Source organism: Narcine bancroftii, chromosome 5, assembly GCF_036971445.1.
Source record: "Narcine bancroftii isolate sNarBan1 chromosome 5, sNarBan1.hap1, whole genome shotgun sequence".
In the NCBI taxonomy this organism is placed as follows: Eukaryota; Metazoa; Chordata; class Chondrichthyes; order Torpediniformes; family Narcinidae; genus Narcine; species Narcine bancroftii.
Window position 1 is genome coordinate 243,315,313 of NC_091473.1, and position 512,830 is coordinate 243,828,142.

A 512,830-nucleotide genomic window follows, 5' to 3' on the forward strand; every position below is an offset into this window, starting at 1 on the left:
TCTTCCCTTTTCCCTCTGTCTCCTTTCACAGAGTCAAAATCAGTTCTTACCTTTCCTCTTATCATTTCCAATTAAGACCTTTGGTTTGTTGTTCTATTCTGCCCCCCTCCCATTCTTCCCCCTTTTCTTTCCCCAGCCTTTAATTCAAATGCTGTGTTTCTTCACTCGTACCTTGAGGAAGAGCTCAGGCCCAAAACATTGGTAATATATCTTTAACTTCTATGGACACTGTGAGACCTGCTGAGTTCCTCCAGCTTTTTTGTGTTTTGAATATACAGTATTAGTTGCTACCTATCTGCCCAGGCCTGAATATTATTGGATCAGATCATATTTATTGTCATGTAATAAAACAGGAATGTCATATATGTAATTGCCTTTAGACTGCCAAAAGGGAGACAAAGATTCACCATTAGCATTTCCATTGCCCACCGCTCCTTACAGTCAGAGAAAGCAAAGCAAAAGGGAATCACCCCAGAGTCACTGAGTGTCCGTGGATTCGCCAACAGTGCTCCCATAGTGTCCACAGCTGCACAGACTCCAGTTCAGTTCAAACTGTCGGCAGCCTGAGCCCAAATCCAAACTTCTGATACGGTCAGCAACCTGAGCCCTTCAGGAGCCCTCCTTGCCCTCAGCATCCTCTTGAATCCCAGTGCTGATACCTGGTGCTCATTTGCAAATCTCCAGCAGCCCGCAGCCTGGCGTGAGCCATTTGACCTCAGGTTGCCTGCAGCCTGTGTGGGTTCCTCAACTGCAAGTCGCCAACAGCTCACTGCCTGTGTGCGTGTGCTTCAGCCACAGGGCTCTTCGCTGCTCTGCCACTATGGTCACCGTCCTTGGGGGTCAGCTCCACTGCTTGTCCTTCTCAACGGGGAGTATTCCCAAGTCCGCTGCTCCCCCGGAGGAAACCCACACAAACACAGGAGAAAACGTGCAAACTCCTTACAGACAATGCCAGATTCGAACCCCGGTCACTGGTGCTGGAATGGTGATGCGCTAACCGTTGTCAGGTGGGTGCGGTGTTGTAACCAGTAGACCAGCTTGTGTGGAGGTGCGGCTAGCTCTGGAATCAAAGCCATCGGTCTCATTTCCTAGTTGCAATGCCCTTATTTAATTCAGTGCTCTGAACCATTTCTTCATATCATGTGGAGTGAATCAATTGGCTGAATTCTGGGTCCTGTGGTGACTGGGATCACAAGAAGAAACCAAACAGATCAGATATTTAGCATTTTGGCTCAAGCCGAAAACGTCGGCAATATATCTTTGTCTCCTATGGATGCTGCGAGACCGGCTGAGTTCCTTCATCATTTCTGTGTTTTTACTACAATCATGTTTTATCGCAAAGATTTTGATGTACATTTTGTAATATCATTCTACAAAGTGAAGCAATGGATAAAAGATTAGTGATCTGTTTATTTCAGTAATTTTACTTGAAGCAATAATTATTGGAGAGCTAGGGATCGGCACTGCGCTTCATTGAATAATTCAGGGACTAGGTTTGACCTCTCCTCAAAAGGCAACACTTCTGAAAGTGTGGCTCTCGCTCGTTTCGGAACTGGAGGGCTGTATTGCAGTATGACACTGAATGGGAGAGAATAAGCAGTAATCCATTAAAGTCAAGAGATACTGAAGGGACAAGCCTGGCTCTTAGCCACAAGAGTTCATTCAGCCAGGGCAAGGTACAGATCCTATCTTGCTCACTAACCAGGATCGGAGTGCAAACTAGCCGATTGACTTTAAATTCCACATTGTTCCTACCTGCGTGTGAATAGTTGATCAGATTATATTGCCTAGTATCTTTACATTGCTTCACTTTCCTTCATAAAAGGTCCGAGGGCGGATTTAGCAGGCAAACTCCGATCTGTCTAGGGGGTACCCTCAGAAGTGGAGCGAGGTCACTCTACCTCCGCCATAAAGGCAATGCCGCTGAAAACGGCTGCAAAGGGGTGGGCTGATGATGTCATGATGATGTTGTCAGCCGCGACCCAGAGGTGTGATTTTTTTAAATCCTGTATGTGTACTCGACAGTTAACGTTGCGCAGGAGATCTGCCTGAGTCCTAGGACTGCTTGAACAGAACTCCTCCAGCGCTCTTACCTGCTCTTCCGGTGAAGGATGCTTTCCCTTCTCGGCGTGCACGTTTGATGTCACGGCAGCACAACTGCACCACTCGCCCTGCTTCCCTCAGCTCCGGACGGTGGCTCCCGACGCTGCTAAATATGAAGGCAACTCTGGATTAGCCTTAAAGGCCTTCACCATAAAAGGTACATTCACTTTTTTTTGTTGAGCCAGCTTTAATACATGGTTACACCATAAAAAGGGCTTCAGAAGGCCGTGCTGCCTTCATGGAAAGTGAGGAGCAGTCGACGTCTTCAGACTGAGCCCTTCTTACGGGTATGCCAAAAATCAAGCAGATGCCAGAATAGGAAAAGGGTTAATTGTCTGAGGAGACACATCTGGAGAGACAATGATCTTTGCCCTCTTTCTCCATTCAAAAACACATGATCCAAGTTCTCTCTGGAGAGGTGTGAAACAAAAGGGCCTGAAGCTAGTAGGCCCTTTAAATCATAGTTTATGGAAATTATAAAGAGCTTCCTGGGACCAGTTGCTATCAATAGCCTTGAGGTAGAATCAACAACAGAGCAGGAAGAGAGTAATCACCACAAACCATCACATTTTCATTGAGCACCAGAGGAATGTTTATGCAGCAGGTCTCTGAGAGGGGGCAGTATTACACAGCGTAATGCTTAAACACCTCTGCATTTCTGCATGGTACGTTTTGTTTATATATATATAAGTGCTCTGTACTCAGTCAGATGTATTGGCCGATGTGTGATCTGGAGGGCAACTTGAGGAGGGGCGTCACCACGCCCTTCACCTTCTGCATTGATGAAGGTTGCCAGTTGGAGTGATGCAGTCAGAGGAGAATAAAGGATATTGCCCAAGCCTTCATGACTGCTGTGAGAACCATTAGGCCAGGTGGCTGACTAATTTGACATGTCTGTCAGTTTTGACACCAGTGACAAGGTGCCTTTGAATAGGACTTTGCGGAGTTGACTGTGTGGAGTATGCCTTTGTTAAGGCCTGATTCTGTGCTTGGGTTGCATCCAAATGACTTCTCCTTTCAAAGCAGATTATTATTCTGCAATATTATTCTTTTCCATGCAGCATGTTAAATGGTACGTGAAAAATAAAACATTTGTATGGACTGAATTCCTTTGTGATGCTTAGTTTATGTTATCATTACTGAACTATATCAGCTGGAAAGAGCCCAAGTACAATCCATGTTCAGGCTGTTAACTGACACCTATCGGGGCAGTAGCTGTGGAAATAGTCCTTTTAACCCCAGCACTCCAGGCTCAGATGGTGCGTGTAAGTGTGGGAATCTGCTCATGATCTCTAACTAATGGACAGGGAGTCTAGCACAAGAAGCCACAACTTCAGGATAAAAGGGTGTCCATTTAAAACAGAGATGGGGAAAAAAAATCTTTAGTCAGAGGGTCGTGAGACTGTGGAACTTGTGGCCACAAGCGGGCGTGGATGCGAGATCGATGGGTGTATTTAAAGCAGAGGTTGACAGGTATTTGATTAGTGAGCGTATTGAGGGTTACGGGGAGAAAGCCAGGGAGTGGGGCTGAGCGGGAGGATGCATCAGCTCATGATTAGAATGGCGGAACAGATTCGATGGGCTGTTGAGCCTACTTCTGTTCCTATATCTTGTGACTTTGTGATTCCTGTGATAGCAGACAGAGACGATTGTGACACCTTCCAGTGAGAAGTATTGAAATAACCTCATGGGCAAAGGTACCTCTGCCTGAGAGAGGAAAGAAGAACAGAGAATCAAAGTAAGGGTACCAGGAAAGATCCCAAACATTCATTGTTGATCCACACACAAGAGGAACTTGGCAGGCCAGGCATCATCCGTGGAAGTCAATAGTCAATCAGCGTTTCAGGCCGAAACCCTTAATCGGGATTTTGCCATTCTTTGTTTATCATTGACTTGTCTAAATGCATTCAGTGGCAGTAAATTAATCTACTGAAATTTTCCTTTTATCACACCAGGAACAAGCTCAGCTTGCCAGCCAACTACTGTCTCAAAAGGTTGACTGATGCGTGAAGTTTGCTTGAAATATCAGCAGAAAACAGAGGCTCTTACAGCACCACCTTCCAAGTAAACACAGTGCTCTTTCACCAACAGAACAAAACAAGGCGATTCTAATGGAAGCTGGGGTGTAACTAGGTAGAATTAAACATGAGCTGGGAATGTGTGAGGCAAGGCAGCCAGTGAACTTCGAGACTTGTTTTTCATCTCCACACTTCCTGTGAAAACTGGCTACACAGGTTAATTGTGTTATTAACAAGCATACCCAGCAGAATTCATTTCTTTACGATACAACCGTGCAGACCTATTAAACACTTCCATGCTTGACTTGACGCTGATTTTTCTTGTCACAGTAATATAATAAGCAATACAAAGGAAATTGCAGAATATAAATTGCAGGACTGAGAGGTTAGATCACAGAAGCTCTAGATTAGAAGGGGCTGAAGAGTGACCTGGCCTGATGATTTAAATACATCAAGTGATTTGACAGGATGGAGGTGGGAAAGATACAGGAGAGACCACAAATATAAGAAAGTCATTGTGCGGTATCGGACTTGTGTCAGCCACAAACGAGCCTGCAGCTGACGTGGACATTTACCCCCTCCATAAATCTTCGTCCGCGAAGCCAAGCCAAAGAAAAAAAGAAAATACAGCGCCATCAATTCTGGTTTGAATGCAGCACTATCTATAATAAATTTGTATGTTCTCTCTGTGACCTGAGTGGATTTTCTCCGGGTGCTCCAGTTTCCTCACCTTCTCCAAAGTGTATTGGGTTATGATTGGGTGTAAAAAAATTGGTATCACGGATTTCATAGGCCAGTAGGAACATCTACTGTGCCCATTCTCAACTTTTTTTTTTAAATGTCATGTCCCCCTTAAGCCTCTGCTCAATGTTTATGGGCCCCCCCCCAAAAATACCCCCCCTGTGAAGCAGTCAAGTTGGTTCCGATAGCTCAGTGGTTAGAGCACTAGCCTTGTGCAGTGAACTGGTGGTGTGTTGTACTAATAGCTGGCTCCGCCTCCTGGCTCCACCCCCACCTACCCATATATACCCCTGGTTTCCCGCCTAAACCCTGAGCCCCTCTGAAGACCACTGTAAGACCCTACCCTCAGTTATAAGCTAATAAAAGCGTATGTCCTCCCTCCAGTCGTGAGATCTTTTATTCACAAAGTGAATAAAAGTGAATAAGTGACAAAGTGGCGACTCTCTGTCTTCCTTACAGAGGACCAGTTAAAGGATTTTGTGTATGTTACATTCTAAATGTAGTATTATGTGGCAATAATGGAACCTTATCTTTAATTGTTTTTCTCTGTACTTTCCTCCAAACTACCGATTTAAAAAAAATAAATGTATTTTTCATGATTTCAGATCGTGGTCCTCCATAAATGTGCTGACACACCCCCAGGGAGGTTTGTACGGCCCCCGTTGAGAATGGCTGCTCTACTATGCTGTACTGTTAACATTTTTAAAGTTGGGATAATTTCTTCATTCAGAGATTGATGTGAAATGTCCCATTCAAATTGAACAATTGAAGTGAAAAATACAAATGCCTTTAGGGAAAATAGATATGCACTTCAGAGGGGAAGGAACAGAAGAATATGCTAATAAGTTGAGGTCAAATAGAGTGGAGTGATTAGGTAGGAACATTAATGATGTCATAGGCACTCTGGACTGAAAAAATATATTGATTCCGTGGCTGGATTTGGTGTTGTTCAATGTGACATTGTCTGGTTTCTCTTCTGCGCTCCAAGTGCTGTTGACATGCAGACTCTCCTTTCTCGAACACTTAAATCTAGCAATTGTCACCATGGAGAGTGAATGAAGAGCATGAAATTGGTGTTCATTTTTCCCGATAAGTGCAGGCATTAAGAGATCCGGCAGCAAACCTGCTATTATGTACAGAATCAGCGTTAAAGTGCCCAAGTGTGGAAAAAATAATTCTGGGATTTTATAAAATCGTCAACCTGGAAGAATTGCAATGAATAAATAATTCACTTGGAAGTGAGCTGTTCTATGCACTTCATTAGGCAGTAAAGTCTGCAGGTTCATAGAAATGTAAAGCATGAGAGGATGCCATTTGGCCCATTTGTGCTTACTGGAACAAGCGATTCACCAAATCCCTTTATAGTAGAATGCGAAAGTCTGCAGCCACAGTAAAAACACAGAAATGCTGGAGAAACTCAGCAGGTCTTGTCATGTCCATAGAAGGTAAAGAAGTATTACCAACATTTCGATCCTGAGCCCTTCTTCAAGGTATGAGTGAAAACGGACAAGCGTCTAAATTAAAAAGCTGGGGAGAGGTGATGAATGGGAAGGGGGAGTACAGACCAAAAGGTGCTCATTGGATCTGGATGGGCCATGAGGAGGGGGTGGGGGAAGGGGGAAACCAAAGGTGACAACTGATTGGGGGATTGATTTTGGCCCTGTGGAAACAGCTGGGGGAAAGGAGACCGAGAGAAAGCGAGAGGGAAAAAGACAGAGGAAAAGATAGGGGGGAGGGCGTTTAAGATAATGGAAAATGGAGAAGTTGATGTTAATGGCACCTGGTTGCAGGGTGCCCAGATAATAATATGAGGTTCTTTCCTGCTCTTGTTCATCAGCCTTGTGGGTTGCAAGATCTTTAACTACCCCATCCAGATTCTTTTCAAATGAAATCAGGGCTTCCTTTTCACTGGTGGATGAAAACATTTCTCACCAATTCCCATTTAATTCTTTCATATGCCAGGGAGAATGCATAAACTCCTTATAGACACCATGGGAGTCGAGCCCAGATCTGGTCCCGATCACTGGCGCTGTAAAGGCATTGCGCTAACCCATTACGCCGACTGTGATTAACGCTCATATTCATGAAACTATTTATTTATTGATTTGTATAGATGAAATCTTGTGCTGCATACGTATTGTTTGTCTATAAGTGTGTTATATCTGTTGGTGTGTCTGCGTGTTTTACACTGGAGGAAGCTGTTTCATCAGGTTCTTGTGCAATCAGATAACAATAAACTTGGTTATTTTTAAGAAAACCTTCGGTATTGATGAGTGACTGCCTCTTTTAATCCTTGTAAGTTAATGAGGAGCTGAATAAATTTTAGAAATAAATAACTGAAGGAAAGTTTAAATGTTTGAGAGTTTATTATCAGATACGTAAGTACAATATACAGATGCCGCATTCTAACTTGCCACAGCCACACAGTAAGACAGTGTAATACATGGAACATAGAACATATTATTACAGCATAATACAGGCTCTTTGGCTTGTGCTGACTGATTATATTCCTATCCAAAATAAAACTAAGTCCTATCTATTTTTTCTTACATCCATGTGCCTGCCTAAGAGTCTCTTAAATGCCACAATTGTACCAACTTCCCTACCAACACTGGTAACGCATTCCACAAATCTGTGTTATAAAAAAACTTACCCCTGATGTGTCCACTAAACTTTCCTCCCTTCACTTTGTACAGATATGCTTTGGTGTTTGCTACTCCCGACTTGTGAAAAAGGTGTTGGCTGCCCACCTTATCTATCCCTCTCATAATCTTATAGATCTCTACTAAGTCACTTCTCATCCTTTGTTGTAAAGAGAAAAGCCCTAGCTCTACTTACCTTGGCTCCTAAGACATATTTTCCAATCTTGGCAATATCTTGGTAAATCTCCTCTGAATCTTCTCCATAGCTTCCACATCCTCCCTTTAATGGAGAGACTAGAACTGAACACAATATTCTAAGTCTGTCTCACCAGAGATTTATAGAGCTGGAAATTGCCTCACGACTCTTGAACTCAATCCCCCAACTAATGAAACCCAGCATACTATATGCCTTCTTAACTATCCTATCAACCTACGCAGTAACTTTAAGAGATCTATGGATTTAGACCCCAAGGTCCCTCTGTTCTTCCATATTGTTAAGAATCCTACAATTAACTATGTAGTCTGCCTTCAAGTTTGATCTTCCAAAAAGCATTCCCTCACACTTATCCAGATTGAATTACATCTGCCACTTTTCTGCCCCACTCTGCATCCCGTCTATACCTCCAACCTTCATATCATCTGCAAACTTACTAACCAATCCCTCTACTTCTTTATCCAGCTCATTAATTAAAAAAAATTCACAAAGAGCAGTGGTCCAGGACAGATCAATAGACAATAGGAGCTGGAGTAGGCCCTTCGGCCCGTCGAGCCAGCACCGCCATTTTACAGATCATGGCTGATCACTACCATCAGTACCCCTTTCCAGCCTTATCCCCATAACCCTTAACTCCTTTGCCCACTAGAGTCTTATCTAACTCTTTTGAACGTAATCAGCGAATCTGCCTCTACCACCCTCTGTGGAAGAGCATTCCACAGATTCACACTTCTCTGGGAAAAAAAATGTTTTCTCATCTCCGTCCTAAAGGGCCTACCCTGAATTCTTAAACTATGCCCTCCAGTCCTCGTCTCCCCCATCATTGGGGACAAGTAATCCGACTTCACCCTGTCTATCCCCCTGATGATTTTGTATACCTCAATCATGTCCCCCCTCATCCTTTTAAACTCCATCAGATACAAGTCCAGTTTTTCTAGCCTTTCAGCATATGTCAACCCCGCCATCCCTGGAACTAACCTTGTAAATCTGCGCTGCACACCTTCTATAGCTAGTATGTCCTTCCTCAAAATTGGAGACCAGAACTGGACGCAATACTCCAGGTGGGGTCTCACCAGGGCCCTGTACAACTGCAGAAGGGCGTCTCTGTTCCTATACTCCAATCCCCTCTTTATGAAAGCCAACATGCCATTAGCCTTCTTCACAGCTTTCTGAACCTGCATGCTAGTCTTCAGTGACCGGTGAACAAGTACTCTCAGATCCATTTGCTCCTCCCCACTCCCTAGCTTGTCTCCACTGTAGAACTCCAGGCAGAATACTTTCTGACAACTACTCCTTTCAGCTTTCTACAGGCAAGCCAATTCCTCATCTACACAGTGAAGATTTCATGAATCGTATGCCTCATGAATTTCAGAACAAGTCTCCAAGGGGGATCTTGTCAAATGCCTTACTAAAATTCATACATACACCAAATCTACCACACTACCTTCATCAATTTCTTATTTACTTCATCAAAAAGAACTCATTGGGTTTCTGAGGCACAATGTTCCCATCAGAAGGTCACGGTGACTGTCCCTGAGAAGACTACGCTTCTCTAAGTGCTCATAAATCTTCTCCTTAAGCATCCTCTCCACTTGCCGACCACCGGTCACTGGTCTATAATTACTAGGATTATCCCCATTGCCTTTTATTTTTCACACTATGAACCATACTGACCAAAGTACATACAGACATTTTTCTCTTAAATATATAGTGTCATTTTCTCCCCTTTCTCCCCCCTCCCTCACCCCCCTTCCCATTTATTCAAAGTTCAATCTATAAGATACATTAAATCCGTTAAACAATGTCATCACTTAATAAAATAAACAAGAAATTTTTATCTTTTACTTTTATATACTGAGTCAGTTCATTTTGTTGTCTTCTCCTTCTGTCATTTTAGGTGGTGGAGGTTCATGGTAGGATTTCTCTATTGTATTTCAGGTACGGTTCCCATATTTGTTCGAATATTGTGATGTTATTTCTTAAATTATATGTTATTTTTTCTAATGGAATACATTTATTTATTTCTAAGTACCATTGTTGTATTCTCAAGTTGTCTTCTAATTTCCAGGTTGACATAATACATTTTTTTGCTACAGCTTGGGCTATCATAATAAATCTTTTTTGTGCTCCATCCAAATTGAGTCCAAATTCTTTATTTCTTATATTACTTAGAAGGAAGATCTCTGGGTTTTTTTGGCATATTGCTTTTTGTGATTTTATTTAATATCTGGTTTAGATCTTCCCAAAATTTTTCCACTTTCTCACATGTCCAAATTGCATGTATTGTTGTTCCCATTTCATTTTTACAGCGAAAACATCTGTCTGATACTGTTGGGTCCCATTTATTTAACTTTTGGGGTGTGATGTATAGCCTGTGTAACCAATTATATTGTATCATGCGTAACTTCGTGTTTATTGTAACAATGGGTCTGCATTTGTCATTCTTCAATCCTCTGACACCTCTCCTGTGGCCAAGGATGACACAGATGATTGCTGATCCAGTGCGGAGATGGAGATGGAAGGGCTTAAAACAAAGAAGAAGGTGGGTGGGTGGAAAATGGTCATTTTGATTTTAAATTTAGACATGCAGCATGGATACAGGCCCTTCTGACCCACGAGATGACGCCACCCAATTGACCTACACCCCCGGTATGTTTTGAAGGGAGGGAGGAAACTAGAACACCTGGGGAAACCCACACAGACAAGGGAAGAATGTACAAACTCCTTACAGGCTGTGCCAGATTTGAACCCTGCTTGCTGGCGCTGTAACAGCGCTGCACTAACCGCTAGACTAACCATGCCACCGTTGCGCTAACTGCTATGCTAACCAGAAAGGGGACAAAAAAGTGAGGGAAAGGTGGAAGAGTGGAAGGGGTATAAAAGAAGAGAGAGGGGAGACACTAGCCAAATTTAGAACATTCTATCTTCATACCGTTTGGCTGTAGGCTGTAGACAGGTGGAATAAGAGGAGTAGGTGACTTTAATTTGTATGTAGATTGGGTAAACCAAATTGGTAAGGGTAAGGAGGAAGCGGATTTCTTAGAATGTATGCAGGATCATTTTCTAAATCAGCATGTCGAGGAACCGACGAGGGAACGAGCCATTCTAGACTGTGTATTTGAGTAATGGGAAGAGGTTAATTAACAATCTTGTTGTGAGGAACCCCTTGGGCACAATATGGTGGAATTGGCAAATGGTACTTAAAGGACTAATGGTGGAAATGCAATGGCAATCATTTAAAGATAGCTTGGAGCAATTACAACAAATATGCATCCCTGTTTGTAAAAAGAATAAATCAAGGAGGGTAGCACATCCATGGCTAATGAGGGACATCAGGGAGAATATCAAATCCAAAGAAGCAGCATACAAGTTAACAAAAAAAAAAATTCCTGATGATTGAGAGAAATTCAGAGTTCTACAGAGGAGGACAAAAGGATTAATTAGGAAAGGTAAAGGAGATTATGAGAGAAAGCTGGCAGGAAACATAAAAAATGACTGTAAAAGCTTTTATAGAAACGTAAAGAGAAAGAGGTTAGTTGAGACAAATGTGGGTCTGTTGTGGTCAGAAATGGGTGAATTAATCATGGGAAACAAGGACATGGCAGACCTATTGAAAAACTACTTTAGTTCTGTCTTCACTAAGGAAGACATAATTAATCTTCAGGAAATTGTAAAGGATCGTGGATCTAACGTGAGGAAGGGAGTGATGCAAATAATTGTAAGTCGAGAGGTTGTGTTAGTTAAATTCAAGGGATTAAGGGTGGATAAATCCCCAGGGCCGGATAGATTGCATCTGAGAGTGCTTAAGGAATTATCCCAGAAAATAGTGGATGCATTAGTGATAATTTTTCTAAACTCTTTAGATACTGGATTAGTTCCTGATGATTGGAGGGTGCCCAACATAACCCCACTCTTTAAGAAGGGAGGGAGAGAGAAATCGGGAAACTACAGACCAATTAGCCTGACATCGATCGAAGGGAAAATGTTAAAATCAGTTATTAAAGATGCGATTGCAGCACATTTGGAGAGTAGTGGTATCATCGGACAGAGTCAGCATGGTTTTGTGAAGGGAAAATCGTGTCTGACAAATCTACTAGAGTTTTTTGAGGATAATAACCAGTAGAGTGGATAAGGGAGAACCAGTGGATGTGGTATATCTGGACTTTAAAAGGGCATTTGATAAGGTTCCATGCAGGAGACTAGCGTATAAACTTAAAAAGCACGATATAGGAGGTATGGTATTAAGGTGGATAGAGAATGGTTGAGGGACAAGAAGCAAAGAGTAGGAATAAATGGGTTCCTTTCAGAATGGCAGCCAGTGACTAGTGGAGTACCGCAGGGCTCAGTGCTGGGGCCGCAGTTACTTACTATATATATATATATATTTATATATATATCTAAAGGCTGTGTACGGCCCCTCACCCCAAGTCCAAAGCCCGCTGCGCAGCTCAGACGGCAAAGTCCTCCTCAGCGACAAGATCTCCATCCTCAACCGATGGTCAGAACACTTCCAATCTCTTTTCAGTGCCAACCGCTCAGTCCAAGATTCCGCCCTGCTCCAGCTCCCTCAACAGCCCCTAAGGCTAGAGCTGGATGAGGTTCCCACCCTGGATGAGACATATAAGGCAATCGAACAACTGAAAAGTGGCAAAGCAGCAGGTATGGATGGAATCCCCCCAGAAGTCTGGAAGGCTGGCGGCAAAACTCTGCATGCCAAACTGCATGAGTTTTTCAAGCTTTGTTGGGACCAAGGTAAACTGCCTCAGGATCTTCGTGATGCAACCATCATCACCCTGTACAAAAACAAAGGCGAGAAATCAGACTGCTCAAACTACAGGGGAATCACGTTGCTCTCCATTGCAGGCAAAATCTTCGCTAGGATTCTACTAAATAGAATAATACCTAGTGTCGCCGAGAATATTCTCCCAGAATCACAGTGCGGCTTTCGCGCAAACAGAGGAACCACTGACATGGTCTTTGCCCTCAGACAGCTCCAAGAAAAGTGCAGAGAACAAAACAAAGGACTCTACATCACCTTTGTTGACCTCACCAAAGCCTTCGACACCGTGAGCAGGAAAGGGCTTTGGCAAATACTAGAGCGCATCGGATGTCCCCCAAAGTTCCTCAACATGATTATCCAACTGCACGAAAACCAACAAGGTCGGGTCAGATACAGCAATGAGCTCTCTGAACCCTTCTCCATTAACAATGGCGTGAAGCAAGGCTGTGTTCTCGCACCAACCCTCTTTTCAATCTTCTTCAGCATGATGCTGAACCAAGCCATGAAAGACCCCAACAATGAAGACGCTGTTTACATCCGGTACCGCACGGATGGCAGTCTCTTCAATCTGAGGCGCCTGCAAGCTCACACCAAGACACAAGAGAAACTTGTCCGTGAACTACTCTTTGCAGATGATGCCGCTTTAGTTGCCCATTCAGAGCCAGCTCTTCAGCGCTTGACGTCCTGCTTTGCGGAAACTGCCAAAATGTTTGGCCTGGAAGTCAGCCTGAAGAAAACTGAGGTCCTCCATCAGCCAGCTCCTCACCATGACTACCAGCCCCCCCACATCTCCATCGGGCACACAAAACTCAAAACGGTCAACCAGTTTACCTATCTCGGCTGCACCATTTCATCAGATGCAAGGATCGACAATGAGATAGACAACAGACTCGCCAAGGCAAATAGCGCCTTTGGAAGACTACACAAAAGTCACTGGAAAAACAACCAACTGAAAAACCTCACAAAGATAAGCGTATACAGAGCCGTTGTCATACCCACACTCCTGTTCGGCTCCGAATCATGGGTCCTCTACCGGCACCACCTACGGCTCCTAGAACGCTTCCACCAGCGTTGTCTCCGCTCCATCCTCAACATCCATTGGAGCGCTTACACCCCTAACGTCGAAGTACTCGAGATGGCAGAGGTCGACAGCATCGAGTCCACGCTACTGAAGATCCAGCTGCGCTGGATGGGTCACGTCTCCAGAATGGAGGACCATCGCCTTCCCAAGATCGTGTTATATGGCGAGCTCTCCACTGGCCACCGTGACAGAGGTGCACCAAAGAAAAGGTACAAGGACTGCCTAAAGAAATCTCTTGGTGCCTGCCACATTGACCACCGCCAGTGGGCTGATAACGCCTCAAACCGTGCATCTTGGCGCCTCACAGTTTGGCGGGCAGCAACCTCCTTTGAAGAAGACCGCAGAGCCCACCTCACTGACAAAAGGCAAAGGAGGAAAAACCCAACACCCAACCCCAACCAACAAATTTTCCCTTGCAACCGCTGCAATCGTGTCTGCCTGTCCCGCATCGGACTTGTCAGCCACAAACGAGCCTGCAGCTGACGTGGACTTTTTACCCCCTCCATAAATCTTCGTCCGCGAAGCCAAGCCAAAGAAAGATATATATATATATATCAATGACTTAGATGTGGGAATAGAAAGCAGCATCTTGAAATTTGCAGATGACATGAAGTTAGGTAGTGGGGTTAGCTGCGTAGAGGATTCGAGGACAAGTTAGGTGAGTGGGCCAAGAAATGGCAGATGCAAAATAATGTGGATAATTGTGAGGTTACCCACTTTGGAGGTAAAAACAGGAAAGAGGATTATTATCTAAATGGTATCTGTTTAGGAAAAGGGGAAATCCAGCGTGACTTGGATCAGTCATTGAAAGTGGGCATGCAGGTACGGCAGGCAGTGAGGAAGGCGAATGGCATGTTGGCGTTCATAGCAAGAGGATTCGAGTACATGAGTAGGAAGGTCCTACTGCAGTTATACAGGGCCTTGGTGAGACCACACTTGGAATACTGTGTTCAGTTTTGGTCTCCTTATCTGAAGAAGGGGATCCTCGCCATGGAAGGGGTGCAGAGAAGGTTCACTAGATTAATACCAGGAATGAAAGGACTTGCAAATGAAGAAAGGTTGGATTGACTAGGCTTGTATTCACTGGAATTTAGAAGATTACGCAGACTAGGTGCAGGAAGCTTGTTTCCATGCTGGGAAAAACTAGGACCAGGGATCACGGTTTAAGGATAAGGAGGAAGTCTTTTAGAACTGAGATGAGAAAAAAAATTCTTCTCTCAGAGAGTAGTAAATCTGTGAAATTCTTTGCCACAGGAAGTAGTTGAGGCCGGTCCCTTATCAATATTTAAGAGGAGGTTAGATTTAGCCCTTGTGACTAAGGGGATCAGAGGGTATGGGGAGAAGACAGGAACCGGGTACTGATCATCCATGGCAGTGTAGGCTTGAAGGGCCAAATGGCCTACTCCTGCCCCTATTTTTCTATGTTTCTATTTTGGGCCTCGCTCTGGCAGTGGAGAAGGCCCAGGCCAGACAGTGCAGGTTTGAAATCACATTCTACAACAGGAAGGGCTGGAACCTGAAACTTTCACTCACGATATTCAGACAGTGAAGCCGGTGAGCAGGCCCACTCAGTGGTATCTGCGACAGTGGAGCACTAATTGTGAATCGCCACTGCCTGCAGCTGGCGAGGAGCAAACTGATGGCTTTTCATAGAGCCCGTTTGATAGGAAGAGGTGTTAGTAGTCCATTCAGCCCAGGTACAATAAAACCCCTGATATCTAGCACTTATGCCATATAAATGAGTTTTCCGGATGCTTGAGACTGTAGATTGCATGAGTGGAGAACTAACGGCAAGGCGTGCCAATTTTAAGCTTCTGTATTTTTACCTATTTATTTTCTATGATTTTTTTTCTGGTTGTGGTTGCCCACTTCTTGAATTCCAGTTAACAGGGATTTTACTGTGTTTTGGAATGGGTGTAGGCTGTGTGGACAATCAGGACTGAGTTAGATCATGACTCATCTCTAAAATATTGTTAGCTTCAGTCTGAAAAGCTCCATTGATTTCTGACATTTCAGTCATTTTTTGACTTCCACTATACTTTTTGTAAAAATAAACCCTTATTTAACTTTTAAATGGCCCAGCTGTAATGATTACGTGTTCTTCTTTAGGACTTCTCCAGCAGAGGAAATTGTTTAACCACAACAACCCTGTTAAATCTTTCAACCATTTAAAATACCTTGATCCCATCACTGTTTGAGTTTCTTTCACTCAAAAGAATAGAAGCCAGATGCCAGTACATTGAATTACCATTGTCAGAAAAAAAAGTCCATGGGTAATTCAAAGAAAACCCAAGAAGTTGCATCTGCTCTGATAAACCAGTCACACTTCTATCCAGTCAAGAATAAACCGAGGCTCATATTTGACTCACTGCCTGAGAAATTATGGCAGCTTTAATTTAAAGACATTGATTTGAACTAAGAGAACAATTTATGGCCTATCATAACAATCTCACAAAGCAATTACTGGTTCATTTTTGTAAGCAGAAAACAAGACATAGGTCAGCATGAGGTTCAGAAATGAATGAGGTAAATGCATTGTATGAAGCTGAACCCAGATACTGCTCCAATTCCAAATGAAGTCCCATTCTGTTATATGCAATGGATCTATTTGCTGGATTATTGTTGATCCAAAATCACGTGTTTGTGTTGTCATTTGAATACACAAAAAATGCTGCAGAAACTCACCAGGTCACGCAGTTCTTTATGTACCAAAGATACAAGAGCAACGTTTCAAGCCTGAACCCTTTGTCAAGGTACAAGCAAATTCAGACAGGTATCTGAATAAAATAGTAGGGAGAGGGGCATGAGAAGGAGCACAGGTCCACAGGCAAGAGGCCATAGGTGGATATGGGTGGGAGAGCAGAAGAGGATAAAAAATGGGAAGGGGAAAGGGGTGGGGAGCTGAAGGAAAGGAGACAGAAGGATAGGGAAAGACAATGAGAGACAGGAGGGGCCGAATGGCGAAGTCGGTGTTAATGCCATTTTGTTGGAGTGTGCCAAAAGGGTTTATTAGATGTTCCTCCAATTTGCGGGTGGCCGTGGTTTGGTAGTTGCATTAGCTTTTATCATGTCTATTGGAGCTTCAAGGTAATCATTATTTGTGGACAAATTGAATACTAATCAATGTGATCATATACGAGTTGAATAACTCATTCATAGTGGTCAAATAAGTAATTTAAGTTCCAGTTCAAATTTATTGTCGGAGTACATACATGATATCACTTACAATCCTGAGATTCTTTTAACTTCAGGCCAGGCAGAATTTCTACTTATCCGTAATGTAAACTTTACTCAAGAAAAAAGAAGTATTTAAACAAAGAAAGAAATGTTAACCAACTGACTGTGCAAATACAGAAAAAAAAGTCAGTCATAAATAATGTACAAAGAGTACTTAAGTGTCTCTGATTGAGTGTAGTTTAGGGGTCTGATGGTGGAGGCATATCAATTATCACTGAACCTGGTGGTATGAGTCTGATGGCAGCAATAAGAACAGAGCGTGTCCTGAGTGTTGTCTTCTTCTTTGGCTTGGCTTCGCGGACGAAGATTTATGGAGGAGGTAAAAGTCCACGTCAGCTGCAGGCTCGTTTGTGGCTGACAAGTCCGATGCGGGACAGGCAGACACGGTTGCAGCGGTTGCAGGGGAAAATTGGTTGGTTGGGGTTGGGTGTTGGGTTTTTCCTCCTTTGCCTTTTGTCAGTGAGGTGGGCTCTGCGGTCTTCTTCAAAGGAGGTTGCTGCCCGCCAAACTGTGAGGCGCCAAGATGCACGGTTTGAGGCGATATCAGCCCACTGGCGGTGGTCAATGTGGCAGGCACCAAGAGATTTCTTTAGGCAGTCCTTGTACCTCTTCTTTGGTGCACCTCTGTCACGGTGGCCAGTGGAGAGCTCGCCATATAACACGATCCTGGGAAGGCAATGGTCCTCCATTCTGGAGACGTGACCCACCCAGCGCAGCTGGATCTTCAGCAGCGTGGACTCGATGCTGTCGACCTCTGCCATCTCGAGTACTTCGACGTTAGGGATGAAAGCGCTCCAATGAATGTTGAGGATGGAGCGGAGACAACGCTGGTGGAAGCGTTCTAGGAGCCGTAGGTGATGCCGGTAGAGGACCCATGATTCGGAGCCGAACAGGAGTGTGGGTATGACAATGGCTCTGTATACGCTTATCTTTGTGAGGTTTTTCAGTTGGTTGTTTTTCCAGACTCTTTTGTGTAGTCTTCCAAAGGCGCTATTTGCCTTGGCGAGATCCTTGATAATTGCTGCTCCTCGCGACGGTAGTGTTGCTCACAGATTTTCTCTATGGTGTGATGTACTTGACTATATCCTCTACTTTTTGAAGGCTTTCTGCTTGGAGGTATTGGTGCCCCTCAACCAGGCCATGATGCAGCGTGTCAGCACGACACATCTGAAGGCTTCCGATGTCATACCAAACATCTGCAAACTCCTGAGGAAGTAGAGGGGCTTTCTTCACAATGACATTAGTATGTTGGGTCCAGGAAAGGTCCTCTGAGATAGTTACTTCCAGGAATTTAAATTTGTTCACCCTCCCCTCTTCTGATCTCCAAATAATCACTGGATCGTTAATCTCTTGTTTTCCCTTCCTGAAGTCTATAATCAGATCCTTGGTTTTGGTGACATTGAATGAGGTTTACACATCATTTAGTCAAGTTTTCCATTTCCCTCCTGTATGCTGACTTATTTTTATACACCCCACTACCGTGGTATCAGCAGTAAATTTGTAGATGATATTATTGTCATACCAAGACACAGTCATAGGTGTACAAGTAGTCCAGGGGCTCAGGATACAGCAACTCCGGTACAGATGGAGATTGCGGAGGAGATGTTCTTGCCAATCTGCACTGATTTGGGTCTGGACATGAGGAAATCCGGGATCCAATTATACAGTGGTGTGTTGAGTCCCAGGTCTTGGAATTTACTGATCAGTTTTTTTTAAATTTTTTATTTTTCACACTATAAACCATATTGACCAAGATACATACAGACATTTTTCTTCTTAAATATATAGTGTCATTTTCTCCCCCTTTTTCCCCCCTCCCTTCCCTCCCACCCTCACTCCCTTCCCTATTTATTTAAAGTTCAATCTATAAGATACATTAAACCCGTTAAACAATGTCGTCACTTAATAAACATAAACAAGAAATTTAACTGAGTCAGTTCTTTTCGTTGTCTTCTCCTTCTGTCATTTTAGGTGGTGGAAGTCCACGGTAGGATTTCTCTATTGTGTTTCATGTATGGCTCCCATATTTGTTCGAATGTTATTTCTTAAATTATAGGTTATTTTTTCTAATGGAATACATTTATTCATTTCTATATACCATTGTTGTATTCTCAAGTTGTCTTCTAATTCCCAGGTTGACATAATACATTTTTTTGCTGCAGCTTGGGCTTATCATAACAAATCTTTTTTGTGCTCCATCCAAATCGAGTCCAAATTCTTTGTTTCTTATATTACTTAGGAGGAAGATCTCTGGGTTTTTTGGTATATTGCTTTTTGTGATTTTATTTAATATCTGGTTTAGATCTTCCCAAAATTTTTCCACTTTCTCACATGTCCAAATTGCATGAATTGTTGTTCCCGTTTCCTTTTTACAGCGAAAACATCTGTCTGATACTGTTGGGTCCCATTTATTTAACTTTTGAGGTGTGATGTATAACCTGTGTATCCGAATTTACTGATCAATTTTGAGAGGATATTGGTGTTGAATGCTGAATTGTAGTCAATAAAGAGCATCCTGATATATCATCTTTGCTGTCCAGATTTTCCAGGGTTTTGTTTGGAGTCAGTGAGATGGCATCTGCCATAGATATGTTGCGGCAGTTAGGCAAACTGGAACAGATCCATGTAGCTGATCAGACAGCTGATATGCTTCAACACTAGCACCTGAAAACACTTCATCACTGTGGATGTGAATGCCACGAGTTGGTAGTCATTTAGGCAAGTTACCACACTCTTCTTGGGCACCAGTATGATAGAGGCCCGTTTGTAACAAGTGCCTGTTAGAGTGAGATGTTGAAGATATCCATGAGATCATTTGGCCAGTTGGTGAGCACATGTTTTCTGTACTCGACCAGAAACTCCATCAGTTTGGAGTGTGATCCAACAGATGCTGTTGTTGGATTCACACTCATGAAGGAAACCCATACATCCTCTTTGGAAATTGATAATAGAGGATCATCAGGGGACATGGGGTTGAGCAGTGGTTCTTCCTTCCTCTGATTGTTAAATCAGGCATAGAAGTCACTGAGCTCATCTGGGACTGAGACGTTGGTGTCTGCTATGCACTGCAGCAATAAAGTGTTTTCCAAACCAAACCCATTTCACAAAGGAGGAAGGAGAATGTTACAGCTGAGCATTCAATTATCCAATCAGAAAAGTGTTCAAAGATTTTAATGATCTTTTTAATATATATCTGGACCAGCCATTCTCAACCTTTTTTTGGGTTATGGCCCTCTTAGAATCTCAGGATGGTATGTAATGCCATGTATGTTCTGTGACAATAAATCTGAACATTTCAACTTTGAGAAGAGCTGTTGGAATGATTCCTTCATGAATACAGGAAAAGGAATATTTGGGATGGCAGACCCCTGTCTGTTGACTAAAATGCATTTTAAAGTAGGAATTTCAATGAAAAAAATCCATTCTCCTGGACTTTATGCTTTGGGACTGAATGTGGTTTTCCCTTTTGATGAGCCATAGAGAATCAAGTTCCTGTCAGTAAAATTGGGAATAATTGCAGAATTTGGTGATCAATACCTATATCTTAGACAAAAGAGGAAAGAAAACATTGGCTGACAATTCATCATCTACTCAGGACAAAGAATGGTTAGATCTGCTGTGATATGGTCCACAATCTTCACTGCCTGATTCTCCTATCGCCTATGAAATTTTGTTCAGCAGCATGTTAGAAGGATTTTTAAAAATTCCATACTCTTTTCAAATGCTGCACTCTCTTGGCAAAATTCTGCTAATATGTCACAGTGGGCTTGCTGAATCACTGCCTTGCATGGGGGCACCAATACCTCTGAGTGGAAAGCCCTGCAAAAGGTAGTGGACATGACTCAGGCAAAATCTTCCCCACCATTGAGAAAATCTACATGGAACACTGCTGTCAGAGAGCAGCAAGAACCATTAAGGATCCACACTACCCAGGACATGCTCTGTTCTCATTGCTGCCATCAGGAAAGTTGAATGTTCAGATTTATTGTCACACTACATACACAGCATCACATACAACCCTGAGATTCTAAGAGGGCCATAACCAAAAAAAGGTTGAGAATGGCTGCCATTAGGTGCCTCAGGACTCATACCACCAGGTTCCAGAACAGTTTTAACCCCTCCACCGTCAGACTCCTCAACAACAAACTCAACCAGAGACTGATTTAAGGACTAACATTGCACATTATTACTGAATATTTATTTTATCTCTATTGCATTTCTTTCTTTGTCGGCTCTTCCCTCCTTCATAATAGGCATCTTTCTTTTTGTGTACACTTTACAGTTAGTGATAAGTAGAAATTCCACCAGTCTGGAAGGAAAAAGAATCTCAGGGTTGCATGTGATGTCATGTATGTAGTCTGACAATAAATCTGAACTGTGAATTTTGAAAAGCCAACACCACAGGCCTGAATTGCACCTTGCATAGTCAGCTCACCCAATTTCAGATTTTGCTGCATAATGCCCAACGCTTCTTGGGAACGTTTACAGTCTTCAACGTGCAAAATAAATAAAATGAAGAAGATATGCTTTATTTATTGCAATGTAGAACACAACCCTCAAACAAAAAATGTAATCATGAATAAGTCTGCAAAGAGGCTTCAGGAAACGGTATTCACGCAAACTTTAACAGCAGTCACTAGACACATAAATAATTGAATTTTCTCTTTTGTGAAAACTCTTTACTACTTCAATACCCTCCCAAGCATGAGAATTCATTTGAATAAAGAGATTCCAGGAGGTTGGGGACAGAATAAATCTGCTGAAGGAATAATGATGCTTGACACTTTATGACAAGGTGATGTATATTCCCCTTTGATGTGGACAGATATCGCTGAGAAAAAGATGGTGACTGAACACTTCTGCATTCTGTTCACCTAATGATGATGAGAAAAGCTTGGTGTTACTCATCGGCTTCAGTGAAATGTGAGTGAAGGACCTTCATTGATCTCTTTCAAGTTTGAATAAAGGTTTTGTTGTACTGAAGAAATTCAAGTCGGTTTACTTGCTCCTTCATAATTTATAATCTGTTTCTGGTTCCTTCCCTACAAATGATACCAACTTTAGGGAATGCTGCCTTTTAGATCCAGTATTAAACAGAAGCCCAGCTGCCATCTCAGGTGAATGTAAAGATTCCATGATACTATTTCATCCCCACCATTCCAAATGTACCAGGGTACATTTCTTAGGTCACTTGGGTGTAATTGGACGGCATGGGCTCGAGGGCCGAAAGTGCCAGTTACCGTGCTGTCTGCTTAAAATTTTCTTTTAAGTGGAACAAGATGGGGAGAGGATGATGGGCAGAGCAAAGGGAGAAGAAATCTAAGTAGACAAGTGAATGCATGAATGAGAAGAAGACTGGCAGAGGAGGTTGGGTGGGAGTATTTAGGTTAGCCGAAACTGATAAAACTCAATGTTCAGATCATTGGGCTCTTGGTCGCCCAAGTGGACTATAAGATGTGGTTCTAATTTGTGTTTGGCCCCACTGTGACAATGAAGAAACCCAAGGACAAACAGGTCAGTATGGGACTAAAGAGTTACAATGGCACACAAGAATAAGTTCAAGGTGGCCATTGTGGACAAGCTCCACACTCTGGGCCTCAGCACCCCCCCCCCTCCCCCATTCCCTGCAACTGGATCCTTGATTTCCTCTTCGGAAGACAAGTTAGTACGAAATGGAAACAATATCTCCTCCTCGCTGACTATCAGGACAGGTGCACCTCAAGGGTGTGTGCTTAGGCCACTGTTCTACTCACTTTACACCTACTACTGTGTGGCCAAGTACAATTCCAATACTATCTACAATGGCAATGAGGAAGCCTACAGGAGGGATATAGATCAGCTCATTGAGTGGTGCCATGCCAACAATTTTACACTCGTTAGCAATGCCAAGGAGATGATTTGTGGATTTCAAGAGGAAGTCAGCAAAACATGATCCAGTCCTCATTGAGGGTCAAGAACTGCAAATTCCTGTGTGTCAACACCTCTGAGGATCTGTCCTGGGACATCCATGTCTTTGTGAGGAGCTTGAGTTACAGGTGTACCGTGGAGAGCATCCTGGCTCTTTGCATCAATGTTTATTATGGAGGGCCAACGTTCAGGACAACAACAAAGAATCTCCAAAAAGTTGTTAACTCAGCCTGCAACATCATGGGCATCAAACTTCACTCCATCGAGTACATCTACAAGAGGCAGTGTCTTCAGAAAGCAGCCTCTATGCACCCAGGGCATGCTCTCTTCACTCATTGGGAAAAAGATACAGGAGTATGAAGAAAAGGCTTCAGTAGCACGAGCAGCTTTTTCCCCACTGCTATGAGATTACTGAATGATTAAAGATCCAAAGACACTGCCGTACTTTGACTTTCTGCACTATTTGTCTTTGTTTTTTAACGTGGTTTTTAATGAACGTTTGCACTGTGATATGCTGCTACTGCAAAATATGGATTTTGTGATTTGCTTATGACAATAAATTCTGATTCTGACATAGCACAATGCTGGCTGCCCAAGGCAGATAAGGCTACATCTCCCAAGCAACAAATGCAGAAGACCAGGTTGGAAGATGTGCAGGTAAACCTTGGCCTCATTTGTTGCTGTTCCTGTCCTTAGATGGCAGTGAGGCCAGAGGTGAAGGAATATGTGTTAGGCCTCTTTTGGTTTGGGGAAAAGAGCCAGGGAATAGAGAGGGATGGGTGGAGAGGTAAGAGCAGACCAGGGAATTGTGCTCCCAGTTAAAAAAGGGGTAAGCGAGAGAGGAAGATGTGATTAATGGCGAGATCACATTGGAGAGTTGATATGTTGGATGCAGAGGTTGGTGGGGTGAAAATTTAGGCCTAAGGAAGAGAGGCTTCAGAGCAGATGTGTGGGAAATGGAGAATATGCATGTGAGGGCTCTATCAACTGTGGCAAAGAGGAAGCCATCTTTCTGGAAGAAAGAGAACATTTCAGAACCATAGAGCACAAGGCCACATTTTGAGAAAAGATTTTTCTTTCCCGTGGTAAGGAAATTAAAAGCAAGAGGGCATAAGTTTAAGGTGAGATGAGAGATTTGAGGGTCAAGTTTTTTTTTAAACACATTGTGGTTGCTATCTGGAACAGCCACAATGACATTTAAGAGACATTTGGACAAGCAGTTGAATAGGCAAGGAACATTTAATATATAAAAAAATGGGATTAATGTAAATGAGCACATAGGTTTTCATTAATATAGTGGGCTGAAGGGCCTATTTCTGTATTGTATGATTCGATGCCATGCTATCGTGTTTATGGGCAGTGGTTGAGAACAGAATGGAGCATGGCAGTGATGTGTGAAGAAAGGTTCAAGAGGATGACAATAGTTTCCACACATCAGCCTACCCAAAGCAGATGGGCATTTAAACTGACAATTGATTTAGAGGAAGAACGATAATGATTTCACCCTGAAAAGAATGTGAGGAATTCAAATCACACCACAGACCATAATATATTTTGACACTACAGTCATAGCACAGGTGATTGGCAAATCAAAATCAGAATCAGAATTTGCCTTGAACAAGTCATGAAATCCAACGTATTGTGGTGGCATCAAAGTGCAAACATTCATATTTTAACCTTACCATAAAAAAAATTAATAGTGCGCAAAAAGTAAGGCAGTGTCTTTAGTTCATTGATTATTCAGGAATCTGATGGTAGCAGGAAAGAAGATGTCCTTGTGCCATTGAGTGCACTGGCCCTGTGGCCAGAGACATTTTAAGTAGTTCTGTCAGTGCCCCCATTTTTTTATACACTAACCTCCCTCAGGGTCCTAGGGAATATCTTTTCAGGACCCTGAGATTTATCCACCTTTATTCTCTTTAAAATAGCCAATACTACTTCCTCATTAATCTGTAGATTATCCATGACCCCACTACCAGATTTCCTTACTTCAAATGGCTCAATATTCTTTCCGTGATGAATACTAGAGAAAAAAAAATTATTTAAAAATCCCCCCCCCCTCTCTTCTGACTTCTCACATAGCCTACCCCTCTGATCCTCAAGGGGCCCAATTTTATCATTACTATTCTTTTACTTTTAATGTACCTGTAGAAACCCTTTGGATTTATTTTTTACCTTGCCTGCCGAAGCAGCCTCATGTCTCCTCTTAGCCTTTCTAAATTGTTTTTGTTTTTTTTTTTTAAACACTCCTTATATTCCTCAAGCATTCATCTATTCCCTGCTGTCTGTACCTGTTGAACACATCCCTCTTCTTCCGAACCAATTTCCCAATATCCTTTGAAAACCAAGGCTCCCTATATTTTCTAACCTTTCCTTTAATCCTCACAGGGACAGACCAACTCTGTACTCTCAAAATTTCTCCTTTGAATATCGTCTATTTGTCTGTTACATCCTTCCCTGAAAATAAATGATCCCAATCCAAACCCTCTAAATTCTTTTGCATCGCCTTGAAATTTGCCTTATTCCAATCAAGAACTTCAGCCTTATGCCCAGCCCTATCCTTCTCCATTACTAACCTAAAACTAATACTATTATGATCATTAGACCCAAAATGTTCCCCAATACAAACTTCTGTCACCCGATCTACCTCAATCCCTCATAGGAGATCCAATACCTTCCCCTCTCTTGTTGGTTCTTCTATGTATTGATTTAGAAAACTTTCCTGAAAACATCTGACAAACTCCAATCCATCCAGCCCTATCAGTATGGGCATCGCAGTCTATGTGTGGAAAGTTAAAATCTCCTATAATCAACACCTTGTGTTTATTGCTATCTCCTTACAAATTTTCTCCTCTAATTCCCTCAGCCCATTTAGTGGTCTATAATAAACTACTATTAGTGTTTTCATGCCTTTCCTATTCCTCAGTTCCACCTAAATAGCCTCACTGGATGAGCCCTCCAATCTATCCTGCCATAGCACCACTGTAATGTTTTCTCTAACAAGCAATGTGACTCCTCCACCTTTATTCTCCCCTAAAATAATGGAATCCTGAAAAATTTAGCTGCCAATCATGCCCCTCCTGGAACTAAGTTTCACTGAATGCTTCAATATCATATTTCCATGTGTCAATCCATGCTCAAAGCTCATCCATCTTTCTTACAATGCTCCTTGCATTGTAATAGATACACTTGAGAGTATCTCCCTCACATACACTCCTTTGATTACCATCTATTTTTCCAACCCCTCCCTCCCAAGTGGGGGGACCTTCATTAAATTTAACATTCTGGTTCCTCTCTTCCTTCAAATCTAGGTGTTCATCTACTATAATCTCCACACTCTCATTCTGCCATCCCCTGCCAAACTACTTTAAACCCTCCACAACAGCTCTAGCAAATCTGCCACCAAGATATTGGTCCCCCTCCAGTGTAAGTGCAGCCCTTCTCTTTTGTCCAGGTCAGACCTTCCCCAGAAGAGATTCCAAGTGATACTTCATGAAAGGGTGTTCCACTAATACAATTCCAACCTCCTAGCCCAAGAGTTTTACTTTCACTTGAACTCTCTCTTATCCCATTAAATCTCATCCTTACAGTTTCTCCTTCCAGAAAGTGAGGGAGCTCAAAATAAATTGGGAAAGAATGTTGTTCCATCATTCAAAGTTCCAGGTCCTTGACAATAGCTTGCATTTATCTAGCAGTTTTAATGTGAAAAAAGTACCAAGGATCTTTACAAAACCATTAACAAAAGCTTGACTGAGCCATGACATTTCAGGACAGTTGATAGAAAGCTTGGTCATTGAGGTGCCAAAATAAGGGAATGCTAAATGATTTGGGGAGAGCATTCCAGAACTTTGGCACTTTGCTCTTTAAAGTACGGCCCCCACAAGGGATAATCAGAAGTACAGGTCTAGAGGAGCACAGACATTTGAGGATTGTAGGGCTGGAAGAAGATCACAGCAATAAGAACAAAAAAAAAAGCCCCTAAGGGTGTGAATTTCAAAATCAAGTCTGAGCTTAACTAAAAATTAATTCGAGTCGCAAAACACAAGCTGTCAAATTGTCAACATACAGGCCCCCAGGCAGAGATACTTGTGTATTGCTCTTTGGGCTTGAGAGCAACAGCAGGTCAAATTCTTTATGAAATAAAGATAAAAATGATTATATTTGCAATTAGAAGCAACAGGCGAGAATGCCCTATAGCTGGAACCAAACCCCAATTCACATGAGCTCCAGTTTCCAATTAAATACACAAAAAAGTAAATTCTTCTATGTGAGCCATGACAACTAATTTCAGACTATGTCATTAACATTATTAAGAGGACAAAACCTTCTTCTCTGTAACTTTACTGCTAGCCATCGGCCATTGAACCCATCACTAAAATCCAGGTTTGACACATGCATTATAGTGTCAGAAGCACCAAATTCTGGTTGAGATATCAAACCAAATTCAAGTCTTTTTTGCTTACATAAGGAAATTGCAGTGCACCCTACACAACAAGGATTTCTTGATAAAGTTGTGAGCAAATAGTTATCCCTCAATTTACTAAAGGTAGATTAGCTGATTATTATCACCTTTTTTTGTGAGAAATCCTTTGCATAAATTGCCAATGCAGTATTAATACTTCCTTAACTGCAACGTTCTCTGAGGTACTCTGAAATTGCAAAAGTCAAGATTGTCATCTAGATTTGCAGGGGGGTGGGAACCAGAGTGCCAGAGCAGATAGAGGAGTGGAGGAGGGAAAAGACGATGTGAAAATTGCATGAACCGTAGAGATGATACTTCCCAGCTTCTAATATTTCCCAATCTCAAAACATGTAATCTTTCAAGAAACTTAAGCATCAATATTCAGATTTGCATCTTATCAATCCAAATAAATCAATAACTTCACATTGAGATTTTCATAACTTGAGTAAATAAAGCATTCTATATAATAATAATGATATAAGATTATAAGGCAAATGAAGATGATAAGAAATGATTAAGATGAATTCAAAGAAAAGTATTTTGACCATGCACCTCCTCCATGGTTCTTCCAAGAATGAGAAGAGAACTCCTGGTCCACACAGATATTACCACATATGACATCATAGTAACTATGGTAACACTACAAAACAACCATCATTCTTAAAGAGAGTCATAAAATAATTACAAACACAAGGTTTTAACCTTTAGAAGTTAACAGGTTGTACGTGGTGGAAATGTTCTCAGATGCATCTATTTCATTGCAAGCAGTATTGTAGGTAAGGCAGACATGCTTAGAGCATGGATTGGCATGTGGAATTATGATATTTTGGCCATTAGTGAAACTTGGTTGCAGGAGGGACATGGCTGGCAGCTCAATGTTCCATGCTTGTTGTTTTAGACACAATAGAATGGGGGGGGGGGAATGACAGAGGGTGGAGTGGCATTGCTTGTCAGGGAAAATATTGCAGCTGTGCTCAGGCAGGACAGACCAAAGGGTTCATCTACTGAGGCTATATGGGTGGAGCTGAGGAACAGGAAAACTATGGCCACACTCAGGGGACTGCATTATAGACTGACTGCCCAATAGTCAATGAGAATTAAAGGAGAAAATCTGTAGAGATAACAGACAGCTACAGGGAAGATAAGGTTGAGATGGAAGATTTTAATTTTCAACATAAACTGGGGCTGGGTTGCTTGGAGTTTGTCAAATGTGTTCATGAAAGTTTTCTAAATCACTAAATAGAAGTACCAACTAGAGCGAGTGCAATACTGGATCTCCTATTAGGGAACGAGACAGTGCAGGTAACAGAAGTATGTGCAGTGGAACATTTTGGGTCCAGTGATCATAATGCCATTAGTTTCAAGTTAATTACGGAGAAGGAAAGGTCTGAGCGTCAATTTGAGATTCTAAATTGGAGAAAGGCCAATTTTGAGGTAATGAGAAAGGATCTAGAATGCATGCAATTGGGATAAATTGTTTTCAGGCAAGGATGTTCAAGGTAAGTGGAGGATCTTCAAAGGTGAAATTTTAAGAGTATGGAGTTTGTATGTTCCTGTCAGGATTAAAGGCAAGGTTAGCAGGCATAGGGAACCTTGGTTTTCAAGCAATATTGAGGATCTGGTTTAGAAGAAAGACGTGTATAGCAGATATAGGCAACATGGAGCAAATGAGGTACTTGAGAAGTATAATAAATGTAAGAAAAACCTCAAGAAAGATATCAGGAAGGCTAAAAGAAGACATGAGGTTGCTTTGGCAGACAATATGAATGAAAATCCTAAGGTTTTCTACAGGTACATTAAGAGCAAAAGGATAGTAAGGGACAAAATTGGTCCCCTTGAAGATCAGAGTGGTCAGCTTTGTATGGAGCTAAAAGAGATGAGGGAGATCCTAAATGATTCTTTTCATCAGTATTCATTCAGGAAAAGGGTACAGATTCGAGGAAAGGAAAGAAAACAAGCTGTGATGTCATGGGACCTATACAGATTAAAGAGAAGGAAGAGCTTCCTGTCTTAAAGCAAATAAGGCTGGATAAATCCCCAGGGATTGACAAGATATTCCCTCAGACCTTGAGGGAGGCTAGTGAAGAAATTGCAGGGGCTCTGGTAGAAATATTTAAAATGTCCTTAGCCACGGGTGTGGTGCCAGAGGATTGGAGGGTAGCACACATTGTTCTGTTGTTTAAAAAATGCTCCAAAAGTAACCCTGGAAATTATAGGCCAGTGAGCCTGAGGTCAGCAGTAGGTATATTATTTGAAAGTGTTCTAACAGATTGAATATACAGTTATTTGGATAGCCAGGGACTGATTAGGGATAGTCAACATGGCTTTGTGTGTGGTAACTCGTGTTTAACCAATCTTACCAGAAAAGTTGATGAAGGGAAGACTATGGGTGTTGTCTACATGGACTTTGGTAAGGCTACACGGGAGGTTAGTCAGGAAGGTTCAGATGCTAGGTATTCATGGTGAAGTAGTGTTCTGGATTTGACAATGGGAGAAGCCAGAGAGTAGTGGTAGATAATTGCTCCTCAGACTGGAGGCTTGTGACTAGTGGTGTGCCTCAGGGATCGGTGCTGGGACCATTGTTGTTTGTCATCTATAACAATGATCTGGATGATAACGTGGTAAATTGGATCAGCAAATTTGAAGATGGCACTAAGATGGAGGTGTTGTGAATAACGAAGAAGGTTTTCAAAGCTTACAGAGGGATATGGACCATTTGGAAAAATGGTCTGAAAACTGCCGGATGGAATTTAAAGCAGACAAGTGTGAGGGGTTGCATTTTCGAAGGACAAACCAAGAAAGGACATACACAGTGAATAGTGAGCACTGAGGAGTGCAGTAGATCAGAGGGATCTGTGAATATAGATACATAATTCCCTGAAAGTGCTGACACAGATGGATAGGGTTATAAAGAGAGCTTTTGGCATATTAGTCTTCATAAATCAATGTAATGAGTGAAGGAGTTGGGATGCGATGGTAAAGTTGTACAGATGCTTATCCATTTATCTGAGGTCTTTAGGACTGGATTCTTCCCGATATTCGGATTATTCCAGGTTAAGGAATTAAAATTGCAGCAGTACAGATTCGTGCAAAACAGAAGCCCTTTTTATGGAGCGACAGCCGACTTCATTACCCATGATTCCCCATGCAGCTGGAACCACTCTGGGAAACACACAGCAGTTCCAGCTGCATGAGGGGATTATGGGTAACAAAGACAGCCATTGATCCCGCATTAAAACAAAAAGAGCCTCACTGTCTGGCTCTGCCATGCCCTTGCCTGCTTCCTTCTGGCCTGATAGGCTTTTTCCTACCATCTGGTCCCTCTGCACCGGCTGGGCTGCTGGAGGGTGCTTCCCATCACCTGCTCCTCCCTCGGGCTTGGCTCTTGCTACTGCTCAGGCTCTGCTACTCCCTAGCATCCCCTCAGCTTCTCTCCCTCCAGCACCACCTTTTCCTTGGTGCCGGCTCCCTTCTGTCCTCCTTCCTCCCGGGCAGTGAAGCTCTGCACCTAGGTCCCTTCGTCTTCTGGCACCCGCAGCTCGGTGGGCTCTGACTCTCCTTGCCCCCGCATTCTCTCCTCACTCTCTCCCCACTCACCTGACCGAGTCGCACTGCTGCTCTCTCCCCATTTAACTGCCTGAGCCGTGTTCTCGACTCACTCTCTGTAGAACACCTGAAAATGTACTGTACATGCAGAAAAAAAATTGTTTGGTTTTCGGAATCACGGATAAAGGGATAAAGACCTGTATAAGACATTAGTAAGGCCACATTTGGAGTATTGTGTGCAGTTTGGTTACCTAAGAACAGGAATTCGACTTTCATTTTGTCAGACTAGAAACATTTTTTAAAAACCTGGTCACTCATACCAGTGCCATGAGAGCTGCCATACATTTATGAGGTCACTAAATTAAAAGAGGAGTGGGGAATAAGAGGGACAAGAGAGGAGAGTTAAAGAAGCAATATTCAAATTGTGAAATTCTAAGAGATCTTTCTGAAACACATAGCAAAAACAAGGTTCATGTTTCCTTTTCTAAAGTACGAGTTCAGCCGCAAACCAACTGAGAGAAGTTTCATCTTGGAATGTAGCTGATATAGAGTTTCAAACAAGGCAAAAATAAATAAGGGAAAAATTGGTTGGTGGTTCTCTGAGCATTTGGGGAAGAATAGATAAGTTAAAAGGTTAGTTCCATCATCAGAATTTGAAAAGAAAAATGTATGTATCTTGATCAATGTGGTTTATAGTGTGAAAAATAAAAAAAAATTTTAAAAAAGAACTGAGTTCTCATGAAAAAATAAAATCACCTCTGCATAGTTTAAATTTTCCATCTCAGATGTTCGTGGATCTGGTGTAATTTGATGAGTTAATCTCAATAGATAAGTGGACAGACCTTTAAACTTAAATAAATGTTATTAATGCAACAGAAACCAGCTAATTAAAATCAATTTTGATGTACAATAATGGATCATGTTTATCTATGTACCTCACATGAAATATACTGTGATGTTCATGAATGTCTTCTTTAACAAACAGAACAGAGCAATTCCCTGAAATTTAGGGATCATAGCATTCACAAGAAAAAACAATTAAAAACCACAATTCACCTTCAGCTTTAGACATTCTGAACTTTTCAATCCATCACATCTTTTCAGTTGTCGCCAATACCATCACATATTTGGTGCCAGCTTAATAAAGTGACATCACCCATGATTTTCTTTTTATTTTATTGACTACAAAACATATCCCAAAATACAATGGTCATCCAGACATTGGTTCTGAATGCACCAGCAAATGCAAAAAAATAAAATCACATCTATCCACACCGAATAAATATCACTGCACCACACTCTTTCACACACTCACTCTATATTAAACCATTTGCACTTCCAATTCACTCACTGTACAAAGTCATCATATGTTCATTTTCACCTTCATTCCAATACAGAAATCCAAGCCCAAAGATAATTTATATTGGAAAAAGGCAATAAAAGAAAGCAGGTAATATACTGCTGGACATAATTCACTGGTGCATGGCTGCTGGGTTCCTTGCAAGCAAATTATAATGCTGTAGTATGTGTTTTGTCGAAGTAATGAATGAAATATTTGGTAAGTACTCATTTCTGAAATTAGCGGTGTTTCTCTTCTGCATGGTTTTCCCCTTCTTTAGAGATATCAAGAAAACTAGGTTCCATTCCTAGTCTACAGTGAATGTTCCTATCACCTACGTGTAACAGGGTACTGAGTAGCCACTTAACTATGAACCATGTTCATAGTACACATAAATTTGGCAGATAACCTTCCTTTTATGCAAATAAAATGGAGGAAACATGCCTTTAGAAAATTTTCCAGTTAATTCCTTTTCTAATTCAGCCTGATTTAGAATTTACATTCATTAAAAAAATACTAAATGGGTGAAATGTCTAAAAATTCAAGCCAAGTCCATGTTTGATAATTAGAAAAGTTTCCAATTGCATCTCGAGTACATATGGTTTAAATTATGTCACTGTTGTCCTTTTCTGGTTGGTCAACAATTTCATTTATTTTCAAATAGATCTGATGTAAGGAAAATGTAACGCTGTTCTTCATAACTGATATGTTGAATACTTATGCCATTTTGTATTTCACCTAACTGGACATACAGTCCAAATTGGCTTTAAAAATCACAATATAAACATCTGAAGCAGGTGAATCAACATGGGTTGTCACCTGGAAATGAGAATGGACAGGTAACACATCATTTCAATGTATCCAAATGCATCATCCCAGTTTTGCATTTGTTTCTTCCATTCTAAATGTGAGGAACACATACAGCAGGCATCCGAGCTTAACAGAGCCATTATGGCGTTCTTCCTTCAGCACGTCAGGAACTCCTGAATTCATGACAGCAAATGCACCCAGTTCCAATGATAAATCTGTTAAAGTTATCCCTGATCTCAAAATAAATAAATTCCTGTTCAACATCCCTATGAAAACAAGTTTTTCACCTCAGACTTTTTTTTGGAGTGCAAATAGGGTGCTTACCAAAAAGAAGAGCGATCAACTTAGATTTTTTTTTAAATGAAAAAAAATTGGAGAAGCAGCAGACAACTGAGGCAAACACGAGAGGTAATAAACTTCTCCATTTGTCAGTCATGTTGCTGTAAACTCTGATTCATCTGTGCAAAACCTGTCTTGTGTTAGGTCGAACTATCGATAAAAAGCAAATTGCTATATTTGCATTCCTCACAATTATCTGGAAAATTGCAAAGGTCTAAAATTGGCTGCAGCTTACCTAATACGCTTGGTTATTCATCAGGGGATGTACATTCACATCATTCCCTGATGAAAAGAATTTCAAACCAGCTGGCTCTGGTCCATGATCAGCAGTTGATTCAAACCACTTTGGAACAAAATACTGTCAAAGTGCCTTAAACAAAACATTAGCAAGGCAACAAATTAAAATATCTGGACTCCTCAGTTCCATTATCTGAGACATTCTTCTTTGAATAGATCACACTGATCCTCTTCATCCTCTGTATCTGGCAAGTTCCCCCACAGAAGAAAGTCAATACCTGAAATTAAATAACTTTCACCGTCAGTATTAATGTTCAGAATCAGAATTTCTTCTCATGATCATGTCACGAAATTTGTTGTTTTGTGGCGGCATCACAATGCAAACATTCATATAAACCACTTTACAAAATCAATAAAAAGGGTGCAAGAAAAGAAAAAAGTCAGGGAGTGCCTTTGGTTCATTGATTAATCAGGAATCTGATGGCAGCAGGGAAGAAGTTGTCCTTGTGTCACTGAGTTCTTGTCTTCAGGCTCCTGTACCCTTTTCCCAATTATAGCTGAAGGAAGAGGGTGAAATGGGTGGTGAGGGTCCTTGAGGATGCTTTCTTAAGACACCACCTCTTGTAGATGTCCTCAATAGAGTGAAGACTGGTACCTGTGATGTCGCAGGCAGTGTTAACAACCCACTGGAGCTTTTTATCTTGACCTGAGTGTTGGCAACTCCATACCAGACAGTGATGCAACAAGCCATATGCTCTCCACAGTACACCTCTAGAAGTTTGAGAAAGTCTTCGGTGACATACCGAATCTCCTCAAACTCCTCACAAAGTATAGCTGTTGGCGAGCCTTCTTCATGATTGCGTTGACATGAAGGCCCCAGGACAGATCCTCAGAGATGTTGACACCTAGGATTTTGAAGTTCTTGACCCTCTCCACGAGCGACCCCTCTACCGCTTTAATGCTCATTTCACATACAAAGTTAAAATAAATTATCTCAAAAGTTAAAGAAATATTTTATTTCCTTATTTCTTGCTAGCACCGTAGCTCACCCCAGATCTACATCACTATTGCTCACCACATTCTTCTTCCTTTGCTCTACCATGCATGTTCAATCATTTGCTCCGTCTGCAACATGTAGCTGTTCCCATGCAACCCCCTCCCCCAATCTTTGCACCCACTAGTTCAAAGTCCTCAAATAAAACCAGAAGGGTTATGTTTTAAATAAACATTCAATTGAAATACTGAAATTAATAAGAATTTGGACCAACAGACACGGAGTTGCAGCCTTGTGAATAGGTTTGACTGGTCATGTCCCCTGACTTCCACCTGAAGTCCACAACCATCTCCTTGGTTTTGCTGAGGTTGAGCACAAGGTTGTTGTCGTATTACCATTCAACGAGCTGATCTATCTCCCTCCTACGCTTCCTCATTGCCGTTTGTGATCCTGACGACAACTGTGGTGTCATCAGCAAATTTGTAGATAGCACTGGAATTGTGTCAATATTTGCATTTCCATTTACTCCAAACATATAGTCACCTCCAAATTGAGCAAAGTTTTTTTTTTATCTACAGTACATTCATGGCTTTTAGTGGATTGCTTTGAAAAGTAATTTCTCAGCTCCACTGCATTCCATCCACAATTTTGCCCCTGATCTCGTTATTGAATGCTTTAATTGCACATTGAAAAATGCTGAGCTTTTAAGCTCATGTTTCCCTCCACTTTGGTTAAAGATGTTGATTCACATTGGGATATCGTTTCACAAGTTAATGGCAGCTACAGGCTATCAAGGAACAGTATGTGTTCAAAACAAATTGACAGTGGAAGACATTATAACCAGGGATGATCATCTCAACACCAGATATCCTCATTGGGGCTTTCTGGTTGGAGACCCTGAGTGGCAATTAGAATTGGGAGCCATCTCTAATTGCTTTTACTCCTATAAACATTGTTGCCATTTGTAGTGGCTTCTCTCTCTCTCTCTCTCTCTCTCTCTCTCTATCTCTCTCTCACTTACAGCTCATATTACCAACATCACAAACTGCAGACTAAGCACCTGATATTCAGCACGTTTTTCACATGATTCCCCTTTCACTTTTGCCAAATGACTTATTCTGTGTTCTCCACCAGCAAAAGTCTCACTCTTAGGAAAACAACAAAAAAAGTAGAGTATCCCCACCCATATACACTTTATATTTCTGTGAAAAGCTTGAGATTAGAAGGTTAGCAAAGCGATTAGCGCAATGCTGTCATAGCACCAGCGACCAAAGTTCAAATCCAGCACTGTCTAGAAAGGAGTTTGTACGTTCTCCCCGTGTCTGCGTGTTTCTTTCCACCCTTCAAAACGTTTGTAGGTTAATTGGGATGCACATGCTTGTGGGGCAGAATGGCCTGTTACCATGCAGTACATCTAAGTTTAAAAATTAGAAGCTCTCCATAGACAGTTGCAAATCCATTATACTGTAAAAAGCATCTAAACTTCTGATATGTGATAACATCACACATTTGTATTACAATATAACTAACCATAAAGGTAAGGATTCCTAAAAGTTTTTTGTGTGGTGGATATGAGAACACCAATTCCCTTGAGCGTAAAGCCCTGCAAAAGGTAGTGGACACACCCCAGGACATCACAGGCAAAACTCTCCCCACCATGCCGTGAAAGAGGTATATGTGCCACAAGTCTCGCACCACCAGGTTCAGGAACAGCTGCTGTCCCTCCACCATCAGACTCCTCAACAACAAACTCAATCAGGTATGGTTTTTAGACTGCAATGTCAGAAAAATCCGGGGGGAAAATTAACATAATTACTGCCCGTGTGGTCATTCACTCTGGGCACCTTTTTAGACTGCAAGTACCTGAGTGAATCAGTCTCGGTGGTTGGACGTGCAGTAGAGAGGATGACCATCAACGATTCTTTCCGGTACGATTTACACTGCAGGCTTCTTCCAAAAGGTTGTAGGGGCCCTGCAGAATAAATCATGGTGCAAGAATTGACTCAAAATTCCTGCATATTCCATTTTAGACTCCCCATGTAGTGGCAAAATTCTTTGATTTTACCATCACATGTCTGCAGTCTAAAAACCATAAGGGACTCATTTAAGGACTCTTATTTTTGCACTTTATTGTTTTTTTTCCTCTCAGTATTGCACAGTTTGTTTACATTTCTTTATTTGTTTACATGTGTACTTTGTGTACAGTTTTTTTTGTGCTACCACTAAGTGGTAATTCTGTCTGGCACACAGGAAAAAAGAACCTCAGGGTTGTATATGATGTCATGTATGTACTCTAAATCTAAATAAATCTAAAATCTGAATCATTGTTTAATAAGATGGCTCCTCAAGATTAACAGGAAAGCAGATAGACAGTGTGCAAAAATTCAAATCTCTGCAATAATATTTGAGTTCATAGTCAACAGGCGAAACAATATTTCATGGTCCAATAAATAATAACAAGGCTATCAGCTCTCTGCGCAAGTACAATACCAGCTGTCTGGACAATGGAGGTACAATTCTGCAGTTTTCCAAACTCGGTTTGACAATATGCTTACCAGAGGAATCCAGTCTATTGACAGCATAGATCACCTGGCTGTGAAACATCCAGAAATGTCCATTGTTGCAGGAAAGCAGACAAGGTTTGCATGGTATGACCACATGGTAGCCAACAGCATTGCCACTGTAAATAAGAAGAATGTGGTGATTATGTAAGATTTGTTTCAGAGATGCTGCCAAAGGCAATACAATTATGTCTTTTTCCTTTTACGAAAAGCTTAATCATGAACATCTTGCGCATCAACAAAGTTAAAATCAATGCAATATATTCATTATATGTTCGAAATGAATACATTTTACATGATAGGAATATTAAAACATACTGCAATTCTTAAAAATGCTCAGGAATTAATGGCCTAATGGATAAAAGTGCAGGCATATATAATGGAAGGAATTTGTAACTAGATCTATGCCGCCACATCAATGACTGCATTGTTGCTGCCTTCTGCACCCGAGAGGAACATCAATTTTATCACCTTCACTACTAACTTCCACCTGGTCTTCAAATTCACATGGACTATCTCCAACACCCCTCTTCCCTTTCTGGATCTCTCTGCCTCCATCTCAGAAGATATCAGCCATCCATTGACATTTACTGCAAACCCACCAACTTCCACAGCAGCCTAGACACCACCTCCTCCCACCCTCTCTCTTTTAAGGATGCCTTTTTTCTCTCTGCTTCTCCATCTCCACCATACCTGTTCTCAAGATGAGGCTTTCCACTCCAGAATATCTGAAATGTCCTCTGACTTCCCTCTTTTGGATCTAATGATGCCCTTAGCTGCATTTCCTTCATTACTTCTTTCACCCACCTCAACCCGGAACTTGGTCCTTATCATTCACCTGACCAACCTCCACATTCAGCACAACCTTCTTCACTATTTCTGCCAGTTACATCGCTATCCCACCACCAGTCATGTTTTCACTTCCTATTTTGCTTTCTACAGGGACCACTCTCTCCGGGTCTTCCTGGTTCACTCATTTATCAACACCTATCCCTCCCTGTGCCCGTGCACTTTTCCCTGCAAACATACAATGTGCAACACTCTTCCACACAGCTCCTTTTCCCATCACCATTCAGGAACTTAAACAGACTCATCCACTGCATTCAGTGCTGCTAGGGTGGCCTCCTCTATATTGGCGAGACCAAATGCAGAGCAGGCGGCCACTTTGCTGAGTGCCTTTGCTATGTTGGCAATAGCTATCTGAGTTCATGGCTGCAAGCCATTTTAACTCATCTCTTCATTCCCAGAATGACCTACCTGTCCTTGGCCTCCTCCATTACCAGGAAGAGGACAAAATACAAACTATAGGAACAGTGCTTCATATTCTGCTTGGGTCTCCTGCAGCCCAATAGCATGAGCATTGAACTCTCCACTTTCAGGTAACCTGCCCCTGCTCCGTTCATTTCTCTCTTATTTTGATCCACCCAGGTACAATCACATACATCCTTCATTCAAAACACTCCCCCAACTTCCCCCATCACCTTGTTTCTTTCCCTTCCCCCACATGATTTCATCTGCCTATCATCAACACACTCAACCTGCTGGGTCCCCTTATCCCCTCCTCAACTGTTCCATCTCTCCATTATCTGGCACCAGACATCATCCTCATTCAACCCCTTGTTATCTCCAGTCACCAACTCCCAGTTTCTCTTGCTTTCTCCAGCATTCCTCCAATCTGATTCCCAGCTGCCCATCAATCCTTCCTCACCTGGATCCACCCATTACTTGCCAGCTCCAGCTTCACCCCTTCCTTTCACCTCTTTATACAGGCTACCTCAATTCCAGTGCAGGAACTCAACCCAAATTGTTGACCATCCTTTTGCCTCCACAGTTGCAGCCAGACCTGCTGAGATCGTCCAGTGGATTCTTTCTTGCTTCTGAGTCCAGCATCAGTGGATTCTTTTGTAGCAAAGCTATCATTTGCTGATCAAGTTATACTTGACGTCTTATGCTGCTAGCCATAGCTGGAGCCTCCCTGTACATGTATGAGGCCAGTACAAAGAGCACACAATAAAGAAATGGATGAAGAGGTAGAAAAGTGCATAGATTCAGCCAGGCTTGTCAAACAAGATCATGCACCTGAAAAGTCCATCTCCACTGTATGTATGGATAAGAGGAAATGATAAAGGCAGGTTGGCCAGCCAGACTAGTGAAAATTGGAGGGTTGAAGGAAACAGAAAAACTTGAAGGTACAAGGATTTTAAATTCATCACATGGTGGGTCAGTATGTCAATTTGAATGAGTGAGATTAAGTGCCGCTGAATGAGAGATAGCGAAGTTATGAAGTATGGAGATTGTTGGAGAAAACTAAACAACTATGGATCAACACTCAAAGTGGTTGTCATGCTGGTGGATCTTATAGTGGATCAGCAAGATTCATGAGTGACTTAAAAATATTTTAATCATTCTGAGTCTGGAGGAAGAAACAATGAACATAATCAACACAATTAGTCATTACAGTTTAAACTAATTTGCCATATAAATGTTTTATGACTGTGAATTTTTTTTTTCTTTTTAAAATTAATTTCATCCTGATAACAGAATTCAAGCATGAATTTATTATGCACTTATCACTTTCAATTTCAAAGGAATTGCTGTAATTCCCTTATTTGGATTAAAGCAATACAGCCAACAAACATATCAAGTAGATTATTTACAGAAACAGATTTAGTAAGTAAACAGATTATTTAAAGTAAATAGATTATTTCTTTCTTCTTCTTTGGCTTGGCTTCGCAGACGAAGATTTATGGAGGGGGTAAATGTCCACGTCAGCTGCAGGCTCGATTGTGGCTGACAAGTCCGATGCGGGACAGGCAGACACGGTTGCAGCGGTTGCAGGGGAAAATTGGTTGGTTGGGGTTGGGTGTTGGGTGTTGGGTTTTTCCTCCTTTGTCTTTTGTCAGTGAGGTGGGCTCTGCGGTCTTCTTCAAAGGAGGTTGCTGCCCGCTGAAATGTGAGGTGCCAAGATGCATGGCTTGAGGCGAAATCAGCCCACTGGCGGTGGTCAATGTGGCAGGCACCAAGAGATTTATTTAGGCAGTCCTTGTACCTCTTCTTTGGTGCACCTCTGTCACGGTGGCCAGTGGAGAGCTCGCCATATAACACGATCTTGGGAAGGCGATGGTCCTCCATTCTGGAGACGTGACCCACCCAGCACAGCTGGATCTTCAGCAGCGTGGACTCGATGTTGTCGGCCTCTGCCATCTCGAGTACTTCGATGTTAGGGATGAAGGCGCTCCAATGAATGTTGAGGATGGAGCAGAGACAACGCTGGTGGAAGCGTTCTAGGAGCCGTAGGTGATGCCAGTAGAGGACCCATGATTCAGAGCCGAACAAGAAGCAAGTTTTTAAGGAAATGTATTTTTCTGGAGTCATCGATGAAGTAAACTGGATTTATTCACCATAGCAAAAAGGAATTTAATTTGGAATGAATGAAAATGAAAGCCAACAGATGCATTGATTTTTAAAAAAATGTAATTTAATATTTCAATTTAGTTTAACTTTAATTTAGCCGTACAATGCAATAACAGGCCATTCCGGCCCACGAGCCTGTGCCATCCAAATAACCTACAACCACCATGCATTTTGAAAGGTTGGAGGAAACCGGAGCATCCGGAGGAAATGCACACAGACACGGGGAGAACATACAAACTTCTTACAGACAGCACCAGATTCAAACCCCAGGTGCTCTAACAGCGTTGCACTAATCACTACGCTAACTGTATCACCCAACCACTACACTAAGCTTGCAAACTTAACACGATGTTCTAAAAACATTTTGGTAAATGATTTGTATGAAAATAATTGTGATCTTTTGTACGGTATTTGTGGTATTTATAAAATTCCAAATTCTCATACAATTTTAAATGTAATGCTGGTAAAAATCATATAAATAGTACGTACAACTCCACTCAGCTATTTATGAAGGGTTACGCATGGTGCAGAGTGACACAGTGGTGCAGAGTGGCACATGGTGCTGCTCTCTCAACAATTTGGCAACCAGGATTCACTTCCAGGATGTGGTGTTCTTTGTGTGGAACTTCCACTTTCTCACTGTGACCAGATGGGTTTCCCTGCATATTCTGGTTTCTTCCCATATCCCTAAAGTTGCACTGGCTAGTAGGTTAATTATCCCCAGTGTAGGTGCCTGGTGGGATAATCAGGGGATGTGAATGAATGTGCTGGCAGAGTGGTCACAGAGGTAAGTTGGGGTCTCAATAAACACTCCTGATCCAAAACATTGACTGATCATTTCCACCCATGGATTCTCTCTCCAGCAGCTCATTGTTTGCCCAATAAGTAGGGGGCAATGGAATTCATGGGATTGCTTCAAGCATCACCATATGAGAAATATATGAGAAATTAATTTCCTCAATGTATGTGATAAGAACCCTTGATCTTACCACAGGGTGGCAAGGCTAGCGTAGCAGTTAGTGCAACGCTGTTACAGCGTCAGCAATTGGGACTGATGTTTGAATCCCGTGCTGTCTGTAAGGAGTTTATTCATTTTTTTCCCCATGTTTGTGTGGGTTTTTTGCGGGGGCTCTGGTTTCCTCCCACCCTGCTAAATATACCAGGGGTTGTATGTCAACTGGGTGTCACGGGCTTGTGGGCCAAAAAGGCCTACAACTACACTGTATATCTAAATTTTAATTTTAATTTTCTGACTGATATCAAAAGTCCATCCACTGAGTGAGTTGACAACTAAAGAACATTAATGAAAGCAAGAGAAATAATTTGTTTTTGTTAAGAAATTCGAGGAAATGAAACAAACAAGAGTAGATAGAGTTTCAAGTAGATCAGCTAAAATCTAATTGAAGTGTTGGAACAGCTTCAAGGATCTGAATGGCCTTCCACTGATTTTATAAATTTGGAAGAATTACTGTGACTTCACTTGGTGATCAAGTTATTCTTGTCACGAGACAAAAGCAGACTCCAGACATTCAATCTTCTGCCAGGATTTAAGATTTCAAATTATAGATGAGAACAGACTTACCATTTTAAACATGCAATGTCCTTTATTTTACACTTGCAGCTTTCTGTGGAGTAGCAATTTCCAACAAAGTCCACGGCCCTATAATTTAGGTCAAGACAGCATAATTAACAGCTTCAATCTCTGTAACTCAGTAGGACATACCCAACTAGAGAGTTACACCAATATTCACACCAACATAATCGTCAAAGTAATGGCTATCACCTTTGAATTATTGAAGTTGTCTCAGCCTGAATAACAGGTGTTCCACATGCATTTACCAATTAGCACCCCACAATCTTTGTGGTAGTATTTTCAAGTGGGTTGACAATAGGTGTGACCAGCCCCAACTGCAATAGCCTCAAGGTCAGATAAACCAATACTTCCATTGATGTTTAAGCAAAGGGAACTGGTTTGGATAGAAGCCAGGAAATTGCCAAAGTAAACAGAAGCATACCCAGCAATGAGAGGAAAAGAAGTAGAAATAAAATGCTGGAGAAACTCAACTGATTAAATAGTGTACTTTATGTAGAAAGATAAAGATACATAACCAACATTTCGGGCTTGAGCCCTTCATTAAGGTATGAAAAGATGTAGGCAGACTCCTGAACAGAATGATGGGGGAAGAGGGAGGAGCTCAGTCCCAAAGAAAGGAAGTAATAGGTGGATAAGGGAGTGAGGGCACACGAGCAAACAGGGGGAGGAGGGAAGGCTCAGTGAATGGAGAGGGAAGGGGATGGAGAGCTAGAGGAAAGAAGACAACGAGAAAGGTAAGGGAGGGAGAATGGAGAGTAGGCTAGCAGAAACTGGAGAAGTCGATGTTGCTGCAACTCAGTTGTAAAGTGCTCAACAGAAAAATCAAGCATTGTTCCTCCAATTTACAGGTGGTCTTGAGGCCAAGGACAGACATGACAGCATGGGAGTGGGGCATGGAATTGAACTGGTTGGCCACTGGGAGATCTCTGTCACTGATGCGGACAGAGTGAAGGTGCTCAATTAAGCAATCTCCCAGCCTGAGCCCAGTCTCTCCAATGTAGAGAAGGCCATAAAGGGAGCATCAACTGTAGTAGATAACTCCCATGGATACCCAAGTGAAGTGTTGCTTCACTTTGAAAAGACTGCCTGGACCCCCGAACGGTGATGAGGGAGGAGGTGATGGTGCAATGTGGCACTTCCTGGGGCCAGAGGGGAAGGTACTGGGGGGGGGGGGGGGGGGCAAAACAAATGGTGGGAAGGGATGAGTGGATGAAGGAGTCACAGAAGGAGCAATCTCTCCACAACTTACGCTACTTGGCCTTAATCTTTCACAGACATTCCCATTATCCTGTCTACCTGGCCCTCCCCCCTCCCCTACCCACCCACCCACTCTGCCACAGGACACCCAGCCTCAGACCTGTTCTTTAACTCATAACAATAGTCGGTCTAGTTGTGTTTCTGCTTAATGGTGACCATCAAGATATGGATGATTGGGAACTCAATTAAGCTAATATGAAAAGGCAAGGGAAAAATAGTTCTTATTTACATGGGGCTTGTAAGTTGTAATCTATGTATTCAAAGGAATAAACAAAAGTAATGAGCTGGTATAGGAGTTTAGGCCTCAACTTTAATCATTTTAATAATTTTTTTTATAAACACTTTACCTCGCATTTTGGCTTAAAAAATTACTATACATAACTGAAACTGATGAATATATTCACTTTGTTATGTTTCAGAAATGTCAGAACATACAGAATATCTAGTTTCACTCTGATGCTGGATGAGGTCAATTGTCATTCTCAACTCAGTTTACCATAGAACCATAGCACAGAAACAGGCCCTTTGGCCCATCTGGTCTATGCCATGCCATTATCAACAGTATTCCTGTTTTTAAATCACCAAAGGAAAAAGGAATGTACAGTCTATAAATTCCTAACCTGTCTGATCATGTTACTTAGTATATTTTAAAAATCATGAACAATCATTACTTAGAATTCAGAGCAGGCTCTTCGGCCCAAAAAGCCTATATTTCTATTCTGCTGCGTGTCCCCTCCCACATTACTTCATTTGACTCCACCAAAATAATTTATTCCTTTTCGTATCTGGCTGATCTTTTAAAAAAAACATGTGCCAATGGCTTTAACCTGTGACAGGAAGTGACATTTTTTCAAAAAGTCATTGAAGTATAATACCAGTCGAGCACCCCTTATCCGAAAACTGAAATGCTCCGAAGTCCAAAAACTTTTGATAAGGCCACAAGAGGAAAATTCCACATCTGCCCATGCGGGGCTCTGACCGCTTGTTGATGCCAGTTTGTTAGCAATCACCAGACCCACGTTCATTACTCACTAGTGGTTTTTTAGACTGCAGACACGTAACGGCACAATCGAGGAATTTTGCCGCTAGCAGTTTAAAAAAGAAATGTGCAGGAGTTTTGAGTAATTTCCTAAATCGCGATTTATCCTACAGGACCCCTACAACTTTTTGAAGGAAGCCTGCAGTGTAAATCATACCCGAAAAAATTCATTGTCTGTTATCCATTCTATTGCACGTCCAGCCAGTGTGAACAAAGTAATTATATTAATTTTTTTTTAGCGATTTTCCCAATATTTTTTTAAAAATCCATCCAGCAGAATTTCTAGTATCTGGTGCTGCATTTACCTTCTTTTGTAAGCAGAGATCAAGGTTTTTTTTTAATTCATCCTTGCCTAAAATGCCACGTTTGAGTGTAACAAGGCGTTGAAAAAAATAAAATACAGTGAACTGTAATCTTTTGATTAAAACACAGCATGGGAGGTGGAGACTGAAAGCCTGCCGTTGTTCGTTGTTGTTGTTTAACAGCTGATACAGGTATTCTGCTGATGCTCATGTAGTTCCAAAATCCGGAAAAACAAATCCCAACTCGAAAACACTTTCGGTTCCAAGCATTTCGGAAAAAGGGGGTACTTGACTGTAAATCCTGTGATACAACATCGCTGAACAAAATGCGTAACATCACGTTCTGGTCCTTACCTTGTCGGGGGGATGTCCGTGGAGTACAGTTCCACGTCTGTGTCAGAGAGCAGGACTGCCCTCATGCCTCGAGCGCACAATATATGATTACAGAACTTGCAACACAGCAACGCAACAAGTTTGTTTTTAAAGGTTACCGTTGACATCTCTCTCTCTCTCTCTCTCTCTCCGTGGATAATTATTAAACCTACTTTTTAAAAAAATGTTTTCAATATTGGCTTCTCCTTTCTCCCGTAGTGAACAATCAGGGCGAAATGCAGATCTCGAATTATTAAGCCTGATCACTAACATTGTTTAGCACTGCATCGTCCGAATGTACGCCTGAACAAACCGAATCCTACAACACCCCACCATTTCCTTCATGCCTCCCATCTCCAACACAAATCTTGCGCTCTGAATTACATTACAAAAAACTATGCCTCCCCTGCAATTTCTCACTAACCTCGCTTTTTTTTTCGCTGACACCTAATACACACGACTTCAGGGCAAGTGGGCGCCGGGTCAAGGACAAGGCTGCCTTAAATCCAAGTATTCTCACCATCAGAGTGTTGCTTTCTCTTGCCCTCTGGTATCTCTTGCTCCCTGGACCTGAAACTGGCCTTTAAACCCACCCCTTGTGTTCACAGCGGGGCTGACTGAAATTCAGTTTCTAACCTGCGCTCTACAGCGTTTATCTGTACATCTCTCTGTTGCACCAGCATAATTCTACCCTTCTAATCTCTCCTGTTGTCCTTGAAGGAATATACTGCTTCTCAGGAACCAAGTCTGATAAAACCTGTCCAGCAGCAGTAGTGCTTTTTATCTTCAGTTTATTTCTCGGCATGTAACAGACCTACCTGGGCTCGGTGTTTTATTAAATTTAGGGTGCACGTTTCCTCTCACACGTTTTCTAGCCCTGTCTCGCAACTTCTCCATCTGCACAAAAGTGCAGGAGAAACTCAACAGCATCTGAAGTTTTTTTTTTAAAAGCGTTAACTGCTTCTCCCTTTGCCCATTTATTTCAGACTGCCCTGCATTCTTCGAATTAATGTTTGCGTCCAAAAAATGCACCGATTTCCTTGCATATTTTTCAACTCAGCTTTTCAATTCTCTGCACCTGCAGCTTTCACCCTGGCTGGAACCTCGATCTCTCTGCCTGCCTCCTTTAAAATGCACCCTCCCATCTCTGTTGCCCTTTCGGCTTCGCTGCCTGTAGACACCCTCAGATCTCTCTGCTTGCACCCTCAGCTTCTCCCCTCATCTCTCTGCTTGCACCCTCCAATCCGTCTGCAGGCACCCTCAGCTTCTCTACCTGCACCCTCCTGTGTGTGTGTGTGTGTGTGTGTGTGTGTGTGTGTGTGTGTGTCTCGCGCGCTTGCACCCTCCAATCTCTCCACTGCGCTCTCAGCTTCCCTACCTGCAGCCTAAACTCTCTCTGCTTGCACCCTATACTCTCTCTGCTGGCACCCTATACTCTCTCTGCTGGCACCCTATACTCTCTCTGCTGGCACCCTATACTCTCTCTGCTGGCACCCTATACTCTCTGCTGGCACCCTATACTCTCTCTGCTTGCACCCTATACTCTCTCTGCTTGCACCCTATACTCTCTCTGCTGGCACCCTATACTCTCTCTGCTGGCACCCTATACTTTCTGCTGGCACCCTATACTCTCTCTGCTGGCACCCTATACTCTCTGCTGGCACCCTATACTCTCTCTGCTGGCACCCTATACTCTCTCTGCTGGCACCCTATACTCTCTGCTGGCACCCTATACTCTCTCTGCTTGCACCCTCAGCTTCTGTGCCTGCACCCTCCCATCTCTTTATTTGCACCCTCAGCTTCTGTGCCTGCACCCTCCCATCTCTTTATTTGCACCCTCAGCTTCTGTGCCTGCACCCTCCCATCTCTTTATTTGCACCCTCAGCTTCTGTGCCTGCACCCTCCCATCTCTGTGCCTGCACTCCCCGGTCTCCCAGTTCACGGTAGCCGCAAAGCCCCCCCCCCCCCCAACCCCCCTCCCCACCCCGATTTCTCCAAACCTGCCCCCTCGCTCAGCCTGCTCCAACTGACAAACGATCTCGTCACCTTGACAATTCACAATGGCAAGTTCACTCAACATTCAAATTCGGGAGCTCTTTTGCTATTGGTTGGATGAAGGCGGCGGCCCGATTGGCTCGTGTCAGTTCTTTTCGGTCTGACATGAAGCAAGAGCCCGCTGCCGCGATGTCATCCGGTTAAATGTCTCCGAGTGAAAATTAGGCACCTGCCACTGGCGGGGTATGTGGGCGCTGAATGAGTGAGACTATAATCATTCTAGCAGATTCAAGGCTGGAAACTTTTTAAAACTTATTCTCTATTAATGGTAGTCAAGTTTATTGTCAAGTACAACCCGACGAAGCTGCGTTCTCAGGTCCTCGGTGCAAACCCTGCAGACACACAACTAGACATTACACAAGCATCAGATACGCAGGACAAGTTTTCCTATATACAAATAAGTAAATATTGTCTTGTATATATGAGGCTCTGTTGGTGTAAGCAATATTCTCACTGCCCTTGGGCAGTTCCTCAGCCTGGTGATGCTGGCTCTGATCCTCCTGTACCTCTTCCCCCAGTGGGAGCATCTCTGCAGGGTGGAAGGAATCCTCGATTATTTGGCGCGCATTCTTCAGACAACGATGGAGGGGAGAAGGGAGACTCCAGTATGACGGTTACATCATATTTTATATTGTACATAGATATTTTTGTGAAGGAGGTAGTGTAGGTCACAAACAAACACTTCACAAAACAGATCTCCTTTAAAATGCAAGAGCTTTGCTGAAGGTGAGTCAGGCAGGCACTGAGACCTTTGGAAAGACAATAAAACAAGGAGGCTGCTTTGCGAAAGAATCTCAAAAGCAGGTGTAAGTGGATTGCTGTTTTGAAAGCAACCCAGAAGTTTGGGTCCAGTACCGCAATCTGCCTGGTTGCAGTTTACTGTTGTAAGAAGCTCATGTGGTTTTGCAAGCAGAGAGAGAGAGAGAGAGAGAGAGATAAAACTGGTTTCTGCAGTTATGGCAAACTGGCAGCTTGTTGAGACCTCATTTTGAAGACGGGTTGTGAGTTCTGAGTTCAGCCTGTTGAAAACCCTTGTGGTCCATACAAGAGGAAATGGCTGGCTGGAGTGTTTCACCTGAAACAAGGGAAACAAAAGAAACTCTGCAAAAGAAGAGGTTATCATTTGGAAAACCTTGATGAAGCAAGTTTCTTCAGCAAGACACTTAAGTGGTTGAATGGAGGGAATCAGTTTGTGTGTGTCCAATGAGCAACAAATCTCTCTCTCTCTCTCTCTCTCTAAAAACTGACAAGAACCTTCCTGAATGGTAACCAATTACTTTTAAACACCAGAGTTTGGTGAAAATTCATAAATGTTACATTCTGTGCACAGTGTAAGTATTGCCTGACACAACAATGACTTTTATTTAAGTAACTATTTGTCTTGGTGAATTTCTATTGCTGCTGGGTTTTGGGGACCTCTGGGCCCGTAACACTAGTGATCCTCTCTGCCACTCTTATTATCCTGTGAATTGGTCCATTTCTCTGCAGCAACCCTAGCACACTGTGATGCAGCTGGCTAGGATGCTCTCAAGAGAACTCTTATAGAAGATTGACATAATGGTGGCCGGTAGCCTTGCCCGCTTCAGTCATCTCAAGGAGGGCTGTTGTGCCTTCCTGACAAGTGAGGTGTTGTGTGCCATGATAGGTGACTAATTAAGTGAACTCCAAGGAACTTGGTGCTCTCCACTCTCTCGACTAGAGTTGTTGATGTGTAGTGGAGGGTGGTCATTCCTGGACCTCCTGAAGTCCACGATCATCTCCTTCATCTTGTCCGTGTTGAGACTCAGGTTGTTACTTTTGCACCATTTCATGAGATTTTCCACCTCTTCTCCGTATTAAGACTCATCGTTGTTGCTGATGAGGCCGACTATTGTTGTGTCATCTGAAAACTTGATGATACCATTGGAGCTGGATCTGGTGATGCAGTAGTGTGAACAGGAGTGGGCTGAGCACACAGCCCTGAAATGCACCAATGCTTAGCGTGTGTGTCGGTGCTTGGCGTTCTGCTACCAACCCAAACAGACTGTGATCTTTATGTTAGGATTTCCAGGGACCAGTTACAGAGTTGAGTTCCAGCAAGGACAGCTTCTCCATCAGCCTCCTGGGGATTAAATGTCAAGCTGAACAGCAGCCTGGTGTACGAGACACCATTCTCCAGATGCACCAGGATGGAGTGAAGCAACAAGACGGTAGCATCGTCTGTGGCATCGTTTCTTCTAAAGGCAAATTGAAATGGGAGATGTGCTTTGATGTGTTCCATCATGAGATGCTCTTAGTATTTCATAATGGTGGAGGTCAGTGCCACAGGGTGGTAGTAATTGAGGCCTGTTATTGTTACCCTCTTGGGTACAGGGATGATGGTGTCTGTCTTGAACGCTTTAGGATTGAACTGTGGCAGTGAGGTGTTGAAGATGTCTGAGATGACCTCCATCAATTGGTATGCACGGTCTTTCATTAGCTGATTAAGTATGTGGTCTGGTCCCACCGCCTTGTGTGCCTTTGCCTTGGATAGGATTCTCCTCACCTTGGCCGTGGCTATCCGGTGGGCTTGTTCATCATGGGGACACTAAGCTTTCTTTGGCGTTATCCTGTTCTTCTCATCAAACCAGCCATAGAAGATGTTTAGTCTGTCTGGAAAGGAGCTGTCATTGTCCTTAACTCACAAGGTTGATTTGTGATCCTATATAGTCTTGATCCTTGTCACATTTGCCTCACATCATCAGTGTCGCACAGCTGTCTGTGGAACTTCTGTGTGTACCTTCTGGATTGCACAGGAGATAATGTGATTATGATGGGTATAGATAGTGTAAATGCAAGCAGGCTTTTTCCACTGAGGTTAGGTGAGGTAAAAACTGGAGAACATGGGTTAAGGGTGGAAAGGGAAAAGTTTAAAGGGAGCATTCAGGGGAATTTCTTCATGCAGAGAGTGGCAAGAGTGTGGAATGAGTTGCCAGCTAAATTGGTAAACACAGGCTCAATTTTGGCATTTAAGAAAAATTTGGATGTACTCAGATGGGAGGGATATTGAGGAAGATGGTCTGGGAGCAGGTCAGTGGGACTAGATAAATTAATAGTTTGGCACAGAATAGAAGGGCTGAAGGGCCTGATTCTGTCATGTAGTGTTCTATGCTTCTCATTGTCATAAATGATTTTAACCGTGTTAATTAAAAACCTTAAGTCTGACATTCCGGTAAATGTTGGAAACACTCAGGAGATCAGGTGGCAGGTGTGCAAAAAGAAACAGACCATGCTTTTGCTTGAGTGTCTTTCATCAGGACCATGAAAAGTTAGAAGTCAAACAGGGACTAAGTTAAGGAGGAGGAGGGTGGCTGGTGGTGGTGGGGGGAGGGGGGGGGAATAACGAGACAGTCTGTGAGAGGTTGAAATTCAGCAGAAGTTGAATGAAGCAAATATGGTGCTCGCTGACAGCAGGGGGTGTTAACTATTGCTGATGTGCTTGGGGGAAATGGGAGCAGAGAAGGGAAGTGCAACAGTGAGAAACAGAACCTTGGCCTTAGTGGTGTGATGCCATATGCCACAATACCTTCTAATGGGGCAGCCTTATAAGAGTTCAAATATTCTACCAGGTACGTATGTTCAAACAAGTGTTCCATTACAATCTACACAAGTTCTATAGAAACTGCAGTGGCTTTTGAGTGTCAACCTGTGATCTGCTTATCAATGAGTACCCAGTTACAGTGAAATCCCTGATAATTGAACTCCAAGCAACTGGCAAAAAAAGGGTCAAGTAAATAAATAAATAATAATAATGAAGATTTAAATAAATAAAAAATTTAAGTTCAAAATTGTAGAAGTAAATATTCTCCGAAGCAACACATAATCCCTTAGTGAAGATGGGTGCAAAGCACCTCGATTTGTCCCCACCCACAGCAGCTGCTTGAATAAAGTTTGAATAAAGTTGTGGTTGAATTAAATGGTGCTGCACAGAATGAAGACCTGGCCGAGGCCGATCGCTACTGGGGCGACTCACCCAAAGTGTCTCGCTATCTCCGAGCCTTTGTCTTTATTGGTAGATTAGTAAGGCTTTAACTGTAAACTTGTAGGAAGCGATGGGTTAATTATAATGGTGGTATGTCCATTCAGAGCCAGCTCTTCAGCGCTTGACGGCCTGTTTTGTGGAAACTGCCAAAATGTTTGGCCTGGAAGTCAGCCTGAAGAAAACTGAGGTCCTCCATCAGCCAGCTCCCCACCATGACTACCAGCCCCCCCCCCACATCTCCATCGGGCACACAAAACTCAAAACGGTCAACCAGTTTACCTATCTCAGCTGCACCATTTCATCGGATGCAAGGATCGACAACGAGATAGACAACAGACTCGCCAAGGCAAATAGCGCCTTTGGATGACTACACAAAAGAGTCTGGAAAAACAACCAACTGAAAAACCTCACAAAGATTAGCGTATACAGAGCCGTTGTCATACCCACACTCCTGTTCGGCTCCGAATCATGGGTCCTTTACCGGCATCACCTACGGCTCCTAGAACGCTTCCACCAGCATTGTCTCCGCTCCATCATCAACATTCATTGGAGCAACTTCCTCCCTAACATCGAAGTACTCGAGATGGCAGAAGCCGACAACATCGAATCCACGCTGCTGAAGATCCAACTGCGCTGGGTAGGTCACGTCTCCAGAATGGAGGACCATCGCCTTCCCAAGATCGTGTTCTATGTCGAGCTCTCCACTGGCCACCGAGACAGAGGTGCACCAAAGAAGAGGTACAAGGACTGCCTAAAGAAAGCTCTTGGTGCCTGCCACATTGACCACCGCCAATGGGCTGATATAAACCGTGCATCTTGGCGCCTCACAGTTCGTCGGGCAGCAACCTCCTTTGAAGAAGACCGCAGAGCCCACCTCACTGTCAAAAGACAAAGGAGGAAAAACCCAACACCCAACCCCAACCCACCAATTTTCCCTTGCAACCACTGCAACCGTGTCTGCCTGTCCCGCATCGGACTTGTCAGCCACAAACGAGCCTGCAGCTGACGTGGAATTTACCCCTCCATACATCTTCGTCCGCGAAGCCAAGCCAAAGAAAGAAAAAAAAAGAAAAGGTCTGGTTAGCGTAGCGGTTAAAACAATGCTGTCAACAGCGCCACCATCCAGGGTTTGAATTTAAATTTAAATTTTGTGAATTACCTGATTAAAGTGAATTTACATAATTAAGGACGGCAATGCTGATTTTTTTTTCAAATTACTTGATGTTTTCAACTGTCTTTTGTCTTTTAAACTGTTTATTCTTAAGGCTGGAGTATTAATTAGGCATTGTAAAAGTGAGTTTCAAGCAACCAGAAAATTCACATATCTGTCAGCTAACAATCCCCAATAGGTGCGAGATACTGGGGCTTTTACTGTATTATCATTCTGCTGTAAGCAAGGCCTTGCTATTGATCAATGGTGATTCTCCTATTTTGTTGAAGTTGGGAGGGAAGGGGATGAAGATCAAGGAAAAGTGGTTATATTTGCTTTTGCTCAGGATTTCATAATTTAGCTCAAACCAGAAATGTTACTTGTCAGTCATCACTTTAATTCTGGAACGGACGTTACCAGTGAGCTAAATGTTTGATGTTAGATAGACTCGAGAGTCCAAGTAAAAAAAGTGTATAGAGCTGATGTTATAGGTCTTCAGTACAAACACTTGAACACAGTTAAGACCAAAACATATGCTGTGTTTATTGTGCTTGGCCACTGTTCAGCAATTGAAAGTATTTCCTGGAATGAAATGTAAATATGGACTGCTTTCAGAAATTCAACCCAGTACTTTCTAAAGACATGCATCAATTGGTGATGTGGTTCTGATCCCAACCATGAATCTAATGATATCACTCCCCTTGCAGTGCTCTTTTTAACATTTGCAGGTGAAATTCAGTGAAGTATTTCCAAAGCAACCTCCTCACTGAGAGAATGCCTCTGTCTCTTCATTTTATATATATGGTACATTAAAAAAAAACCTCATGAACTCTGCAACTTCTACCTACTTCCATAGGCATTTCAGAACTTGTAATTTCTGTACTATTGTGTCACGCCACTGCTGGTTTTGCTGGAACTGGGCTACAAAATCAGTCCAGTCAGCTGAGGATGATTTACATAATATTTCAATTTGTTGTTTCCTGCATCAGCTATATTTGACTCCATAAAAACTGAACAGATTTAATCCTGCTATATCAGATTTATGTTTTAAGTGTGGATGTGAGATTGGATCTTTTTTGCATTCGACTTGGCAGTGTCCTAAATACTTTTGGTTGAAAGTCAGTATCTTTTTGGAACGAATTACAGGGGGTTAAGTTCCCATAGGATTCGGTTATTTTTATTGAGTAATATTAAGGTTATATGACCTAAATTAAAATTAACTATGTATCAAAATGAATTTGTACAAATTGCTTTAGCAATTTCTAGGAAATGCATAGCAATATTATAGAAGTCAGATACAGATTTAGGTAGAAAAGATGGCATGCAGCACCTCCTAGCTGTATACCACTTGAGAAGATTACTTATCGTTTATGAAACAAATACCATGTATTTTGGAAAATATGATGCCCATATTTACAACATGTGTTTCATCGACTCTCTGAAGACCTCATTTCTTGGAACCTCCAATATTAGATTTTATGATATAAATTTCCCTTGGCATTCTCTGGTCCTTTTTTCTTTCTAAGGGTTTTTTTTTGGGGGGGGGGGTTATATAACACATGTATAACTTTTTGAAAAAACTTATGAATTCAATTTAATGTAAATTATTGTTGTGCCTTAAAATTTGTAAATATTTTTTTTTTAAATTTTGTTGTTTCCTGTAGCATTACTTAAACTTGCAGTTTTCTAATCTCACAAAGATGTGGCCTTCTCTGCTAAGACGAAACAGAATGGGCCTTTCAGCATCGACAGTTTCCCTAAGGTTCAGCTTATAACAGATGGCGCTCGTAATAGTTTGGACTCCCTTTCAGAACACAATACGTTCACTGTTGTCTTTTTGCGGCTACAATGAAGCCTATGATGAGAGAAGGTATGCTTTCAAACCCAGCAACGTCATTGGGTTTCTCATGAGTTCAGAAATGTTCTTACCTACATTGCACTTCTGTCATAATCGCCTCTAGAATGCTGCCATTCCCAAATAGCAAGAGTAACCTTTCTCTTCCTTTCTTCCCCCAAAACAGCAATCTTCTCATTCTGGTGATCAATCAACTGTTAACATACCTATCAAAGCACTGTGTACTGCAAAGGCTTGGCCTCAGATTCCAGGGTGACATAAACACTTTGATTGCCCTCAACTCGTACTCTAGGCAAGCAGAAACCTGATTCATTAACGTTTTGTTGAGAGAATGTTGACACTTGTGTGTTTCATCTAGAAAATTGAAATGATTCTCTGCTGGCATTACATGATCTCTTGCATGGTGTAGGAAGTGGATGCGACCACATTATTAGGCATTTCATGCAGACTAGATAATTCACAAGGATTTCACCACTCACCATCTTTAGGCTGTGTGCATCCCTTCCAATTTATAATTAACTTGTGTGTGAGCAAAGAGAAGCTTGAGAGACTCAGCAGGTCAGGCAGTATCAAAGGAGACAAAAGAGTCAACACTTCAGGTCATGACTCTTTATTGTGCTTCTCTTCTAATAAACTTGTGTTACTTGTCATGGCTTCAACTGGTTTTGATTAATTGCTATAAGGCAGATATGCTCAAAATTAAATTTGAGGTTGGATGGCTTTTAAGCCTGAGCAGATCACAGGCCAAAGGTGTTACTAGTACTTGAAAATGGATGTTGCTGAATGATACCAGATATTTTATGGCAATTGGCATAATGTGCAAAAAAATCAACCACATTTCAAAAGCTCACAATGCTAGGATAGAATATAAGGTATTTAAAAAAAGGATTGAGCTGCTTTAGTTTTAGTTAAGGATTTTTATTCTACCCAGCACACAGCCGAAGATTCTAAGACGTTCTTCTTTCATCAGGTAAGTGTCTAACTTTTCCAATAAAGGAATCTTGACTTTAACTTTTTTTATTTTTGGGTTGCTTTTCAACCATACCAGTTACTTCTTCCCCAACAACTTCAGTCAGGTCTCAGTCTTTTTCAATATTATTCCAGGTCTCAAACTCACCCTTTGTGATGCACAGTTGTGACAGTAAGCAGACGCAAGGTTCAAAGACTGAAACAACAGGCTTTATTCAGCTCAAAGTCTATGCTGTGGCTAGCTGTGCCTTGATCCCGAGTGACTGACCTCGAGAGGGGCCGGAAGTGGTTTATATCCCGGGCTGCTGATTGGCAGCCGACCGGGTGGGGTTTGGTCCATTCAGGTTGACTGATTGACAGCCGGCCAGGTGTTGTCTGTCCTCCACTGATCTTCCTGCAGGAACAGTGGTTGCCCCCTGCAGTAGGCTAGTGGTGCATCACCACACCCTTATCACTCACTGGCTGTTGATTCGTCTGACACTGTGACCTCCCCCACCCCACTCGCCACTTGAGGTCTGATGCTCTTTTCCCTGCCCAGCCTTCCTCACACGCTTTTGCTGATCCCAGCAAACTGCTCTGATTCTCAGGATCTATTCATTTACATGTTCTGTGTGCAATGGGTGCCCTGTAGAATATACAGATAAGGGTTTCAATTATTGGGCCACACCAAAATAGCTGTGGGCCTTGGTTGGTGGATGAAGATTTTTTTCTTTTTGTAAAATCTTTTTTTTATTGCTACTTTGCCAATCTGAATATTTCAGCACCTCCCCAGGCTAAAATAGTAATGATGTATGAATGATTCTTTGCTTTTGGTGCTGTTCTTATCACTACTCTTTGTTTTATCTTGTCATTATTTTAAAAGGAGGCCATTTTGACCTCCCTGAGGAGGAATTCCATAAATCTCAATCTCCTCTTAAATCCTTGCATTTATCAAACGTAGTCCCTCTCACACATTCTCACTAACTCTCCTTTTGCCATGAATCTATACCAAATGATAATTTACTATAGCCAAATAACCTACAACCATTGGTCCAGATTAGCTGTCTCTTGTGCTTCTCAACCTACTAACATGTTTGGAAGATGGGGGAGAATATCAAAGTACATGGAGGAAGCTCATGCAGTCAGAGGGCACCGGTAAACACTAGGCAAACAGCATGCAATACAGGATTATGAGGTAGGAAGGGTGTAGTGATATGTTTTCTCCTTGTACATTATTCCTTACCTGTGTGTTGTTGTATGTATGAGGCTGGCCCGCCCACTGGTGACTCGTGTCCTATGCCTCCACCCCTTATGACCTGGCTATAAGGGTCGACCTCCATGCCCCCCTCCTGGCATTCTTGTACCTGTATCCGGGCTAGCCAAAGTCTTGTATTTATAAAAGCCTATCATTCCCCTGCTCTCAATTTGTGGTTATTGTCGAGCCTATCAAAGGGTTTGGTATTTTTGGGGGGGCGTGGCAAGATGGCGTAGAAGACAGACATGGAATTCCACCTTCCCCCAGCTAGATTTTTAAATATCCGATTTTAAAATTTATAAAAGTGGTTAAAAGTAGTATTTACAGTTTTTGGAATAGTGGAGGATTGCAATGGCTACTAATGTGAAAAAGTCAAAAGCTCAATTACAGAAGAAATGACCTTATAAAAGGGTTGAAGAATTGAGGCCTACCTATCAAGTTGAAACCACAGAGTTGTCGATGGGAGCCCCCAGGCCTCAGAGGACTCCTGCACGGCTAAGTATTATGCCGGCGCCGATCCTGCATCTGCAAGATGGCGCCGGCTTGACGACAAGCTTGACTGGTGCTAACTCACGCGCCCATGAAGCCGGACGTGTGGGCAGTCCGGCCGAGAAACGAGCCCTCGAGTCTGTGATGTTGCCTAGAGGTCCAGGGGCGTGCAGTGTAGCGTCGGAGGACGCACCTGCGCAATCGATGGTTCTGCCGGGGATACGCAGTGCTCTGAGGGTGCGTGAATTACTGGAAAAGATGTGGGCTGTGGGGGAACCTCAGTGATGGTGGCCTGACAAGGTCGGTGTGCTGTCGTCGGGTGTCCAGACCCACAGCCACACCGGAAAGGGACCAGTTGTGGTTGAAGAAGAAGTGGATTTAACTTTACTGGAATGTACACAGGAAGAAATAGGGGCTGAGACTAGAGAAGGTAGGCCTCAAAGGGAGGTGATGGAATCTGGACTGGATTCTGTGTTTACTGTTTTGGAAGGGATTGCTTACCAAATGGAAAATATGTCGAAACAGATGACTCAAGGATTTTTGGAAGTGAAAACTAAAATGAGTACTATGTGTGAAGAAATGACAAATACGAAGCAAGATATGACTGGAGTTAAAAGTGATGTTTATAGAAGTATAAAATCAGTAGACACTGTACAATTTCAAAAAAATTGAAGAAGCTTTTTTTGAATGTAAAAATCAAGTGGAATGTAATAGGGAAAAAATGGAAAAAGTGGAGGATTCTTTTGTGGCCTGGGGGGTTCGGAAAAAGAAATTATTGAAGAAGATTGATTCATTGCAAAATCAAAGTCGGAGGAATAATGTAGAAATAGTGGGTCTTCCAGAAGATATTTAAGGTTCTGACCCGATAAAATTTTTTAAGGAATGGATCCTTGAGGTGTTGGGCAAGGTGTTTTTTCCAGAAGGTCTGGAGTTGGATCGAGTACATAGAGCATTAAGAAAGAAGCCGTATCCATGAAAGTCACCACGGGCAGTTTTAATTCATTGTTTGAAATACCAACATAGAGAAATGATATTACGACTGGCGGTGCAGAAGGCGCCACAAAGTCAAACTCCAATGAAGATTAAAAATAATAGAGTATTCTTTCATGCGGACTTGAGTCAAGAAATTATTAGACAACGTTGGGAATTTAATTCAGCTAAAGAAGTATTGTGGCGGAAGGGTTATAAATTTGCTGTTCATTATCCTGTGGTGTAGAAAGATTTTTATGGAAATTTTCAATCCCAATATTTTGGGAATGATCACGATGCATTAATTTTTGCTAATTCGTTACCAGATTTGCGAGGAAATGGTCGATCTTCATCTTTGTCCCCTAAAAGAAGGGCAAATGGGAATGGGAAGAATGGGAAGCATGGAAAGAATGGAAAGAAAGAAGAGCTGACACAAAGTCTTCTTGATATTGAAGACCCGGAACAATCATTGGGGCTAGAATCACTGGGTTGAATTTACTTTCTATATTTGATTGTGTTTAATTAAACAATGTTTATACATACGTCTGGCTGTGGTGGGGGGGGGGGGGGGTGGATGGCACTGAAATCTTTAATAGTCTTCTGCCGCTACTGGGCTTTACCACACCCAGATTTTTAGGGTGTTACTACCTTTGGGTGGTTTTTTTAGGGGTGATTTTTCTTTATTTTTTTCAATTTGACATTTTATAGAGGGAGGGTTTACGATTTTAAGGATTTATAAGGGGAGCAATATTTTGTAGTGTGTGAATATATTATTAGTTTGTAGGAATGTCTAATTTGAAATTTGCAACCTTTAATGTTCAGGGGTTGAATAATCCAATTAAGCGGAAGTGAGTATTGGCCTATATAAAAAAAAATGAAAGTTGATATTGCTTTTTTGAAAGAAACACATTTGACTGAAAAAGAACACTTGAAATTGAAGAGAGAGAGGGTTGGTCATGTGTTTTCTTCTTCCTTTAATTCTAAGGCATGAAGTGTAGCAATTTTAATTCATAAGAGTTTGCCATTTGAATTAGAATCATTGGAAGGAAATGCTGGGAGAGTTTTGAGGGTGAACTGTAAAATTTTTTGCTGAATCTTTATGCATCTAATATAGATGATGAACGGTTTATTTCAGAACCTTTTTTGTTGTTAAATCAAGCTAATGAAAATATTCTAGTTGGGGGAGATTTTAATTGCGTTTTGGATCCTTTATTGGATAGATCTCCAAAAATTTTAAGGAAATCAAAGATGGCGATACAAATTGGGGCCTTGATGAAAGATTTAAATTTGATGGATATTTGGAGAAGAGTTAATTCTACAGAGAAAGATTTCTCTTTTTATTCATCTCGACATGATTCATTTTCTAGAATAGATTTGTTTTTTGGTATTGGTACATTTACAGGGTAGAGTATTACAGGCTGAATATAGGGTTATATCAGATCATCCTTTATTGCTCTTTTCTTGTGTAAGCTCGGAAGTGGTACGTTCGTCTTACAGGTGGAGGTTTAATACAATGTTATTGAAAAAAACCAGAGTTTGTTACTCTTATTAAAGAACAGATTACCTTGTTTTTGGCTGAGAATGTAGATAGTCATTTTGTACTATGGGATGCTTTGAAGCTTATTTGAGAGGGCAGATTATTAGTTATACAACAATATATGGCAGAAAGTTTAGTGTTGGAGAAACAAATTGCTGAGTTAGAGAAAGATTTTCAGAAAGATGTGACAGAAGATAAAAAAGCTGCTTTAGCAAATTTGAAACTACGTTATAATACATTACAAACTTATCAATTTGAGCGTTTAATTAATCGATCTAAACAACATTATTATGAATTGGGTGAGAGGGCACATAAGGTAATTGTATGCCAATTAAAAATGGAACAGGTATTACGGACTATTAATGCTGTTAAAAAGAATTCAATAGTTACCTACAAACTTCAGGAAATTAATGACCAGTTTTATTCATTCTATCAAAAATTATATACTTCTGAGGGGAAGTATTGAATTTTATTTATCCAAATTAACATTACCGGTATTAGAGGAGGAAGATTTCATGGAATTGGAATCTCCGTTTACAGATTTTGAGATAAGGAAGCTATACAGGAGATGCCAAATGGAAAGTCACCAGGGGATGATGGATTCTCTGTGGAATTTTATAAAATCTTTTATGAAGATTTATCTTCTGTATTTGGGGATGTATTACAACAAATAACTGAAGAACAGGTGTTACCAGAATCTTGTTTGAGTGCCTTAATTACTGTAATTCCAAAAAATGATAGAGACTTGTTGAAAGTGTCTTCGTATAGACCTATTTCTTTAGTAAATGTAGATTATAAAATTATAGCAAAAGTGTTAGCAAATCGGCTTGCTAAGTACTTACCTAAGTCGATACATATTGATCAAACAGGTTTTATTAAGAATAGAAATGCATCAGATAATATTTGTCGGTTGATAAAATTGGTCAATGCATATTGAAAAAAGCCCAACCACCCAATGGTGATTGCGCTAGATGTGGAAAAGGCCTTTGATAGAATTGAATGGAAATTTTTATTTAAAGTGTTAGAGAAGTTTAAATTTGGCCCTCTTTTTATTGGTTGGGTTAAAGCTTTGTATACAAACCCAATTGCCAGGGTGGTGACAAATTTAAATTGCCATTTAAATTGATGCGTTCGACTCGACAAGGTTGTCCATTGTCACCAGTCTTGTTTGCATTGGCTATTGAACCATTTGCTCAGACAATAAGACAGAATGATATAAGATAAGAGGGATGAGGGTTATGGATGATGTACATAAGATTAATTTATTTGCAGATGATGTGTTGATATATTTGACAGAACCAAAACTGTCATTGTCACAGTTGCAAGAATGTCTATTGATATTTGAAGAGCTATCTGGGTATAAAGTTAATTGGGATAAAAGTGAAATCTTGCCAGTTGGAGAAGGTGATTATTCAGAATATAAAAATATCATAAAATTAAAATGGTCAGATAAAATTAAATATTTAGGAGTAATTGTAAATGCTGATGAACAATCTTTATATAAATTAAATTATGTTCCTTTATTAAAAAGGATTAAAGCAGATTTAATTAAATGGAAAGATTTTCTGTTAACTTTAATTGGACAGGTAAATTGTATTAAAATGAGTATTTTTCCTTGAATTCAATATTTGTTTCAGTCAATACCGTGTTTCCTTTTGAAGGGTTTTTTCAGGATTTAAATAAAGTGGTGAGGGAGTTTTTATGGAAAGGTAAATTACCTTGAGTAGCATTCTATAAACTCACATGGAAATATGCATTAGGTGGACTTCAGTTATGCTATTTTCAAAATTATTACGAAGCAGCTCAGTTGAAATTTGTTAGTAGATTGATGGACTTGGATCAACCCCCAAGTTGGGCAAAAGTGGAGATGGCTTGTATTTCTGAAGTTGAGGTACATCCATTTATATTTCGATGGAATATGAATTTGCTGCGGGAATGTAATATGCCGGTATTAAAACATTTGTTAAAGGTCTGGACTAAAAGAAATATGGTTTTAGGATCGAAAGGTAAATTATCAATTTTAACTCCATTATATAATAACCAGCTTATTCCTTTTTCAATGTTTAATAATAATTTAAATGGTTGGGATTCTAAGGGTAATAATGCAGGATTGTTTTGAGGAAGGACAGTTTCTTTCTTTTAATCAATTGAGGGAACGATTTGATATATCTGTAAATTCTTTGTTTGTGTACTACCAACTTAGAGCTTTGGTAAAAGATAATTATGGTAAAGAGATGAATTTACCTATATTGATGAAAGTTGTATTTTTTATTTCCTCTATACCAAAGATGGTTATATTTCAGTTATGTATCAAGTGTTACAAGATAGTATGGATTGACCGGAATGGGAGAAATCTAGGCTTAAACGGGAAAATGATTTAACGTATATTTTTCAAAAAGATAATTGGGAGGATATGTGTTATGATAGGGTAACTAAATTGACAAATGTAAGATATGGAACAGTTAATTATAATTTTCTACATCAGTTATATTTAACTCTGGAGAAATTGAAAAAATATGGTTTTAGTAATTCGGATTCTTGTTTTAGATGTGGTTTATGTACTGGAACTTTTTTACATGCTGTTTGGTCTTGTATTAAAGTACAACCATTTTGGGAAGGAATTTGGTTAGTTTTGGAAAAATTATATACCATTAGACTCATTGATTTTTTTTATTGGGTTATATGGTCTCTTTGAGGGGATTAGGGTTGGATAAGTTTCAAATTGCATTTGTACATTTAGTGTTGTCTGTAGCACGAAAATGTGTAGCTAGTACTTGGAAAGATAATATAGAGATTAATATAGTACATTGGCAAAATGAATCGAAAGCTTGTATTATTATGGAAAAATTACATATAATTTGCTTGACAATTATTGGCTCTCCTTAAGAGAGCTGGCTGATGGGGTGGGTTTTTCATACTTATACAAAATTGATTTCTTTTTGTTATTGGACTGTATGTTTTTTTAAAGATCTTTTAAATAAAGTTTTTTTAAAAAAGGGTTTGGTATTTTTTTAGTAGAAATACATAGAATGCATGACATTGAGGGATGAAGGGCCTGTACTGTATTGTTATGTTCTATGTTTGATGTCAAGTTCAAAACCAGGTTCCTTGAGTTGAGAGAAAGCAGCATTAACTGTTATGCCCCATGCTACTCATCGATCTACTATAGAGACTTCCCCTGCTGTTCTCTAATTGGATGTGGAATCTTTCTCATCCATTTGGCATTTCAAATAGTTACTTGGTTCAATAGGTATCCAGAAAATAACACCGCTGACATTGTAACTGTCTATCAGTGCCTCACACGACTGTTAATGTGGATTATGAGCTCAGTTCTTGGGAGAATATGCTGACTCCATCAATAATGCTGTGCCTGATTCTAAATTAACATATAACAATTTACAGTGTGAAAACAGGCCATATCGGCCCTTCGAGTCCACGCCGGTTCACTTGGACAACTCCACTAGTTCCCCCCTCCCACTCAATGTAAAAGCAGATGCACTGCCTGTATTATTCAGTGCACATTCCAATTCCAATGATTAAAAAGTGCATTAAGCAGTAGAGTACTTCGTGCTGACAGATTCTATCCCCTTCTGAAAAATAGTTGCAATGTATTGTGCACTGAGCACACGACATGCAGTTCAAAAAAGTGCTGGAGAAACTCAGCAGGTCATACAACATCCATAGAAAGAATGAGGCAGTCATCCTTCTGGGCCTGAAGCCATCTTCAGAAATTGTTGACATTTCAGGCCTGAGGCCATCTTCAGGAGACTGTGGGTTCAGGTCCAAAATGTCGACTGCCTTTTACTCTTTATGGAGTTTCTCCAGTGGTTTTGCATACTTCACTAGATCCCAGCTGTGATAGTACAGATTCTATCACCAATGTGCATATGTACATACGTACAGATGGTAGCCTGCAGCTGACGTGGACATTACCCCTCCATTAATCTTCGTCCGCGAAGCCAAGCCAAAGAAAGAAGAGTGTAGAATGACTGTGATTGGCTGAGAGTGTAGCCACACCTACTGGCAGGTCTTAAAGGATTGCTCCTAGCCAGACCAGGTCATTCTGGACTGGTCGACCTACTTGTGATATGCTCCAGTCTTTTAGTTAATACAGCAATTGGCTGAGAGCTTAGCCACACCTACTGTCTGGGCCTTAAAGGGTTGTGTCCCTAGCCAGGTCGGATCATTCCGGACTGGTCGGCCACCTGTGAAGAGCTCCTGTCTTTTGCTAATAAAAGTCTTGGTTTGGATCAACAAGTCTTTGGTTCTTTCAAAGCGCATTACACCAGCAACTGGAGATTTTCTTGTTTACCAACAAAACTTGCAATATCTGATATAGGCCATTCACCAATGACTGATCCAATTAAATGCATCTCTCTGAAAGAGCTTTACTACTGAGAACAAGAAAAACATTTAGGAGTTTTGCGCAGATTAGGCAACGCTGATGCAAAGTGCATAATTTTTTAATTTGTGTGAGCTTTGTCTGTGAATGTACTGCCTACAGGTTCAGAGGCAATAGTGACTAGCAAAGTTATGTAGTACTGAGGGCTGATGGATGGCAAAGTATCCTGCTGTTTTGATAAATAAATACCATTTAGCGTATTATAAAAGTCCGGTTGTCTGGTAAGACATGGCTGTATTTGGAAGTGCAGGCTTGTGGGCCAGAAGGGCCTGTTACTGTGCTGTATCTCCAAATTTAAAAAAAATGAACTTCCTTCTATTTGCTGGCCTGTGAATCAGACTGAGGGAGGTTTGAATTGTAGGAAACTTTAAGCCACTGAATCAAAGCCCCCTGCTCTACTCAATTTATGGCTATGACTCTGTGGCTTGGTATGACAATAACACCAACTGCAAAGATGATGACGATACCACAGTTGTGTAAAAAAGGGGCAATGAGTCACCAACATACAGGAGGAAGATTGAAAACTTGGCTGAATGATGTACCAACAACAACTTCACACTCAGTGTCACCAAAACCAAGGAGCTGAAAGTGAGCATAAGGAAGGGAAAACCAGAAATGTACAACCCATTGATCACTGGGGATCAGAAGTGGAGAGGGTGAGCAAAGTTAAATTCCTGTGAGTCACTATCTCAGAGGATCTTCCCTGGACCCAACACACTAATGGCATTGTGAAGAAAGCACGTTGGTGCCCCTGCTTCCTGAAGAGTTAGCAGAGTTTTGGAATGACGTTGGAAATACTAGTAAATTCTGCAGATGTCTGATGTGTGCTGACCAGCTGCATCACGGCTTGGTATGGGGGCACCAATATCTCTGAGCAGAAAGCTCTTTAAAGATAATAGACACAACCCAGAACCTCACAGGCAAAAATCTTCCCACCATTGAGAAAATCTACGTCGAACACTGCTGTAGGAGAGCAGCAGCAATCATCAAGGAACTACACCACCCAGGACATGCTCTGTTTTTATGAAGAAAAGGCATCGGTGCCACAAGACTCGCACCACCAGGTTCAGGAACATCTGCTCCCCCTCCACCATCAGACTCCTCAACAACAAACTCAATCAGAGACTCATTTAAGGTCTCTTACCTTGCAGATTATTTATTATTGAATATTATTTCTTCTGTATTACATATTTTCTTCACATTTCTTTCTTTGTTTGCATTTAACATGGCACAAAAAAATAGAACATGGCAGCACAGTGCAGGCCCTTGGGCTCTCAATGTTGAGCCGACCTATGCATTCCTATATAAAAAAGATATGAACCCCTTCCTACCTCGTAACCCTCTATTTTTTTCATCCATGAGCCTGTCTAAGAGTCTCTTAAATGCTCCTCATATTTCAGCCTCCACCACCATCTAAGGCAAGGCAATCCAGGCACCTACAATTCTCTGGGTAAAAAAAAAACTTACCCTTGATATCTCCCCTAAACTTTCCTCCCTTCACTTTGTACAGCTGTCCTCTGGAGTTTGCTACTCCAGCCCTGGGAAAAATAAACACATTGGCTTCCTACCTTATCTATGCCTCTCAGAATCTTGTAGACCTCTATTAAATCACATCTTATCCTTTTTAACTCCAAAGAAAAAAGTCCTATCTCTGCTAACCTTGCTTCATAAGACTTATTTTCCAATCCCGGCAACATCCTGGTTAATCTCCTCTGCACCTTCTCCATAGCTTCCACATCCTGAGGTGACCAGAACTGAACACAATATTCTAAGAGTGGCCTCATGGCAACATGACCTCTCTACTCTTGAATAAATTTCCAAACTAATGAAGCCCATCATCCCATTGACCTTCTTAATTATGCTATAAACCTGCGTGGCAACCTTGAGTGATATATGGATTTGAACCCCAAGGCCCTTCTGTTCTTCCACAAAGTTAAGTATCTGACTATTAACCCAGTTCTCAGCCATCTGGTTTGTCCTTCCATTGCATCACCTCACACTTATCTGGATTGAACCTCATCAGCCACTTTTTCACCCAACTCTGCATCATGTCTATATCCTTTTGTAACCTATGACAGCCTTTAACACTAACTACAACTCCTCTAACCTTCGTATCATCTTCAAGCTTACTGACCCGTCCTCTTCTTCATCAAAGTCTTTTATAAAATTTCTCTCTTTTGTATACATAACTTTTCTTGAGTACAGTATTTTACACTACTGATGAGTAGATATGCTGTCTGGCCCGCAGGAAAAATATGTATGTACCCTGTATTGTGATGATAACGTTGAACTTTGAAAGTCTTATCTTTTCTCCTAGGTGGGTATGGAAGATCGCATAGCACTCTGTCAATCATTTATCTCATAACTAAAATAACCTGTTCATGAATGTCATTGAAATTTGAAGCAGTTAGAGGATTTTACAAAACTTAGAGGTTTAAGGGTGGTGAAGTTTGAGCAGATTCAGATTGATATGGTGCAACAGGTTTAAACACGTCGGCACAACATTGTGGACTGTGCTGCACTGATTTTTTTTGGTCCTGTGTTTCTCACATTACAATAGTGACTACATTTCAATGGTTCTTCATTAAATATAATGCTTCGTGATCTCCAAAGGTCTTTTGTTTCCTTTTCTTATTATTTCCCTCTTTACTGTCACTTTTTCCTTATTTTCCAGCTCTTTGTGAAACATACCAGCTGTCATCTAAAACACAAAACAGACTGATGCTTGAGATAGACAAGACTGCACATGTTTTGATAAATAAGTATGTCTACTTTGTGGTCAGAGAAAATACAAGGGTTCAACTCAGGATGCAAAGGTTGAAGAGGGACTGGTTGGAACAAACTTGTTGACCTCAAGGAAGTTGAGATTACTTCAATAATACAGGTCGGGTGTGCAATCCGACACTATGGACAAGGTCAAAAGGTTTGATGACCATATGGGAACTAGATCAGTCGATTATCAGTGAACATATGGCAACGGACTTCTGGTGTACAGAAAACTTTCCTGGCAAAGTCATGAAAACGAGTTTGAGAAATATCAGAATTGTTTGCTGAAAAGGAGGCAGGTGGGAGTGGGTGAGGAGGATGTGCTGCATTGTGAAGATGATTGGAAAAGAAGCCATTGCTTGAGGATTTTCTGACTAGGTTTGAAACCATAGAACACTACAGCACCGAAAACAGGCCATTTGGGCCTTCTAGTCAGTGCCAAAATATAATTATGCTAGTCCCACTGACCTGCACCCATTCCATAACCCTTCAGGTCTCTTCCATCCACGTATTTATCCAATGTATTCATAAAACAAGGATGAGCCCATATTTACCTCTTCAGATGGCAGTTCATTCCACACTCCAACCACTCTCTGAGTGAAGAAGTTCCCCCTAATGTTCTCCCTGAACCTTTCCCCTTTCACCTTGTAGAACTCGTCGAAAGAACCAAAGACTTGTTGATCCAAACCAAGGCTTTTATTAGCAAAAGACAGGAGCTCTTCACAGGTGGCCGACCAGTCCGGAATGATCTGACCTGGCTAGGGACACAACCCTTTAAGGCCCAGACAGTAGGTGTGGCTAAGCTCTCAGCCAATCGCTGTAAGCACAGTCATTGCACTCTAGATACTGTAACTATTTACATTGGTGATAGGTCTGTACTATCACACACCTTAAAGCCAACACTCTTGTATTTATCTCTCCTAATCTAAGTGGAAAAAGCCTACTCACATTTACTCTGTCTATAGCCCTCATAATTTTGTAAACTAAGCAAAGGAAAAACCACAGTTTGATAAAAGATGTTGAAAGAAACTGATCACTGTTGAAAATCACAATGAGTTTAAGAGACTAAGGGGAGATATAAAGAATGTTGAAATGTACATTCCTGTAACATCTCTTTTGATTCCTCCCACTTTCTACAATTCAAAAGTGTAGCCACAAACTCTTGACAGGGCCACAATTCAATATTTTTGTCAAAGTACAGACATGATATCACATATAACCCTGAGGTTCTTTTTCCTGCAGGCCAGACAGAATTTATGCTTATCATTAACTATAAACTGTACTCAAGAAGAAAGATAAATATACAAAAGAGAAGGAGATGTAAACAAATAAAGAAATGACCGTGCAAATGCAAGAAAATAAATATTCAGGAGTAAATAATTTTACATTTTAAATTTAGGCATACAACACAGTAACAGGCCATTTCGGCCCATGAGCCCATGCCGCCCAAATACATTCAATTGACCTACAAACCCCGATATGTTTTGAAAAGAGTACCCGAAGAAACCCACACGGACAACATGGGATTTGAACCCCGTTCCCGAAGCTGGCACTGTAACAGCGTTGAGTTAACCACTAGGCTAAGCATGACATCCTAAATGAGCAAAGTAAATAAGTCTCTGATTGAGTCTGTGTTTAGGAGTTTGATGGTTGAGGGATGGCAATTGGTTGTGAACCTGTTGGTACGAGTCTATACCCTTTTCCTGATGGTATCAGTGAAATAGAGCATATTTTGCCTGTGATGAACTAGACTGTATCCATTATCTTTTGCAGAGCTTTTTCTTTCAAAAGTATTGGTGCCCCCTGACCAGGCCATGATGCCACCAGTCAGCATACTTTCTGCAACACATCTGTAGAAATTTTCCACGGTTTCCATTGATATATTGAACCTCCGCAGAGTCCCGAGGAAGTAGAGGAGCTGATGTGCTTTCTTCACAATTACTTGAGTTTGATGGAAAAGCCCTCCAAGATTAAAATCCTGCAGGATTTTAAATTTGCTCGTCCTCCCCATTTTCTGATCCTTCTATGATCATTGGATCGTACACTTCTGTTTTTCCTTTCCTAAAGTCGACAATCAGCTTCTTTGTCGTGGTGAAATTGAGGGGAGAGTTTGTTAGTAGACCATTCGGCCTAGTTTGCATTCTCCCTCCTGTATGCTGACCCATTGCTGCTTTTTATATAGATATAGTGGTATCTTCAGCAAATTTTTAAGCCCCCTCTTGCATCTATACACTCCATTAACGATTTTAATGTCTTATACTTACTTATAGGTGTTATAAACATAGTTATTTACTTCCATTATTGATTTAATTTCACCATTTAAAATGATACGTGAATTTATCCTTTCTTGGTTCACAACAGTTGACAACACCAATGTTAATGTTCTCTGCAAGCAACCTTCTCTCATTTTCATTTTTCTTTCTTTAACATACAGAATTGACAATTACATGATAATTAATTTGTATACAAGTAAGCACACACAAAATAAAACCAATGACAAAAAAGTAGATGCAATTACATCAATAATTGCTAATACATAATGTGCCTATACTAAAACATTCAATGAAGTTATGGATAAAGAAAAATAAAATGATAGGTTCTAGGGGTAAATTATTGGCTTTGACTCCATTGTTTAATAATCAACTTATTTCTTTTTCAATACATAATCAAAGTTTGTTGCATTGGAGATTTAAAGGTGTGAAAAATTTGGGAGATTGTTTTAGATCCAACAGTATTTTTATTGGGTAGTTTGCAACCTCTGAAAGACTTGGGATTAGATAAATTACAGCTTGCTTTTGTATAGTTAGCTTTATCCATAGCAAAAAATATGATTGATATTAATAGATGGCATAATGAGATGAAATATTGTTTAATAATAGAACAAATTATGTATGTTTCGCATGATCATTATAATTTTTTTATTAATAAGTGGCTGTTATAATCGGAATATTTACATTTCAATTTATATTGATTAGATTTTAATATGTATATTTAACTCTTTTTTTAAATATTCTTTTTTTTGTGGCTCTCCTTAAGAGATTTGGCTAAAGGGGGGGGGGGGGGGTTCTTTTCTTTTCTTTTTTTCTATATATATATAAAAAAACGTTCATGTTCATGTTTAATTGCTGTATATGTCATATATTATTTGTTTTTTGAACGAATAAATAAAGTAAAATAATAATAATTGCTAATACCTCAAGAACATTCAATTGAAATAATCTATGTGACCATGTTAAACCCGTTTGTTGAAATAACGTATAAAATAAAGGAAAAAAACTAAAAACTAAATCTAATCTATCCCCTCTCTTTGATCATTACCTTATAAATAATTTTTTTTAAAATTAATAATGTGGAATGACAGGTGACTCATCTTCATTTTAAAAATTAGTTCTAAGAATGTGAACCAGCATTTAATTGTCCACCTCTAATTGTCTTTAAGAAGGTGGTGGTGAGCCTCCTTCGTGAACTGCTGCAGTTCTCAAGGTATGGATATACCGACAGTGCTATTGGGGATAGGTTTTCAGAATTTTTATCCAGTTATAGTGAAGGAAGGGCAATTAGATTTACAAGTCAGGATGGTGTGTGGCTTGGAGGGAATCTCCCAGGTTCCCATGCTCTTTCTTCCTTTGTCTTTGTAACTGGTTGAGGTCATGGGTTTAAAAGGTGTTAACTAAGGGAGTCTTGGTGAGTTACTGAAGTGCATCTTGTAGATGGTACTAACTGCTGCTCCACCATATTGGTGGTGGACTGAACTAATAGTTGTGGAATGGTTGAGGAGTTTCCTTTATCCTGTATGGCATTGAGCTTCTTGTGTGTTGTTGTAACTGCACTCATCCAGACAAGTGGAGAGTGTTCCATCACACTCCTGTCTTGAACCTTGTGAATGTGAACAGGTTTTTGGGAGTTACTGAAGTAAAACATGAAAGTGTGCAGACACTCTGATTGTAGTCAAAACACAGAACTGGTGGAGGAATGTTCTGTTTCCATAGGAGATATATTACCAACACTTTGGGCCTGAGGCCTTCCTCGAGGTGTGAGGAGTTACTCACTGCCGAATTCTTGTCCTATGAAATCCCCCCAGAGATTTGGTGCAGGAGCTTATTCAGCAACACTTATAGAGTTTGTGGCCACAGTACAGGCTACCAATTGTGGGCGATCAACAATCTGTCAATCTCAGAGAAAATAAATAGAATGATATGTTGACGGGGTATGAAAGCATAAATACCTCATCTCTTGGAGCTGTTGATCTGAATGAACTCATGGTCCAATAGCTAATTTATAATCCTTATTAAAAATGAAGCCGTGTTTCCCTTCCAGGCTACCTGTGAAATAAATCAGAGCCATTATTATTGGAGAAAGGCAAGGGACTTTTTCTCTTCCACTTGGAAAATATTACTCAGCCCCTGCAAGAAATAGATTATATACCAATTATCTCATTTATATTTGTAGTGCTTTGGATATGCGCTAATTAGCTGCCAGATATTCAATTAATTATGTTAACTAGCTGTAAAATGTTTTTGGCCGTGTGGAAATGAAAAGTGCTAAGTAAATGCAGAAAGTCCATGCATGAAATGGCGCCGCTGCTGGAGCCACTGTAACGGCAGCACTGCTGCTGCTGCGGACCCGCGGGGAGCGAGGAGAGGAGATGCAGCGTCCCTGGGCAGTCAACTGCACAGTCAACTGCCATCAGCTCCACACAGGCTTTGAACAGCCCATTAAAGGAGCTGACGGGAGTTTTATTTAAAATCCCACGACCGTATGGTCTGCACCCAAGATGGCAGCGCCTCTGATTGGTAGCAGCCATAAGGGGTTGTAAATTCTCGGGGAAGACTGAAGCAGGGCACCAGAAAATTGGGAGACCCTCCCCCACGAGAAGGAGGAGTAGAGGTGATGACCCACGGGACAATGACCACAGTGGCGGACCAGCGAGGGGGCTCCACGGCTGAAAGACCCAAACATGCGATGGGCTGCTGGCGACTCGAAGCGAAGAACCCACAGAGGCTGCTGGAGACTGCTGCTGGGAGACTCACATTGGCTATGGACTGCTGGAGACTGGCACAAAACTGGCTGAAGGAGTAGCAGGTATCGGAACCAAGCTGCGAAGGGGTGCAAAAGGCGCTGAAGGCTTCCTGATCGTGTCAGAAGTTTGGATCTGGAGCTCAGGTCGCCAATAGTTTGGACTGGACTGTGTGGCTGCGGAGGCTGCGGAAGCGCTGGAGGTGAATCTATGGACACTCCGTGACTCTGGGGGGATTTCACTTTTGCTTCTCTCTCTCTGACTGCTTTGACCCCTGTGGACATGTTTATCCTTAGCATAGCATCCCAACTCTATTTATATTTAAAGTAAATGACATTAGAGATGAAATTGCTTCAGAGTTAAGCATTCTATTGAAAATTACAAAGGAGTGCAGCTTGTTTGGGGTTTACTATGGATAGCAGAATTGGAATTTATATAATGCATGTTATTTTGCCAACTATTTGTTTTAGATAGGTAAGCATTGTAAATTGGACGATTACAGCAACCACTTTCTCTAACAAGTTTAATATGAAGTGGAGATGAACGTGCAGAGTTAACAACTCAATCCTTGGATATTAGGGAACACGAAGGCCATTAGGAAAGCTCCTAAGTCAGTGGAAGTTATTCTTCTGTAAACAAAATGCGACTGGCTGAACTGATACCCCTTTACATGTGTCAGAGTACTGTTGAGCATCAGTCATTTGAAGCAAAATTATGATGACCAAGGGAAACAGATTCATACTAATAGATTTAAAGTTACAGAATCATAAAATCATTACAAAGGATGGTCATTTAGTGGATAGAGTCTGTGCCATTTCTTACTAAGATTAATCCCACTCACTGGCCTGTTCCCTTCAGAGTGACACCACCCACCCCCACTTTTGTTATCTACTAAGAATGTTAGAATTGCACAGCATAGGAATGAGCCCTTTCAGTCCACTTCATCCATAACACAATGAGGCCTATCCACCTTGAATTTCCTTCCTCCTATCTCAAGAGCGAGAAAAATATTTTGATTCTCTGTTCTATCCATGCATTTCATCATGTAATAACCCTTCATACTCCTATGTTCCAGGAAGAATAAATCCAAGTTTATCAATCTCTCCTTATACTACCATACCCCATTGTAATTAACAGCCTTGTGCATGTCTTATGCTTCTCCTTCCTGATGTATGGTGATCAGTCTATACACAATAATCCAAGGGCAGTTTGATCAGCTACAACATGACATCTCAAATTTTGTATTCAATGCTTTCACCTACAAAAGTAAGTATGCCAAACAATAAAAGGACATGATCTAAAATGCTGACTTCCCTTTTCCCTTCATAGATGCTTCCTGATGTGCCGAGTTCCTTAAGAAGTCTGTATTTTGGTCCAGATTCCTGCATCTTCATACTCTTGCATCTCCATAGCAAATGGAGATCTACCTGTGTTATTATTTTTAATGAGCCAGGAGTTTGAACCCCAAGGCATCTCTGTACATCAATATTCCTTTGGTCACTGCCCTTCACTCAATATGACATACCTGAATCCACCCTAATATTTCTAGCACTTCCTCCTTCCTTTAGCCCCCAATTCCTTCTCCCTGGTGAAAACCAAAGAGAAATATTCATTTGGGGTGGTGTGGAAATTGGAATCTTTATCCATTCAACCTGGCTGTGTACAAAGGTGAGATCCTTCTGAGAGGACCTGGGGGACATTCTGAAAAAAAATTACAAAGATGGATTTTCCACATAATCTGGAATTGTACCTTATTGACATGAGACTGTCCAGATATCAAATTCAGTTTGTGAAGGTTGCCTTGTCAGTAGCCAGGAAATGAACAACGGTCACATGGAAGTCCAACTCCCAAGTAAATATTACACAATGTTATATGGAAATGCAGAGTTGTATTCCCCTGGAAAAAAATCGCATACAATTTAAGGAGTATAGAGTGAGTCGAAAGAACTAAAGACTTGTTGATCCAAACCAAGGCTTTTATTAACTAAAAGACTGGAGCATATCACAAGTAGGTCGACCAGTCCAGAATGATCTGGTCTGGCTAGGAGCAATCCTTTAAGACCTGCCAGTAGGTGTGGCTACACTCTCAGCCAACCACAGTCATCCTACACTACATCTGTACATATACACATTGGTGATAGAATCTCCACTATCACAAGGAGGAAATATGGCACATTTTTAGGGGTGTGGCAACCCTAATCTGCAACACATTGGTACACAGATATATAGGAAATGAAAGAAATGAAACAATCTGTGCCAGCAGTGAAATGATTGAGATCAGTGAAGTGGGTTGTGGCACAGATGACATGCTCTTGTATTTTGTTACTTAGCTTTTTTTTTAAATTTTAGGTTTCTTTGGGTTTTTCTAAGTTCCCTTAAAGGATACATACTGTTGTTCCCATTTCCTTCTTACAGCGAAAACATCTGTCTGATACTGTTGGGTCCCATTTATTTAACTTTTGGGGCGTGGTGTATAGCCTGTGTAACCAATTATATTGTATCATGCATAACCTCGTGTTTATTGTATTTCTCATAGTTCTGGAGCATAGCTTTTCCCATTGTTATTGAATGAAGATCTACCGGGACCAATGCCTGAAGAGGGCGCACGAAATCTGTGAACCGGTGCGGACTCGAAAGGCCAACATGGCCTGTTCCGCTCCGTAAATGGTTATATGGTTATATGGTTTGTAACTTTACTAATATTTGGTTCCTTGTATTTATATAATCATGTCTTTGTTGTATTAGGGTGTGGGAGGGAGGGGAGAGGGGTGGGGGAAAAATAGACTCTGTATGTTATATACTATTGTTGAAATTGATTGGGTTGGATTTGTTCGTCTTTAAAAATCAAAAATAAAATATTAAAAAATTATACTTTGAGAACTACAATTGGAACTGCTTCCATATTATTCCAGGCACTGCATTTCAAAATCTTAGTCCTCTTAAAGAAGTGTTTTATTTAATGCATAGAAGTGCTGGAAAAACTCAGCTGGTCACTGTACTGACAATAACCATACCAGCAGTGTGAGTATAAGACAGCTTTAATAAACTAATATGTACGCTAAGAGGTCTTGTCTCTCTGCAAGACAAACCTGGAAGGCTAGACTAGCTCTGGACTGCTTTATCTACAAGGTCACTGGGGTGACCCCTGGTGACCTAGTGGTGTAATTACATATCACCACATTCACCCCCCCTTAAAAAATTGTTATTCCCCTCCCCCCACCCCCCCCCCACTCCCCATCCTCCTTCTCTTGTTTGTAAGATCATAAGTCCAAAATATTTTGTGGCTTCCGTTGCCTTCTGGACCTCTTCGGTAGTGGTATAGAGGTGGGGAGTGCGGTCTGCCTTTCGGCCTTTCTTGGTGGAGGTGTGAGAGTGGGAAGTACTAGATGGCCATGTGGGCTGGGGATCCTCTTGTATGGGATTAGGTCCTGCCCTGAAGTCTAGGGTGGTGATATTTTGTGTCTGCTGGAGGAGTAACCAGGGTGCTTGGGGCTGTTGGCTAAGTCTCTGGCTTTGGGACGTTTGCAGCGGGCTTAGGGGGGGATCCCAGCGGTGGCATCAGGCCGCCATGGTACTGGGGAAACTGCTGCTGGGGAGTGACAGTAGCGGTGTCTGCTTTCCCTGGCTCTAGAGTGGTCAGGAATTCTGCACATACATGGCGATTGGGAGCACGACTTGTGGAGTTCCTTCCACCCGCGCTTGTAGTGGCCCCGGGGTTTAGGGTCGGCAGTGCCTGCACTGGCGAATCCACAGGCAGGCAGGGCTCTTGGCAGTTTCTGACCTGCCCTATCATACTTCTGTGGTCTTCCCCGCATTCTGCCACAATTCTAGTACAGCGGTCCCTCACCATCTCTGTCCTCGGATGCATGTGTGTGCTGGTCGTCCCCGGATTCCATTCCTCAGGAAGAGTCTCCAGGTGGTCGGGAATGCGCATTGGAGCAGAAGCAGTTTCCATCCTGGGGATATTATTTTATTAAATTGTACTGACAATAACCACACCAGCAGTGCAAGTATAAGACAGCTTTAATAAACTAATATGTACTCTAAGAGGTCTTGTCTCTTTGCAAGATGAACCTGAAAGGCTAGACTGTAGCTCTGGACTGCTTTATATACAAGGTCACCGGGATGACCCTTGGTGACCTAGTGGTGTAATTACATATCACCACAGTCACGCAGTGTTCTTTGTGGCAAAGATACATAACCAATGTTTTGAGCCTATGTTGAAAGTGAGCAGGAGAAGTTACAAGAGTAAAACACAAAAGTCAGCAGACACTGTGATTGAAGCAAAACAATGCTGGAGAAGCTCAAGTGGTCAAACAGTGTACTTTATACAGTAAAGATAAAAATATATAACCTACATTTCGGATGAGCCCATTATCAAGATATGAGCAAAAGGTAGGAACATTCAAGCACCTTCCTACCTTTAGCTCATAGCAAAAACATGATGCTGAAGAAACTCAGCAGGTCGAATAGAGTACTTTATACAGCAAAAATAAAGTCACAAAACCAATTTGGGCTTGAGTTCTTCATGAAGATACAAACAAAATGTGGGCAGGCACCTGAACAAAATGGTGGGGGGGGGGGTATGTGGGAAGTAGGGGCAGGGGGAGGAGCAAAGTCCCACAGGCAGGATGTAATTCCTCCTTTCATAGCAGTGCTTCTGGGGCCTTCATCGTGCAGTAGAGGCAGTGCTACTTCTGGTGCGGACCTGCAAAGTACAAAGGAGTGGAGATGCAGTGCTCCCATGGGGTCCAGCTGCCCAGTTTACTGCCATCGGCTCTGCATAGGCTCTGAACGGCCCGATGAGGGACCCGTGACCGCGGGTCTGCACCCAAAGTTAATCGCCATGAAGGGTTGCAGACTCCAGAGAAGTGGAGGGCTGGGGAAGGGCACCAGAGCACCAGAGGACAGAAAGATCACCCGCTCCCCCAATACACCCACCCCCATCTGAGAAGGAGAAGTGAAGGTGATGACCCACAGAATGGTGATCTTGGCAGTGGGCCAGTGAGGGGGCTCTGTTGCTGAGGGACCAGTGCATGCAGCGGGCTGCTGGCGACTTGAGGCGAAAAACCCGCGGAAGCTGTGGGCTGCTAGAGACTGCTGTTGGGCTGCGGACTGCTGGAGACTGGCACAAACTGGCTGGAGGGGGTACCAGGTAACGGAACAGGGATCTGAGGAGGTGCTAAGGGTAGTGAAGGGTTCCTGACTGTGTCGAAGGTTTGGATCGGGAGCTCGGGTCGCCAATGGTTTGGACTGGACTCTGTGTGGCTGCAGGGGCTGCAGAAGCGCTGGAGGCAAATCTACAGACTCAGTGACTCTTTTGTTTCTCTCTCTTGGACTGTAAGAGGCGCCCAGGAAATTCCTGCCGGTGGCAAATCTGTCTGCCTTGCAGCAGGCAAAAATAAATTTTCTGTAGTATGACATTGTTTTATTACGATAATAATAACCAGCGTTGTCTCCGCTCCATCCTCAAAATTCATTGGAGCGACTTCATCCCTAACATCGAAGTACTCGAGATGGCAGAGGCCGACAGCATCGAGTCCACGCTGCTGAAGATCCAGCTGCGCTGGGTGGGTCACGTCTCCAGAATGGAGGACCATCGCCTTCCAAGATCGTGTTATATGGCGAGCTCTCCACTGGCCACCGTGACAGAGGTGCACCAAAGAAGAGGTACAAGGACTGCCTAAAGAAATCTCTTGGTGCCTGCCACATTGACCACCGCCAGTGGGCTGATATCGCCTCAAACCGTGCATCTTGGCGCCTCACAGTTCGGCGGGCAGCAACCTCCTTTGAAGAAGACCACAGAGCCCACCTCACTGACAAAAGACAAAGGAGGAAAAACCCAACACCCAACCCCAACCAACCATTTTTCCCCTGCAACCGCTGCAATCGTGTCTGCCTGTCCCGCATCGGACTTGTCAGCCACAAGCGAGCCTGCAGCCGACGTGGACTTTTACCCCCATAAATCTTCGTCCGCGAAGCCAAGCCAAAGAAAAGAAGAATAAATTGAATCTTGAATATTAATAGATGGATAAGGGAGGGAGCGCACACCAGCAAATAATGGGAGGGTGGATGGCTCTGTGAATGGAGATGGAAGGGGCGAAAAGAAGACAGATGGATGAGGAAGAGCAAGAGAACAGAGATACCTGAGAAAGCCGTCAGTTTGGAGAATGCTCAGATGGAAAATTAAGTGTTGCTCCTCCAATTTATGGAAAGTTTGGGTTTGACAGTCCATGAGGCCATGGACAGACACGTCAGCGAGGGAGTGGGGAGCAAAATTGAAATGGTTAGCCACTCAATAGATGGAGCATGCTCAGCCATGTGATCGCCCTGTCTGTGTCCAGTCTCTCCATTGTAGAGAAGGCCACAAGGGGAGCACCCGATGACTCCAGCAGATACACAAGTTGGAAGGGCTGTTTTGCTCTTCCCTTAATGAGGGACTCAAGCCTGAAACGTTGGTTCTGCATTTTTAGCTTTGCTACACTGTTGACCTGCTGAGTTTCTCCAGCATTTTTTACAAGGGTGCATTTTGAATGATCTCATTCCTGGACAATAGAACTAGGGAGGTCGACTGCAAGTGCTTTGCAAATACCCCACTGAGAATAATAGAGCACGATCTTAATCCATTTGTCTTTTGATTGTTAGTGCATTAGGCAATTTGGAATTTGCATTCTGAGGGGTGGAGACTTTCTGTTCGTGTGTGTTTCAGTGGCATTCCGACAGTCCCACTCCGAGACAGAGGGAAGCGCTCCTCGTTTCAGAAGAAGCCACACTCACCGTGGATGGGCGAACGGAGCGTTTCTTGTCTGGGCAAAGAGCTCCTCGTTCAGCGGGACTGCGGTGATCCCCCAGAAAAGCCCCTGCAACTTTAAACCTCTGCGCGAATCCGAGTCGAACATGGAATGAGAAGCAGAAGCGAATGTATGAAGCCGGCAGAATAGGACGAGAGGTTTGCACAAAGGAAGCTGTGTGTTTCACGGGACACGAGAGAGGGAAGGAAGGCAAACGAGAAGGAGGGAAGGGGAGAAAGAAAGGCATTGGGGGGGGGGTGAAAAAAGTTTCTGGACTTGGACAAAAAGAGTGTCAGTTTTGTGGAAGTTTACTGGCACCGAAAAAGGGTTGGATGTGAATATGAAATGAATCAAACAGCCGATTTCAACTCCACAGCACCTTTAGTTTCGCAAAATTGCCCTTTTGTAGACTTTTTTTTGCGGGGGGGGGGGGGTTGGATCGTTGCCTTCGATCGTGTCCGTCAACAAGATTTATAAACGGGAAGATTTTAACAACAAGATTGGTCAACTTTCAGATTTTTATTCAGCTGTGAAAGATCTTGCAAAGGAGGACGAGGCGAGGATACACTGAGTGACCTGCTACCCATCATATCCTCCTTTATTCTTGGGATATATTTCAATGCCCACCCATTTGCTGAAGGGGATATATCACCGAAATACTGACAGTTCACGGACCCTCGTCTAACCAAACCTGGTGGTCTCATCGCACTCTGGATCCCGTCAATCCCCTCAAGAAGGAAAGCTGTACAGTTTTTTTTTGGGTTTGAGCGCATCTTCGCTTCCCTGAAAGAACTTAACCAATACATAGGTGTTTGGCCACTGCGGGTTGGCCAGCAACAAAACCTTCCACAGAGAGGGAGAACAATCCAATTTTGTGGACCCACATTCAATCGAGTGCGTTGGAATGCGCCTGGGTGGAGATTGCAGCATGCTGAGTGAGCTTGGATACAAAGACGCGCAGTCCCACATTTTCTACACGCTGCTCTCTATCTCTTCCTGTTATTTCCAGCATCTGAAAGCTTTTTAAATTATTTTCCAATCCATTCATTCTCCTTCCTCCCCCCCCCCACCCCATCACCCCCATCCCCTTCCTTGGTCGATCCGTACTCTTTGAGTGAATTTGCTGCAGTCTGTGTGTGTGTGTGTGTGTGTTTCTCTCTATATCTATCTATCTTTTCTCTCCATGGTCAGTTGATTGCATCTACTGCGTGGTTTCAATTTCCACCCAAACGCTCTCATTCTTATGGACTGATTGAAAGGGGTGGGAGGGGAGAGGGTGGGGGGTGGTCGTGGGATCGCCAGCACGAGATTAGCATCAGAATCTTGCGTCTGCGATTTCTTTTAGCCGAAGAATAAAATATTTCTACACGGACAAACATGACATCGCCTGCCAAATTCAAGAAAGACAAGGAAATTATTACCGAGTACGAAACACAAGTCAAGGGTAGGTTGCGATCCATTTCTATTTTAATCAGCCTTGTGTGTAGAGCAGAGTTTGGGCATGAAATGTATCTATTGAGAGTCCAAGTGGTTACAGGGTTAACCATTGCCATCGATGGGTTGCTGCCGGCCACCCGTTCTTGAGATATTATGATATCAAGGGCATATTGAAATTGCATTTGTTAGTATTCGACCACATTCTGAATACGTTAATCATCTGTAAACGACTGGTAGAATTACAATTCCTGTCTCTGATTCAGTCTGACAGATATTTCTGCAATTATTTAATAAAAATGTACTCATCATATAATTAGTTGGGGCTCTTTCTGCTTTCTAAGGGCAGATCTGTCTTGGCTTGGGTTTTGTGCTGGTGGAAATAATAATTGTCGAGGTGTGTGGGGGAAGGGGAGACAAATTGTTGGGTCCTGCAGTAAAGGGGTGAAGGGTCATTACTTCAGTGATGGGTTGTAAACGATCTTGGCAAACGAGAAGATCAGCTTGCAACAATCCGACATGGGATATTTTCTGAATTCAAATTTTTTTCCAAAAAAAATTCCAGTGCAGTGCACTCAAGGAATAACACAAGAGGCATGCACAAGGTCTTCCAGTCAGTGTTGACTGCACTCAGGGCAACAGGTGTGATATTGCAGCAAGTCCCAGTGCATTGCCCACCCCTTCCTGATGGCTCACCAGTGGCTCCTGCTGGAATGTCACCAGATGTTAGATGACTCAGTCTCCTTCCTTACTTTGATTGTCTTTCAAAACTCGATGCCTGACCTTTTTTTAAAAAAATGTAAGCATGTGCACGAATTATTGAGAATGGGGTAATTTGTTATGGTTGACTGATACTTTTAAAACTTAGACCCAAGAATTAGTGGAATGAAATTGGTTTTGGGGCAAAGGTACCATCCAAACAATAGCTGAAGGGCAGCTGTTTTAAACAACTCTCCATCATGGAGATAATTGGGGAAAAAATATATCACTGCAAGAAGCGCTGTTGATTTTGCCAATACTTGTGCTACTGTGTACAACTGGTTTCCTCTTCATCTTGCATGGGAGATGGGGATGGGGGAGAGGGGGGGGAGGGGGACAGGCAATAGAGCTTAGTGTGCCTGGATGAAAAGAAAGAGCTAGAGAACAGAACAATATCTGAATGCATAGCTCTCCATTCCTTGAGAGGAAGGATCATTTATATTTTCCTCATCAATAAACAACCTTGGATTTGAAATCCTGATCTCTGATTTTCTTTTACATATGTTCCTGATAGAGTTACATTAAAGTGCTGTACATTAAGTAAATCAAGACATGGCCATTAAAGTTCACTCAAGGGTTCACAGTATTGTATCAGTTTGGTACTTAACAAAGCTATTTGATGTATCCAATTTTTATCTCCAAGACTTGAGCATGAAGACAAAGTCTCACAATGTTTAATTGATGTATTATAAGTTCAGATATATTTTATTTTCTGTATTGCAATGTTTTTCAGCCATGTTTGTGCCATGTATTGCAATCTGCTTCCATTCTTTGAATTAAATGCATTACAGGTATAATTTGTAAATATTTTTTCTTTCCTCTGGTATGGATTATCCTTTAGGAAAATACTTTTTCGAAAAACAGGCAAGTTAAAAGGGAGAGAGAGTGGGGGGAGGAAAGGTAGTAGTGTCTCACAAGTACCTATATTTTTTAAATTACTTTTCCATTCCTAATTGGCCCTGAAGCAAGATAAACTTGATAGTAGCCTTGTAATCACTTTTATACCAAACTGGGTATGGAGGACAAATTGATGGTGGAGGGGTAAAGCTTAGTTTTTAAACAAGCCAAAACATCATGGCTAACTGGACGTGAGGTCTGGGTATCTTCCTGCTTCTCGTAGAGCCCAATTTCAGTTAATTGGGAGATAAACTCAAGGTTTAATTGCTTTTGGCAAAAGAGCGACTGAGGGAGAAATTGTATTTTGCTGATTTACCTCGTCTGGGTTCCCCACAAGCTTTCCAAAGACACAGAAATGAAATGGAGGACAGTTTCCAAATCCACATTCCTGCATCATTTTATCTGATTGCCCTGCAAAAGCCCTTGCATTTTATCTGCGCTAATTGCAAATGAATAAATTAATGAAGAGGAAAATGAAACGTCTGGGTATAAAGAGAGCCATGTGGAACAAACCATGTAGCCTTTTTAAAGACTTAGTACAAGCATGATGGGGGCCATACGATTTGATTATAGATTTAGATAGAATCACATTTTGCATAGGCAACAAGTTAAATAATAAAATTGATTTTTTTTTAAATTTTGCATTGAATTACAATTTTTTCAGATGTCAGCATTTTTGGCAGGCAGAACGTAGTATTTATTGAATGTGGAGATTTCATTACAAGGTAATGCAAAAGATTATGTTGACTGTATTAGCTCTAATAGAGTTTGCTGCTTTTTGTAAAAAGTTGAGGATTCTTTCTGTGATTAGGCATGTGGGACCAGTATTGATCATTTACAACCACAGGAAAGCATAGTAGAAAACCTTTTTGAAGGCAATGTTCACAATTAAGTTAGATTTGGGAGAAAAATGGAAAAGACTAATTTAGACCAGCAGTAATATTTTAAATTGGCATAAAGCCAATTTTACCTTACCAAAAAAGGGGATTGGAAATGGCAGGAAAGCTATTCAAAGAAGTTGCCAAACCTGGATCCTCATGGATGTCAAACAGCAATCAAGATGTGTTGAGACAAAATACTGAGATCTCAAAATTGGCTTAGATTTTGTGGTGAAATTTGGGTGACAAAAAACTGCCTCAAGGAATATTGGCCAGTGACAACATGGGCACTACTTCAGAATTGAAGGGCATCCACTTAGAACAAAGGTGTAAAGGCATTTCTTTGGTCAGAGGGAGGTGAATCTGTGGAATTTGTTGCCACAGATGGTTGTGGGTGGCCAGGTCATTGGGTGTATTTAAGTGAGAGATTGATAGGTTCTTGATTAGCCAGGGCATCAAAGGCTATGGGGAGAAGGCCAAGCAAGAGGGCTGAGTGTGAAAATGGATCAGTTCATGATTGAAAGATGGGACTGACTTTATGGGCTGAATAGCCTATTTCTGCTCCTATCTCTTATGGTCTTGCAAGAAACTGTTGATCCTGTAAAGACTTAAACAGCAATTTTAAGCCCCTTCCACACTTGCATCCCAGTAAATTGGCCATTCAGTGTCCCAGGATAGGAATGGGGGTTTGGCCTTTCACGCTAGACCACTCCTAACCAAGACACTGAACGCTTTCACACTTGCAAGGGTTTATCCCCAGCATTTGGTCAGTTCTACCTTTAATAGGAAGTGCTTTCAATGCAATTGCCCATTTCACACTTGCCTGATCTCAACACCAGCCTCTGCAGACGCCAGGGATTGTACTGGGGTCGAGGCCGGCAATTTCCAGCATGAGATGACATCATCTGATGCTAGCATTGAGCAGATTTTGCTTTCACACTTACCACTTTAAAGGCTGATTGGCGTTCGATTCCTGGGATCACTGGCAAGTGTGAAAGGGGATTTAGTCTGAAGTTGGAAGATGTGTGTATTTTAAATTAATTATTTTTGTCTCTCTTCATAGAAGGGTAAGATGCAGCCATTGACCTTGAGAATGATTGAAAGGAGAAACCCAGAGTAGAGACATATTAGATCTTCTATTCCAAATAATTTGTATTATCAGCACTGGTTACGGATTGTTTTACAATAGACCTTGGCTCCAGGCGTAATGTAGAAGAATTGGAAGACCGCTAATATGGTATTTGTGCTTTTTTAAACAAAAAAGATAGATGAATAATAATTGGTCTGTCTAATGTTAGTGGTAGACATTTTTAGGAAAAATTCTCAGCAGAAGTCACAGCGCCAGCGATGGGACCAGGGTTTGAATCCAGCACTGTCTGTAATGAGTTGGAAGTTCTCCCCGTGTCTGGGTGGGTTTTTTCCAGGGGCTCCAGTTTCCTCCCACCGTTCAAAATTATACGAGGGATATAGGTTAATGGAGTGTAAATTTGGCGGCATGGACTCGTGGGCCGAAATGGACTGTTACCATGCTGTATGTCTGCACGTCTAAGTTTAAATTTACGGTGCCATGTGGCAGATTGACCAAGAAAGTGGAAACCAATTGGATGCAATGAAAAATGTTAATGGATGAAATGTTGATTTATTGGAAGATGACAAAAGATAATGGTAACATAATTTTTTATTTTCATGATGGGAAGCTGCTTGTAGTGAGGTCCTGCAGAGATTTGTATGCATTCCTTCTTTTTGTGATTATATAATATTGATGGACAAATATTGGACCCATTCTTGAGAAATTTGTCAAACATACCAAAAAAAACATAATGTAGTTAATAATGAGGATTCTGGAAGATATCAATATACTGATTGGATGTGTTCAAAAATGGCAACTGGAATTTGATACAGAGATGTGCAAGGTTATATGCTTTGGAATGATGAACAAGGTATGAGAATACATGATAGCAGCAAGATCCAAAGGAGGTAGAAAAATTGAGGATATTGGAGTACATATCTACAGAATCTGAAGTTAGCATGGCTGGCAGATAAAATAGTTGAGCTTCGCTTGAGATACAGGTGTAAACTTTTTGGTCCTGCACGGCATGTTTGAATTTGTAGTTTAAAAAGAAAAGTACCTTTCTGTGCAGTTGAAGGTGTGTAGCCTAAAAGACTTGGTTGGCATCATATGATGGGAAATGGAAGTAATCTAAATTGACCCATTTTGGCCAGCAGATGCACACAATGTGATTCTATGACTGAAGTGAAGGATGGAGTCCCATAATGAAACAGGCAATCAGTTCTCTACTGAGAATTTAGTTTGATTTAAAACTGAGGTTTTGCCAGCTATTTTATGCAGCCATTTTCTTCTTTGCTACCACCCACATCACCAACAGATTCCCCAGCTTTCAAGTTAGAATTGAAAGTATGTTCTTGCTTCTGAATTATATACCCAGTATCTTGGGATTAGTTGAGATAATTTTCAATTGAAGCTCCAGTAATTCAAGTTTGGTCATGCCTTTTAGTTGTTTTGTAATCGCAAAGTTATTTTAGATGTACATAAAAGTAAAGACACTGGAATAATGTTGCTCTAATATAGTGAAACTCACAACCTTGTATTTAGGTTAAACTGCAGGGATAATTGCTGTGTGCAGTAAAATCGGTTAGCTCCGAATGGTATACTCAAAACTATGTCAACATTTAATTTCAGACTTGGTGTAACAGCTGAAAGTTTTGATAGTAATGTTGTTCAGTGAAGATTCCATCACTGGATGATACAAATCCTTTAGCAATCAATCTAATTTTGACTTAACAGACATGTATCAATATTTGTTTCCTCCTTTTTACTAGATCTGAAGGTTAAATGCATGTTGTGGACAATGCATTAGACACTATTAATGGTTATTAAAGTGTTCTTCAAGATTGGTGAGTTTCACCCATGAAAGCAAAAGTTTGAGCTGATTGTAGATTTAGATTTAGAGGATGATTTTGTGGCAATTGGGACTGCAATCTTAAGATGATTCAGGAAGGTCACAGGATAGATTTTGTGGAAAATGGGTGGGAAAGAGAGAGAATTTTTCAAAACTTGGATTTAAGAGTTATTATCAAAGGAGCAGTGCATAAGGATCTTTACCCTGTCACTGGCTGTGTTCTTCCTAATTTGGGTTTGCTTGAAGCTCAGTGCTTAAAATTATACGTTTTGGCACAGAGATAATTTTGATTCATAAGCATAAACATGACAGAAAGAAAAAGAAAATATCGAGTAGTTGTTTTGTGTAGTTTAGAGGAGCATTCCTTCAATACAGTTTACTCATTTAGAAATGGATGAAAAGACATACTGACAACTATAAATTTTATCTAGGTTGTGGTCAATTTCAAATGGAATTTGAGATCCTGCAATCTCCAAGTCATTGTATTATCTCGTCAGTTGACTATGTGAATGAGAAGGCACTAGGAATCCATCTGGTATTCAGCTTTGCAACTTTTATGGTTATATTGGAGAGCATCTGGCTAATATATTTCTTTTCAAACCACTTTCCCTTTATCTTTCCTTTTGAATTGGTGCAGTCTGAGAGCACTTTCTATTCCTATGCAGCGACTGCTGCGGCCATGCAGTGACTGCTGCGTCCATGCAGCAGGGTGAACCAAAAATTGACTATATTATTTGAGTTCACCGCATTGCCCCATGGGGAATGCCCACTTCCGGTGAGGTATGCGCCGGTTTCCGGAGGTGAGGTTAGCACGTCGCTGCATCACTCCTTGGCCGGCGGTGCGCCACACGGAAGCGGGGGGTTCCCTTAGCTTACACTTGGCATCAACTGTGGGCTTCTTTTTGGTAGTGAAGGGAGGCCTGCGCCATCTTGGGATGGTCGACTTTTGCAGCGATTCAGCCTGTCCACCTGCGGGGTTGCTTGGCCTGCTACATCACCTCCCACCGCCCTCCAACCCAGAATAGTTGCCGCCCCCTGAGCGGTTTAACTTACAGTCTCTGGGTGGTTGGCCTCTGCATCTGACCTAGGGGGCCGGTAGTGCAGAGTCCAGGAGTGTGGCTTTGAGACAGAGTCAACTGTGAATGTCCGGTCAGCCACCAATGTCCAGTGTAAACATGACACTGTCTCTCTGTTGTACCTTGAATGAGCCTTTGAACAGGTCCTTGCTGACCTCTCCTTAAGAAAATGTAGTGAGTGGACTGCAGGTATGCAGTAACATGGCTGGGCGGTGAGCCATGTCGAGATGGTGGCGTGGGGGGGCGGGCGTTCACCCGCTTGCACCCTCAAACTCTGGAGGACATCTAAGGTGTTGGGCTGTGGGCCGGGAGGGGGGGAGTTGAAATGAATGCCCCCAGGTGAGTGGGAAACCGTACACCATCTCTGTGGACGAAGCTGGCAGGTCCTCCTTCGGTGCCTTGTGAATGACGAGGAGTACCCACGGGAGCTCATCCACCCAGTTCGGGCTATGCAGCCGGGCTTTCAAGGCATTGGAAATGCTTAACCAGGCTGTTTGCTTAGAGGTTGTAGGCTGTGGTGTACTTGACTTCCACAGAATTTAGTCAGGCTGGACCACAGCAAGGAGGTGAACTGTGCCTCTAGGTCCAAGGTGATGTGGATCAGGACTCTGAAGCATGTGACCCAGGTGGATAGGAAAGCCCTGGCACACGTCTCTGTGTCTCCGGCCAGTGGGTAAAACAGTCATTCGTTATGAACAAGTACTGCATTCCCTGACTCACTGGGAATGGGCTGAAGATGTCTATGTGGACATGCTCGAACCGGTCTTGCACTGGCTCAAAAGTCTGGAGTGGGGCTTTTGTGTGCTGGTGTACCTTGGCGCGCTGGCACTGTAAGCAGGTTCGAGCCCACAGGGACACGTCTCGATGGAGGCCATGCCACACGAACTTGTCAGACAGCAGGCAGACCATGGACGTTATGGAGGGATGGGATAGGCTGTGGATCTGGGGCACTGAAATACATGTTCAAAACCACTGAGGAAACGTGTACTGGCAACTTGGAGATGAACAGGGCCTTGAAGAGGAAACAGTCTGTACGCCCATCTGCTAGGGCCACCATCTTGTGCATGAGCTCGGAGGGATTCCTGTCATCCAGGCCCTGCATATTTAAGATCCAAATGACGTGCTCGTGCCAGCTGAGTTCTAGGGAGTCAAGAAAGAACCGCCGGAACTGCTCGTACTTGCGCTCCATTGGGAGGTTCTCCATGAAGGAGAACTGGGACTCAGCCAATTGCAGCCAGTTACTGGGCTGATTTGCCCAGAAGGGCGGTAAATGCACTCCCACCGTGTTGGTTGCAGCTGTTGCGACTGTAAGTAGTAGAAGATTCTTGGATTTTGATGTGTTCGATGAGGTTTCCAAGACATTGGAACCGTCAGGGTCACCACTTAGCGTCTGCTGCGACCGCGCTACGAAATGAAGCAACGTCCACACAATACGAGGGTGAACTAAAAACTGACTTTATTATTTGAATTCACCGTGTTTCCCCGTGGGAAACGCCCACTTCCAGTGACGTATGCGCCGGATTCTGGAAGTGATGTCAGCAGGTCGCTGCTTCACTCCTCGGCCGGCAGTGCACCAAACGGAAGATTCCATTAGCTCATATGTGGTGTCAACTGCAGGCTTCTTCTCGTTAGTGAAGGAGGGCCCACGCCATCTTGGGATGGCCGACTGTTGTAGTGATTCAGCCCGTCCACCTGTGCGGTTGCTCGGCCTGCTACACCTATTTCTTTTCACTCGAAAGGTTTCATAAACTCAGCCAATATATTAAGTTACTTGAGTGATTATCTTCAAGTTTCAGCTAAGCAAGCTTCAGTGGGATACTCAAGTCCAATGTGCAATGCATGTACATTGTGGAATAGGACATAACATAGAGATAAGAGGCAGGAACCATATTTTTCCTTCTTTCACCCCGGGAGGCCAAGATCTGTCATAGTTTCCACTGTTTCCCAGGTTGAGATCATCCTGCAATTAGGTTTGCAGTCTGCTTCCTGATGTTGTTTGCCATTCTGAAGCCATTTCTGCCTAAAGGGCCCACCTTGCATCAAAACTAAATTAATAGAATTGGCCTTTCTTAATCAAATACATGTAACGCAGCAGAAACTCTTTCATGCATAAAACATCTGTGCATAAGGGCACCTTTCTCTATAAACGACTGCATTGTAGTCATTTTTTATAAACGTGGGATTTGTACAAAGAATAGTTCCGTTTGAAAAATTATCAAAGTGCTCCATTCAACTGTGGAGCAAAACACACTTGTTATTCTAAAGCACTGATTATCAAATGCATACTAGTTTTTGACTGCAGTGGAAGTGCTGTTACCAATTCTAGCTTTCATCCTTGACCTGTATAATATTTAGGCAAGTAATGGAATAAGATGTCTCAGTGATATTAGACCACCTGCAGCACCAAGAGATTGCACAGAATTGCTGATTTTGGGATTGTTTCAATAAAGACTTTTTTTTGTGTTCAGTGGAAAATAAATTAGTGTCCCAGTTAGGTGAGTGAAAAAGATGGCATGGGATTGTATAAAGACAACAGGGGGTGCCCCAGAGTCCTTGCCAACTTCAGCCATTTTTCAACACCATTTAAAATCAATTGAAATGGCCTTTATTCCATTGTTCCTGTGGGTGCAAGCTGTGGGTAAATTGATGGCTATGTACAGTATATTACAACAGGAATTACAATTCAAAAGGAAAGCACAATTGGTGTCCTGAGGTTGTGAAAGGTGTTACGCACCTGTAAGTCTTCAATGTTCTTGTACATTTTGCTTCCTTATTTTATTTTTGTGTAATTATATTTGTCACATCTGGTACAGTTTCTAAAATGTTCTACTTTAGATTTGGCGTTCCACAGTCTGAAGGCACACTTGCTAAGCCTGTCCTGTACTTTTTGATCTTCTGGGATTTTGGTCTAATCATAGAGGATTAGACCTAATTAAATCTAATTATTTTAATTCTGGTTCCTGTTCTATTGTGCTCCAGATCAGGTGAAATAAATTGTCATTGAAGTGGGAATAAGAAAATCTTCCCAAACCTTCTACTTTAGGGGACTGTTTCTGATTGTCGCAATGGCAGCAGGCCTCAATTGCTGCATTGTTTACCTAGGCTTTTATTATCCTGTATTTTCCCCATTTCAAATCTTCTGTCTCTTGTTCTAGTTGAGTCATGCCAAGCCCAGGCATGAGGTAAGCTGGGTGGTGCAGATTCCAGGTTTGTCTGAGACGCACGAAGGTCCCTCAAGATACACAACTTCTTAAAAATGGAGGACATTTTTACATTTTCAAGGGTAAGGGTTAGGGTTAGGCTTAGGGTTGAAACTGTGGATCAGGATTGAGGCTGAGATGTCGTTGATAGTTCAGTGCCTTACTAATTCTTCATGTATAGACTTGCCATTTTCATGAAAATGTTGACACAACCAGAAATATCTTCCAACACCAGCACCTCCAACTTCTGATAATATTGGCACCAAACTAAAATCCATATAAATTTTCCCTGGTTGTGCTTTGGCTCAATGAGAATTCGCATTTGCCTCTGCTCCATATAACCATAGAACCATTTACGGAGTGGAAACACGTCATGTCGGCCTTTCAAGTCCACACCGGTTCACTAGAACAACTCCACTAGCTCAAACCTCCCGTTCACCGCCACGTGATGTTCAGGTTGAAATTTTTTGATTCATTGATAAACATATCCAGATCTCAGTTTTGCCAAGAACCTAAATTTGTTTACCCTCTCCACCTCTGATTCCCCCAGTGATCTGGCTTTCCTTTCTGAAGTCAACAATCAGCTCCTTAGTTTTGGTAGCATTGAGTACAAGGTGCACCATTCAGCCAGGTTTACAATCTCCATCCCATATGCTTTGTTGCAGAGATAGCCTTCCACAGATTGTACCTGACTAATGGTTAAAAGTGAAGCTTTTTGTATGTTGCAATATTGCTGCTTTTTTAAGCTACATATGAGTAATTTTCAAACTGAATCAAACTTGTACCCCAGCCACTTCACACTTACATTTTGGGAAGTACAGTATTAAACCCTCCCAGATTCTGACTTGAAATTGGGAATACTTACTTGACTACCCATCGACAAGCTCCACCCATAACCCAAGCAAACAAGTTGAAAATTTGCCTTGTTTTTGGGGAAGGGGGTGCGATTTAACAGTGTTTTGGGATTATTTGTGTATTTGAAGACTCTGCTTTCTTATAAATGTACTAATCCATACCCTGTATCATTACATCATTGAGTATTTATCGTTTTAAAGCTGATGGGCTTTAATTATCCCTTCTTGGCCTTAAAGTTTAATATAGAGTATGACTCCAATCATCTGAAATCGGATTATCTGAAATCCTCAATTATCCAAAATTTTTGTTGACCTGGAAATGATGTCTGTTCGGCTCAGAAATTATTTTCGGTTAATTGAGGATTTCAGAAAAATCAGAAATCCTCATTTATCTGAAAAATTTCAAAGCCAAAATGACATCACTTCCAAATCAATCAGAAATCCTCAGTTATCCAAATTCTTTTTGGAGCTGAACTGACGTCACAAAGTGAAAATCTTTTTGGAATTTTGGAAAAAACTTTTGAGTAGAATTTCAAGTTTTTGGTGTTGGATTTATCTTATTTTGTTCAGGTTGTTTTTTTTGGTGAGAATTAAATTTTCCAATAGCATCCCAGTTAATTGGCTGTGCAGTGTCATGTGATAGGAAGCCCTTTGTGCCGATTCCACTGGGCCACCCCTAACTGGGACACTAATTTCTTTTCCACTGAACGCACTCATCCCCGGGGATCGGAGTGTTCTACCTTCAACTGGAAATGGGTGACTTTCTGCTTTCCCTTTTCCACTGGTTGATCAGCACGCCGGCTTCAGCAAACACTGGGGATATGTGTAGGAGTAGAGGCAGTTAATACCTGGTGTGAAATGATCTCATTTTGTGCTGGTCTTTGGACAGTGTTCCTTTTCCACTGGACTCTGTCCCAGTAAATATCGTTTATTCGAAATAGACCTGGTCTAGGCCTTTTCAGATAATCGGAGTTGTACTGTCGTTGATCTATGGATACATAATCCTTTATTCTCATTCACCACATAGGAATGTGTGTTGGACATGTTGATTCTAGACCTCATGTCCCACTGACCACAGACTGACCATTGTATACATTAGCTTTTTTTTAAAAGCGCAAGACAGTAAAATAGTTGGCATTCTTTTGAAGAAGGTGGGATGCCTTCATTCTCTCGTACCCTGTACCACTTTTCCTCAAATATCTTGCTCAAATGGCCACTTTAACATGGTAGCAGTAGAGGTAATTTTGGCAGTATGGTTGATAATGAAAGAGGGAACATAAAAACCATGCTTGGTATTGGTTCACTCAACAGCTCATGAAAGCACAGAGAGCAGGAACACTTGACTTTTCCACATTCTGCCTTTGACCAATATTAACTGTCCCTTTGTGCATATAAAATTATAATACATTTTGGGTTAAATATATTGTGACTGTTGGGAGTAAGAATATTCTGATTTTGCTTATATTGTGTGGGTGCAGTCAAGATTCCCTTCTCTTTCTTGTTTGGATCCAAAGAGTTAATTGTTGCTGGAATCTAATTATATTTAATGACTTTCTCTTTGTAACCCTTGCACTGCATCATTGAAGTTAATTAGGGCACAGCACAAATTATCGGTGTCATCAGCTTCAGTGGTACTCTTCATCCATTTGACAGATTTCCCCAGTTACCCGATGAAATGAGAGGCTTTGCAATGCTTTGTTCCATTTAAAGATGACATGCTGTATTCCCCGAATTACCAAGTGGTTTAAAAGACCATGACCTTGTGTCTCCTGATTTCACCTAAAATGGTGCTGACTCCTTCACTGTTACTCCTTAGATAGTCCCTTAGGGGTTGAGAATGATTTGCTTTTACTGCAGTGAAGAAATCTGTTTTTGCAGGGTCACAAACTGCTCGCCACATAAACAAGATCCAGTTACATAGGGAAACCGAGCTGAATGCATGGATGTGGTCGTGCCCACACACTCTTCAATAGCATTCTTCCTCTATCTGTTCCCACCCTCGGTTTAGCTTTCTACTTATCCCTTTCTCTCCTGAGACTTCCCATCTCCTGTTCTTATCCCTCGGTCCCCATAGCTTCCTTCCTTCAGTATTCATACACCTATCTATTCCACCCACTCTCCCACCTTCCCATTCCCTCCCGCCCACTCTCCCACCTTCCCATTCCCTCCCACCCACTCTCCCACCTTCCCATTCCCTCCCGCCCACTCTCCCACCTTCCCATTCCCTCCCACCCACTCTCCCACCTTCTCATTCCCTCCTGCCCACTCTCCCACCTTCCCATTCCCTCCCGCCCACTCTCCCACCTTCCCATTCCCTCCCGCCCACTCTCCCACCTTCCCATTCCCTCCCGCCCACTCTCCCACCTTCCCATTCCCTCCCGCCCACTCTCCCACCTTCCCATTCCCTCCCGCCCACTCTCCCACCTTCCCATTCCCTCCCGCCCACTCTCCCACCTTCCCATTCCCTCCCACCCACTCTCCCACCTTCCTATTTTTCTGATTGTTAGAAACTATCACAGTTGAAAATAATCTTTTCCACACCAAAAATCAAGAAAACATGGACTTCCAGGAAGCATCACAAAATTTTGAATAGAATTTTGTCTGTTCTCACCAGCTCACGGCAGCTTGAAGCTAATTTCAGTGCAAACAAGGGGATTGGACAAGCAAGCTTCCTAGTTTTTATGGTTGATTACTCTTTGTGATCTTACTGTTTGCTCTTTCTAATCAATTTACAAGCTTGGAAGAAACATACAATAATGATAAGCTGCGCTTTTTTTAATCTGCGTCTTGGAATTCAGAGACTATTCATGAGATTCTCAGAGAATACATTGAATGCTGTCCCAGAGACTGCAATATATAAATAATAAATGGTGCATTTATGGACCACCTTGTTATAAAGTATTCAGAGAGCTAAATTAATGTGTAATATGTTGTTAGGAGCCAATGTATGTAGCAAAATATCAAAATTTACACAAGATAAATGAATGGCTTGGTGCTTATGCCATGAATTGTCTGCAGTTTGTAAAATTAAACCACTTTTGACTCAAGTTTTGGGCATCGCTGTGAATCTTCACAGCATCTCCTGTAGACTTTGCCCTTCTTTCAGAAGGCAGTTATGAATTGGATTGCATGATGGCATGTGGTTCAATTTCAATTAAAAAAGAAAAACCCGTGGAAGAAAATTGGGATCTTGCTGAACGTTGTACCAATCATGATTTTCCTTGAAGGACCTCAATATTATCACACATGTGGAGGAGCCCAGGCAGGTACTGTAGTGTCCAATATTGTCCAGTGAATGTTCGGACATCACCCAGAGACAGTAGGCAGAAGTAAAAATTAAGTTTTTGTGAAGCTTGAAAAGAATCTGCCCAGTTATCATCTCTTTAAACAGTATTCTTTGTCCATCCTTTCACATTTTGACGCTTATTTGATTTACCAACCCTTTGCTCCCCTTGCATGGATTTGTCAGCCCAACAACCAAATCAGTTTTAGTCTATGGCTGCTGAAGGCCTCCTGCCCAGACAAGTCCCCTTCTCTGTCTTCCACCTAAAGCAATTTGATCTCTGATTTTTTTAAAATGTCACTTTCCCCCAAACTTCACCTACTGTTAACTGCACGTTATTGACTCCACGTAGCTGACTTTTCTCTACTTGTTCTGCAGTGACAAAATGAGTAAAGAAATGGTCTTTGCTGTGTTGGGCCTGGTCAACTTTGGGCAAGGTTGGATAGATTTTTACATAGTAGGGAAATTAAGGGATATAGGGAAAAGGCAGGTTGGAGGAGATGAGCCGATCATTAGATCGGTCGTGATCTCATTGAATGGCGTAGCAGGCCTGACGGGCCAGATATCCTACTCCTGTTTCCATTTTTTTTAATGTACTTATCATGGTCAAATTGCTATCTGTGCTATCATGTGAAAACTGTTTACTTTGGGTGGTGCACTTGAGGGGAGCTGGTAATTTGATCACAGGAAATACAGCCTCTTCATGTAGAGGAAAATTGAAAAAGACTTTGAATCAAAAGGGAATGCTTTCTTTCTTCTCTTCCCAAAGAAAACAGTTGAACCAAGATTAACTAATTTTTGTCCTCTTCTCACATAAAATTTCAAAAGCAAGTCTTTCCTGTCAGCTGAAACCTCCAATGCCTGCTGTGATCGGCCCACAAACCGACAGAGGAGGAGAGAGAGAGAGAGGAGAGAGAGAGAGGAGAGAGAGAGAGAGAGAGAGGAGAGAGAGAGAGAGGAGAGAGAGAGGAGAGAGAGAGGAGAGAGAGAGAGAGAGAGGAGAGAGAGAGGAGAGAGAGAGGAGAGAGAGAGAGAGGAGAGAGAGAGAGAGGAGAGAGAGAGGAGAGAGAGAGAGAGGAGAGAGAGAGAGAGAGGAGAGAGAGAGAGAGGAGAGAGAGAGAGGAGAGAGAGAGAGAGAGAGAGGAGAGAGAGAGAGAGAGAAATCAATGAACACCGACCGATTGCACAAAAGGCGTATTGGCTTGAAAGAATAATTAAGTATGAATGCAGGCTGAGTCGCAGCTGACCTTAGCATCACTAATGTAATGGCATGTTAGCAACAGTTCAGTTGAAAAAACAGCATGCTCTCAGTGGTTCAACTGGTTAGTAGTCCCTGTCGCAACAACAGTTGTAGATTGCTCTCCGTGTGTGTCGGCAGGCGCACGAGAGATGGGAGTCCTTGATAATACTCGCGTTGGGTTTTTCAAATGGATGTTGATCATGTTTTGATGTGATGTTGATATATTAAACATTCTCCTGAAAATGCAACGTTAATTTCTTTTTGTTTTATGATGGGTTTTTTACCATTGAAGTCCAATGATGGTCAAGTCCTCATTTCCTTCCGATTCTATTTGCATTAGAATTGAGAGACTGTGTTTGTGCCCAGATTTATGTACCCGTACTGTATTCACTCCAATCTTCTGGTCTTTGAGGAGGCTTCAGTTTCAAACAAGAACAAGGCCAGGTAAATTGCTGACTTGTATCTCAAACAGTGTTAGGGGAGATCAGAGAGAGTGTCAAATCCAAAGAAGGAGCTTTCAAATTAGCCAAAAAGAATAATATCCCTGATGATTGGGAGAAATTCAAAGTTCTGCAAAGGAGGACAAAAGGATTAATTAGGAAAGGTAAAAGGGATTACGAGAGGAAGTTGGCAGGGAAGATAAAGAATGACTGTAAAAGCTTTTATAGATACATTAAGAGAAAGAGGAAAACTACACAACACAAGAGAGTCTGGAAAAACAATCAACTGAAAAACCTCACAAAGATTAGCGTATTCAGAGCCGTTGTCATACCCACACTCCTGTTCGGCTCCAAATCGTGGGTCCTCTACCGGCATCACCTACGGCTCCTAGAGCGCTTTCACCAGCGTTGTCTCCGCTCCATCCTCAACATTAATTGGAGCGACTTCATCACCAACGTTGAAGTACTCGAGATGGCAGAGGCCGACAGCATCGAATCCACGCTGCTGAAGATCCAATTGCGCTGGGTAGGTCACGTCTCCAGAATGGAGGACCATTGCCTTCCCAAGATCGTGTTATATGGCGAGCTCTCCACTGGCTACTGAGACAGAGGTGCACCAAAGAAGAGGTACAAGGACTGTCTAAAGAAATCTCTTGGTGCCTGCCACATTGACCACCGCCAGTGGGCTGATATCGCCTCAAACTGTGCATCTTGGCGCCCCACAGTTCGGCGGGCAGCAACCTCCTTGGAAGAAGACCGCAGTGCCCACCTCACTGACAAAAGACAAAGGAGGAAAAACCCAATACCCAACCCCAACCAACCAATTTTACCTTGCAACCGCTGCAACCGTGTCTGCCTGTCCCGCATCGGACTTGTCAGCCACAAACGAGCCTGCAGCTGACGTGGACATTACCCCTCCATAAATCTCCATCCGTGAAGCCAAGCCAAAGAAAGAAGAAGAGAAAGAGGTTAGTTAAGACAAATGTGGGTCCGTTGTGGACAGGAATGGGTGAGTTGATCATGGGGAACAAGGGTATGGCAGACTGTCTGAATGACTATTTTAGTTTTGTCTTCACCAAGGAAGACATAACTAATCTATAGGAAATTATTGAAGATCGGGGATCTATTATGATGGAGGGACTGAAGGAAATAATTGTAAGTCGAGAAGTTGTATTAATTAAACTGCAGGGATTAAAGGCAGATAAATCCCCAGGGCCGGATAGTCTGCATCCGAGAGTGCTGAAGGAAATAGCCCAGGAAATAGTGGATGCGTTGGTGATAATGTTTCAAACCTCTTTGGATACTGGATTAGTTCCTGAGGATTGGAGGGTGGCCATGTCACCCCATTCTTTCAGAAGGGAGGGAGAGAGAAATCGAGAAACTACAGACCAGTTAGCCTGACATCGGTAGTAGGGAAGGTGCTAGAATCGTTTCTTAAAGATGCAATTGCAGTACATTTGGAAAGTATCTTCGCACAGAGTCAGCATGGTTTTGTGAAGGGGAAATCATGTCTGATGAATCTAATAGAGTTTTTTGAGGATGTAACCAGTAGAGTGGATAGGGGAGAACCAGTGGATGTGGTATATCTGGACTTTAGTAAGGTGTTTGATAAGGTTCCACACAGAATACTAGTGTATAAACTTAAAGAGCATGGTATAGGAGGTATGGTATTAAGGTGGATAGAGAATTGGTTGAGGGACAGGAAGCAAAGAGTAGGAATAAATAAGTTATTTTCAGAATGGCAGCCAGTGACTAGTGGGGTACGGCAGGGCTCAGTGCTGGGGCCGCAGTTGTTTATGATATATATCAATGACTTAGATGTGGGAATAGATAGCAGTATCTCTAAATTTGCAGACGATACGAAGTTGGGTGGCAGGGTTAGTTGTGTGGAGGATGCTAGGAGAGTGCAGGGTGATTTGGACAAGTTAGGCGAGTGGGTCAGGACGTGGCAGATGCAGTTTAATGTGGTTAAATGCGAGGTTATTCACTTTGGAGTTAAGAATAGGAAAGAGGATTATTATTTAAGTGGTATCTATTTAGGAAAAGGGGAGATGCAGCGAGACTTGAGTGTGCTGTGCATCAGTCGTTGAAAGTGGGCGTGCAGGTGCAGCAGGCAGGGAGGAGGGCGAATGGTATGTTGGTGTTCATAGCGAGAGGATTTGAGTACAGGAGTAGGGAGATCCTGCTGCAGCTGTACAGGGCCTTGGTGAGACCACACGTAGAGTACTGCCTGCAGTTTTGGTCACCTTATCTGAGGAAGGATATCTTTGCCTTGGAGAGGGTGCAGAGAAGGTTCACTAGGCTGATGCTGGGGATGGAGGGACTTGCATATGAAGAAAGGTTGGATAGACTAGGATTGTATTCTCTGGAATTTAGAAGATTGAGGGGGGATCTTATAGAAACATAAAATTCTTGAGGGTTTAGACAGACTAGATGCAGGAAGGTTGTTTCCAATGCATGGAAAAAACCAGAACCAGGGGCCATAGTTTAAGGATAAGGGGGATGTTTTTTAGGACTGAGATGAGGAAAAATTTCTTCTCTCAGAGAGTGGTAAATGTGTGGAATTCTTTGCCACAGGAAGTAGTTGAGGCCGGTTCCCTGTCAATATTTAAGTATAGGTTAGATTTGGCCCTTGTGGCCAAGGGGATTAGTGGGTATGGGGAGAAGGCAGGAACCGGGTACTGATCAGCCATGGTCATAATGAATGGCGGTGTAGCCTTCAAGGGCCAAATGGCCTACTCCTACACCTATTTTCTATGTTTCTATGTTTTTCTGCCCTAATATTAATCAGATGAATTTAGTACAGAATAGATCCCGAGAGAAGTTTTGCTCCACTAAGTTGAGATTGTGCAAATTGATTCCATGTCAAAGCTTGACTTGATTAAAATAGAGGACATTCAACTTCAAAGTTATTGTCAGAGCACAGACATGGCATTACATACAATCCTGAGATTCTTTTTGCTGTGGGCCTGGAAGAATTTCTACTTATCAGTAATTGTAAACTGTATACAAGAACAAAGATATGTATTACAAAAGAGGGAAATGAAAACAAACAAAAGTGGAAACAAACTGTGATGCAGAAAAAAATCAGTAATAGAATGATATGCAAAATCAGTCTCTGAGTCTGTTGTATGGGAATGTGATGGTAGATGGTAGCAACTGTTCCTGAATTTGGTGGTACAGATCATGTGGCACCTATACCTCTTTCCTGATGGCAGTAGTGAGAACAGAACGTGTCCTGGGTGGTGTGGATCTTTGACAATTACTGCTGCTATTCTACGGTAGCATTCCATGTAGATTTCCTTGATGGTGGGGAGAGTTTTGCCTGGGCTTTGCCACTACCTTTTGCAGGGCATTCCACCCAAAGGTACTAGTGCCCCCATATCTGGCTGTAATGCAGGAAGTCAGCACTACACATCTATAGAAGTTTCCGATGTTATTCCGAACCTCCCGAGGAAGTAGAGGCACTGACGTGGTTTCTTCATGATGACATGTGGGGTCCAGGGATGGTCCTCCACAATATTGACTCCTAGAAATTTAAATTTGTTCACCCTCTCCACCTCTAATCCCCCAATGATCACTGGATCGTACATCTCTGGTTTTCTCTTCCTAAAGTCTGCAATCAGCTCCTTAGTTATGGTAATATTGAATGATAGGTTGTTGTTAGTACATCGTTCAGCCAAGTTTACAATCTCCCTCCTGTTTGCTGACTCATCACCCCATTTTATACAACCGACTACCGTGGTTTCATCAGCGAATTTGTAGATGGTGATGTTGTACGGAGCCACACAGTCATAGGAGTAGAGCAGGGGGCAAAGTACGCAGCTCTGTGGTGCTGCTGGAAATTGTAGCCTGATTGTGGCCTGTAGGTGAGGAAATCAAGGATCCAGTTACACAGAGGGGTGTTGAGTCCTAGGTCTTGGAGTTTGCTGATCAGTTTTGAGGGGATGATGGTGTTAAATGCTGAACTGTAGTCTATAAAGAGTATCCAGATGTATGTATATTTGCTGACCAGGTATTCCAGGATTTTGTATAGAGCCAATGAGGTGGCATTCACCATATACTTGTTGCTGCACTAGGCAAATTGGAATGGATCTATGTGGCTACTCAGACAGGAACTGATATGCTTCAAAACCAGCCTCACATAACACTTCATCACTATGTATGTGAGTGCCTCTGGTTGATAGTCATTTAGGTAGATTACCACACTCTTGTTGGGCACAATATGATCAAGGTCTGTTGAAGCAGATGGGTATCACACCCTGTCAGAGTGAGATGTTGAAGTTATCCAGGAATAAATTGGCCAGTTGGTCACACAGGTTTCCAGTGCTCGCCAGGTGCTCCGTCTGGACCAGATTCACCTTCTTGAAGGCAGCCGTATGTCATCTTCGAACATTGAAAAAAGAGGATCATTAGGGGACGTTGGGATGAGCAGTGGTTTCTTCCTTGTTCTGGTGGTCAAAAGGATATAGAAGGCATTGAGCTCATCTAGGAGTTCAATCTCCAAACGTGGGTTTTGGTGTAGAATGCCCATACAAAATACTGTTATCTCCATAGGTATTTCTGCAACTCTTTTAGTTGGAATTCATTTTCAATGATGCCGACTCTCGAGCCTCAGAAAAACTATTAAGAAAAACCTTACAATCTTGACCTAATAAGTTTGATTGGCACAGATGAGTTGGGACAAGGGGCCTGTTATGTGCTGTATGGCCGTCTGATACTGCAGATCAATTTTAAGTTCAAGCAATTGTTACCATGCTGAAGAATAGTATTTAACTTTTTTTTTGCATGCATATTTTTTGGTGTTTGCAATTTGGCTTTGACTCTTAGCCTTTAAATAATGGATTTGACTGAATTCTCTCTTGCCTCCTTACTCATCTCGCAAGAGGAGTAATTTAAGCAACTGAGGTTCTGTGGCTTAACCAGTGAGCTCTTTTAAAATTTCACAGATTACTACTAATTATTCATCTAGGTTATGCTTCTATTTATTTTGTGCAACCCCACAATGTAAAATCTGCAACACAACATTAGCTACTCACCATTCTCTGCCTCCACCCCAGCCCCATGAGAAAGGAATGAGGCTGACATTTATTTTGTTCCTGGATGCTGGTTGCTTAAGAAAGAATTTCCTATATTTATTTTAATTCACTATGTAGTTAGATCGTGAATAAATGAAGATGATTCAAAGAGTCACGTGGTATTTCGCTTTGGAACGGCTGTCTTTTGTTGCAGGGAGCATTCAGCACAAGTCAGCCGATAAATCAGTCCTCAATGTGGATTTGCAAGTGGGGAATGTTGGACTCTATCTACGTTCACTTCCAGATTTTTTTTTTGTACTTGATGCATTTCAGATGGTTCTATGGCTTTCTCCCTGGACAGTTATGTAGCTGCAATGGAATGAGATAGCTCAGAAAAAAACCCTGAGGAATGGATGGGAGCACGAGAAAAATGGATAAGTTCTGCTTGCAAAATCCTGCAAGGAAGCAAATATCATTTGCACTTGTCAAATGTCATCAGTGTGTATCTTGATTAAGTGCATCTGTCTCATTAATAGATCTAAGAAGCCAACAAATAAGCCTTTAAAAAGTAGATGTGGGCTGGTATGTCCCAATTGTTATAATTGGATGGTTTTGTAGTGACTGGTTATTTAATGAAGGAAGATAATTACAGCTCATGCTTGGACCATGCACTGAAAGAAAATGTCTTGGTATAGTCACATTTTTTACAAATGTCATCACTCAGGTATAGTGCATGCCTGTTTAAAACAACAGTGTTCACCATTTGACTTTTGTGGAGCCAGGGGGATACCCATGGTGTTCTGAATGAATACTTTGGGTTAGTTTTCACCAGAGGGGAGGATGGAGTGTTAAGGGGAGACATATGCTGATACTTGTGAGGAAAGAAGAAGTGTTGAATCCAGAGTGAGATAAACTAGGAAGTGGGCCAAATAGTGGCAGATGGAAGTCAAGTCCGACAAGTACGAGGTGTTGTATTTTGTTTGGATTTGCACGGTGAATTGTAATGCCATGGAGAGTGCTGTCAAATGGAAAGACTTGGGAGTACAGATGCATAGTTCCATGAAAGTGGCAATAGAAGTTAACAGGGTGATGAATAAAGCATTTGCTACACTCGTCTTCATTGGACAGGACATTGAATATGTAAGAATATAAGAAATAGGATCGGGAGTTGGCCGGCTGCATGTTTTGCCTTCTCTGCCATTCAAGAAGATTATCTACCGAGCTTTTCATTTTGACCTTTAATTTACCCTAATATGCAAAAAATCTTTATCTTTGTTTACAATTTATTTAATGAGGTACAGGAATAAATTGGATAGATGGAATATTTTTAACCAGCATAGGGGAATCAAAAATTAGAGAGCATGGATTTAAGTTGAGAGGGGAAAGATTTAAAAAGGACCTGAGAGACATATTTGGATAAATGGAATGAACTGCCAGAAGTAATAGTAGAGGCAGCTACAATTTTAATGTGTAAACTACACATTGGCAGATATGTGGATAAGAAAAAGTTAGAGCTGCAAGGGGCTGAATGCAGGCAAATGGGATTTGGTTGGGTTAATAACTTAGTTAGCATGGAAAAGTTGGGTCAATAGTTCGGTTTGTGCTGTAAAACTCTGTGGCACAGGTTCTGATGCAGATATGTACATCGTCTTAGCCATTATTAACCTACTGGAAGGCAGCTAATATTGCTAATATATTCAAGAACGTCAGTAAGGTTGTACTAGATATGACCTTGCGTCGGTGATGTGGAAGTCGATGAAGAATCTGCAGGACAGGATTTAGATTCACTTGGAAAGGCAGGGAGCTTTCAGAAGACAACATAGTTTTGTGCGTGGGTAATCCTGACTCTCAAGACTGAGTATTTTTGAATGGTTGATAAAATTTGAGAAGAAATTGATGAAGGCAATTTGTATATTTAGCCAGTGTTCCCTTGAAGCGCGCACAAATGGTCAGGGTGTGCACACATCAAGGGAAGGCATGAGCGCACAGTTGTGCACGTGTGCTATCTGTTTTGGCACTGTGTGCAGATATCAGCTTAGAGGGACCACTGATGGTGGACATCAGCAAGTCTTTTCGCAAGGACCCACACAACAGGCTGATCCAGAAAGTTAGGGCTCAAGGTGCTTTGGCAAAATGGGTTCAAAATTCTCTCAGTGGTAGGAGGAAGAGTGGCTTTTCTGACTCGCAGGATCAGGCGCTTGGACCTCGTTGTTTGTTATATTTACATATCAATTTATTTGTTTTGTATAAATTGGATGTGCATGTCTGGTCTGATAACAAAGTTCGCTGACAACATGAAGATTTGTGGTGGAGTTGTGGGCAGTGAGGATGGTTGGCTAAGGATTCAGAGGAATGTCGATCAATTGGAAAACTGGGACAGAGCTGGGTGATAGATGGAATCTAATCCAGACAAGTATGTGGCAGTGCGTTTTGGGTCCTCTAACGTAGCTATTCTCAACCAATTTTTTCTTTTGGCAATGGCCCCCTGAAGTCTGCTCAAAGTTTATGAGCCCCCTTCCCAGTGAAGCAGTTGTTTAGTTGGTTCTTTCCATACCTCTCTCCTACCAAGTGCACAAAAAAAAATTGTGATTTCAGACCGTGGCCCTCCTAAAGTGTGCTGTGGCCACTGTTCCCTCGAAGCTGTGCGCGCTTGTGTGCACATGCTTTGGCACCAGTATACAAAGGAAGTTAATGTGCACACAAAAGGTTAGTTACCTAAAATAATATAGTTATGTATAATACTATAATCCAATACTTGGTAGAATGCAGTCATACTTGTATCATATTAAAACATGCCAATACAGTTTTATTAGCCATGAGAGAGAGGCTGGCCAAAATGATCTTGAAACTATTGCAAGTTTACATTTGCACCAGCATTCGACACGTACGGACTGTTGCCACAGGAAAGCCATTTGCGCACGTAAGATTTTTGAGCACGCTGACTACTAACAATTAAAGGGAACATTGGCTGTGGCCCCCATTGAGAATGGCTGCTCATTGTCAAGGAAATAAGTTTGAGTTAGCAAGGTCTTCCTGGGAAACAACAGTTAGCTTTAATGTAGCAATGGTTCACTTGCAAATCAAGGTTGGAATCAAAGTCATTCAAAGTGATGAAAAGTCAGAGTGACCTGGTATTTGGACTGCGCATTTCTGGAGCATTCGATCATTAGAAAAAGGGACTGGAAATCCAGGCGAAGAGATCCTAGACTTTCTTTGTATAGATGAAAGCAGCACATGTAAATTGAGGTACGTAATATTGATAGAGGTTTGGATTGGATAGATAGAATAATTTTCCTTTGTTAGATATAACAAAAACAAGAGGTGAGATAAGGGGGAAAAAAGTTTTAGAGGATTTTAGGGGAAAGTTTATCTTTACACAGTGGTTGATATCTGGGACGCTGCTTGAAGAGGTGGAGGAGTCATATTGTCTATGCTAGAGACATTTGGATATACACTTAAATAGGTAAGTACAGAAGGATGTGGCCCTAATGCAAGTGTAGGTGACAAAAACAGTGCTGTTGGTGTACTGATCGATGATTTGGTGAATAAACACATCCCATTTAAAAAAAAATAGACTATGCACCTTGCTTGTCCACTTCAACATTTTGGCAGGGTTCTTGCTATTGGTCTCCTACCTCACTATTTTTAAATGATAGTGTACTTCTATTAATTTAACAACCTCTGAGTTGGACAGATCAGCAGGTTTCCTGCTCCTGTCATATTCATATTTTCCTTGCCACACATAGGAAATGGTCATTTGGTCCATTGAGTCTTTGCTAGATCTCAGAGTAATTTATTCTCCATGTATTTCCATGCAAACTCTTTGCTCTTACATATTTGTTGCCACCCCTCAATTCTTCTATCATCTTCCTTCACTAGAGATATTTTACAGCAGCTATTTTATCTGACCAGTAGGTTTCTGGGCTGGCAGAGGAAACCAGAATAGTTGAAAGAAACTGTTGTCAACTGTTTCCCAAACTGACAAGGAGCAATAATAATCTATCTGTTTCCTTTAAATTACTTTTTGCTTTTTACCTCTGTCTTTAATTCAGTTTGTTTCAAGGGGGGAAGACAAGATGGCAGACGTAGTGGTGGGGGAGGGGGGAGCTAAACCAAACTCAGGAAACCTGGGGCGCTTGGTCTTTTGAAAAGAGCACCAAACAGCGTTGCGGCCAGTTTCTTGGCCGCCAAAAATACTCAGAAACCCCATGGCAAGAATGCACCTTATCTTGGGTGAAAGAGCCGAGGGCGCAGTCGTGACTCGAAACTGTCTTAGGGAGCATGTGTGGTGTTCTCCTACACTCTGACTCTGCGTGGGTGACAGTGGGCCAGAGTCAGCGCCGTTGCCGAGATGATGCATGCAGTGGTTTCTGGGAGCTGGCGTGTGTGAGGAAGGGGCTCTGAAATAGCCTGTCACCCGTGGTAAGTGAACAACGGGAGGGATGCGCACGTCTGATTGTGGCCAGTAGAGCTAAATGAGAGGCAGTAGCGAGGGTCAGCGGGGGTGGCCTGGGCTGCAGTGGGGAGTGAGGGGCAGTGGGGGCGCCCTGGGCCACAGCAAGGAGTGATGGGTGGCGGGGATAGCCTGGGCAGGGTCAGGGGGAAACCCTACTAAAGCTCAACTAGGGCCTGGGAGGGTTTATTTACTTTCTTACTATGCCATGTCTTTTAAAGTGTAATTTATGATCGGGTCTCCATGATTTACAAGTGCTCCCCAAAAGAGTTCTATGAGCTAAAATGTTTGGGAAGGTATCTTTGGCTTGGCTTCGCGGACGAAGATTTATGGAGGGGGTAAATGTCCACGTCAGCTGCAGGCTCGATTGTGGCTGACAAGTCCGATGCGGGACAGGCAGACACGGTTGCAGCGGTTGCAGGGGAAAATTGGTTGGTTGGGGTTGGGTGTTGGGTTTTTCCTCCTTTGTCTTTTGTCAGTGAGGTGGGCTCTGCGGTCTTCTTCAAAGGAGGTTGCTGCCCGCCGAACTGTGAGGCGCCAAGATGCACGGTTTGAGGCGATATCAGCCCACTGGCGGTGGTCAATGTGGCAGGCACCAAGAGATTTCTTTAGGCAGTCCTTGTACCTCTTCTTTGGTGCACCTCTGTCACGGTGGCCAGTGGAGAGCTCGCCATATAACACGATCTTGGGAAGGCGGTGGTCCTCCATTCTGGAGACGTGACCCACCCAGCGCAGCTGGATCTTCAGCAGCGTGGACTCGATGCTGTCGGCCTCTGCCATCTCGAGTACTTCGACGTTAGGGATGAAGTCGCTCCAATGAATGTTGAGGATGGAGCGGAGACAACCCTGGTGGAAGCGCTCTAGGAGCCGTAGGTGATGCCGGTAGAGAAGCGTATACAGAGCCGTTGTCATACCCACACTCCTGTTGGGAAGGTATAAACTCCACTCAAACAGCATTGAGGGAGCTGTGAGACCGTAGGTCTACCTCTGCACCCACGTGTCACCTTTTCTTATTTGCGAGTTGATTATTCCCTGGTGAAAATTCCACAGGGTGCTTCTTTTGTGATTCTTCCTTAGTTAATTAGCCCGCCATTGATCTGTGCCTCATTGATACCTGAATGATCCTTTGGGTGAACAATGAAAGCGTGATTGGTGCTCCAGGTTTCAGTATTCTGTGAATTCCAAGCATTCAGTTGAATAGGAAGAAGAAAAGGAGGAGGATTTGTAAATCATGACAAAAATTTGTATGAAGTTGCTAATTGATCTATAACTTTGTATCCTAATTCTCAGTAATATGAGCTTCTCTTGTTGAAAGTTTCTAATGCGAGATCTTTATCCCTCCCCTCGAGAGCTCCTTGTACCTCAGCAGGAAGCAGTGTCAGTACAAACAGTAGTGGTCATCTTAGTGCACAATGAACTTTCCACTGACTTTGTTTGTGACTGTTTCCCTTTACCACCAGCTGTCTCCTCTGTCTTTCCTGTTATTTTTCTTTATTTCTATTGTCATGTTGGTCTAGCGCTGCGCTGTTACTGCAAGCTTTTCTCACTTTAGGTTTGGGAATTGCGATCGGTTAGTTAGATCCAGTGTCATTCACCCAGTATTTTAGTCCAAGGATTGCTCTCTGGAATAGTATGCTGTGGAATGATGGGTACAGGGTGTCGTGCATTTTTCTTTCATTCGCTCACTGGACGTTTCCCATTGTAGGGGATTCTAGGGCAACTTCAGGAAAAAGGGCATCAATTTAAACCAGAGAGGCGGAGAAATTTATTTAGCCAGAGGGTCGTGAGCCTATGGAACTTATTGCCACATGCGGTGGTGGAAGCAAGGTCTTTGGGAGTATTTCAGGCAAAGATTGACAGACATTTGATTAAGGGGAGAAAGCCGGGGAGTGGAGCTGAGTGGGAGGATAGATCAGCTTGTGATTAGAATGGAGGAGATGATGGGCCTACCTCTGCTCCTATAACTTCTGATCTTGTGATGAGGTTGGCACTGGCCATGGCAGCTTTTAATATCCTAATTGGGCCTGATTCAAGAAGGTAATTAAGAGTCAACCACATTAATGCTTCAATAGTTGCATGTAGAGACCAGATAAAGGTGGATGATTTCCTTCCCTGAAGGGCATCAATGAACCATGCAAGTTTTTTTTAATGAAACTATCAGGTGATATAATTGATTTTAGCGAGAAAAAAGCTTTTTAAAAATTCTAGATTTATTTAATTATGTGAATCCAAATTCCTTGCTGCCTTGATGGAATTTGACTGATGTTTCAAATCAATGAATTTTGACCTCTGACTATTTCTCCAGCGACCTAACCATGTACATACCACTCCCCATCCCCTCATAACAGAACATAAGCTCAGGAAATGTGGCACAGCTAGCAAACTATGAGACATAATTTACAAGCCAGCAGTTATTCTGAATGTAATTCAGATGAGTCTTGAACAATTTTGCAGACATTGTGATCATGTACAGAGCTACAACTGACAGTCATGGTAATTTTGAGATCAATTCCAGCCATTAGTAATATTTTGGATCATTCCTTCAAGCTGCCAAACCTTGTACAATTCTTGGCTGTTCAAATGTTACACAATAATACTGACATGCTTATGACATGCGCTGTTGTTTGTAGTTGGGCTGCTACAGCCAGGACCATACTTTCTAACCAAGGAATAGAAACTGTTTAAAGCACATGGAGTTTCCTGCTGCAGTGGAAGGAATGTGATGTCATCATTCCAACTTTATCAGTAAAGCAGAAGCAGACTTCCCCTCCAACTTTTCTCCCCTCCTGTCTTTCTTCAGATGCCTTCCTGCTTTTTGTTTATACCTTGCAGAAGGACTCAGGCCGAACGTCGTTAAGGCATCTTCACCTCCTATAGATGCTGTGAGGCTGGCTGATTTCCTTCAGCATTTCTGTGTATTTTACTGCAATCAGACTTTATGCAGAGTTTCATGTTTCCCTCACTGTGCTCCGCCCTCCCCCAACTTGACTACAAACACCATCCACTCTTTCCCAAGTGAAAAGCTTTCTTTTAGCATGAAATCTGAAGTACACAAGAGCAGGAAGTAGTCTTTTTCACCCCTAAAGTCTTCAGTTGTTTGACTGATTAAATCTGCTTTGCTGTCCCAAATTTTTCTTCAAGAGTAGATCTTAAATCTTTGCCCTCCAATAGGGAATTAGACTTGAAGGGATTAGCCTGAGATAAGGGCATGGAATGGGCTATAAGATTCTGCACCCAGGGAGTGTGGCTCCCTTTTTGGGGAATTGGTCGGGCATGGAAACACAACATTGAGAAGTTCTCTGATCCAGACCCTCAATTAAACCTACAGTTTGGTCTGGTTCATAAATTGTCTTAACACCCACACCTAAAAATAAAGATAATTGTGGTAATGAGGTGCTAAATAAATGTAGGTCTATCATTTATTTCAGACATACAGCACGGTAATAGGCTCTTTCTGCCCATGAGTCCGTGGCTCCCAATTACACCTACTTGACCTTCAACCCCCCCCCCCTCCCCCGGTACACTTGAAAGGTGGGAAGAAACCAGAGCACCCAGAGGAAACCCAGGCAGAGACAAACTCCTTACAGACAGCGCCGGATTTGAACTCGGAGCGCTGGCACTGTAAGAGCGTTGCGCTAACCGCTACGCAAACTGTGCCACCCCGTGCTGAATTGGTGAGCAATTAACCATGTAGAAAAAGAGGAATTAAAAAAAAAACAATTAATATGTTTATCCGTTGGTATCCATTCTTGGACTAAATCCCAGAAAGCACCAATAATTTAAAAACTAACTTAGAAGCAAAGAGAAAATATCCCTATTTTAAGCTGCATTGTCATACTTCAGGCATTGAGCAAAAGGAAATTATTAGTTGAGAAGCAGATGAAAAACAAAAAAATTACAGAGGGAAACCGGGAAAAGTATATAGAAGTCGGCGGATCCATGAGAATGAGATAGGAGGTGATGTTAAAAATGGCTGGCTTTTTCAAATTTAGCCATGCATGATGGACAGAATGACAAACTTCTGCGAGAAATACCCGTTTTCTGCCTGTGTTGGTTATGTGAACAGAACATCATAAAGGTTTTGATCAGTGGCATTTTTTTTATTATGTTTGATACAACGGTCAGATGTAGTTTTTAAAAAAAAAACAAAGCATGCAAAGATTTCTCTACTTAAGATTAAATTTATTCAGGCTACATTGCACACAGATTTGGAGCCAGTTACAAAATGTTATTGGCAAAGAGCAGAATACATGGTTGTTCCAGGAACTACAAAACTGCCCAGGAAACTTCAAATTGATAAGATGCAGCTATATGTGTGTTTTTTTTTCTCTGGTCCTGTTTTGTAACAAGGTGTGGTATATATTGCAGGCTTGTTGGTTCATGTTTTTTCAGGCTGATGAAAGATTAAACTAATCTTGTGCAAAACTATTTAAACGCCAGCTTTGAAAATGCGAAGTTCTCGTTTCAGTCAGTATAATCTGCAATGGATTTGGATTTTTTTTAAAGGTGGGAGGAACCTTGCCGTTGCTGTCAAAGCCATCATTTACTGTTTTTCCCTGTTTGACCTTGAAAGTGGGGATAAACGACTCCAGCCCTTCTGGCAAAGGTTCCCCCACTGTGCTGACAACAGTGTTCCAGGTTTATGATAATGTTTCCAAGCCAGGATCAAGTGAGGCTTGGAGGGAAGCATGTTGACCCTCCCCTTAGTGAGTATCTGCAATGCATTTAATAAATCTACACGGTGCTGAAGGAAATGAATGTTTAAGTTGATGAATGGGGTACCAGTTAAATAGATATTTTTATCCGGGAGGGTGTCAAACTTCTTGAGAGTTACTGGAGGTGCTACAATTAAGAAAAGTATTTCATTATATTAAACTTGAGGCTAGCAGGTGAGTTTTAGAGTATCAGGGATTTCAATAACTATTTTCCTTTGTTAATAAGGGGGAAGGATTACTTCCATGGGAAATGGGAAAAGGATTAAATGTCTTGAGCAAAGGCAGAAAATTGGGATTCCAGATACAGAGATTCCATGATATCTCACCAGCCAAGGATGTCAAGTGACTCAATGCAGCTGTGGGTGGCATGGTTAGCATAGGAGTTCACGTGTTGCTGTTACAGCGCCAGTGACCCAGGTTCGAATCCTGCTGTCAGTAGGGAAGTTTGTACATTCTCCTTGTGTCTACATGGGTTTTCCCCGGTACTCCAGTTTCCTCCCACCATGTTTAGGTCAATTGAATGTAATTGTTCAGCACGACCTCGTGGACCCAAAGGGCCTGTTACCATACTGTATGTTTAAATATTTTTTATATTTAAAAAAAATGTAATTCCATATTTCTAAGGCCTAGAATTGGTCTAGATTGGAATTTTATATTATTACTTTTAATGTATTATTTAACATGTAATTTTATTCAGACTTATTCTGGATTACCAATTACTTGTGATGAGTAATTACTTGAAATAGATGCGCGGAACATCAGTGCTTTCCCGCTTTCTTCCTTTACTTCATAATTATTCACTTCATAATTATTCAGTCACCACTACAAATCTTTAATTTCTGTCTTGGTGTCTGTTTCCTTCTGCCTTTTGCGACACTTTGAGGGACATTTGTCTCCCTCAAAGATTTAAATATTTGAGGTTGTTTTCTCAGTTATTAACATTTTTGTGTAGTATCTTTTATTATTATTTTATATAAGAGATAAATCACGGTCACAGGCCCTTGCGGCCCACAATCCCATAACACCCAGCTTCACACAGGCAGTAGTCAGTCAACCTACCTGCTTCTTACATCTTTGGAATGTGGGAGGAAACTGGAGCACCTGGAGGAAATTCACTACCTCAGAATACCATAAATAGACACAAAAAGAGCTTCTTTTTAACATGTGAAGAGCTTACGATATGGTTTAAGTTTTCAATTTTTTAATGTGAGAGAAGGTATAAATGTGACCAAAAGTTTCACCAAAGAGATTAGTTTTAAGAAAAACAATGCCCAGATCAATCATGTTTCAAGAACATCCTTAAAACTTCCTTGGAAATTTTTTTTCTTTAGCTTCCCAACCTCAATCTGACAGATAAGATTCCAAAAGCCATGAAGCGCACAGGAGCAGGTAATGCCTGTGGGAGCACATGGAGGCCAACCACAAACAGTGAGAGAAGGTACTGCGGTCCAAGCAAACCACCTGTATCTACATCAAATCTGCCTGTGATCGTCCATAAGTATTTAAGAACCCTCAAACTATATTGGAAAGAAGTTTCCTCAACCAAACGAAATGGTTTAGGAAGAAGAGGGATGTGGAAGAATTTGGGAAGGGCTTTTAAGAGCTTGGAAGTCAGGAGGCTGTTAATTTCTCTGTCTATTTGTACATCATTCTTTCTCTCCTTTTTGACTGTGTTCTTGGTATCTTTGAACGTAGGTGGCAGAATATAACAGAGTTCTTGGCTCTTTCCTTTCTGGCATTCTGCTGAAATATTTGTGAGGAGCTTAGTATAAGGCTTAGTGTTGGGACTCTTATTAATGTGAAATGACCAGTTCCACTTGATGCCAAACAATGTACAACAATATGTAACTTGGATTTGTGTCATAACTTTAATATAAAGCAATATCACCAACACTTCAAAAGAAAGGGATGGGGCGGTGCGGAAAGAGAAGTCTTTCAAAAATCTCAATGATTCACTTGCTTTTCGGATTTGCTGATTGCCAAGTAGGTAACCATGGAAGATATTCTTGCACACAGTGACTTTCTTTATCATTTACCATGGCTTTCCCTTTCTTTTTGATGACAGGACTTTCATGTCTCAAGCAACCAGAAAATGCACATCTGGCATCTACCAATCCCCATAGGAGCCATATACCAGGGGTTTTACTATATTCACCTTTTAGTCCACCAAACTCCATATTTAATATATTATCCACCCTGATTTCTCCCACCTCCAACAGGATTTCAATTTTAAATATAAAAGGATAAATTAATATTCATGGTTGCATAATCTGCTGGAAAGCCTGCTATTTCTGTTTTCTAGGTCCTGTAGGCACCCCTGTTCCAGTTGCACGTAATGCTTGTTCAGATGCCACTTCAATTTTCAGTTGCACCTGTGTGTTCGCTGTGGTCTTGGGTTTCTGTTGCAGAAATAGGATTTCACAGTTTTGGTATCAAAATTGAGCAGCCTTGTTAGGTCCTTGGCCTGTGATACAATATAATTGTGGTTGTTGGATAACTCTTCAATCCCCTTCCCCATTGGATGCTGGAAGTTTACATTTGTATTGCTAAGTAAGCTTTGTTTCCCCTTTCTCCCCCCCCCCCCCCACAAAGTAATTTGTGTCTTTAATAATGACAATTAAGTTATTGCATTGTCATTTTTTTAAAACAAAACAATCTTGTTTGGTGCCAGGGTTAGCATAGCAGTTAGCGCAATGCTGTTACAGTGCCAGCGGTCGGAACTGGCATTCGAAACCCGCGCTGTCTGTAAGGAATTTGCATGTTCTTCCCCCATGTCTGTGGATTTTCCCCAGGTCCTCTGGTTTCTTCCCACCATTCAAAACGTATCGGGGGTTATAAGTCAATTGAGTGTAATTTTGACGACATGGGCTCGTGGGCTGGAAGAGCCTATTACCTTGCTATATGTCTACATTTTTTTTTAAAGTATTTCAGGAAATGAAATTTACTTCAGAACAATACCAATGCAGGTAACTTCCAACTGCCTTCTGAAATGGTCTAGCAAAACAATTAATAAAGTTCTGGAAGAGTTGAGGCAGGGTATAAAGCATAATAAACAAATGTATTTTTAAAAAAGTTGTAAAAACACAATGCTGGAGAAACTAAACAGGTCAAATCATGTACTTTATATCATAAAGATAGATAACCAAATTTTGGGTTTGAGCCCTTGGTCAAAATCTCACATTTTGTCCATACCTTAGTGAAGGGCTCAAGCCCAAAACATTGGTTCTGTACCTTTATCTTTGCTACATAAGGTAGACAGTTTGACCTGCTGAGTATCTCCAGCCTCGTGTTTTTACTTCAACCACGGTGTCTGCAGACCTCCATTTTTAAAAAGTTGTTTTTTTTTCAATGGGATGTGCACAAACCTTGCATTATCTATACTAAACATGGATTGTACGGAGTTTTGCCAAATATTCTGACCTCGGCTGGAAGTAAAATGGGCACACTACCTTGAGGGGAAGTGATTTATGTAGGGCCTACTCAGCTGTCTGTGTTTATTTGATTGTCATTTTATTTCATTAATAGAATTTGTGCTCCATGAGTTTGTAGATTTAGAACTTAAGTGTGGAATCCAGATTGACACAACATGTTCTGTACTGAGGTCGAGAGAGGCACCTGGTAACACAGTTTTTGAATGAAATATTAACCAATTTGTCTCTTCAAATTTAAGTTGGTAGATTCAGAAATGACTTCTCATGATCCAGTCAGGCCAAGTTAATCTGCTTAATACTGTATAAAGCTACAATAGACCATTGATTGAAGTTAGAGCCAGATTTGTCTGATGAACTGAACCACAATAGGCGAATGGTAAAGTTAATTTGAGATGGTTACTGACAACCAGCTGAGACTTGACATTCTTAGACTATCCTTTTTTTTATTGGGTTTGTGCGTTGATCAGTCCTTCCAATCAATCAGCCTGTGTTCACACCTCCCACAACTTCTATAACTATTGCATGTTTAGTGTTTGCCCTCATTGGTGATTGTGAAAGTCATGTACAGATATTGTGGTCTCTGGGCAAGTTCCATTTCAGGGAGCAGAACTTGTTTCAGATTCAGTCACCAACACTATTAAAAGAAAATGTTCTACAGAAGTTGGAACATGCAACATTTGCACTGTTTACTCAGACTTAGTCACAAGTGACTGTCCAGATGGCACTGAAAGAATTTTCTCTTAAAATAAATATGCTCCATAATTTCTACAACTTACCTCGTGTGAAAAATTTCTGGTTATGTTTTTAAAAAGTAAAATTTCAAGCTCTGTTGCTTGTTGAGTGCTTGATGTTGTCTTGGTGTAGAGTCAAAAAGTAGGAAGGAGGGGGAGAGAAAAATTGACTTTCAATTTGATTTCTGTGCCAATATCTAATCCCAACTGGGAATGGGGATTAATCCACAATGACCCCGAATAGTAGGATTCTGTAATACCTTAGTTTGTCATGTTTGGGTGGATATATTCAGTAACAGCAAGATGTATTTACCTTTTTTCTATAGCAAAGCATACTATGAAACAGGTGCTCTCCCACTTGCGACAGTCCGATTTAGGATTTTTTACAGTTACGATGGTTTGAATCCGTAATTTTGAATTCCAATCTTGTGCTTGCGATAGGTGGTACTCCTGCTCTCTCACAATGCTGGGTGATGGCAGCATCGCGCAAGCGTATTGTATAGCGTACTCTCTCGTGATGCTGACCCAACCTCGCTCGCAGTCTCTGTAGTGATCACCAGTGCCTTCAACAAGTGCCGAGGACGCTGTGCGTTCTACGAGCTGCTCTTGAGCATCATCAGAAGACAGTGAAATAGATGACCCTGTCGCTTTAGCATCAGTTAATTTTAGTTCAATGCTTCAAACATTCTTCATATCCAGTGGGCTTTCAGCTGGGTACATTAATATTTCTTTCAGTGTGGAATAAAGGTATTCAAAATTTAATTATTAGAAAATGGTAGGTGCAGTATTCTTTTCCGACTTACGATGGGTTTGCCGGGATGTAACCCCCATCATAAGTTGAGGGGCACCTGCATTTCATTACATCCAATGTTTAACATAAGCTGCCACACAAGGCCATAAGTTTGAGGAAATAAACGTTGATGTTTAAGGAGCACATAAAGTGAAGTTGAGAGGTTCAGGGAAGGGAATCAAGATCTGTACGTCATTGGTGTTATCCATAGTGTAGTGGCCAAATACTGGGGTGTGCAAAAGGCCTAGTGGGTTGTCCTGAAGGATATGAAGCCCAGCGAAGATTTTGAAAACAAGGATGAGGATTGAAAAATTGTTACATTGGCTAAATCAGTGGTTCTCAACCTTTTTCTTTCCAATCACTAGACCATCGGTGCTCTGGGATTAGTAAGGGATTGCTTAAGGTGGTATGTGAGTGGGAAGGGAAGGTTGAGAACCGCTGCTTTAGACCCAAATGTGACGGAAATAATTTGCTTGAGAAAAATTGTCATTGGCCCATTTCCTTTGGAGTTATGAAACCATGCACATGATGAGTCAATGAGGTACGATAAAAACAGTGGTTTTCAAACTTTTTCTTGCCACCCACATACCACCTTAAGCAACCCCTTACTAATCACAGAGCACCGATGGTATAGGGAATACTTAAAGTGGTGTGTGAGTGGAAAGAGAAAAAGGTTGAGAACCTCTGGGCTAAATGGAAAATTGGTGTGCACAAAAAACAATAGATACACTGGATGGCATGCACTTAAAAATGTTGGCAAAGTTTTAGATGACTTCAAATTTACTATAGTTAAAATATGGGAGGGTAAGCAAGAGGTTTTTGCAAAATCACTTCTGGAGAATAAGTACAGAAATGAGGGTTTCAGGGCAGCTCATCAGCCCAGTTCAGGCCCTCTAACCGAGCCATCAAGGCTGACTTGAGATGTTGATGAAATCTTTCCACCATTCCATTGGACTGGAGATGATAGGCATTAACCATATAACCATTTATGGAGCGGAAACAGGCATTGTATGATAAATTGTTGCACTGTACAAGTGAGACCAGGCCATCCACAGTAAGGAAGTAAATTGTGGTCCTCTATCTGAAGTAACATCCGCCGGTAAACCAAAACGAGACGCGCAGGAACTGAGGAACGACCGAGCACAGTGTCTGTAGTAGCATCTACCATAGGCACAGCCTTGGGCCACCACATAAACCTGTTCGATTACTTTAAAAAGATCATAGTATTCTCTTGGAACAGTAAGTGGACCAACAATGTCCACATGGACAGGAGCAAAACGCCAAGTGACTGCCAGGAAGGACTGAAGTGGTGCCTTAGTGCTGCTGAACTTTTGCTTTTTGACAGGCAAAGCAGAACCTCACCATTTGTGTAACGTCTTTTTTAAGACTGTGCTACACGAACCTGTCAACCATACAAACGGTCCATCTAATCAATGGATGTGAGAGACCATGCACAGGGTCAAATACTTGATGTTTCCATGATGGTGGAACTACTGGGCGTGGTTGTCCCATTGATATATCACAGAGAAGTAGTTTGCCATGAACTCCAAACCGGACATCTTTCAATTGCAGGTTTGTGATTGCAGTCCGATAAGCATTTGTCTCACGGTCATGTTCTTAGGCCATGGTCATGTTCTTAGGCCATGGCCAAAGCTGTGCAGTTAATACCTTGATCTTCAGGTGAAACCTTGAGTGGAGCAGATTGGGAAAGTGCATCAGCTACTACATTGTCTTTTCCGGAAATATGTAGTCTTTTTATGGAGAATTCTGAAATGAACGATCATTACCGTTGTTGTCGCGCTGACCAGGGCTCTGTGACCTTTTGAAAATGCGAATGTTAAGGGCTTGTGGTCAGTGTACATAGTAAAATCTCTGCCCTCCAAAAAGTAACGCAAGTGTCAAATAGACAAGTAAATAGCCAAAAGCTCCTTATCTGCTTCATGAAGATGGTGGCTGAAGAATGCTAACAGTTTCCATTGCCTATTGACATACTGGAAGTGTCTGTAGAAAGGGCGGTGGCTACATTTAAAACTTAATCGCTGAGCACAGTGACATGGGTCAGCAAATCTTTCATCTTCAAGAAGTCATTCATTCCCTCTTCAGTCCAATGGATGGTTCTGGTGTTTCTGGACAGTAAATCGAAAAGAGGCTTCATGATATGAGCTGCTTCTGGAAGAAACCGACGGTAAATATTTACCATTCCCAAGAATTCCTGCAGGCTTTTAACCCTAGCAGGTCTTGAGTACTTGGTAATGGCCTCAACTTTGGATGCAGCGGAGTCACGCCTTCTTGAGTAATCTTATGCCCGAAGAAATCAATAATTTCTTGTCCAAAAACGCATTTATCTGGATTGATGGCCAGTCCAACTTTTGAAGACTAATAAAAAGTGTACAAAGATGTTCCAAATGTTCCTCCTTAGTCCCACTGGCCACTAAGATGTCGTCGAGGTAAATAAAGACATTGGTCATACCACGTCCTAAAGCATCCATCACCCGTTGAAATGATTGAGGGCATTCTTTAATCTGAATGGCATTTGTAAAAATTCCAACAACCCAAATGAGGTAATTATTGCTGTATTTGGAATGTCTTCTGGCTCTACTGGTACTTGGTGATAGCCACACACCGTCTATTTTGGAGAAGATCTTTGCTCCATGCAAATTAGCTGAGAAATCCTGAATATGAGGTATCAGATAACGATCCTGGATGGTGGCATCATTAAGCCCCCTGTAATCTCCACAAGGTTGCCAACCTCCATTGTGTTTCAGGACCATATGTAATGGAGATACCCAGGGTCTGTCAGACCTATGAATTATGCCTAGTTCCTCCATCTTGCCAAACTCTTCCTTAGCTAAACGCAGCTTCCCTGGAGGTAAGCGGCATGTGTTAGTAAGGATGGGAGGGCCCTTAGTACAAATGAATGAGTAACAACGTGCTTTGTAGTGGAGGCATAAAATTGTGGAGTAGTAATCTTAAGGAAATCTTCCAACAGCTTGGAGAATTCATCACTAGTTTACTTCATGTTTGAAGGTGCAGAGCAGGGGTATAGGCGTCTGCCAGAGGAATGGTCTGAAAAGTAGTTCCATCTATTAGCCGATTCCCTTTTAAGTCGACGAGGAATGAATGAGCCTGAAGAAAATCTGCACCAAGCAAAGGTCTGGATCCTGCTGCTATAATAAATGGCCAAATGTAGATATGATTCTCGAACTTGACATTCATCTTCCTGTGCCAAAGGAACTGTTAACTGCTCATTGTTGCAGGAATGGATTAGGATGGCTGGTGTCAAAACCAGTGGGTGGAAATACACTAACTTCTGAACCCATGTCCACCAGAAATTTTTGCTGGGATAATTGGTCACATACAGTAGGCTTGCGGGTTTTTCACTAACTGCTGCAGCCCTTACTGGCCATTGTCCTTGTCATTTTCCGCAAACGGTCAGGGTGGAAAGCACTTGCGGACATTTACTCCCCAACGCCTGTGGTAATAACACCAAGACAAGGTGTCCGAAGCCTGCTTGTAGGAAGTGATGTGCTAAGAACACTAGAGTGTGGCACGGGGTCAATATTGGAGGGGTTGGTTGTGCGGACTTGTCTTTCCTTGCTGTGCTTTTTAGCCAGCCATAGAAAGTCTGCCTCCGCCGCTACAGCCCCTGGGTCTTCAAATAAACACTTGGATAACAAGAGCCTAATATCATCTGGCATTCGCTCTAAAAAGAGCTGCTCGAATAACATATTGGGCCTTTTGCCAGCTGCTAGGAACAGCATTTCATCCATTAGTTCTGAAGGGGCACAGTCTCCCAACCCATCAAAATTAGTAGTTTGGCTGCCCTTTCCCTACAGGACATACCATATACAGGTAATATAAGTGCTTTTAATGTGACATACTTGTTGGTATGTGGTAGATCCCATAGGAAGTTGCCGACCCTCTTAGCGACAGCCTGGTCCAGAGTTCTGACAAGATGGTAACAACGAATGATGTCCAATTTAACTTTGCAAAGGTGAAATTGTGCTTCAGCCTGTTGGAACCACAGTTCAGGTTCAGCAGTCCAGAAAGGTGGCAGCTTCACAGCAATGGCTGCAGAGTCCATCTTTGCCAAAAAATACATTTTTGGGCTCGTAGGGGTCACCAATTGTGGCCACTGGAATTGCAGTGGTCACGACGAAATGACCATACAAGGCATTTCTAGAATGAATCAAACGGATTTACTCTTCATCACCCGCGCAACCTTTTAAAATCCAAAATCACGTGCTCGACACACGCTGATGTAATCACGCACTGACATCACATGGCTTGTTTGATGCCACCTGGGAGTTGTTGTGCCACCATAGCACGGCTACAGGTTTAAACATTTCCTTATTCATTTCACACTTGTTTCTGTTGGTGAAGATCACCTCATTTCCAAAATGCTGATGCCCTTACTTCATTTCCCCTCAAAAAGCAAAATGTCTGTTTTTGATGCCCTTGTTCTCATAGGAACATCTTTAAATCATCTTTATTTCTTTCTTCAATGACATCTTGAGAACCTGATTCATTCCCAGGCAAGTACTGCATGGGTTAGATGCCATGTAGAGATTACTTTACATTGTCCCATTGGAACATTTTCCGAACAACTACAGAGTAGCATAGACGTATGGTGAAATCCCATTCAACCTGGCGTGGCATGATAGATATCAATCAAATGTCCTTTTACACTGCTCTGATGTTATCATTTAATTACAAACCAGAAGTGAGACTGTATTGCACCATTTTCTATTTCTGCTCTCTGTACGGCAGACTGTTTGCGTGCTTGAATGAGATCAGGATTATGATATGATGCTTCCATTGTGTTTGCCAAAAGCACAGATGTGCAAATCAAGGTTATTGTATTTAGACTGATGCAGTAGGGCACAGCTGAAAATTTGAGACACATGTGAGGTCTTGTCAGGTGACATCCTAACCAGGAGTCCACCCATGCTTTCAGAAAAGGTTCTTCAGCACCACAGCAAATGGCACAAAATAAAACAGTACAATGCAGTATGGACCCTTCGGCCCACAATATTGTGCTGACCTCCATAATCCTACTCCACCTCAATCTAACCCTTCTCTCCCTCACAGCCTGTAGCCCTTCACTTTTCTTACATTATCTAAGAATCTTTAAAATCTCCCTATTGCATCAGCCTCCATCCACCCCTCCTGAAAATTAATTCCAGGCACCCACCAATCTCTGGGTGATGTTTGGGGTGGGGGGGGGGGGGTTGCTGGAAACCTCTCTTCCCTAAACTTTCTTCCATTCACCTGAAACAAATGTCCACTGATAATGGCCATTGCTGCCCTGGAAGAAAGGGGGTATAGCCTCTCCAAGTTTTATGCACCTCTATTAAGATGCATCTCATCCTCCTTTGGAGAGAAAATCCCTAGCTCACTCAAGCTTTCTTCATAGGACATGTTCTCCAATCCAGGCAGCATCCTGATAAACTTCATTTGTACTGTCTCTGAAGCTTCTGTATCCTTCCCATAATGTGGCCAGAACAGAAGACAATACACTTGTGTGGTCTAACCAGACCTTCACTAGACTTTCAGTATATATGTCTTAATATTTTAACGTATTAACTACTTTCCTAACTTACACCTATGTAAATATGCTCCGTGGTCCTGGAGAAATGCTACCTCGTCCTACCTTGCGAGCATGGTATGAACGATAAAGTTGACTTGATTTTTTTTTAATAGTTTATTTTTCGCTTTCCATCAATAAGCAAGGAGATAACATCACTGACTATTGCAGAATACATCAACATCTCCCAGCAATCTACAAGTTGACTTGACAGAGTGTGAGATGGCTGCAACGTTATCTCGTGGGTCTCAAACTTTACCCCCTGACTGATGAAGGCCAGAAAACCTTGCGCCTTCTTAACCACCCTATCAATTTGTGATCTTAATGATTCTATGCACTTCAACCCGAAGATCCTTCTGTTTCTCCAATTTACTGAGGATCCTGCTATTTAACTATGGACTCCAGCTTCGAGTTCGATCTTCTGAAGTGCATCACTTCACACTTCGTCCCACGAATGAATTCCTGCCAATTCTCTGCCCAATGCTGCATCCTTCTCCATATCCCCTTGAACTTTTTTGGAAACCTTCTGCACAATCCACAATGTCTCCAACCTTCATGTGATCTGCAAACTTGCTGACCCACCCCTCCACTTTATTGTCCAAATAATTTATAAAAATCAAAGAGCAATGCTACTGGAACAGATCCCTGCAGAGCACCATGAGTCACTGACCTCTGGGCAGAATATAGTCAGTCAACCATCACCCTCTGCAGACGAGCCAATACCGAATCCACACTCCCCCCCCCCCCCAAAAAAAAATAGAAGTGTTGCTACAGCTGCTGTAACAGAGACAAAGTGCTGCCCTGAAGCGTTGAACCGCTTGGTACTAATGCCGCCGGCTCCTTGCAGGCTTTAATTGGCTTGTTAAAGGAGCCGGCGGTGTTTTATTTTTAAAATTTTGCATCAACGGGGCCAGTGGCCAGGTGGTGGTGCCTGTGCTCTGCAGCGGCCTCGAGGGGTTTGCTGACTCTGGGAGAGCGACAGACCGGCGCGGGGAGCCAGAAATGGGGAGAACACCCCTGCCCCTTTTGAGAAGGAGAAGCAGAGGAGATGACCCTACAGGACGGTGGCCTCAGCGGTAGATGAGCGAGGGGCTCAGCAGCTGAGGAACCCACACGGGCCGAGAGAGGCTTCCTATTGGGAATCTGATATTAGAACCAGGGTACCTGCTGGTCGTTCTCCACATGCTCAAAATATGTCCCTAAGAATCCTTGCCAATAGTTTCCCCACCACTGACGTTGGGGTCACTGGTCTATAATTCCCAAGCTTCTTCCTATTAGCTATCTTGAATGAATAATCAATATTTGCCACCTGCCAATCCTATGGTACCACTCCTGTAGCCACAGGAGATGCGAAGATTATCATTAGTGCCCCAGCAATTTCTTCCTGTAGTTATCTGGGGTATAATCAGTCTTTCCTGTCCAAATGTTTGTCAGAACCTCCAAAGCTACCTCTTTTTCCCTCCCCTGGTGAACACTGAAGCATAGTTAAGGATCTCCTCTGGCTCTAGGTACAGGATTGCCCCTTAATCCCTGAGTGTTCCCACCCTACTCCCACCCTCGTCATCCTTTTCTTCACTTGAGTCTAGAAGGCTTTGAGGTTTTCCTTAATCCTACTTGTCAAGGCCTTCTCTTGTCCTATTCTAGTTCTACTAAGTCCCTTCTTAAGTTCCTTCCTGATGACCCTGACTGATTCTTTTTTACTTTCTAAACCTTGTGTTTGCTTCCTCCTTCCTCTTGACAAACTGTTCCACTGCTCTTGGCAACCATGATTTCTTTACCCTACCATCTTTTCTGTGGCCAACAGCACAAAGAAACTCACCAACTTACTTCCTCATCTGACACGTGGTGTGAATTTTGGTGGCCAAAATAGCACTGACGGTTTAATGAGTTTTAATTGTTTTAGGACACTACAGCACTTAATAGCCTGAATACGACTGAGATTGATCTCGGAAGCTAAGCAGGTTCAGGACTGTTCAGTACTTGGAGCAGAGTCCGACTAGAAATACCAGGTGCTGTAGGTTTCTATGAGGGGGGCTGGACAATGTGATGACTCTTTGTCTGCCTTGCAGCAGACAAAAGTTAAAGAATTTCTTGCATGTTACATTCTAAATGTAGTATTATGTGACAATAATGGAACCTTTACCTTTTGGGGTGGATTGGGGCCCGAATTAAGATCGTCATAAGCACATATTTTGTTTTAAATTTACCTGTTTTCAGTCAGAGAAAATCAATCAGTTAGAACACAAGATGCAATCCCAGCTTCTACCATTATGTGAATGTGTGGAACTGCTTTTTTTTTTGCCTTATCACCAGAAATGTAGAGTCGTACACAGTGGAAACAAGCCTTTCGGCCAATGCTGACCAGAATACCCTACCTGCACAGGTCCCACCTGCCTACATTTGACCCACATCCCTATTCTAACCGTGTATCCATCCAAATATTTCTTAAATGTTGCAGCTGTACTGCCTCAACTACCTCCTCCACCAGCTTGTTCCATACACCCTCTTGGTGCAAAAAAGAAACAAAAAAAATCACCCTTTAGGTTCCTATTAAATCTCACCCCCTCACTTATGTCCTCTGGTTCTCTACTTCCCTACTCTGGGCAAAATATTCTGATCATTCACCAAATGTCTTGAAAACTAGGGCAGGACACCAACCCCGTCTTGTCTGATGAGGCAGGACATATCTCACAATATCTTGCAGCTGTCACAATAGCTTATGATTTTTGTTAATGGCTTTTCTGCTCTGAAACGCAGACTAATATTGCATGAACGTAGTGTTTAATGAATTCCAGGAGCGAGAGCATGAAATAAGATTACCAGTGCAACCATTTGTATCACTCAAAAGATTTCCAAGCCACCTGAGCTCTGCATTAATATTCATGGCCAAAGAAAATGCTGCGCAACAATGTGAGAGATTTGTAACTGTTAGTAAGGTATGCTTTCCCGATTTTTCCCACTACAGGCGACTGCTGTATTGCATCTGTTTGAATGAGGGGAATTCACCTATGGCCATCCAGACATTTGAGATGTGGAATAAAATTTGCTATGTGGAAAAGTAGTGAATGAATCAATGCAGAATTAATTTTTTCACCTTTCCTTTCTTGACACGTGCAGCTTTGCGATACAGAAAGTCCCAATGCAGCCGGTTTACTCGGCGTGTAAAACTTCTCCCCTGTAATCCAGGAGTTGCTGGTTCTTCTGTGGAATCAAAATCAAATGTTCTGAAATCACACAGTTTGTTTCAAGTTTCGACAGTAGGCTCACTCCAGGGCGAGGGATTGGATCCTTGTGGTGCTTAAACCCTCTTATCTGCCTCCAGCTGCACATTATCGTACTGTGCATTTCCAGAATATTCCAAGTGCACGACTGATGTCCAGATTTCACTGCTCATCAATCTGACATCTCTTGATTAGTTCAGTAATCCGATAGTTATTCAATCTCCAGTTCATTAGGCAGGAAAAGGCCCTTCTGTGATGCTCACAAAATGTGGTCTCAATGCTCTGGGGTTTGTTCAACTTGACACTAATGAGATGCTAAATTGCTATTTAATCAGGGATATCTCTTCCACTTTGTCAATGGCTTAATGTATTTGAAGAATACTTGATTAATTCAGTTTATGGTTAAATTATCCCCAAATCAATTGGTAAAGCCCAAAATCAATTTGTGCAGTGTAGAATGTCCAAAACATCTTTTGGAAAGAAATGGCAAAAAAAAACCCAGAAAATGTACATCAATCAGTGGAAGCTGAGGGTTCAGACAAAGCTTGCAAACCTGCTGAGAAATAAGAGACCCTTTAATAGGACCAGTGAAGTGGAGAGAATGGAGAAATACATCTTAAAAACTGACAGATAAGAATCATAAATAGAAATGGAAAAACTTGGGAAATTTACCTTTCGATTTGTTTTTCTGTTGGGTCGGGTGAAAGTATGTAGTTCCAACATCTCAAGTCTCTCCTCCTGTATGTAGTTGCATACCTGGTATTGTTCTTTTAAATTGATGGTGTGAATGTGTATGGGCTGAATATATTTTTGTAATGGAACATCCAAGCCAGGACAGAGTACCGACCAATAGCCTAACCAATGCGGTGGGCTATAAATTTATTATTTCATCCTACTTGTGCACTCCAGTGAATAAAATCCAAGTTGCTGTTTTTTGTTTCATCATGCTTTCTGAGCCTCTGTGTAAGTCTCCCAGTTTATTGGCCTTCTTCAACGTCACTGAAGCTCAATCCTTGGGAGCAGGATGTAGTCGAACAGACATTAAGATGTGGAAGCTTTATTTTATAAACGTCTAGAGTGGCAAGTGTAACAGAGAGCCCGATTGCTTGATTCAGAATCCGACAATTGCACTGAAATGTTTTGATGTCCTGGTTCAGGAAGAACTTGAAATGAAAAGAATGGGTTTGTGTGATCCTAATGAGATAATTAATTCACAACAGTCATCAGTGTTCTTTATGATGAGAAGAGTTGCCTTTGTTGCTTTGTTCTTTGAACTGACAGAACCTGTTATTGCTATTTCGAAGTCTCTTTTTAAGCAAGGGTGCAATTTTGTGACAAATTGTCACATATAATGGTAGACCAGCAATGGAAATTATACAGAGCCTTTTCCTTTATGAATGAATTTATTTACTTGACCTGTGTTTGATTTGGTGGGCATATGGTGCTGTTTGGAACTCTCCACCCTTCTTTGTCTGCCACTTTTGCTTGAAGACAGGTAACCTGTTGTGCTGGTGCCTGCCCCTCTTCCAAGATTTAGAATTTAGACCTACAGCACAGTAACAGGCCATTTGGCCCACAAGTCCATGCCATCCAATTTACACCTGATTAACCTACATCCCCAGTATATTTCAAACGGGTGGGAGGAAACCTAGGGGAAAACCCATGCAAACATGTGGAGAGCATACCAACTCATTACAGACAGTGCAGGATACGAATCCAGGTCCCGATCAATAGCGCTGTCGAGGCATTGCACTAACCGTGTCGCCCTTAACATTATTGAAGATGTGATCACTTCTTCAATTCTAGTTATTTTGCTGCTGAGATTTTAGTGCCATGGGATAGATCAACTCGTAACTTAGAAGATATTTGATAATATTTAAAAGAATCTAATCCATTATGGAGGAAAAAGCATAAATGTGTAACATCCGTGTCTGAGAAGGGCCCAAATTCACAAGTAACAGCAAGGGTTGAACTGCCACATCCTGTAGTAATAAATCAATGCCTTTCGTTTACACTATTTAAGGTATATTTATTAGTCAATTATTGTGAAAAATTATGGGTGGAGAGGCAGCCAATTTACATCTCTGTTCACACCCTTTATTTACTTAAAAAAAATAATTGCTTTTTCATTGATGCTCAAAGGGAGTTTCTGTTTTGGGCCCCAGTTTCTCACCCTTACTACCTCCACCTTATTTAGCCAAAGTTTATGCTACTTTTTTTAAAGTGTGTTCAAATGACACTCAGCATTTAAAGCCTTTTGAGGGAGGGGTTCAGGATTCCACCAATGTTATTGTGAAAACTCATTTTAATTTCATTAAAAAAAAACAGGCTAATTCTAATTCTGTGTTAACTTTTGTAGGAACTTTATTCCATAAGACGATAACGCATAGGAGTAGAAATAGGCTATTCAGGCCATCAAGTCTGCCCTTCCACTTAATCATTTTCCCACTCAGATCCACTGCCTGCCTTCTCCCCATAACCTCTGATGCTCTGACTGATTAAGAACCTATCAATCTCTGACAAATACACCAAATGGCCTGGCCTCCACTACTGCCTGTGGCAACAAATTCCACAGGTCTACCACCCTCTGGCTGAAGAAATTCTCAGCGGACGACCTTCAATCCTGAAATTCCTACACATATCTGTTCTAAGCGAACGCCCTTCAAATTCCATTCCCTAACTCCATCATATCTGTTCATATCATGAGAAGTTCTGCACCAGAGCTTCTGTGAATTCTTCCTTTCTCCTTCATCATGCTTTTCCCTCTGTTACAGTTAATGGGACTCACGTGAATGATTGACCTGCTCAGATTGGTTTAATCAGCCACCCCCCCTGAACCCATGTAGCTGGACTGGAAGCAAGTCATTCTCGATCCTGAGGGATTGTCTGAGAAGAAAGTTTTGTTAACTACAGATTTTTTTTTAAAATCCCTAAAAGTTTGTTACTGTGATTGTTGAATAAAAACCACACCTCGTTGTTAATCTATTACAGTAGTTCTCAACCTTTTTCTTTCCACTCACACGTCACCTTAAGTCATCCCTTACTAATCACAGAGAACCTATGGCGTAGGATGGCGTAATATGGTTAGAAAACGATAGCTTTAGGTGGGATGCCGGGGGGGGGGGGGGGGGGTGGGAATGTTTGAACCACTGATTTAATAGATTTTCCTTCCTCAAAGCTTCCCCCACCATGAAATAAAGGGTTATCATTCTTAATCTCATTGTTATTTTATTGGTTAAATCTTTCTGATGGTAATATATGTCCTGCTCAAAACCTTGAGGTAAAAGTTTTTTCAAAGAACTGTAGTCATCCCTTAAAAGAGAGAAGAATTCTCTATATACAAAAGAATCACTGTTTCAACCCTTCCCTCCGTGGCTTCCCCTTATTTTGTTCTGGTTGAATCACTCTTCCATATGTTTCCCCTCCCCCATCACTCCAGGCAGGAAAGATTCATTGATTCATTCCAGATGTTTGCACTCTCTCTCTCCCATTTGTTGGACGCCAGGGTAACAGCATCTGTGGTATTTGTGAAGCAAAATAGATAAATTCACTGACAAGAACTTCTGGCCAAAACATGCTCACACACACACACACACACTCATGAGTGTAGAGAAGGGTTCTTAAGCGCATGCATTCAACAATCAATTGGTATTTTAATGAAAAGCAGATGTGATCAGCAGCCAGGAATTGCAATCAAAGTACAGAGGCTGCCAATTCTCAGCTGTTCATAAAAATCAAGTCAGGGTGGAATTGAGAATTCCAACTCACCCCAGGGTATAACGAAAGACCTAGAGAGTGGGCATGTTCCTGTTTTGTATTACCATTCTGTTCTTTTAAATTTAACTCCTCAAAACCAATATGTAAACTCTCTTTCTTGTGCCATCAGGGAAAAGGAGCTACAACTATAAAACAGTCCCCAGTGCAATTAAAAACCCTGGTATCTGGAATTTGAGCAACTAACAGCCTCAAGCATCTGGCAAGAAAAATGAGTAAAATTAAAAATAAATACTGAAAATAAATAAATAAGAATAAATAACATAATCGGTAAAAGAGATGCAAGTTTAAAATTGTAAAAGTAGATGTTCTCTGAAGTTGCACACAAACCTTTGGTGAAGATGGGAGCAAATATTCAGCCAGCGGAGGGCTTTGTTTGAATAAAGTTGTGTGAAACAGCAATGATGTCGCCCAGGATGAAGAGCTGGTTGATACAGCTTGCTGTTTGGGGTGATTCTCTTATAGATTCTCCTTATCTCTGCTTAGTAAGTGTCAAGAGTCTTTATCTGTAAACTTGGGGGAAGTGGGGAGGGAGGGTGGAATTATCTCATGGACTAGTAGGGCCGAACTGGCCTGTTCTGTTCTGTTATATGGTTATATGGTTATTGTTCATCTTTAGCGTGGCTCTGTGGAGGGGGAGGAACCTGCAGATGCAGCAACGGTTAAATGTTTCAAAAGAATGTGACTGCAAGTAAAATAAAATGATTTAACAGTTATGTATTCATGCAAGTGAAGTATGTTCAATGTAAGTACAGTATAGTATTTTTGTATTTTAAACTGTTTATTCTTAATACAGTTGTATTAGTTAGGCAATGTAAGAATATGTCTCAAGCAATCAGAAAATACACTTCTCTGGGATCTACCAATCCCTGTAGGTGCTGGATACTAGGGATTTTACCCTATATCCATTAAGAAATCTGGAAAAATCTACTTTTAGCTAGCAAATGCTAAGAATCTGGAACTCTTGGCCACATGGAATAGTTAAAGGTTGGATGGTTTTTAGGGGAATCTGAAATTGAGAGAGGAATGGAAGGATATGCAGATTTGGGTAAAAAGGAGGGCAGAGAGAGCTTGTGACAGAGTAGTGCAGTTGGTAATGCTGTCATCTTACAGCTGCAGGGACCTTTCTCTTGACCTCTATTGCTGTCTGTCAAGTTTGCAAGTTCTTCCTGCGACAGCAGGAGTCCTCTTATACTTCCTTCTCCTACATGCTGGTTGGCAGGTTAATTAGCGACTGTAAAATTATGTTGGTCGTATGTAGGTGGGGGAGAGGAACAAATGTTCTGGCAGAGTTGGTGGGAAATGGATTGATGGGATCACTTTCAGAACCAGAATAGATTTGGTGGGCCAAATCGCCTCAAAAAAATAACATGAACAGAATGGTCAAATGGCCTGTGCTTGTATAAATTCTACATAAATATGGATCTGTTATTTGTTCAGTGTACAGTTGCAGGGGTATTCATTTATAATCTGCAAAATGCTACAAATATTGTCAGGCAAATACAATACATTTATAGATCTGATTTATACAGATGCTCACAAGGTATAATGCACAGATTTTTAAAATCTAAATCAGCTCTCCTCCTAAATACAGCATCTGACATTACATCCATTCTCTTTTGGAAAAAGTGGAAATTGGAAATAAAAACATAAAAAAGGCCAAACAGAATCTATGGAGGACAAAGCAAATTCAATATTTCATTTTGATAATAGATCATGGGACCTGAGAAAAGACCATTGACCTGACACTTTGATTCTTGTTTTGCTTGTTTTGATTCATACACTTCAGTACCATATTAGTTGCTCAGTTAAGCAAAAATCCCATAAGGAAAGATTGTGCTTTGGAGTTTACAGCAATGAGACCCATGATTTATTCCATCTTGCCCATCAATCTTGATCTATCAATATGCTTGCATATAGAATTTATACCATCAAGGTGCTTTTCAATTGTTTAGTGCTGAAAAAAAGTCAATTTATTTTTCTTGAGTAGAACATGGAGCCCATAAATCCTGAAGTCAGTTACTCGTTTGCCCTAATACAATTCCGTGCCACATCTCAATGGAAAAACATAATCCTTATGCATTTATATATCTGGAGTATTATTGCAGAGGGACATTGTTCTATTTTCCTATAGTTCTGACCTTTCATCCTACCAGCCTTTGAACCCAGCACATTAACTCAGTTAATAGAATTAATTGAATCGTTTAATTTACATTAAATCACAACTCTGTCATTCCTGCCAGCTGCAGCACGATTCCACCACCAGTTGCATCTTTCCCTCCCCACCCCTTTCTGCTCCACAGGGACCATTCTCTCCATGATTGTCCAGTTTACTCATCATCCCTCCCATCTGCCTGACCCCCATCGCCTGGAACTTGCCCTGTAACCATCCAGGGACCTAAACAGCTCTTCCTGATCAGATGATGATTTACAAACATCTCTTCCAACCTCACCTGCTGCATTCAGACAAATTGCAATGTCTGCAGTCTTGTGCCTTCATTGGACCATGTAATCTGGCAAGCAGTTAAACAGGAAAGTCTGCAGATGCTGTGATTGTAATGCAATGCACAAAAGTGCCTGAAAAACTCAGCAGGTCACACAGCATCTATAGGAAGTAGCCAACATTTTGGGCTTGAACCCTTTGTCTAGATATGAGCAAAAAGCAGTTAGAATAAAAAGGTGGAGGAGGTGAGGAGAGGAGGGAGGAAGGAGCAAAAGAGGAGTGCAGGCCGGCCCATAAGAGGTTATAGATGTACATGGGTGGGAAGGGAGAAGAAGAAAAAAGATGAGAAGTAATGGGGGAGGGAGTAATTTTCTAAATGGAGTAGGAAGGAAAGGGGGTGGGAAGCTGGACTCAAGGTAGGGGTTTAACAGAAGCTGGGGAAGTTGATGTTAATGCCATCTGGTTGGAGAGAATGCAGGCAACCATTTTTGAGGACTCTGGGGACAAAGCGGTATTCACAATGCAGCATTGGATGATCCATTTTGTTAAATAACAATGAGGAAGTGTATAGGAGGGAGATAGATCAGCTAGTTGATGTCAACCAAGAACCTTGCACTCAATGTTAGCAAAACCAAGGAGATGATTGTGGACTTCAGGAGAAAGTCAGGGGAACATGAACCAGTCATCTTTGAGGGCTCAGCATTGGAGAGGGTCAAGAACTTCAAATTTCTTCAAATTCATCTCCAAGGATCTGTCCTGGAGCCTCCATGTCAATGCAATTACGAAGAAAATATGTCAGCAACTATACTTAATGAGGTGTTTGAGGAGATTCGGTATGTCTCCTAAGACTCTCGAAAACTTCTACAGGTGTGCAATGGAGAGCATTCTGGCTGGTTGCATCACTGTCTGGTACAGAAGTGCCAACACTCAGGACAAGAAAAATAATTCAGAGGGTTGTTAACTTGACCTGCGACATTCACAGGCACCAGACCTCATCGAGGACATCTATAAGAGGCGGTGTCTTAAGAAAACAGCCTCTATCCTCTAGGACCCCCTACCACCCAGGCCATGTCCTCTTCACTCTGATACCATCAGGGAAAAAGGTACAGGAGCCTAAAGATGAGCGCTCAGATGAGCACAAGGACAGCTTCTTCCCCGCTGCCATCAGATTCCTAAATGAACAATGAACCAAAGACACTGCCTCACTTTGACTTTTCGTGCACTATTTTTATTTATTTTTGTAAGGTGGTTTTATATGAATGAATGTGTTGCTACTACTGCAAAACAGCAAATTTTGTGACTTTTTTATGACAATAAAATTCTGATTCTCAATTGTATTTTATCCTTTAGGCCTAACATCACACTCTCTACTATTCTACAGTGACCACCTCTCCCCATTCCCCTTTCTTCATGTTGCTCTCCCTAACCTCCAGACCATCTATCCATCAATCTGTCCTGATATTGCTGATTTTATTTTCCTCTCCTCATAATAAACTCCTGTGGATCACATTCATCAAGAAGAATTTCAATGAAGAACAGCAGCAAAGTTTTAAGCTCACATCCATGCAATGCCAAGTTATTTTTGCCAGTAGTTGTGGGCCTTAGGTATAGTCAAAGTTTGCAGCCCGTGAAGACAAGGAACCAATATTGTTTGGCACCCTGCTGCCATGCCCATCTTGCACATGCCATTGGAATAGACTGGACTTTCTTGACCTCAGGTTCGCATTTCTGCCCTCTATGTGTCTTTGAGATTCTAAATGTGTACACCTACAGTTGATGGATGCAATGGCGTTCTCGAGAAAGGGAGAAAACAATTCTTCAAGGGTGGGTAAAAAGGTAGAATCGATAATTATGAAAATAGTAATGGGGTTCTTGGATAATAATGCAGTTATTCTGTTATCTGGAATTAAAGCAACCGGGATCCTCCAGCAACCTGCAAAAAAAAAATCACGGTAAAGCAACAGGTGAAAAATGTGCGTGTTTAAAATTGGCACCCCAGCAGTCAATTCGCCAAACACGCAACACACAAATCTCAAGAAATTGGAAAATTCACTTATCCGGGATCTACCAATCCTATAGGTCCGGATACCGGGGGTGGGGGTCTGCAATAGCAGATTTGCATCAGCATAGAATTGGGAAAGGGAAATTGACATCAGAAACATTTTGAGCTCTAACAAGCAGAACAGCTATGGGTAAGCCAATTTTTGTAGATTTTTGGATTTTCAGAAGTCTTTTGATAATATGTCGCAGCAGAGAGTATGAAACAAAATTTGAAAATATGGGATGTCGGAATAATGTTTTGGATTGAGGATTGGTTAGCAGACAGAAAATGAAGGGATGGAATAAACAGGCTGTTTTGGTTGATGGCTTGAGACCGCTGGTGTGCTTCAGAGATGAGAACTAAAGCCTTGGCAGTTTGCAACATGTATTAATGATTTTAGATGTTTCTAAGCCTGCCGCGAGTACAGAACCAGGTGGTGTTGTCGGCTGTAAAGAGTATGTCAAAGAATTTGAGGAGATTTCTTTCCACTAACATACCACTTTAAATATTCCCTATACCATAGGTGCTCTATGATTAGTAAGGGATTAATTAAAGTTTGGTGGGCAGCAACCTCCTTTGAAGAAGACCGCAGAGCCCACCTCACTGACAAAAGGCAAAGGAGGAAAAACCCAACACCCAACCCCAACCAACCAATTTTCCCTTGCAACCGCTGCAATCGTGTCTGCCTGTCCCGCATCGGACTTGTCAGCCACAAACGAGCCTGCAGCTGACGTGGACTTTTTACCCCCTCCATAAATCTTCGTCCGCGAAGCCAAGCCAAAGGAATTAAGGTGGTATGTGAGTGGGAAGGGAAGGTTGAGAATCACTGCTGTAGACCCAATTGTTACTGAAATATTTGGCAAGAACACGGGACATAAAATATACAGTATAGCCCCTCTCCCCGTATCCGGCAGCTATGGCAATTGGTAGATGCCGGATAAGTGAATATCAGTTGCTGAAATTGCATGTGATAACGAACTGACCCCTAGGGGCGACAATTTTAAACTTTCGTATTTTTTTACCTATTTATTTTCTGCAGTTTTTTTGCCGGTTGCTTAATGCTGTTGATTGATTGAATTCTGGATAATGGGGATTTAATCTATCATTTGAAAAAGTGTGATGTCATTGACATTGTTAGAAAAAAACTGAGACATTTTTTAAAAATGTTGAGAGATTGAAAGTTGTTGATGTTCAGATACATCTTGATGTCCTTGTATAGCATGCAGGTACACAAAGCAATTTAAATGGCAAATTAATCTCGCAAGAGAAATATTCGGCCTTGGTCAGACAGCATCTGGAAAATTGAATTTAGGTCTGGTCTCCTAATCAAAGAAAGGATTTACTCGCAATAGATGGAACACAGGAAAGTGATACCTGGGATGGCAGGTTTCTCACATTGGAAGACAAGGCCTATGCCTGCTGGCAAACTGGATTTCGACTGGATCTCGAGAGAATTTGTAGGAATGCTTATGAGATGATATGTTGATGGGCCTTTGAGGGGATTGGCTGTATTGGAATGGGTGTTGTGTACTGCACCAGCGGTGATAGGAGATCTTAGCGTAAAGGAACCATTAGGGGGCAGTGGTCACAATATGATTGAGTTCAATGTGAGCTATCACAAGGAGAAACTAAAAATGTGGAATAAAGAGAAGTACAGTGGCATGAGAGAGGAACTGGCCAAAGGGCGCAGGGCAACAGTGAATGGAGTTTCTGTGAGACATGAGGAAGGTGCAGGATAAATACATATCAAAAAAAAGCAAGTATTTGAATGGAAAATTGACACAACTGGCTGACAAGGGAAGTCAAAGCCGATTTTTAAAAAAAAGAGAGGGCATACAAGGAAGCAAAAAGTAGTGGGAAGATACAGGATTGAGAAATTTTTAAAAGACACAAGAGGCAACTTTTTTAAAAAAACTCATAGAGGGAAAAGATGAAGTAAGAAAGCAGCCTAGCAAATATTATCAAACAAGATGCAAAAAGCTTCTTAAAGTATATAAAGAATAAAAAGCAGTCAGAGTAGATCTTGGACCACTAATAATGGGAGATAAGGAGATGGCAGAGGAGCTAAATGAATATTTTGCTTCAGTCTTCACTGTGGAAGACAAGGGAGAAGGTGCTCAAAGAGCTGAATATCTAAGAGTAGATAAGTCTCCTAGACCAGGTGGATTTCATCTTCAGTGTTGCATTGGTAATGGTCTTTCAGGAATCAGTAGATCTGGTGTACTGGAAAATCACAAATGTCACCTCCCTTCCCTCCAGCACTTTGGGATTCTTTCACTTGGAGGACTGCAACTGTTTAAGAAAGTGCCAAACCATTGCCCTCTTGAAAAATTAATCAATACTCAAATCACCAAAATGCATGCTAGAATACACCATTTATCTATTTGGAAGCTTGCACTGAATTCACAGAAAATTGCATTTAAGCTGTACACACTGACATATTTGCAGATTTATATATCTTTGCTGAGTTTAACTTTCCTGAGTGGCATGGTTAGTAGTTTGCTCAACGCTGTTACAGCAGCAGTGACTGGGGCTCAAATCCGTTGCTGTCTGTAAGGAGTTTGTACCCTCTCCCCATGTCTGCATCAGTTTCATCTGAGTGCTCCAGTTTCCTCCCATCTTTCAAAACAAACCGGGTGGTACGGGTTTGAGAGCTGATAGGACCTGTAACCATTCTGGATGACTAAATTAAAAATTTCAAGTGAAAAAAAATCAAATGTGAACTATACATTTGAGAAAATATTGAAATTACACTCTTTCTCTTCCCATTTTAATTTTTGTTTTGCCTCTCTCCCTTTCTCATCATTTAATGATTTCCCTATTGTTTCCCATTGAAATGCAGATTATGAGATTTTACACTCCCATTCTTTCCAATCTGAACCCTACATTGGTTCTCTCCACCCCTAATCAGGTAGTTTCACTTCCTTCCATCTGCACAACCTGAATTATTAGAGCAGCTAACTGCATTTCGTTATAAAGTAATGGTCACAAGGCCTATTGCAATCTGGGAAAACATACAGACATTCAGCATGGTAACAGGCCATTCCAGCCCACGAGTCCGTTCCGGCCAATTTATATCCCATTAACCTACACCTCCCGGTATGTTTTTGAACGGTAGGAGGAAACCGGAGCCCCCGGAGAAATCCCAAATAGACACTATCTTGGAGACCACATCTAACAGTTCCACCCCATCATCTCTGCAAAAGTAATGAAGTTGGTCAAAAGCAATATTCCTTTAGTAAATGCTTTCTGAGTAGCCCAAGTTGTTCTCATCTCTCCAAATGTTAAATTAGGCTGCTGCTCAGACTTTTTCCTGAAAATATGTCTATCACTAACATTAGACTTACCAATTATTATTCATTTATCCTTTTTATTTAAAAAAGGCACAAATATCATATTATCTGTCTTCCAATTCTTCTACATTATGCCTGGAGCCAAGGAGGATTGTAAAACAAACCGTAACCAGTGCAATTTCATCCATTGCTTTCAATAAAGGCTGACAATACAAATTATTTGGAATAGAAGATCTAATATGTCACTTCTCCGGGTTTCTCATTTCAATTATTCTCAAGGTCAATGCCTGCATCTTACCCTTCTATGAAGAGAGGCAAAAAAAATAATTTAAAATGCACTCATCTTCCAACTCCAGACTAAAACTGCTGTTTAAGTCTTTATACAATCAACATTTTCCTGCAAGACCATAAGAGATAGGAATAGAACAAGGCTACTCAGCCCATCGAGTCAGCCCTGCCTTTCAATCATGAACTGATCAATTTTCCCACTCAGCCTCCCTGTCTTAATGCCCTGGCTAATCAAGATCCTATCAATCTCTCACCTAAATGCACCCAATGACTTGGCCTCCCACAACCATCTTTGGCAACAAATTCCACAGATTCACCTCCCTCTGACTAAAGAAATGTCTCTACATCTCTGTTCTAAGTGGACACCCTTCAATCCTGAAGTAGTGCCCATGTTGTCCCTTATGATTTCTATAATTCTTAAGGGCTTCCTTGAGTTCACTGGCCAATATCCCTTTGGTGCTTATTTTTCAGCTGATTTGCCTCCCCTTAAAAGTTGCAAAAGGTTTTAAACTGTGTGGAATACGAAAGGTCAATTTACTTAATTGAGCTTGATGTCAAAGACTCATGCATGATCACCTTATTGCACACTGAATGCAGTGCTTAAGTGGGGCTCTAGTTTGCATTAAAGAAAACCTGTGCACAAATAAGTCCAGGGTTCATATCTACAAATTGCTGTGTAAATTTTGCTTTGTCAGTACGATAAAACCTTGTTTAAACAGGCAGATTTTACCCCAGTTCCACCATTCCATCCTCCCCAACGTCGGAGAGATTATGATAGATGAGTCTTAGTCCTTGGATAGCTGTTGTAGAAGCTTTTATCTCATAATTATTACTTGGCAAAGAATGTTGTGTCCTTTTATTTATTTAGGTTTGGTGCTGGCCTCAGCTGTTTAGGGAAAATTATGATTTGGACTTGGCAGGATATCAATTCTTTTAATTACTGCTGGCTTTGGACATGGCAGATTTTGTGGAAAAAAAACGTAATCTGTGCAAGAAGAAGCATTTATCCCATGACTGGCACAAATTCAAATGATAATTTTCCTGGATTAGTCGCCAAAGAGTGTATACATTAGTGGAAGTCTTGTTGTTAATAGGAGTTAAGATTGAGTAATTATAATTTTTTGTAGATACAGAACTTTGTCCACATTCTGAAAAATGAATGAATAAACACTGACAAGGGAAGAATTTATTTCCTTTCCTATATTATCCCTGAGAAAGTGGAGAACTCTTTGGAAACACCTGAAAACATGCAGTCCTCTTCATGAAGATACTCTCACAAATTTGGGTGGCACGGTTAGTGTAACGGTTACCACAATACTGTTCCAGCGCCAGCGAATGGTATTTGAATCCGGCACTGTCTGTAAGGAGTTTGCTTGATCTCCCCATGTCAGTGTGAATTTCCTCTGGCTACTCTGGTTTCCTCCCACCCTTCAAAATACACCGAGGTTGTGGGTCATTTGGGTGTAATTGGGTGGCACAGGCTCATGGGCCAAAAGGGCCAGTTACCTCGCTGCATGCCTAAATTTAAATCCTTTTAGTTTAGGGAATTACAGCCGTTTGAACTGGCAACAATGAAGCAAAAGCAAATCAGGATGCTGGGTGACTTGGAGGAGAGTCTGTGGTTGGTGACCTTTGATCATCTGCCACCCTAGTTCTCCTTAATGGTAAAAGTTGCGAGCTTGGGAGATGGTGTCATAGGAGCCTAAACAAATAGTTGTTGTAAATAATATGAACTACTACCATGATATACAGTGAAGAAGGCAATGAAAGTTTCAAGTAGTTGACAACATGACAACTTATTTTGTCCTTGGTAGCATCAAGGTTTTCCAGAGTTATTGGAGCTACTCTCCATGCAGGTGTTCATGACTTGTCCACTGGAGATGTTGGAAAGGTTTTAGGATGTCCGGAGATGTGGCACTTGCTGCAAGGTACTCTGGCTCTGAGTGACAAGTATAAGAGCTGTTGCTATTTAGGATCAGGTTTGCTGACCAGATATCAGCCACCCTGACAGTTTGCCACTGTATAATTGGATGATTTGACAACAAAAGGCTTGGTGGGAGTGCAGAGTCACTTCAAATATTTCAGGAATATAAAATGGAACATCTACTTCATAGAAATTCTAAATTGCTGAATATCTGTCTTGCTTTCTTGATATTACTATATCATTCCAACTCAATTCATTCATGCAGGCAGCTTTCTTTTTCATTTGACTCTTAGAAATATTAAGTTGATGTCTGTATATATTCGTGCAATAGTCAAGTTTTTTGAACTAATTTTTCAGATCAAATTTGGGGGTGAGGTCAACTTTTACACGGGTCATACTTTTGACCGCAGTAAGTACCTGCATCATTCAAGACCTCAGGAGTTCTGATGAGTGGTGTCTAGGACCTACGAGAGTCTGTGGCCAGGGTGTCGGGAGCTCTGGTGAGCGGGCAGTCTGGGCAAGGGTCCGGAGACTGGGTGTTGGGCGTCCAGGGCACAAATCTGCAGATGGGTCGTCAGGAGCTTGGATGGGTGGGCAGTCGGGGCCAAAAATAAGCCAGTCGACTTTTACACGGGTCATACGGAAAACACGCAATTTTGGGTCAAAGAGGGGGGTGGACCTTTACACAGGATTGACTATTACATGAATATATACAGTATTTTAACCAGGTTTCTAAATGGGAGGGATGTTTGGGGTGGGTTGGAAAAATACGACAACTTTTCATTATTTGACCCCAGTTTTTCGACCCCATTCCAAGACCAGCTGTCATGTGCAGATATTCTCCTGTAGCATAGTAACTTTTAATATTTTTAGACAGATGCTGAATCTACACATGGGCAGTGCCCTAACAGTAGGCACTTCTAACTGGGCTCTTGCTACATGAGTGAAAGGAAAGGCTCTGAAGGAGCTTTTAGGCTTTTTGAAAAGCAGTTGCCAAGGAAGGGGCATGCTTTTGTATTATGTTCAATCAACAACTAAAAAAAATGTCTTTACCTTTTGTCCATGTGTGGGAATGCACACATACTCATTTGTTATATACTTTGTCTCTCTGACAAGGAGCCTTTACAATCAGGACAAGTAAAGAAATGGGCAAGAATGATAAGAATGTCAGCTATTTCCCTGTTAGTCTTATTGGTTCAAGTTTGAGTGTTGTGAATGGCTAATGAAATTGACGGTCTTGCCAATGAGCTGTCCCATTTACTTCAAGGAAACAGACGCAAATTTTCTTTATGAATAAAACTGAAGATATTAAAAGGGAATTCTCAGGTTTTCCTCGAAGTTGTCTGGTAACAGGTGGGCAAGATTTGATTTCCAACCATGGAGTGTTGAATGTGGAATGGTGGGTTATTGAAAGAAATGGCTGTTGACTGTTAAGAATCAGATCTGTGACTGGAGCCAGAGTAGAAAGATTTGACTTTTCTCCCCAACATTGCTAATCCCTTTTGATGGAATCTTTCCAATTTAATGGAGACTGTGAGAACTTCAGATATCCGTTAAGAGGAGGAAAGATTAAAACAAGAGGACATGAGTTAAGAATTAAGGGGCAGAGGTTTAGAGGTAACATGAGGGGGAACTTCTTTACTCAGAGAGTGGTAGCTGTGTGGAATCATCTTCCAGGAGAAATAGTGGCGGCAGAGTCAATTGTATTATTTAAGAAAAGGTTGGACAGGTATATGGATGAGAAGAAGATGGAGGGTTATGGGCATTGTGCAGGGAGGTGGGACTAGAAAGGGGTGTTTGGTTCGGTGCGGACTAGAAGGGCCTAATGGCCTGTTTCCGTGCTGTAATTGTTATGTTATATTTATGTTATCTGGACAGTTTTGAGATGAATAGCGTACAGTGCAAAGCTTCCTTTATTTTTAGCCCCATCCATAACTCAGGGCAGGTATATCATAGATGAGAAACAGGCAAGAACTTCATGGCATTCTTTGTCACTGGTCAAGTACAAAGATATAGCATGCAAAGATATAGCCTTCACCACTCTACAGAATGTGTTTCAATTTCCGCCCCCCCCCCCCACCCCCAAGAACGTGCTTCACTATAAAATGGTAGAACTTTACATTGGTGAACGAAATTATCAGGGATATAGACCAGTAAATGCAAGCAGGCTCTTTCCACTTAGATTAGGCTTTAGGGTGAAAGGTTTAGGGGGATCATTAGGGGGAACTTTTTCACTCAGAGAGTAGTGGGAGTGTGGAATGAGTTGCCATCTGGCATGGTAAATGCGGGCTAACTCTTTTAAAGTTTTAAAAATAAGTTGGGTAGATATATGGATGGGAGAGGTCTGGAGGGTTATGGAATGGGTGCAGGTCAGTGGGACTAGCAGAATGATTTTTGGGGGGGGCACAGACTAGAAAGGCCGATTGACCTGTTTTCTGTGCTGTAGTGTTCTATGGTTCTAACAGTGATAATCTGGTTGGGGTGTTAAAATAATGCCAGGAATGGATCTTTCTGGGAAGCTTGATGGCTAGACCTTGCCAATTAAGGAGGGCTCTCTGTCTGTCATTTCATTTTACCCTTGCAAGTAAGGAACCATTTTGATTGGTTGGGTCACTTTTACTCAGTACTTTCAGTTCTTTGGACTGTCAGACTATGTTAAGTTTGAGGTCTTGACTAATTTAAATGAGGGGATTTCCCCCATTAAAAAGGAAGCTGTTTGCAGCCCTGTGTGTCATACCTTTTTGGTGCCAACATCTCCATTCCCATCCCAGCATCCATTTGCTACCCAGCAAGCCTCACCCAAAGACGAACCCTGCTCTGAAAACTGATGCACGCTGAAAGAAGGTTTTAACTTGTACACTCAACTTCCGATGTCCAACACATTCTGCTCTCTGAGACAGAACAGTCTGCTCTACAGATGGTCCCAATGGATGAGAGGATGGAAAAAATCCAGGAATGTGAAATAAATTACTAACCACAATCCAGTGATGCATGGAATGTTGACTGATCTCACCCCATAAGGAAAATAACTTTTTTTGTGTGTCCAGTAATTATAAACCACACCTCATGAATGCTTAACACCATCCTACAATTTGTTTTGGAGCACAGCTTATAGTTTGGACATTACCTACTTGAGCCAAGTAGTATCAACAAGATGTCCCAGAGTCCAGCCTATTGCCAGCAACTGCCACTTTTTGCATTGGCCTTGGCATCTGTGGCCAGGAAAATATAAGTGAATGTTTCTGCTCTTGCTTCCTGCCTAATATTGTGGTCATGAATGGAGTTGAACTGAGAGTAAGGTCAGGGTCTATTATGCGGACTGTGCTTTATTTAGAAAAGAGACCTTACTTTGCAATTATGCATTCTCAATAATGCTTAAATGCGAACAGCTGCCTGTCATAGTATGTGTCATTGTTTGGGATCATCTTGCAGATCCAACAGAACAGAAATCTCAGCTTGAGCCTGAATCAGTCAAACTCAGCCATGATGGCTGAAGATCTGCTTGAGTTCAAAATTAAAGCCCACTCCTGACCAGAAAACAAAAAGGAGCAGCCCAGTTGGCGTGGTAGTTAGTGCAACACCCTTACAGCGCCAGTGATCGGGACCGGACCTGGGTTGAATCTCATGCTGTCTGCAAGGAGTTTTTAACATTCTCCCTGTGTCTGTGAGTTTTCCGGTTTCCTCCTACCCTTCAAAAATGTACCCAAATGTAGATTAATGGCGTGTTGTGATGGATTATATCATATTTTATATTGTATATAGATATGTCTTTGAAGGAGATGGATTATGGGGTAGTGTAGATAAACACAAACACTTCACAAAACAGATCTCATTTAAAATGTATGAGCTTTGCTCAAACCAGACTGTCCGGGCCCAGTGCCTTTGTAAAGACCATAAAAATGGCTTTGCTAAAGGTTTTCATAAGGAGGTGCAAATAGAAGAACCCGAGCTCAAGAGACTTCATAAGTTGGTGTTAATTGGACTGATGCTGTGTAAATGGATTATTGTTTTGAAAGCAAAAAATGAATCAGTTTAGAAGGTTGGGTCCAGTACCACAATCTATCTGGTTGCAGTTTGCTGTTCTAAGAAGGTCAGGTGGTTTTGCAAGCAGAGAGAGAGAGAGAGAGAGAGAGAGAACTGGTTTCTGCAGTCATGACAAGCTGGCAGCTTGTTTAAACCCCATTTTGAAGACAGGCTGTAAGTTCTGAGTTCAGCCTGTTGAAAACCTGTGTGGTCCATACAAGAGGAAGTGGCTGGTTAGAGTGTTTCACTTGAAACAAGGGAAACAAAAGGAACTCTGTGGTGACCTGCAGAAGAAGATGTTATCATTTGAAAAACCCTGATGGGGTAAGTTTCTTTGGCAAGACACTGAAGTGACTGATGGAAGTAAATCAGTTTGTGTGTCCAATGAGCAATGAATCTCTCTCTGAAACCCTCAAGAACCTTCCTGAGTGGAAACCATTTAAGCACCAGAGCTTGGTGAAAATTCATAAATTTTGAATTCTGTGCACAATATAAGAATTGCCTGATACCAGTGAACTTGGAGGAGTGAGAAGTGAGATTAGACTGTGAATCAAATAACTTTTCTGAACTTGTGCACATTACATACATGTGCCTTAGTTAGAAGAGGGTTAAGATAGTTTAAATTAAGTTAATAGGAATAAATTAACATTTGATCCTGTTTTTATGTTCAAAGAAAATTAAAATCAACTTTTGTTTAACTAACCATTTGTCTTGGTGAATTTCTATTGCTGCTGGGTTTTGCGGTCCTCTGGGCCCGTAACATTGTAAATTGGATGGCATGGACTTGTAGGGCTGAATTGGCCTAATTTCAGTGCTGTATATCTAAATTTTAAAAGAAGAATTTAACATTAAAAAGTTATATTTAAAGGCCAAGTTCCATTGATAGCTACATTTCACCTGAGGGTTCTCTGTTGGGCCTGGTTTGGTTGTAAAGCTCCATTTGTGGTCAAATAACTTGCAGCCACAGGAAGGATAAGCCATCAAGAAAAGCTGCCATCCGTGTATTCAGATCTCACCACAAGGTTAGAGTTTAAAGGAGGAGATGAGTTCATCTGTCTTTCTGCGCTTGACATAGTAGCTCTATTGCAGAATTATGGATGTATAATCCATTAACTATTAGGCTATGTGTTCATTCAAGATTATTTTATTGTCATGTAGTAAGACAGAAAATGTGATATTTAATCTATTGTAAGACAGACAAAGATTCACTATCAGCAAAAATTGCCCAGCACCCCTTACAATCAGAGAAGGAGAAACAAAAGAGATTCCTGCCAGAGTCAATGAATGTCCGTGGCTTCACCTCCAGTGCTACTCCAGCTTCTACAGCCACACAGCCATCCTTCATCCAAACCGTCAGCAATCCGAGCTCCAGATTTTGTTCGGGTGCCTGCCGACATTTCATCATACCTTGGATGAAGGGCTCAAGCCTGAAACGTTGGCGATGTATCTTTATCTCTGTTATATAAAGGGCACAGTTTGACCTGCTGAGTTTCTCCCACCATTTTTACTCCAGCTAAGCAACCCCTTTTCAGTGCCAGCGATCGGGACCAGGGTTCAAATCCCACGCAGTCTGTAAGGAGTTTGTACCTTCTCCCTGTGTCTGTGTGGGTTTTCCCTGGGGGCTCCGGTTTCCTCCCACTGTTCAAAATGTACTAGAGGTGAAGGTAAATTGGGTGGCAAAGGCTCATGGGCCGAAATGGCCTGTTACTGAGCTGTATGTCTAAATTTAAAGTAGATTGGGGGATGAACAGGAAACCTTTAAGCTCCACCTCATTGGTGTAGTTTATCTATGTTCCCCAGTTTCACATAGTTCCACGGATGAAGCAATTTAATGTTGATTTTAACATGCTCATTGCCATATGGGTAATTGAATGAACTGTGGGACAAATGGTCAGTTTTGATTATGAACTCGGATGATTATGAATCAACTGCACTCAAGGTTATTGCCTGAATGAAGTTCAGCAAGAGACTGGAACAAATGTACACATTCTTCAGGGTTCAGATGCATTCAGTTTGGCGATAACCATTTGCAGAGCAATAAAATTAACGTAGCCTAAGTATTTTTGCATTATTTGTTTTCCTTTTCAACTTCTCCCCAAAGAAGGTACAACATTCTGGGCCACATTCATACAATCTTCATCTATTATCTGATGATATCTATCTTTTGTCAAAAAAAAATGTCAGAACGTCTGGAGCTGCCCTAAAGGCAGACCCAGGAGAGCTTAGACACAACTCTGCTCTGAAGGGTTCAACCACCTAGACCTAATGCTGATGTGTACAGGCTTTAAATTGACTGTTAAAGAAGCTGACAGTATTTTATTTCAAAATTCTGCAATAGCAGGGTCTGTGCCTGAGATGGCAGCACCTCAAGGTAATGCAGACTCTGGGAGGCAGAGGACTGGTGCAAGGCCAGAAACGGAGGGAATATCCCCTGCTGAAAAGGAGAAGCAGAAGAGACAACCCTACAGGGCAGTCATCACGACGGTGGACCAGTGAGGGGCTCAGCAGCTGAGGCTGCTGGAGACTGGCTCATGGGAACTATGTGTTGGAGCTTGGATTTGAGAGGGTGCTGAAGTCAAAAAGGGCCTCAGGTGCCAAAGGCTTCCTATTTGTTTTGGAGATTCAGATCTGGAGCTTGGATTGCTGATGGATCGAACTAGAGTCTGTTCAGCCGCAGAGACTGCGGCAGCGCTGGAGGCGAATCCATGGACACCCAGTGACTCTGAAGAGACTCTCTCTTGTTTCACTTCCTCCCATACTGCAAGGGGCACTGGACGACATTAATGGCAACTCTGTCTGCCTTGCAGCAGACAGAAGGCAATTTTGTGTAATATTACATGGAAAAAAAAGGAATCTTAAAGCAGCAGTTCTCAGTTACTTGTTTCAATATTAATTGCTTACCAAAGTACAAACGGATGTTACACTATGAATGTGAAAATAGCTTGAAAATAAATGTTTATATATTTTTCATTGTGACTAAAGTTTATTTTGAAAATTTTTTAAAAAGTTGCTAAGGGACTTGCAGGAAATGAAAGTGCAAGTGTCCCCCAATTCTACAGTCATTACAGAAAGCATGATCCAAGGGGAAAGCATAACACCTCAACTTCACTTCACCCTCACTTATGCAGATAAAAGGATTTGCCAAATCTCTTGCTCTTTTTTTATTTTAGAATTGATTAATAACCTCTCTAAATTAATGTCAACACCTTTCTATATTCCACAGACAGTTAATTCTTCAGTATTGGAGCAAAGTTTTTCCAGCTTCCAGTCCATACATGCATATCTACTCGCCCTAGACACAGTCCCTCTTGTATGCCCATGCATATTAAGCACTAAGTGCTTTTTTTTAATATAAAAATAAACCATCTTGCAGGAAGGCAATTTAATTGATTTGTACAACATCCAGACCTGCCACTCTCTTCACCACCCTCCTGAGAACCAATTTAATCCATTTACTTAGCTTCCAATCAGCATTTCGTTTAAAATTATTCCAACTGGAATCCATGAAAAACACAGTATTTTCTTTTGGAAAGCTGATCACCTAACTCTCCACTGATCCTTGTACCAGATGATTTGGAACTGTAACTGCAGTTAGATAACAGACTGAGTGCTGTGTAAAACCAATGAGAATCCCTTCAATTTCCTTGCTTTCCCACCCTCTTTCCATTACAAAGAGTAGGGAAACTGCAGCCAGCTTGTAATTGAAATGGATCAGAAATGGTTAGTGTAAATTGCAGCATGTCTGGGTAGAACATCCATGGCTCACTGAAGTAAATGGGAGGCCTGTCGCACTGCTTTGAGTTCTGAAAAGGCGAGCTTGAATCCCACATCAACATCTTTTTTCAGCACTTGGATTCAGAACTGCTTGGAAAACCATCAACTCAGTGAAAGATGCACTTTGGTCTGCCCGAACCCCGTTGGTCTTTCAGCTCGGTGAGGGAATGCTGCCGGCTGACCCATTCCAGGCTGCAGGAGGGTATGTGCTAAGGGATGCACTGAGGCTTGGTGCACCCAACGAGAGTGCTGTGGGGAAGGATCGCAGTCTAGAGCCCTCCTATTTCTGGGCATTACAGGGCAACGACCGAGGAAAATCCCCTCAAACCACAGAGTGGGGAGAAGCACAGTGATGGTAGTGGCGTAAAAAGAATCAAATTAGAAGTGCACATTGACAGGGATGTATGAATATGAAACTAAGGGTGGGAACAGACTTTGAATGGTTTTCCTTTTATAAATTATTTATAGCGAATAAAGTCTATTTTTGGTTGAATTTAAAAAATGGATTCTTCATTTCTTATGGTCACATGTGCCCTTGATATTTAATCCTGACCTCCTCACCTGGACACCACACCAATCTCTTTCTTCACTGTTTCTCATTCTGACAACCATCATTAAAATCTATGTTGTCCCATTCAGGGCAACTGATCACCATCTCTCTCAACATAGAGAGAGCAGATGGTTCAAAAACTCCATGGATTCCTTCCATACTGCAAACGTAATGACTCTCCATACTACCTCACAAAACTCTGCATGGCACGGTTAGCTCAACGCTGTTACAGTGCCAGCAACTGGGGTTTGAATCTGGCACTGTCTGTAAGGAGTTTGTATGTTCTCCCTGTGTCTTTGTGGGTTTCCTCGCACCATTCAATATGTACTGGGGGTGTACGTCAAATGGGTGTAATTAGCTCATTGGCCGAAAGGGCCACTTTCTGTGCTCTATGTCTAAATGCTGAAAGCAAGAAAGAGTAGATTACAATGGTTGATACAAAATAATCTGAACATTTATTATAAGATCATAAGACATTGGAGCAGAAATTGGCTGTTCAGCCCATTTAGTCTGCCCCACCATTTAATGAGCTGATCCATTTTCCACTCAGCCCCACTCCCTGGCCTTCTTCCCATAACCTTTGATGCCCTGGCTAATCAAGAACCTATCCATCTTTGTCCTAAATACACCCAATGACCTGGCCTTCACGATGGCCTCTGGCAACAATTCCACAGATTTGCCAACCTCTGGCTGAACAAATTCCTACGCATTTCATTTCTAGCCAGATGTCCTTCGATCCTGAAGTTGTGTCTTCTTGTCCTAGACTCTCCCACCATGGGAAACAACCTTTCTACATCCACTCTGTCTGCTTGCTAAACTCGTTTAGCTCCATTTTAAATAATGGCTTAAATATTTTCATGCAGCCAAGTGGATCTGCTAATTGTATGGGTACCAACCAATTCTTTTTCCGATAGGTTCCTTAAATGCTCATTTCAATTGTTCCAAAGGGATAATCACATTTTTGTCAATGAAAAGTATCAAAGCCTTGTTTAAGCCAGATTCCAGCAGTTGGGGTGGATGATGATCAGTGGCCCTTAGTTTCCAGTTAGAATCCCTTCAATTTCCTTGTTTCCTTTGTAGTACAGATATTCTTGGTTAATATCCAAGAGCTCTTGGACAGCCAAGGAACTGGATCAGTGGCAATCTGAATGCAGAGATCTTTCAGTTTACCCATTAATTGTCAGATTTCATCTATGGATTTCATGTTTTTATATTTTTGAGATCTGTTTTCTGTGGTATTTCTAATGTCTTGTACAAGCCTCCTTTTGGCCTCAGATCACACTCTTAATGTGTTCTTGGAGAGCAGAGTGTGATTAATATCAGCCATGTGGTAAAAGGATTTTTGTGACAATCCAGTGTCTCCCAATTGCTCCATTTCACTCTTCTCATTTTATTATTGAAGTGAGTTGTAGTTATTTTGGCTTACTAAAATCTAAAATACCAAACTTGCATCAAAGATGCAAGATTACATATTCAAAGTGTTAAATGGCCTCATTTGTAGCTAGTTTTTATTAGAAATATTGTCTGTGTATCTGGTTAGGGGTATTCTCTATAGAGTTCATTTCAGGTTTATCGAGTGCACTGATTATCACTGTTATTGGTTCCCTTTGCATTGAATTAAAAATCCTTGATCATTGTTTCTTTGAAGTCTCATCCTTCCTCTCACCTTGATTTTCAATTGGTCTGCAGATCTCCTGTCCATTCATGGATAAATCCATGGACACTTCTCAGTAGAATAGCACTACATTCACTTCTCTTTCCAACTTAAAAAAAAAGCCATTGATCAAAGCTCATCTGTATCACCAGTCTTTTGGCCATCATATAACCATATAACCATTTATGGAGCGGAAACAGGCCACATTGGCCTTTCGAGTCCGCACCGGTTCACTGATTTTGTGTGCCCTCTTCGGGCATTGGTGATTTTAAGTGTAGTGTATCTTTGAGAATTTTAACATCTATCCATAGGTTCTCTGTGCTTTGGATGTGAAATCTCATATTAAAACATTCAAAAACATTGGCTGTGTGGGAGAAGCCAGTGAGTGGCCGTGGACAATAGCTTCTCAGACTGGAGGCCTGTGACTAGTGGTGTGCTACAGGGATCGGTGCTGGGACCAGCGTAGCTTGTCATCTAGATCCACAGTCTGGACAACAATGTGGTGATTGGATCAGCAAGTTTGCAGACAATACTCAGATCAGAAGCGTTGTGGACAGCAAGGAAGGTTTTCATTGCAGAGGGGTCTGGATCAGCTGGAATGAACAGCAGATGGAATTTAACATGAACAACTGTGAGGTGTTGCGTTTTGAAGGACAAACCATGAAAAGACGGTGAACGGTCGGGCACTGAGGAGTGCGGTAGAACAGAGGGAACTGGGAAAGTGCTGTCACAGGTGGATAGAGTTCCTTCCAGGTTCATTCCAAAACCCCTATTCCCCCTACTTTCCAGGCCAGTTCCCAAATTAAAGATACCATTAAAATGTAGGTTCTTTTACTGATTCACAAATAAGGACAGTGATTTTCAACTTGCCATAGGTTAGTAAGGGATTACTAAAGGTGGTATGTGAGTAGAAAAATAAGGGTTGAGGACCACTGATTCAGGACAAAGACAGTGCTGACAAACAAAATGATAAGTTCATGTTTTTGATGCAATTAGGCAAAAACTGGATGTTGAACTCTTGGAGTTTGCTGATCTCGGTTCGTTTTTGAGACAGACTGCCGGAACACACTGTGATTGTCACCTATGCCTTTGACAATGTGTCATTTGACCTTTCTGAACATTGAGATTGTTATAGATGAGAGGAGACTGCGAAACTGGGAGAAGATTTGACCCCTTTGGTCTTATTTCATTCTGAAAATCGACACTGATTTTGCAGCATTTTCAATTTCCAATTTTGGCTTGTTGGCTCTGCTTTTCTTCTTCTGGAGTAATCTTGGCCCTCTAGGCAGGTCCAACTGTTAACAGCACATGTCTATATGCCAGAAGGAGACCACCCGCAAATTGGAGGAACAATTTCCTGTCTGGGCACATTTCAACCGGATGGCATTAATATTAACCTCCAGTTTCCATCAAATCACCCCCCCCCATCTCCCTCTCTCCCCAGTTCTCCTTTCTCTTTCTCTCTCTCTTTCCCTCTCTCTTCCCTTTTCCCTCTATCTCCTTTCACAGAGCCATGATTAGTTCTCTCCACTCTGTGGGTCTGGACTCCTCACTTTGCCATTCTTCATTCTTAATTCTGATGCCTGCCTGTTCTTTGCTTATACCTTTGCTCAGGCCTGAAACATCAGTAACTTTACCTCCTATGGTCACTAGGAAACCGGCTGAATTCCTCCAGCATTTCTGCGTGTTTTTACCACAATCACAGTGCCTACGGACTTTTGTGTTTCATTCTATTAACAGCAGATGACACAGAACCTGCTCACATTTATCTGTTTGCACTCTCACTATCACAGACATTCCCATTGTTCTGCATGGGCTTATGCCACCTTTTCTCCCAGAAAGCTAACTTGTAGGCCTGAAATATTGACTCTGCACCCTTTCACAAATGGTGCCTGAGCTGAGTTTTTCTCGCACTTTCTGCTTATAATTCAGATTTCTAATATTTGTACTTTAATTTTTTTAATTTAAATTTAGACATGCAGCACGGTGACAGGCCCTTCCGATCCAGGAGCCCCTGCCACCCAAATACCCCAATTAACCTATGACCCCAGTACATTTTGAAGGGTGGGAGGAAACCAGAGCACCCACAGGAAACCTATGCAGACACGGGGAGAATGTACAAACTCCTTACAGATAGCACGGGTTTCAAATCTCAGTGCACTAATCGCTACGTTAACTATGCCAGTTATTATTTCACCAAGATACTTGGCGAGAAGGGTTAAATTGTGACAAATGTGTTGCATGGTCTCGGGTTGTATTTCTTTGCTTGTAGAAGATTAAAAGGTTATCTAATTGAGATGATTAAAGAATTTAGTAGGGCAGATAAAGAGAAACTATTTCCTCTGCTGCGTCAACCCAGCACAACGGGGAGTAACCTTAACATTAGAGTTTGACCATTTGGACCTTGTTAAAAAATATTTGTACTAAATTTGGTGTCAATTTGGAACGCTGTCCCATGGATCAAACTGCAAAATTGCTCTTGTGAAAGTTCTTTAAAATCATTTTTTGATTGACTCTTTGCTAGTCCTGCCATTCATATCTGCACCCGTTAATCCATTAAGGGATTTTTTTTCCTTCAAGCAATACTATTGTGGGACAGTGTTCTATGAAGGCATAGAAGTGGTATTAGGCCATTTGGCCCATCAAGTACTCCCCACGATTCCATCATGGCTGATTTACTATCCTTTTCAACTCCATTCTTCTGCCTTCTCCCTATAACCCTTGATTCCCTTCCTAATCAAGAACTTATCTATCTATCTCTTAAAAAAAATACCCAATGATTATCCAGCTGTCCATGGCAAAAAATCCCTTGATTCACCACCATCTGGGTAAAGAAATATCTCCCTAACTCTGTTCTAAAGGGATGTTTTTGTATTCTGAGGCTGTACCTATGATCCCAGACACCCCTACCACAAGAAACATTCTTTCCACATCTACTCTATCCAGGCTTTTCAGTATTCCATAGGTTTCAAAGAGATCCTCCTCATTCTTTTAAACTCCAGCAGATGCAGACCCAGAACCATCAAACCTTCTCATATGATAACCCTTTAATTTCAGGAATCATTCTTGTGAACCTCCACTACACCCTCTCCAATGGCAACATATCCTTTTTAGACAAGGATTCCAAAACAACTCACGTATTATCTGACCAATGCCCTATAAAGCTTCAATTTTATTTCTCTGCTTTTATATTCTATTCATCTTGAAATGCTCACATTCCATTTGCCTTCCTTACTACCAACTCTATTTGCAAGTTAACTTTTAGTGAACCTTGCATGAGAACTCCCAAGTCCCTCATTACTTCTGATTTCTGAACATTACCCATTTAGAAAATAGTCTATGCCTTTATTCCTTCCACCAAAATACATGATCATACACTTCTCTACACCCTGCCCCATCCACCATTTCCTTGCCCAATCTCCTAACCTACGTCTTTCTACAGTCTCGATGCTTCCTCAACATTATCTTCTCCTCTCTTATCTTAGTTTCATCCACAAACTTAACCATCTTTCAAGCTGTCATTCCAAATATGACTGCACTATTCAGTTGTTATCAGCAAGATTAGAGCTTTTCCTACTCTACACATTTGTTCTCCATCATCATTAATGAAATTGTGTGGCAAAGCTTCAATGTAATATTCTTACTGTGATTTTAATGAAAATTGTTCAGTGGCAGATAATGTATCACACTCTCAAAGTTGCTCAGTAATATATCCAAATTACTTCTCAAGGGTCTACCATCCACAAGTACAACCTTTTTCTATACAAACTCTCAATATGAAGGCCTATATTCTTTTGCAAAGATTACTCACTATCATATTTTATGGACACAATAATATCAGGTCAATGCAAGAGATACCAAAGACATTATTTGATATCTTCCTACTCTCCCTTCTCTGTCCATTCTCTCCTTCCCCTTGCCCACTCTATCTCTCATCGCATGTAAGATCTGTTCCTCTGCACTGTTTCCTCTGTTAATTGCATTCTTCCTCCTCATCTGTACAGAATCCTTGCCCCTTCCTTGCCCACTTCCACCTATGCCACCTGATTTTACCATTGTCATTTAATTTGACAAGAATGTAACTTATTGTTGATGAGGAATAAATGTTGACCACATAATTTGAATAACTCTTCATCTTTTCAAATAATGTCTTTGGTATCTCTTGCATTGACCTGGACAAACATAAAGTGCTACTGTTGCCTTATCTTGGATGTGATCCGTGATTCATAGCAAGGACATTGCAAGGTGTAAGGTAAAACATCATGAGATGGGAATGTGTAAGGAGTTACCCTGTACAGGGCTGTAACAAGATGTGAATGCATCCTTGTACTTACAAGATAAGAGAGACATTGATGGATTGAGAGGCAGGAAGCTAGCAGGGAAAGGATAGCAACAGTTTTAGTCATTGGACAAGTAATGATAGGATGATGTTCTAAGCACGTATCCAAGGGTATAAAAAATCACCATTTTGCTGATAACGGCAGAATGCATTCTCCGACTAACATGGTTAGTTGCAAGTGTTACAATCCGGTAATAAAGAACAAAGAACCCTGATTTCGACTCAGTCTGGTGTTTGTCTCACTCATTCATGAACAAAGCAGACCTAACAAAGGACACTGTAGAGTGACAATGCTATGTTCACATTGAGTGCTCAGGTCACCGATGCACTGACTGTCTATTCTTGACCTTTTTTGTTGAAACATCGCAGTTTTGATATAGTTGAGTGCCTCCTCGGACATTTTAGAGTACATTCCTGTGAAGATGCCACTTAAGCCGTACTGAATAATGTTGTCAGGTTTTTTTCCTTTTACGATAATATACTTTTTCAGTCGTCTTGGAGTAGTTTTACTTTAATTCCAAAAATTTTGCTGAACTTAAGTTCCATAGTCCTTTTAGTCAGATTTGAACTAAAGCCTCTTGATTGTTCAAGCTTGTATGTACAATTAGATGACAAACCAACAAAATACTATGATCTAGGGATCATAGTGCAAACACACAGTACGTCCTATAACATAAATGACATATGTACATAGTGCTCCAAAATAAATATAAATAAAGATAATTTACAAGTTTTTAGGGTTGTTCAGTATTACAGCCTGCAGAAAGCAGCTGGTAGTCCTGGTTTTATGCTCCTGTACTTCTTCCTTGAAGGTAGTGTCTCAAAGATACTGTAGGCTAGATGGTAAGGGTCCTCAATGATTCTCTGAGCCCTCTTTAACCACTGTTTCCTGATGATATTGTTGAAGGGAGGAAGGGAGACCCCAGAGATCTTCTCAGGAGTTTTAAATCACCCTGCATACTGACCTCCCATATGATCCTTTTCAGTTGCTATGCCACACTAAGATGCAACCACCCAGGACACACTCTATTGTGCTCCTGTAGAAAATTGGTAGGATGGTAGCTGGTAGCCTTGCCCTCCTCAACCTCCTTTGGAAGTGTAGGCACTGTTGCATCTTCCTAACTAATAAGGAGGTGTTGCGAGTCCAGGATAGGTCATCCTTTAAATGGACACCAAGGAACTTTATGCTCCTTTATCTCTCTCTGCAACAGAAGCATTTTTATATAGTGGGGAGTGGTCCTTCACCCTTCTGAAGTCCACAATCATCTCCTATGTCTTCTCCACGTTGAGAAGCCGGTTGTTGCTTTTGCACCACTGAACTAGCCTTTCAACCTCCTCTATGTAAGCTGACTCATTGTTGCTATGAGGCCAACTACAATTGTGTCATCCCCAAGACTGATGATTTTGTTGGAGCTGACCCCGGTTGTGCATTCCTGAGTTAAAAACGAATACAGCCCTGAGGTGCACCAGTGCTCATTGTGATGGGGCTTGAGGTTTTGCTGCCAACCCAGACAGACTGTGGTCTTTAATTAAGAAGTCCAAGAGTGAGGGGAACTGAGTCCCAGCAAGGACAGTTTATCTATCAACCTCTGGGGTATGAATGTGTTGAACACCAAGCCTGTCAATGAACAACAGACTGGCATATGAGGCACCATTCTCTAGGTGGGTCAGGACAGAGTGGAGGGTCCTGGCTGTTGCATCATCAGTAGATCGGTTTAGACGATAGGCAAACTGGAATAGGTCCATTGTCATTGGTAGGTGCGCTTTGATGTGCTCCATTACCAGTCGCTCAAAGTGCTTCACGACTGTGGGTGTCAGTGCCACTGAACAGTTGACATTTAATCCAGCTACCATTGCTGTTTTGGACACCAGGATGGTGGTAGCTGCTTTGAATCCCATGGGAACAATGGACTGCTGGAGTAGATATTGAAGATGTCCATTAGTTCCTCAGTCAGCTGGTCCACAAAGACCCTCAGCATCCAACCAGATATGTTAATTGATCCTGCTGCTTTGTGTGGGTTCACTCTGGATTGGATTCTCTTCACCACAGCTGTGGCTATGTAGGGTGCCTGGTCCTGGTTTGGGGGTGGGGGGGGAGGGGTGAGGTGACTTTGATCAGAACCTAATTGTGGTCTTAGCAGTGGCCAACTCCCACTGACAATGTCTACCCTCATTGATTTCCATCAAATGCATAGGCCCTCTAACGCAGCCAAAATTTGCAATGGTGAGCTCCACTTAACTGAAGTAATGAATAGCACACTTTGTCTATGCTAGACTTTCTGAGGAACTGTTACCTTTTGATCTCTTATCCAATGTTAAGATTGTAGCTAGCATCGTCTTCAATATACGTTGTATATGTGCACAGGTTCTATTGTGTGACCATAACTATCCAATTCTTTCCTTCATTTTGTTTTTTATCTTTTCATCAGTGTATAAATGGTCGAGATTGTTTTTTCTGGTCCCGAGAAGCTACAGACTGAAAAAGTTTTTGCAAATTCCCTTCTTGTGCTCCTTTTGTCTTACTGTGGCTCAACTCCTTCTTCCTTTAAAGCTTTTAGAGATCATCAAAGCACTTTTGACATTCCTAGACCCTAACCCCAGTGAGGTAATCTGTTTTTTACTCCCCATAACATTTTCTTTGAGGTTTTTGAAATCTGATCTATCTATTCAATTTAACTTTCTCTATGTCGTTGCATTTAAATACTGAATGCTCATTATCTGTGAAACATTGGAACTCAATGAACATCCAGTAGCACACTGTATAAATTTAAATTCTTTCAATTCTGCCCTTCAGTTGTTAACAAATTCCACTGAAACGTGCATCTCCTCAGAGTATGAATGCTATACCAAGACATATTTCTCCCATTTGTAAGTAACCCTTTCCATCTTGCTGTACAGTCCAAAGAAAGCAAAATAAATCTTGAGCATACCGTTTGGAAAATAAATCAAAATTACTGTGCACTCAGTTAATTGGGCTACTCTAGTCACTGGTTCACTGAAACGACTGATCCAGAAAGGGAGCTGGTCAAAAATAAACACATTGGCAATCGCTGTCTTTGATTTTCAGTGCCAGAGATGAAGGGTTGAAGGAGTCCATTTTCATCCATCTGGTGAGTTCTAAAATTGGACAGACCCAATAAATTTCTTTCCCTACCTATTAACCACCTTCTTTACAAATGTTTCTATAATCTCAATGTATGGTACTGATTGACCTTCATCTACATCTTTAAGTAGAGCATTTAAATATGGACTTTTTATCTACGTTTTCTCTTTGATTTCCTTCCCTGCATTTCTGCTTGATGTCAACATCCATATTGATCCTCTCTTCAAACTTGGCATCACTGCCTCAGGGTTTAACTTTGTGAATGTTCTGTTCAAATTTATCAAGGCCAGCTTGCATTTTGCCTAAAACATATGGCAGTAGAGAATATATGTGAGCTCCAGAAGGAGATTAAACTGATAAGTGTGACCAATGGGGGAAGAGCATACATTTTGAATGGAAAGGCATTAACTGGGATGGGTAGCATCCATAAGAGGGTAAAGGAGTACATGGGTTGTGAAGGGAGATGAACTAAACCGGCAGAAACCTTGATAGAGTAGACTGGAGGCAAAGTATAAAAGGATTCATTCTTCATTTTTATGTCCTAAGGTTGTTTAAAATTCTTTGCTGTCTTGTTAGGTATCACTTAATTCAAAAAGAAATGTGAGATTTTTAACTTCCCTTTATGACTTGAGATTTTTTTCCACCCTTATACATTTCAAAATGGGGAAAATTTCCCTGGGTTTTCCCAATTACGTGCTGAGATATTATTCTGAGCTGAAATCAGCTTAACGCTGGCACTTGTAACTGAATTTAGATATGCTTGCTGCACAAATTTAGTTTCAAGAGTACTCTGGGTCTGTTAATTTCTCACACCAGCTGCTCATTGAGGAAGTTGTGATCATGTGGTGAACAAGAAACAGAAACAGTGGTAGAACAGCCCAGAGAATGTCTAAAATAGTCATCAGGTCACCATGTTTGTTCACTTTAGAGTTTAGGTGTGTTAGAGGGAAACAACAGCAACGGCTGGATTCTTGTGGAGACTCAGAAGAATGAAACATTCAGGGATAAAGACTGTGTATATACGTTTATGTAAAGGTATTTAAAACTTGATATTTTTTTCTTAGCAAAATGGGCAATGGTCTAAGCCGGTAGAGGAACAGATTCAATCGCAACTTTTAAAAGGGAATTTAATAAATACCTGAAAAACAGAACATTTTGAAATGATGGAGAATGTGCAAGGGGGAGAAGGACAAATTGGATAGCCTTTTCAATCTTTGCCAGTGATTTTTTTTCTAAATAGCACAGCTGCAGCACATCTCAATGTCTGAGTTTGGGTTGAAGTGTGAGCTGTCTTGGCCACAATCAGCTTTAATTCCCTGAAGACAAGAACTGCATGAGTTATATGACACTTCAGAGACTTTGCTGAAATCTCAGAAGACTGTGTCCATCTACAGCTGTTTAAAAAAATCTTTTCAATTCCTTTACCATCACTGTTTCAGCAAGATGCTAAATCCTGCCAAGTTGAAAAGATTTATTTTTGCCATGAGCAGCTTCTATGAAGTATTTTGAGACTTAGCCAGAACTTTTTTATAGAATGGTAAAAACTTGTGAAGACATACATTCACTCAATCGAGCATCCTTATATCACTGAGACGAATAACAAAACTTACCCCTGTTTGGATCACCAGATCTCTTGACTTCAGTAAATTGTTTGACTCGGTGTCCAGGGGCTTCAGAGCCACTTTAGAGCCATATTCTTGGGTACAGCCCAAGAAGCTGCAAAGGAAGTCAGATTACAACAACTGCAGATCTATAGGGATCCGTTCTGGGACCCTGCTTTTTGTGATTTTTATAAATGATCAAGATCAGGGATGTCAAACTCAAATTCACGAAGGGCCAAAATTAAAAACTTGGACTAAGTCGAGGGCCGAACTAAATATTTATTGAAAATTTTCAACAACATCTGCATGTTTTCTCTTCTTTCAACATATGTAATGTTAAACTTTTTCTTATTAAAATAAATGTTTAATAATAGTTTTGGATAAACTCTTTCATTGTCATTGTCACTGGCCCATTTCCTTTGGAGCTCTGAAACCGTGCACATGACGAGTCAATGAGGGATGATTAAAGCAGTGGTCTTCAAACTTTTTCTTCCCACCCACAGACCACCTTAAGCAATCCCTTACTAATCACAGAGCACCAATGGCACAGGGACGCGAGTTGAAAGAAAAAGGTTGAGAACTGTTGTATTGTGGTAACTCCACATCTGATTAGGTTAATTGTTAGGCAAGTGGTCAGAGAAGGACCCCCCCTCCCCCAAACCAAGAAAGGCTTAAATCACAGGAACAAAATAAGCTTCCGTCTCACTGCTCCCAATCTTACACACAGTCCTGATGTGGAATGTGGGGTCGCAGCTCCACGTTCACCCGAGTTCAGGTGCTGTCTGTGTGGAGTTTGTACGCTCTCCCCTTGTCTTGGACCAACAGGTCGGTCGCCTGACGAAGACACCCGAACCCCCCATTGAAACGCCGGCGTGCGGGGCGGTGGAGGAATTGGCTGAGAAGAGTGCGTTGCTCCCACCCCCCTCCCATGGTTGGAGAGGGATTAAACTACGATCTCACGGCGCCGGGCTCGTCTCCAACAAAAGGAGCGGGAGGCAGGGTCCGCCGCGCACGGAGTGAGGGGGTAGGCATCGCCAACGAGACGTCCGGTCCGGCGTCGCCGCTGAAGCGCAGACCCAGCGAGGATGGTCCCCAACTCCAGCCGCGTCTGTGTGTCCGGGAGCCGGGCGGGCTGAGTGCGGCGCTCCGATCCCTGGGATTTGGGACTCTGAGATCCCTCCACATCTCCGGCGTCTTCATTTTCACCTTCAGTGTGCATGCGCTATACTGGCGCGGCGGCCAGCGGGCCAACTCTAATATATATTTAATATGATCTTGCGGGCCAAATATAATTATATCACGGGCCAAATTAGGCCCACGGGCCAGAGTTTGACATGTGTGATCTAGATGAAGAAGTGGAAGGCTGGGTCAGTAAGTTTGCAGATTATACAAAGGTTGGAGGAGTTCTGGATTGTGTTGAAGGTTGTCATAGGTTACAAAAGAATATTGACAAGGTACAGAGTTGGGCAGAAAAGTGGCAGATGGAGTTCAATCCGGATAAGTGTGATGTGATGCATTTTGGAAGGTCAAACCTGAAGCCTGAGAACAGGGTTAATGGTCAGATACCTAACAGTGTGGAAGAACAGAGGGTCCTTGGGGTCCAAATCCATACATCTCTCAAGGATGCACCACAGGTTTATAGGATAGTTAAGTTGGCCGATGGGATGCTGGCCTTCATTAGTCGGGGACTGAGTTCAAGAGTTGAGAGGTCATATTGCAACTCTACAAATCTATGATGAGACCACAGTTAGAATATTATGTTCATTTCTTGTCACCTCATTATAGGAAGGATGTGGAAGCTATGGAGAGGGGATTTATCAGGATGTTGTCTAGATTGGAGAAGGTGTCATATGAGTCAAGGTTAACAGAGCTAGGACTTTTCCTTTTGGAATGAAGAAGGATGAGAGATGAATTTATAGAGGGCAACAAGATTTAGCCGGCACCTTTTTCCTAGGGTGGGAGTTGCAAATACCAGAGACTATCTGGTCAAAGTGAAGGGAGGAAAGTTTAGGGGAGATATCAGGGGTAAATTTATTTACACAGAGATTTGTGGGTGTCTGGAATGTCTTACCTCAGATGGTGGTGGAGGCTGAACCATTAGGAACATTTAAGTGACTAGATTGGCACATGGATTAAAGGAAAATAGAGGGTTATGCAGTAGGAAGGGTTTAGTTTAGTTTTGTTTTGGTAGGAATCAGTGGGTTGGCACAACATCGAGAGCTGAAGGGCCTGTACTGTGCTGTCATGTTTTATGTCCTATGTTAATATGATCAGCAGCTTTCAAATCTAAACAGAAAGTGGAATTCGCCTGAAGGAATATAAAAATTAGAATTTCCTGATTGAGCTAACAATACCTTTGTAATTTGCAGCCTTATTCATGTCAGAACAATCAATTTTTTATTTCAAATATTTGTCATAACAGCATATGATATCATCTTGAGGGTTTTTTTTGTAATTGCATAAGTAAATTTAATCAGTATGTTATGAACTGGTGATATATTGGGTTTTGAAAAAAAAAATTATTGGAAATAAGAACTAACTAAAGCATGATTCTGGGGTCAAGGCCAAGATACTGAAAGAAGTTGGGAACATTTTTCAATGAACAAGCAAGGTGAAAACACCTTGTAGCATCTTAGAATAAAACTTGGTAAAACAGTAACGTCATAGAACAAAATTTGAACCAAGCCACAAAAGAAGTGTTAGGATGCTTGACAGATCTTGAGAGATGTATTAAAGAAGAAAAGAGTAGCCTGGACACAGAAGGGTTTAGGGAGGGAATTCTAGAGCTGACAATACAGCAGTGGTTCACAACCTTTTTCTTTCCATGCATATACCACTTTAAGTAATTCCTATGTCATCGGTGCTCTGCGATTAGTAAGGGATTGCTTAAGGTGGCATGTAAGTGGGAAGGGAAGGTTGAGAATCACTGCTCTAGACCCAATTGTTACTGAAATATTTTACTTGAGAAAAATTGTCATTGGCCTATTTCCTTTGGAGTTATGAAACTGTGCACATAACGAGTCAATGAGGTACGATTAAAAGAGTGGTTTTCAAACATTTTCTTTCCACCCACATACCACCTTAAGCAATCCCTTACTAATCACAGAGCACCTATGGCATAGGGAATACTTAAAGTGGTGTGTGAGTGGAAAGAGAAAGGTTGAAAACCATTGCGATACAGCCATCAATGGTAAAACTAATAAAATAAAGAATAATTAAAGGGCCGGAATGGGAGGGATCTCAGAAGGTTGTGTGCACCAGAGGAAATAAAGAGAGGTGAGATTGTGGAATAATTTGAGACACAACTCAAGCTGTTGCTTAAATAAGCCCTAAATATATCAGCGAGCTGGGGTGGGTAGAAGGATAGTATAAGTTTGAAAATGGAGAGCAGTTATGAGTGAAAAGTATATGGGTAGACCAAACAGTCTAAGTTGGGAGAGTAAAAATCTAAAAAAAATTCTCATTTGGAATAGAGTAATAGATTGAAAGATCAAAAGGGTCAGAGGTGAAATAGTTCAATTAAGAGAGGATTAGATTAAAAATCTAAATGTCCCATTCAATTTTTAATTTTGGTAGTTTAAGGACACCACCATGATGTAAGGAATGAATTGGTAAACAGAATAAAAACATTGTTTAGAGTCATTAAGCATCTAATGCAAAGTCAGACAATGTGGGGAAGTGAGAATATGTGGTCATGGATAAGTGGGGCAAAGTTCCCTTCAGCATCAAATCTCATATCAACGTTGTGAACAACATTCTTCCAGTTTTATAAAGTTGTGAAACAAATGGACAGAGTTGAGCAGAAAAGGAGCCGGGGAATGTTGCTTCAATCTCTTCAATATTTACGTAGGCTTATGGCAGACTAACCTCTTTTTGTGCTGTTAAGGGGTTCATAATTCTATAATTGAGATAATAAAATTGAAGTTTTTTAAAATTCAATCCTGTCATGTAGAAATCACTTACGTTTTGAGTAATTTGCTCAGTGATCTCAGAGGTCAGTTAAATCTGTTATTTAAATCTATGCTGCCCAATTATACCCAGATTAACCTACAACCTCATACATTTTAAGGGTGGGAGGAAACGAGAGGATCTTGAGGAAGCTCATGCAGACACAGGGAGGGCATAGAAGCTCCTTACAGACATTGCCGGATTCTAAACCAGGTTGCTGGCGCTGTAATAGGGCTACACTAACTGCCCCACTAACCATCCCAAACTGTAGGACTAGCGTATTTTATGAACCCACATGTATAATAAAGGCACTTTCTTCCCCTAAAGAACATTTATGAAACATAATTTATTGTCATTGGGTTATTTCAGAACTATTTACCCAAATCTCCCAAAGAATTTTGGAGATACATTTTTTTTTGTCATAGGATGTTGGTAGCACTCCATTTGTTGCCTGTCCCGAGCTGTTGACCTCAGAAAGCTGGGCAAACTTAAACTTCAACAACATTTTTTGTATTCATGCTCATGATAGAGTTGATAAGAAATTTTGCAATCTTCACAAAACATCGCTTCAGCTACGCATTAAGAAGGACATGAGGTTGCTAGTTCAAAGAGATATACCAGGATGTTCCCTGGATTGGAGGACTTTAGTTATGGGAAGACATTGGATAGACTGGGAATGTTTTCCCTGGAATGAAGAAGGCCAAGTGGTGACCTGATGCAATCGTACAGTATGAGAGGCATAGTGTAGACTGTAGATTGTAGAAATCTTTTTTAATCACAGTAAGGGTATCAAGAAGGAATAGGTTTAAGGTGAGAGAAAAGATTTTCAACAGGGTTTGGAGGAGAAAGCCTTGTTACACTACATATGGTTGATATCTGGAACGTGCTCCCTGAGGAATTTGTGGAATTGGATACAATTAGTGCATTTGACAGGCATGTATGCATTTAAATAGGCAGGAAATGCAGTACGTTTCCAATTATCTGAAACGCTCGGGACTGGACACATATCGGTTAACTGCAGAATACTTGTATCAGTCATCACCGATCCCGACACCTCCCCACCATCGTCACCACACCTGCCTCAGCACTGAGGACCCGCCTGGATTCCTGACACCTCCCCACCGCCATCATGGAACCTGCCCAGGAGCCAGAGGTTCCCGCTCGGATCCCCGACAAACCCCCACAGCCGACGTGGAACATGATAGGCCTTTGGTGAGATAGGAGGAAATATTCAGCCAGCAGAGAGCCTTGGTCGTGCTTTGCTCATAACAGCAATTTGAATAAAGTTGTGTGAAAGAGCAATGGCGTCACCCAGGATGAAGACCTGGTTGATGCCGTTCACCATTGGGGTGACTTTGTTCAAGTGTCTCCTTATCCCTGCTTAGTAAGAGTCACCTCGGACAGACGGGAGGGTTAATTATCTATAATGTTATTTTTCATCTTTTGGGCAGCTCTGTGGAGGGGGAGGAACCTGCAGATACATCAACTGTTAAATGTTTTCAAAGAATGTGACTGAAAATATAGTAAAATGTTTTAAGGTTTATATATTCATGCACGTGAAGTTTCTTCAGTGTAAGTACAGGTACAGTATTGTATTTTTATCTTTTGTCTTTTAAACTGTTTATTCTTAATGCAAGTGTATTAGTTAGGTTTAGAAAGAATAAGTCTCAAGCTACTGGAAATACACTTATTTGACATCTACTAATTCCCATAGTTTTCAGAGACCAGAGGTTTTTACTGTAATTCTATGATGCAGGAATCATAGCCTTTTAGAGATTTTCCTAATTATCTAGTGGATTCTGCCACCTGTATACAGCCCCTCCTTCATATGTCTCAGAATTAGGGGGAAGTACAATGAAGAAGCTTGTCTGAAATGGATAATCTTGAGAGAAGAACTGCTTGGTTCACGTATTTGCATGGTATTAAACAAAATCAGGTGACTTGGCTTTGAAGCCACTCTTGGTAAGTTTATGATGATCATTTGAGCAAATGAGTTGTGAGCCCTGGGACCCTTGAATCACTCCACTGATGAGGAACAGGAACCTCATGATCTAAAAGGAGTGGAACACCAAAATCTGCAGACTCTGTGATTGTAGTAAAAACACAGAAGTTGGAGGGCATGTCAAATACCGCAGGAGGTGCTCCACTTGCGCCCACACCTCCTCCCTCACCATTCGGGGCCCGAAACGCTTCATTTGTGAATCTGAAAGGGTCATCTACTGCATCCGGCGCTCTCCTTGTGGTATCTGTTACATTGGAGAGACTGGACAGAGACTGAGAGATCGCTTCATTGAGCGCCTCGGCTCTGTCTGTCGCAATAGTATGGAGCAATAGTGTGGATCTCCCGGTGGCCAGCCCTTTCAATTCCCTGTCCCATTCCCTGTCTGTCCATGGTCTCATCCACTTTCAGTCTGTGACCACTCACATATTGAAGGAACCACATGATAACAATGTGTATGTTCTCTGACTATAAATCTGAAATATTATCAACACTTCATATTATGTCTGTGCACCCTCCAACTGAATGACATTAACATCAACTTCTCCTGTGTCTGTTTCCCCCATCTTTTCATATGTTTCCTTTCTTCGTGCTCTTTCTCTCTCTCTCTCCCCTTTTCTCTCCATCTGCTTGCACAGAGCCAAAAGCAACCCTCCCCCCACCCACCCCCCCCCATCAATTCCCACTTTTACTCCCTCCTGTCCTCTTATCTATCATATCTATTTAACACCTGTTGTCTGTTGGTCTTTACTCCTCCCCCTTCCCATTCTTCCCTTTTCACCAGCCTTTTCATTAAAGCACTTGCCTGTTTTTTGCTTATACCCTGAAGAAGGACTCAGGCCTGAAACATCAGTGATGCATATTTACCTCCTGTGGACGCTGCGAGACCTGCTGAATTCCTCCAGCATTTCTGTGTTTTTGCCTCATGAACTAAAAATTTGTTGTTGGGAATGAGAAACTTCATTTGCCAGGGAAGATTTAGGGACATAATAATAAATGGAAAAATGTAGAATTTGAAGTGATCTCATTAACTAATCAAATACTTGGCCAGATACTAAGTTAATAGTGAACAACAGCAGTAACTATTTGAGTGAGGAGGTCGCTCACTTCCACATGCAGTCGAAAGGATAAGAAATTGGGAAAGAATATAGTTATTTGCCAGAACTTGCTTGTGGGTGGATGACAAGGGAAAGGGAGAGGTGAGGGCTGACATCTTGCCAAATAACAAATGGTTTGCACATAATGTAATTTTCAAAACATAAAAATGACCTAGAAGTGAATAGAGATGACAAATGTATAGTTGAATCCTGGAAAAGACAGCTAGAACAAATGGACTTCACTCCCTCGAGGACATCTACATGAGGGGGTGTCTTAATAAAGCAGTCTCTATCCTCAAGGACGCCCACCACACAGGCCATGCCTTCTTCACTCTGCTACCATCAGAAAAAAATATAGAAGCCTAAAGACGAGCACACAACCGCTCCCATCAGATTCCTGAATAATCAATGAACCAGACGCTGCCTTACTTTTTGTGCACTTTTATTTTTAAAAAATATTTATTGTTGTAAGTTGGTTTATAATATGAATGTTTGCTCTGTGACGCTGCTGCCTTCACCGAATTTCATGGCTTGTTCATGACAATAAATCCTGATTCTGGAAAGTGACTTTCGTTAGGCGGTTTTGTGTCGAGTCTCTGCCTCTAGGCTGGCTAAATTCGCGGAGAAAATTTCAAACGGCTCCTAAAAGGCTCTTCCTGTGCTGCTTTCATGAAGAGCGGCGCCTTGTAGTATCCTCTAGAGCCGATAGAGGCAGTGCGACTGGTGCTGTGGCACCAGTGGACATTATTCACACGTGCCAGGTGTGGAAAGAGCCCTATAATGGAAAATGGTGACCCCAGAGCAGGTAGGAAAGTTGAATGGGGTTTTTGCAGCCAGTCTTAGTGCCCAGGCAGAAATGCTTCCCTGCCATGCATGCTATCGGCATTTTAAAAATTCTGCTCCTGCTTCTCAGGCTGTCGACGTCACCGTGACGTCATCAGCCCGTCCCTAACCAGCTGCTTCCACCCATCATTCGAAACGTGCCAAGAGTTGTAGGTTAATTTAGTGTAATTGAGCGGCACAGGCTCATGGGCCAAAATAGCCTGTTTCTGTGCTGTATGTCTAAAACAAAACCCTGGTATACAGAATTCAAGCAACCGGTAGTCTCGAGCAACCTGCAAAACAATCGAGGAAAACAAATAAGTTAAAAATATGCAAGCTTAAAATTGGCAAGAACAAGCCAATAGTTTGACAATCACCCAACCATGAAATCTGAAGCAACTGCATTTATCCAGCATCTACCAATCCCCATAGGTGCTGGATATCAGGGGTTTTATTGATGCTGCTTTCACAGAGTGTTTCTTCACTCTATTTAAGAAAGGATTGACCATGTTAGAAGCAGCAAAGCAGAGAAAGTTCACCTGGTCATTCCTGGGATAAAAAGCTTGAAAGTTGGACTTCTGCTTATTAAAGTTTAGAAAAATGAGAAATAATCAGATGGAAACATAAAAATTTGAGTGGGATTAATAGAGAGGATGTTTTCTCTGGTGGGAGTACCTAGAACAGGGCCTATAAGTTTCTGCACTTGTACAAAAGATGTAATTTGGACATGAAGAAGAATTTATTATCTGAGGATTGAGATTCTACTGTGAGCTATGAATGCAGTCATTGAATATGTTCTCCACAGAGATTCAGAGGTATTTGAAGGAGAAGGGAGTTGTTTCTGATAGTTGATATGGGAGGGAGTAGGATAGCGTCAATGAGGCTGAGATTAAGTTACTTTATTTTCATGTTTTTATTCAGTTAGTATTTCAAGCATTTTAATTAATTTTATTCATATTGTTATAACATTTTAACGACTTTGTTTACAGTTATTTGAGTCTGAATTTTTTCTGTATATTTGATCAATCGAGATATCAGAGACTATCAAGCCTAGTGAATTTTATCAGAATGAAACACAAATGTCTGCAGATGCTGTGATCTCATCAGTTGGATTCGGTAGTCATCTTACTGGGCTCTCTGTATGTGGAAGCACAAAAATGCAGTTTTTTTTAAATTTAAAATATTACTTACAGCACAGTAGAAGCCTATTCTGGCCATTTACAAGATCATAAGATGTACTGTAAGAGCAGAAGAAGGACAATCAGGCCTGCTCTGCCTTTTAATCAAGAGCCCCATGACACCCAAATTGACCTACAAACCCCGTACATTTCGGAGGGTAAGAGGAATTCAGGAAAACCCCCAGGCAGACTCGAGGAGAATGTACAACTCTTTACAGAGAGCGCTACATTCAAACCCGCGTCATTGGTGCTGTAACTGCTTCGTGCTCACCGTTACACTAAATATGCCTCCCCAGTTGGTTGGCCAAGTCAGGGATGTGGGACAGGTTTCAACCAATCCTACCCATTTTGTCCACTGAATGCCTTAGTGCTGCCCTCTTATTTAGGAACCAATTTATGGTAAACAAGTATTTTGTGGTCTGGACAGTTGATGTGAAGATGTGTATGAATCTTATCAAGGAAATTGGGCAACTTCTGTTAAATTAAAACTTAAATAAATCTAGAATGGAAAATTAATTTCAGCAACTTTTGGAAAGTTGTAAGAACCTATCTGTTTCCCTAAAAGTCTTTCAGGGAAGGAAATGTGTCATTAAAACATAGCACATTACAGCACAGTACAGGCCCTTTGGCTCTCGATGATGTGCTGACCTCTCATTGTCATTGCTCTGCACATAAGTGACCCTGGAGACACAAGAGTTTTTTTTAAGGTTTGGTTTCCAAGTCGCTTATTTCAGGACCAGTCACGATAGACCATAAACATTGATTACCCAGCAACACCCATGTCTTGTGAGGCGGCACGATTAGCGTAGCACGAGTGACCGGGTTCGAATCCGGTGCTGTCTGTATTCAGTTTGTACATTCTCCCCATGTCTGCATGGATTTCTTCGAGGCACTTGGGTTTCCTCCCACCCTCCAAAACATTCCAGGGGTTGTAGGTTGGTTGTAATTGGGCGGCACGGGTTTGTGGGCCGGAAGGGCCTGTTACTGTGCTAAATGTATAAATTTAAAGTGTAATAAATTTATAACAAAAAGCTGCAAGAGTGAAATCGCTAAGCCTGTTAGAGTCTGAATTAATCTGTTCAATTTTTTTGCTTCAGAAATCCGAGCCCAGCTTCTGGAACAATTGAAATGCTTGGACCAGCAGTCAGAGGCCAGGGTCCAGCTGCTTCAGGATCTACAAGACTTCTTCCGAAAAAAATCAGAGATCGAGATGGACTACTCGAGGAACCTGGAGAAGTTGGCCGAGCGGTTCATGGCTAAAACTAGGAGCACGAAGGATCACCTGCAGTTCAAGTACGTGAGACATTGTTTAATTCCACAGACTCCCAAAGAAACCCATCAATTAAGGTGCAGCTTCCATGTTATTCTCCCAAACCCCCCGACTGGATACTTCAGACCAAGCCTAGTCTTTAAATAATGCTGCTTTCAGCAATGGGATGCGTAAAAATGTTGGCAAATATTTCTGATAGGGCGGCACGGTTGGCATAGTAATTAGCTCAACACCTTTACAGTGCCAGTGATTGGGTCCAGACCAGAGTTCAAATCCCACAATCTCTATAGGGAGTTTATATGTTCTTCCAGTGTCTGCGTGGGTTTTCTCCGGGGGCTCCGGTTTCCTCCTGCCATTCAAAATCCACCAAGGGGTGTAGGTTGATGGGATGTAAATTGGGCAGCACGGATTCGTGGGCCGTGCTGTATGTTTAAACAAAAAAAAATACAGATGGAAGTTACAGTCCATTATCTGAGAAAGTTTGAATTCAAGGCAACGGAGATAAAGAACCATTGCTGGATTAACTCTTAAACTGTGCAAAAGATCATTTCTGATAATGCTATTGTATGGCACATTCAGATATTTTGCAACCATATAAATGTGGTCAGCGTATGTACTGAAGATCTCACATTTCAGGCAGTTTGGCTCAAGGTTCCAAATTTGTTTCACCCCCAAATTTTGGCTTTTTTGCAAAAAAAAAAAAGTACTTTTTAAGTTCAGCTGAAAGACCAATATGCAACTTTCTCTTTGACCTTCAAAGTTGTTTTCACATTGGTCGTTATTATTAGCTTAACATCTCAAAGGCCACGAAGGCGACACTGCAGCATCGCAAGACATAATATTAACTATTGTATCTATTTTTATGTGCACAATCAAACCAAAGATGAGGATGCGTCCCTGAGAAGATTGTGGACGTGTTTGCAGTTGCAGCCTTGCGGGTCTTGTTAGCACTCTGCAAAATGATTTTTCTTTCTCAATTTCTGAACAGTAGCTTCCAAAGTAAATCTTACCCCATTTCCTTGGGAAAACCAGCATGTCAAGGATTAATGTTGCATTCTGAAACTTGCATTAAAAAATAGCTTTATTGAGTTTGCACCAAAAATGTTGATCTTAACCACCGACTCGCTTGAGAAGAATGAGACTCTCTTCACACGATGTGGTTTCGCATTAGCAGTGTAGTCACATGCACGTGACCTGACATTGGCAGAAGATCTGTAAAGGCTGCTAATTGCTTGGGGACCTCTCCCATGATTTCATTTAAAAATATTTATGGATGTAATGTAATACAGATATGCCCCACTGAGCTGCATCACATAACCCATGTTCAATTTCTCCACCAGCCCTTATTCAGAACTATTAAAAATAATTGGGATAATTTCCCTCTCCCCGATTTCAGAAGTAAATAAGTTGCATTTTCACTTTGTTCTTCCAGGAAGAATTCAAGGAAGGATATTTCACAATTTGAATTGTGGAATCTTTGGAGAGCATTGTTCTGAGAACTCCAGAGTCAGTATTCTGAAAACTCTAGGTTCAATTGGAGCTCACAAACTGAGCATATAATATTATCTGTATGATGGTAGTCTTGGGAATTCCAGTGACCAGAGAAGGCTTTTGTACTAACTCTTTTGATGTCTCTGTAACCTGAGATAACATAAGTAGATGTTTTTCAAAAAATGTTTTAAATTTAGACATTCAACCATTTCAGCCCAAGAGTCCATGCCCCCCAATTTACACCCCATTTACCTATACCCCCCCCCCCCCTACCCCGGGCGGTACATTTTGAATGGTTTACAGAGCTATCATTCTTTTATGTACACCATAGGAAGTCACGCTTGTGACACAAATAGACCTGTTATTTTGTTTGACGCTTTAATTCATTACCTCAAATGATTCTCAACGCGTTCACTCTTTCATGACCTCTGGATGCCTCCAAAAACTTTATGACAGATTAGTCGGTAGTATCATTGATATCATGCTCGAAAATATACTGCACCCAACTTGTGCCTGTTAAGGCTTCACTAGCAGTAATCTCCTTTAATTGTAGTGGTTAAGGATTAAGTATTAGTCAGATCTGTAACAAGTTCAAAATACTTCAATAGGATCATTTCCTTCCAGCAGGGAGGGCAGACATAGCTTCTCAACTTAAAAGCAACACTGTAGACAGTGTAAACAACTCTTCTATACTGCACTGAAATGTCATTATTACAGATAATATGCTCAAAGGGGAACTTGAATCCACAACCTTCTAGCTTAGAGGCCAAAGAGCCACCACCATCATGACTGATATCTAAAATACACTGTGTTAGGGATCTGTATGTTGCAGGAATTATTAATTCTCCCATCTGTGCCTCTGTGGTGTGTCTGTGGTCTCAGTTCCCTTTGCTGCTGAGGGCAGATTTTCACGAAACTCATGAGAATGTAAACGTTCTGAGCATCCCCACCTTGTCGCTGCAGCTACGCTTAAGGATCTATATCTTCTGAATATTTAAGTTTTGACCTGTTATCTCTTTACTTCTAGTTTAGTAATGGGAATCTCAAGAGATGGTCAACTGAGGTTTCCAACTCTGATCATTCAGGGGTTTTCGTCAGATGATCTCTTGCGATCAGCAGCCCCCCCTTCTCATACCACCACCGGTTTTTGATCTCAAAACCTCAGCCAGTTAAGAAGTGAATAGACACTATATTTACCTATTCGGATGACTATTAAAGATCAGGCAATAACATCTGTCTGAAAAACTTAGTCAAACATTTTGAGAAGAGATTTTCTTCGTGCATCTCAATAAGTGTCTGGTGTCTTGGTGTTAGATTTTGTTGGATAACCACCCTGTAGAGGACCTGCAGATGATATTAAAGAACTTCTTGATATTGTTTCCCATTATTTTGATTTGAGATACAGCACCTTTTGGGTGATATCCAGGAGCTGATTAAATACTTCAAAAAAAATTACGCAAAATATGCAAGGACTGGACTATTTTGATTTGTTAAATTAGTGTTATTTTACTGATAAAGGATGTAGTCATGAAAGTGTGAATGCAACCTGAAGCCTGCTAGTCATGCTTCACATATTGACCATCTCTTGAGATTCCCATTACTAGACTAGAAGTAAAGATTGAGCATTGGCATCAGAGAAGAATGAGAACACCAAGTTGCTGAAAGCGATCCTCGACCACAGACCCAACCAGCCTGCCTCCACCGCATCCTTCCTCTAGCAGAACTTGTCCTCGCCCTCAATAACTTTTCCTTTGACTTATCCCACTTCCTCCAAGTCAAAGAGGTAGCCATGGGTCCTAGCTATGTCTGGCTTTTCATGGAGCAACCCATGCTACAAGCCTACAGAGGATTAAAACATGAAAGTCTGCAGACACCGAGATTGAAGTAAAAACACAATCTAGAGAAAGTCAGCAGGTCAAACAGTATACTTTATATTGCAGAGATAAAGATACATAGCCAATGTTACGAGGTATGAGCAAAATGTCAGCAGACACCCAAACAAAATGGTGGGTGGGGAACGGTAGGGGCAAGAGGCTCCTCAAGTCTTCTTCTGCTTCATTGACGACTACTGTATTTTGGTGCTGCCTCATGCTCATTGACTTTATCTATTTTGCTGTCAACTTCCACCCCAACCTCAAATTTGCATGGCCCAACTCTAGCAACACTCTCTCCTTTCTCTATCTCTATATCTCCATCTCGGGCGACAAACTCTTGACATTTTCTACAAACTCACCAACTCCCACAGTTACCTTGACTACACCTCTTCACACCCTGTCCCTATAAGGATTTCATTCCTTTCTCACAATTTCTCCTTTTCCGTGGCCTCAACTGCCAAGACGAGGTCTTCCATGCCAGATCATCTGAGATGTCCTACTTCATCAAAAATCGTGGATTTCCCTCCATTACTATCAACTCGGCCCTCACCTGCCTACTCTCATCTGCCCAGGTCCCCTCTGCCCCCATGTGCCACAAGGACAGGATTCCATTTGTCCTCACCTACCACCCCACTAGCCTCCACATCTGTCATTTCTAACACCTACTATGATCCCACCACTAGCCACATATTCCCCTCTCTGCCTTCCACAGGCACTGCTACACTTATGACCGTAGGAAGTGCTAAACTTGCACCTACGTCACCACCATTTGCAATCCAAACGTTCCTTCCAAGTGAAGCAACACTTCACTTGTGAGCTGCAGGGGTCATCTGCTGCATCCGATGCTCTCGTTGTGGTCTCCTCTCCATCAGAGAAACTGGGCACAGACTGGGAGATCGCTTCATTAAGCACCTCTGCTCTGTGTGCCACAATAATGGGGATGTCCCAGCTCTCTCAGTGGCAACCTATTTCAATTTCCTGCTTCATGCCCTTGCCAACAGGTCTTTCCATTGCCTCACGCACTGCCAGACTGAGACCACTCACAAATAGGAGAAACAACACCTCATATTCCATCTGACCACCCTCTAACCAGATGGCACGAAAATCGACCTCTGCTTTCCTTAGCCCCTCCCACCCCATCTATCCCAATTTCTATTTTCCTTCCCTCTCTCTCTCTCTCTCTCTCTCTCTCTCTTGGCTCTTTCATACCAAGCCTCTGTCTGGAGGCCAGCTATAAGTGTGGAGGGAAAAATATAAACTTACTTTCATGAAGCAGCCCTAAAAGCCTACTCTTGCATCGCATTCATGTTGAGCAGCACCTCGTAGCACCCTCCGGAGCCGAAGGAGACAAGTCGACATCATTCATACGCGTCGAGCTGTCAGCGTTTTAAAAATACCGCTTCTGCTTCTAGCCCACCCCTAGCAGCAGCATAACATTCACGCTAGGCAGCGGAGGCTGCACTCTGCCACTGGCCCTGCTCCCGAGAGGGATTGCAATCAGTATCTTGGAGCCGGCCACAGCACATTCATGGGCGTAAGTCTCCCAGCGTAAGGGTGGATAATCTCACCCTTTACACTCAAGCTTTTTGACTGTATGAAAGGGCCTTTTCTCTCTCTCTCTCTCTCTCTCTCTCACTCTCTCTCTCTCCCTCTCTCTCTCTCTCTCTCTCTCTCTCTCTCTCTCTCTCCCCTGCCCCCCACCGCTCCCCTTTAACCTCAGTGTTTCCTTTGACAGAGCCTCCCCCTATCCTCACCTTTCCTGGCCTTTCCATGTCCAATTATCACCAATTATCACCTTTGTCTGTTGATCTGTACTCTTCCCCTTTCCCATTCTTTCCTTCTCCCCGACCTTTTATATCAGCTATGTATTTTTACCTCCTATGGATGCTACGAAACCTGTTGAGTATCTGCAGACTTTCGTGTTTCACTCCTGACTGAAAATTATGAAAAGTTTTGTTTTTGATACCACAGGCAAAACACATTTAAATTAACAACCCTGAGAAGTGTGAAAGGAGCTGTATACAATCAGAATGGTGGTAATAAGGGACCTGCACTGTCAAAACAGGTGTCCTACTGAGGGAGGATTACATTGCTTAAGGGGGAGCAACGTCAATGATGTAGCATTACTGAGGGAATGTTACGTTGCCGAAAATTACATCTTTTGGATGAGATATTAAACAAAGACTCAGTCTATGCTTATTTCAGACATTCAATTGCTGCAAAAGATGCCTCAAATAGAGATAATCCAACATGAAAATCTTTCTACAAGCAACATCTGAAGTTTAATGTAATTTGTGGTAATTCGTCTGTGCAAAGTGGAGTTGACCTTTCAAGTGATTCTGAGGACTTTGGGGACATTTTATTTGGCTGGGCTGTTGTATTGCATAGAAGTTCCTTCTTTATCCTTTGCCCTTTTATTATTTCTTCTGCCTGCTTTATGTTTTACAGAAGGGACCAGAACATTCTGTCTCCTGTGAACTGCTGGTATTTACTGCTCAACCAGGTTAGAAGGGAAAGCAAGGACCACACCACATTGAGTGATATCTATTTGACCAACATCATCCCACGCTTTTCCCAAATCAGTGATGACTCTGTTCGCCTCTTCAAAAAGGTGATGTTCTTCCTTTGGCTGTTGTTGCTTCTCAGAAGTAACATTTTCTTGTTCAATCCAGTCTGGCTCTGTTTTGGTTCAATATTTACATAGAACACTACACTACAGCACTGTATAGGGCCTTCAGAGCCTGATGTTGTGCTGATCTAGGTATTCCCACCAAAAAAAATACTAAACCCTTCCTATCTCATAACCCTCATTTTCCTTTCATCCATGTGCCTGTAAGAGTCTCTTAAATGCCCCTAATATTTCAGCCTCCACCACCATCACCCACAACTCTTTGTGTAAAAAAATGTACTCCTGATGTCTCCCCTAAACTTTCCTCCCTTCACTTTGTATAGATGTCCCATGGTGTTTGCTCTTCCTGCCGTGGGAAAAAGATGATGGCTGTCCACCTTATCTACACTGCTCAGAATCTTGTAGATCTCTATTAAGTCTCCTCTCATCCTTCGCTCCAAAGAGAAAAGTCCCAGCCCTGCTAACCTTGCCTCATAATTTCCAATCCAGGCAACATCCTGGTAAATTTCCTCTCCATAGCTTCCACATCCTTCCTATTAATGAGATGACCAGAACTGAACACAATACTCTAATTGTGGTCTCACTAGAGATTTGTAGAGTTGCAACATGACCTCTCATCCCCTGAACTCAAACCGCCTATGAATGAAACCCAGCATCCCAAATGCCTTCTTAACTATCCTATCAACGTGTGTGGCAAACTTGAAAGATGTATGGATTTGGACCCCAAGGTCCCTCTGTTAAGTATCCACTGTTTACAATACAAGGCACCTCCATAACCTGCTGGGAATGTTTCCTCGATCCAGATATGGGCTCCATTAATATTTCCTACTGGATACCATAGCCCAAGTGACCAGGGAGAAAAGAGCGAGCAAGATGGATTTCAGATTTATAGTCAGAATACCTACATGATATCACATACAACCATGAGAATCTTTTTTTTCCTGTGGATAAAGCAGAATTATGATTTATTGGTGGTGCAAAAAAAAAAGTACAGCATGTGCACTTGTAAATAGATAAAGTAATGTAAACAAACTGACTGTGCAATACAGAGAGGAAAAAAATCAATGAAGTGCAAACATGAGTCCTTGAATGAGTCCTTGATTGAGTTTGTTGTTGAGGGGTCTGATGGTGGAGGGGTAGCAGCTGTTCCTGAACCTGGTGCTGCGAATTTTGATGGTAGCAGCGAGATCAGATGTGTGCTGGGTGGTGTGAATCCTCGATGATTGCTACTTCTCTCTGATGAACAGCGTCCCCTGCCGCTGTTCTCAATGGTGGGGAAGGGTTTTGCCTGTGGTGTCATGGGTTATGTCCGCTACCTTTTCCAGGGCTTTATGCTCAGGGCTATCAGTGACCCCATACCACACCGTGATGCAGCCGGTCAGCACACTTTCCACAGCTGGTCCACAGATGGAGAGCTCACTTTCAAATAAAATCCAGTCTGTTAACTGGCCAATTTTTTCTGGAAGGGCTGGCTTCAGAGTGATGAGACAGAGAAACTTAAGCGATTTTTTTTTTTTTGTTTGTTTTTTTTCTGCTTGGAACAGAGGTACAGCAGCTACATGTAATTCCCTCTATTTGACCTTTCTGCCTCTGAGTGAGATCTGATAATTGATTACAGACCAGAGGTTCATTTCATATGGGTTCTGTGACAGATTGTGAAGTACACAAATTCACTTGGACACTGTGGCCTTGGGACCGTGTTTCTACTTCGTAAATTATCAATCACAGCAAACAGCACTGCAAAATATTTTGAGGTCGTGACAATATTCGTTCTCACTGACAAATACAGGGAAGCAGGCTGTTATCAGTATGACCATGACTGTGTCAGTAGAAATATTGACAGATTCCTCCTAGAGTTATCATACTGCTGTTTATTAGATTAAAGATTTCAAGCCCATGCTTGTTTCGACTTTCAAGATTTTTTTATTGTTATGTAATAAAATAGAAAATGTACACAAAATTTCCTTTACTCTTCCATAAGGCAGACAAAGATTTGCTATCCACAAAAATTGCCCAGCACCCCTTACAGTTACAGAAAGGGAAGCAAAAGAGATCCCCATGTCCACGGCTTTGCCTCCAGTGTTCACACAGCCTTCATACTGGACCATACGTAACCTGAGTTCCAGATGCACACCTCTGACATGATCAAGAAGCCTCTAGAGCCTTCTCACATCCCGGTTTCAATACCTAGTACCCCTTCAGTCAGTCGTTTCCAGCAGTCCACGGCCTGGTGTGAGTCCTTTGACTGCAATTGCCAGCAGCCTGTGGCCAACGTGGGTTCCTTGCCTCGAGTCACTGCCAGCCTGCCTCCTATGGGTCCTTCAGCCTCAGAGCCCCTCACTGGTCTACTGCCATGGTCACCATCCCATAGGTGGCGCCATTTTGGGCCAGACCACGCAGTCGTGGGATTTGAAAATAAATCAGTGTTGGCTCCTTCATAAAGCATGTACAGACTGACAGCAGTCAGATTGGGTGGTTGGTCCCTGTGGGGGAGTACAATGCCTCCGTTCCGCACGGGTCCACGCTAGCGGCAGAGCTGCTATTACAGCAGCTCCGGAAACGCTGTCATTTTCTATTTAAGATGGTAGATAGGAGCTGGTAGGTCTGAGCTCTTGACTTTGTAGAATCATCATCTGAAAGTGACTAAAAGAGCCTGAAATGTTATCTGTAACTTCAAATGGGAACAAGTTCAGCTACTGATGGATGATTGATCACATCCACATCTGAAGTGAGGGGAATTCCTTCAGGGCAACATCATTTCATTGTTCCAGTCCATTCATCACTGGAAACTTCACGGGGCCTTTTTTTTCACCTGCATGACTTGCAGGGGAAGAGTTGTATGGATAAGTGAGACTGGTCTTCCCTTGTAAGGAAAAAGGTTGAGGATAGATTTTTTCTTATTTAACAGATTTGATTGGAGCTAAATCTCTCAGTTCTTGTTGGTAGGGTCCTGTGGCCTTATTGAAACTCGTTCAAACAACTTAGGCTGGCTTAAGCGAGTTTTTTACATGTAGCATTTATACAATAATGAACCTGGATTGATGTGCTCTACAATCCAATGTCCTCAATGGAATTCAACAACCATATTGCACTTTGTGAATAGAAAAGATTCTGAGATGAGCTGCTAAAAATAGAATAATAGGTAAGAGAGAATCTGCAATTTTTTATAGTGTCTTTGATAATTTCAGGGTGTCTCAAAAAGAGTTTTTGAGCCAATTAAGTGTTTTGGAAGTGTAGTCCCTCATGTGATGCGGAAAATGCAACAGCAGGTTTGAACATTCCAAACTTCCAAAGAATGCCTGTTGACAGCGATAATTTGCCTTGTGATTTTGATTGAACTTGGAGAAGGTGTATCAGCGGCCAGTGACATCTATTCTAGTGAGGAGGTCTTTCGTCATTGGGTAGAGGAGAGGAAAAGTCCAGTCACCCTCTGAAATTAACACCTTGCAAAAATTCAAAACCATTTATCAAAATTTATTACCTCCAGCACAATGGTTTTCAAACTACCCCCCTAAACTCATATTCCCCCCCTCAGTAATCCCTATGCCATAAGTGGTCTGTGATTAGTAAAGGAATTAAGGTGGTATGTGGATGGGAAAAAAAGTTTGAAAACCACTGTTTTAATCGTACCTCATTGACTCATTATGTGCACCGTTTCATAACTCCAAAGGAAATGGGCCAATGACAATTTTTCTCAGGTAAAATATTTCAGTCACAATTGGGTCTAGAGCAGTGGTTCTCAACCTTCCCTTCCCACTCACACATCACCGTAAGTAATCCCTTACTCATCGCAGAGCACTTATGGCATAGGGATTACTTAAAGTGGAATGTGAGATGAGGGGAGCAGTTTGAAAACCACTGATATTGCCTGAGATCAGTTGTTCAGTCACACAATGAAATCAATATAATTACTGATGAATAAATGGAGGCTCTTAACAGAAAAAGAAAAAAGGATCCCAAATGCCCAAAGATCTTAGAACCTTCAAACTTGAAACTTGAGACTAAAGTTACCAATTCAACCCTTCATTCCCAAAGAGAATATAATGGATTATATATTTCTAAGAACATTGAGAACTTTCAATGTTCTTAGAAATATATAATCCATTATATGAATCCTGATGAAAAACACCAGAGACTTAAAAGAGCAAAAATAAAATAATTGAAAACATATCTGATATAGGTGCAAGTAGAATGATTGGATACCATGTAGATAGGAAGGCTCATTGCATTACAATACACCACACTCAAAGGGAATTGCTGAATGTGATCCTTCTTCCTTCTTCTTTGGCTTGGCTTCGCGGACGAAGATCTATGGAGGGGGTAAATGTCCACGTCGGCTGCAGGCTCGTTTGTGGCTGACAAGTCCGATGCGGGACAGGCAGACACGGTTGCAGGGGAAAATTGGTGGGTTGGGGTCATCATATTTACGTGTGCCGATGCTTGGTGGTCCACATTTGGCTTAGCCCCTGTCCTGCATTAGTTTTGTGAAAATGTTGGACTGGTTATTCACAAGGATTTGAATTGGAAAGGAGAAGTTATTTAGATCTCCTTGATGAAAGAGGAAGTTGAAACGAGGGAATTGCTGATGTCTCGTGTCTATCAATCCCAGCTCTTACCTTTTATTGAAATAGAGATTTTGTTTTTCATGAGAAAGTCGCTATTTAAACCCTGTTGCTGGTTGGAAACAAATGAAACACCACACACCTGTATTGAAGATGAGGATGCAGTTTGTTGGAAATTTGGTAGTGCTCTGCTTCATGCCTAGTGCTTTCACCTCTTTGAATTCTACTGTATAATAAGAAAGTGAAAGCATCTTTAAAGTTAGTGGAAGGACCATTATCTGCAGAGTTTGTGGCAAGTTATAGTTGACCTTTTGCTTAACACTAATCTCTTGAGAGGCCATCTGTAATGTGTTATGTAGTTAATGGCATGGATTCCAAATCCAAAGTCTTTCTACCATTTATAATATATAGACAGGAATGTGTTGAATAATTTCCACCGACTCTGATGGTCACTGTTCTAACTTCATTAAAAAGGCTCAATACCATCAAGGATCATTGAATCAGACAGAGTCTTCCAGCCAAGCAAACAATGGTGGCATTCTGGAGTAGTGCCATTTGCCAGCATTCTGTCCATGCCCTTCAAAACTATTCCCATCCATATATCTGTCTAAAGGTCTTTTTTGAACTTGTGCCTGTCAGCTTCCTCTGTCAGCTTGCTCCATGAAACAAATCATCCTGTGAATGAAAATGTTGCCTCTCATGTCCCTCTTAAATCTCTATGCCCTCTGGTTTTAGAATCATCTACCCAGGGAAAAACACTGTACATATTCACCCTATTCATGCCCTTCCTGATTTTATAAACCTCCATAAGATCACCCTTCAGCCTCCTACTCTCTAGGGAATAAAGACACCGCCTAACTAACCTGTCCCTATAACTCGTGTCCTCCAGCCCCGGTAAGATCATGGTGAATCTCCTCCTCAAATAGCAAGCTTAATGCAACCTAGCTTTTCATGCTATAAAACACTCAGCCTTTCTATCACTTCTGCACCATAGCTACTGACTACGTTATCAACAACACATGCTGCAGTAACTCACCAAATCAAATCCCAAACCCTTGGCATTTGCTCATGGGAAGGGCAAATGTTGCCAGCACATGAACATGCTCACCTGCAAGATCCTGGCGAAGTTTCATAGAAAGATGCAAGGTAAAGAGTCCCAATTTATTGTCAATAACATTAAAGGCAACATTGCCACTTAAACTATGGGCATATTGAGCATACCACTCCAAAAGCAGGTTTCTCTTCCGATCCAGACTTAAAGATAATTCACTGCTCCTTCAGTATTGTGGGATCTCAGTATTGGAGCTTCTTGTCCATCTTGTAGTGTAGTCTTTTACCACAAAGAACGTCTTCATCAAGGTGATGAAAAGTTAAGCAAAATACAAAATGTGCAGAGAAGAGAGATCACTGAGCAAGTGAAGGTAAAGTTAAGGTTGAGGCAGTCAGGAGAATTATATTCTGCATTTTTTTGGGCAGCTGGACTGGTGAAGTAGAAAAATTACATTCTCCAGTTTTATCATGCCTTGTCTCGATTATAAAAAAAAAAGCTTCTTGTGAAATATTACTGCTTGAGTAGAATTGTTACCTTGTACACATCCCATTTCTGTATATGGAACATTTTTTTTCATTCCCTCCACTGACCTTGAGCCCCAATGCCCCCAACATCTCATCCAGCATGTAACATTCTCTCATGCAGTGTTCTTCCATTACTGGGTGAAGCTGATAATGAAAACAATGTACCAGTTCCAAATTTGTCCAAAAACACTTTCCTTCTTCACCTTGGATGGCTTTGAAACATTTCTTTTAAATAACATGGGCTCTTATCCAGGCAAAGTGGATGTTATTCAACAAAACTCATGACTTACGATTTGTAGATGATGCAAAACGTTGGGAATGAGGAACTTAAGTCATTTGCTACATGCTGGTTTTCTAATCAGCAATGTGAAATTAAAGCAAGTTTTTGCTGAGGAACTAGTTTTATTCTGCTCTTTGCTGATAGACGACTCAGTAATAAAAAGATATTTATTCTGTTCAGCTGGGTTGAATTCATTGCAAAGTAAAAAGGCTTCAGTGACAGGCTTTTGTTTTTTATTAAGTAAGAATGATATTTGGTAAGAGCATCTCCTGTACGATCTCTGTCAGTACTGGAGTACCACAGGGCCACGTTCTTAGCCCCCTGCTCTACTGCTTTACACCTATGACTGCATGGCTTGGTATGACAACACCACCATCTACAAAACCACAGTAGTGGGTTGTAAAAAAGGGTCAATGAGTCAGCATACAGGAAGGAGACTGGTCAAATGGTGCACCAACAACAACCTCATACTCAATATCAACAAAAACAAGGAGTTGATTGTTGACTTTAGGAAAGGAAAACCAGAGGTGTATGATCCAGTGATCACTGGGGAAATCAGGTGGAGAGGGTGAGCAAATTATATCTCAGAATATCCATCATACAAATGGCATCGTGGACACCTCAGGAGTTTGCAGAAGTTTGGCATGACATTGGAAACCCTTGGAAATTTCTACAATGTGTGGTGGAAAATATGCTGACCAGCTGCAACACAGTCTGGTAAGGGGATGCCAATGCCCCTGAGCGTAAAGACTTCCAAATGGTAGTGGGCACAGCCCAGGACATCACGGGTAAAACCCTCACAGCCATCAAGAACATCTACAGGGAATGCTGCGGTCGGAGAACAGCAGCAATCATCAAAGATCCACACCACCCAGCATCTACTCTGTTCTCGCTGCTGCCATTAGGAAAGAGGTATAGATGCCACAAGACTTGTACCATCAGGTTCAGGAACAGCTGCTTCCCCTCCACCATCAGACTCCTCAACAACAAACTCAATCAGGGACTCAGTTAAGGACTCTTACCTTTCCAATTTATTGATTTTTTTTCTCTGTATTGCACCCAGTTTGTTTACATTTCTTTATTTGCTTATGCGGGAACCAATTGCAAGACCAATAAGTGGTAGTTCGACCTCACCTGCAGGAAAAAGAATCTCAGTGTTGTGTGCAATGTCATGTATGTATTCTTTTTTTTTTTTTTTTTTTTTTTTTTCACACCATAAATCACATTAGCCATGATATACACTATTTCTTTTCACACATATACAGTGACTTTTTCTCCCCCCCCCCCCTTTCCTCCCAAACCACCCCCCCACCCCCCCTCTCATCCATTTTAGGTATACAATCTAGGTTGCATTAAGCCAGTCAGACAATGTTGTCATTCAACAAAATTACACCAGAAATTCTACTGAGTCCATTCTTTTCTTTCCTTCTCCTTCCATCAACTTAGGTAATGTTTGTCCCCGGTAGGTTTTCGCTATTGTATTTAATGTAAGGCTCCTATACTTGTTCGAATATTTCAATATTATTTCTTAACCAATATGTTATTTTTTCTAATGGAATACATTTATTCATTGAAATTTGGTAGTTTCTTCCTTTTAATTTGGTTATGTATTCCATTAATATTTAAAGACATATAGTTCAGCGTAGCCCTTTTATATTTTGTTTATCTTCTCTTTCTGTTTTTCCATCATTACCTTTCCTCCTTTTCCATTTCTGTTTTCTTATTTTCAACTCTTTATAAGACAACATTCCTACAACATCTAACATTTTCCTTATTCTCCTATTTCTATCTTATTTATCCCCAATCTCCCCTTCACCTCCTGAGTTGTCCTTTATCCCTTGTCGGACAACCACATCTCCCCTCTCCATTTGGATTTGCGAATCCACTCGCAAGCGTCAACTGATTTTGCAGTGACCGCTATTTCCCCCCACCCCGCCTCCCCCAGAAAAGATTTCACTTTTCATATGTCACAAAGGTCCCTCTTTTAATTCCCTCCTTATTCTCTCTATTCCATTACCTTCCCTTATTAATTCTTGTCTATACTATCTATATTTTCCTCTAAGTACAGATACATTCATGTATGCTCATTGTCTCTATTCACTCTTATACCTCTTTACCTGCATACATATCAATCGTGATCATTTTTACTCTCATTACCCGTCTTCATCCCTCAGTCTATTTTTGTCTTTACCCACATACATATCAGTCGTGATCATTTTAACTCTCATTACCCGTCTTCCTCCCTCAGTCTATTTTTGTAATTGTTCTGCAAATTTTCGTGCTTCTTCTGGATCCGAGAATAGTCTGTTTTGTGGTCCTGGAATAAATAATTTCAATACCGCTGGATGCTTTAGTATAAATTTATACCCTTTCTTCCATAAAATCGCCTTTGCTGTATTGAACTCTTTTCTCTTCTTTAGGAGTTCAAAACTTATATCTGGATAAATGAAGATTTTTTGCCCTTTATACTCCAGTGGTTTGTTGCCCTCTCTTACTTTTTCCATTGTCTTCTCCAGTACCTTTTCTCTTGTAGTATATCTTAGGAATTTTACTACAATAGATCTTGGTTTTTGTTGTGGTTGTGGTTTAGAGGCCAATACTCTATGTGCCCTTTCTATTTCCATTTCATGCTGTAGTTCTGGACATCCTAGGGTCTTAGGGATCCACTCTTTTATAAACTCCCTCATATTCTTGCCTTCTTCATCTTCCTTAAGGCCCACTATCTTTATGTTATTTCTTCTGTTATGGTTTTCCATTGTATCTATTTTTTGAGCTAGTAGTTCTTGTGTCTCTTTAGTTTTTTTATTAGATTTCTCCAATTTCTTTTTTAAGTCTTCTACCTCCATTTCTGCTGCTACTGCCCGCTCTTCCATCTTGTCCATTTTCTTTCCCATTTCTGTTAAGGTCATCTCCATTTTAATTATTTTCTCCTCTGTGTTGTTTATTCTTTTTCTTAAATCCTTAAATTCCTGTGTTTGCCATTCTTTAAATGACTCCATGTATCCTTTAATAAGAGCAAGTATATCCTTTACCTTGCCTTTCTTTTCTTCTTCTATTTCCCTGTACTCTTCCACTTCCTCTTCTTCTTCCTCTGGGTTGACCATCTGTTGTTTCTTTGGTGCCCTTTCCTCCTCTTCTTTCTTGTTTCTATTGTCTTCTGTGGTCTCTTCTTGCTGCAGGTGTTCTGCAGCTGTCGTTGCCGGCTGTGGAGATCGACTCCCCAGCTGGTCCCCCCTCCCGTCGGTGTGTTTTTTTTCATTCGCATCGCGCATGCGCGAAACTTCGCGCATGCGCGGTTGCTCACTTTTGCTCGGCTCTGCAAGCCATTTTTGTAGTCCATTATTTACCGACCTGAGGGAGCGGGTTTCTCTCTCCGCAGCGGGCCTCTTCGGACAGGTAAGGCCTTCACCTTTTTCCTCCTTTGTCTTCTCTTCCTCTCTTCTTACCGTTGCTTTCGACTTTTCTTTTTTTGTCGCCATCTTCTTTCCACCTTTATACTCACTTTTCTGTAACTTTTATTTCTGTGCCTTTGTGTTTTCTCTTGTTTTTCCCGACTTTTCTGGAGAGGGCTGGAGTTCACCGTCCGGCCACTACTTCATCGCGTGACTCCTCCCCGTCATGTATGTATTCTGATAATAAATCTTAAATCTAAATTTTAGAGGGATTAGTGTGATTTTAGATACTTAAATCTCATTCTCACTCTATCTATCCACTCCACCCTCTGCACTTGCTCTTGCTGTGTCCTCTCCCTTACATGATATTTATTTTAATTTAGAGGTTCAGCGTCAACCAGTCTGTAATGTCTTTATAGTGGTGTTGACATCTTTTAAATAAATGCATAATTTAAGTGCTCGTCAATTTGGGGAAAATTCTAAGAATCCATTTATTTTGTGTTCGGCCCACTGGAGGACTTGAAGTAAAACATAAGCCAGTAGGAATGGCTGTAGGTCAAATGGTCCCACCATTTGATGTGATCTGCCCCAAGACGCAATTCCACTGAGCCAGTTCCACCTAACCTTCAATTTTTCAACCTTTCAAAACTGTATCTGACTCCACTTTAATTACCTACAAAGATTGAGCCTGCACAAGACGATTTTCTGGTTAACAATTTCAGAGATTATGAAATGAAATTCTTTGGCACTTCAGGTCAGGAACAAATGCTACCCCTCCACCATCAGACTCCTCAATCAGGAGCTCATTTAAGGACTCTTTCTTGTGCACTTTATTGATTTTCTTTTTGTTCTCTCTGTATCGCACAATCAGTTTGTTTCCTTTATTATCTGTTTACAGTTATTTGTTTACATGCTTTATGCTGTGTACAGTTTATTTTTTGCACTACCAATTAGGGGTAGTTCTGCCATGCCCGCAGGTAAAAGGGTTGTATGTGCTGTCATGTATGTACTCTGACAATAAATCTGAGTTTTAAAAAGTTTCCCCTTTTAACCACGTCGCTTTTGAGACTCTCCCACAAGTGGAAACATTTCACAATCTATCCCCATAGAACTTGTATTTCAATACATTCAGTTCTCATTCTTCTAAATACCAAAGATTACAAATTTAATTCCTTTAGCTGCGTGTGATAGGACAATGCTCTTATCCCACATATTTCCCGAGTGAATCTCTCCTGGACGTCTCCAATACTATTATGTGCTTTTTTTTAAGTAAGGGGACCAAAGTTCTACAGAGTTTTCCAAGTGCAGCCTCATCAATGCTTTGTTCAATTGGAACAATGCATGTCCATTTTTAACCTCCAACTTTGCTGCAATAAAGGCCAATATTCCTTTAATGCCTTTTAATTATCGTATATACTCATGTAAAAGTTGAATTTTCTAGAACATTTTTTTCATGTTAAATTTATGGGGTCAACTATTACATGGAATCTGTTTTTGAGGGGCTGAAATCCCCATAATGCACTTTGGCCTAGCCGTTATCCATAGCTGTGTTTACATCTGCAAACAGTAGCCAGACCAAGCAATGTGCTGACTGACTGTAATTTTGTTAACGATGTACCCATTCAGTGAAGTATGTTAAATTCATATTGGCCTAGTGAACTCGATATAAGGAATGCCTGGTACTGAATCAGTAATAGGGTAATATAAGGTGAATTAAATTCAGCCTGGCAGTGTTCCTACCCATGACCGTTTACACCTACGAACGGAAAGCAGACAAAACCCATCATAACTTTATGGTATTAAGTACCCATTCAGGGATACAGCAATTATAGGGAAGAAATTCAAGATTTTTTCGACCAAAAATAGGGGGGGGCGACATTTACATGAGATCGACTTTTACTTAGTATACAGTACTTGCTATATTTGTATATACAGTACACTATGGTTGCTTGCAAACGTAGTGTTTCAAACACAAGAGGACTTATTCACATAGCTCCATTTTAGATAATAGCCTGCTTTTTGATTCCTCCCAGTTTATTGTGCAACCTTACGCTTGCCAACTTAAATATCCTGTACCCTCACGTTCACTGAAAGAATGACTTGATTTTATCATGTTTATCCCCATTTTGCTTTCTCAATGCAGAGTAAAGAGGTTGGTGTTCAACTACATGAAGATTTGATGAAAGTCCTGAATGAACTGTACACAGTAAGTGTGATTTTTTAAATTTTTTTTTACTGTAGCATTTTCAATGAATCAAAAATGTCACTGTTTATATTCTTGCAAGTGCTCAATAATTAATTATTCTCTCCATTGTTGTGCCAACACCTCCAACTTTGGCTCCATTGTATTGAGTTAGCTTTTTATTTTGTGATGGTGGAAAAACATAAAGAACATAGGAAATGGAGTAGACAATTCATCTCCTTGAGCCCGTTCCTCAGTGTAGCTAGATATGCATGATATGCATGTGATTCCATTTACTTACCTTGGGTTTGTAATCTCGGAATCCACTTAAGCAGTGACCTACCCTGAACACACAACATTTCACTTGTCAGGAAAGTGCAACCACAACTACACTTCCTGAGAAGATTGAGATGGGCAAGTCTATCATCCATCATTCTGTCAAATTTCTACAGGAGCTCTATCAAGTATGGAATGGTTGCTGTGGAGCATTGGATCGGAGGTCTATCCACAGGACCATAAGAGCGGCAGAAGGGATCACTGTAGTTTACCCCCCCCCCCCCCCACCGCCCATCGACACGATCTTCTGGGATCATTGTTTAAAGAGGGCGCGCAAAATCCTTAAGGACCCCTATCACCTCACACACAGCAGCTTCCAGCCACACCCATCGGGAAAGAGATACAGGAATATCAGAGCCAGAACCACCAGGCTGAGAAACAGCTTCTTCCCACGGGCAGTGAGACTGCTGAACGACTGATGAACTGCTCATACAAACCCTCTGAGACTCTACTATTTATTTATTTTTATATATGTACTGCATATAAATCGCTTGTAAATACATGTTCTATGCCTTCATATGCATTTTCATGTTTTGACACTGAGGATTGATGAATGTTGTTTTGTCCAGTTGTACTTGCTAACAATAAAATAAAATTTAATTTAATATGTTACCTGGCAGAAATTCTGTAATATCAGTTCTGATCTTTTCAATTGGGCTCCAACTTCAATAACCATGCTACAGGAGAAAATTCCAGCTTTGCACTAAATTGTGTTTGTCGCGCAGTGTTTTAGAATAGGTTAACACTAATTTCAACCTTATGATCGACTCTGCATTGCTTATTGCTTCTGCTTTGTCCTGTCGAAGGTGCTCATGGATAGACAGTATTGGATTAAGCTGTGTTCCCTTCTCAAAGCTCAGCAGACAAACATGAGGGAATTGGGGTGCCACTATCTCCTCAACCTGATGTGAGCTAATATGCTATTGCTTAAACTGCAGTCATTAGTATTAGCCCAGGCATTGTTCAGTGGGTTTCAGCCAGGCAGATTTCTCTTTCAGTGTTGTGGTTACTTCCTGGCTGGAACTTAAAACCCTCCATTACAAGAAGGTGCTACCTGCGGGCTGAGTGTTGGAAGGAAACCATGCTAATTGTTCAGCAAGGGGAACATCCCTTCTGGGTTCCAAACACACAGGTTTTCAGGTAGGTTCAAAAGTGTTGTGGATTTAATGGACACTCCTGAGATTTGGCTCTCACGTCAAGCTAAAGTGCTGTGTGGTTAAACTTAGCCTGTCTTGCTTTACGCTGTGAATGTCCCCATTCAAATTATTTTAAAGTGAAGTGGGAAAATTTGTGTGGTTGCACCTCACATATTCTGAATGAAGCAGTGAAGCCATTGTGGAACCAAAGTTGGAGAATTGAGCTTGACTTGCCTTTTCTGGAATCATTGTATCTTTGACTTCCATGCGTCACACAACTGCAGTCTATAAATGTGGTAGCAGATAAAAGGTGACGCAGCTGCCATGGTCCACATCTTAGAATGGTGTCGGTATGCAACTCTCGTTGTAGGTAATTCAAATCCCTCAAGTGGGCAGTTTGAGGAGGAGTCACGTGATGATGTAGTGGCCGGTAGGATAAAACCAGCCCTCTCCAGAAAAGAAGAAAAAAAGTTAAGAAAAGACAAAGTTCAATAAATACAAAATATAAGAAATAAAAGATAAAGAAAATGGCACCTAAGAAGGAAAAAGTAAAAACAATGGGAAAAGAAGAAGAAGAAGATGTCACCGGAAAAGAAAGGAGAAGGCCTTACCTGCACGAAGAAACAGGGAGAAGTGGTGGAGAAGAGTGCCCGATTTCCGAGGTTGGTGACAGCCCCGCGGAGGTGCGACCCCCTGACTGCTGGACTACAAAAATGGCTCTCTGAGCCAAATAAAAGTGCACAACTGCACAATCTAAGGAGAAGGAAAACACCAACAGGAGGGGGGCTCAGCCGAGGAGCGGGCAACCACGGAGCGACCAGCTGAGGGATGCCCGACACCAGGGCTCTCAGCTGGAGGAGGAGGAAAGCGGCAGGAGAGAGAGTGAAGTACCAGGTGAGAAAGAAAGTCGACAGGGTTAAAGGATAGAAGAGCAGCAGCAGGAGGCTCAACAGATGAGCAGCTCAGTAGAAGAGGACCAACAGCCAAGAGGCCAAACAAGAAGAGGTCCGACAAAGTGAGACAAGCAACTCATCAGGAAAATCAGAAGAGACACAGATACAAAGAAGAAGACACAAACACAGGTACAGACACAGAAGAAGAGGAAGAAGAAGACCAAGATCTTCACAGAGAAATAGAAGGTAAAGCAGATCAACAGAATATAGATAAAGCTTTTTTTGAAGAACAAATGAGATCATTAAAAGAATGGTTGTCATTAGAATTTAGTGCAATTAAAAGAAAAATGAAAAGAACAGAGGATAAAATGCAAAGATTAGAACTGGTCATGACAGAAATAGGGAAAATAGTAGAAGATGTGGAAGAACAAGAAACGGCTGTAGAAATGGAAGTGAACAACTTGAGAGGAAAATTAGAAGAAAGTGATAAAAAAAATGAAAGAGACAAGAGTTGTTAGCTCATAAAATACAATACATTACAAACGTATAAGGTGGAGAAGAACATAATGAAAATAAAGCATAAGTATTACGAACTAGGAGAAAAAAACATAAAATATTAGCCTGGCAACTTAAAACAGAACAAGGTAAAAGAACTGAATTGGCATCAAGAAAAAAGGACAAGCAAATGACATATAACCCAATCGGGATTAATGAGAACTTTAAGGAATTTTATGAGCAATTAAACCAAACTGAGAACGAGGGGAAAGATGAAAAGTAGAAGAGATTTTAGCTAAAAACAAACTGATAGAACCATTTGAAATAGAGAAAGTACAAGATATATTAAAAAAGCTGCCGAACAATAAAACACCTGGAGAGGATGGATTCCCAATAGAATTCTATAAAACATTTAAAGAGTTATTAATTCCTCCTCTCCTGGAAGTAATGAACCAGATAGAAGAAACACAAAACTCACACCACCAGGTTCAGGGAACAACTGCTACTCTTAAACCATCAAACAGCTCAACGACAAACTCAGTCAGAGACTCATTTAAGGACTCTTACTTGTGCATTTTAATTGATTTTCTTTTGGTTCTCTCTGTATTGCACAGTCTGTTTACATTTATTATCTGTTTACATTTACACTGTGTAGTTTATTTTTTGCACTACCAATTAGTGCAGGAGAAAGGAATCTCAGGGTTGTATGTGATCTCTGACAATAAATCTGAAATCTGAACAGGCCCTTTGACCCAACTAGTCCATGCCATCTAAGTTGGCATTCTGGGTGAGCTTGCATGTCCTTTAAAACCCTTCTTGTCTGTGTGTGTATACAAATGTCTTTTGAACATTGTAATGTTTCTTGCTTTAATAGATTATTCTGGCAGATATCTTTGCAGAGTTCATGAAGGTTTTATTCTCAGACCCCGTCACTGTTGTATGGAATCTTAACACAAGAACACAAAAATGTTAGAGGAGGAGTAAACTCTTAAGCCCTTCAAGCTTACCGTGTCATTTCACGTGATCATGGCTGGCTTCACGTCCTCTTCTGCGCCATTTCTCCATCCCATTTCATCTCGAGGTCGATCAAATATTTATCCATCCCAACCTTAAATTCTTAAAATTATCCAGCTTCTGTCACCAGGCCAGGGCAGAGATTCACTGCACTCTGTGAGAAGAATTTTCTTTGAACCTCATTAAATAACTAGCTCCTCAAAGTTGAGTGAAAACTTCCCAATCTCTACCCTGTCCTATATACATGAATAAAGTCATCCCTTATTCTTCTAAACATCAAGGAATACAGGCCCAAACTATTTAATCAATGTGGGTAGAATAACCCAATAATCCCAGGAATTAGGGTGGTGGATCTCCTTTGTACTGCCTCCAACGTTATTATATTTATTTAGATAAGGTGGACCAGTGTTCCAGGTGAGGCTTCATCAACACCCTGTACAATCGCAACAAAACATTCCTGGTTTTAAACTACAACCTATTCTAATGAAAGTCAAAATGCTGTTTTCCTTCATAACTACTTGTTGTACCTCGTGTTTTGAAATTCACGCACGAGAACACCTAGATTCCTCTGTTCTTCATCCACTTGCTGACTTCATCCAGTTAGATCACCTGCACTATGCTTTCTCTCACCGAAATGCCCGACCTTGCATTTCCATTTGCTCCTTGTTTGCCCACTTACTCAATCCATATTCCGTTGCAGAATCAGTAACTTTATTGTGGGCAAAGTTACTACCACTTTTCAATTTGAAAAGGATGTATTTATTCTAACTCTGTTTTCCAGTTTCAACCTATTCTAACATACTTTCTCTGATACCATAGGCTTTTAAGTTGTGCATCTAAATACACGACATCTACAGGTTCCCCTCTAGAAGCATTCCCTGTTACATCACCAGAGATTGCAAGCAAATTTGACACACATGATCTATCTTTGATGTAAAATGATGTTGACAAGGTGTAATTAGATTCAGCTTTCCTGAATTATTAGCTATTTCCTTGTTGATTATGGAGACTTGCTGTTAAATAAAGTAGACTGTATTTCTTTTCCGTCTGCCTTTCTCCTTTTTCCCCCAAACAAGAGTCACATTGTTTTTCAAAAAGGATGATAAAGAAATGCATTAGAAATATTAAGGAAAAGGTGTCACGGTAAGGTTTAATTTTTAAATTGGCTGTTTTGGAGTAGCAGAGACAAGGTGTGTCATTAAAAACTGCTCACATATCAATATTAAGAAGATGAATTTAAGGTTATTTCATGGAACCATGTAATTAATGTCTGTTTTGGAAAAATTACTCAGATATTTTCATGAAACCAAATAAAAAGTAGATTCAGCTGCAATGTTCTACTGTGCTTTTCAGTGTGATGTTGGTATATAACTCCTGTTGCTTGTAATGCAAATGTTTGCCTAGATTATTAGGGAAATTTATGCTTTAGATAGAATTATAACCTGTTCAACAATGTGAACCAGCCTCTCCATACTGGTATTGTTCCTCCACTGGATAAGTAGACAACTTTTGTAACTGGCCTTGTCAATTTTTTCTTTATTTTCCTTTTATTATAAGGAAGCATATTCTTAAATGTTCATATGGTCTCTACTCCAATCAGGACTTTGTTCATGCTTTACGCAGCTTCTGAAGTTTGCTATCTCCTCTGCTTGTCTTACATGTTATTATATATCTGGATGTTCTTACTCTTGATTTAGATTAGATTTCTAATTTATTGTTAGAGTACATACATGGCATCACATATAACCTTGAGATTCCTTTTTCCTGTGGGCATGGCAGAGTTTTAAAAAAACTGTAGAAAATGTGCACATATAAACAAATAAAGAAATGTAATCAGTTGGTAAACAAACTGTGCAATAGAGAAATAATAAAACAAATCAATAAAGTGCCAAAGTTAGAGTCCTTAAATGTTGTGTCTGACTGAGTTTGTTGTTGAGGAGTCTGATAGTGGAGGGGTAGCAGTCATTCCTGAACCTGGTGGTGTGAATGTTGTGGCACCTACACCTCTTTCTGGTAGCAGTGAGAACAGTGGATCCTTGATGATTGCTGCCTCTCTCAGAAGAGATCTTTGGTCATTTGTAGTTGCAGGGAGAAAATTTAAATTTATTGTAATGAATGCTGAATCGTTGCAAGGACAATATTTCCTGATTTCTCAAATGAAAGAATTGCCAAATGTGTTTTTTTTTCCACAATGTTGTTTAAATTGTGACAATAGACAATAGACAATAGGAGCTGGAGTAGGCCCTTAGGCCCGTCGAGCCAGCACCGCCATTTTACAGATCATGGCTGATCACTACCATCAGTACCCCTTTCCAGCCTCTTCTGTTGGATGCTGTTCCCACCTCTAGTTGGCTGTGGATGTCCTTTGAACATAGAACAATACAGTATAGTCCATTCAGCCCTCAAAGTTGTGCCAACCCATATAACCCTTCCTTTAAAATATACTAAATCGTACCCCATAATCCTCTATTTTAATTTCATCCATGTGTCTAAGAGTCTCTTAAATTCCCCCAATAATTCAGCTTCCACCATCGTCCCCTACAAGGCATTCCAGGCTCTCGCAACTCTCTGCAAAAAAATATATATATCCCTGATGTCTCCCCTTAAACTTCTTCCCCTTAATTTTGTACATGTGTCCTCTGGTGTTTGCTGATCCTGCCCTGCCAAACAAGTGCTGGCTGTCCACCCTATCTATGCCTCTCATAATCTTTTGACCTCTATCAAGTCTCCTCTCAGTCTTCTACATTCCAAAGTGAAAAATCCCAGTTCTGCTAACCTTGTCTCATAGGACTTGTTTAGGTAACATCCTGGTAAATCTTCTCAGCACCCTCTCCATAGCGCTCACATCCTTCCTATAATGAGGTGACCAGAACTGAACACAATACTTTAAGTGTGGTCTTACTAAAGATTTGTAGAGTTGTAACATGACCTCTCTACTCCTTAATTCAATCCCCATCCCAATGAATCCTAACGTCCCATAGGTCTTCTTAACTATCCTATCAACCTATGGATGACCTTGAGGGATGTGTGTATTTGCACCCCCAAGGTCCCTCTGTTCATTTACCCTCTTAAGTAACCTTCATGCCACTGAGGCCAGACAAGAACACAAACAAGGAAAAGCTAAATAATTGACTTTTCTTCTCCTGAGTAGACACCTTTGTCCTATCATAATTAATATTGCCAGATTATTTTTCCATAAACATAGTTTGGATAGTGTTAGGTCTGCTTTGTTCATGAATGAGTGAGTCAGACACCAGACTGAGTCGAAATCAAGGTTCTTTATTACCGGATTGTAACACTTACAACTAACAGTGTTAGTTGGAGAAGGCGCATTCTCCTGATATCAGCAAGTGGTGTTTATTTATACCTCAGGACACATACTTAGTAAATTATCATACCATTACACTGTCCAATGAATAAGCTGTTGCTACCCTTCACTGTTAGTCTGCTGCTCATCAGCTTGTTAGTGCCAAGCTTATCTTGAGTGTACAAGGTCACATCTGCATTCTGTTACTCCTTAGTACTGGGTGACTCCTTCTCCGGTCCCATCTCATGATGTTTTTACCTTACAATAGTCATGGACTGTTAATGTGCATAATATGAGTTAGTCAACAAATAATGGAGCTCTCAGCATGAATTACTATTTTGAAGTTTTCCTTGATTACCTTAGGAGGTGAGGGAAGATATGAAAGGAAAAATAGATGGATCCTATTCTTGAGAGGGACTATGAAAAAGTCACTGCAGCAGGTTTACTTATTGCCTCTTATTTTTATAATTAGTAAAATTAAATTATAATGTCACGGTAAAATCAGAATTTCATTAAATGATAAGATTGTAACAGTATAGCAGTGACTACGATAGTCCAATGTGCTTTTATAGGTGTCTATATAGTTGCATTGCACTCACCTAATGATTATTTTGATGGACACTCACCACTGCAAACTTCTGTACCATTCAAAACCTTGCTATGTTTTCCTTTGTGGTGCAGAGTAGACAAAAGACTACGCTCTATCCACAAATAGAAAAAGCATGTGATAGAAGGCTCCATTAGGACCTCGGTCAAGGATCAAAGTAGTATTGTGACTTTCATTGGGGATTGGATCTAGTGCATTGTTAGTACTGGTTGCAAACAGGACTCTGTTGTAGGGCAACTTACATATTTGGATTGGCTCTCTTTACAATCATAGGATGAAGATCGATGTGTTAGAAGGCTGAGGTATCAGAGTGGTGGAAGCATTGGGAATCAAGGACTTTAGCCGTTGGAGAGTTGGAGCTATCAGGGAATCAGGAGAGCTTGAGGTACTGAGGCCAGAGGCAGTCAGGGGATATGATTCATTGGTTGGGAAGGTGGGATGTGGTCCAAATGATTACAGAGGGCTGAAATGAAATGGTAGAATTTAAACGGGGGAATCGTCCTGGCAAGATCCCAGTCCAATGCTATGCCATGACAACATAGTTGTTCTTGGAGTGATCAATGACAGTATTTTCAGAACCACATAGATTAACTTCTTAGAATGGGACTAAAGTAATGATACATGGAGGAAAATACACTTTATATTGTATCTGATACTGACATATGGCAGGTATGTAAATGTGACTTGTTGAGAATTGTGCAGTCATATTTCCAGAATTGTATGAAATGGCTATTTCACTCCATTGAAAGTCCATTTTCTCTGCCAAACCTTTACTGAGAGCTTCAAATATTTATTCTGTCTCACATTGAAAGAGGGAGACACTCTACAATGATGCTGGGCCTGGGAGGATATAAAACCTTGATGGATTGTGCAATTATATCTGGCACTAGCTCCTTTTTGCTGCTCCGTACAAATCTCTGTTGTGGTGTTAAAGCAATAAGTCAGCTGGATTTCTGCGTGAAAGAATGTAGTTCTGTAAACCAGTGACTAGACTACCCCCACTCCCTCAGGGCCCTGGACTCTTATGGCCTGATATCATGAGGGGAATCATATAACTAGTGAGGTAATTTTCCTTTACTTAAATGTTTGAGATCACTAACCATGTGTCCTGTGCCATTTTGAGCACTGCTCTGCTTTGTTTGCGCTGTTTTAATTATCGTTCTTTTATATCGTTGTCTCTTGGAAACAAAAACAACCCTTTTCCCTTTTCAGTCAATGAAGAACAGCCCTTGACCATATTAAGTTCCTGGCATAGATTAATTATTTCCTGATGGGCTTTGTCCACCTTTATTTCTGACATTGAACTATGATCTATTGCACAGATGTTGAAAGCTGACAAGTACGTGTAAGGGCTAAAGGTTATCACTAGTAAAGTACTGTGTGGTTTTGGGCTTCCCACCCCGAGGGTTCTGACCCAATATGTTGACAATTCTTTTTCTGCCACTGATGCTGTTCAACTAGCCTAGTTTCTCCAGCATATTATTTTTTTGCTTTGGACTTAAGGAGCAAGGTGGGTAGTGGGGTTTGAATGTGTGTCCCGAAACTGCTTTTAAGTCCTCAGGCCCACTCTCAGCAGAAGTCACAGTGCCAGCAATCGGGACTAGGGTTCAAATCCTGCACTGTCTGTAAGCAGTTGGTACGTTCTCCTTGTGTTTGACTGGGTTTTTCCCGGGGGCTCCAGTTTCCTCCCACCATTTGAAACATACTGAGGATGTAGGTTAATTGGGTGAAAATTGGGCGGCCTGGACTCATGGACCAAAATGGCTTGTTACCGAGCTGTATGTCTGAATTAAAAGTAAATTGTACGTCTATCAAATCCTTACTTAATGTGGTTTTAATTGGAATGTTTTGGGTCTGTTCAGCTTTCACTTCACACAGAAACTTTCCTGCACTGTGCACTCCCAGAAAATCCCATCCAATAATTTTCTGAATCAGTGCTTCAACAAGCTGTGCATTTTGCATCCTTGAATAACAATGGCGGCATCTCGGATGCACTGGCAAAAGGGTGGCACAGTTAGTATACTAGTTCCTGCAAAGCTATTATGGAGCCACAACCTGGGTTCAAATTTGGCATCGTCTGTAAGGAGTTTGTACGTCCTACCCATAACCTGCCAGGGTTTACCTTGGGTGCTCTGATTTCCTCCCATCCTCTAAAAACATATATAGTTGTTAGGTTAACTGGGTATCGTTGGGCGGAATGGTTTCAATGGCCGGAATTGGCTTTACTGTGTGTAAGTAAATTTAGAAACCCATCCAACTGTACTGTTTATTTTTTTTATGACGGTTGAGTTTTTTTTTCTGAAAATTGGAGACGTTTTGAATCTTTTAGGCTGCTTGTCATAGTTTGCTCAAGACTATCATCAATATATTCGCAAAATGAATGCTCAGAAGATCGATTAAGAAGGTGGGAAGTTAGCAATTGCCCCACCTAGATCATGGAATTCAATCAATGACTTTCAATCCAGTACAGTTACCATCATTATACAGCCTTCAGTCCTATGTAAGGTGGACTATATACACAAATACACACAGAGATAGGATAGAGTATATAGTATACTTAGAGTGCACAACAAAATATAGCAGACAACAAATGAGGAAAATGACCAATCAACCTGTTCTCAGATTCCAGAGGAAGGAATGATGGCCAAGAGAACTTGAGAAATGTTTGCAAAACTGAAAAATGTACCCATTCATGTGTAATTTTCAAGATCTCAAAAGGGCATCTTGACCAGCAAAATACTGTACTTCTAGTGGGGTTGAGAAATGTTGGTTGTAGCAAACTTGGACAGTGTAAGGTAAACTTGGAGATCACTTCTCTGAGGCGCAGACTAGGAGATGGCTTTACTGAGAGCCTTCGCTCGGTCCACATCAGTTGCCAACCACTTCATTTCCATGCCCCACTCCCATGCTCACATCTATCCATGGCCTCTTGTACTAATCCACCAAAACCACCCATAAATTGAAAGAACAACACTTGATTTTTCTGTCTGGGCACCCTCCAACCGGATGGCATTAACGTCGACTTCTCTGGTTTCTGCTAGCCTCCTCTCCAATCTCCCTCGCTTCCCTTTCCCTTTTTCTTCTTTCCTCCAGCTCTCTACTCCTTCCCTCTCCATTCACAGAGCCCACCCCCCCCCCCACCCGTCTCCCTTATCCACCTATTACCTCCTGCCTTTGGGACTGTGCTCCTTCCTCTGCCCCTCTTTCCCCCCCCCCCCACCCCTCACCATTTGCCATATTATTTTCATATTTGATGAAGGACTCAAGCCCAAAACATTGGTTATGTATCTTTATCTTTACTATATAATATACACTGTTTGACCTGCTGAGTTTCTCCAGCGTTGTTTTTACTTCAACCACAGTGTCTGTAGACTTTCAGGTTTTACTTCAGACACTCCTAATTTTAACATATGATATGAGAAATAATGGAATTCAAAAGTAGGAGTTGAATTCCCAAACTGATTCAAGCAAGACACCTAACCACTGTTGCCCATAAAGATTCAGTGACTGTAGAAGACAGTGTTATTAATTGGCTTAAAATGAAAAGTGAAAACGCAAAGCTGGAGAAACTCAGCAGGTCAAACCGTGTACTTTATATAAGAAAGATAAAGATACAGAACCAACGTTTCAGGCTTGAGCCCTTGAACAAAATGCTGGGGGAGGGGCACAGTCCCACAGGCGAGAGGTCATAGGTGGATAAGGGAAAGATGTCACATCAGCAACAGGGAGGGGAGAACGGCTCTGTGAAAGGACTGGAGAGTTGGGAGGAAAGAAGGCAAAGAAGAGAGGGAGGAGGTTAGCAGAAACCAGAGAAGTCAATGTTACTGCCAAAGGACACTGTTTGACCTGCTGAGTTTCCCCACCATTGTGATGTTACTGCAATCATGGCGTCTGCAGATTTTTGTGTTTTACTCTTGTTCATTGGCTATTCAGTAGTTGTTACACTTTAATAGTGCATTGTCTATTTTATAATCTCTTGAAAGTGGAAACTAAACTTGATGAGCTTCCTACATCATAACAATTCTTTTATCAGAGATGCAGTTGATTGTTGTCTCGGCTTGTGTTACTTTCTTACCTCAGAGAATTGATATCTGAAAAAACATCTTCATTGACCATTTTGCAATATGATTCAGAGCCAAAAAAAACCATGCAGATACTAGAAATCTGAAATAAAATCAGAAGATACTATAACAAACAGGAGGCCCAGCATCTATGAAGAGAGAAATCTTTTCATATTTGAGGTCCATGGTTACTCTGATGTCTGGACTGCTCAATATTTCTATCATTTTCTATTCTTAATTTAAACTCTATAAAACTGTTTAACCTCTGAGAGTTTAATTCCCTAAGTTGTTATATATTTAGTGTTGGTGCTTAATTCCTCATTCTGGTGATTTAAATGTACTTATTAGCCCATTTATTTGAAATACTTTTTAATGACCCCTTGAAGTAGAACATTTGGGATAGTTTTGAAATGGGTTAAATAGAATAAAACGGTGCAAGTTGTGTGAACAAGTAGGACAGCATCTCTGGAGAAAGAATGAAGTTATTTTCAGTTTACTGATCTTCATCAAAATAAGAAAGATTAGAGATAAACTAAGTTGGAAGGTATAATGAAGGTGGAAGAAAAGCGTTCCATGCTCAGAATTTAGAATATATTCCAGAATGAGGAGTTTCGGGGTGGCAAGGACAGCAGGAAAGATCAATTAACAAAAGGGCGGCAAGGTTGTATCATGGCTATCCCTCAAGGTCGAGATTGATGGTCTTTGTTCCGTTGGTCTATTTATGGGCTCTCAAGTTCAATCTTGAAAGCAAAGACCAGAACGAAGATGCCTGTGTGTGTAGTTGTTTAACATGTACTTGAGGTTGCACTCCTAGAAGCGCATGATACTTCACAAATCAACCAACTAGTTCCAATGGCATGAAAACCATGACAATTGGAACTGACGGATTTGTTGCAGCATTCATTGGCCTTCACAGCCGTTGAGTTCAAAGTAACTTCGCCTGTTCTACCATTGAGGTCTTGGCTGGATTGTTGTTTGTCAGGGACCTCACCCTCGACTTTACTGCCATGGGTGGCCCTACCAGGAGCATAGCTCCAGACGGTATCGCTCTCGGGATCTCAGGGCCACAGAAACTTCTCCACCACGACAAGGTGACAATCCACAGAGAAGATTCGCAGTTCGGATAATGGTGTTACAGCGCCAGCGATTGGGGTTCAAATCCAGCGCCGTCTGTAAGGAGTTTGTATGTTCTCCCCGTGTCTGTGTGGGTTTCCTCCCACCCTTCAAAACATATTGTTGGTCAATTAGGTGTAATTGGGCGGGACAGGCTCATGGGCCAAAAGGGCCTGTTACCCTTGCTGTTTGTCTAAATTTAAATTTAAAAATGAAAAAGGTGGCACTAACAAAGGAGTGGTAAATGGAAATACAATTTCCAGTTGATATTGTTTGGTCTGGAAGATGACAAATGTGTCACGTTGAAAGTTGGGATATTGTTCCTCGTGTTTCCATTGAGTTTCATTAGAATAGCAATGCAAGAAACCAAGGGCAGAGAAGCCATATTGGGAGAGAAGCAGAGAATTAAAGTGACAGAGATGAAGCGTTCCATTCAGTGGACACTCGATCCAGTCTGCATTTGGCACTCCCAATGTGAGAAAGAGCATCATAAACAGTGAACACAGTGTACTGTGAGTTGAAAGAAATAAAAGAAAAAAAAGTTAACTAATGCCAGCTAACCAATCTGTGTTCTTTATTTGCACCTCAAACGGATTATTTTTCTGCTTCATTTGAAGATATATTCCTTGGGCGAGATTGGGGAATTAAATCACTCTGTACAAAGTGAAAAAGTCATGGAATGAAATGTCCCCCAAAAAAGACAGAGTTATCCCCAATTTTAAAAATAAATGTTTGTGCTCTGAGATCCATACTTAAAGTGCCATTATATTCACAAAATTTTACTGACCTGATTGTTGACAATGTGTTACCAGGATGGTGAGAATTTCCAGAATCTGTATATCCACAGTGCACATCTTGCCCCCCACAGTGGCAGGACCTACCCACTAAGACCAAGGTCAGCTCGCACTCCCTAAGAAAATTATGATACAGTTATGTTTTTTTTAATATAAAAACATAATGCTGTAGAAACTTAGCTGGACAAACAATGTATTTTATGTAGCAAAGATAACCAACATTTCAGGTTTGAGCCCTTCATCAAGGTTCGAGAAAAATGTTGGCAGGTGCCCAAACAAAATGATGCTGGGAGATCCCTGTCACTGATCTCGAGTAGCGAACCACTTCAATTCTGCACCCCACTCCTATGTTTCTCCACGGTCTCATGCATTATCCATCAAGACCACCGGTAAACTGGAGGAACAACAGTTGATTTTCTCTCTGGGCACTCCCCAACCAGATGGCATTAACATCGACTTTGCCAGTTTCTGCTAGCCTCCTCTCCGTTCCCCCTCCCTCCCCTTTGTTTCCTTTCCTCCAGTTCTCTATCCACTTCCCTCCCCATTCACGGAGCCTTCCCCCTTCCCCTGCTTGCTGGTGTGCCCTCCCTCCCTTATCCTCCTATTACTTCCTGCTTATGGGACCATGCTCCTCCCCCTGACCCCTCCCCCACCCCATCATTCTGTTCGAGTGCCTGCCTACATTTTTTTTCATACCTTAATGAAGGAGGTGAAATCAAAATGCTGGTTATGTATCTTTGCTATATAGCGTGCACTGTTTGACCAGCTGAGTTTCTCCAGCATCGTGTTTTTAATTCAACCATGGTGTCTGCATTTTTTTAATCATAAATTCAGAATTGCTCAGTTGCAAAAACTATAGCTACAGCGTCATAGCATTGGTTTGTGGTTGAGTGCATCACTACCAACATATTATAACATATTAAAATCCCTGCATTCAACACATTTCATAAGTGACAGGTTTGTTGATGTTGTCAAATAAATACAGCAATGAATAGTTGTCTTTACATCTAGATATTAGGGTTAGGGTTATAAAAGCAGTGAGTAGTTATCTTTACATCTAGAGTTCCTTCAGTAAACCTTTGGTTTTCAGTATAAAAGTTGAACTCGTCACTCTTCCTTAATGCTATTCAAAATGGTTGTAAGAGTTGATGGAATAAAATAGGGACAATTTCCGCTGATTGGTGGTGTCCAGGAAAAGGGGCCAGAACCACAGAATTTGAACTAAACCTTTTAGGGTAATGTCCACTCATACAATGGAGAAAGAGGCCATTTGGCCTATCAGGGCAACACCAGTTCTCAGAGAAATCCGATCAATATCCATTCATCTACTCGTTTCTTCTCTTATGCCCCTCATTTCTGCACTACTATGCACTTTCCCCTGGGGTAATTTACAGGATCAATTATCCTATCATCCAGCATGAGTTTAGGAAGTGGTAGCTAACCAGAGCATCCAGAGAAACCCCTGGCATCACAGAGAATATGCAGACACCAACAGACAGCGTCGGAAGTTGAGATCAAACTCCGTTCTCTTGTGCTGCGAGGTACCACTAATCCACCTTAATGTCTCACCACGCACATGGAATGAAGATCTGGAGACTAACAAGGTCGACTGAAAATTCAGATAATACCTTGAATCATTGAAAATTAGTAAGGGATAAGGAGTTCAGATTAAGTTTAAATAGTTCAAATGTAGATCAATCCTAAGAACAGTCACGAGGTCAAACAACATCCTAGTGTCTCTTTGCCCACCTTAAAATTTGATATCCTTCATCCAACTCATTCCTTGAGATTTTTTTTTTGCAAAGACCAATTGCCTCCACTATACTTGACCCAAACATTACTTATGCAATGATTGAACAGTTTAGCTTAATGATCCAGATATCACTTGATAGAGTTTTCAGTAACTATATTTTTTACTTTGTTATCTAAAATATGCTTGTCCTTCAATTTGCATCATTTGTTCATCAATCTTTCACAGGTCCAGATGGCAACAATATCGCTCCATAATTCAAATGCCTTGTTGCAAATGTTTTGGATTTAAAGGCTCCTTCTTTGTTAAATGTTAGAGTCCAGAATAAATGAAACTAATTTCTAAAATATGTAAATCTGCAGTATAAAATGACCCCTAATTTGAAATAGGAATTTTAATTGGCAAGGGAATTTTATTATATAACCATGGTATCTTTCCCTATGAGTGTTTGAGCTGAGATTGTGGAAAGAACTTTATTCTGTCTCTAACGTCTGTGGTACACGCCCTGGTAATGTTTCATTTCTTTTTTGACCACTAAGGTTTCTTTGCAGCAAAATTCAATGTTAAAGACCACTGTGACTTGTGACTAAATATTCCTACTTTGCAGGTTATGAAGACCTATCACATGTACAACGCTGACAGCATTAGTGCAGAGGGCAAGCTGAAAGAGGCAGAGAAACAGGAAGAGAAGCAGATTGGCCGATCCGTGAAGCAGGAGGAGCGGCTAATTGGCCGCTCACCAGACCCAGTGGCCAACATCCGATCCGAGGAGAAGCATCAGAGACGCAGCTCAGTGCGAAAGATCGAGAAAATGAAGGAGAAGGTTTGGCATCTTAAACTCTTCTTCTCCCTTTGACTTGACCTAATCTCCATCCCATTCTCTCTCTTCCCTCTTTCACATTTCTTTGCTTTTCATTTTCCCTTTTCTGGACATGAGATATGCAGTGTGCAATTAGGCTGCACTCAGGTGTGATCCAAGACAACGAGTGTTGCAACACTGACAGGAAACTCTTTGAGATCAAGTGACTGCTGAATGGATCAGCTCACTCCTGTCACTTTAATCCTCTGCTTCTCTCACCATTTGGAGTAAAGTGACTCGACGGAGTTTGTTTCGGGAAGCTACTTCTAATAAACTCTAGGCGACCGTAATTTCTCAGATCTGCATGACTAACAATGAATGCAACCAAAGTCAGGGAAATTCCTTGCCTTTACTCTTCTGTTCCATGCAGTGCACTTCCAAATTGAAATAGTTGGGGGAGACATTCTAAATTGTAATTGTTAATCATTAATTAATAATTCATCTGTTGAATGTGACTGAGTTTGTTTCGATACCCTGATGCTAAACCATCTGGGCTGAGATTCCCTACCCTGACACAGATTGTTCGTTTATACACCTGCCTATCTCAGTTATTAAAATATGCTTATAACCCATGTTCTTAATGTTCTTGTTTTCCTAGCGTCAGGCAAAATACACAGAGAATAAACTCAAGGCAATCAAGGCACGGAATGAGTACATCCTGGCACTGGAGGCTACCAACAGCTCCGTCTTTAAGTACTACATCCATGATCTGTCCGACCTGCTTGATGTGAGCCAGTTTACTAACTTGTTCAGACAACATACCTGACAGAGTAGTTTTCATGGACTGAGTTGTACTCCTTCCAGTGAAACAGAAGTCTGCACACAATGTGATTGTAGTAAATACACACAGTAAATGCTAGAGGAACTCAGCTGGTCCCACAGCGTCCATAGATATACCTCGAAGAAGGACTCAGGCCTGAAACAACGGCAATATATCTTTTCCTTCTATGAATGCTGCAAGACCAGCTGAGTTCCTCCATCATTTACCTGGTGTTTTAACTGTCCTCCTTCAGGATTCTGCAATATGAAAGCAGTTTATACTTTAAGTGGGAATGAGGTATTTCATTGGTGAAATTCAGAGCCCAAAAAAAAACTGTGACCTGAAAATTTGAATCTGGATATTCAGAGATGATCCAAAAACAGAAAATACCAGAAACTCTCAGACAGCATCTGCAGAAACTAAACTGTATACATTTCAGAATTGTTTCTCTTTCCTCAGATGTCGCCTGACTTGCTGAATGGTTCCAGCATTTTTGTTTTTTATTTCAGACTTTCATCATCTCCAGTTTTTCGATATTCTGTTCATAGATATAAAGAAATCGTGCTAAATAGAAATCCTAAAGTAAATCTCAAACATTTTCCTAAAAAATGTTGAGGTTTAAGTGAAGATTTCAATCTTGGATTCTTTGATTTTTCTTTTGCAAACTCGATTAAGGTACAGAGAATCCATGGTCCAATTGAATGGCAACAAACTTATTTCTGTACCTGTGTTGCTGAAGGCACTAAGGTTGAATATTTTGCAAAGGTTATAAGCTACTCATGTTTTCGAGGTAAACAGATGCTCACAATTTGGGGGTAATGGGAAATCTGGGTCTCAGTTTTCTCCCTGAACATCTCAAGATTAGCATCATGTTACAAAAGCTTGCTCCTGGATACTGACTGTTTAGATTGGTTAGGCATAAAGCACACCATGATTGAAGTAAAAACACAATGCTGGAGAAACTCAGCAGGTCAAACCGTGTTCTTTATATTTGCAAAGATAAAGGTACATAACCGATGTTTTGGGCTTGAGTCCTTCATTTAAATTGGTTACACTGGAATCAGAGAATAAAACAGGACAGAAGGAAACAATTCAGCTCTTACGTAGAGCTATCCACACAAAGTTATTCCCTTTTCCCTGTAAGGACAGTATTTATCCAATTCACTTTCAAAGTCCATCAGTGAATCTGTGTCACCAGTTTTTTTCGGAGGTTGCATGACAGATCATTGGTTGTTGGAGTATCTTCACATTCAAAGCCTGCAGCAGATCAAGAGGATGGCTCACCTCTAACTTTAAAGGAAACCAGGAATGGTTAGTCCAGTAAATGCTGGCCTCGCAGTCAGTACCCAGATTAATAAAATGAAAAGGATCAGAGGAAATTTGAGACCTTTTATCATCTCTTAATCTCTTTTACTCAAAGAGAGTGATCCAAACATCTCCAGGCTTTCCACTCATCTGGAGTCCCTTGTCTCCCAAGCACAATTTTAGTAACTTGTCTAGTCCTTTCTCCAGACCTTTGATCCCTTCCTAATGTAATCATAAAAATGGAGACCTGAGACCTCATCAGTATTGTGTAGAGAAAAAGCAAAACTTCCATGCTCTGGAGGCCTTCTTCTGTTAACAGAAGAAAGGCTCCACATACTTTTGTAATCAGCCTTTTCAGTTTATGCTGCCAGATTAAAAGCTTGCTGCCAATATAGTCATTGATCTTCCTTTTTTTTGTTAACATTGGGAATATACAAGAATTCAATGAAATCAGTCCGTCGACAGATCTAATCTCTGTTCTTTCGTTCTAGTGCTGTGACCTTGGATACCATGCCAGTCTGAACCGTGCAATGAGGACATTTCTTTCAGCTGAGATTAATGTTGAACAGTCCAAACATGAAGGGCTGGAAATTATTGAAAATGCCATTGACAGCCTAGAAGCTACTAATGATAAGCAACGCCTTATGGAATTGTACCACACCGTGTTTTGTTTGCCTCCAAAGTTTGATTTCCAACCACACATGGGTGACGGGGTGAGTATATGCATTTAAACTTGAAGTAATGTTTGTCTTACTGGTTGATGGGCAATACTCTTGTTATTTTTGAAAGATCTATATCCCCAGAATTATACTATTACAGACCTACCGTACTGGTATTATGCACCAGCATTTTTTCTTCTTTTTTCTTGGCTTGGCTTCGCGGACGAAGATTTACGGAGGGGGTAAACGTCCACGTCAGCTGCAGGCTCGTTTGTGGCTGACAAGTCCGATGCGGGACAGGCAGACATGTTGCAGGGGAAAATTGGTGGGTTGGGGTTGGGTGTTGGGTCTTTCCTCCTTTGCCTTTTGTCAGTGAGGTGGGCTCTGTGGTCTTCTTCAAAGGAGGTTGCTGCCCGCCGAACGGTGAGGCGCCAAGATGCGCGGTTGGAGGCGACATCAGCCCACTGGCGGTGGTCAATGGGGCAGGCACCAAGAGATTTCTTTAGGCAGTCCTTGTACCTCTTCTTTGGTGCACCTCTGTCACGGTGGCCAGTGTAGAGCTCGCCATAGAACACGATCTTGGGGAGGCAATGGTCCTCCATTCTGGAGACGTGACCCACCCTGCGCAGCTGGATCTTCAGCAGTGTGGACTCACTGCTGTCGGCCTCTGCCATCTCGAGTACTTCGACGTTAGGGATGAAAGCGCTCCAGTGAATGTTGAGGATGGAGCGGAGACAACACCGGTGGAAGCGTTCTAGGAGCCGTAGGTGATGCCGGTAGAGGACCCATGATTCGGAGCCGAACAGGAGTGTGGGTATGACAACGGCTCTGTATACGCTTATCTTTGTGAGGTTTTTCAGTTGGTTGTTTTTCCAGACTCTTTTGTGTAGTCTTCCAAAGGCGCTATTTGCCTTGGCGAGTCTGTTGTCTATCTCGTTGTCGATCCTTGCATCTGATGAAATGGTGCAGCCGAGATAGGTAAACTGGTTGACCGTTTTGAGTTTTGTGTGCCCGATGGACAAACTAACACCAAATCTTAGTTGTACAGATAATGACCTGCATTTATCAGACTGTAGACCAAGGATCACTATGGACCCAGCTGAATTGTACCGTAGTTTTATGCAAGGAGAGACCCAGACCCATCATTGTTCTTCTGTGTGACGCAATCCTTAAGACTTAGCAGAATTAAGGCCATTCATCTCATTGCCATGGGGAAATTAAAGGGTAGCAATATCTTAGGAACACCACTACTGTCATTTTATTCTCCTACGCTGCTCACCATCTTGACTTGGATAGAATTTGTCCATATCCTCAAGCCAATCCATTGCCTATCCAAGAGTTTTGTGTAAGATGGTTATACAAGAAGAAAGCATACAATCAACTTCACAACTAGTGAATCTGCAATTAATTCAAAGTTTGGCAACAATGTTGACATCCTGACAGTGAAATAAAGGAGCATGTACAAAATCGGTTTCAGTGCCAGATAGTGGGAAGTTTCTACGTCAGTGTCTTTTCAGAATTTGATTAAGAACACCCAATTGTTTTACAATCTGGAACAACTCAATCCACTAAGAACAAGCAAACCTCTGTACTGTAACTAATCATTCTATTATTACCTCACATCCCAAGGGGAAGGTTATTATTAAACTTTTGCAGTGGTCAGCATGTCAGTGTTCCCTCAGTTCAATGTAGTTTCTTTGTTTACTCAGGATAGATTGTTTTGGGCGAAGGTGATATGCAAATTGGTTCTTGTTGTTTTTAACTGTACACTGCAGCTTCCTTTCTCTTCTTTCTGAAATGCCAATAGGCATGGCCTTGGGCGTTGAAGGCTCCCTGATCGTATTGGAGGTTTGAATCTGGAGTTTGAGTTGCCGATGAATCAAACTTGACTCTGTGTGACTGCAGAGGCTGTAGGAGCACTGGAAGTGAATCCACAGACACTCAGTAGCCCCTTTCACACTGGCACCTTGTCCTAGTAATTGACAGACAATCAACCGGTTAAGGGTCCAGTGTGAAATCTCCTTAATTGGCACACAGGCGTCAAATCACACCAGGGATGACACAACCTAGGTAAGTTGTATCATCCCCGGCATCTACTGACACCTACGTGTCGATTAGCCCGGTGTGAAAGGGATATGAACTATCCAGGGGCAAAGTAGTGACTCTTTGATGACGATTTTGTATGAGTGCAGGAATGTGATGGAAGCAAAAGATTAAAAAGAAGATATAAACTTTGCCAACCTATAAATTTCTAAAGGACCGTGGGAAAGTCGCAACATGAGAGAGAAAAGAGAGCAGTGGCGGATCTGCCCTCCCAGAATTCCATGAGGCAGAGAAACCCCTCCATGAATGTTCCGTGCATGCAGCCCTTTCTCTGCCGCATGGATTTCTGGGAGGGCAGGTCCGCCATCGCTCTTTATAAATTGTGCGTTATTACCATTAGGACTTTCCCACAGTCTATAAATTGTGCAGCTTGTGGTTTATACTCTTTCCCATGGTCTTTTTAAATTTATAAATGTTTATATAGGTCGGCACAACCAGAGGGGCTGAAGGGCTCTTACTGTGCTGTGCATAATGTTAACTATGTTAACATTAGGCACAATTAATTTTGCTGAACTACAAGATCATAATACATTGATCAGGATTTAGGCCTCGATGCATCATTCAGATGTCACCAGTGGAAGATAACATCCCTTATCCATGGGGGTGCTTTGTGATGAGTGAAGGACACAGCGAACCAACCGGTTAATAGTGGTCCAGTGTGAAAGGCAAAACTAGCTTCCTTCACCATTTCACTGAACGGCCAATCTAAAGGTTAGCCAGTGTGAAAGGGGCTAGTGTGTCACTAAAGGGACTCTCTTGTGCTTCTCTTTCTCCCTTTCTGTAAGGGGCACTGGGCAGCAATAATGCGACTCTGTCTGCCTTATGTCAGGCAGAAGGCAATTTTGTGTAATATTACATGTTTTTATTATTACATGACAGGAAAGGAATCTTGACTATGAATTTGCTGTCTTTTGTAATCGACAGGTTTCTCACCTGTGTGCTCAACAGCCAGTGCAGGGGGATTTGGTGCAACGGTGCCAACAGCTCCAATCCAGGCTAGCCACTCTGAAGATTGAGAATGAAGAGGTGAGTCTCTTGGTATTCCTGCTGTGCAGCCGCAGAACAGTTGTCTGGGTTGGTGTGTGGGACAGGCCCAGTTCATTGCCTGAAGGCATCTGGTCGTGGGTGAATGGGTTGCATACAAAAGCAGACTGATCAAACTCCCAGTCCCAGACCAGTACTGGATGAGGTCAATAGGATCAAAGCAGACATTTTCTGTAACTGGAGGGGGTTTGCAGTCTGCTGCTTGACTCCAGTAAGAGTGAACGTTTGCCTTCTGTGTGAACAATGGCTTCTTGAAATCAGCCCAGCACTCCCACTTTGTACCAATGTCTTTCTACATTTCACATGTTTCATTTCAAATTCAATTTCAAAGGCTTGCATTTTTAAAAATTTAGATGTACAGCACAGTAACATGCCCTTCTGGCCTACTGCCGCCCAATTAATCTACAACCCCCCACCCTGTATGTTTTGAAGGGTGGGAAGAAACCGGAGCACCCAGAGGAAACCCATACAGACACGGGGAGAACGTACAAACTCCTGAGAGTCAGCACCAGATTTGAACCCAAGTCGCTGTAAAAGCACTGAGCTAGCCATGCCATCCCTGTGCCTTCACCTTTTCTATTACATTTGGTGTCATTTAATCTTTTCAAAGTTTTGTTTGCTATCCTTGATGTCTGAAAAATCTCAATTTCTTCACCCTTTCAGTTTGTTGTTTCTGGACACTTTTCGACTGGAGGAGCCACTTAATTTCTCAAGTCTGTTCCACTGATCTATTAGATCGAAGTTAACTTATACCCAATTCATTGAAGTTCCATGACCCTTATTAACTTTTCTAACAAAGCTCTAATTAATCTTAGTCTCAGGAATTTGCAGAGGTTTGGCATGAGATCGGAAACCTTGGCAAATTTCAACAGATGTGTGGTGGGAAGTGTGCTGACCAGCTGCATCACGGTCTGGGAGGGGGACAACAAGCACTGCAAAAGGTAGTGGACACGACCCAGGACATCACAGGTAAAACTTGCCCCACCTTCAAGGACATCTATAGGAAATGCTGCCGTGAGACAGCAGCACAATCTTCAAGGATCCACACCACCCAACACACACTCTGTTCTCACTGTTGCCATCAGGAAAGAGGTGTGGGGGCCACAAGACTCGCACCACCAGGTTCAGGAACAGCTGCCACCCCTCCACCATCAGACTCCTCAACAACAAACTCAATCAGGGACTTATTTAAGGATTCGTAATTGCACTTTACTTATTTTTTTTCTCTCTCTATATTGCAGTTTTTTACATTGCTTTGTAAGATTACATTGTGTAAGTTGAGTCACTTTTTTTTTCACTCCCAATAAGTGGTAATTCGACCTTGCCCACAGAAGAAAGAATCTCAGGGTTATATGTGATGTTATGTATGTACTGTGACAATAAATCTGAAAAATCTTGAACATTTCATTTGACCTGGACCATCCATAGTATTTGTATGAGAATACTTCAGTCACCTTGTATTGTTGATGGGGAAAAGTGTTTCAAGATTTTCTTCCTCTGTAGTCTTTCATTTATTTTATGGTCCCCTCTTATCTAATTTTGCTCCAGAGATCCGGGGGGTGGGGTTACTCTGCACTTAAAAACTCCAATCAGATCACCCCTCAAGCTTCTAAATTCAAGGGAATATATCCCGTGGTTTAGGAATTGCCTTTTTAATTTAACTGTTGAGCCCTGTTGAAATTCTGGTTTTGTGGTAAGTTGTTGAAGTCCACTGTCATCTCTGCGATCTACAATGCAAACCTGAACCCCCCCCCCATTCCATGTGAGGAGATCTTCTAAGCAGCATTCTTGGGTTCATTCTACAGATGATCTCACCCACCACTGATCTCTGTGTATACCAATTCAGCACATCGTTTTGGCCTGACCCACTATTGAATAATATCATTTGCTTCCTTCTTTCAATATTTGTTAGCGCATTCCTGTTTTACCCAGGACATTCATCGCCTTAAACTTGTGTAGCAACCATTCATGTTGAATGTTATGGAAGGGTTGTAAGAAGAATAGGTTCACTATATATAAGCTTTCCAGTGTATACTTTAGATGTCATTTCCTCAAAAAATATTTAAGCATTTGGTCAGAGGACCTGCAGTTACTGCAACTATGTCAGTTACCACTGACTGAGCTACTTTGATGTAAGCACTTGGCATTTGCTATTTGATCTATAATGACACTGGTTTGTTTGTTCTTAATTAATGAAAGTAGTCAAATTAGAGTTCAACACCATGCAAACAGGACCTCCATCTTATCCTTGCTGACCACGATGATCCCATTTGCTGCGACCATCCAATATCCCGTTAAAACTTTCCTATCCATGTACTTATCTAAGTGTCTTTAGAATGGTTCTACCACTTCCTCTAGCAGCTCATTCCATACACCCTCCATCCTCCGAAGAAGTGCTCCTCAGGTCACTTCTAAATCTTTCCCTTCTCATCTTAAATGTAGGCCCTCTAGTTTTAGATTTGCCTATTCTGAGGAAAAAAGTCTAACTATTTACCTTATCTATGGCCCTGATGATTTTATAAACCTCTGTTGGGATCCCCCTGGCCACGTACACTCCATGAAGAAAACTTACAGCCTCTCCTTGTCCAAGCCCTAGAATCAGAGCAACACTGTTGGAACTTTTCTGCACCCTTTCCATCTTAATAATATATTTTCTATTGCTGGAACGGCACATAATATTCCAAGTGTGGTCACACCAACATCCTGTACAGTTGCATCATGATCCCCTGCTTCTGGACTCAATGTCCTGACCAATGAAGGTAAAGATGCCAAATGCATTCTTCACCATTATGTCTACTTGTGTCACCACTTTCCTGAACCTATGTACCTGTACCCCCCAAATCTCTTTGCTCTCCAATACACCCCAGGACCCCATCATTCGCCATGTAAATTAGCTTGTTTCCATCTCATTGGCACCTCTGCAGGAATTACAAATTCTCTTGTGATAACTTCAGCACCTTTTAAAAAAAATGTAGACATACAGCGTGGCAACAGGCCCTTTTGGCCCTCGAGCCGTGCCACCTAATTACATGCAATTGACCTACAACCTGGTACATTTTGGAGGGTGGGAGGAAACTGGAGCAACCTGGAAGAAGCCCACACAGTCAAGGGAAGAACGTACAAACTTCTGGCAGACAGTGCCGGATTCGACCCAGGTTTCTGGCGCTGTAAAGCAACTGTTACATATCAAGCCTAATCTACATCTCTGGGATGTGCGATACTTTTAGCTATTTTCAGCTCATAAATGCAAATAACAACTAGGAAATAATTAAAAATAAAAAATATGATTCTGAATGACTGCTATGGTTCAGTTGCATGTAGACTTCTAGAAAGTTACAGATAGGGGTCCTGTCATGGATTACCTTGCAGTAATGAATTAATTTGGTTTGTCTTCACAGGTGAAGAAGACCATGGAAGCAACATTACAAACAATTCAAGATATTGTCACCATTGAAGACTTTGATGTTGCTGACTGTTTCCAGTACACAAACTCCACTGAGTCTGTCAAATCTACCCTTTCAGAAACCTTCATGAGCAAACCCAGCATTGCCAAGAGGCGAGCAAATCAACAGGAGACAGAACAGTTCTACTTCACGGTAAAATGTTGGGATGGCAAGGCAAACTTAACTAGCTGATGGCACAGTTACTACAGCGATTAGTGCAATACTGTTCTTTCTTTGGCTTGGCTTCGCGGACGAAGATTTATGGAGGGGGTAAAAGTCCACGTCAGCTGCAGGCTCGTTTGTGGCTGACAAGTCCGATGCGGGACAGGCAGACACGGTTGCAGCGGCTGCAGGGGAAAATTGGTTGGTTGGGGTTGGGTGTTGGGTTTTTCCTCCTTTGCCTTTTGTCAGTGAGGTGAGCTCTGCGGTCTTCTTCAAAGGAGGTTGCTGCCCGCCGAACTGTGAGGCACCAAGATGCACAGATTGAGGCGATATCAGCCCACTGGTGGTGGTCAATGGGGCAGGCACCAAGAGATTTCTTTAGGCAGTCCTTGTACCTCTTCTTTGGTGCACCTCTGTCACGGTGGCCAGTGGAGAGCTCGCCATATAACACGATCTTGGGAAGGCGATGGTCCTCCATTCTGGAGACGTGACCCATCCAATAACAATACTGTTACAGTGTGCCAGTAACAGAGTTCAACTCTGGCTTTTTCTCCATGTAGTCTGGTTTCATTCCACCATTCAAAATATACCAGGATTGCAGGTCATTTGGACTCGTGGGCCAAAAAGACCTGTTACCGTGCTGTACGTCTAAATTTAAATTTAATTCTGTGGGTCACATTTTGTCTGGAAGCCTCTTTACTTGCCCAAGTGTAATTTCTTCAGCAAACTTATACGATAGTCCTAACCATCTGGTTTACCATATGCATCCTGATTTCCTTCCAGCCAATTAACCTCACAAGGTTACTTGGACTCTTCAAATTGCTGGTATTGTGTGGGTGAGAGAAAGAATGAGGGGAGGAGCTGATGGAAAAAGTAGGAAAGAAAACACTGGAGGAATGGAATTACTTTGTGAGCTGATATAAACTCAAAGGGCTGAAACCACTTCCTTTTATGTCCCAAGGCAATGCATATCAATGTCCATGGATTGAAATCTCTGCATCCTCAACCATGTGTTGGGGCCTGTATATGTCTCTTTCCACGGACTGGACGTCCATCCCATTCCTGGGACTACTTTTGTGTACCTTACCATGGGTTGGATCCTCTCTCTGGCAGAAAGCAATGACGCGCCATCCAGGGATTGGAGCCTATGTGAGCCTCTCCGTGGACTGGAGCCTGCTTTCACCCTTTCCCCTGTATGAAATGTTGCCTGTATGTTGCCCTCCGTAGATTGGGGGAATCCCTCGCTTTGGCCTATGGTTGCTTCTCCCCTTCTCCAGATGGGGTTGATATTTCCCTGAGCCTACCCATGATTTGGGCCTTCTGCATCCCTCTCAATGGAACTCAGCCTGTGGGTTGCGATGCAAAGGCTGGGGCCTGTGGATTCATGCCTTTCCACTGGAGCCTGTCTACCCTTCTCTGTGAACTGGAACTGTGCATCCCTCTCCATAGATTTGGGTCTTTGCATGCCTCACATGAATTGGGTGACCACATCCCATCCATGAGTTTTGGTCTGTTACTTCCTCTCCTAGGCCTGTGCATTTCTCTCCATGTTTCGATGAAACCTTACCACTCTCAAAATGGGGCCCATGCTTCCTGACTATTGGCATAACCATCATTATCATGTGTTGATTGCTGATTGGTCTTCCCTCTCTGGTTTCAGCATCCATGGTGACCTGGGTGTGCTTAACATTTCCATTTTTGCTCGATTGAGCCAATCACAGGCATGCCCATTCAACCTCAGCTCAGGAAGGAGAGTGAATTGTTCAAGGGGCACTTAGCACAATTCTGTAAACTGCTTGCTGCTTTGTGATCGCTTGCTGTTTTTTTTTCTCCCCGTCTTATAGAAACTGAAAGAGTATTTTGAAGGCAGAAATCTGATCACCAAACTGCAAGCGAAGCATGATCTTCTGCAAAAGACTCTTGGAGAAAGTAGGAAATATTGTTAATCCCTTTCATAATTAATCAGTCAATGGAGTGTGAGGTCTGTTCAGTATAATTTGGCTCAAAACCCATGAAAATGGGTTCCTTAATTCAAATCTCTGAAACAGATACTTTTTTAAATCCATCAGCTAAGTTCAATTTTTTTTATACTGTATTGATTTTAGTGAACTAATTAGAATTATCCAATCCAATCAAAATATGGACAAAATTGTAAAGAATAAATACACAACTTCAGAACATTTGAGGCTTGCATTCAGAATATTAGATCTAATTTCTTTGAATGGAAATATTTTCTCTCCACTACAATGTAAGAGACAAATAGATTAATATTGAGTTCCGAAGCAGTAAATGGTAGTAAAATATTTAAACTACCCCTGTTTATCTTGCTTCTCTTTATGTAAAAGTAACAGGAATAAGTTTCAATGGGAGTTGCTAGTCCTGGCTGGGCTTACAGCCAACTAAACTGAAGCCGGCTTGTTCCAGTCTGTTCCTGGATTTTTCTGTCTCAGATCTGCTTTCCTTCCAAACCTATGATTTTTAAAACAACCTGCAAAACAACCCATGACATCCAAAACTTCTTTCCCTCAGGAATAATTAGAGAAGTCCTGTCTGTATTATTTTTAAATACGTTTTAAACAGTGCAGGAACATGGAGCTCGAATTAAACACCCATAATCTCAGCTTTCCTGAAACTTGAGTGCGTTAGTTTGTTGGATTTCCAAATACACCTCCGTGCTCAGAGAATGCAAGCAGACAGAAACCAGAGGGTGAAACCTTGAATCTTATCCTGGAACATTCCAGAAAAGAACAAGCCTCTTGTTTGGAGAGAGAATGAGTACCATCCTTTGACTGTTCAGTAACAGTACTCAGATTAAAGAGAAGAGGAATTTTTGTTTATTTAAATTTATACAATGGCAAGCTCAGAATCAAATGCATTCAACAAGTAGTTTCTCAAGAAAATCCAAATGAACTGCCGATGTTGGAAATTTGAAATGAGAAGCAGAAAATCCTGGAAACACTCCGCAGGTCAGGCAGCATCAGTGGAAACAGAAAGAGTTTGTGTTTCAGATCCAAGATTCTTCATCAGAAATGCAAAAGGTCAGGAAAAAGAAAACACCTTTCTTTCCCACTTCTCTGCACTGAAAACCTGACTTGTTTTCTCTATGCTTCTTTTTCCACAGATGCTCCTGACCTGCTGAACATTTCCAGCATTTTCCATTTGGAATTTTGTAGTTTAAATGCTTTAAGAGCTGTGCGCATGTCCTTATTTTTCTTTGCAGTTAACTTTTCTCTCTTATAGTTGAGTCTAATGTTCAAATCCATTGCCCATTGTGGTAATGAACAGTTCAGACCATAAATATTTGATTAGTAGACTGTGGGGCTAAGCCCTTGTACAGTAAAGTCATAATATCAATTCCTGGGCCACTCAAAATATTGTTTGGGGTTGCACCGTACTGCCCAACAGAATTAATGTTCTTGTAACATTCTCTTTCCAAAAATACCACTAGAAATTAAAAAGTCAGAAACACAATGTGAGGAAGATCAAGGGGTGAAAAATCTGGTATGAGAGACCTGCTCTGAGTCACACACCTGCTATCTGCTGAGATGGTGCTTGGCTTCTGATGTGATCCCAGATTTTTCATGCTAGTTGCTTCCGATCCAGGTTTGCCCTGCTGAGCTCGCAACAGCTCCATCTGCCAATGAGCTTGGGGAATATACAGCAAGTTGTTTGACCTACAAGATCCTGTTCCTTACTTGCATCACTTTGTCCTTTTTGCTTGACAAAAGTTTGCAGTTTTTCCCATTTATGTGAAGTTTAACTCTGCTCCTTAACAAGTTTTTCAATATCTTTCACCTTCCCAGCACAAAGTACACTTTAAAAGGTACTGTCAGTTGAACCTTACAAGATAGTAAGATGTCATTCAGCTCAAATGATGTAATTCTGGAAGTTATTCCTTATCCAATCTACTTTGTCCAATCCCATTGCTATTTCTTTTTCACCTACATACTTAACTGAATTCCCTTCGCTGTATCAGCAATAATCTCCTCAAATGCACCTTTTGATGACAGGTTCCACATTCTACAATATCTTTGGAGAAAGAGATTTTTGCGGAATTTGCAATTGGACTTGAGGGCAACTCTTAATTGCCGTGTTCTGGCTATGCTCTTGCTCCAGATATTCTGCATATCTTCATTAAATCACTCAACTCTGTAAATCATTTTTGCATCATCTTTGATATCTATATATATTTGGGTTGGTTGTTGTGGATGAGGAATCATTCTGAACTCTTCAGAATGAACATCCCAAGTTTAAAGAGGAAACGATGTGTCAGAGGATTGATTTCTGTTCAGAGAATTTAATAGAGGTCTACAAGATTCTGATAGGCATAGATAAGGTAAACAGTCAGTGCCTTTTTCCCCCATGGAGGGAGTAGCCAACACCAGAGGATGTCAGTACAAAGTGAAGGGAAGAAAGTTTAGTGGAGACATCGGGGTTAATTTTTTTTAAAAAGAGCCTGGAATGCCTTGCCAGGGGTGGGGTGGTGGTGGAGGCTGGAACATTAGGGGCATTTAAAAGAGTCTTAGGAAGGCATATGGATGAAAGAAAAATGGATGGTTTTGAGGTAGGGAGGGATTATTTTATTTCGGTAAGAAATAAGTTGGCCCAACATCAAGGCCTGAAGGGCCTGAACTGTGGTGTAGTGTTCCCTGTTCTAACTCTGCTGTGAGCACCACTTAATCTGCGACTGAAACCCTTATCCATTCCTCTGTTTGCCCCAGGCTTGGGTATCCCCATGCTCTTCAGACTTCTATCTCATCTTTCAACATCCATAAATTTGAAGTAATCTAAAACTACTTTCCCTATCCTAACTCAAAAGTGATATTTCTCTGTGATCTCTAGTTCCAGGTCTTGAAATCCCTTGAATTTAAACCCACTGATGTTGTTTTGAAATTTAACTGTGATATTGTCCTCTCTATATGTCTTAACGTCTTCAAGCCATGGTTCTGAGAAATAAAATGTCTAACTACTTTTTCATGTCTTGACAATTATATCTATGACTAACCTTACCCTGAACTCTGTAATTCCCTTCTTAAACCTCACTCCCTGTCTTTTCTCTTTTATTCTAGCTCAGAAATTGTATCTCTTTGAGTAAGGTGTTGTTCCTCAGTTCACAATTTAGCTCATTATCAAATATAGTTTCATAGTGTTTGTAACTTGTCTTGGGATCTTTTATTCATAAATAGAAATTAGTGCAGTCCTTCCAATAAGGTGATTAGAATTACTGAATGGTGAGAGTGAACGGGGTGGGGTCAAACCTTCAGAGTGGATCAATGAGCAGATGCAATACACTGTGGTAGCAAAGATTACCAGCTGGTATCTTGCTGCCTTCTGTGTGTGCTGATCTTGAGTGTCTGCACAGAGTCAGAGGCAGTTCAAGGCTAATTATGTAATCAGCCTTCAGCTTTGAAATAGGGAGAATGAGAGAGGACGCCACAGACTAACATTTAAATAGTAATTATTGATTGAAAATTCAGAGCGTTATTTTTTTGGTTCTTTCATTTCAGTTAATATTTTGCCACAGTGGGTAGGTCAAAGAATCTTGGATTGGAAACTCCTGGAGAGGAAGTGGAAAGGCAGTGCTGCAGAAAGAGAATTCTGCATCATCTGGATAGAGAAGAGCTGAGAGACAAGGGGATGAGGCATGGGCTCAGGCTGAATCCTGGCCTCTTTTTAAAAGGCATCCTTCCTGTAAAAAAAAATACACCAGCTACTGAAGGATCTCAGCAAGCCAAGCAGCATCTGTAGCGGAAAGAAATTTTCAGCGTATCACGTTGAAACTCTGCAGCATAACTGAAGGTGTGACAAGGAAAAATAGCCAGAAGAGAGGGAGAGGGCCGAGAAGGTGATAGATGGGGTGAGAAGGGACAAAGGATTCAACTGCTCACCCACATACTTATTAAATATTGTGAGAGTACCTGCCTCCACCATCTTCTCGAGGAGTACATTCCAGATTATAGCCACTCTCTTGATGAAATCTCAGATCCCTTACCCCCCCTATCTTAAACCTATGCCATCTGTATTTGGTCACCTCTGTTATGATAGAAAGTTTATCATTATTCACCCTAACATGTCCCTACAATTATGTATACCTCTATCATCTTCCTCTGCTCTAAGATAAACAAACCCCATCTATCCAGACTCTCCCATCTCAGAATACAACCTGGTAAATCTGGTCATTGTTCCACCCTCAACTTCTTCCACAAAGTATCTGAAATGCTGCCATTTGTACTTGGATCTTAGGGTAACAGTTTTATTGTGTGATCACACCTTTCTACTACTGGCCTAGTACTAATAAGAAACATAATAGGAACAGGAGTTGGCCATCCGGACCATTGAGCCGGATATTGTCATTCAATATGATCATGGCTGATCTGATGACTGGCTCACCTCCACCTTCCTGCCTTTTCCCCATATCCCTTTAATTCCCTTCCTATGTAGAAATCTATCCAATCTTATTTTAAATATATTTACTGAGGTCACCTCCACTGCTTCAAAGGGCAGAGAATTCCACAGATTCACCAACCTCTGGGAAAAACATCTCCGTCCGAAATCTACCACCCTGAATCTTGAGGCTCTGTCCCTGAGTTCTAGATTCCCCTACCAATGGAAACAACTTACCTACCTCAATGCCTTTCATAACTTCATATGTTTCTATAAGGTAACGTACAACATGTTTCAATTTATTACTAACATTTCTGTGTTTTATCTTCTCTCCACCCCCCCGCCCCTTCTTTCTATTTTAGGCCAGAGGACAGACTGTTCCATTGCCAGGTGGGTCCAGTTATTGTAGTTGTACATGCCTTGAATTTCCTCACTCCTGCAGTTTTCTTCATTTCCTTAATTTCCATGTTGCCATGTTATGGTTAATTAATAAAAAAACAAATCTAAAACTGCATTCAGTTGAGAAGATCCTTTCTGCAAACGGTATTCACGTCCAGTTCTGTGTGAAGCTCGGCAGACTTGAGACCAATTTGTTGAACCTTCGCCTACTGCAAAGGAGAGTTTGGAAATGCATCTCATTGGCATTGCTGGATGTCATGCCCCTTTTTCCCAGAAACCGTGCAGACAAGAAAGATTTTCAGTGACTTCTACTACTTTTGGCTTTTTATAATGAGCCAAATTTGGAAAAGACAGTTGGTGGACAGGAAGTACCAGCAAGCTACCATCCATCCTGGACATCTTAATGTTTTGGCATGGTTGAGAACAGAATTCTGATGAACTGGTATTTGATTTTCCCTGTAGTCAAGGCAGTAATTGTGCATGTCGACTACAGTTAACGTAGCGGTTAATGTAATGCTATTACAGCACCAGCGACCGAAGTTCAAATCTGGCGCTGTCTGTAAGGAGTTTGTACGTTCTCCCCATGTCTATGTGGGTTTCCCCCGGGTACTCAAGTTTCCTCCCAGCCTTCAAAAACATACCAAGGTGTAGGTCACTTGGGTGTAATTTGGCAGCAAACACTCAAGGGCCGAAAGGCCCTGTTACTGTGCTATATTGTCAATGTCTTAAATGCAGGGCCTAAAGTTAACCTTCATGGGGTTATCAAAGCAAAAACCTGATCTTTGACAGGATCAATCCAGGTGCATGATTTTGATTTACTAGTATTGGGTTTTTGCAGCCATAAGCCTCCAAGATCATTTTCAATGTTTAACATGTTGTACTAAATTTATTTCCTTTCTCTTGCCATGTCCTGAGCAGCGGGCGGCGGAACTCCAGCGTGAGAAAACAGGTAGTTATCACAGCAGCAGCTCTATTTTTTTTTTAATTTGAACCGTTTTCACTAATTGTGGCTTGGAAACATCTGGCTTCCAGTGGCTTTTGCATCTGGATGGAAGTCTATGATAGAGTCTCCTTTACACGTCTGGTGTCAAGGCTCCCTTGATGTCTCAGGTTAATGCTTCACCGGACAAGCCCGGTCACAACACATCCAGGAACAAGTTCAGTCATTTGGTAGAGAGGTCTCACATGTGTGTTCTGTGTAGAGTATTTGATGCTGAACCTGTTTCTTTCCACTCTGTTAACAGAGGAGGTGCAAGAACAATTTTGTCAAATCTGAAGTAGCTTCTTCCAATTCCATTTTCTCTACCAGTGTCTGCAGCCACTCGGTTACAGAGTAAATAAGCATGCCATCTTGGTCGAGATGATGAGTTCAGACAAATACAATTCATAATGATATACAAGAATTAAAAGTCATAATTTAAATGTAAGGTGAGTCCCTGATGTTTGGAGAAGAGTAATGAAGAACCCTGCAACAGTCAGGGCCAAGCACAATGCTGATCAGACAAACACGAGGCTGGAGAATCTCAGCAGGTCAAACTGTGTACTTTATGTAGCAAAAATAAAGATACATAATCAGTGTTTCCGGCTCATGCCTTGATGAGGGTCTCAAGCCTGAAACGTTGGTTGTGTATCTTTATTTTTGCTACAGAAAATACATTGTTTGGCCTGCTGAGTTTCTCCAGCATCGTATTTCTAATTCAGTCAGGGTGTCTGCAGAATTTTGTTTTACTATGATGTTTGATTATCTCAAGAGTGGGAGAAAATAAAGATGACCTACATTTAAAATGAGTGCATGACTAGGTTCCGAAGGTTTATAGATTAAACGTGGGAGGAAAGATCAAGGCAGTGAAGATCGCTATAGTTTTCAGATTCCAGAAGTGAGTGAGAGAAGGAATGTCTTCGTCTTAATACAGAGAGAATGGAAAGGGAAATGGAAAACTGGGTGTAAGAAAGGATTTGGACAAAGTAAGAAAGTTGAGAGGAAGATGGACTGCACTGCTTTGAAAATAGAGGCAAGAAATAATATGGTGAGAGGTTAGACATTGGAGTGGTAGAAATAGTAGCAAGTAAGACAACATTTGTTTTTTTTTTCTCTCCTGTGTTTCTTGGCCAAGACTGTAAGAGGGAGGCAGTGAGACTCATTGGGTTTGAGAACTGCACTCAGGCTGGCTGTTAGGAAGTATTAATTTAAAATACATTTGGGGAAAAATAGGTCAGTAAATCGTGTAAAGGAACTGTGTAGCACTCCAGATAGTTCTCACTGTCTGGAGGAATTCCAGGCTTGTGGAAAGCAGTTTCGAAAGGATTAAGAGAGCTGTAAATTTCAAGATGATTTTCTATCGGATTTACCAGCCCCTGCTGAGATTTCCTTTCTCTTGTTTCTAGGATGGAAGCCACATCATTCCCTTGGTGGTGGAGAGTTGCATCCGGTTTATCAGGAGGCATGGTATGTCGTGGGCCTAAACATAAAGAACGAGCAATACACACAAGGAGGCTCTTTGGCCCATATCAATTCTGACAGTTCTTCAGAGGAACCCTCAGTTAATTTCACTTTCCTGCCCTTTTTTTAAAAAATTACATTTTAAATTTGAATATGCAGCACGGTAGTAGGCCCGTGCCGCCCAATTTACACCCAATTAACCTACACCTCCAGTACATTTCAAATGGTGGGGGGAAACTGGAGTCCTCAGGGAAAGCCCACACAGGCACGGGGAGAATGTACAAACACCTTATAGGCAGCGCGGGATTTGAACCCAGGTCCCTATTGCTGGCGCTGTAAAGACGTTGCGCTAACAAATACGCCAACTGTGAGGCTAATTTGGCTGTGTCATTTTGGCAATGAAAGTATGTTATAGTTTTGAAAGCATCCATCATATCTCGTCTTTATCTTCTATGTTAAAAGTATAATAGGTCTCCAGTAGTCTCTGCCTATGTAGTGCTGTTCTGGTAAATCTCTACTGCACATTCGTCAGGGTGCTAAAGAGAGACGCCCAGAATTCAACCTTAAACTCCATCCCAATCCCAAATAATTGTTAATTCAGTGACCTTGCTTGTTTTCCATCATATGCTTTTGAAAAGTAGTTTTTTCTGGATTGCTTGATACCACTCCAGAAATTCAATCGAACGCCTCTGGAAGAATCACCCTGTGTGGCTGATGTTGCTCCTGCATTATTTGCATGTGAAATGATATGATTGGAGGACCGAGGAGTAACTTGGAGTAGATTTATTGTTGGGCCCTCCAAAACCAAATAGGTCTTCACATTGCAGTGCTTGTTTGGGACAACATGAATGCATGCCCTTTGCTTAAACTCATCCTTCCCGCAACCCTAGGACATTAATCCTTGGAACATCTTCAACTCATGATCGATCAGGGCCGAACTTGCAGGTTTAACACGATGCATAGGCCGATCCATTCCTGTGACCAGTCAGTTCACTTGGGTTCAGTCCCAGTAAGGTTCTGAAGGTGAAGCAAGCAGTTTACCCATGGATAGGGAGGATAATAATGGAGTTGGTGACTCCCAGCTCATAATCTCATTTATTGTTTATTTTTCTGCAAAGGTCTGCAGCACGAGGGGATTTTCCGTGTGTCAGGGTCACAAATTGAAGTTAATGATATCAAAAATGCCTTTGAAAGAGGTTAGTATTAAAATTTAATTATTCCTCAACAATGGTCTTTCTGATATTTACCCTGGACACTTTTCTGTTAAAGTGACAATCAGCATCCTTGTACTCTCCTGAGCGATTGCTTCTCTGGGAAATTAAGCTCTGTCTAATGATTGGACAGCCAAACTCAATGCCAAGGTCATGAAACTGTTGTTGAAAGAATCCTTGATTATTTTGATGTGGCACTCTGCTTTTCTTTTTGCCTGCATTGAAGATATATTAGGAAATGAAAGTGCGATCCTTGCGCCATCCTCTTGCCAACAGAATCCCACCACTAGAAACATCTTCCCTTCTCCGCCTTCCATAGGGACCGCTTTCCCTCCTTGACTTCCTTGTCCACTCATCCCTCCCCACCAATCACTCCTACCGCACTGGCACCAAAAAGTGTCACACCTCCTCCCTCACCACCATTTGGGACCCCCTCACAGTCCTTTCAAATGAAGCAACACTTCACCTCTGTATCCATGGGAGTTCTCGACTGCATCCGATGCACCCTTGTGGCCTTCTCTACATCAATGAGACTGTGCGCAAACTGGGAGATTGCTTTGCTGAGTACCTTCACTCTATCCTCATCAGTGACGTGGATCTCCCAGTGGCCAACTACTTCAATTCTCCTCCCATGTCCTACTCCCATGCAGACATATCTGTCCATGGCTTCATACTGTCCCACCAAGACCACCTGTAAATTGGAGGAACAACATAGATTTTACGTCTGGGCACTCTCCAGCAAAATGGCATTAACATAGACTTCTCCAATTTCTGCTAGCCTACTCCCTGTTCTCCCTCCCTTCCCTTTCCCTTTGTCTTCTTTCCACCAGCTGTCCACCTCCTACCATCTCCATTCACAGACCCATCCCTCCTCCCCCCTGCTTGCTGATGTTTCCTCCATCTCTTAGCCACCTATTACTTCCTGCCTTTAGGACCATGCTCCTCCACCTATCGTTTTGTTCAGGCACCTGCCAACATTTTTCATACCTTGTTGAAGGGCTCAAGCTCGAATCATTGGTTATGTATCTTTATCTTTGCTACATAAAGAACACTGTTTGACCTGCTGATTTTCTCCAGCATCATGTTTTTATTTCAACCATGATGTCTGCAACCTTTTGTGTTTAACTTCTTCTCACCCTTTTGCCACTGTGTTGCCCAAACAAATGAGGGTCTCCTACACACTTTTAGAGTCTGGAATCCATGAAGACTGATGCAATTACTAGTCACGACTGGTTGGGCAGGTGTATGCTTTTGGAGGAGACGTTATTTTCACATTCAATCCCTCCAATCTTACCCTTGCTTTCTGGACTGCAATGCCTAGTGTCCACCATCTCATGTTGATTGCATGCAGTCATTTGTGATAGGAAATGTACCAAAATTGGAGTGTTACATTTGGAAACAGTTGGCTCCCAGCCAGGATGATAGTGCCAGGAATGATGCCTTCACACATATCGGTTTAAAATAGAGGGAATCAAATTTTAATTCTTCCGTGTTGCTTTGTCCAAAGGTGAGGATCCCTTGGCAGGAGATCAGAATGACCACGATATGGACTCGATAGCAGGAGTGCTAAAATTACACTTCAGAGGCCTGGACAGCCCACTTTTCCCCAAAGAAATTTTCCATGACCTCATGTCATGTGTCAGTAAGTTGAATTGTGTCTGTCGCGGGTTTTGATATTTTTTTTCTATCGCTGGGACACATCGGATTTCTTGGTTGGTTTATAATCTCTGTAATCTTGAGAGGTGAGTGATAACCTGGCAGGAAAGATTAAAGACTAAATAGAAACCTGTTGAAAGGAGGACTTTGTATTGAATCAGGGAAGAGGTGCTAAAATTTGCAGAGTGGAACATTGGTGTGACATTCTACAGGAGAGGTAACATCTTCATCACTTTGGGCTGATTTTATCTTCTGTACCATTCACTCCAACTCCCAGTCTCTTCTGGACTGTAAGAAAGGGTAATTTTGGACATCAAGCTCTCAGGAGGATGAATAAAGATTGGCAAGCTGAAGTCAACAATCTGTCATTGGGTCACCTTAATGATGTACCATCCAGGGTCATAGCAGGGTCAGGTCTGTTCATCGTCTTGAAGCTAATCTTCATTGCTGCTATTTTTAAAAATATAAGCATAAAATTACTCCGATATCCATGTCAGTAGTTGCGGAGTTAAAAGCCCTTTCTTTAGAAAGGGACAGGGGAGATTTACTAGAAAATAAGGAAAAATTAGCCCCGTTGGCAAGGGATTCAGGAACTGCAGGCTTAATGTGACGGGTAAGGGAACCTGAAGAGAATTGAGAACTACTTCTTTTGAATACATTGAATTAAGATCTGCACTGAGTGGCAAAAGAAAAATCAACAGTGACTTTCTAAAGTGAATTAGTAACTTGATCATGGCAGAGTGTGGGAGTGGACTTGTTTCTGTCGTATTTTCAAAGAACCAGTAATGGGCCAGTGGGCTGAAAGGCCAACTTATTATTTATATTCTAATGCTGGATCTAACAGAATTACCTGGTTTCTAACCACAGCCTCACTTGCTTAGTCCAATAGACATTTTTTTAAAAACAGGCAGTGCAGTTAGAGTAGTGGTCGACAGCATCGAGTCCACGCTGCTGAAGATCCAGCTGCGCTGGATGGGTCACGTCTCCAGAATGGAGGACCATCGCCTTCCCAAGATCGTGTTATATGGCGAGCTCTCCACTGGCCACCGTGACAGAGGTGCACCAAAGAAAAGGTACAAGGACTGCCTAAAGAAATCTCTTGGTGCCTGCCACATTGACCACCGCCAGTGGGCTGATAACGCCTCAAACCGTGCATCTTGGCGCCTCACAGTTTGGCGGGCAGCAACCTCCTTTGAAGAAGACCGCAGAGCCCACCTCACTGACAAAAGGCAAAGGAGGAAAAACCCAACACCCAACCCCAACCAACCAATTTTCCCTTGCAACCGCTGCAATCGTGTCTGCCTGTCCCGCATCGGACTTGTCAGCCACAAACGAGCCTGCAGCTGACGTGGACTTTTTACCCCCTCCATAAATCTTCGTCCGCGAAGCCAAGCCAAAGAAGAAGAAGATTACAGTAACAGTGAGCTGGTTCGAATCTAGCACTGCCTGTAAGAAGTTTGTACATTCTCCCCATGTCTTCATGGCTCCGGTTTCTTCCCACCCTTCAAAAGCCATACGGGGATTGTAGGTTAATTGACGTATTTGGGTGGCATGGGCTTGTGATCTGCAAGGACCTGCTTCCGTGCTGTATGCCTAAAAAATTTGAAAGGGTTGAGGATCAGGAAAGGTGAGATTAAGTGAGCAGCTGTGCTCCCCACCTATAGCCAGCCTGTGAAGCCTCCGTTAAGTGCAAGATTTTCTTTGTGTTTTGAAGATTTTTTTTAAAGTACACTCTTAGCAGTGGGAGACCTGCTTCCACCTCCCGAGTCAGAGCAGGAACTTCCAGTGACAGAAGTCAATCGCTGATTGAGATGTAGAAGCATCTGGGAACTGAGAGTGTGCTTGTGACGGAGGCTTGGAGCATTTGCTAGGATGGTAGATAATTCCCTTAAATGGGAATTTGTCACAGTGTGGTCCATTGTCCTGTCAATTCTGAGGTTAGGTGTCTAATTGACCCATATTTGAATACCGCAGGCAGCCTGGCCTGGTATAACGCTTAGGAATTTCTTCTAATGAATTCATAGGGAAGGGCCCTTTTCAACACTCCTATCCATCATAGAATTTGAAGAGATATTTTGGTCGGTTTTTTCATTCCATTTTATTCTCCGGTTTTCTCTCATCCCTTTCACAGTCTTGTTCCTTCTTATTTGCTCTTTTAATCTCCTAACTTCCCAAGGCTTTCTTCTTTTTCTCTACCAAACTGTTTACTCTTTGTATTTGCCTACCTCTCTCTTCTGTCTCACTCCTTCATTTTACCCATCTCTATTGCCCTGCCATCTTCAGCTCCTCGAGGCTTCTGGATATCTGCCAAGGCTTGAACTCTGGAATTTACTTACTAAGCCTCTCTACCATTCTTTACTTCTTGAAGATGCTTCTTAATTTAATTTTAATTTAGGCCTACAGCAGGGTAACAGGCCCTTCCAGCCCATGAAGCCATGCCACCCAAATGCCCCAATTAACCTACAACCCCCATACAATTTGAAGGGTGGCAGGAAACTGGAGCACCCAAGGAGACCCCTCGCAGACACAGGGAGAACATGCAAACTCCTTGCAGGCAGTGTTGGATTCAAACCCAGGTTGCTGGTGCCATAATACAGTTGCGCTAACCATGCCACCCTAGAGCCCTTCATTTCTCGTGCTCTTTTACCCTACCTCAAAGTTGGGTTCTCATTCACACATTCTCTCATCTTTCCACCAAATTTATCTACTACACATTGCATCTTCTCTCCCCCACCCCCGCCAACTCCGTCTCTCTTTTTCACCTCATTTATTTTAAGTTGCATAATTCTTTTTCTGAGCTTCATTGGAGATTAAAGGGTACAGAGCAATTAGCTGGTTGTGATCATTCTCCACTCCAAACCACTGACAAACAATTGAAACAAATTGATTTTTTTATGATTCAGTGCAAAGAAAAGAGAGCTGTATAGTTCTGTGTGGGTTTAATTTCCCACTCTAAGACACTGATTGCATTCTTCAAGCATTCTGATGGCTATCAAAGCGTCTTTGAAGTAGCAGCAGGGTCAGAGGCTGTTCGCAACAAGTTTGAGTTTGTCACGCAGCCCAGGCCAACCCCCACATCCATTGCAGACGTCATTGGACCACCCTAATAATCTGAAATGGCAATCTGGTGGGGCAGGGAGTTAAATGTTTCAACATAAAATCTGCTGCAGCTGTGATTTTTATTTTATCTCTCCTCCTGAGAGAGGCTGACTCTCCTGCAGCTCCAGAGCGTATTAACCTCCCATGGTCTTCCTGTATGAGTTTGGATAATCAGCCTTAAACTAGAAAATCTAATCCAAGCAAGGATTTTCTTTCACATCTGGTGGACTTCACTCACCTGCTGAGGCTGGCTGTGAACTTTTCAGGGGTGTTCGCAATTGCTCTCCACCTTTGTGGGAAAGAGACTTGGCTCCAGCCAAGTTTATTATCATCCGATTGCATAAGTTGAGCATGACGAGACAGCGTTCTCCGGTCCTCAGTGCAAAACACGCAGACACATAACCAGACACATCACACATAACAGACAAACAATACATATGCACAACAAGTATTCATATATACAAATAAATAAATATTGTTACGTGAACATGAGAGCCTCGGATGGTTCGTGTGAGCAGATCCTTTGGTCGTTCAGCATTCTCACTGACCATGGGAAGAAACTGATCCTCAGCCTGGTGGTGCTGGCTCTGATACTCCTGAAACTCTTTCCCGATGGGAGCAGCCGAAAGATGCTGTGTGTGGGATTTTGTGCACGCTCTTCAGACAATAGTCCGGTTAGATCATGTCAGTAGGGGCAGGGAGAACCCAGTGATCCTCTCTGCCACCCTTATGGTCCTGTGGATTGACCTCTAATCCAATGCTCTGCAGCAACTGTACCACACTATGATGCAGCTGGCAGGACATCTTGATAGAGCTCCTTTTAGAAGGTTGACATGATGGTGGCTGGCAGCCTTGCCCGTTTTGGTCTTCTCAGGAAGTGTAGTCACTGGTGTACCTTCCTGACAAGTGAGCAGATGTGTGTCCCCGTTAGGTCACTAGGTAAATGGACCCCAAGGAACTTGGTGCTCTGCACTACAAAGTTGTTGATGTATAGTGGAGGGTAGTCATTCCTGTTCATCCTGAAGTCCACGATCATCTCCTTCATCTTGTTCACGTTGAGACTCAGGTTGTTACTCTCACACCATTTCATGAGATTTTCCACTCTTCCCTGAAGTGCAACTCATCTTTGTTGCTGAAGAAGCCACCTTCTGTTGTGTCATCTGCAAACTTGATGACACTGTTGGAGCTAGATCTTGCGATGCAGTCGTGGATCAGGAAAGTGCTCAGGAAAAGGCTAACACACAGTTAGCGGGACAGTGCTTGATATTCTGCTACCATTTTTGCCATTACCATTATTACCATTATTGGAGGTAGATCAAGCTTTGATTACATTCCTCCCAACCCATATTTCTAGGAATGCTTTGGTGATGTTCTTCAATAGACCACAGAGGGCAGCACGGTTGGTGTAGCGGTTAGCGCAATGCCACCGATCAGAACTGGGGTTCGAATCCCGTGCTGTCTGTAAGGAGTTGGTACATTCTCCACGTGTCTGCGTGGGTTTCCTCCAGGGGCTCTGGTTTCCTCCCACTTTCGAAATGTGCCGGGGGTGTAAATTGGCCAGCACAGACTTGAGGGCTGAAATGGCCTGTTACCGTTCTGTATGTCTTTTTTTAAAATAGCTGAGCATAATCCAGCCCACTGCCACCACTCACACATGAAAGCTGCTTTGTTACTATGCCAGTGGACACAAGTTAATTCAGTCCAGGTTTCCAATCACCTACTTGATCCGTATTTATACTGCTGCCTGGACCAAGAAGTCGTAAAATCCAATTCCACAACCCTATGAGAAAATATGAATACCTCAGTTATTAAAGATCATAAGGTGCTTCATAAGCTTAATTAATTTAAAGTTGTCAGTCACCCATGAGGTTGAGAGAATGATTTTCAATGGTGGTATGATTTTTTTTTAAAAAGGGTTGTTCAGATTTATCGTCAGTGTCCATTCATGTCATTGCATTCAATCCTGAGATTACTTTTCCTGAGGACCAGGCAGAATTTCTCCTTATCTGTAGTGCAAAAAAACTACTCAATAAAAGATGGGTATACAAAAGAGAGAAAAATGAACAAAGAAAGAAGTTCAAACAAACTGCAATACAGAATATAAATATTCAATAATAAATAATGTGCAAAGAAAGGATCCTTAAATGAGTCCCTGATTGTTTGTTGTTGAGGAGTCTGATGGTGGAAGGGTAGCAGCCGTTCCTGAACCTGGTGGTGCGAGTCTTGTGGCCCCTGTACCTCTTTCCTGATGGCAGCAGCGAGAACAGAGCGTGTGCTGGGTGGGGTGGATCCTTGATGATTCCTGCTGCTTTTTTGAAATGGAAGAATATCGAAGTTTGCATACTAGAAAATATTATAGAGATAGGGAGGGACAGGGTAATGGAAGTATTTTAAATGCCTGTGGGATGAAAGTGTATACGTGGATGGGATCAGGGCTAGATAATAATATAGATGAGCTTTCTGATAATGTTTTTCTGTAAAGATTGACCATGAGAACAAGTTACGCAATCTGTTGCATCCAAACTCAAGAGACACAGAAGGCGGATTCCTGTGTCTCACCCAGCAATACCACATTACCTGGAAGGTCTGTGCACAGTTCCTTTGGTAATATCACTTCCTTGGGAAAGTAATAGGTCTTAATGTAGTTCTTGAGTCTACATTTGAATGAAAAAAGGTGAAGAGCAAACAAGGATCATTCAAATCTTTGATGATGCTAAGGTGCTGATCCATCAGGTCCTTTAATGTATGCACTAAGTTGAACTGTCACAAGAGAGAAAGCAGATGTGATAAATCCATTTGTGATTGTTGAAAACAGAACATGTTCCAGAGGTTGTTGAAATTTTATGTGATGAGCAAACAGAAAATCATCATCCCTGCTGTCTACCTGATTTCAAGGGCAGGGACTTTGCAATTGCTTAGGTTCTTGCCTAATAGGTGGAGATGTTGCTGTGGCATTCAAATGATTTAGGTTGAATCTGGGCGTCTTTTATCCTCATCAGGGATTAGGAAGAATTTAGAGCACAGTGACAGGCCCTTCTGACCCATGCTGTCCAAAAATCCCAATTAATCTACAACCCTGGTACGCTTTTAAATCTCAAAGAATTGTATTATCCTGACATTTTTACCCCTGTGTATTTCTTTAAACATTGTTTAACAACTGAACTGGGTCTGAATTGATGACATTCCTCAATTATTTTTTGTTTAGATAATTTAATTTGTATGCTTCTGGACTTGCCCTTTATGGTGTACAGGTTGAATCTTCTGTCTTTGTTGCCTCTCACTAGTAGATAGATCAGGTGGACTCATTATTAGTCCACTAAGGAAGAAAGACTAGCACACAGGGCTTTCTTATTCATGATCACTGCTCCAACGCCACATACACAGCAGTGCATTTATGTGGATAGTTGCTTTCCTTCCTGCTCAAAACTATGCTTTTGTGTGCAAGTAGCCTATTATTCACTGTCCATGTTCTGACATGGAACGTTACCCATTCATGAGTTGGAGGAGAATGGAGAATGTGCGGGGGTGGAGGAGCACACAATACGGGAACCGTCTTTAAGTTGAACCAACTGTGATCCATCAGGCACAACCTGCAATTTTATAATGTGTTTTATTCCCATTCTTTACAGCTATTGAAAACCTTGCAGAAAGAGCCCTTCAAATCCGCAAAGTCCTTCTGACTCTGCCAAAGCCAACCATCATCGTAATGCGCTATCTCTTTGCTTTCCTCAGTCAGTAAGTATTATTTACATGTTGTGATGCTGTATTTTATGTTTTGCCATTAGATCCTCCTTCAGTGCCTGAAGTTTACTCATAAGTTATTAACCAGACTTTTATTTTTATTTTTTTTATTTTTCACACTATGAACCATATTAACCAAAATACACACAAACATTTCCCTCTTGTATATACACAGTGTCATTTTCTCCCCTTTTTCCCCCCTCCCTTCCCTCCTTCCTTCACCCCCTCTCCCCACCCACTCAACGTTCAACCTATATGATACATTAAACAATGTCATCACATATTGAAAATAAACAAGAAATTTGTGTCTTCTACTTTTACACACTGGGTCAGTTCATTTCGTCTTCTCCTTCTGTCATTTTAGGCGGTGGAGGTCTGCGGTAGGACTTCTCTGTTGAGTTCCATGTACGGTTCCCAAATTTGTTCGAATACTGTGATGTTATTTCTTAAATTATATGTTATTTTTTTCCAATGGAATACATTTATTCATTTCTATGTACCATTGCTGGGTTTTCATTGTAAGGAGGAAACAGGAACAACAGAACATGCAGATTGGGCATGTGAGAAAGTGGAAAAGTTTTGGGAAGATCTAAACCAGTTATTAAATAAAATCACAAAAAGCAACATTCCAAAAAATCCAGAGATCTTTCTTCTAAGTAATGTAAGAAGTAAAGAACTTGGACTCGATTTGGATGGAGAACAAAAAAGATTTATTATGATAGCCTTAGCTGTAGCAAAAAAATGTATTATGTCAACCTGGAAATTAGAAGATAATCAGACTTTTTTGCCTCCTCAGAACACTCTCATCTCTGATGGATTCTTTTCTATTGCTTAACGCAATAGGCACATGACAGCAAGTAGCTCTGCACAGCACTGCTATGTGTGGCTTAGAACCATAGAACATTACAGCACACAAATCAGGCTCTTCGGTCCTTCTAGTCTGTGGCAAATTATTAATCTGCCTAGTCCCACTGACCTACACCCAGTCCATAGGCCTCCACACCCCTCCCATCTTTTTCCCCCAAATTTTCCAAATTTTTTTTCTTAAATGTTAGAATTGAACCTGCATTTATCATTTCAGGTGGAAGCTTTTTCCACACTCCCACCACTCTCTGTGTGGAAAAAGTTGCCCCTAAACTTTTTCCCTTTCACACTTAACCCTTCTTCTAACCTCAGTTGCCAAACCCTACTTGCATTTACTCTCTCTATCCCTCCCCTCATAATTTTGCATACCTCTACCAAATGTCCCCTCATTCTTCTATGCTCCAGGGAATAAAGTCCTAACATGTTTAACCTTTCTTTGTAACTCAGTTCCTGAAGTCCCTAGTAAATCTTCTCTGCAGTCTTCCAATCTTATTGATATCTCTCCTGTAGCAAGGTGACCAAAACTGCACACAATACTCTAAATTTGGCCTCACCAATCAATGTCTTATACAACTTTACCATAACATCCCAGCTCCTATTTTCAATTCTTTGATTTATGAAGGCCAATATGCCAAAAAAAAACTTGGAAGGGAACTTTCAGTTGTGTTCTTCTTGCCTCTGTTAGCCTTGAACTTTCAAGTGGTGGAAGTTACATTTTCATTAGGAGGTGCTGTTGGAGAAGCTTTGGTTTGTGCCAACAGTACATTTTGTAGCTGATATACACTGCATGTACTGTGCACTGGTAGCGGAAGGCGTGAACATGAGGGTTCCAATCAGTTGGATGGATGAATGTTGTTGGTAAGCTTCTAATGAAGGCCAGACACTTGGTTCATAGATGGTGAGAAGATTTTGGAGAGTTAGGAGGCGATGGTATCATTGCAGAATTTGTGACCTCATCTTTTTTTGGTCGCAATATTTGCAGAGCAAGTACTTCCCCCATGTTCAGGCCAACATTCCTCTTTCAACAAATGCCTCCAAAAATATATGAACAAGTCATTAATATAACTTGCCTTTTCAGTTCCAGCATTCAACTTTTCCCCATTCATCCTGGCATTGTCTACAGTGAGAAAGTTTTCTACTCCCTTGCAAACTACTTACACAAAGAAAAACCCTTTTTTTTTAATGGTCAAATTAGTACCATGTGTTTCCATGTACCAGCCACTCATAGTGAGGCCAGATATACTGTACACACGCAACACTGGCCTAGTTGGATAACCCAAATCAAAAGCAGCTGGTTGAATTTGATAGTCGCAGCTTAGAGTCAACACGTGTTCATGTGAGTTCCTGTACATCTGGCAGTTACCACCAGGGAGGATTAGGGTGGTATTGTCTCTTGATGTATGAAAGGCGGAAAATAAAATCATTTTTTCTCCTTATTGCCTTCTCATTCTTGCATTTTAAAGGTTGAGGAGGAAAGTACATCTCAACATGGACACCAGTTGACATTTTCTACTGTGTTCAGCATTAATTTATCCATTGAATTTTTAAAAGGAACCAAATATTTTCCTTTCTTTTTGTGAAGCTTGTCCCAGTTCAGTGAGGAAAATATGATGGACCCCTACAACCTGGCTATCTGCTTTGGACCCACTCTAATGTCTGTGCCGGAGGGCCATGATCAAGTATCCTGCCAGTCACATGTCAATGAATTGATCAAGTCCATCATTCTGCACCACGACACTATCCTCCCAGGACAAAAGGAGCTGGAGGGGCCTGTGTACGACAAAGGGTTGGCAGGAGAAGATTACTGGTGAGTCTGGCCTAGCAACGTATATTTGTCTCCCGAAAGGTTTGAAATCCCCTTGCTTGGGTTCTTTAGTTGGGGTCCAACTAAGCAAGAAAGAAGGAGGAAGTAAGTTATCTAAGTCAGCTTGACGGTTCTCAGCACCCACCCCCTGAGCCATTTCTGCTTCTCTAATGAGTTCAAGGCAACAGAACAAATGCTGCTATTGGCTTCTGTGCCTGTACATAATGAGATTGGGTGGAATTTCCAAGCTTCACTGCACCTCTTCAATGTCTCACAATTATTGAGACAACGGGTGAAATATCAGGGCCAAAAGCAATGGCGCTGGGAGGGTTTCATTGTTTAAAATTAATCTCAGGGTATCTTATTGAATTACTGACAAGCCATCAAGAAGGCTTTTATAAAGCATTACATTCAGAAATTTTCGTGTATTGTCACCACAAGGCAGAATTGACCAAGGACTGGAGCAGAACCATGCGCAAAACTAGAGGTGGTGACCAAGCAAGAAAGCTATGCTGCTTTTAGAACATTTTGTGTGTTAGAAGTAAAAGCATTCCCTCCACAAGTTCTTCTTGATGTTCTTTGACCTGCCACACTCCATCCTTTGCTCCAACCCACCTGATCTTGCTAGCACCCAGATCTCCTGTAAACTTTGCTTGTGCACTGACTATCTGGGACAACCCTCCGCTCCTTCCACTTGAAATCAAATTCCTCATCCAATTTCACTGGCAAGATGTTGTGAAGCATTATTTAAAATTGGCAAGGTCTGCACATCCCCATCTTCCTTTCTTTCCTGTAGATTTATCATTACCTTCAACATCCTCCCATGCTTCTCGATGCCTTTGATACAAACGTGCATACTTTCTCTCTTCATTCCAAGCTCCCTTTATTTTGCAGTGAGAGTCCTCATGGGGATCCTGCCTCAGCTGAAGATGTTGTGCAGGAAGTTGGGACAGAGGCACACACCAGTGAAGATGGTATGTTGTTGGCTTTTCTCTTTGTTCACCGATTCACAATGAAAGAGAGGATGTGGGGCAAGGATTGCAGGGGAAGCAGAAGGAAGTACGCTCCCAAAAGGTTTCGACATTTTTGGATATGATCGTTGTTTCTTGTCCAAAAATGTCACTTCCAACAGAGCTGCAGAACATCAGCCTGGAGCTTTGTGATCCTCTGTGGGGTGTGGGTTTGAACCTGGAATTTTCTGCTTCAAGGTCAGATTTTTCACTGCACAGATTGTTGCAATTGGAAAAGACAGACACCACCCTCTCCTTGAGGACATGTAGGAGTGAGTAATAAATACCCTGCTTCTGATGCCCAGATCCGTGAAAATCAACATGAGGAAAAGGGCATACGTGGAAACTATTTTGTTGTTTAATGAATTACAGCATTCTTATATAAGCAGCAATGTTGTTTTAATAATTATGATTGAGGAGGGATGTGTGCAAAGTGCATAAATATTTAATAAATATCATACTGCCCATCTGTAGGGAGGGTCCAGAAATCGTAGAACAATATTGCACAGTGCAGGCCCTTCAGCCCTCGATGTTGTGCCAACCCATAGATATATAGGTAGTCCTCAACTTGCGACCTACGCAAGTTACATCCACCCGCACATAAAACTGACATTTTTATCTAAAATACTGTACATATGGCTGACATTCTTCATAAAAGGTTCATTTATTGATTTTTTTTAAAATTGCCTTAATATCTCATTAAGACATGCGAATCTGACTTGCATCCAATCGAATTATGACCAATCCTTCAGTCCCAATTACAGTTGTAAGTTGAGGACTATCGTTACCTTGTTTTTAAAAAAAATTCGAAACCCTCCCCACCCCATAACCCTCTATTTTTCTTCCATCCATGTGTCTGTTCCTAATGTTTCAGCCACCACCACCATCCCTGGCAAGGCATTCCAGACACCCACAACTCTGCCCTGATGTTTCCCCGAAACTTTCCTCACTTCACTTCATATTCATGAACTCTGATGTTTGCTATTCCTGCCCTGGGAAACGGGCACTGGCTGTCCACCTTCTCATAATCTTGTAGACCTCTATTAAGTCTCTTCTCATCCAGCTCTGCTAACCTTGCCACATAAGACTTATTTTCCCATCCAGACGACATCTTGGTAAATCTCTTCTGCACCTCCCCATAGCTTCCATGTCCTTCCTATAATGAGGTGACCAGAACTAAACACATTATTCCAAATGTGGTCCCACCAGAGATTTGTAGAGTTGCAACATGACATCTCGACTTTTAAACTCATTCCTCCTGTTAATAAAGCCCAGCATAACATCGGCCTTCTTAACTCTCCTACTAACCCGTGCAGCAACCTTGAGGGATGTATGAATTTGGACCCAAAGGTCCTTCTGTTACTCTCGTAACCGACCTTTAACCTTGTTTTCGACCTCCGGATTTAACTCTATCTGCCACTTTTCCACCCCACACTGCATCCTGACTATATACTTTTGTAACCTTCAGCAACCTTCAACTGCATCCACAACTCCTCCATCCTTCATATCACCTGCAAACTTACTGACCCATCCTTCCACCTCTTCATCTAGGCGATTTATAAAAATCACAAAGTGTAGGGGGTCCAAGAACAGATCATTGTGGGATTCCACTAGTCACTGACCTCCAGGCAGAATACTTTCCTTCCACTACTATCTGCAAGCCATTTTTTTTATCTACATGGATCCAATGCCTCAAGACTTTCTGAATGAGTCTTTCGTGGGGGACTTTGTCAAATGTCTTACTAAAATCCATGTAGACCACATGGGGGAAGGTTTTGTTGCTAACCATGAGTATCTCACTTGCCCTTCTCCACATCGAACAGTACAGCACAATACAGGCCCTCCAGCCCACAAGTTTTTGCCGACCTATGTAAACCTACTCCACAACAATCTAATTTTTCCTGACTTTACATCCATAACCCTCTATTTTTCTTGCATCCTTGTGTCTAAGAATCTTTTGGATGTCACAATTGTGCCAGCTTCCACCACAACCCGTGGCAATGTACTCCAGGCATCCACCACTCTGAGTAAAAAAAACTTACCTCTAAACTTTTCTCCCCACAAATTAAACCAATGTTCTCTGATATTAGTTATTGTCGACCTGAGAAAAAGGTGCTGGCTGTCCACCCTGTCTTATTCCTCATAATCTTGTATACCTCCATTCTTCTTCTTCTTCTTCTTCTTCTTCTTTACCTCCATTAACCTTTCTTCATTTGACATCTTCTCCAATCCAGGCCACATGCTGGTAAATCTCTCCTCTGCACCCTCTCCACAGCTTCCACTGCCTCCCTCTAATATAGCATCTTTAGCTATTCCCAAGTTTGAAATGCTTTCTTAAACACATCTCTCCAAATCCTCCTGAAACATAGCTGCCACCCATACTTTGATTTATCTGTCACAATAAGTGACTCTTAAGTCCATGCTCTATGAAAAGATTTACAGTGATTTCTTCAATAAATATGGTGTGTAAAATTGAATATGAAATGTTACAGATAATTTGAACTAGCATTGTTACTTTAAGACAACTGAGACTGATTGTATCTGTGACGTCCAGTATTTTGCAGATATTCCTCCAAGTCACATTACATCTCAGTGGGTGGGACACTGCGGGAGTGATTGTGCTTTGCAATAGACATATGAAGGTGACAGCATATTGCAGGGAAGATTTCAACACACAGGCAATCTTGCTCCATTTTCTAGGCCATTCAACGGAGCAGCTGTGAACAGCTCTCACTGCTTTTCCCCGCTGTCACCACCGTCACAAGCACAAAGGAGATCTTAAAATCAGTACAATTGCTTCGCTCCCTTTTGGTTTCACTTCAGTGTCTGCCGTGTATTGTGAACCGTTCTATCCGCATGACAAGTGCGCTGCAGGGTCTTCCTTTTCCTTACTGAAGTTCTGGATCATTTTAATAAGAAACCCCTGTCCACAGAATGTCTTGACTCTAAAATAAATGAGATTCAGGAAGGAGGAGGTGTTGTGAATCCTCAGTTCCTGTCTTGAGAAAAATCATCCTGTGCAAACAGGATAACACCAGTGCTGTGTGCATGTTTGAGAGCTCCCACTCACTGTCCCTCTGCATAGATCTGGCTTCAGTGGAATGAACGAAATAGAATGCATGTCATTTATAAATGTAAATAAACAGAGAGAAGAGTTGTTTTGACTCACAGCCTCTGCTTATGTATAATGCAGTTCCATGATTCATTTACATTATGCTATATTTATATGTGTTAACCAAATCTTCCAGAGCACCACTAATCCAGTTTAGAGATGACATTGCATCTAAGCCACATTTGAGATTCAAAGCACAAAACAGGACCATTCATCCTCTTGTGGCAGCACTTTGCTGTGTGATCCAAAACAAATCACAACCTCTGTTACGGATGGTAGCAACCTGGGGGAACAAAGATGAGAAGGTTACTGTGGGTCTGGAGAGTGTAGTGTGAGGTTGAGAGGGGGTTTGGGGGGGGGGGGTGGTGGTGGTGTGTAAGATGTATGGGAACCATGGAAATTCCAGATAGGATAAGAAAAAGGATCAGGAATCGGCCATCTGGCCCGTCAAGCCTGCTCCGCCACTCAATGGCTGATCCGATGATAGGCTCATCTCCACCTACCTGCCTTTTCCCCCATATCCCTTAATTCCCTTACTATGTAAAAAAAATCCATCTAACCTTGTCTTATTTATATTTACTGAGGTCACCTCCACTGCTCCAATGGGCAGTGAATTCCACAGATTCACCACCCTCTGGGAAAAGCAGTTCTTCCTCCTGGCTGGGAAACTGGTCCCTCTGTTACCATGGCCCTTCTGGTCAGGCAAGGACTCATCCCAGAAGTTATCCAGCTTGTGAGCTCCAGTGGCATAATTGTTCTAATCATTAAAACCCCAAAGTACAAAAAGGCAGAAAAGAAGGTAGAATAAATACAGCTTGAAAAACTGTTCCACAGCAGGATCTCTTCCACTGCAGCATTCTGCCAACTCAAGCTTTAAAAAAAAAGCTATGCATTTTTTCTTGAAGAGAAAGGTTACTCTAGGTATCAAGCAAAATCTGGTAAATAGAGAGCGAGACCCCGATCAGCAAATAGTGAAGTAGCGTTACAAGAGTGAGTAACCTCCTCCAACTCTCGATATTCCTGTGACACTAACTTGTTCCTTTGATTTCACTGGAAAAATCTGGTGGCTAAGATTTGTGCAAGTATAGTTTAAAGAAAAATATGTTATATTTGCTCCTTACCACTTGAACGAGAAAGGCAATAAGCCATAACCCACTCACTAAAAATGTCTTTTGAAAAATTATGACCTCCATAATTACCAAGCGGAAAGATTTCAGACACAGCCTGTCAGCAGGATGAGTTTATTGGTGCATTAACTAAGCATGTGTGCAAATTAGCCCTCTTTACGCATTAAGCCTTTTAATAGAACTAAGGCAAAATAATCAGACATAGAGCTTCGGCACTGCATAGTTCTGGCTTCAGTGGAATGAACGAAACAGAATGCATGTCATTTATAAATCACACACACACACACACACACACACACACACACACACACACACACACACACACACAGACAGACAGACAGACAGACAGACACACACACACACACAGAGACAGACAGACAGACACACACACACAGACAGACACACACACACACAGACAGACACACACACACACAGAGACAGACAGACGGACAGACACACACACACAGACACACACACACAGACACACACACACACACACACACACACACACACACACACACACACACACACACACACACACACACACACACACACACACACACACACACACACACACACAAAGGAAGGCTATCAGCTTGTCCTAAAAAACTAATCTATTTTTCCTGAAGTGATCAGGAATATGTGAAGCAGTGATCTCTCTCTCATACAGAACATTTTAATTCATACCCAAGGATATGAACTATTCTCTAAAAAAAACCTAAAGTTAATTTTAGTAAAAAATTTAGATATACAGCACGGTAACAGGCCATTTTGGCCCACAAGTCCGTGCCGCCAAATTTACACCTTATTAACCTACAACCTGGTACGTTTCGATTGGTGGGAGGAAACCAGAGGCCCCCCCCCCCCAGAGAAAACCCACGCAGACATGAGGAGAACATACAGACTCCTTACAGATTGGGCAGGATTCAAATCCTGATCGCTGGCAGTGTCAAGGCATTGCGCTAACTGCTTCGCCCACGGTTCCGCCCGTTACTTTGACTTTTTCTTGAATGAATTAATTTTATAACCCGATTCCTTTCAAGGCTTCAGTCTGTAATGTAAGATGATCAACATTATTTGGTTATATGAAAATAATTTCTACAATCAGGGGGACTGAACCCAAATACAAGATAATTAGGAAATAAACCAGAGGAAAGAAGGAAATTGTTTGTTACCCATGTTTTGAGAGCTAGTGTTCTATCCACTAAGGTACCAGGACAAAAGGAGTATGAGATGATCGATCTTGATTCTGGCCATCTTCCTCTTTCCTAGCATTGCCCATTTTAGCTGCTTACTTGGCATAGAGCTCAGCAGTTCAGACAAAATGTGACTGAGCCAAGTAAGATAGGCCTTCCTTATCTCCTAGCTCAGCAATCCCACCTCCTACCCCTTCTAAAGTTCACATCCAAAACTCAGCAGTTCATTTCCGGACCCTCACCCTTAACTAATAACTCTTTCATAGATTCATACTGTGCAGAAGCACAATCCATGGCCCACTGTACCCAAGGATATCATCGAGTCACAATCAATAAAGCTTCTCCATGCCAGGAGTATAATCACAAATTTAAATTTGACTGTTATATGTATGACACAAATGCATTTTCATACAAATCTTTATATCTTTAACTTAGTAAAATGATAATTGGGAGAAGCCATTTCTTGTTGCCCTCACACCCCCACTCCCCATTACCTACACTGGCAAGGTCTAATACTAATTAAAATTCTTAACACTGTCTTCGAACCTCATTGTGCCTTTATCTCAAACCTCATTATGCCTTTATCTCACCCTATCTCTAATTTCCACTGGTCTAACCTCAGAACTCCATGCCCCACCCTTCATTTTCATCAGTCTGTTATGGGGTGTTAAATTTTCATCAGTCAAGGGCCCAGATGCTGAAATAATCTTCTCTTCCTTTGTCACTCTTTTTATTTAAATTAAATTGAAATGTGGATGAGCACGAACCTGTGCTGTCCAATTACACCCAATTGACCTACAACCCCGGCACATTTTGAACATTGGGAGGAAACCAGAGCATCCGGAGGAAACCCATGCAGAAATGGAGAGAACGTACAAACTCCTTACAGACAGCACCAGATTCGAACCATGGTCTCGATTGATGGCGCTGTAACCCCAGTCCTGATAGCTGGCGCTAACCGCTACGCCAACCGTGGTGCCAACTATTCTACTTTGCCCTAATGTGGCTTATTGACGATTTGGTTTATTTTTCACTGCTTTATTTAACAAAAAAAAATTCAATGATCTATATAAATTTGTGCTGTTGTTGTATTAGATCTGAGAAGGGTTACTGTTCTGCTCAGTCCTCTCCATCTGCTGGAGCCTCTGCCACGTCTTGGCCCTGAACCAGGGTCACAGGAGGAGCTGAGGATATTGGGTATCACAGACCCACAGGGGTTTCTCTGCAGCTGTCCTGTCACAGAAGCCAAGTGGGAGATTCAATCTTTCAAGGCTGTTTCGGTTTTGTTTTAAAAAAAGCTGCTGTCATTTCAGAATGATCCGTTTTATCTTTGTTAAAGCTGTCAGGGATGGTTGAAATTTTTTTCTCCAGTGTTTTCACTCTTGGCCCATCATCTGATTTGGGGGGGGGGGGAGTTGGGGGGAGGGCGAGAGGGAAGAATATGTATGCTTAAGTGGCAATGTGAGCAACTAAGCATTTGTAAATTTGTACGCGGATATATGCTTGCAAGTGTCAGCAATGGTTTGATCACTGGCTTGCTGAGTGGATCTGCATTTTTACTGTGTGCTGAAAGCCATGTGATGTTCTGGCGTGTCATTTAGCAGTACAAACAAGACTATTTTTCTTCTAATTGACCTACCCTGAAGGAAAGAGTGACCTTCCTGCAACTCGGTTGTACTCTTCAGTTCCCCTCCTGCTGCAGATAGTGAATGAGTTATTGTGCTCAGTTCAGTTCCAGTCCTCATTGTCTCATGTGTCAGTTGGCGAGACAGAGATATGTGTGTGTGTATAAACGTGCATGCTGCAAATCTGTAAACGTTAGCTCACCATCAGGGCCTGACCTGTTTGGTCCTTAACTCTGGCGCTGTGAAGTATGGGAATGAGTACAATATTCTGAAAGAATGATTTTAATCTTAACCACTCAATGGGGAAAATGACGTGAACAAAATACTGCAATTTTCAATAGAACACCACTTCAGGTAGTGTTTAAATGGGGCAGCATTTAAATGGAGCAGTTTCCAAATCAAGTTGTTAATCTGGTGTATTTCCATTTATTTATAATCATACCTTCAGGTGATTGTTTTTCCAGACTCTTTTGTGTAGTCTTCCAAAGGCGCTATTTACCTTGGCGAGTCTGTTGTCTATCTCTTTGTCGATCCTTGCATCCGATGAAATGGTGCAGCCGAGGTAGGTAAACTGGTTGACCGTTTTGAGTTCTGTGTGCCCGATGGAGATGTGGGGGGGGCGGGTAGTCATGGTGGGGAGCTGGCTGATGGAGGACCTCAGTTTTCTTCAGGCTGACTTCCAGGCCAAACGTTTTGGCAGTTTCCGCAAAACAGGACGTCATGCGCTGGAGAGCTGGCTCTGGATGGGCAACTAAAGCGGCATTGTCTGCAAAGAGTAGTTCACGGACAAGTTGCTCTTGTGGCTTGGTGTGAGCTTGCAGGCGCCTCAGATTGAAGAGACTGCCATCCATGCGGTACCGGATGTAAACAGCGTCTTCATTGTTGAGGTCTTTCATGGCTTGTTTCAGCATCATGCTAAAGAAGATAGTAAAGAGGGTTGGTGCGAGGACGCAGCCTTGCTTCACGCCTGAAGAAACACACAAAGATCAGCGTGTACAGAGCCATTGTCATACCCACTCTCCAGTTCGGCTCCGAATCATGGGTCCTCTACCGGCATCACCTACAGCTCCTAGAACACTTCCATCAGCGCTGTCTCCGCTCCATCCTCAACATTCATTGGAATGACTTCATCACCAACATCGAAGTACTCGAGCTGGCAGAGTCCGCAAGCATCGAATCCACGCTGCTGAAGACTCAACTGCGCTGGGTGGGCCACGTCTCCAGAATGGAGGTCCATCTCCTTCCCAAGATCGTGTTCTATGGCGAGCTCTCCACTGGCCACCGAGACAGAGGTGCACCAAAGAAGAGGTGCAAGGACTGCTTAAAGAAATCTCTTGGTGCCTGCCACATTGACCACTGCCAGTGGGCTGATCTCGCCTCCAACCGTGCATCTTGGCGCCTCACAGTTCGGCGGGCAGCAATCTCCTTGGAAGAAGACCGCAGAGCCCACCTCACTGACAAAAGACAAAGGAAGAAAAACCCAACCCCAACCAACCAATTTTCCCTTGCAACCGCTGCAACCCTGCCTGCCTGTCCCGCATCGGACTTGTCAGTCACCAACGAGCCTACAGCAGACGTGGACATACCCCTCCATAAATCTTCGTCCGCGAAGCCAAGCCAAAGAAGAAGATAATCATACCTAAAATATAATAACCTCTCCTTTTTGTGGTCAATGCTTATATTTGTCTTCTAATTTTGTGCGCTGTATAAACTAAACTCCACAGTCTGGTAATTATATTTAAGATAGATGTTCCTTCACAATTGCAGTGCATTGGAAATTAATGCACTACTTCTAACTCACGTTAGTTGATCAATATAGAGAGTGGCTCAGACAGGAATAGGAAGAGACCATGTTTGGTTATTAGTATGCTGAGCTAGCTGACTTCAGTGAGGTGCACAGCATTAAGGATGGGCCATGTACAAGAAGGCAAGCTTTCTCACCAATCCCAAGATCACACCCTCCAACTACAGTAAAAGTCCTAAAAATCCGCACTGCTAGGGGATAGGGTCATCCGGATTCTCAGGCAGTACTTTTAAAATTAAAATTTAAGGAGAAATAAAGGATAGAGGAACAGGTAAATTTTGATCGGTTATTCCTTAGCAAATGCATGCAGCATGCCTCATTTGACAAAACGAGCAGTTTTAACGAAAAAGAAAGTCAACACTTGACAAAAAGTGTAAACATAATTTTTTCACTTCAAAGAAGAGCATGTGTAACGCTTGAAATTATGTTTAAAAATGAACATTGTAAAAGAAAAATCCAGTATACAAATGAGTTTCCTTGTGATATGATTACCTACGTGATCGATTGTTGCCGCTGTGCACCTTTGGCACTTATGCATGCACACACTCCTCAACAAAAGCCTGCTAAATTTAAAAAGTTTGAGAATCTGCATTCTCGGATGGTCCAGATTTCCGGCATCTGGATTTTCTGGACATATATTGCATTCTCATCACCGCACAGTGTCAACAGTAAGGTGAAAGCACTGATTTTAGCTTTGGTATTCAACGTGCATTTTACCTGTGCTTAAGAAAGCTTGAACTTGCATTTATGTAGCTCTAGATAATCCCAGCATTTTACAACCAATTATTTATTTTGAGTTGTAGGCAAAGATAAAAACATGGCAAAAATCCCACAAACAGAAATGGAATAAATGACCAGATGACCTGCCCTATTAACGATGGTGATTAATGGTTAAATATTGACCCAGGCTTGGAACCTCAACACCGGATCCGTGCATGGCAAGACCCAGCTCAATGTGTCAGATTCATGCTAGAATAGACTTGTGTTTGGGTGGAACATTCCAAGTCAAACCAGGTTTAATTCTGACAGCCCCATCTCAGTCCTTTATCCAGATCTGGATGATTTACTCACAAGTGTCCTCTGTCTTTGATCAAAGGCGTATCGACAGCGTAGCAAGTCCTTTTTTCTGCTTTACCACTAATACTGGACAATCAGTTAAGGGAAAAAGTTGCTCAGTTTGTACTTGGATGGGATTGGATCCATTTCAGATCAAGCTTTAATTTTGTAGATTAACATACCTCTACTCATGCACACACAAATATCTCTGCTGGAAACACTATCGTAAAATGAACAAATCTACTAAAACAGAGGAGGGGGATAAGAAAGGGAGAAGGGATTGGCAGGAAGAAAATTTGTTTGAGTCACAGTTAAGCAAAGAATCAGTTTTCGTCGAGGAATTTCCCTTTTATGATTACCTAGCCAGAAGTATTGTTTTGACACACAAATAACTTTGCTCAAATGATGTCATTTTTGTATCGACTTTAATCCAAATGAGGATAGTCTAAAAGAATGTGTTGAGCTCATAGGCCATCTGACTTTTAATATATACAGTAATGCAAATCATTGTGCCAAAATGAATATTGGATATAGGAATGCAAAGAGCTGGACTTCTGAACTTGGCAAACAATTACTAATAGCTGTCAGCCCACACAATAAAACCAAGTCAGCAGTTTTCTCTTGCAGCATCTGCATTCAGCTGCCTTTTTTTGCCTCCCCCCCACCCCCCCATTCCCGACTCCCACTGTACTCCCATGGGAACATGCTGCATTTATTCATCGTTTACTCAGGAGACATGAGTGGCTGGACCAGAACAAACAAAGGTTGATCAATATGTTTCATGTTTCAAAGGAGCACCCTAAAAATAAAATCACAGTATGCAAACATTACAGGCAAGATTGGCATCTTTCTTCTTAAGGTGATGGTGATAAGATTGCTTCAATCTTTTGCAGGCCCAATGCATAGGTTGTTTGTTTCAGATTTAGAACCTGGCAACAGTTAGAATCTCACAGGCGTTTGCAAATGTATATATAGGTGCGCGCGCGCACACACACACACACACACACACACACACACACACACTCTCTCTCTCTCACTCAGTAAAATACCCGGAATATGGCACCTATGGGCATTGGTATCTGCCAGATAAGTGAGTTTTCTTATTGCTTGAGATTGCATGATCGGTGAACTGACACTTTGGGAGGTGCCAATTTTAAACGTTCGTATTTTTCACCTGTTTATTTTCCATGGCTATTTTGCCAGTTGCTTGAGGCTGCCGGTTGCTTGCTTCCCGGATGACAGGGATTTTACTGCACACCGTATCTACTTGTGCAATAGTTGAGTTTGTTGGACCAATTTTTTTGGGTCAAATTTGGGGGAGTCAAATAAGACCGCAATAAGTACCTGCACCGTTCAAGGGGTTGGGAAGATAGGATGGGTGAGCAGCTGGGGCCTAGGAGAGAGTCTGTGGCCAGGGCATCAGAAGCTCAGATGGGCGGGTGGCCAGGGCTAGGATCCAGGGTTGGGGCATCGTGAATTCTGGCAGGAGGGAGGGCAGTCAGGGCATCAGGAGCTCCGGAGGAAGGACAGGTCAAGGATCCTCGGCCGGAGCTTCAGGAGCTCAGATGAGAGGGCAGCCGAGCCAAGATGCAGGGAGCTAGAATGGGTGGGCAGTCAGGGCCAAAAATAGGGGCTCGACTTTTACACGTGTAATATGGAAAACGCGATTTTTGGATTTTTTGATAAAGAGGGTGTCGACTATTACACAGAATTGACTATTGCACAAGTATGTACGGTAAATACACAAGTCAGGAGGGTATTTAATTGGAAATGATGTTGTTGCCAAGTCATCGCTGTTGTGTTCCTTCTCAAACAGAGATCAGAAGGGAAGGAAGCATTCTTAGGTACTGTAATGTTTTATAGCATGCATCCATGTTGTAAATTTTAAGAAGCACTCCTCTCGTGGATGCCCCAGGTAAATACACATGCAATTGTGGTATTTCAACTGACGAGAAAGCTTCAGATGCTTGCTATTGTTATTGGATGTACATACCTCAATGCTGCAATTGACACATTTGGCATGTAACATGAAAGTGTGCAGTGATTGTAGTAAAAGCATAAGAATGCTGGAGGGACTTGGCAGGTCTCTCAGCGTCCATAGGAATTTTTACTCAAAACATTGGGACTTATTGCTGCCCATTGTGTCAACTAATCCATGCAAACGATGAGTACTAATTGGACAAAGCCTTATGTCTGATTTAGTCAGTGTTCAGATGTTACTTGTATGGAAAGTTTCAAGACCTGATAGCATCCAGAAAGAGAAAAAGAAGACCAAAGAACCTTGTGCAGGGAGGAAGTAAGATGATCTAAATTGCTAATGTACCTCAATAATGATTCTAGTTCTCTTCTATTTGTAGAAGGCGAACCGATAGAAGCCATTGCAAAGTTTGATTACACCGGACGTACAGCCCGGGAGCTCTCCTTTAAGAAGGGTGCGAGTCTGCTTCTTTATCACAGAGCTTCAGATGACTGGTGGGAAGGCCGACATAATGGAATAGATGGACTCGTCCCACATCAATACATTGTGGTCCAAGACACGTAGGTTTTCATCAATACCATAAGCCATAACAAAAGAGCAAATTCTGTCATAACTGTCTGCTAAAGCAATCGAAAGCTGGTCCCAGTGTTCTACTTTCCTCTATAGATTTGTACTCACTTTTGCATTAAATTTGAATTTGCTTTCCTCAAAAAATATAATCGTTTCTGTCTCCATTAGTCCTTGTAAAAACATTGCATGTTTCAACACAGGCCTGTGTCAGGAAATTTCACTCATAGGAGAAAGAGTTGTCATTACATTCTCTCATCAAGGAAATAATCTTTCCTTGTACATAATGTCATATCTTTTATTACTGTAACAAAAGAAATCTCATTTGTTTCCCACTCAACTTCTTTTACTCTTCTGACTATCAACCCAACATCTTTACAAATCTTTCTTTGTAACTGTTATCTACTACCTTAAGTTTTGTTTAAATAGGTCTTTGCTTCATTCTTTCTGTGATGAGATGCCAAAAACCACTCAATGCTCAACTATAGCCTAACTCAAATCTGTACAAATTAACTGTTGCCATTTTTACTTGTGTCCTCCCTGTTTCTAATTATAGTGGCACGGTTAGTGCAATGCTGTTACAGTGCCAGTGACCGGGGTTCGAATCTGGTGCTATCTGTAAAGAGTTTTTACATTATCCCTGGCTTTCCTCCCATCCTCCAAAAATATACAGGGGTTGTTGTTCAATTGATTGAAATTGGGCAACAGGGTTTCGTGGACTGGAAGCGCCTGTTACTGTGCTGTATGTCTAAATTTAAATTTATAAAACCAGAAATGCAGTGTCTGTCAATTTTCCTGCTGCTGTATGTTCAAGATCTTCTATGTTTCAACTGCAGGATCTCTCTGATATGTATATTCTCATTGAGTGCACATACATTCATATGAAGCTCTTTCTGCCCTCACTAATTACACTGGACAATGATTTTTTTTCAAAAGGTTTGCTTCCTGAAAAGAAAATTGGGGATTATGATAGACAGCATCAAGCGGAACACAAAGATAATTTCAGATTTGCTGTATCACGTAGGAAGTTCACTTAAAATTTTTTTAAATTTAATCATTAACAGGCCATTTCGGCCCACGAGTCCAGGCCACGCAATTTACACCTACACCCCTGGTACATTTTGAACTGTGGGAGGAAACCAGAGCCCCCAGGGAAAACCCACTCAGTCACAGGGTGAACAGACAGCGCAGGATTCGACCCCAATCCTAATCACTGTTGCTGTAAAGGTGTTGTGCGAGTGGTTACGCCAACCACGCCACTTCAGTTAGAGAAACATTAAATTAACTTTTATTGAATTTGGCATGTTTAATTGCATAATAATGCGAACACATTGCGTTAGTTCAACTGACCTAAAAATGTTTTGCCCCTGACTTTTGTTGGTACTCAGCATCTGATACCTCTCATGTTAGTATCCAGCAATGGTCGACCAGCATTGATGGATTCCAGTTGCCCTGATACCACTTTTCCAAGGTCACAGTATCCTGGTGAAACTTTTCACCAATGTTTGTTATTGACCTGCACCAAGATCAACAGGGAAGGCGTCTAAGAGCGAATGCAGGAAAAGAATTTTCAAGGACATGTTGCACTTCATAGTTTTGTCTGGCTTGAAGTCGACATAATAGGACTGGAAATCACAAAAATATGTTGCATCTAAAAAATGGTACATGATAGGAAAATGTTAAGTTGATTTTCATGTTCAGCAGCCCAAATTCAATAAAATACACCCAAAAGTGTTCAAGAAGCAAGATCTTTGTTGTCCAGTGTTACCAGCATGCTGTTAGAATTTGTCTGATCGAGCTCATTGTTTGCAAAGTACTGCTACAGGATGCTGACCTAGCATCAAAGTGAAAACTATGTTTCTATCTTGGCATCTACATCCTGACCTGCTGATTACTTCCAACGCTTTGGTTTTTATTTCACATTATCGCTCAATTTTTATTTTGTCTGAACGTTCTCTCTGCTGGGATAACATTCTAAACATGAACATTCTCAACCCACCTTGGAATCTAATAATCTTGTAACTATTGATATATCGAATGCAAGCTCTATTGTACAGTTTCAGAGGTGGGTTTCCAATTGTTTAAATAATTTAAACTTCGCGTCATTATATTAAATTGTTTATGTGCCATGGCAAATTGACTGTTTATTTCTCTCATGCTTTCTCACTAAATATTTTATCCCCTCAACACAAATACTCTTCCCTTTTTTCCCTCCTCTCAAATTCCTTTATCTGTATTACCACGCCACTCAATCCTCCAAAACTCTCCTCTGCACTCAGCATTTTGCCGTCCCTCTTCATCCCTTCTTTTAAACAAAACCCTTCTCATTCCATTCTTGACCCTCACTTTGTTTCACTTCTTTGCCCACTCTCCTCTTTCCCCCTTCCCTCATTCCCCACTAATTTTCCCTCCCTTGCAATTTTCCCTATGCCCTCCTTCACCAACCCCCCCCCCTTCATGCTCCCCTTTCTGTATTTCTCCCCTCCCCCTCTTTCCTTCCTCAGCACCCTCTCTCTTTCACTTGCATTGATTGTCTATCCTTCCCATCTCTCCCTCTCTCTGACCATCCCTTACCCTGTCTTTTTTTTTATCTCCCTTTACCCACCTCTCAGTGATGATACATTCTCCGACCGACTGAGCCCAAAAGGAGACGTTGAGCCAAGCAGCATACCACTCCCTGAGGAGCGTCCCCTATCAAAGATGAGCATCAGTTCACCAACAGGACACGTCGCCGACATTTACTTAGCAAACCTTAGCAGGTCAGAGTCACTATACTGAAACTATTCTGTGTTTAAAGATAAGGGTATACCATCTATTTGTGGCCCCCCTCTCCTGTCAGAAACCTCATGAACAGTCTCGAGTAGAACACCAGTACTTGAATCATTACCTCTCATAGTTCTGGATAATGCAGAGGTCAGTCAGGGCGGTGGGGGGGAGGTGGTGACACTAGGTTTTTAGTTGCTCAGGGCTTTGTTCAGAGATGGTGGTGCCTAGGCTTCATTTGAACACCCAGACTGTTTTTGTCCTCTCTCTGTGAGTGATTCTTTTACATTATCGACCTAGGCAGAACAAGAAACAGGAGACTGGGAGTATTCGGCGATCATTCCGAACCACTGATGGTCACAGTCTCACCGCACATGGACCGGCTTCCTCACCCACAGATGGTGTGCCCCAAGGCTCTGCCAGTCCCAAGAGCTCTCCACAGGTAACCCAAAGCAGTGCCAAAGAAACGTCAGACAAGTGGCCAGCAGTGACACACGGCAGCCTGAACTCGATTACCCGCCGTCCCTCGGCCAACAGGGCAGACAGTCCGCAGATTCGCAAGGTGGTGGCAGCGGGGAGGTCCAAGAGCTTCAGTAACCATAAGCCACTAGACCCAGAGTCTATTGCACAGGTACAGTCCTTTCCCTGAACAATTTTGTGCACGGCTCTGAGGGTGGGGGGGGGGGGGTGCCCTCTTGGCCAGATACCTGTTTTAACTTGAGTATAAAGAGACACCATGAGGTTTTGGGAATGCCTGCACATACTGAGGCCTACCCAGCACGTGCCCAAGAGAAAACATGATTTCTGGAAAAAAAGCAAATATCCTGTTTTTAGGCACCGAGAGGCTTGTTTTGCACCAGGAGCAGAAACTCAGAAGGCAATTCAGCTGCTAGAGTCTGTTTATTGAACAGCATTGAATACCCAGTACAGAAACTACTTAATAACCAAATGAAAGGCAGTGACTGTTAGTTCTTGATCCAAAGCAATGAAGTACAATCTTCACCTCAGCTTCATTTCCTCATTTTGGCTCTGAATGCTTTGAAGCAGTTAACAAAAAAAACAACAAAAATCTATTGAATTTAGTCTTGAAAGCTCTGATTGAATTCCAACAACTGCAGCCTTTTTGGAGAGTCTTAAACTTTACACTGAATGAGAAAAGCAAGCCCATCTAATTTGCAAGTTTTAATATTGACCTCCCCTCCCCCTCCTCAACTTCTCTCTCTGTCATCTTTCCTTTTTACCCCCTCCCCCTCCATCTCCACAGTTTGTAGCCGTCTGTTCCTCATTGTATGAGGAAAGTCTTGGTTATTGATGTGTCTTCAGCGAAGCAATATGATCCTGAGGATAGCATTACTGTCTGGGGCCCTCTGAGTAACTGCCAAATGATTTACAACGATGGGGGTAGCAGGGTGGCTGACGTTGTTGGTCAGCGAGCAAGGACGTGAGGAGTATTACACAAGGTTTGTTAGCTTTCAAGTTGTCAAACAGATCTTTACGCAATTTCCTAACTGAAAAGGAAGGGTGGAATTATGTTTCAGAGAAAATGCAGGTTCAAGGAAAAGTTAGTAATTCTCACCAGGTCGTGTCAGTTGGTAAAGTGTTTGTCTGTCTTCCATATTAAAAGCTATTTCAGCATGGACCAGAAGATCAACTTAGTTTGTTAATGTTCAGAAATCTTTGTTTTGTTGCCGAAGGTTCCTATGGTCAATGTGATATAATCACACATTCTTTCTAACATCAAGTAACCCCTTTTTAAATTACAATAATTGTTTTTTTTTTGGATTAACAAAGAATTTCTAATTTAAGAGTATGGCAGAGTCACAAGATTCTTTGCAGCATTGTACATAATTGGGATGAGTAAATACCGGATATATCAAAGCACAAGCTGATTCTAGTTATTAAGAGGATAACAGTCCATTCTCAGAATTTTTCAGTGATTTATTTTCAATGCACCTGTACTTATGTAATGTAGATCCATTTGATCTTGGATAATTGAAGTAAATGATCAGTTAGTAGGTTTTGCAGTGGGAGCTTTGATTTAAATGGAGATTGTCTGGCATCCACCTGGACTGGTATCCAGGACCTGAGTTTGACTGCCTGAGTGGGTAGTGGAAGCAAGGAATCTTGCCACATTTATGAAGAACCTAATCAAACACTTGAATTGCCAAGGCATAGGTGCCAATGGAACCAGTGCAGTGGGAAACAGGGTCAGCATGGAGACGTAAATGATGATCAGCATTGTCCTGGTGGGCCAACAGCCCTCTTTCTGCACCGTATCAAGGGACTTGAATGTATGTTTTTAAATTGGAGAGTCATAGGAATTTTACAGCAGGTCATTCATCCCAACTTAGTTGACTACATAAGGTTGCCTGAACTTGGCCAATATTCTTCTAAACATTCCCTATCCACATAATGTCTAAATACCTTTGAAATGTTCAGGTTTATAATTATCCTTCAATTGTAAGTACAACTACACAAGTTGTTTTCAAGCATTTTCTTTCCACTCACATACCACTTTAAGTATTCCCTATGCCATCAGTGCTCTGTGATTAGTAAGGGGTTACTTAAGGTGGGATGTGAGTGGGAAGGGAAGGTTGAGAATGACTGCTCTAGACCCAAATGTTACTGAAATATTTTACCTGAGAAAAATTGTCATTGGCCCATTTCCTTTGGAGTTATGAATTCAGGCACATAATGAGTCAACTAGGTACGATTAAAACAATAGTTTTCAAACCCTGGGGAAGCAAAGGACTGGTGAAGAGCACCAGAAAATGGAAAGACCACCCTTTGTCTGAGAAGGAGAAGCAGAGGAGACAACCCTCATGACAGTAACCACAGCAGCACACTAGTGAGTGGTTCTGCATCTTGTGGGTTCCTCGAGGGGAGGAACCCACAAGGGTGTAGGCTGCTGAAGACTGCAGTCAAGGGACTCTCACCAGGCTGTGGACTGCAGGAGTCTGGCTCAGAAATAGCTAAGGGGGTACCAGGTATCAGAACCGGGATGTGAGAGGGTGCCGAAAGGTTCCTAATCTATCGGAGGTTCGGATCTGGAGCTTGGGTTGCCGATGGTTTAGACTGGACTCTATGTAGCTTCAGGAGCGCTGGAGGCGAATTCACAGAAACTCAGTGACTCGTTGGGGAGGGGGGAGTATCTATACTTCTCTTTTTCTCTGACAGTAAGAGATGCTTTAGGCAATTTCTGCCAGTGGCGAATCTGTCTGCCTTACAGCAGACAAAAGCAATTTCACATAATGTGACACAGTTTTATTACATGACAATAAATTGTATCTTGAATCTTGAGCCTCTACTTTTAAACTCCCCAAAACCAGGTAAAAGATTGACTATTTACCTTACCTCAAGATTTTATATTCCTCCATATATCCCCGTCAGTTCCCTCCCCCCCCCCCCCCCCCCCCCCACCCCCACCACACCACAACACCTCCACTCTCCAGGTAGAAAAGTCCCGGCCTATCTACACTCTCTTGAAAATTCAAGCCTGCCTGGTAACAGTCTTATAAATCTTTTTACATCATTTTCCATCTTTTTTTGAAATTTTATTTAAGTTTTCCCTACATGTAATAATATCCAAGAACAAAATATATAAATCAAATATTAATATCCAATCTATTACAGAATTATATAAACCCCAACCCCCTCCCCCACTATACTAACCCCAAAAGAAAAAGAGAAGTGAAATAGTAAGAAAGCACAAGAATAAAAGTAAGAAATTAGAATAGAAACCTGGTTGCTGCGAGTTCCCCCTTACCACACGGAATTAATCATTTATAACAATATTTCAAGGAGATTAATTCCCTCAATTCTTAAGTATGGGCGCCTAATTTTCAAAAATACATCATATTTATTTCTCAACTTATAAGTGATCTTCTCCAAAAGGACACAACTATGCATTCCAACGTTCCATATGCAGGGGGGGGGGGGGTGTCTGATTTCCATGTCACTATACATTTTCTTGCTACTGCTAAGCCAATCTTTAAAAATTGTTTTTGATATGTAGATAGTTTTGGTCTTATCCCCTCAATATTACCTAATAAAAATAACATTGGAGTTTGTGAAAATTTAATTTCCATGACCCATTCTAAATAAAACGCCAAATTTAACCAAAAGGTCCTCACTTTGGAGCAAGACCAAGTGGAATGTAAAAAAGTACCTACCTCCTGAGCACTGATCAGATAAATCTGGTTTCAGTTTATTTAGCTTTCTCAAAGTGAGATATAACTGATGTAAAAAATTGTATTGATCTAGCCTATAATCTAACATTTATAGTATTTGTCATACTGTCCTGACAAGACTCTGACCAATTTACTCCATTAATATTAACATATAAATCTGTCTCCCAACATTCTCTGGACTTATGTATCCCCTGTTTAATAATTCTCTTCTGCAATAAAGTATACATAGCTAAAATAAATTTCTTATTATATCTATTACATATCAACATTTCTTCATCACCACCTTTCAGTAGTGACACTGTTGAACCCAGTTTTATCTCTCAAATAAATCTGAAATGATAATAACAAAAAAGGGTATATTTTGTATCTCATTTATTTTTTAAATGATCAAATGTCATTAAATTTCTACCTACATAACAATCTTCTATATATCTAATTCCTTTCCGAAATCATTTTCCATCTTAATGACAATTTTCAGATAGTTGGGTAAGCAGAAGTGTCCACAATATTCCAAGTGTGTTCACACCATCTTATACATTCATAATATGACACACCAGTTTCTCTCCCTAATGCACTGAATGATGAAGACCAGCATGTCAAACACCTTATTCACCACCCACTATCTGGGTCATCGTTTTCTTGGAACTATATACCTATATCCCTAGTTTCCCCCCCAGGGCCCTACCATTTACTTTTCAAGAACTACCCTGGTTTAATTTTGCACTTGCCAGATTTAAATTTCATCTGCCACTCCTTGACATACTTTCCCAGTTCATCTAGACAATTCATCTAGACATCTGCTGTAATCCCATATAAAATTACATAAGAAACATGAGTAGGCCACCTGTCGAGCCTGCTCTGCCATTTAAAACTCAGTTTCACTTACCCACCATTTAAGATTTATTGTCAGAGAACATACATGACATCACATACAACCCTGAGATTACTTTTCCCTGCAGGCACAGCAGAATTACCACTAATTGGCAGCGCAAAAAAATCAACTGTACACATGCAAAGAACTGTAAACAGATAACAAATGTAAACAAACTGTGCAATACAGAGAGAACAAAAAGAAAATCAATAAAGTGCACAAATAAGTGTCCTTGAATGAGTCTCTTGAGTTTGTTGTCGAGGTGTCTGATGGTGGAGGGGGAGCAGCTGTTCCAGAACCTGGTGGTGCGAGTCTTGTGGCACCGACTCCTCTTTCCTGATGGCAACAGCGTGCGCTGGGTGCTGTGGGTCTTTGCTGCCATCCAACATTCCCCGTTGGTGTACTCAGTAGTGAGGAGGGTTTTACCTGTGATGTCCTGGGCTCTATCCACTACCTTTTGGAGGGCTTTACACTCAGGGGCATTGGTTCCCCATACCAGACCATGATGTAGCCAGTCAGCAGACTTTCCACCACACCTCTGTAGAAATTTGCCAGGGTTTCTGGTGTCATACCAAACCTCTGCAAATTCCTTTTCCCCATAATCCTTAATTTCCCCACTATGCAAAAATATATATCTGTGTCTTAATATATAATATATAACATATATTATTATGCCTGTCCCGCATCGGACTTGTCAGCCACAAACGAGCATGCAGCTGACGTGGACTTTTTACCCCCTCCATAAATCTTCGTCCGCGAAGCCAAGCCAAAGAAAAACATATATAATAATACAGTAATATATAATATATCTATGATTTCAGTGCAGTATTTTTAATGCTCGGGCAGAGAATTCCACAAATTCACTACTTCTTCGCTATTCACTATACCACCAATTTTGGTGTCATTTGCAAACATTATATAACCATGATGACTACATTAGTTGGGGGGGGGGGGGGTTAAATTGAGGAGGCATCCTGTTGGCTACATGTGGGTGAAAGGATGAAACTAGAGGGGGAGGGGGGTGAGAATGTCCTGGGATACGCTAGGTCAGGCCTTTGATGCATTTGAAGATCTTCAGCGCTCCTTTTCTGTAATGTGGACTCTCTTCAAACACCCAAGTTCCTGAGATACCGTGACCTTCTCCACAATAAATACAGATGAGAAGGTGATACGGTTAGCGTAGTAGTCAGTGCAATTCTGTTATGGTGCCAGCGACCCGGGTTCTAATTCCAATGCTGTCAGTAAAGATTTTGTCTGTGTGGGTTTTCCCTGAGTTCTCCAGTTTCCTTCCACCCTTCATAACGTACGGTGATTGTAGGTTAATTGGGGTATTTGGGTGGCATGGGCTTGTGGGCAAGAAGGCCTGTTACTGTGATGTATGCCTGTCTAAATCAGTGGTTCTCAACCTTTTTCTTTCCATGCACATACCACTTTAAGTAATCCCTATGCCATCGGTGCTCTGTGATTAGTAAGGGATTGCTTAAGGTGGTATGTGAGTGGAAATAAAAAGGATGAGAACCACTGGCTAAATTTTTTTTAAATTCCGTTTGGACCTTGTCTTTCTCCTGTGGCTCCACACTGATCCTGAAGGTACCTATTTTCTCCCCAGTTATCTTTATGCCCAAAATGTACTTGTGCAATCTTCCGAAGCTATCCCATGTCCCATTTTTGTTGTCTTAATTTCCCTTTCAAGAATGCTCCAACATCCTCTTTCCTGCATTAAATGTATTTGATCCTAGATGCCTATTATCTGACATACTGTATGTCTTTTTCTTGACCAGAGTTTCAATACCCCTTGCCATCCAGGGTGCTCTACATCTGCCAGCCTTGCCCTTCACTTTAAAAGGAACTGGCTGTACTTGAATACTCACCATCTCTATTTTAAAAACAACCCAGGGCAGCACAGTTGGCATAGTGAGCAGCACGGTTAGCGTAGGGTCAGCAGAGTTAGGAAAGGGAGCGTGCAACGGTTAGTGCAACAGTGTTACAACACCATCGACCCATGTTTGAATTTGGCGCTGTCTGTAAGGTGTTTGTATGTTCTCCCGTGTCCCGTGTCTCTGGTTTCTTCCCACCATTCAAAACGTACTGGGGTTGTTGGTTAATTGGGTGTAATCAGGCAGCATGGACTCGTGGGCCAAAAGGACCTGTTACCATGCTGTATGTCTAAATTTAAAAATTAACCCACTTGCCAGGCACTCTTGATCTGCAGACTGCCTCTCCCAATCAACTTCTGCAATTTCTTGTTTAGTACCATCAGCGATGGCCTTGACCCCAATTCAATATTTTAAACCAGCCCTATCCTTTTCCATAGCTATTTTAAAACTGATATAATTATGCTCACTGGTCCCAAAGTGCTCTCCCACTGACATTTCAGTCATTCATTTTATTTCCCAAGAGGTCAGGAATTAAAAAGACAACCAATTGAGCTGGTTTGTTTTGCTGTGATGTTAATTCGTACTCAAGCTATTAATGAATGTTTTATTGTGAAGCAACACTAAAGCACAAAGGAACAAAAAAATCTGGTTCCTATTTTGTGAGGGGCGTGAAATCTAGGATTTAGGGCCGTGGTTTTCAAACTGCCCCCCTAAACTCACATTCCACCTTTAGTATTCCCTATGCCATAAGTGCTCTGTGATTAGTAAGAGATTGCTTCAGGTGGTATGTGGGCAGAAAGAAAAAGTTTGAAAACCACTGTTTTAATCATACCTGATTGACTCGTTATGTGCACCGTTTCAGAACTCCAAAGGAAATGGGCCAATGACAATTTTTCTCAACCAAAATATTTCAGTAACAATTGGGTCTAGAGCAGCGGTTCTCAACCTTCCCTTCCCACTCACGTACCCCTTACTAATCACAGAGCACCGATAGCAAAGGGATTGCTTATGGTGGAATGTGAATTTAGGGGGGCAGTTTGAAAACCACTGCTTTACGGTGCGCAATGCTGGAATGCCTCAATGGATGTTTTCATTATTATCCTTGACGTTTTCTTTAGACATAAAGCATGGTAACAGGCCCTTATGGCCTATGAGCCCTTGTTAATTATACCCACTTAACCAACAACTCCTGCACATTTTGTAACATGGGAGGAAACCAGAGCACCCGGAGGAAACTCACACAGACACGGGGAAAACATACAAACACCTTACCCAGGTGGCTGGAACTGTAACCACATTGCGCTAATCTCTACACTAACCATGCAGTCATTTCAATGCTCTATTTTAACTCCATTAGTTTCATGCTCCATTTTAATATTTCTGTTAACCTTGGTTCTCTTGCCTTTTATAGTTTTGTTTATCTTAATACTTCCAATTGATTTTGTTCTGCAGGACATTGAGGCAACAATGAATTCAGCACTCAACGAGTTGCGTGAATTGGAGCGTCAGAGCACAGTCAAACATGCCCCGGACGTGGTCCTGGATACTCTGGAACCCATGAAGACATCCCCATCCATGGGGCCCACATCTGAACCTTCCAGCCCACTCCATTCTCGGATTTTGAAAGACTCTGAATGTTCTCTCCAGCGGAGTGCCAGCTCGTCTGGGGACATGCCGTACACCTTTAGGCCTGTGAAATCAGTGAAAATAGCACCTCAGGTGAAGCCACCTGCCCTGAGGCCAAAACCAGTGGTTTTTCCAAAGACCAATCCAACTACTCCCAGCCTGGGATCCCCAACAACACAGCAAGCAACTGACAAGTCTTGCACCGTGTGAGCCCCCCCCTCCCCCCACCCCCCCACAAGGGCTCTGGTAAAGGAAAGGTGAGTGCCACTTGAGTGTTCGAAAGAGGGGAGAAAGAATCAAGATGGCACCTTCAATCATGGTTCAACTCAAGAAATGGTCTTGCTTTAAAGCAGGAGTTTGGTCCAGATCTGCATGCAGAATGCCAATCAGTCCTGTTTCCTGAGGAAATTTTAGATCTTCCTTTAATCTCATCAAACCAGCAAAGTCCAGTATGCTTCAGTGTGTTGGTCTGGTCTTTGCAACATAACTGGAAACCAAAATAAACCAGACTTCAGTCAGCCCTTGCAAACCAGATAGATTTCTGCATTGATAGTTTCCATCTGTCTTCCCAACTTTTGCTCCAAAATCCATTGCTTCCGGCACTTCTGCCAGCTTTCCCAGCAGATTTGATGGTTATCAAAGAGAAACAACAGTCATTTGTTGCCTTGAAAAGAATGCACAAAACTTTTTTGTTGTCGAATCCTTGTGACTGTTACGGTAACTCGGGTATTTTGTTGGGGCCTTTAGTTTGCCTCAGAAAATTACCACCAAAAAAAAGATGAACAACAAATGGGTTATGCAAAACCATCAACTCTTTTAAGAAAGAAATTATAACCAAAACTTGCTATGTGTCATTACTTTTTAAAATTTTATTTTTGAAAGCTGAGTACATTTATAGTACTGTGAAAAGCAAAGCTTTGCCACTTGTGTGTCTGGGGAGCAAGACCTTACTACAGGCTTCAGAGCTTAATGTAAGGAACAAACACAAATAATTTTTAATTTTTCTAATGGACTTTATTGTGAAGAGTTCATTGTAAATTGTGAATTATATTTTGACAGATTCATTGTATTTGAAAACTGGAAATGTTTTGGTAGGGTAGCAAGTTTAAAATAATATTTTAAGGGAGAGATTCTGTGTCAGTCTTGCGCTGTAAAATTCCACAGCAATCTACGAACTGGCGTCTCGTAATCAAATCTTTCGCCCTTTATTTCTTTGTGACCCCAGAGAAATGTTTAAATTAATTTTGTTTCTCCATAGCTCTTTTTTTTTGTCTGCAAAATGCCCCAGATTGTATTTGTACTTGGGGCTTTACTAACCTCTGATGCAATTTCATTAGGGTTTGATTGAGAAGCAGCATTCTCGACTATTGCAATCACTGTAAGATTCAGGCACCGCCCAGATTCCAGACTGAGCCAAGAAGGCCGGAAACACGCTCTTTCCTCCCATACCGCCCAGTCAGTGCTGTGTTAATTGATCTCAGGAACTGCATTTGGGCAAAGTGCCCTGGTTGCAAAAGACAAGAATGCCATCCAAGTTTCCCCTTTAACACTAGCCATCAACACTATTGCCATCTCATCAAATATCAAAATCTGCAGTTGCCAAAAGTCTGTGATCAAAACAGGAAAGAGTGAAAATACTTGCGGAGAGAGAGTCAGCATTTCAGGTTAATGGTACCTCATGAGAACAATTATCTTAGTTCACTCGAGAAGCCTCTGGATGCCCCAATTCAACAGTTGCAATTTGTATTTATACAGAATCTTCCTGTGTATGCATGCAAGAAGTTCACTGGGAAATAGATAAATGCATTTATTTCTGCCCACACAAGGGTATATTAGAACAGCTGACCAAAAGCTTAGTCAAAGATAGATTTTAGACATCCTTAAAAGGGAGAGCAAGGTGGAAAGGTTTAGGAAATAAATTCCTGAGTTTAAGGCCTGGACAGCTGAAACTTCAGCTGCCAGTGATGGAGGGATTAAATCTTGGGGTTGAAGTAGACTGGAGGTAACTCCAATTAAAATACGCATATCCCGCAGAATTTCATTCTTTACCTCAAGTCAGGAGCTTGAATGAAGGCACCTGCTGTTCAAGAAGATAGGAGCGGAAACCAACTAAATTAAACCTTTCCACTGCACCACAGACACACTCACTAGCATTGCCTTCGTCAGGTTAAATGAACTTATGCACTCATATTTTAAATCAAATGGGAAGTGGGAGTAGTCGCGTGATCTTCCTCCTATGACCTCAGAGTACCTAGAGCTAAGCTCTGTAACTCACTTCCTGCCACAAAATGACTTGGGGTTATCAGAAGAATTTGACCAAGGCTATGTCCTGTGTTGGTGAAAGAAGTGATTATTCAGCGTAAGCACAGAATTTCATAACTATCTATCAGTTGGGCACAACACAAAAGCATGCCCGCGCACGCACACGCATTCTCAACACAGACACACTCTCAACACACACACTCAATACACACTCTCCACAAGCACACACATATTCTCAACACACACACACAAAACCTTGAAGGGCTCAAGCTCGAACCATTGATAATGTATATTTATCCTTGCTGTATAAAGTACACTGTTTGACCTGTTGAGTTTCTACAGCAACCTGTTTTTCGTTCACACACATCCCCAAAGTAACACGTACACACTCACACGCGTACATGCATACACACACAAAGTATTTTGGTTGCTTGCTATTCAAATAGCCAGGTCTTCCACTTCACTGATGCTTGTTTGATAGCCAGCTTACTAAAAACCTCATCCAGACCCAATGTTTTTTAAAAAAAGTTGAGCATCAGAGCTAACCACAAATATCCTACCTGATTGTGATTGCTATGGTGAGTGAGCTTCATTTATATTTGAATCCAGTTTTAACAGATGATTTAAAGGAACAAATCCTGCCAGATCTCACGTGGGCAGTGGTAAGGAGAGAAATAACATGGAGAGCAAAAATGGGTTATCAGAAGCTGGAGGCTCTGATTCCCTTACACCAAGGTTTCTCTATCAGGGAAGGGTGATATAATAAGTCCTGATGATCATGGCGAGTAGTTTTTCCTTATTTTAAACATTGCAAGTGCCCATTTGGGTTGTGATACCGTTGAAGGGTTTAGTGTGGGGAAACTATTTAAATCAGTCCTTTAATATCAGTAGACTGTACAGTTTGAAGTGAAACACACCAGCACACGTCAAATGCATCACTGGCGGCAATTTATTTACTGGCAATTCAAATCCATCCACTTGTGATATATCTTCATACAGACCGAGCAACCAGCAGGATCTTTTGAAGCTCCCTTCTCCACCACTGTATGATGGACGCAAGTCCTGCAGACTGGGCAGATCCATAGATGTGATCCCAATCTACACTGAGCTGGCCAATCCGAGGCATGGGGTGGAGGAGCACTGGGATTGGTATTCCTTCATACAATGGGCACTACTCCCGGTGCAAACTGCTTTGCAGTTGTTTGGCGTGAAACAACAACTGCATCAAAATGAAACGTGATTTGTGCACGAAGAGTACATCATCATTGTCAAAAAGGGCAGAACTGAAGAATGCTACCTTGAGCAGGATAATGGATGCGGTAAAGCAGATGGAATCCCCAGCTTAGAGAAGGATCATATTTGGTGTTTGACGTAGTCTCATTTTTTCCCATAAACGCTAATGCCAGTGTTCATTATTGTTATTTTGTGCCACTGTGGTTGAGCAGTCAATACCAAATGGTATGAATTCAGACCACTGCATAACTAAGGCTGTAATAATTAATTGTACAGAATATGTGTATATGTAACTACACATCAGTGACTGTAAGGTACAGCATTTCCTGGTACTGTATTGTGTAGAATATTAGATGTTAATCAATGAATAATAAATCTCGTATTGGTCCCCATGTAACGTTTTGAATTGTGCATTATTCTTGGACTGAGATTGCAATGGTGGGATTCCTCACGGAAGAGGGAGAACCCTTTTCCAAGACATCAGATCAACAAGGGAGGAATAATTAATGTCTGGGAAAATCAAGAGAGTGTTAAACTTGGAACTTTCAAGATGAATGCAGGTTATGAAACAGTGTGTCCCTGCTGAACAAAAAATTGCCAGAATTATTTAATTTGATCCATGATCCTCTGGTATTTCTTGTGCTCATTCTCATAGCTTTTATGACTGATGGGGAATTGGGGGGTGGGGGTGGTGGGAAGGATCTGACTCCCTTTCAAAATCTCAGCACTTCGCGGTTTTTCCTGACTTACTCTCAAATCCTCCTTCCAATTAAGTTGATCATTTTAGGTCCTGGATTCAGTGTTGTCTATAGGGCTACTGTTTTTATTGGTGAGTTTGAGAACATGGTCGGCTGGTCAGGCTGCACTGTGAAATATGCCCTGAAGACATGGACAGCTGATGCATAACAGATGCTTTATCCAGAGGTTTTCACGATTCAAAACCGAACTGATCATTGCTAGAGGAGTGGGGAGGGGGATGGAATAAGGGAAAGTACTTTAAATTTTAACTACAGATTATAATCAAGTGCAACAGGTCATTGAAAATTTATTTCTGCATTTGCATTCTGACTTCTTCCCTGCTGATCTTGGTGCAGTCAGTGACAAACATGAAAGGTTTTAACAGGACATTGCGGCCACGGAAAAGTGGTATTAGAGAAACTGGAATCCGATGCTGGCCGACTATTGTTGGACACTGACACAAGAGGCATCAGATGCTGAGTACAAATGAAAATCAGCGGCAAAACATTTTTAGGTCAGTTGAACTAACGCAATGTGTCAGCATCATTATGCAATGAAACATGCTAAATTCAATAAAAGCTCATTTAATGTTTCTCCAATTTCCTTCATGATGCAGCAAATCTGAAATGATCTTTGTGTTGTCTATCATAATCCCCAATTTATTTTCAGGAAGCAAACCTTTTTGGAAAAAAATTGTTAGCCAATGTTATTTAAACTGCGGTCATTTCCAGTGGGACTGGGAAGGGACTGAAGTGGATTGGAGAGATTTACTAAACCTCAGATTGAAGACTCCATCTGTGTTCGTACATTCTTGTGAACATTGTGGATTTGGAGTGACATTTCATTGTAATCGCCCTCTTTTCCTCCGGCAATTGAATCTGAACCAAAATAAATACTTACAGGATGTTGGGAGTGGTGACAGATCCCAACTCCAGGCCAGGCCACATATTACAACCCTTATCTGAACCTAATCCTGGATCTAATAGCAAATCAAGTACTCTATAGCAAACACCCATTGGGAATGATATAACAATGCAAATTTTTCCTCTTAGAATTGTGGAATGGGATCACCAACCCCTAGCATCCTGTTTAATGAGAAAATAAGATAAAATTTATTCAAACTTCCACAATAGTCAGAAACTGTGTTGATCCTGGTTGGAATCAGAAAGTAGTTCTGAAACTGTGAAGAGTAATGCATGAAAGTCTGCAGTCACTATGATTGAAGTAAAAACACAAGGCTGGAGATACTCAGCAGGTCAAACTGTCCTTTATATAGCAAAGCTAAAGATACAGAACCAACATTTCAGGCCTAAGTCCTTTATCAAGGTAGGCTCAGGCCTGAAAAGTTAGCTTTGCTATATAGAGCTTGAACTGCTCCCTGCTCAATTCACCATCATACAATGGTTTGATTATTCCGTTCACTTAAACCAAGAGTTATTCTTGTTATCTGAAGATGTCTCTCGCTCCAATGCTGTTTTGCAAAGAAATGTGTTGGACTCAAAGATCTATTGTTTATTTAGTCACAGACTGATAAATGTGCATATGGATACATGAACAAGCACAGATTATTATCAAGCATAACCCTGACAGACACTGATACATCACACAGACACAAAGAGTGAGTGGTCCTTTGTGTCATGAGACATCAATTTGAGGGATGTCCATCTTGCAGTGAATTCCTTCATGTGAGGTGGTGAGTTCAGTATTGAGTTACTTACTTGTGACCAATACACACCCAATTTTCTTATAATTTAACTCAGTTAATGGCATCTTTGCCTGAGAACAGTAGTTCTCAACCAGTGGGCCACAGCATGTTTCCATGAGGATCTTTAAATATGTTAAATATAATACTTTAAATTTGTTAAAGATGTATTTCTTTGACTTGAAAATATTGCTTAGTCATTGCCATGTCATGTCAGGCCAGAAGCTAGGTGGGCCTTCGAATGAAAAAGATTGAGAACCACTGCCTTCGAATCTGATTGGGCTTGAGCCCATTACAGGGTGTGTCAAGAGAATGTTCTATGAGTGAGGAGGGCAGCTTTGTCAGAGATTAAGCAGGGGCATTGTTATCGTGTTATTGGAATACAACAGATCCCTAGGAAGAGTAGATCAACCATTAATAGTTAAGAATTATAACTCTACAACTTAATGCATTTACCTACTTAACAGCGGGAAGTTATTTATTGGTCTTAAAACATTTGGAATGTTCCCAAGGATGAGATAGATAACCAGATAACAATTACAGTACGGAAACAGGCCATATCGGCCCTTCTAGTCCGCACCGATCCAAGTGAACTCCACCTACCTTCTCCCTGCCCATAACCCTCCAATGCACTTTTTGTTTTCTCTTCTTCTTTGGCTTGGCTTCACGGACGAAGATTTATGGAGGGGTAATGTCCACGTCAGCTGAAGGCTCGTTTGTGGCTGACAAGTCCGATGCGGGACAGGCAGACACGGTTGCACTCTAGTGAGGTTGTATAACCCCAGCTGGCTCCTATCTGATGTGGATTGACTATTCCATAGTTCTTTGGTTAGTGTACCACATTCTAGAGTCTCAAAGGAACATTTTGTTTATGCCATTGTGTGATGATGAATTGAGCATCGAGCAGAGCTTAAAGCTTTTGAAGTCCAGCAACAGAATAGTAGTGGGCAAGGTGCCAGCGAATAGCCAGCACAGATGGAGCTGTACTGAAGCCTGATCTATGAATCTGCAACAACTTTGATGGCTATTTGGAATGTCAGTAGGATCACAGCTGGAAAAAGGAAGGTGGGCAGCTCTTAGTACCAGGAATAGTATCATTGCCAAGATTTATGTGGGTCCTGGTATACAGGTGCTTCATTGACTGTATGACACCTGGCCTTCCGTTGGAAAAGTTCTTTGAACTAAAGATGCGGTTTGTGTCTGGTTTGTCAGATGTTGATGTTTAAGATGCTTTTTGTAGCTGCTTTTATTCTGCAGTGTGTAGAGCTCGCCCTTGTCAGAATTGTGAGAAAACAACATCAAAGTGATCCATCATGACAGACAGATGATGGGAACAGAGATGGGTCGGCTGGAAATGTACTATTAAGGAGTTTCTAGTCAAATCCTAATGTCAAAAGTGTGCAATGATTCTGTCAATTTGAGGAGAAGCATTCAAGTTTATTATCATCTGACTGCATATATACAACCAGACAAAACAGCATTTCTCCAGACCACAGTGTATACACATGATACATAGCACATATTGATCACACACAAGATAAACTATGTATAAATATTTCAGAATAATTTACTCATTTCACTTTGCATCTTGCTTATCCAGTTTCAACTTCAACTACTGACTGTCATACTTAATTGAAGAACACTGAATTTACCAAACACTGGAAACCCCTGGACAATTGGTCAAAGCCCAAGTACAGGACAAGAAAATGTCTGGGTTAATAAAGAGATTTAATCATATAGAAAGGTAAAAACAAAAAATGATTTGATGAAAGAATTCTGAAGGGGTTAAGTGGGGTAAGAGTTGAATGGATTCCAAGTATCTTGAGCATTGCATGTTAAGGGGGCTGGTAATTAAAGGGGTGTTAAGGACCCTCATCACCCCAGTCCATGCCCTCTTCTCATGGCTACCATGAGGAGGAGATACAGGAGCCCAAAGACAAGCACACAGTGGCACAAGGACAGCTTCTTCCCCTCTGCCATCGGATTTCTGAATGGACAATGAACCACAGACACTACCTCACTTTCTCTTATATTTTTGCACTAATTTATTTTTTTAATGTAATTTATTAGCATTATTTTGCATTGTCACGCTGCTGCAAAACAATGAATTTCATAACATCTTCAGGTCAATAAATTCTGATATGATCCTGGCAAATCAGTTGCCAATGAACCAGAGGTGAGAGGATAATAGGCAACTGATAGAACACTATTTGTGGCAATGTTGTGTAGTGTTACTTTAAAATAAATGTTACATCTTACAGAGTCTTCCTTAATGTTTGGGACAGACACTTTGTTTTCCTTTATTTGCCCCTCAGTTCCACAGTTTTAAATTTGTAATCAAACAATTCACATGTGATTAAAGAGCACATTCCAGATTTTATTTAAGGTTATTTGTGTACATTTTGGTTTGACCATGTAGAAATTACATCACTTTTTATACATATACCCCTCATTTCAGGCCACCATAATATATGGGACATGTTATGCATATAAAAGTGGTCATGTTTATTTCTTTGTTGCATATCCCTTGCATGCAATGACTGCTTGAAGTTTGTGATTCACTGACATCACCAGGTGCTGAGTATCTTCTCTGGTGATGCTCTGCCAGGCCTCTGCTGCAGCCATCTTCAGCTCCTGCTTTCTTCGGGGCTTGTCCCCTTCCATTTTCTCTTCAACATATGGAAAGCAAAGGGGAGTCACGTGATGGAGTAGTGGCCGGACGGTGAACTCCAGCCCTCTCCAGAAAAGTCGGGAAAAACAAAGGAAAACACAAAGGCACAGAAATAAAAGTTACAGAAAAGTGAGTATAAAGGTGGAAAGAAGATGGCGACAAAAAAAGAAAAATCGAAAGCAACGGTAAGAAGAGAGGAAGAGAAGACAAAGGAGGAAAAAGGTGAAGGCCTTACCTGTCCGAAGAGGCCCGCTGCGGAGAGAGAAACCCGCTCCCTCAGGTCGGTAAATAATGGACTACAAAAATGGCTCGCAGAGCCGAGTAAAAGTGCACAACCGCGCATGCGCGATGCGAATGAAAAAAAACACACCGACGGGAGGGGGGACCAGCTGGGGAGTCGATCTCCACAGCCGGCAACGACAGCTGCAGAACACCTGCAGCAAGAAGAGACCACAGAAGACAATAGAAACAAGAAAGAAGAGGAGGAAAGGGCACCAAAGAAACAACAGATGGTCAACCCAGAGGAAGAAGAAGAGGAAGAGGAAGAGTACAGTGAAATAGAAGAAGAAAAGAAAGGCAAGGTAAAGGATATACTTGCTCTTATTAAAGGATACATGGAGTCATTTAAAGAATGGCAAACACAGGAATTTAAGGATTTAAGAAAAAGAATAAACAACACAGAAGAGAAAATAAATAAAATGGAGATGACCTTAACAGAAATGGGAAAGAAAATGGACAAGATGGAAGAGCGGGCAGTAGCAGCAGAAATGGAGGTAGAAGACTTAAAAAAGAAATTGGAGAAATCTAATAAAAAAACTAAAGAGACACAAGAACTACTAGCTCAAAAAATAGATACAATGGAAAACCATAACAGAAGAAATAACATAAAGATAGTGGGCCTTAAGGAAGATGAAGAAGGCAAGAATATGAGGGAGTTTATAAAAGAGTGGATCCCTAAGACCCTAGGATGTCCAGAACTACAGCAAGAAATGGAAATAGAAAGGGCACATAGAGTATTGGCCTCTAAACCACAACCACAACAAAAACCAAGATCTATTGTAGTAAAATTCCTAAGATATACTACAAGAGAAAAGGTACTGGAGAAGACAATGGAAAAAGTAAGAGAGGGCAACAAACCACTGGAGTATAAAGGGCAAAAAATCTTCATTTATCCAGATATAAGTTTTGAACTCCTAAAGAAGAGAAAAGAGTTCAAAACAGCAAAGGCGATTTTATGGAAGAAAGGGTATAAATTTATACTAAAGCATCCAGCGGTATTGAAAATATTTATTCCAGGACAACAAAACAGACTATTCTCGGATCCAGAAGAAGCACGAAAATTTGCAGAACAATTACAAAAATAGACTGAGGGAGGAAGACGGGTAATGAGAGTTAAAATGATCACGATTGATATGTATGTGGGTAAAGACAAAAATAGACTGAGGGATGAAGACGGGTAATGAGAGTAAAAATGATCACGATTGATATGTATGCGGGTAAAGAGGTATAAGAGTGAATAGAGACAAGGAGCATACGTGAATGTATCTGTACTTAGAGGAAAATATAGATAGTATAGACAAGAATTAATAAGGGAAGGTAATGGAATAGAGAGAATAAGGAGGGAATTAAAAGAGTGACCTTTGTGACATATGAAAAGTGAAATCTTTTCTGGGGGAGGCGGGGTGGGGGGAAATAGCGGTCACTGCAAAATCAGTTGACGCTTGCGAGTGGATTCGCAAATCCAAATGGAGAGGGGAGATGTGGTTGTCCGACAAGGGATAAAGGACAACTCAGGAGGTGAAGGGGAGATTGGGGATAAATAAGATAGAAATAGGAGAATAAGGAAAATGTTGGATGTTGTAGGAATGTTGTCTTATAAAGAGTTGAAAATAAGAAAACAGAAATGGAAAAGGAGGAAAGGTAATGATGGAAAAACGGAAAGAGAAGATAAACAAAATATAAAAGGGCTACGCTGAACTATATGTCTTTAAATATTAATGGAATACATAACCAAATTAAAAGGAAGAAACTACTAAATTTAAATGAATAAATGTATTCCATTAGAAAAAATAACAGATAGGTTAAGAAATAATATTGAAATATTCGAACAAGTATAGGAGCCTTACATTAAATACAATAGCGAAAACCTACCGGGGACAAACAGTACCTAAGTTGATGGAAGGAGAAGGAAAGAAAAGAATGGACTCAGTAGAATTTCTGGTGTAATTTTGTTGAATGACAACATTGTCTGACTGGCTTAATGCAACCTAGATTGTATACCTAAAATGGATGAGAGGGGGGGGGGGGGGTGGGAGGGTGGTTTGGGAGGAAAGGGGGGGGGGAGAAAAAGTCACTGTATATGTGTGAAAAAGAAATAGTGTATATCATGGCTGATGTGATTTATGGTGTGAAAAATAAAAAATTTAAAAAAAAACATATGGAAAGCATAAAGGGAAATAGCAAGTACAGAAAAAGAATTAGCAATAAGGGAAGATACAACAAAAAGAAGAGAATTGGTGGACAACAAAATAAAATATGAAACACTACAAACATATAAGGTGGAGAAGAACATAATGAAGACAAAACAGAAGTATTGTGAGCTAGGAGAAAAAAACACACAAAATACTAGGTTGGCAACTGAAGACAGAGCAAACTAAAAGAACGGTATTGGCATCAAGGAAAAAGGACAAACAAATTACATATAACCCAACGGAAATCAATGAAAACTTCAAGGAATTCTACGAGCAATTATATCGAACTGAGAACGAAGGGAAAGAAGACAAAATAGATGAGTTTCTAGCTAAAATTGAACTACTGAAATTGCAAGGAGGAGCAAAACAAATTAATAAAATCATTTGAAACAGAGGAAATACAGGATATATTAAAAAAACTACCGAACAATAAAATGCCGGGAGAGGACGGACTCCCAATAGAATTCTATGAAACATTTAAAGACTTATTAATTCCTCCTCTCCTGGAAGTAATGAACCAGATTGAAAAAACACAAAACATGCCAGATTCATGCAAAACAGCAATAATTACAGTAATACCAAAGACAGGGAAAGATCCACTAACACCAGCATTGAATAGAGCAATATCTCTACTCAACACAGATTTATGAAGAAAAGACGAACAATGGACAATATCTGTAAGTTCATTAACTTAATCCATGCAGTTCAATCCAACAAGGAAACAAGACGCCAACAGTGGCGGTGGCGGTTGCCTTAGACACAGCGAAAGCCTTTTACAGAGTAGAATGGAATTATTTATTCAAAGTACTACAGAGGTTCAACCTACCAGAGAAATATATTAATTGGATTAAAGCATTATATAAGGGACCATTGGCAAAGGTGACAGTAAATGGATATATATCAAACCAATTTAAATTAAGCAGGTCAACTAGGCAGGGATGTCCACTATCTCCCTCACTGTTTGCGTTAGCTATAGAACCATTGGCAGAACTGATAAGAACAGAAAATAAAATAAGAGGGATAAAAATAAAAGAGAAGGAATATAAAAATCAGTCTATTTGCAGATGAAGCCATAGTATACTTAACAGAACCAGAATTATCAATAAAAGAATTACATAAGAAATTGAAGGAATGTGGAGAAGTATCGGGGTACAAGATCAATGCAAATAAAAGTGAAGCAATGCCAATGAATAATGCGGATTTCACAAAGTTTAAGAAAGAATCACCATTTAAATGCAAAACACAAGCAATCCGATACCTAGGTATTCAACTAGATAATAATCTAGGCCATCTATACAAATTAAATTATCAGCCATTAATGAAGAAATTACAAGACGACTTAGAACATTGGAAAGACTTACCACTAACACTGATAGGAAGGGTAAATTGCATTAAAATGAATATCTTCCCAAGGATACAATACCTATTCCAATCGTTACCAATTCACCTAACAGAGAAATTCTTCAAGGAGCTAAAGAAAATAATAAGGAAATTCTTATGGAAAGGGGGGAAACCACTAGATAAATTAATAGAATGGTACAAACAAGGGGGCTTACAGCTATCAAACTTTAAGAATTATTATAGAGCAGCACAATTAAGATACCTATCAGATTTTTATCAAACAAGGGAAAAACCAGATTGGACCAGATTAGAGCTAGATAAAATAGGGAAGATGGTACCTGAACATGTACTATATAAGTGGGATGAAACGCTGGTGCAACAGGAGAATTCACCAGTACTGCGCCATCTGCTCAACATTTGGAAGAAGATTCACATAGAAAGGAAAAAAATAAATTATCAACTACAAAATTAATATTGATGCAAAATCAACTAATCCCCTTCACAATAGATAACCTTTCCTTTAGAGAATGGGAGAGAAAAGGGATGAAAAGAATAGAAGATTGTTTTTCGGGAAATAAATTATTACCTTTTGAACAAATGAAGTGCAAATATGGTATAAGTCACAGTACAATGTTTGCATACCACCAACTGAAAACCTACTTGAAGGACAAATTGGGAAGCAGGCTGAGGTTACCAGAAGGAAGCAGTTTTGAATATGTGATTACAGACACAATGATAATTAAAAGATTTATAACAAACGTGTACATCAAACTGCAAGAGAAAGAGAATGAGGAAACAAGCTGTAAACCCAAACAAAAATGGGAACAAGATCTAAACATAAAGATAAAGAATGAAACATGGGAAAAGCTATGCTCCGGAAATAGGAGAAATACAATAAGCACGAGGTTACGCATGATACAATATAATTGGTTACACAGGCTATACACCATGCCCCAAAAGTTAAATAAATGGGACCCATCAGTATCAGATAGATGTTTTCGCTGTAAGATGGAGACGGGAACAACAGTACATGCAATCTGGGCACGTGAGAAAGTGGAAAAGTTTTGGGAAGATCTAAACCAGGTATTAAATAAAATCACAAAAAGCAACATTCCAAAAAATCCAGAGATCTTTCTTCTAAGTAATATAAGAAGTAAAGAACTTGGACTCGATTTGAATGGAGCACAAAAAAGATTTATTATGATTGCCTTAGCTGTAGCAAAAAAGTGTATTATGTCAACCTGGAAATCAGAAGATAGCCGAGAATACTGCAATGGTACATAGAAATGAATAAATGTATTCCATTGGAAAAAATAACATATAATTTAAGAAATAACATCACAGTATTCGAACAAATTTGGGAACTGTACATGGAACACAACAGAGAAGTCCTACCGCAGACCTCCACCACCTAAAATGACAGGAGAGGACGAAATGAACTGATCCAGTATGTAAAAGTAGATGACACTATTTTCTTGTTTATTTTCATTGTGTGATAACATTGTTTAATGGGTTTAATGTATCATATATGTTGAACATTGAGTGGGTAGGGACGGGGGGTGAAGGAGGGAGGGAAGGGAGGGGGGAAAGGGGAGAAAATGACACTGTGTATATTCAAGAGGGAAATGTTTATGTATTTTGGCCAGTATGGTTCATAGTGTGAAAAATAAAAAAAAAACATATGGAAAGCATGCTCAATTGGATTTAGATTGGGTGACTGACTTGGCCATTCAAGAATTTTCCCATTTTTAGCCTTGAAAAACTCCTTAGTTGATTTAGCAGTATGTTTGAAGCATTGTCTTGCTGTAGGATGAACCACTGTCCAATGAGTTTTCGAACTTGAGCAAACATTTCTATACTCCTCAGAATTCATTTTGCTACAGCCATCAGCAGTTATATCATCAATGAAGATCAGTGCAACCGTAGCTGTGGGAGCCATACATGTCCAGGCCATAACACCCCCATCATGTTTCACAGATGAGGTGATATGCTTTGGATTTTGGACATCTCCTTTACACCTCCACACATTGCTCTTGCCATCACTCTGATGCAGGTCTTATCTATCCACAAAACCTTTTTCCAGAATTCTGCAAGCTCATTTAACTACTTGGTAAACTGCAATCTGGCCATTCTGTTTATGTGGCTAACTCATGGTTTGCATCTTGCAGTGAAGCCTCTGCATTTCTGTTCATCAAGTCTTCTCCCGACAGTAGTCATTGACGCATCCACACCTACCTCTTGAGGAGTATTCCTGATCTGTCCGACGGGCATTTGGAAAATTTTCTTCATTATGATGAGAAATCTTCTGTTATCAGCAGTGAAGTCTTCCTTGGTGCACCAGTCCCTTTGTGGTTACTGAGCTCACCAGTACGCTCTTTCTTCTTAATGATGCTCCAAACAGTTTATTTTGGTAATCCAAAGGTTTGGCCAATGTCTGTTACTGTTTTATTCTTGCTTTTCAGCCTCATAATGGCTCTTTGATTTTCATTGATGCAATTCTGGTCTTCATGTAGAAAAATGGCAGCTACAGACTCCAAAGGTGATCAAAAGCTTAGAAGTAAGCTCAGCCCTCTCCTGCCTGCACCAATGAAGCAATTAAACATACCTGAACAACCACAAACACCTGTGAAGCCAAATATGCCAAACATTATGATGCCCTGAAATGGGGGAACTATGTATAAAATGTGCCATAAATTCTCTATGGTCAATCCAAAATGAATACAAATAACCTTGAATAAAATCTGGAATGTGCACATGTGAATTGCTTGATTACAACTTTAAAACCATGTAGCACAGGGGCAAATAAAGGGAAAAAAAATAAATGTCTGGTCCAAACATGGAGAGCACTGTATGCTCCCAGTAGGGGTTCAACAGTACTGGAAGAATTGAACAGGTTTTTTTTTTAATTGCAAATTCCATTTCAATTCAAATAAGCAGCCGTTACCTGAAATTCCAGGTATGTTTCTAAAAGTAGTGTCTTAAGTTAACAAATAATTCTTCCAACCTTTGAGCTTGAATTGTCAGGAGTACCCTCTTGACTCAGATGCATTTATTTTCCTGTGTAATTTCCGAAATTGGTGTGCCAGTATTGCCAGGAGTTACCTGCATTTCTAGGATTACATTCCCTGCAGGTATATCTGAATTTCCAGATGTAAGACTCTAAGGTAAAAACATCATGAGATGGGACCGGAGAAGGAGTCACCCAGTACTAAGGAGTAACAGAATGCAGATGTGACCTTGTCCACTCAAGATAAGCTTTGCACTAACAAGAATGATGTGCAGCATACTAACAGAGAAGGATAGCAACAGTTTATTCATTGGACAATGTAATGGTATGATCATTTACTAAGTACGTATCCTGAGGTATAAAAAAACACCACTTGCTGATAACGGCAGAATGCGCCTTCTCCAACTAACACTGTTAGTTGCAAGTGTTACAATCCGGTAATAAAGAACCTTGATTTCGACTCAGTCTGGTGTTTGATTCACTCATTCATGAACAAAGCAGACCTAACAAAGACCCAAGGTGGCAAGTCTATATGTCCAGCCGTACAATTTAAGATACACTCGTGTTTTCCATACCTGTGTACTGCATCAAGCAAGGATTCGAGTTTATCTGTACATTGTACTGATATGGCATAACAGTAAAAATTCTTACTCACACATTCGTACAAAGCATGAATACATAAAGCTTAATTCCGTCCAGTAGGACTACCGGTAATTTATAAAATTACTCATTCTTTACTTTTTCCATTTCTCGTTGACCTGTTAACTCTCCTTTTGCCAGGGTGGTGGATTTCCATGATGTTAGTGGGGCTATGACTCAGCACCCACTTCCAAGTTTTCTGCTTGTACCCCTCAAATGTAGCTCAAGGCAAAGGTGGTGTTGCCACCTGAAGGGCTGTTTAAAAACTACAGACACACTTCTATGAATTGCACAAGACCTTGTGCCTTTTCTGGCATGGACTTGCCTACTGGTCTTCACAGAGTGGCAAGGAGCAAGAAGAATATATTTGTAATATTATTGACCAAAACTATACCCATTTTAATTGGAGCTGTGGTTATGTTCGGGGTGGAGAAGGGAAAGAATTCCTGTAGTTCATTCAGAACTTATTATCAGTATCCTTTCCACTTAGGGAAACAAATCAAGAGGTGAGTGTCACAGAGCAGGAGGATTTCAAACAATATAAATGCTCTAGGGTGAGTGACTAAAACCACTCTAGAATAAAACTAACTTCATGTAGCTAGCCAGTGGATTAAAGGAGGATCTGATTTGGGTGGATTTGAGTCCTTTGGTTGATAGAAACATAGTGGTAGACGATAAAGAGTGAAGTTTAGATGCATTCCTAGAGAGATCCCTTGACACAAAAATGAGAAAGAATACTTGGTGAAAAGAAAGGTAATGGTGCAAATGACAGAGTCCTGCTTGATAATGTAAGGATAAAATGCAAATTGAGGAAAGCTAATTAAGGCCAAGAGAATAGATTGGTGATTAACTGAAGGGATCCCAAGACAAATTAACAATGAAAGATTGCTTGAGGCGGGGCTGATTGTAAAATAAACGGATATCTACAGGTGGCGGCAGAATGTATGGTTTCTAAGGAAGAGGACTTTGCCAAGTCCATGACAAGCAAGAAGATTGTTAGAGTATTTGATGAAATCAGAATTGATATAGGCATCAAAAAAGCTTGGGTTCCCATTTTTTCCACCCCACTCACATACCACTTTCTTCTTTGGCTTGGCTTCGCGGATGAAGATTTATGGAGGGGTAATGTCCACGTCAGCTGCAGGCTCGTTTGTGGCTGACAAGTCCGATGCGGGACAGGCAGACACGGTGGCAGCGGTTGCAAGTGAAAATTGGTGGGTTGGGGTTGGGTGTTGGGTTTTTCCTCCTTTGTCTTTTGTCAGTGAGCTCTGCGGTCTTCTTCAAAGGAGGTTGCTGCCTGCCGAACTGTGAGGCGCCAAGATGCACGGTTTGAGGCGAGATCAGCCCACTGGCGGTGGTCAATGGGGCAGGCACCAAGAGATTTCTTTAGGCAGTCCTTGTACCTCTTCTTTGGTGCACCTCTGTCACGGTGGCCAGTGGAGAGCTCACCATATAACATGATCTTGGGAAGGCGATTCTGGAGACGCGACCTACCCAGCGCAGTTGGATCTTCAGCAGCGTGGTTTCGATGCTGTCGACCTCTGCCATCTCGAGTACTTCGATGTTAGGGATGAAGTTGCTCCAATGAATGTTGAGGATGGAGCGGAGTCAACGCTGGTGGAAGCGTTCTAGGAGCCGTAGGTGACCCCTTACTAACCACAGAGCACCTATGGAATCCTAAGGTTGTATGTGAGTGGAAATAAAAGCATTGAGAACCACTGGCTTAGGGTATCTAAAGTTCATGTTATATGATCTAGATGGGATTGGATTGAAATGATTTTCGTCACTTTGGTTTGTGCATTATTCAGTCAAGTAAACCCTCATTTGTGATTCGATAATAAAACCAAAGGACAGGGTATCGTGTTAGTGTGCAGGATACAGGGTAAAAAAAAGTACAGGTAAAACATTGCAGGGGCACCATCATTTACCCATGAGAGGTCTATTCAAGAAGCTGATAACAGCAGGAAAGACTGTCCTTGACTCTAGATGTTTGCCTTTTCAAGTCCACGCATCTTCAGTCTGATAGAAGTGGGGCGAGATGGGTCCTTTCCCAAGGCAGCGAAAGGTCAATGAAAGAGAAGTTGGTTTGTGTTATGGCCTGAGTTGCATTCACAGCTCTGCAGTTTCTCATGGTCTTGGGTAGTTTAGAAGGGGGGGGGGGGGGGCATTTGAAAACTACTGCTCTGAACTTTTTTTTCCCAACTAGTACTGCTTTAAGGACTAACCTATCACATAGGTGATCTGTTGTTGGTTACTTAAAATGGCATGGGGGGGGGGGAAGGTTGAGAACCACTGCTCTAAACCTCTCCTATCCTTGTACCTATGTAAGTCTTTTATCTACACAATTGTATATAAAACCTACCTCGACGACTAACCAATGGAACCTCTTCCATTTACATAAGCACTGCAAACTGTTAGTTGCCCCTTCCATACCTTCAGCCATTGAAAAAAACTGTTTGCTGACAGTCAAGGGGTTCTTCATGACTCCAATAGGATGGGGGTCTGAGAGTGAAACAGCCTTTTCATTCACACCCCCCTCCCCCCGCCCCGGGAAGTTAGCACTTAAACTACAGGGTATTTCGAATGTTTGCAGACACGGTTGTAGTGAAAAGGCAAAGCTGGAGAAACTTAGCAGGTCAGTGTCCTTTGCATAGCAAAGCTAAAGATCCATAACCAACGTTGCGGATCAAGGACAAAGCGACATAACCAAGGTCCTCGGAGTTCCTTGCTCCTATGTTCCTGCGATCACCCACCCCCGGGGGTTGCATGGAAGATGATGCATCAGGTTCCTGCTCCCATTTCTGGATGGCCCGGCCAGGGCGACCGCAGCGACTGGGCGACTGGCCCCGACTCGCCGGAGAACCCTGGGCCCTGAGCGGCGGCTCTCGGACGCGGAAGGAGGAGCGGCTGAAGATGCGGAAGGAGCGAAGCCCGGGGCTCAGTTCCCATCTTTGCGCTGCTGCTCCGAGGGAGAAGAGGGAGGGAGCGGAAAGGTCGCGAGTCCCTGCTGCCGCGGCCAAAGGCAGCGCGGAGGTGAGTGGCAGGGGACCCACCGAGGACCGGTCGGCGAGCCCGGACCCTCCGCCCCGCTTGCGAACCCCAGCGCCGGTTGGGCTCCAGGCGCCCTCCCTTCCCAGCCCCCAGAAGAACAGCTGAGCTTGAAGGGGGGCTGCTTTTGCACAGAGCTGGGGCATGATTTGGGAGAGAGGGGCCGGCTTGTGGCCACTAACTTCCCACCAGGTGAGAATGGCTTTGGTCGTGATGGAGGAGAGAAATATGGTGGAGGGTCCCTGGAGTGTGTTTGGAAGATCACTTATGGATACTTGATAAGGTGGGCACTCCAACAAGAGGACATGGTCACAGATAGACACACACACATCCGACACACACATATATATACGCACACATATACTACACATATAGATACACATATACACACACATATATAGATACACACACATATACTACACATATATCTTTTCTTCTTTGGCTTGGCTTCGCGGACGAAGATTTATGGAGGGGGTAAAAAGTCCACGTCAGCTGCAGGCTCGTTTGTGGCTGACCAGTCCGATGCGGGACAGGCAGACACGATTGCAGCGGTTGCAAGGGAGAATTGGTTGGTTGGGGTTGGGTGTTGGGTTTTTCCTCCTTTGCCTTTTGTCAGTGAGGTGGGCTCTGCGGTCTTCTTCAAAGGAGGCTGCTGCCCGCCAAACTGTGAGGCGCCAAGATGCACGGTTTGAGGCGTTATCAGCCCACTGGCGGTGGTCAATGTGGCAGGCACCAAGAGATTTCTTTAGGCAGTCCTTGTACCTTTTCTTTGGTGCACCTCTGTCACGGTGGCCAGTGGAGAGCTCGCCATATAATACGATCTTGGGAAGGCGATGGTCCTCCATTCTGGAGACGTGACCCATCCAGCGCAGCTGGATCTTCAGCAGCGTGGACTCGATGCTGTCGACCTCTGCCATCTCGAGTACCTCGACGTTAGGGGTGTGAGCGCTCCAATGGATGTTGAGGATGGAGCGGAGACAACGCTGGTGGAAGCGTTCTAGGAGCCGTAGGTGGTGCCGGTAAAGGACCCATGATTCGGAGCCGAACAGGAGTGTGGGTATGACAACGGCTCTGTATACGCTTATCTTTGTGAGGTTTTTCAGTTGGTTGTTTTTCCAGACTCTTTTGTGTAGTCTTCCAAAGGCGCTATTTGCCTTGGCGAGTCTGTTGTCTATCTCATTGTCGATCCTTGCATCTGATGAAATGGTGCAGCCGAGATAGGTAAACTGGTTGACCGTTTTGAGTTTTGTGTGCCCGATGGAGATGTGGGGGGGCTGGTAGTCATGGTGGGGAGCTGGCTGATGGAGGACCTCAGTTTTCTTCAGGCTGACTTCCAGGCCAAACATTTTGGCAGTTTCCGCAAAGCAGGACGTCAAGCGCTGAAGAGCTGGCTCTGAATGGGCAACTAAAGCGGCATCATCTGCAAAGAGTAGTTCACGGACAAGTTTCTCTTGTGTCTTGGTGTGAGCTTGCAGGCGCCTCAGATTGAAGAGACTGCCATCCGTGCGGTACCGGATGTAAACAGCGTCTTCATTGTTGGGGTCTTTCATGGCTTGGTTCAGCATCATGCTGAAGAAGATTGAAAAGAGGGTTGGTGCGAGAACACGGCCTTGCTTCACGCCATTGTTAATGGAGAAGGGTTCAGAGAGCTCATTGCTGTATCTGACCCGACCTTAACACACACATATATATACACACACAAACACACACACACACATATATATATATATATACACATACACATATATATAGATACACATACTACACACATATATAGATACACACACATATACTACACACACATATATACACATACACATATATAGACACACACACACATATATATACACATACACACACATACTACACACATATAGATACACACACATATACTACACACACATATATAGATACACATATACACACACATACTACACATATATATAGATACACATGTACACACACATACTACACATATATATAGATACACATACTGTTAGGTCTGCTTTGTTCATGAATGAGTGAGACAAACACCAGGCTGAGTCGAAATCAGGGTTCTTTGTTCTTTATTACCGGATTGTAACACTTGCGACTAAACATGTTAGTCGGAGAATGCATTCTGCCGTTATCAGCAAAATGGTGATTTTTTATACCCTTGGATATGTGCTTAGAACATCATCATATCATTACTTGTCCAATGACTAAAACTGTTGCTATCCTTTCCCTGCTAGCTTCCTGCCTCTCAATCCATCAATGTCTCTCTTATCTTGTAAGTACAAGGATGCATTTACATCTTGTTACAGCCCTGTACAGGGCAGGGTAACTCCCTACACATTCCCATCTCATGATGTTTTACCTTACAATACACACACATACTACACACATATATAGATACACACACATATACTACACACACATATACTACACACACAATATATACACATACACACATATATATAGACACACACACATATATATATACACATACACACATGCTACACACATATATAGATACACATACACACATACTACACACATATATAGATACACACACATATACTACACACATATATAGATACACATACACACACATACTACACACATAGATACACACACATATTTTCTTTGGCTTGGCTTCGCGGACGAAGATTTATCGAGGGGGTAAAAGTCCACGTCAGCTGCAGGCTCGTTTGTGGCTGACAAGTCCGATGCGGGACAGGCAGACACGGTTGCAGCGGCTGCAGGGGAAAATTGGTGGGTTGGGGTTGGGTGTTGGGTTTTTCCTCCTTTGCCTTTTGTCAGTGAGGTGGGCTCTGCGGTCTTCTTCAAAGGAGGTTGCTGCCCGCCAAACTGTGAGGCGCCAAGATGCACGGTTTGAGGCGAGATCAGCCCACTGGCGGTGGTCAATGTGGCAGGCACCAAGAGATGTCTTTAGGCAGTCCTTGTACCTTTTCTTTGGTGCACCTCTGTCACGGTGGCCAGTGGAGAGCTCGCCATATAACACGATCTTGGGAAGGCGATGGTCCTCCATTCTGGAGACGTGACCCATCCAGCGCAGCTGGATCTTCAGCAGCATGGACTCGATGCTGTCGACCTCTGCCATCTCGAGTACTTCGACGTTAGGGATGTAAGCGCTCCAATGGATGTTGAGGATGGAGCGGAGACAACGCTGGTGGAAGCGTTCTAGGAGCCGTAGGTGATGCCGGTAGAGGACCCATGATTCGGAGCCGAACAGGAGTGTGGGTATGACAACGGCTCTGTATACGCTTATCTTTGTGAGGTTTTTCAGTTGGTTGTTTTTCCAGACTCTTTTGTGTAGTCTTCCAAAGGCGCTATTTGCCTTGGCGAGTCTGTTGTCTATCTCCTACATATATAAGAAGAAGAAGAAGAATATATATACATACACACATACTACACATATATATAGATACACATACACACACATACTACACACATATATAGATACACATATACTACACACACATATATATACACATACACACATATATAGACACACACACATATATACACATACACACACATACTACACACATATATAGATACACACACATATACTACACACACATGTACACACACATACTACACATATATATAGATACACACATATACTACACACACATATACTACATGCACATATATATAGATACACATACACACATATATATACATACACACATACTACACATATATATAGATACACATACATACACATACTACACACATATATTGATACACACACATATACTACACACACATATATATACACATACACACACATATATAGACACACATATATATATATACATACACACACATACTACACACATATATAGATACACACACATACACTACACACACATATACTACACACACATATATAGATACACATATACACACACATACTACACATATATATAGATACACACACACATATACTACACACACATATATATATATACACATACACACACATATATAGACACACACACATATATATATAGATACACACACACATACTACACATACATATATAGATACACATACACACACATACTACATATATATATAGATACACACACATATATAGATACAGATATACACACACATATATATACACACATACTACACACATACTACACACATATATAGATACAGATACACACACACATATATACGCACACATATACTACACACACATATATAGATACACACACACACACACACACACACACACACACATATATATATATATATATATATATATATATATATATATCTTTGGCTTGGCTTCGCGGACGAAGATTTATCGAGGGGGTAAAAGTCCACGTCAGCTGCAGGCTCGTTTGTGGCTGACAAGTCCGATGCGGGACAGGCAGACACGGTTGCAGCGGCTGCAGGGGAAAATTGGTGGGTTGGGGTTGGGTGTTGGGTTTTTCCTCCTTTGCCTTTTGTCAGTGAGGTGGGCTCTGCGGTCTTCTTCAAAGGAGGTTGCTGCCCGCCAAACTGTGAGGCGCCAAGATGCACGGTTTGAGGCGTTATCAGCCCACTGGCGGTGGTCAATGTGGCAGGCACCAAGAGATTTCTTTAGGCAGTCCTTGTACCTTTTCTTTGGTGCACCTCTGTCACGGTGGCCAGTGGAGAGCTCGCCATATAACACGATCTTGGGAAGGCGATGGTCCTCCATTCTGGAGACGTGACCCATCCAGCGCAGCTGGATCTTCAGCAGCGTGGACTCGATGCTGTCGACCTCTGCCATCTCGAGTACTTCGACGTTAGGGATGAAAGCGCTCCAATGGATGTTGAGGATGGAGCGGAGACAACGCTGGTGGAAGCGTTCTAGGAGCCGTAGGTGATGCCAGTAGAGGACCCATGATTCGGAGCCGAACAGGAGCGTGGGTATGACAACGGCTCTGTATACGCTTATCTTTGTGAGGTTTTTCAGTTGGTTGTTTTTCCAGACTCTTTTGTGTAGTCTTCCAAAGGCGCTATTTGCCTTGGCGAGTCTGTTGTCTATCTCATTGTCGATCCTTGCATCTGATGAAATGGTGCAGCCGAGATAGGTAAACACAGTGTGTTTGCATTCATTGTTTTTGCAAAACAGTTTAAATTTTATTTTAAAAATTTCAACACGATATATAGGAGGCATCCTTCTGTCTGGAGGACACTGTGGATTGTCAGCTGATTTTAGAGCAGCGTCTGAAATGGCTCATAAGGCCCACTCTGGTGTGACAGTCTCTGCCCCACTTGCTGCAGATGAAGTTGGAACGCTGGGTTGTGGTCGACTGGCTCTGTTGTCTCTGCTTCCTTCCACGTCCTCTTGTCCTTCAGCTGGTGTGTCAGCTTTTCCTCATCTATGACCATGTCCTTCTTTTTTGGAAATGGCCACCGGTCTGTTTAACTTGGCCCCATGGGGCTGCTTTGGAGTAGCAGGCTAGAATTTTGAGCTCAAGTCTCTGGACTGAGACCCATATCTTTGACCTTTAATATTGAGAGGAACCAATGGATGAAGTTTATCTGATTTTACAAAAGGCAATCAGTCAAAGGTCACGTAAAAGGAGACTGCATCGGTTGAAGGCTCAGAGAGTGAGGGTGACCTTTCTGCCGAAGGATGGCAACCAAATTAAAGACAAGTGGTCAGAAATAAGTCATAAGAAATAGAAATTCATATTCATATTTATTGTAACGTGTATTGAAGTTCAATGTGAAAGCTTTCATTGCGAATAATCTGGCCACATATATTGCAGTAGAGTTATAGAGAGGTCAGTTAATATAGAGCAAAAGCCTCAATATTTTACTAACTTTACATCTAAAACATAACCGTGTTTGTACATCATTTGGTATATTTTGGTGCCCTGCTGTACCTCTGAAATTAAAATTAAATTAATCCTCAAGCTAGCTCAGTGTTCACTGAGATCATGGGTCATTTTCAAGTGGGAATACCTAAAAGTGTGAGCTGCCTCTGGGACCAATACTGGAGCATTCGCCATGAACGACCCCCATTAATGACTCAGACAAAGGGGTAAATATATTGAGGGCTGATGATATACAGGCAGGTTGGGAGGAAAGTTCTGAGGTCACATAACTGAAATTAGTCACAGAACATGGAACATTTCAACACAGTACAGGCTCCAGCCCACAATGTAAACCTGCTCCTCAACAATCCAACCCTTCCCTTACTCACACCTATAACCCTCTATTTTTCTGACTCACCTATTACTTTTACCTGGTCCTCCCTGAATGTGCATTAGAAGCGGCCTGACTACCAGTATGTTCTGATATTTCCTGCTCTTTCACTGGTGGATGGCAAACCCAAAATTCGAGAAGCATATCAGCTATCCCCAAAATTATACTGTCCACAAAAGTATATACAATTATGAGGGATATGGATAGAGTAACCTTCTTCCATGGAGGTTGTTTGAGACAAGAGCGAGAGGACAGGGGTTAAGGGTGAAAGGTGAGATGTTAAGAGGGAACATAAGGGGAATAAACCATTGCAAGGGACAACTAAAAATTATTTCAGTCACAGAGCCCTTACCACAAACTTCAACAGCTTCAAGCACAACTGAAAAAACATTGTAATTCTGCGTAAAACAAAATGCGTTACTCAAGACTCGGTTTGGGGTCCACAGAAGGGAAGGGGAAAGTCTGAATCTCTGGATGTGGTCAAAGGTTGCTAAGGAAGGAAGTGTGAGTGGGAATAGTGTATTCTCCTTACCCCTCTCCCCCCCCCCCCCCTTCCCTAGAGAGAACTTTGCTTAGTCACCTGTTAATCCTTTGACCAATTACTTTCTATTTTCATGCCCCTTGAATCTTCACCTAAGGGAAATAGTTTATTCCACTGATAATTCTTTGCACTCATTTGAGCACCTCCTCATCTTTCAAAGAAAACAATGCTGATTTATCCAATCTCACAGCTAAAAAGTTATAATTCTGACATTTCTACATCCACCTCAATGCAATTATATCTTAAATTACATCACTATTATTTTCATTTTCCAATAATTCATTTGAGAAAATTATTAAAACATTGGCTTTTAAAAAAACGAAATGTAATAATAGCAGCAATAAACAAAAAGTAGAGTGTAAATGAGAAAAAGTGCAGAGCAAAGGGGAAGGATGAGATAGACTAATTTAAAAAATGGGCTGACCAGCCTCGTTTGGTATCTTTATGAATTCATTAACAAACAGAATTGAGCCAGTAGGCTGGTGAGGGGAGTTTGACCAAGAATTCAACATCCCATAATTTAGAAAGCTCACCATCTGGTTATTTTCTCCCATTTACCAAGATTGAGTGAATGGTGATTCTGTCATTGAATACACTTTCAAAATATTTTCAAGATTTGTATCAGGATCATTGATCTCCATCCTCATCTCCTTCCCTCTACCTTCATTCCCATTTTCTTCAATTTTCCAATAACCCATGTGCACATACCAGAGACAACAATCCATTCCCATCTCCTTCCATTTAGTCCATTCAAAATTTCTTCCCCAAGCCACTGAGATTAAATCATGTTGGACTGTTAGAAATTACTTTTCTTTAGATTTTTCAATACAATGCAATGAGCTTCTCATCTTCTGATCTGGCACGTTACTGCCATTAAAATGCAACACTGAATTTAACTATTTCAGTGAACAGCCACTCCATGTTGTATTGGAACTGTTGTCTTCTGTATTTCACATCTCCACTTCCAATGTTTATTTCCTTTTGAATCTGTCCTCATTCATCTCTCAATACCTCCACTGACTCCAGACAAATCAGTTGTAATTAACAAGCTTTCACCGCTCTCTCTTTGCACAGACTTTTTAATCCCCTTGGTCTTCAACCCCTCCCCTGCCTCCGCAACTTAAAATGTGCTTGCTTTCTAACTTTTCCTGGTTCTGATAAAAAGTCACTGACCTGAAAGTTTAATTCTGTTTCCCTGTTACCAGATGCTACCTGAGCTGTCATGTTTTTAATTTTAGGTTTTAATTATCTGTCGTTCTTTTTTTTTGCTTTTTGTTTAACTTTGTTAGATTTTCTGCCCAATTCTGCCCAAATAGGAGAATGTCCAAATATTTTATTTTTGTTTGTGTATGGGATTCGAAGATATAAACAAAATTTTGCACTTTTTTCAAAATCTTCACATCTGAGCTGAGAAGAGAGTTGGATAGTTAATAACCTGTGGGGAGTATCAGAACTGAATTTAATTTTATCTCTGCCATATGAAACATTGCCAAAGCGCTTCGAATGCTTGTCCCTTATTTTTTATATCTTTCAAGATCTTGAGAAATTAGTTTGAGTGCCAAATCACATTTTCACTGAGATCAGAGATCTCAATATACATTGACTGGGGTCAGACTTTGGTATGTTTCTAATCAATTTTATTCATTCACACATGATTGGGGGGGGGGGGGGGGGAGGGGGTTACATGGTATGAGTAAAATTATTCAAATCTTTGTATCAGCCCAAGGGACTGAAAAACAATCTCAGCAGGTTGAACCCTCTTTTTTTTCCAAACCAGAGATGCAGAGCACTTCCAATTACCTTTGGCTGCTCAGTGACATCCTGGGTCAGGGAGCAACTGCAAGTGTGTTCAAAGCACGTCGCAAGGTACAGTCACTTTCCTCTCAGATAAATGGTTCAAGCGTCAACCATCTGGTTATGGATTGGACAGTTGATAAAGCAAGGGAAGTTATAGAGAGTTTATCTTCACACACATGGTAATCAAGTCATCAAGTCACCTTTAATGATAAAGGGACTCATGCTATGCTCGAACAATAAAGACGAGATAGCCGTTCTCCAGGGCAACAGAGCATATTTACATAAATATGTTAGAATAGAAGTTAAATACATTAAAATATTAAGACAAATACAGTAAAAGTAAATTATTTGGAATGAACATATGAAGAGAGTATAAATGCAAGTGTACTTCTGGAGTTGAGAGAGAATATGGTTAAGTAGGTGGAGTTGAGAGAGTAGAGTTGGTATTAAGGCGAGTAGGTGTAGTTGGGAACAGAGTGGGAGGATATAGTTGAGTGAATCAGTAGGTGTCAGGCAGCAAGTCACTAGTTCTGTGAGATTCTCTGTGAGGAGAGGGCACACCAAGAGCAGTTTGGAAAGAGATTCTCTAACTAATATCAGCTTGTCCAACCTTCTCCGATGGACATCCACTCTGGCTCTTTGTCGAACATGCCTGTAAGGACTTGTCGCTATCTGAAGAGGAGAAAATAAAAAGTGAATGTGAAATTATTAGTATTTGTGGGTCATATCTCAGAAAATTAGGGATTAGAATATACTGTATATACTCGTGTAATTGTCGATACCGTGTAATAGTCATAATTTTGGCCCAATAGTTGAGTGTTTTCGTATGACTTGTGTAAAAGTCGACCCTCCCACCCCTTTTCTGGCCCTAATCAACCACCCATCTGAGCTCCCGATGCCTTGACAGTGGATCCTTGCCCTGGCCACTCACCCACCAGGGTTCACAACACCCCAACCGCGGACCATCGCCCTGGCCGCCTGCCCATCCGAGTTCCCGACACCCTGGCCATAAACCCTCTCCTAGGGTCCAGTCACCTGCTCACCAGGTTCCCGACACCTTGACCACAGACTCTCTCCTAGGCCCCGGCTATCTGCCCACCAGAGCTCCTGACGCCCCAGCCACAGACTCTCTTCTAGGTCCCGGTTGCCCATCTATCTGAGCTCCCGATGCCCTAAACACGGACTCACCACCGGGTCCCGGCCATCCGAGCTCCCAGCACCTTGAATAACACAGGTACTTATTGCGGACAAAAGTATGATCTGTGTAAAATTTGACTTGAAATTTTGGTCCAAAAATATTCAATGATTACACAAGAATATGCAGTAAGACCAAAGATTGGAGGATCAATTTTATCTAAACAGTAGTGGACACAAGAAATAAGTTATCAAGCAAGACATTTGTATAAAAAAAAAGTCATAAATTTCGACATGTTTTGGGAGAGAGCCTGAAGGGCTTGGTGAAGAGGTAAAATGGTGGCAACTGATAGATGATGCAAAAGATTGGCCTTCTTTCCCTGTTCTAATACAACTTGAAATAATTTCAACATTTACTTCACAGCAAACTGGAGATCATTATGCTGTCAAAGTGTTTAATCACATCAGTTATTTGCGTCCTTATGAAGTACAGATGAGGGAGTTTGAAATGTTGCGTAAATTAAACCACAAGAATATTGTGAAGCTGTTTGGGGTGGAGGAACTGGTGAGTACTGTGCTCTGTTACTAACTCTCTCGGTAGATCACATCAAAATGGAAATGGAAGGCCTCCAAAGACAAAGCCCACTCTCCCCTCTCAGTGAAACGCAAAAGTCTGTCGTAAAAATGCACCAAAATGCTGGAGGAGCTCAGCTGGTCTTGTCACCGTCCATAAAAAGCAAAGATATGTTACTGACCTTTCACTCCTGAGCCCTTCTTCAAGGAATAAGCAGAATGAGCCAGAAGCAGGAAATCTCGGAATTTGAACAATTGCCGGCTGGGCAATCAAAAGTGTTCATTGGATGTGAGGTAAGAATTGATCGTGTTTGTGCAAAAGGAGACAAGGAAGGGAGAGATGGAGCTGGGGGGAAAGCGACAGGAAGAAGTGAGGAAGGGGTCTTTTTTAACGAAAGCCGGAGAAGTCAATGTTAATGCCATCCGATTGGAGGGTGCCCAGTCAGAAGATGAGGTGTGCTTCTCATATAATGTGTTACACCTCATCCTCTGACTGGGCACCCTCCAACCGGATAGCATTAACATTGACTTCTCTGACTTTCGTTAAACCCCGTCTCGTCCCCCCCGCCCCCTCACCTTTCCCTGTTGCCTTCCCCCAGCTCAGTCTCTCCCTTCTTTCTCCTTTCACACAAACATGATAAATTCTTATCTCTTCCCTTATCCCTTATCATATCCAATTAACATCTTTTGTTGGTCTGGATGCCTCTCCCACCCTACATTGTCTCTGAGACTTTGCTCCTGGCTCTATTTTGCTTATTCCTTGAAGATGGGTTCAGGACCAAAGAAACGTTGGCAGCACATCTTTGCTTTTTATGAATGCTGAAAATACTGGCTGAGTTCCTCCAGCATCTCGATGTGTGTTTACCATATTCCCCTCTCACCCACCTCTTTCCCCTCTCACCCACTTCCTCCCCTTCTCCCACCATCTGCATGTATAATTCGGATTATACAAGCAACACACAGTGAAGAAATCAGTATTCCAGCTATCCACTCTGAACTGTCCACAGATCAGCTCCCTGAACCCCTTGACTCTCAGAACCTCAGCAAATATTCACCCCCCATCCTCTAAGAAATACCTTAGGGCAGAGATTATTTTAGAATTAGTTAAGAAAAGACATGGTAGGAGGAACAGATTAAAGGAAATAATGCTCCTTCCTATTCCTTAAACCACAGACAAGTCCCAAGAGTCACTAGATGTACTCTTTCCATAGCTTCCCAGCCCCTGGTTGTTCTGAACTTAGTTATTGCAAGTGGGCAGCAGCCAAATGCGATGTGGACACCATTCCAGCTATCTTATCTTAAGTGCTGGGCCCACAGCGTGGATAGAGAAACTTGCACATTTCTCTGTGTGCCTGTCCACCAGGGAAGCACCAAGCAGAAGGTCCTCGTGATGGAGTACTGCGCCGGTGGAAGTCTGCTCAATGTTTTGGAAAAATCGGAAAATGCTTTTGGTCTTTCGGAATTGGAGTTCCTGATTGTGATGGAGTGTGTTGGTAAGGCTCCACCAATGTAGCTCTGTTTGATGACATTTGGGGTGGGGGTGGGGTGGGCATCTGTAAAATAAGTGGTGGGACAGGGAGAAGCTAAAAGAATTGGAAAAGCATCTTCTCTTGGGCAGTGAGGCGTCATCAAAAATGGCGCAGCACTGCACCAGGGAGGGCAGGAGTGATCAGTCAGTTCTCTCTGGGAATTTTCCCCTGGTTCCTGCTTCTTGTGGGTAGGAGGGGAATCAAGGGAGGGGCAAAGTTGATAAGCGTATGAGAGAAATAAAAACACACAGATCGCTTTGCTCAGCACCTCCTCTCTGCCTGCAACCACAGCGACCTCCGGGTGGCCAATCACTTCAATTCTGGGTCGCACTCCTGCCCTCACACTTCTATCCATGGCCTTATGTACTGTTCCACCCTGGCCACCCGCAGATTGGAGGAACATCACCTTATTTTCCATCTGGGCACCCTCCAGCCAGATGGAATGAACATCAACTTCACTGCTTTCCATTAAACCTGCTCGCCTTTTCTTCCCCCTCCCCCATTTCCTCCATTTCCTGCCTTTCCAGTTCTTTCACCTTCACAGCTCTGCCTTTCCACCCCCCCCAGTGCTGCTGTCCCTTCCCTCCCTCCTCCACATCATCTCCTGCCCTGCCACCCCCCCTCCGACTCTTTTATTCTGAAGCTCACCAGCATTTTTTCATGCTTTGATGAAGGTCTCAAGCCCGAAACACCAGTTATGTATCTTTGCCTTTGTTCCATAAAGGACACTGTTTGACCTGCTGAGTCTCTCCAGCTTTGTGTGTTTTTATTTCATCCACAGTGTCCATAGAATTCTGTGTTTTATCCCTAAAAACACACAGAAATGCTGGAGGAACTTTGTCCAATTCACAGCGACACGTAGGAAGTAAAGATATATTACCGATGTTTTAGGCCTTCTTCAAGGTATGAGCATAGAACAGGAAGGTGTCAGAATAAAGACCGAAGAATGGCAGGGGAGGAGGAGTCCAGACCAACAAAAGGTATTAATTGGATATGTTAAGAGGAGAGGTGAGAATTGATTTTGGCTCTGTGAAAGGAGAGAAAGAGAGAGAGATAGAGATAGAGCTGGGGGAAAGATGACAGTGGGAAGAAGAAGGGGGAGAGGTGTTTAACGGAAACTTGAGGTCGATGTTAACGCCATCCAGTTAGAGAATGCCCAGATGGAGAATAAGGTATTGATTCTCCAATTTGTGGTAGTCTCAGTCAGGCAGTGCATGAGACCATAGACAGGCATAGACAGGCAAGGGAATGGGGCAGGGAACTCTCCATCTTGGCCTTGGTGACCTACAGGACAGAAAAATATTCGAAAGGCATATAAGAGAGATTAAGTTACAAGGAAATAAATGGGTGCCAAAAGCATGCAGTGAGAGCTGGCATGGAGACAAAGGGCAGAATGACCTCTTTATGTGTGGTAAGAACATGTGAAAATGTTTATTATAAAGGATGACTTGTTACAGTTTGCTTTTTGTCAGCTCTAAGGTGGCAGATGAGGCTAAAGTGAGAACTGCAGTTGGGAGAGTGGATGTTTTGTGTGGATTTTTACCTCCGTCACTGCTTTTGCAGAGAGTCTTTGTACTCCCGTCGCCAACCGCAACTCTCCATTCTGCTTTGGGCCAGCGATCTCCATGTGTTTGCGGGGAGGTTTCAGGAGGCTTTGAGAATAACGTCCCCTTTCTCCACCTGGTAACCTCTCCCCTTAACAGAATATGGAACAGAGTGTCTGTTTCAGGAGTTTGGCATAAGGATGTGACCTACCTGATGAAACTGACTGGGAGTAACTTGGGTTTCCATCCTGCAGATGTCAACTTGGGAGAGGGCACTGGTATTGGGTGGTTATCCTTCCAATTGATTTGGAGGATTTTGCTGAGGCAGCATAGGTGCATCTTAAGGTGCCTTGGAGAAACATAAAACATGGCACACTGCAGTTTGGAGGTCCTGGCACGATACAGATTGTCAAGGGGCTGGCTTATCAGGCATATGAAGAAGAACTTTGCAACTGGTAAGGTGTGCCCAATGTAATGAGGGAGGCAGTAAGGTGGAAGCTGAGGTAGATCAAAATGGAACAAGTGGAGAAGCATGAAGCTATAACATTGAAGGGAATTGCCCATGTTGGCCAAAAGTTGGTGGTTGTATAAAAATGTTTCTACAGTCCTACAAACCCCTTATCATTAAGTTATGCAACATATTGTCATTTTGGGTCAAACCCAGCTTCAACAAAATGAAGCAATTAAGAGACGGCATGGAAATATATTCACATCATCAGAAAACTGAGACCTGTTTTATGCACTACACATGGATTCAGTGTGGAAGTAGTCCATGTTATTTTCAGTTTGGATACCTCAAAGTGGGCAAGCAGCTGTCTCATTCAGTAATGGCAGGATTATGGCCCATTCCAAAATTGAAAGCCCCAGAATTCTATCTTGACTGGAGATTTATTTCTCCTCCTCTGTGAACACTTTTTTTTCTCTGTACTAGTTGCTGGCATGAACCAGTTGAGAGAGAATGGAGTAGTGCATCGGGATATTAAGCCAGGGAACATCATGAGGGTGGTCGGAGAAGAAGGTCAATCAGTCTATAAACTGACTGACTTCGGAGCAGCCCGAGTACTGGAAGATGACGAACAGTTCATGTCGCTGTATGGCACTGAAGAATATTTGGTTAGTACCATTCCAATAACATTATTAAGATATCATTGTGCCCTATAAAAGAGAAGAGCGTGCAAATTATAAAAAAATCTATATGGTTAAAACATTCTCCACATGGCAAGCCTTCTCACATTGTCTGCCACTGGTGTAGCAGAAGACCTGACTAGTGGTGATTAAATTAAAAACAAAATGTATTGAATAGATGGGCAAATGCAAGTCATTGCAGCCCAATGTGGCATCATCCACTTTGAACTAAAAAGAGTTCTCTCTGAGTGATGGGGAGATAGTATGAGATTCATACAGCCTCTTGGGGCCAAGTACATCAATCTTTAAGTACATCAGGAGAACTGGAACAAACAAGAGGGCAGAAGCTGTGGTTTAACTGTACAAGTCCTGGTTACACCAGATCTGGAGAACTGTGAGTAGATCTGGACACTATATTCCTGAAGAAGACACGTTTGCCTTCAAGGGCATAGACTTTGTATGTGTTTTGACTCCAAGGATTATGCTATAACAGAAACTAGGACTGTATTTCCTGGAATTTAGCAAGATGAGGCTTAATTTGATTGGTTTTACTCAATTACTGCTCGATGAATCATATTTTGTGCCAAGCATTAAAGTCATACGGACAGAATGAGACGAAGAGGAGTGTGTTCACATTTCCATTGGAAGCTCTTTCGGAAGATGAAACAATCCATATCTGGACAACGTTCAGATGTGGGCTGATAAAGGCCCATATGTGGTCGTCAGGTAAAATGAGGGTCAGTCTCGTGTGTGACCGTCCAAAGTTGGCCTGCTTGTTGACATCATCCACCTCAACTTAGTCATAAAGAACAATACCAGAATTATTCCACCTTCCGTCGGGTAGCCCCTCAGCCGAGAGTAAGTCCTGAGCAGAAAAGACAAACTGGATGGTGTATGTTGGTGGGGAGGGAGGATGATGGTGATCGAGGAAGGGGGGGGGTGAGAAGGCCCAGGTGTGTTGTAGGGTTCTCTTCCCTCCGCATGCTCAAGCTGTTAACTCGTTTGCCCTTGTGTTTTGGCAGCACCCGGATATGTATGAGCGCGCTGTGCTTCATAAACCACAGACCAAGAAGTACGGGGTCACAGTGGATCTCTGGAGCATTGGTGTAACGTTTTACCAAGCAGCTTCTGGCAGGCTTCCTTTCATTCCATTCGGAGGACCCCGCAAGAATAAGGAGATGATGTATGCCAATTGCAGCCAACATTTTTGAATATTGTCTATGGTACTCAATGCAATTCCCCAAAGTATTAAGAAGCTGTCAAAGCCCAAGGAATTTTGCTCATTGTCCTGGAGCAAATACCTGGTTCCCAGGAGCTGGTCACCAGGAGCCCATGGCCTGGTATAGGGCCTTCAACCGCGAAGGCCCAAGCTGGAGCCTGGTCAGCTTGGGGCCTCACCTAGGCTTCTCTTCTTCGAAGAGGGGTGAGGGGAAGCGATCTTCTGCTCTGTTATCCTACACTGTTTCTTCAGAGCTTGCAACCCTCAAAGTCTGGCCTGTCAAACATGGGTGCCACCATCTTGGATCTTGACTTCCTTGGACATCAACATTGAAACCTCCGTCAGCCTTGTGCCAGAGGCAATTTAAATCTGCCTGGAGCTGTCAGGCAGTTCAGCCAGGCAGTAGGACCCCGTGCAGGAGTGCTGAAAGGCCTTGGCCTCATTTCCCACTATTCCCTCTGAAGGAGTAACCCTCTGTGTCAGCTGCCATCCCAGATGTGCTGTTGACAAGGCTAAGGGCTGCCCACTGCTTGAAGAGATGACACGAGGTGGGAACACTGGTTCACCAAATGTCCATTAAGGGTTGGAAGCTTGTGTCCCTAGAGTCTGCTGCCTTGATGTCTTCTCACGCGGCTCTCCACTCTGGCCCTGGCAAGTTACAGGACCAAGCTCCTGATTCATGGCTCTATTTTGGTCTCTTTGACCTATAGGATTGAGCCTTGGAAATATATGCTACAATCATCACCTCAGAAGTTGCTCAGCCCTTCACAATCTTGAATTTATTTTATTCCAGGCACAAAATCACAACAGAAAAGCCAAAGGGAATGATTGCAGGAGTTCAGCACAGAGAAAATGGCCCAGTGGAGTGGAGTGAGGAGCTGCCAGTTACCTGCAGGCTCTCTGAGTAAGTCCTCCGAGGGCAGGTTTTAAAGCAGCAGATCCACCCACGGCTTTCGACCATTGTAGAGAGGAGAATGGAGTCCTGTACTTTTGACTCTGGGTTTATTTTGTTGTTCTAAATTCCCAAAAGCAATTGTGGAAATTATTCTCAGATAGACACAAATTACACAAATATGATTGTATGATTGGTTACCATCGATTGAGAAGTGATATCTACATGCAAAGAGCTTTCAATCTTTGGAATTAACTCACCCAGAGAGATATTGCCTAAGTTAGCATCAAGCAGATTCAAGAACAAGCATGATGGATTTTTTTGTAGTTAAAAGATGTGTGGTTATTGTGGGAAATAGAATTGCATTGGGACAGCTGTAATCTTATGAACAGTGGAGCAGGTGCATGAGATCCCCTGACCTAATCTTCAGAATCAGAATCAGGTTTATTATCTTGAACATTTCATGAAATTTGTTGTTTTGCGGTAGCAGTGTTGTGCATTACAGATGCAAAAATTGCTGTAAGTTACATTTCCATAAACACAGCTATTTAAAAGTAAATAAATTAGTGCAAAAGAAGAAAACAAAAAGCGGGTTATTGTCTGTGGTTCCTTTTCCATTCAGAAATCTGGCAGCAGAGGGGAGCTAAACTATTTTTGTATCGATGGGTGCATGTCTTCAGGCTCCTGTACCTCCTTCCTGATGGTAGCCTGGGTGGCGAGGCTGCTTTCTTGAGACACCGCATCTGATAGATCTCCTCAATGAAGTGAAGACTAATGCCCATAATGACGCTGGCCAAGTTTTCAAACCTCTGTAGCCTTTTCCTTCCTGGCACCTCCATCTTTCTGTAAATTACTTTTATAACCTTCTCCTGATTCTATTTTCAGATTTAGATTTCAGATTTATTGTCAGAGTGCATACATTACATTGCATACAACCCTGAGATATTTTTCCCTGTGAGTGAGACAGAATTACCGCTTATTGTCAGTGCTTAAAAAAAACTGACTCAATATACACCTGTAAACAAATAAAGAAATGTAAATATATTAGCTGTGCAATGGAAAGATAGAAAAAAATAAAGTGCAAAAGAAAGTCCTTAAATGAGTCCCTGATTGTGTTTGTTGTTGAGAAGTCTGATGGTGGGGGTAGCACCTGTTCCTGAACCTGGAAGTGCGAGTCTTGTGGCACCTGTACCTCTTTCCTAATGGTAGCAATGAGATCAGAGCATGTGCTGGGTGGTGTAGATCCTTGATGATTGCTGCTGCTCTCTGGTGACAGTGTTTGTTATAGATGTTCTTGGGCTGTGTCCACTACCTTTTGCAGGGCTTTATGCTCAGGGGCATTGGTGTTACCATACTAGACAATGATGTAGCCGGTCAGCAGACTTTCCATCACACCTCTGTAGAAATTTGCCAGGGTTTCCGATATCATACCAAACCTCTGCAAACTCCCAAGGAAGTAGAGGTGCCATGTTTTCTTCACGATGCCATTGGTGTGTTGGGTCCAGGAAAGATCCTCTGAGGTGGTGACTCCCAAGAACTTAAATTTGCTCACCCTCTCCACCTCTGATCCCTCAATGATCACTGAATTGTACACATCTGGTTTTCCCTTCCTGAAATCAACAAGTGAGGTTGTTGTTAGTGCACCATTCAGTTAAGTTTTCAGTCTCCCTCCTGTACGCTGACTCATCCCCCTCCTTTATACAACCCACTACTGTGGTATTGTCGGCAAATTTGTGCATGATTTTGTTGTCGTACCAAGCCACACAGTCATAGGTATATAGTGAGTAGAGCAGGAGGCTAAGAACACAGCTCTGTGGTTCTCCGGCACTGATGGAGTTTGTGGAGGAGATGTTCTTACCCAACCTCACTGATTGTGGTCTGGAGGTGAGAAAATCCAGGATCTATTTACATAGTGGGGTGTTGAGTCCCAGGTCTTGGTCAGTTTTGAAGGGATGATGGTTATCCAGGTGTTCCAGGGCTTTGTGTAGAGTTACTGAACCATTACACATAGATAGCTTCTCCAGCGCACATTGTTCAGTATCGCTAACCTGCCTTGACTTTCCTCCTCTGTAATCTACCTCCAGAGGCTTGAAGTTGCTGTTGGTTCCCATCCTTGCAAATATCCTGGAGGCCGATCAATCCAGATGCTGGGGATTTGACCAGTTCTTTGCAGAAGCTAATGACATCCTCCACAGAACTGTGATCCACATCTTCTCACTGCAGCAAGCAGTGATACATAAAGTTTACATCCACTCCTATAACACGTAAGCATTGCAATTTATTTGGATCTTTTTAAGAAAATTATCCAGTTGATCCAGTTAGTCTTTAGATCTACCAGGAAAAGATGTCGTCAAAAAGATTGCAGATAATTGATGCAATGGCATTATTAGTCACTTTCAAACCCAAAACAGCTCCTGATGGAAGAAAGGGAATATGAATGTTCATTCTATTTAATGAATAAATTTATATCATACTATGATGTATTTTCCCCAACCAGCTTTTGAGAGAAGAAAATCTTGTTTATAATTCTATTTTTTCTTGCACAGCAAAATGAGCTATGACTGATTTATTAAGATTGGAATGAATACTAAAACAAGACTTACGAATATTGAATATTGGGGAACCCAAGGGTGCAGTAAAGTTTTGTGAGAGTGAAACATAAAAGTCTGCAGATGCTGTGATTGTAGTAAAAACACATAGAAAAGGTACAATAGCGTGGATCTCCCATTTCAATTCCCCATCCCATTCCCTTGCTGACAGGTAAGTCCGTGGTCTCATGCACTGTCAGACTGAGTCCGTCCACAAATTTGAGGAATCACACCTCATTATGTCTGAGCACCCTCCAACCGGATGGTATTAACGTCGACTTCTCCGGTTTCCATTGAACCATCTCTCCCAACTTCTTCCTGCTGTTGCCTTTCCCCACCTCTCTCTCTCTCTCCCCTTTTCCCTCTGTCTCCTTTCACAGAGCCAAAATCAATGATCACCTTTCCTCTTATCATATCCTATTCAAACCTTTGTTGGTCTGGTCTCCTCCCCCTCCCATTCTTCAGTCTTTATTCTGACACTTTCCTGTTCTTTGCTTATACCTTGAAGAAGGCCTAGGCCCGAAACGTCAGTGATATATCTTTACCTCTAACGATGCTGCAAGTCCCTCCCACATTTCTGTGTGATTTTAGTAAATCCTATATTGATTAAGTTGTAAATTTGGCAGAACATTAAAAGAAGGCTTTTAATCCGAGTGATTGTGGTGTGATGTGTTATAAGAGCAGGATATAGATGATAAATGGTAGACCCTTAAAGAGTATTCAGGTACAGTAGCCTCTAGTCCTTAGATCCCTAAAGGTGGCAGAACAGGTATGAAAGTATTTGAAGAACCCTGATTTAGTAGCTAAAAAATAATCATTCTCTAACCTGCAGCAATATCACCAATTTACCTCACATGTCGCTGGGTGTTCGGCAGTTCATTGGACCAATGATTATTTGTGCTTCTGCTTCTCAACTTCCCCATTTCTGTCCCTCTCCCCGCCCCGTGCCTGTGAGATTAAATACTCTCCATTCTACATTCACTCCTGCTACTGATTGTGCAGCCAATCAGTCCAGTCCAGAATGCTTCTCGTCATCTCTCTACAGCGTTCCAATGTTGAGCCTCCACATTTTCAGGGTTTCCATCCTCCTATTTTTGTTATTTTTCCCAACTTGCTACATGCCATTTTAGGCTGTGGTTATGAACCTGTTAGTAAATGGTAGGTAGGTGGAGCTGAGTCCTCAGGACAGATCAGCTGTGTGTCCTATTGAATGGTGGGACAGGCTCAACTGGCCAGATGGCTGACCCCTGCTCCTATTTCTTATGTTGTTTATGGTGCCTCCATCCACATAAAAGCCAATAGATAAGAACTGGCAAACAATATAAAAAAAGATCATTGTGTTTTCTACCACCAACTGATACAGCAGTAATGAGGTTGTTGACCAATTGTTCTCCAAATGGGCAGAGGTCATGACAGCCCGTGGCTAACACTGAAATGTGCTTGAAGCTAGTGAGCAAAAATAAATGTCCAAACAATTGCAATTTTTAACACATCTTTCGGGATGCTACCATCAAAGCAATTTGCATCGGAAAGGGAAACGCCAATGGCAGAGTTGAACAGAGGAGGTTAAGTGAATGTTGATTGGAGAATTCATATTTTGTAGAGACCAGGAAGAAGATAAGGTCATGGGAAAGAATGAACTAAAATTTTGAAGCTGCAATGTTATGATTTTAATAGGAGTGAGTCGGCAGAGAAGAGGAAAAAGGGGCAGGTTGATTTGTCTGCCAGAAGATGCAATAAGAACTGAGACTCTCATATGTACAAAACTATCAATAAATTTATTTATTTATTTGTATTGATTAAATACTTGTCCTGCATATATATTGTTTGTCTGTATGTGTGTTATGTCTGGTTGTGTGTCTGCGTGATTTGCACCGAAGATTGGAGAACGCAGTTTCGTTGGGTTGTACTTGTGCAATCAGTTGACGATAAACTTGACTTGAATAACAATAATAAAATTGATGTAAAGAAATGAATAGATGATATGGATGTTGGATAGCTCATCTCCTCCACAATAAATTCTTCCCATCGATTTTCACAGAATCAATGTCTTCATGGACGCTATTTCCCAACAGACTAACATACCTGCTCCAGGTCATGAGCTCATTTATGAAGGGCATTCCTTGGAACTGGATTTGGTCCAACAGGTGAATGTGGTACCGAAAACAACAGAGGAGAGACCAATCATTCTGGTGAGCAAGGATCCGATGACCCCCATTGGAATCACGTACAAGGAGCGTAAGTGGCCTGTGTGAATGAGATGGAATTCTTGATGCAATTGATCCGGGTGAAGTCAATACTCAGGTATTTTTTCATTATAGTTCACAAGGTATATGGGTGGAAGTCAGCTGAATGAGCTAATCCATCCTCCCACTCAGCCCTACTTTGTGGCCTCCTCCCTGTCATCCTTGATATCCTGACTAATCAAATCCCCTTCAATTTATGCCTTAAATACACACAACAACCTCGCTTAAAAAAAATGCACATCTCTGTTTTAAGTTGTGCCCTTTTATCCTGAAGGTGTGCCCTAGACACCCCTGCCATAGATTTAATAAGCTCACCAGTCAGCCTTTTTCTACTACGCCTTTGGAAGAATGTGAAATGCCTGCGTTTTGCTACTTTGGTGCACATCTCACTGCTCACGTTTGGTGTATAATGTGATGCTTCCATACAGCATTGTAAATTATCCCCAGCATGCAGGCGAGTGATATCAATTCCAAGGAGAGTTGATGGGGATGTGAAGAGATCAATGGCATTAGTGTAGGATTGGTGCAAATTAGGGCTTGATAGTCAGCGCAGACTTTGCCCTTTATCTGGGTTGCATGACTCGATGGCATTGCACACCATCTGAGGATCAATCCTGGTTCAGAAACTAGACAAGGTGACATGCTTCTGAAATGGAAGACTTGGCCACAGTTTAACATAATTGAAATATGGTATCTCTGATAGTTTAGCACTCCCTCTATAGTGGCAAACTGACAACGAGGCACTCTCAGGGGAAACCCCACTGACAGTGCTGAGCTCCTTCAGTGGACAAATGGTAGAATGGACCAATGGGCTTGATAGACTGGACCAGATAGATGTGGTTTACTTGGATTTCCAGAAAGTGTTCAATAAGGCGCCACATTCAAAGATAAGGGTGCATAGAGTTGGGGATTATGTATTAGCCTGGATAGAGGATTCATTAGCCAATAGAAAGCAGAGTTAGGATATAGGGGTGTTTTTCTGGTTGGCAATTGGTAGTGAGCGGGGTGTCACAGGGGTTGGTGCTGGGCCCACAAATGTTCATGACATATGTAAACGATCTGGAAGAGGGGGATAGAGTGTAGTGTATCTAAGTTTGCTGAGAACACTAAATTGAGTGGAAAAGCAAATTGTGCAAAGGATACAGAGAGTCTGTAGCGAGATAAAGATAGTTAAGTGAGTGCCAAAGGTCTGGCAGATGGAATACAATGCTGGTAAATGTGAGGTTATCCACTTTGGGAGGAAAAATGGAAGATCAGATTATTATTTAAATGGAAAGTGATTACAACAAGCTGTAATGCAGAAGGACTTGGGAGTACAAAAGGTTGGTTTACAGGTGCAGCAGGCTATCAAGAAGGCAAATGAAATGTGGCCTTCATTGCTAGATGGATTGCTGCAACTGTACGAGGTACTGGTGAGGCCGTATCTGGAGTGCCACGTGCAGTACTGATCTCCTTACTTGAGGAAGGATATATTGCCTTTTGAGAGGAAGTGGGACCTCAGGCTCAGTGGTGTTCCCTCCCCTCCCAACCTGGCACACCAGAGCTCCTGATGGCGACTGCAAACCCTCCCCTTGGCCTACTACCACACATACGCACTAGGGAGTCCAATGTGCATGTGCAGTAATAGGCTGAGGGGAGGATTCAGAGGCGGGACTTGGGCATTGGGAGCTCCGGTGATCGGGGAGACAGGAACCCACTGACCCAGAAAGCCTCCCGGGGATCAATGGGAGTGGTGGGGACGGCGGCAATCAGATGCAGCGATAGGGAGGTCTCGGTGATTGGCAGTGGCATTGCGGCCAGCATTTTTTGGTGAGAATTAAATATTATTTTAATGCTTAAAAAGCCTTCCCTTTTTGTTTTTTGTTGTTTAAACATTGATACAAGTGATTTGCTGTTCCTACTGGGCTGTTTTAAAAAAAAACGTTTATCCAACACAGGCCCAGTCCCAACTATTTCAGATAATTGGAGTTGTTCTGTCATTTAAATTGGAAGGTTTACTGGTCTAATAACACTGGACTTTTTTTCTTTCTAAACATTTTTGGGTGTATTTTACAGATTTTTCTGGTTGCTGATCACAAAAATCACCTTAAAGTGTTCCTACCACGTACCATTTTTTAGATATAAATTATTTTTATGATTTCCTGTCATTTTTTAAGTCTACTAGTGTTTTGCCAACAAAGCAAGCTGTTTTGGCCAGTCCAAGCATACCTGGGCATGCAGGCAGTGCAGGTGCTAAGCAAATGTCTTAGATCTGGACACGCTTTGTCAGGATAGATGCAGACAAGCTATAAAGCAGCTCACATATACAGATGGTGTGTATTACATTGATTATAGATTGTGCGCATATTGATGCACATGTTCTTCACCCAGTAGCATAGTGAGTGTATTTAACATAGCATTATTATCTTCAGGATGATTCAATACAGCAGAAATATCTCGCCATCTGTGATACATTCTGTTACATTTGTGGTGACCATACACTTAAGACTCAAAGACACAGCATGACTGCACTTATTAAGAAAGCCTATGAGCTCTACTTTGGTGGTAAATTTGGTTACCAAGATAACCCTGGGCTCCCTCAGATGTATTGTGTAACATGTGCAGTCAACCTGAGAGCTTAGCTCAGAGGAACTCAAAAGTCGATGTCATCTGCAGTCCCAATGATCTGGCGAGAACAGAAGGATCATCTGGCTGACTGTTATTCTGTCTAACCAATGGATCTGGCTTCTCTGCTAAAAATAGGAAATCTTTTGAATACCCCAGTCTGCCTTCAGCCATGACGACAGTTTGCCAGTTCTGAAGTCACCAGAGGCATGAAGCCTAGATGAGGCACATGAAGATGCCTCAATGCATGAACCAGATGTGGAAAACGACACTGATCCACATGTTGAACTGCTTATGCTTTAAAAACCATGAAGTGCAACATCTCATTGAAAATTCATTTCTTCCATTCGCACGTCTTCCCGGCTGATCTTCGTGCAGTCAGTGACGAACATGGCGAAAGGTTTCACCAGGACATTGCGACCATGGAAAAGCGGTATCAGGACAACTGGAATCCATCAATACTAGCCGACTACTGTTGGACACTGACATGAGGGGCATAGGATGCTGAGTACAAACAAAAATCAGCGGCCAAACAATTTTAGGTCAGTTGAGCTAACGCAATGAGTCAGCAACATTATGCGATTAACATGCTAAATTCAATAAAAGTTAATTTAATGTTTCTCCAGTTTCCTACGTGATACAGCAAATCTGACGTTGTTGTTCAGCTTGAAGTTCTCTATCTTTTTTTTCAGGAAGCAAACCTTTTTGAAATAAAATATTGTTGTCCAGTGTAATGAGAATTACTCAGGAAATTTTGGACAGATGGTGCTTTTATCACTGGAATTTGGAAGGGTAAGAGGCAGCTTGATTGATATTGATGGGATGTGAGACTGAGGAAAGGAACTGAAGGACACGGATTTAAGACAAAAAATGAGGCAATTTTTTTTCTCACATCTAGTCTTTCGAACTCTCTCAAATGGCAGTATCGGCAGAGTTGATAGTTTTAAAGCAGACATAGATAACTACTCAGAGACTTAAAGACTGCAGATGATGAATCTGGAGTAAAAAATCCAATTGATGGAAGAACTTTACAAGCCGAGCAGCATTTGTGAACACAATGGAATGGTCAGCATTTCGGGTTGAGACACCCACCATCCCCTGTCGCCACTCCTGAAGCTGAGTTCCTTCAGCAGTCTGTAAATGATTACTTCACTAATGGGTGGGGGAGGGGGGGTAGTAAATATTTTCTGCAGGTACTCGGAAATGTCGAGTTGAGGGTACAATCAGATCTGCTCAGATCAGCTGAGCTGGGCCCAAGTCCTGTGTCTAATTTGTATGTCAGTTATCTGGGAGCAAACAAGAATTTGAAACAAAAAGTCAGATCTTTTTTCTGTCTTAACTGAATCGCTTTGTTAGCTGTCAAACAACTCCACGTGCATCCAATGTTTTCTTCCGTCTCTTCACACCCTTCCTCCAGCCCCGTGCCCCAGGCTTGCCCAGAACTCTGTCCCTTCTCCAGGCCTCCATAAGCCGGAGCCCTCTGTCACTCAGAGGACAACCTACGCTGAGGAAATCTCAGCAGAGCTGGATCATTGAATGGTGGGTGCCTTGGAGACTGGAGGATCTCAGCACCCGGGTGGGTAGGGGGTAGGGGTGCATTTTGCCAGTGAGGTAACAAGTGGCAGGCTCAGCAGTCGCCAATTCACTCTGCAAACCTGGCCACCATCCAACCAGGAACAATGGACAAATGAGAGCAGGATTATGTCAATCAGACTCTCAACCCTCAGCTGTGAGCCATGTTGCCCTCAACACCTATGCCCATTCCACATAACCCTCAATTCCCCGATCTTTCAACTTTTTACAAAGCTACAGCCTGTCAGTTTAGATAATAAACTGGAAGATGTCTCAGGCAATCTGACCATTATAAGGGAGAACATGGTCGGGAAGGCAAATTTTTACTTGCTCACTTAGACCGTCTGATTATGTGGAAATTCTTCACCTGTGTGATTTTAAAAAAATATATACTTTGAACGATACAACCTTGTAAAGGCCTTTCCAGCCCATGAAACCCCAAATGAATTTTGGAGAGTGAGAGGAAGCACCTGGAGAAAAAACACGTCACGGGGATAAAATTCAAACTATTTCCAAAAGTCAGTGAATTAAAACCCATGACACTGGCTCTATAATAGTTCTGTGCCAGCCGCTACACTAACCATGCTGGTTATCTGTAAATAAGGTCCTTCATTGGAGTGTGTTAGTCTGCAGCAGACTTCCTGATGCTTCTAAGCCTAATTTTTTTTCCAATATTGATTTCTCTTCACAGCTGATATACCAATGTTTCCGCCAAAGTTCGACTTAATCAATGACGCTAACCTTGCCAAGGTAATGCTTAATCTGTAAAAGGGGGTGGTGAGGATTTGGGGTCGAGAGTAGATTGAGGGGATGGATGTGAGTGGAGGGAGTGGTAATGGTTTTAGTCAACTGTTTTACAAGGGAGAGATAAAACTAAAAGCCCGCTCAAATTAAATGGCTGCATCTAAGAAAACTCTTTTCCCAGCTCACTGAAAATATGTTTGGATCTATTTGTTAAATTTACATTTAGGCATACAGACCATTTCAGCCCATCCAATTGACCTACAACCCCCAGTACGTTTCAAACAGTGGGAGGAAGCCAGAGCCCCCTGGGAAAAACCCACGTAGACACGGGGAGAATGTACAGACTCCTTGCAGACAGCATGGGATTTAAACCCTGCTCCCAATCGCTGGCGCTGCTAAGGCGTTGCACTAATCGCTACGCCAACCATTGTTTGAGAGTGTCAGGTTGTAAAAAGGCAGTAAAATCATTGCTGGTGTAAAATATTAAATTCAACTGCTGGTTCAGAGTCTGCACATTTCCTGAGGCTGAGGCCCATCCCTAGCACAATGTTATTTTTTTTTGTTGGCCTTATCCCAGGCCTGCAGTTTGAGTATATTTTGTTTTAAAATAACTTCAACAAATGAGCTTCAGTTAAAAGATTTTTCACAGCAAGCAGGATGCATTCCATTCTCCTGTAATTGAAGCATTTGAAGGGACAGTATAACAAGATCCTTACTCTCTATCTCACCTAATTCTCTTCATGCCCTGGGATTGTTTGGTATTTTTTTCTTATTCAGAATGAACTTATCTAGGAGTTAGTAAAAGTGATCTTGCACCAAGGATGCATTCTTCTCCCTGCAGTGTCCAGGAAAACATGGACTGGACCAGAATCTCAAAAGAGGGACAGGGTTTGAGGTTGGCCCTTCAATGGCCAACTGGCTGAACCTTGGACCTGCTTTTTTTTTTTTTTTTTTATTTTTCACACCATAAATCACATTAGCCATGATATACACTATTTCTTTTTCACACATATACAGTGACTTTTTCTCCCCCCCCCCTTTCCTCCCAAACCACCCCCCCACCCCCCTCTCTCATCCATTTTAGGTATACAATCTAGGTTGCATTAAGCCAGTCAGACAATGTTGTCATTCAACAAAATTATACCAGAAATTCTACTGAGTCCATTCTTTTCTTTCCTTCTCCTTCCATCAACTTAGGTAATGTTTGTCCCCGGTAGGTTTTCGCTATTGTATTTAATGTAAGGCTCCTATACTTGTTCGAATATTTCAATATTATTTCTTAACCTATATGTTATTTTTTCTAATGGAATACATTTATTCATTTAAATTTAGTAGTTTCTTCCTTTTTAATTTGGTTATGTATTCCATTAATATTTAAAGACATATAGTTCAGCGTAGCCCTTTTATATTTTGTTTATCTTCTCTTTCCGTTTTTCCATCATTACCTTTCCTCCTTTTCCATTTCTGTTTTCTTATTTTCAACTCTTTATAAGACAACATTCCTACAACATCCAACATTTTCCTTATTCTCCTATTTCTATCTTATTTATCCCCAATCTCCCCTTCACCTCCTGAGTTGTCCTTTATCCCTTGTTGGACAACCGCATCTCCCCTCTCCATTTGGATTTGCGAATCCACTCGCAAGCGTCAACTGATTTTGCAGTGACCGCTATTTCCCCCCACCCCGCCTCCCCCAGAAAAGATTTCACTTTTCATATGTCCCAAAGGTTACTCTTTTAATTCCCTCCTTATTCTCTCTATTCCATTACCTTCCCTTATTAATTCTTGTCTATACTATCTATATTTTCCTCTAAGTACAGATACATTCATGTATGCTCATTGTCTCTATTCACTCTTATACCTCTTTACCCGCATACATATCAATCGTGATCATTTTTACTCTCATTACCCGTCTTCATCCCTCAGTCTATTTTTGTCTTTACCCACATACATATCAATCGTGATCATTTTAACTCTCATTACCCGTCTTCCTCCCTCAGTCTATTTTTGTAATTGTTCTGCAAATTTTCGTGCTTCTTCTGGATCCGAGAATAGTCTGTTTTGTGGTCCTGGAATAAATATTTTCAATACCGCTGGATGCTTTAGTATAAATTTATACCCTATCTTCCATAAAATCGCCTTTGCTGTATTGAACTCTTTTCTCTTCTTTAGGAGTTCAAAACTTATATCTGGATAAATGAAGATTTTTTGCCCTTTATACTCCAGTGGTTTGTTGCCCTCTCTTACTTTTTCCATTGTCTTCTCCAGTACCTTTTCTCTTGTAGTATATCTTAGGAATTTTACTACAATAGATCTTGGTTTTTGTTGTGGTTGTGGTTTAGAGGCCAATACTCTATGTGCCCTTTCTATTTCCATTTCTTGCTGTAGTTCTGGACATCCTAGGGTCTTAGGGATCCACTCTTTTATAAACTCCCTCATATTCTTGCCTTCTTCATCTTCCTTAAGGCCCACTATCTTTATGTTATTTCTTCTGTTATGGTTTTCCATTGTATCTATTTTTTGAGCTAGTAGTTCTTGTGTCTCTTTAGTTTTTTTATTAGATTTCTCCAATTTCTTTTTTAAGTCTTCTACCTCCATTTCTGCTGCTACTGCCCGCTCTTCCATCTTGTCCATTTTCTTTCCCATTTCTGTTAAGGTCATCTCCATTTTATTTATTTTCTCTTCTGTGTTGTTTATTCTTTTTCTTAAATCCTTAAATTCCTGTGTTTGCCATTCTTTAAATGACTCCATGTATCCTTTAATAAGAGCAAGTATATCCTTTACCTTGCCTTTCTTTTCTTCTTCTATTTCCCTGTACTCTTCCACTTCCTCTTCTTCTTCCTCTGGGTTGACCATCTGTTGTTTCTTTGGTGCCCTTTCCTCCTCTTCTTTCTTGTTTCTATTGTCTTCTGTGGTCTCTTCTTGCTGCAGGTGTTCTGCAGCTGTCGTTGCCGGCTGTGGAGATCGACTCCCCAGCTGGTCCCCCCTCCCGTCGGTGTGTTTTTTTTCATTCGCATCGCGCATGCGCGGTTGTGCACTTTTACTCGGCTCTGCGAGCCATTTTTGTAGTCCATTATTTACCGACCTGAGGGAGCGGGTTTCTCTCTCCGCAGCGGGCCTCTTCGGACAGGTAAGGCCTTCACCTTTTTCCTCCTTTGTCTTCTCTTCCTCTCTTCTTACCGTTGCTTTCGATTTTTCTTTTTTTGTCGCCATCTTTCCACCTTTATACTCACTTTTCTGTAACTTTTATTTCTGTGCCTTTGTGTTTTCCTTTGTTTTTCCCGACTTTTCTGGAGAGGGCTGGAGTTCACCGTCCGGCCACTACTCCATCACGTGACTCCTCGATCAACCTTGGACCTGCTTGAGGAGAAGCCCATTGAGATGGGTCTTTAGTCCACTTCCATCCTGCACTGTACTTCTTCAGGAGGGTACAGAGGACAACTTACTCTGTATCAAACCTGTGTGCTGTGTGATCTGAGGGCTTGCTCAATGGGGATTAATTGATCCAAATTCACCACAAATTACTCCCATTTTAGTGAATATATGTTTTTTTTTTAAATTTAGGGACACAGCAGGATAACAGGCCCTTCTGCCCCATGACTCCCACGTCGCCAAAAAAAAACCTAAATAACCTACTAACCCTGTAAACCTTTGGAACATGGGAGGAAACCGGAGCACCCGGGGAAACCCACATGGACACCGGGAAAATAAACAAACTCTTTACAGACAGGGTCGTTTTTTAACCTGGGGCACTGGTGCTGTAATAGCATTGTACTAACAATTATAGTTTGAATCATACAATTCCCTTTGCATATTAAGTGTATCAATGGGTGTAGGGCTCAATCCAGGAAATGACCAGGCATGATCTTACACAATGGCAGAAGGCACAAGGGGCTGAATGGCCTTCTCTGCTTTCTGGCATCCTTATGTTTGTCCACCATACAAATGCTACCTGGTGCTGAATGAACTAAATGCAACCCACAAAAGTGATGGAAAAACAGCCTCTATAGGAAGAAAAGGGTGGCCAATGCTTCAGGCCTGAGCCCTCCGACAAGGACAAGTCACCTTTATTTATTGTTCATACCATGCTCAAACAGTGAAGATGAGATAGCATTTCTCCAGGACTACGGAGCATATTTACATCAATATAAGTTAGACAAGAGAAGTTAAACACTATAAAATATTAAGACGGAGACAGTAAAAGTACATGGTACACTATCCTGGGAATTCAAGAGCCTGTTGGCTTGGGGTATAAGCAAAAAGCAAGCAGGCGCCTGAGTAAAATGGTGGGGCAGGAGAGGAAAGGAGGTGGAAGGGGCGGTGAGGTGGGGGGTGGTGGGGGAAGCACAGGTTAACAGGTAAGAGATCATAGGTATGAGGGTGGGAGGGTAGATGGGGGAGGGTTAGTTCTCTGAATGGAGAGGGAAGGTGATGGGGAGCTGAAGGAGTGGAGACTGAGCGATATTTAACTGAACCTACTGAGGGCCTGATTTTCCTTTCCAGGTTGTGACGAGTGCTGTTCACCAACTGCTGAGGATCACCAACTCCCTAATGAAATGCCAGGACTTCATCCTGCGAGGAGTATATTGGATGCTGTGAGTATCTGCAGAAAATGAAAAGCTAATTCACCACGATGGTCCTTCCTGTAACTGCATTCCTGCAATATCATTTCAATAATTCGTTCCCCCTCTCTCATCCAAATATGGGCACTACACCTCTTGTGAAAGCCAATTTCCACAGATTGGAACTGTCACAAGCTGTTATTTATTTGGAGCTTTTCTTTTAAGTTGGCTTTTAGTATGAAGATAACAGCAGCAACACTAAGTCTAATGCAGTCCTTTTAATGGTACTTAACCTTTGGAAGGCACCCAACAGGAGTTTAAGCAAATATTATCCAGGGGATATACTGGGTGAAATCTTAAGCAAAGGGATGGAACAGCACAGTTCCAGGCAGCTGAAGACCCAATTCCAGTGGTGGTGTTGTAGCTAGCTGCTACAAGCTATGGCTCTGCGGAGCTTATAGCACAGGAGAGCTTAGAGCTACATGCAGGTTAGCTCAAAAAGAACACGCTGTCCCCAGAAAGTATGATACGAACCTAGTTGAGTGCAGTTAACACACTTTGTTTTATTGGGCTCACAGCCCTGCTTTTATTCTCAAGCTGAGGGCCGTGGTCAAAGCCCTCTCAGCACTGAATGGTGTGATTGTGATCTGCTTTCCCTGATAGGCCAGTTAAGCTCTTTTGGTTGCGGCCAAATTGGAGGTCAGTGCTGCAGGCCTCGTGCAGCCTGCTGGATCGTCGCGCTCGTCCTTCATTTTGTGAGGTCGCATGGGGGAGCTGCGAAGGACCGCCACAGTGTGATCATTATCAAAAATGGACAAAGGGCCAGGACCAGAGGAGTGCAAAGATCTTGAATAATTGTAAAGCCGGAGGAGGCCCCAGAATGGGGAGACCCAAGACCACAGAATGATTTGTTAACAAGCATGAAAACATCAAATGCAATTCAAACAATGCCTCTGAGTAACACTTTTGCACGTGCTCCTGATGTGAACCTGGTGTCAGCTCCTGAGCAGTCAGCCCAAACAGGATACTCAGTCCGTGCTGACTTGTCAGTTGTTATTAGGATCAGACACCCCCCACCCCCTGAGGGTGAAAATTAGCCAGAGTGGACGACATGGTTGGCGTAGCGATTAGCGTAATACCTTTACAGCGGCAGCGATTGGGGTGGGGGTTCAAATCCCACGCAGTCTGTAAGGAGTTTGTATGGGTTTTCTCTGGGGGCATTGGTTTCCTCCCACTGTTTGAAATGTTCCAAGAGTGTAGGTTAATTAGGTGTAACTTGTTTTGCACCGACTCGTGGAGTGAAATGGCCTGTTACCATGCTGTATGTCTCAAATTTAAATTTAAATTCATGAATTTGCCATGACCCATTGATTTTATATTTGAGACATCTTGAATGTAAATCTCTAGTGGGAGACCTGTGTTTGACGGCTGTGCCACCCTAACTTTAAATCCACTGTTGAGACTCATATGCTAGACCTGGGCCATACATGCCATGAAATGGGATCAAACACTTCAGTGTTGTGACTTGGATCTTCACTTTATAGGTTGTGCTGCTCTGAGACCAGAGAGGGAGCAGGCAACCGAGGTTCCTGCCAGTGTTGGGTGAGAGGATGAGAGAAAGCTGAAGATGTACAATCTGGACAGGAAGTCTGAGAAATGATTCTGTTGAGGTGCATAATTTAGTTAGGTGATAATGACTTTATTTTAAATTGAACAGTAGAAGAAGACCAGCGCAAACCACTTAAAAAATACTAGTTTTGGCACTAATATCAGAAATGTGGAATTATCATCTCAAAGACCGGACCTGGGTCACAAAGACCGGACCTGGGTTCGAATCCCGTGCTGTCTGTAAGGAGTTTTCTCCGGGAGCTTCCGTTTCCACCCACCCTTCAAAAATGTACTGGGTGTAAATTGAGTAGCATGGACTCATAGGGCCAAATTGGCCTGTTACAGTGCGGGATGTCTAAATATAAAATTTTTTAAAAGTTAAAAAAAAAAAGCTCCCACGTCGTTAAACAGGAAAGTCTACGGACATTGGGGTTGTTGTGCAATACACAAAAATGCTGGAGAGACACAGTAGGTCATGCAGCATTTATACAAAGTAAAGGGTAACCAATGTTTCAGGGCCGAGCCTTCCGTTAAGGGATGACGTTAGGTATGAGAACTGGGCAACATGTTGTGGGAGGGAGATGACCGGAAGTGGTGAGGTCAGTGAGAGAGTGTGAGATGGTGGCTTGATGTTCCTTGGTGAGGTCCTGATCAAGGGGTAAGTATGAGGAAGTGTCCGAGATAAAAATGTAAAAACACAATGCTGGAGAAACTCAGCAGGTTACTGAGAGCTACCGTCTGGCCTTGGCAAGGAAGAGGTCAGTATACCAGACCACAACCTCACCGCCTTGAAAAAGTGCCCAAAACAATGATTTCCCTTTCCTTCCTATGGATCCTGTGTGACCTGCTGAGTTTATCCAGCACTTTTATATATTGCAAACTCCCAGGTAGAGTTCTGAAGGCATAAATAATTTAAGAGACCATGTAATAAAAAGGGTTATTGGGCCAATGCAAAGAGATGAATAAAAATTAGACAAAATGCCTTTATCAAGACCTACAGTACCTTGTATCTCACAATGTACGTACATGATTTGGGGCCCCAGATATTTTTTGAAACCTATTTCAAAATGTTCATCAGACAAATTTTTTAAAATGTTCTATTTTATGTTTGTCACATTATATCAAGTATTGTGAGGATGGTACTTCTAAAAGCAGTCTAACAGATTACCTCCAACATTCATAGTCATATAAAGTAGAAAAGCACAAATTATAGAGGTACAATGAAATAAAAAGATCAATTTGTACGAAACAAGGGCATCATAACAGCATTGTTGAGGGATTCATTCAGGAACCTGATGGCTACAGGAAAAAACTGTCTTTAAGCTCGTTGGTGCATGATTTTACACATTTTAGCCTTTTTCCTGAAGGGAAGTGAGAGAAGAGAGTGTGTCAAATGATGTGATGGGTCGTTCAGTAAATTGGCTGCTTTTCCTAGTCAGTGGGAGGTGTAGATGGAGATCATGGAAGTGATGGAAGTTTGCATGATGTTCCGAGCTTGATCTTTGGGAAATGACACAAACTCAGACTGGCTAACTTTGTTCTTTAACCTATTGCTGAGTGAAGGAAGAGCTTATCGATTTACATTTTGATGAGGTTAGTCAGAGACCAGCCGAGCTTGATTAATGACAAACTACGGTAAAATCCCCGTTATCCGGAATTCAAGCAGCCAGCAGCCTTGAACAATCGGCAAAAGAATCACGGGGGAAAAAAAAGGTAAAAAAATACAAAAGTTTAGATTTAGCGCCTCTAGTGGTCAGTTTGCCAATCAAGCAGCACACAATCTCAAACAACCAGAAAATTCACTTAACCGGCATCTAGCAATCCCCATAGATGCCAGACTCTGGTGGGGTGGGGGGGGGGGGGGTGCGTGGTTTAACTGTATTTGGCAGAGAAATTGATTGACAATTCTAATAAATTGATTATTTTCCCAGGGCAATTTTGAAAGAGGAATGTAGAAAAACTACTCAGCAAGTTACAGCTTTGAACGTGAAGCTGAATTTCTGCAAGGACACCTGGATGATAATTCAGAAGATGTGAGTAGTGCCTTCAGTTACATTCATGATCACAGAGACCACTTAACAAAGAAAGGTCCATGGCGCCTTCTTTCCTTCCACGGATAATGGAAACATAGAGATGAGGTTACAGTCTGATCAGCCCGAAGCTGGTTAGATGGTGAAGCAGACTTGAATGATCCACTCCTGCTCCTCATTTGTATGCACGTGTATTTTATTCACTTTCTCTCACCCTTATAAAAAGCCTTATTTTAATTTAGACAAGCAGCATGGTTACAAGCCCTTTCGGCCCACGAGCCTGTGCCGCTCAATTACACCCAATTAACCTACAACCCCCAGTACGTTTTGAATGGCATGAGGAAAACAGATGATCCGGAGGAAACCCACACAGACACGGGGAGAATGTACACGCTCCTTACAGACAGCGCCGGATTCAAACCTGGGTCGCCGGCACTGTGACAGCATGGCGCGAACCGTGACACCCCTGATCATTCAAAGATAATGGGGTCACGAATAATCGCGGCAGTCAATGTCCAACAGCTAGTCAATAACAGACTCAGATGTAAAAGCAAGAAAGCCTCCATGGATAGAGATCTCTGGGACCTCTCGGCCCAAAGACCCATCTTCTTCCATCGTCACACTCCACTCACCACTCATCTTTTATCAAATGTCACGTACAATTTTCCAAGCTATGACTGTCCCACCCAGAATATGATATACCCATCAACCACAGCCATGGAGTGCAGTGGCCTTAATCTAGCGGCTGCATCTACCTAACGTCTGGGTGGTAATGTTTTTCTCTCCTGACTGTGGTCTAAATTTTAATTTTACTAACATTCCTGACCTGTCACTTAAAAAAAATGAATAGCTGAATTGTAACAATTTTAATATTTTAATTTTAATTTTTAATTTATTTTAATTTAGACATATATCATGGCAACAGGCCATTTCGACCCATGCCTCCCAATTTACACCCAATTAACCTACACTCGGTTATGTTTTAATGCTGGAGGAAACCAGAGACACCCCCCTCCATCCCCACCCACCCCCCCCCCCCCGCCTTGTGGAAAATCCATGCAGACATGAAATGCGGGTCAGTGGGACTAGGTGTGAGAGATGATGGCCGGCACGGACTAGTAGGGCCAAACTGGCCTGTTTCTGTGCTGTAAATGGTTATTTTTTTTTAAACTTTATTTAAGATTTTATAACATGAATAAAATATAAAGTTACAGTAAAAAGATTAAACATAAGGTAATAAAAATTTCAGTACTACATCAGCAGACTAAATAAAGTAAACCCCCCCCCAATAATTAGTACACAACATTAATGACCTAGCTTAAAGTTAATCTACCCCCCAAGATAAAGAGTGAAGAGTTAATAAAATTAACAATATTATATAAAAAAAAGGCCCACTTACACAAAAAAAAGATAAAACATAACAAATAAAGATACTAACAACAAAAAAAGTTATCAATACTAAAATATCAGACTTAAAAATATATTTAAATCAAACTTAAATGCATATTAAAGATAAGTTGAAATGGGAAAAAGATTTAGGACATAAAATAGCTGAAGAAGCTTGGATGGAAATTTGTCAGAATAGTATTCGGAAATTAATTAATGCTAGACTAGCGATGATTAATTATAATTTTATTCATCAGCTATATTTAACGCCGGAGAAATTAAAAAAATTTGGTCTTAGTAAGTTGGATTCTTGTTTTCAATGTGATCAGACGGCCAATACTTTTTTGCATACTGTTTGGCTCTGTGATCGATTGCAACAGTTTTAGAAAGGTATTCAATCTATTTTTAACAGTTTATATAATATCCATCTTGTATTAGATCCTGATATATTTTTATTAGGGAACATGCAATCATTAATTGATTTAGGTTTAGAGGATTATCAGATTTCATTTATCTATTTAGCTTTAGTCGTGGCTAAGAAATGTATAGCACTTACTTGGAAAGATAGAAACTTTAGATAAGTGGTATTTGGAAATGAAATTTTGTTTGACTATGGAAAGAATATCTTTTTCAATTCAGGATAAGATGTCTTTTTATAAGTTAAAGTGGACTCCGTTTGCTAATTATATGCATTTAAGTTTGATTTAAATATATGTTTAATCGTGATATTTTAGTATTGACAATTTTTGTTGTTAGAATTTTTTTTTAGGTTAAGTTTTATCTCTTTTTTTGTAAGTGGGTATTTTTTTTCCATATATAATATTGTTAATTTTATTAACTCATCACTCTTTATTTTCGGGGAGGAGGGTTGGAGTAATTTTAAGTTAGACTATTAATATTGTGTTATAATTAACGGGGGGGGGTATTTTGTGTAGTTTTCTGATGTAATATTGTAATCATACCATTTTAATTTTTTTTATTTAAATGTAATTCTCTATTGTATTCATGTTATAAAATTTTAAATAAAGTCTTCAAAAAAAAACTTAAATGCATATATTTAGCAAACGGAGTCCACTTTAACCTATAAAAAGACATCTTATCCTGAATTGAAAAAGATATCCTTTCCATAGTCAAACAGGATTTCATCTCCAAATACCACCTATCTAAAGTTAATATATTTCTGTCTTTCCAAGTAAGAGCTATACATTTCTTGGCCACAGCTAGAGCTAAATAGATAAAGGAAATCTGATAATCCTCTAAACCTAAATCAATTAATGATTGCATATTCCCTAATAAAAATATACCAGGATCTAATACAAGACAGATATTATATAAACTATTAAATATAGATTGAATACCCTTCCAAAACTGTTGCAATCGATCACAAAGCCAAACAGTGTGCAAAAAAGTATTAGCCGTCTGGTCACAGCGAAAACAACAATCCGACTTACTAAGGCCAAACTTTTTTAGTTTCTCCGGTGTTAAATATAACTGATGTATAAAATTATAATTAATCATCGCTAATCTAGCATTAACCAATTTCCGAATACTATTCTGGCAAATTTCCATCCAGGCTTCTTCAGCTATTGTAAAACCTAAATCTTTTTCCCATTTCAACTTATCTTTATCCCAATCTTTTTTACTATCAGTTTCTTGTAAAATACAATACAAATCAGATATATATCCCTTTTGTGGCATTGAAAGTACGTATACATCAAAATTAGAATCAGGCAATAAAATCATATGTCGACCACATATCTGTTTTACGAAAGATCTTAATTGATAATACACAAATACAGAGTTTCCACTAATACCAAATTTCCTTTGTAATTCATCAAAAGAACAAAAACATCCCTCAGAAAAACAATCGGATAAATTTTTTATTCCCTTCCTTTCCCATTGTTTCAGCTGTAAATGGTTATATGGCTATACCAATTCCTTACAGACAGCATGGGATTTGAACCCTGGTCCCGATCACTGGTGTTGCACTAACCACTATGCCAACGATGCCGCTCAGACAAGTTGTCTAAGCCCTGAAATGTCACCATTAACCATATATCCATTTACGGAGCGGAAACAGGCCATGTTGGCCTTTCGAGTTTGCACCGGTTCACATTGTTACATGATCATTTCACAGCCTTCAATGTCACATACTATTGGCTCAATGCTCATTCAAATCTACTTCAGCCTTTATTTCAATGGCAGAGAACTCAAATATACACAATGAAGTACTGCTGGCTAGGATGCAGGGACAGGAGTAGGAGGCAGAATTAAGCCATACACCACACTCTTCCATAAAAGTCTTTGACAGCCAGTAACACACCATTCTCAGAACTTGTTGGTGTCAAAAACTGCTCGGAGAGGGAGGTGCTTAAATGTTTCTGAATGACTGACATTTAAAAATTGATCAAACATGACATCTTGAATGTAAAAAACTAAGAATTGGTATAAAAAAAAAAATCTCGTTTCTGTAGGGCACGTCGAAAGAACCAAAGACTTGTTGATCCAAACCAAGGCTTTTATTAACTAAAAGACTGGAGCATATCACAAATAGGTTGACCAGTCCAGAATGACCTGGTCTGGCTAGGAGCAATCCTTTAAGGCCTGCCACTAGGTGTGGCTACACTCTCAGCCAATCACAGTCATCCCACACTACAATCTGTACATAGACACATTGGTGATAGAATCTGTACTCTCACGGTTTCTTTTTCTTAAACATTAACAAGCTATAAAACATACAGCGGCTGACAGGCCTTTTCGGCCCATGAACCTGTGCCACCCAAAAACACCTAATTAACCTACAGTTAATCTCCAGTATATTTTGAAGGGTGGAAGATCCTGCTACACTCCCCTTTCCGACTAGTTCCTGTACAGTGATGTTTGGAACCGGAGTATAATTCTGTCTTTATGGGGGATGGAGCATTCACTAAGAAGTTGGATTTTAATGAGATTGTTGAGTATGTTTGTCTTTGTCAGCGCAACATCATAGGCCTGTACTGTGCAGTCATATTCCACATTCTAGGAATAAATCCTTTCCTTTGAGAACCAGGTCAGTGGTTACTCAACAGGAGTGGCCAAACTTTTAATTTTTAATTTAGACATTCAGCAAAGTTACATGCCATTTTGGCCCATGAGTGTAGGTTACACCCAGGGGTGTAGGTTAATTGGGCGGCACAGGCTCGTGGGCCGAAATAGCGTGTTACTGTGCTGTATGTCAAAATTAAAAATTAAAATATTGGCCATCCTTCACTAGAGTAACCTGTGCTGTAGTCTCCAATTCATTTGAGATTTTTTTCTGCACCACATATAAAAATTGTATTTCCTAATTTTAGATCAGCTTGTTGACTAATTCCAGCAATCATTTTGGTAGGTCCTAAAGTTATTGTTTAAGGAACAAAAGGGACAAGTTTGGAACACACCTAGAATATATCGGAACATCAAATGTTTAACATTTTCTTGCAGAAACAGCCTTCTGCCTCAAATGAACCTGACTGAAGTAGGTGATGTCCATGTTAAGTTGCAGTCGGTAAGTCATTCCTTTCTGGTGTTGGTTGTCACTGAACCTCTGGCCACAGGCACAATTTTCTCACATATCATAACTAGAGATGTTTCCAGATCTCTCACGCAACTTTTCAGAAGTGAAACACCTCCTCATGCAAAGGGTCAAAGCCTTCAGAGAAAATAATTTTATGGTTTGATGGACTAAGCAGACATTTTCAATTAAATATCTAAAGTTTGCATGGTAGCGCTTTGATGGTCAATGTTGCTTTTGTGATATTGGGCCCAAGGTGTGTAACTAGAATAAGGATAAGCTTTGCCAATATTTCATTAAATGACAGACAGACGTTCTCTTTTTGCTATGACTAGAAAGAGTGCATAATATTTTACAAAGAGGGATCAAAACATTAAACTGGATAGTGGAAGTAACCACACTATCGTAGAATTTGCAAATAGCTCTTTTTGGGCTCCCTAGATTGGCGCTATATTAAAATTTTATTTACAACAGTTCCAGCCATTTAAAATCATGCCGCCCAATTACACCCAATTAACCTTCAACCCCGTATGTTTTGGAGGGTGGGAGGAAACTGGAGCATCTGGGGAAAACCCACGCAGGTCATGTGCAGAGCGTACAAACTCCTTACGGACACAAACCTGGGTTGAGCTAACCACTAAGCTAACTGTATCACCCATATTTCACCTGAAGCCAAATTTGGGGTCACCAGAAGAATTGCCAACGTGGTTTCTTTTTGTTTCAAAGCCTTGGAAGTTCTCTCACGTGTTCATTGGAGGCCGTTGCTGCCTGAGCTCTCAGCTGCTACCTATTTCAAGCCTTTCCCATGGGAAATATTGCAATGGAACAGAAAAAAAAAATCGGGGAAATCAAGGGGGACAGACAGATTGCAGGGAATGGGAGGAGACCAGACAGTGGGGAAATATAGGGCTGGAAATAATTGAATGATGGGATGTTGAGTACTGGAACACCCTATGACATAATGGAGCTTGAGTAGATCCTGTGCACTGAGTGCACAGAGACCGCAGTCTCTCTCCATCAAAATAGAGATGATCAAAAATAAACTTTAGTCACAATAAATTATTTACAAAAACAATAAATTATTTACAAAAGGAAAGCCTTTCAAAGTCTCTTCCCACCCTTAGTTTCGTCCCCATATATTTCCATCACTGTACATTGTCACTCAAGTTTATTGTCATCTGATTACACAAGTACAACCTGACGAAACAGTGTTCTCTGGTCCTCGATGCAAAACACTCAGACACACAACCAGACATAATGCACGTACAGACAAGCAATACGTATGCAGGACAAATATTCATCCTTAGAAATAAATAAATAAACAAATAAGGTTTTTATAAATATGAGAGTGTCAGATGGTTAGTGCGAGCAGTTCCTTTGGTTATTCAGCGTTCTCGTTGCCCATGGGAAGAAGCTGTTCCTCAGCCTGGTGGTGCTGGCTCGACACTCTTGCATCACTTTCCCAACGGGCATTTGAAAGATGCTGTGTGCAGGGTGGAAGGGGACCTCAATGATTTTGCGAGCCCTCTTCAGACAAATATCCCAGTAAGTCTCGTTGATGGAGAGGGGGGGTGGAAGGGAAACTCCACTGATCCTCTCTGCCACTTTCATTGTCCTGTGGATTGACCTCCGATCCCTTTCTCTGCAGCAACTGTACCACACTGTGATGCAGCTGGCCAGGACGCTCTCAGTGGAGCTCCTGTAGAAAGTTGACATAATGGTGGCCAGTAGCCATGCCTGCTTCAGTCTTCTCGGGAAATACAGTCGCCATAGCCACTGTGGCATCTTACTCCCCTCTCTTTTGTTTGAGCAGTCTCCCTCCATGTGTTTAGCCTGCAAAAGCACGACACAAAAATCCATAAGGGATCATCAATAAACGTAAAACCTTAAGCCCAGAGAAGACCCTTTTTCATTCATACCTGGTTCCTGGTCCATGATTGAACATTAAGATGGTCATTGAAAATCTTTTGAACCAATTTAAGTGTCTAAATCACATGCACAAAATGAAACTGGCCTTGGGAGAAATTGTGAGGGGAAGTGCCTGATGCAATTTCCTGATGCAAGGGACTTTGGTTAAAAAAAATAGGTGGAACCACTTCTAAGCATAAATGTGTCTTTTATGAACAACGTAAGTTTGAGAAAAAGACCCAAGTGAATTTTCTCCTCCAATTTTAAGGCTACAATTAAATTGCAAAGCCTGATGTAAATACAGTTGAAACAATAATTAATGAATAGGAGAAAATTCTTTCAAGTCACGGTTGGTGTAGCAGTACCCACAATGCCTTAACAGCGCCAGCGATCGGGACCTGAGCAGGATTCGAATCCGACACTGAAAAGAGTTTATATGTTGGTTTTCTCCAGGGGCTCTGGTTTCCTCCCACCGTTCAAATACGTACCAGGGGTGTAGGTTAATTGGGGGTAAATTGGGAGGTACAGACTGGTGGGCTGAAATGGCCTGTTACCATGCTGCATGTGTAAATTTTAAAAAAAATTAAACTCAGTGGGAAAGGAAATTTTTCCAACCTGAGGCAAAAAAGAGTGAGGTGCACAACACTGGAAGATGAAAGGATGATGGGTAAGTGCGGTGGGAGTTGGGTATATGGTGTAAATGGCCTGGATTATTCATTGGTTTATTGCAGAAGGACTTTTATTCTGTATCTGAAGCATTGTACTTGTGCATCAGTCTATTCTGCATTTAACCAATACTGTATCCCCGAAAAATGGAGCACAGCAGAGGGGTCTTTACTTTGTGCCTAACCTGTGTTCTATGTGCACTGGATAACTGAGATGTAATAGTCTCTTTAGCAGGGATGATGTCTGATGTTAGTTTCAATATATTGTCTTGCAGACCGAGGATTTCCTGATGAGCATCTCCCAGAATGTTCAAAAGAGCCAAAAGCAACTGGATCTGATCACAGCAGAATGGTCCAAAAGCAATGACATCCATCATAAAGATAATATGTGAGCACAGGTTAACTTGAGGAGCTGCATCATTCAGCCCATTTTATCTGGGCTTGACTTTTGCTGGAGCAGTCTTTGGGTATTCCAACTCTCCCCATGACCATAAACCTTTCCATTTTAGTTAATTTCTCTTCTTTCCCTCCACAAAGCATTTATGACAAAGCCTTTCCAATTTTAAGAATGCTCTGTCAAGATATTTATTTCCCTTTACTCTCTTGGTGACAACTTTAAATTCATGACTGCTCGATTCTGATTCTCCAACCGCCAGGAAAAAGTCCCTCATTGCCTGCTCTCAGATTCCTTTCAGCGCCACATAGATTTCTATGTTCTTAGTAACATATCATTCCTCAAGACCCCTACTATATTCATATTTCAGGGTGTGGACAGTACTGGTAAGGCCAACATTTATTACCTGTCCTTCAGTTGCCCTTGAGAAGGTTGTGACAAACCCTCTTTTGTACCATTTCTCATTCTTGATGTGTTGAAACTAAATCGTCAGCCTGGTCTGGGTCTTGAATATCTTTTCTACAATGGGATGTGAAAGGTGAGAGTTAAGTTGGGAAGTCCAGAGGGAAGAAGTGTGGCGACTCAACGGGATGCATGTGCGCCACACCAAATGAGCTGCGTCTTGAGGAGACGATCTGGAAGGCCAGCCCAATGAATAAGAATTAATATATACGTTTGTACTCTTTGTAGAATTGGAAAAGTGCAAGTCTTACTCGACAAAGTGTCTGCTATTTACCACCAGCTCAAAAAGGACCGCATGAGAATGAGTAAGGAAACTGTTTCATTCCTGATGTTATACAAGAGCTTGGATGAGAAATGGGACATGTGGTCAGTAATTGAGTAGGTCCACAAAGTCAAGTGTTGCCCTGCTGCAAAGCCGCATTGGAGGCACTCTCGTCTGAGTCTCAAAGGCACGTTCATGTTCCATTCCAAACACAAATTCCAGACTTGCATACCGGTGCTGGGGGTGCGCTGCACTGTCAGGGATGCTATTTTTTTTGTCAAGGTATCAAACCTCTCGGGTGGATATAATAGATCCCATGGCTCTATATCTAAGAGCAAATAATTATCTCTAAATCTCTTAGCTAATACTGTCGGATATCACAAAAATAACTGAAATAAAACGTGAAAGTCTGCAGACACGCTGATTGAAGTAAAAACACAATGTTGGAGAAGCTCAGCGGGTCTAAACAGTACTTGATGCAGCAAAGGTAAATGTACATGACCAATGGTTCAAGCTTGAGCCATTCATCAAGATAGGAACAAAATGTGGACAGGGGCCAAAAAAAAATAGTGGTGAGAGGGGCAGGTGAGGAGCTCAGTCTTGCTGGCAGGAGGTAATAGGTGGATAAGGGCCCTAGGGCACACCAACAAACAGGGGAAGGGGGGTGGCTCTGTGAATGGAGGGGGAAGGGAGGTGGAGAGCTGGAGGAAAGAAGACAGAGGGATTGGAAAGGAAGGGGAAAGGGGGAGTGGGGTAGCAGAAACTAGAGAAGTTGATGTTAAAGACATCTGATTGGAGAGTGTCCAGAGGGAAAATTATCACATAAAAATAATTATCTGGCCATTGTGATTGTGGGAGTTTGCTGTAGCTAAATTCTTCATCCAAATGTCTCTATTACAGAAATAACATTTCAAAAGTCCTTCATTGGCTATAAAGTGCCTTGGGACATTATAATTCTGAAAAATACAATTGAAATACAAACTTCCTTTTAATTCATCATTACTCGTTTGAATTTATGCAAGAAAGCATTGTTCTGCTCCTCAGCCTGCACCTGCGGAATATAGCTGTGACTGATATTTGCTGCTTTTCCTTGATTTCATCCATGTGACACTTGAAGGAGATCAATATGTTGCAGGCTATTTGGTTGTCAGGTCAAGTCAGACTGGCACACCCAGCAGAGATGCTCCTTCCCAGCTCCGACAACCCACTTCAATTCCTGACTTGGGAGCTGTCTACTTGGAACAGGCACATTCTCCCTGTGATCATGTGCATTTCCTCTGGGTCTTCCCACATCCCAAACATTGGCCTCTATAAATTGCTTTGAATGTGTACATGAATGGTGGATTGTGGGGTAGAGGGGGTGGGGGTGAGGAGGGAGGAAGAGTTCAAATTTATTGTTAGAGAACATACATGACATCACAAACAGAAGTAAAACACAAAGGTCTGCAGACACTGTGGTTGAAGTAAAAATATAATCCTGGAGAAACTCAGTGGTGTACTTTATATAGCAAAGATATTTCCAACTTGAGCCCTTCATCAAGGTTTGACTTGCTGAGTTTCTCTAGCATTGTGTTTTCACTTTGACATCACGTAAAACCCTGAGATTTTTTTGTTGATGGAAATATGGAAAGAATAAAATGGTTGACCAACGTGGACACGGGGAGCTGAAAGGGCATTTTCCATAGCCTCTAACCCTACAACCTGTGGGACATGGGAATCAAATGCGCATTTTGGGTGGAATACCAGCTCACTCATTCCTATAGACCACAAAATAAAATTGCTTGAGGATTGGATGTTACATGGGCCTAATTTTCCTTTCAGAGCTTCAATATAATGAGGAGCAGATCCATAAATTTGAGAAGTAAGTTTGGTTTATTTGATTTATTCATCCTGTTTTTTAAGTTTGCCACAGGTAGAGATCCCTCTGAATATGAGGGTCTCTGGGTTAAGGCCCACAATCAGTCCTGGGCACATTAAGATTGATTCCACATGATTGCATTGTCAGAAGTGCTGGCCTGCAAATGAGGCAATAAATAAGAGGCTCCTCTGACAACTTGAAGCACATTAAAGATTGGAGAGAGTTGCTGGAATTACATTCCTCTGTATAAACAGAAAAACCTGATAATTTATTGCAGCATCTAATGGAATCTTGCTGTGTGCAATATTATTGCTAAATTTGTCCATTTAACCTTATACATTTTTTTTCATTGCCTGCCAAGGGCTTTGGGAGAGATGCAGTGAAGTGCTGTTTGAATCCAAACACCTTATTTTCATGTAAAAACCAAGGTAACCCCTGGCAACCTTACTGTCACCTGTGACTGCAGTGTCACTGACAAGTTGATGGAACCTCCCCTCCCTCAATTCCACCTCCCACTGCCTCGGGAAACTAGCCAACACATTTGAGTGGAACACAATGACATCCTCTTACCATTGGGCACCAGATACACATGTTTGAAAACACACACCTCCAGGATCAAGGACTGCATTTTTCTTGCCCTTATCAGACTCTTAAAGGAGGGTCCTATTTGTACAAGATGATGCCCTGCACTATTTAACTACCCTGATCTCTACATGCTGCATATTTGTGTATTCTGACACTAAATGCTGTATTTTGATTTTGCTGACTCCCTGCTGTGTTATGCACAGGTGGATCTGCCTGGATAGCCCACAAAGCAGAATTTTTCATTATATCTTGATAGATGTAACTATAAGCAATTCAGTTCAATTCATAGTAGAGGAGGACACAACCCAATTGCTTGAAACTGCCATGAGAACAAGCTATCTGATTAGGCCCTCTGTATTCTCCCAAGACTCCTGCAATTCATTTTTCACTTATTATTCCAATTCACTTCTAAGGGTTATTATTATTTGAATCTGCTTGTACTGACCTCACAGGGTGTGTGTTCCAGATTCAAATGATTCGCTCCATTAAATAAAATTGGCTTGATTCTTTGTTGGAGTTTTGATATTAACCTTGCCCTCCTGCCAGTGGAAATAGATAGCTCCACTCCGTCAGAATCTCTCATCGTTCTGAACATGGTAAATCTTTTCCATCTCTGTTCCACTTTAAAAAAAGAACCATCCCGATCTTTGATGTCCTCCACTATATTGAAGTCCCTCATTACTGGTACACTCTGATTAATCTTCTCTGCACTCTCCAGAGTCAGGAATTTGTATCTTTTTTTTTTGTGTTTTCTGCCCAGTTGGTTCCCTGATGATTAACCAGTAAGATTATGAAAGGTTGGCTTAGCTTGCATTATCTGGTCTTTCTGGTGTAGCGCGTAAAGGATAAATGGGTTTAGATTAAATAAAGTGGCAAAGATTGTAAGAAAATTATCTTATGAAATCCAGCCCTTGTGCAACATTTTCTTTGCATTTCCACTTACCTTCCACCCTTTACAATCTTCCCGGTGTTCTGGACCTTTGACCTGCAATTGCATTATCCATCCTCAGGATAGAATAACTTCTGTTTTTCGTATTTCTTTGATGTTCCAGAATCAAAATGGGAATTCATGCCAAGAAAGTGTTGGTGCTCGTTAGAGACGATTGTGTACAGAAATATCACAAGCTGCTAACTTCAGTAAAAGACTGGATGAGGTACGTAACAAAATGCTGTCACTGGGCGCTGGCTTGTGAAGGCATGGAAACCATGAAAGATGTGTTGGGAAAGTTGGTTTTCACAGATGAGATTAGAGTTGTGTGGGTAAAGATAGGCATAAGCAACTGAACACTTGTGGTCACAGAGAACCACTTGAGGTTAGGTTAGTGATTAAAGATTAATTTAAAGCTGGTACCAATATATTAAAGTTAATATCCCACTAATGACCAGTTACAGTGACTTCTTGTAGGCTTTTATGTCCTCAACATTTTTCCTGAGCATACTGTGTAGAAGGAAGGGCCTTTCTGGTTTAGATTGATGTTGATTAATACATGAAATACATCAGCACATTAACCAAAATATCAATACATAAATACAATTTGGTTGATGCTTATGCTGGGACAGTTACAAATAACTATGGACAGTGAAGGGGTCCCAGGATGTGTGTTGCCTGGCAGTGACAGCCAAACTGAAATTTCACTAACCCTGACCAAGGATAGCAAGAGGCTCTGAGATGTGTGTTATCTGGCAACAGTAGCCTGACATAAATTTCCAACAGTCCCATTTCTCCCAGGATTTAGGGGAATGAAAACTGTAAAAAGACCTTGGAGGATGGGGATACATCTGTGCGATTGGTCCACAATACAGTGCATTATGTAGATGGACTTTGCATTTCTCAATGCTGATAAATTAATGCTTGCCATCTAGGAGTTGAGATTGGTTAAAATGACATAGCATTGGAGAACTTAAACCCATGCATTTGAATGTTCGGAGAGCTCAGTGGTCCTTGATAGAGGAGACAGACCTCCCACAGGCTTGTATGTCAAATAAAGGGAATTGGGTAAAGAACAGTCTGCGCCCTTCATTTCTCAGGACAGTACAGTACTGATTAGGACATCACCCCAGAGCCTGGATTGAGGATAGACTCCTATCCTCCAGTATTGGGAGTTTTTGGTACCCCCATCTGATCTCTCAGCAACTGTACAACCGAAACAGTGCATCAGCAATCTACTTGATAATGGAGAGCATTGCTTGAGTTTATCCCAAACTGATGTTCCAATGGTGCCATTGGGCGCCAGGATTGCAACAAAACAAGACGCTAAATCCAGTTGTAGAGCTTCTGCTGATGCCTTGGAAATTGATGATCTCCCTCATGGAAGTAGCTTCATTCATCCTCTGTCTTGATGGGATTTGAAATATTATTTCACCACAGCAGTTTGAAAATTTAATTTTTAAAATCTGGAAACGAAAAGCTGAGAAACCAAAATAATGATTCTTTTCTTTGCATAAAAACTGAATCTGTTGATTGATGATGCTTAAGAGAAGAAAAAAGAAGGTTTTTTCCTAGCTCGAGACTGGTAGATAATTGTGGTTCCACAGTAGTACAAGTGAGTCTTCAAAGTGTTGAGAATTCACTCCTATTTGTGCCAGTCTATCTCATTTGTTTAAAATGATGTTTACCATAATCTGAATCCAAAATCAGAATTTTGTTGTCATGAACATGTTGTTTTGTGGCAGTGTCACAGTGCAAACATTTATATAAACCTCCTTACAAAATAAATATAAAATAGTGCAAGCAAAAAAAAAAGACTAAGTGAGGTAGTATCTATGGTTCATTGTTCATTCAGGAATCTGATGGCAGAGGGTAGAAGCTGTCCTTGTGCCACTGGGTGCTCGTCTTCAGGCTCCTGTACCTTTTCCCCAATGGTAACAGAGTGAAGAGGGCATGGCCTGGGTAGTGGGGGTCCTTGAGGACCCACCTCTTGTATATTTCCTGATAGAGTGAAGACTGGGGCCTGTGATGACGCAGGCCGAGTTAACAACCCTCTGGAGATTTTTCTTGTTCTGAGCTTTGGCACCTCTGTACCAGATAATGATGCAACCAGCCAGAATGCTCACTAGGCTACACTGTAGAGGTTTCCGAATCTCCTCAAACTTCTTACAAAGTATAGCCGTTGGCGAGCCTTCTTCATGATTGCTTCAATATGTAGGCGCCAGGACAGATCTTCAGAGATATTAACACCCAGGAATTTGCAGTTCTTGGCCCGCTCCACTGCTGACACCCTCAATGAGGACTGATTCGTAATCTGATTTCCTCCTGAAGTCTCCATACTTTGGAGAATAAAACTTGGCAGTTTTACCAGGAACATCACCATCCGGAGAACATTTAAAATAAATCTGCCTCAGCTAACAATAGGAGTTTGACAAAGTGCAAGGCAGAATAAAAAGGAAAAAAGAAAAGAGTTAATGAAATCCAAGTCCAGTGGGAATTTGAAGATATTACTACTTTTGCAGGACTGCCTGTGACATCAGGAAGCTACTGGGACCCATTGGCGAACAGGTCAAGAATCTCAACCAGAATCTGGAGAACTGTGAAGCTTCATTGAACAAGGTATGTTTTTCAAATCAATTGACTGAACCAATCTAAAAGCAGATCAGTGAAGGTGGGAATTGCAAAGAGAGGAAAGTCCAGGATTCAGACATAATATCAAACAGTGCAGAATGGCAGCAAAAAAGTGTTGGGATATGACAGAAATTGAATTTTAGAAGTCAAAATGTTATGCTTGAATTGGACCATTTGTGCTATGGGAAGTATTTGAGCCAGTTGGAATTTCAAAGTGAAGCCGGATTTATCCTTGGCTCAGCAGTATTTATTTGGAAACCAGATTTGGACACCGATTAGTTCAACGTGAAAATATTTGCTTGAGACAGCCATAGCTTCCACATAACACAAATAAATTACTCCAATCTATGAAACTTAAAATTTAATAGAACTCCCTGTTCTAAAAGTGGAGGGGCTTTCAGTGATGGAATGACCAGAATGCTTCCCCTATAAAATTTTAACACATTTTTCTTAAAAAGAAATCATGAATCTCATGCCAAGCTGTTGGTTATAGAAATGCCCTGAAGGGAAAGCCCAGCTGCTTCCTGCCTTAATGTCAAGTCGGTCTCTTTATTTTGTGTTGGAGAGTGAATGAGTAATACCACTATCCTAGTCTAAAGTATCCCTTTACTCTTCATTGGACTCAAAGTTACAACTAAAGACTTCCTCCTTCCTTTCGGACAACAAAGATTGCCACCTTCATTAGCTGTTAAATTCCAATACTCCTCTAGATCTTTTTCCAGCTTCACTTTCCTCTGTTCCATTCTCTACCCAGTCCCAATGCCTCACTGTATTTTTACTATTCCTTCCAATCTTCCCTGCTCTGACCCCAAATGATCAATCTTCAGCATAGGCCGCAAATATTTCCCCCTGTGTTTAAACCTCGATGAATTCTGAGCCTGGAATGATAGTGAACACTTCTCCTGAGGCTTCTGTGGCCTGAAACATTAAACGCACTTCCCATTCCATCAATGCTGCTTGCCCTGATGAGAATTTCCAGCAGTTTAGTTAAAAACCTTCACATTCAATTGACAATCCCTGTGTTACCTCTCACCTGTAATCTCTTCCCCCTTCTACCCCAAACATCCTTGTTTCCAACATTATTCCATTGAAAATCATAGAATTCAAGGCACCTTGTCCTCTTCTCTCTCTTTTCCTTTAATCTCCAAATAATCAATTATCCTTTATCACGTTGTTATGAGATAGATGGTGTAAGAAAGTACTGTGCGAATAAATTTATATTTCACTGCATGTTCAACATAAATGAAGAATAATGTTGAAGAATATGATTGTTTTACAGACTTGATACCATTTGGTTTAATAACCTGGTTTGCACAATCCTCCCCAACCTGTATTTTCTTTCTTGATTGCAGACATTAGACCACTGTTCTTCGAAGCTCCATGATGAAGAACAAATCGTGACTAAATTAACAGCTTCGACTGCCCACCTTGACCAGAAATGCTTCGAAATGGTCATCGGGTAAGGACCATCTGTCTGGAGGCAATCCCTGACTAAAGGCAGTCATGAAATTTTGGACTAAATGTCCTGATTTAATACTGCCCAGAATTATTAGCTAACATTATTTCAGTAGTTTATTAATAACTTTGCTCAAGTTTTAATTGCCACTCCCTAGAATTCCTTGGGGATCCACAGAAGCCTGAAAATTCAAATATGTAAGGTTATTTTATTTCAGTATCCCCTCTTCACCAAGTGTAACACAATTAAGACCATTCCCTGGTTAAATTGCATCCGCTGGAAATTCTACCATGCTCCTGTGGTGTGACTGAACCAAATGAACTGTAAACGTGAGGATGCAAAGATACCTCAGGGTTATTTGGACAAGCCAACTGAATGTTCTGCAGCATTACAAATGAATCGCAGTTTGGAAACATATAGGGTTATCCACTTTGGAAGAAAAAATATTCAGTATTATGTAAATATTGAGAGATTGAGAGGTGCTGATATTCAAAGGGTTTTTGATCCTTGTGCACAAGTCATTGAAAGTTCTATGCAGGCACGCCAGGCAGTTGGGAAAGTAAGTGATATATGAACCTGAAATTAAACATTTGGATGTGCCGAAAATCTGAAATAAAAACAGATTCCCCCCTGGGGGGGGGGGAAAAATCACATTTCAGGCAGAATCTATGGAAGGAGAAACAGTCACTGGTTTCTGGACCAGCAGCCTGTTGTCAGAACTGAGAGAAGTGCAAGTATTGTATATGCTGTTGTATAGAATGATCCGCAAAACGTAAAATCAGTCGTCCCATAACACAGGGTCTAAAATTCTTACCTTGACTATGAAGTCGCAACGCCACCGCCATCTTCCTGCCAGCTCCGATGCAATCTTGCACATGCCCTGTTAGATATTTGCGAAGTTTCAGCACTCCTGTGTGGGATCCATTTGCCTGGTCCAACTGCTGTTGGCTATGTACAGGCTTTAAACAGCCTGTTACAGGAACTGACAGTGGTTTATTTTAAAATATTCAAATTAAATTTAAACTTTTAAATGATCATTTGTTATTAAAATATTGTGATTTGTCTTTAACAGCATCCACTGGTCAGCGGTAATTTGGGTGGCGGGGGGGATCATCTTATTCAAAGGGTATTACTCAAAACCAATATTTTAGGTGGAAATTCCGGTGTTGTCCTATATAAGAATCATCCTATACAATGGCATGTACGGTAGGTTTCCAGTACGCAGTGAGATCCAAAGAGACTTCGCAGTGTAGCAGTAAAGTGAAGATATTAAAGGCTGCAGATGCGAGGATGTGGAGTGAGAAACAAACTACTGGAGGAACTCAGTGGATCAAGCAACATTGGTGGGTGGGAAAAGGCAGTGTCCATTTCGGGTTGAGATCCTGCAAGCAGCATCAGTGGGAGGGAAAGAGAATAGTCGACGTTTCATATCGAGATCCTTCATGAAGACTTGATGGTCTTTTGCCCAAAGCCTCAACAATTCCTTTTTCCTCAATTGATGCTGCTGGATCCGCTGAGTTCCTCCAGCAGATTCTTATTGCCTTTGCAATTAGTCCACCGTATTTGAAGGAACACCTACAAATGGGTTCTCCCAGAATAACTAGATAATAATACTGCTCCCATGACTTGGAACCAAGCTTGAGTAGACCCCATTGCATTGCTCCTCTCATCAACCACATTACATCCTTATTTCACCCCCTCACCTCCCTCATTGAAACATTTCAAATGTTGAAAGGCATGAACAGAGGAGATGTGGAAAGGTTGGTTCCCATGGTGAGAGAGTCAAAGACAAGCGTGCAGAACTTCAAGGTTGAAAGGCATCTCCATAGAACCGAGGTACGGAAGAATTTCTTTAGCCAGATGGTGATGAATGTGTGGAATTTGTTGCCACAGATGGTGGCAGAGGCCATGTCAATGGTTATATTTAAGGCATCTGAATAGTTAGGGTATCAAAGGTTATGGGGAGAAGGCACATTAGGCTGAGTGGGAGGATGGATCAGCTAATGATGGAATGGCTTAGTGGGCTGAATGGCCTACTTGTGCACACTAACCCAAATGCGTGCCTTCGAAATCAGATTCTTAGCCTGTAGAAAAGTCATGTAGCAGAGTAGGAGTTGTTCAGTCCATTATGCCCAGGTGGTCTCTTTAACGGTTGAATCTATCCAATTCATCCTTGGTGCCCTGCTCCTCCCCATTCTTTGCCAGTTTTTCTTCTAATTCTCTTTTAAAAGTTATTGTTGAACCCAATTGCAATTGATTACAGTGTTGATGTGAGCTCTACAGAAGAGGGGTCACTCTTGGCATGCTTCATTGACGTTCTGATGGTTGAGATGCAGAGCTTTGAAGATGTTCATTTTCCCAACAGAATGAAGCAGCTCAAGCAGGAGATGGAAGACATTTCACAGGAACTCCAGAAAAACAATATGATCATCCAAAGGTGAACAAGAACATTCAATCTTCACGCTGAAACCATAGAATCGATTCCAATCTGTGACATTGATTCCATCGCCATTTTCCCGCCATAGTTGGGCTTAGCAGGAGTTTTTGCTTTTGGCATCGATTGAACCCAAGCCAGGTTTTTGATACCGTGACTGTTCCTTTATAAAGGTCAATCTTTTCCACCACTAGCAATACCACCTCTTTCTATCTGTGATGGTTCTTCAGCATCTCAAACCGTCTCTCGGCTTAAATATCCCCATGCGTCCTGGCCAGATTATTTTCAACAACCTGCAAACTTAAACTCATCAAAATCTCTGCTGCTTGCATGCAATCCTGCACCTAGTCCTGTCAATCCTTTAATAACTTCCAGTCCCAGTTTTAAAAAATGATAGAACATGGAAGAGGCTTTTCATTCCATTACATCCATAATAGCCCTTTGAAAGAGCTAATTGTTTGCTCCCATTGCTGTGCATCTTACAGACTTGGCAATGATTAGAGCCGTTTTCCAAACGTCTCACTCATATTTTCTTTTTAAACTTTATTTAAAATTTTATGACATGAATAAAATAAAAATTACATTTAAAGAAATAATAAAAAATAAGATAATAAAAATTAGAATACTGCATCATTAAACTACACAGATTAACCCCCCCCAATAATTATAACACATTAATCATCTAATTTAAAATTAATCCAACCCTCCCCCCAAAATAAAGAGTGAAGCATTAATTAACAATGTAAATAAAATAGAAAAAACCCCACTTACGAAAAAAAAGGATAAAACTTAACAACAAAAAAAAATATCAATACTAAAATAATACCCTTAAACATATATTTAAATCAAACATAATTCAGTATTTAACAAATGAAATCCACTTTAAAACTAAGTTCAGATATTAAAATCATATATCAACCACATATCTGTTATACAAAAAATCATAATTAATAATACATAAATACAGAATTTCCATTAATACCAAGTTTCCTTTATAATTCATCGAGAGAACAAAAACATCCCTTAGAGAAACAATCAGATAAACTTTTTATTCCCTTCCCCTCCCCTTGTATAAAAAAAAGAAAAAAAAGTTCAAACTCTTATAAAATTCTCCATATTCTTCATTTATAACATCTTCAAAATTCTCTATCAAAATTAACTTAATTTTATTAAACTCTTCTCCCTCAGTGTATTTGTACTTAATTTTCTTCTTCTTCTTATCACCTTTCCCCTCATCTTCCTCTTCATCTAATTCAACATCCTCAATTTTTGACTTATTATCTTCTGTGACATCATCCTCTTAAAAAAGAAAGAAAAAAGAGAACCCCCCCAAAAAAAAGAGAAAAAAAAGGAGAGAAACAAAAACCTCCTAATTCCCTCTCAATTACAATCAAAACAAAAAGAGTTAAAAAAAATTATTTATTTAAAAAAAAAATAAAAAGAAAACCTTCACTTCTTAACCCAAAAATTAAAAAGAAAAAAAAAACAGGTCGGAGGTCACAACTACCTCCTCCTGTTTAAACCGCCCAAAGCGGTAACTCCCCCAAAATATTGGGTGTGAGATAACTCACAGGTAGCTGATGACTTCTGGAAACTAGTGCCCACCCAGTTCCCTCTCCCAACTCCCATTTCATTAAACTATCATCATTATTTAAACTATTTAAACTCTTTTCAAAAAAAAGATAAAAGATTTATTTTTTTTAAATCAACGTTACCACTTCGATCACCATTGTTTCCATTTCTTTTAAAAATCTGGATCCCACCTTACATCTCTACTCTCTTTAGAGACCTTGAAGGACTACATCGTTCCTGAAACTGCATGATTGGTAGAGACTGAGCAAAGTCCATAACCTCTTTAGGATTGTCAAAGAATTTTGGCTAATTTCCATCCTAAAAAATGTTCAGTACCGCAGAATACCTGAATGTTGCCCTATGCCTTTTTTTCCACAACTGTTCTTTCACAGAATTAAATTCGCGTCGTAATAGCATAGTATTAAATCTCCATCTTGAAGCTTCCTGAACATCTTGTGAACTCAAATATTCTAATAATAATAATGATTGATCCGAAACCAATCTAGCCTTATACTCCACAGATGTAACCCTATCCTGCAAATGTGCTGATATTAAAAAATAATCAGTTCTAGAAAAAGAATTATATCGCGAGGAATAAAAAGAAAAATCTTTCTGTAGGATTAACTCTTCGCCAAATATCAATTAAATTCAAATCTGCCATCATATTAATCACTTGGATTGCCATCTTAGACTTCTTAATTACTCTTGAGTACTTATCCAATAAAGGCTCCAACACCACATTCAAATCTCCCCCAACATCACATTCCTGGATCCATTTCACGCTGAGTTGTGGCTTTTTGTAAACAAGCAGGCTCAGATAATTTCGGAAAATATAATTTTTTAACAATCTGTTGATGTTTCCTTTTACTTTTTTTTAACAAATGTACCATTAGGTATTAATTCAACATCTCATACTATTTATAAACTTTTTTAAAAAAGTTTTAACGGGCACTTAAAGACAAAACAATAAGTTAGAGTCAGGAGAGGACTGGAAGGCACGTCTGTTCCTTACGCCATCTTGCCATGCCCCCGTCTCACTCATATTTGACGACAACCTGTCCCTCCTGGTCTTTGATATCCACTGGTTCAACAAAATCACAATATCCCTCCACACCATCATTGTACATCTTTCACTTTCTCTGTTAAACCTCCTTCACTTGTCCAGCCACCGTGCACTGAATGCCATCCCAAAACTTGCCCTCCTTTCTCCTTCCCTCAAAACCCAACCTCTGACTAAATTGCTAGTAATCAGTTTTAATATCTCCCGCTTGGTCTCAATTTGTGTCTGTTTGTACCTGCATCAAGGACTTTGAATCTTCTTCTATGTTAAAAAAGGTAACAACTCCTCACTTTTTAATCTGTAGCAGATTATTTCTTCTGGGCATAGTAGTCCTGATTAAGACCTTGGTGAGACCACATGTGGAGTATTGTGCGCAGGTTGGGTGACCCAATTATAAAGGATATCATTAAGCTGGAAAGAGTGCAGGTAAGGTGACTGAGGACATTGACAGGACTGGAGGTCTTGAGTGCTCAGGAGAGACTGGATAGGCTGGGATTTCCTCCCACCCCCCAGAGAAAGAAAGTTGAGGTGACTTTATTGAGCTATAAAAAATCTTAAGGCCCCATAGGTAAGAGAAAAGCCCTAATCTTAATGTATAGTCCTAGTCTTTTCCCATGGTAGAGGAATCTTAAACATGGTAGGAGCCTAAATTTAAGGCAGAGAGGGGAAGATTTGAAAGGGACCAGATGGGTACCTTTTTCCACACAGAGGGTGGGAGGAATGTAGCTTTGGCTGCCAGATGAAATGGTGGAGGTGAGTACAAATGCAAAAGACACTTGCATATGGATTAGAAGGATTGAGAGGGATATGGGCCAAATGAGACTAACTTGGGTGAACAGTTTGGTCACCATGGGCAGGTTGAATCGAAGAGGCTGTTTCCCTGCTGTAAAACTTTGAATATTATATATTAGTGTGTAGATTGTTCTTGTATTAGAATATAACAGTCCTTTTGTTATCAACAATAGTATATTGCATCAATTGTAGAATGGCATATTGTATGTGAATAGGTTGAATGTTCCCGGTCATTATGCTGTAATTGCACACTATGAGTTGCAGGATAGAATACAAGTGTGTCTATTACATAATGCACTGTGTGTGAATGGGCAGAACTTAGCCAGGATACACTGAAATTGATTGTCAACTATTAGAAAGTCCCAATGGTTCACCATCTGGCTCACCAGAAATTCATCCATCTCCTCTTTGAGATTCACTAGGGCAGAAGACTCATCAGTCCCTGCATTGTCCCAAGCTCAGTTTCTCTGATCCCCGCACTCCCTTGAAACCTACTGAGTTCACTGGATGCAATGTAGTATTTTTTTTAAAGTATATTGGGGAAATAAAATGAACAGCGTCCAGAAAATCTGACAGTCAGGTGTCACCAAAGTCCTAACTATGACAGATTATCAGAGTTTTACCATATATTAGATTAGGCACTGCTATTTTTGACGTGCTGTGAAGTAACTCAGTGTATTTGTGTCGCTTAAGTGGTTTTCAGGAGGCTTGAGATGTTTAAAGTTTGGACATTGAAGATAAGACACTGGAATGAAGAACGAGTCAGATGACTATGCTGTACTTTATAAGACATCACGTATCCATCACTAAAATGTGGACCTACATCCTTATTATTGAAGAACAGAGAAACAGCAAGTTCAATGTCCTTGGTTGAATCGCCATAGTGTTAACTGAGCAATGATGTTGTGAGCCTATTTTTCTTTCAGATTTATTTTAGGGCATATAGAAAATGTAAAAATGGCAATAATTTAAAATGCGCTAGCTATTCCCCCTATAAATGATCAGAGAGCATCTGCTGCTTAGGTGCATGCGTGGATATGTGTCAGAGAGTGAGATTCTTAATGTCTAATTTAGGATTATGTGTGTTGGCCTAATCTCTTTCCCAGTTTGTGACCCAATTTTTACTTGGGGAGCCAGTGTAGACCGAAGGCTCCTTGAGTTGCTCCACCATTCAATATGATCAGAGGCTGATCTTCCACCTCAACACATACTATTCTTTGACAGTTGCGTTGTCAATCAATGCATTGATATGTCTTGAATGAGCTCAACGACTAAATTTCCACAGACCTTCTGCAGGGAAAGTTAGGGTTTCTTACTTAGTTAAATTCTTCTTACACAGTACTCAAGGAAATAAACAATATTGTAGATTTAAACGTCACTTCTGCCTTTACACAAAAGTTAAAAGTTTCTGCATTAATTGTAAACTGGTGTCTCTTGCCGTTGTGCCTTGTTTCGTTGCACTCCAGGAAAATGGCTGCCTTACACAGTGTTTACGACATTGGCCATGCTACAGATCATCAGTCCCTGGTTGCTGTTTTACTCGAGCCGAAGCATTTAGTATCAGTCAGCTGCTCATTGCTGGTGGCTGACACTGTCATGCCCCTAATCACTTTCCAGCAGGGAACACGGGTCCTGCTTTAGCTGGACAATCTATCAACACATGGCCTGCTGATTTAATAACTCAGCCTCAGAATCAAACTTAGACATCGCTGGTCCTTGTAACTCAGAATTACACCAAGGAATGCACTTCGGAAGAGCGCAAGGCCAATCAGCCCCTTGGGCCTGCTCTAGCCTTTTTGACCTTGCAGCCGGATCATCCAGCTTAACTCTTTGGATTCTGTGTCTCTATTTTCTGGGACTACCAGCAAGCGCATATACTCTGTGACCACATTTTCTTGGACTGGTTCTATACCCAACCACCAGGTGGTTCATACAGTATTTGTCTGTGGTTTACCTACGTACCCAGTCCGGATTATATATTATGAAAGATTAAAAATAGCCAAAGTCCAAAGGGCTAAACACTTAAAAAAAGAAAAACCCTTTGCTCCAAATGCCTTTGTTTAAAAACAGAAAATAAATGAATGGAATCATCGCCTTCCCATTATGTCGATAGAGATCAGGAGGCTAAAAATGCTGGAAATACTCATGGGTCAGGCAGCACCTGAAGAGAAAGGAACAGAGTTACAGTAGTGTGTGGAACAACATTAGAGATATGGCAGGTGTTCAGGAAGTGCTGAGGCAGGGAAAGGGAGGAGGAGGAAAAAGAACAAGAGGGCTGGGGCGATTAAATGGTCAGTGAATGATTGGCCACAAATTAAAATGGAACGAGTGAAGGCTGAAGTGTGAGACCCCACGAGGTGTAAGCAGGAACTGCAGAGTTATATAAGTGGATAAACTATTTGGAAAAAGGGAACATGATCTGAAACTGTTGAACTTCTTGTTGATTCCTGCATTGTGTGTTGTGCCTTAATTGAATGATAGGAAGCTGTATTTCAGTCTCTGAGATTTGTTGAATCTGGCCATCGAAATTTCAGCATTCACCTTTTTGGGGGTTGGAGAGTTCCATATGGGTGGTGTGATTGACGTAACGGTTAGTGCAAAGCTTTTACAGCGCCCGCGATCGGGTCCGGACGGGGGTTCAAATCTCGCACTGTCTATAAGGAGTTTGTATGTTCTCCCTGTGTCTGTGTGGGTTTTCTCCAGGGGTGTAGGTTAATAGGCTGTAAATTGGGCGCCACGGACTCTTGGGCCGAAATGGCCTGTTGCCGTGCTGTATGTCTAAATTTAAATTTCCTTACCATAGTATGGAAAAATTACATGTCGAGAAGCCTCTTAAATTCTACCTGATACAAGTCTATGAAATCCCTGATAAGTTGGACGGACATTCTGTTTTCCCAAGGGGTAAATAGTCACACGCTAGAGAATTATGGTGGTGAGGGGGAGGAAGTTTAAGGGGGGTGTACGGGGCAAATGTTTTAGGCAGAGCCTGGAACAGGCTGCCAGGAGTAGTGGTGGAGGCAGACACAATAGAAGCATTGAAGAGGCTTCTAGGGAGATATCTAAAATGAGGGATATCTATCAAGTGTAAGCAGCAGAGCTTTGGACCCACTTGGCACAGGCATGTGGGCTGATCGGCCTAATCATGTGCTGGACTGTTCTATGTACACCTAATTTCCTTTCTAAATTACAATTCATTGTACAGGTATAGGTTTGCACTAGATATTTAGAGAGAGACAATTTAATTTAATTCGGAGACACATCATGGTATGAGGCCCTTCCAGCCCACGATTCCACACCGCCCAAATATACCCTTGTGACTAATTACCCTACTAACCCTATATGTCTTTGGAATGTGAGACCAAACCAGATCACTCGGAGAAAACCCACACAGACAAGGGGGAGAACTTTCAAACTCCTTCCAGACAGTGGGGGATTCAAACCCTCATCGCAGGCACTAAACATGTTTGCTAAACATGACTCGGATCAATATCTTTAACAACACCAGGATATCCCATAGCCAGTGATGAGTTTTTGAAGCGTGTTTCCTCTCCCCTTCTCAACTTTTAACATGGCTCTTCAGAAAATAATGTATCGGAAGAACTTAGCAGACTGAGGAGTATCTGTGAGGGAGAAAGGAACTGTTGATTTTTAAAAATAATCTGATTGCCCTAAATATGTCTAATAGTGCCTGGTGTTTTTAATTTATGTTCCTGTGAAAACATTCACCGCATTAAAGATATTGTGCCTATACATATTGTCTTGTCTTTCTCTACTCTGTGGTTTCAGTTCAATCAAGCCTCCAGTACAATCTCCCAGCTTCTAGCAGTTTGCAGAATGCAATCTAGATCTGTTGCAAAACACGGGATGGAATATAAAGTGAAAATCAAAAACAAACCACAAAAGGGCAAAGATGATGGCTGAGCTGGTCACCAGAGGCTAGGAGAGTTGTGCGGCCACATAAAGGGGTCGGCCGCACCTCCCATCTTGTCACGTGAAAGAGATTGTGGGATATGTGCAGACTGTTACAAGTCCATAAGACATTGCAGCAGAAATATGCTATTCAGTCCATTGATTCTGCCCCACCACTCAATCATGAGCGGATCCATTTTCACACTCAACCCCACTGCATGGTCTTGGAAACATAGAACACTACAGCACAGAAACAGGCCCCTTCAGCCCTTTTAGTCTGTGACAAATCATTTTTTTTTTTGCCTAGACCCACTGACCAGCATCCAGTCCATACCCCTCCATACCTCTCCCATTCATGTACCTGTCAAAATTCTTCTTAAATGTTAAAATGGAGTCCACGTTCACCACTTCAGCTGGCGGCTCATTCCACACTCCTACCACTTTGTGAAGAAGTTTCCCCTCAATTTTTCCCTTTTCACTTTTAACCCATGTCCTCTGGTTTGTATCTCACTTCCCCTCAGTGGAAAAAAGCCAATCTACATTTACTCAGTCTATTCCCCTCATAATTTTCAATACCTCATTCTACACTCCAGGGAATAAACTCCTAACCTGTTTAAATTTTCCCTGTAACTCAGTTCCTGAAGTCCGGCCAACATCCTAGTAAATCTTCTCTGCACTATTTCAATTTTATTGTTCTTTCCTGCAGTTAGGTGACCAAAACTGCTCACAATACTCCAAATTTGGCCTCACCAATGTCTTAAACAACTTTATCATCCCAACTCCTAAACTCAATACTTTGATTTATGAAGGTCCATATGCCAAAAGCTTTTACAACCCTATCCACCTGTGACAACACTTTCAGGGAATTCTGATTCTATTCCCAGATCCCTCTGTTTTATCACACTCCTCAGTGCCCCACCATTCACTGTGTATGTCCTTTCTTGGTTTGTCCTTCAAAAATGAAACACATTACACTTGTTTGCATTAAATTCCATCTGCATTTTTCCATCTGGTCCAGAATTCCTCTGAAAGCTTGGAAAACTTCTTTGCCGTCCACAACACCTCCAATCTTAGTGTCCTCTGCAAATTTGCTGATCCAATTTACCACATTATCATCCAGATTATTGATTATAGATGATAAACAACAATGGTCCCAGTACCGAACCCTGAGGCACACAACTAATCACAGGCCTCCAGTCTGAGAAGCAATCATCCACCACTACTCTCTGGCTTCTCCCTTCTAGCCATTGCATTGTTGAATCTAGTTCACTACATCACCATGAATACCTAGAGTCTGAACCTTTCTGACATGGGACCTTGTCCATATAGACAACATACACAGCCTTTGTCAATGTTCCTAGTAACCTCCTCGCAAAACTATAAGATTGATTAAGCAACTTTTCCCCATAATCTTTGATCCCCTTCTTAATCAAGAACCTATCAATCTCCCCCTTAAATACATGCAATGATGGCCTCCACAGCCAACTGTGGCAACAAATTCTATGGATTCACCACACCCTGGCTAAAGAAATTTCTCTGCATTTCTGTACTAAGTAGAACATTCTTGAAGTTGTGCCATCTTGTCTTAGACTCTCCCACCATAAAAAAAAACAACCTGTCTGCATCTACTCTGCCTATGCCTTTCAACATTCAACAAGTTTCAATGAGATCCCCCTCATTCTCCTAAATTGCAATGAGTGGAGTCCAAGAGCAGTCTAAAACGTTCCTCATATGATAACTTTTTCATTCCCGGCTAGTACCGACTTGGAAGGGGTACAGAGATGATTCACTAGGATGTTGCCAGAATTGGAGGAGTTGAGTTTATGGGGTGATGTTCGATAGGCTATCCAACCTTGAGGGGAGAAGGTTGAGGGGTGATTTTATAGAGTTTTACAAAATAATAAGTGGAATGGATAAAGAGAATGCTCAATAATCTTTTTCCCAGGGTGGGCGATTCTAGAACTGGAGGGCTTAAGGTGAAGGGGGAAAGATTCAGGAGGGACCTGAGAGGCATTTTATTATTCCTTCAGAGGGAGGTTCATTATCTGGAATGAGCTGGCAGAGGATACTGTGGAAGTGAGCACAATATCAATATTCCAAAGACATTTACACAGATTTGGGGTTAGAAGGGGCATGGAAGGATATGGACCAAATGCAGGAAAATGGGAACACTGTGTGACCTGCTGTGTTTCTCCAGCCCTTTTGTGTATTGACAAATCAGACAAATGGGATTAGCCCAGAATGCCAGCATGATTGGCATGGATGCATTGGGCCAAAAGGTCTGTAGTATCCTGATTGACTCGCTGACTGTGCTGGGACAAGATGCAGTCCTGAAGCCAGCATCTCAGCATTGAGCAGCTGCAGCACTTTCTCCAGCCTGTCCCAATACCAACCCTCTCCTCACTGGGGTTTGAGGGAGGGGGTGGGGGTGGAGGAGGGGGTGGTTTACCACTGGAGGAGAAAGGGAAGTGACTTACCCTGTGGTTCCTGGCACAGCAGCACGCAGCCTGAGGATATGTCTTTGCTAACATGAGTGTCCAGACTGCAAGACCAAGAGTGCCGTAACGAATTAGGTAGCGCCAACTTGAACACCAGTGTAAATGTGAAGAAATAACTTCTGAAGGAATGACTGTACTTCTCAAAACCCGGGGTGGATCCCTTACAAAATACGGAGCAGATTCTGCAATTAAAAAAATATAGGCTTCCAATACAAGACAGAAACAATTGCTTTCCAAGTTTTATAGAGTAGAGCACGTTCTTTATTCTCAATGAAATGCTGAAACTTGAAGATATCAAGAAAGACACACGAACGCTGCAGTCACCAGGATCTGGTTGAACTCAATGGGTCAGCGCAGAGATGGTTAGTCGCTGTCTCGGGTCAGGACTTTTATCAAGGGTAACAGCAACTTGCATTTATATAGAACTTTCGGCAGTAAAATATCCCAAGGTGTTCTGAGAAAAGAATGAGAGACATCCAACACGCTGGTCACAACCTCTTCTCACTGCTCCTTCACACAGAAGGGTCAAAAGCCTGAAGATCAGCTCCTTCAGGTTCAAGACCAGCTATCATCCAACAGGTATCAGGCTCTTAAATCTCCCCATCGACCCTGATCCTGATCATAGACGACTACAGAGCCATCAAAAGACCTGTCTGCACTGCAGAACTATCAGTTTTTCTCTTTTGCACTAATTGCAACTAAATATTATCTATCTTTTTTTTCCTCTCTCCTGGTATACTGTTGGTATATAATTTATATTATTCTAGTTGGTGTATCCTATATATCTGTTTATCTGCAGCAAGTAAATATTATGGTGTATCTGTACATTGTATTCGTGTGCAATAAACTATCTATTATATCTCTCCCTCTCCCTGTCTCTCGCTCTTACCATCTCCCTCTCTATCTCTCCCTCTCCCTCTCCCCCTCCCTCTCTAACTCTCTCTCTCCCCATCTCTCTCTCTCTCCCCGTCTTCTCTCTATCTCTCCCTCTCCCTCTCTAACTCTCTATCTCTCCCCGTCTCCCTCTCTATCTCTCCCTCTCTATCTCTCCCTCTCCCTCTCTCCCTCTCTCTCTCTCTCCCCGTCTCCCTCTCTATCTCTCCCTCTCCCTCCCTCTCCCTCTCTCCCTCTCCCTCTCCCTCTCTAACTCTCTCTCCCCGTCTCCCTCTCTATCTCTCCCTCTCCCTCTCTCCCTCTCCCTCTCTAACTCTCTCTCTCTCTCTCTCTCGCTCTCTCCCCCCCGTCTCCCTCTCTATCTCTCCCTCTCTCTCTCTCTCTCTCTCTCTCCTCTCTCTCTCAATATCAAGATTCAATTTATTGTCATATTACACTGGTTGACTTTTGCCTGTTGTAAGGCTGACAGGTTCACCATCCACAGAAATCGCCTGAAGCGCCTCTCAAAGTCAGAGAAAGAGAAGCAAAGAGAGTCCCCTCAAAGTCACCATGTGTCCATGGATTCGCCTCCAGTGCTCCTGCAACCTCTGCAGCCACAGAGAGGCTAGCCCAAACCATTGCCAACTCGGGCTCCAGATCCGAACCGCTGACGCAATTAGGAACCCTTCAGCGCTTTCGCCACCCCTTGCTTCCCGGTCTGCTACCTTGGACCCCTTCAGCCAGTTTCGAGCCAGTCTCCAGCAGTCCGCAGCCCGGCACGAGTCTCCCCCCCGCCCCCACCTCCGACAACAGTCTTCAGCAGCCCACAGCCTCCATGGGTTCCTCATCTCGAGCCCGCTGCATTTATGGGTCATTCAACCTCAGAGACCCTCACTGGTCCGCTGCTGTGGTCACTGTCCAATGGGTCGTCTCCTCTGCTTCTCCCTTTTTCTGGTGCCCTGGGCCAATCTTCCACTCCCATGGAGTCTGCAACCCCTTGTAGCTGCTGCCAAACAGAGATGCCATCATCTTGGGCACAGACCCTGCGGTCGTGGCTTTTTAAATAAAACTACTATCGGCTCCTTTAACAACCGTTCAAACCCTGTGCAGAGCTCTCCCTATATCAATATATACTTTACGGCAACAAACTATGTTGATGACATCAGATATCCAGAAACTTGTGGAGCAGGTAAGCTTTAGGGAAAAGGGAGCAAGGCAGAGGGACTTTCTGAGCAAGTCCCCAGGGGTGGTGGATAAATCTCATGTGTTGTCAAGAAGAGGGGAAAAATGAGCCCCATCCCAGTGTAAGAGACCTCGAGAGGGGTGTAATTTTGGAAGCATCTCTCTCAGATCATGTGAGAGGTTTTTACTGCTGCCTGGGCAGCTCCCAAAATGAAGCTTTTCAATGTATCTCCAGAAAATGAGATGTTGGGCGAGGGACTGCTGAGGCACTGGCGAGAATTACCTCTGTGACTGGAGCGGAGAAAGGAAATGACTTTGCTATTGCATCTGAAGAATGGCATCTCAAACACTTCAGAAATTCAGCACTCCTTCAATAATCAAATCCCTGGAGAGGGATTTAAACCCACAAGGTTCTGATTCAGAGACAAAAGGACTACTGCCTGAGCCACAGGACTGAAAGCACACCCGTCTGCTTTTCAGCTACAGACGGAGGGGGAAAAAATCCAATTTATCCCTTTGTTACTTCAAGGAGAAAGTGGCAGATGCCCTTGATGTCCAAGATGGAGTAGAGAAGAAGGTGCAGCCAAAAACCTGGATGAAAGGGTGCATTCGGTGTCAGGAGTAAAACACCAATGTCTGCAAACACCGTGGTTGGTTGAAATAAAAACACAAATGATGGAGAAACTCAGTAGGTCAAACAGTGTACTTTATAGAGCAAAGATACATAACCAATGTTTCAGGCTTGAGTCGTGTGTGTGTGTGTGTGTGTGTGTGTGTGTGTGTGTGTGTGTGTGTGCGCGCGTGTGTGTGTCTGTGTGTGTGTCTGTGTGTGTGTGTGTGTGTGTGTGTGTGTGAGTGTGTGTGTGTGTGTGTGTGTGTGTGTGCGCGCGTGTGTGTGTCTGTGTGTGTGTCTGTGTGTGTGTGTGTGTGTGTGTGTGTGTGTGTGTGTGTGTGTGTGTGTGTGTGTGTGTGTGTGTGTGATACATAACCAACGTTTTTAGGCTTGAGCCCTTCCTTCATCTAAAATATACAAGGGTGCAGTGCTAAATTTTTAGTTGCCAGAGCTCATCATAAAGGAGGTGGCTGGAATAGCCCCCTGAGGTGCCAGTGCTGCACCCCTGGAGATACCTAGCAAAGATAAAGATATATAACCAATGTTTGAGGCTTGAGTCCTTCGTCAAGGTATGAGCAAAATATGGGCAGGCGCTCAGACCAAATGGTGAGGTGGAGGGGCAGGGGGAGAAGCACAACGATGGATATGGTGTATTTTCATCAATGGGTAAGTGAACAAAAGCAAAAGCAGGTGCCATGACTGTAGTTAAAACATAAAAATGCCTGAAGGACTCATTGCCTTGAAGAAGGGCTCAGGTCCATAATTTGGTTCCATATCTTTACCCCTTATGGACGCTGTGTGACCTGTTGGGTACCTCTCCCTGTTGGGTGACCTGTTTCACTGAACAGAAGTTACCATACCCTGTTATACAATCAGGTGCCATGGTGTGGCGCTGTTACTCCATTGAGGGACTGCTGCTCTACTCCCATGTATATGTAGGTTTGGGAGTATTTGGACTGGAGGTTGAATTTGGGTGTTGGTCAAGAAACCATTTCTAATCCACTCCCTTCTGCATTTAACCTCAGAGTGCTGGGGGGCATGTAAATAAAACTCCATGGGAGATGCATTTTATCAATTGCAATTATATTCCACACTCAATTTCAACAATTTTAACAGCCTAGTCTTCAGCTGAGGCTCGAACTAACACATGGGAACCAGTTCTCATGCTGATCAGAGTTGCCTAGCACAAATATTTTCTCCAGCATCATACACTAGAAGAAATGCCTTTAAGGAGAGGGGGAATCAGGTTTCAGGCAAGTGTGCGGACAATTTTTTATACACCAGAAGAGTGGTAGGTGCCTGGAACAGGGTCCAGGGGCAGTGGTGGAAGCAAATGCAGTGGTAGTGTTTAAGAGGCTTCTCGACAGATACAGGAGTGTGCCATGAATGGAGAGATGTCTAAAAACATGGGGATGTTGTAGGAAACTCAGCCGGTCTCAATGCATCTATAGTAGGTAAAGATATATTACCAACGTTTTGGGTCTGAACCCTTCTTCAAGGTATAAGTAAGGGGCGGGCTGATGACAAGCAGCTGGTGACCCAACTTCCCATGCCTGTCAGCCCCCCTCCCTGCTGCCTGACAGCCCCCCTACCCGCTGCCTCTGCCCCCCAGCGCAGGATGTCAGGGCTGGAGCGGCTAAGCCCTGACGTCCCACGCCGGCTTCCCCAGCCCTGAAGTCCCATGCCGGCCACCTCAGCCCTGTAGTCCCGTGCCGGCCACTCTAGCCCCGTCCCGAAGTCACGAAGGGACAGGAGCCAGAGTGTACTCCAAGGCGCCTTTCCTGCAACTGTCCCTTTCAGGTGGACAGTGCAGCACTTTCAGGGCTGCCACCTGAACGACCATTCCACAAGTCTGCATCTGCTTCTGCAGGCGCATTCTTGGTGGACAATGCACCTGAAAAGAGACGGTGTCTATATTAAAGGCTGGGGGGAAATTGATGTGACAGGAACACATCTCAGGTTTGTTTTGCCTGTCATCGTGGAATTTTCTTTCAATGTATTTGTACTGAGTGATTATCTTCGGAGGTTTTTAAACCTGATTCAGCATTTCTGCTTCCCCCTCTCCCTCTCCCCTCCCCCCCCCCCCACCCCCATCGACGTGATCTACTGGGATCATTATTTGAAGAGGGTGTGCAAAATCATCAAGACCCCTACCACCCTGCCTACAGCATCTTTCAGCTTCTCCTGCCAAGAAAGAAATACAGGAGTATCAGAGCCTAAACCACCAGGCTGAGAAAGAGCTTCTTCCCACAGGCAGTGAGAATGCTGAACGACTGAATGAACAGCTCAGACTAACCTTCTGACACTCCACTGTTTATCTATTAAACAATATTTATTTATTTCTACATGAGTATGATCAACATGGCTTTGTGTGTGGTAAGTCATGTTTAACAAATCTTATAGATTTTTTTTCGAGGAGGTTACCAGTAAAGTTGATGAAGGAAAGGCTGTGAATGTTGCCTACATGGCCTTTAATAAAGCCTTCAATAAGGTTCCACATGGGAAGTTATTCATGAAAGTTCTGTTGCTCGGTATTCATGGTGAGGTAGATTAATGGGCTCAATATTGGCGATATAGGAGAAGACAGAGAATGAGGTGGACCGTGCAGAGCATTCTGACTGGTTACATCACCGCAGGTGGCAATGCACAGGTCACACACAGGTTACTGAGTTATGAACTTGGGTATTTGTCTTCACTCTGTTAAGGACATCTTTAAGAGGCGGTCCTCAAGAAAGCAGCCCTCTATCACCAAGTATCCTCCACCATTCAGGTTATGCCCTTTTCTCACTGCTACCATCAGGAAGGAGATGTAGGAGCCTGAAGACACACATCCAATGATACTATAACAGCTCCTTCCCCTCCGCCATCAGATTCCCAAATGACCCGACATATACTTTCTCACATTTTTTTCTTTTTGTCGCACTAACTATTTATTTTTAAGTATATTTATGGAACCATAATTTATAGCAATTTTGCAATGCACAATACTACTGCTGCAAAACAATAAACATCATGATGTGTCCATGACAATAAACCTGATTCCGATTCTGTTGGAGCTCACGGGACATGCTTTAAGAATAGCTGTCCAATGTGCTGGAGAAACTCAGCAGGTCACCCAGCACCACGTGACTGCATTTCCAGGACCCCCCATTTGCCCCCCCACAAGGATTTAATGTAACGACAGTACATTTTCTGCTGCTCTCTCACTTCCTATAGATGCTGCATGGTCTGCTAATTTTCTCCAACACTACAATCGCAGCTTCTACAAATTTTCCTGTCAAGCTGGAGGTTTTCTGTTTCGGGCTGGATCTGTCCCTGATGAAGAGTTCGAATCTGAAGTGTTGACAATTCTTTTTCTTCCATCGACCTGCTGAGAGCCTCCAGTAGGATGTGTTTTACTATCCTCAACCCCCTTGATGCATTTCAAAAGATTAAACGAAGGCAGAATAGATGGTTAATGGCAGGACAGTTAACAGTCCGGAAGGGTCTACACCAGCTGTGCCTGTCCCTACAAATATTGAATATATCTAAATCAGAATGATCAGATGTTGTATTGCAACAGGAACCTTTGTGCATGCAACCTGGACATGTACCAAGGTGAGGCCATTCTTGGTGGAAATGGGCCAAGCCCTGGAAAAAAAAATCATAAGTAAAGAATTCCCACAGGACCCAGAGCTGTTCCTGTTGGGAAACATAATGGACATAAGACTTACGATGAACCTGTCCAAATCTCAAATCCAATTCATAATGATTGCATTGGCAATGGCCAGGAAGTGCATAGCAGTTACGTGCAAGTCTGACTCCCACCTGAGCACAGTGCACTGGAATACAGAAATGCAAAGCTGGGTTTCCCCTGGAGAAAATTACTTACAACTTAAGGAAAAAGTATAACACTTTCTTGAAAATTTGGCAACCATACCTAAATCCATAGGAGTACAATTATAGTGTGGACCATCATGCCCCGCCGCCCTACCTTCCCTGTTTACCCCTCAAATGGCGCGGGGTGGTTGGGGGTGGGGGGGTTCCATACCATCCCAACCAGGAAAACTCAAGAAAAAAAAAACCGTAACGTGACAAACCCATAAACTCCTGATGTATGTTTCATTCCTTTGCTGTGAAATGTAGAGGGTGTAAAGGGGCGGGGGGTGGGGGGGTGGGGGGGAGAGGAGGGAAGAGGACAGAAAAAACTTGCTCCACAGAAAATATTGTTCAGAATTGATAATTGTAAATTGTAATCAATATTGATAACTTTTTGAGTTTAAGTTTGGAAAATCATAAATAAAATATTGGAAAAAACAGTGTGGAAGGGTCCAAATCCAAGATTGCCATATTGATAGGGTAGTTAAGAAGGTTTATAGTATTCTGGCCTTCATTAATCGGTAGATTGAATTCAAGAGCCATAATTAATGTTACTGCTCTATAAAATTATGGTTAGACCACACTTGGAATATTGTGTTTAGTTCTGGTCACATCATTAAAGAAGGATGTGGAAGCCATGGAGAGGGTGCAGAGGAGATTTACCAGGATGTTGCCTGGATTGGAGAATGAGGCAAGGAAAACAGAGTTTGGGCTTTCCTCTTTGGAATGAAGAAGAATGAGGGGTGACTTAATAGAGGTGTACAAGATTATGGGAGGCATAGATAGGGTGGTCAGCCAGCACCTTTTTCCTAGGGTGAGAGTAGCAAAAACCTGATGACATCTGAAGAAGTGAAGGGAGGAAACTGAGGGAGACATCAGGAGTAAGCTTTTTTTTAAACACCAAGAATAGTGGGTGCATGGAATGCACTGACATGGGTAGTGGTGGAGGCTAGTACAAAAGGAATATTTAAAAGAGTCATAGACAGGCACATGGATTCAAGAAAAATGGAGGATTGTGGATGTGAGGAAGGGAAGGTTGACTTTGTTTAGTAGGTTTATATAGGTTGGCTCAACATCATGGCCAAAAGGCGAGTAATGTGCTGTGATGTTCTATGTTCTCTCATGAGGAGAAGCAATCTGTTGAACAGGTGGATGGAAAACATTTTCTTGAGTGTGACTACATGGGAAAGGCAGTGCAAAAAGTTTATTGTCACATCTTTTAGGATGCAGTGATAGAAGTTGTTTTGCAAGCAAACCAGTTAGACATCTCATGCATAGTACAAAAGAAAAACAGCACCAATGTGCAAAGCTAAGGAGAGATAAGTTGGCCCAGAGCAAAGGCCGCATGATTTTACTATTTTAAGGTTTGATCAGTAGTCTGATAATGGTGGGAATGAAAATTTTCCTTGAATCAGGTTGTACGTGGATCTTCTTTCAGACTGGCGGAGAATAAAGGCAGTGTGACCAGGATGGGGTGAGTCTGTTAATGTGTTAGATGCTTTACAAAGGAGTTATAGACATTGTCAATGGAGTGGACTGGGGGTACATGTGATGGCCTGAGACACACTCATAACCCTCTGCAGTTTCTTGAGGTCTTGGGCAGAGCATTTCCTGTAGGGATGCATCCTGACAGGAAGCTTTCAATGGGGCACCTGTAGAGGATTTCAAATTTCTTTGGGCTTTGAGGAAGCCGCTTTCTTGACCATTAGATTTACGCAGTGCACCAGTAGAAGTCATTGGATATAGTTACACCTTGGAACATAAAGCTCTCCACCTCACCATCATTTGATGTAGACTGGGAAATAAGGTCCAATATTTTTCCAGAGACCATAGCCAGATTCTTGAACATTGAGGGAGAGATTGCAGTCCTGGTACCAAGCCATTGCATTACTACACCTCCAACACCATCAAGTTATATATTTTTTGGATTTGAATTCAACTCAACTGGATCAATGAACTCCATAGGACTGAGAAAGACCAGTCGACCACACTGTTCCTTGTTGGAATACATCACATTATGTAAACACATCTTTCTGCTCCTTTTCTCCAATGCTCATCCAACCTCCCCTTAAATACACTTCTGTTCTTCACCACAGCCTCTCTATTGAGGAGCATTTTTTCCCAATTCTAATCACCCCCTACATTTTCCATCCTGACTAAACTCAAACTTAATTCAAGTCATCCGATTTTACAAGTACAACCGGAAAAAACAGCACTCTCCGGTCATCAATGCAAAACACATAGACTCATCTAGACTTAACACACATGCAGACAAAATTCAAGATTCAATTTATTGTCATGTAATTAAAACAGTGCCATATTACATGAAATTGCCTTTTGCCTGCTGTAAGGCAGACAGATTTGCCATTGACAGAAATTGCCTGAAGCGCCCCCTTCAGTCAGAGAAAGAGAAGCAAAAGAGAGTATCCTCCAGAGTCACTGTGTCTGTGGATTTGCCTTCAGCGCTGCCACACCCCTGTAATCACACAGAGTCTAATCCAAACCATCAGCAACCCGAGCTCCAGATCCAAACCTCCGATACCATTAGGAACTCTTCAGTGCCCTCAGCACCCTTTCGCATCCCGATTCCGATACCTGGTACCCCTTCAGCCAGTCTTGAGCCAGTCTCTAGCAGTCCACAGCCTGGTGTGTGTTCCTTTGCGGCCTCCAGCTGCCACAGCCTGCATGGGTCCTTCATCTGCAGAACCCCTCACTGCAGGACAGGTATTCATATAAACAAATAAGTAAATAAATATTATTTTGTAAATATGAGAATCTTGGATGGTTAGTGTGAGCAGTTCCTTTCTTCATTAAGCATTTGCACTGCCTGTGGGAAGAAGCTGTACCTCAGCCTGGTGGTGCTTGCTCTGATCCTCCTGTATCAGTTTCCTGATGGGAGCAGCTGAAAGATGCTGTGTACAGGGTGGAAGATCTCCTCAATAATTCTGGGCACCCTCTTCAGACAAAAATTCTGGTAGATCACATCCATGGAGGGGACGGAGACCCTCATGATCTCCTCTGCAACACTTATGGTCTTGTAGATTGACCTCGAATCCATTTCTCTGCAGCAATCTGTGATGCAACTGGCCAGGACGCTCTTGACAGAGCTCCTGTAGAAGGTTGACATCATGGTGGTTGGTAGTCTTGCCCGCCTCAGTCTGACAAGTGAGGAGATGTGTGACCAAGATAGGTCACTTGTTAAGTGGACGCAAGGAACCTGATGCTCTCCATTCTCTCTTCAAGCCATTATCTTTCACTCTCCACCCGTGTATTCACAGACACTTGGTCTTTCAACACTTCGGTAATAGAATTCTCATACTTATTCATTTATCTCTTCACAGATTTTCTGTGGCTCTCTCCCTTCTCCATTCTGATTCCCTTCTCCATTCTGACTCCCTTCTGAGATCTCTCCAAATTTGACTTCTTGCATCTTTCATACTTTCTCTGCTGCATTATTGACAATTGTCCTTCAATTTCCAAATATCTTAAATACTAAAATTCCCACCTTAAATACCTTAAGACCTACAAAATCACCATTTTGTTAACTTGAGATTGCTCAGAATTTGATAACGCTCCCATAAAACACCTTGACAAGTTTAACAGAGTTAATAGCACTCGACATGGGACAACGAATATATTGCTGGATCAATAATTATTTGCCTGTCAATTTATGAAGCAATTGTTTCAGTTGCTTTAATCAGAGATTTTTGTGTTTTTACTTCATGATTAGTGAAGTAAGGGGAGGTTGAAATTTGGGCATGGTATTGCTTTGGAGTGTACTTACATTTCTAGGGATGGGATGGAGGGGGAAGATGATGAGATGATCAGTATTTGGAGGGGATACCTGGGTTAATTACCATCATTGTTTGCTGGCAGCTCAGACCATTGCTGAGACCATACTTCAGAAATTCTCAGTAACAGGACAATTTTATTTGCTACAATTTCAAGTATTTGCAATGGGGTAGGAGTCCCAGAAGTGATGTCAAAATGTGACGGGGCAGGGGTGTGTCTCATTAATGATTCTCGTATTTCTAGGGTGTTGTTACGAGACCAGCGGACCCCAAAACCCAGCAGCAATAGATATTCACCGTCAAATGGTTACTTAAACAAAAGTTGCTTTTAATTATCTTTAAACATGAAAATAGAATCACACTTTAACTTATCACTATTGACTTAACTAACCTAACTTAATCACCTTCTAATTCGAAGCGCATGTGTATGTAATGTGTGTGTAAGTTCAGAAAAGTTATTTGATTCACAGTCCAATCTCACTTCTTATTCCTCCAAGTTCACTGAATGCAGGCAATTCTTATACTGTACAATGAATTTAACATTTATGAAGTTCACCAGACTTTGGTGCTTGAAACGTAAATGGTTACTGCTCAGGAAGGTTCTTGGTTTTCAGAGAGATTTGTTGTTCCTTTTTAATCAGCCACTTCAGTATCTTGCTGACGAAACATACCCCTCCTTAGGGACCTCCAGAATAATAACCTCTTTCTTTCAGGTCACCACAGAGTTCCTTCTTGTTTCACTTATTCCAAGAGAAACATTAGACAGCCAGTCCTCTCCTCTTGCATGAACCGCAAGGGCTTTGACCAGGCCATCTTCCAAATGGGGCTTTCCACAAGCTTGACAGCTTGTCCTGTTCCAGTCCCAGCTGTTGCTGCTGACTGTACCAGTGTAGAACGGATCTCTGTGTCTCCCTCCCTCTCTCTCTCTCTCTCAGAGAAAAAGCCTGTTTGACTCCCTCTGCTTGCAAAACCAATGACCCTCTTAGAACAGCAAGTTCCCCAACACATTGTCTGCAGCTCTGACAACCTCTTTCATCTGTTGTCTTTTTGTAAACAACAATCCATTAGTGAAGTGTGATAGTACAGATCTATCACCAATGTACATAGTGTATATAGTTACTGTATCTAGACTGTGCTTACAGCGATTGGCTGAGAGCTAAGCCACACCTATTGTTTGGGCCTTAAAGGGTTGTGTCCCTAGCCAGGTCGGATCATTCCGGACTGGTCGGCCACCTGTGAAGAGCTCCGGTCTTTTGCTAATAAAAGCCTTGGTTTGGATCAACAAGTCTTTGGTTCTTTCGACGAGCTCTACAATTTTATTAGCAAAAGACCGGAGCTCTTCACAGGTGGCCGACCAGTCCGGAATGATCCGACCTGGCTAGGGACACAACCCTTTAAGGCCCAAACAATAGGTGTGGCTTAGCTCTCAGCCAATCGCTGTAAGCACAGTCTAGATACAGTAACTATATACACTATGTACATTGGTGATAGATCTGTACTATCACATTCACCCCTTCTTGGGAACCACTGTACCGGCATGGCTCACCGTCCCTGGCCCCGTCCTTTTGCGACGCCACGTCCGGCACTCAAAGAACGACCCCTTGGTCGACCGAGTGACTCTACTCCACGCGAACCCACATTACGCATACGTGGAGTTCCCAGACGGGCGGGAGGACACTGTTTCGGTGCGGGACCTAGCTCAGGACGCGGTAGACCCAGCAAACCCCCCAACTCCTTATGCTCCAGGCCCCGTGCCGCAACAGAAGGACCAACAGCACCCCAATGACTCGGGCCACCCTGCCGACAAAACGACTGGGGAATTGAGTGACGGAGCAGTCGCACCCGATGAGCCCGCTGGTGACACCACTCCAGCGACCCCAATCCCGGCACCACAGCGGTCACGCCGGATGGTCAGACCCCCTGACCGCTACAGTCCTTGACCTACCCCTTCCTTTTCATTCTCTCCCTCGTTTTTGTTTTTTTTTTCTCCCGGGTCAATTCTCCAAGAAGGGGTGAATGTGATAGTACAGATCTATCACCAATGTACATAGTGTATATAGTTACTGTATCTAGACTGTGCTTACAGCGATTGGCTGAGAGCTAAGCCACACCTATTGTTTGGGCCTTAAAGGGTTGTGTCCCTAGCCAGGTCGGATCATTCCGGACTGGTCGGCCACCTGTGAAGAGCTCCGGTCTTTTGCTAATAAAAGCCTTGGTTTGGATCAACAAGTCTTTGGTTCTTTCGACGAGCTCTACATGAAGTATCTTGAGCACTCTCCAAATGTCTAGCATTAGCTGAGCTCCAGTATTTCAAATAAGATCTGTTTTAAAATGTTTGTATGTGACCTACACGAACAAACCTTTCCCAATTTATCTCCCAAAAACATATTTCTATACTCTGTCACAGTGTTGAGTTGGAGATTACATAGCAGAACTGTGAGGTATTTTGTGGGATGGCATGGTTAGTGGAACAATGATCAGGACGGGGATTTGCATCCCACGCTGTCTGTAAGGAGTTTGTATGTTCTGCCCGTGTCTGTGTGGGCTTTTCCTGGGGTCTCTGGTTTCCTCTCACCATTTGAAATGTAATGGAGTCCCAGAAGTGAATCCCAGAAGGTTAATTTGGTGTAAATTGGGTGGCATGGACTTGTGGGCTGAAATGGCCTACTATCGTGATGTATGTCTAAAATTTAAGGGTGGCACAGTTAGTGCAATGACTTTACAGCACCAGTAATCAGAACGAGGGTTCAAATCCCATGCTTTCTGTAAAGAGTTTGTATGTTGTCCTCTTGTCTGTGTGGGTTTTCCCCAGGGGTTCCGTTTTCCTCTCACTGTTTGAAATTAACGTAGTTTAATTGGGTGACACAGACTCATGGGCTGAAATCGCCTGTTACCATGCTGTAAGCATATATATTAAAAAAATTTTTTCGGGGATCTTGCCAGGATGTGAAGAACTGAGTTACAGTGAAAGGTTAAGCAGGTTAGGACTTTATTCTCACATATTATTCCGTGGCATCAGAAGAATGAGTTTGATCGAGGCATACAGAATTATGAAGGATATCAACAGAGTAAATGCAAGGAGGCTTCTTCCACTGATGTTAGATGAGGTAAAAAACTAGAGGACGTGAACTAAGGATGAACGAGGAATAGTTTAAAAGGAACATTAGAGGTAAGTTCTTCATGCAGAGAGTGTGAAATGAGCTACCAGCTGTATTGGTAAATACAGGCTCAATATTATGAGCAAAATACGAAAGCAGACACTGTGATTGACGTAAAAACATGACGCTGGGGTAACTCAGCAGGTCCAATGGCGTTCTTCATGTAGCAAAGATAACTATACATAACCAAAGATGACCATGAGCAAAATGGTGGGGGAGGGGCAGGAGAAGGAGCACAGGAGTAAATAGAGAGGGAGGGCACCAGCAAACGGGGAAAGGGGGTGGCGAGCCAGAGGGAATGAGACAAGGGAGATGGGGAGCAGAAACCAGAGAAGTCAATGCTAATGCCATCTAGTTGGAGAGTGGCCGGACTCTCCAACATGAGAGTCCGCAGACACCAGGAGTGAAATAAAATAGTTGACATCAGAGAAAAAAATTGGACAGGTACATGACTGGAAAGGGTACGAAATGAAATAGGCTGGGTGGGTGCGTAGAGGTCAGTGGGACAGCAGAGAATTGGGCCAGCAGAGAATGAGTTTGGGACCGCAGAGAATGAGTTTGGGACCGCAGAGAATGAGTTTGGGATAGCAGAGAATTGGGACCGCAGAGAATGAGTTTGGGACCGCAGAGAATGAGTTTAGGACCGCAGAGAATGAGTTTGGGACCGCAGAGAATGAGTTTGGGAACGCAGAGAATGAGTTTAGGATAGCAGAGAATGAGTTTGGGACCGCAGAGAATGAGTTTAGGACAGCAGAGAATGAGTTTGGGACCGCAGAGAATGAGTTTAGGACCGCAGAGAATGAGTTTGGGACCGCAGAGAATGAGTTTAGGACCGCAGAGAATGAGTTTAGGATAGCAGAGAATGAGTTTGGGACCGCAGAGAATGAGTTTAGGATAGCAGAGAATGAGTTTGGGATAGCAGAGAATTGGGACCGCAGAGAATGAGTTTGGGACCGCAGAGAATGAGTTTAGGATAGCAGAGAATGAGTTTGGGACCGCAGAGAATGAGTTTAGGACCGCAGAGAATGAGTTTGGGACCGCAGAGAATGAGTTTAGGACCGCAGAGAATGAGTTTAGGATAGCAGAGAATGAGTTTGGGACCGCAGAGAATGAGTTTAGGACCGCAGAGAATGAGTTTAGGATAGCAGAGAATGAGTTTGGGATAGCAGAGAATTGGGACCGCAGAGAATGAGTTTGGGACCGCAGAGAATGAGTTTAGGATAGCAGAGAATGAGTTTGGGACCGCAGAGAATGAGTTTAGGATAGCAGAGAATGAGTTTGGGATAGCAGAGAATTGGGACCGCAGAGAATGAATTTGGGACCGCAGAGAATGAGTTTAGGATAGCAGAGAATGAGTTTGGGACCGCAGAGAATGAGTTTAGGACAGCAGAGAATGAGTTTGGGACCGCAGAGAATGAGTTTAGGACCGCAGAGAATGAGTTTGGGACCGCAGAGAATGAGTTTGGGACCGCAGAGAATGAGTTTAGGACCGCAGAGAATGAGTTTAGGATAGCAGAGAATGAGTTTGGGACCGCAGAGAATGAGTTTAGGATAGCAGAGAATGAGTTTGGGATAGCAGAGAATTGGGACCGCAGAGAATGAGTTTGGGACCGCAGAGAATGAGTTTAGGATAGCAGAGAATGAGTTTGGGACCGCAGAGAATGAGTTTAGGACCGCAGAGAATGAGTTTGGGACCGCAGAGAATGAGTTTAGGACCGCAGAGAATGAGTTTAGGACCGCAGAGAATGAGTTTAGGATAGCAGAGAATGAGTTTGGGACCGCAGAGAATGAGTTTAGGACCGCAGAGAATGAGTTTAGGATAGCAAAGAATGAGTTTGGGATAGCAGAGAATTGGGACCGCAGAGAATGAGTTTGGGACCGCAGAGAATGAGTTTAGGACCGCAGAGAATGAGTTTAGGATAGCAGAGAATTGGGACAGCAGAGAATTGGGACAGCAGAGAATTGGGACAGCAGAGAATTGGGACAGCAGAGAATTGGGACAGCAGAGAATGAGTTCGGCACAGACTAGAAGGGCCTGTTTCTGTGCTGCAGTGTTCTCTCATTCCAATATTGAAAGAATCCCCTCCTTTTCACACGCCCGCTTCTGCCTGGTATTTGAACGCGTGAGCGGCGATCAGGTCCCGCCCGGAGGCAGGAGCAGCCACGAGTCACATGCGTCTCTGGCTTTGGGCTCGTCGGATGGTACAGCTGAGTGCTCTCATGTTTCGCTGAAGCCCTTCCTCCCCGCCTCCCCCCCCCCCCCCCCCCCCCCCCCAACCCCTCCTCGCCGTCCGTCCGGGAGCACCGATCAAGTTGATGACCGAGGAGTGTCGGAATGGAAGCGGTCCCGGCTCAGGTCTGGAGATGTCCCCAGCAAGTTTGAAAAGTCTCCTTTCCTTCAATCCCCAAACTTTTGTCTGCACGTTTTAAAAAGTTTACGCCTCTCTCTCTTTTTCTTCCCCTTCTTCCCTGTAATTTCAGAAGCTCCCTGAATTTAAACTCGACCTTCGTCCTCTCAAAGAGCCGCTCGGATTCATCAAAGTCCTGGAATGGGTGGGTGTTGCAGGAGTTTCATTCTCCCCGCTGGTGCCGGTGGATTTTTTTTCCTGAAAGGAGTGTTATTCGGTGCCGCTCTGAAGCCGGCTCGAGTCGAAAGGCTGACGGGAGAGGCGTTTATGCTTGAACTTGGGGGCGGAGGGGGGGGGGGAGGGGGGGGGAGGGGGGAGGGGGGGGGAGGGGGGGGGAGGGGGGGGGAGGGGGGGGGAGGGGGGGGGGAGGGGGGGGGGGAGAGGGAGAGAGGGAGGGGGAGGGGGAGGGGGGAGGGAGGGGGGGAGGGGGGGGAGGGGGGGAGGGGGGGGGGAGGGGGGGAGGGGGGGGGGAGGTGGGGGGGAGGGGGGGAGGGGGGGGGGAGGGGGGGGGGGAGGGGGGGGGGAGGGGGGGGGGGAGGTGGGGGGGAGGGGGGGAGGGGGGGGGGAGGGGGGGGGGGAGGGGGGGGGGAGGGGGGGGGGGAGGGGGGGGGGAGGGGGGGGGAGGGGGGAGGGGGGGAGGGGGAGGGGGAGGGGGGGGGAGGGGGGGAGGGGGAGAGGGAGAGAGGGAGGGGGGGGGGAGGGGGAGGGGGAGGGGGGGGGGAGGGGGAGGGGGAGGGGGAGGGGGGGAGGGGGAGGGGGAGGGGGAGGGGGGGAGGGAGAGAGGGAGGGGGGGGGGAGGGGGAGGGAGGTGGGCAGATGTGTCATCTTCCTACGGGTATGCGCGGCACTGAACCCGGCCGGGATTGTTGGGGGTGCGGGGGGGTGGTGGTTGGACTGAGGGTCTCGCAGGATTCCTGGAAGGGAACCCGACCAAAAGGCAGTTGATACTTGGGACAGGGTTGGGACGCTCCTGTCTTTAATTTTCTATGGATACTGCGTGACCCGCGGTGTTTCTCCAGCACTGCATTTAATTAAAAAAAAATCTCCCAATATCAAATTGCTGGCTTCGTAGAGCAATGTAGGTTCAGCATTGTTGACTTGGCGTGTGCTGCTTTATTGCTTCGGAGAGGTTAGAAAGCGCATTTGCTTTGAGCCAGGATTAGAATGCATATATTTTGAAAGCAGAAATTGAACTACCAGAGGTGGGAAAAGGTTTAAATCAGGCTGCTGTAAGGGGTTGGAGTGGATTCTGATTGATGTTGTGTGTAAAAGGAGTCTCCAAGTATGAATGGGTGTTGGATGAGATTTTTATTCATTCGATGGGCTGGGAATGGGATGGTCCAGGATTTTGACCCAGCGACGAAGTACGGGCAATATTTCCAAGTCAGGATGGATGGCTTGTGGTTGGAGAGGGCAACTTCTTGAAGGTGGTGCTCCTGCGCCTTTACCGCATTAGCCTTCCAGCTGGCAGAGGAGGTGGGTTTGAAAGGTGACGGTGCAGCATATCGATGGTGGGGTGATGTAAAACCACAATGGTACTCACCATGTCAAACTGTCCTTTATATAGCCAAGATTTAAAAAAAAAACATTATTTGGGCTTGAGCCCTTCATCAAGATTTATGTGGTGGGGTGAGTGGGTGTGGATGGGGAGTCAGTCAGGCAGTTGAGCTAGTGTGCACTCATCCAGGCAAGCAAAGAGTATTTCATCAAACACCTGTCTCCAGCCTTGTGAATGTGGATTGGCTTTGGAAGGTTATTAGCCTCAACCAGTTTATGGAGAATGGAAGATTAGCCATTAGTGCATTGGAATAGTCCAGTTGAGAACTGAGAACATGGAGATCTACAGCACAGGCCCTACTCCAGCAATTGCCTAGAATTTTGCAACTGCAGACCCTCCATTTTTCTCAGTTCCACACACCTATCCTATAGTATCTTGGAAGATCCTGTTGTACCAGCCTCCATCACTGTTGCTAGCAGCTCAATCCATGCATCCACCATGCCGTGTGTGAAAAACTGACTACTTACTCCGGAGTACCTTAGAACTATGTCCCCTTGCTTCGGTTTCCTCCCACTCTTCCGAATCTACTGGGGGTGTAGGGTAATTGGGCGGCACAAGCTCATTGTCCGAAAGGGCTTGTTACCATGCTGTAGGTCCAAATTAAACCTTAACTTGTGACAGACATCGCTTTGTGAGCCTGAGTTGACGGATCAGGTCCTAATCCAGGACAGGGGTGCTGCACTGTACCATATTTTGTCAGCCTGTTTGAGTGAGAGGCCCTTCCCCCAAGGCCTTGAAGCCACATAAGACTGGGACCCAACCTCTCCATCAGCAGATGGTATGCTGTCTAACATGCTGCTGGAACTTTCTGCAGTGTTTTCTTCCCCATGTGTGAAGCTGGAATTTAAATTTAGTTTGTGGAGTGCCTGTGTGAGATTCACACCAGTGGGTTGTGCACTGGTTGATGGCTGTAGCTGCAGCTTTCAATTTTGTTACTATTATTAGCCACTGGAGTGGGCTTTGCAAAATAATCAGTACTTGATTGCACTGTATACAAATTAACCCTATATTGTCTGGAAAATTTAAAAAAACAATGCTGAAGAAACTCAACAGGACAAATGGTGTACTTTATGTAGCAAAGATAAAGATTCATAACCAACGTTTCAGGCCTGAGCCCTTCATTAACTTGTGAGCAAAATGCACTGTTTGACCTGCTGAGTGTCTCCAGCATTGTTTTTTTAAACTTCAGTCACTGTTTACAGATTTTTGTTTAACTGTCTGGAGTTTAGGCTTGCACAAAGGATTTAATTTCCCACTTGTCTTGATCTTGGAAGAGCCATTGCAGGATATGAACAGGTTTCTCACTCTCGTTCTGACACACCGCTGTTGTCCAGTAAACACTTTGAGTGATAACATGCATAAGCTGTTTAAAAACAAATCCTTCATTTTGTAGAAGAGTTTTGTGACATACCGAATATTGTTGTAATGACAAAACCTGCCTGATAGCTGGTTATAACTAGTTGCCCTGGCACTGTTCCCTTGCAAAGAGCAAACATGTTGGGTGTTTTGGTGGTTTCAATGCTGAGTTTTGGGCTAATCAACATTATAGTATCATAAATAAAAAAGTAAAATAAAAACAGGAAAAGCTAGAAAAATCCAGATCAAGCAATATGTTGGGAAAGAGAAACAGTTAACTTTTCAGCTCAAACTTTTTTGTCAAAACCTCAATTCAGGGAGAGCTCCAGACCTGAGTGTTTTTTTTTTACCATTGTGCCTGCTTTAAGCAATTCTAGCTTTCATTTGTATCAGTGGTTTTCAAACTTTTTCTTTCGAGGTAATCCATTAGTAATCACAGAGCACCTATGGCATATGTGAGTGGAAAGAAAAAGTTTGAAAACCACTGATTTATCTTGGGAATATCACACTTGAAGAGTTCTGTACTCCATATTATTAAATGGATAACAGATGCACGAAGATGTAACAAAAGGTTTGCAAGGTTGACCCTGTAACAGAGAGCAGAATCAGAATTTAGTGTCATGAACGTGTCACGAAATTCGTTGTTTTGCAGCAGCGTCACGGTGTAAACGTTTCTAGAAACCACCTTACAAAATAAAGAACAGTGCAGGAAAAAAGTCAAAGTGACACTGCGTCTGTGATGCATTGTTCATTCAGGAATCTCATGGCAGAGGGGAAGAAATTGTCCTTGTGCAGCTGAGCGCTCCTCTTCAGGCTCCTGAACCTTTTTCCCCAGTGGTAACAGAGTGAAGAGGCCATGGCCTGGGAAGTAGAGGTCCTTGAGGATAGGGGCTGCTTCCTTTAAACACTGCCTCTTGTAGATGTACTCAATGGAATGAAGACTGGTGCCGTTGACAGGCTGAGTTAACCACTCTGGAGTTTTTTTTTCTTGGCCCTCAGTACCAGACGGTGATGCAACCACCCAGAATGTTCGCCACAGTACATCTGTAGATGTTTTCAAGGCTCTTTGGTGATGTACTAAATCTCCTCAAACTCCTCACAAAGTATAGTCACTGGTGAGCCTTCTTCGTGATTGCATCAATGTGACAGTTCCAGGGCAGATTCTTGGAGATGTTGACTCCCAGGGATTTGAAGTTCTTGACCATCTCCTGACCCCCTCGACGAGGATTGGTTTGCGTTCTCCTGATTTCCTCCTGAAGTCCACAGTCATCTCTTTGGTTTTGCTAACATTGAATGCAAGATGGTTATTGTGACACCACTCAACGAGCTGATCTACCTCCCTCCTGTTCACTTCCTCATTGCCGTCTCTAATTCTGCTGATAACCATACAAAAATTTGTAGATAGCATTGGAATTGTGCCTGACCACTCTGTCATGGGTGTAGAGTGAGTGAGATTAAATGGCTGAGGTGTGATAAATTGTTAAAATCAAGAAGGATTCTATATTATCTGACCCTAAAAAAGCCCCCCCCCCCCACACTATTAAAGCATATAATTACAATGTGGAATAAAATTAATGGTTAAATTGGGGATGGAGGTTGGGGGGGGGGGGAGAGAGGGGGTCTTTCACCCCTGGTTCAAAATGTGCTAATTTCATTAACGATTGATGATAAAATCCTGGACACTTAGTCCCAGAGGGGTCAAATGTATTGAGGATTGTTATGAGGAGGGATAATTTATGACGTTTGAGGAAATTAGGAATAAATATGGAGTTTCAAATACATTAAAAAAAAATGCTATCTTCAGTTAAGATCTTATTTAAGGGACAAATTAGGTCCAGCACCAACTTTACTATTAGTGAAGTGAAATAGAGACTCTGGTTTGAAAAGGGTGCACAAAAAAATTTACTTCAAAACTGTATTCCTTACTTCAGATGGGAACCCTTAAACAAGGGCTTGATAAATCAAGGCAAAGATGGGAATCGGGTTTGGGTATAGATATTGATCCATTTTGCTGGTCTGACAGGATAGCAAGATTAACCTGATCAATGTAAGATACAACTTCTCGCATCAGCTATACCTTACTCCACAAATGTTACATAAATCAAGATCGGAAATATCAGACCAAGAAATAGGTATGTTCTTGGATTCAACTTGGTCAGGCTCTAAAGTGAGGCATTTCTAAGAAGATTTGGGTAATCTCAAATAAAAATTATTGGAATTTGATGCCCTCAGGCACCTGAATTATTTTTATTGGGGAATTTAGAAGACATAAGACCTAAAATGAGGCTGGCAAAATATCAGTTAAAATTCATTAAGGTCACTTTAGCAGTGGCCAGAAAATGTATAGCAGCTACTTGGAAATCTGATTCCCAACTAGGTTTAGTTCGCTTGAAGATAGAAATGTATCGTTGTATTTCCCGTGGAGAATATCACCTCTAACCTCGGAAACAGGTGTGATGTATTTTCAAGGATATGGAATTCATACCTAAATTCTTAATGATTTCCCCCTTCCTGTCTCTTCCACCGCCTCCCCCAACCCCAGTGCTCGCAGCGCCGTGGACCATAGATAAGTGAGGTTATTGGTCCCTTGATGGGAGTGGGGTTTATCCCAGGTGAAGCCAATCTTCTTTTTTCTCTTTTTCTTCTTGTTTCTTGGGGGTGGTAAGGTTCCTCTTATTTTGTTCTTCTTTCTCTCTATTGTCTTTTTCTCTTTGGTTCAACATGGACATTGAATTTGCATTTTTGTAGTATTGTTGTAATTTTTCTTTCTAATAATTGAATCACATGTTGACTCTTTTTCTCACTTTAACATTGACATGCGATCAACATTTGTATTGATGTTTTTCTTTTTGATTATTCTTAGTTTTGACTGCATGTTGATTGAAAATTCTCAAAATAAAATATTCCAAAATAAAAGTTAAGAAGGTTTGCTGTGGAGCAACTATTAATGTTCTACTTGTGCAGAAATCTAAAATTCTTGGACATGCAAATACTTTACAAAGGAAAAGAACTTGGCAATGCAGGGTCATGAGGCGAGAACTCTTTGCTGTCAGGAGTCATTGTGGGGAAAAATAAGACTTGTGCATTTTGGATGCATATGTTGATAGTTTTGGACATGACCCTACAGCTCAGAAACTGGTCCACCCTGCCAGCCATCTTGTATACTGATTCCATTAACCAGTTCTTGATCTGTAACCTTCCATGCATTGGTGACTCTAGTGCTCTTCCCCATAATTTGGAATGGGAAGAGGGGGTTGTGTGGAGTGTAATATAGGCTTTGGTTGAATTACCCATTTCTGCCTGGTTTGTTTTCTGTTCTTTTGTCTCTGCAGATTTTTGCTATATTTGCATTTGGAACATGTGGTGGTTATTCAGGAGAGAGTGTGGCTTCTGTTAAATGTATACGTGGCAAGGAGGAGTTGATCTCTGTCCACTTCCATTATCCCTTCAGGTAGGTATCATTGTATCTGGTGTAATCTGATCAGCTATGGGAAGGAATACCATTTTCCCAACCCTGGCCTCTGTGGAGCTTTGCACTGGTAGTCAATTGCTTCATCTGGTTTGCTCTGCCATGATTAAAGTTTCCATTTACAATGACCCTCCAAAATCTCCACCAACTCTTTCACAGCACACAAAGCTCCCAAAACCCTGTTTATGGCATCATCACCATTCTGCTCCCGTGCTCAGCTTCTCCCAAGACTTGAGTAAAATATGAAGGTCTGCAAACTCTGTGATTTTAATAAAAACACAATGCTTGACAAGCTCAACAGATCAAACAGTAGCAAAGATAAACATTCATAACCAATGTTTTGGGATTCAGATTTATTGTTAGAGTGCATACTTGACATCACAAACAACCCTGAGATGCAACCTTTAGCTCTTCATCAAGGTATTAGCAAAATGTAGGCAGGTGCCTGAACAAAGGGAAGGGAGAGGGGGGAGGGTTTCTCTTAAAATGATTCGTTGCAGGGATATTCATAAAGTATCACTATATGCAGATGTTTTATTGTTATGTATTTCCAATCCTGAAAATTCTATTCCTGCAGTTTTATCTTTATTAGCCCAATTTAGTAATTTTTCAGGATATAAACTGAACTTAAATAAAAGTGAATTATTCCCTTTTAATGGATGGGTTCCTATTTATGATAGTTTGCCTTTTAAAATAGCTAGAGACCATTTTATATATTTAGGGATTAAGATTACTAAAAAACATAAAGATTTGTTTAGGACTAATTTTTTCCCTCTATTGGACCTGATCGGTAGTTTACTTACCAATTGGTCACCATTATCCCTATCCATGATAGGCTGAATTAATGCTATTAAGATGATGATCTTACCTAAATTTTTATATATATTCCAAGCTATACCTATTTTTGTTCCTAAATCTTTTTTTTGATAAGGTCGATTCTAAATTGTCCTCGTATATCTGGCAAAACAAGAATCCTAGATTGGGGAAAAAATATTTACAGAAATCTAAACTAGAGGGAGGGTTGGCATTACCCATCTTTAGAATTTATTACTGGGCAATTAATATTAGTTACTTAAGGTATTGGTTGAATTATTCAGAATTATCTCTAAATCCCCATTGGGAAAATTTAGAAATTAAACCGATACAAAATTTTTCAATTAGCTCTATTTTGGGAGCTGCTCTCCCTTTTACTCTTACTAAATTATATAAACAAATTGATAATCCAATGGCTAAACATACACTACGTATATGGTTTCAATTCCGGAGATTTTTTGGCCTAACTCATTTTATCTTGGAAACTCCTATTGTACTAAATTTCCTTTTTCGTCCCTCTCTAATTGATTTATTTACTCTGGAAAGTTAAAGGTATAACATGCTTTTCGGATTTATTCTTGGATAACTCTTTCATGTCATTTGAACAATTATCCATGAAATATGATTTACCTCGATCTCATTTCTTTCGATATTTGCAGATTAGGAGTTTCTTAGTTTCGACTTTACCCTCTTTTCCCAATCGGGAGACTACGACTGTTTTAGAGGATATACTATATTCAAAATTCCCTCCAAAAGGTGTGATATCTAAATTATATAATATAATTACAAAAATAAATTCTGGGACTTTTGAAAAGTTTAAAAATGATTGGGAAAGAGAACTCAATCTTCATATTTCGAATGAAAATTGGAATAAAATTCTGCGACTGGTAAACTCTTCTCTATGTGCAAAACATTCACTAATACAGTTTAAAGTTGTTCATAGAGCTCATATGTCTAAAGATAAACTCCATCGCTTTTATTCTCATATCGATCCTATATGTGATAAATGTCAATTGGAAATAGCTTCCATTACACATATGTTTTGGTCCTGTCCCTCTTTACAGAATTATTGGAAGGAAATTTTTTCCATTATATCTACTGTTTTGAATATTGATTTACAACCACATCCCATTACTGCAATTTTTGGATTACCTATGATAGATTTGACTTATTTATTTCTTCCTGCGGATCATATGATTGCTTTTCTTACACTAATGGCTAGAAGATCTATACTATTCAATTGGAAAGAGGTTAATCCTCCCACTGTTTTCCAATGGTTTACCCAAACTATACTATGTTTAAATTTAGAGAAAATTAGAAACTCTGTCTATGAATCCCCTTCTAAGTTTGAGTTAACCTGGCGACCATTTATTCAATATTTTCATTTGTGGTGAGAAACATGCTGATTCTTTACTTTTTAGGTGCTTCGCTAAGCACCTTTGCTCCGTCCGCGACGGGGACTCGCGTTGCTCCGTCCGCGACGGGGACTCGCGTTGCTCCGTCCGCGACGGGGACTCGCGTTGCTCCGTCCGCGACGGGGACTCGCGTTGCTCCGTCCGCGACGGGGACTCGCGTTGCTCCGTCCGCGACGGGGACTCGCGTTGCTCCGTCCGCGACGGGGACTCGCGTTGCTCCGTCCGCGACGGGGACTCGCGTTGCTCCGTCCGCGACGGGGACTCGCGTTGCTCCGTCCGCGACGGGGACTCGCGTTGCTCCGTCCGCGACGGGGACTCGCGTTGCTCCGTCCGCGACGGGGACTCGCGTTGCTCCGTCCGCGACGGGGACTCGCGTTGCTCCGTCCGCGACGGGGACTCGCGTTGCTCCGTCCGCGACGGGGACTCGCGTTGCTCCGTCCGCGACGGGGACTCGCGTTGCTCCGTCCGCGACGGGGACTCGCGTTGCTCCGTCCGCGACGGGGACTCGCGTTGCTCCGTCCGCGACGGGGACTCGCGTTGCTCCGTCCGCGACGGGGACTCGCGTTGCTCCGTCCGCGACGGGGACTCGCGTTGCTCCGTCCGCGACGGGGACTCGCGTTGCTCCGTCCGCGACGGGGACTCGCGTTGCTCCGTCCGCGACGGGGACTCGCGTTGCTCCGTCCGCGACGGGGACTCGCGTTGCTCCGTCCGCGACGGGGACTCGCGTTGCTCCGTCCGCGACGGGGACTCGCGTTGCTCCGTCCGCGACGGGGACTCGCGTTGCTCCGTCCGCGACGGGGACTCGCGTTGCTCCGTCCGCGACGGGGACTCGCGTTGCTCCGTCCGCGACGGGGACTCGCGTTGCTCCGTCCGCGACGGGGACTCGCGTTGCTCCGTCCGCGACGGGGACTCGCGTTGCTCCGTCCGCGACGGGGACTCGCGTTGCTCCGTCCGCGACGGGGACTCGCGTTGCTCCGTCCGCGACGGGGACTCGCGTTGCTCCGTCCGCGACGGGGACTCGCGTTGCTCCGTCCGCGACGGGGACTCGCGTTGCTCCGTCCGCGACGGGGACTCGCGTTGCTCCGTCCGCGACGGGGACTCGCGTTGCTCCGTCCGCGACGGGGACTCGCGTTGCTCCGTCCGCGACGGGGACTCGCGTTGCTCCGTCCGCGACGGGGACTCGCGTTGCTCCGTCCGCGACGGGGACTCGCGTTGCTCCGTCCGCGACGGGGACTCGCGTTGCTCCGTCCGCGACGGGGACTCGCGTTGCTCCGTCCGCGACGGGGACTCGCGTTGCTCCGTCCGCGACGGGGACTCGCGTTGCTCCGTCCGCGACGGGGACTCGCGTTGCTCCGTCCGCGACGGGGACTCGCGTTGCTCCGTCCGCGACGGGGACTCGCGTTGCTCCGTCCGCGACGGGGACTCGCGTTGCTCCGTCCGCGACGGGGACTCGCGTTGCTCCGTCCGCGACGGGGACTCGCGTTGCTCCGTCCGCGACGGGGACTCGCGTTGCTCCGTCCGCGACGGGGACTCGCGTTGCTCCGTCCGCGACGGGGACTCGCGTTGCTCCGTCCGCGACGGGGACTCGCGTTGCTCCGTCCGCGACGGGGACTCGCGTTGCTCCGTCCGCGACGGGGACTCGCGTTGCTCCGTCCGCGACGGGGACTCGCGTTGCTCCGTCCGCGTGTGGTGAACGGTATGGTCCTGGGAACTATGGTCTCCTTACTTGAGAAAATGGTACAGAGGAAGTTCACCGGGTTGATTCCACGGATGAGGGGGTTCGCCTATGAGGAGATATTGAGGCATCAGCGACTATACTCTCTGAAATTTAGAAGAATGAGAGGGGATCTTATAGAAACATAAAATTATGAAAGATATTGATAAGATGGAGGTAAGAAAGTTGTTTCATTTGGTGGGAGAGACATGAACTAGGAGGAGGAACTGCTTTTCCCAGAGGGTGGTGAATCTGGAATTTGCTGCCCATCGAAGCTGTGGAGATGTTGGATAGATGTTTAGAGGAACGGAATTAAGGGATGTGGGGAAAAGGCAGGTAGGTGGAGACAAGCCTATCATCAGATCAGCCATGATCTCATTGATGCAGGCTCAATGGGCTGAATGGCCCACAGCTACTTGTATTTCTTATGTTCTTGTGTGTTATAGAACAAATAGTCAGGATACAAGTATATAGTTCTTCGAATGTGGTGACACATGTAGTCTGGATGGTGAACAAAGTGTTTGGTCCAATTGCCTTCATTAGGGCATCGAATACAGGATTTAGAAAGGTAATGATGCCATTGCAAGATACTGGTAAGACTATGATGGAGTATTATGTGCTGTTGTGGTCACCCAGTTATCCAAAATATCATTTAGGATAGAAAGGGTACAGAAAGGATCCACAAGAATATTACTGGAAATGGTTAGGTGTGAATTATAACAATAAGCTAGAAATTTGCTCTGTGGAGTGCAGGAGACAAAGTGGGAGGAGACCTAATTGAGGATTTGGAACTTGGTAATTTTGCAGCTGGTAAAACTTGCCCTGTGGCCACACTTTGTATCCCAACTGCATACCTATGATATTCCCGATCCTGGCTCTAGCTACACGTGGCCCACACTCCCAGTAATACATTGATGGCCTCTCTGATCCATGGACAATGAGGTCTTGTTGTACAAATGACTGAGCCATTGGGATTTATGAACATTCGGGTCCAGAATTATTTGAGTCTAGCAGTATTTGGTCACTTCCAATCCAGGTTAAAGGGGGAAAAAGACCCTTGCAAGTGAAGCCTCTTATTTCTGATATTTGAGAAATTCTGATACTTGAATTTCGACCTAAAATGTAAGTTTTGAGCGATGCTCTTTGCAAGATGACCCTCCCCCCCCCTCCAAAAAAGGGCACACTGCTAACCAGTGGATGCTGTTGAAGCAAATCACAATATTTTAACTCCAACTTACCCTGTAAAGGTTTTAATTTTATTGGCATATTTTAAAATAAACCACCATTGCCTCCTGTAACAGGCTATTTAAAGCCTGCACAGAGCTGACGGCAGTCAGGCTGGGCAGATGGACCCCACAGGCGAGTGCTGAGACTTCATTGATTAACGAACAGGACATGTGCAAGATTGTGTGGGAAGATAGAAGAGGTGTTGAGACTTCACTGTCAAGGTGTGGATTTTAGACCTGGCAAACAACACGACCAAATTTTTGAGGTGACACGAGTTTCGAGGATCATCCTAAATGTCAGCATCTATGGTACTTTCTCTAACCACTTGTCTTGCGTTGTAGGTTAAACAGAGTTTCTTACCAAGCACTCACCTGTAATAATGTGACTGTTTATAACACCGTGTATCTGAATGGAGACTTCTCCTCATCTGCGGAATTCTTTGTGACGATTGGAGTGTTTACATTCCTATACTGCATGGCAGCTCTGTTGCTGTATGTAGGATATCAGAATTTCTATCTGCAGAACAAGTATGTGCCTCTTGCTGTAAGTACCATTGTTTAATGCAACCATCTCTACACTAATTTGTAAGCATGCTATTGCACCTTAACAATCTCTGAGCGTGCGCTTCTCTGATATAGTCCACTGACCTGAAATCAATAGCCACTTGTACAAAAGAGCATTACTTTTTATTTCTAAAGTTCTTTGAAATCTTTGAATTATCAATTAAATTTTGCATTTGAGAAAAATATGGAAAATGACCTCTTTTCTAGTTGTTGTAAAATGAGCACCAGCTGACTGCAGGGAGCAATCTCTTTACCTGCAGGAAGACCACCTAAGGGGCTGACTCCACCTGGCTGGCTGAATATAAACCTGAGCGAGTCACATGGGGAGCCACCAAGGCATGAACTGGTGTTCAGACTTTTACTGGAATAAAGCCTGTTGTACAGTCTCTTCTGAGTTTATGCTTGCTCGCTGCTACCTCAGCAGAGCACACTAGTCACGGGGATCTGTAAGAAATGGGATAGATCTATATTTGGAATCATTCCTTATGAAAACACATGGAGTTGTAAAATTCTGGGTGGTGTATTCAAGCTAAAGTTATTAAGCACTCTCTTTTAGTAAGGTCAGTTCGGTTACAACGCTGTTATAGCATCAGTGATTGGGACTCTGGTTCAAATCTTGCACTGTCTGTAAGGAGTTTATACGTTTTCCTCACATCTGCGTGGGTTTCCTCCAGGTGTTCCGGTTTTCTCATCGTCAAAATTTACCAGGGTGCAAGTCAATAAGGTGTAATTGGGGCAGCACGGGCTCATGGGCCAAAAGATCTTGTTACCGTGCTGTATGTACGTCTAATATTGGATCACAGAGGGGGAGACAGAGTTTGGGATACTCGAGAATCTTCAAAACCAGAGATGCCTGAGAGACTGCAGGTGCTAAATTCTACAGCAACACCCAATCTGCTAAAGGAACTCAGCAGTCCATATAACCATTTACGGAGCGGAAACAGGCCATGTTGGCCTTTCAAGTCCGCACCGGTTCACTGATTTTGTGCGCCCTCTTCAGGCATTGGTCCCGGTAGATCTTCATTCAATAATGATGGACGAATTCAATGCAGATGGAATCAGTAACTATCTCGAGCAGCATCATTGAGAGATAATGAATTGTCAGTGTTTTGGTGATGAATGGTTCTGGCTTGAAATGTTGACAGGTTTTTTTTCCCCTCCCACTGCTGCTGAACTTCTGAGTTCTTCCAGCAGATCGTCGCCTTAGAAACTGACCTTGCATTTGTCTGCAAGTCAATCCATGTGGTTTTGTTCTCGGTACAAATTTTAACAGTACATTTAAAGTGCTCTTGTGTGAATTTCATTATTTATTGCACTTAATGACTTGGAAGTAAACTAGACATATAACCATCTCGAACAGGGCTTATCTTTGGCTGCAAATAGATTTCAGGTAAGTCTGGACATGTTTTATATTTGTCCAATTTGAATTTGATGAAGCCTTGTGGCTTTGCGGGGGAAAACTTGCTTTTAGTACTGTTGGAATCAAATCAGACCTCCAATCTATTGGTATGGCAACCAATGGTATCTGCCCACTGATCAGAACAGGGTTGAAGTTTCACCTCTACACCCTAGGCTCAGCAGAATTAGGTGATTGAAGACTGTGAACAAAAATCAATCTCTCTCATAAGTTTGTTTTATGAAATAGGAGGAGAGTTATTTATTTGCTTCTGAGCATCTACTGATCTTGCTCATCTGGGTTAACTTCAGTCCCCTCTACCATTGCACCATTTTGAAGTGTTAACCCCTTGAGGGTGTATGCCAGAATTGAGGTTTGCACTTGATGTCAATCATTCCTTCCTGCTTTGAACATGCGAGGCTTAACGTGGGTAAGGATAGTCCTGCACTCCTGCAGATGACTGTCTGGGAAATATAATTTTTAAATTTAGACATGCAGCACGGTAATGGGCCCTTCTAGCCCATGCTGCTTAATACCCCAATTAATCTACTTTTTTTTTGGAGGGTGGGAGGAAACCCACAGGGAGAACAATACAAATTCCTTACAAGCAGTGCTGGATGCGAGCCTGATCCTGCAATAGGGTTGTGCCAACTGTGCTGCCTTCTGTTTACGGAATTCAGAAGTTTGTGGATCAGGTTTAAGGTGTGTTAAAATTAATTGTAGTGGAAGAATAAGAAAACAATGCATTAAATAGAGATTTTGTTTGAAATCTTTCATCCTTGAATTTAATCTACATTGATCTGGAAGCAGAATGGAAAGGCAAAGAGTTGATGATGAAGCCTTTGGCTTCATCCAGTATTTGGGTAGCTGATCCAATACAAAATGGAGAAGAGGTTTTATGGGAATGGTGATGCTTTGGTGGTAACTGGGGGAGGTTATAAGATGTAAGAAATTAACTAGGGCTCGATGAGGGGCTTTAAACACTGATGATTGTGTCTTGTGTCGTGGAAGTGACTTCTTTCTGCCCCCCTTTTCATTGTATTCATTCCAATTATTGTTGAACCAATTCTCGAGTGAGTCAGTTATGACACCTGAAGCAGAAAGAATAGAATGAACTGGGTTTGAGTTTTAATGCAGATGGAAGAAAGGAAACTGAATTGGTACATTAGTGGACTGCTGTTCTGTAAAGAATTAGAGTTCTTAAATATAGCGGAGTCGAGGGATATGGGGAGAAGGCAGGAGTGGGGTACTGATTGTAGATGGTCAGCCATGATCACAGTGAATGGTGGTGCTGGCTCGAAGGGCTGAACCGCCTACTCCTGCACCTACTGTCTATCATTTATTTTCCGTAATAACAATGGAAGGATTTCTATCTTTCAGGATTTTATTGTGACTGTTTCCTTCGCGTTCTTATGGCTAGTCTCCTCCTCTGCATGGGCACAAGGACTGACTGACGTTAAGCGTGCTACAAATCCAACTGCTCTCATCAGCAATGTGGATGCCTGCCAGAGGCAGGATGTTGTCTGCACTCCAGGTGCTTTGCCCCCTATGGGTCGTCTTAATGCATCTGTGGTAAGTGTTGGCTATGCAAAGATAGTACTGTGAAGTCAAAGGGTTGGTCTGAGCTGTTGTTCTGCTTGGGAAGGATAGATTTATTGGGTTCCTTTCACTGGATTAAAATCTCAATGAAGCTTCACAGTCAATATATCCCTTGAGGCGCTTTTGCCTCGCACGGTCAAATTGTGCTTGGCAATGTCCCACAAAAACAATGTCGTAGATTTTGGCCAAGTTCTTGAATTGTGTCATTTGCTCTTTTATTTCTACCAAGAGGTCAGTCTAATATTTCATTTGCAGGATGACTTTTCCAGCAAAGCCCTGGCCATTCATTGTTACACTATCTTTATTGGGATTTGAACCCACCCTACCTTTCAAATAAGCGTTATCCATCGACCTATACCTGGTGGCATCTTCCGATATTTCTCCCTACAAAGGCAGAAAGATTATTAATAGTGAAGATCGTATATACGGTTCGAAGCAACTTCTTTTATCTTGGAGTATGAAAAGGACAATTGTGGTGAGACCTATTTTGCACCTCTGCCACATGTTCCAGTTTGTGCTCGGCACCAGTGGAAAACAAAAATATCTTTAAGGCTTTCAGGAGTCTTTCCTCTCCCTAGAAAGGGGTTTTAGCAGTAGCAGTGGTGACCATCTTGAGGGCACATCCTTCAGGTGGTTACAACCACATTGTATTAAAATCACATAGAAATTCCTTGAAGAGGGGCCTGGCCTGAAACCTGGGTAATATATCTTTACCTCCAATGGACACTGCGAGACTGGCTGAGTTCCTCTAGCATTTCTATTTGTGTTTTTAACAACACTGCAGACTTTTGTGTTTCACAATCACGTTGTAGCCATTAAGCAAGGATAGTTTTGTATCAATGAACCAAAATGTCAAAACGTACAAAAATGATAATAAACATGAAAATCTGCGAAAGCTGTGATTGTCATCTTAAACAAAAATACAGAAATGCTGGAGAAACTCAACAGTTCTTGCAGCGTCTATCAGAGGTAAAAAAAAAAAGCATAATTGATGTTTCGGGTCTTGAAATATGAAATGTCAGTTATATATCTTTACCTCCTATGGACCTATTAAGTTCCTCCAGCAATTCTGTTTTTAAACTTTTGGTGCAAAAATGATGACTTGGTTTACTTTATCTTCAACTGATTCGTTCAAGGGATTTTAAGAGCATCTCTTGCTTATCTATAAATTCTGTTGATTAAAGCTTTGGCTTACAGATCCAAGATGTTTGCAAATTGGACATTAATTCTTTCCCTCTCCACAGATATTTGGCTTCATGAACTTGATCTTGTGGTCGGGTAACAGCTGGTTCACATTCAAGGAAACGTCTTGGCACAAGCCAGAAAATCCACCGGTTGAAGATGCACAAGGCAGCAAAGTACAATACTAATTTTGTCATCTTCCTCCACCCCAATCCATGCCTCGCCCCAGAAGCCATCTTGTACAAATGCCTTAGGTTAGTGACAGACAACCTTCCAACCACCGAACCTTTTCAGGGAGGAATGGCTGCTACGTGGCAGAGAGGAAGTCACTTTGAACCATGCCTAAACAGTTTTGCGACTCAACCATCCCACAATCTTATTTCTGTCTCTATCCTCAGCGGAAAAGCTATTCCTCAACTTTAAAGTTTATGTTTTTACTTCTGATATCTTGCTTATAGAAAACACTCATGATTGGGTGATGCCAGTTTATGCTGCTCATGGTATCTATTTGCTTGTTCTACACAGTTATAACTTGTGAAACAAGAACATGTGTTCCAATGTTAATAAGAAAGTTTTGGGATATGTTCAAGGTCTTGGGGCTCAACTATTGCTCCCCAGTACAGTTTCATGTTTTAAAAAAAAAATTAAAAGAATTGACCAAGTGCACTGCCTTTCTCATCTCCTTCCTGACAATCCTTTTACTTAGTAACCTTTACTAATACTGTCCTTCATGAAATGTGAATGCCATGGGATCACTGCTCAGTAACACTACATAACTACTGCATCTCTTCCCACTTTCAGAAAGTCTTTCTCGGTTTGATTTTATTGCAGAGATCTTGCTTGGGAGGAGCTTGCACCTTGATGTGTTCCATATTTGTGTGTTCATATGTTTTTGCTTAACTTGGCTGTGCGGTGAGTGTAGTTTGGTGGGGTAAGGGCCTGGTCTTTTTGTATTATCCATGGGCTTTGGAGTTTTCGTCCTTGTCGATCACTGAAAACCAAGCCCCATCATGTTGAGACAAATCTTAATGCCAAACCAGCACAGATAAAGTCGCACAAAATCCAAACAATTTTTTTGTTGACTTGATGTGATTGGTCTTTCTTTCCCATTTGCGTACCATCATCTTTATCCCCACTTCAATGCTTTCCTCTATCCCGATCTTAGTATCAGCTCCAAGGATGGCTGGGATGAGAACATGAGTCACTACAACCTGCCATTGTGAATTGCTCACACTGAACCATACCATCTTCCTAGTTTATAGTCACGTGTTCTGTGAGTATTAGCTTAGCAGTTGAAATATTCCCTTGCACACTTTAGAAAATGTATAAATTTCTGTCAGGTGTAAATTTTTGTCCCAGTTCCCAAAATAAAAGCATGGATTTTGCACAATCTAATCTGGGTTATTGTCAGAAAAGGAACTGATGGGTGATGAAGTGTAAGGAAATTAAGGGAAAGCTTTGTACTGAGTTATTAGCTTCTGTGGTTGAGAAACTAATAGCACCTTTGAAGAACAGGGTCTCCTACTGTTACAGGAAAACCTTGGGGGTATCAAGGGGTTGCTAGTATGGTTGGGAATATCTGGTGCTGAGCATTAATTTGGGAATGCATGCATTGGGAGTGGGATGAGGGCAAAGACCAAAACCGGGACTGGCATGTGCTGTAGTGGGTTGAAGGAAGTGCCTGTATGAAGGCTTGGGTGCTATTAACATTTAAGATATTTGGCTGCTTATCTTTGTATTTTGCTTCCACGCACACTTTGCGATCTACAAGTACCTGTTCTGCAAAACGGCCGCGTTTACAAAACATTGTAAGATTTTGGAAACTAATCCAGGCTGAAGGAAAGGGCACAGCCTTGCAAAATGCGTGAAGTGCCTTGTGTTCCTGCCAATCAGGCAGCTTCCTGTGATATCTGTAAATTGACAGCATTTGAGGAAAATGTAGCCTTGCAAAGGATTTGTTTTGTGATTGAAATAAAACTTAAATGTTGGCTCCGGTGTGTTTCTGTCCTTTTGCGAGAGGAAGTTTGTACAACTCAACTCTGCCAAGCCTAGGTTGAGTTCATGATGTTGCTGTCAACAGTTCCTTGTGCTATCTTCCCTTCTTCTCTCCCCCACCACCCAACTTTCCATTCCTGACCTAATTTAGCAGATTAGCCTTAAAGTCTGGTGGCAATGCTAGAATGGTTGATAAAGATTTTAGAGTATGGCTCCATTCTCTTGAAATCAGAACATGAGTGAACTGAATGAAGTTTGTATAGTTAAGGAGATGGTTGGTACAATAGGTGTACAAGTCTTGGGGGGGGGGGGGGAGGGTAATGCCCAAGGGAATTACTTTGAGGGTGGGGAGGGGGGATCCAAACCAAAAATGTGATCAAGATGGTCTGCCCATAAACAGCCATCAGATTGTAATTGGAGCCTTGGTGCTATGGATGATGGTTTGTGCCATTACATCTTATCCTGCCGATGGATTTGAAGTATGTTATGGAAATGGTGTTGGCAGGACCTCTCTAATACTTTGTTCCTTCTGTAGATTTCAGTGCACAGGAAGGGAAGAATCACTGCTAGCCAATGGACCATGAGCTGTCAGGTTTGATATCTTGATTTTCTTCAGGTGCCCAAAGATTGCTTTGAGTGTTGCCTCTTAACATTGTTGTGGCTTCTAAGATATGGGAACCATTTTGTTTTGGGTTTGTTGATGATCTTTATTATTAAAGGTCCTGTTGTACAAGGTGGTCAGACTAGCTGAGGACCTTTTATTGGTATTAAGTGTAAAGCATGCTCTCTTTTGTAAATGAGTTGACAACCTGTTCTTTACCAAGGTTGTGCATTTCCAAACACTACTCCAGCCAGTGACTGAGAAAGCGATCTTGGTCCTGCATCGGATAGAGCAAAGGTAAAAATGTGGAGGTCAAAAGGACTAAGCAGTTGCAGCTGACTCTTTAATTTAATCCATTATCTCAAGATGGAACGATTCCACAATCATTTGGAAACAGCTCTTTGGGCACCAGGAGGAAACCAGGAGTTTCAGTGAGACCTCTCTATTTACCCTTTAAAATTGATATTATGAGTTTCCTGGTAACTCTCCCTGTTCCCAGTGCGAATTTGTGACCAATTCCTGTCTACCTAGTTTTAGGACTGGAAGGATATTGTGCGCTTCCAAATCCAGAATAGCCATTTTGAATTGTCTGGTGCAGTGGTTCTCAACCATTTTTTCCCACTCACATACCACATTAAGTAATCCCTTCGTAAGGGATTAGGCAATAGGTGCAGAACTAGGCCATTCACTGTGATCATGGCTGACCATCCACAATCGGTACCCAGTCCCTGCCTTCTCATATCACTTGACTCCACTATCTTTAAGAGCTTCATCTAACTCTTTCTTGAAAGCCTCCAGAGAATTGTCCTCCACTGGCTTCTGAGGCAGAGTTCCACAACTCTGGGTGAAAAAAGTTCTTTCTCAACTCTGTGCTAAATGACCTACTCATTTTTCTTGAACTGTGGCCTCTGGTTCTGGACTCCCCCAACATTAGAAACATGTTTCCTGCCTCTAGTATGCCCAATCCTTTAATCCTGTGTGTTTCAATCAGATCCCCCTCATCCTAAATTCCAGTGTATACAAGCGTAGTCGCTCCAATCTTTCAACGTATGACAGTCCTGCCATCCTGGGAATTAACCTTGTGAACCTCTGCTGCACTTCCTCAATAGCAAGAATGTCCTTCCTAAAATTTGGAGACCAAAACTACACACGATACTCCAGGTGTGGTCTCACCAGGGCCCTATACAACTGCAGAAGGACCTCTTTGCTCCTATACCCCACTCCCCTTGTTATGAAGGCCATTAGGCTTCTTCACTGCCTGCATGCTTATTTTCAGTGACTGATGAACACCTTGATCTCGTACTTCTCCTTTTCCTGACACCACCATTCAGATAGTAATCTGCCTTCCTGTTTCTTGCCACCAAAGTGGATAACACATTTATCTACATTAAACTTCATCTGCCCATTCACCCAACCTGTTCAAATCACCCTACATTCTCATAACATCCTCCTCCCATTTTGCACTGCCACCCAACTTTGTGTCATTTGCTAATGTTACTATTAATCCCTTCAACTAAATCATTAATGTATATTGTAAATAGTTGCAGTACCAGTACCGAGCCTTGCACTAGCCACTATCTGCCATTCTGAAAGGGACCGACTGGTTAATCCCTACTGTTTCCTGGCTGCCAACCAATTTTCTATTCATGTTAGTACCCTTCCCCCAATACCATGTACTCTAATTTTGCCCACCAATCTCATTTTTAATTGTTCCTGTATCACTATTTACACTGGACAACGAAGATTTTACTTTCTGAACGCTTTCAGGTATATTTTATGGATTTTGGGCTACTCATCACAAAAATCACCTTAGAGTTCCTATTACCATTTTTGTAATATAAAAATATAATATAACCTATTTTTGTGATTTCCTGTCATTTTAACATGCTTCAAGCAGACAAAACCATGAATTGCAACATGTCATTGAAAATTCATTTTCTGCATTCTCACTTGGACGCCTTCCCTGCCCGTCAATGATGAAGTCGATGACAAACACGGTGAAAGGTTTCGCTAGGACATTGCGACCATAGAAAACCAGTATCGGGGAAATGGAATCCATCAATGTTGGACGCTGACACGGGAATGCAAACGAAAGTCAGCGACAAAACATTTTTAGGTCAGTTGAACTAACTAACGCAATGTGTCAGCGTAATTATGCGATTAAAAGTTGATGTTTCTCCAACTTCCTAGTTGAATAGCAAATCTGAAATGATCTGTGTGTTCAGCTTGAAGTTGTCTATCATTCCCATATTTTTGTTCAGGAAGCAAATCTTTGAGAGGTTGGGGGTGGGGGGGGGGGAAGAGAGAGAAGAGAGAGAGAGAGAGAGAGAGAGAGAGAGAGAGAGAGAGAGAGAGAAGTTCTCAGCGCCAGTTTTTATTAATGGTGCTTTGCTCTTGAAATGGCTGTTCCACAACTTCATAACACCAAGGTGAAAACATTACATCGACATTGCATACAAGGGCATACAAGCCCAGATTAGAACATTAATGGATGATCTCATTGTTTAAGATCAATGGATTTGATGAAGTTAATAGCTTCTATTTCAACAGAAGGGAAGATATGATGTCAAAATTGATTCTTCAACCAATGGGAGTAGAAATCTCTTAGCTTCTCCTGTTCCAAACAATTAGGCAGGAGTTTAATGCAATTTACATTAGAAAGGTGTTATAAAAATTAAAGATCTAAAGATGGTAGAAATCTGAAATTAAAATTGAAAGGCAATAATTTAAGTTCTCTGAAAGATGCTGTCCTTGATAATACAATACCAGCACTTCCCATTTCTGCCCTTCTGTGCAGAAATCTCTCAAAGCTGTCTCTCTGACAATCCAACATTCTCTAGACAGTTCCTTAGATACTTTATCTTGTAGTAATTTTGTTCTGACTGTGTACAGTCCCTCTGGCTATTGCATTATTGCAGTGTTGTCCATCTGCAGTGCTCTCCAGTGTTTTCTGTTTGCCATTACAACACTCCATAGATTACACAGGACTTTTTTTTCCCCCAAAAAGATTTTTACCCTGAAAAGAAAATTGGGGATTATGACGGACAACTTCAAACTGAACGCACAGATAATTTCAGATTTGCTGCATCACATAGGAAGTTGGAGAACCCCTGTCCTGATAACTGGTGCTGGTGTTAACCATTGCCGCCCTATCATTAACATTTATGCCTGATACGCTTCCAGTGTAAGCCCAGTATTTTCTTAATGCCTAGAAATTAATGACCTTTGGTTTGAATATATTCAATGATGGAGCATCCACTCTCCTGTGGGGTAGAAAGTATCAAAATATGAAATTTCTTCTCTGCATCCTTGAAAGCTTCTTCTGTTGTCGTAAACTCCACAGTTGCAGGAAATAATCGACCCCCGAATTTAGCTAGCCGAACCTGTCACAAATTCTACATGCTTCAAAGAGTGATTTTTTTTTAATGTGGTCCCAGACTTCTTGCAAACCAGGTCCAGTCTATAACAAATGCATCCTTTGGTCAGGAGGCCAAAGTGTAAGAAATATTTTGGATGCAGACTCTGAGACCCTGTGATACCCCACCAGTCTTAAATTATCGCTTCTTGTCTGGTAATCAACTCTCAATCCATGTCAATGCATTAACAGTAATTCCTGGTGCTCTCATCTTGTTGCTCAAGTTTCTTGAATGTCTTCTGAAATCCAAATGCACCACATCTCTTTTTTTGTCCTCTTCACTGCCTCTGTTAGTCCTATCCTCAAAAAGATGTTCTTTTCACAAATCCATGATGGTTTTCCTCAGTTCTTTTAAGATTTACAAGGTATGCTGTTATAAAATCATTTATAGATTACAGCACTTTGCTTACTGCTGATGTCAGACTCTCAGGGCTGTATTTATCTTTTTCTGTCCATCCATAAATAATAGGTCATATTTGTTATGCTACAATCCAGCAGATCAATTCCACAATTTATAGAATTCGGGAAGATTACAATCTGAAGCTCTGGAACGTAAATCACTGGGTGCTTGGGAATGATTAGCGTTCATGCTCACCAACATCTCCAGGACTTTTACTCTTTCATTACTTCATTCTTCATTTTCTAATGTCTGTTGGGATTTGTAGTCATCCATGAAGACAGTCACAAAGTAATTGTTTCATAACTATCATTTCCATTTTTCTTTATTAAAATCTGGTCCTGTTTGTAAGGACTCCTATTGCACTCATCAATCTTATGGGCTTTTTTGACCTATAAAAAAAACCTAACAGTCTGTTTATTTCCTACCAGGCTTTCTTTTCAATATCTTGGTAATTTTGTGAGTTCTAAAATGATCTTGGACTCTTCACTATTTTGAATGTTTCTTATCTAATTCACAGATGAATCGAGTTTCCTTTTGTACCAAAGGAATATATATTGCAACAAAGGATTATTTCTTGAAATGCTAACAATTACTGACACACAGTTCAAAGTATTTCTCTAGTCAACCTGCATGAGTTCCTGCTGGGTGCTCCTGTTTCCTTCCACCCTCCAAAAAGGTTAATTGGTGTATTTGGGTGGGACAGGGTTGTGGGCTGGAAGGGGCTGTTACTAAGTTGTAACTCTCAATGACAAAATTAACAACAGCCAACTCTCCCTTGTTTAGACAGAAGATTTCACATTGAGCTACATCACTTTCAAACCCAAAACTGGTCTGTAATAGGCCAGCACTTCTCAATACTCTTCCCAACAGTGCAGCACTCAGGCAATAATGATCCTGTGGCAATGCAGCCCTACTTCAGTAATTCAATGGGAGTGACTGTTTGGATTTTGCTCAAAGCATGAGATGTGGTTTTACATTTTGATCCACTGACAATGTAGTCACTCTGATGAAAAGGTGAATTTAAGTCAGAAAGATTCAGAACAGAAATTGACAGGATTTATATTTTTCTGCTGAAATGTCCTGTGGTGAAATCTTGGGCCTTGGACTTGGAATGCACCTTGTTACCGTTTCCTGGTTTCGAGCTACTGAGGCGAATTGTGCATCCAACCGATTTCTCTGCATCTCACTCGCCCACTCTTATGGTACTGCCATAATATCATGCGTCAGTTTTGTTTTTATAAAGTACGTGTTCAGCTGCAGCAACTAAGAATTTTTGGTGCATGTGCTCGTTCTTCAATATATATGATTATCATCCCTGCCCTCTCCCACAATCAGGTATTTTTATCAACCATCAGTTATTGCCCATCTCTTCCCCACCCAAGGACAGCTGGAAATGAAACCCAGATCCATGCCTTTGTTAATTGTAATGATCTTTCCAACAGCATAATTAACTGATCCAGATTCTATATTTAAGATTTATTGTCAGTATGTACACATCATGTACCTTGAAGTTCTTTTTCCTGCAGAATCACCACTTACTGAAAGAGCAAAAAAAAGCTGTACACAGTAAAGAAAGAAATATAAACAAATTGGCCATGCAATACAGAGAATCTGAAGAAAAAAAAACAATAGTCCTTCAAAGTTGTACAGGGAAGAGCTACTGTCAACCACTTCTAGAGCTTGTAAAGAAAGCACACCTGAAGCCTTTGATACCCATGGAGCGAATGTTGGAGATGGAAATCAGGTCTGGCAGCATCTACGGAAAGAGAAAGAGAGAATGTTTCAGGTCACTGACATATTTAATTGATTTCCAACAACTAAAGTTTTAAAAATTTGACCCTTCCATTGATGCTACTCGCCCTGTTGAGTTCCTGGAAATAGGTTTTATGCTAATTATGGACTTGATTAACAAAAGTGTTAACAGAAAAATTGCATTTAAGAGTAGTTAAATTTCATATAATTGACAGCAGACTGGAGCCACTAGTTGGCCTGAATTTCCCACCTCGCTGATAACACGAGGCAGCTAAGTTTTTCAAAAGGTTTTCTTCCTTTTTAAAAAAAAAATTGGGGATCATCAAAGATGTCCTCAAGCTGAACACGAAGATAATTTCAGAATTGCTGTATCGTGCGGGAATTTGAGGAAACCTTAACTTTTATGGAACTTGGTATGTCTAATTGCATATTGGTGTTGATATACTTGCATTATTTCTCAAAATGTTTTGCCGCTGATTTTCATTTGCACTCGGCATCTGATGCCTCTTGTGTCCGTGTCCAACACTAGTCGGCTAACGTCGATGCATTCCTGTTGCCCCGATACAACTTTTCCATGGTCACAATGTCCTTGTGAAACCTTTCACCATGTTCATCACCAAGATCAGCCGGGAAGACGTCTAAATACGAATGCAGAAAATTAATTTTCAATGACTTGGTTGTACTTCGTGGTTTTGTATGCTTGAAGTAGACTTAAAATAAGTTATCTTTTTTCAAAACAAAAAGTATGAGATAGGAAAATTTTATGGTAATTTAAAATCCATAAAATACACCCAAAAGCAAAATTTTAGTGGGCCAGTGTAATTAAGAATGAGAGCATAAAATTTGAAACCATTCAGTGGACATCAGGGCTAATGTCAGACCTGAGAAAGTTGATTAGTAGTTTTGGCCATGGGCGCTAGTGGGTGTAGAGACACCTTCCCAGCCATGACTGGCAGACCAGGTGTGTCGCCCTTGCCCGTCCGTGTCCCTGTCGCATTCACTCCCGTCGCTTCGGAATACGCCCTATAGCGGCCTCCGGCCACCTCAAGCCCCTAGTGGCTGGGTGAGGCCTCTGCAGCTTCCGAGGAAACCCCGCCCCTGGCACGCTGGCGCCGAGAACGCAGCGTGCCGGGAGCGCGCGCGGTGATGGCGGCTCGGGAGCGCGCAGTGTGTGATGATGGCGGCCTCGGAGCGCAGGCTCCCGAGTCCCGAGGCGTTCGTGGGCCAGTCTTGGAGCAGTTGGATCGAGCGGGCTGAGGCGCTGCAGCTGTCGGACGGTAAGTGGGTTCTGGAGCGGGGGGGGGGGGAGGCCGTTGTCGGCCTCCGGGGCCTTTCACGGCTCGAATTAGTGCACCTGGAGACGATTTAAACGGACAGACTGTGACCGGCCTCCTCCCGCACACAGACGGCAGCCGCTGGGTCCTAGCGCCCCGCCGTTGAGAAGTGACATCTGGGCTTCCGCTGGGTCCTAAAGCCATACTCAAAGTGGTGTTATTGAAGCCAGCGGGTAACACTGAGTCACAAAGTTGAGGAATGAAGTGTCTCTCCATAAAATCCAGGTTGACTCTTGGAGGAAATGTTGTTCGTGGGGAGATATTGTACTTTTCGTCCTCTTTTTCAGATGGAGGTTTAAACAAAAGATCCAAGGGCTGATATTTTGAACAACGTTGGAGCAATTCATCATTCAAAGTAGTAAAACACGAAAGTCTGCAGGCACCAGTAAAAACAATGCCGGATAAATTCAGCAGGTCAAACAATGTACTTTATATTAGCAAAGCTGAAGTTACATAACCCAAGTTTCGGCTTGAGCCCTTCAGGTATCTTGATGAAGGGCTCAAGCCCGAAATATTTGTTATGCATCTTTACCTTTGCTATATAAAGGACACTGTTTGACCTGCTGAGTTTCTGCATCATTCAAAGTAATCGAGCGACTAGGCAAAATGAGCTGTTATGTAACTTGGCAAGAGATAGAATGGCAAATGATTTAATTAGTGAACTACAAGGTGCAGCGGAGGTCTAAAGCGCCTTGAGGGTCTTGCACATGGAGCATTGAAATGTCATGAAGAGGTGCGGAAAAATCGCTAAAAAGCCCAGTGGAATTCTAACCTTTATACATGCAGGACTGGAGTACAAATTGAAGTTAATGCTGTCTGCAATCTCTTTTGACTCAAAGTTATCTGATACAGTGTAGGCCCTAATGGGGTACATTGCACAATTAGCAGCAAACTTTAGGGACAAAATATTTGAAATCCATGTCAAACATTTATTAGAGTATCTTGGATTTCAAGGATACTGGTTAGTGGGTGATTTGATTGAACTTTTCAAGATTTTAATTGCAATATAAATGAGATTGATATTATTTCTGATTGGTTAGCAAGACCAGATTTTGTGTAATACTTGGTGTCAGATGTTTCAGGAATAATATGAAGCTGATAGAAATGTGGAACTTTTTTCACAACAAATATAAAATCATCCATTAAACTCTGATTCTTTGATATGGGAGTCAGTCCACAGTTCAACCATGATCATATTGGTTTGCAGAATAGATTTGTGGGTGTAAGTAGTCTTCTCTTACTCTTTTGGCTTCTTCCTCATGTCTTGCTGAATATTTATTTTGCACGCTGTGTCACCAAACCAAAACATCATCTTGCTCACGATGTTAGGAGTTTGCTGTTGGCTTCCCAATATCTTTCACCACAATAGATGGCTAAACTTTAAAAGTACTTACTTGCTATCAAGTACTTTAGGACATCCCATGACCATTTATTATTATTTATTTATAACATGTAACTCTGATGTGTGGTATTAGTTGCTACTCCTGTTTTACTGTTAACGGAAACAGGCCACCACTGTCTGAGTGAAGATGTTCCCCCTCATGCTACTTCTAAACTTTTGCCTCCTAACTCTTAACCTCTTGTTTGAACTTCACCTGCCCTCAAGCGAAAGAGTCTATTCACATCTACTCTATCTAATCCCTCACATAATTTTTAAATACCTCTAACATTGATGAGTACAGATTTGTCCTCATAACACTGAGGTATTGTTCTGGTAGCTACAGGCAAACTCCCACACTGTACCTCAAAGGATTGTATTTATTGGAAGGGATGAATTAAAGCTGTGGTTCCCAACCTTTTTGACAAAAAGCCCCACTTATTCACACATACTAAAATACTTGCATTCCCATGAATGGTACTGACTGCTCCTTTTTAAAGGAGTTTGGGCTGACCAATGATCGCTGACTATTCAATAGCTGGGAGAGCTAGAGTTACAAGTATATTGGTATTTATTTTAATTTGTGAAGTTTCAAACTGGATTATCTCAATATTATTAAACCTTTACAGATGTCCAAAGATTCTTGGCATCTCACCCCAGGAAGGTTGGATACCTCAGGCATGGAGCCACCGAATTAAGGAATTTAAATGTTATACCTGAACATTTTCTCTTGTGTACCAACCTCATTCTCTAACTAACCCAGTGCCAGAATGAACTCGCTTGTCAGTGACTCTTTATTACATTCAGGGTGAATTGTACAAACTGAAAGGAGAAGTGCAGGATTTCCACCAGCTGTTGAAATGGTGGGGTTGGCTTGGGTTGATCCCAGCTGATTTTCCCCGAAGCCAACAGACTGCACAGTTTGGCATGTATGAAGCATCCTATTTGGATTGGCTCCAGGAAGCAACTGAGTGCAGCAGGTGTTGATTTTGCTGCTGTGTTTAATTTGTCATGTTTTCCTCATGATGAGTATATGCAGATATCTCTCGACCTGTGGTCGGACATTCATATTGACTCTTATTGCTGCAGTCAACCACTTGGAATATTTTGCGCAGGCTGGTCACCCTGTGATAGGAAGGATGTCATTAAGATGGAAAGGGTGCAAAAAAGATTCAGGAGAACGTTACCGGGACTGGAAGGCTGAAGGTATGAGGCTGTGGTGTAACCTTGCTAAAGTCATGAGGGGTGATACTTCTAAACTTTTGCCTCCTAACTCTTAACCTATTGTTTGAACTTCACCTGCCCTCCCACAGAATAGAAGAGTCTACTGGAGGGCATAGGTGAGAGGAAAACAAATTAGAAGAGCTTGAGAGTGTTGCATATAAGGATTGAGCTGCTAGAGGAAGTGATAGAGGCAAGTGCACTTATGACATTTAAGAAAGATTTGGAAAGGCACATGTATAGGGAGGGTTTAGAAAGATGTGTGCCAAATGCAGGCAAATGAGACTGGCTCAGCTAAGTAAGTTGGCTAGCATAGACAAGTTAACTTGAAGGGCCTTTTCCCCCTGCTGTACAGCTCTATGACTGTGTGTACAAACGCATGGCTTAGATTATTTAGCGCTTCCATGATTTATTTCTAAATTGGAAGCATTCTCGCCTCAGCTATTCCAGAGACTTGAGCTTGCAAAATAGGTAGATATCTACCGAATTTTGACTTTAATTAAGATGCTTGCCTTATTTTTGCTCATACCTTGAAGAAGGGCTCAGGCCTGATATGTCAGTAGTATATCTTTACCTCCTACAGATGCAGCGAGACTGGCTGAGTTCTTCCAGCTTTTCTCTGTGGCAAGGTATTTCATCTTTTCACTCCCTGCCTTTAAAGCTGGCTTTCACTTGGAGCAGATCTCCCAGAAGCTCTGTGAAGCTCAGCTTAGCTCATTGTTTGCCTGAATGTAACTGCCAGGCTCTGCTCCAAGACTGATGTGAAACCCAAGCTCACCAGTACTTGAGATTATATGTTTTTGATCGTCTCTGGCATCTTTGATTTCTTAAAAAAATAAACAAAAACAATTTAAAATTCTAAAAGAAAATGCTTCAATGCAGTAAAGGAAATTAATTACCATTAGCTCAAGTGGGGGGGGGGGGGGGTAAAGAATTTTGCTTGATCTCTCTGCAACCATTTCTTCATGTTGAAATTAACATGACTCCATGTTCAGTGACAGAGACAGGTGTACTGGTTTTCCCAATCAGCTAAGTCGAAGTGTCAGACTCCTGTCTTCGTCGGGGGTCCTGAACTTTTGCCCAGTTAAGTTGCTAAAGGTTGGGGTTGTGAGCAAGCCAACCAGATTTTGAGTGTACGATTCACCCTGATGATTTGGTGTTAACTAATTGAATTTGACAGAGCAAAGTGTTATCCCCTGATGTGGAGAAAGGCCGAGTGTAAGATTAAAGAATTGAGCAAGTACCCAGGGACCAGAAGGTGCATTTGTAACAGTCTGACCATCCAAGTAGCCCCAATTACACGTGAACTTCCACAGAATATTTTACAGATTAACATTTGGCATCAGGACTCTTAGTTTAAAGAGTGGGCAGCAGAAATGCAGACCAAATGATTGCTGCCCGATTATTATCCTGTCATCCCACTGAAGAGTGAGATTTTTAAAAAAAACAAACTCCGCACCTCAGGCAGCATCTGTGGAGGCAGGGATGGTTGATGTTTCTGGTCGAGCTTCTGAATCAGGATCTAAAGTGAAAGTAGGCTGAATGTTTGAGGGACTAGGATGGGTTCTGTCTAACTGGGTTAAATAACCTCACTGTCAAACGTCACAAGTGGGCCGGAAGACCTATTATTATGATGTATGTCTAAATTCCATGTTCTCATGGACTGGGGTGGTTGGCTACTGGTTCAGCCTTTGGAAGTAGCAAAGCTCTTGAGATCAGATTTCATTTCTGTAGCAACTTTCACATTCCAGGCTATCCCAAACCATTTACAGCAAGGGGGCAGAGCTCATTTTTGGGCTCTGCCTCCCCCCTCCTCCTCCTCGCTCTTCCCCTTTGGACTCTGCTCAAAGTTAATGGGCCCCTTCCCTGTGAAGTGGTCAAGTTTAGTGCAGGACTGTATTGAGAACAGTTCTCCTTCAATGGACCTCGACTCCCTGGCAGTCTGGATTTGTTGGTCAAGTTCTTGATCTGGAACTGAACTATTAACCTGATGACTCAGAGACAAACGTACTAGCATTGAGCCACACTCAGATAGAGTAGCACAAATCCTTCTTTCTCAGGGATTGTGATTTCATTTGTAATATCTGGATATTCGAGTGCTGAGTTTGTTGATTTTGAACCTAGATCTTCCATATTTCCTGATTCTGGAATGTTGTGTGCAACTCTGGTCACTGCATCGAGACGTGGCACATTTTTGAGAAAAAAAGTTTCGTAACATAGATTTGCTTTTCCTGGGGTTTAAGGTTGAGGGTTTGTTTATTAATATATTGAAACTGTTTAAGGTATTGGATTAGGTGGACCCAAAGATGTTACTACTTTTTAAATGAGCATTTTGGACATAATATTAAAATTAAAGATGGAATGTTCAGATTAAATTGGAAACACTTTTACAGGAGAATGTTACCGAAAGTTTGAACTCTTTCCCCCTAAAGGCATGTGTCTGCTAGTTGTCAACTAACGGTTTTGAGAGTGAACTCATTACAGGTTGAATACCCTATTCTGAATATCTGAAACAATCCAAAATCCGAAACTATTTTCGTCTACGGTCCCATAAGGTTATATGTAATATATAATAGTTTAGAAATCCCGATTGGAGAACGGGACATGGCAGATGTAAGTAGTGCATTATTGAGTACAGATTTTTCAATATATATCTACTTCAGTTAATTTGTGCATATGTTAATATTTGTATTGTAACGTGAATGCATGTATCTTTAAGTCTGAGTGAAGGAGTGCACATTTTTTCAATGGTGTTCGAAAATCCGAAACACACTTCTGCTTCGAAGCATTTCGGATAAGGAGTACTCAACCTGTAGTTTGTTTTCGAGTTGGGAAACTGAGGGTTAAGGACCAGCTAAGTACACTTAAGGTGGGACACATGGAAGATCTCAGTACCTGAGTGTCCAGTTTAATTCTAACCAGACATTGTGTGTTGGTGCATTAGGAGATGGGTCCTCCTCCCTTCGCAGGAGGCCGATGAGATAGCAGTGTTTATGGAACTGAACACTGGTGATAGTTGACTTCTTGGATAACAAACTTGGAGACGTGGGGGAGGCGGGTGGGGGTGTTGGTTGGATTCCCGAAGCTATATTTCTAAGGAAGAAACACTTCTTTTGGGTGATGACTTATCCCAAATCACTTAATGAACTGTGTCAGTTTATTTGAGTAACCCTCCTTTTATAAATAGGATGGGGAAGTACAAGAAATAATGCTTGCAGTCACTTCAGTGATGTATTTATTTTTAGGGCTCTTTCAACAACTTTGGTATGTTTGAAAAATGTCTATTTCTGTTTAAAATGTTTGCAATTTGAGATGGATATTTTCTTTGCAAACTAGTAGTGGGCATGCAGTCAGCAGTTCAAAAGTAGTCAGTATGTGATTTTTTTAAAATGCTGATGGTGAGAAGTCTAATCTAGTCATCGGACTGATGGGTAAATTAATGACCGATGACCTCGATTAATTCATACCTTGAAGAAGGGCTCAGGCCCAAAACATCGGTTATATTAGCTTTACCTTTCTATGATGCTGCAAGACCTGCTGAGCCCCTCTCACATTTCTGTGTTTTTACTGCAATCATGGCATCTGCAAACTTTTGTGTTTCACTCCATTCATTGGAGCGCCTTCATCCCTAATGTCGAAGTACTCGAGATGGCAGAGGCCGACAGCATCGAATCCACGCTGCTGAAGATCCAGCTGCGCTGGGTGGGTCACGTCTCCAGAATGGAGGACCACCGCCTTCCCAAGATCGTGTTCTATGGCGAGCTCTCCACTGGCCACCGTGACAGAGGTGCACCAAAGAAGAGGTACAAGGACTGCCTAAAAAAATCTCTTGGAGCCTGCCACATTGACCACCGCCAGTGGGCTGATATCGCCTCAAACCGTGCATCTTGGCGCCTCACAGTTCGGCGGGCAGCAACCTCCTTTGAAGAAGACCGCAGAGCCCACCTCACTGACAAAAGACAAAGGAGGAAAAACCCAACCCCAACCAACCAATTTTCCCCTGCAACCGCTGCAACTGTGTTTGCCTGTCCCGCATCGGACTTGTCAGCCACAAACGAGCCTGCGGCTGATGTGGACATTTACCCCCTTCCATAAATCTTCGTCCGCGAAGCCAAGCCAAAGAAAAGAATAGTCTGGACACCCAAATATTCGAATTGGATGCTGCAGCCGTGGAATTTAAATTCAGTTGATAATTTGGAATTTAAAAAAATCTTCTTAATGATGGCCATAGAACTACTGAAGCAAATCAAAATTGCTGGAGTGATTCGGTGGGTCAGGCAGCACCTGTGGGGACAGAGGGACAGTTGTTGTTTCAGGTCAACGGTACAGCAGGATTGAGAGTGAGAGGGGAACCAGCCAGTATAAAGGAACGAGGGAGGAGGCAAGCATTGGCAGGTGATAGGTGAACCCAGGTAAGTAGTGGGATGATGGATAGGTGGAGTCAGAGAGAAGAGTGGAGGTATTGACAGAAGCTGGAAGGTAATAGGTTGAAATGCTGATAATTCTGGAACCTGATGAAGAATGTGAAAATGGAACAAATAAGGGAGGGATGATGAACTGATAGAACCAATTGAAAGAAAGGCTGGAGAAGGGGGTTAGAAAGAAGCGGGGTGGGGTGAGAGTACCTGTGTGGACCAGAAGGAGAGAGAAGGGAACATGGGTGGGTTTCCTGAAATTGGAAAATTCATTGCTCATGCCATTGGGTTGCAGATTGCCCATCTGAAAGGTTCTCCTTCTTCAGGAAACCTGGTTTCCTGTCAAATGGTTGATGGCATCCCTGCCATTTCCTATACTTCTAGTGACCACATCCTGCCAGACACAACAGAGGTAGAATCCCCTTAGTCCATACCTTTTGCCCTATCAACCTCCCATCCAGCACATCGCTCTCTGTCAGTTCAGTAAAGTACTGTGTGTTCCCACCAATAGTCATATCTTCGCCTCCCATCCCCCTTCTGCTTTCTTTCTTTTCCTGGTTTGCTGATCCCTCTCCACCTCTCTGCTCCCATCTGCTGGCTTTTTGCCCTACAACATTTTAGTGTAGCGGTTAATTCATCACTGTTACAGCACCTATGACCAGGGTTCGAATTCAGCACTACCTAAAAGGAGTTTGTACATCCTCCCCGAGTCTGTATGGGCTTCCTCCAGGTGCTTTGGTTTCCTCCTACTGTTCAAAAATAAACAAGGGTTATAGGTGAATTGGGTGGCACAGATTCGTGGGTCAGAAGGGCCTGTTACCCTGCTGTATGTCTCAATATAGGTGGTGTAATGTCTTTCCCTCCCCACCATCCCGGGACCTAACCATCATCCAGGGACCTAAACGAGAACTAAGGGGACACAGCCTCAAGATTCAGGGGAGTAGATTTAAGATGGAGATGAGGAAAAACTGTTTTTCCCAGAGAGTAGTGAATCTGCGGAATTTTCTACGCAGGGAAGCAGTTGAGGTTACTCATTAAACATATTTAAGGTTCAGTTAGATAGATTTTTATATAAAAATGCAATTAAGCGATATGGGGGAAAAGGCAGGTAGGTGGAGTTGAGTTAATGATGAGATCAGCCATGATCTTATTGGATGGCCTACCCCTGCTCCTATTTCTTGTGTAAACAGCCCATCCAGGCAATGAAGACATTCATATGTACCTCCTCTAACCTTGTCAATTGTAGTCGGTGCTCACATCGTGGCCTGCTCTATGTCAGCAAAACCAATGCAGACTAGACAACATTTTGCCAAGCATTTATCCATGTTGAGCTCCCTTCCTGTTCCCAAACTGACATGCCTGTGGTCTGCCTTTTCCACTTCCGCAGTAAGGTCAAGTGCAAACCAGAAGAATAGTACCTCGTACTCCGCTTGGGTATGGGACAACCCAATGGTATGAGCATTGAATTTTCCAGTTTCAGGTAACCTGCATCCCCTATATTTGTTTCTCTCCTTTTGATCCACAGCTTGCACCCCACTTCTTTCCAACCCCAGACCCTGTTACACATCTTTTTTCCCCTCCTACTTGGTTCAATATGCCCTTCACCTACATACTTAATTCACTGGATCTCCCATCGGTTCCATCTACCCACCATCCCTCCTTTATCTGGTTTCACTTATCACCTTGCTGATTGGCATGTAGGATCTTCAGCTCTTTGTTCCCTTATCAACCTTCCAGCCTGTACCCCCATCCTTCCAGTCTCTACCACTCCCCCTCCTCCTCCCACCAGCTATTTTGCCCAACATCCCCCTCCTCTCCTGGTCCCACCTATCATCTGCCAGTTCCTGCCTCACCCCTCCCCTTCACCTCCTTGTACAAGCTATCTCCCCTTGGCCCCGTCAGTCTGGATGCAGATTCTCAACTTGAAACATGGACACCCTCCTGCCTCCTTAGATGCTGCCTGACCTGCTGAGTTCCTCCAGCATTTTTTTTATTTGCTCCAGATTCCAGTATGTGTAATCTCTTGTGTCTACAAAATGACTGATTTCTTGTAAAAACCCATCTAGTTCCTTGATGATTTTCAGGAGTGGAAATCTGCCATTCTTGCCTGATTTGGCCAAGATGTAACTCTGGACTGGTGTTCCTTGAAATTAACAAACCATTGTATTTCAGGTTAAATATTAAATGCTGGTCATGCAGGTGACCAATGAAGGCATTGCCAATGTTTATTGCAAAATGAATAAATATATTAAAAAAAACTCAAGGAGGAAGTCCTGAGGTAGCAATGAATATATTGAAAAATTCACCAGCAGGTTCAAATGATATCAATAAGATAATGTTGTCACCAAATGTATTGATGCAGATGCTCTGTGCTAGCAGGTGGTTCAGTGATAGTAGGCTCACTGATGCATCACAAGGTCATGGGCTCAAGACATCAATTTGTCTTTCACTGCGGTGATGAGTTCAACCCCAGCATTCACCTATTAACATTTCACAACTCTGTCACCCTAGATTTCACGGTGCACATATAGACTTGTTTGCAGAAGTAAAGCTCAGGGAATGAAGGAAGCAATGGCAGGATAGGTATGAAATTGACTGAGAGATGGTAATAGCAAACAGTTGGTTTTCGGACGGGAGATACAGACTGAAGTCTACGGTGGTGTTCCCCAGGGCCTATAATTAGGCCGAGTGCCTTTTTGCTATTTAGTAATGATCTCGACTGGTAATGATAGAAATGGATGAAAGTGACAAGAAAATCAGTAGGCTTTGAATAAACAGACAAAAATTGACTTTGAATTAGATTAAATTAATGCAGAGCAGTGATACATTATTTGGGGAGAAGATGCACCATAAACTGAATTATAGTTTTCAAAGGGTTGCCGAAACTGTGAGATCTGTGGGTGCATGATCAATTGAGAAGGCTGTTTTAGAGATAACACTATCTCCATTTTATAGAGTACAAAACCAAGGAAATTATAAATCATTTTAGAAATGAACAGTTGAGCCTCGGATAATGTATTGCGTATTGCCGGGATCTGGAACACGCTGACTGTGAAAGTTGATTCAAAGGTGATATTCAAAAGGAGAATTAAACATTTATTTACATATATAAAGAAAACATTGCTAGGCTTTGGGAATATGGCAGGGAGTAGGAGATGAATTAGATGATCTACCAGAATGCTGAATGGACAGTTTGATTCCCTTGGTTTCCCAAAAAATCTGTCGGCTCAAATCCTGAAATAAGGAAGAGGGGATATGGACCAAGGTGAGTTTAGCATGGTGGCCACATCATTGCCTTTCATGTCAGTACAGAAAGAAGCTCATTTAATTTGCTTTTTGATCGCTTCAAGCATTGTGACTGTTTCAACGTATATTTTCAGGCACAGAATCGGAGGACTGTGGCAAGGATGTGAGAAAGAAAATTGAGACAATGCGACTGATTAGAGAAGGTAATGGACCAGAAGAGTCGGGGTATGGATGGGGATTGATATGAAGCTGATCAAAAGGAATTGACAAAAAAAGGATTCCCCTATTCTCAACTTTCTTTATAGCACACATGTCAAACTCTGGCCCGCGGGAATTATATTTGGCCCGCAAGATCATATTAAATGTGTATTAGATTTGGCCCGCTGGCCGCCGCGCCAGTATAGCGCATGCACACTGAAGGTGAAAATGAAGACGCCAGAGGTGTGGAGGGATCTCAGAGTCCCAAATCCCAGGGATCGGAGCGCCGCACTCAGCCCGCCCGGCTCCCGGACACACAGACGCGGCTGGAGTTGGGGACCATCCTCGCTGGGTTTGCGCTTCAGCGGTGACGCCAGACCGAACGTCTCATTGGCGGTGCCTTCCCCCTCGCTCCGTGCGCGGCGGACCCTGCCTCCCGCTCCTTTTGTTGGAGACGAGCCCAGCGCCGTGAGATCGCAGTTTAATCCCTCTCCAACCATGGGAGGGGGGTGGGAGCAACGCGCTCTTCTCAGCCAATTCCTCCACCGCCCCGGACGCCGGCGTTTCAACGGGGGATTCGGGTGCCTTCGTCAGGCGACCGACCTGTTGGTCCAAGACAAGGGGAGAGCGTACAAACTCCATACAGACAGCACCTGAACTCGGGTGAACGTGGAGCTGCGACCCCACATTCCACATCAGGACTGTGTGTAAGATTGGGAGCAGTGAGACGGAAGCTTATTTTGTTCCTGTGATTTAAGCCTTTCTTGGTTTGGGGGAGGGGGGGTCCTTCTCTGACCACTTGCCTAACAATTAACCTAATCAGATGTGGAGTTACCACAATACAACAGTTCTCAACCTTTTTCTTTCCACTCACGTCCCTGTGCCATTGGTGCTCTGTGATTAGTAAGGGATTGCTTAAGGTGGTCTGTGGGTGGAAAGAAAAAGTTTGAAGACCACTGCTTTAATCATCCCTCATTGACTCGTCATGTGCACGGTTTCAGAGCTCCAAAGAAATGGGCCAATGACAATGACAATGAAAGAGTTTATCCAAAACTATTATTAAGCATTTATTTTAATAAGAAAAAGTTTAACATTACATATGTTGAAAGAAGAGAAAACATGCAGATGTTGTTGAAAATTTTCAATAAATATTTAGTTCGGCCCTCGACTTAGTCCAAGTTTTTAATTTTGGCCCTCCGTGAATTTGAGTTTGACATCCCTGCTTTATAGTATCTATGAGTACAGGTTATTTTCACCTCTATTTCAGATATGCCAATCTTTGGTCATTGCCCTGCCTATGATGAGTTCTTTCTTGTGGTGTGTAACCAGTGTGGACAAGTCGTTAAACCTCAGGCATTTCAGATGCACTGTGGTAAGTAACTAAGCATTTTTATATCTTTTTAGACAAGTGAAGTATTTCTTGAGTCTGATAGTCCACAGGCACATTTTGTTAAAGCATATGGTTTCAGCTCTCACCATCACTAAATGGTCGGCATAGTCAGCGTAACACTATTACAATGTGACCTGGATTCAAATCCGGTGCTGTCTGTAAGAAATTTGTACGTTCTCCTTGTGACCTGCATGGGTGCTCCGGTTTCCTCCCACCTTCAAAATGTATGGGGGTGGTAGGTTAATTGGGGTATTTTGGAGGCACGGGCCCGTGGGCTGGAAGGGCCAGTTACAGTGCTCTATGTCTAAATTTAAAAACAGGGTTGGGAATAGTTAGTTCAGTCTGATCATGAGCCATGGGTGGATGGGCACAGAGGCAATATAGAAACTCTTCCAAATGTTAAGTTTTTGTTTGCTCCCCAATTGGATAAGCTGGGACATTTTTTCACTGGGATGTAGGAGGCTGAGTGGTAACCTTGTCGACTTCATAAAATTACGAGGAGCACAGATAAAGTGAATGGCTACGGTCTCTTTCCCAGGGTAAGAAGGTCTAAAACTAAGGAGGATAGCTTTGCTATGAGGGGAAATACTTGAAAGGGACCTGAGGGGATTTTTTTTTCATTCAGAGTGATGGGTAGATGGAACGAGCTGCCAGAGAATGTGTTAGAGGTGGTTACAATGTTTAAGACACATTCAGCCAGGAACGTGATAGAAAAGAGCCAAATTTAGGCAAATGGGAGAAGCTCAAGAAGGCAACTTTGGACCAAAGAGTTTCCCTCTGGTCTGTATAACTGACTTTTTATGCTATCATGGAACAGCTGTTGCAGGGTAATTCTGGGACACCCTGGTCTTCCCCACACAGTTTTGGACTGATACTCCTACCAAGTAAGGCCTTTCATTTGTGTTGCCTCATTTGTACATGTTGCAGCACTGCCACCTCTATCAGCCCTCCATCATAGCACTCCAATGTCACTACTCCTCTTCAGCCTCAGCAGGGCCTGCCATTACTGACCATCCCAGTCACATTAGGCATCCTCTCTAAGTGAACACCTTGGAATGAAATACGGGATGCACCAAATTTTTGACGAAGGATACTTGTACCAACCATTCAATTGCACCTGCAGTTGTCATTGATACCTTGCTGTGTGCTCAGCTATAATTTAATCAGTTGGGTGAATTTCTAGGCTATGCCGTTGTTGCTTTTAAAATAATTCACTTGGTAGGGTAGTTCAGCAGAGAATTATATTGAGTGACTGTGGTCATATACAGCCTCAAGCAAAGTAAATATGTGGTTTCCTTCTCAAAAAGCATTAGTGAATTGACTGGGTTTTACCATGTTCCCACAACTCAGGTCTCACTTTTCCTGCAAGTTTAGACACGTATTTCACAATCTCAGGATATTCTAAACTTTTTAAAAAATTGGCAGCAACATGTATTTGAAGTGTGGGTACTTCAGTAAATGTAAGAACAGCAACAGTAATATTGTGTACACTCAACTCCCATAAACAACAAAGTGATAAGACTGATTTAGTGATTACAAAGTTGTAATATAATGATGACAGTTGAAGGATTGATCTCAGCCATGATACTGATGAGATCTCTGGCTTCTGTTCAGATTAGTTCCAACTAAGACTTAAGTAACATAAAATGCCAATTCTGATCACCTCGCGCTCCTGCAGAACTGTGCTAGGGAGCATAAATATGTTCTCAAGGGAGTTTTAATTTCTGGACCTCTGATTCAAGGGAGAGAGCTACTCACTGTAACTAGGGAAAATACGAATTCTAAATTGGCCCTTGGTGATATTTGTTCGATGCCTCTAATTCAATTAACTCAATAAATTGGATTCCTTGCAGAGAGAAGACACGGGTCCCTAAACAAACTGTCAGCACGGAAAGCTCAACCCTTGACTTCCCCAAACGTCATCCTGCAGAAATCAAGATGCAACAGTGTTCAAACTGCAGTTACCTCCAATCACGGCACCCGATCCTCCAAAGAGAAGTTGCACAGCCCTGGTAATAAGGTGCTACAGTTAGACGTGCCTTCAAAGAGACCAAAAGAAAATTTGTGGTAAGTTCATTTTCTTTTTGACCGTGATCCAGTTGGGGAAAAAGCAAGACTTTCAGTGTCACGTCAATGTGGCTCATAATTATTGCATTCTAATCGTGGTCAGAGAGTTGGGATTTTTCTCCTAAAAGCAATCAAGGTTAAGAGTAGATTTAATTCAAGTGATGAGAAGCATGAACAAAGACATAAGGGAAACTGATTCCAGTGGCAGGAGCCAGATTACATGGTAAATGCTAGGAGAAATCGGTTGTTCAGGCAGCCACCTGTGGAAAGAGAACTACATTCAGGCTGATTCAGGTTCATCAGAAAAAGCAAGAAAACATCCCTTATTTTAAATTGCAGAGGAAGTTGAAGACAAAACAATGCAAGAAACAAAACAAGAAACTGAGTGACACAGATGTGGCAAGGCATGTTAACTGTAGCTGATCTGTCTGGAGGAGATGTAAACAGAGGGAAATGAATGAGAACATAAGGAAGAAACAAAGTGCTGGAACACAGCAAAATTGAGAAATTTGAAAGCAAAGGGAACATTGGAAAAGTCTGGTGGGTCGAATGACCTTCTGTGAAGGTGAAAGCTAACTTAGCTTTATAGGCTGATGATCTTGTATCAACGCTATCCATTTAAAATTTATTAAATTTGGACATACAACACAGTAACAGGCCATTTCAGCCCACGAGTCTATGTCACCCAATTTATTCCCGATTAACGTACACCCCTGGTACGTTTTGAACGGTGGGAGGAAACCGCAGCCCCTGGAGAAAACCCACGCATACACGAGGGGAATGTACAAATTCCTTACAGACAGCACAGGATTTGAATCCCGGTCCAGTCCCGATCTCTGGTGCTGTAACGGTATTGTGCAAACCACTATGCCAACTGTGCCACCCGGGTTTCTGATACAAACTGGAAAGGCTGGTTATCTGAAATTGTTAGTCAGTGTGCACCCTCAGATGTTGTTCCCAAAGCTCTTCTGGCCTTTGTTGGAACAATAATGAGACTAAAGACGGGGAGACAAGAATGTCACTTTAAAAGAAAATAAAGATTAATAGATAACTGGAAGCTCAGAGTCACCATGGTAGATTGACTAGAGATATATGTAGATGTGGACCAGGGTAGAGAACCAGCCAAATTTTAGTGGAATGGGGTTCAGTATGTCCTTTCAAAAGACAGGTATATGAAGTAAAATAAATGGTAATGCGATGGTGGGGTGTGGGGGGAAGCAAGAGGTAAGATTATTTCCATCAGTACTATGTACATCGTGTAATGTGTATGACAATAAACTCATTATCATTCTTTGGATGTTTGTTTCTAATGGTCAGCCTGTGCATATTGGAGCAGATAGTGTTGTTGGATTCCAGTGATTATGGCAAGTAACAATTGTTTGTGACTCTTACCTCCTGAAAGCATTTGGCAGATAAAGCTGAACTTGTCCCGGAGGGTCTGAACATTACCCATGCCAGAGGGAAGCGGTACATTGACCTTTTGTGCAAGATTATGAGAGCGGAAGTAAACATGTTTTACTGAAATTGTATTGGCCCTGGTGAGACTATGCCCAAAATATTGTATACGGATTTGGTTTCCCTACCCAAGGAAGAATATAGTTGAAACAGAGGCTATATTGAAAAAAAATCACCAGATTGGTTCATGGTGTGTGATTCTCCCATAAGGACAGATCAAACAGATTTGGCGAATGCGTTCTCGGGTTTTGAAGTATGAGAAGTAATCTCATTGATAAATCTGAGATTCTCATGGAGTTCCACGGAAGATACATACATGATGTTACTGTAGGTTAGATGTTTAAAGCCAGGGGTCATAACCTATGCCTTTCAAGTCAAAATTGAAAAGACATTCTTCACCAGAAGTCTTTGGATTTTCCCAGTTCAAGAGGGCTGCCGAGTCTCCATAGCTGAGTATATTCAAAACAAAGATAACTGGATTTCTGGACATTAAAGGAAATGGGATTAGTACAGAAAAATGGTGCTGATGTAAAGACCAAGTGCAACTTTAATGCCAGAGCAGGCATGAAAGGCACAACATTGTAATTCAGTGTATATTTCTCTATGGATGCAATAAGCAGTGAGAGCCAACCACTTATTTGATCACCAGTGCTATTGTACTTAAGCCTGATCCTTTCTTTGCATTATTCTCTTGTAGATGAACCCTTCAGTTGCATGTGTCAGTTTAAAACATGTCTTTACCCAGTGAGCTGCATGTTTAAAGAAAGTCCCCTCCCTCCAGGTTTTCTCTTGGAAAATGAACAAGAGAAGATATTGAACTTGGGGAAGGTGGGCTTTATCTGGGTAACAAGCCGATGAACACTTGCCATTAGAGGTTTAGGCGAAAGCATGTTTAAATTGAACTGGATATCTGAATTTTATTGATTGACTTCCACTGCTCTTCCTTTCAGCTTGTTTGTTCCTGTGGTGAACCTGGAAAAGATCCCATCTCTTGGAAAGACAGAGAGTTCTTGCATCAAAGTGGCTGCCAAGACTCCTGCAGTTTCCCCCTCCTCTCCTCAATCTGTCTTGCCACCTGAGAAACCTAACCTGCCCCCCATCCTTGATTCTGTGACAAAGACGGGGGCAGTGGATGCAAACCCAAAAGTGACTGACCTCTCACACCCAGGACCGGTAATTCAGAATGGTAAAGATGAGAGGTCCCTTGTGGTGGAAGAACCATCATTCAGTAACAGGAGAAACAACCATAAAGTCCACAGGAGAGTAATGGGTGAGTTTGAAGTTGAATTCCTGTGCTCCTCTCTTTCAAAGCCAAAAATGTCACGAATGGACATGCAGGAGAAATGGGAAGTTGGATACTAATTTATTGGTAGTATTTGGAATTAGCTTGAACTTGTACTTTGTTCTCTGATTTTAAGATCAAGTTCATTGACCTCTGCTTTATGGTGGAGAAGTATACCATTTCCTGCCCTCACAGATATTGCTGTTTATGCCCAGAATAATTTGATGTAGTGTAGAAGCTTTATTCCTTCTTTAATTCATTTTAATCTGCCCTTATTATTTAATGTAGCAATATAGAAAGAGCATTTCTCTATTTAAATTAGGGGAACCTCCTTAGAATGTTTCAGTTGTTGAGGGGTGGGCTGTACTCTCTATCATTCCAATCACATCTCACTGTAAGTAATCCCCATGCTATTGGTGCTCTGTGATTAGTAAGGGATGGGTTAAGGTGGGAGGTGAGTGGGAAGGGAAAGTTGAGAATCACTGCTCTGGACCCAATTGTTACTGAAGTATTTTGCTTGAGGAAAAATTGTCATTGGCCCATTTCCTTTGGAGTTATGAAACCGTGCACATAACGAGTCAATGAGGTACGATTAAAACAGTGGTTTTCAAACTTTTTCTTTCCATCCACATATCACCTCAAGCAATCCCTTACTAATCACAGAGCACCTATGGGATAGGGAATACTTAAAAGTGGTACATGAGTGGAAAGAAAAAGGTTGAGAACCTCTGCTCTAGATGAAACCACTGCAGTTCCTAGCAAAGAAGTGTTTGATGCTCAGATGTTCCATATCTATTCAATGTTGTTAATATATTAATAGAAATGCTCTACCTAGCTTGGAACCTTTTGGTTGGACAGTGTAGAAAGAGTTTTAACCTTGTGCTATGACTGTATGAGAGAGTTATTTTGTCATGTATAAGTACATGTACAGATCCACCAACATTTGTACTTGCTGCAGCCATACCCAGATCAGATCAGATACCATTTTTTGTCACATAATAAAACAGAAATGTAATATTACACAAAATTGTCTTTAGTCTGCCATAAGGTAGACAAAGATTTGCCATTAGCATCTCCCGGCACCCCTTATCGTCTGAGAAAGAGAAAGGCTCCAATTCAGTTCAAACCGTCGGCAACCTGAGCCCAGATCCAAATTGCTGACACGATTAGCGGCCAGGGCCCTTCAGGAGCCCTCAGCACCCCTCGGCCTGTGTGTGTTCCTTGCCCACAAATTGCCAACTGGTTGCAGCCTGCGTGTGTCCTTCAGCTGCTGAGCTCCTGGTTAGTCTGCCACCGTAGTCACCGTCCTTTAGGACATCTCCCCTGCTTCCCCTTCTCAGCGGGGGGTGGGTGTGTGTACTTCCCCTCTCTGGTACCCTGCGCCAGTCCAGTGCTCCCTCGGAGTCTGCAATCCCTCAAGGCTGCTGCCATCTTGGGCCCAGACACCATGGTCACAGGATTTTAAATAAAATGTCATTGGCTCCATTAACGGGCTGTTTAAAGCCTGTACAGAGCCATCGGCAGTACAAAAATACACCAACAATTATGGCATCAATTAATTTGCCATGGGACAGAAAAAGAAGTGATAAATATAAAAGGATAAATAAATATTTATAAGCTGTGCCTGTACAATCTTCTCAAGACAAGAAAGTGTCTTTCCTCAAAACATAATTTGTGTAACAAGAGAAAGGTAACGCAAGTGGTAAGAGAAACTGAGAAAGGTAACAGCTGCATTATTTTCACTTAATGCAAACTCTTTAACAAATGCCACTCAAAAAATGATGACAGCTATTTGCCAGAACCTTTCTTTAAAGTACCTTCTTACAAAAGAAAGTAAAATATTGAGAATCTCTCTACTGTTGAACAATTCTTCCTTGCGGACAGATCAGTGGCAAGGTGGGCGCATTCATCAGTCTGAAGTCTACTGGGGGTGACCCACACACTAGAAGTCTGACATTTGTGGAACTCTGACTTCAGCTTCTAAAGCAGAAATGGGATGTTGGAAGTGGTTCCAACACTAACTTTAAGATGAAATGATGAGTAGGTCTGGTCCCATTGCCCTGATTGCCAATAGCAATCTCTCTTAGAAACTACTTAATTGTCGCGGGCACACAGGATTGGGCTTGGTTAAGATGCCACATTCCTCCACTTGTTGAATAGCTTGAGAAAACGTTGCTGTTTGACTACCCATGGTCCTGGGTAGTCATGGTACTGGGAAGTGGGCTGTTCCTGCAGACCCATCCTCTACTGAAGAGTTGAGACATTCTGAACGTTATGCAACAGTGGAGAGCTGAGCCTTGCTCTGATGAACACATACACCTGCAAATGTTGATGGAGGTGATAAGACTTTGAGTCAGCAAGGAGAGAGGAGACTAAGAATTATCTTGCAGTTTCATTTGTCTCAGTCTTCCTTTCCTTAAAACCTTTTTAATATGATTGTCATTTTGTTTGATAACTACTTCTGTGAAAGGTCTTTGAATGTTTTACTACATTAAAGGAGCCTTGTAAATTCAAACTTTCAATACAGCATTCAGTTCCACATCATTGGACTTTTTGAAGATTTCCCTATTTTTATTTCTTCTGTTATTCCACTCATTGAAACCTCCTGTTGTATCAGTTTATTTCACATTACAAAAATAAAATGTTCTAGGAAAGGGTCTTAGGCTTAACCTGATCCTCTCTTATAACAAAAGAGTTGTATTTAAGTGTTTCTGCAGGGCAAAATTAAGACTCGATGTACCTCGGGGACTTTTAACAGGAAACATCTGTCATACCGCATAACCTCTACTTAATCTCTCAACAGAGAAAGAAAGTGACCTCAATAAGCACTGTGGAGTCATGGATCCAGAGACCAAGAAGCATTGCACACGTTCATTAACTTGTAAGGTAACTTTTACCCCACCCCACCCCCTCCCCGCGGCCCCTAATCTTTATTTTAGATTTGTTTCTTTTTCCCTGAAGGCAAAATTTCAGGACTGCTCATTTGCAGAATTTATAATGCCCAGGCATACAGATTTAAGTCTAGAAGTAAAACAAACAAAATTTGATTCTTAAACATTACAGTAACTTTTTGTTTAGGGGTTTGTGCAGTAGATAATGAAGACAAGAAAAACTTTCTTGACTTTATAGCTAACTTTTGGTGTGTGCAATCTGGTCCCTAAGGGTTTGAAGAGGAATTTTCCAAAGTATTTTTTCCCCCTTTATTGGCCCTGGGCTTTATTACCTCAGGAGATGACATGGGAGGGAGGCAGTGTTAGTCAATGTTCCAGTTATTGTAAGGTAAGACAGATTTAATGACGCAGCTGGTCTTTTCCTGCCTTTGGGCTTCCAATATTTTTTTCTGTCACATCAGGCAGGAGCGATGGAGGTGACTCATTCTGCAATCCAGAAGGGATTAAAATCTGACTGGTTCAGTTCCTAAATGTTAGAAATATGCTGAATCAGCAAACCAAGCTGTGCTTGTATGCTTTAATGCTACAAGCCATGTAACTAACTGCATATTGTTTGATGCGCTGTTTCCCCAAACCTGCAATGTTCCCTCAGGACTGCTTAATTAATGCAACATGCCCTTCCAAGGCTCCAGATCTCAGGGTGGTACTCCCTGTGTGGCTTTTCAGCCAGTGCATACTCCCTTGAGGTTGCCTTTCTAACTCAGCAGTGTTCTCTTGGTGACATCTGTTGGTGCAGCACTCACTCTGGACTGCCTATCCAATGAAATCATCCTCCCCACACTACGTCTTTATTTTATAATTTTTTATTTAACACTTCACCGTGAACCACGTCAGTAACAATATATACAGATATTCAGTATTTATATGTACACAGTGACATTTTCATTTTTTTTCCATACACCGTGTCTTTGACAGGGCATTGCTGCTCCAGGACTACTCTATGAGATGGACACTATCTCCACTGATTGATATTGGTCCTGATATTGGCATTGCAATGATTTCCTAAGATCCTTGTGCTTGTTTGTGAAATCTCACATGGCATCACTACAGTAAAACTGCTTGTATCTGGGACCAATGGGGATTGGTAGATGCCTGGATAAGTGTATTTTCCGGTTGCTTGACACTAACAATTGCCTAATTAATATACCTGCATTAAGAATATACAGTTTGAAAAACAAAAATACTGTACTTACAAACTTCATTTGCATGAATATATAAATATTAAAGCATTTCACTTTATTTTCAGTCATATTCTTTGAAAACACAGCTGTCGCTGCATCTGCAGGTTCCTCCCCCTCCACAAAGCGGCTTGAAAGATGAACAATAACATTATAGATAATTATTCCCTCCCTCCCCCAAGTTTACAAATAAAGCCTCTGACTGGGGCAATTCTCACTAAGCAGGGATAAAGAGACATTTTAAGAGAGTCACATCAACGGCGAGCAGCATCAACCAGCTCTTCATCCCGGGCGACACCATTGCTGTTTCACACAACTTTATTCAAACAGCTGCTATGAGCAAAGCACGACCAAGGCCCCCCGCTGGCTGAAAATTTGCTCTCTTCTTCACCAAAGGTTTATGTGTTACCTTAGGGAACATTTACTTTTACAATTTTAAACATGCATATTTTTTACTTGTTATTTTATTTTATTCTTATTTATTTTAATTTTTAAAATTTATTTTCTCAATTTTTTTTAAACCAGTTGCTTTAAGCTGTCAATTGCTTGAATTCCAGATACCAGGGGTTTTACTGTATTTCCTATCCCTGTTACTTCCACCATTTCTTCATATTTCCAGAATTCCTGTACTTCTTCCTTTCAATTTCTTTTGCACAATCTCACATCATTTCATCAGTGACAGGCAATTTCTTCATCTGGCAAAAGCCATGAGCTCTGGAATTTCCTCTTGAAAGTTCTGAGCCTCATTACCTTTCTTTTGCAATTTGCTGGCAAATATTTTTCCCTGTGAAGAACCTTGCTGTGTTTGTCTCTGCAAATATTAATGCACATTGTTTCCTTTCTCTCCCTCGCCACTGCGGCCAGCTAATGGTAAACCTGTCACCTTTCATCCCACATTAGATGCACTCGCTGACTCAGAGAAGGAACGTGCTTGGGCGACGGCTGGCATTCGACGAGTTGCTGGCAGAGCATCGGGCGAGCTTGAAGAACAAAGAAGGTGGAAAGGAGAGAAAGCAACAGGCCAAAGAGGCAGCGCCACTTTCACCTGCGCAGGAGGCGGACACTGGAGGCTGGGGTCCACTAATGGCAGGAGACTCCCTGAACCACACAAAGCCTGTCTGCTGTCTTGGCTCCAGGTATTATCCACATTTCTCGCACTGAAAAATACTACCACCATTTTTGTAAGAAAAGTTAGAGAGTTATGGGTGAGGTTGGGAAGGGTTCGATTGTTGTGCATTAGGTCAGCACAACATCATGTGCTGTAAAATTCTATGTTCTTGGAATGTAGTTGGTGTAGCTTTTTGATGGAGTAGTGGTAGAATTGTGAAAGTAGGGTTGGGGAGTTTAACCACAGGAGGCACAACCTAAAATGAGGGAAAAGCTGATCAAAAGTGAAATCAGAAAATGTTTTTTGCAGCAACTTGGCGAAAATCTAGAACCCTCTTGAAATCTGGGTGTAAGGAGTTAATAGCAGTTTTTATTATTGATTTCGGGGGGGGGGGGGGAGTGGATAAATGGGTTGAGATGCAAGTCGACGTGTTCTTGTTCACTGACAGGCGGTAAAGACTTTCTGTTCCTTTCTCCTGAGGGAATGAAATTTCGGTCCCATGTTTATTGAACATGACTGACTGCTTGGATCCAGATATCGTTTCTGGTGTTAGATCATAGTGACGTTCTAACACAATCCTTAGCAATTCAGGGGTATCTCACTCAGGCTTACTGCACCATACTGCAAGGTGTGTACTCAAACATTGCAGCAGATATTCTCAAATCTACACTGTCAAATCAGCCCTGCTGTCCCAGGCCCCAGAGGTAGAAAGTCATTTTCTGGCCTCACGGTCTCTCTGCTGATACAACATCACATTTGAAGGAATTGGAATGTGTGCTGCTTTCTGGATATTAAAAGCTTCTCTCACCCTCTGATAGCATCCTTATGAACCCCCACTAGACAGAGGACAAGCAAGATTCAACCTCTTTACTGTGGTTCTGGGATTGTATACAGGCCAGACACTGCAAGGTCAAGTGATTTCCTTCTCTAAAAGACACTTGTGAAAGATGTTTTTTTGTATCAATCCAGCAATTTCATGGTTATCCTCATTGGTATTCCTTCAAAATTAACTTCTACCATATAGATTAAGACTTTAGATCATATGGTAGAATTTAAACTCTTGTTGAGATATCATTAGTCAAGGCATCTGGATTGAAGTTAAATAATTCATCCTGCCTTTCCCTGTATGCTGCTGGATTTTTTAACCATTGGAATCAGTACCAATGGAGAAGTGCCTGCGAGTCTGTTGTGTAAATAAGTCTCAAGAAGGAAATTTGGGAGTTGCTGTGTTTTATAGCTGAGTTAATGGGGGTTCATGGAGTTATAAAGCAGGGAAGGGGGCAAAAAAGCCCATTACATATGTTGAACATAGAACAATAGAACACTAAAGCACAGAAACAGGCCCCTTCTAGTCTGTGCCAAACCTTTTTTTTTGCCTAGTCCAACTGACCTGCACCCGCTCCATAGCCCTCCATACCTCTCCCATCCATGTACCTGTCCAAGTTCTTCTTAAATGTTAAAATTGAGTCTGCATTCACCACCTCAGCTGGCAGCACGTTCCACACTCCCACTACTCTCTTTGTGAAGAAGTTCTCCCTCACTTTCCCCCAAACTTTTTCCCTTTCACTCTTAACCCTTGTCCTTTGGTTTGTATCTCATCTACCCTCAATGCAAAAAGCCTATCTACATTTACTCTGTCTCTCCCCCTCATAATTTTAAATACCTATATCAAATCTCCTCCCATTCTTCTATGCTCCAGGGAATAAAGTCCTAACCTGTTTAACCCTCCCCTGTATCTCAGTTCCTCAAGTCCGGACAACATGCTAGTAAATCTTCTCTGCACTTTTTCTGTCTTATTGATAACTTTCCTGTAGTTAGGTTTATCCTTCCAAAATGCCACACCTCGCACTTGCCTGCATTAAATTCCATCTTCCATTTTTCATCCCATTTTTCCAGCTGGTCCAGATCCCTCTGAAAGCTTTAAAAACCTTCTCTGCTGTCCATAATGCCTTCAATCTTAGTGTCTTCTGCTAACTTGCTGATCCAATTTACCACATTATTATCCAGATCAGTGATACAGATGACAAACAACAATAGTCCCAGCACAGATCCCTGAGGCACACCACTAGTCATAGGCCTCCAATCTGAGAAGCAATCATCCACTATTACTCTGGTTTCTCCCGTCTAGCAATTGTCAAATCCAGTTCACTACCTCACCATTAATATCTGGCATCTGAACTTTCCTAATTAACCTCCCATGTGGGACATTGTCAAAGGCCTTACTAAAGTCCATGTAGACAACATCCATTGCCTTTCTTTCATCAACTTTCTTGGTAACCTCCTCAAAAGAGCTCTGGGCAGGTTTGACCTATCGTCCCAATGGCATGGCGCGACAGGTTTTTGACTCCATCCACAGGCTGGCACATCCATCAATCAGGACCACGATCCAGTTGGTGGCCAGCAAGTAAGCATGGTATGGGTTGCAGAAACAAGTCAGCAGTAGGGCCAAGACGTGAACGCAGTGCCAAACAGCCAAGAATCAGCGGCACACCAAGGTCCTCCCGTAGCCTTTCAAGCCAACGGAACAAAGGTTTGACCACATGTGGTCATAGTGGGACCCTTACGAGTCTCCACTACCTGTTCACGGTGGTCGACCGTTTCACCTGGTGGCCAGAAGCAATCCCCCTGGCCGACACATCCACCAGGTCCTGCGCCAAGGTACTCGTCTCGTCCTGGATAGCAAGGTTTGGACTACCATGCCACATAACCTCCAACAGAGACATACAATTTACCACCAGCCTGTGGACCGATGTTGCTATCCTGTGGGGCACTCAGCATTCCACCCGCAGTCTAACGGGCTGGTTGAGCGCTTCCACAGCCACCTCAAGGCCATCTTTATGATCAGACTCAAGAGCCCCAACTGGGTGGATGAACTGCCATGGGCACTGCTGTGGATTCGTACAACCCCGAAGGAAGATCTCCTCACATCCTCCGCTGAGCTCATCTATAGACCATAAGTAATGGTCCCTGGGGATTTCGTCCTACCGGCCAGAGGACAACAGACGGATACAACCACCTTCCTAGACAGACTACAGGAAAAGGTCGGTAACCTGGCTCCGATCCCACCCTCCAGACACGGGCAAGCTAAGTTCAACATCCCTAAAGAACTCTAAGACCGTGAGTTTGTGTTCATGTGCAGAGGGCCACACTGTTCACCGCTACAGAAGCCCTATGAAGGCCCCTTCCGAGTCACCTGGAACAATGGGGCCACCTTCGAACTGGACATCCGGGGAAAACCAGAGGTCTTCATTGCAGACAGGCTCAAACCAGCACACATGGACCTGACACAACCCGTGGAGACACCAGCACCTCGACGCAGAGGCAGACCACCAAAGACATTATGGGACTGCATCCAAGGTCACTATGAACTGTAGCAACGGTGCTGGGGGGGGGGGGGATGGGGGAGGAAGGGGAGTCGTGTGGCGGCCCGCCACTGCGGAGATTAGGCTGGCACATCACGCGGAGGTAAACAGCAGCATAACACACTGTTACACGTTCCTTAACACAGCGAACCGGTACGGTTGAAAGCTGGAGCAGTACAAGACCAGCAGCCCTAAAATGGCACAAGCTGCCCAGCTAACAGATCAATAACAGGCTGGAGAAGTAGGTTATTCACATGTAAGAATGTTCCCACCCACTATTGTTATTCATGTAACTGATGTCAGCCAATCAAACAAACGGCGGGAACTCCAACTGTATAAAAGGAGCCTTTCCAGCCTCAATAAATCTCAAAGCTTAACCTCCCATATTGCAAGTGTGTGTGTTTCTTTGTAGCAGTCGGCTACACCATCCTGTTGCTGTGGCTAAGTAGTGGGTTGTCTTTATTTATTTTCATGATGTCTTCTGCGTACAGTAGTTATTGCCACATCCACACCTGCCTCCTGAAGAGTGTTTCTGATCTGTCAGACTTTCGTTTGGGGATTTTTTATTCATTATGATGAGAATTCTGTCATGAGCAGTGGAAGTCTTCTTTGGAATACCTTCCCTTTGTAATTCTTAATGATGTTCCACACTGTTGATTTTGGATAATTCTAAAGTTTAGGTGATGCCTCTTGCTGTTTTATTCTTTTTTTTCAGCCTCATAATGGTTTCTTTGACTTTCATTGGTCCTCAAGTTGAAAAATGGCAACTACCGTGCCGCCCATAAATTGATTACCATGGATGTGTAAGTTGTTAGTTAGGTTTTTGTCCAGCTTCTTCAATGGGGAAACCTTTTTTTTTAATGGATTAAGTTCTAGGGCTAAAATCAACCTGTATTTCCAAATCACCTTTCGTAACCTTGAGATGTCCCAGAGCACCACAAAGGAAATTAAATTCTTACTAAGAAAGTAGAAATTGATTTCCACGTGTCAAAAGAAAAATCACAAAATTTTATCTAAGACGATCCATATACTTGTTTAGTGAAAGAAATGCTGGCCCATAATACTGGGATAACTCCCCTATAGTCTTGCAGGACAGATCATGGGATGGTTTAAGCCTCCATGAGAATTATTTGAGTGAACTAGTCCATGTTGGTGTTTATCTCCTGTCATCTAACCTAGATTGGAATAAATAGATCGTCGAATTGAGTATCTGAGAATGGCAGGTGACTTCCCAACTCATTATTGCTAATTATGAATTATTGTTATTGTAAAATACATATTCATGCTGCAGATCTGTAACAAATGAGACAAGTGTAATGATTACTTTATAAAAAAATACCACATCACAAATAAACTTGTCTGAACAACTGGACCCTGATAAATAGGGTAACAGTGTCCTAATGATTGTCTACCAGCAGATGGTGCACATGCACCTTGTCTGCTGGTAGCACATTGCACAAATTAAAAATCTACTGTTGTCTGGTATTTCAATATTAAATTGCGTGAATCACATTCTGCATCCTGGAAAAATACATCTTTGCACAGAGTTGTAAGTATTTTCATTCTGCAACTTTGAAACCTTAATTTACTGTAAAAGTGATTGTGTTTGCACGAGCTTCTGTAGAGATATGCATTGTGTAAAAGGTGACTGATGATGACTGGGCTAAGAGTCACTGGACAATTAATGTGGTGGGAGAAATGAATTAACATCATCATGTACAATAAGGATGGGTGGTGGGGTTGGATGAGTGAAACAGGCTGCTGGGGGAAGCTGGGTGGGTGTTTGGAAGAGGTTGCTGAACATAATTCTGTAACAGTTTAGGTACATCAGTGAATGCAGGACATTGGAGAAAAGATTTACTGATGAGAAGAGTATCTTTTCCAGCAATGGTTTTATGTGACAGTATTGAGCAAGCTTCACTCCGAGGATGTGTTTGCTGCTGAGTTGGAATACTAACAGTTCCTTTCTCAGGGTTAATGTGTCTGACTTTCATCAATGTGGATATTCACAATGTCCATTCCCATCATCAGTATATAAATACAAATCATTCCCCTCCATTTTTAGCTGAAGAGGATGTGAATTCATTCAGGGATTGCTGCATTTCTCTGAGATCTTGCTGCCATCTGAATTTAGTTTCTTCCTTTTCACAGGGTTTCCTTGGAAAGTGAATTGACTGACTCTGAGAGATTTCTAGCTGATCCTGTTCCACATCCTGAGCTTCCTTGCCCTCTCTTCAGATTTGAGATAAACAGCCGGCTGTCGAGTGAAGAAAGTGATGGCGAGATGACTGAGGAATTGGAGAAGCCAGACATTCACTATTCACGATTGCATCCAAAGCCACTGGCAGTACGTTCTATTGCAGCTCACCCCCCTGTCTCCACTTCATACTTGTCTTACCAGGAGCATTGATGGTTTAAAGTAAATCCTGCACAAAGCAGATGGGGCTGAGAAATGTTTGTAACCTCGCTGCATTATTTAGTGCTTCAGACAAACATTTTTATTTTCCTTGTACTGAAGGTGGTTTGTGTGAAATGGTTCTTTTCCCTTCCCCCTTAACCTTGCAAGTATCTCCATGGCAAATTACTTATCCTGATCCAGTTTGAACATTGTAATTCGATCTACTTCCTCCATCATCCCATCATTCAATGCACTTCAGACCATAACACTTCACTGAAAGAAGTTCTTGTATCTCTTGTTGTTTTGATAGTTACAGTAAGTCGATTCCCTGCTTGCCAATTCTACTACCACTGAAACATATTTCTCCCTGTTTAAGATGGAAAAATAGAACTCATTTTTACAGATCTTCTATGGCCATTTGGCAAGAAGAATTTAGATGGTTGACGATTCTTGTGATATTAAAAAAAATTGTTGTGGACAATTTGCAAACCGTAGTCTCTCCCATTGATGTGGGTGATGACCAGATAAAGCACATTAGTGATGTTGATCACGGAATAAATTTGTCCAGGATATCAGGAAATTTTCCCTAGTCTTCAAAATTAACGCATGGAACACTTTACGTGGACTTTGGAGGGAGAAAGGACCTTGGTTTAATGTTTCCTCTGGTAGACCGCAATCTCTGACAATGTTGCACACTGATGAACAGGAACAAAGCACAATGTGCTTTCCCCAGAGGCGGGGAATCAAAGGTCTGTGGCTGGTGGAGATGCTGCCTCACAGCTCCAGTGATCTGGGTTCATTTCTGATCTCGGGCACTAAATGTGTAGAGTTTGCACTTTTTCCCTGTGACTGGGTGGGTTTCTTCTGGATCCTCTAGTTTTCTCCCAAATCCCAAATGTTAGTAGATTAGATTGGCCAGTGACAATTGCTCCTTTTCTGCAGTTTAATAGGATTTGGGCAGAAATGATGGATTTGATGGGAAAATAAAATAGTATTGGTGCAGGATCTGTGTTAATGTCAGCCTGATGGTTGCTGAAGATTCAGTGGACTGAAGATCCTGCTTCTGTTCTGTACCATTTTCACTGTGAAAATGGTGGCTTCTTCTAGGAGGGATTTCTTCTGTGTCATTGCAGCTCCTTCCTGAAAGATGCACGTGCACTGGCTTGCAATGTGCAGCATCACTGAAGAGTAGGGAATGTATGTTGCTAGAACACTTTGTGACACTGTGTGAAATCACTTCAAGGCCTAAATCTAATGAGATTTTTTTGCATATTTTGTAAGTTACAAGTTATCATTGAGCTGCTGAACCTCAATTGTTCTGTTCCCAATACAGGTATGTGCCACTTAACATCCCTAGTATGTTCTGCAAAATTGGGTGTTATACGATGCGGATGTTGTGTGAATACCATATTATATACTTAGCAAAACTCTATGGGATACTGTAGTGTACCAATAAACTTTTTATTTGTAAGTAGGGATCAGTGTAGTGACCCTCACAGATCTGAGCAGAGAGTGGGGCAGTGGGTTCAGTGTGGGAACCGGCATGAGGCTGTGGGGAGAGAGCAGGGCAGTGGGATTAATGTTGGGATTGACACAGGGCTGTGGGGAAAGAGTGGGGCAATGTGATCAATGTGGCAAATGATACGGGGCATGGGATTAATTGAGATCAATATAGGGCTGTGGGGAGACACCGGGGAGTCAGATCATTTAGGCTATACAGTGTACAATTTCCTATAGCTAGCGATTTGTTTTTTCTAAATTGCTATGGACTTGCTCACAGTAACTGAATAATTATGGGACCATGGACGTATATGTGGTTGGATGTTTCCTGAATGGATGTTAAGCAGTGATGCCTGTATTTCTGATCTATGTGATGAAGAAGTGCTGCTCTTGAACCGATCACTCCTTTACCTGATCTGACCTTTCTTTGCAGTTTTGCACTTTCGGAAGCCGGATGATCAGCCGAGGTTATTACGTCTTCAACAGGAAATTGGACCGTTTCCGACTTGCCCTGAACTCCATGGTGGAAAGACACCTAAACTCTCAGATGTGGAGGTGAGTGCGTGGCCTTTCTCGTGCTCACTTTTATTGATGAAACATTGGTGATAAGAAGGATGGAGTGCATTGCACTGGACTCCACCTTTATAAAAGTCAGAGATAGGATGTGCAAGAAAGAACTGTTTTAAAAACCCATAGATTATTTGAGGAAGATGCCTGATAATAGGAATATGTGGAGCAATTAGTCTGATTCATTGGTTGAACTTCCTGAGCACATGTTGAAAATAGAGACCTGTGGAGCTCAGATTTTCTGCATTGTGTCCCTGATAGAATGACTATATGTTGATCTTTGAGTATACCCAACACCTTCACATATCCAGCACTTGTAGGGTTTTGCTGTTTGATTACAAGGAGTGAAATCAGTGTGCAGTAGATATTTGAATAAATGATAGGCTACTCAGACCTTTGAGTTTTGCACAATCTTAGCTAGATTACAGTTGATTCTGAACCAATCAACTTTGCAAGATTCCATTACTTTTAATAACACATCTGACAAATCAGTCATTCCCCTCCTGGGAGTGCAGTTAACACCCACTCTCATGGAGCTCCCTCTCCTTGCCTCCATATCCTGGCAGTGCAGTTAAGCCACCTTCACTTTAACCTCCCCCCATTCCCAATAGTGTGGGGCCACCCTCTTCCAGTAGTGTGTTTCTCACTCCTGCAGCAGGGTGTTTTTCTCTTCCCCTTCCCATTCTCTTTCCTGTCTCTCACACATCCAACTTTCCTGCTCACAACTCAAAACTTGTAACACAAGGGCTAATCTGATTCATCCTTCTTTTCTCTTAATGCAGAAAAATTCCTCCGGCAATGGATTCCCAGAAGGCACCATCACCATCTTCCTCAATGCACTTGATGCAGTCTGCATCACCTCGGCCTGTGGCATCTTCCTCTTCTTCCTCCCTCATGGGCATGGATCCAAAGCCAACATCCTTTCCTGCTCCCATCACCACAGCGCGAGCTCCCTTGGATCAACCTACCGCTTGCTGCCGCTCCCTCCCTTCGGCAACCCCAGCCTCTAACCTTTCCCCCACCTCAGGCAGAATGTCCTGGACCAAGACTGGGGGGGTGTCTGGATTCCATCAAGGATCTCGCCCACTCACTGACACATCGCAGAGCAAGAGGAAGAAGCCAGCGCTCTCTGTCTCCGAGCTGCAGCCCACTTTGGACCCTCCACTCAAAAGGAACTGCGTACTGAGTTTGGGCGGGATGACCACCCCTACTCCTGGTGGAGTAGTCCCCCGGCAGTCCCACTCAAATACCTCTTCACACAATGCTAACAATGGAGTTGCTACCCACAACCCCAAAGCACTGGGACAAGGTGGAATTCTGGGGCATTCAGGGAACTCTATCAAAGGGACCAGCAGGGGAGTGGAACACTTTGATCCCAAAAGGGATGCCCGCCTCTGCGAGGGGCGCAAGCTGGGAATTCACAGCCCCTCACCTCCACCATTGATCGCCAATTCTCCCGTGCGGGCAGAGGGCAGGAAAAGGAAGAATGTAGCTTCCTGCTCAAAACCCACCAAAATAGCCAAGCCCTCTGAAATGAACTGCACACAAAGGAAGAGAGAGGAAACCTTGGCAACATCCCGGACACTCTGCAATTCCCACACACAAAAGGTAAGGAATGCAAAAGTCCTCTGCAATCCCTGGGGAAGTGGGCCGCGAATTAGGATGTGGATGGAGAGATGGCTGCTTTAAATTTCAGAGCCAGCTACTTCTAGCCAAGTTGGCTAGTAGTAGTGGAAAGGGTGCAGAAGATATTTATCAGGATGTAATTTGGACCTGAGGACTTGGCTGGGACTTTATTCCCTGGAACACAAGAAGTAGAGTAAAATGAGCATCATGGATAAACTGCAATTCAAGGGTTTCAAATACAGTAGTCACAAAAATCAACTGGGAGTTAAATAAAATTGTTTAAATCTCAATAGAACATTGCAGCTCAGTACAGGCCCTTGATGTTGCATTGATCTATATATTCCTATTAAAAAAATTTAAAAAAATATCTAAACCCTTCTTATCTCGTAACCCTCTATTTTCCTTTTATTCATGTACTTGTCTAAGAGTCTCTTAAATGCCTCTAATGTTTTGGCCTTCACCACCATCCCTGGTAAGAATTTCCAGACATTCACAACTCTATTTAAAAAAAAAACTTACCCCTGATGTCTTCCCTAAACTTTCCAACCTTCACTTTGTAGAGATGTTCCCTGGTGTTTGCTGGTCCCACCCTGGGAAAAAGATGCTGGCGGACCACCTTATCTATGCCTCTCAGTATCTTAATAAAGTCGCCTCTTAGATTTTTTTGCTCCAAAGACAAAAGTCCTTCCTCTGCTAACCTTATTTCTTTAGACTTATTTTCCATTCCAGGCAATGTCCTAGTAAATCTGCTCTGGACCCTCTCCAAAGCTTCCTCAACCTTCCTATAATGAGATGACTAAAACTGAACACAATAAATGTGGTCTCACCAGAGTTACAACGTGACCTCTCGACTCCTGAACTCAATCCCCCTATTAATGGAGCCCAACATCCCATTGGCCTTCTTAACTAGCCTATCAATGTGCGTGGCAACATTGAGAGAAGTATGGATCTGAACCCCCAAGGTCCTGCTTTTCCTCCACACTGTTAGCTATCTGACCTTTAACCCTATACTCAGTTTTCTGGTTTGTCATTTCAAAATGAATCACCTCACTTATCCGGATTGAATGCCATCTACCACTTTTCATCCAACTTTGCACCCTCTCTATATCCTTTTGTAACTGACAATAGCCTTCAGCACCATCCACAACTCTTCCAACCTGCGTATCATCTGAAAACTTACTAACCCATCCTTCCGCTTCTTCAGCCAGTTCATTTATAAAAATCACAAAGAGGAGGGGTTCCAGAACAGATCCCGGTGGAACTCACTGACACATCGCAGAGCAAGAGGAAGAAGCCAGCGCTCTCTGTCTCCGAGCTGCAGCCCACTTTGGACCCTCCACTCAAAAGGAACTGCGTACTGAGTTTGGGCGGGATGACAGAATACTTTCCTACTGCTCTCTACTTTCTACATGCAAGCCAAGTTTTAATCCACACAGCCAATGTTCCATGGATCCCATGCCTCATGAGTTTCTGAATAAGTCTCTCATGGGGGACTTTACAAATGCCTTACTAAAATCTATATAGCCACTCTACCTTCATCTGCTGCCCTACCTTTATCAAGTTCTTTTGTTACCTCCTCAAAAAAACTTTTAGGCTTGAGATGCACGGCCTTCCTTTCACAAAGCTAGGCTGACTATCCTTGAATAGAATGTACTTCTCCAAATGCTCATGGATTCTATCCCTAAGAATCCTCTCCAATAGTTTGCATACTACTGACACTAGACTCTCCTGTCGATAATTCCCCGGATTCTCCCAATTACATTTTTTAGACAAGAGGATCACATTTGCCATTCTCCAATCCTCTGGTTCCCCCACTGTGGGCAAGGAGGATTCAAAGATCATAGCCACTGCCCCAGCTATCTCTTCCCTCCCTTTCCTCTGCAACCTGGAGTATATGATCACATCCAGCCCCGGGGACTTAACAATCTTCCTTAATCTCAACATCATCCAGCACACAGGCCTGTTCTATTCTGACCTCACCCTGATTAAGGTCCTTTGCACTGGTGAATACTGAAGGAAAGTATTAATTTAGGATCTCCTCAACCTGCTCTGGGTCCAGACACATGTTGCCTCCTCTATTCTTTAGTGGCCCCACTTTCATTCTCATCATTCTGTTCTTCACATACGCATAGAACACCTTGGGGTTCTCCTTAATCCTACTTGCCAGGGCCTTCTCATACCCACTTTGAGCTCTCCTAGGTCCATTCTTAAGTTCCTTCCAGGCTACCATATCATTCTCATAAGCCCTTACTGTTTCCTAAATCTAATGTATACTTGCTTCTTCCTCTTAACTTGCTACCTCACCTGTTTTGTCAACCATGGTTCCTTTTTCCGACCATATTTTCCCTGTTTCATGCACCATGTGACCACCATGTGGTCACAAAATATCCTCCACGTTACTACTGTGGTTTCACCTGTAAACATCTGTTTCCAATTTACTCTTCCCTAATTCCTGCCAAATCCCATTGTAATTTGCCCTTCCCCAATTGAACACTTGCCCATTTTGTCTGTTTTTATCCTTGTCCGGAGCTATGCTGAAGTTCAGGGAATTGTGGTCATTATCTCCAAAATGCTCCCACACCGAGAGGTCAGCCACCTGACCAGTTCATTACTCAAGAACTAGATTCATATGACCCCTCCTCTCGTCAGCTGGTTTGCTTACTGTGTCAGGAATCTTTCTTAGAGGCACCTGATAAATTCTGCCCCATCTATTCCTCTGTAGGATGATATTAGGGAAGTTTCAGTCTCCCATTACAACAGCTGTAATTTCTGCACCATTCCAAAATCTTCCTATTTGTATGTTCCTCATTGTCCCAATGGCTATTTGAGGGCAAATAGACTACTCTCAGTACATTGATTGCCCCTTAACATTATTACTTAACTCTAGAACTACCATGCAAGTGATGCAAGCAGTGGTGCAGTTCCATTCAGATCTTGTCTGACATAAACTGTATTTAGTGGTGGGCAATGCACAAAAGTGCTGGAGAAGCCCGCCAGGTGTCACAGCATCCATTGAAAGCAATAGGCAGTTGACTTTTCAGGCAGGGACCCTTCTTCAGGAGTGCCAAAAGTAAGATGGGATGTCTAAATAAGCAGGTGGGGTGGGATGAAGGAGAGGAGCACAGGTTAATAGGTAATAATAGGTGGATAAAGGTGAGAGGGTGAAGAGAAGAAAGAAACTGAGAACTGATGGGGAAGAAAGATGACTCATAGAAGGAAGGGAAGGGGTGGAGAGCTGAAGGAAGGAAGACAGACAAGGGAAAGAGGGAGATGGGGGAGAGGTCTTAAGGGAAATTAGATAAATTGATATTGATGCCATCTGGTTGGAGACGGAATACAAGATGTTGTTCCTCTAATTTGCAGGTGGCCTCAACTTGGCTGTACCTGTGGCCATGGTTGGTGTGGCAATGGGGTGTGAATTGAAGTGGTTGACCACAGCCACTTTGGTGGTGAGCAGTGTACTGAAGGGGCCTGATTTATTCTGGAGGCTAAATGACTTAAATTTTGAATACAAATTTCCTGGGTAGACATTTAATCTTATTTACCTAAAAGATTATGAACTGATTGAGCCAGCATGCTTAAGGTGATGAAGGAATCAACATACATAAGGTCATTAACCAGTCTAAAAGGATGAAGTTAAAGAGAAAGTACTTCCTCTGGTGGGAGATTGCAGAACAGCAATTTTTAAATTAGAGTACAGATTAATGCAGTCAGTGGTGATGACCAGCAATTTCACCAGGTGGTGGAAATCTGCAATACTGTCTCCACAATGAGATTCAACTTGCAAATTTAAAGGTTAAGATTATTTGAATCATTGGATAGAACGAAATGAATTGCAGTTCAACTATTGCCTCATTCAACTGTGGAATGTGCTACATGTAGTGAATGATCCCGAGCAGTCTCTGGGCTCAAGGTAATATTTTCTTCTTTTCATTTTAAACCTTGGAGACTGGCTGTAAGTACCTCACTTAAAGTCTAGTACAGCATTTGTCACTTCATTCTAAAGTAAAACTTGAATTAAGATACTGAGAGCACGATACCAACAAGTGGACAGTTTGGCTTTGAGCTAAGGAGCTGTCTCAGTTATGGAACCAGCATAATGTTGAGAATTAATGACGAGAGCACAGGGGAAAAAAAAAGTGGATTACAAAACCCTGCTTTGTTTTGCTGCGTGAAAATAGTGGGCTATTGCAACCACCTTTTAAAAGATAAACACAATGTGCAACAGGAACTCTAACAGGTCAAGCAGCTTCAATAAGGGAAAACGAATGGTCGATGATTTGGGGTGAAACCATTCATTATTTAAATTGAAAGCAGGGGAATTCACCCAAGAAGCCGTGGTCAAAATTTAGTTGTTCGTCCAACCTGACTTAGATTACCTGCTTGTAATTTCATTGGTTAATGGGATCTTTTGATCCCATAAATTTAAAGTTATAAATCTTTAAAATTTAGACAGGTAGCACGGTACCAGGCCCTTTCAGCCCAAGAGACTGTGCTGTCCAATTGACCGACACCCCTGTAGATTCTGGAGGGTGGAAAGAAACTGGAGCACCCAGAGGAAACCCATGCAGACATGGGGAGAATGTCCAAACTCATTACAGACAAAGCTGGATTCGATCCCAGGTCGATGGCACTGTAGTAGCATTGTGCTAACTGTGCCACCATCAAGAGAACTTTTAGAACACTGGCCTTCATAAATCAAAGTGTTGTGTATAGGAATTGGGAAGTTATGGTAAAGTTGTATAACACATTGATGAGGCCAAATTTGGAATATTATGTGCAGTTTTGGTCACCAAAAATTGAAAAGAGAGTCGAGATGTTACTGGGACTTGAGGAACTGAGTTACAGGAAAAGGTTAAGACTTTATGCAAAGCTATGATGGGTATGGATCGAGTAAATGCAAGTAGGCTTTTTCCACTGAGGTTAAATGAGATACAAACCAGAGGATACGAGTTAAGAGTGAAAGGGGAGAAGTTTTAGGGGGAACTTCACAGAGAGTGGTGGTAGTGTGGAAGAAGCTGCCAGCTGAAATTGTGAAAGTGGGCTCAATTTTAACATTTAAGAAAAAGAATAATAGTTTGGCACAGACTAGAAGGGCCAAAAGGCCTGTTTCCTCTTCTGTAATTTTGTAGGATCATTCTGTGCAAAAATTTGGACCTGCTTTTATTCTGTATTACATCAGTGTAATATGTAATTAAGGCCTAATGTTAGGATAGCCTTTGTGTAGAAGCAGGGTCTCGACCTTGTTATTTTGGGTATGGATTTGTAAATGAATGTTAATCTTTCTCTGACTTCCCCAGGCAAAAGTGCGTCCTTGAAGGTTAGCCTGTCCAGCATTTGGTGATACAGGACCTGCAAACCTTCTACTGATCAGCCACCAGTTCCAGTCTTTGGCCTCAGATCGGTGCCTTCGAATGTCAGGAGCTCTGTCAGATCACAGGCTTATTGGGCACAAATGGGAACATCGCACTCGCTGCCTCATTTGGTACAAGCTACTTTTGAGCCTGCAGCCTACTCCTTGTATTGCATACTGTATGGAGTTCAGCTACGACCATTATCCATCTTTTTGTTTGTCTCTTTTCAATTTTGTTCTTAAGTGTTGCCTTCCTGACTACTTGACGTGGAAAACTTCCTCTGTCTTGCTACACAAGGGACCAAATGCATGCAAAGTTGGTCATGAGGCATTTAACCTGTGGCTTTTGCCCACAACATATTGGAGAATGATACAGTAAAATCTGGATTATTTTTAATCTATGCTCCCTGCAGGCAATGGGGTGCAGTTGTCTTGTTTTGGCCTCATGCATTTGCAGACATCTTTCCCTGCCTCCCATCTTCTCACCCAAGTGGTTGGGGCTCATGGGTGCTGGACACCCACCAAGTACATTCCCCAAATATTTCTCTCTTATAATCTCAGACGTTCACCATTGGGACTTGCATATATTCCCTTCCTCTGCCATCAGAGCAGTTAGATCCACCACCATACTGCTCTTCTCATCCTCTCGAGCAGAGACCATTTCAGCACCTCTCTACAAGCAGTTTGAAAGAATGGCAGGACGACAATGACTGACAAGAACAGCTCAATGCTCATACTTAATGAATACTAGATTAGAAAAGTTTGAGCAGTTCCGATCATAGATGTAAATGGCAAGAAAAGGTCTTCAGAGCAACTGGAGGCAAGTGATGAATATTTACTTGCCCTTCAACCCTGACCCTACTGCACCTTGGGAAATAGTGGTGTTGCAATTCCTTCATATTTGGGATATTAGCTCCTATGTGCGTGAAACCATAATCAATTGAAAGAGAGCATGCAAATGATATAATTTATTAGTAATAAGGTGACCATTAATTTGTGCTCCTTTATCCTAGTGGCAAATAACACCTTTGTCTGAGCATCTCTTGGCCAGTGATGGTCTAACCTCAGGTTAATTCCAGTAATTACATTCTAGTATTTTGTTAATGTCTCAGTCTCTCCCCCCCCCACCGCCCCGCATTTCTCTCTTCCTCTTGCTCTAGCTTGTCCACTCCATAGCTGATCTTAGAATTTTACCAACACAGTGAGGTAATTGAGTTTGCATCATGCGTGCCAGTTCCCAGAGGAGTCATCTCATTCGTTCCATTACTGCTCCTTTTACTTCCTTGCTGCCCAGGAACATGCTCTGTTTCACATGTGCTCATCAGCTTCATTTAATTTCTAATTTGAATTCAGAGCTAGATTAGAGTAGCTGCTTAATCTACCAGTAAGTATTTGGGGTGTGGGAGGAAACCAGAGACCCAGAAGAAACCCGTGTGAAGAGAATATGCAAACTCTGCATATGTTCTAACTTCTGATGTTAATGTTTCTCTCTTTCTCCACATTCTCTTCTACACCATTAGGCCTATCCACCAGGCAACCACAGGTACCTCTGCCCTCTGTTTTGCTGAAGAACTGAGAGGGTGGATAACTCTGGAAAACAAATTTTTTCAAAAGGTTTGCTTCCTGAAAACAAATTGAGGATTATGATAGACAACTTCAAACTGAACACCAAGATAATTTCAGATTTGTTGTATCATGTAGTTGGAGAAACATTAAGCAAACGTTTATTGAATTTAGCATGTTTAATTGCATAATGAAGCTGACATATGGGGTTAGTTCAATTAACCTAAAAATGTTTTGTGGCTGATTTTTGATTGTACTCAGCATCTGATGCCTCTCAAGTCAGTGTCCAACAATAGTCGGCCAGCATTAATGGATATCAGTTGCCATGATACAGCTTTTCCATGGTTACAATGTCCAGGTCAAATTTTTCAGCATGTTCGTCACTGACTGCACCAAGATCAGCAGGGAAGAAGTCCAAGTGCAAATACAGAAAATGAATTTTTAATGACATGTTGCACTTTATTGTTTTGTATGCTTGAAGTAGACTTAAAATATGACAGGAAATCACAAAAATAAGTTATATCTAAACAACAGTACATGATAGGAATCTTCTAAGGTGACTTTTTTTGTGATTAACAACCCAAAATCCTTAAAAACACCCCAAAGTGTTCAGGAAGCAAAATCTTTGTTGTCTAGTGTAATGTGATCATGGTGGTAAGTAGGAGGGGGCCCTGTTTTGTCTCATTCAGATGCCTTAGATCACCAAAGATAAGCCCTCCAAGAAATATCCTGAACCATCCACCCACATCCTACAAGGCCCGCTAGTAGGACAGGCTGTGTTAATCATTGAATGAACAGTGCTACCAAGTGCTTTGATCTCTTACCAGATCTGAGAATTAGAAACCAAGCTAAGTTCACATTCTAAAAGTGATGTCTCTAAAATGCACCTACAAACTAATTTAGCTTTGCTTGATTTCTTTTAAATTTCTCTTCTGACATCTAATACAATTCTCAAAATAAGCCATTCCTCTACCCAAGATTAGCTGAACTGAATAAAGCACAAAAGTCTGCAGACATAGTGATTGAAGTAAAAATACAATGCTAGAGAAGCTCAGCAAGTCCAACATATAGTTCTATATGTTAGATATGGCAAAGATAAAGAAATATAACCACCATTTCAGTTTTGAATCCTTGATGAAGGGCTCAAGCTTGAAACATTGGTTATGATTCTTTATCTTTGCTATTTAAAATACACTTTTGGTCCTGTTGAGTTTCTCTAGCATTGCGTTTTTGAATTCTCAAAGAGCTTGATTACGCTTGCTGCAAGCAAAAATTTTCATTTTTAAAGTTCATGTCCATATTTCAACCTAATCCATTTTAAACAGCACTACTGATGCAAATGATGTTTCATTCTCTAACCTTCTTAATTTCCTACTATATATTTAAGTTTTCTGCTTTAAATATGTAATCGAGATTCAGAATTCAGTTGCCGAGTACCTCCTAATCACTACCATCCCCCAGTAATCTTAAAATCTGATTTAACTGCATGATGTTGTTTTCTCTGTCCATGACTGAGAGGCTACACCTAGAAATATGGGCCCAATCACCTGAGCTGAAATGGGAATTTTTGTTGGATTAGTCCAGTGGCTGTAGTCAAATAATTGAAACCTATTTGTTGAATGCTTGGGGAAGGTACTCAGAAGGAATCAATTCAATCTAAATTATGCACAGTAAATGTGATGGTATTATAAGACAGTACCAAAGGAGACCATTGTGCATGTTTTAAAGGGGCTCTTTTAAAGGGGCTATTCAACTATTCCCCTTCCTCCATACCCTCTCCATTACTTTTATTTTTTGCAAGTTGCTGTTTATCCAGTACAATTTGGCACTTGTGAAATCAGTTTGTCAATATGGTCATCTCCATCTCTTTGGATAGGTTAAATTAAAATAAGCCTCAGTCTATAATTTTGCCTCTTTTAATGGTAAGGGGCTTTTAATGCTGGGGGATGGAAGATTTCCAACATTTAGCATCAAGCCCGCCCAAAGTTAGAGCTTTTGATGAGCTAAGATCCCAACTCATGTAAAGCTCAGTCACTATATTGAACATTGGATGATGTTCTGCACACTCACTCTATTCTGGCCATTTACCACTGGCTCATCATCCTTCCAGCCTACACTCCAAAAATTCTGGACCTGTCTCTGACCCCAGGGTAAAGTTTATCCTTTGTTCTCTTTCAAACCATAATCCCATTCCATTAACATTAATCCTTTGGCAAAACCAAGGTTTCAATCACTTTGGTCCTTTGAGTCAAATTTATTGTAACCCGATTGCACAAGTAAAACCCAATGAAACAGCATTCTCCGGTCCTTGGTGCAAAACACACAGACACACAACCAGACAAAACACAGATACAGATAACAATACATATTCAGGCAAGTATCCGAATATACAAATAAATATTGTTTCATGAGTATCAGAGTCTTGGATGGTTAGTGTGAGCAGTTCCTTTGGTCAAAAACCTGGTTTTGTCTGTCTTCATAGTGTACCATGTCACAAAGTCACCAGTTCTTCTGAAATCCTCATCCTAAATGGTATAACTCATCTTCCCACATATTAGTTCTGCTCCATCTTAGTTACTTCTCCAGACCTCAGAACAAAGTTTCCTCTACTCAGCTTTACTTAGTTGTGAATCTCTTACAACTCTGTTCAGCAAATTTCATTTTCTTGTTAACTACCATACTGGAATATCAAATTTGTTCTATGTACAATCCTTAAAATTAGCAGATCAGATCAAATGGAGCTTTGATTCTGGGCTGAAATGGAATCCAGGAGTCAAGAATAAACAGGAATTTGTAACTCATTCCCTGAACTAGCTCAGTGTCCGGCTCTAATTACCCGTGACTTTTCTGCTTTGAGCAGTCATTTTTGTGGAGCCATAAAATTGACCTCTGTAATGCTGATACAAGTGAAAATCTGAGAGACACACAATATTGTGAAGTAGCGAACAAGAGGACAGGGATGCCAAGCTGTGTAAATGTCTAAACAATTTGTAATGGTTGAGCACTGAATTATGCAAATATTATTTGATCTAGTAATGACACTTTGTAATATTTTTCAATTTGAATGTTTTTTTATATATGTATATACATGTGTGTGTATGTATATATGTATATGGTTCATATACTGTGTGTGCGTGTGTATATATACACACACATGCACATACTGTACAGATAAATACATATATAGTGGCCTAATGTTACAGATGCCAGATGCATAGCTTTGAAGTAATTGGATTGGATATCTTGGCAACAGGTAAAGAGTAGCGTGCTGTCAGATGCAAGCCATTTTAATGTTAACGGTCATGTAATTTATTGTACAGATCAAGCCATTATAATCTGAATTTAAATTTGCTATGTACTCCAATTTTTTTTTAAAGACCTTGAGTCTGGAGTTATAGTGGTCTCCATAATGTTTGGGAAAAAGACACTATTTTCCTTTATTTGTCCCTGTGCTCCAGTTTTAAATTTGTAATCAAACAATTCACATCTAATTGAACTGCACATTTCCAGATTTTATCCATGGTTATTTGTATACATTTTGGTTTGACCTTGTAGAAATTACAACACTTTTTATACATAGTTCCCCCATTTCAGGGCACCATAATGTTTGGGACATTTGGCTTTGCAGTTGTTTGTGAGTACTCAGGTATATTTAATTGCTTCATTGGTGCAGGTATCTGAGAGCTAAGCTTGCTTCTCAGCTTTTGATCACCTTTGGAGTTTGCAGTTGCCATTTTTCAACATGAGGACCAGAGTTGTACCAATGGAAGTCCAAGAAGCCATTTTAAGATTTTAAGGCTGAAAAACATGAATAAAACTGTAAGAGACATTGCCCAAACCTTTGGATTACCAAAATCAACAGTTTGGAACATAATTAAGAAGAAAGACCATACTGGTGAGCTCAATAATCGCAAAGGGACCGGTATTCCAGCGAAGGCTCCACTGCTGATGACAGAAGAAATCTCATCATAATGAAGGAAAATCCCCAAAGGTATGTCCGACAGATCAGAAACGCTTCAGGAGGCAGGTGTGGAGATGACTATGACTACTGTCCATTGAATTACTTCGTGAACAGAAATACAGAGGCTAAACAAATAATAGATTATTTTTGATTTCCATTGGCACAACTCTGGTCCTCATGTTGAAAAATGGCAACTGCAGACTCCCAAGTTGATTTTTTTAAAAAGCGTAGAAGCAAGCCGAGCTCTCTTATACCTGCACCAATGAAGTAATTAAACATGCCTGAGAAATCACAAAAACCTACGAGGCCAAATGTCCCAAATATCATGGTGTCCTGAAATAGGGGAACGATGTATAAAAAGTACTGTCATCTCTACAGGGTCAAACCAAAATGTAAACAAATAACCTTGAATAAAATCTGGAATGTACACTCTAATTACATGTGAATTGTTTGCTTACAAAAAGTGTCTTTGCTCCAAAGATTATGGAGGGCACTGTCTATCGGCATCTGGATTGGAAAGACTTAATTGAATCTCTGTATAACCCAATTTGATCTAACTTGGCTCATCTTAAATTCAATCATACTGATGTTAAGATGAAAATGGGTCAGAATAATGATAGAATACATATGGTTTTAATCCAGCGTACAGAGTCCCTACTATCACGCTCCCATTTAAAATGTTTTCAGAGTGAGGACTGATGCAATGTGAAAGAAATGATGAAAAGAAATTAGTTTTATTAACCAAATAACCCAGAGGTAAATTTTTAAAAAAGCTGTGCACCATAGGAAGACTAAAAATAGGAAAGAAAGTGAGTGATCAGGGATCTGAGTGTTTACAAAAGTTATTTCTACTATTGTCTTAATTTAAGCCCCTGACATTCCCTCCAGTTGTGTGGGGGAGGGGGTAGAATCATTATTTACTCATTGTAATGTTCCTATCATTTTTCCTTTATAATTCTTTAAAGATGTCGCTACAGCAACAATGACCAGGCCCTTCCGGCTCATGAGCCTGTTCCACCTATTTATACCCAATTAACCTACAATTCCATAGATTTTTGAAAGGTGGGAGGAAACTGGAGCACCCGGAGGAAACCCACTCTGACACAGGGAGAAAGTACAGACAACGCTGGACTGGAACCTGGGTCACTGGCTCTGGAATAGCGTTGTGCTAACCATGCATTAATGTACTAAAATGGTGTACAGCACAGAAAAGACTAGTTTGGTCAATAGGTCCTAACTAGCATGTAGATGTGTTTCCCTACCTCTACTCCTCTTCATCCAATTCTGTAACCTTTCTACTTTGTTGTTTATTTACTTTATCTAAATTTTTTTTGCATCTTTTTTGCTTCTACATTGTTACCACTCCTGCATTAATTATTGGATTTATCTGTAATTGCCCCATATTACAACTTCTGACTTTAGTTCCACTCAGAATTGTCCACTGTGCTGAATACATTTTAAAAGGTCTCTGTCATGCCGGTCCCTCAGTTTTGCAACCCCTTAATCCTCATTTGGGCTTGCTAAAATGTTAATTCTCTTTCACTTGCTCTCCCCCTTTCATTTGCTCTCTCTTCCTTTCATCTTTTCTTCACTTTTGCTTTGGTTTCACCCTCTCTCTCCCCCTTTCGCGCTCTCTTTTCTTTCACCCCCCCCCCCAATATTGTCAGAGTGGTTTGACTGCACATTTTGCTCAGCTAAAAACATAACTGGTCTATATAATTTTCAACTTTGATTTGTTGGAGCAAAGGTTATTTTAAGCTAAAGGTTCAGAATTGAATAGTTACCTCAAATATGAGATGCCAAGCCCTGTAAACTGACTTTTTTTGAAATAGTTATTTTTGTGGGATTGTTTTGCGAAAATATTTGTTCTTGTTTATTATTAGAAATAGCTAGTTTTATAATTCAATTAATAGTATTCCAATTACAGAAGCAGAAATACTCCGCGCATTAGGATCGCATTCGATGAGAGATCCAACACAAGAATATCTATCTGACATGTTAACTCTGTCTCTCCACAGCAGCTGCCTAACCTGCTAAGTATTTCCAGCCCTGTTTTTATTTCTGATTTCTAGCATCAACAGTTTTGCTTTTTAACAGTCCATCTTTTAAATGGTCCATCGCAGTACTGTATGTTAGGATAGATAAAAGGCTGTTCTAATGCTATCAAGGTGCCATCCATTGAAAAATCAACGACATAGAATGGTCAAATGGTCACCGATTATAGATGCTAATTAAAAATCAGTCCGAGAATGTGATGTACGTGACCAGGGAGGCCTTTCAGAGTGTCACAACTGCACTCAGTGTCACTGGTTTCAGAAATGAGTGCTCTTTAGAGTCATCCAGATCCTATCACTGGAAATCAATAAGTATGGACGCCACTTGAAGATAAGGTTAAGCTCTGCTGTGATGCCATCTGCCGCAGATGGCTCTGCCAATATTCTGGGCAGGATTTTCCTCTTGCCTACAAGGAATAGAGAAGTGGAAAACATTGACCTTTAATTCACTGCTTTCTGTCAGACAAAGCATCAGGAAGATATTAGCAGCCTCATCAAAGGACTAAAGGCTCAGAGGGAAAAGACCGGGCATGAGAGAAAAGATGAAATTGGCTACGATGAGAATTAATGGCAACTTAGGTTGCATGAGTGACTTTTTATGCTGCCTGCATTTTCCAACGGTAAATTTTTGTTTGTGTGATGCGCTGAGAGAAGCTATATTATGGGTGCCTGGCATGTGGATTCCAAACTCCTCTTATCAGGTTTTTTAATAGCTATCTGGTGGCTTTCACTTTAATGACTGACATGGAGTGCAGCCACTGTGAATAGAAGTAGGTTCCAACATTTTTGCTGATCATGATTTGGCTTTTATTTAATTTAGACATACAGCATGACCCATGAGCCTGTACTGCCTAAATGCACCAATTAACTTACAACCTCTGGTACGTTTTGAAGGGAGGAAGGAAACCGGAGCACCCATGAAAAATCCACAGTCATGTGAGAATGTACAAGTTCTTTTCAGGCAATATAGTATTTGAATCAAGGTTGCTGGGTCTGTAATAGCATTGTGCTAACTGCTACACTAACCATGCCACCCTGACATATCCTGTCCTTAAGAAAGCTTAATTCCCATTTGGGTACATTAAGGGGTTGCCAATTGCAGTGAGTGAGCATAATTAATATTTGGTAGGCTGTTCAACCTCAGTTGGCATTGTCACCAAGGTAATTTCTCTCCTCAATAAAGCAGTAAGGGTCACAATAATGGGTAGAAGTGCAGGCAGATTCTATCTCAGGCATGATGCTCTTTCTCCAGGCTCCAATCCACTCCCATCTACAAATCCGCACTGTACCTAACCCTCACTTGTTGGGAATCAACCAACCTGCTGAGTTCACATTCCATGCACATCGGCTTGAGGCCAGTTGAGGATGCCTCCCATACTTATATGGGGAGTTTGTTTTGAATGATTTGCTGTATGACCAGTATTTATGGTTTTTTTTTTACATTGACTTTAGACCTTTTTTTTGGTTTATAAACATATAAATGTATAATTTATAATACCCAAACAGATGTTTTGAATAAAGTTCTTTTTGTTTATCTCTGGTGAGCAATTTGGATATTTTTTTTAATAAAGTTTTATTAGAATTTTCTAAAGTGTCCTGTCTAATATTGACACTTAGTAAAATGCTTGATATCTAAGAGAGGTGAATGGAATATTTGCTTGCATGTTACAGCTCTGAGCAAGTTGTTATTTTTGGTATCAAGGGTAACAAGAGTCCTAATTGAATGACTGATCTTTCTGAAGCACTGATTATTTTGAGGCAATGACTCTTGATTTTAGACACCCCAGCTGTGAGAAACACCAACTCCATATCTCCACCCTGAACCCCTCAGCAGGCCCACTTTGCTTGGAGTCACGTTTGCAGCATTCCATCATTTATGAGAGTCTCAGAGAGTTAGTGTGAGCAGTCCCTTTGGTCATTTAGTATTCTCACTGCCCGTGAGAAGAAGTTGTTCCTCAACCTGATGGTGCTGGTTCTGATACTCTTACCTGATGGGAGCATCTGAATGATGCTGTGTGCGGGGTGGAAGGGATCCTTAATGATTTTCTATGCTCTCTTCAGACAATAATCCCAGTAGATCATGTTGATTTGGGGGGAGGGGTGGAGAAGTGGGAAGGAGGAGGAATGGAGACTCCCGTAATCTTCTCTACCATTTTTATGGTCCTGTGAGTTGACTCCAATTGATTTCTCTGCAGTAACCGGCCAGGACACTTTCGATAGATCAGTGGAAGGTTGACGTAATGGTGGCCGGTCGCCTTGCCTGCTTGAGTCTTCTCAGGAACTGCAGTCACCGTTGCACCTTCCCTGACAAGTGAGGAGTTGTGTGTTCACTGGTTGAACTCCAAGGTACTTTGTGCTGTCCACTACAGAGTTGTAACGGCTCCGGGTTTCTCACTGCCTTGTCCTACTTTGGTTACCAAGCTGATTCTGCTCCTTATTTTCAAATGATTTAATTTCTCTTTATGTCCATTACCAACTCCAGGTTTTGGATCCTCCCAGAAATCTGCATTTGTCCAAGTCCAGCCCTTTGCAAATTGGAAACCGTCATTTGCCCCCCCCCCCCCCCCCATCTATCTCGACATTCTTTGGCTTGGCTTCGCGGACGAAGATTTATGGAGGGGGTAAAAGTCCACGTCAGCTGCAGGCTCGTTTGTGGCTGACAAGTCCGATGCGGGACAGGCAGACACGGTTGCAGGGGAAAATTGGTGGGTTGGGGTTGGGTGTTGGGTTTTTCCTCCTTTGCCTTTTGTCAGTGAGGTGGGCTCTGCGGTCTTCTTCAAAGGAGGTTGCTGCCCGCCAAACTGTCAGGCGCCAAGATGCACGGTTTGAGGCGATATCAGCCCACTGGTGGTGGTCAATGTGGCAGGCACCAAGAGATTTCTTTAGGCAGTCCTTGTACCTTTTCTTTGGTGCACCTCTGTCACGGTGGCCAGTGGAGAGCTCGCCATAGAACACGATCTTGGGAAGGCGATGGTCCTCCATTCTGGAGACGTGACCCACCCAGCGCAGCTGGATCTTCAGCAGCGTGGACTCGATGCTGTCGACCTCTGCCATCTCGAGTAGATGGCACACAAAAGGGACACACACTATATATGTGTAAGTACAGTATATAGACATCTATACTGCACAAATCTATGTTTGTGTGTTCTAGAGAGAGAGAGAGAGGAAATGCAACTTTGGAAATGCAGCTCACCATGAAGGAAACTTGCTGTGAAGGACGTCGGGGTGATTCATTGAATGGAAGGGACTCAAACTTGAATGCAAGTTGTCGGAGCGTGACCACCTCACACCTTCCCACCGTTTGTTACCTGGGATGTCAATCAGATGGCGCCCCGCCTACACCCGGAAGGGAGGTGGGTCGGTGCGGGAGCGCTGCCTTTTGACTCTGGCGGTCGGAATGCGGGCTAATCACTGGCTGCCCGAGCGCCTGAGCGTCAGAATGAAGCAGGCGAGGCCCGGGGCAGCGCGGACCTGCGGCCTGCACTTGTGCCTGAGGACGGTGGCGGGACTGGCGGCCCACCTGAGTGCGGTGGGGTTGAGCGTCTTCGTGGGAGGGTTGAGCCGCCTGGGCACCAGTGAGTGCGACGGGAAAGCAAACGGGCAGAGCGAAGGGGGAAGGAGGGAGAGGGGGGGAAGGAGGGAGGGAGGAGGAAGGAGGGAGGGAGAGGGGAAGGAGGGAGGGAGAGGGGGAGGAGGAGGAGGGAGAGGGGGAAGGAGGAGGGAGGGGGGAAGGAGGAGGGAGAGGGGGAAGGAGGAGGGAGAGGGGGAAGGAGGAGGGAGAGGGGGAAGGAGGAGGGAGAGGGGGAAGGAGGAGGGAGAGGGGGAAGGAGGAGGGAGAGGGGGAAGGAGGAGGGAGGGGGGATGGAGGAGGGAGAGGGGGAAGGAGGAGGGAGGGGGAAGGAGGAGGGAGAGGGGGAAGGAGGGAGAGGGGGAAGGAGGAGGGGGGGGGATGGAGGAGGGAGAGGGGGGAAGGAGAGGGGGAAGGAGGAGGGAGAGGGGGAAGGAGGAGGGAGAGGGGAAGGAGGAAGGAGAGGGGGGAGGGAGAGGGGGGAGGGAGTGGGGGGAGGGAGTGGGGGGAGGGAGTGGGGGAAGGAGGAGGGAGTGGAGAGGAGGAGGAAGGGAGTGGGGAGGGGGGGCAAGTGGGGGAAATGGGAATGATATGCAAATGGAGTATAAGGCTAGCGGCTGACTCTTCCCCCCTCCCCCCCCCCAGAAAAACCGGTGCTCCACCTACAAGCCGCAAGTTTAGATTTAGATTTCAGAGTTTATACAACTTTGAAATTCGAAGCCACAAATAAAGATTGTGATGGCATATTTGACACTTGTTTGGGCAAGGGCAGTCCCACCAACTCTCAGGAAATTCCAATATTATCCAAACAAAAAACAAAAAGCAGCATGCTTCTTTAAACCCCCATCAACCTCCCTAAACAGTTATTCCTTCCACTTGGAGTAAAACAAGAAAACCTGCAGATGCTGGGGTCGAGTGCAGTGTGCTGGAGAAACTCAGCAGGTCGTGCAGCACCCTTAGGAAGTAAATGTTTTGGGGCTGGGCCCTTTGTCAGGAATGAAGGGTGTAGGAGACAGTAGAGAAGTGTCCAGAGATTGTCTGGGTGAATTTAAGGATATTGTGGAGTAAGTGGTAAATGTGATTAAAATTGATGATTTCTGCTTGAGTTGAAGAAGCAGTAACTATGAAAAGGATTGCCAGTCTGTATGGAACCAGGACTGTTTCAGGTAGCCAATCAAATCAAAAGTTCATGGGAGCTTACTCAGCCACACCTGTAATCTGAAATGTAAAAGGGTTACCCTCAAATCTGGGCTATATTAGGTTTCAAAAGTGAAAGATTTATATCATTTTTTTCCCCTGGCGATGACTAGAAGCTGAAAGAAGAAGGCAGCTGCTTTAAGCAGTGCCTTTGCTGGTACACGATTAGAAATATTTTGTTCTGGGTGGTACTCAATGGTTTCTTCAAAATGCTCATCAGTTGAAAATTTGGTCTTTTCCAGGTCATTTCTCCTGGCATCCAGCCTGTATGACTGCAGCAGTAAGTACTTTTTTTTAACATAAACTAATGATTTGACACAAGTTATTCTTTCTAATCCAAGATGATTTTTTTTTAATAGGATTCTGAATGTGATTGTTTTATCAGGTTATTCATAATAGTTCTAGATTAAAATTGTAATTGATAGAATTTTTTTTGCTTTAAGTTAATGTGACTATCCTTTTTGACCAATATTCTTAACTTGTGTATCCTAGTATTTATCTGCTCAAGAATATACAAAGGAGGACTTGGTGTAGGCCCTTTGATTTCTTTCCGCATCAGTGACCGAGATCTCCCAGTGGCCAACCATTTCAATACCGCACCCCACTCCCATACTTAAATGTCTATCCATGGCTGCGTGCACTATCCCACCAAGTCCACCCGTAAACTGGAGGAACAACACTTGATTTTTCTGTCTGGGCACTCTCCAACCGATGGCATTAGCATCAACTTCTGCTAGCCTATTCTCTGTTTTCCCTCCCTTCCTCTTCTCTCTTCCTTTCCTCCATCTCTCCAACCACTTCCCTTTCCATTCACAGAACCATCCCTCCTCTCCTTGCTTGCTGCTGTGCCCTCCCTCCCTTATCCACCTATCCCCTCCTGCCTTTAGATATGTGCTCCTACCTCTTCCCCTCCACCATTTTGTTTACACTAACATTTTTCCATATCTTGAAAGGTTCAAGTGCGAAACATTGGTTGTGTATCTACTTTGCTCTATAAAGTACACTGTTTGACCTACTGAATTTCTCCAGCATTGTGTTTTACTTTGAAGCATCTCTGCCTTTTATCAAGATGATGGCTGATGAACCTCACTACCATTTTTCTGCAGCATCATATTGACCCCTAATTCTCTTAGTATCCAGTTGATACCTGTTTTGAATGAAGGAGACCAAGCCTTTATAACTCTTTGAATGCCACTGCCTGAAGACCTTTCTTCTTGTTTCAATATTAAATGACCTAAGTCTATTCTGTGACTTTGACCACTGGTTCTGAATTCTTTACTCTCATAAAAATCCTCTGTCTTTATCCATCCTGTCAAGCTCTGCAAGTATTTTGAGTTCTAATGAGTTTCTCGTTCTTCTAGGCTTGAGAACCTAGACATAGTCTGCACAGATAATGCTCATACAGGAAGCCTATCATCTCTCTCTCTCTCTCTTTCTCTCTCTCTCTCTTCTACTACAAACAAATGGAATGAAATGCTGCTTCATGGTTTAATTTTTTTTAAATTGGCAGAAGAATTGGTGAAATTCTATTTGTGTTTTTAGATTAGCAGCAGGTAGAATATAAGTTGCTTTCGTGAAAATACAGCTATTGTGATCTCTTCGCTCTAGTTTTTATTGGCAACTAAAAAATTTGCATATATTCTGCATAATTAGTTAATCAAGAATCCATGAGAATCTCAGTCTGGAAGCAAATGTTGCTGTGCTGCTCCATTTTGGGAGCCTACACCTGGAATCCATAATCCTTTGATAGGAAGTAAGAAACCAGGGCAGCACGGGTTTGTGCAACGCTGTTACTGGTACTGGTATTCGCATCCTGTGCTGTCTGTAAAGAGTTTGTACATACTCCTCGTGCCTGCGCGGGTTTTTTCTGGGTACTCTGGGTTTTTTTTTCTCCCCACTGTTCAAAAATGTAATGGAGATTTATAGGTCAGTTGGGTGAATTTGGGCCGAAAGGGTCTATTACCATCCTGTATGTCTAAATTAAAAAAAACATTTAATTCTATTGGCAAATTTCAGAACCCAAGGGTTGATAAAGTTTTGCAGCCAGTGGTCTAGTCTCCATAGGTGTTCCAGAGTCTTTGGAACCACTTTGTGGTTTGAATACATATTCTGATTACTTTTTGCGGGTGCTGACTCTTGTAGGAAATGCTTCAACCATTTCGTCAGAGGGATGGTCTCATCAGCAGAGGTGATCATGATCAATTAGTTAAATGACGTTGTTTGACTAGGACATTGACGCAAATTTCCCTGCTCTTTGAGACAATGTTGTGGGATCTTTCACTTACTGAGATGGCTGGCAGAGAACCTCAAAAGTGTTGTCATTTTTTTAAATATATATGGTTTGAAATGTTTGTAGATTATTTGTCAATATTTATCACTTTAGTTTCAAGGCTTTGCACAATCCTTGGTCCAGTCCCCAAATGCATGTTTCAGCAAATATTACCAAAGCCCAGTAGCTCCATTTGTAACAATGTAAGATAACAAATTGCTATTTAATACAGATGTTCTAGTTACCGATCTAATTCTCCAGCTCATACTATTTTATTTTTAACATTCTCTCTACCTGATTGTTCTAGACCAGGGGTGTCAAACTCAAATTCACAGAGGGCCAAAATTAAAAACTTGGACTAACTCGTGGGCCAAACTAAATATTTATTGAAAATTTTCAACAACTTCTGCATGTTTTCTCCTCTTTCAACATATGTAATGTTAAACTTTTTCTTATTAAAATAAATGTTTAATAATAGTTTGGGTTAAATTCTTTCCAGAAGAAGCATTAACAAATGAGAAATAAAATATTCAATAAATAATATTTCTCTATAGCCTTTAAGCTCCTTTTAAATGTATTTTTTTTCACAAGCCAACAAGTCAAAAAAATAACAACTTGCTTCAATGAAAATCCAATCTTTCAACTATGAACAGTCCAAAGTGAACCAAAGAAAATACTAATCCAAGCTTAGCTTGCTACACTGTGATTTACTCTGATGCACCTGGGTCTAAACCAGATACTTGGCATCTCTTCTTAGATGCAAGTTCATCAAACTCTGGGGTCAGAGTTTGCCTCCCACCTGTCTTGAAAGGTCCTGTTTTCTGTCTTTCGTTTGGCCATTTTTCGTAAGGGGTTTATTACATGTGAGTTGGGCGACAGGTCGCAGATGTTAATGAAAGTAAAGAGAGGAGGTGGGGGCGATTAGCGGGCTGACGGGCCGGCGCCCACGCATTTGCAAAGCATTCTGGGATTTGTAGTATTAGCTGTACATGCGCTATACTGGCGCGGCGGCCAGCGGGCCAGCTCTAATACATATTTGATATGATCTTGCGGGCCAAATATAATTATATCACGGGCCAAATTTCTGAGTTTGACATGTGTGTTCTAGACATTAGTGCAATTAAGTTATTAGTAACTACTTACATTTCTTTAAAGCATGTCCTTTTTTTATATTTTATTTATAAATTTTAAATCATATAACACAGTCTTGTCATTGATGTAGGATTATAAACAGCCATTTCTTTTTTAATTTTATTTATAAATTTAGAACCACACAAATAAAGCATAATGAAAACTAATTCAAATCAATACATACATATGTGGCGGCTCACCACTAGACAGGCGAACCGGCCCCGCTTGTCAGTCACGCGGCGGGGCAGCCGGCCAAAATGGCGCCGTCGGGCGTTTTCCCTTCCTCCCAGCATGGGCCTCAGAAGCCAGCTCTGGGGGACCACGTGACGCCTGGGTGACGTCAGCGCCCTCCAGCGCTGTTCTCAGCCAGGTCCAGGTTGGGAGTATAAATGCAGCCAGCAGCCTGCAATAAACCAGTCTGCTCACTGAGCTCAACCCATCTGGTTGTGTGTGTTATTGCAGGAGCAGGTGTCGCTGATGCTACGCATGTGATGTATAAAAAGAAAAAGATGAGAAAACCTCCCTATGAATCCCCTCATCCCCCTACAAAGAAGAAGAGAAAGAGAGTAAGAAAGGGACAAGAGCCCTTCAACAGGGGGTACCTACTACTTTAAAGTTTCTTATAGTATACTGAAACCTTAAGGAGAGCTTCATTTAAATATTAACACCCATATTTTGTAAATAAGGGCTCCATATCTTCCAAAATATATAATATTTTTTTCTTAAATGATGAGTAATTTTCTCAAGTGGTATACAACTCCAAACCTCAGCATGCCATCTATCTATACCCAGATCTGTGTCAGACTTCCAAGTTATGGCGTAAGCAGCCACTTCAACTTGAAGTTCCTAGTACCAATGTGATAAGGGCCAGACAACATTTCTGCACTGTTGATTGAAGAATAAATATCTCCCAGATACCCAACGGGCTACCTCCATTATTTTCAACCATCGGTATCACCAGTGATGGCCTTGCATTTGATTTCTTTGCTGAAGTTAGTCATGTAGGATAACCAAGTTGTCTTCATTGAAGTCCTCTTATGAAGTGCCCCGAGAGTTGGAATCCTCTTCAGTGAGATTCTTGATCCCATTAAAGGTGGACTTTCATTTTGGAAACACAGTGTTCAGATTTGTTTGCATTGACCTGAAAACCAGTAATAACAGCCATGAGAATTTTGGGAGAGAATTAGAAAAGTATGGTGTTTGGCTGATTGTGCCAATGTTGAATGAAGCCAATGGAGAGATGAGAAATGCAAGATTGCACTGATTACACTGGACAACGAAGATTTTGCTTCCTGAACACATTTTGCTGTATTGTGGATTTAGGGGTGCTGATCACGAAAATCACCGTAAAATTTTCCTATCACAAAGCTTTTCAGTTATACCCTATTTTTATGATTTCCTGTCATATTTTGTCGACTTTAAACCATCATGTGCAACGTCATTGAAAATTCATTTTCTGCATTTGCGCTTGGTTTTCTTCCCTGCTGATCTTGATGCGGTCAGTGACGAATATGGTGAAAGGTTTCGCCAGGACATTGCGATCATGGAAAAGCGGTACCAGGGCAACTGCAATCCATTAATGCTGCCAAAGTTATTATTGGACACTGACACGAGAGGCATTAGATGCTGAGTTCAAACGAAAATCAGTGACAAAACATTTTCAAGTCAATTGAACTCACGCAATGTGCCAGCGTCTTTATGCAATTAAACCTGATAAATTCAATAAAAGTTAATATAATGTTGCTCCATCTTCCTACATGATGCAGCAAATCTGAAATTATCTTTGTGTTCAGCTTATAAGCCCCAATTTTTGAAAAAAATTGTTGACCAGTATTAACAGCACTGAAAAGGGGGCAGAAAATGCTAGATACTGAATGAGCCCAAATAAGCTGTATTAATGAGTCCTGCATTTGGTTTCCTTTGCAGGTCTGTTTTTGTATGACAGAAGCCGTTCTGACCTTCTCGAAGGACAGCTCCCCATTTTTCTGTTGCTCGGTTAAAGCAAAGGTGCGACTTCACTGGATGATGCAAGTCCTTGCCATGATCCTTGGCTCGATTGGCCTCATTTTCATTGTTTCCAGCAAGAACATCTCCGAGTTCCCGCACCTCACCTCTTGGCACAGCATCCTGGGAATTGGGACTGTCATTGCTGTTTGTGGTCAGTTGCAGTGTGGCCTCTGTCTTCTCTTTCCAAACTTGATCACTACCTACTCAGTAGGTAGGCTGCGACTTTACCATACCACATGTGGTCTAGTGGCCTACCTGATGGCAACAGCTACAGTCATTTTGGGCTTGTGCTCGGATTGGTTCAAAGCCCAGGTTAATGTGGTTTTGTGGTACTCGTGCTTAATTGTTCCACTGATTCCAGCTCTCGTTATCATGAACCAGATCAATAATGGTTACCTGTCCAAGAAGAAAATCGAGATTTAATATTAGATCAATACCAGAGTTGGCTCCGATTGTGCTCTTTGCACATTTCTTAGAGTCCTGTGGCAGCTTGAAAGTTGGGTGAAATTGAAGACTAATGATTGCTCTGGGCAAACATTTATACAAAACTGCCTGTAAGAAGCTTTTCAAGATTCCTTTAATTCCCACCTCCCCCTGCCCTTTCACACCCATTCTATGCAATGTGTCTTTTGCTACATTTCTCAGTCGACTCTCCTGGGATGTCCCATAATTGGAAATAAAATGGATTTTTATCAGATAACAAGGATCAAAATGGATGTTAATTCGTTCCTCTGAAATGTGTGATAATGCAAAGTTTCAGGGTTGTGGATACAATGAAACATGTTGGTATATTGCCTTTTACAGGATGTGAATTGTTCTTGCATCTACAGACTTGACCTTGAGCTCTGTAGTGGGGTGAATGCAGGGCAGAGAGAAAATCCATGGCTAAGTAACACCCCATTTAGTCATAGAATGAGTTGGCTATCCAAGCAGAAATAAAATATTTAAAATTATGGAAGATGCACATTTTATAACACATTTATTTTTGTATTTGTACAGCTTTTAACAGCAATGATGGAAATACTTCTGTATAGTTGGATTTTATATTTGGTTCAATTGTATATTATGTAAGCAATACTGTATCAAAAATAATTAATTTTTTTGTAATGTTATCACTGATGTTTCATTGTTGCATTTGTTACAGGTATCTTGTCCTTGTGAATTTTTAAATGCACTTGCTGGAATTTTTGTTCTTATATTTGTTTCTATAAGTTAATAAGAATGCAACATTTTTCTAGGTGAAAGCTCAGGAATTTTTTATGCATTATCAGGCTGAACAAAATTTGCATGAATTATTTTATGATTTCAGTTTTTGAAATTTTTTTAAAAGTAAAGCAACTTGTTGTAATCAAAATGTTAAATTGTGCCTTTTACTCTAGTAGAAACAAACCTAAGAACAAGAATCATATTTGAAGGCTGGAAAATAACTTGGGAAATATGTTCCCATTATATTGTGATGTTCCACGGAGCTAAAGGCTGGAAGCTTCAGGTTGTTAATGTAGAATAACAGATGCCCAAAGATTTTATAGGCTGAATTGTTCAGACGAAAGCTGATGTAAACTCCCTAAATAAGCCACTAGCTGAACAAAATTATTTTGGGCTGAAAATTGACAAGCTTTATAATAGACTTAACGTCAGTGTGCTGCTAATATTTTGGAATTTATTGTGTTTTGTTGGTCGGAAAAGTGGAAAGGCTGCATTTGTTCAGTTAAGAATACATTTTTGGAAATTGGATTGAAAAAGTAAACGTTAACATCCTAAGTAATAATATTCCTATTTTTATAACATAGACCTTTATATTGGGCAGTTTGGTTGTGTTTGGTAATGTCTACCCAGATTAAAATAATTTTCCCCTTTTAAAAACTATGATTCATGCACTTTAATGGCCAAAATATTCCTGTAAAATGAAACCTTGTGTATACCAGAACTTTTTTTCTCTGCCATTCACCGTACAATAGAATATTTTACTTCCGATATTAATGCACTGGCCTTAACTTCTCCAATAATGGTAAATTGCAGTGAATCAAACTCAAATTCTCAGTTAGGTTATAATATCCAATAGTTTACAATGGAGTTGAATTGAGCACTTTTTTCTGTTTAGTTCATCCAGATAATCCTTTGACAATCATTTCTCCAAAAGCAAAAGTCATTTGCAATGCTGGTTTCAGGCACTAGATGTAGTTGTATCATGGTATTTAAATGTACTTGGAAAATGAACTACAAAATGGAATATGAAGTTTTCTCTAATTTTGTTTGCATATTATCCATGAATTTCCTGGTACTTTATATAAATTTTAATATTTGGCTGTAATAAAATTGTGAGCTTTAGTTTGCACTGTTTAAAATTGTATGTGAAATTTAACAGCAAATTGGTTAATCTTTTACATGCAGCAAACCTTTTGTAAGAACCTTTGTCCCTGGTGATCTCCAGGCCTTGTGACATGACTAGTATAGCCTTTGTGATAGCGCCTCAAACCCTGATTAAAATGAACTTGGATGAACATGTCCAACACATCAATTGGAAAGGCAAGGTTATTCTGGGCCTTTATATTTAAATGTATCAGCTGCAGTTTTCGGGTTAAGGGTGAGCTTGTTTTTAATTCATCATCTTGAATTGAGACAACAAACAAAATGGGTGATACACATGTATAATAGATACATTGCATTCACACATTTCATTTACTCTGTATCATAAAGCCAGATGTATCATTTTAATAACCTCCTTATGAAGAACTTCAGGCTACAGTTGTCAAACAGGTTGCTGCCAGACCAACAATATAAATTCTAAATATTTTATGTTGCAAGGTCTTCAGTTCAGCTAATTTTTTATTTATTTTGGCTTTAGCCTACTGATTTGTTGGATGGTTGTTTACCCATTATCTAAGAAACGTTCAGTCTCTTGTTAGTACCAAAAGTTATAACATGAAAGAAGTTTGTTTCCAAATATTATTTGTCAAGTGGGAGGGAGAATTGTAAGATGTGTGGTTCTTGTTGAAAAGGGAATAGAGTTCACCAAAAGTTCCTTAAGTATTACTATCTCAGGAGACCAGCTTTCCACAGACATATTTCACAAACTCACTAACTCCCACAATTTCCTCGACTACACTTCTTAACACCCTGTTTCCTGCAAGGATTCTATTCTCTTCTCACAATTACTCTGTCTGCTACATCTGTTCCCAAGATGGGTCTTCCAGTCCAGATCATCCGAAATGTCTGCCTTTTTTCACAAGCGTGGCTTTCCCTCCACCACTATCAACTCAGCCCTTACCCGCATCTCCTCCATTTCCTGCTCATCTGCCCTTGTTCCCTCTTCCCCCCGATGTAACAAACGCAGGATTCCTCTTGTTCTTGCCAGTCTCCCCACCAGCCTCCAATGCATTATCCTCTGCAATTTCCACCACCTACGTGATGCCACTACTGAATACATCTTTCCCTCTCTGCCTTCCATAGGTACAACTCTCTCTGTGATACCTTCCGAAGTGCCACACGTGCCAACACTTCCTCCCTCATGACCACTCGGGGCCCTAGGTCGTCCTTTTAAGTAAAGCATCACTTCACTTGTGCATCCATAGGAGTGATCTACTATATTTGATGCTCCCTTTGTGGTCTTCTCTATGTCAGAGAGTCTGGGCACAGATTGAGAGATCGCTTTGTTGAACACCTTTGCTCTGTTAGTGATGGGAATCTCCCACTGGCCATCCATTTCAATTCTGCACCCCACTCCCTTGCTCACATGTCTGTCCATGGTTTCATATACTATCCCATCAAGACCACTTGATTTTCTGCCTGGACACTCTCCAGCCAGATGGCATTAGCATCAACTTCTCTGGTTTCTGTTCTCCTTTCTTCCCTTTCTCTCTCTGTCTTTCCTCCAGCTCTCCACACCCTTCCCTCTCCTTTTATTGAGCCATCCCTCCTCCCCCTGCTTGCTGGTATGTTCTCCCTCCCTTACCCACTATTACCTCTTACCGTTGGACAAAGCTCCTCCCCCACCTACCCTTTTGTTTGGGTGCCTGCCAACATTTTTCCATACTTTGATGAAGGTATCTTTATCTTTTCTATATAAAGGACACTGCTGAGTTTCTCCAAAATTGTTTTTACTCACAAGATTACTTAAGAGTTACTGTGTCAGGTGAGATTTTATTTCAGTTTATGTAAAACAAAAAACCGGAGGAAGGATACAGGTCATTTATCCATGATCACCTGTTCTGCTCCCTCCACTCCCACTATCTTTTTCTTCATTGCCGTTCTAAACATTTATGCAGCTTATTTAAACATTTATAAATGCTTATTTGGCTTTCAGCTGTGTTTGGAAGTCAGCGTGATGTGCAAAGGAGAATGATTTTTAATATAAATTCAAAATTCACCCCTTGCTGGACTTCCTGGTAATTCAAAACTCACCTTTTCTAACAACGTGTCTCCCTGAGATTACAGATATTTTGAAAATTTGCAAGGTTTCATTACCCATTCACCACTTATTATCTGTCTTAGCAACGAGTAGATCTCTAAGATGGTAAGGTAACTTTAATCTGTGGTCTTTGTTGATTAAGCTTACCCACTGCTTTGGAATGCCGTTCTAATTGAGGATATCAGCTCAGGCCTTGCAGATGTTGTCTGTGCTCTATGCTTTTTCAGGAAAAGTCTCCCTCTGTTGTGAGAGTCTGAGAGAAATAAAAGCTGCCCACTCCCACAATTCTGAGGTCTTTTAATCCATGTCCTACTGAATTGAACTTTTTACCAGAGTGACAAAGTCAATCATCAACTCCTGAGGGCACTTGCATAATGGTTTGTAGTAGAGTGATATTCTCATTGGATTCCATACTCCACGCCATCCCTTTCAGCTTCAGATTGATAGTTACTTCAAGTGGCTTCACAGGAGTATAGGCCTGATGGTGATGGGCAGCCTGTGATCAATACTTTTCAACAATAAGTCCTCTGTTTTGAGAATCATTTTTGAGGTGTCAGAAATGGCTCCTGCTCTTGAAATGAGTCTTGGGAATATGTTTAATCTTTCAGAATCAGGAAGGGGTGTGAAATCTACAGGCAATAGTGTTGCTGTGAGCCTACAAAACATGTCATCGTTTTTCAAGACAACTTTGTGCATTTTTCGTGGCTTTCTGTGTCGTCACAGCTGTTATCCAGAACAAGACGAGATCCCCAACCTGTTGCCAGAGTAAAAATATGGCCTGGAGTTACTAACCTGGTCACCATTGATGTGTAGCCTGATGGTACTTGCCAATGTCAGTATTAAAAGTGGTATCTCAATAGGTTGTTGTTAGACTGCAGGTATAAGCAGCAATATTTTAGATTTTTTTTTAAAACTTCCATTATACTCGTGATTGTATCATTTTCTCTCAGCCAAAGACCTGTGGCTCCAAAGATGAAACTAGAAGGTGACTTCCTTTGTATTGGTTAAGTCAGTGGTTCCCAACCTTTTTTTCCACTCACACACCACTTTAAAGTATTCTCTATGCCATAGGTGCTCTGATTAGTAAAGGATTGCTTAAGGTGTTATGTGGGTTGAAAGAAAAAGTTTGAAAATCACTATTTTAATCATACCTCATTGACTCGTTATGTGCACGGTTTCGTAACTCCAAAAGAAATGGGCCAAGGACAATTTTTCTCAAGCAAAATATTTCAGTAACAATTGGGTCTAGAGCAGCGATTCCAAACCTTCCCTTCCCACTCACATACCACCTTAAGCAATCCTTTACTAATCCCAGAGCACTGATATGGCTTAGGGATTACTTAAAATGGTATGTGAGTGGGAAGAAAAAGGTTGAGAACCACTGGTCTAGGTAGTGTAAGGTAAAACATCATGAGATGGGAATGTGTAAGGAGTTACCCTGTACAGGGCTGTAACAAGATGTGAATGCATCCTTGTACTTACAAGATAAGAGAGACATTGATGGATTGAGAGGCAGGAAGCTAGCAGGGAAAGGATAGCAACAGTTTTAGTCATTGGACAAGTAATGATATGATGATGTTCTAAGCATGTATCCAAGGGTATAAAAAATCACCATTTTGCTGATAACGGCAGAATGCATTCTCCGACTAACATGGTTAGTCGCAAGTGTTACAATCCGGTAATAAAGAACAAAGAACCCTGATTTCGACTCAGTCTGGTGTTTGTCTCACTCATTCATGAACAAAGCAGACCTAACAGTAGTGAAGGTCCTTGAGGATAGAGGCTGCTTTCTTGAGACACCGCCTCTTGTAAATTATCTTGATAGAGTGAAGACTGATGCCCATGATGGCACTGGCCAAATTCACAACTCTGTAGCCTTTTCCTGCCCGTTGCATTGGCATCTCCATACTAGACAGTAATGAAATCAGTCAGAATCCTGCCCACGGTACAAAGTTTTCGAGAATCTTCGGTGATGTACCGAATCTCCTCACAAAATATAGCTGCTGGTGAGCCTTCATGATTGCATTGACGTGGAGGCCCCAGGATAGATCTTCAGTGATGTTGATATCCAGGAATTTGAAGTTCTTAACGCTTTTCACTGCTGACCCCTTTACGTTCTCCTGATGAGAAGTTAAAAATATATTACTGAAGTTTTGAGCCTAAGCCCTTCTTCAAGTCCAATTTTTGAGATGTTTTGGGAAGCCACTCCTAAAATAAGATGGTAGTAAACTTATGGAACAACATGTTTTGAGGAATTCAACCTTCTGACTTGGTTTTAGTTTTGATTTTTTTTAAAGACTTTAAAACCAAATTACTATTTTTTTCCTCCAGTTTCCAAAGGAGATGCTATACTAGGGGTCTATTTTTGCTCCCAAATCTTTCTCCATCTCACCTCGTTTTTATGAGATCTTCTTTTGGTTGAAGTCTCTCTGTTCCCCGACGTGGGTCTTTCTTAGGAACATAGGAAGTAGGAACAGGAGTAGGCCAAAAATGGCCCATCGAGCCTGCTCCGCCATTCAATACGATCATGGCTGATCTAATTTATGACCTAACTCCACCTACCTGCCTTCTCCCCGTATCCCCTAATTCCTCTATCATGTAAAAATTTATCTAACCGAATTTTAAATATGTTTAATGAGGCAGCCTCAACCACTTCCCTGGTTAGAGAATTCCAAACATTTACTACTCTCTGGGAAAAACTATTTTTCCTCATCTCTGTCCTAAATCTACTCCCCTGAATCTTGAGACTGTGTCCTCTCGTTTTAGTTTCCCCGGCCAGCTCAAAACACCTTCCTACATCTATCCATACCCTTCATAATCCTATATGTTTCTATAAGATCTCATTCTTCTGAACTCGAGCGAATACAATCCTAGACGATTTAATCTTTCATCATAAGTCAACCCCTTCATCCCAGGGATCAACCTAGTAAACCTCCTCTGGACTGTCTCCAAAGCCAGTATATCCTTCCTCAAATATGGAGACCAGAACTGGACACAGTACTCCAGGTGTGGTCTCACCAGTACCTTATACAGTTCTACTTAAAAAGTGAAAATCTGTTGTTTCATTTATTGCCTTCATCCAAAGAATTTTCAGAATTTAGCTAAGATCTTGATGTTTGATTCCATCTTTTAATGGGACACTCAAGATGGCATCATCATCTGCCAAGGCCAACATTGTGCATCTCCTTTGTCTCTCTGGTGTCCCTCCATTCCCTTGATATTCCAGTGTTGAAATGAGTTGAACAATTGCAATATTAGAAAGAGTGGGAGGGGAATCACCTTGTTTAACTCCCGAAATGATGTTTATTCTGTCAGTTTTATTACTGCTGAATTCAACGATGGTAGTGGTGTTACTGTATATCACCAGATCCATAGAAACCTTTGGAATTTCCACTCTTTGTATAGCTTTTTGTATACGTTTGAGGCCCACTGAGTAAAAAAGCTATGGCCAGGTCCACAAACAAAATACCCAGTTCTTCATTATTTGTTTCAGTGCCACCTGTGGTGTTCTTCAGGAACATGATATTCTCATTACATCTGGCTGTATTTATCAGAAATTCTTTTTGATGTTGGTTAATTTTAACAGCTTTGCCGAGACACTTCGTCATAATTTTTGTAAATAAAAACCGTTAATAATATAGGTCCAATAGTAATTGGCCTCCAATTATCTAAGCTTTTAAGTTCTGGGTCTTCAGATTTTTTTTTTTGAATAGTACAGGACTTAGGCCAAAAGTTAAAGAGCTGGTGCATATTTAGACCTGTGGTATTCTTAATTGGCTGGAGAGGTCTTCTTGACTCCTCCAGATTGACTTTCCTGAGGAGCTGCTCAGAATCGACCTTGCCTTGGCAATCCTCCATTTTGTTTAGATCAGCCCTGTAGTTATCCATACCCAGTTTTTTTTTCTCTTGAAATATTTTCTGACCACTTTTTGAAGCACACATTGGCTCTGTCCTGATGCACCCATTGCCCTCTTTAGTTGAGGTGGATATTGGAGGTTTGGTGAGCAATATTTTGCAACCATGGTGTGACATGGTGAGGGTGTGAATGTGTGGTCCACAGCTAATCAAGTGTTCCAAATCAGCCATTCTCAGTGGAGGTGGGGTGGGGGAGGGGGGGTTATACAGCCCTCTGGGGGCCATGGACTGAAATCTTTTTATGTAGTCACTGGGAGAGAAGTATGATGGATACCATCTAAATTTGACTGCTTCACAGATAAAGGGGGCCATAAACATTGAGCAAAGTCGTCAGAGGGCCATAGCCAAAATATATTTGAGAATGGCAGCACTTTTTCATTCTGAATGCAATAGAATCTCATCTGGCAGCTTGTCCATATGCCCACCACCCTCTGTAATTTTTTAAAAAGTTACCATGCAGGTTCCAATCAAATCTACCCCCTACCACCTTAAATCTCTGTTGTCTCTCATACCACAATGAGTAGGTCCTGATTTGATGATACCACCTTGCCTCCAGCATGCAAACTAGGTAGCTTTTTTTGTCACCAAAAATTTAAAATAGATTTCTGCATCAACTTGGAAGTCACGATAGACACGATTACATATTTAGCCATATGCAGCTACATTCGAATGAATGTGAACAGATTGGATTCATTTTTCCTGGTGCAAAATGATAATTCCAAAGTGATTTTAAAAAAATAATAATAATTCTGTTCTCCTTATTTATCTTTTTTCAAACTTTATTTAAAAGAATAGAAAAAACAAAACATACAGTTTAATAATAAAAAATTATTTTATAAATATATAGTAAAAAAAACAAATAAAAAAAACCCATTCCACTCTCACACCCCTTCAGCCAGCTCCCTTAAGTGGAGCAAAAAATATAGATTATATATATAAAAAAAGAATATTATAAATGTTAATAACATTTCAAAGTATATCTAAATGCATATATTTCAAATAGGGAGACCACTTACTAACAAAAGAAGAAGAATTATCATGTAACTTATAGGTAATTTTTTCCATAACAATACATACTTTCAATTCATTATGCCAGCGTAATATATTAATCTCAGTATCATCTTTCCAAGTACCAGCAACACATTTATGCGCTACTGATAATACCAAACGTTACAAAAGCAATTTGAATTTTATCCAATCCCATTCCCCTTGATGAATACAAGTTATCCAACAAAAAAAATAGTTGGATCTAATGGTAATATAAAATTATAATTTTTTCCAAAACTACTTTAATTCCTTGCCAAAATGATTGAACTTTAACTCAAGTCCAAACGGCATGTGAAAAAAGTTCCAATACATGAGCCACATCTAAAACAAGAATCCGAATTACTAAACCCATATTTTTTTTAGCTTTTCCAGGGTCAAATATAATCGATGTAAAAAAATTATAATTAACCATTCCATATCTTACATTAGTCAATTGAATTACATTATCCTGACATGTAGTCAACCAATCATCTTCAGGAAAAGTAAATACTAAATCACTCTCCCATTTATGTTTAGATTTCTCCCTATCCGGCTTATCCATACTACCTTGTAACAAATTATACATAACTGAAATATAACCCTTTTTCGGTATAGAGGAAATCAAAGATTCAAATCTCGACAAAGTAGGTAAAGTTATCTCTACCATAATTATCTTTTATCAAAGCTCTAATTTGATAATACACAAAGAATTTACAGATATATCAAATCTTTCTCTCAATTGATTAAAAGAAAGAAATTGCCCCTCTTCAAAACAATCCTGTATTGTCTTTATACCTTTAGAGTCCAAACTCTTTAAATGATTATTAAACATTGAAAAAGGAATAAACTGATTATTATACAATGGAGTTAGAATTGATAGTTTATCTTTCTCCTTATTTATCTCATAAACTTTGCAGCTGTGCCTCATGTTTTCCAACTGCATCATTGAAAAATGTGACTTATCTTTACATGCAACCTCCACATAAGTTTTAAAAGGAAGTTTGATAATTATTCGAGCAATGGTAGTTGGTGAGTCAACATGAGATCCCATCCGCGCATGCTCAGCCATTCCTTTACAGTCCGGAAGGGAGAAGCCACTGAACTTAAAGGAGCTAAATTAAATAAACACGAACCTGTGACTGAACTTGTTTATTGCAGCAAAAACCTCTTTGTCCCTAAACAAGAGAAGAGAGGGGAGGGAGAGGTGGGCACGTTGACTCACCAACTTTCATTGCTCGAATAATAATCATCAAACTTGTAAGTGCTTGTTTAACTCTTCATTCCCTTCACAATGTACGTTGGTTTGCCAACATGAGTGTTCGTAGCTCAATGGCTTATCCACTTCGGGTGTTCCGACAGACCATAATCAGTTCAATGGGTCCCCTTTCCGTGGTCTTGTTCAATTCGCTTTGTGTTGGATGGAAGCCATGAATCTCAGTCCCTTTGAGCTTAAAGGTTTATTGTAGAACCTATTAAAGGTTCTCTCATTGCTCCATCCCACCTGGAGAAGGATATCCCATATAGGGACCTCGGTCCTATTGGCTGCCGAGGTTGCTGCCGCTCTAGTTGAATGGGAACCAAACTGAGAAATATCCACTCCAGCCACTCTCATGCCCTCCCGCAGCCATCTGCCCAACATCTGGGGAATAGCCCACCGATGAGGTTTCTTGTAGCATATAAAGAGGTATTTCTCATTTAGTCTAATATGTTTCGTAGATATGACATATCTTTTTAAACAATCCAACACACAATCTTTCATCTTCCCCGTATGCACACAATGAAAATTCTATCCCAAATCTCCCTTGCCTGTTATGTTTCAAAATATCTATAACTTAAATGCTTACACAGTCCTCCCAACAGATATAGTCCATATGAATGTGAGACAAAGTTTGTACCCTCTGGGCTGGTGTCAAGGCCACCAGCATTACCAGCATATATACAGGCTACATAAATCCAAACTGGAAGTTGGTGACAGTAGCCTTAAATAGTCCAAAACAACCTTTACATCCCAAATATCCTTTTATTGGGGTACTGGAGGAAGCAAGTGGAACACTCCTTTCGTAAATCTTTTGATCATGGGGTGGTTCATGCTCAGAGTTCTGGAGTGTCAAGAAAGCAGCCAGTGCACTCTTCGCTGTATTCACCACGCTGTAGTTGGCCCCCTGCACATAGAACATATTGGTTAGAAAACTCAGTACGCCTCTGATAGAGACTGACTTCATTCAGTCCGATTTGTGCACAGCACTTTTTCGATTTTCCCCACGTCCATCTGCCCCCAGTAGAGACCTTTAGATTTGTGGCTCCACAACTGGCGTCTGACCAGATCTCCATGTCCACCTTTCTGAGCTCGATCCTCGCCTAAGCCTGCGAGATATGGTCGATCCACCATACCAGATTGGATCTGGCCTCACTAGTTAACCTCATAGGCCTATCAAAGTGTTTCCTGGCTGCCTTAAGAGCAGATATTTTGTCCCTTTCCAGGAACCTATAAAGTAGGCCATGTTCTACTGCTGAGAAAGTCGCCACCAGTTTCCTAATCAACCAAACTACCTTTCTTATGGAGGGATGACACTCTGTCATGAGCCCTCTGCAGGCAGTCCTGATCTCTGCCACTTAATCCTCTGGCAGGGTAAGTCTCATGTCTTCTGTATCAATAATGAAGCTGAGGAATTTTAACCTCTTGGTAGGCACCAACACTAATTTCTCGGGATGCATAAGAAACCCCACATGGCTTAATAATCTCAAGGTGGCTGCTACTGCCCTTTTTGTTTCCTCGAATGATCTGCCCATGATAAGAGTATCATCTGGGTAATCCATTACCATGTGCCCCTCTTTCCTGAGCTTGGCAAACACCAGCTTCAGTAACTTGGCAAATGTCCTGGTCGCCGAGCTCAGCCCATTCAGCAAAGCCTTATACTGCCATAGCTCTCCCTTCCAGGAAAATTTTAAGAACTTCCTGTGCTGTGGGCAGATTGCGACCAAATAATATGCATCTTGCAAATCTATCGAGGCTATGTAATAGCCCTTACATAACATAGGCAACACAGAATCTATATTATCCATTTTAAGATGACTGTACAAGACATATTTGTTAAGATCCGATAGATCCAGTATCACCCTAGTGCCGCCACTTCTTTTGGGTCGTGTGAAGAGTTTGATACAAACTCATGTTTTTCATGGTTACAACGTTCAATAGCGTTTTTCCTTTTAACGCCATGATCTCGGCATGTACAGCCTCCGTCAGTTGCGGTCTGCACATATATGTATCTAGACCCTTCCTCCTTATCGGAGGGGATTTCAGTGGGTCATATTCGATTATGTACCCTTTTACTGTCTGCCGAATAGAAGCATCAGTGGTAATATTGCACCATCGGTCATGGAATAGCATTAATCGACCGCCAACTTTTAAAGCCTTGTAATTATCAAGAGTACTCAGTGTAAATGACCCGCCTAGTCTTCAGGCTGGTGCATTCTGTCCCCACCTCCGTGAGGCACTTTGAGCGGGAACATTCTGCTGCCACTGTCTCCATGGAGGATGTTGCTCTAAAAAAGACCTGCTGGCTGCAGCCGCTTGGAGCGGGAAACTGCCTTGGATAAGCCACTTAAATTCCCCCCACATACCTGCGATAGGGGTGAAACATAAAAAGTTCTCTTGCCTGTGCTCTCGAACCTCTGACCATTGCCAGCTGTTGCCTTCTGCTACTCATTCAAATCTTTCACCTGTTTGCTGAGATCGTCACCAAATAGAAATTTTGTTATAGGGTCAGATGGTCTGCACAAATGAGCATATCTTACATTTAGGTCGGGCTTGATCAGCTCCTTCCTGAAGGCATTCAGTTCATAGTTTGCATGGGATAACAGCCCTAGAGCATCTTGTTGGGTTTTCGATAAATCATGTGAGAGCGTTTGTACCTTTAACGAGTGACCCCTGTAGACTTGGCAATTTCATGTCTTTTACCCTTGTGAGGACCTTCAAATGGTCCCATATTGCGGGGTTTACCTTAGGGCAGTTAACAGGGCAGGGGTACTTCTGGATGGATTCTTCTAGTACCATCTCCTGAAAAGCATTTGACACAATATATGTTATAGACCCGCTCTATCATCCTCTAGTGGCTGGCCGATACCCTTCAGCACTGCAAACTTTGCGGCAATAGTCGGTATATTCTCCTCCTGACTGGCCTGAGCAGTGTATGGGAATTTGGGTGACTTGGCCTCCATTACCAGCCCTTCATCATCTTCCCATGTATAATCATTAATGTCCTCCCCCTGCTTTGATGGCGTAAGAAACCTGTTCACCATGACTGTCACCAGTTCCTCCAATTTGTCCAGTCGACTTACAATTTTGTCACTGATCGAGGCCTCTGCTCTCTGGCAGGCCTTACTCTCAGGCCCTGATCAAGCAGGTGCCCGTCATGCAGAAACCATGCCCTTCTTCGGGCTTTTTCTGGTTATTCTCGCCCGTTGAGTGGGCGGCTTTGCTATTTCATTAAGTTTGGCTCAGGTCCTACCTGCTCTTGTGTGGGGTACTAGATATACTGAGGCATAACGGTATCACTGCTTGCTTTTTGAGGCCCCGGCTTCCACGAAACCAGGTCAGTACAGCCAGACTTGGACCCCACCTTCAGCGAAGGTAGATCTCTGTCGCATGAACTCACCCTCAGCGGAGGTAGATCGGCGTCGCTGCTATTGTTTGCAAACCCCAACTTCAACAAAGGTAGGCCACTGCCGCCTGATCCCACCCTTAATGTAGGTAGATCGGCCTTGCTGCTCCTCAGCTGGGACACTGCACCCTGGCAGGCCCGCTGGATTTTTGGCGCTAATGAAGCACAACGGGGGCTCTTTGAGGAGACCCTCCTCGGGCTCTTGGCGCTCTGCCTCTGCCCCAGGCCCTCATCAGGACCCAGGAACCTCCCGCCAGTTGTCCTGGACCTTTTCCGATACACCTCCGGAGGGCTACATCGGGGGGCCACCCCTCATCGGGACCTGGGAACCTCCCACCGGCAGTCCTGCTCCCCTCCTTCTCCGGAGGGCTCATACGGGAGTTTGATTCCAATTTTGAGGATCGCATTCCTGCGATCTCCCTCAGGGCTCTGCTCCTGCAGGCCCACTAATTTAGTGCTTTTTTGGGATCGCTCTGCTGTGATTCCCCACTGATTCCGCACTTTTTCTCCCGTGCCAAAAATGCGTGCTGCTCCTCGCAAGTCAGCAAATGTAATGGCTGTACATGCGTGGATGGGATCTCATGTTGGCGAACCAACGTACATTGCGAATAATAATATTTCATTTAGTTTCTCAGTAAACTTGGCTGAAATGCACTTTAAATGAGCAAATCTATTTGGTACAAGCACTGGAATTTTTTTTTTTGTTGTTTAAATGCTTCTGTTAAGAGGGTCCCCATGGCTTTCAAGTTTTCAAACTGGTCATAGTTCATTGGAATTCAATGATACTCCAAATCTGAGTTATCTTGTTGTCCTACTAGTTTGAAGAAAATTGCACTTAATCGTAATAAAGGGAATTAAAAAACTATGCTACTGTGGCGGCCCCTCGCAGCCCCTACAGATGCCTCCGCAAAATGAAGGACATATGTTATAATCCAGCAGGCCAATTGGCCACAACTAAAGGAGCCTAACTGGCCTAGCAGGGAAAGCGGATCACAAATGCACCAATCAGCACTGAGAGGGCTTTGACCACACCCCTCATCATGAGAATAAAAGCAGGGCTGTGAGCCCATTAAAGCTCAGTGTTAGCTACACTCAAGTGGGGTTTGTGTTCTTTCTGAGTTAACCTGGCTCCACAGAGCCATAGCTTGTAGCAGCGAGCTACACTACTTTAATAAGTGTTTATTGATTAGGCACAAGTTGTTCCCTTTTGATTATATTAAAAAAAAACTTCACTTTGTGTTATTCATCCTGAAATTTGTAGTGTTAAGTCAAAGACTGAATTAACATAAATTGGGTAAGCGATGTTACTTCTAAGTTCCAGATGTTAAATAGGCAATCTTGAATAGATTTGAAAGATCTTACGAAGCTGTTTGAAGAAGTTGATTGAATCCTGATGTCCTGGTTAATATTTTCCCTATGCCAATACCAAAACAACCTGGTTCAGTGTTATTTTCTCTTTGCTGTTCCATATTACAGCAGTGAATTTACTTTGGAAGTCGAGGCTTTAAATGACACCAAAAATATATATTCTTTATGGCTTTATTTTCCAGTGGCTGTTTTGAAATTGTCATCTCTTTCAACAGAAGTTTGTCAGTACTGTACTTACAATCACCAGCAAGATGGAGGGTACTGCTGAGAGTTCTGTCAAGAGGCTCTGAGCAACAACTTGCTCAGCTTGCCGTTCTTTCATTTTTTTCTTGCTATGGCCGCCGTGCTCCACCATTGGACTAACACTGAGAGTTAGTGCAACACCATTACAGTCCCTGCAACTGGTGCTCGAATCTGGCGCTGTCCGTAAGGAGTTTGTGTGTGGGTTTCCTCCGGGTGCTCCGGTTTCCTCCCACCGTTCAAAATGTATTGGGGTTTGGAGGTTAATTGGGTGGCAGGGACTCGCAAGCTGAAAGGGCCTGTAACAGTGCTGTATAATCTAAATTTTAAAATGTGTTACTACTTGCTTATCATGGGAGTCATCGCAACCACTATCCTCTCAGGAAATGATTCCAATCATGCCCAAGGAAGGCAAAAAAAAGAAATCTTCCAAATAGCTGTTCTAAATTTTTTGCTTTTTATCGTAAACCTCTAGTTTTGGGCATTTCAGCTATGAGAACAGTTTCCTACTCTTCTTTCTTTGGCTTGGCTTCGCGGACGAAGATTTATGGAGGGGGTAAAACTACTTGATCAACAAAGCATTTTACAGAACACCAACAGGCCCTTCGGCCTGACTTGTCTCTGCTGCCAAATTGGCTATCCAAGATCGTCCCATTTCCTGCGTTTTGTCCTTATCTGTCTCAACCTTTCCTGTCTATGACCAAATGCCTTTTAAATGGTACCATTGCACCTGCCTTAACCACTTTCTCTGGCTGCTTGTTCCATACACCTACCACCCTCTGTTTGGAAATGTACATTATGTACATCTGACCCTTTTTGAGGGTTGCCACCCTCCTTCCCCTCCATCTCAAATCAATGCTTTTTATTTTTAATACATTGTGAAAGAGCCCATGACTATATTATCTATGCCCATGTTCACCTTATAAACCCCTATAAGGTCTGACCCCCCACCCCCCCCCAGCCTCCAGTGCTCTACCAACAAATATTTCACCCTATCCATTGCCTTCTTAAATCTGGAGAATTCTTACTTGGCAACAGTAATTCATCCATCTTCTCATGGATAATTTGGGGGTGGGCATTAAATACGGTACTTGGCAGACCACCTCCATCCTCTAATGAATGCCTGGTGTGTTGCCAAGCTCCTTTTGAGCCACACATCAGCAAGGATTCATTCCTTCGAGGCAGAAGTAACGACTTGTAAAATGTACAATGCAACACTTGGTTCTTGCCTTCAAATTGCTGCCTGGGGCTTTCCGTGACATTGTGCAAAGAAGTTTATTTGCAGCCTGACAGAAGGCAATGTGTAAGCTCAGAAATGGGAACAGCAAAGAAATGAGAAAATAAAACTTTTTTAAAAAAAAACAAGAAATCCCAGGATTTTATACCCACTCTTGAATATATTTTTAACAATCTAACATTTTTTTTCGATTGTATTTATCCCAATGTAATTGGGCTGCATATGAAATTGCTGGAACTGGGTCAGTACAAATTTTCATTTCAAGAGAAAGAAGTGAAGTGCATTTTAATGGTCAAAAATAATCTCTGAAATGATAAACATTGGATTAAATATGACCCAATTTTCTGCAGTCTTTCCTCTCTTCATTTGCTGTATTTTATTGTTGATCAGCGGTCTCTCTTGCTCTTAGTTCGAGTTTGTGGCTTTCTTCTGATCTTTATCTAACAACCTACTTTATCTCCAATAATGTTTACATTTTGAGCTGAAAATAAAAGTTACTGATGCAAAACAAGTTTACATCTAGTAAGCACAGTTTGTCAATATCTTTGCATTTCAGATCAGATCCATCATCTCACTTTGTCTATATTACTGTCAATTAAACTCTCGTCCATCATATTGAAATGTTTTATAATGTTACCAAAGTAGGCAGTTGAAACTTAGGAGTTACAGCACTTACCTAATTTGTGTTAATTCACCCTTTGCCCAAACCCTACAAGTAACTCGAAGAAACTGCAGATGCTGGAATCCTGAACAAAAATAAAAACAGAACACTGGAAGGCATTCAAGTTTATTTGTCATCCGATTGTACAAGAGTAACGCGACAAAACTCTGTTTTCCAGTCCTCGGTGAAACACACTTACAGATGTGACACACATGCCCAGCATTTCTAAAAGAACTCAGGGTGCATAACAAGCAGCATTTGTGGGGGGCTAAAGGTGCAAGTCCATTTTTGTGCCAAGACTTCATGAGAGAAAGAGGAAGAATTGTCACAAGGGGGCTGGGGACAAAGGATGTTGGATGATAGGTGGAAACAGATAGTGAGGAGATAATGGACATGTGAAACCATGTGGGGAGAGGGGATGGAAAAGGTTGAAAAAGCGAGAATGAAATGGCGGGACTGTTAGTGCAGTGCTATTACAATGCCAGCCATTGGGCTTGAATCCTGCAGTGTCTGCAAGGAGTTTGTACGCTCTCCCTGTGTCTGCGTGGGTTTCCACTAGGTGCTCCAGCTTCCTCCCACCATTCAAACCGTATTGGGCGTTGTGCGTTGCAAGTCAATTGGGTGTAATTGGGCGGCAAGGGCTTTTTCAATTTAAAAAATTTAAAAAGAAACTAGTCAGATAGGTGAATGTGCGTGGGAGGAAGCCACAATTGGCAAACTTGGTGCTCAAGTGTATAGTCTGTCCAAGTGGAAAATGAGGTGATTTGCATTTGACCTCTCCACAGGAATATAAAATGTCAAGAACAGTCTTTTGTTGTGTAAGCATTAATGACATCGCTATAAAGAGGAGGAAGGCTTTGCTGAAAACTATGGGCAGTTGAGGCTTAATTGAAAAATAGAACCACATAAAGAATAACTTCCAGAATGAGATCGGAGAAGTAAATGTCTCGCTTAAAGGTTGGGTCAGATTCATGAGGCTTTGGCGCCAGAGCAGGGTGCTAAGAGTGTGTGGACATGCAAGCAAGATGCTAAAAGTGCGTGGAGAAGCACGTAAGGGTCCTTGTTCATCCCCCGCAGCAGCAGCATGACGTCTCGGCTGCACAGGGATGCACAGAGTGTCAGACATCCAGAACTGCTGGAAGACCATCAACTCGGTAAAAGACGAGCTTTGATCCGCCTGAAACCAGCTGGTATTTCAGCCCACAGAGATGTTGGGGCAGGAAGGCTGCCGACAATCACATTCCAGACTGCAGGAGAGTGTGCTGAGGGGCGCACTGAGGCTTGGCGCAGCCAACACGGGGGCACGGGGGCGTTGTGGGGAAGTACCACAGTCTCAAGCCCTTCCATCAGCAGGCATCGAAGGGCAGACACTGGGAGGGAAACCCCTCAAACAACAGAAGTCGGGGGGGGGTGGTTTGCCACAGTGATGGCAATCCTGCTAAATAGAAATGAATGTAAGAATGTACAGTAATGGAAAAATATGGATATAAAACATGGTGCAAAGAGACTTTCAACATCTCTCTGTACATTATTTATTGTGAATAAAGTCTATTTTTGGATTTTTTTAAAAACGTGTAAGGGAAGAGAGAGCTTTCCATTGGAGTTGCAACATTTGAACTAATGTGCAGGTGAATTGCTTCACCAGTGTTGAGGTAGGCTTTATGTTGATTAGAGAGTGGGAGGGTTCAAATGACAAGTGATTTAATTAATTAAAAGGAAATGAGAGGACAGTGGCATAAAATAATGGAGGATGAATGAAAATTAAAGCTAGAAGACGAGATGAAATACAACTCTGTGTGCAATAAAAATGAGAACCAGTGAAAATAACAGTTGCAAAAAGCTGAAGACTCTTTATCTAAATGCCCAGAGCTTTTGTAAAAAGATGGATGATTTGACAGCATGAATAGAATTAACTGAATCTAGTTTACATGTTATTACAGAGACATGATTGCAGGCTGACTAGGGCTGGGAACTGAATATACAAGGCCAATGTTGGGGCAGTGATGCCCTCCATAATGTTTGGGAGAAACACACTTTTTTCCTTTATTTGCCATGTGCGCCACAATTTAAAATTTGTAATTCACATATAATTGAAGTGAAGATTCCAGATTTTATTCAAGATTATTCGTATACATTTTGGTTTGACCATGTAGAAATGACAGCACTTTTTGTACATAGTCCCCTCATTTCAGGCCAATAAAATGTTTGGGACATTTGGTTTCACAGGTGTTTGTGAGCACTCAGGTATGTTTAAATGCTTCACTGGTGCAGGTATAAGAGAGCTTGGCTTGCTTCTCAGCTTTTAATCACCTTTGAAGTCCTTAGTTGCCATTTTTCAACATGAGAACCAGAATTGTGTCAATAAAACTCAAATAAGCCTGATATGCAATGATATCAAATGAGGCTGATATGCAAGAATAAAACAGTAAAAGACATCGGCCAAACCTTACGATTCCAAAATCAACAGTTTGGAACATCATTCAGAAGAAAGAGCGTACAGATGAGCTCAGTAATTGCAAAGGGATTGGTATTCCAAGGAAGCCCTCCACTGCTGATGGCAGAAGAATTCTCATCATAATGAAGAAAAATCCCAAAGCGTATGCCCGACAGATCAGAAACACTCTTCGGGAGGAAGATGTGGCTATGAAGACTTTGTAAAAAGAAATGCAGAGGCTACACTGCAAGATGCAAACCACTAGTTGGCCACAAAAAAACAGGATGGCCAGATTACAGTTTTTCAAGAAGTATTTAAAGAATTGCAGAATTCTGGAAAAGGGTCTCATCCCACAGATGAGATCAAGATCAGCCTTTATAGAGTGATGGCAAGAGCCAATTGTGGAGGCATTAAGGAACTGCTCAAGATCCAAAGGACACCACTTTGCATCTTGCAGTGCAGCCTCTGTGTTTCGATCCTGAAGTCTTCTGTGGACAGTAGTCATTGACATATTGTCGTGTCCACGCAAACATCAGAATGTTTCTGGTCAACAACTACTGTCCGCAGAAGGCTTCAGGATCGAAACACAGAGGAAACACTGTATACAGATAATCTTTTTTTTTTAATTTTTTTTATTTTTCACACTATAAACCACATTGATCAATATACATACATTTTTCTTTTCAAATGTATTATGTCAGCCTGGAAATTAGAAGATAACTTGAGAATACATCAATGGTATATAGAAATGAATAAATGTATTCTATTAGAAAAAATAACATACAATATACAGATAATCTTAAATAAAAACTGGAATGTGCACTTTCTGAGAATTATTTGATTACAAATTTAAAACTGGAGCACATGGGTAAGTAAAGGAAAAAAAATTAGGTGCTCTGGATTATGACGTGGTATCAGCTGAGTGAAATGTAAGCAGGTTGTAGACTTTAAAGTATAACTTCATGGTGGAAAGTGCATGCTGGGAAATATTTCAACATACAGATATGTTGAGTGAGTAGAAAATGGACAAAATTTGGTAAATGATGTATAATGTAGGAAAGCAGTTTGGTGGTAGGGATCAGATTAAGGGCTGATCTTAATGGAGGGAAAATGCAGTGGAGTACATGGAGATGTAGATTTTCTTGTGGCGCATGAAACAAGAGAGTTAACATGCAGGTGAAACAAGTTTTGTAGAAGGGAAATAGAATATAATACAGGTATTTATTGCCAGAAGTTTCTTCTTTGGCTTGGCTTCGCGGACGAAGATTTATGGAGGGGGTAAATGTCCACGTCAGCTGCAGGCTCGTTTGTGGCTGACAAGTCCGATGCGGGACAGGCAGACACGGTTGCAGCGGTTGCAGGGGAAAATTGGTGGGTTAGGGTTGGGTGTTGGGTTTTTCCTCCTTTGCCTTTTGTCAGTGAGGTGGGCTCTGCGGTCTTCTTCAAAGGAGGTTGCTGCCCGCCAAACTGTGAGGCGCCAAGATGCACGGTTTGAGGCGAGATCAGCCCACTGGCGGTGGTCAATGTGGCAGGCACCAAGAGATTTCTTTAGGCAGTCCTTGTACCTTTTCTTTGGTGCACCTCTGTCACGGTGGCCAGTGGAGAGCTCGCCATATAACACGATCTTGGGAAGGCGATGGTCCTCCATTCTGGAGACGTGACCCACCCAGCGCAGCTGGATCTTCAGCAGCGTGGACTCGATGCTGTCGACCTCTGCCATCTCGAGTACTTCGACGTTAGGGATGAAAGCGCTCCAATGAACGTTGAGGATGGAGCGGAGACAACGCTGGTGGAAGCGTTCTAGGAGCCGTAGGTGATGCCGGTAGAGGACCCATGATTCGGAGCCGAACAGGAGTGTGGGTCTGACAACAGCTCTGTATACGCTTATCTTTGTGAGGTTTTTCAGTTGGTTGTTTTTCCAGACTCTTTTGTGTAGTCTTCCAAAGGCGCTATTTGCCTTGGCGAGACTGTTGTCTATCTCGTTGTCGATCCTTGCATCTGATGAAATGGTGGAGCTGAGATAGGTGAACTGGTTGACCGTTTTGAGTTTTGTGTGCCCAATGGAGATGTGGGGGGGCTGGTAGTCATGGTGGGGAGCTGGCTGATGGAGGACCTCAGTTTTCAGTATTTATTGCCAGGAGTTTGTAGTTTATATGTATATACATACATATATGAGTATTTTGTGTGTGTGTATATACATACACATACTATGTATGTATGCATGTGTGTATGTATACAGATAGAGAGAAAGATATTGAGAAAGAGTGATATTGAAAGAGAGATATTGAGAGAGAGATATATTGTCATGGATGCACTGTATAGTTTTGGTCTTGTATAAGTATAGGATATACAGACATTGGAGCCATTGGGAGGCAGGAAGTTTTGAAAAATTGGGAACTGAGAACTATGTGTGACTGGCACAGAAGAAGACCTGAGGACAAATGGGATATTAGCCATGTTCATGTGGAATGCTGTGACATGCCTTAGGGCAGGGGTGTCAAACTCAAATTCACAGAGTGCCAAAATTAAAAACTTGGACTAAGTCGTGGGCCAAACTAAATATTTATTGAAAATTTTCAACAACATCTGCATGTTTTCTCTTCTTTCAACATATGTAATGTTAAACTTTTTCTTATTAAAATAAATGTTTAATAATAGTTTTGGTTAAACTCTTTCCAGAAGAAGCATTAACAAATGAGAAATAAAATATAAAACAAAGTTTGCTGTAAAACCAGACTTCTTTTCATCTCCTCCACCTTCTGGAGCTTTTGCTTCTCATTCAGATCCTTATACCTGTCCTGGTGTTTCGTTTCATAGTGTCGCCGTATGTTATATTCTTTAACTACAGACACGCTGGCTCCACACACAAGACAAACAGGTTTGTCTTTTAAAATGATGAACATATAGTCTGCCTCCCACCTGTCTTGAAAGGATCCTGTTTTCTGTCTTTCGTTTGGCCATTTTTCGTAAGGGGTTTATTACATGTGAGTTGGGCGACAGGTTGCAGATGCTGATGAAGGTAAAGAGAGGAGGTGGGGGCGATTAGCGGGCTGACGGGCCGGCGCCAACACATTTGCAAAGCATTCTGGGATTTGTAGTATTAGCCGTGCATGCGCCATACTGGCGCGACGGCCAGCGGGCCAGCTCTAATACATATTTGATATGATCTTGCGGGCCAAATATAATATCACAGGCCAAATTTGGCCCGCGGGCCTGAGTTTGACATGTGTGTCTTAGGGGATAGGTGTTGTCTTTATCCTGCTCTGTTGTTCTTGTGCGCACTTCAGACTGGGAAGCTTCAATTAACCCTTAGCATTTAATGTTATTTGTAAGAAAGATGTCCATATTTCCAAAGTGCAAAGAAATGCTTCCAATTTTCCTATGCTCCTTATTCTAGATTCCCCCCCCCCCCCAGTCAATTATCAAACCACAATCGTTTTGATTCAATGATTCCTCGGACAGTTAAATTCTTGGAATTAAATGCCATTTATATGTAAACTATCATCATAATTTAACCCTTCTGGTAATTCTGAATCCACTTCACTGAAGTTTATTTGCCAATGTCATTTCAGAAGTGAATGCAATTGAGCAAATAGTATCTGACCAAGCCTGTAAAGCATTATTATTTCAGATTTGAATTCCCTTTCCTTAAGATAACACCCCAAACTTCCTTCAGATTATATTTGATTTTTTTTTGGTATCTATGCACAGCTTGCAACTTTTTTCCATTCTTCCAGGATTTGCTTATTAATTATTCTCTGCTCTAAAGTGAATTTACAATCTTATTCGCATGTTAACTTTATTTTCCATTGACTTATGCAACTTGTTTCAGTAATATTGCAATGCACACTGTACCATACCAACCTGCCGGTCTCAAAGAAATTCATTATTTAACAATTTTAAAAAACATTCAGAGAGATTCCACATCAATGGAAGTATGTCCTTTCAAATATAATTTTGAAACTTTTTTTAATAAATATAATACATCTTCATTTTATTGCATCGTAAGAATGTATCTGAAAAATAAATAATCTTTGAATTATAATGGCCACCATTTTTGCTTTCTCCAATCTGATGCTGTTGCAGTGGTTACGACTCTGGCTGACTCAGCATACGTCCCTTAGAATTATATCTGCTGCAAAAGCAGATGAACTGTTTATGGAATATTCTCTTTAATGTGCAGATTATGAAAATGTTCTGTCGCTATGCAGAGACACAGGAAAAATGCTTGAAATTACATAAAGTGGGTTGAAACTTCTTCAACACCTCATAGATTTAGTTGATGATATGTCAACTCTTTGACTCCTGACTTTCCCGGGACTTTGAAACCAAGTTTTATTCATTTCCATTCATTCCAATCCTTTTATTGTTTTGACTGAATTCTCTTAATTCTCCCTTACTTTTTCAATTCCGCTCAGATCAAGCCCCACACTTGCTGAGGCCAATTCATTCTCTATTCAAGGACTTCTAGTTTGATTTTAAAGTAAGCACTCCCCATTTCGAATTCTCCCATGGCTTCATACCATAGATGAATTCCAGGCAGAGTTTTGTCATCTGCAACATAACTTCCAAGTTCAGTTGAATAGTACTACGACTGTCAACTTCATTTACCCAGGTTGTGCTCATAAATTCTTTTACCTTTTATTCTTACACAGAATGCGGGCATTGTTGGCATTTCTGCTTTCCACTGATAAGCCCACCAACTTCCACAACTACCTCAACTACACGTCCTCACACCTTGTCCCCTGCAAGGATTCTATTCCCTTCTCGCAATTTCTCCGTCTCTGCCGTATCTGTTCTCAAGATGAGATCTTCCAGTCCAGATCATCTGAAAAACACATAGATGGCTTCCCCTCCACCACCATCAACTCAGCCCTCACCTACATCTCCTCCATTTCCTGTTCATCTGCCCTGGCCCCCTCTGCCCCGTATGCAACAAACACAGGACTCCCCTTGCCCTTACCTGCCTACCAGCCTCTGCATCCAACGTATTATCCTCCGGAATTTCTGGTGCTTACAACTGAACCCCACTACCAGACACATTTTCCCCTCTCCTTCCTTCTCTGCCTTCTGTAGGGACCGCTCACTCCATGACTCCCTCGTGCACTTATCCCTCCCAATCAATTTCCCCCAGCACGTAATGTTCTGTCCGGGCATGCTTCAGCCGGATGGCATTAACATCGACTTCTCCATTTTCTGCTAACTTGCTCTCCTTTACCCTCCCTTCCCTTCCCCCTGTCTTCTTTCCATCAGCTCTCTACCCCCTTCTCTCTCTATAACTTATCCATCCCTCCTCCCCTTGCTTGCTGCTGTACCCTCCCTCCCTTCTCCACCTATTACCTCCTGCCTTTGTGACCATACTCCTCCCCTATGCCTCCCCCCCATTCCTTTTTATTCAAACACCTGCCGGCATTTTTCCATACATTGGTGAAGGGCTCAAGCCCGAAACATCGTTATGTAATTTTATCTTTGCTATATAAAGGTCACTGTTTGATCTGCTGAGTTTCTCTAGCTTTGTGTTTTTACTTCAACCATGGTGTCTGTATCAAATTGAATTTTACAACTGGCGTTGGCTGTTGCAAGGAAATGTGTAGCCATTACATGGAAATCTGATACAGATTTAGGGATGCAAAGGTGGCATACTGAAATGAGATCTTTTATCCCTCTTGAAAAAATAACATAATTTACATGATAAATATCATTTCTTTTTGAAAATATGGAGCCCATAATTACTAGGCTTAAAAATCTCAACTCTCTTGACTCATTCTGGATGGTACTTGGCTCCACAGCAGTAAGTAAGAATTTATATGTTAATTGATCATCTCTTTCTTCTTTCTTTGGGGTGTTGGTGGAGGTGGGTGGTGGGGAAGGAGAGTGGATATACCCATGTATGCTTTTATATGTATAATCATTTTATTAAATGAATGTACTGTTGGGGACTTATCAAAAATTTTAAATAAAATATTAAATAAAAACCCAGACTTTCATGTTTTACTTCCATCCATCAATGTCCCTGACACAGGAAAGATTTAAAAATCAATCATATTGCTGTGTCTGCAGTCAGAAAAAGTAGTGACTGGTTCTATCTCATAGTTCCAGGGACATGGGTTTGATCCTTACCTTTTGGGCCATGTGTGGGGTGTGTATGGTTTCCATGTGACTGTATGTTTTGTTCTGGGTGCTCCTGTTTCGTCCCACCTCTCAAAGGTGTGTTAATTGACAACTATAAAATGCCTCCTTGTGTCAGTTAAAACATCAAAGGACAATTATGTGTGCTTGTGAGAGAGAATAGCCCCTTTAGACTGCAAACCTTCCTCGGAAGCAAGAAAACTTACTGGGCGTGCTACACTCGGGAGCCTTTCCCACTGCACCATGGTTTACCTGGTTAACGGCAACCCGGCCTTTTAAGGAGGGTCCCGCCTCGAGCGGTGACAACGTGAGAGCAGGTTGCACTTTCACACCGCCAGAAGGCAATTAGTGGGTTAACTTAGCTGGGCTCTGACACTTGCCCCTGCCAAGTGTCAGAGCCCAGCTGAATTTAACTTGCCCTGCCAGGTTGGGATGTTTCACAGGCCCACTAAATTAGCCAGTTTACCCACACAGAATCAGTGGTACGAAAGGACCTAACAAGTGGCCTGAATACAATGGAGAGCAGATTAGGTGCAATGGGATTGTTCCCCTGGGAGCTAGCAAAGGCATGTTGGGCTGAATGATCTCTGTCTCATTATACGCACAAACATTTGTATCTGTTCCATAAGTTACAGATGGCAAATTTCCTTTTCCTGAAGTGCAGCACTGAACCACTTGAGTTTTAACAACAATCTGGCAAATGGGTATGTTTAATCTAACTAATTTATCACTCAATACATATCCAATGTTTTGAATTCCCTAGCTGCCATGATTGAGATTCAAACTCATGTCTCCAAATTAGCATTGTGGAATCAGAATGATTGTTCTATAACTTTCTTCCATATCCATATTTATTAATGCCCTTACCCTCCAGATCTATCACATTTGTGAAATTTTTAATTGAGATCTTGTTTTTGGGGGAGGGTGCTTCAGATTTCCATATCAGGCTTACCAAGTCTAACTCCAATTCCTCCAACTCTTTTAATCATTTTAAAGCACCTCCATTGGATTATTCCTTCACCTTCTAAATATGAGGGAATCAAGAGCCATTAGCTACAGAACGTCTTTTTAATTCAAACCTGTTAGACCTGATTTTGTTGAATGATGCACGGAGACATTGGAACAGGAATAGGCCTTTGTGCAGAGAAGATGAAGAAAGGTTGTTTCCCATGAAAATCTCTTGGTGCCTGCCACATTGACCACCGCCAGTGGGCTGATCTCGCCTCAAACCGTGCATCTTGGCGCCTCACAGTTTGGCGGGCAGCAACCTCCTTTGAAGAAGACCGCAGAGCCCACCTCACTGACAAAAGGCAAAGGAGGAAAAACCCAACACCCAACCCCAACCCACCAATTTTCCCCTGCAACCGTGTCTGCCTGTCCCGCATTGGACTTGTCAGCCACAAACGAGCCTGCAGCTGACGTGGACATTTACCCCCTCCATAAATCTTCGTCCGCGAAGCCAAGCCAAAAAATCTAGGACAAGATGGCACCACCAAGAATGAAGGGCATCCACTTAAAACAGAGATGAAGAGGAATTTCCTTAGCCAGAGGGTGGCTGCCCCAGGCAGTTGTGGAGCCCAAGTCATTGGGTGAAGTTAAGGGAGAGATTGATTAGCCAGGGCATCAAAGGTTATGGGGAGAAGGCTGAGTAGAAAATGGATCAGTTCATGACTGAATGGTGGGGCTGAATAGCCTATTTCTTCTCCTATGTCCTAAGGTCCCTCAAGCCTGTCTTGCTTGATCATAACCCACCAGCAGCATGGTTAGTGTAGCGGTTAGCACAATGCTGTTACAGCACCAGCGACCGGAGTTTCAAATCCCGCGCTCTCTGTAAGGAGAGCCTGCGCCTGCGTTGGACTCCTCTGAGTGCTCTGGTTTCTTCCCACCGTTCAAAATGTTCTGGGGGTTTAGGTCAATTGAGTGTAATTGGGCACCACGGGCTCATGGGCCAAAAGGGCCTGTTACTGCGCTGTATGTCTAAATTTAGTATTAACCTCCCCAATCTTTCAAAACTCACCTACAGGGTAGAGAATTCCAGAGAGTCACTACACTCTGCAAGAAGAAATTCTTACGCACCTCAGTTTTTTTAAAAAAACATCCCCATATCTTGTTCCCACATTCGCATATTCAAGATTCTTCCTCTGGTGGAAAGCATCTCAACATCTTCCCTGTCATGTCCAGTTAGGATCTTGTATGTTCCATTAAGTTTGCCATTTACTATTCTAAACTCTGAAGAATATAGATCCAAGTTCTCAAACTACTCTTGTTAGAACAACTCTCTCGTTCAACAAAGTAGCCTGGTGAATCTCTCTTGGTATGCCTCTAATCCAAACGTATTCTCTCCGCTTGTGGTCCTGTTAGTTAAATATGAAAGACTAAAAGTCACTCTTTTGAAATAATGTTTCATATTAAAAGTAGCCTCGTTGATTTTTTTTCTCACATTGTTAACATAGTAAATCCCAACGCATAAATTGTTCATTAGATCCATAAAATTCAGCTGGCATATTTCACAAAAATAGATGTATACATAAAGTGGGGAGAACGATTTACACAGCAAGCCTGCTGGTGTTTAGCAATCCATAAAAAGCCTATGTTTACATTTCTAATTTATGATGGAAAATGCTGTAAATTTCTTTGTGGTATATCTTTGATGTTGACTTGCATGGAACATTTTTTTTTCTCTCTCCAATGTTTCCCAGGCAGTTACAGCACAGATTTATTGTGGAAAAAGCTTCCTCAAAGATGACCTGTCCAACATTTGCACAGCATGTTAACTCTCCCTCTCTTTTTCCAAAAGTGATTCAGAACATTAACCTCAGGTCAGTTCTTAGGGTTACCACAGGATCATACCATTTCCCACTCCAGGACTCCCTGTGTTCTTGCTCTCTAATTGTTCCCATTCACCCATTGATCAAACAATCTTGTTTACCGTTTATCCCCATGCCCCTATAGTTTGCTCTATCAGGGACATCCTGTACTCCCCCTCCCCCTTCCCCTTCCCCTGCCACTGCTTAATGAGCTTCTTTTCTCTCTTTCCCATGTTTGAAGACTGCTCTTCAACATGGAACATAATAGGTCATTTCAAGTAAGGCCTCTGCCTTGAGGCCGGCTCCAGGAGTGGATGGAAAACTAAGAACTTACCTTTCAGACAGCAGCACTAAAAGGCTGTTCCAGCGTCCCATTCATATCCAGAGACACCTCTTAGTGCCCTCTGGATCCGATGGAGTCATAAATATGCGGCATAGCAATGTCCATCTTCCCTACCCATAAACCCCCATGGAGCTGGAACTGCTCTGTGTTTCCCAGAACAGAGTCAGCTGCGTGGGAGATTATGAGTAGGAAAGACCACCATTGTTCTGTCGTGTTTCGAGCTGCAGAGAGTGGCCCGAAGACTGAAGCACCCAATGATGCTGGAACTGCCAGCAGGGCTGCTACAGCCCATATTGGCCACCTCCTGATGACCCCCGCCGACTGCCCCTGCCCCCACGGTCCTCCCTTGGCCCAGTGGCCTCCACAGTCCTCCCCTGCCCCGGTGGCCACCCCTGGCCCGCCAACCGCCCCTACCCCTGACGTCCCCTGCCGACTGCCCATGTCCCGGCGGCCCCCACCGACTTCCCCTCCCCATTGAAGCGGGGGCTGTCAGGTAGCAGGGCAGAGGGCTGTTAGGCAGTGGGGAGTTGGGTCGCAGGTTGATGGGAGTCATTAGCCCACCCCCAAACTGCCGCTTAGCATGGCAGTACATTCAGATCAATCGGCTGAGTGCAGCGCTCTGCCGATTACCCCTCTCCAAGAGGGATAGGACTATGCGGCTCAGAGGCAGACGCCACACATTCAGAGAGGTAGTAGTTATGCATCTTGGCAGAGGTTCTCCGCCTTTACATTTTGACTTTTGCCCTACTGAAAGGGCTTTAAGTCTGTTTCTCTTTCCTCAGATGGGATCTGCCTGCTGAGTATTTCCAGAATGTTCTGTTTTAATTGTATGCACGCACACACACACACACACACACACACATATAAATATAAATACTGAGTATGAAATCATTTTTAAAAGTTAGCACTCCTTTGTTTATAATATTTCATAAACTCACCATGTCCCAAAGTTTAAATATTTCTGAAATGTCACAGATGGTGTGCATGTTTTTTGACTGTTGTATGATGGATATCAAAGCATATTCTATGAGGTTGCGTAAATGAAAGTAAATTTGTTGGTGGGAGATTGTCTATATGTGAGAGTTTGTGTGCTTCCATCTAAATTACCCACATCATAAATCCATACCACACAATCATGAAAACAACTCTGTTTCCTAATACAACCTGTTAAACTACCTCCTATACAGCAACATTCACTTGTCCTCTGCTTCAGGATTTCTCTCTAGTTTAGCTAACAATAAAGAATTGAGTGGAAAGAAATCATTACACCTCCTGCTCACTTTTGTCCGAGCAGAATGAGGCAACGATAACAAGCATTGATTGCTGTTTGATGGATCGGATGGGAGAAAAACAGAACTGATTGAATAGAGTATGTAAAAAAATATATATATTTCTGAGAAGTTTTATTTTCTCAGTTGATATCCTTTTTCTTTTCTGATATTTTGTCTTTGCTTTTCTCTACAGAATCCCATCCATTGATATTTGATATGGTGTATGGTATTGATAGCCTTTTTCTGACTAAGAGACATCATAGATTTCTATAATCTTCTTAGTTATACAAGTCCATGCAGAGGCCATTGCTATCTGAGCAAGATCTGCATTTGTACTTTCCCTTCTTGAAGACCCATTGACGCCAAGTGCAGCATAACACAGTTTTTATTTCCAACAATCCATGAACTAGTTGAGTGTGGAAGGGGACATGGGTAGGATGGGAGGTTCTCAATCCAAGGCCGACCTGCCTTCCGGCCTAACATTGCCATGGCCCCACTAACAATGACTATCCATTACTAACTGCTTTTTGTGGAGGAGATCATGAGCCATATTCTAAACAAAGTACTCCTGACTAGATTAATGGCCTGGTAGTTAGTTCAATTATTTTTAATATTTAGACATACTGCATAGTAACAGACCATTTCAGCCCACGTGTCCATGCCACCCAATTAACCTGTACAGTGGGAGGAAACCAGAGCCCCCAGGGAAAACCCATGCAGCCATGTGGAAAATGCACACACAGCGTGGAATTTGAACCCCGTGGTCCCGATCACTGGCGCTACAACAGCATTGTGCCAACTATCCTGCCCTTCAATTGGACTTTTCCTATGCTTTGAAAGCACAACATACCTGGGCATCTTTGCACATTGTCAGTTGAGACCCCAGTGCTGTTAGTTCTCAATCTACTTGCCATTTGCTTTCATTGGGTAGGATTGCCATTAGGGACTGGCAATGGAGGACTCTGATGGTGGAGCTTGACCCTCTCCAGGACTGAGAACTGAAACTAAGCTGGTCTGTTCAGATAGTTAAAATAGCACTGGAACAGTATTTGTATCCCAGGGCACTGAACATGATATGTATTCATGGGCAATACATTTCTTCCAAAGCTTTCCAACCTGAAATGAGAGTATTTTGTTTAAACATAGAACACTACAGCACAGAACAGGCCCTTCAGCCCTCAGTGTTGTGCCAACCCATATATTCCTTTCAAATAGTTTGTTTATTTATCTCAAAGTACCTTGTACATTGAGAAGAGTTGTTGTTTAAAGAACACATTAGCAGAGTGTAGGATTGCAATGAAAAGAAAGATCAATCCGCATCAAGCAAGGGCAACATGATTCATTCAGGAGCCTAATGGATGCAGGCAAGAAACTGTCTCTAACCCAGTTAATGTGTGCTTTTGCGCTCTTAAGCCTTCTCCCTGATGGGAGGAGGAAGAAGGGAGTGGGCCCAGGGTGTGATGGGTCCATCAATATGTTGGCTGCCTTTCCTAAGCCGTGGAAATGCAGATGGATTTCATGGAGAGGAAGGAAGTTTGGGTTATGTCCTGAGCTGTATACAGTACCTTCTGTTGCTTTTTCCTATTTTGAGCCGAGCAATCCATCAAGTACCTTTTTGTCCAGGTCAGGTCCTTGGATATATTTATCCCTAAGAACTTGAAGCAAACTATTCTTTCCACTTCAGCACCGTTAATATGGACAGGGATATGAATTCTGCCCCATCTCCTGAAGTCGATGATTACCAGTCAAAGAATGGTTTGAGTGTAGCTTGAGGATCATGAAAAGCGATCTACATTAAACCGGGTCGATTAACCTTGTCAACATAGAATCAACCTTCAGCAACTTACCCCAGTAACGTATAGTGAGTACAGAAAAACTGCACAGAAAGCGTGCATAATATTAGTTTCAAATGGTGAGGGCACTGTGCTTGATTGAGAAGAGAATGCCAGTTATCTCAGCACTGGCTGGCTGCAGCATTGACATTACATATTAGCCATTTAACTCAGCAGCAGGAGATGAGGTTACATAATCTCTGATCCGGTCTGCCCAAGATAGATGCAAGTGTGACTGGTTCACTGGGGTTTATAGTCCTTGGTAGCCTTCTGATGGTGGAAAGGTCAATGGGAGTGTTGCTGTTCAGAATGACGGCATTTTGTTAGGCAATCTCTTGTTGGTTAATAATCGTTGGTTTCACATGAATGTTACTTGTTAATTGTCAGTCCAGATCAAACTGCTTACAGACTGAATTACTTCAGGGTGACATGGTTAGCCTAGCAGTTAACGGAACACCATCTGTGCCAGCATCCAGGATTTGAATCTGGCATTGTCTGTAAGGAGTTTGTACATTCTCCCCGTGTTGCACAGGTTTCCTCCGGGTGATGCGATTCCTCCCACCCTTCAAAACATACTGGAATTGTAGGACAACTGGGTGGCATGGGCTTGTGGGCTGAAAGGCCCTGTTATCAGGCTGCATGTCTGTATATCTAATTTTATTTTAAATTGTGTAAGAAACTAAATCCAGTTGAGGATGGGCAGCTCCTCTTCTGACCTTTCAAGGAAGCAATTGCAAGTAATCTTGCCTCGGGCATACCAGAAGGAATTCCTGCACCACTATCACACAGGCCTCGTGTTAATCAACATGGAAGCAGGCCCTTCAGCCCAACTTGTTCATGCCAACCAAGCTGCCCATCTGATTTGGTCCCATTTGCCTGATTTGGCCCATATCCCCCCCAAAACGTTCCTGCTTGTGTTCCTCTCCAAAAAATTTTTTTAAACTATCATAATTGTACTATTCTACCTCTTCCTCTGGCTGCTCGCTCCATATACCCACTATCTTCTATATGGAAAAAATTGGCCCTCACATCCCATTTAAATCTCGCCAACCCTCCCCCCCCCCCACTCCACCTTCAACCCATGTTCTAGTTTTAGACTCGGGGAAATATTATAATTATTCACCCCATCTGTGTTCCTCATGGCTCTACATACATACATACATAATATCTGGGACCAACAATCACAGATACCTTTCCTTGTGCAGTTACTGAGTCTTTCCATTTGCTCCATTATCTTCCACTTACTAAGGCCACATCTGCCTGCACCGCCTTACTATCAAGTGCAGAGATTCTAACTTCCTAAAAGGCATTTCTTTCCTTAAACTAAAAAGATTAAACAACTTTCAGCAATGCAAGGTTCCAATTAATGCCTATAGCTTTTACAACTTCAATATGTCCAAAAGGAACTAATGGAAGTACTTTTGAAGTTACTGTGGCAATGTAAAAAATATGATGGCTGTTTCAGCGAAGCATGTGCTCAAATGTAAGTGTAATAACTTCTGCTTATCTGTGTATTTTTTTGCTTTTGTTTGAATTATTGACCAGAACATGGGAGGGAACCCCCCCCCCCCCCCCCACCCCCCAGCTCTTCTTTGAAAAATGTTGTGGAAACTTTCATGCCACCCAAAAAGACAGAGGACCCCTCAGATTAACATCTCAACATGATATAAGCAAAGCCAAGGGCACAGGGGAATGTTTGGCTCATGTGAAGGTCACCACTGAGGTGTATGACAAATTCATCAATAGTCTAAACATATTCAGGTAATTTATACTGATGTAATTTTTATTTCATTCTTCCTTGGAAAAATTCCCACTGTGAATAAGTTATCCTGAAACCAATGAGCTCAGTAGTGCCTCAACATTAGTATATCTATGATTCTCTTTGGCTTGGCTTCGCGGACGAAGATTTATGGAGGGGGTAAAAGTCCACGTCAGCTGCAGGCTCGTTTGTGGCTGACAAGTCCGATGCGGGACAGGCAGACACGGTTGCAGCGGCTGCAGGGGAAAATTGGTGGGTTGGGGTTGGGTGTTGGGTTTTTCCTCCTTTGCCTTTTGTCAGTGAGGTGGGCTCTGCGGTCTTCTTCAAAGGAGGTTGCTGCCCGCCAAACTGTGATTAATGATATGGCAATGACATGACACCTTGGGCAGTGGAGGAAACACTTTGGAAAACCAGGTCACCAATGAGTCTTTAATTTCAGGCTAATTAAAAACCGTGATAATGGTTTGAGATTAGCAAAAAATAAGGTTATAAATGTCACAGTTTTTTAAGCATTTTTTTTTCTAACTTTCACTGCCAGCAGAAATGAGAGATTTGAGGCAGTTGGGGAAAGGACCAGAGACCAGAAAAGTTCTATCTGTTAGTGAGTTAAAATGGTCCATAGCACTTCATGCTGCCCCAGATTTGAGAAGTCAGATCTTTTCTGATACAATTTCATTTAGTATATAATAAAACCGAATTGTTGGATGAAGTAAAAACACAAAGCTGGAGCAACTCAGATCTGGCAGCCATATATGCACTTCATAGGTGCATGGCGGTGATTTGTTTTCCCCGTTCCTTGCTGCGGCTTCCTCTCCCTCGCACTGATCCCGATCAAGGAAAGTCAGGAATAAATCTCGGCCCAGAGGCTGCCCACTGAGCTGTGACAATCCCTGCCCCTTATTATTTATTTTCCTGGTGTTAAAGTTTTGTTGTCATTGGTTGAAGTTTGAGTGAGTCGTCTTGTTTTATGTGTGGGGAGAGGTGGATTGGTAGACACATGAGCTTGTATATATAGTCATAAAGAAAATGAATATATGTATATTTGAATGTGAACTGCCATTGTTGGCATGATTCTGTATATGGCTATACAAGCTTGTGTGAGAATATAAATAAAATATTCAAAACAAAAGGTGGAGAATCTCAGCAGGTCAAGCAGTGTCCTTTATATAGCAAGAATTAAAATACATAACCAATCTTTTGGGCTTGAGCTCTTCATCAATGTATGGAAAAATGTCAGCAGGCATCCGAACAAAAGAGTAGGGGGAAATGGGTGGTCGCAAAGGTAGGAGGTTAAAGGTGGATAAGGGAGGGAGGGGATGGCTATGATCAAGGGGAGGAGGGATGGCTAGGTGAAGGGAGGGAAGAAAGCTGGAAAGGGGGGCAGGGGGAAGGGAGGGAGCCGAACTGGAAAGGGGAAGGGGGGGGGGGGGAGTTAGCAGACTGGAAAAGTCAACATCAATGATGGAGAGTGCCCAGGCAGAAAATCAGGTGTTGTTCCTCCAATTTGTGGGTGGTCTTGGTGGGACAGTGCATAAGGCCATGGACAGACATGTGAGTGTAGGAGTGTGACACGGAACTAAAATGATTGGCTACTGGGAAGTCTCTGTCATTGAAGCAGACGGAGTGAAGGTGCTCAGCAAAGCGATCTCCTAATCTCTCTGATGTAGCGAAGACCATAAAGGGAGTACTAGATGCAGTAAATAAGACCTGCAGATGCACAAGCTTCATTTGAAAGGCCTGTTTGGGCCCCCAGAACGTGGTGTGGACTCAAGTGTGGCACCTCCTGTGGCCACCGTAGAAGGTGCTGGGGGGGCCATTGGTGGAGAGGGTTGAATGCATGAGGGAGTCACAGAGGGAGCGATCCTATGGAAGGCAAAGAGGGGAGGAGAGGGGAAGATGTTTTTGGTAGTGGGATCCTGTTGAAAGTTCCAGAAATTCCGGAGGATAATGTGTTGAATGCGGAACCTGGTGGGGTGGTTGATGAAGATAAGGGGCATTCTATGTTTGTTGTGTCTGGGGGCAGAGGGGGCCAGGGCAGATGAGCAGGAAATGGAGGAGATGCGAGTGAGGGCTGAGTTGATGGTGGCATATGGGAAGCCACATTTGTGGAAGAAAGCAGACATTTTGGAATATCTGGACTGGAAGACCTCATCTTGGGGAAAATATGCAACGGAGAAATTGAGAGAAGGGGGATAGAATCCTTGAAGGAACAGGTGTAAGGAAGTGTAGGCCAGGTAGTTGTGGGAGTTAGTAGGTTTGTAATATATGTCAGTACCTTTTCTAGGGACCACTCCATCCGTGACTCCCTCAAGCACTCATCCCTCCCCACTAATCACCCCCCTGGCACTTCCCCTGCAGCTACAGAAGGTGCCACACTTGCACCCAAACCTCCTCCCTCACCACGGTCTGGGGCCCCAAACAGCCCTTTCAAGTGAAGCAACACTTCACTTGTGTATCCACGTAATTGATTTATTGCATCTGGAGCTTCCTTTCTGGCCTTCTCTATATCGAAGAGACTGGGTGGAGATTGGGAGATCACTTCACTGAATACCTTCGCTCCGTCTGCTCCAGTGACACAGATCTCCCAGTAGCCAACCATTTCAGTTCTGTATCACACTCCTACACTCACATAGCCTTGGGCACTGTCCCACCAAGACCACCTGAAAATTAGAGGGACACCACCTGATTTTCCATCTGGGCATTCTCCATCCAGATGGCATTAACATCGACTTTTCCGGTTTCTGCTAACCTGCTCTCCTATTCCATCTCCCCATTCCCTTCCTCTTTCCAGTTCTCCTTCCCTTCATCTAGTCATCCGTCCTCCCCTAGATCACTGCTGAACCTCTCTCCCTTCTCCACCTATTACCTCCTGGCTTGACGATCACCCTTCCCTCCTCCACTCTTTTGTTTGGACATCTGCTGACAGTATTCCACACCTTGATGAAGGGCTCCAGCCCAAAACGTCGATAATGTATGTTAACCCTTGCTATAACAAGGACACTTCTTGACCTGCTGAGTTTCACCAGCTTTGTGTTTTTATTTTTTTAACCTCGTTTTGCATGTTTGATTGGCAGTGTCCTTGACGTAATGCTATGGGTTTGCTTCCACAAGGACTGTGCAACAGTCAGTTGTACCAGTTCTACCATATTTAGGTGCTTCTGGCTTGGGGAGATTGAGGTAACTTGCTATTATCTTTTACGTGAACTCACGGCAGTACAAGATGTTAATGGACTACAAGAGACCAGTTTCAGCTCCAGATAATGGCAGCACTGGTATATTCTGTGAAATGTCTTGTTTCCAGGTTGAGAGAAAAGAACCTAGTATAGATCTCTGACCTTGGGTACAACGAGTTGCCAGCCTTACAGAATTGTCCGGCGTTAAGATTAATGAACAAAACACAGGGAGGTGGGTTGTATATGATTGTTTTCTTTCATTTTGAACATTTATCTGATGTCAAACATCTGATATTGACAAGCCAACTATGGACCAATTGCATAATTAAGAGCTTTAGTTTGATTGTGGAATACTGCAATTATTGATGATGTTGACAGAATCCACAAGGTACTCAATAATTAGAAGTAGCACATTGCCATCTCTAAATGATGGAGGATTCATTGTGCAATCTTACATACAATCAGGACCTTAATCCCATGGAATTTATGTTGTCATGGATCAATAATATATTGCTTCTATCTACTGAATGTTTTGATGCTGTGCATCAAAGACTACACTGTGTAAAATGAAAATAATCACCTCTATCTCCTTGGATAAAATGAAAACAATCACCTCTATCTCCCTGGATTAGATATAACTTTCTGGTGTACCTCTGTGAAATCAGGCTATTAAAAGGTTTGTGATGACATGCTGTTCATACAGACAGTCTCATTCCAAATATGATCTGCTTCAGAAAGAAAGTTGCAGTGTGGGATTCTCTATCTTTAATACCACACCGTAAATGGAAATCCTTGTGGTTCTTCTGTGCCATTCAAAAGACAAAAGTTCAGACATCGATAGCTCTAGCAGTCAGCTCTCAGCTTTATTGTTTGTTTAAAATCAAAAGACCTGAGCCCTCAGGAAAGATCTTCATGAAAAGAAAATTTACAAAATGAAAACTCACAAAACAGGACTAATATCATCTGCAAATTTAATTTCAGACAAGGCTGCCAAATAACATGTAAAGTCACAAAAGCAACAGACATACAACACTACAGAGTTGAAATTGATTCCAGCCTCATGGCACAATGTAACAAATGAGATTGTTTCTTGGTGTGGACCATTTCATTTGCGAATCTACCTAAACAGGCCCATAAAGTGAGAGCAACTCTGCTTACACTCAACTTATTATTTTCATTCATATTTAATGAACTGTATTTTTACTGCAGCTTCAATTACAGGCAGAATGGAATTACAAACACGAGTAATAAAATACCAGAATTGCTGCTTTTCTTGGTGAGATTTTTAAAACAGAAACAAACAACTCCAGCAGAGAATCCGGGAATAAGTCGCTTTACTCAAAGTGACAGGAGTGGGGAACTTAGAACAGCTTAGAAAGGTTAAGTTAAAAGGCATACTTTCTATTAAGATCGCTTCATTAAGGGGAAAGATCAATATAAATGAGAGAAAGGAACAATAGACTGTGCTCAAAGTTTGCACAGAATTTAACAGACTGCTTGGCAAGTTTCTCTCTTCCAATTCTCCCCCCCCCCCCCCCCAATCTCATTCTTTTCTTCCTTGTACAGCCCCACACGTCCATACCAACTAAGTTAGTATTCTGGGCTGGTCTTATTTTCCTGCATTTGGCCCATATTGCCTTTTGAGCATCATTATCACACCCACTTTTAAGGTTTCTGGCAGCTCATTCCAGATAGGAGTAACCCACTGAATGGAGAGAAAAAGCGACTCCTCAGGTCCCTCTTAAATTCTCCTTCATCTCCTCAAACCCGTGTCCTCCAGTGGAGCATTAATGATTGCATTAACTGACAATTGGTTCATTTTTGAGCTGAAACCTGGCTTTTGCTTTTTTTTGTCCTCAGCTTGTGACCTTCATTGATTTTCATTTTTAGTCGTCTTCCTCAGCCCTGTGATGGTTTGAGTTATTTTAGCCAAGAGCTTGCAGTGACACTAAAGAATTTAAAAAGGCAGCTGAATTGATCCCTTAGCTTCCAAAAGAGATCTGCTTTCAACTTACTAGTGTGGTGTTTCAGATCAAGAGAACTTCAGTTACATTTTCTTTATGTTCCATGTGTCTTTAATTCTGCCCTCCATACAAATCTGCAGGTGAAATTATTCATAAGTACTGGAACAGCCAGAAATTCACAAATTAACAATACAGTGGTGTACAAATTAAACATTCTGCACTTAGCAATCTGGAACTATTGATGACAACATTGATGGTTCAATCAGTATAATTTGGGCTGGATTTGGCCATTTCCCTTGTGAGATGGAATGAGAGTTAGATCACTTCCACGGGTAGTAGAGTACAACCAGAGCGTTTCTGTTACGAGTTCTTTTGTGTCAGTGAGTGGGTTAGGAGGAGGGCAGCAGTAGTGGTGGAAATAGATTCAGTCTTCCTTAGCCAATGCAGAATTAAGGCTGATCAGCATGAACTCCAACTCCTTGTAATCTGGTCAAAATGTATTCAGTCACGGAAAGGACTGGACTCTGGCCATAGTCGACCAAAGGTTTCTGATACTGGGGGGGGGGGGGGGCAGGATGAAAGCTGGTGAGAATTATGCTCCATCCTCTGCACACAGTTAACAGTTTGTAGTTACACAGTATGAAAAATTACAAAAATCTAGTACATTTTACAAGTGACATTAGGAGAGACATAAAACACAGCTGCAGAGAGCAGTCTCCTGTGCTCTGCTTGCAAGACACTTGACAAAAGCCAGCAAGATAAATAATGTTTTCGGTGCATGACACATTCAACAACATAATATTTCACTCTATTCGTTTTTTTTTTTAAAAAGTATCTTTGATTCACAAACAGGTAAATGGCAGAGTCAGCTGAGAGCAAATGGGAAGTAATGGACCCCAACTACGAAACCAGTTCTATAATAATCTCTGACTAAAGACCAGTGCAGATCGCTAAGCAGTGTGCTGATGCAGAAGTACTCCAATGACCACTAGACAAGTGCTTGGAAGCCTTGTTTTTTGGTGATATGGAGCAAGTCCAAAGTTAATGAGTGGGCTATTTAGGGATTGTCACACATTGCAAATATACTGTAGACAGCAAAAGAAAACCTATCGGAGTTCAATTGGACTCAAAAAACATTGCACTACTGTTGGTGCTGCCCTTATAGGACCTGGCTGTACTTTCCAGCAGCGATAAAAGTTCCCATGGGATAAAATCCAAAAATAACAGGGGAATTCTTCCTGGCAGCCTGGCTAATATTTATCTCACAGCCAACATCACAAAAGAAAAAAAATTACCTAGCCATTATCACATTGCTAATTCGAGGATCAAGTTGTTTTCAAATTGTTTGACCCATTGCAACCTTCTTACATTACTAGCTGCATTTTCATGTACTATTTACTTTGCAAAAGCGCAACTAATAATGCCATTTTGCAAAAGAATAAACAAAATGATAAAACAAAAACCTACTGATGCTGGAAATCTGAAATAAAAACAGAACATTAACTTTTCTCCCTCCGGAATGTTTCCAGCATTTTTTGGTTTTGCATCAAAGATCACAGAGAAGGCTGGGAGATAACATAACCCAAGAATTTCTTCTCTTCATACAGCAATCTTTTTGATGATCATCTCTACATTACAGATGCAGTAAAATCTGGAATTCAAGCAACCAGCAAAAAAAAGGGGAAATAAATACATTTTTAAAAATTAAAATAAATAATAAATAAAAATATAAATAAATTTTAAAATTGTAAAAGTAAATGTTCTCCAAAGCAACATACAAACTCTTGGCGAAGATGGGAGCAAACATTCAGCCAGCAGAGCGTCCTGGTTGTGCCCTGCCCACAGCAGCTGTGTGAATAAAGTTTTAATAAAGTTGTATTTGAATAAAATAGCGGCATCCAGGGTGAAGAGCTGGCCAATGTCCTTGGGCGACTTTCCCCAAAGTGCCTCCCTATCCCTGCTTAGTGTGAGTCTATTTTATTAGTAAGGCTTTATTTGTAAACTGGGGTGGGGGGGGAGGGGGTGTTAATTATGTCGGCGGCACAGTTAACATAGCAGTTAGCACCATGCAATTACAGCACCAGCGACCATGGTTTGAATTCAAATTTTGTAGGTTGTGGGAATTACCAGATTAAAGTGAACTTGATGTAATTAAGGACTAAAATTCTGATTTTTTTTTTTTTCAAATTTCTTAACATTTTTCACTGTATTAATGCAGATGTATTAGTTAAGTATTGCAAGGGTGTGCCTCAGGCAACCGGAAAATTCACATATCCGGCATCTGCAATCCCTGTAGGTGCCAGATACGGGGGATTCTATTGTATATCCTTTAAATTATTCATATTACTGACCCTCTACTGACCAGTAGCCAAGTGCTTGAAAACCTGGTTCTTTCATGATATACATGGTTCTATTCAACACCATTTGGTTACAGAGTTGATGACTGGCACGGAGCTTCAATGGACAGAAAACTTTCAACATCTGTGAAGGGAGGAACAAAACCACCAACACTTCAACTTTGGGTGTGTATTTGGTACATCTACCAGAGGTAAATTAGATGCCAAACTGTGTCAGGACCTCCCACCACCTCCAACACTCAGAAACCGATTCTATTGAACAATTTCTCCTCTTTTCTCATATTTCACCCTCTCTTATCAAAAACCATCACATTCTTTACACCACTGCAAACGAAATAAATTGTATGAAGTAGCTAGGATGAAGACAAGTATCAAGGCACTTAACAGAAAAAAGGGCACAAATTACAAGACTCAAGCAACATGTGATTGTCTAAATTCCTTGGATGTGTTGTTGCCCTGAAACAGACTACTTGTAATTACAGACGCTACAAAAACAGAACTCATTCTTTTTAAAATAAATATTGGCATCTTCAAGCCGAGGCATGCAGCACACCCTGTTTATAATCCTACATGCAGTGCCTGTTTCCAACCTCAGATTAATTTGATTTTAAACTTGTATAGATTTTTGTTTTGTATCATTCTTCAAAGAATACGACGACTCTGTATGGGAATTGGTGTCAAACCAGTGAGATGACAAGTATACAAGTTAGGGGTGACATTGCTTCACTGCATGCTGCAGAGAGCTGTACGATTATTCATGTACTGCAGTGCTTGCGTCGGACATTTGGAGTAACACAGTGTAAAACATAACACACAACACTGAGACAAGAAATATTTGAGATTAACCTGTTATTGCACCAGTCCATATGCTTTCTACTTTACCACAGTGACTATACTTCATGAAAGGTACTTCAATGGTAGTGGTGCTTGGGGATGTCCTGAGCTCATGAAAGGTGCAATATATATGCAGAGTTCTTTCTTTATTAACTGGCTCCTGTCTCAGTTATTGGCTTAGTCGATTTCAGGCATGCATTAAATTCAAATCCATTTATTCTTTGCTATTTCTCATTTAGCAGCAGTTTCAAAGGTCTTCCTCGATAGATCAGCAAGTTTCATGATCATGAACCCAATTCAGACTGGATCCGATCAAAAGTGGCAGGAAAGAAGACATGTTTTTCCACCGTAAGCCAAGTATCACAGTAAATAGTGATAATCCAAAATTTACGTGTCATGCCACAGATGGGTAGAGCTGAATTTTCTCCCTCATGAATTTCTTGCCTAAATTTCTCTGCACAATTTTGAGAACTATTTTGATGTGCATCATCTTGAGACCGATTCAGTCCTTTTTTCATTGCTACATATTGCAGTATGAATCAAAGGGGAGAGAATGCTGCCTGCACAGTGTGAAGCTTCACACATGGCATCCATTGCTTTAGGACAATAATTTATCCATTGATCAACCTTGTTCCCAGATGTATGTTTGCAATCCCACCTGAATGAATTACTGCTGGAAAGACTTGTTGGTGATTCTCCAGCATGTTAACTGGCCACAGGCTTATGCCACTTCACCCATGTTGTAACTTTGCCTTGACTGATTCACGCTGCTTCACCACTATACTAAAAGAAATTAATAGGTTAGCATTTCATTTTTCCCCTATATTGGGCCAATTACAGCTTTTCTCCTATTCTCATTAGCTCCAACATTTCTTATGAATCCTGTGGGTCACCTGTGGAAGTGCTCTCGTGGGTCAGCCACCGTCAGTTGGACACATCTGCAGTTTAGCGAGCTGCAGAGTCTGTGAATGGCTAGTCTGCTAGAAGTACAAAATAATTTAAGAAAAATAAGTGTGGAATATTTCAGACAGTTAAGATTGCACCGTGATCCTCCTGTCTGCTTGACGACATTACTGCAAATTGTTTTGGCTAAATCGAGAGTCACGTGGGGTGGCCCACGTACGGCTGATGAAGCCTGGGCTTCGGATGCCAAGCATTAGCTCCACTCACCCTTCAGCCTGCCAGCAGCCTGTGCACATTGCGCAGACCATGCCTTTCATCCACCGTCCTAGACAACAATGGGAGAGTCGGAAGACACGGAGCCAACAGAGCCGCAGTCGGATTTCTTTCTGGGCACCGTTAAGAGCCTTTTGTCCTCAAATTCTTCCACAGCATTTGGTTTATGTTTTCCATTCTGCCCTTGGGCTTCCTTAGCTGGCTCAATGAAAGCCACACGCCTGTCCATGGCAGCTTTATCCACAGAGAAGTCGTGGATGGAACTGGCGCTCAGCATGGACGAGTGGATACTTTCTTCTTGCTGATTCCGCTGCTTATCAGCATTGTTCCTGCACTGGCAACGACAGGGCGTGAGGTACAAGTAGACGAGAACCAAAATGACACTGGCAATGCACCCAACCAATGTGGTGTAGGCAGTGTTCAGTGATTCATGCACTGGACTGGCGGTGAAGTTGTGCACCTTCAGCTGGACATGCAGGGTCTCGTTGAACTGGCTGCCGCTTGCCAGGCAGGTGTAAGTCCCCGAATTTTCAGGACGCAGGTTGCTGAGCTGCAGATTGCCATTGGGCAACATCTTGAGACTTTGGTTGTTGTGACCGACCTGAATCGTCTCATTGTCTGGCGTCACCCAGATTTTTATGGTGTTCCTCAGTCTGGTGTCACAGTGTATTGTCAAGGTCCCTTCCAAGAATGCTTCTATCTCCGAATCAATAATAGTGCTGCAGTTCATGTACTCGTCTTGCAAATCAAAGAGCCTGATGGATACTTTATGGTTTAATGGAAGGACACATTTAAATTCATTCTTGAAGTCCACCACAGAACTGAACTGGCGAGTGTGCCACTGGATAACCATAAGATACAAACTACACTCACAGACCAAAGGGTTATTATGTAAGTACAGTCCATTTTTGAGATACGCAGGGAGATTTTTGAGTTCCTGGATAGGAAGTGACTTTATCCTGTTACTAGATACATCCAAAAGTTCCAGTTCAGGCAGCCTGGTACTTACATCCACCAACTCCTGTGGAAAACGAGTGATCAGATTCTGGCTCAGATACAACTTCTGAAGGCTGTTCAAACCTTCAAAGGCAGTCCTGTCAATCTGAGAAATCTGGTTGTTGTAGAGCAGGAGGACCTCGAGCTCTTCCAACCCTTGGAAGTGTAGCTCTTCCAGCGTTTTCAGCTTGTTGGAGGACAAATCAAGGTACCTCAAGTGCGGCACCTCCGTGAAAGCTTCCTCAGATGTGAAGGACAAGCCATTGTGGCTCAGGAGCAGTGTGTGGAGTCTGTGCAGTCGAACGGTAGTCCACTCGGCTCTCAGACGAGTCAGACTATTGTAACTGAGGTCCAGGACAGCTGTGTATTCTGGGAGGGAATTGGGGATATTAACCAGTTCCCCTTTCGAGCAACTAACGATGTTACTGGCACAGATGCACTTGGGGTGACAGTTCAGAGCAGATACATTGACAGGATGGTGGCTATACAGAGTTAGAAAAAGCAAAACAGGCAGGTAGGAAAATAAGCAATTGTATCCTCTGGTAAGGTAGAACTCTAACAGGCAGCTCAACCACATGGCTGGACTTTAGAAACTGTTCATCGGGTGTTCCAGTGTAAATCAGGAATCACACCACGCAATGGAGAGTCGATATCTGGATAGAGGCATTTCTGGCACAAAGAACTTGAATCTGGAGCCTTAAATAATTGAGGGTAGTGCAGAGAGCAAGTAAGAACTGGCATTGTGCCCACAGTTCTACATTTACCAACACAAGTCCCTCTTGGGGTTTCAACCGTGCCTGATATTTAACTCCGTTTCTGGGATAAATACAAAGTTCCCCCCCCCCCCCACCCCACCCCACTACTGGTTACAACAATTAATATTCTGTTGTTCCCCCTAAAGGAAGTCCCTTTCACTGAACATGAGTGGCAGCATCACGTCAAATCACCTTCCATCCAGGTCCTCTTTAAATGCAGATCAAACTCAATGTTGCGGCAGTAGCAATAACAACCCCTCAAGCATTTCACAGCGCGATCCCCGCATTTTGTTTTTAAAAAGCAAAGAATTTACGTGTCTGAGATGAGATGGAAGGACGATTGTTTGCAACAGGAGCCGGCGGTACAAAGCAAAGATCAGACTTCTTGGGAAGCTCGGTAGCAGAGAGAGAGAGAGACAGCAGGCTGCGGGGAATCCCTGCCAGCCGTCCAAGCTGCAGCAGTGCAGAGGCTCCAGCGGTCGTCGCCAGATTGAGAATGCGGTGCTTCCCTCTCCCTGATCGCCTCATTCAGTGCTCTCTGCGCACTCGGCTTCTCCGCAAGTGACAAGATTGTTTATGTAGCTCCTCTTTCCTTCGTCCCGATTGGAGGAGAGAAGTATCCATCAGGGAGAGCCGCAGCTTCGCCATCCCATTGGCCAACTGCGCAGTCGTCAATTATCCAATCAGTGCAGCCTTGCGTTAACCCATTGAGTGACAGGCTGATTGCAGCATTTTAACCCCATTTGAACTCAGATTCATTATACATACAACCCTGAGATTCTTTTTTCTTGCGGGCGAGGCAAAATCACCACTTACTGGCCGTGAAAAAAATCTATAGGATGTACCCAGGTAAAACAAATAAATGTAAATAACCGACTGTGCAGTACAGAGAGGGGGGAAAAATCAAGTGCAGAAATAAGAGTTCGTAAACGAGTCCCTGATTCAGTTTGTCCTTGTAGAGTCTGATGGTGGAGGGGTCCTGAACCTGGTGGTGCGAGTCTTGTGGCACCTACACCTCTTTCCTGATGGCACCCAGCGTGTGCTGGGTGGTGTGGGTCCTTGATGATTCCTGCTGCACCCCGAAGGGGTGGAGGGTGGGGAGGGTTTTGCCCGTGATATCCTGGGCTGCATCCTCTATCTTTTGCAGGGCTTTACGTTCAGGGATACTGGCGTCCAATACTCACAATCATTTGGAGATTTCAATAATTGGGCTATCCTTTCTTCCAGTAATATTATAAAATTACTTTGCAAATTTTCTCATCTATTGAATTGATAACCCTTGAAGTTTTAATTACCCTTGCAGTATGCATTATAGAAATATGATGGAGAGTTAATTTGTAAACTTTTTAAACTGGATTTGAAGCTATCATCCTTTAAGTGTGGACTCTAATTTAATTTCACATCAAATGGTTTCTTGTCATTATTCAGTATTATTAGGAATGTCATGCCAATAAAAATACATAATAAAATACCTACAAAGCTTATTCATCGATGAATTAATGGCACAAGGTACAAATAAATCTATCTATGTATTATAACCATCACTGAGAAGGAGTTGCAGTGATCACATTTAGGGATTAAATATTTCACGATATTTAACTGTAAAATAAACAAGCAAGATAGAAAAGATGGTGAAGCCTTGATAACTAAAACAAAGAGAAAAGGATTTTTAGTTCAGAAGAATGATGCAATATATCAAGAGCTAAAGTGAAGGGCCAGAAACTGTGACTGATTTTCAAGTAGCAGTGGTATGATAGTCCACAATATACATCAGGAAATTAGAGGTGCAGGTAAGAAGAATAATACAATAATCTGCAGAAAACCAAACGAGCAGTCGGAGGTCATTTTCTAGATCAGTACCATGCTAATGAAGGGATTATTGTGCAATGAGACAAAGATATCAATAACTGATACAGCAGTGAAGGGGTCTTTAGGGAAGAATGAGCATAATATTATATTTTATGTAAGGGTTGAAAGTGATAGTTCAATTTAAAATCAGAGACCATTCTAAACAAAGGCAACAGCAAGGGTATGTGAGCTGGCTAAAATAGATTGGGCAACTAGATTAGAAGGTCATTTTTAAAAAGTGTCATAGCAAATATATATCTCTTTAAGCCAAGGAATTTCAGTGTGAAGAATGACCAACTGTGGGTAGCAAGAGGTTAAATATTGCATTGAATCATAAGAAAAGGTTTATAAATTTTGTCAAAAAGAGCAGAAGGGCGGTGGATTGGAAATTTTTAGAATGTAACAACTTAGCAACAGTGAAGAGGCCACGGAAAGTAGAATACCAATGTAATCTAGTGTGAAACCTGGCAAAGGAATAATAAATTTTAAGAAATTAAGAAGGCCAAGGAGGGGCTTGCATGAAAGTGATGGTTATCAGCCGTGAGCTCATTGCATGGTAAAACAGGCACAAAGAGCTGAACGGCCTACTTCTGTTTCTTATGTTATGTTCTTAGTTGACCTTGCACCATTAAACCATATTAAAATCACTAACAGCTCCTTAGCACCCAGTAGCTACAGTTCAGGATGAAGGCCCACTAACATCTCTTGAGGACATTTGGTGAAGGGGCAATCCCATTTGCAGAAGATCTTTTCCTGAAACTATTAGTTGCTCTTTAATTTCTGTTATTTTCCTCAGTGCCAGGACTCTGCTAAATGTTGCCCCTTTATAGGAAGTTAAATGCAAACAGTATACTGTTAGATTTAGAATGTAATTGCTTTGCAAAATCTTTCTAATTGACATAGCCAAGGAAACAGTTTCTCATGTGCAGATGAGAGGAAAGGCAATGCCAATTAGAGGAAATAATCCTCTAGATAACAGAGTAGTTGGTACCTGGTAAGTGCTACAGAAACTCAGCAAATTCGTAAATTTATCTTATTCCCATCTACTATCAACACTACAGAGAGATATAGGATCTGTTGATGAGTCTTAGAAATTTAGAGCAACGAAGGTGCAGAAATCGATGTCAATGCCGTCAGGTTGGAGGGTGTCCAGACAGAATATTAGGAAGTCACAGCATGCAATTATCTGACTGGATGTCTGTGGGGCTAAAAAGGAACTAAATGAGAAAATGTTGCAAATAAAAATGAAATCAGGTGAATGAGAGGTAGAGCTTCTGGGGAGGGTCTCTGGTATGAACACCAACGCGAGTTCAGGTGAGGCCAAACCACAAATGGAACCTGATACACACAGGACAATATATTGGAGTCTGTCACACACAGGTAACAAACAAGGTTAGAGAACTGAATGTTTACACTCCTATTATAGAGTGTACTGACTGGAAGGTCATGTATGTATTATAATCAACTCTCCTGCATACACACACTGCATACTAACACAATAACAGCTGCTTCTGTGCTCTCAGGCTTCCCCTGCTTATTAATGAGTGTGGTGATACCTCCATGGACCCCTTAGCTCAGCGAAATGAGATCAGCTGACAGCTGCAGAAACATGACAAAACGTTTTTAACGTCTCAGTGCCTTTGTGCTGGCAGATGATCTCTCTCTTTTGTTGAGTAAGGATTCTCCTTCAGACAACTTCATCCACCCTCATCATCATCTTAAGACCAGGCTGTATTTTTTTCTATTGTTGCAAAATTAAGGTTATGAAGTTCAACCAGAAAATACATTTAAAAAGAAGCAATAATTTGTTTTCATTTTACTGGCAATTTTCTACATCACTTGCCTTACCAACACGGAATCTGTGCTAATGTTATCGGATGGAGGGATGGGCAAGTCAATTCAGATTCACTGCAACCTTCTGTTACAACCACTTCAGTATCCAGTTACTTGATGGATCCGAAAGGACGGGAGTACCAATGTTTTTTTTTTAATGTCGCATCATTGGATACTGAAAGCACAAAATGATATTGAGATAAAAACAGAAAGTGCTGGAAAACTCTCCGCGGATCAGGTGGCGTCGTGAAGAGATATCTCAAGATTCATCTTGGGGACCTGTTAACAGAACTGGTTTGAACTTCAGTGATTAGTAAGAAAAGGTGGAAAAAGCGGGAAATCAGGGTAGGAAATTCACCCCATGTGCACGTCTTGCAAAGTACCTTGAGCAGTCCATTATCTTAAAGACTCCTCCTGGTCCTAATTCATATATTTGAAAATGTATGTTGTTAATGATGTGTACCTTAAACTATGAATAATCCTTATAGTTTAAGACACCAATCTAACCATAAAAATTACCTCAGCCTGAGTATGCTCAAGTACAGTATCTCTGTCTAAAGCAGCCATTCTTGATCTTTTTTTTCAGCTATGGCTCTCCTACGACTCTGCAAAAAGTTTATAGACCCCTTTCCTTGTGAAACAGCCAAGTTTAGTTAGTTTCTTCCGTACATCTCTCCTACTAACTACATAAAACAGCGTAGCCGTTAGCACAATGCTGTTACAGTGCCAGCGATCGGGACCAGGGTTCAAATCCCACTCTGTCTGTAAGGAGTAGGTTCTCCCCATGTCTGCATGGGTTTCCTCTGGGTGATCCGGTTTCCTTCCATGTTAAAAATACTTATTGAGGGTTGTAGGTCAATTGGTTGAAATTGGGCGGCACGGGCTCATGGGCCGATAAAGTCTGTTACCGTGCTGCATGTCTACTTTAAATGTAAAAAAAAAACAGAAAAAAAATATTTGTTACACAAGCAGAAAAGAAAACAAAGCTTAAATGTGCTGTGCCCCCCCACCCACCCCCCAACCCCCCCGGGGAGGGGGGAGGCTTGGGGAGGGGGTTCATAGAGCCCTTGTTGAGAAAGGCTGCACCAGAATATCATCTTTTATTTCTATGGGAATATGCTGTGCTGCAGACTTTGAAGAGTTAAGTGAATCCCCCTGATTTGTTACCACAATTATTTGGTAATAAGCTACAGCTGTGCTGCTGTCAGTTCATACCTCAGCTTTTCCTTTCCTTTAGTCTTTCATCCACATGTTTCAGAACCTGCTCATTTTGTTTTCAGTGCAGGCTTGGCTGGGTGCTGTTGTCAAGAGTATTAATAGGTGCCTCAGCTGTGCCTACAGCGATGGTGCACTGCATGCTAACTCACCCGCAGTGCTAATGATGAAACCAGGAGGAACAGATTAACATAAAGCAACCGAGAATCTACAGTAGACCACAGTCACATTCAAATAGAATCTGGACTCGCTCGCAGCACCTCCTGACACTTGGCCACGGCTACACCTTCTGCCTATTTCTGGCATCCCGTGATAAAGGACTGTGTAAATTTAATTGCCTCGTGGTTCTGAAAGTGTGTGCTCGACATTGAATTGCAACTGGGAATTGTTGGAATTACCCGAGTCTGTTTATTCTATCACTTGGATGTTTTAATCGTTTAATTCAATTTTGCTTCAAAAGATGTTTATCACTTTAAACCACATAATAAAAATGCAAGACAATATTCAGTAGTGTCACTCTCGCACAATATAACCCCATATATTATGTTAAAAAATGTAAACTTCCACAACCTTTCAAACTCAGTATTCCTTCGGCCCATAAATGACAGGAAGTGGCCACGTTCAGAAAAATGACTCAATTGGCTGGAACAGTCAATTTCAGCTCCAAAAGTTGACAGAAACTAAATCGATGAGAAACACCAACCTTGGAGCTTTTAATAAAAATATTTAAGTATTTAAAATGCTACCTATGTTTTGTTAGCACACAAGTCCAGTTATCCTTTTTTCTTCTAACCCTACACCCTCAAACCCTGGATTTGGTTCTGACTTCATATATGCTGTGCATAGACTAACATTGTATGTTATCACAAATATTAACTAGTCTCAACAAGGTATGTGTGATAGTACAGATTCTATCACCAATGTGTATATGTACAGATGGTAGTGTAGGATGACTGTGATTGGCTGAGAGTGTAGCCACACCTACTGGCAGGTCTTAAAAGATTGCTCCAAGCCAGACCAGGTCTTTCTGGACTGGTCAACCTACTTGTGATACGCTCCAGTCTTTTAGTTAATAGAAGCCTTTGTATGGATCAACAAGTCTTTGGTTCTTTTGACGTGCATTACAATATGCACCAAATGTGGGCAGGCGCCTGTACCAAACTTGTGTCAGAACTACCATTTTGTTTGGCCTTTAAGTAATGTTAGGCTATGGACCGCAGTGTCACCCAACTAATCTTCGTCTGTTTAAATTACACTTGTGCTATTTTATTGCTCTTAAGAGCATTTTCTGTTCTTCTCCAAAGAAATAGAAGTGTGACACTTGAACCATTCTGTGAACTCCAGATTTCACTTAGTGTTCTTCGATTCTGACTCTGCCCAGAGACTTTCAAAAATATTCCATTACCAGCCACTTACAGCTGCTTTCATTACCTGAAGTATTTTTGGATGTATTCCATTGGTTCCTGGTAAGTCATGAGCATTTAAGTACTGCAGTTACTTTTAAAGATCACTGCATGTAATTGGATACATATATTATTTATGTGGTGAAAATTTAACTTGTCTTTGGGTAGCACATCATAATTCTCCTGCTTTGCTTCAGAACTGACAGACAGCTTGTCCAATATTCAGTGGAAAAAATATCATTGTTTTAATGCAATCAGTGGGGGAACTGCATCCTCCCATACACTGCAAGGGGATAATGATGTTATTGAGTATTAAATACAGTAATAACCCCTGGTATAAGGGATTCAAACAACCGACAGCCTCAAACAAAAGGCAAAAAATATGAGAAAATCAAATTAAAAAAAAAAGAATAAAATAATAAGTTAAAAATAAGTAAGTTTAAAATTGTAAAAGTAAATATTCTCTGAAATTACACATAAAATTTTGGTGAAGATGGAAGCAAATAGTCAGCCAGCGGAGTGCCTTGGTTGTGCTTTGCTCATTACAGTAGTTTAAATAAAGTTTTGTGAAACAGCAATGGCATCGCCCAGGAAGAAGAGCAGGTTGATACCTTATCCCTGCTTAGTAAGAGTCACCCCGGTCTGTCTGTCTGTAAAAAAAGTTTATCTGTAAACTTGGCGGTGGGGCTTAATGATCTATAATGTTATTGTTTGCCTTTCAGGCAGCTCCGCAGAGGTGGAGAAACCTGCAGTTGCAGCGACAGTTAAAAGTTTTCAAAGAATGTGACTAAAAATAAAGTAAAATGCTTTAAATTTTTATATTCATCCAAGTGGAGTTTGTTCAGTGCTAGTACAGCGTAATATTTCTGTCTTTTAAACTCCTTACTCTTTTAAAAAATCTTATTTAATTTTTCATACATGTATTTCTTTCTTTCTTTTCTTTGGCTTGGCTTCGCGGACGAAGATTTATGGAGGGGGTAAAAAGTCCACGTCAGCTGCAGGCTCGTTTGTGGCTGACCAGTCCGATGCGGGACAGGCAGACACGATTGCAGCGGTTGCAAGGGAAAATTGGTTGGTTGGGGTTGGGTGTTGGGTTTTTCCTCCTTTGCCTTTTGTCAGTGAGGTGGGCTCTGCGGTCTTCTTCAAAGGAGGCTGCTGCCCGCCAAACTGTGAGGCGCCAAGATGCACGGTTTGAGGCGTTATCAGCCCACTGGCGGTGGTCAATGTGGCAGGCACCAAGAGATTTCTTTAGGCAGTCCTTGTACCTTTTCTTTGGTGCACCTCTGTCACGGTGGCCAGTGGAGAGCTCGCCATATAATACGATCTTGGGAAGGCGATGGTCCTCCATTCTGGAGACGTGACCCATCCAGCGCAGCTGGATCTTCAGCAGCGTGGACTCGATGCTGTCGACCTCTGCCATCTCGAGTACCTCGACGTTAGGGGTGTGAGCGCTCCAATGGATGTTGAGGATGGAGCGGAGACAACGCTGGTGGAAGCGTTCTAGGAGCCGTAGGTGGTGCCGGTAGAGGACCCATGTATTTAGCATATATTTAATATAGCAACAATAAAATTCATGTTACATTACATGTATTTATAATCTCCCCTTCCCTAACCAGCCCAATACCTGCCACCCCCATAAGAATTTCTTTAAAAGTATAATAATATAAAGATATTAACTAAATAAAAGAAATAAAATCTTCAAGGATTGCTCGGAGATGCAAAATCAAACACAAGACATTAACCTATCTTCTAAATAGTAATTATTTAAAGGATCTCTACAGGGCACAAGGGAAAGGAAGAAGACTATTATATATTTATGCCTAATATTTGCATATACTGGCACCATATTTATTTCTCAAATTATATGTAATTTTCTTGAAAGTGTTACAAACCCTAAGGACTCAAAACAAGCAGCAACAGAAATTCACCAAGATAATGGCGACTTCAACAAAATTGGTTTTATTTTCTTCATGTAGAATAATAAGATTAAAATGTAACTTATCAATATTAAGTAACTTAACTTAACCTCCCTCCCCGCCCCCCCCGCCCATCAATTCAAAGTGTATGTGTGTTCAAGATGGTTCTATTTCACTGTACAGTCATTTACTGTTCACTTCTCCAAGTTCACTGGTATCAGGCAGTTTTCAGGACTGTGCACAGACTTAAACAGTCATTCCATTAAACAGGCTCTGGTGCCTTAACTTAAGTTGTTACCAGTCAGGAAGGCATTTCATGGATGCAAAGAGATGTTTGTTGTTTGCTGAACACGCAAACAGATTTCCTTCAATCAACAACCGAAGTGTCTTTCCAAAGGAACATGCCTTCTTCCAGGTTACCTAAAGTGACCTAAACTACCTAATCTTATTCCCCATTTTTAAACATATATTAACTTCTTCCGTGATAAAAAGAATGCAACTCTGAATTTCCACATTCCATCTTTCCATACCCAAATATAAATCTGATTTCCAAGTAATAGCAATACATTTTTGTGTCACGGCTAATGCAAATTTAACAAATTACACTTGATATATTGATCATGTTAATATAGGTCTCATCTCCTGTATACTCACCAATAAAAATAAATCCAGATTATGCAGAAATACAAATTTGTAACCTGCTCTAAAAAGTTCCCTAAATCCAGCCTTACTTTGGGACATGACCACGTTGAATGCAGGAAAGTCCACACCTCTAAACCACATCTAAAACATTGATCTGATATGCCTGATTTCATTCAATTCAATTTTATTGGCGTAAGGTATAACTGATATAAAAAATTACATTGAACTAATCTATAAGTTACATTAATAGTATTCAACATACAATCTTGGCATAACTCTGACCATCCATCTTCAATCATTAATTATAATATTCTAATCTGTCTCCCATTTTTGTTTAGATTTATGCATACCACATTTAGTAGTTCCTGTTTTTAATAAAGAATACATTATAGAGATAACTTTTTAAATATTGCCCTTCCTAATGAGATTTTCTACTTCAGTACACATAGGTAATATCATAGTTGAACCTTAATTTTTCTCTTAAATATTCTCAGAAATGAAAATAACAGGAAAGAATGTTACAAGATATCCCAAATGTATTCCTTAATTGTTGAAACGGCATCCACTGATTCTGTTCAGAACAATCTTCAATATTCTTGAAATACTTAAAAACTGGTTATTCATTGTGAAAGGTATGAGATCATTTTATCTTATTCCAAACATTAATTAAATGTTTCAACCATGGTGTTTCTTTTTTCACTGACAATTAATTTTGATTGAAATTTATATGTACACTCTTCTGCTACACTCTCTCTTATTAACCCATGCCAATTTTCTCTCTCCTTCAATAAAAGAATATCCTGTTCGACAGGATAATGTTGGGAAACTCTTCTGTTTTTGATCTGCTTGATAATAATTCTTAAAATGAGGAAGCTGTAATCCTCCCAATTCATGCTTCCATGTCAATTTTTCTATAGAAACTCTTGATGTCTTTCCAGAGAAATTTCATTAATTATTTATTTAGATCCTTAAAAATTTTGGGGGGATAATAATATTGGCAAGGTCTGAAAAAGTTATTGTATTCTTGGGAAAACATTCATCATATTGCAATTAACCCTACCTACTAATGTCATGGGTAAGTTCATCCACTTATTTCTTCTTTCTTTCTTTGGCTTGGCTTCGCGGACGAAGATTTATGGAGGGGGTAAAAAGTCCACGTCAGCTGCAGGCTCGTTTGTGGCTGACAAGTCCGATGCGGGACAGGCAGACACGATTGCAGCGGTTGCAGGGGAAAATTGGTTGGTTGGGGTTGGGTGTTGGGTTTTTCCTCCTTTGCCTTTTGTCAGTGAGGTGGGCTCTGCGGTCTTCTTCAAAGGAGGTTGCTGCCCGCCAAACTGTGAGGCGCCAAGATGCACGGTTTGAGGCTTTATCAGCCCACTGGCGGTGGTCAATGTGGCAGGCACCAAGAGATTTCTTTAGGCAGTCCTTGTACCTTTTCTTTGGTGCACCTCTGTCACGGTGGCCAGTGGAGAGCTCGCCATATAACACGATCTTGGGAAGGCGATGGTCCTCCATTCTGGAGACGTGACCCATCCAGCGCAGCTGGATCTTCAGCAGCGTGGACTTGATGCTGTCGACCTCTGCCATCTCGAGTACTTCGACGTTAGGGATGTAAGCGCTCCAATGGATGTTGAGGATGGAGCGGAGACAACGCTGGTGGAAGCGTTCTAGGAGCCGTAGGTGGTGCCGGTAGAGGACCCATGATTCGGAGCCGAACAGGAGTGTGGGTATGACAACGGCTCTGTATACGCTTATCTTTGTGAGGTTTTTCAGTTGGTTGTTTTTCCAGACTCTTTTGTGTAGTCTTCCAAAGGCGCTATTTGCCTTTATCCACTTATTTAAATCCTCTTCAACCTCTTTAAGTAATTTAATTTATACAAAATTTAAAAAATTATTATCTATATAAATTCCTAAATATTTAATTCAATTTTTGTGGCCACTTACTTTATACTCTGATTTTTTTTCCATATTCTTCCAATTTAGCATGTAATTTTCGCAAAGGTTTCTTGGGTTCTGTCAGAACATCATCTGTAAATAAACTAATTTTATGTTCTTCTTGAACAACCTTTAATCCTTTTATTTCAAAATCATTTCTAATTGCTTCTGCCAGTGGCTCTACGGCTCATACAAATAAAGTTGGAGTTAAAGGACATCTTGTTGACTAGAGCTTGTTAATTTAAATGGAACAGATATCTGTCCATTTGTCTTTAGGTTTATTATATAATGCCTTAATCCAATTTATAATAGTCTGTCCAAACCCAAATTTATCCAGTACTTTAAATAAAAACTCCCATTCCAATCTATCAATTGTTTTTTTCCACGTTCAATTACACTGCCACATTTAAATCTCCTTTTTTATGCGTTAAATGCATAATACTAAATAATCTAGTTATATTATCAGCTGACAGTCTCTTTTGCACAAAACCTGTCTGGTCCTTATTGATTAAATTAGACAGCTATTTAGTAATTGTATTCACCAAAATTGTAGACACAATCTTATAATCTGCATTTAACAATGATATAGGTCTATAAGATGAAGGTTTCAAAGGATCTCTACCTTTTTTTTGGAATCACAGTAATTATAGCTGTTGAAAATAATTCTGGAAATGTATGAGTTATTGACGCCTGATCTAACATTTCCATAAAAATGGGAATTAATAAATATTTAAATTCTTTATAAAGTTCAGGCGGAAAACCTTTTTCTCCTGGGGATTTATTACTTTGTCATGAAGTCATTGCTCCCCTTACTTCCAACTCTGAATGGAGTACTCAATTCTATCTGCTCCTCTAATCTTAATCTTGGTAAATTAATTTGAGATAAATATCTATTTACTTTATTATCATTTTTTAAAGATTCTGACCTATATAATTTAGAATAGAAACTCTTAAAAGATTAAACTGTTTATTCTTAATGCAGATGATTTAGTTAGGCATTGTAAGAGTGTCTGAAGCAACTGGAAAATACACTTCTCCAGAATCTACTAACCCCCCCCCCAAACATGCCGAATACCAGAGGTTTTACTCTGTTGAGCAGGATAATCTTGGGAAACTCTTCTGTTTTTGAGCCATTATATCTCCAACATCTAAAACAAAGTCCGTACTTCCATTTTGCAGTAACACGCTGCAAGGGTGACTTATGATCAAGGATGACCTGCGGAGTGCTGCAATTATTGAAATGCCTCAGCCACAGAATTATTTTCTTCACATGAGGGGCTAGGGGAGATCTTCACACAGAGAGAGGCATCTTCCTCACACAGAGGTTGGTCGATATATGGAACGAGCTGCCAGAGGAAATGGTAGAAGCAAGGACAATTGTAACATCATAAGACATTTAGACAACGACTTGGATAGGAAAGGTTTTGAGCAGCCATTTTCAAAATTTTCTTTTGGCTCTGGCCCCCTCAGGCCTCTGCTTAAAGTTTATGGCCCCCTTCCCTGTGAAGCAGTCAAGTTTACTTGGGTTTCTTCTATGCTGACGACATAATTTTTTTAAATGATTTCGGTCCGTGCCCCGTTAAACATGCTGTGGCCCCAAGTTGGGGAGGGGGGTGGGGATGTTGTCCGGCTATCTTTGAGATTGGCTGGTTTAGAGGGATATGAGCTGAACAGAGGCAAATGGGACTAATTTGGTTAGTATGAGTAAGTTGGGCTAATGGGTCTGTTTCGAAGCTGCAGAACTCTGTAACTCCATGACTATGACTCAGCCTTGAAAGTTAAATGAGCCACATATACCAGGCGTTCATTCTGTCAAAAGATTACATTTGCGAATGTCTCCGAAAAAAATAACAAAATCAATTTAAAATGAATTGTATTAGAATTTTGAAAATTATGACAAATTAAAGCAATTTTCAAAATTAAATAGCTTTAAATTCCAACATTTTAAAAGACATTAAATTCAACAAATTCATTTAATTTTATTCAAAATGTTCGACTATCATTGAGTTGCAAACATGGAACAGGCACTTCAACCTCTACATCCACACTGACCTTTTCACCCTCTACACTGATCCCATTTGCCTGCATTCAGTCTGTATCCTTCTGTGACTTGCCTTTTTAAGTGCCTGCCTCATTGTCTCTGTCTACCACTGCCTCTGGCAGCAAGTTCCAGATATCTTTAAAAAAGCTTTTCCCTCAAATTTCCACTTTTTCTTACCTTAAACCTCTGCCTTCTTGATAACCTTACCAGGGATTAAAAAAAAAGATTCTGACTATTTATCTTATCTTTGCCTTTTATACTTTATATACCTTTGTCAGGTCAGCCCGTCAGCATCCTTTGCCACAGGGAAAACAAACCCAACCTGTTCAATCTATCCTCATCAGTAAAGTCCTAGAATCCAGAAACGTTTGATGAAACAAGCCAACGTATTGCATCCCATTCCTATTTTACGTGGAGGTTGGAGCAAGAATGTTCTCATTGCTGGAGAAGTCCAGTACCAGGGCTCACAGTCTCAGGATATGGATTAGGACTGAGATTGAAAGAAACTTTTTCACTTAGAGAACTACCTACTACAGAAAGTTGTTGAGGTCAGTTTGCTATTTAAATTCAAAGGGGAGTTCAGTGTGATTCTACTGGGTTGAAGAGATTAAGGGGTATAGAAAGTAAGCAAGAATGGCCATGGAAATTGTGTGATTGAATGGTGGAGCAGGCTCGAAAGGCTGATTGGCCTCCTCCTGGTTCCATTTTCTACGATTTTGTATTTTTCTTGTGTAACAAAGCATTTTGTGTAAGTACTTGTCAATCTTGGTAATTCTTTACCCACAGTGATCCTTGGTCATGGAATATATTCAAAGCCAATTTCCCTGAACTTCTGAATAATAGAGGAATCAAGGGTAGGAAAGTGGAGGTAAGTCAGAGAATTACCCAGTATCATTTAAAACCAAGGAGCAATCTCGAGGGCCAACTCATGCCTCTATTTTGATTGTATTTAAACACATGCTCGTTATTCCAAAATTATGCACCTTTATTGTCCTGACCCTTGACTCCAGATGCACAAACCCCCTGGGCCCTAGAATGATGGAATGCTACAGCAGAGAAGAAAGCCCATGATGTTCACGTCTGCTCTCTGCCACATCCTTTCTAAGTAACACCTGGCTTAAAATTCTAGCCTGTTCTTTCCTAGGAGTTCCAAACTTGCTTTTTCCTTCCCATTTGCAATATTTTAGCTTTTTATTCCCAAGGGTGAGGTCACATCACACAGCTTTTAAATTCCCTACAACCACCATTCTATGCCTTGCAGATCTGCTTAGGTCCTGCATAATGCACCTCAGTCCTTCATCCAGATTTTTTAAAGATAATGTGCTTTAAGATGTTAAGTGAAGGACATGGCAGAGAAAATCAATTTGGATTTTTTTTTTCGTCAAGCTCAAATTCCAAGGCTGGGGAGGAAGTAGGTAAATACATTCTGAGAGAATGTATCCTCAAATAGAGTCGCTGTCATACAAGCCTGTATCCTTCAAGCCTGTCAACAGAAATGCTGAGACATTTCTATCACTAGTGCTTGAAATGCAGACCGTTCTAAATTACTTGCATTTAATCCTGTGCCTGTTTCCTTGCATTAGTGGGCAGTTGGTTTACAGTCATGATTCATTTTAAAAAGTAGGAGACTGATGAGGTGATGAAAGGTTCATCAGAAATGCAGACTTTCTTTTTACCTTCTACTGTTATTTAAATTTGACCTTTCATTTCACACTTCTACCATACAGCCCCTTCATCTGCATTGATCCAATAAATAAAGGTTCTGTTAAAAACATCCTTCCAGTTGTGAGAAATTACTGAAGATATAATTTCCTTGAGATAAAGTGTGTGTTTTGTCCATTGAAATCAACTAAAAGCTATTTATTTATTGATTGATCAGATGCAGCTGTCTGGGCGGAATGCCAGGGTGTTTAATTGCTTCTGAAATGAAAATAGATCCATTTATAAAACATTTCAAAGAGCTCCCCTAATCAGCTGGAAGTCCACGCTGATCATTCACATCACTCTATGTCTTGATTTAATCTTTGGAAAAGAGGAAAATCTTTAGAAAAGCGTCTATGTTCCTTGAAAATGAATCTGCGACTCAGCTTTCTCCTTCCCTGCTTTGTTACCCCTTTGAAGGGTTTGTGTCAACCCCTTTCTTTAGGCAATATGCCTCTGTGATCAGGCCATATTTTAACATTCGTGTGTGATGATAGTCCATCACAAAGTGTGCTCCAAATCTAACTGGTGAGCGTTCAAGGGAAATTCAGAACACCTTGTTGGTGAGTCCAAGAGATCATTGTGTTAGCTTTTTATAAATCACTGCTTTAAATTCAGCATATAATTCTCAATAACCCATTTGAGAAAGAATATTATGACAGTGGAAAGTGTGAAGTTTCACCAGAGGAGTGAAAGGGTTGTGGTAATTAAATTAGACATTGAGACGAGAGAAATTGTTTGTCTTCCACAGAACAGAGATGGTTAAAGAGGAATTTAAAGTGGCCTTCAAAGCATGAGGAGTTTTGATTGAAAAGAAAATAGGAGATTCAGGAAATAAATGACAGAGTTAAACTCAAAATTAGCAATAGAAACTTGGGTGATATGAAGTAAAATATTTGTATGCAACAATTCACTGTGAAACATAATAGAACCAAACTCTATTGCAAGTTTCAAAACAAATGTGTGTGTACACGTGTGTGTGTGTGTGTGTGTGTGTGGGTGTGTGTGTGTGTGTGTGTGTGTGGGTGGGTGGGTGGGTGGGTGGGTGGGTGGGTGGGTGTGTGTGTGTGTGTGTGTGTGTGTGTGTGTGTGTGTGTGTGAGAGAGAGAGAGATCCAGATCAATACTGAAGTAGCAGGTATGACCTGCAAAAAAATCTATCTCCTGTCCAACGTGGAGATTCCAGATGAAAATTAAAACAACAAGGGACACCCGACAGCTGTGGTAGGGCCTAAATACCATAACCTGCTACAAAAAAAACAAATCTGGTGAATTAGCAAACATCAAAGCTTTGCTCCCAGAGGAACTCAATGCCTTCTATGCCAGATTTGTCGACAGGAACAGTGAAGAACCATCCCTACATCCCTGAATTATCCTATCCTGTCTGTATTTGACGAGAGTGAATCCAAGGAAAGCGTCTGGTCCGGATGAAGTACCTGGCCGTGCACTAAAAATCTGCACTGACCAACGTTCCTATTTATTCACTGTTATCTTCATATCTCACTCCAGCAGGGCATGGTACCCACCTGTTTCAAACAGACGTCAATCATCCCAGTAACCTGCCTTAATAGCTATTGACCAGTAGCGCTTACATCAACAGTGATGAAGTGTTTTGAAAGGCTGGTTTTGAAGCATATCAGCTCATGTTTGAGCAGTGACGTGGATATGTTCCAGTTTGCCTATTGTAGCCACAGGTCTATGGTGAATACCATTTCACTGGAACAGCTGGACAGCAAAGATGTATTCATCAGAATGCTCTTTATCGACTACAGTTTGACATTTGACACCATCATCCTCTCAAAACTAATCAGCAAACTCTTTGTGGCTCAATAACCCACTGTGTAATTAAATCATGGATTTCCTCATCTCCAGACCACAATTAGTGAGGATTGGTAAGAACATCCCCTCCACAATCTCCATCAGCACAGGAGCACCTCAGGGCTACACTCATAGCCCCCTGCTCTACTCACTTTACACCTACAACTGTGTGGCTCGGTAAGACAATAACACCATCTGGAAATTTGCCGACGATACCACGGTAGTGGGTTGTATAAGGAAAGGTAATGAGACTGAAAACTTGGCTGAATGGTACACTAACAACAACCTTGCATCCAATGTCACCAAAACTAAGGAGCTGATTGTAAAGTGTGATTTTGGTGAAGACAGGATTAAACTCATTTATACTGTCACTCGTAGTTGAACAACGCACCTTATTGAGTGAGCTTACAAATGAAGAATCACCAGTTTGGCAAATGCCAGAGGTGATATCAATGCTCAATAAAATTGTGGCAAGTGTCATCAAAGATAGAAGAGGAAGAGGCTTAGGGAAAAGGAATTAGTGAAGAAGAAAGCTAAAAAATTATCGGTGTCAGGTGATAAGTCATTAAGCTGGATTGGTTCTGAATAAAAAACTTTCATATTAGTGAACTAACTGTGTATGTCTGCCCCTTAACGAGGATATATTTCACTCCTACGCTGCATTTAAATCCTATCATTGTTTAGTCAGCCATTAACTGGGCACTCTACCCTAATTAGGTGGAGTTAAGAGTATCAATTGCAGGAGTTGAAAAACAATTATCTGCAATGTTCCTGAGAGCCAACATGAGAACCAAACTAGATTCAAAACTGATCCTCCCTGCCCAGACCTTGACCTGGAGTAACAAGCCCGCACAGTCCAGATTTAGTAACTTGCCACAGTGCTCACACAGCACTTTTACAAATGAATGCCTCAGACATGGCATTCATTGCCAGAAATTATCATCCTTTTCTACCTTATGTGACTATATTTGAATTAAATTGTTTATTGTCATGTGTATCAAGATACCATTATTTTTTTTTTCTTTTGTGCACTATCCAGGCATTTGTCAGTTTTTCTTGTTTACAGTAAAACTTCTGGTAACTGGCGCCTATGGGGATTGGTGAATGCCAGATAAGTGTAATTTCTGGTTGCTTGAGACTTTCTTTCAATCCCTAACTAATAAAGATGCATTAAAAATAAACAGATTAAAAGACAAAAATACTATACTGTACTTAAACTGAACAAAATTTGCTTGCACAAATATATAAACTTTAAAGCATTTTAGTTTATTTTCAGTCACATTCTTTGCAAACATTTAACTGTTGCTACACCTGTTGGTTCTTCCCCCCCCCCCCCAGAGTCGCCTGAAAGATGAACAATGACATTATAAATAATTAACCCTTATCTTACCCCAGAGTTTACAGATAAAGCCTCTGATCGGGGTGACTCTCACGAAGTAGGGACAAGGAGACACTTTATGATAGCACGCCGACAGTGAGGAGCCTCAACCAGCTCTTCATCCCGGGCGACGCCATTGCTGCCTCACGCAACTTTATTCAAACAGCTGCTACGAGCAAAGGACGACCAAGGCTCTCCGCTGGCCGGATATTTGCTCCCATCTTCACCAAAGGTTTATGTGTTACTTCAGAGAACATTTTTACAATTTTAAACTTTTTTTTTAACCTGTTATTTTATTCTTATCTATTTTAATTTTAAAAATATATTTTCCTCGATATTTTTTGTTGGTTGCTCGAGGCTGCCACTTGCTTCAGTTCTGGATACCAAGACTTTTACTATCTTTCTTTGATTAAATTTATGTGGTAGTGAACTGCGACAGTCTGAATGAGAAACCATGGTGATTTGTGACAACTGAATGTCTCCATATACTATGTCGGGTGTGGATGGTAGTCAGCTGGTGTGGGATTAGAGTCCTCATTAATCCATCCTCTAGTTTCTTAATTTAAAGGGCAATGGAATGTAAAAGTATTCACCAATCTAAAATTAATTGGCCAAATGTGGTTAAAAATGTTAGTGCACCCACACCCAGGTGTCAGGACCATGAAATAGCCACAGAATATTATTAACTGAAGATGCTTGTACAAAAATCACTCAGAAAACTGAATGAAAGTAAGAACGTGAAATGGATAAAAGCTTAACATCACTCATCATCTCTCATTAATCCTGAATAAACAATGAATAATTTTCCTACTTATAAATCACTCATTGACCAGGTGTGGCAGGAATGTGGACCGTGCTTGGAATGTGGACCGTGCCTGGAAGGCGTGGCAATGCAGCACATCTTAACTCTCAAGTAGATGGTTCCATTGCAGGAAGGATGGATTTGTTTCAAAAAAATCCTAAGTGCTATACAACCGAGGAAGTCCTTTTGAATTGCAAAGAGTTGTGCAATAATTCTAACGATTACTGATGGTTTGGTCCTTATCAAAAGGTTAATTCAGGTTGTGGGGGCTGGTAGTCATGGTGGGGAGCTGGCTGATGGAGGACCTCAGTTTTCTTCAGGCTGACTTCCAGGCCAAACATTTTGGCAGTTTCCGCAAAGCAGGACGTCAAGCGCTGAAGAGCTGGCTCTGAATGGGCAACTAAAGCGGCATCATCTGCAAAGAGTAGTTCACGGACAAGTTTCTCTTGTGTCTTGGTGTGAGCTTGCAGGCGCCTCAGATTGAAGAGACTGCCATCCGTGCGGTACCGGATGTAAACAGCGTCTTCATTGTTGGGGTCTTTCATGGCTTGGTTCAGCATCATGCTGAAGAAGATTGAAAAGAGGGTTGGTGCGAGAACACAGCCTTGCTTCACGCCATTGTTAATGGAGAAGGGTTCAGAGAGCTCATTGCTGTATCTGACCCGACCTTGTTGGTTTTCGTGCAGTTGGATAATCATGTTGAGGAACTTTGGGGGACATCCGATGCGCTCTAGTATTTGCCAAAGCCCTTTCCTGCTCACGGTGTCGAAGGCTTTGGTGAGGTCAACAAAGGTGATGTATCCATCGGGCACACAAAACTCAAAACGGTCAACCAGTTTACCTATCTCGGCTGCACCATTTCATCAGATGCAAGGATCGACAATGAGATAGACAACAGACTCGCCAAGGCAAATAGCGCCTTTGGAAGACTACACAAAAGAGTCTGGAAAAACAACCAACTGAAAAACCTCACAAAGATAAGCGTATACAGAGCCATTGTCATACCCACACTCCTGTTCGGCTCCGAATCATGGGTCCTCTACCGGCACCACCTACGGCTCCTAGAACGCTTCCACCAGCGTTGTCTCCGCTCCATCCTCAACATCCATTGGAGCGCTCACACCCCTAACGTCGAGGTACTCGAGATGGCAGAGGTCGACAGCATCGAGTCCACGCTGCTGAAGATCCAGCTGCGCTGGATGGGTCACGTCTCCAGAATGGAGGACCATCGCCTTCCCAAGATCGTATTATATGGCGAGCTCTCCACTGGCCACCGTGACAGAGGTGCACCAAAGAAAAGGTACAAGGACTGCCTAAAGAAATCTCTTGGTGCCTGCCACATTGACCACCGCCAGTGGGCTGATAACGCCTCAAACCGTGCATCTTGGCGCCTCACAGTTTGGCGGGCAGCAGCCTCCTTTGAAGAAGACCGCAGAGCCCACCTCACTGACAAAAGGCAAAGGAGGAAAAACCCAACACCCAACCCCAACCAACCAATTTTCCCTTGCAACCGCTGCAATCGTGTCTGCCTGTCCCGCATCGGACTGGCCAGCCACAAACGAGCCTGCAGCTGACGTGGACTTTTTACCCCCTCCATAAATCTTCGTCCGCGAAGTCAAGCCAAAGAAAAAGAATTCAGGTTGATTCCAGGCATGAGGGGGATTAGCCTACGAGGAGAGATTGAGTCATTTAGGACTGTACTTGCTGAAATTTAGAAGAATGATTGGGGATCTTATAGAAACATATCGAATTATGAAAGACATAGGTAAAATAGAGGTAGGTAAGTTATTTCCATTGGTGGGGGAGACTAGATATAGGGGAAATAGCCTCAAGATTCAGGGTAGTAAACAGATGAGGAGAAACTGCTTTTTCCAGAGGGTGGTGAATCTGTGGAATTCGCTGCCCATTGAAGCAGCAGAGGCGACCTCAGTTAAATATATATAAGGCAGGGTTGGATATATTTCTACATACTAAGGGAATTAAGGGATATGGGAAAAGGCAGGTTAGTGGAGATGAGCCCATCATCAGATCAGCCATAATCACAGTATTTCCACCCTGCCGTGTACAAGTCGGTTAACTGGGTAATTTACCCAGTTACCTACCTGGGAATTGTGCGGTGAGAAAAGGTCAGACTGGGCAGGGCCGGTCAAAATCGACGGGGCACCAAGACCTGGGTAGGAGGTACTCTCGGAGCGACAATTCTGACTTCTCTATCACCAGCCGTTTCTCCTGACTGAACCAATGATGTTTGATATGTTATTCTGGGTCCTTGGGAGTGTCTTATTTCGGGTATGGGTTGTTATTCGTTATGATAGCCTTTTAAAGGGAGTTGAGAGAATGATTTTCTCTTTTAAATGCAGACATTATCAAACTGGACTCTTGGTATTGTCCAGAGTTGGTGACTACATGAATGGATATCATGCTCTAAATTTCAGACAGCGGAATGACACATGGTGATGGAATCGTTCCCAGATGAGCTTTCAATCCTGCCAGGCTAAATTACACTCTACACTGCAGTAACAACCCATCTCCACAAATAAGGAAGGACCTCCTGGTGCATTTTAAAATAACTTTCAAAATTCTTAGAGTCTGACGTTTATACATACTAATTATATGTAGTGCAAACCACAAATAGCTACAATGACACTGAGAATTTCAGTGCCAAAATGCCCTCGCCTGTAGAACCCTCATTATCTTTCTGACAATCTTTTCTATTTTCATATTCCAAAGAAATATTCACTCTCCACAGTCCACGTGAACTCTTACCTATCAAAAACTCGACTTACTCATTTAATTTCATCTCACCAAATGTGATGATTATAACCTGCCCAATGATCTAGCCACCTCCTCCCTCAACCAGCTGCATTGGAAATGTGTTTTTTTTTAAATCCTTTATGTCCTATACCGCAACTTTAGAAGCCGCTTTTTTCCTTCTGGAAATGAAAATGCATTCAATTCTGCAAGTCGATTTTTACCAAAAGTGGCAGGCTGACAACATTGTGCATAAGTAGCCATTCTTTAGGGGTTGAACCAGCACACAATGATTATCTGATCAATTCAAGGGATAGAATAGTCAGATGCACAACTGCTATGACTGTCTATGATCGGGAACTCTCTTGAAACTAAGGAATGCGAACCAGACTTTCAAATTATAGGCTCTACTGTTTAGATTTGCAGAGTTCAGATCTATTGTCAGAGTATATACAACCCTGAGATTCATTTTCCTGTGGGCGAGGCAGAATTGCCACTTATTGGTGGTGCAAAAGAAATGCACACAAAATGGACATGTAATCAAATAAAGAAATGTGAACAAACTGACTAAACGATATTTATTTCTTTTTATATGTGTATATTTGATTGATGTATGTATCGCTGGTCTGTATGTGTATTATGTCTGGTTGTGTGTTTACATGCTTTGCACCGAGGGCCAGAGAACACTGTTTTAGCAGGTTGCACTTGTGCAATTAGGATGATAAATAAATTTGCACTTACCTGATTTGGAACAGGAGCCACTGATTAATTTTTATTAATAATAAAGAATGAATGAGCGGCGTTGGATGGGGTGGGGGTGAGAAAAGCAGTTGGGGTTGTAATCTGTTATTACGAGACTTTACTCAGATCAACCAATCCAACAAGTTCCAGAATGGAATGGAGGACCACTTGGCCAGAACTGGAGTATTGACTGACTATGAGTCCCATGCAATCAGGAATATTCACTGAGTAGGGATTCAATTGTTTACAAGTCCAACAATAATTATAAAATTCTATGACATATACAAGTTAAAATTTAGATGTTTAAATAACTTCATTCTTATTTTAATATGGAAACTCATATGGCATATGGTGTGGCAATTAATTATGTGAGGGTAAGATCCCAGATTAAAGAGATTCCTACCAGATTCTATTGCTGTAACATGGACAGCTAACAGGGCTCCAGTGACCAAGGTACCTTTTCCATAAAATGTCCAGGTATTGAAGATTAATCTTCTGATCAAGCTATGGACAAAGCCAAGGAGAAATAAATTTTAAAAAATGACGTTTTTCTTTACTTTAAAAAAAATCTTTGGTCTCTCTGGTTATTAGATGGAGAAATATTGGATAAAAGTCTTGATGCTTAACAATGATTGACATTTATATAGCATCTCACACATGCTGAGAAGTATTGAAAGACTGTTATTCAATACACTTTGGAATCATGAATCGTCTATTCGGGTAAGGAAGATTATTTTTCCATCCAATTTACCATGGGGAGGCAGGGTGCAGCAAAGATAGACAGCCAATGGCAGAAAGTGGATGATTGTGAATAAGAGGCTATGTAATGAAAGTGTCAGGAACATGGATGACTAGATTTGACAAACCTATCAACCAGCCATTAGCACAAATGATCTCGACCAGTGGTGGCATACAGTGTGTTCCATGTAGGTCATTAAAAATTTTAAATACAACACTTTAAATTAGATAAAGATGTTTCTTACAGAGCTGCCTTTGACTTGAAAATATAGCTCAGTCATTGCCACTAGTGGGCCATAGCATGTTAGGTCAGAAGCCAGGTAGGCCTTAGATAGAAAAATCTTGAGAACCACTGCACTAGTGGTCTTGGAAAAAAAGCCTGATGGAGCCACAGAACAGGCTCTTTGGCCCATCTAGTTTGTGCCAAATATTTATTCCACATTGTTCCATTAACACCTGCTCCCAGACCATACCCCTCCATGCCCCTCCCAACCATGTCCCTATCTAATCTTCCTTTAAATGTCAAAATCCAACATGCATCCACCATCTTCTCTAGCAGCTCCTTCCACACTCTCACCGCCATCTAATTGAAGAAGTCCCTTTAACGTTACCCTTAAATATTTCACCTTTCAACCTTAACCCATGTCCTCTAGTTCTTGCTTCACTCAACATTATTGGAAAAATCCTGATGCATTCACTGGATCTATACCCCTCATAATCTTGAATACCAATTTATGTTCTTGAATATCGATAGACTTATGCAATGAAGATGCACTTTAATAGAACTTTGAACATATAGGACAGGTTCAGGGACTTCAGGACCCCATGACTGTTGATTACAATGCTCAAATTAAAATACATTTTTTCCTAAACCTAGAAATATAGCATAATAACAGTCTCTACCAGCCCATGCCACCCATTAACCAATTAACTCACTAATCCATATGTCTTTTGGAATGCTGGAGAAAATCAGATCACCCAGAAGAAATCCTCGTGGTCACGAGGAGAACATCCAAATTCCTCATGGAAAGTACTGGATTTGAACCCAGGTCACTAGCTTCGTAATTATGTTATGCTCACTGCTACACTAGCCACCCTGGCCAAGGGGTAATTAAACTCCTGCTTGCATGTGAATCATCTCCCTCTATTCATCTGTAGATTCATGTACCCATTTAAACACTATGAAGTCCATTAACCTCTAAATGTGCTTTTAAAGAAAAAGCACATTTATGCAATGTCTTTCCTGACTTCAGGATATGTCAGAGCTATTTGAAATACAATAAAACCCAGGGTGTTTGGCACCTATGGGGATTAGTAGACACTGGATATTTTCTGGTTGCTTGAGATTGCATGTTAAGTGATTGGCGAACTAATGGTGAAGCATGCTTATTTTAAACTTCTGTATTTTTTTACCTATTTATGTTCCTCAATTTCTTTGCCAGTTGATTGAGGCTGACGGTTGCTTGAATCTTTGATAGCAGGGATTTTACTGTATAATTTTTCCTAACTTCAGGACACGCCCCTGCTCTTTACTGCAAATGAAGTACTCGTGAAAAATATATTCATCCTATTACACAGGAAATAGAGAGACCACCAGGCTCAACACAAACTACTATAAGCGACTGATAATGACTAGTTAATCAGTTTTAGTGATGTTAATTAAGCTAAACATTGCCCATCTTACCAAGGATAGAATTGCTTCACTGAGGAAGGAGAAAAGAGAGAGCCTCAGTTAAATGTGATGTTAAAGAACCTTCAATAGGACTGTTGACTACATTTTACTCTCTGGAGTGGGACCTTCGCCCAAAATGTTCCAACAGATGAGAATGTGACTCACTAAGTTATGATTGACAGCAGATGATCAGAGGTTGGATGAGCTTTCAAATGCGACTCTCTCCCTATTGTACCAATTTTTGAAGCTCATCTTACAACTCCCTTCCTCCGAGCTCATCTTTCTCATGAGACTTCCCGCTCTCTTTTTAAAGGTATTTTTATAAACAGAAACACATATGAAAAAAACCCAAGAAAAAAAACAAGCGAACAAATAAACAAAGTGCTCCCTCCCATTCCCCCACCTGCAACCCTGATAAATTAGAAATTTCTCCTACGTTCACAATTGAAAAATAGCAAAAATAAAATTAGATCAAGGAAGGTATGAGGTTCTAATGTATAATAAGGTTTTTTTTTTAACTACATTAAGCAAAGAGCATGGGCACGGGAGAACAGTATCCATACTAATTCAGTAGCCAAGGAAGTGTAATAAGGCCAAAAAGGAACACCATATTTCTTCATGTGTTGCTGGCTTCCTCCTCACACTATACAAGATCTTTTCAGGTGTTCTCTAGAATGTTAACTCATTTAACCCTTGCTTCTGTGAAGGAGGAAATTCAGATTTCCAGTTTTGTCGGATACACTTCTTCCCAGTTCTGGCCACCAGCAATATAAAGTAATTTTTTGTTGTGATTCACATTAAGACCTTGTAGATCTCCCAAAATCCAGACCCTAGGGTCAAATTAAATTTTGTTTTTTTTTATAATATCTGAGGTTAATCTAACAATGTATTCCCCAAAGTCGAACTCATAAGCAGCAATTCCAAAGCATATGATGTAAATCTCTGTCTCTGACATTGGGAGAGGGGTCATTGCACATTAGGTGGAGTGTAGTAGGTCCTATTAAAGATACTGAACTGTATTTGTCTTTGTTTAGTTGAGATTAAAACAATTTGAGACATTTGAAGAATATTACACCAATCAGCATCAACATAATTGTATTCAAGATCTGATTCCCATTTATTTTTAATATCACTCAGTATAGATTGGCATAATACTGTTTAAAAATGATATAAATAGATGATATCAGACCCTTTGTAGTTTGCAAGGCTACACTAAGATTACATAAAAGAGTCTGGAAAAACAACCACCTGAAGAAACACACAAAGATCAGCGTGTACAGAGCCGTTGTCATACCCACACTCCTGTTTGGCTCCGAATCATGGGTCCTCTACCGGTATCACCTACGGCTCCTAGAACGCTTCCATCAGCACTGTCTCCGCTCCATTCTCAACATTCATTGAAATGACTTCATCACCAACATCGAAGTACTCGAGCTGGCAGAGCCCACAAGCATCGAATCCACGCTGCTGAAGACCCAACTGCGCTGGGTGGGTCACGTCTCCAGAATGGAGGACCATCGCCTTCCCAAGATCGTGTTCTATGGCGAGCTCTCCACTGGCCACCGAGACAGAGGTGCACCAATGAAGAGGTACAAGGACTGCTTAAAGAAATCTCTTGGTGCCTGCCCCATTGACCACTGCCAGTGGGGTGATCTCGCCTCCAACCGTGCATCTTGGCGCCTCACAGTTCGGCGGGCAGCAACCTCCTTTGAAGAAGACCGCAGAGCCCACCTCACTGACAAAAGACAAAGGAGGAAGAGCCCAACACCCAACCCCATCCAACCAATTTTTCCTTGCAACCGCTGCAACCGTGCCTGCCTGTCCCGCCTCGGACTTGTCAGTCACCAACGAGCCTGCAGCAGACGTGGACATTACCCCTCCATAAATCTTCGGCCGCGAAGCCAAGCCAAAGAAGAAGAAGTAACTGGATAACCCATTGTCTAATCTGAAAATATTTGAATAAATGATGATGCAGTAGATTGAATTTACTAGACAATTGTTGAAAATTGGTGGTTATCTTGGCTATCTAAATCTTCTACTGCTTTTATACCACTACTTACCCAATTTTTAAAAATTCCATCTGCATTCAGGTGGGGGATGTCGGGGTTATTCTACAGAGGAGTTTTCCAAAATAATGAGGTATTTATACCAATAACTGTGTGAGCATCTTGCCATACTGCAAATGAATTTAGAATTGTAGGGTTCTTAGTAATATTTAAGAGTGCTTTCTTAGATGTTAAAAAAAAGGAAGAACTTTTAAGGGATCATTCTTTAATTGATGTTGTTCAATTAGAAGCCACCTAGCTTTATTGTCCTCAGAGTACAACCAACACCATATTGAACGGAATTGAGCTGCAAGGTAGTAACATTTACAATGAGGAAGATTTAATCCTCCCTTTGCGTAATGGGCCTGAAGGGTTGAGAGTTTGACTCCAGGAACTTTACCTTTCCATAAGAAGCTGGACATTGATTTGTTTAATTCCTTAAATTACTTTTGGGAATTTTAAATGGACCACATTGGAATAAATATAGAAATTTGGGGAGTATATTCAATTTAATTAAAGTTCACTCTTCTAATTAAAGATAATGGCAGTTCTCTCCATTTCTTTAGATCTAATTTAACCTGATTCAATAATTTGATGTAATTATCTTTAAGGATTTTATCTGCAGATCTCCTAATTTCTATGCCTAAATATTTAAATCCATTTGGGTACCATTGCAATCTTGATGTTATTATCGTCTATATTAAAAGGCATGACTTCACTTTTTAAAAGGTTTCATTTATAACCAGCATTGTATTGCTGGAAACATTGTAGAAGGGAGGTTAATGATTTTTGTTGGATCAGACAGAAAAGCTAAAAGATGGTTGGCATAAAGGGCTAGTTTGTGGGATTAGAACGAACATCAATAGCCAATGGCTCAATAGCTATTGAGAATAGCAGCGGAGCACTTGGGAAACCTTGGTGGATGCCTCTGGATAACGAGAAGGCACCCAACAGAACTCAATTAGTTAGAGTTTGAGCTTTAGGACCAGCAAAAAATGTTTCAATAAATGTTTGAATAAATCTCTCTCTCCAAAATTCATTGCTTTAAGAGTCTGCAAAAATAAACTAGGTTCAATCCTGTTGAATGCCTTGTCTGTATCCATCGACATTATCAACATGGGATCATTTTGTGTAATACCTGCTTCCATTATATGAAAACGTCTCCGTACATAATCAGATCCATATTGGTTTCTGATAAAGCCTGTCTGATCAGCATTAAACATTTTAGGAATAATGTTATCTATTCTTAATGCAATGAATTTTGATAAAATTTTGTAATCTGAATTCAAAAGATCAAGGGAATGATAAGATATACATTTTTGACAATCCTTCTCAGGTTTTGGCAGTAATGTTATTGTAGCCAATTCCAGAGAACTAGACAAAGTCTTTAAAATATTCATGTTAATGAAGATTTGAAATTTCTAAAGGCCCAAGTTAAAGTGAAGAGATTAAGGAATGATTCTGGAAAGTAAAAGAGAGCTTTTGAGCTCATAATACTTCCCGAAAAGTAAAAATAAAATCAAAGGGCGAAAGTTGTAAAGGTCTGACAACATCATATCACTTCTTTCAAACTTGCAAAAGGAAGTAATTTCCAAAGTAATTGGAAAGCCATCTGGTCCTGGAGCTTTTTTGCTCTTTAGAGACTTCATAGCACCAAGAACCTCTTCTTCAGATATATCAGCATCAAGACGATCTTTATCCTTTGGATCTAACATAGGTTTTCCCAAGTGGTGGGCTTTCTTGTAGGTGATGGGAACAGGAAAGTTTTCAATGCCAAAGATTTCTGATATGATTTGTTCCAAAAATCTAGCTGTATCACAACCTTCAGGTTTCACAAGGAGATTAAGTATCCAAATATTGTTCTTCCTGCTCGCTTTTTCCAAGTCTTCTACATTGTTTTTTTCAACATCTGCACCTCTTTCTCCATTTTCTCAACATGCATGGTGACTTCTATTATGTTGTCTTCATTAGCCGATACACATCCCTCGATTTCCTTAACCTGGTCAGCTCATGTTGATAATGCAGATTCTACTTTAATTAGTGACGATGGATGTCAGTTGTTTTAGTGTCGATTCGTGTTGATATTCCTTGCTTTCTCAAATGACCATCATGACTGTCTTGAGGGAAAAGTTTCCCCCTTTTGCAGAGCCGGATGCCATCTCTGCAAAATACAAAGATCTGGTTTTTCTTGCTTCTAAGATCATATTGTGACCTACACTAGTAGCAGATGAGATTTGTTTTGAAAATTTTAGGAAGGCGGATTAAAAAATATCAGAGCAAAATAAAAGATTACTATTGAGGCACTCAACCAGCTGCATTGGAAATGTGTTTTTTTTTAATCCTTTATGTCCTATACTGCAACTTTAGAAGCCACTTTTTTCTATCTGAAAGTGAAAATGCATTCAATTCTGCGTCGATTTTACCAGAAGTGGCAGGCTGACAACATTGTGCATAAGTAGCCATTCTTTAGGGGTTGAACCAGCACACAATGATTATCTGATCAATTCAAGGGATAGAATAGTCAGATGCACAACTTCTATGACTGTCTATGATCGGGAACTCTCTTGAAACTAAGGAATGCGAACGAGACTTTCAAATTATAGGCTCTACTGTTTAGATTTGCAGAGTTCAGATTTATTTTTAGAGTATATACATGACATTATATACAACCCTGAGATTCATTTTCCTGCAGGCAAGGCAGAATTACCGAAACACACCTTCAATGTGCCTCAATGTCTTTCCTTATTGCTACTTACGTGACCTCTGACTTCCCGCTCTTAAGGTCCCATCCCTGTGCCATTGCAGTGCTGCCTTTTGCAAGTTTGAAAGAAGTGATATGATGTTGTCAGACCTTTACAACTTTCACCCTTTGATTTTATTTTTCCTCTTCGGAAAGTATTATGAGTGCAAAAGCTCTCTTTTACTTTCCAGAATCATTCCTTAATCTCTTCACCTTAACTTGGGTCTTTAGAAATTTCAAATCTTCATTAACTTGAGTGATTTACCAAGATCTACGAGGAGGATTTTTCTCATCATGCTCTCAAATCCTCAGGGAATCTTTGATAGTAATATTAAGGTTTACAGAGTTGTCGATCTGCGATGGTAATATCTGCTCATATCCTTGAACAAACAATTTTTAAAAATCAAATCCAGCAATCAAGATGATACAGGAAATTAAGCAAAGAACGCCCTGACCAAAGATTGAGGACACTTGTAAATGATTCATTTGAGATTATTAACCAAAATAATGATTGGAAATCTTTCATTGCTGTGATGAATAAACCAACTTGACATGATAACCTATTTATTTTGCCACTCATCCATTCAATTAATTAGGCTATATGACACATTGACGATGACACTCTTACCCTGAGGTCATCTACTTAACTGGCACTGCAGATCCAATAAGATATTGAAAAAAATGAGATCTGTGGCCAAGCAACCCATCAGAGTGGCTGATTTACATCCCTCCCTGAATTATGGTGGGGTCCATTTGTGAGTGAAAAGACTTTTAAAGGAATGATAATTTCAGTGGTAAAAGTTGTAATAGCTATTCAATTTAATAAAAGTTGGCTGCCAGTATTTCCCAGCCATTTCTTTTCACTAAATGTATTGAATTGATTACCAATTCAAGCGTTTAGGTCAAGTTAAAATTTATTATCATCTAAATGAACATATAAAACCTGACGAAAGTTTCTCCGGAGAACAGTGCAGAAACATACACACACAGTACACAGTACATAATAATCACATATACATATAAAGATATAATTTAAAATGAATATATGTAAATATTTGGGCTGATTTGCTTGGTTTCATCAGTCTCATAGCCTGCGGGAAGGAGCTATTTCCCAGCCTGGCATTGAAGGGTAAAAATGATCCCAACACCAGAGAAGAGATGGAAAATCTCATGAAACAGTGCGAGATAACAACCTGAGTCTCAACATTGTCAAGACAAAGGAGATGATCGTGGACTTCAGGAGGACCAGGAACAACATCGACAACTCCATATTAGAGAGAGCAGAGAGCACTAAGTTCCTTGGAGTTCACTTAATTAGGACACTCAACTTCTCCTGACTTGTCAGGAAGGCACAACAGCGACGGCACTTTCTGAGAACACTGAAGTGAGCAAGGCTACCAGCCACCATCATGTCAACCTTCTATAGGAACATGGTTGCTGCAGAGAAATAGACCGGAGGACAATCCACGGTGGCAGAGAGGATCACTGGTGTCTCCATCAATGTGATCTACTGGGACTGTTGTCTCAAGAGGGGGCACAAAATTACCGAGGACCCTTTCCACCCTGCATACAGCACCTTTCAGTTGCTCCTGTCAGGAAAGAGATACAGGAATATCAAAGCCAGCACCACCAGACTGAGGAACAGCTTCTTCCCACGTGCAGTGAGAATACTGAATGACCAAAGGAGCTGCTCACACGAACCATCCGAGGCTCTCATGTACATGAAACAATGTTTATTGTATAGATGAAATACTTGTCCTGCATATATGTCTGGTTGTATGTTTAGCACTGAGAACTGGAGAATGCTGTTTCATCGGGTTGTAATTTTACTATCAGATGGCAATAAACTTGACGATGAGATTATCTGAATAACTCTATATCATCTTTCATACCCATCTAAGTGGGCTGACAAAGCCTCATATTGACATCTCACTTTAATTACAGCACTGCCCCTTCAACTGAACAACACTCCTAAATTGACCGCTTCACTCTAGGATTTTTTTCCCCCAAGTCTCTAAAGTGGACGTGACTCTCTCACTCCAAAGTAAGAGTGCTGCCATTAATACCTTGCCTGAAATGATAGATGGATATGTAAAATAATAATCTGAACAGGAGAATTGTTTGCTTGGTGTGTAATTTTGAAAATGATGAAACTCACACCCGACAAATAGATCAAAGAGTTTCATTCGATGAGAAGCTCCTCCCAAGGCACTGAGCAAATCCCTTTGTCCTTTTAGGGATGCTGTGCCAAATCTGAACAATTTCTGCAGCATGCATTTTTACGACGTGAATTGCATTTCCGCCTAGTTGCACCTGTAGAAGCAATATTACTGTAAAATATGACAGCACCATTTTGTGACACCTGTCACATCTGTATAAGACTGCATTTGTCCTAGGACAGAATAATTCTTCAGTTGCAGTAAATCTTGTGATTAATTAGGAAACACCATTTCATGTGCAACCCAAAAATCTGTCATTTATCATTTTCCTTCTTTGTTCCTGTGACTTCTGTGCTGTGGGTCTTTTTCACTGTTCCAATCTAACATAATGGAAGCTTGAGAGTATCTTTCTGTGAGCACTTCCGCTTCCCTTAGATACTCCTCTTTCCTCCTGCATCCCAAAAATATGCTGGTACATTAGTTGAGGACAGGAAATGACCTCTTACTGTATTAGGGAAATACCAACATTCAATATTCAAGATTCCTTTATTGTCATGTATTACAAGCAGTGCAATATTACATGGAATTCGCTTTTGCCTGCTGTAAGGCAGACAGATTCGCCATCGGCAGAAATTGCCTGAAGAACCTCTTACAGTCAGAGAAAGAGAAGCAAATGAGAGTTGCCCCAGAGTCACTGAGTGTCCATAGATTTGCCTCCAGCGCTCCGCAGCCGCACAGACATCAGTCCTAACCATTGGCAACCCAAGCACCAGATCTAAAACTCCGACATGATCAGGAAGGCTTCAGCCAGCCTCAAGCCAGCCTCCAGCAGTCCACCACCTGGTGTGATCCCTCGACCGCAGTTGCTAGCAGCCTGAAGCCTGTGCAAGTTCCTCAAGTTGTCAACACCCCATCACCCGTGTGTTTGTTCTTCAGCCACAGAATGCTTCACTGGACCATCATCATGGTCACCGTCCCATGGGAAGTCTCATCTGCTTCTCCTTCTCAAATGGGGGATGTTCTCTCTGTTTTCTGGTGCCCTGCACTATTCCTCTCCTTCCCCAGAGTCTGCAACCCGTCAAGGCTGCTGCCGATCATTGGAGCCGCCATCTTTGGCCCAGACACCTCACCATTTTTAAAATTAAACCACTGTTGGCTCCATTAACAGGCCAGTTAAAGCATGTACGGCGCTGATGGCAGTTGGACTGGGAGGTTGGGCCCCGCAGGAGCCCCCTGTCTATGCTTCCTGCTCCCACAGGTCCACACCAGTGGCAGCACTGCCTTTACAGCAGCTCCGTCGATGCCTCCATTCCTCTCTCACCTTCACAGATGCTGATTGACCCATTACATTCTTTCAGTGAATCAGATTTCCGCTTCCATATACTCTTCTTTGTCTCAGTGTTAGTTAATGGTGAACATAGTCAAAGGCTAGTGAATGGGAAGGTGAAAGAGAGAATAAATTTATGGGAAAATGGACAGAGTAATGGGATTGACCCAGCCTCCACTATTCTGGAGCTGACATGACCCTGATAGGCC

The 512,830-nt window shown here is 41.9% G+C and overlaps 8 protein-coding genes and 3 long non-coding RNA genes across 30 annotated transcripts; 7 read left to right on the forward strand and 4 right to left on the reverse strand.

Moving 5' to 3' along the window:
• Positions 1-312: 312 nt before the first annotated feature.
• Positions 313-47,025, reverse strand: LOC138765111 (protein FAM72A). Of its 7 annotated transcripts, none has more exons than XM_069941871.1 (6): positions 46,990-47,025; positions 44,972-45,158; positions 42,008-42,085; positions 37,006-37,130; positions 36,314-36,422; positions 33,649-33,734 (listed from the first exon to the last, which is right to left on the reverse strand). In XM_069941871.1, exons 2-6 carry the CDS (start codon positions 45,115-45,117, stop codon positions 33,728-33,730), a joined length of 465 nt encoding a protein of 154 aa, XP_069797972.1. In that variant the 5' UTR covers positions 45,118-45,158; positions 46,990-47,025; the 3' UTR covers positions 33,649-33,727. The 7 variants fall into 7 exon arrangements, 6 of the variants coding, with proteins under 6 accessions (XP_069797976.1, XP_069797974.1, XP_069797973.1 ...); XM_069941870.1 differs by lacking the exon at positions 46,990-47,025 and adding an exon at positions 45,510-45,737 and having other exon boundaries at positions 44,972-45,161; XR_011358481.1 differs by lacking the exons at positions 33,649-33,734; positions 36,314-36,422; positions 46,990-47,025 and adding exons at positions 313-1,183; positions 2,094-2,209 and having other exon boundaries at positions 44,972-45,499.
• Positions 47,026-78,140: 31,115 nt separating this feature from the next.
• On the forward strand, positions 78,141-260,385 carry srgap2 (SLIT-ROBO Rho GTPase activating protein 2). 8 transcript variants are annotated; one of them, XM_069941878.1, is made up of 23 exons: positions 78,141-79,158; positions 79,569-79,667; positions 166,100-166,295; positions 172,086-172,248; positions 184,219-184,281; positions 200,371-200,586; positions 201,221-201,349; positions 203,179-203,400; positions 206,374-206,475; positions 209,892-210,089; positions 211,943-212,027; positions 216,845-216,872; positions 217,800-217,830; positions 219,267-219,327; positions 220,440-220,517; positions 222,040-222,174; positions 228,917-229,022; positions 231,475-231,699; positions 232,591-232,670; positions 244,984-245,164; positions 247,784-247,930; positions 248,235-248,565; positions 256,325-260,385. In XM_069941878.1, exons 2-23 carry the CDS (start codon positions 79,601-79,603, stop codon positions 256,706-256,708), a joined length of 3,228 nt encoding a protein of 1,075 aa, XP_069797979.1. In that variant the 5' UTR covers positions 78,141-79,158; positions 79,569-79,600; the 3' UTR covers positions 256,709-260,385. The 8 variants fall into 8 exon arrangements, with proteins under 8 accessions (XP_069797979.1, XP_069797981.1, XP_069797978.1 ...); XM_069941880.1 differs by having other exon boundaries at positions 78,141-78,381; XM_069941884.1 differs by lacking the exon at positions 78,141-79,158 and adding an exon at positions 154,322-154,364 and having other exon boundaries at positions 79,629-79,667.
• LOC138765114 (uncharacterized) lies at positions 122,703-127,641 on the forward strand. Its single transcript, XR_011358482.1, has 2 exons — positions 122,703-122,866; positions 127,038-127,641. It is a non-coding gene; the product is annotated as an uncharacterized lncRNA (long non-coding RNA).
• A 14,928-nt stretch (positions 260,386-275,313) lies between the features above and the next one.
• On the forward strand, positions 275,314-335,797 carry LOC138765115 (serine/threonine-protein kinase TBK1-like). 4 transcript variants are annotated; one of them, XM_069941885.1, is made up of 21 exons: positions 275,317-275,595; positions 284,133-284,221; positions 285,711-285,851; positions 287,223-287,352; positions 289,864-290,045; positions 291,080-291,240; positions 292,070-292,180; positions 294,253-294,432; positions 296,798-296,994; positions 301,870-301,928; positions 306,426-306,517; positions 310,024-310,125; positions 314,971-315,034; positions 317,889-318,001; positions 318,698-318,774; positions 320,553-320,592; positions 322,227-322,328; positions 324,625-324,721; positions 326,086-326,192; positions 328,555-328,626; positions 332,741-335,797. In XM_069941885.1, the coding sequence occupies exons 2-21, from the start codon at positions 284,135-284,137 to the stop codon at positions 332,757-332,759; spliced, it is 2,133 nt and encodes a 710-aa protein (XP_069797986.1). In that variant the 5' UTR covers positions 275,317-275,595; positions 284,133-284,134; the 3' UTR covers positions 332,760-335,797. The 4 variants fall into 4 exon arrangements, with proteins under 4 accessions (XP_069797990.1, XP_069797986.1, XP_069797987.1 ...); XM_069941886.1 differs by lacking the exon at positions 275,317-275,595 and adding an exon at positions 275,632-275,802; XM_069941887.1 differs by lacking the exons at positions 275,317-275,595; positions 285,711-285,851 and adding an exon at positions 285,888-286,153 and having other exon boundaries at positions 284,151-284,221.
• Positions 335,798-351,794: 15,997 nt separating this feature from the next.
• Positions 351,795-353,121, forward strand: LOC138765545 (uncharacterized). Its single transcript, XM_069942576.1, has 3 exons — positions 351,795-351,878; positions 352,521-352,837; positions 352,902-353,121. Exons 1-3 carry the CDS (start codon positions 351,795-351,797, stop codon positions 353,119-353,121), a joined length of 621 nt encoding a protein of 206 aa, XP_069798677.1.
• A 1,060-nt stretch (positions 353,122-354,181) lies between these two features.
• LOC138765117 (synaptophysin-like protein 2) lies at positions 354,182-372,617 on the forward strand. The gene is made up of 6 exons (XM_069941891.1): positions 354,182-354,285; positions 354,411-354,482; positions 360,584-360,702; positions 366,231-366,432; positions 369,229-369,420; positions 370,692-372,617. The coding sequence occupies exons 1-6, from the start codon at positions 354,265-354,267 to the stop codon at positions 370,815-370,817; spliced, it is 732 nt and encodes a 243-aa protein (XP_069797992.1). The 5' UTR covers positions 354,182-354,264; the 3' UTR covers positions 370,818-372,617.
• Positions 366,653-380,205, reverse strand: LOC138765118 (uncharacterized). Of its 2 annotated transcripts, XR_011358484.1 has the most exons (5): positions 380,147-380,205; positions 379,242-379,430; positions 378,738-378,796; positions 369,774-369,831; positions 366,653-366,896 (listed from the first exon to the last, which is right to left on the reverse strand). It is a non-coding gene; the product is annotated as an uncharacterized lncRNA (long non-coding RNA). The 2 variants fall into 2 exon arrangements; XR_011358483.1 differs by lacking the exons at positions 366,653-366,896; positions 369,774-369,831 and having other exon boundaries at positions 378,502-378,796.
• On the forward strand, positions 379,928-421,934 carry LOC138765116 (ataxin-7-like protein 1). The gene is made up of 11 exons (XM_069941890.1): positions 379,928-380,069; positions 390,521-390,589; positions 391,852-391,956; positions 393,828-394,041; positions 396,447-396,766; positions 399,582-399,664; positions 401,808-402,043; positions 407,529-407,724; positions 409,709-409,830; positions 410,625-411,450; positions 416,769-421,934. Exons 1-11 carry the CDS (start codon positions 379,967-379,969, stop codon positions 416,784-416,786), a joined length of 2,292 nt encoding a protein of 763 aa, XP_069797991.1. The 5' UTR covers positions 379,928-379,966; the 3' UTR covers positions 416,787-421,934.
• Positions 421,935-427,606: 5,672 nt separating this feature from the next.
• On the forward strand, positions 427,607-437,089 carry LOC138765119 (probable transmembrane reductase CYB561D1). The gene is made up of 3 exons (XM_069941892.1): positions 427,607-427,974; positions 429,407-429,444; positions 434,491-437,089. The coding sequence occupies exons 1-3, from the start codon at positions 427,713-427,715 to the stop codon at positions 434,992-434,994; spliced, it is 804 nt and encodes a 267-aa protein (XP_069797993.1). The 5' UTR covers positions 427,607-427,712; the 3' UTR covers positions 434,995-437,089.
• A 35,700-nt stretch (positions 437,090-472,789) lies between these two features.
• Positions 472,790-479,992, reverse strand: amigo1 (adhesion molecule with Ig-like domain 1). 2 transcript variants are annotated; one of them, XM_069941894.1, is made up of 2 exons: positions 477,649-479,992; positions 472,790-473,933 (listed from the first exon to the last, which is right to left on the reverse strand). In XM_069941894.1, exon 1 carries the CDS (start codon positions 479,737-479,739, stop codon positions 478,219-478,221), a length of 1,521 nt encoding a protein of 506 aa, XP_069797995.1. In that variant the 5' UTR covers positions 479,740-479,992; the 3' UTR covers positions 472,790-473,933; positions 477,649-478,218. The 2 variants fall into 2 exon arrangements, with proteins under 2 accessions (XP_069797995.1, XP_069797994.1); XM_069941893.1 differs by having other exon boundaries at positions 477,003-479,992.
• On the reverse strand, positions 472,790-480,322 carry LOC138765121 (uncharacterized). Of its 2 annotated transcripts, none has more exons than XR_011358487.1 (2): positions 480,232-480,322; positions 472,790-477,773 (listed from the first exon to the last, which is right to left on the reverse strand). It is a non-coding gene; the product is annotated as an uncharacterized lncRNA (long non-coding RNA). The 2 variants fall into 2 exon arrangements; XR_011358486.1 differs by having other exon boundaries at positions 472,790-477,768; positions 480,232-480,316.
• Positions 480,323-512,830: the final 32,508 nt, after the last annotated feature.

Excerpts from the sequence above, each read along its gene's own strand:
- LOC138765119 (XM_069941892.1), top strand. The coding sequence starts at position 427,713 with ATGTCAATCAGATGGCGCCCCGCCTACACCCGGAAGGGAGGTGGGTCG. Across the intron at positions 427,975-429,406 it reads GTTGAGCCGCCTGGGCACCA|GTCATTTCTCCTGGCATCCA; the intron begins GTGAGTGCGACG and ends GGTCTTTTCCAG. Across the intron at positions 429,445-434,490 it reads CAGCCTGTATGACTGCAGCA|GTCTGTTTTTGTATGACAGA; the intron begins GTAAGTACTTTT and ends TTTCCTTTGCAG.
- srgap2 (XM_069941876.1), top strand. The coding sequence starts at position 144,829 with ATGCACTTTGGTCTGCCCGAACCCCGTTGGTCTTTCAGCTCGGTGAGG. Across the intron at positions 210,090-211,942 it reads CAGAACAGTTCTACTTCACG|AAACTGAAAGAGTATTTTGA; the intron begins GTAAAATGTTGG and ends CCCGTCTTATAG. Across the intron at positions 222,175-228,916 it reads TGACCTCATGTCATGTGTCA|CTATTGAAAACCTTGCAGAA; the intron begins GTAAGTTGAATT and ends CATTCTTTACAG.
- amigo1 (XM_069941894.1), bottom strand. The coding sequence starts at position 479,739 with ATGTGGTTGAGCTGCCTGTTAGAGTTCTACCTTACCAGAGGATACAAT.
- LOC138765545 (XM_069942576.1), top strand. The coding sequence starts at position 351,795 with ATGAGTTTGATCGAGGCATACAGAATTATGAAGGATATCAACAGAGTA. Across the intron at positions 351,879-352,520 it reads TTCCACTGATGTTAGATGAG|AGAATTGGGACCGCAGAGAA; the intron begins GTAAAAAACTAG and ends TTGGGATAGCAG. Across the intron at positions 352,838-352,901 it reads TTTAGGATAGCAGAGAATGA|GATAGCAGAGAATGAGTTTG; the intron begins GTTTGGGATAGC and ends GAATGAGTTTAG.
- LOC138765116 (XM_069941890.1), top strand. The coding sequence starts at position 379,967 with ATGATGGCGGCCTCGGAGCGCAGGCTCCCGAGTCCCGAGGCGTTCGTG. Across the intron at positions 394,042-396,446 it reads AGACCAAAAGAAAATTTGTG|CTTGTTTGTTCCTGTGGTGA; the intron begins GTAAGTTCATTT and ends TCTTCCTTTCAG. Across the intron at positions 402,044-407,528 it reads GTCTGCTGTCTTGGCTCCAG|GGTTTCCTTGGAAAGTGAAT; the intron begins GTATTATCCACA and ends TCCTTTTCACAG.
- LOC138765115 (XM_069941885.1), top strand. The coding sequence starts at position 284,135 with ATGCAGAGCACTTCCAATTACCTTTGGCTGCTCAGTGACATCCTGGGT. Across the intron at positions 285,852-287,222 it reads TGTTTGGGGTGGAGGAACTG|GGAAGCACCAAGCAGAAGGT; the intron begins GTGAGTACTGTG and ends CCTGTCCACCAG. Across the intron at positions 292,181-294,252 it reads GTTACCTGCAGGCTCTCTGA|AGGCTTGAAGTTGCTGTTGG; the intron begins GTAAGTCCTCCG and ends ATCTACCTCCAG.
- LOC138765111 (XM_069941871.1), bottom strand. The coding sequence starts at position 45,117 with ATGTCAACGGTAACCTTTAAAAACAAACTTGTTGCGTTGCTGTGTTGC. Across the intron at positions 37,131-42,007 it reads GACATTGCATGTTTAAAATG|TGGCAATGCTGTTGGCTACC; the intron begins GTAAGTCTGTTC and ends TCTTATTTACAG. Across the intron at positions 36,423-37,005 it reads CAATAGACTGGATTCCTCTG|GGCCCCTACAACCTTTTGGA; the intron begins GTAAGCATATTG and ends TTTATTCTGCAG.
- LOC138765117 (XM_069941891.1), top strand. The coding sequence starts at position 354,265 with ATGGAAGCGGTCCCGGCTCAG. Across the intron at positions 354,483-360,583 it reads TCATCAAAGTCCTGGAATGG|ATTTTTGCTATATTTGCATT; the intron begins GTGGGTGTTGCA and ends TTGTCTCTGCAG. Across the intron at positions 369,421-370,691 it reads GTCGTCTTAATGCATCTGTG|ATATTTGGCTTCATGAACTT; the intron begins GTAAGTGTTGGC and ends CCCTCTCCACAG.